This window comes from Falco punctatus, assembly GCF_963210335.1.
Source record: "Falco punctatus genome assembly, chromosome: 12".
Taxonomy (NCBI): Eukaryota; Metazoa; Chordata; class Aves; order Falconiformes; family Falconidae; genus Falco; species Falco punctatus.
Window position 1 is genome coordinate 29805098 of NC_137592.1, and position 548386 is coordinate 30353483.

At 42.9% G+C, this 548386-nt stretch overlaps 7 protein-coding genes across 37 annotated transcripts; 3 read left to right on the forward strand and 4 right to left on the reverse strand.

The window, feature by feature from the left end:
* Window positions 1-867: 867 nt before the first annotated feature.
* Window positions 868-13626, reverse strand: YPEL5 (yippee like 5). 5 transcript variants are annotated; one of them, XM_080408859.1, is made up of 8 exons: window positions 13540-13626; window positions 10053-10089; window positions 9859-9918; window positions 9530-9681; window positions 8562-8753; window positions 8141-8232; window positions 4697-4869; window positions 868-3020 (listed from the first exon to the last, which is right to left on the reverse strand). In XM_080408859.1, the coding sequence occupies exons 5-8, from the start codon at window positions 8567-8569 to the stop codon at window positions 2796-2798; spliced, it is 498 nt and encodes a 165-aa protein (XP_080264985.1). In that variant the 5' UTR covers window positions 8570-8753; window positions 9530-9681; window positions 9859-9918; window positions 10053-10089; window positions 13540-13626; the 3' UTR covers window positions 868-2795. The 5 variants fall into 5 exon arrangements, with proteins under 5 accessions (XP_080264985.1, XP_080264986.1, XP_080264987.1 ...); XM_080408860.1 differs by lacking the exon at window positions 8562-8753; XM_080408861.1 differs by lacking the exons at window positions 8562-8753; window positions 9530-9681.
* Window positions 12066-51873, forward strand: LOC308072247 (ankyrin repeat domain-containing protein 9-like). 18 transcript variants are annotated; one of them, XM_080408851.1, is made up of 2 exons: window positions 12066-13092; window positions 15070-51873. In XM_080408851.1, the coding sequence occupies exon 2, from the start codon at window positions 50367-50369 to the stop codon at window positions 51255-51257; it is 891 nt and encodes a 296-aa protein (XP_080264977.1). In that variant the 5' UTR covers window positions 12066-13092; window positions 15070-50366; the 3' UTR covers window positions 51258-51873. The 18 variants fall into 18 exon arrangements, with proteins under 18 accessions (XP_080264977.1, XP_080264983.1, XP_080264967.1 ...); XM_080408857.1 differs by lacking the exon at window positions 12066-13092 and having other exon boundaries at window positions 13767-48110; window positions 48279-51873; XM_080408841.1 differs by lacking the exon at window positions 12066-13092 and having other exon boundaries at window positions 13767-48110; window positions 48282-51873.
* A 13117-nt stretch (window positions 51874-64990) lies between these two features.
* Window positions 64991-422274, forward strand: ALK (ALK receptor tyrosine kinase). 2 transcript variants are annotated; one of them, XM_080408812.1, is made up of 32 exons: window positions 64991-72482; window positions 102430-102460; window positions 102556-102717; window positions 102748-103688; window positions 185870-185989; window positions 197230-197394; window positions 250826-251027; window positions 314496-314623; window positions 342365-342496; window positions 350361-350492; window positions 351953-352053; window positions 362651-362820; window positions 373751-373845; window positions 375309-375452; window positions 384860-385022; window positions 389439-389589; window positions 391962-392093; window positions 393071-393215; window positions 394070-394252; window positions 395748-395846; window positions 396827-396979; window positions 398197-398295; window positions 400035-400221; window positions 402479-402569; window positions 403498-403562; window positions 404501-404630; window positions 410312-410409; window positions 411475-411567; window positions 413294-413395; window positions 414597-414731; window positions 415297-415387; window positions 416697-422274. In XM_080408812.1, exons 4-32 carry the CDS (start codon window positions 103106-103108, stop codon window positions 417399-417401), a joined length of 4794 nt encoding a protein of 1597 aa, XP_080264938.1. In that variant the 5' UTR covers window positions 64991-72482; window positions 102430-102460; window positions 102556-102717; window positions 102748-103105; the 3' UTR covers window positions 417402-422274. The 2 variants fall into 2 exon arrangements, with proteins under 2 accessions (XP_080264938.1, XP_080264939.1); XM_080408813.1 differs by lacking the exons at window positions 64991-72482; window positions 102430-102460; window positions 102556-102717; ... (13 more) ...; window positions 391962-392093; window positions 393071-393215 and having other exon boundaries at window positions 394071-394178.
* Window positions 418127-457257, reverse strand: CLIP4 (CAP-Gly domain containing linker protein family member 4). 8 transcript variants are annotated; one of them, XM_080408817.1, is made up of 19 exons: window positions 457144-457257; window positions 455530-455564; window positions 455057-455184; window positions 453208-453269; window positions 452481-452627; window positions 449619-449758; window positions 448615-448708; window positions 447706-447867; window positions 444276-444394; window positions 442113-442349; window positions 438650-438785; window positions 437774-437914; window positions 435053-435136; window positions 431748-431888; window positions 431240-431374; window positions 428908-429031; window positions 428051-428115; window positions 427341-427413; window positions 418127-426701 (listed from the first exon to the last, which is right to left on the reverse strand). In XM_080408817.1, exons 5-19 carry the CDS (start codon window positions 452611-452613, stop codon window positions 426380-426382), a joined length of 2106 nt encoding a protein of 701 aa, XP_080264943.1. In that variant the 5' UTR covers window positions 452614-452627; window positions 453208-453269; window positions 455057-455184; window positions 455530-455564; window positions 457144-457257; the 3' UTR covers window positions 418127-426379. The 8 variants fall into 8 exon arrangements, with proteins under 8 accessions (XP_080264943.1, XP_080264944.1, XP_080264942.1 ...); XM_080408818.1 differs by lacking the exon at window positions 457144-457257 and adding an exon at window positions 456549-456643; XM_080408816.1 differs by lacking the exon at window positions 455057-455184 and having other exon boundaries at window positions 457144-457246.
* A 5991-nt stretch (window positions 457258-463248) lies between these two features.
* On the forward strand, window positions 463249-473659 carry PCARE (photoreceptor cilium actin regulator). Its single transcript, XM_080408814.1, has 2 exons — window positions 463249-468679; window positions 472733-473659. Exons 1-2 carry the CDS (start codon window positions 464907-464909, stop codon window positions 472863-472865), a joined length of 3906 nt encoding a protein of 1301 aa, XP_080264940.1. The 5' UTR covers window positions 463249-464906; the 3' UTR covers window positions 472866-473659.
* Window positions 473660-480428: 6769 nt separating this feature from the next.
* Window positions 480429-508348, reverse strand: TOGARAM2 (TOG array regulator of axonemal microtubules 2). Its single transcript, XM_080408830.1, has 10 exons — window positions 502996-508348; window positions 501253-501358; window positions 499246-499481; window positions 497877-498035; window positions 496707-496824; window positions 495864-495967; window positions 494240-494438; window positions 492829-493045; window positions 487157-487243; window positions 480429-484915 (listed from the first exon to the last, which is right to left on the reverse strand). The coding sequence occupies exons 1-10, from the start codon at window positions 503163-503165 to the stop codon at window positions 484638-484640; spliced, it is 1674 nt and encodes a 557-aa protein (XP_080264956.1). The 5' UTR covers window positions 503166-508348; the 3' UTR covers window positions 480429-484637.
* A 31805-nt stretch (window positions 508349-540153) lies between these two features.
* LOC308072076 (uncharacterized protein) lies at window positions 540154-543488 on the reverse strand. Of its 2 annotated transcripts, none has more exons than XM_080408424.1 (3): window positions 542091-543488; window positions 541394-541542; window positions 540154-541126 (listed from the first exon to the last, which is right to left on the reverse strand). In XM_080408424.1, the coding sequence occupies exons 1-3, from the start codon at window positions 542476-542478 to the stop codon at window positions 540851-540853; spliced, it is 813 nt and encodes a 270-aa protein (XP_080264550.1). In that variant the 5' UTR covers window positions 542479-543488; the 3' UTR covers window positions 540154-540850. The 2 variants fall into 2 exon arrangements, with proteins under 2 accessions (XP_080264550.1, XP_080264549.1); XM_080408423.1 differs by having other exon boundaries at window positions 540154-541168.
* Window positions 543489-548386: the final 4898 nt, after the last annotated feature.

The following is a 548386-nucleotide window of genomic DNA, read 5'->3' on the forward strand; positions in this document are numbered from 1 at the left end:
TTGCTCCCGACAGATAAGTTATCTGTGTTAGCACACGAAGCCTCTGAAGGACGAGCAGTCGAATTTATGAGGCTAAACTCTCCTACAGAGCCATCAAGGCGATACAGAAGGGAACAGCATGTGGGCTGAAAGAGCAATCCAAACCCTACTGTTTTAAAGCTGCAGTGGACTTGCTGAAGTCTCAGAGGCTTTTAATGAATCCACCTCGACAGTGTTTTTCAAATCATAGACTTTGGGGAAAGTAATTTTTAACATCTCACAGTCTAACATTCCACCAAAATGAAGAGGTCTTATTATATAGATTAAGCCCCTCAGGCTCTATTACACCACACACATTACACATCAATGTAATTATCCCTTCACCTCGGTTCTTAACCTTACGAAGCTGACCAGCTGCTAGCTGAAGGCTTCTCCCCAACACTTGCATGCACAGAAAAAAGGTCACAGAATTCCAGATATACAAACTCCCAATTAATCAATTCCCAAGCCATTTCAGAAGCCAAACCTTCAGATTTCTTGCAGAAGCTGCAGTTTTGCTTAGCTTGCGGTCTTTTCAAAGACAGGGAAAGACCTTTGGCACCCTGAATGCCATTAAATGAGCAACGACCTGGTTAAATTTTCTCTTTAACAGCAGTAAATTGAAGGCTTTCAAGTATCCAAGTGGTATGCACAAAGATTTAGCTAGCACCCTCCCAAATCAACAGTACACTCTTCTGCCATCTATTCAGAGAGAGATGCTCATCAATAACTTGTCACTTTGCTGTAGAAACACAATTATTTACTCAATGTAGGGAAGGCAAGGCAGCTTATGTCATTCAGTTGACAGACCACAGGAAAGTTACTGAAAAAAACCCAGCAAGTAATCAATTCAGGACAAAACATACTTTATTGTACTGTAATGTCAGAAGTACAAGAAAACTACTGCAGAGAACCATGCTAACGGGGCTTTTAGGGTCTGTGAAGGACAGGAGTACAAGATAACGGGGTACTACTGTACTCAGTGCAAAAACTGATTCATTTGAGGCACAAGTACACTATTGTTTAAGCAGCTTGATTCAAGCACAGCTCTGGTATGTGATCTACTCTGTTTTCTTTCTATGTGACAATTCTATAATAAAGCTACTTTAACATGAAATAGGCAGTACATTGAAGTCAGGGGTTTCCAAATTGCCACTTGGCAACCAAACAAACTAAGAAAAATACTCTGCATAGCCACCCTCCACAGTTTAGTTTCAGATATGGAGCCATGGCTAGTGAAAAAGCTAATTCTGCAAGGTCAGTGCCCAGATTTGTTTGGTTGGGTGGGGTTTCTTCCCCTCTTCTATGTCTGTGGGTAACTTAATTCACCTTGGCCACAATTTATCCAATAAGAAAAAAATATATATACCTGTATCTTTGATAAGGAATCATACATATCTAACATTCAAATAAATTTCAGCCCTTAACAGCTCAACTTATGGCTTAAGACACAATGAAAGTGTTTGGGCACCCTTGAGTTAAGTTAACAGTTAAGTTAACAAAGAGCATTCTTGCTAAAAAGGCAAGCAAGATCACTGTTTTAAACAGAGCTGACCTCTACAAGAAGAAAGCAGGAATCCAAGTTACTAGTTACTACTAGGCTGACATGTACTGCTGCCCAGAAAGATAAAAACATAACATCACAATGAAAAGGTTCAACAAAGTTGAAAGATAAAGGTTTCAACACCAGAAGCAGCATTTGAAAACAAGCTGTTTAAGTTAAATCTTCGAGAGATGCAGATTGCATAACTCCAGGCATGAACAAACATGCTGGCAGTCTTCTTTTTACACAGCAGCTGTGTTTAACATAGGAAGTTCTGGGTTTAAAGAAAGCTACTTGAAGATTTAAGATTTGCAATTCCCTGTCTATTTAATAAGATTAGTAGAGAAATGAAAAAAATTACTACTGAAACAGTAGTTTCTCAGTGGATCCCTATCATTACAAACACAGCTTGATCTGTAAGCAACGCAAGACTAAACAGACAACTATTATTTTATATTATTACTATGCTTATAAGTTACATCAGTTAAAGTTAAAAAAAGCCAAGCAGTTTTGCCCTATTTCAAGAATAGTTTCCAATCAACACCAGTTTACATGGTGAATGGGACTTCACAAATAAACAAGGAATGGTGACATCTTTGGGTCAAGAATGACAAGAAATAATGAGCTCTGTGCTACCAATCAACCTCAACAAGAATATGGCACAAGGGCCAGCCCAAGCTGTACCAACACTGAACCTTTAGCACTCAGCACAAATTCGGATCTCTTTACTTTAGCTAGCAAATCAGGTGAAAAGACTGGGTAAAAAAACCAACAACCAAGAAACACCTAACTAAAAACTTAAGCCCAAAATTGGAATATACTTTTTAAAAAACATCTGTAGTTTTAAAATAACTTTATGACATCAGTTTGTGCAAACTAAAAAAAAAACCTCATTGAATTTCTCTCTAACAAAAGACAAATCCCCCAAATATTTTCCTTTTAGCCCACTGTATCTGTAGATACAACCTCATACCTAACAGATGTAAATGCAAGAGAGAAAAAGTTACAGCATCTGCACAACATTCTACAAACAGCTGCTGGAGGGAAAGTAAAATATAAAAGGAATAAAGAAAGGCAGGTTCCATCTGAAATACTCTCACAATCTTTCCCACTCTGTAGTCCATAAATCCGACTCTGATGCTAAGGTGACAGTGTATGTAAGCAGATTTTTTTTGTTGATTTTATTATTTTTGAGTTTCAACTGGAGAAAACCTGAGAAGAGACTCAAGTCTCTTCAGGAATTGTCGGATGGAACATGCTCCTCGAATCCTTCGCTCTCTCGGACCAACGCTCTTTCCAGGATAACACGGCCTTCCTTGTAGCGCTGGCTGTCTTCGGTGGCAAATTCATAGATCCAACCGAGTTTGCTGTTGCAGTTCTTGCAGCTCACGTCTCGCACCATGTGGCGGCCAGTGAGCATGACCCGATCCTGCACTTCGCTGTACTGCAGATTTACCACCTGATACAAATATACAGGGGACGGGGAAGAGAAAGGATTAGTCTGCCTAGAGCAAAACCCAGTAACAATGTGCACGACTATCAACATTTTCAAAGTAAGGAACCTGTGGCGTTGCACGTGAACCAAAAACTGCAACGTAGTAAGTCAATAGCCCTTGAAAATCTCCTGCTTTAGAAGGTAACATTTTAAATATATGCTTCATGGGGATGTATAACCCTCAGTGTTTAAGTGAATGACATGAAATGCTATCACAAGACATACGAGAGTGCAGAGTACTATGTTCAACCTGGGGTTAGAAGTTCCTGGTGAATAGCTTGTAAAGTAATCTACGTTAATCCACTTCTAATACATGTAACCCATTTCTAGCAACTGATGTGATCACTTGTTCCCAGAAATCAGAACCAAAACATTAAGAGGTATTTCTTAAAAAATCTTGAGGGGCTTTTGAAATAATCATCTAAGAGAAAACAAGGCTCAGTGGCTGAGAATGTAGGCATTAAACACGCACCCTTTTTTGTATGCTATCTCGGCAGCTTAGAATGTACTTTTAACTTGTTTAGGCAGCAACACCACAGAGCCAGGACGTATAATCTGTTGAAAAGTTGATGTCGGAACTATATCCAAACTGCTAATATGCAGTAGGATTCTAAAAGTTGGGACTGCACTGCTTCCTCAGCTTTCCACCTGACTGTGCTTGCTCTGCTTTAGATGCAAGGCTCCTGACTGCAGAAATGTAAAAAAATCAAACTTCCATGATTAAACCCCACTATTTAACACCAGAAAAATTTGAGCCCCAGGATCCAGTGCTTATTGGATGAGAAAGAAATCAGACACACAGCTCTTTTACAGCTATGCAATCTAACACTTACATATAAATACCAGTGCCAGGATTCAGCACACCAGAAATCCCAAGGCCAAGCATAGTTAAGTGAAGACATTATTGATGCCTCTGTCAACTCTGCCACTGGCCAAACGGCTTCCAAGAACAAACCCAAACCAACACACACCAATGATTACAGAACCAAGAACTTTGAAAAAAAACAGCTATTTTGCTTTGTTTTCTTACAATGAGTCTAACAGACAAGTCTATATGGAAGGGTTAATAAATAATGCTATAATTCACTCAGAGTTATGATTTCCATATTTCAGTCTGTTGAATTTGATCAATTTAAAAAAAATATTAAGGTAAACCAAAGTATTATTGCCTGTAAAAGAGATTGTGGCCACCTAAGGCTGCCAAACTGTTACCTTAAATGCATTTTAGAAATTCAACAGAATACTATCCAGACTTCTTTTTTAACTGAGTAAAAATGCAAATGCCTTTGAAACTCTTTGATAGACAAAAGATAATCTCACAGTGAATTTGAGGCTTATATTACAGAAGTTGCCAAAGTTAAAACTTGATGCATTTTGGCACGACGCCTCTATATACACAATCCCCTATACGGTCTTCCAGTATCACAGATAAACTAATTTAGATGGCTTGCCATCAATAGCAAATGCCCAATTTGACTTCAAAGACTGCTGAACAGAACAAAATAAAAATTAAAAAAAGTTAGAATAGTGATCACACAACACTTCAGCCAAGAAGTTTTTTTAGTTTTGACAACAGATTCATAACCCACAAACTCCTTTTTCTAAAGCAAATAGTAGTTCCTCCTCAGCTTCATACCAACCTTGTTAAAAAGAAATGCTCTCCCTGTGGCCCCTGTAAAACGAGTGGAGATGAGCTCAGAGCGGTTGGTCAGAATGGTGTCGCAGTTTGCACAGGAAAACAGGCGAGTGCCACCAATATGATCCAGAAAAATTCTTCCCATTTTTAGAACTTCCTTAAGTTTATACTCAAGACCTGAAAGCAAAAAGAAAGGTCATGTACATGTCAAAAAACCACACCACTGCAGCCAAAAAAATAAAGCCCCAAACACCCCATATATATGGCAGAACATTCTTCAAACTAGTTCAGCTAATGATTGCAGAGGTTCTTTCTTTCACAGATGAACTTAGACTGCATTCAGACTTTCTCATCAAGTTCTTTCCCAAAGTGACCATCTTACCAATAAGATGACACACATAGATACTAAGTAGTTATGTTAAATGAGCAGAACATGACCTGAAACCTTTAAAACACAGTTCAGATACTTGCAGACCACTACTGGACCCTACAGTTCTTAAACTTAAAAGCTTCCACTTCCTTTCTATTTTCTTTTCCTCTTTAATAAATACTGAATCGCCATTCCCATTTGTTCCTGACTACTCACTCATCTCAGTCAGCACTGGGAAATGGGGCATGTCGAGTCACCAACACAATTATAGCTTAATATTCCCCAAGTCACCCCCCACCCACCCCTTTTTAAAAAAATACTATTTTGTCACTTCCTTGAAGCTTTGCACTGCACAATTTATGACATGCAACCACACACCACCACTGTCCAGGATGCCTTAGCCTTCTAGTACAGCAGATGGGGCTACTGGATTTGACTTAACACTTACTGGTTTCATACACATAACAACATAGGAAATGTTTGGATGCTATTTCACATAATAAAAAAACCCACCCATTCTTTACACCACATAGTTTTATATACAAACATTTAAAGCTGTCTAATCTAAATACAAAATGCTGTGTCATTTACCCAAGCTATTTCCAAAGCATCATCACTAAAATAGCTGAGAAACTTCAATGAGCAGTACAATAGCTTAAAAAGTTTATAGCAGTAGATCTACATTACCTCATAAATAAAGCTCTTCACTGCTTGGAAAAACTAAAGTATCTCACCAACTTTATATCAACTAACATAAATTACTCAAAGTTAACTAGCGAGTAGGCACAGAACATATCAGAGAGCTGAAAACTTAAATCACGAAGGATGAGATAACATGACAAATGAATTAAATGATTATGTTATTTCTATTTCAACTACAGAAGTTTTATGACTACACATCGATAGTCAAACAAGTTAAATATACCTCCATTTATGCTTCAGATGTGGAATCAGAAAAGAGTTTTTGTCTTCTCTGCTTTTGTCATGCACAGCAAAGTAAATCAGACACATGCAATATTAAAGTTGTGTGGGTTTTAATTTTCAGAGCAGGAGACAGTGTGCTGTTCACAGAGAAATTAATCAAATTTTGTGCTCATCAAGTTGATTATTCTGCCAAATGCCTTTAAGAAGTGCAAATACCTAAATTAAACCCATTTCAAGTTTTAGGGGATCAGTTTCTTAAAGCTTACTCTGACATGCACAAAGCAAATGGAATAAAAACATGCACCTGCATACAAAAAATCTCAAATACCATTTTTAAGTGTAAAAATCGTAAGTCACTGACATTTTTTTAATTGCTTTATTTCACTACTTTATTTTCTTACAATGTGTGGCAATAAAAAGGGCTCCTCATATTGAACAGACTGATTTTAGCACAAGTTCCTTACATTCAGATTTTTCATATCACTGAGTCTTCTGTATCCCATCTGAAGGATACATAAAAATTCAAAGCAATGGAATGACTCTTCCCTTTAAAGGTGATATAATACCCATCTCTCCTCTTGACAGGATAAATAAAGCAGGTCTTGAGTTTGACAAAAATATTTAAAAGATTTTGCTGAGTGTAGGGGTGTGACTCCACTCAAAATACAGGATCCCCTTCAATTCCTCTCAGCATTACACCTTTCTAATATGCCTTTATCTTTCCTAGTAAGCAAGGGCAAAAGAAAAAAAAAATAAAATGTGCGCAGTGGCAGCATGAAGGAAAATCAACAGACAATAACTGTCAATAAACAAGTATCAGTCAAAGTTTCCAACCAGAAGAAACCACAAATACAAGCAATAAAAGTAATTGTGAGAGATCGGCCCATAAGGCGCTTGGCCTAGCTCCATGTGCCATCCTTCCTAATTTTGGATGAAGTTATTTTTGTGTTGATTGTATTGTGGATTAAGAACAATTAACCGATTATAAATTATTGTAGATGTGGACTCAACATACAAAGAGATATTTCCTTCAGGGTAAACACAGTGCTCGCCCTGTCAGTATTTTTAGAAGCCAACATAAAACAAATCCAAAAACATCCCCCTCTCTCAAAAAGAACAAGACAAACACTAAGCTGCACCCAGAAAAGCAGTGACCCAAAGTCACTAAATCCAAAATTTAACTACTTCAGAAGAGAGCGCCAGTGTAATTCTTACAAGCAAGTTACAAGTCAAAGCAACATACAAACGTATTACTCCCAGATACAGCATTATGCATGGGCTGAAGCGTTGAGACCTGAAGACACTAGGCATTAAAATAAATGTATAAACAAATATGTTCAAAGACTTAAGGCTGAAAAACCTGCCTAGTAATAGGAGGCCTAAAATCTTCATTTGTATCACCCCAAAAAGCTGAAAGTAACCTCATCAAGTATCTAAATGAGAAAGAAGCTTCCAGTAAGACTTGGGTCCCAACAGAAAGACAAAGTGGGATTCATGTGATGGTAGCACAAGGCTGTAAGAACTCAGCCTACAGTTACAGCAGAATCTAATAAACCAACCAGTACCAGAACAATTTTCTTCAGAAGACAGTACATAAGAAAACATGTATTCTTGAAATAAATAAATACACATTTAAAAATTTAGAAAATTAAATTCTGCAATCTGCATCATAACAGAACAGTCTAGATTTTGAGTATTTTTTTAAAAAAGAAACTGTTAAAATAATGTAATCCTACTAGAACGTCTAACATTTAAAATAACCTCTACACTTAATTACCCCCTGGTAAGAGTTCAGTCAAGCCAGCAGCCTACACCTACCATTAGCCCTCAGTTTTGACTGCTACGGGATTTCAATGGATCTGTAAGGGACCAGCTGAAGTGCTATAAAACTAGTCACGTTACATCGGTCTTTATATTACTGCTCACAACAGTGAAAAGTAGGAAAAAAGTTACAAAATGCTGGTAAGGCAGCTTTCAAAGGTCACATTCGATCATGAACTTTCTAAATAAACTAACAAGGAACTTTCACTTTTTCCCCCCTCATATAAGGTAGAGAAGTTAGTCTCAACTTGGAATCATTTCACACTCTCCCCTCCCTTCCCCCCCCCCCCCCCCCCCCCACGCCCCCAGACTAAAAACATAGTATTCACTTACAAGACCATTTCAGAAGGTACTGCTGTATGGATAAAGACTGTTTTTCTCCTTTTGTAAGGATCCTGAATCCTGCAGGATATACTCCTTGTACACTGGAAAAAACAGAAGCACAACAGAACAAGGGAAAGCAATTTTCCATTGCTCTCAGGCTCACATCCCTTATGTACTAAAGTGGTGTATATATACAAGTCACCCAAGACAATGGTGTATTTTTGTCCCCTGTAGTTTTCACCTCCCGTGTAAAAGGTGTGGGCATCTATGTTCACACATACGGAAAAGTTCGGAACAAAAGCCTCTTATAAGCAGCTTTTACAGGCAGTGGGAGAGTTCTCTTAAATTACAAGAGCCCAAAGAATTGTGAAACATTACAGCATTTCTAAAGCTTAAGATCCTCCAGTTATGGGGAGGAGAATGCACTTACCCATTCATCCACTCTCCACACCTAAAAACAGTGAAAGTAACTTCCACCAGTTCAGAGAGCCAGCCAAGCTCCCTACTGCAATTCAGAACCCCAGAAAGCGATGCTACTGTATCGCACCAACTCCATCACGCTACAAGCAGATTTCTCAGAAGGAGCAGACAAGGGGATCTTGGTTATTCAAAAAACCAAATGCTGAGGGAAGAACAGAGATTTTTTTTTTCTGGCCCATGACTTCATCTTTAAAGTCAGCTCAGCATACTTTGTTGGATATGTGTCAGTGGTGAAGTCCTCGCACTCCTGCCCCCATGCAACTTAGCAAACACAAGTTGTAATGTTAAATTAATGTCTCCAATGTAAACAAAGGCAGACTTATTTGCTTTCACTAATGGGATATAAAGTACCTACCACTTGTCAAATCTACGCAGTTCAAAGAGACAGGTACCTTTTATGAACTGAGAGATGCTGCTACCGTGTCATTAGTCGACACCCTGACCACCACCATCAGCCTGCATTCTTGAGAGGACCTTTACCAGAACAATCAACGACAGCTCATATTACCTAGCTAGTCAGGCTTCTGGCAGTGCATTATTTTTACAGCACAAACCTCGATACAACCTCTTAGTCATACTGTGAAACATTTCCTGCCTGCCTGCACGCTCCTGCCAGCAAGTGCACGGACTGACAAGAAACACAAGCACTCTGGCTGTGTGCTACAAGGTGTATTCCTTGGGCTGTGCGCTCCCAAACTTCCACCTGTCTTTCAGTGTTGATCTTGGCAACACTGAGCAACAGTTGTCAAAGAGCTGACATTCAACAGCTTAAATTTAACCACTGTCTGCACACAGAGCTGAAACCACCTGCATCACTACTTGGCTGCTATTTGTGCTACCTCATCTGCCTACCTTCACAAGCAATAAAGAACAAAAAAGTAACACAAAGAATTATTTATTAACATTTTTAAAACTAACAGTCAGTGTTTTCTTGTCCCAGAATGCATCTCTTGAAGACACAGGACCGTCAACATTTGGGAGAGCCAGCAGGCACTTTCTATATACACACTGGACTGTGGATATTTCAGGAGCCTCAGTGTTGCTTCAGCACCATCTACTGCATCTCAGATCTACAACAGAAAACAGCTGCTAGTTAAAGGATAAAAAACTATGACAGCCTCCCTTTTGCCATTTCACCAACTAAAACCATTTTTCTTTGTATGGTGAGCCAGCAAGCACTCTCTCCCCCTTGCAAAAGGGCTGTGCATTCCTTTAGGCACAGTAGAATATTCTCAAGATGTACTTACTCTGGAACCAGGCTTAAACTTCATTTTCACATTTCAGGAACCGGGCTTAAGCTTCCTCTTCTATTCTCAGAGATGGACAAAAGAGGAAAAAGAATACTTAGCACAACTACACAAGACCACACATTAAAGAATCACAGGGTAAGGAAAAAAAAAAACCCCAAACAAAACACCCCAAACCAAAACTTGTGCCTTACCTTCCCAGGTTTCTGCTGCTCACAAGTAGGGGTGGATCTGAAAATACACATGCGGTCAGTCTCTTAGGTCTGAGATTCAACCATCCGCCACTGACTTCTGCCACTGTTGAAGTAAGCAGGGCGCAGCCTCTGGCCTCTGCCTACGTGCAGAATGTGTTATCAGAAAGCACCACACGTAGCCAAATGGGAAGTAAGAAAATGAACTGGAACTGTATCCTATGCTCATTAGAACCATCCAGCTACTGCAGCAAACTGTACAAGGAAGTTAATGCAATCAAATGACTGAAGAGGCTTTGGCAAAGTAATGACAGCTGTGCCCAGATGCAGTGCAAAGCACCCGCCTAGAACAGGCAGCGCCTCGCAGGATGAAACTACGTTTGTGCAAGTTACAGTAGTATAATTTTCTGTTGTAAACTGGCTTTTTTCTCCAGGTAAGGCCAAAGTTTCACATTGGGATAGCGGTATTTAAATACATTAACATAACATTATAGTGCAAAAACTAATACAGAGTAGTTTGTTTCAAGTTTCCAGAGAGCAGAGCCATACAGACGGGTGCTTGTTTCCAGTATAGCCCCCATATCTCAGCATCTCCCACACAGTAACTTACACCCTCACAATACTCTTGCTAGATAACATATAAAAGTATTAGTTTACAAATGGTAACAGACTCAGATTGATTTTCTTTCCTGCTACTACACAAAGAGTTCGAAAGCAGCAGCTGTTCCTGTCTCCCTGTTTTTCTCCCTTCCCTTCCTGTCTCCCCCTTTCTCTTCCCTAAGAGAATAAATTCCTTAATTCTTAATTCCTCAATTGTTTTTAAGAAAGCTGCATTTCCTGGTTTTGTAATAAATGTATTCTTACACTAATTAGGCAGCTAAGACAACTTTTGCCTTTTAATCCATTCTGCAACTTTCAGAAAGCTAAACTGATTCAGATTTTCTGTTTTCATTCATTTCAGTGCTGAAGTGATACAAATCTTTACCTGAAAACACTCCCGATTTCATGAGTCATTACAAAATCAAACAAAACCAAATAAACAAACTTTAAAGAAGTGGTGAAAAGTCAATGATCATCGAAACTTCCATACCAACTACATCCAACTGACAGAAAGGGTGCTAATATGCTTAGCGCATCTTGCCAAGAATTTTTTGTATTAACTAGGACACTGAAATGTAGGTAATGGCTCCAAAATTAAAGGGCGCCTCGCTAGCAAACATCCACAGCGTACAGGCATTTCCTCTATACATTTAACAAGTTATTTTAAAGTTAAATCTTGCTTAAAGGTATTACGTATTTCAGCAAGAGCCAAGCAACTCAAGATTTCAACATAGGTCAAATGATAGTAAACAAACATGAACCAATGACCTAACTTGGCCAACACTACTTCAAGCTTGTCATGACTACCAGCAGAGGGAATGCTAAATATACATATATATACATATATATACATATATATATATATATGCACATGTGTGCACAACTCTCAGTCTGTCAGATGACATGTATCAAATCTCATCTGTTCTTGTCATCTTCTCGACTGGGCTTTGAGGTGCTATTTCTTTGGTCCTCACACACTCGGCAGCCACAGCTGAAACCTTCTCATCATTGTTATGATAATCTATATATAAACAATTCTGTAAGTTAAGTACTTCCACAGCTACGGAAGTGAAAGTAGCAGATGACAGAAGACTCCAAATAGTAATTCTGAAGACTAACGTCAAAGAGTAGCACTTAAAAATGGACAGTTTTGTTTGTCACAAACGTTACTTGAATTGGGCAAGCTAAAATGAGCCTATACATAAGAAGATTATATATAGCTGTGACATATATATAGCGATATAGCTGAACCAGCGGCAGGAGGGAATCTTTACAACCGTGGTGCAAGTTTCTTTCTGCCATCAGTCACAAACCCGAGTTACGCTAATGGTTAATCCATTGCTACTGGTTGTTGACATCCAGAGTTGCTCTGCAACACCTACCACTTTGCCAAGAGCCATGCCCTGGGCTGAGAGAGAGAGAGAGAGAGAGAGAGAGAGAGACTTGCTATGCGCGTTGTCACTCCTTCAACCTAACCCTAACACCGCGTTTATTGTTGAAACAAAGGAAAATCATTTATTAAATTCTAGATGGGTCCAAGACACAGCCTGGATTAAATAAGCACGGTGGATTAATCTGCTCTGTGGCTGCTTGCACAGGAGGCCTGCACAGCAAGTAGCGAAGGAGCAGAGCAGGCAGAGGAGCCCTTGCGTGCCTTTTGCTCTGCCTAGAACCTCTTCCAGAGAAAAAAAAAAAAAAAAAAAAAAGCTCTGGCAACGTATCCCGGTTCCCCGGGAATCCATCCATACCGTTCACGGGCAAACCCCACGCGCAGCGGTGACAGGCAACGCTGGCTCATTGCTGAGGCAGCCCGAACACCCCATCCCCGACCGCCGGCGTCCCGGGAGCGGCACCGGGCGGGCCGGGACACCGGGTTTACTCGGGGCTGCTTCGGCGACGAGCAAGTCTCGTAGGAGCGGCGCGGCGGCCGAGGAGCACCTGGCTAACGGGGGGCGGGGGGGGGAAGGAGGGACGCGTCAAGCCGCGCCGCTGCCCCCCGTGCGGCACGGCCGCTGTCCCGGGGCGGGCCGCCCCCCGCGTAACCCCCGGCCGGGGGCGCCGCGGACCCGGTGCTGCGGCAGGCGGGCGGGGGGGGGGGGGGGGGGGGGGGGGGGCGGCGATCCCCGCGCGCAGCCCACGCGTGCGCTCTGCGCCCGCTGCCCCCGCCGCTCCACACAAAGCCGCGCGCGGGGGCGGGCCCAGCCGCGCGCCGTCACGGGGGCGCGCGCAGCCAACCGCCGCCGGCTCGGCCCCCGGCGCCGCCGCCGGGCGCTGCCGGCACCGCAGGCAACTTGACAACAAACAGGAGGAAACAGCTGACGGGAGGCCCCGCCGCCGCCGTGAGGGGCAGCCGAGCTGCCCACCGCCCCCGCCTGCCGCTACCCACCCCATTCCCAGGCTGCGCGGTGGCGGCGGACGGCGCTACCCACCCCCCACCCCCCGGGTATGGTTCGTCGTTCCTCCCACCCCCCCCGCCCAGGAACCGGGCCGAAAAGTTGCCGCCGCCCCGGCCGGGAGGGGAGCCGGCGGTGCGGGGCCGCGGGAGGAAGTTGTGGCCGCGGAGGGGAGAGGGTGCGCTGGGTGCCGGCCCCGGGCGGAGGGCCGGGCAGGAAGGCTAGGCGGCGCTGGGAGACGCTGACGGAGGAAGGGGACGGGGTGGGGAAAGGCCGGTGCTTTTGTTGCGGCGCTGGGCCGCGGCGGGGCCGCCGCTGCCCCCCTCGGCGCTGCCGGGCTGGAGCGACACGGCTCGCCCGAGGCCCCGCTGCGGCCCGAGAGACACCCTACCGCGGCCCGCAGCGGCAGCCGCCACCTCCCTCCCCAGCCGCCGGCGAGCCCACCCCGCTCTCCCCTGGACAGCGCGGGGCGCGACGCGGCCCCCCCGCCCGGTTACCTGGCGCAGGGGAGCGGCGGCAGCTCCGTGCCCTGTGTCTTCCCCCCGCCCTCCACAGCCCCGACGCTCCGGCGCGGCTCCGCCCCCCAGGCCCCGCCCCGCCGCACGTCAATCAGCACCGCCGAGGCCCCGCCCCCACCGCCTCACGGCCCGCCCCAGCCCCGGTCACCTCAGGGCCGCGCCCGGCGGGACGGCGGCGGCTTGGCGTCGGCGCTGCGGCCCCGGGGAAGCGAGGGCAGGCCGCCTTCCCCCAGCAGTCCGACAGCAGGCTCTGTCACTGGCGCGCACCTGTCGCTGCGGCAGCCGAACGCCGGAGCCCGGCCGGGTGTGCCGCGCCGACCGGGCCTCCCGCCTTCAAAGGGGAGGGAGTCGCGCCTGCAGGCCTGCCGTCCGCCCCAGGCCCCTGCTCGCTGGGCCCACCCTCCACCCCAGGCTCGTGCTCGCCTGCCCTCCGTCCCAGGCCCCAGGCCCCTGCTCGCCCAGAGAACTGGGCCAGCCCTGGCAGCAGGCTTCACCATGCCATAAGCCCTGTCAGGGTTTGAGGCGAGGAAGGACACTGAGGTAGGTGGCCATCAGCCGCATCCCCACCTCAGTGAAGCTATGACTGATAGCACCTGCAGTGTGCCAGGCCGCTCGAGTTGAAATCTTTGTGTGACACCTTAAAATATTGCCCATGATGGAGATGAAAGATCAGGGAAGAAAAAGTGTTTGTAGCCCTTCTTGGCCATTGGTTATGTGTTATCAATTCCCTGCCAGTTTTAATGGTTCAGTGCTCTCACACAGATTGTATCCTTGGCAGATAAATCATGGTCTTGGCCAATACAATGGAAAAAAGACTTTTGAGTTGTTGGTATGAAAAAGACCTGAAAAGGGGTGGTTATTTTCCTTCTGCAGGGCAAGCCATTGCCATTTTAAGGATTTCTGAACAAGAGCACACCCATGGTAGAGAAAGTATATTTCTCATGTATGGAGATACCTGGGTTTATCTGTGTAGTCTCACCAGAGGAGCTGCAGTAATTGAAGGAAGGAATGGCTCAGCCTGACTCTTCTGTCATTTCACTTCAAAAGGCAAAGGGACATCTCTGAATGCATGGCAGGCAGCACATACTTATATACCCAGCTGTTCTTCAGCTGTGTCTTGCAGGGATTTTGTCTTTTACAGTTAGAAATAGCTAGGCAGAGGGGTACACAACTGCCTGCATGAGGCTACACAGTCAGCAACGGGTCAACATTGATATGTTGAGAACTGCTGTTTGCTTTGGGCAGACCTCCAAAAAATCAGATCTCTTCAGTATGGTCAGCTCTGGCCTGATCCTGAACCTGTCATCAACCTCTTTTTAGATCATGCAAAGGAAGCGAAAAGTGTCAGAGCAGTCTTGTCAAGACAGCAATCACCTCTCAGTTAATTGCATGGGGACAGCAGAAGTGCTAAGAATATTGGAAGGCATGCATAAAGACTGCACCTAGGGCCCCATTTACCACCATCAAATGGAGGACATAACTGGTCTAACATGCCCTGTTTGTTAACAGATTGACCTGATCTCCTGTTGTGCCTCCCCAAGTAACTGTGAGCTTTGGCCCCGATGGATCTGCTCAGTCTCGTCACAGGAGCTACGTGAAGGTCCGCATCTTAATCATCGTTACAAAGCTCCCACAGAGATCACTGTAAAAAAGGCCAAAACAAGAGGAAAAAGAGGTGAAACAATGGTGCTTTAGTTGATATCAGTGACTGGGTCTTATCCAGGGACCTGTGAGCTCTCTGCTTAGCTCTGCTGCTGAGGCGTGCATACATCCCTGGGTAAGTCTGTTCTTTCTGCCTCATTTTCCTTCTGTAAAATGGGGAGAGCAATGCTACCTGCCTTACAGTGTGGTTGTATGTTTGCTTAAGTGCTGTTCTCCAGTCTGGGCATATGAAGGGGACGTATGTCTGAACATTGCAATAGTCATAATAATTTTACCATGAAAATAAAGCAAAGCACAAACCTATGAATGCAATTTAATTCTGAGCAATAGGAAGGGTAGCTGTACCAATCAGAAAGAAACCAAATTGACCATGAGACAAGCAGAGAATGGATTAGCCTGTGCTGGACAGATGGTGCCAGGGACTGATGTTTTTATTTCCCTTGCAGAGGAGCTTAGAGGAAGGGAGACAGGGGAGGGTGAAGTAGGGCACATTTATTAGAATGAAGGAGCAGGCTGTAGCAGCTCCGCTGAAAAACACCAAAAGCAATTTCCAAATAGTTTGTAAGGGACAATCTTCCTATCAGCTACAGGGTGAAAAACAGGAACAGCAATATCATACTGCATGGCATTCTTCATTTTCAAAGCAGCCTGAAAATGTTAATTAATCCTCCTCTGACACAGAGAAATGCAGTACAGTCAGCAGTCTGTTCCTTTACTTCTTAAGTCAGTATTTGGGAAGACACTGGGCCTTTTCCACAGCTGATTGATATCACGATAGCCCAAATGACTCTTGAAGAGCCAGTCCTCTGTGCAGCCCTACTGAGCAGAAAAGGCTGTGTTAGATCTGGAACTTAACAAACCAGAGAGGGGGAACATGCCTGCATCCAGTAGCCTTAGTGAGGCTCACCTTTAATATTTGTACCATCTAAATCCATTTTCCAGCACTGTGAGCAACTATCAGAAGCGTTTCAGAGAAAATTAGGTGAGTGAGGAATTAATCACAAAGAATTGTGCAATGAAACTCGGACACTAACATATTGATCTAATTAAAGCCTCTGACAAAACTTAAGTGGAATGCAGCAGGACCTGGGTACATCCCACTGAATTAGTGTCAGGGCTGGGGGGATGCTTGTGCAGACCTTCTCTCTTTAAAGAGAAAATGTTACAGCTTAGTGGTTTTTACTCCTACTTGGCCTCTGGAACCACTATTAATTTTCCAGTATGCTTTTGGATTCCTATGTGGCAAAGCTGAGCCTACCAAACCAGGCATGCCTGAGGTGGGACAGCAATCTAGTGGCTTTTTCCATTGCTGTTTCTCCCATGCCCGGGATTTCTGGCAGCAGAGAGGAGGCAGCTGAAATATAGGGCCAGACTTACAGGCTGTGATCTCTCTGAGAGGCAGCTTGACTCTTAGATGCCCCCTCTATGCCTTCTCAGCTTTGCCTCACATCAAAGGCTGGGTTCATCCCTAGCTGCTTTTGTTATTTGACAGTGCAGTGGCTACTGATAAGCTTGTGTTTTTCCAGTGGAGATGGTACAGCCTGCAGCTTCATTCTCAAAAGTAAGCCTACTGACACACGAAAAAATTAATTACCTTTCATTTTCCCTCACAAGCTGACACCTACTGCTTTTGACTTACCTGAAAGCTGACATGGGCACAAACACCATTTACAGCCACCTTTTCAGATGGCTGTATTTTGCCAGGGAAAATTATTTATGCAGTTAATCTTGACATCGGAAGATGATGATCAGTGATGAGGAGGTCCCTCAATGCCCTCTCCATAATGGCAGAGCTGGTCTCATTACCCTGTCATCATACCTAGTAGCTGTTAGCCAGATTTTAAAAGTTGTTTAAGTGTAAAACCCAAAGCACCCAGGAGCCATATCAAAGAAAGAACTTAGAGGGACTCAGAATTTACATGCCATTATTAAGATGTCAGGAACAGAGACAGTAGCAGGCCCAATGCCAGGGAACATGCAGCGCTCTCCTGCAGAAACGAAGAGTCATCGTTGTGAACAGCACAGTTCAGGGAGGTCTGCAGAGGGACACAAATCACCCTGAAGCCAATCAGTATTGCAGTGAGCAGGACTCACTGCCGTTCCCTAGCAAAGAAAGCAAGGTTGCCAAGTAGGATGGGTGGTGATACAAACATATCAAAGATGGGATGGTGATCTTGCAGGTTTTGTTGCATTGATAGGCCCTCTTTTTTCAGTTTTCCACAATAGAGGACAATTACTGAAATAAGGAGAGATTTCAGGTTGTGGTCTCCTGTAAAGGGTCAGGCTGATTATTATTCTTTCTGTAAACAGGCTCCCATAACCCCCTTATCTTGCCAAGGGACAGGGTTACTCCATCCCTCCTTCCTGGAAAATGCTTAGAAACCTGGTCCTGCTCAGAAGGATCATCAGAGACTTGGAGGACAGGCTACCTGTATGACAGCTGCATGCTTCTGCTTTCCCTTGCTGCTGTTTCACAAATTGCTGTACAGTGGCAGTGCTCTGCAAGATCTTACAAGTTTTCAGACCTTTTATTTTGGGGAGATTTTATCCAGTGTCCAACACATGGATAATAGCCATCTGATTATGCCACTTCCTCCAGGCAAAGTCTCCATCTGATGCACACGCATGTGAGTGGGGGGAAGATGCAATGGGGCAGTGCTGCACTGACCCAGCTGAACAGGGCCAGCAACGATCCAGCTGCCAACTCCCCTGTATTTTGCACGAAGTGATTTCAAGTGAGCTTTCATCCTTAGCTGAGGAGGTGAAGCTGGAACCACTCCTTTGGCACAGAAAAACATCACAACAGCTGTCTGCCAGGAGACGAGATAAACATTTTGGGGGAGAGCAGCTACTCCGATGCACGATGCACGTGGACTTCATCAAACAGTCTGGGCTGTCCCTATTGTTTGTGAGCACTGGATGAGAACAAAGACAGATTGGGCTAGAAAGGGCCCCACACAGAGATATTCAGAGCACATACAGAATAGGACACTTTAACGGCTACACTGGTTCACCATTTTTTGATATAATCAAAGGAGTCTACTAGCTTGGAAATATTACATATACACACCTGAGGCCCAAGGGAATTACTGTGACTGTTTCTTTTTGTGATTGCACTTACCAAGCGAGGGAACTGGGGATTAGAATTGTCACTTCACAGACAGGAGTGCAAGGGGAAAAAAAATAAATCTTTGTAGCATTATCAGTCTTTTTCATTCGCTGTTCCTAGAGCTCTGGGTGGGGTTTCCTAGCTTGTTTCCTTGAAGGTTTTGGTGCTGATTCAATATTGCTATCAGTCTTTTAACTGTACCACCCCCCTGCTCAGGAGGCAGGATTTTGTGTGCCAGAGGTAAGCCTATTTAAAGGGAAAGAGCCAGTCCCACTCTAGACTTACTACTCTCTTTTGTACATAGATACATACCCAAAGACATTTATCAAAGATGCTCAATTCAGAGGGAGCAGAGAGCAAAAGGCAAGCAAAGCCTGGGGAAGAAACAAGTGGCACACATAAAAGGGAGAGACCAGACATGCAAGGGAAAGGGGCGTGGAAGCCTACCCAAGAAATACGTTCATCCATACCACTGAAAAGGGGGGCAGCGGGGCGAGGCTTGTTTTGTGATCTTGACAACCTAATAATACTTGGTTGTAGTCAAAAACTCCTGTAAAGGCAAGCTGCATGTAAGACCAGGAGGAGAGCTCAGCAGGTGTGTGTCCATGTTTAAAACCAGTCATCAGGATAAAGAAGCCTTGAGAAGGCAGCCTTCAAACCCAGTTTTCTGTCCAGCAGCCTGGCACATGGGTGGCACCCCCTTCCTTAAGGCACAGTGTGTTTCAACAAGTGAAACTTGTGAGAGAAGCCCACATCTGATGAAACAGAAAATGCCGAGCACCCTTTCTGCAAACGCTTTAGAGGTCTGCGAGGAGGCTGTCAACTCTGAGATAAGCTGTACAGCTGAGTAAACAATAATGTATTTGCCTTGGGGACAAACTAGGAGAGATGATACATTGTTTATTCCAGGGCATTACTGACACCACCACAGATGTGAGAAAGCATTTCTTTCCTTCCTGGGTACAGCAGTAACAAAAAGCTGGAAGCTATTTGCAGTTCTTACCTTGTAATGTGAAGTGATGAGACTGTACTTACACAGTATCATGCGCGTAAAGATTTTAAAGTACTTTGCTGAGCTAAGTAGTGCAATCCTTGCTGCATAGATACTAATTAGGAGTACAGGAGAGGCAAAGCAAACTAGCTGGAGCACCTTGCCCTGTGCAAAGTCTTGAATTGTGCTGTTCAGGCTCCAGTTTGACTGAGAGCCCAAGGGAGGGGTGCTTGAGGGCTTTCATGTGGTCACTTGCTGATACAACAAATAATATAATTATTCAGCACATGTGATTGGCCTTACACAGGACAGGCTGCCAGTTAGGCTAGCAAGGAACTTGATGATAAAGGTAGCCCGAGTCATTCATAAGCCAGTGAAATGGGTGGAAGCAAGAAGAGTAAGGAGCTACAGTGTTAAACTCAGGTGCGCCCACAAAACTGTAGAACAGCATGCATGTAAGCAACCCACAACATGCCTGATTCAGTTTTATTATTTCACTGGGACTACACATACAGATTGCTCACATTTGGCAGAGATGAGCAAGCTTTCTTCCTAGACTTGCAGGACATGATGCAAGGGGGAGTTGGCCTTCACAGATGATTATGCATCAACAAGCACATCACATCACAGGCAGACAACAGGGCATCAACGGTACCTCAGCAGGGAGCTGAGCTACAGCAGTGGCAACTTGGTATGGGACCTGTACCCCCTACAGAGCACGGGGCTGAAGGCACAGCAGGCTAGGTTCTGAAAGAGGAGGGCTTTAACGGAAGAGTTGGACACTCTTTCTGAGGGGGCACAAAGCAGGAACAAAGCAAACAAAACCCAGTAATTTGCCAATAAAGCATGGAAGAGTATTCCATCATTACTGCTGTTGCATCATTATTAGTCAAGCTTCTAGGCATCTGTTAATGTGACAGCTAATTATTATTATTATTACAGTGTTTAGACAGATTTTTAAAAGGCATCATGTAGGTGCCTCACTCCCATTCATTTCAGAGCAACTTAGGCAACAGGGACTTAGCTCATAGTCCAGCCTCAGCCTGGAATGTGGGAGGCTAGATGAAGCAATCATCCCTTCGTGAATCTCTAACCAGCAAAAAGCAAACATACTTTTACAGGTGCCCTGTTAAAATCTAGACTGGTTTGAAAAGACTCATTAGACTGAACTAACCAATCTAATGCTATATCTTAGCCCTTGAAAACCACGCTGTGAAAACCAGTCTCAACCTTATGCTAAGCTGTGAACAGGAAAGACCATAGCATACCTGAAAAGGTGTGTTGTGCTTCTTCCTGTTGAGTTCAGATACATTAATCATATAGCGACAAAGAGAAGGTAGCAGTAAGAAGAAGATACCAGCACGGCCAGATGAGGGTTAATAGGCAACATTAATGGAGAAATACTGCTGTAAGGTCTGCAAACCTGGGAAAGCATCAGCAGGAGAGCTGGGTGTTGGGCTCTGTCAGATGTCACCTTTGCAGGCACAATGCTGTTGAAAAGCTGCTCTGTCACGGGCAGTATGGTCTTGGGTAGGCTATCAAGATAGCTTCTTTGTGGGCCAGTTAGTGAGGTTAACGCTGCAGGTCTAGAAGGAGGAGCACTGAGAACATGTGGTCACTGCACGTCCAAGCATACCCTGCGGTTTATTAGAGCTTAGGACACCAACAGGCTCCAAATTCACCCTGTGCAGAGAGATGGCAGGAATGCCCAGCCCATGCTTACTTACACAAACCAGCCACCCCCTGCATCCACTAACTCAACAGCATTCAAAAAGCAAACCCCAGAGAGATGAGTAGATAGATATGAAGAAACCTGTAGCAGACAACAGAAGGGAGCCATATAAACCTGTTCCTAAAATAAAAAGGAGGAGCTGTAAGCTACAACTAGGTACATTCCTCATGGGACTCATTTTTCGCAAATATGCATAGACAGCTCTGCATGAGTGAAGATGGAATGCCACAGGTGGCTGGATATCTCGGCGAAAGGTGCCACATGGAACTAGCTTCTTTCAGTAACTTAAATGAGGGCAGGCTTAACTCCAGAATATTTGCCAGGGAACAGCAATAGCCTGCTGTTGCCAAATGGTGGCTAAGCCAGGAGCCAAAGGCAATCCTAACACAAGCACCGATGGAGCACAGTCCCACAAGTCCTAAACGCAGCAAGCAGGGACAGACACTGGTAGCAGGGTCCACCAACAGCCCCAGACACAGCATGTGACAAACCAGGTCCAGACTCCATGCAGGAGCAAGAAGACCAGAGGCAAACTGTAACATGCACCTGAGAGACCCATCCAGGAGAAAAACTACGTGCAGCAGAGGTCCGCAGTCCATCCCAAAGGTAAGGCTGCAGTACAGCTCAGGCAGAATCCAAACAACTGCTCGGCCCAGAGGTTAAATGGAGCCCTGGAGCCTGTGGCAGGGAGTGTGGGTGGAGGCCTCAGGTGAGGCTGGTCATGCAATTAATGCATTTTAGTGCCCTCGGGACCGTGACTGTATTTTAGAATTAAAATGACATCACTAACTGAGGAAGTGGATGATAAGAACAGGTTAATTTGAACTTCTCACAGTACAGCACTTCTGCTGGCATTTCCTAATTCTTGTTTTTTTAAAAATTCAGCTATTATAATTTAGTAGGACCTTTCTCCATGGAAACGTACTGACCTCAGTCTGGTGGAATCTTGGGTTCAAATCTCATCAGTTAGCAAGAGAAACATGTCTGATCTCATTCCAATTCCTTGCAGATTTTTGCCTAAAAAATCATGCACATGCTTGGCAGTTTCTAATTCACTTTGGGGAGATCCAATGTTAGTTGAGAACAAACTAAATCAAGAACAAGCACACCACAAGGACTGGGATGCTTTTAAACTTGGTACTTGATTGACCTGTGTTTTCTTCTTTTCCTGACACCCCAGTACCAATTTGGCAGTAATCTCAGAGCCCTTCTGTACTTTTCCTCCCCTACCAGATAAAATCTGGTAGTCAAAACTGCTTGGGATTTGGGGTTTGTCTGTTGTGGTTTTTTTTCTTGCTACCTCAAGCTGAGAAGCAAACTCAGAACCTCACAGTGTGCAGACAGCGTAACTGCTTGTGAGCAAAGGGAACTAGCTGGCTTCTCCCAAGCTGTGTAAGTCCTGAGCAAATGTGTTTCTGTTTGGAAGACTTCTTGTGGGCAGCTCCCAAAGGAACAGAACAGTGCAGTACTCCTTCCCCCAAAATAGCAAGCAAACAAGATAAATCCAGTGATGCTTACACACAAAAGAATGGCAGCTGATGAAGCAAATGGAGCAGCTCAGAACTAGGGGCAGAAGAGCAAAATGACAGAGCCAAGAGATGGATTAAAAATAAATAGGTCAAAATCTGTCTGAAACACCAGGAAAAGCTTTCTCTGGCAAATTCACTTCAGCACCTGCTAAGTAACTGACAGCAGAGTTGAACCATTTGTCAGGCAGGTGAGTTTTCTGTGGTTGTTAATTACCCCCCCGGTTCTGAAGATAGCATATGAAGCATCACATTCCTGCTTACATCCTGAACTTCTAGGACAGTGATGCATACATAAGCCACTGTGAATTGTCATACAGCAGTCCACGGGCAGCCCACATACTTGCATCTGTGCTCGCTCACAGTTACTAACAGTTGTCATTAGCTCCAGAAAAATGAACATGGTGGAACTCGGTCGGGGTGGGGGGTAGTGTGCCATGACTCACTGAGTACGCCTGTGAGCAAAACGTCAGCAGACACAATTGAGACCAACAAGAGATGGTTGCTAAATGATCAATTTAAGCTAATCAAGACTTCATTATTCCTGGGGTTTTATTCTGGGTAACCTGGGAGGGTTGTTTTGTTGTTTGGGGTTTTTTTGTGTGGCATAGCTCTGTCTACATTGACTCATCACACTTGAGGGCAAATGCTCCTTAGCCCTTGTTTTAGCTATTAAATTACTGCTACTGCAGCTTGTTTGTTTTATCTATTCCTCAGTTCTTTGGCCCACACCTGCAATCTGATCTTTCATTTGCATGTAGGCAGTGGCAAGCTCCAGCTCTGAGTTAGCTGTTGAACACAGGAATCTAGGTAAAGCTGAGACGAGGCTTAGAAAAGTAAATGAAATTGAAACCTAGAGAAATTTGTGTTGACACCGCTGCTTAGAGTAAACAAACTGAGCAAACAGTGAGCTGAAACAACTGTGTATATAAACCATTTCAAAATAGCCTGAGGCACTACATTAAGGCAGATGACCACCTTATGAAAGAGGCCTTTCATGCATATCTCACTGTAGTATCATAACACAATGATTTTCTTGCCTCAATCAAACTTTGAGAGTTTCTTACAGATTGTGCCTCCTCGCTGAGCTTGGTGTGCTTGATTCCCTGCTGCTTTGCTTTTTGTGGAGTCATTTGAGCCTGAGCTAAGCTATGTGATCTCTCCTTTCTAAAAAAGCATTGTAGAATTATAAATATTCAACATGAGACAGTGTGGTTTAGAAATCAATTTTTGGCTCATGACAGCAGCTCTCAAACTGAGACCCACAGCACTGAGGAATTCTTTCCTACCAGCTGAGCAGGATTCAGCTTTCCAACCAACACTGGTCTTTTTCTTCATTTCTAGAAACCAGTATATGTCAAGTGGAAAGGGAAATAAATATAGGAAATAATTTTCTGATGTTACTCTCCTGTTAGTTTTACATATAACTGTTGGAGCTGTAGCAAGACTGAGCTCTGGCTGGGAGGGAAAAGGAGGCCACCTGTGCTCTGATGAACAGGGGAGGAGGTCTCCACAAGGCACTCGAATGAGTCTACAGCAAGAAAAAGGCTGGTAGAATTCGAAGGCTTTGCTGTTGGTCCTACAAGCAAATCACCCTTTGTGTTCTGTGTGATGGCACAAACCCATCTCAACTTTTTTTTTTTTTTTTTCTATACAAACTCATATATTGAAGCAGAAGGGAGGTAAAGGATTGGCTTACATCCAGGCAAATAAGTTGGGAATAAACATCCCTTCAAAGTACAGAAGAAGCATATGTGATGAGATGTGATGAGTAGGTGCAGTTTATTTCTCCTGTCTCCTGCACTTGCTGTGAATGCAGTCTTGGGACCCGCACTGCACACCACCTTGCACTTTGGTGGGAAGAAATCAATTCCCAGCTTCGTTCACAGGCATTTTCCACCTCTTTCCTGTTTTCAGCCTTGACCCTGCCCTCTGAGGCCCCCACTGGGACCTGGAAGCTGAAAGTGAAACGTTTCAGGTTGTGATTGTGAATATACTTGAATATAGCCTTCAAACCAGTTGAGATGCTAGTGAGAAAGGGGTTAATCCATTCCCGGGAGGGAGTAGTCTGCAGGCAGGGATTTGCAAGGCAGTGGGGGCCAGTGCCAGATGTGAGGGAACAGATTAACTCACCGCATGCCCGGTACCACGGAGGAGCTGTGCATAATTGATACCTTATTTTAGCAGGGAACAGTTTTTAGAATGGTGTCTATAATTAAGAGCTTAGATTAAATCCACCCTGATTTGGAAGAGAGAAGCAGAGAAAACAGCTGGGACTGTCTGGTACCATAGTGGTCTGGGCTTTATCCTTTCTTGAAGCTGAGGGAAGAAAGCCTTAAAGAAACCAAACATTTCTGTCACAGTTACCCTGATTTTGTTAGAGGCAAACAGAAGCTTTTCCTACCCCGAAACAGTGTGAATTCTGATAAGTGCTTATTTTTAAAACGTGTGATTCATAGATACTTATTTTTATTTAAAGATGAATTGTTTTCTGGGGGATTTAAATCTTCCTTGACAGTGTTTATAACTTGAAATGCCACAAAACAGGGCTGTCACATAGCAATTGGAGGATGATACTGACGAGAAGAGAGAAACTGGCTATACTCATTCCGATAGGAAGGAGCCGCAGACAGCGAGCAAACGCTGCTAGAAGCAACCTCGAGAGGTCACCTCTGTTGCTAGGCAGGATCCACTAACACAAGCAAGGAAAGGAAAATCAGCCTCGGAAGATAATTTCAGCTTTAATAATTCAGCCGGGTGCTGACACTGAGGCACAGATTTGGTCTTTAGATGCTGATTTTTATTGTAGATGTAACCTTCCTCCGTTCCTTTTCTCTCCTAGCCTGAATCACTTTGAGCGGGGAATGATTCTCAGCCCAAGCTTGTGATTGACGTTGTCTGCAGTCAGCATCCATGCCGGTGGCCACCATCGTGATCCCAGAAGTGGAACGAAACCACCTGGAAAATTTGAGCCAAAAGGCCTTGTGTGGACAGCCCTCCAGGGAGACAGCACTTTTTAATTAACTGGCAGAAAATATCGGTAGGGAATGATTGCCAGTTCCATGTGAGGGGAGCAATCCCAGCTGCACGCTATAATTTCTGTTACCTGTACAGTGGAAAAATCTCACACTATTAGCCCCTTTCTTCCTCTCAGAGGAGCTAAAAATATGCTTTTTGAAAAACACAGGGTGATACTGGTTTGGAATGGGAAAGGGAAGAAGCAAAGAAATCTGGGACCTATATGGAGGGCACACTGACAAATTTGCAGTGTTTTCAGTGACAGCAGTTTGCAGGGAATATTAGGTTCTGAAAATCATCATCATCTGTCCCATAAGTAATTATTAGAATGGATTAGTCACTACTGGCTTTGGCTGGGCTTTTCATTTGATTTCCAATAAGAGGCTGCAATCTCCGGTCCTGTCAAACCTGCTTGTGGCACACTGGCCAAAAAAACCTCTGTGAGGACAACATGGTGCTTGTCTTCTAGGCAAGAGGGTAGTAGAATGCCGAGTGGCATTTTGGGGGTACAAAAAGAGAGCTGTCTGTTCTTGGACTGTTTGTTTTGTTTGGGTTTTCTGTGCAGTGAGAGGCTTCTGGGATCTGGATAAAATGTGAAAACGTGAGTTCTTAGAAAAATTCCTGAAACATATCCAGCTTGTTGGGTTACAGGATCCTGATACCAAACCCAGGTGGCTTGTATTGGGCTAGTGAGATGGATCCTACATGACCAGCCAGACCTTGCTGCTGTAGAGCAGGTCTGGTGCTTGCCTGCCACAAAAACATGGGGCTGCCAGCTTGATCCAGTTCAAGAGCTACACCAAGGCCCTCTGAGCCATCTCATCAGCTGGGCAGCCTAGGGAGCCGGGCTTAGTAACCTCGTCAGTTGTAATAATGGAAATCTTCCCAACTCAAGACTCACCCTCCAGAGAGAGAAAACAAATATTGGCTTGAAGAAACAGGGTCAGCAGCAATCTCAGACCTTGGAGTCTGAGAGTGATCATAAATCTTGGGAAACCCTGAAAGAAGTCTTGCACTCATGAATTTGGTGGCTCTCATTCACACTTTCAGCAGATGTTTATCCAAATGCTATCAACTGCTGGCTGCAAACGGATTAAAGAGTACAGGAGTCACTGAGGTATCTCTTACCTAGAGCTCAGTTTTAACCATTTCAAAGTGTAATTGCAGTTTGCACCGTACAGTAAACTGCTCTTAGTTACTCAGTTACTTTTTCATGGTTCCACTTTTCTGAAGGATGATCTGCAGATCCTCCACATACAATGAAATATACTGGCACATTTAATCAGTGTGAATTGATTCCCTGAAGAATTGCTGGGAAACAGGATTTAGAAACAAGAGCTGAGCATGCTGCAGTTGCCGATCACATGCTGGGATATTTTCTTTCAGACTGGGCTCCAACAGTAGCTTGTATTTGCAGGCATGGAAATAAAAACAACACAGATTGGGAGTAAACAGCATTCAATAATCATATTGAGATCTAGAATCCTTTATTTCAGAGAGGGAAGCAAAAGGAAGAAAAAAATAAGAGAATGAGATAAGGGCAGATCACATCAGAGGCTATGGGGTAAGCCACAGTTCTTGTTGGCATCCCAGCAAAGAGAAGTTTAAAGGCAGGATTTGAAGGAGGATAATTTGCAGATGTTTACAGGGAAGATGAAACGATGGTGGCTGTAAGAAGGCTGGTTGCCAAATCCCACCATCAAGTGACTTATGATGAATAGCATAGTCCAGGGTTATGCCAGGGTTTGCATTGCTTCCACATGCACACAGAAGAGAAATAATGAACCAAGTTGCCTTATCCCTTCAGCTGGTCACAGGACTGCTCCTCTCTGTTCTGATGAGGATGAGCCACTCACAGCTTCACTCTGGTTCCTCTGCCTCCGCTCAGCCCACTGAAACTGGCTCTGCCCAAGACTGGAAGGCAGCTCTGCTGGGGACAGGGAGAACTGCGGAGACCCCGGGCCAAGTGCATGTATTAGTTGCTGCAGGGACCTGGCAGCCAGAATACTGCTTCCAGGGAGCCAGGGAAGCACCTGTTTTGAAGGACCCTCTTAAAACCTGCATTCCTTGGTGTGGCACAAATTGTGCAGCAATCTGTAACTCTTAGGCCTGAGCCTAGTTTTTTTGAAAGGGAGGCCCATCAACCTGCTCCAAAATGTGCTCCCTGCCTAACTTGGCTGCCTCTCTCTTCCAGTGTCTGCCACCCACGGATAGGCTCCTCTCCCTTTTCCTCTCTTACTGAATCCACTTCACCTTATAAGCTGCTGTGAACCTGGGACATTTCTCTACCTACAGCCCTTGTCTTACTGACCAGCCTGCTGCTCCGCTCTAAAGGCCAGATGCTATTGGTGAATTTGCATGGTTTAGGGGCTGGTAGGAGCTAATGCCCATAGGGAAGCCCAGGCTACTTCAGGTCAATGAGATATTAGATTCCTCTCTTTATGACATTTTGTGGCTGATTTTGCTGGAGAAATTGTTGCAGGAATATATACAACCAGTTCTCCTGAGTCCTGCCACTATATTGCTCATGACAGCAAAACCAGTATCATGGTTGTGGAAAATCAGAAACAATTGGACAAGATAATGCAGGTGCAAGGTGGCTGACTGGTTACTTAAAAGCCATAATTTTCCATGTCTCGATGCTGTACTGGTCCCAGATACATTACTCAATATCTCTCTCATGAAACTGCTCATGGGAGCTGTTCTCATTCAGAAATCTGGTATCGTGTTTGAGCTCTTGGGCAGCTTGTAGCTCTGTTCTCTGGTGCCTGTGGCTGGCATCTAAGCAGTTCCAGTTTTCTCCAGCAGAGAGGTCACTGGCTGGTTCACTGACACCTTTTACCTGGGAGAAACCTGCATTTTGATCCCATGTTTATAATGTCACCACGTGATTCTATTGGGAAAAGCACAGAGCACTTGAATGGAAGAGACTAGGATGATGCAAGTTTGTAAAGGCCTGCCATTTAAATATTAAATATGTTAGTGTTCAGAGTTTCTTCTTTCCGAAAAGTTGTATTTTCCTGCTTGTGATATTAACCATTAAGGCTGTTGAGTTTACTGCACTTTGATAGGTCCCATCCCAGTATGGACTAGGCCCTGTCCCAGTACAAACTGGATTTCCTCAGTCCTGTCCCAATACAAACTGGCAGCTGTAGCCCAAAGCCCCCAAGCCTGAGGATGGCAGGGAGTGTGCTAATCTTTGCTTTGGTGTTAGCCAGTCCTGCTAGGACTCTCCTCCGAGAAAGCTGGACTCGGTGATTCTTATGGGTCCCTTCCAACTCAAGATCTTCTGTGATTCTGTGATATTGTGATGAATTTTTATTGCATAATTAATTATTATATTAGATATATTATCAATATTTATTATTGCAAAAAAACTGTGGTGCTTGTTACGTGTGTGCAGTGCTTGGCTACAACATAATGCACAGTTATATTCCAGCTATGACTGAGTTGCTTTATCTCAGAGGCGATCCCTCTGTGTGATGGAGAAGCAGAGTGGCTGCGATCTTCAGGGCTGGAGTCAGGTGAGGATGGTGGGGACGGAGGAGAGGAGGAGGTCAACCACATGATAAGATATGCCCTGGAGCAGAGTTCTGGACAATGCAACCAGAATTTGTGGAGAAGAGCAGTTCAGTTGCCGTAGCCAGGAGTGGCAGGTATGGCAATAATTCATAGGGCTTTCATGGTTTTGAAGCCAAAAGAGACCTGAGGCTGTAGCAAGCATGGCTGTCTGTATTTGCTATTCTGAACCAAGAAGGACAGTTTAGCCTGGTTTTCTAAGGAAACAAAGCTTATACTCTCATGCTGTTTGTCCATCTGTTTCCCCTTTGGTTGTTCCCCAGCAAATCTGGAACCCATTGGCCAAGGTCAGCCACATTTGATACTGGGACAGATTGTGGGCACTTCCCTCCACAGAGAGCTGGGTGGCCTGATGCAGGGGAAGGCAGGGATCACCCAGCTCTTTAATTGAGAAAGGCAGCAGCTGACTGGACGTGAGCACCTGTCAGCCCACGCTTCGCTCTGGGTCCACCACAGCTTGTGCCCAGCCACGGAGCCTGGGTAAGACCTGGGCTACCAGCGGGTACTAACTGTGCCTGGTGGGGAGAGTTTCCTTCCTAACCATTGCACTAATCAACTTAACCCTGCAAGATGACATCTGATAAGCTTGAGCTCTCTAAGAAAATATCTTATAGCTATTTTGTGTTTGGGTGATTAAAAGCATCCTGATCAGAGATTATATATTATTAAAACCTTAATTTTCTCAAGAATCTGTATTTTGACTTGTCAGTATTTTGAAGAAACCCTTTGAGGGACATCTATTTGCAAAGCAATTGCAATTGCTATCATGAACATATACCCCTATCAGTCCCTTTGTCTGACCTCACACCGTCAGATAAGCAGGCTTAGCCTTCAGATGTCTGGAGGGATTACTTTATATCTGTCTGTAGCAGTGACTGGGATAAAGCGATCTTTTCTGCAAATACAGTTTAGCCTTTAGGAAGTTACTGCTTACTCGTGCGTTAACCTCAGATAGGAGCAGGTGACCAAAGACAGGCAGACTGCAGCTTGCCTGTGCTAGTGAGCTATAAATAAAGAGGAGCCTGCAGCTACCGTTGCCTGTGCTGTGCTGCAGGTAAACATTTGTCCATCTAAGTTTAGTGAGGGCAGCGTGCACTCAAAACGGTTGACCACGAATCCCCACAGCAGAGTGCAATAAAAATGTTTTGGTGGCATCAGCTGCCACAGGTTATTAAGGACTCCAGGGGAAAAAAAAAAATCAAGTTCATTTTCTCAATGACATCTGGTTGACACAAAAAATTAGTATTTGATACCAGAGACTCAGATAATGAAGGGTCAGAAGGCAGCTCAGGGCATCACCAACCTCCACTTCCTAGGCTGAGGCAGGAACAAGTACTTCAGATCATCCTAAACATATTTCAAATAACCTAAATGGAAAATATTCTACAGTCTTCCTAGGCAAACCTAATATTTGTGATACATTTTCTTTTTAAGGAGTATTCCATTCTCACCCTCTGATTTGCAATTCTCCCTTAAGTGTGTCCAGCCTCTGACTTTGATTAAAACTGCCCAGGGTGTCGGGAGCTGCTCTCCTATTTCCAAGTGACTTTCCTAGATTGTAAATCTGACAGCCTCAATGGTTTTGAATATCCCACTTCCCTTATACATTCAGGATGGGGGTCACTCCTGATTCCAGCTTTTCACAGACTTCTGACATGCTGATGAAAAGCTAAGGACCAGAGAGGCTACAGTGTGGGACAGGTTGAGAGAAACCCGCTTGCAGGCTCCATGCAACACCCCTGGGTTTTTGCATAGCCACAGCAGGGTGACTGATCTACCCTCTTCATCCCTGAGTGTCTTTGGTCCTTTCTGTTGCTGTAAGCAGTAATGGAAACAAGTTCAGAGAGGGTGTGCATACACCAGCTTATTCTCTTAAACCCTCCCCTGGCATCTGGGGGCTTTTTGGCACTGTTTGGGACAGGATAGTAGGCTGTATGGTTTGACACAGCAACAGCAATTCTTATGTCCGGTGAGTTTGTTTGATTTGGAATAAGGTAAAACCTTCATAGTTTGAGTGGGAACATCAGAACCCATCTAAGAGGCTACTCAAAAGAACAGCCTGCTGAGGCATATTTGGCAGAGAGAGCGTGACTCAGTTGGGTAGGATGCAGAGCACTGAAGAGGACAAAAGGGGTGACCACATCACTCCGGCACCACCACCACCCCCTGCCACTACTTTGCAAACTCCTCTGTCAGCAACACCAAACCCAAATTTTTTACTATTGCCTCTAAGGCCTTTTGTGGCCTCTTTTTATGCAGTCCAGATGTCTTCATTTCACGAAGGACAACAGTCACATTGACTAGATGTTCTTCATACTCTGTACCGCACAGCAAAGGAGCCTCTCCATTTAAAACACCATGACATCACCTTCAAGGTCATCCTAAATCCTTCCTAAAATTCTTCTGTCATAAGTTCTGGGGAAAACTCTGTGAGCATTAGACCGATGTTGCGCGCTACACACGCTGCCAAGCATATCACTCAGCCCTGACCCACTACTTTGAGCATGGCTGATCTCTGAGGTAGCATCTCTGTTGTCTTATCAGGCAGGGTTGCTGGCACATGGCCCACCTTTCTCTTCTATGTATGTACAGTGGTACCCAATACAAAACCGGGGCTCTGAGCAGAGATGCAGGTAATAAGCAAGTTGGTTAGAGCAAAATGAAAAATGAGTGTCGGTCCTTTCCATGTCAAAAAGCTCTTGAAGCTTTGTTAATACAATTTCAGTATTATTCTTTATGGAACAATCCTGCTTAACCAAGATGACCCACCAGACTTTTCCCATCTCTAATTTTAATGTGGCTTTATAAAATGGATACGTTTGGCATGTCATCTGGAAACATTAACCAGGGAGGTTAAAGGGGTGAGGCTCTTGGGTTTAAAGCATTCATTTAGTAGGTAGAGAAATGAATTGGCTAAGTGCTAGCACATTTGTCATAGGGCTATTATACCTGATTTTTTTCTGGGCTGGTTATAAGCTATTGGTTAATGGGGTAGAATTAGATTTGTACAGAACTCTGTGCAGATAATTTTCTTGGAAAACATTTTGAAGAGCCTGCCTGTCCAGAATATGAGCTGTGATGTTCCTCTGCTCTCTGCTTGATTGCTCCTTAAACAGCAGGACTGTGGCTGCAAGTGGTAGCCTGTGGCTCCTCCATTAAAGTTTCTGCACTAGCACAAGAAAGCTGCAATAAAAAGGAATGACACATTAATGTAGAAGCAGGCTCAAAGCCCTCAGATCTGAGCATCACAGGACATTAAGGAAACCTAACGTTTGATCTAGAGCAGGGCTGCTTGGCCAGAGGAACCTCAGGTCCAAAATCATCATATCTTCAAATTATGGGTGCAGGCTCTTTAACTTGAGCTCATCTGTCCTCGTGAGATGAATCCAAATAAAGCATAACACCCAGGAAACTCCCTTGCGACAGGATGTCAGAGAAATGTAGGGTAATCTCAAACAATACAAATACTAGGTAATATAAAACCTGGGTGGAGAAAAAACTTCCTATCAAATATGCCAAAAGCTGTTCTGCACCAGTCACAGCAGAAGAAGCAGGGAGATTCCCCATTTTCCCTATATTTTCCCATGAATATTTTCCTCTGAAAAGCTCCCTGCCTTGCCCATATTCTAACATCTCACTCAGTCAGGCTGAGGAAGGTACATAAGGAAAGGTCTGGGATGTTCCAGGGTTATGAAGCATTTAATCTCCAGGACGCTGTTATCTGAAATTGGTTGAGACGCTTTGGACAGAAATAGGTCCCATCCTAACAGACAGTAAAGGGAACGTATGATATCTTCTTTTTTGCTGATGGGCAGGAGTCCACAAAATCATCACCAAGAAGTTACAGATGAGCTTTTTTTAGTCCTAGCAGTGAGTCTGAAGGATGGTTAAACCACAAAAATGTTCTACAAAATGTGAGGGGCAACTCCCTACAGGCTTAGGAGAAATTATTCACCCATAGCAAGGTCATGGGGAGGGGGGTGTTATTCCTTCTGTACATATCTCCTTTGCTGTTCCCTTTTTTATCAAACAAAAATGGCCTTCTCTTTCCACTGTATATCTTTGTCCTTACATACGTTCCTTACCGAACTCTTCATATCATGCTGTTTTGCCCTTTTTCCCTCACTTGTTACACTTCCCTCAGCAAACAGAGTCTCATGATGCGCCCTGTGGCTGGAAGGAGCTCCCCCAGCATAACCCTGGATCTCACTTGCTGTTCTATGTTGAAATACTTCTCAGGAAGCCCAAATGCTTAAAAAAAGTTGGCAGCCCGTAGGCTGACGTGCTGCTCTCATGTTGGCTTGTCTGGTAGCTTCTGCTTTTACCCCTCAGCCAGCCTGTGCTCATTTTTCCTGCCTTGGAGGCTTTGGGAACGTGTTGGCCATTTTGCTCTCTGTCTCGGCTAGCGTGAGAGTTAGGCACTCCGATTGGTACCCCTGTATTTTATGAACATAATGTTAATGCTGGGAAGAGTGAGCTGCTTTAGGGCCGTGGCTTGACAAGTTCATTCATGCTGAACTGGAAGTGGACCAGGGCTCAAAATAGCCTGTAAATGCCTGGCCAGGGGAGGCTGAGACAACAGGCACCCGGCTTCCTAGCAGGTCCTCATCTATGTCGCACGCAGCTACTGTTGGAGGTCAGGGCCTATTTACTGGAACATGATGTGACTGCATCGCTTCTGTTAAAATACAAATAAAGAACAGTGTCATCCCAGTGACACTGAGAACGGTCCTTTTAATGAGGTGCATAAATAACAGACTGTCTCACTGAAAACCCATAACGGTGTCAGTACAAAACAGGGGATAATAAGAAGGACATGCCCCCAGCTACCCTATTAGATATATTTGCTCTCTCTAGGTTTTGTCTCAAAGTCCCCACCACTTCCTGGGGGTCTGCAGAATGCAAGTATTCAGGTTTGAAACTGATACAGAATCATGGAAATGTTGGCTGGAAGTCCCCTCTGCAGGTCTCCTGGTGAAAAACATTTTCCCTAAAGCCCAGCCTGGGCCCCCCAAACAGCGAACTGTCACCACCACCTATTGTATTGCCCGCTACGGCTGAGAACTTTTTGGCTCTGCCACCTCTGTACCTCCCCAGGGGGGGTGGCAGGCCACGACTAGCCCACCTCCCAGGCACCCCTCCCCGGCCTAAGCAAGCCCAGCTCCCTCCACCTCTCCGCAGGGGCACGTCCTGTGGGCCCCTGCACACACGGGCAGCCCCCACTGGGCCCGGCCGGTTTCCCCACATCCCCCTTGACCTGGGAAGGGGATCCAAGGCTGGACACAGCAGCCCAGGTGTGGCCTCACCACCACCAAGCGGTCCAGAATAAATAATGTCTCTCTGTGCTGCCTGCCTTCCTCCTACCCAGCAGCTTACAGGCTTTCTGAGTGAGGAGCTGCTGTCAAAAGCCCCTCATGGGTTCTTTTCCTCCATGAAGCTTTCCAGTACCTTTTTGTGCCTCTCTAAAGATTTGCATCTACAGTCTCCTCTGGCAAGGCATTTTACAGATTTCTTGCCATGTATGAAGAGCCACATCCTCCTGCTTGTGGAGAGGTTGCTAATTGCTAGTTTCATTTCTTGTTCTCCTACAAGAAAGTGCAATAAACGCTTGTATGGTATTTATCGTCACCCTGCTCTTCATGATTTTATGGTTCTTTATAGAAGTGATAACAAAAGAGAGGACAAGAGTACGTTTCCCTGTGGTATGTGACTCCCCACACTTCATTTGAGTGTCAGCTTTAGGGACTCTTTCCCATCTTCCATTTTATTCTCCTTTGTCTTTATGGCACTCCGCCAGTAAACAGCAACTAGGAGTAGCTGAGGCTATAAACAACCATTTCCCTGCTCATTTACCTGTGTTGTTCTGGCAGTTGCTTAACGGTAAACATATGATTCACTGACACATTTTAGATAGCAATGTTCACAAGTTTTAATTCCTTGCCTTTGGAAGACAGGCTAATACAATTTTCCTCTGCATTCCTCCAGGCCACAGAGCCAAGAACAGCCACAGGCAGAGGTGCTATCAAGACTCTCAGCTGGATTATCATCTGAATTTCATTAGAATTGTGACTAGTGTTGCGATGAGTTTGACTGGGGAAGAAAGCAACTTAAGCTGTTAAAGAGCTGCAAAAAGAGATGTAATTCTTTGTGAAAGACTTCTTGCTCTGTTAATCTGGTGTTTGTGTTTATGCGGACAGTCAGTATGCATCCTCAGTTTTAATGTCTGGTCAACATACGTTGTTTACATGATTTAGAAGTTACTGGTCTTGCAGACAGTTTGACATTCAGCAAAGAATGGGGCCTGAAGGGGTGGAGATAACCTGCAGGTTAGGAACAACCAGCTGAACCCTACAAAAGCTCACCCTGATCTCAAGGGGATCTTTGCTAGAGCAAGGGATTCAGGCTGGGTCTGAGGGAGAGGTAAACTTCTAAGCCACCTATCTGAAGCTGACACAGGCAGGAAGCTCCGGAGTCCTCAAAAATCTCCTGTTCATCCAAGACCTGCTAGAATTAAGCTGGTCATCTCCATGTGAGTGGGAAAACTGATGTAGTGTATAGCTGGCGATGTCCTGCTAATACTGAAATGAGGGGTTCCTACTCTTCACTCTGTTGACTCGGTTACCCTGAGTCTGTCACTAATGGAGGACAGTGTTTGTCCTGTGAGCAAGAGATGATGATGCAGAAAGGACAAACAGCTGTATGGGAAGTGGAATTACCACAAGGCTGACAGTTACCCTTGCTAGGGACTTTTCCCGTGCCTATTAGCCTATCCAAAGCAAACTAAGCTGCATGTTTGGGGCCCACGAGGTTAAAGGTGATCTTTATTTAACGCAGAGGTGTGCTGATAGGGAAGCAGTCTTGATGTGAGATTTATTATGCTGCAGAGCCATCTCATGTGGAGGAAAGTCCCTAGGGCTGCTCACGGAGGTGGAACACAACCCTGCAACAGGGAAGAGGTTGGAGGGGACCCGAGGCAGCATCCAGAAATCCTTGATACGATCCTTTGGACTGATTGACTGCAAGTTGTTGTTGGGGTGGTGTTTGGCTTGCGATTTAGAAAAACAAGTTGCTACTGCAGTAAGTGGTAATTCGTAAGGGGAGCTGGATCTCGATCTCTAACGCCTTGGTGGAGTGTTTCCTCTTAAAATTATTGCATGGCACCACCTTGTGGGTGCTTGAACGCGATGAGACTTTTCCCTTTTATCCATGTGTTGACTTTGCAGGGATACATTTGAATAGTGAGGCATGCAAAGGTTGATTCATCCTCACGCTGCTTGTCAAAGACTACGCAGTCATCAAGAACTGGGTTTCTTGCTTCCTGCCAGCTGACAGAAACAGATTTTAGCGCTTAATGTTGATTTTCATAGCTTCACTGATTTTGCCTTTGCTAGTGGTCTTATTGGAAAACTGTAAACAGATTAAATAATTAAAACTTTTCCATTACACAGGAAATGCAGAGGAAAAACTCTGAAATATACATTAAAGGTCATCTGTCCTGTGTGCAATATCTTACCTCTTTCTCAGATGTGAAATTCATGTGTCAGCCAATCTGTGCATCACAAAATTCACTAAACTTATGAAAGTAAGGTGCAACAGGAGAATTTACCATATGGACTATTGTGTTTGCCTTTAGGGATTACCCTGGCAATGTCAGCACGTGTCCTTAACTGCAGTTTCTGGGAAGCATCAGACATACGTTCATGAATAGAACAACAGCCCATGTACAAGTCCAAGACTTTCCAGAAGGCATTGGCTGCCTGGTGTGCATTTTATACAGCAGTAGGATGCATGTTATCATGGGCATGCAGGAACCGAGGATGCAAAATAGCCACCGATGAGAGAGTCAGTGTGACTGTATGTAACTGTACATGTATGGAGTATCCTTTTTGTTTGGTTAAGTGGGTTTATCACACATCTATAAATCCCAGACAACATAGCAGCTTCTTGAAATCTACCCAGATAAGATTTTGCAGAGGGAAAGAGATGGTGTTCTGAAAAAAAGGACATACTGTAGCTTAGACTACATCAAGAAAATGTAACAGAATCTTAAGCAGAATATAGGCAGGTGAGCAGAAAAAATCATCCAGTTCTTCTGCCCATGGTGAGAAATGCAATAAAATCATAAATAAATAGAAATGGTTAAACTGCCAATTTAATTTTTCAAGCCTGCTTCTCAAATTTGTTTTCAGGTCTCAGTTTTGGCAAGAGTGTTTTGCTTCTACAGTGTTGCCCATGCAGCTGTGTGCCCACCCAGGGTTTTTCCAGGTGCTTACAAGGGCAGGTTGTGCTGGGTGCAGAGTTGTGCCAGAGACGTGCTGAGAACCCGTGGGCAGAACAAAGTGGTCAAGGCCACATGGTCCACAAAGTGAGGGGGGTGTCAGGAAAACGGACAAGGAAGGCTTGGCAGGAGATTAGAGAGGTTTCTGAGATCAGGCAGCAGGATAGGGGTGAGGCACAGGGCCAGGGAGCCTCTGGGCTCTGGGCATCCTCCTGTCTCTCACTGTCTGCCTGCTGTCTGTGGGGTGGTTCTGCCCCTCAAGTCTGAGACCTGCAGGTGGGGAGCAGCCCACTGCAAGTTACCAACATCCTCAGTCACCCACCAGGATCAGAAGACCCCCAGAGAGCCTACAACATGACGCTAGACCAAGATGTACAGAGAGGAAAGCATGCCATGAAAACATTTGGGTGGTGTGAGGCAGTAATGTCAGCGCAGCAGCAGTCTAACCTCTGTTGAGTGCTTTTTCCAGCCATGACAGCAAAAGAGAGGTTAAAGCAGGGATCTGGGAGGGAAAAATGAGCCAGTCTTGAGACACTGATGGGGATTTACTCTTCACTGTCCCAGACGTGCCTATGTGGGAGAAAAGATGAAGACACTCACTTGGAAATTCATTAAACTGATGACAGCAGTGACCTCCCTGGATCAATCAGAGACGGATATCAATATCCATCTGTTGAATGGCAGTGGTGGGAAGGATGGGGATTTACAGGCTGAGGAGATGAGCAGTGAATGTTTGCAACCCCGATGAAAGGGAGTCAGGCAGCCCCTCTAGTGGGAGAATCCAAGAGAGGTAATCGCAGCCATCAGCTGGGAAAATGAGCCCTATGGCAGCATTCAGGATGGTCACAAACATGAATCAAGATTGTCTGAAGAAACAGACAGTGCAGCATCATTTCTATAATGTAAGGAAAAAAACAGAGAAAAAAAAATCAGTTTCTGCCAAACTGATTGCAAGAAAAATCTTTCCTGACTTGATACCTGGCGATGGAGTCAAGTCTGAGCATGTGAGCAGAACACACCGATCATGCATGCAAGAGACTTTAAAGCAGGTAGAAACAGCGGTGTATTTCACACTCTTTTAGCCCAGGCTCCAGAACTTGGTGTTCATTCACCGGGTGCTGGGGAAGGTCACCGAGACACTGATATGCTCATATTAAAATATTGGTCCCATCTCTTGTGTGAATTCAAAGTAGCTGGAAAGACTTGTAGCATGTTAAAAAAAATAATACCATAGAAAAGGAAGAAACATGCCTCTGTGGTTTGGGGAAATCACTAACGCTGTGCCTAGCTCAGTTTCCAATTTGTAAAGCAAGGGGTGAATAGCAATTCTTCACTCTTAAAAAGAGTTACACGACAAAAATCATGAAGGCTCTGAAATGCCAACATACTTAAGACTGCGAACCAAATTAGTTTCGGGCCCTGATATATAGTTACACCAATTTTTTACAGTTTGCAGATTCTGTTTTAGCACCAAGCTGGCAAGTAGGATTGTGGAGCAGCAGGGCCGTGTGGGGAGAGGACGGATGCAGCTGCAGAGCAGGCTTGCGTCTGACAGTCCCTTTCTCCTGCAGGAGCTGTGGCTGTCGGGAGGACAATGCCTCTGCTTGATGAAGAGGAGACCTCACTTTCACAAATGAGGAAGATAATGCATATTAGCCATCTGTAATAGTTTAACACTTTCAATTTTATGATGCGGCAGCACATTCAATATTTCCACCTATTTATGTAGTGGTTTTAGGGCTGTATTTGACAGGCTTTAACGTAAACATGGCATTGCTGGCACAGACAGCTTTTTTTTTTTTTTTTTTGCCATTGCTTTTACAGTGTCTTTACACAGAATGAGTCGATGTGTGACTCATGTAAATTCAGATTTTTTACTTCAAGCAGATGCGGCCCCTCAGTGTGAGCCTGAGAACAGTTGGGATGTTGCTGGGATTTTAGTTACAAACCTCCAAGCCAACAGTTTCAAATCTGGGTTGCAGTTAGGTGCCTGTCTCTATGATAGATGGCCTCATTTCGAGAAGGAGTGAGTCCTGACAACTGGAGCTGGCTGGGAGAATGAATTTCTGTTTCATAAAGATGAATCTATGTTCAGGATATTTTCAGGCCCCAGATCAAGATCTAAATCTCCAAATTCAAATATCATTTAGAGATGAACAATATTTCATCTTGCCAACATCAAGACTCTTGGAGATGCCTAGCTGCTGGTGGTGTCTATCCAGGCTGCTGGAAGAACAAGGAGTCCCAGCTCTGTTGTCACCTGCCTGACCAAGCTGTGGGGTGGCAGAGTGAAGGCTGGCTGGGAGCCTTACCCAAGGGGCTGCATGGTTTGCAAGCGTCCCGGTGCTCAGGGAAGAAGCCAGCCTGCAAACCCATGGACTGTCCTTGGGACTTGGCATGGCAGGGCTGTGCTAGGGGATCCCTGGGCTCCACAGCAGCCCTGAAGGTAAAAGGACCAGAGGGAGGCTCTAATAGAAACCCTGATGGTTCTTCACTCCTGCTAGGTAGGGTCAGACCTCACCAGAGGCTTTTCTGGAGCTCTTCAGTGGAGAATCATTTGCATCAAAACGTTCCAGTCTTCCCATTGAAGACTCCAGTATCCAGTCTTCAGTGTGCCCACAACGCAGTGCCACCCACCCACACCCACTGAAGCACCAGGCAGCAGTCACCAGTCATGGCCCACAGGGTGGCTGCTGAAGCATGGAAAGCCACACGAGATGTCTAACAGTGGTGCTAAGTCAGAAGCTCCAGGCTATTTTCCCTGACCTCCAGCTACTTTTGTGGAAAGACGACGAGCTTCAGCAAGCCCTTCTAGCATCTCTGTGTGGTTGTCTCAGATCCTTACCTGTCTCAAATGGCACCAGATGTTGCATTTAGGGATGGAAGCCCCCTGTGAACGATCTGTCGTGGTCAACATCACTGCCAGGCAAAGCAAAGGAAGGGCCACCTCAGGTATCCACTGAGGGTTCACCACCATCCATGATGCCAGGGGGAGCAGCATCCCCCCAGCCTAACTCCTGGACCCTCAGAGCCTGGATTTTTAATTCACTGACAGCTTGGTGCAGAATTGCAAAGCCTGGGACAAGGAGGAAGTGTGCAACACACAAGTAAACTGCAGCATGTGCTGCTGAGCAAAGGGGAGCTTGCAGGCTCAGAACATGAATATAGGCCATGGCCCTTCATTAGCCTGCATTAGTGTTAGGGTTGTACTCAGAGGAATTTGGCTGCCAGTGGTGTATCGCTCCTTCCGCAAATTCTCTCAATTTGCGGGGGAGGGGGGGGGGAAGCAATGAGGGCCACGCTGATGTTTTGGTTTAATTTCAGTACCTTGCTGTTGAGATCTTGAACAAGGGTTTGCAAAGGCAGTCTGGCACGAGTTGCGCAGAAAGGTGACTGTAAACAGGAGTTTGCACAGACCGCATTTCGTCGAGAGAAAGAGCTTCTACTTCCTAGGTTTTCACCTAAAAACAACAAAAAAGAAAACAAAAGAAAACCGGCATCCAGCTGTCACATATATTGAAAATTTAAGCCATTCTTCTAAATTCTAGCAACAATCTGAAAGTTGAGGTCATTACTTTCTGCCTCTTACCTCAGTTACTTTGTAGTAAAAGTTCTTTCCTTATCACCAGTTATCAACTTTATTAAAAGGAGATGGTTTGCTCATGATGGGCAGAAGACTTCTAAAACAGAATATAGGAGCGGTTAACTTAAATACTGCAGTATGCTGAAGCAATTCAACATCCTTTGGGGCATTATTGATGAATATTTCAGTATGTTTAATGTGGCACAAACAGAATTTATTTTTCTGTCCTGAATCAACTAGATGTATGAGCCAGAGGCTTCAGTCAGTGAAAGGGTGGCTTTGTGAAGATCTTTAAATTCTCCTTTAGTGTTCAACTCACCAGCTGTTAGCTGGGATCTCACTAAAGGCTGCTATGCACTAACAGCTGTTTCAGGCTTTCTGATATTTATAGTATTTCTATTGTCAGACAGCTCAGAGGTGTCCAGGATGATATTTCCCTGGGTGCTGATGAATGAGCGCTGAGGCAGCCCTCCCACAGAAAGTTCACGTCCAAGCAAGCAATGTACCTCGGCGGACTTAATGGGAAACCACTGGGCCCACAGCATTTCTGAAGCATCGGAATGCTTCTCCTTTGAGCAGCCTTATGGAATTTCCTGCTTTCATTTTGCTGGTAATCCATCTGTTGTTGAGCGAATTCTCACCGGCCAACTTCACATATACATTAAACCATAAAGAAGAAGGAAACAGATGAGCAGCTGCAGGTTAGCAGGCTCTGAACTCATTATACCTGGTAGTAGAAGCAATTTGTCACTGGCTGAGTCATCCCCTGTTCAGGGAATCCACTATTCTAGTACAATTCTTTGAACAAAGCATTAGAGCTAATAAAGTCCACAAGAATCTTACTTAGACAAATACCATTTTCAGGTATTTCTGAAGTGCTTTTTTGTTGCTAGGACTGTGCACTCATCCCAGATTAAAAACCCATTGTAGAAAAACCCACTAGAAATTGTGAAGAAACATGGTGGCGAGTGTGTATCTTTGGCTCTGGATATTGTCTACGAGACAATGATAGGCAGGGCCTAGGAACTGGCACGCTTGATGACTGAATTAAATTTGAAGTCTCTCTCATCTCTGAGGCCTCAGAAGACACTGCAAAGACTTTCCTTACAAATAATTTTGTAATGATACTGAAGCTGAAGATTGTTTTCAGTAACCTCCAGCAGTTAATTATGGGATTATAACTTGGAGACTGGGGAGTTTAACAGAGCATCTCACAACCTGAATTTTTCTTTTGTAATGGGTTCAATCCAAATAATGTAAAAAATACGTTCATCCCTTTTTGGACCATGAATTTTGTCAAAAGATGCAATGAAACTGATGCATTCTGCAAAGCGACTCAGTCTCACAGCCCTGGCATTTTCCACACAAAAATGCACAGGCGTTAAGTTTCTGACAAGCTCTTGTTCACAATACCAATACAGCACTAGAACTACTAAGAAGGTTCAGACAAATCTGTCATCATTGTGTTAGGAATGGCACAGCTGTAGGTTTTTATTTATTTGCCCACCTACACGGGGGTAGGACGTCAGAGTTACAGTTTTGGTGTAGTGTCAGCTGCTGCACACACACAGATCAAAGTCCTTAATAACTACAGAAAAAATAAAAACTTTCCCTGGAGATGGTAAAGCATTTAACCTTGTTGATATTGTGTAGCACTGAATTCCCCAGGTTAATTATGGGTTGTGTAAAAAAGTATTACTTTTCGTTAGTTTTGGAAACTAAATTTATTCATACCCTCCTGAATCCTTTCTCAGTCGTTGTCAGCCTTGACATTTACATAGAAGTATGGTAAATCAGGGCACCGAGACTCACAATCATCACAAGGAAGGAAAATGTCCAACAATATAAGGCTGTCTCAGCCATTCACTGGAAAACCAGCATCTGGTTCAATGTGTCTGCAGGCACAGACTGTAAGGGCTTTTTGTTCTTCAAACAGCTCAGCTGACAGGTTACTTTCTGGAAGAGGCATGGTAATCTGTCTATTTATGTACTGTCTTTGAGAGATGTAGTCTTAAATTAGGACAGGAGTTGGGAACTGAAACAAATGGGCTCACAGAAATGGGAGACACCAGGTTTTTTGGCATGCAGGCTCTGTGCAATCAGGTCTCAAAAGCATTTTTAAAAAAATGGAATAAAATGAGCCGTGTTGTTTTCATAGCTGATTAAACTGAGGTGGCATCTCATCCTCCAGACATGAGCTTACTACTTGATCTAACCTATATTTGATGAGTTGTATGACATTCAGAGAGAGTTAGAAACATTTTTATCCTTCCTTTGGAATTACTCCAGTGTTTACTGAGTGCCTGCCTTTAGAAATGGGCAATCCCTCCCTGGGAGCTGACAGAGGAAAGGCGTTTGATTCATGGCAGTGGGGATTCTGCCCTGACCAGCCTCCAGGACCCGACAGTCCCCAGGCTCTGGCAATCCCACCAGCTGCTCACAAGCAGTTTCCCTGAAAACAGAGAGTTCAGCAAGCCAAACAGCTTATTTGGGCCCTGGATCCCATATCCATGAAAGCCCCATTCCGAACACAGGCAGAAGGATGGTACTAGTTGTACCTTGTTGCTCTGTGTCTTTTCCAACACTCTGAGCAAGCTCAGCCTTCAATTCTGTCACCTCATTTGGGTCCTGCTCCTGACCCGTCTCCTGGCCCAGCTCACTCCTTGTCCTAAGCCCAGTCCAACTTGAGCCCTCAGCACCTGTCCCCCTTGCTGAGGCTTGTTCAGACACCAACACCTGCCTCCTGCAGCATTCCTCGTGCTGAGACTTAGGAGGGAAACTGCTTTGGGAAAGACTCAATATTCCCACATTCCTCATTAGAAGGTAAGGGAGGTTGTACCTTGGGGGCCACAGCTAGTATTATGCTGTAGGTCTCTGCCACTCAGGTCACGTAGTGACAACCGGACAGCCTTCAGCATGCCTTTGCTGCTGGCCAGTGCCACATGGTCAGGCACACTGAGGTTGTGTATGCCCGAAGAGATGAGTGTGGCTCCAAAAAAAGGCATTCGGCTTTCACCTGGGGTAGAGATAGAGACCTGCCACATATTTTATAACTTCTGTTCCTTAAAGCAGCAAGATGGATTAAAGGAAAAGATATCCATCATAAATCAAGAAATGCTGTTAAATTTTCTGGTAATTGCTGTGAGGGGCCAGAGTTCAGAACTTCACTAATCTCATGACACTTCGTGCTTTGCTGTCTGCATCTCTCTCGGCTACTTTTTCCCAGACATCGAGGATGTAACACAAAGTGTTGGCACTTGGTGACCACAATGTACAATGCCAGGGATTTTGCTTAAGTATCCTGTAGGGGAACAGAAGAAAACTTTGCAGAACACTTTTCAGGAGACACAGAAGATTCTGTGTCAAGATCCATCTTCAGTCTTACACCTTCCTTCTTGCATCTTAGCGGAGATGCTGTCACATTTGCAGCAGGCTCCACTTCACTGTAAGCACATTGCAAGGAAGCTCATCATCTAGCGTTCTTCTGACGATCCTCATGTTGCATTGACCTGTGCTGTTGCTGGCCACCAGAGTGTTGTTGCTTCCAAAAGGCTTGCCCCCCTGTCAAGACCCATGTATGCTGGAAGCGTGTCCTACGTCAAGGCTTCTATCTGTACCCTGCGCTTAAAAGTGGACAAAGGAACAGGCAGAGGCACAATCAGCCCCTTTGGTACATGCGTTTTCCGTGCATGCTGTTCATGGCTTGCTGCAGTAAAGCTCAGACTCGTTGCACTTTGGAAGTAAAGCACTAGGTGAAACTCGAACACAACGGGTTAAGCCCTTCGCAGGCTGGAGAAGCAAGAACCTGCAGGAAAGCACCATGTTGCCCGGGCTCCCCTACCTCTTGTGAGTGCTCCAGGCCTTTGTACAACGTGCAGGTGAGCATCTGAATGTAACAGTATGAACAGGACATATGTCTGGGTTACAGCACTGCTTAACTGGCAGCATGGGCATAATGTGAACATCCTCCATTTCTCTCTAGATGACTCCCTTTTACATACATTGTATATGACTCTGGCATCTTAGGCAGTTATCTTTCACTTCCAAACTTCTGCAGGTAAATAACCATCTGGGGATTGATTTGTTCTGCATACAGCACATCAGCTGGTCCCATCACACGTAATTCAAATGCTTTCCAGACTGGTAAATCTCTGCTTATTTTCATTTCCAGCCTCTAGCCGTATAGTCAGAGATTGTTTCATTCGCTGTTTGAATCCAGTGAGCAGAAGTGAAATATTCTGCAATTCAGGACAGGTCAGACTGTAGATTTTTCCACCATCCCAAAGCCTTGTTTAGTCAGCTGGATGAATTAGAGGTGGTGAGCATGTAGCAGGGTATAAAAGAAACCAACCCTTCAGGCTCTGTAAAGCCAGCCTTGTGGTGCGGCAGGGCTCTGCATAAGGGTGCTAGCTCATCACACAGCGTGTGCGCAAGCTGTGCTGCACGGTCTGGGCTGGACGTGGAGAGCAGGACACAGCAAGCATTGCTAGAGGCTCACCGTAGCAGAAGGTTTATAACCCATCACCTACAGATCAGTTTTTCTTTCCCAAGGAAAGGCTGAAGACCAACAGATGGGATGCTGAAAAGCAGCACACCTCTGCATCAAGGGATCAGGTTTCTGTAACTCTCTTGCTTTGTGCTCAGGCACCCAGTACCTGGCAATTGGTTTACTTCTTTGTATGTCCTGGCTAAATCATCCTGTGCAAAGGGCATAGAGGAACTGGCATCAGTTGTGCCTGGAAAATCTGTTTTTCAGCCAGTAGAGATCACTGAAGAAAGGAAGAAAGAGAGCAAGATACATCTCACTGGAGTGTTTGACAGATGTGGCAGGCTGGAGGAAGTCTGAATCTTCCCCAGAGCCTTTCCATCTTGTGTTTCCCAGGCATCTTCTTCCTTTAAGGTTCTCATGTGTGTGTCCAGGTGAAAACGTGGTGGGAAGGAGCTGAGCTCAGCTTAGATTAGGCCCTACACTGCTGGGGCCGGTGGCATGCCTGCTCTTCCCTTAAAGTGGGGAAATGCATTGTTCTCACCAGCCATTGCAGCGACAAACACGACAGCCCCACTCCCAGCCAAACAAGACATCTATCCTCAGTCCCAGGGACCGAAATCTGCTGATGTTTTTGTCCATTTCCAGAGGGTATCTCCATCCTCTCTTGACTCCATGGTGCTCCTCATTGCTCCCTGTGTCTTTACACAGAATGGCAGCAGGAGGAAGTGACAGAGAAAGGATAAGTGTAAGCCACATTCTCAGCCACGTGCAGTACACAAAGCCTTTCTGCTTCGGTTTATTCCAGAAACAGGATCGATTGAAACCCTCTACCCCTGCAGTACAGTATGGCCATTGCTAGTAACAGGCCGCAGGTTTTGTACCGAGTGTGCAAAGGCTCAGGACCGAGGCTTGTCGAGTTTGCTTTGCCTGGACATTTATTGACCTGCTGCCACTTTATTTAAACTCAATTTAGCTGTAGGAATATTATTTTCCTTCTGACCAGGTGGCTATGGCTGATTTGTTTTACTTTGGTTAGCACTGTATGGTACAACCATCGTTTTATACAGATAGCAGTAGTAAGTAACTCTTCCATGCACCACGAGGTGTTCACGACTCCAAGTTAATAAGCTAGAGTTAATAGAGTTAATTATAGCCCTGGTACGACAGCAGAGGTCTTGAGAAGTAGAGGCACAGGGTGCGGTGCAGGGCAATACAGGCATGGGATGGTAAGAGGTGGGGCACAGGCTTGGCCAGAGACGTCACAGCTACAAACGACTCACCAATGGTCAGTTAAAGAAACACAGATGTGGAGCTGGGCAAGAACAGTTTTAGAGGTAGCAAAGAGGACAAAGAAATTGTATCTTACATGTATATAATCAACACATACAGTAAATTTGGATAGAAAATGGAGTTTCAATCCAATGAAGAAAAAAACCCCAGGTATAAAAGCATGTTACTAATCATAAAACAGACCCCCAGCAGATTCTAGAATGACAAAGAGGAAACCATCCCTCCCACTGACATTCCTCCCACTGAAGGACTCCAGATGCTGATAATTCCCTCTAACACCACCACCAGAACGAAAGCACCAACCTTAGGACCCAAAGGAGCAAGGGCAGGGGGAGCATAACACCAGGAACAGGGGTAGAAGTTAAGAAGTGTGTGCATAACAATTTTGATTTTTAAAGAATTATTATTATCATCATTATCATCATCTTCGTTATTCACATTGACATTTTTCTGCATAGGAGTATTATTTATTTTTCTGTAATACTTAGACCTGGATTAATAACAATTTTTTATTAGAGTGCTAAGGTTTCGGTTATACTAACAAAAATTTTTTGTCTCTCTATATAAGGTACATTTCCCTTTTGCCCAGAAACAATGTTTTGAGCATAACACTGTAAGAAGATTCCTGAATCACTCAGAAACACACTATATTTCTCACAGGCTCACAATAACCAAATCACTTTATGAGCTGAAATCCCCATCAAAATGTGAAAAATGCATCTGCCTGGGAGAGGTCTAAAGAGCCTCTTGGTCTCAGCTGAAATGGTAAATGGTGTTTTGGGTGAAATCAACTTTTGTTTTCAGTTTCACCCTTCAAAACTGTTCCTGCTCCCTTGGACACTCTAGGAGTCAGAACAGACTCTGCTCACCTTCTAGACTGCACTTTGGCTAAAAGGGAAGCCACAAGAAATACATTGTCAGTTAGGATACATTATTTGTAGCCACAGATCAAAATTCAAAGACATAAACAGAAACTCCAGAACTCCTAATCTTCCAGGTCCTCAGGAAAGCTTTCCGTGTTAATGTCTTCCATTTCTAATGGATCTGTAATGTTTTATAGATGGATTATGTTTGTAATATAATTCAGAAGTGATGCATTGCCATCAAGCATGTGCCTTCAGCTCCGGCTTTTCTATCCTGGAAAAAACAAAACAGGCCAAGGAGAGGAGCCACCGTGGCGGGCAGACCTGTGCCGTTGAACACCCGACAGAGGCAAGCAAACCACGGGAAGGACTCCCCTTGTTTTGTGCTGGGCTTCCTGGGCAGAATTACAGTGTAACCTGGAATTACAAGGTAACCTGTAATTACAAATGTTTTCACATCCTGGACATCCTGGACCTGTGGTGTAGAGGTGATTGCCATAAGCCTGGTGGCCATTCCCAATTCTGGGATTTTGGCTTCCCTCTTCTGTAGAGATACTTGCAGAATGTTTTTTCACTTGACTTTCATGTGTCTCTGCAGCAGGTTCAACTCCCTGCTCCTCACAGGACTACTTAAAACCAAACTGTATGACTAAAAGCATTGTCCAGGTGCTCCTTGAACTGACAGGCTTGGTGCTGTGACCACTTCTCTGGGGACACCTATCTTAACACCAGTAGCAGGTGAGGGTTGCTTAATGGCTGTAACCCTGGGCAAAGACGCAGCAATCCCTGGTTCAGTTCCCAGCTCCCTCCGTGAGCTGTTCTGTGAAACTGGGCTATGGAAAATGTGTGCGTGTTTTCCCATACCTGCAACATGGAAATAATGAAATTAATGTAATTCCTAGGGTATAGCAATGATTTACTAGTAGGGAAAGCCCTGTGAGAGCTTTAGTCAAAAGAGCCTAGCCACTTAAATACTAATTCACCTCTCTTCCAAGTACCTAAGTCTACGTTTCAGATGGGTTGTGTTAGTAATTGGAGAAACAAAATGTGTGTCTCCAAGTGCACGACTAATGCTGGATCCAGAGCGTGCAGGAGCCAGCGGAACCTCCCTGTGCCCTTTGGTAGGCTTTGGATCCAGCCCTGAGCATGCACATGGCTTATTATGACCATGGGTACGAGACATGTGCAAATGACTATGCAGCAGCATTTTCATGCATAACCACAGTAACGGTGGGCAAAAACTGGACATATGCTTGTTTATTCCAACCATATGAAAATTGGTTCTAAAATGGAATGTTTGGGCTATGGACTTGAATATCCAGAACTCTGGAAGATGTGTTAAGTCTAGGCCCAGTTTTGTGAGTGGCTTTGATTTTCTGTTTGGATGGCCCCAGACATCATTTGGAGATGTTCAGATTAGATGCTTGAACACTTTATAGTTTGAATATATGGAATATATGTTTGTCTCCTCACTAAATGAAAACAGAATTCTTGATTTTCTGTATTTTCCCTGTTTTCCTATCAAGTTGATGAGATACCACCTTACTGCAATCTGTTAATTTATAAAATGCATGGAAGCCTCCTTCCTTACACACAAGTTGTCATAAAGGGCGCTTAGTTCATTTATTTTCTGTGAATTTAATTTTGTTTAGGTCCTTCTGCCTCATCCAACAGGCAGTGCCCCCTCAAGCCTGTCAGCCTTGGTCTTCCGTGTCTTACCAGGACACTGCACAAGTCTGATCGTTTAATCCCACTTCCCCCCATTGCAACTGGCTCTGACCCCAGTCCTGGAGCATGAGGGCTGAGAAATGCTTAGACCAAAGCTCTCCATCTGCCAGTGGGGTCTGGCCATTAACCTTTTGTTTATGTACTTGCTGTGCAATGGAGAGGCACTTCAGATATTTCCTTGCTAAACAAAGGCAGGCATTTAAACCGAGCAATATGCTTCAATACTGGGAATAGTTACTGCACATACCGTTCGACTCTTTTCTCTGCAGAGATTAATGCTGGAATCTTAAACATCACTAATGCCTTATAGACAATCCATTAACATCTGTGTCTCCTAAGTGGCCAGCCATACCATTATTTATAAAATAGGGATCCCTTCCTAATGCTAGGGCTACAGATCCCTTGATTTCCTGAGCATATAATCATGTGTATTATCAGCTGTGGAGCATTTTACACCGCTACGTATTTTTTACTATATAATGAGCTGCGTGTGTGTGAGTGACATACAAAAAACAGAGGAATATTGCTATTGCACTTACTGCAATGTATGAGCGGATCTAGTTAGACACGAAATGCAGACAGAAATCCGCCTCACCTCTCAAGCTAATTTTAGTCTCTCCCTCTCTTCTCTCTAGCTGTGTGTGTATAAAATCACTCACAGTCTGACAATGTTCCAGTAACCTGTACCACGCGCAGAGCGGGATGTACTTACTAACCATCTGCTTGCATGGCATGGGTTAACTGAGCCTGTGGGATTGTGCTTACCTAAACAAAACCACTGCAGTGAGGGGAAAAACAATGAATGGGTGGAGATGATCAGCCCAGGCATTCCAGCTAGTGCAGTCCAGGCAGCAATGACAGCCTGAAGGTTGCAGCAGCATCGGGATCTGCATTCCAAGTGCACAGATCTTACAGTCTGGAGTGATTTTACGTGGAGCTGCTCTTTATTTGCTGAGCCATGGCCAGCAACCAGGCCAGCCTGCAGGATGATCAGAGCAGGCACTGCAAGTTCCTATCCTATATGTTCTACCAGGCTGTGAGAGATCACAAGCCTGTGTGGATGCTGGAAGACATGAGAACTATGGAGTATTTTTACTGGGAGGAAAATGCCAGCCTAAGAACCTACTCACCTTCAGAAGCCCTTCTCTATGCAGTGGTGCATAACCACCTGCCTTATGCTCAGTATCTGCTGTCTCATTTTCCAGAGGAGGCTCTCAAGGTGCCTGGGGAACACTTCTGCTACTGCCCATCCTCTGCTCCTCACTTGGCCATGGCGGTCACATATGACAGGAGAGATATCTTGGCGCTGATCATCAAAATCGCACACAAGCTCCCCAGCTTGAACTCCTACATCAACAGGACTGGTTGCTTTCATCTGGAAGATGGGAAAACCCCTCTGCACCTTGCCTGTGAACTGTTGAGGTCAGAGACAGTCCTCATCCTCCTCGGGAATGGAGCTTCTCCCAGGATAGAGGACAGTAAAGGGCTTACCCCGCTGGACGTCATCCTGGAGCAGATGTGGGACTCCAAAGTCAATGTGGCATCAAAGAAGCTCTGCCTCGACTACCTCTTGCTCTTCATGCCCAACCCCCAGTTTAAGATGCGGAAAGTTCTGCAGGAGCATCCAGACCACTGGACAGCTTTGCTGGGGGAAGACAAATTCAACAGCCTGGTTGGGAACACACCTGCTTCTTTATATCTGCAAGCTATGCAAACTATTCTCCAGACTCTTCCCCCCTCCCACTTCCCTAAAAGCATCCAGGAACTACCTATACCTCAGGCACTAAAGCCCTTACCATCCTATGGCAAAAAGCTACCGACAAAAAATGTGGTAAATGTTTTTCCTTGACTTTATTTACTGGGTCTTGGATTTTCAAAGGCAACTTAGGGGAGCTGGTCATCCACCACCCTCTACATTTTAGTGTGATTTTAGTACTTAACCTATTAGGCTATGCTGGAAAATCCAATATTTTGTGACAAGATTTTAAATGTCTTTTCTAATTGATTGCAGGCACGGCACTTTTAAAGGCAAATGCCTTCCTTGTTTTCTGTTTCATTGTGCATGTGAAGGGTTAACTGTAGTCGAGACTGTGTTATGTTTGGTTTCTTAGCTGTCAGCTGGTATCAGTGTATCTGAATTCCCAATATGATAACTGTATCCTGTGTAACATACCTGGGTAAAAAGGAACTACATGCCCAGTGGGATTTTCAAACGGTGTAACTGTGGGACTCTGTTCTGCTAGAGCTGGGAGAAATACCACCCCACACCAACAGGGTTCAAACATCAGGGTTCCTTTCTAACAATGGTCTAGCATCATTAGTAATAACCAAAAGGTCCATGGCTGATGCTGCAGGGTTGTAGAGGCAGTCTTGTAGGGTACCTGATTTTACTGGGTTACTTTACAGCAGGTCATAGTGTGAAGGGCATGGCTTCAGAGGGGGGCAGTGAATGTATATTGCTGGGGGGTGGGCCCCAGCAGAACAGCTAACTGAAAGCATCCTGTCTCACCTGGGAGTGAGGGGGTTAAAGGCAATCCTAGCCCCATGCCTCTACAGGCTTGTGCAGTGGGGAAGGAACCATTTTCCCATTTTCCCTGCTGTCCGGTAAACAGATGGAAATCAGAGCAGGGCCAGTGGAAGCCTTGTCCTTCCTAAGTGACATTATTTCTCCTTGACTTGTGTTTTAGGGCTGAACATATCTCCACAACAGACGTAATTCACTAACTTGATTTCCCAGTGGGTCTCAGAGCCACCAGCATTTCTAGTTATCCTCAGCTGGGGTATAACGTTCTCCTGTTAAAAGTTGTCACTTGTCAATTAGAGCATTTCCGCCACCTGGGTCCAGAAAGAGGGCCTGATCCTGGAAAATACAAAAAGTTCCCGCTGGCTCCCCTCAGCATTGCAGGCCGGGTGTATTTGCAGAAAGCAGGGCTGGGGCTGCCCTGCTTTCTGGGGAGCTCTGTCTTGCTGCCCAGGAAAAGCCCTGTATGTTCAAGGCACTGGTACTGCTCTCCTGGCTGTGCTCAACACCATCAGAGCAGTGGCAGGATCCCAGCTCCCTTTGGAGGACATCCCTTGTTTTGGACCCCCTCTTTCTTAGTGTTCTCCCCTCTTTTCTTAGCGCAACCTGCTGCTCTGCTGAAGCAGTGTAACCCACTTCCCCGGATCCATACGGAATAGCTGTGAAGGAGTTACTTGTCTCTTTAAACACATTTGGAGCCAAAGGCTGTGGGGCACAAACCCCTTCTAGCAGGGCTCTGGCTAAGGCAGGGTGTGTGGTCACATCTCAATTGCTCCGTGCAAAAATGGCTTGTAGCTCGTCTGGCTAATTCCCTGCCTGTGCCAAGGAGGCTGTGCTGGAGCTGCACCCTTTTTTCCGTCAGCACAGGGAGCAATTCCGCTCATTTTCCCTGTGCACAGGTTACCTCTTGTGTGCCAGGATGCTGGTGATGCCAGCCACAGCCAGGCGGAGATTTCCTGCAGCGCTGTGCAACGTGCCGGGCACAGGCAACTGGAACATCCTTTCGGAGGCACTGGGATGCTCCTCCTGGACATCCCCTCCCACTGCCATGCCATGGAATCATGCCGTGGAAGCACTTTGGTGCTGGTGCTGCCCGCACTGCACTAGCTGAAGATGCATGCCTGCTTGCAAGGTGGAGAAAATGTCAGCCCAGCCCTAAAAGTGGCAAGCAGGCCATGAAAGGGTTAACCCTTCTCCTGAAACCCTACAGCCCCGGTGCTGCAGCATCCTTCCACCCCTGCCCCAGGGGACTTGCAAGTCTTTCTCCACCTGTGTCTGTTCCTCCTCCTGCGATAGGGGAGGCTGTGAATGGTGGCAGAGAAATTCAGGGCCAGTCTTGGGCAAGGGTTTTGCAGAGAGGCTGCTGGCTCGGCCGGCTCTGCGGCAGGCAGAGGCTGTCACAGCTCGGGAAGCAAAGCAGAGCCCAAGGCAGATTTGCATTATAAGCGGTGGCTGAGCTGCTTGTGCCTAGCCCTGCAGGCTCCCCGGCCCTGGCAGCCCCCAGAAACACGGAGCTGCAGGCAGAGGACAAAGCAGGGGCTGCCTGCCCAAGGCTGGTGAGAGCAACTGTGCACAGCACAGCCCAGGTGGCACCCCTGGAGTCTGGGGGAGCAGGACTGGGTTTGTCCCCAGCAGCAATGCGGTATCTCATCCGGATGTTGGTGGGCGAGAGGCGGAGGAGGCTGCTGATGGGTATTATTAGAATAGCAATTAGGCCCTGGGAGCGGAGATTCCAGGGAAGGAGGGAAGGGAAATCATCAACTCTTACTGCACTGGCTCAAAACCGTAAGAGTTTTGGTGCTACGAAGATTTTTAGAAAAGACAGAAGGGAGGGGAAGGCTGTTCGACTTAAAAATCAAAGGAGGCAGGTAGGGATTCTTGGCATTAATGAGGTAGCACTTTCTAATACAGTAGGGGGATGCACCCAGAGAGCCAGAGCAACCCACTGGGAGCAAATGGGTCTAGAATGGTGCAGGGATCTCTTGTTGACTGTCATAGTTGCAGATTGTTGCAAAGTTCAGGCTTCAGGCACTTCAGGCTTAATGCGTGGATGTGTAGCAGGTAGCAGGATGCTTGTGTGCACACATTTGTCCATGTGGGAGGCTACCCTCAATCCATCAGCCCAGAGGATAAGAGATGGATTCTCAGCAACTGCTCGAGAAACTCAAATTCTGGGACATACCTGCATCTGCAGCACAGTCTGGAAGAAAGCTGCTGGCCCACTGTGGGCCAACATGCAAAAACTGGTGTACTCAGCCCAGTGCCCAGCAGGCAGCTGCCCTCACTAGAAAGATCACTCCACAGCCCTCTCATTCCTCCTTTTCCTGAGCATTTTAACACGAGATCAAGCCCCAGCTGGCCCTCAGCTGCTAGGCTACCCTCAGACCTCCACGTGCCATCCCGCTGGGCCAGAGTTTAAGGCCATTAGCAATGTGGTGACAACTTTCCATCACCTGTAGCGATACGGGTGCAGGAGGGGGCGTCCTGCTGGAATGGAGGAATCTTCTCTCTAAACCTGGTTTGCTTGTCTTGTGGTGACTTGCCTGTTGGTTTGGGATCCCATTTGTCTTCTTGCTCAGTACAGTGACATTACACTGGATACGGTCAAATCTACCTCAGCCCTATTCGTGTTGATGTATTTTCTCTATTCTTTCCAAGCCAGGTCATTAGCAAAAGTAAACACAAAATATTTTCATGCTTTCTGCAACCTGACAGTCCATAGTCTTGAAAAATCCCTATGCTTGCATGACAAATATGTTAGTGACTTTGTTAATCAAAAAGGGTGCTAGGTGCTGTGTAGTGATGTTTACATTTTGCATATATACATACTAAGTGTAGCTAAGATCTGTATTTCTGAACTTGGGAAAAAGGAATGCAAGCAAGAGAGAAAAGGGAGAGGGTAAAGTCTTTGCTAATCTTTGGATTACAGGTTGGCTCTGCAGGTTACACTGTTTTAATTTCAATTTTGCAGAGTAGCATTGTAAGGATCTGAGGGGTGTGTGGACGAGTGGGTGCATGTGTGCACACGTGTGTCTGTGTCTCTGGCTGCCCTCTCCTGGTGAAACTCCTGACTGATTTACAGTACTTTACACATCAGTGATAATGCCTTAAGAAAGCAGTCTTTTCACAAGGTATGTGTGCGTCCCAAGCTCTGTGCTGCTAACAGGTAAGGACAGTTCTCCTGTAAAGAGGCAGCAGCTTTGCTCTTGAAATGAGTGTTTTACCCCTGAACAGCAAGCACAAAGGCTTCTACTTGCCAACAACTGCAATCATCCAGTGAAGGTTCCCAATAGTGGCTGCATTTCATTCTCAAAGCCATTTTTATTTTTTTCAATAAAATCTATTAAAGGTATTTGTCTTTCTTTTCTCTGGGCTGGCAGCAAAATTCAGCCACCTGTGACTTCCTAACCCTATGCTTCTGTCTATTTCTGCAGCACCATTAGCAGGAAGGACAGGCCAGATTCTGACCTCTGTTACACCTCTTTACATCTGAAGTAACGCTTTTTAAGTCAATTGCATCACTCCCGATGTTTGTTGGTCTAAAGGAAAACAGAAACTGTTTGTGCACTTACATTCTTCAAGGCTCCATAATTCTACTTCAGCATATAAATAAATGTGATGCTTAATCCCTGAAAACATTTTTTACATTTTTCGTACTTTGAATGTATATAGATATATATTTTCCATCTCTCTAACACTGATTGGCATTTCCCTCTTCCCAGTTCCCTTGGCTTTTTTGGAATCAGCATGGTAGCGACAGATGCTGTTGTTTACTGATTAAGACCGAATATTGCTATGCCCAAGTACAAATGAATGTTCATTGTATGATATGACTTTCTTATAAAGCCATACTTTTGTAATTTTTGTTTCTCTTTTTTAGGGAAAAAAAAACTTCCATAAAATTGTGTTTGTACATTACTCGCTGCATGATTAAAAAGATTGTAACTTGCTGGGAATAAAATATATATACATACCCTGAGATAATTAGGTATATTAGCTGTGAAAATAATTTAATCTGATTGTATTACTATAATAAACTTGCAGTATAAACTTGATGTGTCTTTTATTAGCCAGTTGGTCAAAACCGCCCACCAGTATCTATTGCTTTTGCTTTGGCTCATCTTGGTGTTTGATGATTTCATTCTGACTGCCGAGCCATTACCTCCAAAAATGTGATCTGAGGAAGATAATATTTTCCTTTGCAGGCTTGCAATAGCTGGCTGCGTTGTCAGAGGATGACCCCAAATGATGACGTGAACCCACATTTCGCAGATCTGCTGAAAATTGGCCATGAATCAGAAGAAGGGGCTCAACGGGGGCAAATGGTAACTGCTTTTGGAGAATTTCATCTTTTAGGTTTGAGTTCAGCTCACAGCAGCTTATGACAAAGCTGTTTCCCGTGACTATAACAGTGCCGGCAGCCTTTCCTTGTCTGGTTTGTGCGCCATCAACGAGCTCACTTCCTTCCTAAGGTTTTTCTCTGTATGGAAAGATGTCCCAGTAAGGCTTTCAGCATCAACCTCAACTTCTCCTCTAGGGTCAGCTGCTGCTGAAGGTCCTCAGGCAGACCACCTAGCTTCTCTGTTGCCCTGCCAAAGACAGCCACCCAAAGCATTTCAGGTGTTGGGTAGCTGGTTTTGATGATGGTGACTATCTCAGGGCTTGCACTCCGCTGCCAAGTCTATCCACAGGTCTCGGTACAAACTAGTACATGCAAGCCATAACCAAAGGAGTTATTACTTTAGCCTGTGCTTGTACAATAAGTTAATGGCTTCATGGAAGAATGCAGAGAGGTGAATTGTTTCACTGACCTCACTTAAAGAAAGCCAAGACTTACCTCCTTGCCTTCATACTGGGAGATTTAGCCCTGACTACTTCACCATAAAATGTGGTCTGCAAAGATTGAAGTTTTCTGGCTGATTTGCTTCCACCTTTCCTGTATTTGAGAATGAGAATCTGATTCAGCTTCTCTCATGCCCTGGCAGCTCTGCTGAGGCTGACCATCAGGGCACTAGCAAACAGCTCCAGCAGCTGAGGGAGCCCTGGGCTGACGCATCCCTCAGAGACAGTCTCATCTAGGTATCAGTTTTTTTACAACTGTAGTTAGTTGTAGCCCACGCACCAGCAGGCAGCAAGACAAGTATTTAAAGAAAGAGAGAAATTTAAAGGGTATATTCCCTCGTGCGGGGGGAGGCACTGTCAGAAGCAGATGATGCATTGACCAAAATGCTGCCCACACCTCAGTTACTTGGGTGTACTGCCCTGAGTGAGTCACCCCAAATGCAGCTGATACATTGGCATGTCCCATGCTAGCCCCTGCCTATCTGGCCAGCACAGCAGCAACACCTTCTGGGAGCATGCACTTCGTCCTGCTGCACCACCACACTCAGATGATGATATGGATGACTGCACGCACTCATCGGGATCCAGCTCCCAGGACGCCCACAGTTTTCTCTAGCACTTCAGAATCCGCTCTGAAGCTAAGAAGCCAGGTTTCCCAGGGGGTGACTCCCGAAGACCGCTTGAATTGGAAAATCAATCATAATTTTCCAGACTGGGTTACAGTTTCAGCTCTGCTAAAGCGTGTTCATATTTTGCTATGGATCTGTGAAGCAGAGGTTTATTGCTAGTGGGAAGGCTTTTGGGGAATTTAATGAGAGAATATAGCTGTGCTCTGTACACCAGCTATGGCCACCCACACCATCAGATGGGCAGATTCCTGTGCAGAGCTGTGAGGAGGAGGAATAATTATCACGGAGTTGTCAGACTCACAAAAAAAAAAAAAAAAAAAAACCAACCCAAAAACCCCACCAAAAAACCCCACAACCAAAAAAATCCACAAAACCCCCACAAACACACACACACACACAAACAACCAACAAACAAATCCTGGGAGAAAAGAAGGGAATAAAAGGGTCAGGAGAGACAGTATGGCAAGATCCCTTCTGGGAAGCAGACCTTGCCATTAAACAGAAATGGTCTGGAGAATTCCAAACCACAGTACGAACTACAGGAAGCACAAAAGCACAGAAACCACCCCCTGCCACCTTGTCCTGCAGCTCAGCTTCATCAGGGTCACAGAGGACGTCAGGTACCAGTCTCAAAACTGAGGCAATATAATGCCCTCACTCTTTATGTTCCGGCTGACATCTAGATCAGATGGTCTTTGTCTCACATGAAGAGACATCGCTGTGAAACCTTCAAGCTGGCGTAAGCAGGTGCTGGCATAAGCAGATTAGAGACATGGGTCCACCCTGCTGCTGCCTACCTGCTCCCTACCTGCCCTCAACCAAGGAAGCCCCAGCAAAGCTGGGTCACAGTGCTGTCACACCAGTGCCAGTGCCACCCAAGGGGATGGGGGCTCTGGTAATGGGAATAAGCAACCAGGCAGGTGATATTACTCCTTTCTGAGGTTGCTTTTAACTTCAGCAGAAGATCTTGTTCTTTGATGCAAAATTAAACAGGAGAGATCTCTAGTAATGCTGAAGCAAGCCCCCCTCTATCATGCTGTACTTCACATGCATGTAAGAACTATCTTAACTGTCTCCTTAGACAGAGCAGAGCTGGTACGCTTATCACAGTGAAGGCTCTGAAATGGGAGAAGAGGCTGACAAGCATCAGGAAAGGAAATAATCACTAGAGCTTCCTGGAAATTAATGTTCCTATTCCACCAAAAATGACAATATTGCAAAACACCCTTCAATTTTGATTCAGAATGAAAAATCAAAATATCAAAATTGGTATGGACTTATTTTTACAAGGAAAAAAAATCCAGATCTATCAAAATATTTCTTAAAGAGTAGCAAACTTTTTATAACATTGTAATAATTTGCTTTTTATTTTTAATATTTTATCATATATTGTAGTGTTAAAGCACTATAAAATAATGAAAATAGCATGCACTTAAATGCCTCAATAGTGGCAAAATTTTAAAAAAGAAAGTCAGAATTTCCTCTATCAAAGCGAACTATTCTGATAGTTGAAACTCTTCATTCAGATTTTCTTCTACCAGAAATTTTGTCAAAATAGGAACGTAAAACCCGCACTGCTGGGTCCACCAGGCACCATGCTGTGTCTCCAGCGCCAGCAATAGGAGAGCCAGGTAAGGAGAGCACCTTTGCCGGCCACTTTCCGCAGCGTTTTCCCTGCTTATTCCCTCAGTACCCACAGCTGTTGGACTGGGGATGTTAAAGGGTACACCCTTGCCTAGTCCTTTGGTCTTTTGACCTGGTGTCCCAAATTCGTCTAATCCTTTTTTGAGCCTGTTGGTGGCATCAGGTTACGTTTATCTGCTTTGAAGCTCATCATCTGCCACTTTTTTGCCCGCTGAGTTTAGTGAGGTCCCTCAGGTTGCTTTTGCTGCCTGCGTGGTGGCTGCGTACTTGAAAAGGTCCAGTACCACTGCCAGCACAGAGATACCGCTGTTCACTTCCTTCTCCTGTCATTGTTCATATATTAAACAAAACCAGTTCTAGCACTGATTCCTGGGGGACCCCATTGCTGGCTCTGCTCCATGCTGACCACTAAATCCCACCCCTTGCCATGCTGTAACCAGCTTTCACTCCATGAAATAATTCCTGCCATCACATGACAGCTTCATCTCGCTAATAACCTTTGGTGTGGAATGTTGCCAACAGCTTTTTGAGAATTCAAATGCATTATTCTCACTAGACTTCTCCTTTATCCTCTGTCCTTTTAAGTTAGATAAGTCATTTATAAACAGTTCAATTTTTATGAAAGTACATTTTCCAGTAAAACCTGTTCTGACAGGAGACATCAGAATTCAAAAGCATTGTCCATCAGGACCTAAAGATTTTTAAAAATTGTGCAAACTCTGCATACAGAAGATTCTCCCCCAGCATGGAAGTGTTGCCCTGTGTGGGATGGAAGCCTGCAGAGCAGCTCAATACCTCACCATGGTACTTCTCCATCCAGTTGTCCTTTCCACTGAAGACTTGTAAAGCTAGATTTTAGGCTCGTAAAATACAGCAGTGCATATACAGACCTCAAATCCTTATTCTCTATATATCTATCTTTGGTACTGGGACAAATACAAGTGAGACTGCCTTTTCTACTTCTGTCTCTTTACCGACCTCATCCCAAAACTTTCTGAAGAACATCATTGTATTATGTATACATGATACCCAACGTAACTGGGCCCAGTTAATGAATGAAGTACTTATCAATACGGTAATGCATGTCCCTCGGAGCAACTGACACCACAGTGTAAAGCACATCATCTTGAGATTGCAGGGGAAATCTAGATGAGATTTTTAAAACGTCTCTTCTGATTTTAGGCTTTGACTGAAGCCAAAAATGAGCAACTACAGGACAAAAATCTCTGTTCTTCTGCCTGCAAGGTGTTAGGCAGTGACACTGTAAGCAGTCTTTTTTTCTGAGTTTACAGATCTTAGAGAGATGCTGTTTTCAGCTGCGATGCAGATATTTTCAGACACTAAACTTCTCACCGACGTAGTTGACTGCTTGATCAAATGGTTTTTATGGGACTCCTTCTGTGGGTAGAACTGAGCTTCAGTGATAGCTACAGGCTTTGGCTTACTTCTGTACCAGCTAGCAGAGCCCTGCGTGGTGACAGACAGAGATAAAATTACATTCCATGCATAATTTGGGATTTAATGAGGGAAAGCAGACATTATAGGAAGAAAGAGCTCTGCCTAAATTAAGTTTCTGCTTAAAGGTGTGTTTCCTAAGCGCTCAGAAATCTACATGCTTTCTTAGACCACCTCATTCAGATCTGGTGAGCTTCAGGAAGGGGCAGGGTATGGTAAGTAACCCAAATTTGGGATCAGGGAGGCTGAGGGTAGCTCTACTTTTGCAGAATTAACAGATTCTGGAAGCAGATTGGCGCTTTGCATTCTTTGGAAAACATGAACCAGGCCTCAAAAGGTCTCAGTTTTACCCCAACACACATCATTATCATCCCTTCAAGTATAAAACATCAATTAAATAACAAGGTCCAAACGCAGACATGTCCAGGCCCATTCTTAGCCCCCTTTTGCTCTGGGGCAGCCCAGTGACCTGGGAAGCCTTTACCCCCACTGCCTCGGGGGGAATGAACACTCAAATTTAAAGCTCTAATAATTACCACACATGATATACAGCACACAGCATGAAAGCACCTGCAAGCATCATGGCTGATGTGAAAGAGAAGGACCTGCATGAATCTTAATTGTTTTTCTTACTCTTTCTTTGGCTCTCTGGGTAAAAAGACCCTGCCTTGGCCAGGCAGGACTCCAGGAGTAATGCTGGGGACAAACAACATCCCAGTTCGGTGCTGGTGCCAGCTTGTCAGGTTTTGGTGCAGCTGCCAAGCCTCCATGCTGAGTCTGTTGGTGCAACTGCTCTAAGAGTGACGAAGGCAACTCCTTGCCTTTAGGGAGACGAGGTCAGACCTTAAAAAGGCAAGTGCAGCTTTAGTTTGTAGTAGCTACTGCTTTATTCTCCATGCAGACCTTCATACCATCCTCAATAAAATCTAAACCCCATTGAATCTGGGAGAGCTGCAAATGAATGTGCTTTCCCCAGCTAAAAGCAAGGGGGAAAAAAAAGTGTATTTTAAAATAAAAGCCCTATGGTTAAGTTTTACATTTCAAATATTTAAGTGCTTTTTCTTATTTCGTTCCTGCAGCATCGCCTAAAAGGCCAGCTCTGCCCAGCTATTGTCTGATTCACCGCATGGCTCCCTGAATTTTCCCTGTCAGTCCTCAAATCGCAGCAGCTTTGAAGCGGATCCATCCAGACGTTTTCCTCCACCTCTCCTTATCATCAGTACCGCAAGAGCCCTGTGGGGCTTTTGAACTCAGATGCCACCTTTTATTATAAGGGAAAATAAAGGTTGTAACTCATAAAGCAAAGGAAACTCAGCTGGGCAAGGCAGGAGAAAAATTAAAAGCGATTATGAGCAACCCTCCCTTCCTCCTTCAGTGTGCTGGCTGCCGCAGCTGCAGCGCATGAGAAAGTAAAACCAACTTTTTACACCTGTGCGGCTGCTACCGGTGAGCATTTCCACACCCGGCAATCGGCTCTGTTTTTTTTTGTTTGTTTGTTTTTGTTTGATTTTTTCCCTTAACGACTCTCAATACCCCCAGAGGAAGCCCGAGCGCCCCGGCGGGCCCCGGCGCTGCCCACCAGCCGCCTCAGCCGGGCGCGAGGCCGCTGCCGGCCGCAAGATGGCGCCGCGGCCCTTCCGACGGGGCGGGCGCGTGGCGCCGCCCGGGAGCCGGGGCCCTGAGGAGACCCCGCCGCCGCCGCCCGCCCCCCGGTTGAGGATGGCGGCACAGCTTGGATGCAGCGCCCAAACTAACTCCAAGTAAGCGAAACCAGTTACAGGAAGGTGGTGCTGGTGTCTTTACTGTCAGACGCTAAAGATTCGGTGTTTATTCCAGCAACAGAAGGGCCATAGGTACTAGAGAAGTTGACCCGGGGGCTGGGCTCTAAACAAAGAGCCACAAACAGCAGAAGATTATTTTCCACGGTCTTGGGGGGGCGGGTGGCAGGGCTGAGATGAGTTTCGGCCCTGAAGGGCCGCCAGCCGTTTCCTGTCCTCTCATCGCTGCTGTCTCCGAGGGCCAGAGGCAGCTGTGGTGGTCGAAGCTGGTGGTGGGCTGCTGAGGGGCTCCCTGGCTATTTGTAGCAAAGCGTGTAAAATCCAGGCATCTGAGGCAGCCCCGCTGGTGCATTACTCCTCCAAAAAGCTCATTAGAGAGGAGTCGGAGGTGGCGGAGTGCAGCAGCCGCCATTTCCCCCTTTGTGCCAGGGAGGCCTGTGGCGTCGGGGCGCTGAGGCCTCCTCGGTGCAAGGAGCCTGCCCGTGAGCGCCGTCCTCTCCTGAGGAGGTTGATACCTGTTGGGAGCAAGGAAAGGTACCGACAGAGATGTCTTTAGCTGTATTTCTGGCACAAATAGCTCCCTAGGCAGCGGTAGCAGGCCTGATGGCCTAAAGTCTCAGCTAACAAAAATCCTTATATCCTTCAGGAGCTATTGCCCTCTGATCTGGAGGTCTGTCCCTGTGTTTTAACTCCGTTCTGCCTCAAGGCTAATCAGCAGAGCTTGCAAACCAATAACAAATCGGTTAAAAATCAACTTTATATGCAAAGCTTAAAATAAAACATCTGTATATATCCCAGAAGCCTTCACAACCTCCTGTTTTATTAGTATCTCTAAAATAACTTTTCTTTCCTGACTCTAATTCCAGCCAGAAGCACTCAGATAATCCTCGTAGGACTGTTATGTGTATTTCCAATTAAGCAATTTATAAGCACTGGCTGCGAGGAGCTTTTTGTTCTTAAGGAAATTATTTCTTCATTAAGCATAAAACAAGTCTTTTTTTATCCCTGCTTTATCTGAAAGCCCTTGTGCCCCTGTCACATATGGTTTAAGTACTCAACTGTGTGGAAGGAGATTAATCATCTTGTATCCCAACAAGCAGGAAAGACACGGCAGCTGGGTCAGCCACACAGGGAATAGACTTTTCAGTGTTTGTTTTCAGAAAGAAATAAAAGTCAGACAGACAGACACTTACTTTGAAGCTACTTGCCTTTGCCAGAGGCAACCTACACAATCATAAGCCCTTCTGGAGTCTGAGTCATGAAGAACTGCTACAGATAAAATGAAGACAGTCAAGAGGAAAAAAAAATCCCATTCATACCCAGCTAATGAGTAGAAGTTCCGAATTGCCTCTTGTTTTCCAGGCTGTATACCTTAATTAGATGAATCACAGAACACTGAGGGTGGAAAACACAGGCCAGAGAACTCAAAAGAGTCCACTTCATTCTTTTACACTAGCAGTATTATCTACGTCCCCTCCAGGGAAGAATGTCCCTCCGTTTTTCTCAGACAACAAAGTCTCCTGGCATGAGGCATGGACTAGTATAGAAAATGAACAGCAGAAATGGTGTATGATTGACTTGAGCCAGTAGCATGAGTATGCTATTCCTATTCTTCTCCCCATATCCAACTATTCACACTCTCTGTAAGGGCACTAACTAGCCCACTTTCTGGTCAAGGTCAGACCCATGGAAAAATAGCATGAGTTGCAGTGAGCAGCAGCATGAGGGACCAATTTCAAAGTGATGGCCCACTTGCTAGTATTAGGAATTGAGTCATCAGAAAGCCTTCTGATGTGGTAACAGGAAGACATTATGAGCCTTGGGCATTCCTGGTATCCTGTTTTTGGCAGGGACAGAGTTAATTTTCTTCGTAGTAGCTGGTGAAGTGCTGTGGTTTTGAATTTAGCATGAGAATAATGTTGATAACACACTGATGTTTCAGTTGTTGCTAAATAGTGCTTACTCCAAGTTAAGGACTTTTCAGTTTCCCGTGCTCTGCCAAGGAGGAGGTGCACAAGAAGCAGGGAGGGAGCATAGCCAGGACAGCTGATCTGAACTGGCTAAAGGGATATTCCATACCATAGAGCATTGTGCATATAAACTGGGGGGAGTTGACTGGGTGCTGCCGATTGCTGCTCAGGGTCTGGCTGGGCATCGGTCAGTGAGTGGTGAGCAATTGTGTTGTGTATCACTTGTCTTTCTTGGGTTTTATTTCTCTCTCGTTTTTTGTTGTCTCCCTTAAATTATGAATATTACTATTATATTTTATTTCAATTATTAAACTGTTCTTATCTCAACCCATGGGGTTTACCTTTTTTCTGATTTTCCTACCCATCCCACTGGGGAGGGGGAACGAGCAAGCAGCTGCATGGTACTTAGTTGCTGGCTGGGGTTAAACCACGATTTCTGGGACTTGGGGAAGAAGCCCCATGTTAGTGTAATAAGTAAAGTGCAGTCCCTTCATCTCTGTCTAAGCCAGGTGCGAAGGAGACAGCCTACCGAGGGGACAGTTCCTGAATGTCTGAGATTGATATTTGATATGTTTACAGTAACAAGTGTAGAGACATGGAAGAACTGATAACAGAAGATGTTAAGTAGTAGAGTTAGTAAACAGCTAACCTACAGAAATGGGTAAGAGACCAACACATCACATCATGTAAGCCTATGCCAATGCTTCGCTTGCACAGGGTTGGTGGAAAATGTCATGGCAGCCCCACATGTTCCTCCCAGGAATGCTTGTATAAAATGGCTGATGGTAATGGAGCTAGTAGTGGTGTGTTCAACTGTATAGTTCAAGGTGGACACCATATAGTTCAGCAAAGAGACAATGAGGTCAGAATGAACTTAAAACCTTGAGATTTCTTTCTTAGTCTCTGTATATCATACCATGCTCAGTAGCACCATTTATCATCTCCCTTTCTGTTACTAAGTGGATTTTATTTTTATCAGCACAAGGAAGAAACACATGACTCTAGTTCCCTCAGCAAGCCCAATGGCATTGTATATTTTGGTTATTCTGGTTTTATGATGTTTGTCGCTCTTAAAGGGGAATAGGTTTTGAGGAAAGATTTGATGGAAGATGGGATAGTATGTGTCACAGTGCACGGCTCTTGGGACAGAGACAGCTCTACTGGCAAATGGAGAGTCAGTGACCTGCCAGGTTGGGGGAAAAAAACCAAAACCAAAACCCCCGAGTAAGTCACTTATGTCATGGCAGCAGGAGAGAAAGGAAGAGGATAGAGTGACAAGTAATACTTGATGCTTGGTCAGCACTGTTGTCAGAATGGTGAGAGAACAGCAAAGTAAATGTCAGAAACAGTTAAGCAGGTTGATAAAGGCACTGTGGAAAGCAGAGATGTGTAGAAAATGGTGCTGTTAGTGGGAAATCAAGGATGAGAAGGGACAAAGTAAATGTTAATGACACTATCATTTTGTAGGGTACGAGGGTGATCTGGACACTGTGCTTTGGGTTGACTGCAGTTTCAGAGGTCAGAAAAGGAGGAGATAATGTCAGGCAGAAGATAATGTAAAAGTGGGCAAGAGCATGATCTGTCCTGAGTCTTAGAAACATGGCGGAAGAAGAAGAATCACTGGTATTTAGGTACAGCCTAATGTGTGAAAGAGTATAGAGAGCAACGGGAGCTGTCTGGCTACTGACCTGAAGGAAAAGGGACATGGCAGCATCTTAGTCATAAAAAATAAGGAGAACGGGAGGAGGCAGTCGAGAAAGATCAGGATTTAATTTACTTCATGTTCAGTCAGCAAGAGACGTGGAGGTGGCAATATTGCCAAAGCAAAGCTGAGTTGAGGGAAATAGATTAGCGGTGAGTCAGATGTGTGAGCTCACAGTTGCACAGCTGATATTTGAAGCTGCAGGAAGAGTGAGGATCTTATGAAGCTCCAAGGGGGCATTTCTTCCTGGGTGTTACTGTTCAGATCCCATCAGAACACACACAGTTCAACAATCCTTAGTCATCACAAACCTGCAAGAGCACATCGGAGACAGAGAAGAGAAAGGGAGAGCAGTGGCCAGATATGCAGCTGCAGGAGTATTCCTTGGATAGAGGTAGGAATTTGAGAGAAAATCCCTCTCACATTTAGATCCTCGCTGAAGACCTCACCTCTCGGGGGACTCTTTTGTGAGTAAAGGTTTAGAACATGTGCGTCAAGTGCTGTAGAGTATCTTTTCTAGCCAATCCAGGCAGTACCTAACCAGATGATGCATAACAACACGTGGACCATAGAGGCACTAGTCATATTTCTGTCTATAATTGCACTCATTAAAATCATTTTGTTTAACCAGCTTATCTTTGTTGGCTTTCCAGCAATACCGCTGAAATCTCTTGTGGTATTCAAATGTGTTTTTCTCCCCTTACTCAAGCTTTTGTGAAAAGGGAACCACTTTGTGACATCTCCTTGATTTTTACATGCCTGCTTTAGTGACTGTGATAGCAACATGCTCCTCTATTGCTCTGGAAACTAGCTTTACATGCACTGTTTCATGTACTCCTTTAATTCTTCCACTGGGGCACTAAATCTGGACTAAGCTGAAATACTAGGACAATAATTCTTAATCCACTGTGGAACATTAACTGAGTGTTAAGACAGCGATTTGCTGTATATTATGAACGTGGCTCCATTTCGTTTCCTCTCTGGAGATGCTGATTCACTGATGGAGTGATGTTCTTCCAGGCAGGAAAAGATTAAATAGAGACAACAGACTCAGAAGTAATAAATAAGGCTGTAGAACAAAACTGCCTGATATTATATTATTTTATAAGTCGTATATAATCATGTCATCAGAGATGTGTTGTGATGCATGCGCACAAGGGAGCAGAGTTAAGGTGGTGCCTCTAATCTTATATTGTGCTGGTTCGTGAGGTTACAGAGTTTACAACTATTGTACGTCACATCAATCCAGCACTGGGAAGGTTTGCATCTATTTAGCTACAGCAGAAGTGTTTCCTTTTGGTTCTCTCTTAACCCTGTCATGGTCAAAGTGTTCTTCAAAGGAACTTGCGTACTGTTTCGACTGCCTCCCAAATGCAAAACTCAGGTGCTGGGGAAGAGGCAGGTCCTTTACTCCCCGAGATCAACAGAACATGCAGTATAAAGCAACCCTGTTTCCTAGTCCCCGCTTCTGTATGCGGTATGTGGTCACTCTCTCCTTAGTAGTGCACTACTGCAGAGAGGCTGCATGGCTGAAGCTCTGAAGGCAAGTTTGGATAGTGCTTCTCTAGTTCACACAGAGCACAGGCTGGAATCACAGCCAGTCTGCTGGAGAATTGTCACATCACCTTGTCTTGAAGGGACCACCTTCAAAACCAGCAGCAATTAATGAAAGACAAGGCTGTTGCTTTTCTTCCTTGATTTTGTGGTTCTGCAGTCCAGACAGCAGCTGGGCTGATACTGTTGCCCTGGATGCTGTTCATACTGGTGTTGGGAGCTTACCAGACCACCCTTCCTTAAGCTTGGGACAGGCAGCACATAGGGAATATTGAGCATAGGCAGAAGGAAGGGGCTCGCTGGACTCTGTTTCTGTCTTTTCAGGGATAATGGCCAAATGGCATACGTGTCAGCAGCTTTTTGAGTGCACTAGTCTACTGCAGGGCCAAAAATTGGTCCCTGTAAATTGTGAAAATCAGGCAGTTGTAAAGGTTGTAATTCTCCTCCAAGTGGATCAAGGTGCAGAAAAGAACCTGAGGTTGCTTGTTCATTACAAGAAGCCACATTGCTGTAGGACCTAAAGGAAGCAGGCTTCGTTTACCTGAGCACACAAATGTCAGAAAGCTGATCAGTGACTGCTTGCAGGTTATCAGAGGGTTTGGGTCTCAGAGTTTTATGTGTGTGCAGAACTCCACAAAAGCCCTCCGTCTGTATCTGGGATTCCATTCCACTTAATCCAGACTTTCTTTAGAGAGGACTCAACCTCTATTCCTAAGCCAAATCAGGGATGCAGAATGCCCCATTTGTTTTTGATAGTATGTTGTGTAGCTGTGAGAGATCAAACTTCCAAGACATGCTCTGCAAGTGACCCTGCAGGTTAGGGAGTTGTCCCAGGCTTGGAGCACGTATCTCTAATGCTCAGCTCTTCTCTTTTGCTGTAGGGTGGGCTGGATGCATATACTGGTGGGTTATAGTGCTAGCCGCTCTCAGTCCATGCTTTGGGGAACTTCAGCATTTCACAGCAGGGGCGTAGTTGACATTCTTAGCACATTCATTTCTTTCCCCTGGCATAGCAATTGATATTCCACATGGTGCTGCCTCATTTCTGGTCAGGCTGCTCTTTACAATTTATTTTTAAGGTTTCCCCCCAAAACTTGCCTAGTAAGAGCTTCTGTATAATTGCTCCTCAAGATTTGCATTGCAACACAGTATTAGTTCTTGGATCTGGCTGCAGGCTCGTATCACTTCCCCGCAAGGTTAATCCACACAGCTAACTTAATTGAATGATCTAAACATAGGAATATGCCTTTGCTTCTATTCTCAGAGCAGCATCTTTCTTTCTTGACCACTTTTAAAAATTATTTTTAATTTTACTAACCCTGTTGCTTCCACAATAGGCCTTAAAACTCCCCTAATTGAAGGGGGCTGTAGTGTCTGTCAGAAGAATTTTTTGTTGTATTTTTCTAAGTGCTTGTCAGATTCCCCGAGTTTTGCAGCCTTGAGTTAGGCCTGGCTGATTTGTGACTGATGGTGCCAGAGAGGTGGTTCTGGTTTACCTTCCTCATTAGTCATTGCTTTAAATTATCATCAGCGATAGGTTTGTTTATCTTCCTCCTTACAGGTTTGCAAGGCTTCAGCACCACCTATGTCACTGGATTCAAAGAGAAAGGATGACAGACTGAACCGTATTTGCTTTCCAAAATCTACCTTTAAAGTTTCCCTCTGGACTGGGACTCACTGATTTTAAATAATTTATCCTCTCCCCAGATAAATGATTCTCTATTTGTGAACGTTCTGCCTACATTTTCCCTTTGCTTCGGATCATTTTAGAATTGTTTCTAATTGTTGCTCCCATTATGATGTTTATACTCCTGCTTCACAATTTAAAAACATTGTCTGTCATTTTACCTATGCAATTATTACTTTGCCGTGTTCTTTTTGATCTTTTCATGCTAGCTCCAATAGCACTTTTTTTTTTTTTTTAATTTGGCAGGTAATGTTCCTTAGGTTCAGACTCTTGTGATCCTATCTGCTCCTATCTGCCAGCATCTGTAACCTTTTCCTTATAAATAGTTCTTAGCACTTTGCCAAGATGTCATAATAAGAACAAAGTAGGAAAAAGTACAGATGCTAATGACATTTACTGAATCCTCCAAGTAATGATCCTTGGCTTCATCTCCTGCCAAAATATGCTTGATATGCTATCTCTTTGGTCTCTTGTTATGGTTATAAAAATGACCTTCCTCCTTATTCTTTTGCTGTAATTTTAAAAACTCTTGTTCCAAATAGATTCCGACTGCCTTACCTGGCAAGTTTAACAACCTGAGTACCACTAGCCTATTTCTTTGATGATAAATGGAAGGGGAAGTAAGTGGGGGGTAAGCTGCAGTCACACCATCTGCCAGGGTGATCACAGTCATTTTTTTGAGTTATGAGCCTGTTTGACATTCTTTCTGCTAGTAAACAAATTGTCAAGGCAGTAAACAAACTACTAGTAAATAAACAAGGTAGTAAACAAACTAGTAAACTCTTGACAAGGCACAGCTAAACTCACACAGCCTCCAAAACAATGGGACTGCATCCAGACTGCCTGTCAGGAACGATCTGTAGCCTTCCCCAACTCACAAACCACGTGCAGGCATTGTCTGGAAGAGCATTACCTGACCCAGAGCAGCCCTGTGCTAGGGCTGTACTAGCGGTTTGACAGCGCAGAGACTCCCTGTTCCAAGTCTGTGTCCAGGCCTCGACTTTATGTCCTTTGGGTGAGGTGTATATTGTGCTTTGTTCCTTAATTTTTTTCTGGTGTGACTGTTGAGAATGGAGAAAGAGGTTCAAGATGCCTCTCCTGTGCTTTGTGCTCTGGGACTGAGGGTAAGGGGAATGTTTCCATTACTGCAGGGAGGTGTGATTAGGCTCCGTGTGTGATAGAAGGCAGATGTTGCAGAGCTATCTCAAATGTTTTATAATACTGTCTTCCCAGGCACCCTTTCTCCACAGCTCATGTCAACCAGACTTTGGAAAACTATCTAAAATTGTTCAACCACACATAAAAATGATAAATATGTTGACCTGGTTAAAAATCTTGCAGTATTTTGACTTGGAACTCTTACTTCTTCCAGGCTTTATAGAAAAAGGCTTTTTTGGTATCGAGTAAGCCCCTTTCACTCTCTCAAGAGAACATGAATTGGTCAAATCATAAACTCTGACTAATTTTAATTTGGGCACCCTCAGCAGAAGCTTCTTAGAATTTGGCAGCTAAATTCCTGGCTGGTGACATCTGCGGTGAGCATCTTCCAGCCCTCCAGCTTCTCCCTGCCAGCTCATCTGCCTGTGTGCAGCTCCATATTGTAACCTATAGCTGGGAGCTTCTCCAGTGGAGAGCAGAGCACTGCAGGGTGAGGAGTGGGGAGCAGGGCCAGCAAGAAGGCAGAGCAGATAAAAAGAGCAGAAGTTGAAGACTGTACTAGGGCTTGATAGGAAGGAAGGGGAGTAAGCAGGGACAAACCAGAACCAGCATTTATACAGCCCCACGTCTGTTCTTTCTCATCCAGCATTGAAACTATCCAAGGCTTTTTTGAGTCTCCATGTTTGTTTGTTGGCAAATATCTGAATGTTCTGGTGATGAAGCATGTATCCTACATCCCTCAAGTCTATTGACTGAATTTCTCCCTCATGCAGCTGATCCCTATGTGGATGATAATGGATATGTACTGCTACCAGTCACTTATTACCACGTGGTAGAGATGTGTACTGGGGACCTAAAAGGTTTCAGTTCCATTTGGAGATCAGTAGGATTTCATATAATATCAATTATTTTTGATTAACATGGGAAGTGACTTGATAATTCCAATAAATTACTAGATACTTAAAGTAAACCCACCTGGAAATAAAGATTTTTATGCAGCTGAAAATTTTAACAATTGCCATTTCACTTGAGATAGAGAAAAAAATTACTGTATTTTTGTGGTAGAACATTAAAGCAAAATGCTTTCCTAATTTTTCTCTGAGAGCTGTGTCTTCAAAGGGTTAACAGACGAAAATGAGGTGATCAAAGATTTTATGGAAGGATGACTTCGATCTCATAGATGGCGAAAGGCAGGGCTTAATCCAAAATTAACACACTATATGGGTTAATTAAAGGAAACAACTGTGAGAAAGCTAGTTCTACTCTTGAACAGCTCATTTAGTTTATCTTTAATGCAAATTGTCAGTGCAATTCCTGTCATGAAAATAAATCTCATTAAAAATACATCACTTCTCATATGTGGACCAAGGAAAGAATGTGCTCCTACCAGATGAATTTGATGTTACTCAGCTGCAGAACAAAGGTAACGTGGAGTTAAAAATCCAGTCACTGTAGCTTTCATCTAGGTTTACATTTTCTGAAGAATCTTTCTAAAGGGTACTATCACTCAGTGGACTATCCCTTAATGAATGTGCAACAATGGGAGGCTGTAAACTGGTGACTAAAGAGCAGATTTGGAGCAACAAGAGCTTGAAACCCACATTCCCTCTTTACCTGTGGACTCGTATTGCCGTAGGTTATACGTCTTTAGGTTTACAATCTTCTTGAGATTTTCTATGATTTCCTATTGAGTAGAAGTTCAGATAAAAGGAAACTGTGAAAGCAAATACTATTTGAAACTGTATAAAAATGTAAAAAACTATATTGTGCTTGTAAATCATGATATCATATTATTATTATTCTCTTGGAGCAGTTTATGGAGCAGTAAAGCCAGAATTCTATACAGAGATGAAAGTCAATATCTATCTCCATCCCTGCACCAACATTAGTAGGAAATATTGCTAGACATTGCAAGCTAGGAAGGAAAGAAGAAGAATATTAACTAGAGGGTTTTTTCCATATTATAGTCCCATGTTACAAAACAAACAAGTATATAGTCCTTTTTTGTATGCTTACAGAACTTCTTTTCCACAGAGCAATAAAGAAGCAGATTCCTAAACATTTGGGAGGGCAAGGTCTGACAACTGCAACGTCAGGGATACCTCTGGAAGCAGTGATCTCCCTCCCCTTTAAGGTGAGAAACTAATAAAACATTTGTATGGGAAACAGGCATAAAAAGAATTCTAATTATGTTTTCATTGTATTTTAAAATGTATGTGTAGGGTGCAGTATAAAATCGCAGCAAAGCTTTTCTTTCATATTTATGGTCCAGAAGGCATTATCTGTGCCTCTGGTCACTCTGCACGTACTGTCCAGGGCCGGGTTGAAGCTTCGGCATCTCAGTGAACCTTAAATCAGGCCTGTGACATGAGAGTGAGTTAAGAATCGAAGTAGTTGTTGAGCGTTTCGCTGTATGTTCGGTACGTGGTACAGCCAGGAGGTGGCAGAGCAAGTCTAGTTTACCGCGTCTGAACCGCAGGCTCTAGGTATTTTCCAGTCTTGACGCTGTGGAAAGATGGTGAGTTGCTGCAGTTCTCCCATTTGCACCGTTTAGCGGTAACTGCCTGCACACGACTCACAACATTTGCAAGGCTATTAAGAGGGTCCCAGCAAACTTGCAGAGCTTTCTAGGAAATGCTGCCTGTTTTTTTTTTTTTTTCTTTCTTTCTTTCTTTCTCTCTTTTTTGTTTTGTTTTGGGGGTTTTTGTTTTTTTTTTTTTTTAATTATCATTTTGTACTGCTGACTCAACTCAACCCCTCCTTTCAGTGGCAAGCATGAGTCTTCTGTGTACGGATGTCCTTGCAAAAAAATGACATTGGCTTTTGCCCACAACAGCAAGTGAATGAAAGCACATCACTAGAGCAATTGCTTGACAAGTAGTAGTATATAATTCTTCATAACTATTAATATATATGCCCTCTCCTTTTTACCCTTGGTTACTGCTTAGCGCAGTAGGTGACCCACATGAAAAGCAGAGAGAAACCATATGAGAGGGCAAAGCAGATGAGCAAACAGAAAGAAAAAACAAATAGAGAATGACAAGCTGGCCAATTATCAGCTGGGGTATCTCTTGTATCAGCTTGAGTTGCAATCCATGGCTTTTAAACTGAACAGCTCTGGGCTGGGTCAGCCCATGATGGGGGGATGCTTGGGGAAAAACAGATGTTGCACGGAAGTATTGCCAATAGTTTGGTAGTCTAAACTGTATCTGCTTGTGAAATGACTCTCTTCAATAAGCAATACTCTTCAGCAGAATCTGTAATCTTCTTTTTCTTAAGAGCTACTGCTGCTGCTTAGTAACAAAAAAGCAAAGATTTTTAACAGAAAGAAGCCCCAAGATCTCTGTCTTCTAGGTTCAATGGGATGCAGCAACCCCAGGATAGATATTGCTGCCTCCACAAAAAAAGGCATTTACTGTCCTCTGCCTTAAGCAGAATTTTCTGTCCCTTTCCGTGAGGCAGGTGTAAAAGGGGAGGTAGAAGAGGGGCAAGAGAGGGTAGAAAGTATTGCCTTAGGGTTTGACCACCTTTAAGAAAAGGCAGGAACACTTTGGATCTTACTGTTTTAAAGGACTCAAAAAGCTGAGTAGATGACAATGGAAATAGAAGCTCATTCAGTTAAGACTGCAAGAGGAGCAGGTGATTGCAGAGGTTTTTGAACACAGGGTCAGATACAAAGGCAAGAGAACATGTATGAGGGAGACAGGCAGTGAGAAGGGGTGAACAGAGGATTCTTTGCAGTGAAAGTACCAAAGTTATATTATACTCTAAATTCTGCATTTATTGTCTGCCCAAATGTCTGCTGGTTTCCAAGCAGCAATGAGTGATAGAATCTGACCCTAAATGGATGTAGTTGTCAAAGTCAACAATAGGAAGCACAGACAGAAAGAGGTTTGAGATCTTCTCTGCAATGCTGCCTCTGGTGATAGTTATTGCTAGAACTAGTCAGAGGAAGGAGGGAGACTGTATTTCTTCCAATCCCTCTGCTAACAGTTCCGTTGTTTTTTTAAATTCTAAGAGAGGACCAACTATTATAGCTGGGGAGAAATTGCAGAAAAATATCACTGATATTCTCCTGGGGTTTTCTCCAACCTTCTGAAGTTTTAGCCAACCACAGATAAGATTTATGCCCTCAGTGCTAATGCAGGCAGCACCCGCCAGGCAGATGGAGACTCAGCTCTTGATAGAACTGCTTGGGTGAGAGAAGAGGTCACCTGCTATGGCCTGTGTGGCCCCTGACTGCTCTGCTAATACCAGATGCAGAGATGGCATCTGGAAGACCAACTCATGCCCACAGGCAACTGAAATGAGAACAATTAGCACAAGCCGCCAGACAGACTGCGGAGATCCTTGTAACTTCCAATTGCTCCTAGCCAGGCTGGAGTTAAACTGATGTCTATGACTCAAAGGCTAGATATCTTGTGGTCCCTTCTCTGAGTTTTGCAAACAGTTCTGTGCAAGTCCTTTCACATCAAACCGAGGGCTGCAGCTGCCAGGAGGTCATGCATTGCTCTAAGCATCCAGGTCCAAATCTCTTATAAAACAATGGTGTTTGGATTGGAAATGCTATTTTGATTCTCCTCTTTTTTTAGTTGCCCCCGCCTTGAGGATGATGGCTTAGAATAGCTGGAATATTTAAAAACTCCGCCAAGCGCTGTGCTGACAAAACAGCAATTTGTATATGCTCAGTACTTCTGGCTCATCTCAGCATAGAGTTCACATGCTGAATGAATCTTTTTCTTTCATCATTCAATGTATTAACTCGAGGTCATGCTCCAGTGACACTTGCACACAGCACCCGTTTCTGTCAGTCACAGCCATGCACAGAAGGAGCTTGAAAGGAATTAGCTCTGTCTAATAGATATACCCAGCTTGTACACAGCCCTCAGGATGGGAGCGATAGCATTAGGGACTGATGTGAAACTGTGGGAGGAGGGAATAGGGGTTAGCCTGCAGAAATGGAAACGCTCATGTTCGAAATGGTATCACAAATATATAATGCAGAGATATTTCATTTATGGCTGGTTTTGAGAGATCTACAAAACCTAGTAGTTGTGGCAAAGCCAGCTCCTTTTGTTTTGTATAGTTACAGTTATTAAGGCCAAATGACACTTTGCAGTACTGTGAACCGAAGCACAGTGCTCTGTATTGCTTCATGAGAAAGAAATGGTGACTGGATTTAGTCCAAAGCTGTAAGAAAATGGAGAGAGCAGACCAATAATACCAGCAGTAACAGAGCTATATTTCTTAAATGAAAATTAATTCAGCATCAATAAATAAAGGTGGCTATTCACAAGCAGCCACTCATATTGCCGATGTGCAATGTCACATAAAGTGAGGTTAGGAAATTTGGGAATTTAGGTCATTTGTGCAATTGATATCTGAGGGCAGATCCATCCTTTCTTCTCCTTTCCACTTTCACTCCACAAGCTTCAGGAGACTTCTTCCATTGGGGCAAGACTAATTATTTTGGGACTGAGGACAATTCCACACTTGATTAGCAGGAACATGTATAAATTAGCAGCATCTAATTCTGCATTTATATTCTCATCCCAGAATCACCAAGTACTTTACTGAAAGTTTGATAAGGCCTTACTGCATATGTGCTGTAGGGAAATGGTTGTTTGTATTTTGTGGTCCAACAAATTGAGGCTTGTGGGAGGAGCTACTGAAGACCACTACAGGCAATATTCTGACCTAGGATAGGAACTCAATACTTTTAGCTTTTGTATGCTACTCCCTGAGTAATGCTTTCTCTCACTAATGGGCAAATCTGTCCAGAAGAGGAAGGTTAGGAGTGTTCTATTCCAAAAAAGAAAACTTGGATGCTCTGACTCTTGTTTGGCCTCCCTTTATGTCCAGAATAGGTTTACTAGGCTGATTGAAAGGAACAGGCCAACTCTTCTGTGTTACTAATGTTACTTACTTGTCCATAGAATTATCAAGAACTGTCTCAGAAAAATATTAAAGCTGAGTCATATACGAATAAAAGAAAACAAATTCACTCTGGCAGCTGCGATAGTGAATTTAACTTACTCTTGCTGTGCCTAGGCAGAGTGTGGCATATGGTACTGTGGTGATTTCATTTCATTTCAGAGTTTTTTTTTGACATATTGTGAAGTCTAATCACGTTTCAAATGGAGTTACTGGAAAGGCAAAGGCAACTCTTTCAATAAACTATAAACAAGGGACTCTGTGTGTCTTACTGGCACATGTAAAGCCACCTATGAGTGTCCCTAGAGAAGTGAACAGGTGTTGTAAACGTCTACATTCAATCTGTGCAAGGACCTCTGTGTCTCTAATATGTATAGGCAAGCAAGCAGCGTTCTCCAGAGGTTGAAGCAGAGGTTGTGTGTGGATCTCCTCCTGACTATCCGTTTCGATAAAATCTTCAAAGTGTGAAAAGCACAGGTGCTGCCTCAATTTTCCTATACATTCAGCAAGATACAGCCTATTCATTGATGATGACTCTAAGATTTCAAAGTGAAAAGTGATGTGTTAAGCAGGAGATAGGATTGTTTTACTGATTGAAATCACAAGTGAAAATACTGTCTTTTGAGAAGTATGCCAATTTTTAAGGCTATAGACAACAAAAATAAAGATGATTTTTACAGGCCAGAATGCAAATTATTGAATGGCACAGTATTACTATGGATCTTGGAAAATGGAGGTGTTAGTTGTTTTAATATGAGAGCTCTACTGAGTCGTTGAGCATCATTGAGTGGCTATTGCTCAGACGGTGTGTTGTTTACAGTAATCTGGGTCTTGCTCATGTCTGACTCACGTCTCCTGCATTCTCATCAGGGATCTGTATTTTTTGCCATTCTGGCCTCCAAGGTACTGAGCCTCCTGGATCGTGCCATGTGTGGGAGGCTGGGATCAAACATCAGGGAGCAGTACCAGTCACTGCTAGTTTCCTGACGTGAAGATGTCAGATAGTGCCCAGCTCTAGGGATCCAGCATGGATTTTTCCTCTTCTAGCAGTTAAAAGTGCACTTAAGGGGAGTGGGGGCTGAGAAGCCAGAATATGAGTCAGAAAGGTGCAAACTTGTAGTTACAGAAGAATGGGCTTTTCAGCTCATGTTCTTCTGCGTAACAGCCCTATCATAGGGAAACTTCCAGACCTTGTGCATTAAGTATGACAGAAAGTGGATACCCATGGAAATGAACTGAGCAGGCTTTCACTAGACAATGTGCGTAGCTGAGATTCAGGGTGAAGAGTGGAATTGTTTTTATACTACAATTGCATGATAGTTCACGTATCTGTTTGGATAGATTTGGATAGGAATCCAGTCAGAATCCCCAAGGTCCCCAACGAAGGTGTCCTTCAAAGCAAGGAAAGTGTCATTCAAAGAGCCATGCTTCTCCACATAGGCAGAGACCATGTTAGAGACTCAAGGCTGCCTTGTGGTGTCAGGCCAGTATCTCAGGAACCTGCTGCCATCAATGAGCAGATCCTCTTACTCACAGGTTTTGCTGGTATTAAGGGGAATCTTAACATTAAGATAATTCTGCTAACATTCCTGGACCCTTTTCTGGAGATGATATTGAAGTATGAGGAGTGGAGTCAGACAAAGAGAGGTCAGTTTTCAGGTGGTGAAAGAAAAAATGTGACAGCAGAGCACAGTAAATTAAGCAGGTTATTTAGTATGTAACAGTGACCACCATGCATGTGGTGATGGTTTTCTCCACGGCTCACAAGTCATTTAGTATGTAACAGTGACCACCATGCATGTGGTGATGGTTTTCTCCATGGCTCACAAGTCATTTAGTATGTAACAGTGACCACCATGCATGTAGTGATGGTTTTCTCTACTGCTCTCTGCATGCCTCTTACTGCAACTGAACAAAACTGGCCCAGAGTTGCAAATTTTCATAGAATGTGTAAATTTTGAAACCTGAGTCCTCCGGAATCCTTATGGTCTTTGCTGTAAGGTGCCCATCTGCACCTCATCAAAGTTGTCATAAATTTCTGGATAGGTTTGGAATGGACGACTAGATTACTGCTCTCATTAATCCACATATACTTGTTCTTTTAATTAGGCTAAAATTTGCCAAAGCATATGAAAAATTGCTTATCCCACTGAAAACAGAATTATACGCTGGGAGCTCGCAGCCCATCCTTCAGCTTTTGCATATTTTTATTGTATGTTTTTATGTTCTGCATTAAATGTGCTTCCGTGGGAATGTGTGCTGGTTGTGGTCCCTGTACCTTCCACCAGCACCTGCTTCTTGAGCAGGCAAAATGTGGAAGCACATTCTAGTGGTTGAGCTATGCAAACAGTTTATTCTCTGTTCTCCAACAGCATGGGTGAAGTGGGAAAACCTGTAACTGATCTGAGTTGATCCACAGTGAAACCTGACTTAAGAGGCTTTAGTTTTGAGCTTCACTTGTGTGTTGCAGGGAGACTCATATGTTGTAACTTTTGAAAAGTAAGTGTGACTGAATTTGGCCTTGAAAGATCCCGTTGGGATGAGAAATAAAAGGATTTATATTAGAAAGTGTCAAAATCAAAAGTATCAATTTTCCCTCGTTCTTTTTTCTTTTTTGCCAGTCATCAATGATTGTCCAAAATGCGTTCAGACTTCACTAATAGCCTAGGTTATGTCATGACACTGCATTTTTCTGCAGATAAGCTCTTCATTCCACGTTTGTGGCTCACCTCTTTGTTGAGTTAAGGTTTGCTGTGAGGATGATGCTAGAGCAGTACACTGCAGACTGGAGGGAGGGGAGCTGCACCAGCAGCAGTGTCACCGCCTGTGTGGTGCTGCAACCCTGCAGGCAAAAGAAAAAGAGACGCCAGACCCTGGTAGCAGTGGGATAAAACTGCTTAGGAACCCTCAGCTATGGGTTGCCTTGTTGCCCAGCTTTTTGTAAAGCAAGCAGGTTTGTCTAATTAATTGGGAAAAAGTAGGTGAATTAATTGGACTTAAATCCTTGGATGATAAGTATTGACCTAAGCTTCCAAATGTCTGTGCAACAGCTCTCCTTTTTGCACATGATATACAAAGAAATACCACATTCTCCCAGTTCCAAAAGCCTTGCAGAGTTTCAGGCGTGTTTCTCCTGACAGAGCTTATGCTGTGAGCATGCCTGCTTTTTGCTGTGGTTAATTCTTTCAAGTCCAGCAAAAGGGTATTGCATATTTGAATTTCCCTCTCTTGAAAACCTTGTTGTCAGACAGCGCTATCCCTGAGGAAGACCTTGGCTGGGAGGCTGGGAGGCTGCATGTGTTTGCCAGTGGGGCCATAGGCTGACTGAGGATCCACCAAGGCAGTCACTGATTGACCCAGCGTCTCCTCTCCTCAGATCTCCACAAAGAAACTTCTTTGTGAGGGACAAGCCTTGCTGTAATGAGTGCAAAATGAGGCTAAATTCCCTTTTTGTTCCCCACACACTTACTTATTCGCTCACTTCCCTTTGGATTTTACTGAAGTCATTACATCAAACACTGGTATAACCTAGAATAGAAGCAGCTTCATTGGTAAAAAGTTGTTTTTCTTCTGGGGTCTTTCAGAAGACCACTTTTTCTCTTTTCCTCACCTCTTTTGAACTGGTTAATTAAACAGACATACTGGACTGGCCACTTGTGCCACAGATTTTTACTACACTTACTGATTTTAGAAGGACATTTTTGTGTGTGCACAAAGTAAAGCAAGACTTCTGTAAATTGGAGGAGGTCCCATTTGCAAAATCAATGTAGTGAAGAATATAAGTGCAGCAATATTGTATGCTTTTATTTAAAATAATATCCAATGGTTATTTCGGTGAATTGTGGAGACACGAGTCGATGTTGGAGCCTGTGGTGAATCTCTGCTCTAGGCCAAACATCACAGTTAGTATCACATGCCCAGTAGGACCCTTGAGAGACACCGTGGAGACTGATAACTTTCTACACAGAGATGATACAGGATAGCCTCACACTGTTCCTTTTCTCCAAGTCCCTTCTCTCAGAGCACAGTTCCTCCTAGAAGGGAGAACAATATTTCACTCTCAGTGGTCTGGGGACTGCGAGCAAATTTTATTCATTGTGATCCAGACAAACAATACCTTGAACTGGTTGAAAGCCACCGTTTCACATATTGCTCAATTTATCACGACTGTAAGACTATAAAGAAAACATTAGATCATGTCCCACATAGCTGTATGTTCATTACCCGCATAGCCATGGGGCAAATACTTACGTATGTCAGATTTGACATCATTCATTTTCAGACTGTGCTTTTGTTGCGAGGGAGGCCAGAGTTGCTTCAGTTCTGATGTTGCTTGTTCACAGAAAAATGTATGTTGAATTCTGAAAGAAAAAATTAAAAAAAGAAAAAATCATACCCATAGGTACTTTAACGGCCATATCACACTCCCAGAGCAGCAACAGATATCACCAAACTACAGCATATCAGGGTGGTTGTTCATGTCAAAGGCAATTTTCATCAAATACGTCACCAAGAACACTTCTTTTGGAAGTGCCATGTCCTTACACCAACCAAGAGCTACCCGTCTGAGCTCAATAGATGTGACAGCCCCTCTGTGACATCTGGGGGCGGCTTTGGCTGGCAATAACCTCTAGAAAAAATATAATGCATGGGCACTTCAGAGAACAGCACCATACAGAGGGCACTCTGGTGGAACAGAAACATTTGGAAAATGCTCCCATCACTACCCACAGTTTCAAGTCTCTGCAGAATCCTTCTTCTCTACTACGTGAGCTGAAAACATACTTCAAACATACATCAGCATCTTTCCATTCATTAAGGTATTTATGTAGAGGTAGGATCTGCACTTGAGTCTACCTTGAGGGTGTAATTGTGTGTTGCTAATGTAATGGCTAGAGCTGGTGATCCAAACGGCAGCATATGAAAGGTCAATATGCAGAATGCAAGGTTGTGCGGAGCAATTGGAGGAAAAATGGAGTCTGATTTAACAGAGTAAGAAGGAAGAGGGAGGGCAAGGGCAGCAAAGGAGAGAGTGACAAGATGACTTTTAAAAATGGACCCTGCAGAGGTGAAAACAAAAACCTTAACTCCATCAATTATATGCAATGATGGTCTTAGAAAGAAAGAAAAAGGAAGAAAGAAACAAAAACTAGAATCAGAGCCAAACATTTAACTGATGTAAGTGGGTGCAGATTTCAGAGGAGCTGTTTCCCTGTATATCAGCATGGAAATATGCGTATATCCCCATCGGATACCCTTAAAACATCATAGGCAATGGCATGCCTGAAAAGGCAAGTCACTACATAAAATTCTGATCTCAACTACCCTAGTGAACATCCAAAAATGGTTGCTACCAAGAGTCTGCATGGTGCAGATGAAAGCAGGACTGAACTTGACTTCATGTCGTGTTTGCCACCATACTGTGCATTTACATGCACATACATGTGCCATCTGATAAATCCATGTGACACTCAATTCTCCTGACAATCAGAAAATGTCAGAACCCAGTGCAGTGTTATTACAGATATTTATTTGATTTCCCACATAAATTTAAAGTAGTATCATATCTTAAAAAAAAAAAAAAAAAAATCAAGCTGATTTCCTTGCCTTGAAACTATCCAGTTGCCGCTTCTGTGCCTCTATCACTGCTTTGAGATGCTCTCTTTCACTGTAATGTAAAATGGCTTGGACACTTGTATAAAGTTCATTTCAGTATCTGATTAAATATTTCAGTTCCTACATAGCTCTCATCCCTGTAATATTTGAATGAGTGCATCACTTGTCTAGGCCCAACTCCAGTGGAAGTAAGAATTTAAATCTTATTAAAATTATGCAACCAACAAAAAAAAATTGATCTTTTATTTTCTTTACTGGTTCTTCCCTTGCTTCTCTGCAGATACAAAATCTAAATGTGTCATTTTGGGAAAGAAAAACTCTATCCAACAATATTAACCTGATTACTTGTTATTGTGGACGGGACAGTTACAGGTGGTATCATAGACAGTCACAAGTCAATGTATCATGTACTATAAATTGATTTTAGGTTTTTTATCCTTTTAGTGAGACAGAAAGGAGTGCTATGGGTCTGTGACAGTGATAATAAAATAACAAAGGAAACAGGCAGGAAAAAGAGAACTAGAACTTTCTCCTTGTAAATGCTACTCCTGGTGTTGATTTTAAACTACAAATGGCTTGAAGACCATGGTACTGCACTGATTTATGTCACCTGAAGATCTGGTCTAGTGTATTACCACTCATTTCAATGTTGTCATACTCTGCTGAGGCCACAGAAGGGCCTGGCAGGAGATGCTTTTCATGTACGTGGAGTTTTGTGAAGTACTCTGGGTTTCTTCAGGCCACAATTTGAAGTACTGCTACATGAACCTATACCTCATGAGGGAGGCAATTAAAAGCAACTATATGAAAATGAAGATAGGAAGAGCAAGCTAATTTTTTGGCATGCCTGGGTTGCATGGAGGTAGTTCCTAGAAGGCCCTTATTCCCTGCACAGTTCCAGTCATGTGGTTGCCTATTAAGAAATTTGGTCTTTGAAGACACTGTTGCTACAGCGATTTCCAAAGGACATTCCAGGAAATATGGACTGCAGGTGTGTTCAGAGGGATCCTGGGCCACCCTGGGGATCCATCATCCTGGAAGGATGGACCAGTCTATCTATTCAGAGTTAGAGACCTGATGCTCAGGACAGTCTGTTTGTTGTGTTTGCTGCATGTGCCTCATCTGACGGTAAACCTAACGAAGCCTCTGTTACTGGCCATTCCAAACACTCAGAAAAAGTGCAGATCTGTCATTTCTATTACAAAGTGACATTTTTACGTATAAGAAACCAAAAATGTTCTTTCTATAGTGTGTCTCAGATCCACTAAGAGCTGTTGTTCACCTTCCTCACTTTTAAATATCTGACAGGTGAAGCTACCAGAGCAGTGTGTTCAGCTGGGCCTTACAACTCCTCATTTTCTAGCGGGGTGTTTCTTGCATGCATTGAGATTGTCTTTATGGATCAGAGGAAGCATGAGAAGGATTTTTCAAAACAAACTAAACAAAATCCAACTGGTCTCTTTATCCTTTAGCTGGAAGCCAGTTCTTCTAAAGGAATCTCATCCAACAAGAGAGCAATCATAGCTGTGGCGCTGAGAGAAAAACAACAAGCAATTTCCTGTACTTTTGTCTCTCCAATTTTCCACAAGTGCAAATAGCTTCAATTACTTCCTCAAAGTTTGATGAGTTCCACAGTGTGGCCACTGCTAACTACAAGGGAAATTTTTAGCTCCCTCCTTGACTCCTGCTTTTTGGTAACGATAAAGCCATGTCACAGAAGCATTGAACGTCAGTCCTACCTAATGACCTGCACAGAAACACAAGGGGAAAGGAAGAGGTGGTGGCAAGACCAGCCCAGCTGAAATGCTGCAGATGAAAGCAGTTCTGTGTGGCTGGCCTCCGAGTGCTGTGTGGTGTGAACGAGTTGAGTCATGCTCTGAACACCAGAGCATGAGTAAGAAAGCTCAGCCTCCTCTGAAGCTTGGTTTTATTGATGAGCTGACAACATCAGCTCCTGTTGCCAGCCTAGTTCCCCTGAGTCGCTCTCTGCGTGACTTGCTCTGCAGTAGTCCTCTCTGTCTAAATAGGTAGTCTCACCTGCCTGCAGCCAGGGCCAGCCGGAGCCACCTGCCATCGTTACTCAATGGCAACTGTAATGAATTTGGCATGACTAAGCATCATGGTAATAACACCAGAACACAGAGCAAGGGAAGAGGCATGCAGGAGTTCTGCCTCACCTTCTTGTACAGCGTTGCCATAATACATGAATAAAGACTGACTTCAGGAGCAGTGGGGGAAGAGGTGGTAAGTCTTAATGTGTGCTGGCCCCAGTTTACATGCTGAACTCCTGCTGCTGATTGAGCTTCTGTATTTGAGAGGCCCAGTGTTGACTGGGAAACAGTTCAGGAAACTTGGAAGTGACCATGATATAAAATATCTTTAGAGCTGGAGTTTTCAAAAGAGGTAGGTTACTGATGAAGTACCAAGGGCATTGGGCAGTGGGTGCCCTGACATTCATAGCAGGTTTCAGGTTGGCAGGAGGGAGGAGGCAGACCCTGGTCCCAAAGTGTGGGCTTCTGTACCAAGCCCTGGGTGATGCTGCTCTGAACCCAGTGGATCTGCCCTTCTGAAAAGCACTTAGAGCACTCTACTTATGGAAACCACATCTTCTAAGCACACTGGAGGAAGCAAGCTTTGGCTCACTTCCTAATGTTTCCATTAAGAAGGTGATTTTTTTCAGTCGGAGTTGGTATTTCTTCAGTCAGTGTAGGAGGAAGACCACCTGTCTAATTGTGCTGATACACACTGCGTTAGTACTCACCGTGACTTCTTTGTCAACAAACTCCGCTGGGGGAGAATAACAAATGGATTGTGTTCAGTGAGTAGTTTGGAATAACAGTGAGAAGACAGTACAAGATTCACAAATCAAAAGGAGGGCAGCATTTCTTGAGTAGCTTATTCACTTGGGTTTATTTGCTCTGTGAGCTGAGAGTGAATGTAGAGTCAGAGAAAGGTGCTGAGGCCAAAAAGACAGTGTGCCAGGGAGGTGGCAACCAGGACTGCAGGCAGTCTTCCAGCTCGCTTGACAGCTCAGGGGCCTTAACAAGGGGACCCTGGAGTAAGAACAGCATTGCCTACAGACCACGAAAACCTCTCCACCCATACCACCAGCATATGGAAGAGTACTTCCTCGTTCTAGTGGTGAATTTCTCAGCAGCTCACCTAGCACTGGCCTTTTTGCCAGCATTTGCTACACTAGATGATAGGCTTGTGAAACAGGAGTTTGGGCAAGGCTCTCTTTGCCACTCTGTCTCCTTTTGCCAACCTCCTAGGTTAAAAAGTCATCCTAAATGGGAAACTGAGAAGCACATAATGACAGTGCTACCTCTAAAACTCTCTATCCCATCTTCTGTATGTGCTTATTGGGTGGGTGAGGATAATGATTTAGATGCGCTGGTGATTTTCCTTGACCTAATGACTCTCTAGGAACTGTTGCAAGCCTTCAAGCTTCCTTAAGCTGTATGGAATATGAGGACAACAGAAAAATGGTACATGATCTCACCTGCAGCTCTCCCTTCTCCGATGTTTTCATTGCTTCCTTGCAACTCCTATATGCCAAGACCTGGGCTAGGAGTTTACACAGAACATCCACCCTTTAGAAATGCATCAGCACACGATGCAGATTTCTTAAAAAGAGATTTTATTGCTTCACTATCAGTTGGCTGGCACAGAAAGAAAATTAGGTGAATATTCACCTACCCTGGAACATTGCTTATTTAAATGCAGTTTCAACTGAATACAAAGTTCTTTACTTCTTGGCCAAATTATTCTGCAGAGTCACTTGCTCTACAGCTGCTGCATCCTCCTGCTCCTACATGGCAGCATTTCAGCAGTATCTGGAGGGAAAGCGTCTGCCTGTCACAGCATTACACTGAGCTTTGGGATTCTCCCAAGTGGCAGTCATTATATCACTGTAAGGTGATATTATTAGTGTATTTTCATCCAGCAACAGTCAATGTCAGATTGTTTCACGATGTGTTCAACAGGCATCAACATTTCAAAAAACACCAGACAAATGTCTTTTTACCTGACCTCTTTAATGCAATGTCATAGATCATTTGTGTGTTTAACAGCTCTCAAAACATCGATGCGTATGTGCTTACAAAATAGATATCTTCTCACTCCTTTTTTATCTCCTTCAAGTGCCATGAGAAATTATTTAAGGAAGTTTTAATGAAATGCATCTGTCACTTATGAAGATAAATAGCCATAGTATGGCTTTCCATTACTGGAAATGGCAGAATTAAATTAGAAAATTACAATCCTCAGCATCTTCCTTGACTTGTTTTTGCATAATGTGTTAGAAAATATGCCCACATAGGCAGAATGCTGCAATACCAATGGAGCATGTCATAAAACAAGACCTCTTTTAATGGTTGTTTTGTTAGTTTGCATTGGGGAATTTTCTCCTGTGGATGATTTTTGGTCCTGTTTCTGGGCAAGGATGCCCAATTAGTAAAGGAACCGAACTAGAGTGGTAAATAGATAAAACCCTCCCTCTCTTCCAAAACCCAAGTTCTGAACTTCAGTCTGTATTGTGTACAGCTCTCAAGCCAAATGGGAAGACCATGGTAGAGCATATGATCCAGACTGTATAATTCCTCATATCTCGTCTAGAAAGCAGTGTTACCTCCCAGTCCTTGGAGCCATACTTTGGACAATAGGAATAAATATTGCATTAATTTGCACTCTTAATAGAGAAAAAGATGGCCATTAAAGGATACATTTAAAGAAACAGTGGGGTGGTGTGAAATTGTCATTTCAGATGGAATGGGCTTCTCTTAGTCTCTCATTAGCAAGCTGGTCTTTTTGTCCTCAGAAGCAGATTGTTGGTAATTGATTTTGTCTTTTTAAGTGAAGAGTTAGACTCCTTAGAGTCTGGCCCAGTTAGAGTAAGCCAGAATATGATTTGCAGCCTTTAGCCCTGCTACTTCTGGAAGCAAAGAAGTAGCAATTGAAATAAGCACACAACTGGAAGTCCCTTGTGTTTCTCACCTGCGCTTCCAGCTGGTAATGGAGGATGCATGCAGAATACTTGTGTCCCTCAGCCCTCACGCCCGCTCCATACCAGCAGCATATGTGCTTACTCCCCTGCTCCATTGACCTCCAACTCACCCAGGACTTTGCCACTCATTCTCCTTGTATTTCTCTCTCTTTCCTTTTTTATGGCGTGTGAATTTTGCATTTTTTGTTGCACAGGAGATGGCTTCAGCAGAGATAGGAGTGTTTTATCTGTGCCTGCTACCCAAACTCAAGTTTCTTTCTAGGCACGTTCCTAATGAAGCCGCATCCTTCAGTTCTTGAATAATGCTTTAACTACTCTGCTTTTATTCAAAGCTGGTCACCAATGCTGTAATGCCCTGCACCAGCTGGCATGTAGCTGTTACGCTACAGTTCACGCTGAGCCCAGTGCTGTCTGTGCATGTCAGTAGTGTTCAGCCAGGAGTCCTGCAGAAATGAGGAAGGACTGCCTTGCATCAGATGGCATGGGTAGTCAAATGCAGATGCAAAGGTTGATGTGAGCAGAGAATGTTTTTGCAACTAATGAATGTAGAAGGTTAAAAAGGGAGAGAAGGAATTTCCCTATCATCCCTTAAAAAAATGTGCTTATTTTCCTTCCAAATGAAATGGATGTAATTTTTGTTGTTCGTGTTCTTTCCAACCTACTAAATTCCTGAAACATCCCAAAGATCCTTCTGAGGAAAGACAGGGGGTAGGGTGGGGGGAGCAGTAACTGAAGATCTCAGTATATTGAATACATTTTGGGGAATCCCAGCGCTCTCTGAGAACAGGAGGCAAGCAGATAAAATGTATGGGGCATGAAGATGGGCTTGTTGAGAGATGAGGGCTTTTAAAGCCCCAGCTGCTTTCCTTTCAGCCTCATCTTAATTGAACTGCTCAGATAACAGCAACCCTGCATGAAGTAAATGCTGGTTATCCTAGCTTTGACCTTCAGTAATCCTCCAGGACCGTGGATAGGGATGCACATTGCTTCACTTTTTCCCTGACTATACAAAGGAAGAAATACTTGGATTTGAATACCCAGATGAACAGGAACAGCATAATTGATGAGCACAAATAGCACCAAGGTCACAGGGAAACAGCATAAGCAGTGGTCAGTGTGGCAAGTGCCTGGTCTCCAGCAGGGATCAGTATTTGGTTCTTGCAGATGGCAATGTGCCCCTGTAATGCTCCCAGTTAGCAGTGGGATTTTGTTTGAGCACTTACATCCCAAGGGTAGCATGTCTTGCTGACCCTGGTAGGGGATGCTTTATCCTAGGAAACTTTGAAATTTGATTACCTTTAAGCTACCTGGCACTGCTCTGCATGTTAATAATCACACAATGATTAAACTCTTATAAAAATCCAACCTCACTATTTAACTCCATGACTTTCTCTGTAGCATATTCTACAAGCTGACTGCATCCTGTGCAGAGAACCGTTTCCTTTTATTTTTTTTTCTACATGTAATGCCCTTTAATTTCATCAAGTTTTGCTTGTTCTTTGTTCCTCCATGCAGTCTGGCCAGAGGTGGGATGAGAAACTTCTCCTCAGTGCCTCCTGCCATGTGGAACAGGCTTGTCTGTATTTCTTTGCTTCATTGGCTTTCCATCTCATTTCAAATCTCAGCTGAAAACTCCTCCCCCCTTACTTCTTTCCGCTCTTATTTATCTCTGAAGCTACACTACTGGTTTCTGTAAAGAACTGGAGAGATGGAGTTTGCAGGACAGAGAGAATACAAAGGCTTAATCCTTTAACCTTTACTTACTAAGACACATGGCTGTACTAGAGGCAATGGGCTAACTGGTGTTAAGTAAAACCTGCAGGACCGAGTAGGTCTGTAGACCAAGTGGACGTTCTTCTGGGATACATAAAGACTAAAGAATTTAGTTAGAGCATTCCTAAATGTAAATGCTAACATCAGCTCCAAAGCACGTGGGCTACATGAGCAGTGTAACAGAGTATGCTGCCCCAGTATGGACCAGAGCCAGATGGCCCTGTATAATTAGCAGATCAAGAAGATAAATGACCAGTAAGTGAGCTGTAGGAAGCCACAGACAGGTTGTAGGAAGGAAATGATCTTTCATGTCAAATCCTGACACAGGTCAGGTAAAAGGGAAGGAGAGGCTGGCAATAGTATCCAGAATGGACAGAAAGGCTAGGATTTTTTTCAGAGGGAAAGGCAGGACTGAGTTTTGCCTAAGCTTTTTTTAACGTTCTGCCTTGCAAGAAACTAAAGCATGATGGTACTGGGCTGGAGAATGAGTGCAGCTACCTTATTAAAACGCTGGCAAGTAAAGAAAGGAAAATGCTACAGGAGACTGACCTTAAGTTGTGGACGTGGGCTTCCTTTGCACTGTGTGCTTAACAGCTGATCTTGGAGGGGAAATACACAGTTGTCTAGTGATAATGCAGAATGATTACTGCCTTGACAAAATGCTGCCTCTTTCCATGTCTCTGTATACTGAAAACCCTGAGAATTTTCCTTCAGTTTTGAATGCAAGGAAAGGGAAACAGCACTGCACATCATGACACGTTGCTTTTTGGCCATAAGGCAAAGAGGATACAATGAATGCTGGGTAGGAGGCATTCTCGTAGCAACAGCAACAACACGTTATTACGCTTTGTGTTTCAAAGTGTCCAGACTCACAGTTAATCCAAGCCTGGAAGGCCTGCATGCTGGTGTGTCATCCTGTGCACTGTGGAACAGCTGCTTGGCCTTACTCCACCAGCCCTTGCCCAATACAGAACACTTTTCGCACCCCATCATGAATTTCAGGCTGTTGTCAAAGCCTTTCAGCTGCAGCCATCATTTATGACAAAAAGGAAGCAAGATACTGACTTTGCCAATAGTATTTTGCACATAATACTACTTAGGATATGTTAGATTAAGTTCTCAGGTGATCTTAGGTGGTAGACAAGTATGCTCTTCACTAAAAAGCCAAACTAGAAGCACATTACCTACTGACATAAAATCTGGGTCATTGGAAAGCCAGGTATGCAGGCAGTAACATCATCAAAGCCACTTGGAAGATTTTAATACTTTGAGGAATGCCTGTGCATCTCTCTCTCTACTTCCTTTTTGCCTCTGTGGCTATTCTCTGATGCTTCATAGCAAAGGGAAAAAGGGATAAAAGCCTAAGAAGCAAAACTATGTATGAAGTGGAAAAAGATTCTTCCTACCCCTGGCAGATAATCGGTAGAAGCTCCAGAGCATGGAGTAAATTTTATGAAAATACATAGTGTAAGCAACACCTTCAACAAGTAGTTGATGAAGTTTTTTTTTTGCAAACCCACTTGGTTATGTAAGGACTCGTATCACAAGTTTAAATTGAAGTTCTTCACCCATCACTACTCTGTTTGAAAGGCTATTCCAGAGTGTCATTCTTCTGATGGTTGGAAACCTTCCCCAGTTTCCAGTATAAATTTATTCGTGACCAATTTATATCTATTTGATCTTGTTTCAGCATTATCCTTTAGGTTAAATGATTCTTCTCTGACCCTGATACTTACTCCTAGATGTATCGATAAAGAGTCATTATCTCTCATCTGTAGCCTCATTTTGTTAGGCCAAATAAGACAAGCTCTTCATATGTCTTTTTGTAAGATAGATCTTCTGTTCCTGAACTCATTTTAGAAACTCTCCTCTGCACCCCTTCTAATTTCAGTTGTCTTTTTTGAACAAAGGTGACAGGAGCTGTAGTATCTCACATGAGGCCTTACCAACACTGTATATGGCATTTCCCTGTCTCCACCAGCGAAGCCTGGCCTGATGCACCTTAGAGTCGGACGAGCTTTTCACCACTGTATCACACTGACACCTCCTACTCACCTGGCACTGGGATAGAAGCACAGGTTTTCCATGTGGGCAGCATGTTAGTTCTGTGTGATTTGCTTGGATGTCCAAGGATAGGTGTATTAGGAAGATGGAAGTTGTACTTTCTTCTATGGCAAATTTGTTCTTCTATGCAGAGCAGTTCCCAACAGAAATATTCTATGGGAAATTCAGAGTGGAAATTTCCCTTCTCCCTTCACATGAATACAACATGCTTTTAAATTGGAGGCCTAACTCCTAAGAGGACCTAGTAAGCAAACACAAAGAGACAAGGCTATTTTGGACCTTGCTTTGCCAAACTGTGGGATTTTCTGACTTGTTTTGTTTTAATTAAAATAACTTTAGAGGAAGATGAAAAACAAAGACTTGCAAGTCTGAAGTCAATGGAAATAAAACAGTCTCAGAAGTCCTAATCTCTAAGGGCCTTGTCTCGACTTTAGGAGGGGCTGAGCTTGCTCTGCACCTCTCTGGATTAGGGCCTGAGGAAAGCAAACAATCTTTCCTGCCAAGGGCACTGTCTTTGTGGGCTTTTTTGTGCCAAGTGCAGAATGCAACAAAAGCTTAAATTACTTTTAAACAAGCAAATATCTAAGAAAAATGTGTGATCATTTGTTGGGGATAGCAACAGAAATAATTATGTAGGGACGCAGGTTTGTGTCTCTTTTTTTTTTTTTGTTTGTTTTTAAAATTATAAAGCAATCAGGAAAGGATATACTGCAATGGTGCAATTCAACACATGATTAAAATGTAGATATTTCTTGTTTCAATAGGATTTTCTGGTTTTCTTGCTTGGATGTCTAGCCAAGCATTTAGTAGAGTCAATGTGGTGGTTCAGAAATGTTCAAGCACCTCCCAGCACCTCTAATAAACTGTGTGAGCATTCTGCATGGCCAGAGTCTGCGCTGACTTGTGAAAATAAGTCACAACTTCACACTGGTTGTACTGAAATTTGATGCAGGTAATGGTGACATAGAATTGGATCCCTTCTTTAGGCTAAACATTTGGAAAAGAGAGAACAGATCTCATACTTTTTGAGGCTGTGCACACGAAATCAGCTGTTGTAACTGCTGTGCCAGTTCAGGGTTGGACACTTTTCCGTTTGAATATTGCACCTGTTGAAAAATGCAGATTTAGGTCAGTCAAAATCTGATTATGAAGTGATGTTGGTATTAGATTTGTTAGCAACAGACATTTCTGAGTGAAGGCTAAAATTGTTTGTTTGCTGTTTCCCAAAGGGGAATATTTCATTAAAACATTTACACTTAAGTTTTGAAATAGAAGGACAAGCAAAAACAACCTAAAAACAACCTGACATTTTATTTGATGGAAAATGATTGATGGGAGGAACTGGAGGAGGGGAATAAGGCAGTATTTCATTCTGGAAAACTATTCTTTGTTTGCCTGTTTGTTTCAGGTCTGAACAAATCAAATCACTTTTTGATGGTTTGGTTTGGCTAGTGTCCTTGGTCCTCAGGGGTGCTAATAGACTGTGGAGACATGCAGATCAGTCTGCTGTGATCATACTTACTTGTCCCCAAAGCTGATGTCTAAGGTTTTGGGGGGAAGCCATGACTTTCTTTTTAATAGACCTTGATGCATTTTTCTGACATGAATTTGTTTCATCGCCCTTTGAATCCAGTGAAGCCTTTTGGTATACAGAAAGCAATCTGGGCAGTGTTACCTGCATTCCAAAAGCCACTATACAAATTCATGGAGGAAAAGAACATAGCTCCATCCTTCCCAATACCCTTTCATGTTGCCTTGGTGGACTCAGTGTAACTGAGAAGCAGGTCCAGTGTCACTCCCGATGTTAGTCTGGCATGACCTCTCAGATCTTTGCAAAGCATGATACAAATTAGTACTTGCTACAGTCTCTCAACTATATCCCATGTATACAAGAGTGAACTCAGCTCATTTTCAACACGGACAATTAAGATTCAGTAAGATTAAATGACTGACCTATTGTTACTTAACGATTCATTTGTGAAGTGTAAATGATTAATTGGAAGTTCTTGTCTTCCTTTCACCTGGCCAGAATGTTTTTATCGAAATGTAGGGAATAGACCATCAACAAAACTCTCCATCAGAAATCTGTAATCCTTTGCTGACGGCTTGCTTGGCAGACTTTATGGATACTCTGGGACATTGTCCAAGAAGGGTGCAAAGAAATTAATTGTCTCCTAGCCTGTTTTGAAATATAGGTCAGCTTTTCATGGCTGTGCTAAAGCAAAGACAACCTTAATCACCTAGGACAGCCAGTAAAACCTGGAAAAGATGGAGGTTTTCAGACTCTGCCATTGAGGATCTTTCAAGGGAAAATAACATTCTGACTGCCCTGGAAGTAGCCTTAACTGGGCGGGGGGGGGGGGGGGGGGGGGGGGGCGAAGACAAGCAAACAAGGAAGGCAATTATGCTAAGGTCCGGGACCTCTTGTTAGCTTCTCCTACTCTTTCAAACTCTTTCTTCCTAGCTGCCTTTCAGTTCCCAGAATATGAGGCCATTTTTTACAATTAGAAACTGAAGTAGAAGTGTTAAGTGACTCAGGCAGAGAAAATGTAACACAGCATTTAGAAACTCTGGACTCCTCCTCCAACATCTGAATCAGCAATGGAACCACTTCTTAAATGGTTAAATCATCATATGGGAATGATGCAAACAACTCCATTGGGCTGCTATTGATGTGGTTCTGACAAAATTTTGCTCTTTAGCCCATTATGAGACTATCAATTCTTCTGGCCCCATCTGCAGCCTTTGCAGGGGAAGCAAAGTGACCCTGTTTGGACACAGTATTCCTCTGCAAGGTTCTTACAGACCTGGTTGGCAGCAGCCCAGAGTATCTAGTAGTGGGTGTCTTTTCCACCTAGGCCAGTCACATCTGTGAACACGAATGTACATCTGCTTGGCTTATTTGCAGAACATTTTGTGGTGAATTTGCTTCTTAGAACACATTCTTCATCACATTGGGGAAACAGCGAGTTAATTTTTAACCTTCCCCCACTGAGAGATTTAGTAAGTCTTTATCTCCTTGATGCAAATTTGCAGTACCAGTGTCAGAAAAGATGATCATCAGCACTTATTTCCTGGATGACTTCAGAATTATCAAGACAAACTGCACTTATTTAAGGGTACATTTCTCAATGCGCTCAGGCTTTCCTGCTGTCTTAACATCAGCAGCCATTTAACCACTCTATAAGCATTCAGTATTTTTCCTAACTTGGTGTAAGCAAATATTGATCGTGACTGAGATAGTAATTGAGTTCATTCATGATAATAGATGGTCCATTGGCTGCACCCATTAAAGCTTCTTTAAAAGCAAGAAACAACTTTAATTGCTTGGAGAGACACGGGATATTACAGCAGATTGGAACCTATTAATAACAGTAAATTCAAGGTTTACCCTGGCTTGTTCATACTTGTTAGTATTAAAGCTTCACATGGAATAGAAAGATGACTAAAAAGGGTATTCCAGACAGAATACCAGCCTGATTATGCAGCTTTTATAAAACATCCTCTTTAATCACAAATAATATCTTCATACAAAGCTGCAGAACTTTCTTGAAAAGAGTCTGTTCTCAATGAATTGGTTTCTTTTCATTATCTGAAAGATCTGGAAATTTAGCATTTGCTTTATGCGCTATCATTTTGTTTGCCATAGGAACAAAGGACCAGAAGGGATCACCAAATTCCTGTGAGTTAGTGCAGAGGAAGGATGCACACAGTTTATAAACTTCTAGTGTCTGTCTCTACCTGAAAACCAGAAGCAATTTACAAATTTGTCTGCATGTCTCCATGAACAATTTGATGGGCTTTTGCAAGCCAAGACCTTTAAGATACTAACAAAAAGCTGCTTCAGGCTAATGATAGTGGCTGGCAGATATATCTCAGTACCTCTCAAATTTCAGTAAACCGTGGTACACAAGCAATGAGTTTCATTTTTGTAAATATCCAAGCAGAAAAAACTTGCCAAGAAGAGAGGATTAGTAATCTAGGGGCGAGGGTAGGGTACCTTTCTCATATATTATTGCAGAACCGTATGGTCTTCCTTCAGTCCTCAGCATCACCAGTGCTTCAAGGAGGAGAGCTGCTGAGTTTCCTTAGCTTTGTCCTGGAGCTCTGTGACCCTGATAGCATGGCTCCTCCTTTATCTATCCCAAAGCACCTGTGAAACAATACCAGATTAGGATGGTGGGATTTCATAGCCGTGATGCACCAAAATAAACAGTGAAACAGATCTCTGATTTCTTCAGTCTATTATCTACACTGGGTATTATCTGAAACCAACTGCTTCATTAAAATTGGCAGGCATGTGAAAAGGACTCTTGAGGACAGTTTCCATTGCACTCTGCAATATACGGAACTTTGGTTTTTTTCTGGATTTACAATGAAATGAAATATTATATTTATTATAAGGTCATTCCGTATTTTTTTTAATAAAAAAACCCTCCTGTGGTTGGCAGCGTCTCTGAAGCTGACATCAGCAACATCTGGGAGCAGAGAGTAACACCTCACAGATGCTGAGCAGCAATCTCATTGAAGCTAATGGGAAAGGCGTTTGTTCATCGCATATGAAAATTAGGCCCCCAGCCAACATTTTCCCATTTGAAGTTAGGCGCTGCAATTGCTACTGAGTATCACAAACACGTTGCCAATGTGCCAGCAACAGTATTACATTTTTCAGGTATGAAAGAAGGTCTTCTGCAGTTAAGTATTACTATTCTTTTTATCCAACCTGGAAAGTTTAGAGCAAAGGCAAATGGATATTTGACAGTTCTGTCACACAGAAAGGCAGTATCCCCACAAATCTCTTCAGGAATTCCTGACACTACCCCCAACCCCGGCCCCCCAACACCTGAGGGAGGCCCTACAGCCATCAAGTCTGGGGCAGTCATTGAGTGTTGGGGGAGCATTACTTTAGGAAATTAATGAGGAAAAGCAACCCCTAAGTGCAGTGGGTTCATCTTCATTAAGCTGTTTGCTGACTCTGCTGTCAGTGGACTGAGAAGTCCACTCCCTAAAGTTTCTTGCATATGCACTTACTGATCATTATTTCTCTTGCAATGCTTGACTCAGCATTAAATTAGCTTCACAGACAGAAGGAGCATAGCTATGACTGGTTTTTGCTCTAAAATGGGAAAAATCATCCTTCTGTGATAGCGCAACAAATATTAAAAAAAACGATCGGATGTATACAACTGCCTGAATTTAAGGTCACAGTACACCTCTGAAGAAAGGTCATTTTCACTCCATTTGCAGTAAGATACATGACCTGTGATCCTAACATGATAATCCAAAGAGCCTCAGTGAACTTGTTCCATTTCCAGAGAATGAGATTTAAGAGTGTTACTACTTATAAGGAATTCAGAAATTGTTTTAAAAGCCACTGATGTGCCAAGCCACAAGCCTAGAAAGCAGACCTGAAATATTTTATTCACAGCAATTTTGGGGGGAGTATGTCTGTGTACTAAGGAGATAGTCTGGCTGCTGCTCTGAAACAGCAAAACCACAAATGCTTGGGTTTTATGTGAAATGTATTCCAGTGTAGCTTGGCTACGGAGTCTGATGTTCAGAGTAGAAAAGTCCCAGACAGGTGATTCAAAAAGACCACGCGTCTGTAGGAGCCTTGAAGGCCATAGAGCATGATGACCTGGACAAAATTCAGAAGAATTACAGGCACGTGAAGTCTGGACAGGAAAGAGGAAGGCGGGGGGGGGGGGGGGGGGGGGGGGCTAGCTGAGGGAGAAGGGATGTAGCTACACAAGGAATACAGCTTCTGTGTTTCAGAGGAAAAGCCATGACTTCAAGAGGATTCCTGAGCACCTCAAAATATGAGAGCCTATGACAGCAGTAAGGGAATGGAGGCAGAGAAATGTACACAGTATTTTATTATTTCCTTGCATACATCAGCAGGTAATGTAAGAAGTGGTTGTGCTTCTACATCTTTTCATGAGCATGTCTGTATGTTTTAGCCATATGTTTAATTAAAACCCTGAAGAAGTGTATTGTAAATCCAGAGCACCTACAGGGAAAGTCCTTTAAGCTATAAAGTGATTAGCACTAGACCTGTGGACTCAGATAAACTGAGCCACAGGTTGCTCTTTACCTGCAAGGTTCAGAGCCTGGGACCCTGTGTCCGACACTTCAATGGTTCCGCAGTCTGTTCAGAGAAATGTATTTGGGAGAAGGCAAGACCCAACTGGGGTCTGCCTAACAAGGACCTGGGCAGCAAGAGCTCTTGCCAGTGTTTCACAGTCCACACCAACAGCTTTTCAGTGAGGCCTTGTTTCTGGGAACTGTGGTTTGTACCGGTCAGTATAGGACCAGGCTTCACACTGGGCACTTTATGCTGAAATATTTTTGATTTTCCAGTATAGCTCTTTTGAATTAATGTGGTCAACTGAGTCTTCTTGGAGAAACTGCTTCCCAGACAGAGAATTCCTCTGCAAGGTCCTTTGGTATCTGTGAGACAGGAATGTTGTAGCTAGCTTGACTGCTTTTGAAATTTCAACCATCACTTCAAATGCCATAAAATTGGCCTTTTCCCTCTTGTGAGCACAATTCACTTGAGGGCACTGAAGCAAGGCAAGTTCATATTTGTGCCTGTATATTGCTCGTTCAGGTGATCAGGGAAGAAATCACACTTCATTGGTGATGTGTTTGATCCTACATGGTACAAAAATCACAATGCGGACTGCACAAACAGGATGCTTACTAGCTTCCACCCTGCTCTGTTCTCACCCATATACTTTATAACCTCCCTTGTGCACACCAGCATCCACAGGGATGTAAACTCTGGGGCAGATTTAGAAGCAGACCCCTGTATTTATGCAAGGTGAAGCAAGCAGAACTGCAGGAAAGGTAATGCTGGCAAATGTCTCCATGCTATTTTTTATAGTGTTAAAAGTAAGGTGAGACCAGGAATCTTGGGGTTTTTTTGGCAATGAGAATGGTGTTTTCCCCTATTATAAACACAGTAATTCATCTTACTCCATTTTTGTCGCAAAACCTGCTTTATAGGGCGGTTTTTCCCATTTTATAGCCTGACAGATTTTCAGCATTGATTTGTTTGTTTTTCTTAATGGGGAAAACTATTGTACTGATGCGCCCTGGTGCTGGGTGATATTAACAATCAGTGGTTCATGGCTGACACTCGAAAGTCTGGGCATTAAGTGATGGATTAAACTTGTCATTCAAAAGCTCCATCCCGCTTTTATCTGTGGCATGCTCTGTCCTTGATAAAGATCCTCACCAAATAAGAAAAAATGCTTGGAGTATTCAGTAAGAAAGTAGGAGAGATGAATCTCGTTGGAAGTGAGACAATATTTCATGGAAGTGATGACTCATCTGTTTTTATTTTCCATGTATAATTCCAGGAATGTGTAGAAAGCTGTGACTAGGGGATACCCAATGAAAAAGAAGCAGCTTGGCTGGAATTGAGCACCAAATTTGCAATCAAGCTCTTAATTAGAACACAAACACTGTCAAATAGTAACATTATCACCTATAATTGCTCCAACAGAAAGAAACACTAATTGTGACATTAGCAGCCAGAATGCTTTCAGGCAGGATCTCTGTTAAAATGCAAACACACTAATTGACATGATGAGGAAGATGAAAAAAGAAGGTAATAAAAGAGGCTATTATGCTTTATCTTGGCAAATGGAAGGCTACTTTAGAAACACTCAATAGCTAAAGAAAGGGCAGGTAGCTTAAGCAAAGCAGTAAATGAAATAATGAGCATTGTTGATTCACTGCTTTTGTTTCAGGGAGCCAGAGTGATTACAAAGTGATGAGCAAGAGCCAGAATCTACTTTCTGCCTCATTAGTGTAAATTCTAAGTAGCTTCATTGAAGTCAGTACAGTTGAGATTTACAGGCTTTCAGATCTGGCCCCTCAATTACAAGCTCTGGATCAAAGTCTTGCTCTTCCTAGGACTTAGAGCAGCAAGGCAGAGAGTAAGGACGTCAACACATGCCTTTCATAAATTGGATGCAAATTGATCAGCAATTGTTCTGCCTAACCCTAGCCAGGGAAGATGTACAGGAGTAAAGGTTGGGCTGTCAGCTGGATCCCATTGGTCTAAGATGCCTGTCAGGCAGTTTAGCTCAGCAGGCTTAAGAAGCAAGACTGCACTGAATGGAGGGGCTATGGCTGCTGCTTCATGAAGTCTGCTCTCTTCCTATGCAGTCCCAAATAAAACGTCCATCGCCAGTTCCCTCTGTATTCTTTCTGCCAAGCTGACGTGTCTAGGTACAGAAAATTTTATCTGGGACTGGTCCCCATTCCTCAGCTCTTTTGTTGAAATATTTGCTGTGCGCAGACACTTTGCTCTGAGGCCTTGCCACTGCACCTTGGGTCTAATGTATCCCCAGAGCACAGACAACCAATGACTTGTACTGGAAACTCACTGGGAGGGGGAAAACACAAATGGCATCTCCCTCTGTTCTGTACACCACCAGTGCTTATACACAGTAGTCGCTATTTCTTCCCAAAATGTAACTGAAAAACACCGTTCTTAAATACCATCTCCTTGTTGGTAGCTTGGCTTAGTCCCTCAGCAATGTTTCTCTCCTTTTGCTTTGCTGACACTGACATGCCTGTCGAAATTACAATCTCCACGTTTGGCTGTGGTGAAATCTTCCCAAGGCAGCGCTGCCTGAGGAGCTGATACTGTTTACATTCTCAGCTAAGTACCAGCAGAATTAAAACAAAGCAATTTCTGATGCTTGCTCAGTCTATTATATACCCATCTTCCACTCACAGTACTCCAGTTTCCAATAGTCTTCTGATTGATTTTGAGGCCGCACAATAATTGCTCTGCTCTATTACCCTAGTAATATTTCCCATGAAGTTCTGGCAAAGGTTTGCTAGAATGTGAATATGTGAAGTTTACTAGGTCTTTTCCAACATCTACAGTTACAATTACAGCCCCAACAGGTAATATAGTTTTCCTGGCACAAATTCTTTAATGTTTGAGGTTTGTGAGTCTTTTATTGGCAGAGTGTGCCTTCTGGGGGTGTCACAACCTCAGCTGGCACACTGTTACGCTTCCACTGAAGTTCCGTGTCTGGCTTGGTCTCCTTCACTTTTCTGCTGGCGCTGAAATGTAGACCTACCAATGTGACTTTTTTCCTCCATTGTAAAGGTTAGTACTGTATTTAATTCCCTCCCCCCATCCTTTGAGACTTCCTTGGTGTTCCTCTGCTTTTCAAAATTAATTGCCAGTGACAGAGTCAATTCATTAGCTAAATTAAAAACCTTGGAAGCATATTGTCGAGATCTGCTGATCCCAACCTATCACAGAGTTGAACAAAGTATTTCCTTACCTGGCCTTTATTAGCAGCTGTATTGGCCAGGCTTCTATTCCTTCCCAAATGTCCATAACACTCTCCCTGTTAAAAACCAATTTAAAAAGGAGATAAAAAGGCAGGCCAGAAACTCAACCACTGGAGATCCCTTATTGATTTCTTTGCCTCTCTTCATTCACTAATGGGTCCATTTTCACTTTTACTCTTTCGATGTATGAACAGCTGTTCCTATTTCATTTAAAGCCTATTAATAAAGACACCTCTTAATTTCAGTTTTCAGCTCTAACCTTCTTGTGTTTTGTAGGAATGAAACAGGGCAATACAGCGGGAAGAGTACACATACCTAATTTCCTTGGGACTATTAAATAACAGACTGTTAGCTGCCATGAGTCTCAGCACCCTACTGGTTTTTTCCCCAAGCACATGCAGATTATTTCATTGAGTGTCCTGTGTGCTTTAGGAATGCAGGGCTACATCACCACCCAAATGCAGGCAAAGATCATCCTCCCTTTGTCTTCTCCCCAGGCATCTCAGGGCTTTTTCCATATTGTCCCCAAGGGAACATCCCCCAGAAATGTCACCCACACCGATGACACTGACCAGAAACAAATTCCTTTACTCCTAGGTCAGGAATGTCACAAAACTTCCTCCTGCTCAACAGCTTTTTTTGGCAAATGTAGTAGAGAAGGCAGAGGCTGAAAAGATGGAGTGACTGATTCAACTTCAGGCAACAGCACCCACAAATATAACAGGGAGTGCGGGAGAAGACTGCAGTGTGCCACCACGCATTTTTGATCTCATTCTAAGGGGAGATCAGAGAGGAAAGTTTTTAGTCATGCCAGCCTGACTTATCGTTGGCGCCAGCTTTGGTTTCCCAGCTAAGATGAAGGTCAGTGAGATGCCTGTACAATTTCCAAAACAAAGAGTAAATTTGAAAAGACATGGTCTGTCTTAGCAAGACATTGAGCACAAAGGAATCAATTAAATTGTTCTGTTCCTAGCATGAGCTGAAAATCTGAACTGTGTCCTGGGTCTGCCCAGTTATAGTCAATGGGAGACTTACCAGTGACCGAAATGAGCCCAGTATTAGGCTCAAATCGATTGAATCCTGGAGGAAAATACTGAGAACTGAAAACCATAGAAGTCCCACAGCAGCGACTTCATGTGATGGCAATCTGATCTGCGCAAGCAGGAAAGCAGTCCACAATAAACTGTAGAGGTTTTTAGAACATTTCCTGTGCCCAGCATACCATTTTCTGCAATAATTGGAATTATTCTCACTAGCATGTGATACTCAGGCAGAGCAAGATGATAGTCCAAAATGATGTGGTGAAGAGGGCAGGTTTGAGGATGTAGTTCTTGATGCGTGATTGAGATAGTGTTTATGTGACTATCCGCTAGAGTAAAAGAGGAGGATGAATGAAAAGACCAGTGGCTCATGATTAATTCAGTCCATTTAACATTTTTTACCAGTAAGGAGTCTGAGCTCAAAGGAATAGAAGCATACAGATCAATTTGAAATACTTCTGTGTTGGATTTTATGTTACAGAACACTTACGTGTATTTCAGTAAGTTTCCAGTCGTCTTCCTCCTCTAACAAAAGGAAGACCGAGCCCCAGAGTATTTCTAGAACTCGGGAGTGAAGGGTTAGGGTACACATAGTGGGTAAGTGCATCTAACGGGCTGTGAAATAAGAAGAGCTGGGGGAAAACATGGCTGTGTCTGCAGCCCGTTAGCTCCAGTTGGGGAAACGGCACCATCTTGGATGGGTTGCAGATGAGCACATGTGTATGAGGCTGAATGCGGCACAAAAGGGGCTTTTTCTGGTTGAAGCGTGTTATCTAACTAAGCCTTCAGCGCTTGCCCTGAAGTTACTTCCTCAACTCTTCTGCACAGAAGAGAGCTTGGTTCCCTTTTCTAGCATCACGCCTGTAATTATGGTCTTTGGCACGACAATTATGGAGGCATTACACTGTGGTTCTGCCTCACAATATCTGTATATTAACATTAATTTGATATAAGCAGAAGAATAACTGCATGACAGAATAATTGCACTCTAATGATTATATAGTTAAAGTACCTGGATTATAAAAATATACATGCATTAAGTATCAAACTAAAGAGATAATAATAAGTCATTAATTCCTATAGGCAACTTCCAGAAATATGAATGAGTTATGATTAGCTATCCTAAGGCACTAATGTAATTACAGTAATTATATTGTATTTATTAAAGGTAAAAAAGGGGGAGAATTGCTGCATGAACCTTTCTTAAGGCTGTTGTTTTCATTCCGAAATGGAAGATTTTTGTTCGCTTCTTTAGAATGACTTATGCTCTAGGATTTCTCCCTCCCTCCTCACCTTTTTTTTTTTTTTTTTTTGACATCCAGGATCCTTTTGGGGACATCAGCCTTTAAGGAGGTAAGGAAGGAAGGGAAGGGAAGAAGGGAAGAAAAGGAAGGAAGGGGAGAGAGGGAAGGGAGAAAACCGAACAGCTCCGTCCATCACCTGCACAGAGGGACAGAGAAGACAGAGCAGAAGCGAGGGACGGGACCTCAGAGCCCCTCACCACCCGCGGGTGGCGGCAGGGCCACGTGGAGGTGCGGCTCCAGCCCTGCTCTTCCCAGAGCGCCGGCCTCCGGCTGCGGGCCGCTCCCCCAGCCCCGTGCCCGGGGGCCGTGCGCAGCGCCGTGGCCGGCCTGGGGGAGCGCCGGGGGCCGCTGGGCCATTTTTTTTCTCAATGAACGGCCCCGCCCGCCGCAAGCCCGGTCTCCGCTCGCCCCGCCCCTGGACATTTGCATAATGACGGCTGCCGGGGCTGGCATTGGCTGCTGGCGGGCGGGCTCGGGCGTGATGTCAGCGCTCGCTGGGTAATGCCTGCGTTGTGGCGGGTAGTTGGAGCCGGCAAAGCCCGCGCAGCGGCGGCTCCGGGCGGAGCGGCCCGGCGGCGGCCTTGGGCTGCACCGGCCTCCGCAGCAGCCCCGCATCGCGTTCCCCGGCGCCGTCTCCGTGGCCGCCGGCCCCGCGGGCGCAGGACGGGGCGCTGCCGGCCGCCGCGGGCGGGTCATGGCGGGGGGCAGGCTGCCCGCCCGCTTCCTGGCCGCCGCCTGCCTCGCCCTCAGCTTGGCCCCGGGGGCGGCGGGGCCGAGGGAGACCCCCGGCCTGTCGCGGCTGCAGAGGAGGAGCCTGGCGGTGGACTTTGTCGTGCCCTCGCTGTTCCGCACCTACGTGCGGGAGCTCGTGCTGGGGCCGCCGGGGCGAGCCGCGGCGCGGTGCCGCCTGCGGCTGGACTGCGCGCCTCTGCTCCGCGCCGCCCGCGGGGGGCTGCCGCGGGCCCTGCCGCCCGCCCCCCCCGGCGGGCCCTCGGCGGCCGGGCGGCGGCTGCGGCGCGCCAAGCAGCTGGTGCTGGAGGTGGGCGAGGGCAGCCTGCGGGACGGCTGCGCCGGCGAGCCGCCGCCGGGTTCCGCCGGGGCGCAGCTGGAGTTCAACCTCACCGAGCTCTTCGCCTGGTGGCTCCGCGCCGGCGACGGGCGGCTGCGGGTGCGGCTGATGCCCGAGCGCCGCGGCGCCCTCCCGGGCAGCGAGCGCGGGCTGTCGGCGGCCATCCGCGCCGCCCGCCCCCGCCTCCTCTTCCACGTCTCGGCGGCAGGTGAGCCGTGCGTTGCATGCCGCGCACCGCGCCCCTCGCCCGCTCCCGTCCTGCCCCCGCTGCGGCCGCCCCCGCGGAGCCCCCTGGCGGTGCGGCGCGACCCCCTGCCGGGACGTAGCTCCGCGCCGGAGCCCCACTCGCTGCCGGCCCGGCGGCTGCGGGCAGCGCGGCTTCGCCGAGCAGTCGCGGCTTCCCTAGCGGCTTGTCTTGAAGGGCAGCGCTCTAGCGGCGTGAAATGTGTGGAGGAGCCTCTGTGGGGCCAGGAGGGTTATTCTGAAAGCGCTGAGGGATTTTTGCGAAATGCCAGGAGTTGGTTTGTCCCAGACAGCCGCAAGCCAGACTCGGAGGTTAAAGTGTCCTTAGTCTAAGGACAGCAAGATCGGGTTCTTTGAAACTTAAAAAATACCATGTTGAAAAGGGAAGCCTCCTCAAAGTGCTGCAAGTGATTGCAAGGTTACATGCAGGCAGACTTCAGGGAACAGCACAAAGCTTTCCATAGCTGAGGCTGACCGCTAAATTGGTACGCGGTGTGGGCTATTGGTATCAATACTATTAACTCTTTACACATACGGGGTAATGGCTGACGGACAAACCTGCAAGAAGCAGGTTTTCTTCCGAGTTTCCTGTATCTGGAACAAAGTTAATTTCTGTCCCTTTTAAAACCACAGAAGAGCCTTAGCAAACTGCACCGTTACCAGCTATAGTGAGACCAGTTGTACATCTGAGGAGGCTGATACATGTAGCCCTGGTACCTCTGTGAAGAGAGGACCTGGCTTAAAATTTTGTTTCTGGGCAGCGGTGATTTGCAGTCAGAGGCAGCTCTGATGCCTCACATGAAAGCTTTGCTTTGGGCCAGTGATCGAGGGAGATTTCCATTCTGTGTGTGCATTGTACTTTTAACACAAGCTCTGATTCAGGATCTCCCACTAAAAGAATATAATACCTAGAGGACTGAAGGGCCAAATAATTTGTCACAGTGAGTTAAGTTTGGTAGCTTTTATGAAGCTGTGTAGAAGTCAATGGTGTGTCCCCGAGTAGTCACATACTTAATGAACCACAGAATATACTTAACTAAATTCACAAGAGGTGACAGAAGCAAGTGTTGGGCTTTGAATACAGAGTTGGAGCAACTGATTTTTGATGCTCATCTGAAAAGCTGGGCCAGTAATCTTAATAACTACAAACTGAACCCATATCATTCCTTGCTGCTTGAAACAAAAATCAAAGCAGACCATTGGAGGGGGCTGGGTGCAAGTCAGTCTTCAGCTTGTAGCTGAGGTGAGATACCTGGGCTAGCTCTTCGTGTGTCAGTTCTGGCAGGGCTAACACAGAGGTACTGCCTGCCACAAGGTGGCTAGGTGAGGCCACCACACCCTACCTTCCAGCAGGTCTTGCTTTGCCATGTTGCAGTAAAAAAAGAACAATTAATAAAAATTAAAGACACCAAAACCTACCGTCTCTTTCTTTCTGTTTGGGGAATTTATTGTAAGTAGCAGTTGTTTTGCTTTATGGATCTCCCTCATTGGCAATGAAGATACGGCCTTAGCTTTTAATGCCATCTTGACTCCCGTGCTTATAGTAGTACAGGAGGTGGAGGGCGTGCATTTGTTGTCTTTGAGGAGGAAGGTGTGCTTAACCCGGGTGAAGGGTATACAGGTGGACTAACAGGTGCCCTGATCTTGTGGATACAATGCAGATGGATCTTTAACCGAAGTTAGTAAAACCCACAGGCTCTGGATGTTGTCTGTTGTCTCACTGTTGAGAAAAAAATGCATGTTTTTCCAGATGGATTAGTGGTTAGCAATGCCCCTGAAAAACTGTGTTGGAGACAAGGCTCTGCTGTCCTTACTGCAACGCAGTAATACGAAGTCAATCATAGGGGGTGCAGGAGAAGGAGGAGCAGAGGGAAGGAGTATGGACCTCATTTACCTATTATCACAGTAATAACTTCTGTTAGCAGCTGTTCATAACATGTAAAAATCCTAGTCTCTTCTTGGATTCTCCACCAGGGTTGCTAACGTGCTGAAGTTGTGTCACTATAAAATTGCATCTCTGCTTTTTCTGCAATAGCATCTTAGTGTTACATGGCTTGGCACTGGATTTCTAACGTGGATTTGTTTAAAAACATTAAAACCCTGTTCCTTCTGCTTTGCAAAGGTGTTGCCTATGTGAACACCATGTGTCACTGCCATGCTTAAATTTGTGCTGTGTAGCCCTGCCGACAGCAGGATGTGCTGACACAGTGATAACAGCATGCACAGCATCCACCAGCCCGTAAGTGTGCAGATCCCAGCAATTATTAACACCATTGCAGCTAATGTGTATGGGGCTTAACTAAAGCCCTTCCTAAGGCAACTGAGCCTTTCCTTCATTGGTTAAGCTAATTGGAAATGGATTTCAAACAACACAATCCTCCCATCAACAATGTAAAGCTGCTTCACTTGCGTTGACGCTTAGCTTTTTTTTTTCTTTTTTTCTTTCTTTTTTTTTTCCCTCCCCCCTCTCCTCTGCTGGAGATGCCCAGGATTTCAGTACTTCCCAGGAAAAGATGTAATTACCTTGCTAAATCATTTTTGCCAAATTATCCTCTGTGTGAATGGAGAATGAATTATGTTTTAGGAAGAGAAAAAAATTGCAAGGGAATGAATTCCTATTGACTTTAAGGGTGACAACAGTCCTGTAAATAATGCTTTATTCTCTTTAACTGTTACACTCTCTGATATTGGCTCAAAGGTATTTAACTGGAGTGAACCTTTTTCCTTTTTAACAGCATGTTTGCACAAAGCGTAAAGCAATTTGTCTCAGTGTGTTACTGAACAATTAGTAAAGGATGTACTTACTGGACTGCTGTTTTTTAACTGACAAACCATAAAGTTCACAGGAATTTCTACAGGGCTTTCCTGCAAATACTGTCAATGCCAGATTTCTCTCACACTCATCCTCATGGGAGCAGAGCATCCTGCAAGAAAAAGCTTCCATTCAGAGAAGCTGTGGTCTTCAGCCCATGTACCATTTCTGGGTCAGCTTGGCATTTTCAAAATCGGGTAAGAGAGAGTTTTCCTCTCCTGGAAATGCTTTCAGAATTAGTATTGGCTTCTCTTTCCCCCAGTGCTTCTCTGGGACAAAAAAATCAAATTTATTTCAATAATTTCTGTGGAAGAAAACTACAAAAAATGCAGAGGAAGGGAGGGGCAAGCTCAGAGAGGATCACAGTGCTGCAGATCTCCCATATTTTAGGTGAACCTCACAACTACTAGGTTGCTGTTGGCTTTGCTCTCATCGCCTTTGGTGTTGACTGGAAATTCCACCCTAACTCCAAGGAAACCTTTTGCAAAAGAGTTTAATCAAAACCAGTGCTTTGCCCTGGGAAACTGAACAGCTAGTGAACCTTTCTGTCAGCAGAGTCCTGGCCGGTTTTAGTTCTGGCCTTACAGGATTTGCTATATAGTGTTGAAACACAGTGGGTTTTCTAGCAGTGTACCCTCTGGACAGGTTATTGAGCTTTCTTGGGAAAAAAATCCTCAATTCTCTCTACATAGAGACTGTCAGTTAAAGAACTGTGAGCATCAGGACTGACCGTCCCTTCCCTTGCGTGACTGATCCTCTGCTGCTGGGCTTAGGATTTTGAAGATCAGATAGGCTAGCATGTGTTGTGCAGAGGTCTTGGGAGGGCCTTCTTGGCAAATCCATCCCACAAATAATAAAGTGTGGGTGGCCATGGGTTTGGGTTGGTCCAAGGTGAGTGCTCTACACTCGCACAGGCTCCATGGTGGTGCACAGCCCTTGCACCCTAACCCTCCATTGACGTTTGGATTTTTTTCATATTAACGTCACAGGTAACCAATCCACTCACTGTAGGGCACCTGAGCCACAAATGTTGCTAAATAGATTTCTTGAGAGTTTACCCAGGAAGTTTAATAAGCTGAAATGGCCATAAAATAACTTCCCATGAGAACTAATTGCTACTTACATATGCAAAGGTGGGAAGCATATGTTAAAAAGGGGCATACAGAGATGAAAATGAGTCATTCCTCCCTCTAAAGGTCAATGTACTTTCATTCATGGAATAGATTTAACATTCCAATTATATTTTTTAAATAGCAATGCATAACTTTTCATCCTCTGGCTAGGCAAAATATTACTCCTGCACTGTGGCCTTCATCTAAAATTTTATTAACTTGCCACATGTATTCTCCCTGAAACTGTCTGCATTCACTACATACCAGTGCTATTATAATGCTGAGGCAATTAGGCTTTACATCTTTAGGGTACTGCTACCGTGCACCTGAACTCATTTGCAGGAAGAACCCTTTGCCTAAAGATTAGAAAGCACTTCAGACTAGATGAAAATGTGGGCTTGAAAGTGGACATTTTGTAAATGAAAATCAGAGCTCCAAGCTGAAATCTGACTGTAGTAAAGCCTGCAGAATTCTTTCTGCATATTCTAGAGGTATCAGAGTTTAATCAAGGTCTCTTAGTTATGTTTTTCTTTTGTTATTTTTTAGTTTTGTTTTTCTGGTTTCAAAGAACACAATTTGGAGCTGTGCTGTACTGAGCAGAAAACTGGTAAGAGATGTCACTTTGCAGTTGCTCTCTTTTTCTCTCATCCTTGACTGTATGCAACATCTGAGATCTGACCTTCTGACAAATCAGTGGCAAAACTTGATAAATAAGACTGAAGCGTTGCAGTAGGGCTTCTGAAAGGCTTTCATTGTAGTGCAAGTGGTTTTACTCTTTTCTGCTGGGGTTTTGGGCTTTGCCTCAGCTATCAGGCCAGCTTGGCCAGTCCAAAGCTTAAGGATGGGCCTGAGTTGCACTTGGGTTTACTCTAGACATGAACTAGTGCAAAATGAAGTTTTTCTTTTCTGCCCTCAGGTTGTCGTGGGTGCCAGCATGCTGAGTACCAGTTGCTAAATCACAGTGAATCCTAAGTGTGCTTAGGAGCATCTTTCCCCATCCTTCCTGCCCTGAATATTAGGTGTGTAGCACCTCCCTCTAGGGCTGCAGTCACTGGTGCTCTCCAGGAACGTGAATTTAGTCAGTCCACAGTGCCTCTTCTTGAGCTGTAAATACCTCTTGAAGAGGAATCCGGTTGCCTAGTGGTGGGTTTGCATGGCTTCATGGGCGGCATGATCCTTGGTCCTGCTGCTGTCCTGCCTGTGTCTGTCCAAGTCACTTTCCTCTGTCAGCAGCAAGAAAACTCATAGCATATGACTCGCTTGACTGATGGTGCCATGTTCACTGTTTGCATGCTGACTGTGAAGATTTAGGGCTTTGCAGCTTTGTTGCCAATTATTTGGCAGATAGTGTTAGAAATAGTGCTCAGGCTTTGAGTGGTTCATGGAAAACATGCCGTGGTCACTATTCCACGTGGTTTTGCTTGGACCAGGGTTATGCAGTGTTGCTGACCTTTGATGGGAGTCTAGATAACGCTTAATGTGTTTATGAATTCCAGGTCTGTTTTCCACAAATTTTGCTTACTTTTAGGCTCATTGTTCTTATGATCGTTCTTATTCATAAGCCTGTTCAGTAAAATATCCATAAACAAACACCAGCAGAGGCACAAGTATCAGTTTATTGTGTTTATTTATTTTATTATTTTAATGGACATGTATGGCACATTTTTAAAAGATGTTTTGTCTAAACTTGCTGTGTTTTTATTTCCTCATCCTTAAAACCAGGGAATAAATACAGCAAAGAAGTGCACTGGGACACTTAAGTCTTTAATTATACAAAAGTGGAGACATTTTTCAAGACGAAAGGTGGTTTTGCAGCATCTGATTGAATTGTATCCTGAAGTAATCTGGTCATTTGGTTCACTGCACATCTCACAGGAACATTACATGACAGGAAATAAAATCTGTGTTTGTGAATTAGCCAAAAAAAAGTAGAAAAAGTGAGGGGAGACTGGCAGTATTTAGCACTTAGAAAATTCCCAAATAAACGAGCCTCATCATAGTAAAGACAGTATTACCTTTTCAGTATATCAGTGCCAAATCGTTTGTGGTGGTGGTGTTTTGGGAGTCCCAAGTTATGGTTTTCCTCCCAACTGGCAGCAAATTCCACATGGTGCCTGGATATTTCCTGTCTTTAAATCTCATACCAAAGTATCCACTTGAGTTGCCCAGAACTAGAGTACTGTGACCAGGAGATCTACTTTTTTGGCACAAGTCATTTACCTAGCAGCAAACAGCAATTCAGGTGGCCTGCTTTCCAAATTCCTTTCTATCCACTGCACCACAGCATCTGTTTCCTGAGAAGCCACTTCTGAGCTCAACGGGGCTGCTGAGACTGCAGTGCTGAGCTGAGAAAGGTCCTTTATGAAATGTGCCACATTTGTCTTGCTTCTCTAATTCAGAAAAATTTGGTTGGAGAAAAATGTCATGGAAGCATAAATGCAGATTTGATAAGTCTGACCTTTCTTTTCTTGCGAACAATAAATGTCAGAAAGCTTAAAATGACAAGCTGGAACGGCTGGAGGTTATTTATGTGTTTAAATATTTAGGCAAGAAACACATTTTGAGACTAAAGTCTAATTTACATGAGTATTTTGATTTATGACTGAGGCAGCCGCGTAGCTTCATGGTTGTCACTATCCTCCTTAGCATGGCTACTCAGAAATCCCCTGTGACAGCATGGATAGGACTCGGGTATCGCTGCTTTCAGGAGCTGTAAACTATGACAGTTGTAGTGAAAGAGAATCATCTTCACTTGTTAGACGTGTAGGATCTGTGACATGTGGTTGAAGTGTTCTAGCTGTATCCAGTAGAAAGAGCTGGTGGCTGGCTGCAGGCAGACTTCAGGCAAGTTTCTAACAACAGGTGTTTTAAATGAAATGGTAAATTATTGTACAAAGAATCGAGCGTGGAAAAATTGGTACCAAATATCCAGCGATCCTTACAGTTTGAAAACAGCATTATCAGTATTTTGCATTTATTTTTCCTTTTGCTGAAGAACTTCAGTAAGTAGCTGCCAAAGTAGCTGCAAGAATTAAGTTCTGCTTTGACTTTTAGCTTAATTATCTTGTGGTATTGGGTCTGTCATCAGTGAGCGTGGCACAGAGCGAGGAGGAGAGACTCATGAGGAACCGGGCTCAGAGGAGGGGTGGTGTATACACAGCTCTGCCATTAACGTGTCATGTCACACAAAATGCTTCCAGAAGCAAGAGTAGTTTTGACTGCTTATGAACTCTGTTGGTAGAAGGTGCTTTTTTTTTGTGTGGATTGCTAGTGTTTTTGCTTTCTAAGAACGTCAATAGAGACAATAAGGTGCAGCCTGAACTTTCAGATTTCTAAGGGAAAAGCTAAACCAGCCTACCATATTGATTTATTCCCATCTCTACAGCGCTAACCATAGGACTGCTATTTCCCTCGCTTCAGTGATAGCAAACTTCTGAAACTTAAAAGCGCCATTGGTTTTCTTTGATGCTAAAAGAGATTGAGTTTCTGGGTTTGTTTTTTGGAAAAATTACTAACCCTGCCTTTGACTAAAGTCAAATGGTCAAATTTAGATTTGCAATTTGAATACTTTGTGAGGGCTTGGTCAGGGTTACTTGTAGCCCCGCAAGAGGTGAGGGCGAGTAGGATAGGCTGTGATTAATTTGCCGGGGGGCAGCTGGGCAGGGTGCATTTAGGAGTTGCAGCTGGGCACTGTCTCATTTGCAGTGAGGAGCTGCAGGTGGTGGTTGCTGGTGGCTGCTGGGGGGAGCTGAGCAAGCTGAGGGAACTGAGTGCTGGCTGTTCTGGGAACAGAAAACATCATGGAGACATCGGGGAAAAAGGTTTGTCCTTTATGATTTCTTACTTAAGGTATCAGAAATTAACAGAATGTGGGGTTTGAGGTTGTGTAAAACTTCAGTGGCCTGCCTGTTTCCTCCTGGATTATTGCTGGTGGCAAAGTGGAGATACTAGATGAACCTTTCATCTAGATGGTTCTAGGAATGTGGTGCATCCCTTTATAGCTTGTCTCTAACAGCTCTCCAGTTCAGTTTGCAGCTCTCAAAAGTCTTTTAGTGGTAGTTGAATGTTTCTATCAAGGCAGTAGAACTACCTTTCCTGCCCAAACAAGGACCTATGCTGAATCTGTTTCAGACTGTAGCAGTGCAGTGTGAAGAGAGGTGCAGGCTTTTCCTGCAAGCTTCTCCCTGTTTTCTTATTGACAAGCAACTCGCTCTGGTCTCATACTTTAAAAAACCTTGTAATGAAAGAAAACCATGACTCCAAGTTACAAGCTGGGTAAAGGGAGAGAAGGTGATTCTGTGCAAGGTGAAGAGCAGAGAACATGTGCTGGTGAGTGTAGGGGGAAAAAGCAGGGCTACTGCCGTGGTGGGAGCACGGTGCGATATGGCTGTGCGTGGATTTTTGTGCTTTGTATTTCTTGATGTCTGTTGGGAAGAGGTGATACTAGCCTAACTACGTACTGAATGATGTGCGTCCGTAGGCATATCAGAAGTGGTGTTTCTCTGTCATACTCTTTTCAGGACTTCTACGTTATTGTAGATTTCTTTCCAACTCAGTTTTTAAAGCTTGCGTGGTTCTTCTGAATGCAGCCAGTGTAGTGCCTGTGACATACAACCAAATGAATATCTGTGACTTCACCTATCAGAAATCCATGGTGATCCTTCAGAGCTCTGCAAGTTGCAGCAGACCTCTAATTACAGCTTGTACATTGGCATTCGCCTGCTGTTTCTACTGGCCTGTTAAGTAAGAGGCTATCTCAGATGCATCAGAATGTCTGGGCTTTTTATAGCCTCTTTCATGTTAGATCCTCAAAGTACTTTAAGTCTTATCACCCTGGTGACAATGCTAAGCACTATTATATCTTTTTTACAGAGAGATCATAGAAGCCAGGGATGGAAAAAGCATTATTTGATTATGTTAGACTGCAAGTGCTGAATACAATTTTCTTATATAGAATATAGTAAATTGCGATGTCTCTTTCTGCTTCAGCCAGAAGGCCAAGAAAGAACAAAAAATTAGAGTTGAGAGGCTTGGTAGCTCACTGGAAATACTGCAGCAGTTGTTGGCAAAACCACCTTCCAGTCTTCTGTGCTCCACCCTGTGTTTGCAAAACTTGTCTTGCAAATAAATCTGGTTTTGTCATATTCCATGCTTTTTACAGTATTGTTTGCTTTTTGGTTTTGGGAGCATTTGTGATCTGCTGAGCCTCTCCCCTTTGGACATCGCCCTGTGGCCTTTCTGTTGGTAGGGCAGCGTATGTCAGCATTAGAGAGTATGATGCAATGGTTATTTCTGAGGGACATTTCATTATTGATGCTAATTAAACTTGAAACTAATGAGAAAGGATTACTTTTCAAGGCTGAAGAGGAGGCCAGAATAGTTATTATAGGTTAATTATTCTAAAAGACTCAGTTTAAGTAACGACTCATTTTGTCAACTTTTTTTCTTACGTTGTACAAGAACCTTGTTTGAAGAGGATTCGAAATATAATTGCTGCACTGACCTCATCTAGCTCTCAATCAGTAATCTCCTTCCATCAGCAAAAGGTTAATAAAATCTTTAAGGAAAGGAATTCTGTGCCTTATCTATGTGTAGACAATTCAGAATAGGTCTCCCTGCAAGTATTTCCTATTACCCTTCTGCATGATTTCCTTGGCATACTTTTTAGATTTCAAAAATGTCATATTCCATGAAGCTTCCAAAGTTAATGGTTGCTTTGCAAAACAGGTACATCACAGACGCAAAGAGTGAATCCAGTCAGGTCTGGCTAGAGAGTGTTGGCACGTAAGTCATATAACCTTGCTTCCCTTTGTTTTTAAAGGACTAGAGCCTGTGATCAACCTTAAAAAAAAAAAAAAATCCCTCCTCACTTTACAGGGCACCAAGGTGTCCATGTGATGATTAGTATTTCCTGAGTAACTAAGGAAAGGAAGAGACAAGGCTCATTTTACGCACGAGCCAAGGTCCTTTTCTTGCTGGGAAGCGCTATGGCTTCACTCTCATGTTGTCACTTTCTTCCTTTTGGCTCTTTGTAGAAATGAGTAATGGTTGCAGACTGTTGCAATACTGTACTACAGAGAGGGAAAGGGTGAGGTGGCTGAGTGATATTGTGAGTGCAGAAAGCGGATTGAAACGTTTGTGGACAGGGAGGGTATTAGCTGTAAATGCTAAGGCATCTTGCGTGCTCCATTAACCACTTGCCTGATGCCTTCTGTCTGGGCACCTGCTTTGCAGATATGGAGCTCTTGTATTAGTGTGAGGGCTGGGAAGGCAAATACCTGTTTTTGAAGGGGATGCTGTGAGCAGCAAGGGCTCAAATGGGTGTGGGAGGTTGCTGCTTAGGAAAGCCCCTTGGTGGTGGGATGACGTACCCACTAAGTGCACGTTACAGTCTGAGGTGCGACACAGTGTCTTGAAAGGGCAGCATTCAACAGTCCTGAGTTCAGGAAAAGTTACATCCTCCATCTGGGCATTGATACCAAGTTAAAAGATAAATCCTCCTCTGAGCAATCGCTCTTGCCACAGGACTCTGCTTAGGCCAGCTCTTTGGATTTTGGATAATATTTGAAATGCCGAGTCCCTTTTGTGGTTAAGGTTTTAAATTGCACAAAGATTGATCAAAAGCCTAATGTTTCCTTCTCTGCCTTGCCAGCTTACTGTTCTTTATCTCTTGAAACAAAGCAGCATTAACTTTTAAGATCTGATTCAATAACATTTTATGGATAATAATTATGACTGATATTAAGCCTTCAGCAACCAGTCTGTATGGAGCCTTAATGTATTGAGGTTTATTACCAGCGTAACCTATCTTTTTACATCAGTTGTAAAGCAGTATCAACGATACCGATAAGAGGAAAAAGAAATATCAATGAACTATTTGCCTCTGCTTCTCTGCAGGGTGTTCATATGCTTGCCACTTAATATTGCCAGCACGGTGGGAGTTTGCTGGTTGAGAGTTCTTGTTTACAGAGTCTGTTTGCGCAACTGCAGAGTTGTGATGAATGAATGAATGAGAGAATGAATGAGCTACAGCAGTCCTGTGCTGGGAAAAGGAATCCATTAGTGTACAGACCCTGGAGACCAATTGATCATCCTTTCCTTTCCAATATTAAGTGTGTGAATTCGAAGTTTTCAAGGATGCTGTTTAGAGACAAGCCTCGCAACTTCCTCTGAGGCTTATCCCAATAATGGAAGTTCTTGAATCTACGAAACTTCTTTAGACACCCTATATTTGTGATACCCACCCTGTCCAAGTTTCCCAGTTTCCCTGATCTCATTGGGACATAGTTGTATGTACACTTGTCCTAACTGTTTATGGAGATGGTCTCCAACCAAACTGAAGATCAGGTTGAGCAGAAGAAAGCTCTGGTAGTTTCTAAGTCCTGAAGTTCTGTGCCTAATGATCTAATATAAATTACAGTACGAGAAAGGAAACTCGTTTTAGTTTCCATATGGAGTTGTCACAGAAAGTTCTATTGTATTGGCACTGAAAAAGTCACCTGAAGGACCCAGGACAGGGTCCTTGCTCAGCTGAACCATGTGATGTTCATGCATCATTAACTGTAACTGTACTATATAGTTGCCTTTTTTGCTTTGCTCCTCCTCATAACTTTCTGCATAAGGAAATCTGCCTCCCTGGTAAGTTCATATAAGATGCTGTCTGCTCGTGTCCTTTTGCCTTTTTGATGGGAAAGCAGAAGGGAATTCTAAAGTGCTCTGGGAGCTACATGGAGGTCTTGCTTTGACATCTCTAAATATGTGAGTAATGGGGTGCTTAGAACTGATTTTACGTGTGATGGATGCTCAACAATAAGGAATCACAAATTGTGGGCAGCAGAGCTTGGAGAGGAGAGCTGCTCAACAAGATTAATGGGAAGGGAGACCTTTAGTGTAATGAAAGACACAGTTCAGGCTTGAAAACAGACAATGACACACTAGATGGAGTTTTGAGGAGTTGGACAATCAGGTTCCCTCTGCAGGCAGTAGTGCTAAGCACTTGTGGAGTCCCTTCCTAGGTGGGAAACACAGAACAGCTGTGAGACAGACACACTAACTCTCACTCTGTCCACCAGCGAGTATACTGGTACTCCAAGGGACCAGGTTGTCAAAGGGCTATCTGTCAAGCTGGTGTTAGGTGAAGGAAACGGGAATTTTGTTTTAAGAAGTGCAAGCCAATATGAAAACCAGGATGAGACTGTGGTAGAACATAGCTAGGTCTGAGCACCGTAGGGTTTATTTTGCAACCAAAACCCAGTACTTTTAGCACTTGGTGTAAGGTTGAGGCTGAAGTCAGCAAGATCATCCTTGGATCTCATCTAGCCAGATTTTCCTGTGGAGATGAAAACTCATGACCTTAGGCAAATCATGCAAGTGAAAGGTAATTAAAAAAACCAAAACCAACTAGGTCCTCTTTCAATCAGATATTTAGTAAGAGTTTAAAGGTGTATTTTATTACTAGTAGAAAGATCAAGTTTAAAAGACAACAAATATCTTGGTATTTTTATTGGGAATAATAAAATACCCAACAGGTGAAAGTGTGATTCATCTTTCCCTTCCACTGTAAGCTGTAAGCTGTTATTAATTCTGAATATCACGACTAAGGGGGTAGGAGCAGGGGGAAAATTTAGCAAAATGTTAGTGGAGCTGGCTACAGGATCATTGTTATGACTGCAACTGTTATTCTCTATCTCTGACAAGGATAATAGTGTGTGGAAATGAAGCCAGCAAACATGTAAAATACATCTAAATACAGAGGACAAACTAACAAATAATAACTGGACCAGTAATCAGATGCAGGAGGCCTTATCTGTAAGTACAGTGGCTTGAAAGATGGCAGTGCTGGTAGATAAACATTAAGAGGACTATGAAGCTGAGAATAAATAGAGCAATATCCTCTAAACAGTAAAGAGCTGGAGCATAAGACCCTGGAAAGACATTCAGGACTTATTGCTTGAGAAAGATCCCTAAAGCTGTCAAGCAGATGTGCAGCTGGTAAGTAGATGACTCGCTGGGACGTTGACTGAAATGGTAGAAGAAATAAATCAAAGGGGATTGCATTAGTGTAACTGAAGGCAGTACATTACTTTGCTTTGAAGTATAGTGTCCTGTGGAGAAAGCAATGACTGTCATTGCATAAGAATGATCAGTCTGAGTGGAGACAAGTCCCAGATTTAGGCTGTAGCATAGGGAGGGGTTTCTCTTCCATCCAGTCATAATTTCCAGGTTTTGTTGAAGGACTTGGACTGGTGTTTGATGGGAGGCATGAGGGGCTGATCCTAAGCCTACTGAAGCCAATGGCATCTTCCCATTGTACATCTGCTCCAGTCTCCTGCTCTCGGGTAAGGCCAGGTTGGGCAGGAACCACCTTTCCTGCTCTTTGCTATCAGGCTGTCTGCTGTGAGTGTCCGGGGAGACACAGCACATCTTGTTTTTTTGTATCAGAATTAAAAATAGATCTGGCATTTTATGTCAGCACTTAGTCTAGATGGTAAGCAAAAGATGATGTTGATGCTAAGTTTAGTGATCAAAACAGTATTGTCTGTGCTGTCCTTACATGGGCCAAATGATCGTTCAAGATGCTGAGAGCCCTTGTTCTTGAATTCTCACTATTTTGTGGAAGGGGCTTTTGGGCATAAACTGTTGCACTGTAGCATGGGTCTTAGCCATTAAACAGTGTTGCAGCACTCTCCAAACTATCAAGCTGCAACAAGGTCTTTTACCATCTCATACCAACATACTCTTTGTGCCAGTCCCTCTGTTGCTTTCTCCTAGTCTCTCCTCATCCCAAGTGTGCGTTCTCTCTCTTCTCTCTGTTTTTTCCTCCCCTCTCTTCCTTGGCTCTTAACCACTTCATTGGCTGCCAAACCCCTTAACATAACCAGCCACAGCTGCACCTTACCTACATCGGCCAACCCCCTGCCCCTGAAGCCAGCCCACAGCTGTATGTTATCTATATTAATTAACCCAGCTTCATTCCTCTACAAAACACCTCTTGCTGTAGCCAGCTCTTACACCTTTGGCATCTTACGTCTGGGATTTGAGCTGAATGAAAGCAAGGGAAGCATCAGCCCAATAAGGGCAAGGAAGGAGTAAGAACATCCTAGTGCAAGCGAAGGGAAAACCCATCAGCTCTCCAGAGTCCAGTGATGGGAGGAAAGCACTTGTCAGGCTTATCAGAAGAAACAGAAAATTCTGATAAGTTACCATTTAAAATTTTTATGCCTACTGTTTATTAAGCATTTCATTGGGTGGGGTACAGATTAAAATGCTCAAGGGCAGGGAGAATAATATGAAGGTCAGACTAGATTATATTAAAGCCCCATCAGGAGAATTCTCGGCAGGAAGAGCAGGGAAAGTACTTAAAGCATAACAAAAACTCTTACAACTAACATGGAAGTGCCTTTTAATCTTCTGTGTTACTTCAAGCTAGAATAATTCAGAAATATTTTTTCCTGGTCTCTAAACTGGTCCATCGATTGTTCCTTTGGGGCAACATCCTGGGAAACATCTGTTTTATTTATAGTTTTGATTTCATGGCAAGACCAAGAGTTCTCTCCTGGGTGCGCTGCAAGTCATCTTAGTATAAACTTGTATTCTAACTCAGGATTTTCATGCTGATGCTCTCGGAGGATAAGCTTTATAAGGTGATTTTTTTAGCTGCTCCAGGCACATCCCTATCCTAGCAATGAAAGCCTGGCTTTCGAGGTAGCTTTGAGAACGCGGTTATCTAGAGCCTTATCGCTGACCTCACCACCCTGGTCAGTGCTTCCCTAAAGCCTGTCTCCAGATCCTCATGGATGCTTTCATTATCCTGGAACGATCACTGTGTCTCTTGAGAACAGAATCCTGCAAGGTCTGGAAGCAATTCAGTTTTCTCTGCATAAAATGCAGGTATTTCTTGCCTCTCTATATCATCTGTTGTTTGGTGCAGGTTGCTGGGGTCGGACACAGGGGATTGTCAGTTGTTCCTTTCAGTGCGTGCCCAAGGACAGGGAGGATGTTTGCCTTCTGGAGCTAGTTTTTTTTTTGATGGCTCAGTTCTGAAAATCACCTCTGTAAAAAGTCGCAGGTAAAAGGCCTTCTGGATCAGAGCCGAAGCTGGAGCTGCAGAGGGGCAAGTTCAGCTCTAGTGATCTGAATCTCACCTGCCTTAAATACAGAAACAAGTTTGGTTTTATTTCTTAGGTAAACCCATTTGTTCTTGAGAGATAAGGGCACTTTCCGTGTTTCACAATCGGCCACAATCATCCATAAAATGAAGAGTTACTTATTTTTTAGACTGATGCCTTGATAGTGAGGGACTCCATTTTTTACCAGTATTCATGCTTATTCCTGTGCTATTCAATAACAGAATATATTTACTAATATATTAAGCAACTAAGATTTCACCTGTTAACTGTTTTCCTTGAAATGCATTTTTAAAAGTGTTTATAAGTGGAGCTGTTGAGGAGGTCAAAATAAGTATGTGACACCCAAGAAAATGACAAATTGCTAGAGTTGAGTGTGGTGGAAAGTGAAGTTTTTCAGCAGTTCTATAGTTTTTCATGATCCTAATTTTTCAGTAAAATAGTGGCATCAACGAACCTTGCAATGTTGCAGAAGCAGGAGAGAATAGAAGTGAATTTGGCTTTCTCCTGAGGCGTTACACTGAATAGGTTGTGCTGTGATCTGTGTCATTGGGGGACATCTGTGATACTGCAGGGAAGATAAGCTCTTGTCTCCTGTTTTCTTTATCTCGGAACACTTCACGTAGTTCACTCTATTCTTTTCCTCGCTCTTTTTGGGATCTGTTGTAATTTACCTGTTAGTTCTGATAAATGAATGTTACTACCCCAGTTAAAACCAGCAGTGAGTTGCAGCCTGGTGCACCTTCCAGGTCAGTGCTTGATTATGTGTGGTGATGGGTGGCATTCCAGCAGTGCTGCCATAGGCCTGGGCTCTGGCAATGAGGTTCCCCAGGTCACTAAAGCTCTTGCCCCAGTTGGAACTGGGTATCTGTAATAAAACATCCGCTGAGTAGTACCCAAAGATCATCTTTTTCCTCTCTACCTGAATGAGATACGTGAAGTACAAAAATCTGTTGTTACAGTTTGTTCTAGGAGCCGCAGGTCAGTTTCTTGGCACGCCAAAAACTTTTAATGAGTTCTGTCTTTGCAATTCCTAAACAGGTCCAGAAGTCCCTTCCAACCTCAACCATTCTGTGATCTGTGACTACATGGTCAAACAGGATTTGGCCAGGCCATTTCAGGACAGTTTGAGTTGTGCTGTTACCCTATGGTACTTGTTCCTAACTGTATGATTCTGTCTTCTTGTGAAGGCCAGCAATCTGAGCATCTCTGCTTGGAATATTGTGCTTGGATTTATGGTACTCGGCATAGGTGATTGCTTTCCACACACGTCGGCAGAATAAAGCGGTGTCCCTCATTGGGAAAGTGACAGATTTCTGATGAGATCATCGAATCCCAAGTCATGCGTGAGTTCTCTAACTGCTTTAGGGCACGGCTTGGGTACCTGGTGGTTACACAGGACTAGTATTTGGCTGACTGGCAGAGACAGCAGGTCAGCCCATTGACGCCTGCCCACTCTGTCAACAGACCAGTGAACCTGCTGCTGTTTAATATTTGTATGATAATACCACACAGCTGAGAATTGAGTTATAAAATGCAGGTCACTCGGTAGATGCAGCAGTCGGTGAGGGAGCACGAGGTGACAATGAATTCAGATTAGCAAGCAGGGGCATTGCAGCTGTTTGTGCTCTAATCGCATCTCTCCAGATGTTCCTGTGATGTGCAGTAGAAGCCAGGCAGCCTCTCAACATAACCGTATTTCAGTGTTCAGCTTTCCAAACACTCTTCTGTGGTCTGTAGAGAAGAGAGAATTTAAGGACCTAAGCCATTTCATCTTCTGTGCTGTCAAATAAACTCTGTCATTCTGAAGTAACATTTCCTCTGTGTGTGTGTATATACATATATATTTTTTTTAGATTTCTTTTCACATTAAGATCAGCAAAAGCTCTTTCTGGGAAGCCTGATTAAAAATGCAGTTCCTCCCAGGAAAGAAAAGAAAATAACTTTTTCAGCATCAAAAGGCATCACAAAATTATCGTGAAAAAATGAAATTAGTTTTGAACATTATGCATTGCAGGAAAGTAGGTAAAAATGACCTCAAGGCTTTCAGCTGTGGTTTGGTGTTTTTTGTTTTTTTTTTTGTTTGTTTGTTTTTGAATAGACATCTGCTAAGAATATAGGTGACAAAGCCTCTTGGAGGCAAGATCTGTACTGTATTGGGATTAGCTTCAAGACATTGATGAAGATAGCTAATTTCTTTGTGATATTTATCCTTGTCTGTATACTTAAAGTAAAGAAAAACCCCAAACACCAAAAAACCCAGCAAAAGCTGTAAGAAACTGCCGTTTCTTTTCAGCTACGTGCTGTTAGCATTACTGGGAATGCCAACACAGATGGCTGCCAGCCCCGTTGCAGACCTTTGCCTCCTGGGATCGGGCTGGGGCATTGGCGAGTCAGGCGGTGGGAGGACAAACGCTGCTTTCCTCATTTGCTCTTTTGAGCTGGGTTGTGTTCTTCTGTGGCTGTATGACTAATCACGTAACTGCCTGCATTCTACTTGGGCCTTGACTCTATTAAGAAAGTAGACAAAATCTCAGGAAAAGGAGTAATTTCTTGGCTCGCCTTTTTGGCATTGTACAAAGGGTATAGAAGAGAGGATTCCAGGTCGCTTCAAATGTTACTTTCTATGTTGCATATGGCTCAAATCTCTTTAAACGGTGTCCTCCTTACATATATATGTTGCCACTCCACATCTTTAGAGAAAAATGAATTTGACAAGATATTCACAGTTTTGTTTTGCAAGGCCTTAGCATTGAATGCTTCTCCAGCTCTAGTCTAACCTTCATCTGTAACCCACCCCTCTTCTGGTTCATCCTCAGACATCCTTTCTGATAGACGTACATTTCACAGGATTAGAAAATGTTTATTGTTATTAGCAAAAAATAATGATGCTTCCCCAAGGCCCATGTTTTATCCATGACTTTTATAAAGTGTGTTTTGCATCCCGAGGTATGTGTGTCTAGCATTTCAGCTTGGAGCAATGGATTGCATACCTGAAAGGCAATGGTGACTGTCTTTCCAGTGTCTTTCATCAATCATTTAAGATGAGTTGTGTAAAATCCAGCTGACCCTTCTATAATAACTAGGGGCAAATAGCTTTGAATTGTCATTTTGATAAATTCTGGAGTATTGGCAGTGTTATGGGCTAAGGAGCCAGGCATTCAAGCCTTTCATCTGTCAGTGTCATTATGAAATGCCTTAAAAGAATAGGGGGAATGTGTCCTAGCCATTCAATAAATCTTATTTCCATGAATGACTGGATTTTGTGTGGTTTCATAATCTACTGAACTCTAATAGCCTATATCCTTTGCTTCAAAAATAGCTGTTAGAACAAGGTGTTTGATGCGTCTGTATATTGTTTTTCTGCAACCCTTTAGATTTTTTTATGTCAATGAATGACTTTCAGTGGTGAATGCCATAGCAGCTATTGACCTGTGTAGTACACACATGGTTTTAACGATTTATTGTGTGATCAAAGCTAATTTTTTACTGAATGGATGCATCATCAGTCTCTTCCCCATGTTTCTGTCTAGGATGTAATACCAAAGGCAGGCAGAACACTTTTCACAGCAGCATTGCAAAGAAAAATTCAAAACTAGGTGAAATAATTTTTGTTACATGCATTACCAAATGAAATAACGGTTTTAGTGTCGTATATAATGCCTACCACATGGTTGGGGCCTATACTGATTATTTAATGCAATCTAAGGACCTATTGCATTTGACTTGTAGTCAATGTTGAAAACTATAATTTTTAGCACAAATGAAAAGATAAGTTCATAGCTTTACACGCCATTGTTTAAATGGAACACAAATAACAATGATAATTAAAATTAAAATAAGCTTCAATGATAAGAAAGGATGGTTTGTGGAAGTCTAGTGGCCACCTTCTACCCACTATAATGGGATTTCACAGTGCTTTGAGAACTAGTTCACCAAGTAAACAACTGATGATGGGGACCAGTTTTCAATCACTACAAGATAGATCCTTAGCTCTGGTGAGGTCTGACTTGTTTTGCCAGCTGTGTTACAATTTCTTTTGTTTTTTGGGAGAAGGCAGGAGGGGAAGAGTGGAAAGAAGAGGAGAGAAGGTAGTGATGCTGGATACTGCCTTGCAGTTAACGTGTGTTAGACTCATGCAAGCTCATTTCCCAGACACAGGATATTTCTAGCAAAATGGGAATGGATAGTACTGCAAATGCCAAAAGACAAGTCCATACGTAGGAATCCTATGTCGAAAGACCCTTGCTTCTAGCTAAATGGTTTATAGGGTATCAGGTTAGGGAACAGCCCATTATTTGAATTATATTAGGTGTCTCTAACTCTTACTAGGCTATTAACCATTCTCTGCAGTTTCGTGTTGGGTCATAAGGTCCGCTCTTCAGCAGTGAGGCCAGGAGAGCAATGTTCTTACGAGATACATTGTCCCAAAGAAGTTGCAGGCGTCAGGCAGGGGGCAGTGAACAATGCAGGCATCTGTGTGAAGAGATTTGTGAGCAGATGTGATAGTGGAGGAGTGACCTGCTGGGATTCCAGGGTGGAATGAGACTTTCTGTGTCAGTTTTTGTTTCTTTTCTGTTCTGGGGAGATAGTAGAACCAGGGCTTACTGGTAAGCTTCAGACTTACTGTGCTTGTATTTTATGGATGCGGTACATGTCACTGTGCTGTGGATGGCAGAGGTTTCCAGGTGCTGCCTTTTGAGGAAAGAACCTGATTCTCCTGAGCATCTCCACATAGCACTAGTGTAACAGGATGAGTATCTTCTACCAAAGGTAAGGTTCCCTCATGCTCTGGAAGCCTGGTCAAATGTAGCACTTCCTCAGTATGTACCTGGACAAAACACCTGGGACAAAAACCAGAGCCTTTGCTGGGAAGTAAAAAAAAAAATACAACAAAAAAAAATACAGCACTGTCGTTTGAGAGGAGATTAAAGCTGTGTTTAACATAGCTTCTTAAGCAAGTGTTAATTAATATAAACACATATGTAAATTTTTTGCACTAATTCAACTTTTTAACTGGCAGATTTGTGTGAATCTGTGTTCAAAAACGAGGCTGCTTAAGTTTGATAACAAATGAGATGTTCATGAAGTAACTTAGTAGTAAAGAGCAAATTGATGTGTTATTTTGAATACAGTGCAAAAAAAGCTTGCCATGAGAGGAACAGGAAGAGGCACCAGCAGTATTCATACAATGCTGATAAATGGCAGGTGGCCACAAGCCTAACTGCGTCTTTTTGGTTGCTGCTAGTGATTTGTAGGCAGGTGGGTGAGAATGTTTAAGGCCTGACACATGGAGCGACAGATACCCTTAGTGCTTGTGTGCGCAGTGCAATGGCATGTCTTAAAATAGAGCCAGCTGCATGCATAATTAAGGAGAAATAATTGCAATGCACTTATGTAAATTATCTTGTGCTCCAACCCCACCACCCGTTTCCGTCAGGAGGGTCTCCTAGTCAGAGATCCACCTGATCAGTGAGAAAAACTAAAATACTATGTTTGGAGCAAGAAAAAAAGTAATCTTTAAAAGAACAAGAACAACATAATATGAGAGATGTATGTGGGTCCAAAGTATATAGAGTCCACATTAGCAATCTGGCAGTTCGTTATATGAACAAAAAATAATTTTAGAAACCTGCATGTGAATTTAGTGGTTCTGTCATTCTCGCTGTCTTGTAACTCAGATAAATACCTCATATTTCTGCTCACTGAAATTCTGCCTACATAAGCTTTTTTCATTCAGCCTGTTAGACTCGTTCTGGCAATATATGACTGTGAATTTAACCTCGTTTCTCTTTGAGCTAATTACAAGTTATATTGTATTTTTACTTTCTTTGGGAGGAACACAAAAACTCTATTCTGCACGTCACGGTTTTACATGTCTCCTGGATGACTCTTCTGGATGCATCTGGAGTATTGTTTTCAATAAAATATTCTTTCACTCCTCTTTGCTCATATCCCTCTTTCTTTATCAATTGAATAAAACGTCTGTGTATAGCTCTAACAGATTACTGTATTTCCAGATCACTGGTGACTGCATGCATCGGGTCCAAAACCAGTAGTCCAGAAGCTGGTGGATGTATTTCACCACTTGGGATGTTTGTAAAATGTTTGCATTGGCTATTCACTCTTCTCCGTATATGATTGATCACATAGCACAGAATATAATTTTTAAAAGCTCTGATGCCCCTGAAGTTCCTAAATCCTGAACTCCTTTTGCGCAGCTGTAACACAGATGGTGGTATGACCAGCTCCTGTCTCCGAGACCTCATTCTTGCTTTTATAGGATTGTTCTTAGAAGCAACAAGGAATTGAATCCCACTTAGCTCACGGTCTTTGGACTTTGCTGAGACTGCTACAGGGAGTGCAGGCTGCAGTGGTGATGGTCTTAGGGAGTGAGCAATTGCCCATTACACTTTTCACTCAACCTGGTGTTGAATATTGAATATGCCAGTTGGCAACTATAAAAAGTTGATTGTTTGGAAGTATCCCTGATATAGTTTGGACTTAAGCTCATACTGTGCAGTTTGTTTCCTGTCTGTAAGGGCTTTTCTGCAACAGGAGAAGTGTGCATGTAGTGCTGCTGTCCAACTAGAGAAACACGGTGACTGTACCATCTCCCTGCAGAAATTCATCCACTTTCCCGTAGGACGCAATGCAACAGGGCAAGGAACAGGGAAGGCAGCAAAGCAGAAAAAATATAGCATAAAGCAGGAGATGCACATCTGCTCATTCTGTGCTACGTTTTATAATCAAAGCCCTGGAAAAAGTAAAATATCAAGTAATATATGAAGCATGACCATTGATTTTTATTTAATAGTTTCTACCCTTTTCTCACTTAGGGAAGCTGAATTCAAAATATTTATGGTTGGCTGTACAGCAAATGCTGGAATAAGCCTTTCCTTGCTCCTTTTGTGTTGCAGTGTTCTAAAATGCAGAGCTTGTGAAACTTCAGAATTTATTTGAGAAAGATATAAGATGTGGTGCAATCATGTAAAACTCCAAGGTGGGAAGAGTTCTTCTCATGCAGCAATTATCAAGTAAATCTATTGAGTAGTTCATCGACCTGACTTTTACGTTGATTATCTCTCCTTGGAGCAGTTATTGTTGGTCTGTACATGCAACTGTTTTTGAGTAGTGGGTCTAGGGAAGAACATTTTCCCTTGAAAGCTAGCAATATATTGAAATAATTGAGCCGCTGTATAAGTGCAGTATATTGTGGATATGGAGTAGTAACTCCTGAATGAATACAGAGTATGGAACTGCTAATACCACATTTTAGTACATACTACAGTGTAAAACATATCCTGTGCTAAAAGACATGGTGTAAAAGCTACTGAAAGGATTAATTTAAATGCAGTATTTTGAGGAGGCATCTTATAGCACTCTAATATTACAGCAGCCCAGATCACGGTGCCTACAGAAAATGTTACCCAAAACTTTCCACTTACAATGTTCTTTGCTTATAATTTTCAGCCTTTAAAGCTTAGAAAAGAGAATTCTCCGTGCTGATCATCTGCCAAAGACTCTTTTCAAGTAATGTTTCAGCTAGAACATGTTATCCTCTCTCAAAAATAAGCATATTAAGGTATTTTATTATGGGAAAACTTGAATTCTAAAGAAATTGATAACTCCCTGCACTCTTTTGACTTGAGGAAGATGGAGCTAGCACTGCAATGGAAGGACTGATGGCAGCATCAGCAATAGTGAAGTCCCACTACTTACAAGAGTATAAATAAAACAGTGGGAAAAGCTTTGCCAAGCCATCCTTCGGTCTTCCGAAAGGTTGGCAGCAATTTTAGATCAATGTATTGATTAAAAGGAATTGCTTGTTCAGTAAGTAAAACCTGCAAAGCACTTATAAACTATATCAATTTCCCCCTCACATGGTGACTGTTAAATCTTCAAATGTAGTTGATCTGTGTCTATTTTACGAAAATATAATTGAGATGGAGCCAATGAAATCAACAGCATCAGTTTGATCAGTCCCTAACATTTGCTTGGTTTTGTGTGCATGTGTGGTTTTTAAGGTTGGAATGAAGTGAAAGTGCAAAAACATCTCTGTTAAGGGTATCTGCAGACACTAATGAGATTAAAATCAATCAAATGTCCTTTTTAGAAAAAGAAGTCAGGCTTCCATCTGATACAATTTTTTGAAAAATGCAGCCTTGAACTGCAGGGACAGGAACGGTTTCTTCAGAGCGGAGGTGATTTTTGTGGTGTGCATGCCTACGTGTCAGTGTGTCCTGCATGTAGCTGTGACACAAAGTGTTTTTATTTTTCCCCTCCATTTTTGTTGAGTTAGAGCTGACACTGCAATTGCCCCAGAGTACAAGAATATGGACAGCTGCTTCTGTGTCTGAGAGCAAAGATCTGAAAGGTCACTGCAGCCATGGACATCACTTCTTCCTAGTTCAGATAATGGTGATCTATTTTGGGTATTCAACACTTCATGACATGCTTCTCAGGAGCTTTTAGTTTTCAGTACTTAGTTTACTGTTTTGAAGTATGACTTATCTATATAAAATGGAGATTACAGTATAATCTATTTAAACAGCTCTAATAACTGAAACATCTGAAAGTTTTATGTCCTCACATGTCCAATTGCCAGTTCGTGTACTGAATTTGTCTTGAAGAAAATTGAAGCCCGAAGCTAGATACTAGTAAATTAACCCAGTTTCTAATCTTCCTACATGCTTTTAAATAAAATATTAGTCCAGGAATTATTTGGGCCTAAGTATTAGGCATTAATATATAAATTCAGTGTATAATTCATTAATCAGATGAATAATTTCTAAAGTATTAACAGAAGTAAAAAAGATCTTAAGGGACATGTGTTTATATGCATATGGACATTATAATGTATAAAATTATCATCGTAATATCCTATTGTGAGTTGTGTTTGATACAAATACTGCACAGAATGCAATGGAACATTTGTTCCTCTGCTCTCTGCTGCCTGCTTTTTTTTTTTTTTTTTTTTTCCCTATTGAAGCACATATACATGGCCTAAAATAGGTTGAAGTCTCTAGAGATTGTGATAATCAGTCGTGTAAGATAAACTTTTACAGAGCTTCTTGAAGTTAAGGCTAAGTCTGTCTCCCAGTAGGACACATTTCCTTTAGGGTGTCCTTGTTTTATTTTATTTATTTATTTAGCTTGGCTTGCATAACTGTGGCCACGTTTGAATTTTTTTCTGAATTCTCTGAAATGTTCTTTATTCATGAACAAGTGATACATCTTTCTCATGTGATATATTTGGACACCTTGGAAGTTCTGTGACCTTCTATATGAAGATGGATCGTTCTGTATGATCTCTCTTTCTTTTTCTCCTTTGGTGAAGTAATCTCTCACAAATCCTACCTTTACCTCTTGAAAAAATTTAACGAGCGCAGCCCTTTGAATGTGTAGACCACCTTCTTTATTACTTAAACAGCTTCTGCAGAGGGACATCATTCTCTGTGTGAAAAACACCTAATCCTACTGGTGGATAGTTGCATTCTTGAGTGGTATACTGAGGTCTTACTGATCTTGTGGCAACCCAGTAATAATTTTTGAAGGTCAGTCTAAGAAACACGGGTCTTGTGTTACTGTCTTAAGGAGAGGCCTGTGAGCATGCATCTGCCCTGTGGCATGCTCTTAAGTAAACCATCAGAAGCCCCTGTGTCCTGTTGTCCCTGGTGGCTATAACATATTTATTTTGGAGTGCTGTGAGATTTTTTTGTCAAGTTAAACAGAATTACTGAAAGATTTGACTCCATACAGTACACAAAGGTATTGAGGACTGTGTATGGCTAGCCTGAAGATGGCTGAGAAAATTCCCCCAGATGGGGTAAAAGTCCATAGAGATAGTCTATGTAACGTTTCAAGCTGAACAAAAAATTGGAACCGCTGCTCTCCTCTACAGACCGTGTATCCTTCTACATAGTGTATGAAATGCAGTGATCACACTTCTGTGAAAGTCAAAACCCAGCAATGCCTTCCCGCTTCTGCATCTCCAGTGTGGTCTTAGTCTAAACTTGGGATTAAGGAAGCGTGAAGAACTTGGTTCTCTGTGGGTTTGTTAGAAAAATGGCAAATGAAATTGTGTCAACAAAAGATGCAAGTGCAGCCCGGGCTACCTGTGCATGCAAAGATAAGCAACGTATGCAGGTGCCTGAATGTGCACTCTTGAGTGAGCATTTCGAGGCTCAGCTTTTATGAAAGCTACTCTGAATGTATTATTTCCTTCCAGCCTCCTGTTTTAGGAATCTTAACTGTCATGTGAGGAACTTCAGGTTTTTCTGAACAGCTAAGTTTCTTTTGATTTTCACTATTTGCATATGACTCAAAATTTAGATTAGGAGCTTACCAGAAAAAGGGATGTACTGAAGTTCTGTTTGATATATAGTGGGAATTGAACACATAATTTGCTTAAATGCTTTTACGATTTTAGATTAAAAGCTACTTCTGAAAAGCAATAGATAAAACCTGGGATTTGAGTAAGATGGAACCGAACGTACAGATGTTAGAGAGGTCATTTTCCGTGCCCAGAGTGACAAAGATTTTGGTAAAAGCAAATCGTTAGGGCTTCCAGAAACCATGAATGGAAAGAATTAAGTCAGGTCTGTGTCACAAAAACATACTGATTAGTAAACTGCAGTAGTAAACTGTCTTTAATCAATTTTTAGTTCAAACAGGCTCCCTGTTGCCTGCTGAACTAATGTCAGGCCATGGATGACAAATGGGATTTGAATGTGCCATATCTGGTAGCCCAGTGACATTACATATTTCAAATCAGCAGGAAGATCTTTGTCTTCATCCGCCTTCCCATTCTCAGCATGAAATAACCTTGTGAGGGGTGGTTCCTTTAAATACATCCAAGTAGTAACCCTTGAGAATGGTATGGTCTTGCAAAAAAAGTCTTAAATAGATTTTCCTAGTCTGAAGTATTTAACGTCAACAGATGTTATGAAATTTCCCTGGAAGTGGCCTAGAATGGGAATGGAACATGTCATTTTCCTCTCTTATTTCAGATGGTATAAAATATGGCTGACAGCCAGCAATTCCCCCAGGTTAGATTGATGCAATCTCCTTCTGAGACGAAAATACTTCCTGGGCTTTTTGTTTCGTTCATGTCCCGTTTCCTGATTTTTGAGGTAGTCTGGAATTAGCAGGGTTAAAGTACTGCAAGGAAAAAATCCTGCTTTCGTTCAAGGATCTCAAAACACTTGAAAAATTAATGATTACTCATTACAGTTCTATTAGGTAGGCAGATGATATAAATGTGTAGACTACAGTTAAGTGATTTACCTAGGATTACTGAGCGGGGCTTTGTAAAGCAGACTGTCCTGCTGGTACTCCTAACTGCACAGGCGTGTTGGCGTCTGATCTTGTGGGATCTCTGGTTGTGCCCCAGCGTGGGGGCGGGGGGGGGGGGTCACCAGTGGGATCCTACTGCACCTTCTGCCGAGAGATGGCTCTGGGCAAGTCTGGATGAGACTCTTGGAGCTGGCCTGAACTGCCAAGCCTGCAGTTCAGGCAACAGTAGCACTTTGATTATTTAGCAAAAATTCAAAAGGCACGGAATACTCTGGATGTTAAGGTGGTAATGTTGATGAAATTAGAACCAGTACTTTTACATCTGATTTTATTTTTCTTTTTATTAATGGAATAGGGGTTATATCTTGCTATCTCTTCAGAAAAATGTTTTCTCTCCCTTCGTGCACTCTTGTCTTGTCTGATTCTGAAATGCACTAACTAATGGCTTGGATCTCTTACGCTAATTCTCCTAAAAGTTCAAGGATGTTGTGCTTGGATGTCTGCTAATTAATTAAAGGTTATGAGTTGGCTCTTAATCAAGGATTTCTTCTGAAATCCAGAGCCCCAAATACTCCAAGTGTATAATGTTCATGGTTGAAATGGGTAGGTAATGAGACTCTTAGCACATTAAAAGGGATCTCCATCTGTGATGCAATAGATAAGTCTAATACAACAGTGTACACAATTGCTTATCGGCGTGTAAATCAAAGCTTTGAGGCCCAAACCTGGATACTGTAGTGCTTTGTGTGAGCATTCACACAGTCAAACCGTATGGTAACAGGATGCCAAAATAACTGGAGATTACTGGGGGTGACTCGGGACGTGGCTGCTCTGGCACATGGTTATGGCAACCCAGGCACTGGAGCAGGCAGTGCTCTGCACGCGTCAGATCCACAGTAGGTGATGTGGAGCTTGCTTTCTTTCCTGAGCTAAACTACCTTTATGTATGTTCATGCTAGCAAAATGACCAGTGCGGGAAGGTCTTGGTCCTCTGGTGATGCTATTTATAGAGAACAAAAAACTTTTCACTGCAAATACTTTCTCTGACGTCATAAATTGGACCCCAGACCCATACGCTGAAGGCTATGGCAGGTCTCTGCACAGGCATCGTGAGGAGCAGGGCAGGCACCAAGTGAGGGACTTGTTCCAAGAACAGGGGGAGCACAGGGTTGTGAAACAAAGAGCATTTAGTCCTCTGAGAGATCAGGGCCTCTGGATTCATGCACACAAAGTGGTTCGGACATTAGACATGTATTTATTTTTATCATCTATATATTTTTTCCCCCCATTATTTTAGGTGCTGAGTTTAAATCACACCTTAGCTGAATCTCATATTCCCTCAGTCCCAATTGTTTTTTTCTTATGAAAAGAAAAATATTTTCAGGTATTATTTATTGTTACCTCCTCCAGGACTGTATTTTCTCAGTAGTACTCACTTACTCACTGCCCTTCTCCCCCCTCCCCTTCTTTTGTCTGGTTGTCTTTTTAACATGGGAAATACACGGGTAGGAATTTGCAGAGGAGCACAGAAGAGGAGTGAGGGGGCAGACTGTCCCCTCTTCTCTCCCATGAGCTGCCCCCTTACCTTGGACGTAAGGTATCCTTCAGCACTGTCTTCTCATTCCCCTGATCTCTTACTCCACATGTAACTGTACAGTTTGTTACTGAAGTCTGAGTGACTGGAAACTGGCTGAGAGGATGCTTTTCTATTTATGTGTCTGTTTTACTCGAGGTGCAGTTTATTAATGGGCTTTTGTCAGCTATACTCACTAGTATGTAAATTAACTTTTTTTTTTTTTTTTTTAAAGTAGGAGAGGAGTCATCTAATATTATCCTTAAGCAGAAGTTCAGCCCTGAGGACTGCCACCATTAAACCAATCCCACTTTCTCCTGACCAGAAATGCCCAGCAGATAGAGGTTCAGAACATGAGGCATAGTTGCTACATTAATGTGGCAGGTTTCCTCCAGGGAATTAAAACCAATGTCAAGCTGCAGATCTGTTTCTACAGGCTATTTCAAAATGGTATTTCTAATCCAACAATAATTGGAGCCAGGCTATAGGAACTCTTCAGTGTATGGAAAGGCTTTATAGGAGTGGAGTAAGCATTTGTTTGTACAGGTATCGGACAGCTACACAGATTTATTTGGCAATTGGAGATTAGTCAGTCATGATCACTATTTTCATCACCACTTCATTGTTCCTCAGAAACATGAAGTACTTATTCTTTCCTGCCTTGAATACAAAAAATGTTAGGCCAACCTTTAAAATTGCTTGGTCAGTGGTTCTCAATATCTCATATTTCATCCAGCCCCTGAGACTGTATAATTAGGATATTAAGGCATGCTCTTGATTAGATAGATATATCTAATTGTAATTCAGATTCTGCTTCCTAGAAATCTGATTGTGCTCTAGTACCTGCTGCCCTTGTGTACTCAAAGAGAATCCAAGTTCTCCATAACTAAGCCACAAAACCCCAGGTGTCAACCAACTACATGTCTAAATATACAGCTGAAATATCATACTTTCTCTTAATACTGGCTAAAGCTGATCTCAACATTGAACTGTAGCCATCTCACTTTTATCACATAGAAAAACAGTTTAATCATGGTTTTGCTGCCTTTCTTTCTAGAGAAACCATTGCATACTTGAAAACGTGGATGGATGGCATGCAAAAAGATAATTCCTAACAGGCTTAGTGTTAAATCACAAATACTGTTTCTGTGAAGACTAGATCTCTGCTTTTGTAATCCATACAGCTAAAACTTGTATTCTGGGCTGTTGCAGCACCAGCAATTGTGAGCAAAGCTATACTGATGCCATGGAGATGGTGCTGTAGATGGTGCCTTGGTATTGGGCACCCGAAATGGCAGGCACCAGTGCTGCCAGCAAGGCTGGTGTGCTGTCTGCTGCCTGGCACTGCTCCAGTGGGTGTCTGGGTGCTGGGGTGTCTGGTCTGTTGGCTTCTAGCTGATGGATGCCACCCGTACATAAATATTCTGCAACTTCATAGAGAATAATAACCCTTTATAATTACAGCTGCACTTTTGCCAACTCCTGCAATTTTACTGTGAGCCTTACAGTATTTGATGTTTCTTCTTAAAAAAAAAAAATTAAAAAAAAATCCCAATGAACAAATGAACCCTCCGCTCTTGGAATTGAAAGAACTGTTAAGTTTTTGTGAAGAGACAGCCTCTTCCTCATGTAGCAGAGAGGAGGAGAAGTAAAGTACACCCAGCCTCCAATATTTGGGTTTAAAATCATCAGCTTTCAAAAATATATTGACTTGGATGCTTGCCTGTGAGTATTTGGAGAAATGAGCCCCCCCGTGGGGTTGGCATCAACTCCGCTACACCCTCCGTGGTGCATGTGAGCCAGGGATATCAACAATAGCTGAGCCTGCCTGACCCGGGAGGTTCAGTGTGCTGCAGGGGCTGGACTGCAGCAGCGAGCAGCAGGTTGACTTGCTTCAGCTGTGGCGGCTGCGAGCCACTGTAGCAACGCTTCCAATTTGGAGTCATACCTGGCTGAGCCAGATCTTTTAAATAGAGTTTTCATTTCTGTTTCTATGTAAGGGAGGAGAAAATTTCCCCCCTTTCTTTGCTCTTCTTACTTTTTTTTTCAGCCAGTTTCTGTCAAAGGGCAGGGGAAGAGTTGGCCACCACTCAGAAAATTTTCTTAAGCATTTGAGGAATTAAATACTGTTTTGAAGAAGATGCTGCACTTGTGTACAAACAGGTATACTTTGGTCACATACTGCCTGAAAATATGGCAGTATATCCTCTGTAACTTGCTAATGTGTCATTAACAGGTTTCAGCATCCGCAGTGAGCTGCGTGTAGTTTTATGTTGCAGTTGTTCTATTTTTGTGTCAGTTGTGCTAGCAGCTTAGAGCTTAGCTAATGTACCATTGACAAATGGCCCTCTTTGAAAGGAGGCTGTATATATTACATAAATTCATTTACATTGTATATATTCATTTAGAAATGAAACACAGAAGAGAGAAATCAGTGCTTTTCAAATCAAATACGACAAATTCACCAGCGGAAGATATTTGATTTTCTAGCTTTTAAAAAGCAGACAAGATATTTACTGTCCTGATGTATTTTGTTTTAAACTTAAAAAGACTGAAATATGTTCTAAAGCTGAGTTTTTTGTATTTGATTGGGAGAACTGTTCTTGTGGGCTTTTTTTTTTCTTTCTCTCTGGTTTTCAAGATGAATTTGAATTTACAAGGCTGTATTTTGAACACCTTGATTGAAATGCTGCAACTCCAATATCCTTTGGGCAGTTCTAATGAGACGAGAAGGAAGGAGGTAGCTGAATGGGCAATTACCTTCCACCCCAGAAACATTAACACTTTAATATATTGTTATTAATTTGTGTTGATACATTTTTAAAGTTTTCTGGGCTCAGATCCACAAAGGTTTCTGGGCGCCTACATTCCACATAAATCCCACTGAGGCAATTCAGCTGAAGGCTGAGAACCCCAAACCTGCTGTCTGGTGCATTGGGGACTGTCCATGCATCACCATGCCACATCATCTTGAGCTATTTAAGGCAGCTCCAAGTGAGGTAGTTCAGCACAAGTGGGTGCAGTGCAGGAGAGGTGCTTGCAGAGAGCCCAGCCCCGGAGGAGCTGCGTTCACAGCATTCCCCAAGGGCTGTGGGGAGCTGAGGGTGTCAGACTACCGGTCCCTGTTAACCAGACTTCCTAGTGCCTTTTGCATTGATTGGGAGTTTTATCTCATAGCACCCTAATTGTTTGAGTGTAAGTTAATAAAATAAATATTGTTAATTCTTTTCTTGAGGGTGTTGCCTGAGGACAATATCAGATCTTGATTCCACCGGTGTTTGGTGTTAGGTAAAGAGTATGGTTCATTCATCCTTGCTGTGGAGAAGTCACAGTCTAAATTACAGTTCACTGTTCTTTGGCTGTGCCTCTCCAGAATAATTTCTTTGATGAAGTAAGAAATCCATTCTTTCTGGGAACTATTTACAAATTCTGGATCTATTAATTTAATAGCTGCAGCTGGAAAAAAGTATCAGGAGTTAGATTTATTAAAAATGCCAGTGGTTTTGTTTTGTCTGTTTAACTAACTGGTTAGAGTGGTCACCCAGGCTGCAGAAATTCCAGGTTTAATTTCTTTCTGTGCCCAAAGGAGTTTGAACTTGCAACTCCCACATTGCAGGAGAGCACCTAAGCCATCAAGCAGCGCTGGATTCAGTGGGGGAGGTGGGACTCTGCATCCTTGTCTGATGCTGCTCTGTTTTGTGCAGAGCTCTTGAATATTTGGTTCAGCAGTGTCCCACCTGCCAGGTGAGACATGTCTCCAGAAGATCACTGTGTCGTCATCTTTCCATTGGACTGGCCACCAATATTCAAGCGTTCTGTAAAAAAAGGGACAACTCCAGCAGGAGAACTGAAGGTGACCTATCTCATAAGGCCTTGTAACTTACTGGTTAGGGCACTTTCCTGGGAAGCAGGTCTCAAGACCTGGATGAGAGCAAGGGATATTGGATGCGAAAAGATTGCACCCTCTTTGCCACGCTGACTTCCTCTCCCTGCCACACATATACTCTCCCAGTTCTGCAGCAGAACTGAGAATTCAATTACTCATGTAACATTAATCTGAGCAGAGAAGAGCAGTGCAAGTTGGGACTTGGAGAAGCAGAAAAGAGCATGAGAAGGCAGCAAATCTTTCTGGAAGGAGCAGTTCAGGGTTTTGTGTTGTGGGGGTTTTTTTTAAGAGCAAACAGCTGAGGCGATAATAGAACAAGTGTATTTAGACTGATTTTTAGCTGTCTGTGACATTAAATGAGGCAATGCTATGCCTAGGAACAAAGTGGGAAGCACTGCTGGATATTTACAGGTGTTGGTTTCCTACAGCTCTTTTGGTAGGCTGAGTGAATGCTACATGGAGTCTTGTCGAGCCTTTCATTCTTTCTCCCCTTTTGTGAAGCCTAGTGTCTTCAAACTCTTTCAGAAAAGAATCACTTTTAAGAAGCTCTGAAAGTAAACAAGTTTGAAAAAAATCAATAATCTTGGTTGGTTGATACATGGAATTAATCACTGGATGAAACAACCAGTGCTAATGCATGTTGGACTGTGCATTGCCAGGAAGTGTCTGGCTGGGTTAAAAAGAGCAACCAGAGGCTGTGCTTAACTGTGAAGTGTGAAAACCTCAGACTGTTGCTGATGCGATGGCCTGGCTCGGAGCAGGCAGCGGCGGTGTTGGCTGCAGGCGTGCTACCGGGTGGGCTTGGGAGATGGGGGCTTAATGCGTTCTTTGTAACAAGCACCGCCTTATTAGGAGGTCTGCAAACCCATGATTTCCAAACTGTTACTGAAGGATGCAAACCCTGATGTTCTAAAGAATCAAACATTTTTAAGGTTTTGGTTTTTTTTAAAAAGTAATTGAACCCTTCTTGTGGTCATCTCAGAAGGCTGCAGTGTGGGATTAGAGAGTCCTCTTGGTGCCTTGCTGAAGTGCAGTTTTGAGCCTTGCTGCTCAGCCCAGGGGTGCCTGCAGGGCATTTGCTAGTGCATGTGCAGCTCGTTGTGCTCAGCGGGGGGCCCCCAGTCAAGCATATCAGCAGCTGGGTGAGGGATGGTCAAATCAAGTGCAGAGCATAAATTTTTCAACTTGGCTTTATCAGAGTTCTGAATCTTTAATGGACAAACACATAGTAAGATGTTTAACTTAACTGTTGATGAGGAAATGTCATGAAAAGAGCTGATGGAAATTAAGGTAAAGAATTTCTTGATTGTCATCTAGACTGGTATTAGTGTCTGGCTTCACCATGTAGATAAAGCGTGCTGCTAAGCAGTAGGCAATGGTGAAAAGAGAGGATCACACGGTCCCTTGTGTACGTAACCCCAACCTATGACTAAGCCTGGCTTCTTTGCTATGGTGAGACTGCAGCTAACCGTGAGAGCCAGACGTGAGCTGGGAACTGAGTCTTGAGCTTTGCATGCAATGTAAATGGAGCATCTCTTTAGTAGAGAGGACCAGAAAAGCAATATGCTGATGAAAACCTGCATGGTATGGAGGTCTGCTGCTTCCATCTGAATCGTGATCCAAGGCTTCAGGCAGGTATGTACGGGTACAGACACTGGCACAAAACTTCCAGAGGGTACAAGCGTACCACTTTCCTGTAGAGCTCTGTTTATCCCATATTCTCTTGTTTCAGCCCTCCCAGCATCTGAAACAGTCCCATTCCAGCTGTGTATTTAAGAAAACTGGTCCTCTTAGCACCAGTGTCCCTTCACAGTAAGCAGAATCCTATTCTGCCTCTTTTTTTCTCTCTCCACCCACCCACCCACACCTCATTTTACTCTGTTCATGATAGTTTGCTGTGAAGCAATTCATGCTGCTAAGTCAAAGTCCATGTGGAGGTCTTCTCCAGATCACCCTCTGAAGCTTGCTGCCTATAACGCATCTCATTAAGCATCAAGTGGTTCTGTAAAACGCAGCTTAGGTCAAAGTGGCATGCTTTTTTACATATCTTAATCTTTGACTCGTCATATATAGCTTGAATGCTTTACTTGCAGGGGCAGAATTATTTTGAAGAGACAATTTCTTGAAATAAAAGCATGTTCTTTAGCTTATTGAGGCATCTGAGCCCAGAAGCAACTTCAAAACACATGCCAAGAGAGGTAGAGTGGTGGAATGCAAATGGTGCTAATTGAGCAGAAATTACTGCTCTGATTAATCATAAGATGGCTCGGAGACCATTGTTTGACTGGAGTAGGGTTTTCTCCTGAGATGTGGAACCTATTTTTTTTTCTTGTTCTCTGCACACTCAGAACTTGTTGTTGCTGCTTAAAGCACAGAAAGGGGTTGCATAAACACTTTAATATTGCATGAGGCTTCTGTAAGCCTGAGTGATCTTATGAATGCTAAAACCATGACATACAAGCACAAATGAAAGCAAGCAGCAAAGATTGTGTAGTCTTATCATCTGGATGAACTGATAGATAAGCTAGCACACTTTGGTGGCTTGTCATGTTTTGTTTTCCACCCTGGGATAATTCAGCCACAAGCCTTAAAAATACTCTGCGTCCCATTATTATTATTTTCAGCATTGCCTCAATATTTAACCTCAACTAGAAGACCAGTTACGCATCTCTAGATACAGCTAGGTACTGTGACTTAACAAAAATTAATCGTGTGTGAATGGAGTCTGTCATTTGGCTGAATCGCATTGCACTTTCTGATCTTATTAACTGTGCAAGTAACACTGAAGACTTTTTCAGTTGTTCTTGCTGAGACAAGGTACACGGCTGTAGTAAAATACCAGAATATCTGAGTAATACAAATACAGAAATGAGAAAAGGTAAAGACTTTGAATGGCAACCAGCTGGGACAACAATCTGTACTTGGTGACTCTTACCCTTTGCAGTCTTGTAATGACATCCTCTATGTAGTAGCTGTACCACAATTCTGAGACTGAGGCAGAAGTCTGATGGTGCAGCTTTATAATATTGATTTTGTGCAGTAAGTGGGCATAATCATCCTTGCTGGCTTCCACAAAAAGCTTACAAGATTCAAAGATTGAATGATTATAGTTGAACAGACCAGGAACCTATGATGTCTGCCTGTGGTCATACCTTTTTTTTTTTTTTTTTTTTAAAAAAAAAAGTGTAAGAACAGAGCATGTATAAAATGTTGCATTCTTTGGTATTATTATAACCCAGTTTCCAGCAGTTTGTAGCAGAGGAACTTCCTTAGACGGAAGTTTCCATCAGCATCATCTTGTTTAATACTTTTTAATGGCCCTTTCTTCCAAGTATTTTTCTTATTGCTTTTGGAACCCTTTTACTTCCATGACATTTTGTGGACCTGAGTGTCAAATTTAATAACTGTATCATTTGAGAAACACTTGTGTTTTAAAAGTAGTCAGATGACTTTGCTGTGAATTCCTAGATTTTGACTTAAGAAAAATAATTACCATCTTTCCCCTGCCAGTCACTATTTCATATTTCCTTATTATAAAGCACTTCAGTCACCTTTTTTCCAGGCTGAAGAATTCTGGCTTATTTTAAGTTCTCCAGGTCTGCCATTTGGCTGCTCATTTTTGTTGCCTTTTGTTGCCTGAAACTTTCTTAGCTCTTTCATGTCTGTTTTGAGAATGAGGGGAAGATGTAGGCATCTCAGAGGGGAAAACGGGACCAGAATTGTAATACAGTGATGTTTCCTGGTTTTTCCTTATTTATTTTTGCAAATTTTCTGAAGTTGACTTTTGACTCCTGTTGAGTGTTGTGATATTTTCAGGGAACTATGAACAGGAAGTCTAAGGCCTCTCAGAGCAGCACTGGGTAATTTACTCCTTGTTGGATAAATATACTAGGGCTGTTGATCACTATCTAATTAAATTTTGCAGGAAGGAGTGCTAACTATTAAGCTGTTCTACTCTCCCTAATAAAACCTAGTGTTCAATGTTCTTTGTTGAAGAGGTTAATGGGTACCCTCTGCTTCTTTTTCTCCTCATTCGTCAGCCTGTTTTTCATTGCAGCTGTGATAGGGATACAGGCAGGGACGGTGTGGTTGAAATCTTGTTTATTTCCTGCAGTGATCACTGCCTGAGCAAGCAGGACTTGGTTGTGGGAGGATGGAAGGTACTGAAGAGAAATACGGATAATTAGGGAAGATTAGTGTGCTTCAATTATCTCAATTTACCTTTTTCATCTTGCTTTTTCAAGAGAAATGAAGTGGGCCTTGCGTAGATTCTTCAGTTATCTACTAATTATCAAGGCCATGTTAAAAAGGCTGACCAATTTCTGTCAGTCTTAAGTTATTAATATCGTAACATCTGGGTACTGCACAAACATGCAGTAACCGTGCAGGGGAGGTAGGGAACTAGCGGTTGGTATTCCCATCTTCAAAATCTTAAATAAGGTTTAGAAAACGTCAGCCCATACCGTGTGGGTGCCTAGACTCGCAGAGTCCAGAGGCCCATCGGATCAGCAGGAGGTTGATAACAAGTCCTATGGCAGAGAATTGAACCTTGGTCCCCAAGGATAATAGTGTATTTCCCCAGTGAACAACACATGCTTTCACTGGCCAAATTTGAAACCACAGCACAAAAAAATGTTTGTCTGGCACTCCAGGGCTCCTACTATCCACAGATCCATGCTTTGCCAGAGAGCCTCAGGTGGGCTTCTGGTGGCAGCAGGAACGTAAGCAGCCCTAGACCTCCCTGGATGCACTGTTGGTCCCTGCGCCACCCTGTCCGTTGGGCTGTGGCCCAGGTAGATGTGAGTATTTTCCCTTCCCGCTGCTTGCTGTTTTCTAATACGTAACACTGAATTAGCCTCCTTGCAGCAACTTTTCTAGCACAATTCCTTCCTTCACTGGATCCCTGAACAGATCTTGGGTGACCACAGTTTTCGGCTGCTGCTGTGATTCTCACGCAGACAGGAGTTGCCGTTACAGCAGCAGGAGCACGCGCTTTGTGGTTTACGGTTCTCTTGCCAATGGACTCCCGAGCTGCTGAGCACGGCTAAGAGCCATGGGCTGGCCGGCTGTGTGGGCAGTTCTCCGTAGCCTTTGCTTACTGTGGAGGTAGTCTCTGGGCCACCTTACAGTAGTCTTCCAATTTATGCCAGGGTAATAAAAAAAAAAATATCTGATTGTTGATGTGTTATGATGATTTCAATACATGCCCAAGGTTAACCTCACGTAATGATGAGAATAACATGTTTGATTGCATTTTCCCCAACTTTCCTCCTTGTTCACAACCTCGTAGAAAACTCAGAAGACACTGCCACCTTGTTCACACGATGCAGGAATGACAGCAATTGAACAGTAGTGTCTTCCTTTTGCTTGGTTTGCTGTTTGGTTGCTTGTGTGTGCTGTTCTGTTGGGTCCAAATACATTTACAGTGAAACTAGATGCTTTATAAAAAGCCAAAAATAAGGAAAAGTTGTGAAGTGACAGAGTGGCTGTTAAGAGCTGAATAGTTTTCAGGTGCTTGCTATGTACATGGGGTTTCTCTGGAAGATGTACTCGTGTTAAAGGACTTGGTAAAGTCCCTTACATCAGTTACTCTAGATGCTGTTGATTTTCATGTGAATTGAAGGGCTTTAGAACCATCCAAGATCATGCCCGATGTGATGGTATTACAATTAACCATTGCAGTGGCCAAAGGTAACATTGCTAACGCAGGACTCTTAATAGTCCTCTTGTCTCATGACAAAGAAGAGATGGTCTGCACAAAGAACAGGGAGGATTCATTAGTTCACAGAACTAAGACAAACCTAGCGTGGGAGCAATGGTGTACTGGGTCATCATGTTTGCTTCCCCACAGTCTCAGTTGTAATCCCATGTAAGATTTAAGTAACCCCTTAAAAGCAGCTGAGATTCTCTTCCTGCTTCCCATTACTGCTGCAAAAACGTTCTTGCTGAACCTTATGCCTCTGCTGTTCAGAAGCTTTGTTTTCATTTCCAGGTGTACTTTCTTAACATCGTTTTGTATTTGTTTGCTCACATGCTAATAATGCCATTTGGCTTTGATGACTCTGTTTTCCCCTGCTCTTTACCTCCAGACATATTGAAGACAGCAGTCCTCTACTTCTTCACTCTGTATTCCTATCTGATTTTTGGTCCCTTTTCTTTTTTCTCTTCACACTAAAAGCCATGCATGGGATTCAAGTCAAACTCATCCTGCTGGAATGCACCAGAGCAGATAAGTACCGACGGCTCAGATGTGTCTTAAGTCTCATTTTGGCTGATAATTACTGTTACTCACTAGATGTATGACAGTACAGGCACTTTCTCCATAGTCTGGTACTTCTATCCAGGCGTCCAATTTTTCATTTAAGGCTTTATGTTCCTCCTCTTCCCAGAAGGATGAGCTACTGTCATTGTGAATAGCACTGAAATAGTCCCTGTTTCTGTGTGCAGGTAACTTCCTCAACACTCCTTACAGCTCTGTAATACATGGTTGTTTCAGTTCAGGCTGGAAATCAGCTACAGAATTCGTATCCAGCAGTTTTTGCAGGAATGGTGTGAAAATGTGTCATTGCGAGTTCCCCTAGCAGGACAGCTGGTTATCGCTACTTTGCTTTTAGCTACTGCCTTGTTTCTCGCTTGGCTTCTCCACTAACTTTCAGCTTTCCCAGTCTCAGATTCCCTCCATGGTGCTGTCTCAAATATTTTGTCTTTGCAGGTGGAATCTAAGGCACTGCCCTTGTTTAGAAAATCAATTACCTTAGCAAATATCTGTGTTAGATCCGTCAGCTTTTGCTAAACCTAAGACACCTTTCAACCCTTTTTCCATTCCCACCACAATCTTCTGTGCTTCAGAACCTGTTCAGCCTTGAATTCTGCCAGGGTCATGCTAACAGGTCTGTATATCTGGATCGCCCACCTTTTTACTAAATATAGATGCTATATCTCTGGTCGTATGGTGCCACCACTACTTGATAGATATATTTAAAAAAAAAAAAAATCTTTGCTGCTTACTTGCAATTACATGTGCCTTATGGCAGAGAACAAATAGGAACAGGCTGTAATGAATATATTGGGAGACTCTAAGCAGAGAGGTTGCTGGACAGAAACAGCATTCTGTGTTTCTTTTCCAGTCCAAGATTGAAACAGCAACTATAGTATGTAATGGCATAATTCAGAGGTATCAGGAAATTCTTTTCTGTTTTTTTCATAGGAAATTTCAGTGAAGAAAAGCAATTCACTTTCATTAACAAAGTAGTACTGAAAATTCTGACTCCATGAAAACCTTGCTTTTTCAGAGGAAAAAAACCCAGAATGCTTTCATTTTTCTGTCCAGAAGCTTGCAAAAATGATGGTGTAGTCCTAGGAAGCGATGATGGAAAGACTGGGCCACAACCCTACACCTTGCCACTTCTGATTTTCATTTTAAAAGCTTTGTGGCTTTTCTTTGTTCTACCGAATTTCTGCCTTATTCATGAAGCTGGCTGTAGCAGTAATCTTGGGTTTGAGGGCAGGTAGACCACACTAAAGAAAGAAGGCAAAGTAAGAGAGAACAATGTCATTCACGATGGTCCTAGATGCTATGAGGGCTCTTGTCACCAAGTCTGCAGGCTGGTATACATGGACCAATTTGCCTAACCCCTTTGCCTCCTTTGCCTGTAAACTGGGATTGCTGGTAAAACCTACCTTTTTAACTACAGTACGTTGAAATCCTTTAAAGATTATTTGGTGCTGTGTGTTTTTTTTGTTTTTTGTTGGTTTTTTTTTTTTTTTTTACTTTTTAAAGTGGTAAATACTAAATCTACGTAAGTCTTCAAGTTTGATGACTCTTCTCACTGTAGGGTATATGCATTTCCTCTGCCTGGCTCTTGAAGATGCAATGAGAAATGTGGAAAGACTCATGGGCTCAGGGCTGGATAGGGGTGGGAGAGAGTATCCCTGACTGTTTCTGAGCTATTTCTTATCTCGTTGTGGCCTTAATCCTGCAGCACTGGTCTGCACTCCCGCATGTAATGTGTAACGATGCCTTCAAATCCTGGATATGGAAGCTCTCAAACCTCGGAGGATGTGTAAAAAATTAAGTTGTCAGCGTAGCATCCATGTGCTGCATATAATATGCTGTTTTGTATTATTGTTTGGTGTAAATTCAGTAAGTTTTCACTCTCTAAGAAGGAAATATTATTTTCTTCCTTTACGGCAGGAGTGAGGGAGATTAAGTATTTGGGCCACCAGCAACGATTCCAAGGTTGGAAGTGTTAGGAGGCATTTTGACCGTTTCCTAGGTATTGTGCTCCTTTTAGTGACTGTTTAGCTCACTCAGCACCCCAGTTTTGTCCCCTGTGGACAAGAGACACAAAGAGTAAGGTGGCAAGTAGTTAATAATTGAAGCGGATTATCGTTTGAGATAGCTTGACTGTTTAGGCAGTATTCCCTTATTAATGTCCAGCTGTCCATGGGTACAACTTCTCTGTCTAAAGACAAAAGACCTCTCTTCTGCCATTGCTTTCCAAATTCTACCTGAGGATTTTCTGCATTTTGAGCAGGTGGAGGATAACCACTAACGTGTTCTTTTGCTTTCATGAAGAGTACATGGTTTGCTAGGGCGACAGGATAAAGAAAATGTTTCAGATAAGACTCAGGTGATGTTTTTGTTCACATGTGTGCATGTGCCTAAATACTGTGCAGCTGGGCACATAAGAGTCTTGTTTCTTTTAAGACTGTTGCCAGAGAGCTACTTTCTAAATGATGACATTTATATATTTTAATATAATGTATTGTGTTCAGAGGAATGTCCAATACAGTAATTTGGTACTCTATATCAGTTCTCAGCGAGTGACTAATCCATCAATTTTGTTCAGCACTACAAGTCAGAACATGATTTTTTCTAACTGCCAATGTGGCTAGCTTATGCTGCTTTTAGAAAAATCAAGTTGTGGTTTTTTTCCATCCCATATATCATAATCTCTGCCCACAGTAAAGAGTTTAGAACCTGGGCTTGACTGACTGGCTATTTTTCTTAGAGTCACATGAGGCAAAGCAGCGCACAGCTTACTCGTACAAACCTATTCAGAGTTTGAAGGTACCCTGTCATACAAATTTACTGAGCAGATAAGAAAACTTGGAAGGCACAAATGGGGCAGATAAGGACGGCTGCAAAATCCCATGGATTCTTTCAGCATTGGTTTGAGAGTTTTTGGTATTTTGCTTTGTTGTCTTTTTCTGGCATTGGTGCAGTGCATTTTTGACAAGCCTCAGCAGTTTTAGAAAAGCATTCAGAAGTTTTTGATGCTCATCTGAACCAATTCCATCTAATCAGAACAAGAGCTGAATGTTACTATTCACAGGAAGCAATTGTATTCATAGAATTTCATCTTTTCTCGTGTCCTCAATTTGTCCTCTGACAGAAGCAACTTTTATTAATCTGTTCTTTCACTGTTATTGATTGACCATTTATTATGCCAATGCATCCAGCTTATGTTTACACATAAGCTGTTCAGTGAACGTAGTTGACAGTCGTAATTTGAAACTCTCGCAGATTGAATGAAAGCACTGTCATATCCCTGTCACTTGCTGTATTTCAGCTTTCAGGGGTGATGGTACAGACTTCCACTGCAAATGCTTGTGATTTCAAATCTTAAACTTCTTTCAGTTGTCAGAGTATTCGCCTCCCGTTGCTGCTTTGGGAAGTCCCCATATTAGTAGACCCAGCAGCATATTCACAAGAAGAGACCACAACAAGGATACGGATCTGCTGTCAAATTGAGCTGGTGTTAAGAGATCGTACTGTGGTACGCTTCAGGACTACAGAAGACAGCTTTCAGCTAGCTTACCCATGGCATCGTGGAGCTCAGAGCTGGGCTATGCGCCTTGCCCTTCAGGTGGGCTTTTTGCAGCCTGTGGTGGTTGGATATTAAGTGCTACTTTAAAGCCGGCGCAGTATATATCTGCATTAGCCTGCAGCTGTTGTGGTGACTGCGGACTCCACACATGGTGACTGGAAGTTGACTAATGAATGCTGGAGCGCTGAAATATTTACCCAAAGCTCATTAAGGTTGTTCGTTAATGCCAGGCTGGGATAAAATTGTGAAGTCGTTGGCTTCTTTCTTTATATGTGTAGCTGGGCCAGATGCGTAGGAGCAGTCCTCGCAGAGTTGCTTGTACACCATGTGTATAAATGGCAAAAGGCAATGAATAACTAGACATTTCTTCAGCTCATTATTTTTGTTTTGCATCAGCAGCGTGATGAAGCATGGAGTTCAGCAGCTCTTCACTCAGAACAGACACTGCATGTGACCTTTCCCCCAGGTCATCTCTTTTCTTTGTGAGAAACGTGATTGTGTGCTCCCAGCACAGTGGAATAACGACTGCGTAACTAATACCCATGGTAGCTGTCCCACCTTGAATCTCTGGGCTTTAAGTAAATACACGGCCAACATAATGGCTATTTACACAACTTAATGTGATTTATCAAAAGTCACCAAGAATGAAGCTCTGCTGGTAAATATTGCTGCAGTTTTCCCCTCACATTGCATCTCACTGATCTTTGTCGTAACTTCTCCCCTCTTTACTAATCTGTTGGCCAGCTCTACGTTTGCTCAGGTTGGTCGCGGTTGGTTTGCTTTCCTCTGCGTGGTTTGGTGCCAGGGCTGGAGGTGCCTGCCTGTCCCTCCAGAAGCTTGTTTATATCCATTTTCCCCGTATACCATGTGAATGAGTACAGAGGGTAATACCAGGCACTTGCACATAGATGCCAGGCAAAAGTTGTAATTTGGAGGTGGTTGCCTTGGTTGTACTACCAGCGAGCTGTGGTTGTCACTTGGGGAGCGCTGTGATGACTCTTGATCGATGTTGCCCAAGGTACCAATTCCTCCTGTTACTGATGACCCATGATTGCAAAGTGCCCAGGGTTTGTCCGTGGGTTTGGGAGGAGGAAACAGCAGTATATCTGAGAATCAAACAGCTGTAGGTTTGAAATTTGCGAAGAAAAGTGTCTGGGGAAATGGTACCATCTCCACAAGCACAGTTTAGTTGGGTCAGAAATTGCAATTTATGTGGCTTTAGCAGGTGCATCTGAAGTTAAAAAAGCCCCGAACACTATTGTTCTCGAATGAACGTTTTCCTTCTGGTTGTATATTCACTGCACTTTTTCAGTGTGAAGGTAAAGCTGTTCGATTTCACAGTGAGGTTATCATTTTCCTGTTGAAACTCTGGTTTCTTGAGCATTGCATCTTAGTATCAAATCCCTCTTTGTCTCTGAATGGTTCCATAGCATTTCCTTTTAAATGATTTCTTAGCTATTTTTGGGGTGAGCTGGCAGGAGGACACAGTGCTATGCAGATGATATGAGCCCTTCTGGCAAAACCTAGCAGCTGGAAGAAGGTAAAGGTAGGGCTCGTACCCTGACACATCACCGGTGTTTGGCTGACGGAGGGTTTCCTCTTGGGGAGTTTGTGCTTACAAGGTTGCTTGCTGAAAGGTTACCTGCAGGGCCTGATGGCAGCTCTTGTAAGGGTGATAAATTAATACATTGCACACTAATCTCAGTACAGCTACTCGCAAAGCACTGATCGGCAAGGGAGAAGTTGGCTGCACTGTATTCCTTAGATGAGGAAGAAAATAAGACACGCGAGGTGTTCTCTCCTGTAGCCTCAGGGATAACTCTCCATGGTTTTGTGGACCAGCTTTATTAACTGGGGTTGGTCCTGCAAGAAAGTGCTAAATGAGTCCTGAAGGTGACTTGTAATGCCACTCTGGGGAGACGGCGCGTTTGAGGGAGGCAGGGCGCAGTGCTCCGCTCGATAAAGTCCTGAGGGGAGGCAGGAGCTCCGGGAGAGCCTGAAGCTGAGGAGACTGTTCAGGCCAAGCCTTGCTCTGTTCTCAATGTAGTTGATTGGTTTCCTTGTTTTAATGAAAGCGGTTCTGAGGGAAGGTGAAGAGAGGGCAACGCGGAGCAAAGGAGACAGAGGAGGAAGCTAGAGTCGTTATATGCAACAGATCTGGAAAATTTGGAAAGGCACGAGACTGCGTCATATTTGGGCACTTCTAGGATGTGGCAGTGGTCGCAAATAGCCTTACTGTGGCATCATCTGTTAGGCTTTATTATCCTTGTTTGCTGATGACATTCCTGTTAGTCCTTGAAACATGCTGGGCATTTCTCCATTTCCTTCCTTTCGGTTAGTTCCCCAGCATGCTTTGTCTACAGCCTCATGTTACAGCCAGAGCCAGGAGATATGCAGTTACTATTCTGCTTGAAAATACATTTTGAATAATGCTGCATATATTTCACAGATTTTATATCCATTCTGTAATATTCTAACCGCTGCCTTCACTGATGTACAGCCTCTAGATTTGGTCCTATAGTAATGGGAAAAAAATACTATATTACTTCCCGGCTCTTCTCTCCTCATTCTCCAATTCTCGCTTTCCTTGAAATATGATCTATTTTGTTCTTTCTATTTCTGTTCCAAACATATATTATGCATCCTGATCCCCATATACACTTGCTGTTACTGCCTACTACTTGGGATTATTTGACTTTACTGAAGCTAGCTAGCTGGCTTAGCCCTCTTTCTGTCCCCCTTCTTTCCTCTGCTTTCCCCTCTTCTTTCCCTTTCCCTCTCTGCCCTTCTCTCCACCCCCCCAACCTCCTTTCTCGCCTGCTATTTATTTCTTTGCCTGCCTACTTTATTTGCATTGTTGATGAAATACTCTCAGGATAAAAATAATATATTTATGAAAAAAGCGGTCTTGCAGATTCACTAGAACAACATTGCAAATTACAAGTACAAGTGTTTTGAAAATCTAGTTTCCGTTTTTCAGAGGGGAAAAAAAAAGGTGCCTTAAAGCATTGTGCTATGTAAGTATAATTACTTTTAACCATCTATTTTGTTTATTACTTCATCATTTATTTCCCCAGTGAAATAAGACAAGTGAGTTTTGCTTTTTTGTTTTCCTTGCCAGTCCTGGTTTGTGCACTGGTGCCTTGGTTAGATGCTGAGTTTACAAGTACTGCAGAAAATACTTGATTGCTTTGTTCCTTTGCATTGGAAGGACTGATAGATAAAATGCTAAAAAGGTGAAATTTCAATATCTTTTCTTCTGTGTGGCTCCTCCTGTGTCACTGGAGAAGAAGGAAATTTTTTTTTTTTTTTTAAATATTTGATGGTTTATGTTCCACTTCAAAGCAAGATTTGGAAGGATCAATGCTAGAAACTGTTTTTGGAAAAAGAGAGATCTGTATTGTTCTTCTGCTCTGAAGATGAGAATAGGCAGGACATTTCCTACACTCTTTCTAAATTTTTTAGGAAGTGGGAGGCAGCAAAGACAGTGCTCAGCCCCTTTGCCTGGTAAGAAACAAGGGCTGGCCCTGTTAGCATAGGGCTGATCACCTAAAAGGACCTCAGCTGGTCAGCTCGTGCCTGAAGGTTGGCCTTGAAGAGGCATCTACTCACTCATGCAAGTACCTCTCTCTTTTTTTTTTCTTTTTTTGTGTCTGTATGTAAGCTACCCGTGGAGATTATACCCTTTAGATACTGGCTCTGCAGACACCAACTTTTTTTGTAGATGTAAGCGAATGCTTTCCAAAACAGCTCTTTTAAAACAGTGGGCATTTTGTAACATCCCACCAAGCTTTGTTTCTGACCACCCAGGAAATCGGCAGGGAGGCTCTGAGATTTGCTTCTCCTGCAACATCTCAGCCTACATCCCCCATGTCCCTTTTCCAGAAAGTCACTTCTACCCTTCTTAAGCCTTGAATTATTCTCATCAGCGTGACTGCAGAATCTGCAAACATGTCTTGTAGGGGATCTACGTGCCTGCAGATAGACATCTTGCATCTTGGACAAATGCTGCCTGCCTGCAAGAGGTCTTTGCTTTTTAAAAGCAATATCCATTTTCTTCAAAAAGGCTGATCTGTCCCATTTGTGATGTATTTTCACTTCCGTGAAACTTGCTGAAGCAATAATCAGCCTCTTTAAAATTCTAGTCTCTGCTCACTTCTAAACCACTTGAATATTTTCCTCTATCCAGGATCTGAGTAGCTCACTCCTGTGCTTGCTTTCATTTTTTAAAGTAACTGAGAGGTTTGCATGAACAATGAGCTCATGGAAATGATGAGCAAACAGAATTACTTGGCCAAAAATTCTATCTTTCTGTGAACTGACAATATTACAGATTATCTGCTGGGCTTTCTGACTGTAATTCAGAGAAATACATGACTTCTCTGGCTTTATTACTGCATCTTCTGCGGGTGAGCCAGTCCTACTCCCCTGCATTTTACAGGCGTTGCTGTTATCCTCGTGTTGACTGACATTTGGGTCTGCCGATACAGTGCTTTAGCTCCCTCCTTGAGTGTATTTGATGGCCTCACTGTCTTAAGTAGTGGCTGGAATAAGAATTACGACTTTCTGGTTCAGAACTTCTGGAATAACCCTGTCTGGACCATTTTGTTCCCATTTGAGAAGTACTCATATACATCTCTGACCTGCTGTTACAGATAAGAGCAGGATATAGGCCCGTTCTGGTGGTTGTTCTCTTAAGACATTTCCTTTAATAGCCAACCTGAGATGGCCAAGACTAAGTCATGCTGACAGGATGTCATCCCATGAATTCTAAGGAGAATGCGTTACTCTCACAAGAGTTTTCCATTTAGTCTCTTGCCTGCTACTGATCTGAGCCTTCTTACCAACTGGACCTCAGTTTTTCCTTCCACATGCAATGGCGACAATGACTTGCTGTTTATCTCATGCTGAGATGTACTAATTCATAGTACTGTGGGAGCTAAATAGGAGAATGGAGAGGATTTATGGAGGAGGAAAGGCTTGTAGTGCTATTTCTTGCATGTTTCCTTTACTTCCATTGATGTTTATTTCCAGAGAGATCAGTCTTGCTTAATTTCTGCTTTAGATTAATAAAGATGTAATTTGTCAAGAAAACTACATAAGACAAGTGAGGCGTTAGATTTACTCAGTGGCCTGCAGTGGGCCTGGTGCTGTGTTCTCAGTGTGCACCTGCACAGCATGAGCACGGTGCACACCTAAGCACGGCACAAGGGTTGTTTTAACCGTGAGTAGTGGCTGCTGCAGCTGTTCTCTGGCTCTGGATGGCAGGCACAGCTGCTTAAAACAGTTGTGAGCAGTGTTGTGGGTTATATGCCTCCAAATCCAACTGGCTCCTCTAGGAAACGTTTTTATTAGTGTTCAGATTCTGCCTCATCTTCCGAGCAGGTCCTACAGAGCTTCCCCTCAATTGCAATGTCTGATGGATTATGAAGACTGTGATCCAATATCCTGACTTTATTTGCAGTTTGATGGGAGCATGATAACTTCCTCCAAGTAACTGCATAGGGAGGATGGAAGTAAAGCAATCCAAAACGCTGAATAAATATGAACGGTAGAATCTAAAATAGGAAAGCACACACAGGAAGGTCAAGGAAAATGGATGGCTCAAGATTTCACTCTTGAGTGGCAGCTGTGGCAGGATTCCACCGCAGCCCATTCATACATGGAGTCATCAGTAAGTTTGCAAACGATGTGAAGTTGCAGGGGAGTGTTGTTCTGCCGGAGGGCAGGAGGCTCTGCAGAGGGATCTGGACAGGCTGGACTGATAAGCTGAGGCCAACTGCATGAGGTTCAACAAGAAGTGCCAGGTCCTGCACTTGGGTCACAACAACCCCATGCAACGCTATGGGCTTGGGGAGGGCTGGCTGGAAAGCTGCCTGATGGAAAAGGACCTGGGGGGTGCTGGCTGATGTTGAACATGAGCCAGCAGTGTGCCCAGGTGGCCAAAAAGGCCAATAGCATCCTGGCTTGTATCCAAACAGTGTGGCCAGCAGGACGAGGAAGTGATTCTACTCAGCACTGGTGAGGTCGCACCTCGGACACTATGCTTAGTTTTGGGCCCCTCGCTGCAAGAGGGATTCAGAGGTGCTGGAGCGTGTCCAGAGACGGACAACGGAGCTGGTGAAGGGTCTAGAGAACAAGTCTGATGAGGAGCGGCTGAAGGAACTGGGGTTATCAGGAGAAGAGGAGGCTCAGGGACTTACTGCTCTCTACAACTGACTGACGGGGGCTGTAGGCAGGGGAGGCTGGTCTCCTCTCCCAGATAACAAGCGATAGAACAAGAGGAAATGGCCTCAAGCTGTGCCAGGGAAGGTTTAGGTTGGATATTAGGTGGTGCTTAAGGACATGGTTTAGTGGTGGACTTGGCAGTCCTGGGTTAGTGGTTGGACTTGATGATCTCAAAGGTCTTTTCCAACCTAAGCAATTCTATGATCACCACTGCTTTCAGCAGCCTGTGTGTAGCTGCTCCTCCACAGGTGCCAGATACTGCCTTCTTGATTGTGATAGAAAAATCCTAATACAACTAAATTGCCCAGGACTGTGAGTCCTGTAAAATGTAATTCAATCAAGTAGTTCCATGGGCCTGAATACACCTACCAGGCAGGGTGGGGCTATCATTTCATGAAAGTCACATCTCTCTAGGACCTCCGCCAATATCACAACCTGTGCCGCCCTTGACAGACAGTAGGAGAATAATTTTTCCTTCTACAATGCTTTGTAATATTACTGTTAACAATAGATAGTCTTACTCCTTTTTTTTGATACATCCTGACCAAACTGTTGAAAAACTGAACTTTGCATGGCTACAGGGACAGAAAATAATGATTTATTACATAGTCCTTTATGTAGTGTTGTATCAACGCACAAGCAAAGTATAAGTCCTAATCCTTCATTCTTACAGCAAAGAAAAAAGGACTCTGTATAGTTAAAATGAAAACAGCATTGAATTAACATGTTATTTTGTTGAAGGCCACTGTAAAATCCAGGGCTTGCAGAAGGGAGACAGAATCAATTCATCCTTATTATAATTGCAAGGCTATGATCTTGTTTGCTTAGATGCTATGGTGATAGACTCAAAATTGGCTCTTGGTAAATACAACATACTTTTTGCATAGTATTGGTTTAGCTGTTCCAGGAATTTTTCATCTCCAGGTGAAATTGCCTGCTAAAGCAATGTTGAAATTGGCCTTGGTTGTGTGGCTTTTTTGAAGCTTTGCCTGATCATTTTGTAATAGATCATGGTAAATTTGTTTTGTGATCCTATTAAGAAAGAACTGAGGAGACTAAGCATTCATCATTATAAAAATTGCCAGTTTTTTCTGAAGGTTCATTCACAAGTGCAAATCTGCCTTGTCAATCTCCTTTTTTTTTTTTCTTTCTTCAATCTTTCTGTTTCCTTTACCCATGCTGGTACCATTGCTCAAATTTTTGTGCAAAGTGCAGATATGCAATTTAGTGAGTGTAGAAAATGAAAGCCCTGAATCAGTCAGGTGTCATTAAAAAGCCCCTTCTTATCTTCTGAAAACCCTACCAGGGGTAAAGGTTTGACTCTGTGGTGTCACCAGTGGCAAAGACAGTTTGACTTTTCACCATGTCCACTCATTCCAGCCTGTGTCCTTCTGGCCCTCCCCAGAGCTGTACCGGCGTGCTTATTTGAGGGTCTTAACTGGAAGACAAATCAATGAAGTGAGCGGGATTTAAAAAGGAATAATCCTTAAGCTACTTAACATAGTGTGCTGTTCTTTGGGTATGATCCAGTTCAGCTGCAGCCCTGCGCACATTTGCATCAGTACAAGGTGACGAAAGTAAACAAGGAAGATGGGGAAAAGAGAAGGGGAAGGAATGAGGTGTCCTTAAGGAAAAAAGGACAAAATTGTGGCTGGACCAAATGCAGCATGGCATTGCATGCTGGCTTGCTGCTGGGGAGACTAGATCCTGTGAAGAAATCGGGAATGTAGCCTGAGTTAGGCCACTGCCGCAGAAGCGCATGTGCTCTGCTTCGTTTTGATTGAAGGTAATAGCTGCTGAGGCAAGAAACAGGATCTCAGCTACAAAAAGCGTTGGCACGATGGGGGTGTGGGTGTAATGTTAGTAAACAGTTTAATCAAAATGAAAAATGAAAGAGAAGTTAAAAATGATGACCCCTTGCATCTTGCTGTTTAGATGCACGAGATAGAGGAACCAAGGAGCCTTACTTCTCCCTGCTATCAGAGAGGTTGATCTGTAGTAGACCTGTATTCAGATCTTTGCTCAATTCAGGACAGCACTTTTGCCTCTGAGACTCCCTTCCTGCCAAGCTGCAGGGCACGTTTCAGCATTCTTTCCCTCCCTCCCTCCAAAAGCAGTTGAATTTAACCTAAAATAATTGTGTATTGATTGAGATGGAGAGCAAAAGTAAAGCTGCCCCAGCAGCTGCGTTGTGACATGCCCCTGAGCCTTCCCAGCCCCGCTGCGAGCCAGGCTGAGTGGGGGCTGCAGCCCGTCTTCACACCACGTCTGAGCCATCACCAGCAGGTGAGAAATTGCACGGAGAGATCATACTTACTGGGGCGCTCTTTTTCATGGTATACCCATTAGTTGACCCCAAATAGATTTGGTTTTTTCCCCTTTGCCCATCTATCCTTTTTTTTATTTTTATTTCCTTGCCAAACTACAAAAATAAAGATTGAACAGATTCAAATAGCATTGCTCTTAAATTGACTCAGTATAAGCTTTGGTCATAGATTCTATAATGTCATGAAGTTACTGTATTGACCCAGCACGGCTTAAGATGGGTTTGAGGCATTTTACATTATCCAATATGACAGGTTTGATAAAGCACTACATAAAGCAATATAGTCCGTCTTAAGTAAATTAAGCACTTTGAGATAACAAGTTATTGTACAAAGGGAATGTTTCTACACAGGATTTCCCAGAAACTTCTTGTTACCTAATATTATTGTATCAGAAATCTGGAGAAATTGTAAAATAATTGCAAAATTTGCAATTGATTGAATAGATAACTGGACTTTTATATACGAAAATGAGGCAGATAGCAAGGTAAGGTAAACAGCAAGCTTAATGCTCTGGATGCATCAGCTAGACTCAAGCAGTAGCAAGGTGAGCTCTGTTAAGCAATGAGCATTGTAACGCAGCCAGACATAAGTTTGCTAAAGAAAAGGGGCCATGTCTCATGATCCCGTGTGGGATGAGGATGCAGTACTTTGCAAAGCTGTGACATTGAAAAGGAGATTTCACCTTCGGGGTCCTATTTTTTGGAGCGTTTCTGTGGTTTCCTATTGTTAGATGCTCGGCACAGCTAAGCCTCAGAGCATTTGTAAAGACTTCAGTGTGGATTGAGTTGTCTGACTTTCCAGTCCTTGACTTTGAACGCTGCATTTGACTTTTTACTCCAGCGAGGTCTCTGTGATGAGCCAAATGTGAGCAGGGCATATTGCTGACACTGCTTCTGGGAGCAGTAGGAGCTGAGCAAAACACAACATGCATATTTATTTTGCTCATTTAACATGCGACAAATAATTTAAATAAATTAAAATGCTAACACCTTAATGGTAAATCAATGAATCACGTAATGACAATAGATTTCTCCTGTACCTTTTGTGTCTGCATTAATGCTGCATTAGATCAAATTACTTTTATTATGATGGATATGAACTGAACTCATTTAGCAACAGGACAGCCAGCAATTTCTTACCATAAGTCTCAGTGTTGTTTGGGGACCTTAATTCAAGGAAACATGACAGTTCAAGGTAGCACTTGATTTTCTATACTTCAGGCTTATGTGGAAATACCTTTTAGAAGGGCAGCTGAGGTTGGGTGTGCGTAGAGGGCTACACAAAACCAGTGAAATTGCTGAAATCCACATAAATTCTTGTTGTTTGGAGGATCTCTGCTATCTGGAGAAAAGGCATGGAAGAGTTTTGGGTTGGTCCTGTGTGTCGTCCCCGCTCCTTCCTCCCCCCCCTCCCCCCCCATCATCCATCTCCCCCAGTTATCTATTCAATAATTACAAAAATACCAACTTCGGAATTACAAAAATCTTGGACAGCTGATTTTGCTTGCAAATTGGTCCTCTTCACAGGAAAACTAAATGCTTTGTGTGAAAAACTGGCCTGAACTTAGAGTTCTAATCCCTGTTTTAAGACTCTGTGTCAGCCGTATGGGACTGATACCCCACCCTAAGAAAACCAAGGCCCCCACAACTTTTGTTGTTAATTTGTTTTGTTAGTCCTGAACAAAATTCCCAGGAAATTTCCCCCGTCAGAAAAGGCAGTTTAGCTTAGCTAAACGTTTCCCAGCCTGTCTGTTTTTTTGGGTTTGGGTTTTTTTTTTTCTGTTACAAAGATTATGCTATCACTGTACATTTTATTAGGAGTGATCTTTTGTTTATAATGTACCACGTTGGCATTTGTATGAGATAGTGTTCATCATCCAGGAGGCTTGAAGCAGGGACAACAGGACCGAAGAGCCAGGCCTTTATGTTAGCTGCGGGTCTCATACTGCCATGGAGAAGTAGCAGGTTCTTCACATTCCTCTGACCATCTTCTAGAGAGGCATAATCATGTGCATTAAACCCTGCATCCTGCATCTGAAAGTGATGTTTAAGAGCATATCGGTGTGGATGGACTTGGACATCCTGGAGCTTGCTCTGCCTGTATTTGACATGGTCTTAATGCAGCAATGTGACAAATCGTATGTGTCCTACGTACAGGGCATCCTCAGAATGAGTAGGCTATTTCCTCCTGTACTGCTGGGTAAGAGTGCAGACGTGCTCGGTTATGGAGTGGCTAATGCATTGTAAATCCATGTGCTAGTTTATCTTGCCGTAATACATCTGTCTAGCCAGACCCTTGAATTTGATTAAGTGAATTTTGGGTAAAAGCTATTGTAGTATGTGTAAGGGCATTAGGCTTTGTTAAAAAAATCCTCCATGAAATTCAGAGCGTAGTACCTAACCTAAATTTACAGCAGTGGGACTTTGATGTGACTTTTTACTTGCATCTGAATCCTTACAGAGAGGTGAATTTCTGCGGTGAGATAGGCTGATATTTACTGAACTTGCTTTTCATTTGTTGCTGGCACATCACAAGCCATTTAAAAGACATCCTTTTTGCATTTCTGAACACAGTAGCGAGTACTGCAGCTTCATGCATTATTGAAGAGTGTGGCCTCAGCTCATACAATATAGCGGGGATCCAAACGATTGACAGACACAAGCTTTTTATGCGCACACAGGCGGGTCAAGAATGAAGTTCCAGAGAGGTAGAAGAGTGAAAGGACTGAAAGCAGATGCAGAACGTAAATAAAAGCTTGCGCTTATGCAAAAATGAACAAACCATTTTTACTGGGGAGGCAGCAGATGAAAATACTGGACCTTAGAAGTCCAGGTGACCTCTAAGCCCTTTTTTGTGATAATCTTAGCTGGCCAAGCACTCTTCCACTCAATTTCTACTCCAGAAGCTATTTTGCTCTGTGTATAGCTATTGAATATTCTTTGAAGCAGAACCTCAGTAACCCATTTCCTGGTTGAACGCTCTCACCTGAAGGTCATATCTAGTCATCCCTTCCCTTCACCTGCCCTGGACTGTAATGAAGAAAAGCTTGCATGTTGTTTAATAGCCAAAGGAAATGCTTTAGCATGAGGGAATTGAAGTGCTTGGTCCCTTGAGGTGATCAGGAAAAGATCAAGGGGTCACTTTGGGAGACTTCGTGTCCTGTTTTTCTCCTTCTGGCAATAGCTATGGATGTTAATCCAACAGAGCAGGGTAGGAAAAGGACCTGTGTGTGCAAAGTGACAGATCTCAACTTGGAGCACAGATTTCTATCAAGGGGAAAGGGGGCAGGGTAGTGTTGAAACAAAACGTAACAGCAGGTCCTTCCCCTGTCAACACCTTCAGGTCAAGTCTGGATGCCTTTTCTGGCAGATCTGTTCTAAACAGAAGGGATGATGCATAATAAAGGGGCAACAGGCTGAAACGTAAGGATGGTTGCTACGCGGGAGCACAGATTAGATCTGAAGCTATGTCAGTGAATTTATGACAAGGCTTGCTTCCAGGTGAGGGCAGGAGTTATTTCATGTCGGGCAGGTGTATGCATCTGAGATTTTGGAAGTCATCTGTTTTCCTGAGCAGCATAGCCTGAAGATTCTTTAATTATTTTTTTTTTTCTCTTCCCATTGAAAACAAACAAACCAACCCACCCAGAACCAGGAGCTAACTCTGGTCTGCCTCAGCGGCTACGCCAAGTTCTTTCCCTCTCGAAGATCCTCCAGATGCAAGTTCCCTCATGAGCTTCCCCCTTCCTGTGCATCAGCTTTAGCACCTGTACAGCCACCTCCTTTACTGTCCGCTCATTTGCTGGCCTGTCATGTTCCTGGGTTTGTGGCAACACATGGGTCATTGCAGATTCTCTTCGTATCTCTGTTTGTCTTTGCATGTGTTAATGCTAATTGGGTCTGGAAAAATACCATCTACATGCATGCTGGTGTATACCTATAAAATATTCATACTAACATTGGCAAGTCAGTGTAGTTGGGACCTAAGTTAAGCGAGTAATATAATTTTAAGACTCTGGTAAATATACCAGTGGCTTTTGTTATCTGCTTTGTTTTTGCAAGTGTTAGTTCTACATACATATGAGATGAGTAAGCCAGACTTTTTGTTTAAGAGATGCTAAATTATTTCCATAAATCTTATATTGTTGGCTGTTTAAATTATTATGAGCCAAGGTGCCTGGCACTAAAGGCTACACACTACAATGAAACACGTTCATATTTTCTGTGTTTATGAATTTAAATTATGGCAGGGTACTTTCTTTCTCTTCTGTTTCACGCTTTTTTGCCTCAGAGCACTCCACTGTGGATATTCACAGATGGGCTAATAATAATCGCAAGGGCTGCCTATTTGTCACCCTGTCATGGCTTGCCAGAGATTCTTTATTTGCGCTATTAAAAGCACACAAATAAAAACACCTTTTAGCTGTTCAGTGGTCCTGCTTGAAGGCCTATTTAGTTTCCAGAGAGGAATTTAAAAATCAAGTTTTTAAATCTCAAAAATAATAAAGAATGAGAAATTATCTTTCCTACTTAATTGTAACTCATCTAGGTCTGCTTTCTGCAGTCCTACCAACACATACCACTTACGCAGTGTGTTTCCTTTCTTTATCCGAAGGTCAGGTATGAGAGTTTAGATAATAACCAAGCAATGAAGAATGGGTAACACAATGCGCTACCAGTTTGACAGTATCTTTATCTATATCACTTATGTGTTAAAGAATCTTCACATGTTGAGCTTTTTTAAAGCAAAACTTTCTCTTACTTTTCTCAGCCAGGTGACTTTCCTTTTTTTCTCACACATTTTCCACCTTTCCCACTGAAACAACTGCTGGAGAGCTATAACATAGCAGCTATTTCCCAGTGTAAGGGAGCAGTGTACCTAGCCCATTGGAAGACAAGGTGTAATGATGCATACGAAATCACAGGTAAAACTTGAGTGTGTAGCCCCAGGCAATTCTCCCAAGCAGGACTTAGCTGGCATCCTGTGCTTCACATCCTCGTTTGTCAAAAATATCCTAAGAGTTTTTCACTGATTAGAAGTTATGAAAACTTTGCTCTCGTACCTTTGGTGCTGGTATGTGTAGCGCCACACTCATTCCTGTATGCTGAGCCAGGGAATTAGTTTTGCCAGTGTCTTCAAAAGTACCTGTGCAGCGGTACCCAGTTCTCTCCTGCCAATACACGTCGTCTGTGGCTTTGTTTGCAGGGGAAAGAAAGTTTTTTGGGGTGGCAGGGAATGTATTTCTCACACAGAAAAACAGAGCTGATCTTGGCTGCAGATGATCGGTCAGGTCACAGCAGTCAGGAATGCTTGTAGTGCCAATCAATGGAATTCTCCTCCCCTGTGACTGGACTTTTTGTATGAAAGCTTCAAAGTTTTTTTTCTGTGATGCTGTCTTCTAGGATCCTGATAAATTATGTACACTTGCTGGAGTTGGCTATCTGATACTCTCCCTTCTGGTGCTCTCTCTTGCAAAATTACTTCCTCTGGGAGCTTCTAGTAATGGGAAGAAATGGCCAAGATGAAGTGGGAGCTAGCTAATTGGTAGATGTAGGCTACCTAAGCATTAAGTCAAGTAATCCTACTTTATACTGGTTTTCTCAGACCTCATTTCTGTTATCTAAACTTGCTGCTATGTCTCCAGCTGGAAAACAGAGCTTAGCTTAATGAAGATGCACTTTCCCCACATTTTACAATTGATCCCTCATTATAATAAATATATACAGCACATTTTCAGAGTTCTACCCCTGTTACAATCTGCTGTTCGCACCCATGCTAATGTGGCCATTTCGCTTCGGCTTTTGCTGTGTGCAAGTGACAAAAGCCATTAGTATTTCCCTGGAGTAGCTGATGGCCTCTTTCGTAATTTGCATGTCCCTTATTGGCATTGGGTGACTTGAGGTCCAGGACAGGTGCTTCTTTCAGCCTTTGCAAGAACCATAATGTTGTTTACTCTGAACAGTAGAGAATTTTCCTAAATATAATGCCACCAAGGGGGCCGAGTTCCTTGGAGTTGAGAATCCACAGAATTATAAAATCTGATCACCAGTTAGGGATCCCAGTCCTGACAAGTAAAGGAAGTCAAAAGGCAGGTCAGCACCCTCCATCTTACATGTGAAAGAACAAGCAGGTAAATGTGGAGCACGGTCTTGTAGACTCAATCCTAAATTGTTTGATGCTGCTGAAAAGCACCGCAGCTAATGAGCAGCTGTACTGGGTCTGCAGAGTTCTGCCTCCGTACCAGGGGACACCCAGGGAGGCTGTGGCTTGTTCTGAAATGTTAGACCCTAATGTAGACAAGTCAGACCTAAAAAATGAGGTGCCTGGTCCTTTGAGGATCAGAAACCTATGGAATCTTTTATAGTCATTAGTGTTCTATTGCACGTAGTTGTGTAAGTTCAGTAGTAACAGACAAATTGCTGATGAGTGCAGTGGTGGTTGTCCTTGATACGTATTTGCTTTTGACATTCAGGATAATCTTAAGCATGTTCGAAATGTCAGAAGAAGGAGGTACCATGAAACACCCAGACAATTCATCTCAAGCTTAACTGTTTTATTAATTTCAAATGCTTGCATCCTATTATAATAATCCTTTTCTCCACCTCATCCTGCTTTTCTGTCCATCACCACCTTTGCTTAGCAATGATTATTTTTATTTACTTGAAATTTCAGGTCTTGGTATCGTTTGTGAGCTGCCCAGTGCGGGCACAGTACTGAGTGTGTGTGTGTGTGCACGTGTGAGTCGCTCTAGTCATGGAGACACTCAAATGTAAATATCTCTTAAATTTGTCTTGTAGCGAAGGTTGCAACAGTTTGTACTGGTTGATACAGGGCTACTTGTCAGATTTCCCTAAACCTCAGTTGGCCTAAGGAACGGCTTAAAGGTTACTATTCACAGTGTAGAATTTACTACCCAGATAAGTATCAGTGTAATGTGCTTTGCTGCCTCTTGGCCTGCTGTTCAGCTTCCTTCTCCATGCTATTTTTACTGTATTTACAAGAAAACTGGGGGTTTATTTTTACTTGTTTCTTTCCAGCTCCCAAGATACTGTCTGGATTTTCCCCCACAAGAGGACTGGACAAAGGTTGCGATGGGTTTCATGTTTCTGTGGACCCTTGTTTATGAAAGCCCGTGCTGTGAAGATGCGCAGACTACTGAAGAAATGTGTGTACTAGGGCTGTGATTAATTTCTGTTGTGTGAGCAAGGTTGGGCACAGCTGAGGTTTACTTTATTAGCAATAAACCAGTATTTCTATAGTTTTAATATTGTATAGTTTGTGATGTTAGAAGTTATATCACCCTTTAAGTCTTAAGTTCAAAGGTCCCAGTGCTGGAGATTTTTTTTTTTTGTTGGCTGAAAAGAAACTCCTCACTGTTCTAGATTTAATGGCAATAGCACTTTTAGCTTTGAGTCGGCACTGGGGAAGGGTGATGTATTAAGGCCATCGCAGTGTTGTAGTTGTAAATGACCAGGGCAGTAAACAATGTGAGAAGCTCGGGCACCGGCAATATTCCAGTATCCACACTATTCATCCAGCTGTGCCTGTGTCTCCCCAGGGTTAAAGTGGTGGTGCTGTGCTGGGGGCTCTTCTTGCTTGCCCAGGCAGAGTGATGGAACAGAGCTGCTGTCCTTGTGGGCTGAACAGGGAATCTGGGCATCACAGTGGTGGGCAGGGGAGTGGAGATTGTGCTTTCGAAGCCAGAAAGAGGGAAGGGCGCTCTCAAGCGTGTTGTGGGCCTTACTGGCAGCCGGTCCCAGACCCCCTGCGGGGTCAGATTGACTGGAAGCAAAAGAGTGAGAGAGAAAGAATTGCATCTTCCTACAGCACTCCCAAATCCATGTCCTGTGGACTTAATGGAGTTGTGATAATTGGCAGAGGTACAGTCCTGTACCGTGTGTGAGTCTGATAGTATCACCAAGGAGTAGATGACGTCGTGTTCAAGCCATTTGGTATTTTTCATTGTGGTTCTCATTGTGCGTTTGGAGATATTTGCAGGGGAGAATAGCTTCTTGGTGTATTGTTGCTTTTTAGGTATGCTTCAGTGGGATTGAGACAGAATATCTTGACTTATTCTACAGCAGTGTGTTTATGGCATAAGTAGTGAGGAGATGCCCATGAGACACTATTATACTTCCCTTCCAGATGATGGATTGGTTATTCCAGCCACAAGGCCCATTGAAGGGAGATCAGAAGATAATTGACTGTCAAGCTTTTGAGCAATGTTAAGGTCAATTGCTGCAGAGGTCAGTTTATTTGAACAATGGGCCCGTTTACAAAGGGTTACAAAATGCTAATAATAATTTTTGCTTTAATGGAAGTCCTCAGCATTGTCAAGGGAGAATTAACTTTTAAATGTTAAGCTTAAGTATCTTTTTGAAATCTGAAGGCTTTTGGACAAAGAACCCAGCATCATTATTTTTTTTATTGCAATGAATGTGAAGGTTTTGAAAAAAATATTTGCTTGAAGTGCCAAAAGTAAATGCTTTGATTGCATGCCAAAAATAATTTTACCTCCAGTCACTCAGCTGACTTGCTCGTATGTGCATGTATACCGTATGCATATAGGTATGTTTATGTTTTTTTTTAAATTTTGCAAGGCTGGGGAAAATAACTTGGTAGGAATACACAGCAACATGACTGAGGGAGGCAGTATGACTGCGTTAGTACTGTGAGGGAAAAAATATATCTTACATTGGTAGTAAGCAGAAGAGAAGTTAAAGCTATTCAAACTGCTGAGGCTTCTGCCCTGAATAACCATGGAGCCCGAGGCTCAGGAAGCTGCTGGTCAGGCCCTGGAACAGACTGGAATGGCAGACTCAGAATAAAACCTCATTTTTGTTTTTTTATGGGGCTCACTATAGCTTTAAAAAAACCCACCAAACACCACCACTACCCCGCCCTCAAAAAAAAAAAAAAAAAAAAGAGGAGATAATTCTTTAATTGATCTGTGCCCGCTTCACGTATGTCTAATTAATGGGAAAGCTGTAAGACCACGGAGAACCAAACTGTTGGCTATTGCATACCTTTCTGTTTTCAAATCAAGCTTAGTATCAATGAGGTTTCTGGTAAAAATCAGCAAGATTTCTAGGTTGATCCATTTGTTGTGTTCCCAGAGTCACCACTTGAAGTCACCAGAAGAAGCTTGCAGCCCTGCTTCTATCAAAACGTTGGAAAGCACTGATTTTGACATCTCTGCTTGCTTGAGCCTCTCTGCTTCTCTTGCAAGTGGGAGCCTTTGAAAGGGGAAGGAAATCACTGTCATACACACGCATGGAGATTAGTCTTTGTTTTTAATATTTCTTTATCTTTGTGTGTATGTAGAACACCACAGTGAAGCAACATTAGTGGGAGTTCCCACGTCTCTCAGCCCTCCTGTTCTGCAAGAACTCTTTCTTCTTCATCAGTTATTAGTACGTTTTGTCAGAAGGCTCAGGTGACCTAACATGGTTATCAGGGAGAGCTGCTGCCAGGATGTTCCTTGGCTGTGTGCAAGGACCGTTAGCTCAGTTCCAAGGATGCCAGTTTCTTTTTGTTACTGTGACAATAGTTTCGAGTTGTCTTTTGGGGCATTGGGGAGTGTTGAGCCTGTGGGCTACCATGTCTGCTGTAGCCAGAACTGCACCTGTATGAAAGGTATGATAGATGCTGAAGGAGTCTGAGGAAAATCAGCAGGCTTTTTAGAAAAAAACCCAACAAACCAGGTCTTGTTCCTATGGTGGGCAGGGTTGGAAGCCCAACAGAGGTTTGAACAGCTTTCAGAGGAGTGGCTGTGGGACTGTGTCTAGTGTTAAGAAGTACAAGGTTCCTTCAGGCAGGTCTGCGTGATGTTAGGCAGGCAGATGGGAGGGCGTGTGCTGGTGGTCTTAACCTGCTGGTGGATACACGACCACAGGAAAGCTACACGTGTGTGGAGGCGGTGTGCCCTGCTGAAAGGGGGAACGTACGCGCCTGGTTTGGCACCGGTAGTGAAGTCTCTGTGTTGTTACTTTCTCCACCTGACTTAGGCAAGGTGGGCTTGCAGAGCCAGGTTCACACCTGCCTGCACAACACCAGAAGACCAGATCCTTGAATGGATCTTGCCACTTTGAGGGATATGAAGGCCTCCCAGGTTCCTAGCCTTTTGCTACTGCCTGAGTGGTTTGAAGAGGTGGTAAAACAGGAAAATACCTCTCTCCTAATTAATTGCTACACGGTGGGGAACTCAGAGACCGAATTATTTCTGTAATGCCCCTAGGCAAAGGAAGCAATCCGCATACCTTTGATTTTTACATTAGTTGTCATTTTCTCCCTGTCCTATGTGCTTCAGGTGGGCCATCCTGGATCAGCGTGTCACTTTTATTTCTTTTCCTTCTTTATATTACTCGTGCAAGCTAAACCAAGTTTAGGAAGGTGAACAGTGCCTCTATGTAATTGTCTTGCTTTGTGGTTTTCATGTGCTGACGTACCCCTGAAATGTTTGTGTTGTATGTTGCTTAAAGGAGAGCTTACTGCTTGGCTCCCGGTCCAAATAAGTGAGATCCTAAGAAACCTGGAGATTTCCAGAAAGCTTAGCTGCGTAAATGTAATTGCAAGACTGGAGCAAACATTCAAGTGCCACCCTTATGTCACCTGTGTATGAAGAATCCTGTATAACTGGTTGTGGGAATCTGGAGCTAGCTGTGACCCTTCTTACACGACTGCAACCTGAATAATGGCAATGAGGAGGGGAAAGTGCTGATGGATGTAAAGCACATGAGGACTAACTCCATGTTAGTCACGTGCTGGAACACAAATACTGTGCCATGCAAGCTACCGGGCTGCTCCAAGTGGATCTCTGTGGGTTATACAAAGCTAACTCCGTTTAGATTCCTCTGAAAATCCAAACCTCACCTGAAGAAAAAGCAGGGCTCATGTATGAGTTTATATCTGTGCAAGATTCCTGGCTAACCTGGAGCCAGGGCGCACTGGAGTCCCTGCAGTGTCTGTGTTTTCATGTGCAATGAGAGGTGGTCTCTGTAGAAGGGGGAGGAAAAAAACAGCAAGAAAGTGCTGCAATGCAAATAACGCTGTGAGTTTAGATAGAAGCAATATCAGCAACCTGTATATTGCTATATCTGCTCCAGTTCATTCATCTGTACTTAATAGACTTCTGGCTTGTGACTATTAATAGAGTTATAAAATACCACTTATCTGATTATAGTAAATAACTGATTGTTCTCTGTATGGTCAGATGTTTTCAAATTTTTAGCTATATTCTGCGTTTCTAAAATAAGATGTTTTGGACAGAAAAATGTAAAGTTTTAACATATCCTCTTCAGTTTTTGCAAGCTTAAAAGATGGCACAAAATACCTGCCAAAAGAGAAGCAAGGCTTAAATGGTTACATGATCTGTTGAAGGTCACCACAGGCAGAAACAGAACTGAAAGAATTTGGAAAATGATATTGTCTAGGAAGGAGTGAGTTGATCTTGCCTGTTTCTAGGTACATATTGGAAGATACAATAAGTTTCTCTCACATTTTTTGTGTGGTGTTTCTTTTTTTTTTTTTTCCTAATGTGGTTGTTATCAGTTGTTTTACGTAGGTATCTCAGTTTGGTGAACTTTTTTATTTACATACTTAGGAGTAGTGGATTTCTTGCATACAGAGATGAGCAAAAATGATTGTAGCTGTGGCTTCTTAGTTGCAAGGCAGTAAAACACTATGATGCTTATTTGCAGTGTTATACAAATGTATAAGTCTGTTCATCACGTTGCCTGGCACTAATGCATTTATATGACTACAAATTCCATTACTTGATGCAACTGAAAGGACAGAGGACTTTGCCAGATAAGGGAGAAATCCCAGAGCACTCTTATTAAGAACCTGATGTCAGTCCAGAAAGGGATGGTATATCTTATTTTAAACACTCAACAAACCAAAGCTGAACAAAAGGGAAAAATAACAAACTCAAGATGGTTTAAGTTCTGCTTCAGGGCATAGGCAGATTGCCATAGAAAGGTAGAGGAATAATTGCCTGGTAAGCAGGCTTCATCTCTGAAACAGGCATAGCTTCGAAAAATAACGACACAAACCTCACTCTTCTTCTTATTCTTCAGTGAGTAGAAGTCTTATATGCTGCATGAGGTTGTTCTAGAGAGAGTTTTATTGAAGATTAGCTTTCAAAATACTGCCATAAATTATTTTCTAAGACGGTCAAATGGGGCCTAGAAGTTTCTATGGTAGTATTCATGTTAAAATATCACTAAAATCAGAGGGAATAGATTTGCCAGTCTTACGGTGTTCTAGTGCCAGATACCAGTATTTAGAGAAAGGCCTTTCCTAAAAGACTTCTGCTTCAGAGGTTGGTTGGATCTTGGCCACGACTGAGGGTGGCTCCTACTGACGGTGGATGTGCAGGAGGCAGCTCTTTTGCCTGCCTGGAAGGTCTCAGGTGGAGTAATGCTGAGTCTAAAGGCAGCAGGATCTGAGCAGGTGGGTGAGTGACGTGGAGTCAGGAGAGCTGGAGCAGAGGTAAGGAGCTCTGGGAAGGCAGACTGAGGGATCTCTCAGCAGACAGTTTGCTGTCTGCAAAAGCTGACGCCTCCTGACATGGTTGCCAGTGTACAGCTCTCACTATGCCAGCTAACGGTCCGTGTTCCCCAGCTTGACCCTTTCCAAGCTCTGCTGGGCACAAGGTGGGACAGGAGGATATGCAGGTATAATATTTTGCAGGTCCTCCACATGACTCATGAGCATGGAGGGAAAAGGAGAAAGGGAAACAGGTTGTAAGGGTAGTTTAGAATTGAGAGGGATTCATATAAGCAAAAATAGGAATCATAAACTTTTTTTTTTCCCTATTTCTCAACTAGAACACAGCCACAACCTGGGGGAGTCAAAGTTGTCAAAACCCCTCTGAAAACGCTGCTGGGTGCCCCTGCATCACTAGGTAGTTAGTGACACCCAGTGACACTTTGGCACCTCTGCCTTGCTGCAGGTAACACACAGTCCCTTTGAAAAATCCTTTCTTTGTGAATGAAGGTAAAGACTGGGAGAGTGTTTTAAATTTGTAAATTTATTTTCCTGGTTGGTAAAGAGAAGCCTTGAAAGAGACTTGAGAGTGAAGTAGAATAATCAAGCAAGTCATTGATCTAAAGTTAATCTGCTGCAACTGCCTCAGCAAGTGCTAAAAATGGTCTCCTTTCCTCCTTTCCATAACTGAGGAAACGGCTTCTGCCAATATCCCTCCAACACCAGCAGCCCTTGGCGCTTTTGTCAAACACACTATGTGTTTGAACAGATCAAACAAAACTCATTTGTTGTTATTGTTTAAGATTAAGCTGTACTTACAGAATTACTGTGGCATTATTAGGCCAGTTTCCTAGAACACAAATAGAATGAAAAAAACCCCCAAAAATAAAAAGGAGGAAATTCTGTTTGGTTTTTGTTTTAAAACTCGATGCTGAGGTTTGAGTATCTGCTATTCTCAGCAGTGAATTATACAGTATTGTATTTTGCAAAGAAGCACCAAGAAGCTGTCTTAAAAACATTCTAATTGTTACACAAAGGTTCTATGTAGTATATGAAGCATTCAAAATGTTCCCCAAATGCTTGGAAGGTGTGTTTCTGGTGCAGAATAAGAGCAAATCATGCCTTTTAGCTTTGGACTCTGGTATGGTATTTGTACAAACATGGGCAGGTCTGACTATTAAACTGACTGTCTGCTGCTCCATCTGCAAAATGAAGCTACTGAGTGCCTCAAACTAACCAGGGAAGCCAGAAAAGGTATCTCTAGGCAAAATATTTTGGTGCTGACCTGCTGGGATTCTTGCAAGCAGAGTTTTGCTTTTGTGCTTTCATTGATGGAAAGCATTCAAAATAGGTTTTCTACCAAGCTATCAGAAGTCATAATTTTCTTAAATGAAAATTCATCAGTCCTCTAAGTACTCTTGAAAATGCACTATGGCTCGCAACAATTATTTTCATAAGATCTTAGAGCAATTCATGTTGGAAGGGAGCATGGGAGGTCTCTGTTCCAGCCTCCCGCTCAAAGCAGCACCAGCAATGAATTCAGACCAGGTTGCTCAGGGCTTTATCCACTCAGGGTTTGAAAACCTGCACGTCTTCTCTGGGCCCCTGTCCTGCTGCTGTATCATTCTTCCAGGGAGGTATTTTCCCCTCCCCCCTTATGTCCAGCCAGAATTGTGCCAGCTCCAATTTATGCCCATGTCTACTTTTTTCCCACGACACATCTCCACAGCAAGGTCCCCCCACGTCTGTCACTTTTCCCTGGGCACCGAGGGCTGCTGCCAGCCCCCCACAAGCCCTCCCTTCCCTGGGCTGGAGGAGCCCCAGCGTCACAGCCGCTCCTTACAGGGCAAGTGCTCCTTCCCTGAACTGCCTCCAGTTAACTGATGTTCTTGTACTGGGTGTCCCAAACTGGATCCAGAGGTCTAACAGCTGCGAAGTAAAAGGGACTAATCACTTCCCTCAATCTACTGCCTATGATCATCTTGATACAGCCCAGGGTGCTGTTGGCCATCTCTGTGTGCCCAGCCTGCACGGCTGCAGGGGGTTCCTCCTCCCCGGACAAGGAGCTTTGCATTTGTCCCTGTTGGATTTCACAAGGTTCCTGCTGGCCAGTTTCCCTGGCGTGTCCTTGTCCCTCTGGATGGCAGCCCTGCCCTCTGGCATACCAGCTGTACCCCTTCCTTAGTTGTAATCCACATACTTTATTTTCAAACAAAACTGAATTTAAATTGAAAAAAATACCTAAGCACTGGTGGCCTCTACTCATCTTCCATGTAATTCCACTGATTTTACTAAATTTAGCAAGAAGAAAGAAGATTCTTTAGAAATGTTTTACAAGGAATTTTCCTTGTTTAAGGAAATTCACTGGTCTGCAAACCTTTCCTGTCTTTGTTTTCAGCAGTGAGTAAATTTACCCCTCTAGCTCCTTCAGAGCATGGATGCCTGCCAGATCACAACTTTCTTCAGTTAAAAACAGAAAAGCAAATAAATATTCTATTCCTCCCTACATACCACCATTTCAGGATGAAGTTTAGTTCCAAAGAATATTTGTTCTAAAAAAAAAAAAAAGAGCCAAGCCTGGAAAAATCAATACATTGACAGAGAAAACTTTGTTTCTCTGGATCTGCCAGAGGATGCAGGCATTAGGTTGTATCCCACTTGGTTTTAGTTTTTTTTACTAGTTCTGCATTGCCTGGAGTTCAGCCATTGCTAAAGTACTGGTAGAGATAATGCTTAAACCACACAGGGATTTTTTTTTTTTTTCCCCAGTTCTTCAGTAAAGTATATTGCTGATGTTTAGCCAGCACATGGAGTCTTTATATATGTTAGCAGTATCTTTGGCTTTTGACCCCGCAGTAGCTATGGATTGTGCTGAATTTTTGCTTCCACTTCAAGCCAGCCTTGCAGGCAGGTGTTGTAGGTTGTTTTGCTCTTACTGCAAGACTGGAGCATGCTGAAATTGTGGATGCCACAGCATCCTGATGAGCTCCCCAAACGAATGTAATTCACTACCAACCTTAAAATGCTATTCTGCTCTAGAGAATGACTATTCAAAAAAGGTCCTTATTTAATCAATAAAGTAACTCCCCATGTACATTCAGACACATATAAAATTTGTTAGTGACAACATGATGGCTTTTATTGCTTTTTACTTCTATTAGCATTGCAGAACCAATTCAGCTTTGAGCAAGCTGGAATCTCCACCTTCCTGTATTGTATACACCAAAAATAACAGCGGGCACAGCACGGAGGCTCTCAGGCACCTGAGCACTAGCAATAATGGTGCTGTTAACCCAGGTTCTGGTGAGTAATCTACCCTGACCACTGAAAGCACTGGGACTGCGCAGGTTTTACTGACATCATTATTTCAGTTTACAGGGGTTTTGCTACTATCTGCTCTGTACAAGGACAGAAGCAGCCGAGCTTAACTCTGACCCTAGGTTGTGTTTGCAGGTTAGGAAATTATTGCATTTTTCACTGTCCTGCTAAGTTCTGCTGCTGCGTTACTATAAAGTCCTATTATAGTATTTTTACATAGCTGACTTCTGTGCGGTAGATTTATATTGAAAATTGGGCGCTGTCATTCAGTTTGGTTAAGGAAGTGATCATTTGGATACTGACCTCCAACACCTGCAAAACTAGATGGAAGAAGAGAAGAGAGTCTGTGTACCTGCAGCATTCTGATCTGTTTCTGTGGCTGGTAAAGATACAGTTGGAATCTATATTACGGGAAAAGCAGCATTACTTAAAAGAGAGAAGAACTCAATTAAGGAAAAGAAAAAGGAAAAAAAGCCAAACAGGTTATCTTAAAAAGCTCAGATGAAATTCCAAGCAATCTTGCTTATTTCATCCGTATCAATTCTGATTGTCCGGTGTTAAGGTTTCACAAAAATTTTCTTGTACTTAAAAGTAGCAGTTTGGATTTTGATTACAGCACTGTGATGGACCTGTCAATCCTGACAGGTCTGTGATAAATCCTTTTTAGGCTATAATAGAAGTGGCATCATATTGTGCAGTTACTAGATGTGAGATGATACAGACCCCTCCAAGCCAGGGTTCCAGTCTGGATTTTGGTTTTGCACATCTCAAAATTCAGGAGAGTTTGACTGAAGGGATTTGACTTAGTTTCACTTTTAGCGGATGCAGTGTAGAAACCTTCCAGCTCTAGCTGGCCATCATGGAACTGGCAGGTTAGGTGCTGCTGGAGACACGGAGGGCAGTGACCTGAGAAGCAGGACAGACTGCATTTCAGAATAGGAAATGGAGAGGAAGGAGGGAAAGTTCTTGACTGCTCCCACATGCAGCCCAGGATGCAATGGTCAGAAAGCAGAGGAACTACTGGCAGATTAAAACTTAGAGCTGGGAAAGTGAATTTGCAGCTCAGGCAGTCTGTACGAGGAGATAATGGTGTTAATTCCTGGGAGTAGTGAGCTGGGTTCTGATCAGCCTTGTGTAAGCAGGTGTACTCCAGAGATAGCGAGGAGCAGAGAAACAGGTTAATGACTATTTTTAGCAATGCAGTAAGGGCAGACTGGACAAGCTGGCATTATTTCCCTGATAAATCGTAGATTGTAGATGCTCAGGGAGCACAAGCATCTGAGATGGCAACTACTAATTGAAAGCTGCACGAGCTGGACGGAGGCAGGTGTCATCCACAGAAGAAGATACTCAGTTCCTCATTGTGAGAATCGGTCTGCTTCCATACTCTGTCATCCCTTCAGCGTCCAGGTGCTCTGGACCAAGCATTGCCCTTGTGAGAGGTGCCTGGCTGCTAAATGCCTGGCTAGACCTCCCCTCAAAGGCAGTACCGCCTCTGGTCCCAGCTCCCAGAGCCAGGAAGCAGTTCCCTCCCGATGGCATGAGAGATCCTAGGCTTCCCACGTGCGATCAGTGGGCAGGAGCAGGGATATAAAAAAAGAGGGCAGGGAGAGAGCCTGTCCCTAGTACTCCTCTTGAGCAGAGGAGGGGAGGGGAAGAAAAAATGCAAACCTGAAGCAGATACAGTCAGTTCCTGAAGACTGCTGTTAGCAGCCCAGAAGAGTGACTGTAGGACATCCTTGAGCAGGAGGGCATAATGGCTTAGGGATGCCTGAGGTGGAGGCAGATAAGCACTGAGGAGAACCAGGGGGGGAAAGAAAAGATGCTTTTGGTATTAAAATATCTTACTGGGGCCCTTATTATCATCAAGATGTGGGAGAAGTGTCCTAGAGCAAACAGGTTCCTGACGACCAAACTGTATTATTAGAGTTGTCTTGATGACCAAGTGGAAAAGTTAAGTGATCTGGTGGTAAAAAGCCTCTTACCATGCTTGGTTCTTTTGAGTCATCTGGTCACCTCTGTACAATTCAGAAACTTTATACAATTATTCATACCCTCTCTTTGCAAGTTGCAACGCGTCTGTAGGATGGTGGTCTCTTTCTGTATTAACTGCTCCAGTTGTCTTTACGGACTCAAGATACCCCTTGCTGAGCCAGAGTCTCTCCTGAGATAAGGTTATCATGGCAGAAAAGCATGTTCCTGTTTTACTTCTTGCCTGAATTTCTTTTAGTAAATGGGGTGGAAAGAAGGCTGCTTACGTTCACAGAGTACTTACTTTCTTAGGAGTACAGACTTGGGATTCTAAGATCTATGACACATCCTCGGAGTGGGTTGAATCTGGGGTGACTTTTGCCATGTGCAAAGTGGGACAGTTTCAGTTTGTGCCTACAGCCCGCATGGTCATCTCCATGGCAGGTGGATTAAAGGTGGGGGAGATGCTCTCAGACAGCATTGTGGCATGCAACAACTATTTTAAAGCATGAGAATTCTCTACAACAGTTTTGAATAACAAGTTACTACTTCTTCGTGTAATTTTATAGTTTCCCAGAATGTCTCAGGCTGTAGTTCGGGATAATGCATAGTCAGTTCATTAACTAATTGTGGAGGGCTGACTGTGATACTGGCTGCTGTTTATCTCTACTTGTTAAGCCGTATGGAAAGAGCCTTCAAAATACCCCAAATCCTGATACTTTTTGTGATTGCTAATACTGTCATTGACAGAAGGATATTAGGCAGGCCTTGCAGCAAGTTTGTAAAACTGAATGTTTCAAAAGACTTCTCTCAGTTCAAACCCAGCAATTATGAAAAGGCTGAGTGCTCTTGCCTCCCTGGTGGGACGCAAACGTGCCGAGTGTCTCTCTGCAGCTCACTGAATTCAGTGATGGATCAGCTGCTTGCACGGTAAGATGGTTAAAGGTACAGCTAGGACTACAGGTGTGGGCAGCTTGTAAACAGAAAGGCCGATTTTTTTTTTTTTTTTGGCAGAGGAAAGAAAAATGGGTGTTTTTCATTCTGAAACTGCCTGCCGGTATCGAGGAAGGGTATGGATGTAAGAATCAGTGGCATCATTCTGGTGGGGATTCAGTCTGTTGTAATTCCTACAATGTTTGTTGTGCCGTCTCTGACATGCAGCTCCCTTTCTGTCAATAGAAATAAATATCCATCTGAAGTTCGTAGCTAATAGGGAATTTATTTCATTTGAATTTTTTCATGAGTTTACCATAGCTGTGCTCATTCTGGTTTGCTCTTTACTAAATTTTTTAAGAGACCTTGTTGACTCTTCACAAGTTTTTTTCAGACTGGCCAAGCTGAGTGGCTTCTCCAGTTCAAGGTCCGTGTCAGGGGTTTTTCGGAGAGATGCTCTGACAGCTGCATAGCAAAGTCATATCTTGTCAGATGCAGAGGAACTAGAATGACTTCAGTCATTTTCTAATGGCAGATTTTCCATCATTTTGAAAACTAGACTTCCTATGGGAATATTTCAATTTACACAAAATGCTGAGGTCTTTTCAGTCTGGGAGAAAATAAAAATTAAATGCTTTGACCTTACCACAATGAAACATTTAGATCATTTACTTAATTTGGAATTATACTACAGTATACTTTACTGTAAAATTGACATGAAACACTTACATTTTTATTCCTTTACACAAAAGCATTTGCTCCTAAGCTATTTTCCTACATAAGGTTTTATTTCCAGGAAACTTTGGATTTATTCTTGTTCCTTCCAACATGTGGAATGGAAAGAAAGAGAAATCATGGAGTTTCCTGCAAAGCAGAAATTCAGACTGCTGCTCGGATCCAGCACCTATTCAATACCACAGGCATTTGAAAGACCAACTGGTGCATAGCTGGAGTACCACACAAAGCAAACAAACAAAAAAACCCCAAGGGCTGAAATCTGTTGCCAGTAAATATTTGAGTAATTTCAAAGTATTCATCAACTGCGATCTGTCCATGAACAATTTGCAAACAGCCAACGAGTGCCAGATTTCACAAACAAACTGTTCATTGCAAATAGTTTGCCTCTTTGTGACTGAGAGGTATGTTATTAAGAAGCCAACTGTTCTTAAACAAGCTTTTTACCCTCTCCACAGTAAAAGCTATGTGTGAGGAGCAGGACAAAAAAGTTTAACGGAAATGATATTCTGAAAATCTTGCTTAGACATTTCTTCATAAAAATATTTACTCTTTTTTTCTTCAAGGATTCACAAGCCCATTGAGCTTCATTACTTCTGTGTTAGTAGTAGAAAAAAGAAGGCAAAAGGAGAAACTACGCAATTTATCTGAGATCTCATTGCAGATAAGAACTGGAAATGGAACTGGCTCTCTTGAGTTCCAGTTCCCCAAACAGTATCTATGGAATGATAAGTAGGCTTTTATTTATGACGGGTATTAGTGTGGTGCGCATCACAGAAGGTGCTGTATAACTATATATATATATATATAAAAATATCAACTTACCGATTTCTGTAGCAGATTTACAATAGAGGTCTGTATACTCTTCCTTTTCTAGATGCCAAAAATGAGGCATAGGTTTGTTTTACATCATTTGGGGCTGGCAGTGGAAAAGCAGCATAAGGCTAGCAGTGCTGCCTCGGCCTTTTCTGGCCTCCTCTCTCTTCATTTGTCGCCTTACCATCATCTCTAAGTTCACCTTTAGAGCAACTGATGAAAGTACTTTGATTTCAAGATGTGCACACAAATAAAACATTCCACACTTGGTGACTAAAGGTAAAACTTAAAAAAAAGAAGCCCCAGCACTGAAGCCGCTCACTGAAGGCAGCTGGTGATGCTTCCTCCTTGATTATTGCTTAAGGACCGCTATTTGCAAGCACCTTATCCCAGGAGGACTTTCTTGGGGAAAAGCCGTGGGAGGAAGGCTTCTTGAAGAGGTGTCATCTGTCATGACAAGTTGCCTGTCCTGATGAGTCTGGTGCTGAGACCACATTATGATGACTGATGAGGCCATCCAGAGCAGTTAACTCAGCCATTTGTAATCATTTCTCTTACGGGCCTTTCAGTAATCACTTTGGAAAATTCTTTTTGAGCAGCACAGGTTCTGGGGGGAAAAGAAGCAAAGTTGTTTCTCTTTTGTAGAAAAGGATTTAAGTAGACAGAAACTTGAGGAAAACTAAACCCCAAAAAATCAGTATAGAGTATCTTCCTGTTCTCCTAGGTATTCCTTCAAGGCTCCTCTGGTTTTATTTTCCTGTAGATGAAAGCCCCGTCCACACACTGGTGCTGTTCCAGATGCACAGAATTTCACTTTCACAAGAGTGAAGTCATTTGCCGAGTGACTGGGGCTGGATTACCAGAAGTGGGGACCTCTGGGGAGAAGGAAATAGTAAGGATTGTCGTCTTTTCTAAACTTTGCTAACTTTGAGTGACGTAAATTTGAGCAGGTCATTTAATCCCATGGTTTCTTAGTACCCTCGCATATAAGAGGTACATAACTCTACCATATAGCCATCATGTCCAGTTTTCCCCATGTGGTTCATGTCTTCTGCTAGTTGTTTCACAGCTCCTTATGTTTCCATAAAGGCTAGCTTTTGGGACCAGCCCTTCTCGCCCGGTTTGCCGCTTCTGAGGAAGGCTGTGTCGGTACGTGGGCACACATAGCAGAGAGAACAGAGCGCTCCTCTCTTCTGCGATAGGCAGGTGATGGTAACCTGCCTCTTCCTACATGTGTGGGTCTGGCTGAGCCCTACAGCAGCCCTGACGGTGCTGTGCTTGTGGGTAGCTACACAGGTGGTGATAACACACCAGTGTTCTGGCTACTGCCGAGCAGTGCTCCTCAGCATCCAGGCTGTCCCTCCAGCCTCCCCCAGCCACCAGCAGGCTGGGGGTGGGCAAGATCTTGGGAGGGGACATAGCCAGGACAGCTGACCCAGAGTGACCAACTGGATATTCCATACCATATGATGTCTGCTCCGATAGAAAAGCTGAGAGAAAGGAGGAGGAAGGGGAAACATTCATTATTTACGACATCTGTCTTCTGGAGCAACTATTATGTGTACTGAAACTCTGCTTCCTGGGAAGTGGCCAAACATCACCTGCTGATGGGAAGTAGAGAACATCTTTTGTTTTCTTTTGCTTCTATGCACGTGACTTTTGCTATTGCTTCATTAAACCGCTTTTATCTTGACCCACAAGGGTTTTTTCAATCATATTTTCTCCCCTCCATTCTGCTGAGGAGGGGAGTGACAGGGCGGTTTGGTGAGCACCTGGTGTCCAGCCAAGGTCAACCCACCACACTACTCATCTTAGACTGTATGTCATTGATATTTGGACGGTCGTCTTTATACTAGCAGCCAAATAGAAGGCTGAGTAGGACTTCACAGCAGCATGGTTTGTATCAGCAGAGGTAACCTGGGCCATCCTGCCCCACAGAGAAGGCCCTGCCTGGAGCTGAGCACTGTCTTCTGTATCTCATAACTGAGTTGCTCTTGTGCCATCCAGCAGAGGATGGTGGCTGGTGGTATCAGCTGCTTCACAACATCACTCACCTCTCTTATGCGAATGTTGAAGATTAGTTAATATTTAAGATCTTTGGAAAGCAGCTATACAGAGAAAAATTGTGCCACAATGGTAAAAAAAAAACCAAACCACTTTAAAAAATCAGAGTATCTCCAGAGATACTGCTGCTCATTTTTCTTTTGTACCTGAAAGACAGAATGATCAGCAATCTCCCTTTTACAATTTCTACTCACAGTCAACTTGGAGGTGTCTATCTGGGTGAAGACAGCAGTTTCTCATGCCTCGCTCAGGTGCTTCATGGACTTCATTTTGGCAGCACTTGCAGAACTTCCTTGAGAAGTACTTTCACATCTAAATACACCCCGGTTGTAGTCGGAGATGCTGTCCTTTACCTTAAGCAAAATTAAATGTTGCAGTGAAAATAGACAATCTAAGCGCATTGGCATCTTTCCCAGTAAAGGGAATATGAAGTAGTTTTTATTGTTACTGCCAAGACAGCTGTGTTTTAGATTGAAATAGTCATCGAACCCTTTTGCTATTTCTAGAAATAATGCAGCTTGCCTACCAATAACAAATGTCTAGTATTTTCTCTGGTACCAAAACACCCTGCACATTTGTTGCTATTCTGCAGCACTATATCTTAACAGAAGTGCCTAATGCAGCAAATAAATGGTTTTAACCATACAAATGGCAGGAAATTTATAACTGTCACTGCTTCACAGTTTGTGTCTGTTGTACATATGTAGGGCTTCATATAATTCCTTGGAGTGTTCACTTTATGTTTTGATATGACAGGCATATTTTAAAAGTTTCTTTTTCTAAAATACCATTTTTGGATTGCAAGGTTTCAGAATTATTCCACGTATTAAAGCTGGACAAAGCCTCTGGAGCTGCAGTGACCTTTCTAAAGGTGTTGCTTCTGTCTACGTGGTACAGTCAAGGCACAGTTTCTATAGGAGACATCACTTCAGGATTTCTCTGTCTTTTGTGTGGGAAATCGCCAGTTTTTACCTGAAGTTCCTGTATTTTATTTTCTTTGTTTGTGATCTATTGTAATTGTGAAGGGGTGGGGACATTTGATTTAAAAAAAAATCCCTGGATTTGTATTTCTATATGTGGGACCATTATTAAGCCTTCTGCAAACACTCTCTTTCACATGCGCGTGTGCAATAAACATAGAATTTCCCTCCTTTCACAGAAGCAATAATGGTAATAATGATAGTAATGAGGAAAAACAAGGCTGACTTATGCCACTGCTGTTCTTTCTTCCAAATAACTAGTATTTAGTGACCAACATTTGCAGCTGGCACTGTTGAACGGTTCCAGGCAGCGAAACAAGACTTACGCTTATGCCTGAGGTGGGTTTATGCCAGGTGGTGGATGAGTGACTGTTCTGGATGTTACCCCATGCTCTTTGAGGAAGAAGGATTGTGCACGTGTCCAAAAAACTCTTTTCACGAAGAAAGGGGCATATGTAGTAGTATGGGATATGGGGAATGTGGGTTCCTGGGGAAAGATGGATAAATCAGCTGGAGTTAAGTAAAGACACTTCCCAAATTAACTTGGTCTAAACTGGGACCTTTGAATTGTCTCTTGTGTCTGTGTTGGGAACCATAGGAAAAAAGTTTGTCCTTCCTTCTGAGATGCAGTAAGTGTGTGGGAATGAACTTTGTTTCCTCTCCATCCCCCATCCAAGCTCAATGCTGCAGTGCGGTGGAAGAGGTGGGTTTAAATGGTGAGGTCCTGTGTGACTGTAGTTGGATTTGGGATTGAAGGAGGGCATTTAGTGGCTATATATGGAAGCAAAAAACGTTCCCTAAACTTTGTTACAAATGTCTCTAGAGTTAGAGGTACTGACCTGACATGAAAGCGTGGGAAGGTGGAGTTACCACCATTTTCATCCTGATCAAAGAAGTCTTTACAAGGTGATGCAGGCTGCCAGCTCTGAGGGTGAAAAGCCTCGTGCAGACCACAAAAAATTTGGTGCAGATCTGCACCAAAACCTTCAAATACTAATTCCCCCAGAATTTAAATATTCAAGAAATTTTTAAATGGGTCCATTGACAATTAAGAAACATAGAGGCAAAAATAAGTGAGCATCAGATCGCCACGCCTTGAAAATAAGAGAGACAGATCAAAAGGTAGCCGTTGAGAAAAATATGAGCTTGTATTAAAATTTGTAGGGACTGCGGGCCACTGAGTATCTAAAATCTGTAGCTGTGTTAGTGATAACTGCTTAGTGGTGTAAGTTTGTGCATGTGTTCCAGGTTAGTACGCAGTCAGTGTAGTACAATGTAGTAGATGGTTTTAAGTGTATAAAGAGCAGGAGGTTGTTTCTAGGTTTGCTTCTTTCTTTTTCCTTAATCTCACTACCTAGAATGATTAGGAAGTGTGCAAATCTGTATGTGCAGCTGGATGTATGTTTTAAATATGGAAGCAGCTATGCAGAAATCCAAGGTAAAGGCACTAAATGGTTTGAAGTCAGTATGTGTAATGAATTATTAAAATGCTGTCAAAACAAATTTTTTTCTTTTTTTTTTTTCCTTGAGCCTGGCCACTATGCTTCTAGAGGTTATGTTAACTGGGTACAGACTAAGGGAAAGTTCCATACAGAGGACTGATCTGGGATGTGCAAGTATATGGACGCTGAGAACGTGTGGGATCAGGACCCCAGCTGTGACCGATGAGAATCATACTGATATAGCATATATACCGGTATAGGAATCATACTGGTAAGCAACTGCTCTGAAGTCCTTCAGATGAGGAATGCTGTAACGGAGAGTCCTTCTAGGCGCTGGCCCAGCAGGCACTGGAAGGGCTTCCAACAACTGCACATGGAGGAACTTTCTAATGTTGACACACGTGTCCTCTCAGTGGGTATGCTGGAGGTTTTTCTAAACTACAGTAGACAAATACCTCAGACAACCTCTCCAGAGTGGAAGGGCTCGCTTTATTTTTACACATAGAGAAAAAATTCAGAACATCTGCAACCAGAAGTACTTTAGTGAGCCTTAGTAGGAAGGTTACCAATTCCACAGGCTTTTATCTTGCGTTTTCCTGCTGTCTGGAGGTCTGTCCGTGCTGCAGGGAGCAGCTGGACATAATGGCTTGTGCTTTTCACTGCGTAGCTGGTTGGTAATTCAGATCCATTGGTTATCAGTTCAAACGCGAGGACGTGTATTGCCCTGTGTTGAACAGAGCAGCGCCACAGTCACCCCCCAACACTCCTTTTCTGGTTGTGATCCTAAAATATCTAAAAGCTGATACAATGCGCAAGCATCCAAAATTCAAAAGGTACATTTATACACGGAACTTTGCTGCCAAAGGGCTTTTCGCCTTTGTTTAGCAGAGCTGCAGGCTAGACAAGCAGGAGAAGCACATCCCTTGGCGTGGTCCTGCCAGCGGCCTCAGCTTTTGAGGGACAAACCAGAACTGAGAGCAGTTCAATTACTAACACTCAGTCCTTTGTTTTCTCTGTGTTGCCCGCAGAGATGCTTAATTGTGCTGTAGAAGATTATTACAGCAAAGATCAGATCACTGTTGGATTTTTTTAAAGGTTTCTTGTTCGCACACAGATGAATAACAACTTTAAGCCATTCCTAGTCTGGTCTCTAATTGAGACCCTGAGCTCTTTATCAGTGATTCATTGCCGTTTTCTGGTGTCTTACTGGGCAGGCCTTCAGCAGCTGCAGAGCAGCTGAGGTGCAGCAGAATGCTCTAGATGGCAGTATATTTTTAAACTATGGTAGTTGAACTGGGTAGAATATAAGCTTGGTCATTTTTATTTATTTATTTTTAAATACTCTTTGGATGCCACTTGCTTTCAAAGTAGAAATTATAGATTTCTTGTATTTTACAATAGATATGCAAATGCTAAGAATTCACAGAAAGCAGCAAAGAAAACAAAATTGTTTTCCCCTGCGTTTTAACAGGAAAATGTAGGAGTTTAAATTCTGCCCCCTCCTCCCCCCCCCCCCCCCCCCCCCCCCCCCCAGTAATGAGGTACAACACACCAGTACTTGGTTAGTATTTTGCTGTTGTAATGCCTTGGTGGAATTGTGATTTGGGTGTTTCATGTTCCTCTTCCAAAGCCAAGGTCTGCTGAACAGACCGCATCTCCTAAGACTTAGCACTGACTCTCCTTGCATCAGTAAACGTCCACAGAGCGTGGTAGGTAGGGACTGCCCAGCTGGTAAAGAATGGAGCTGGAACTACCTATCTGCTGAGGAATAGTCAGGTTTGAGGTATTTGGGTTTTTTTCAATCAAAAGTTAAAATTCTCTGTGAAAAGGAGATGGAGAAAAAATACATTGCTAACAGAAAGGGGTTAAAAGAAAATTTTAAATAAGCCTTACAAAGACAAAACCAACCAAACAAAAGTAGTCAGGGCCAGAAGGATAACACAGTTGTTGAGATAAATACAGTTTTATCAGTGACACATGCTTCATGTACAAGAACTATATGCTATTCCCAAATTTACTCATCAAGTATCTGCCAGTCAGCGTTTTTGATCGCTTCTATGCCTCGTGCACCACATCCAACTGAATCCACTATCCACAGGTCTGCTACAGCCCACTAAATGCAAATTTCTTCTCTGCAGCAATCCGGCACGGGTTCGGTGACACACACATACTATCGTTTATTTACACTCATCAGGCTTTCAGTATGACATAAAATCATTGTAACATAATGCATTATTAAATATATTTTCCAACTGAAAAAGATAAACTTGACAGACTGTCAGCGAACATTTTCATACTTTAGAAAAGGGTTGTAAAAAGAAACCTGGGAGTACATCCACCCATTAATGTAACTAAAGCTTACCAACTATTGAGAGCAAGAAACTGTGGAATGAGCTTGCCCTTTGCCTCATTCTCTGTCTTGACTACAAACAGAATTTGAATTTTGCTTCTGAATCTCATTTAGACAGTTATTTGTATGAGCATAGTTGAGTCTCTGGATTATTCACCAAGCGTTTACTTGGGCTGTTTGTTGGTTCTGGTGCTGCTCGGTCACCTCAATATAATGTGGTTTTTGCGCTTTCATGGACGACTGGGTATGTTTGTAAGTGGGAAGAGGAGAAAAATGAAAATTTCTAAGAGGCTGTATGAGTACTGATCGTGAGGATCAGCTGTGAATTTGAGAGCTTACAGGGAATCCTCAGAGGATCTTTTCCCCCTGATTGCATCCCCTTACCCCCTAAAACTGAAACCAAGAACTTTAGTGGAGCCAGAAGCTCAGGAATCCTTTATCAAAAACCTCTGGGGTGTACACTCTCAGCTAGACTGAGGTAAGCCCAGACATCTCGCTGATCATAGCCAGCGAGGGCTTCAGAAAAGCCAGGGTCCTGAGAGCGCTTCTGCAGGATGGAGAAGGGTTCAGGGCCTCGCGGTGCTGGATCTGCCCTTCCCAGGAGGTCCTGGGCCTGCCTCTGGATCTTAGGAGATGTCTGCAGAGTTTTCCATACCTAGGGCAGTCAGCTGCCTGTAAAGGTTTTTTTGTTTGTTGAAATGAAATGGAGTCGCCTTGGTCCCAAGTAATTTGGCTTGGTGTTTTTTGTTTTTTGTTTTTTTTTTAATAATAGGGGAGAAAATAACTTCTGTAATATTCTTTCTGTGGAAAATTGGTACCTTTTACTTAGAATTGGAATAACCTTTTCTGAAATGTCAGGCTTTCCCAGAGACTGGAAAAATCCACATCTTAATGGAGGCTGTTTCTAAACATATCATTGTAATATTTGCTAACAACTATTCTGTTGGTTGCTGTTATCAATCAGAACCACAAATACTACTAATGTTAATTTCTGATTTCCATGCAAACATGAATGATTTTGAGATGTGGATCCCAGTTACTAATTTACACATCTGTTGCAACTCTGAAATCTAGAGGACAGGTATATGCAGGTTTGTCACCTCACATTTACCACTGAGAAACTGGCAGTAATACAGCTGAGCAAAGGGAGAAAGCTTATCCTCTGAGTAATGAAGCAATATCCAAAGGTAGTAATAAGCAGTATTTGGTTACATGTAGGTGCAGGTTTTGGTTTAAAAAGGCATGGGTGTTTTCATAAAAGTTCAATTACATTTCTGCACTGCACGGAACTTTAGAAAAGTACATATGTTAATTGCTGGGGATATACTTGCTTTTTCTAGAAAGGGCAAAAAAGGGAGGAAATCCTGTTTGTTTAAAAATGACCCAAATAGAAAGCTTTTCCTGTTTTCCATTTTTATGTGAACATGCCAGGTTATTCTATTAAAGAGATATTTTTCATTAAAATGATACGTAAATATTTTATTTAATGAATTTGTGGCCTTGAGGCTTGACTTCAGTACACGAGCCATTTTCTATGTTTTTACCAAAACTTGGTGAGCTGAACGAATTTCACATCCCCTAAGGAGATTCCTTTGCGCAAGTTTAAAAACAGAAATGTCAAATGTTCTCTTCAGGTGCATGTTTCTTGCTGTGATGGAGTACTTGGGTCAGGATTTGGCCCTGGATATTCCTTTAGGCAGAAATATCAAAGAAACATCTGTTGTACCTTGCCATACTTTTGGCTACTAAAAATGGAGCTGTCAGCTTCCAGTGGCTAATCCATTAATTTTTTTTAAAGGTTAGGGTTACTGTTGACAAGTGACAGAGCACCCTGGTACAAACAACCAGAATGGGAGGATAGCATATTTAAAAAGAAGGAGGCAAAATTTTCTTAGTGCTATTTGGCTTCAATATGAATAGTTTTGGAGAGGGGGAAAAGCCTTTGTTTTGTAAAAAGGCTGCAGCGTGATCTATGTTTGCATTGCCCTTGCTGCACAAGATGCGTTTGTTTAGCTGATAGTCTACTGTTATTGCCTTTCTGGACGTAAAATGCCCTGGAGGCGGGAGAGGAAAGGTCTCTCCTTTTCTTAACCTATAGCTCACTTCGAAATCAAATCATTCCTCACCGTGAAGAGTAGCCTCTTGGCTATACAAAAACGTTTTACCTAGCGTCTTCCTCAGGAGATAACTTAATTGGGAAAGATTCATAACTTCTGATACAATCTTCTTGTCTTCAAGTTCAGACCAATAGCCCAAGCGGATCATTTGAGATGAAGTTCCGAAATTAATCCTAAAGGATATGAGAAAAAGGAGTTCTCAGGTTAAAATGGACTGAACTGAATACATTGCAATCCTTAAAAATAGAGAAAAACTTCCAATTTTTCATGTTATCTCTTATGTGCCTTTTGCTGCTAATAGAGGGGAGGTTCAGGTGCCTGGACTGCCCTGTCTTCTCTGCCCAGATGTTCAACTTTATTTTTTATCATGATTCACTGCATATCTTGGTGACAGAGCGAACATTTCCACTTAGCTGAGGCTGAAGGTAGGCATGATTTCTGAAGAACACAACGTGCAGAGGCATTTTTCTGAATGTGAGGCGTGCCAGGGAATTTGGGGTACTGCAGCTGATCGTTGTTTCACTGGCTCCCAGGTGAGGCTGGCCAGGGTAGCAGCAGTGATTTAATTTTGAGTTCTGTGGCTGCAGTGTTAGGGAGGGAAATGCACCTCAGTGACTTTCAGATTATTTTGCCATGGGAACAGAGATGGGGAGCAGTTCAGTTTTTCAGGTTGGTGTGAAATTTTCACAGGATTGCAAACCCACAGCTTGGCTCTCTATCAGTAGTAAATGTACAACGTCTGCATTCATTTGGGTCCATTAGGGGTAAAGAGGCCCCAGAGTCCTTGTCTGTGGGAGACCTGTGATCAGGACATTAAATCATTACCCATTTTGGAGAATCCCTGGGTACAGGTGTTGTATAACATGGACATCCATACTGGGCAGGCATCTCACATGTGGCAAAACATACATTGCTTTTAACACTAGCTTATTTCAGGAGCTCATTTTTTTATCAATATGCTGCTTCTTTTTATTATTTTATGTTAGCATGAAAGTGAAGCACATTTGTAGTAAAAAAAATCTTCTTTTAGCAACTATTATAACTACTGTAATGAAACCTGACGTTACTTGCCACAACCAGCTGTCCCAGGGGCTACTGAATGACATGTCATCTATGTCTTGATGTTAGGAAGGAAAAGCCAATATAAAGATTATTCCGTAGTTACCTATCACTTCATCGTTCACAGCTGAAGGCAGGACACTAGGTGTGATACCTACCCTCATAAATCACTGGCCTGATCTTCTGTGTTGCTGTGTTCCAGGCAACAATAGGGGATATTTAGTTATTGTACCGTAACTTAGCATAGAGACCAGGTTTACTTGAGCCATTTAGGCACCTTAAGTTTTTTCCACTCAAGAATTGCTTAAAATACTGCCTGAAGCCCATTATTGTCTTGAAGATTATTGCTCTAAGCAATGAGCAAGAGTTACAGCTCTTACATAAGAATGGTCATTTTTCCCTTGGTTTTGCTAGCATTACTCAGTTACAGGAGTGTGCTAAAAATGAGCTTGCACTGAGAATGAGATGGGGCACAACTAACACTTGGTATTTGAGCTTCTGACAAGTCCACCTGAAATTTCCAAGTTTTTCTTCAGTGGAAGTGGGAAGCAGAGCTTTAACAGAATCAAAGCAGTGTTTTCCCCAAGGCTTCAGCCATTTATCTTGTTTACTATTAGCCCCTTAAATGTATCTTTTATTATCTGTCACTATTTATCCATTCAATAGGACAGTTCTTCAGCACTCTGAATTAATTACTACCCTAAGTTAGTTAATGCCTATTGTTACAGAAAGTTTTACCAAACTTTTTATTGAGGTAGTACCAAATTGTTTTGCTGTTTTTACAGGAAAGCTTAGCATTGCATCTAAACTAGAAGGATTCAAGCAAGCAACTGCAGTATTTCTTACTTGAAAAAAAATTACTGAATAGATCAAAAATGTACTTTTTATATTCCTTCTGAAAAACAAATTCTTTATGGCTTCTGTGAAAAATCAGAACATATCAGCGATTCAGAGGTTTATTTTGTTCCATCAAACAAACCTCCCAAATGCAAGTTTTGCCTGTCTGTATTTCTCCAAAGTTAAATCCTACCTTTCCCCTGAGGACCTCAAAAAATGAGATGAGAATACTCAAGATCCTGTTGTCTTGAGAAAATCCAACTTAAACGTTCACAGGGAAAATCTGTGCTTTCTGAGCTTATAGAATTCTGCTTTGCTCATTGACCTTGTGTGCTATTTCACATACCGTTTCTCTTTGCACCTCTAATATCATCATGGTCTTGCAGAGTCAGTGCAGGTTTGTACAGCTTCTTGCCTATTCTGGGTCACTGTCGTATTCTAATTCCCCAAAGCATCTTTGAGATGGATTGGGCTGTTGAACAGAAGCTGAGTACATTTGCTTGTCATGCGTACAGGATCTCCTCATGCTAACAAAATTTTAAAAACCTTAAAGAACAACAAATTGAGGGACTGAAAGGTGAAAAAGAACTTGGAATCAGTGTGGGATTAAACTTGACAGTTCTTCTAGGTGATAGTAATTTTGTGATGTAAAGCAATTAATCTCCTGTCTCTCTGTGAGTGCACATATCAGGAAGGAAGAACTGACCAAGAAGTAGTTGAATATAAAGGCTTATTGCGTGCGTCTATAAAGCTGTTTAAGATCTTTGCATTTGATGTGTACCATGCAAACAGCTGTGTCATACATAATGTTTGGTTTGTTTTTTTTTTTTTAAATGAAAGGTCTGAGCAGTTTGGATCTCCCAGCAAACAGCCCTCCTCTTCCTCCTGGTTACTCTGCTTGGAACTTGACTTGGGTCATGAGAGATACATCCCCTTTCTACTCCCATAGAGGACGACACAGTAAGTAGCATTTATATGTTATCCGAAAGAGGCTGTAACTAATTGCCCAAGGATATTGGTACAATACTAGAGTGAAACAACACAAGTCAAATGATTCTTGATAGAATAGGGCACTAATAAGCCTTAATGCCCCTTACCAGCCACCACACGGGCCTTTCCCTGCCCTGCCCGTGGGCCCAGGAGTCCCATTTCAGCCCAGCCCAGTCCGATGTGGCCTTGGCCGTGCCATCTCTACAGAGGTACCTGATGGCCTGGGCTGCCGCAGCCTGCCCTGTTCCCCCAAAAGCAAGGGGCTGTAGATTCTATTGCTAGACTGTGATATTTGAGTGGTATGTTGGAATCCAGCAATATTATAAAGAGATGAGCTGTGTACCAAACTTATTTTTTCCTGCCATCTCCTTTTGTAACTCATCCCTTCCAAAATCTGGGAATGTGTTTTCATCTGTTCTCTGGTATGACCTACTTACTGACTATCCATAGCCATTCCACTGTGAAATACAATGGTTGTGGTTAGGACTGGACTGCATAAGGCTGTATCTAACATGCAATCCAGAAAGTGACTGAAGTAGAATATATTTACTATATATCTACTACCACTCTCTATGAGGGGAGATAAGGTGCTGAGAGGCTAATAAGATTTACTCACCCCAAGCCTGTAATTATCTGCTTGAGGGAAAAGTTTGACCTACCTATATGAAGGAGTCCCATATTTCTTCAAATTTATGTTGCAGCCTTTTATGTGTGCAATATATATTCTTTCCACTGGCATACAATATCTGCTCCTAGCTGTTGTATCTGCTTGAATGATGAGGACACACCAATTTCCTTTTGGAAGGGACAGTAGTACAATCTTTTTCCCCTCACTTGGTTTTCTCAGAAGTTGCAAGAATGGTTTTTAATTTATCCTTTATTACTTCTTCCTAAACTCTTTCAGTTTCTCAGTAATACTATTCTAAGGGAAGGCTTTGTTCTTAAAACCTAAAAGCATTCATTCCATCTGACAACATCACATGGAGATAAATGTAACTGCATCTAAGCAGAAATGATTTATTATGATTTTAGCTGGTTGCACAAGACCAAGTTCTACCATATTCCAACCATCTGTTTTGCAAGGAAAGGCAGGAATTTCATGAGGTGTTACACAAAATACAATCTTCACTCAGGGCAAGTCTGAACTGCTTTCTCCCTCAGTAGGTGTAATTCAGGACAAATACCTTGAAACTACTGGAGAATTTTGAAGAGGGGCAGGATTAATTTTTCTAGCTTTACACTTCAACATTTCTAAAAGTTGTCAGAACCTCCTTTAAATTAAAGGGGAAGCAGTAGCCCTCAAAGTTAGGCATTTCAGACTGGAACACCCCATAGCATCACTATGCTGACCACTTCAGGGGGGGGACTAGTGTGGGTACATGGAGTAGAGCATGTAAGCACAGTCCAAGCCTAAGAGGGCAATTCTTAACTCTCTATTCCTCTGCAAACCTGCTGCTTATATCCATCTGAATGTTCATTAGTAAACTTCCCAGGGATCTAGATTTCTGTCCAGAACTGCTGTGAGCATGACAGGAATGGACAGTGCCTTTCAGCAGCTGATTATTGGCTCTGGGTCTAAGGAGCTCCTTGAAGGTCACACAGGGACTCGGCAGAGCGAGGCAGAAGATAAAGCTAGACTGCCCAAGCTCTAGGCAAGTAACCTTGTCCCAGGACACACCCCTGCCTTCTGATTAAGTGGTTAATCCAAAATCACACAACAAATCATTAGCAGAAATAAAACCCAGCAGTCCTTTACTACTAGAGTGTTTTCCTCTTCTGTCAGAAGCTTTCCTTGCTGCTCCCAGTGTGACTGTGATTACAGTGTGCTCAATAAAACTTCTGTCAAAACTTTGTTTGCCTAATCATCTGATGGGACCTGTCTAATATAACTGGCTGACATTGCTAGAGTGGGGCAATATTAGTTGTCTTAATTACTTTTCCCACTGTTCTGCTATTGGAAAAATCTCTTTGATTGAAAGGCTGAGTAAATTGACGTGTAGGGTCCCTCTCCCTCTGCCCAACAAAGTTCTCTGCTCCTTCTCTCAGAATTAAACATTCTGACAGACTGCATCTAGTAGTTCTGGCAGGAACCGTGCTTGATGATATCTTTGAAAGTATATGCAGCAATCCTTAAAGGGAATCATTGGCACAACAGGATACTTTAGTGTGATGCATTCACAAGACTTTTTTTTTTTTTCTATTTTGTCTAGATGTTTCTAGATTTGTCTCTATCCAAGCACTGATTAATTATCTACCATCTCAGAGATGCAAAATCCACCTGCCTTTCAGAAAACAAAGACTTAAGACAAACTACATGAAGTCAAAATTATCTGGGAATTCAGCCTGCAGGGAAGGAGTCTTTACATCTCCATATTTTTGTGTTGTCTTTTGTTCTCTTTGAGGTACACTCAGACTATTTCCTGTGGCTAGAACAAACTTCTAATGCATTCTGCATATGTGAACTTACGGTAGCATATTAATCTCCCGTTTGCGGCACTGATGGAACTCTGTCCTGAGGCTTACATGATTAACTGCACCCAGCCACATATTTCATTTCTTGTCCTGGTTGGTTGAATATTAATTTTCCTTTCTGTATAGATAGGTATTGTATAAGGAATCAGTTGTCCACTGCATAAAATCCATTAAGCTTCTGTAACAGGGGTTCCAGATGATGGGTGCCCCTTAAGGCCTGGAAGCCTTCGTGCAGTTAATACACCCGTCTCTGCTCCACCCTTCACATCCCCCCGGCCAGCCAACGGCACTGGACCTGGAGCGTGATCCTGGCAGGGTACAGTGGCAACTGTGGAAAGTGCTACTGATTGGAAAAAAAAATAAAATGCACTTCAGCCCATCTAAATTCTCTTCTGAAAGAAAAACGTTTCATGAAAGTAACAAGCATAAGTGTTGCCGTGTTGGACTGTTTGGGAAACAGCAGATGGGTTTGGCTTTTTAACTATTCTTATGCCGCCGTGCTGATTGTGCATCTCTTTGCCAGATCCCCCAGTAGCAGCTGAACTGCTTGGCTGTTCTGAACCAGCTTTGTGCAAAATACAGAAGTACCTCTTTCAGGCTGTGTCAGACTTCTGCAGTATAATTTAAAGATTTTTTTCTTTCTTTCTTTTCCCTCTGAAGTTTACAAAATAGTGATGGTTTGGATTCCAAAGTTAGCTGGGACTAAAACTCAGTAGGGAAATAGCAGATTTGGCTACTAAACGACTAGTGTGCTTAAAAATGTCTACAAAAGGTGAGTTCAGCAGAGGAGGAGCACATACCTTCAAGAGTCCATAATTATTCACAGCTTTGATTTTATAGGTACTGAAAGCATAATCCAAGGGATGGCCTCTATTAACAACTTATTAATAATTTCACTCAGCCCTGTGTCTTCAGAAAACTAATTTGACAGGGTGGTTGGTTTTGGTTTTTTTGTTTTTTTACACTTTCTAATGGAATGTCATCTGTGATGAGTTCATGATTTCCTGAATTGGGTTTTCTAAAAGGAAAAAAAAAAAGTGTTGGACTAATTTTAGTGTGGAATAATTTGGGGTCATTCTCACTGCGTATTTGATGCTTAGTGGCACAGCAGTTGCTCAGCGAGGTGTCAGATTATTAATTTTTTTTTTCTGGTAGATTGTGTGCAACTTGCTGAATTCAAATACTCATGTGCATCCATTCAAAATACCATTTCATTCATGTGAGTTGAATATCAGATAGATACTGCTGACACGAAACTCAGTGAGTCTGAATGCCAAAGCAAAGATGGAGAGAAAGAGGGCACCAGCCAGATGCATTTGTGTTATGGTTAGGTTCTCATGACTACTCGTTTTATAAATCTACCACAAATCGGACTAATACTGACAACTTCAGAATGATAAAGCTATCATGATACTTGGCTCAGCATGGCACAGTGAGATGCATGGATATGAACTAATTGTTACAACAAATTCCTGTTTGGAAGGTGAGAGAGAGTCAGGAGAGGAATGAGAGTAACACTTTGTCCCAGAGGAAAAATGAATCAGTGCTTTCTCAGTAAAGAGAGATTGCAAGAGTGATATGCTACCTTAATTCAAACACATCCTTTTTACAATCTTAGAAGTACTTTGACATAGTTTTGGAAATAGTGTTATGAATATATTAGGGCAAGACTTCAATTAACAGCAGTTATTCACACCAGATTAATAGAATTGCTCCATATAAAATAGTGGATGCTGTGACCCCATATACATATGCAAGAATTCTTGTTTAACAATTAGATGGTATTTTTGCCATGTGCAATCATGCTGAAATCCCGGGGGAGGAAAATTACAGGAAAACCTAGCTAAACTGAAGGCTGTGCTAAGCTAGAAAGAAAAAATCTTATTAGGGACAGATTTTTACTTTCTTTCAAATTATTCTTATAGACTCTTTCATCTGCAGATAATACGCCAGTGACAGCTCAAAATTTTTTCAGTAATAAAATAGCATACAGAAAGACAACAAATGTTTTTTCTCCCTGTCTCTCAAGTATTCATTTTCTCTAGAGATCTTTCAAACTTAATGCAAGAGGTCCCTTGTATGAATTGTCAAAATATGACAGTTCATCCAACCACTGTTTTGTGCCAGCTGGAGCATATTTTCTAACAATCGCTGTTAGTTGGTACTTCAGTCCTTTGGCCCGCCCTGGCATTAGGAATGCGTTTTAATTTATTGTTTTTGCTGCATGCATGGGAGACTTGGTGGACAAATGTTTCTTGTGTGGAAGATGAGCTCTGTCATTTCTTGGAGCAGGAGGAATGAAAATGAGAGCTATTGCTGCTTGTTCTCCCAACACCCCCTCATCGCACCTCTCTATCTAGCTGTCTTGAAAGACTGCGCTTATAATTGATTGATAAAGGAGTCCTGGCCCTCTTCTTTGTAGCTTGATTTCCACTGAACAAAGCAGCTGTCAGAGATTTTGGTGATTCAGTCCCTGGTGCACACTGAGGAGCTGGGTGGATAGAAAGTACATGCTGCCATTTTAAAGAGTCTCTTAACAAATAAATGAATGGTTGCATTATTGCTGTTTTCACTAAGCAGTGGCCCGTCCAGCTGTGGCTCGCTCCCCAGAGGATTAATTGAAACGCTTGTGGCGTGAGGGGAGCCCAGGGCTCCCCGGGGAGGCAGGCAGCTCGCCCTGCGCCGGGCACCCAGGCCCCAGCGCTCTTCCTGGGGGCGATTCCCTCTTCTACGGAACCGGTGGAATTATGCCGCCTCTAAAACATTTTTCCTTCAGGATGCAAGCTAACTTTGATAGCCCCTCCTGAGGAAAAGCTGAGCATTTCCCCTTCAAGGTGGGTGTTGAAGGGATGAGCAGTGCTGGCGCAGCCAGCTCTGACCCTGCCTGGCAGGGAGCATGCCCCTGTGACACCCCCAGGACAGTGGGGACAATCTGGCCACGTTGAAATCCTCCTCGCACACAGCAAGCTGTGACGAGCCCTCAGAGGTGCGCACACACAAGGGCCAGCCTGCCGCCCGCCGGTCCCCTCATGGGCAAGAGCCCAGCCCCCTAGGTGTGCCCTCACTGAGCCCCACCGGGACACCCCCTGTCCCCCTCCGTACCCCTGCTGGCTGAAAGGACCCGTCCCCGTCACCCAGGTGAGGCGAGGTGAGGCTGCCTCACCCTGCTCTGGGGTTTGGCTGGGGGCCTGCGCCTGGCCCGCTCCACAAGGCCACAAAATGGCGGCTGCGGTGGCGTGTGGCTGAGGCGAGCTGTGTGTCACGCTGAGGAGAGGCTCGTCATGAGGGAATGGCGACGTTCCTGTCAGTAAACTCAAGGTCAGGGCAGCGTGCATAAAGCCCTGCTGGTGCAGGGGGACGCTGGAGCGGCAGCCCGAAGACCCGGCAGTTCTGTCGGCGCAGGCAGTTGCTAGGGGTAGTAAGGCCTGGGGTGCCCAGCAGGCATATACGTGTCGTACTATCCCTTAAAACGTGCCAGTTTGCCCTTCCTCAGTGCTGAGCAATGGAAGAAGGTGAACATGGCTCTTTAGGCTTGCTTTCTTGGCAGGAAAAAGGCAGTTAAACCCTGCCATTGTTTTTCCTCTTTAATTTGCATGGCCACTGACATCTTCTCCCTTTCCCCTCATGTTTTTGTTTTTTTTTTCTGTGCTCTTCCATCTTGTGGTGGCTTTGCTCATGTTAAATTGCTGCTGTATCTCCAGTTGCACGGTGGAAAGTGTCACTAGAGACCCACTGGCAAAGGGTTTCACCCCATCTTCGTGCCAGGGGGGCGATGCTCGCTTCCAAGGCCCTGGCCTCCATGTGCTGTCTCCTTGGGCATTCACCCGGTCGGTGAGCTGACAGCCAGAGCCCACAGTCTCCTATTTATGCTCCATTTTGGGGGAGAAGTGCTTACTGCCGCAGGCTTCCTTGTGTCACCCAACATGTGTACCCCTGTATTGGCGGATAGGAATTCACAAGGACCTGATGAGGCAATCAAAACCCTTAAATTGAATGCCTTGTGCCCTTTTCTATCCAGAGGGAATGGAGAAGGTTTTAGGAACTGGTTCTGTCCGTAGGATTAATAACTGGGAAATCAATTTGTCATTTCCCTGTCATAAATTAAAAGCTTATAGGCCTTATAACATGAGTATAATAGAGGTTAGTGGGTATTGATGGAGGTCTCAAAGCTCACTCAGCAGAGCACATCTCTACTATACAATTTAAATTATGTCTCTTCCACAAGGAATATCTGTCAATATTTGTATAAAATGAGACATCCTGCACAAGAATATTTTATCTGTTTCTACACTGTTGCTGCGATTGTTGCTGCTGGAGGAGGTGTGTTCATGAGGAAGGTTGTGATCCTGTTTTGATCAGCCAGTGTAAGTGACCTCTACATCGTGTGCTTGTGCTGTAGGTGTAGTACAGATTGGCGTGTTTAAGATGATGAGATGCTTGTTAGGATGTACATTTCCAGGCTGGTCCTTCTGAGAAGAGAAAACCTTTTACCTGCTCTCTTGTCTATTATAGTGAGGTAAGAAAGCAACCACACCTTTTCAAAGAGTTGACCAGCTGAGAGTAATGGAGGAGGAGTGATTTGTAAGAGTCAGCAGACCAGGAGTGAATAGGACCCTTTTAAGTCAGACACATGTAGAACTAGAAAGGAGCAGGCTAAGTGGAAATTACTTGCTGATAAATTTTTTGTGCTTCAGAGGACTTGTGGTTTAAAACAAATAAACCTAGCCTGTTGTTGGGCAGCTGAAGAAAAGATAATCGGAATAGCTTCTTAACAAGAACTGGCTTTTTTTACCTCTCTTTAAATTAGATTATTTTTGTTCTAGGTAAGGCATGTTTCTGTGACCTGTGGTTACACAAATGATCTAAGATGATCCAAAGACCGAATGATCCATAATCTGACCTGCAGCAATGTAAAGGGATATTTCCTGCAGATTATTGTGTTTTGGCGTATTATTTATACTACTATTTTAAGTCATTTGTTTACTAGAAAACAGTAGTCTGTTTAACTGAAACAGAAGTAGTTGCTGCTCATAGGACTGACATCATCAGGCACACACACACAGATACCACTGTCTTTTCAGTTGGATAGTACTTAGTTTACTTTTCAGTCTATCATTGGTATCCTGTATCTTCTCACATACTAGAAACTGAAATGATTGATACCTTCAGCCTTTCTTAAACAGATGTTTATCTTGGTTTGATTATAAGCATCACTTTTGTTTCCTCTGTAAAGGTGTAATGATGATGAAATAGACTTCTAGGAAGTGAGCTGTTCCGTCTCTCTGGTGTCCAGTGGTTGCCAATGCAAAAAAATGTTGGACAAGGGTTTGAGGTTTTTGCAATATATTTAAAAAGATACTTTGCAATTTTCTGGAATTTAAATTCCTATACAGCATTTAGGATCTATAATGCCAATATAGCTGTGGCATAAATACATATACCAGATATAAATCTCTGTGACATCTCTTTAAAAAAACACACCAAAAATCACAGAAAAACCCACTTTACTGACCAAGCACACTATTCAAGTTCTAAAGCTCTGTATCTAGTCAATGTATATTGGTAGTAGGTGTAAAAAATAATCACTAAAAGTTGTGTTGGATTTAATTACCTTTCCTGAAGTGACTGTTGTTTTTCAGAAAAGGGCAGAATGGCTTTATTCAGCTTCCGAAGGCACATGGTTACTTCTTTATACGCTTAGCTGGGCAAGAAAAAAGTAAACTTGGTGTCACATTTAAACATTTAAGACAAAAGTAAAAAAGGAAAGAGAAAGACCTTTTTTATGCATAAGCATAAAAAATGGCAGATGATTTGTGGCAGCAATTCAAATTTCGTAAAAGTTCTGTATTTTCAGATTTGGTTTATATGGTCTTATAGCAGCTGCCACACCAAGAGCAGCTTATCAGTGAAAAAAATGTATGTATTTTATATAATGTTTTTTTTAATAAAGTATATTACATTGTCAGTAGTGAAAGACATTGTGAAAGAAGGAAAGCCTGAGGGTAGGAAGCTAACGTTAGGCTTGGAAGACTGGATGCTGCTTGCATAGACTTTGCTGTGTTGCATCAGATAGCATGTCTTTGTCATCATTTCTTTGTACTGAATAGGATAATAGCATGGAAATTTGTGTCTGATACAAGACTAATTTAAATAAGAGCCTATGAAGAGTGCAGATATTCTGGTGATGTGGGGCGACTATCAAGTTCTGTAAAAGATGCAAGTATGTTTTCATTAAATAGCAGACGCTCTCAGATGTATGAGCCAAAGGCGCTGCTTCTTTCAAGGAATAACCTGTTATAAAGGCCATTCAACTTGACCATAACAGGCGTGTTAGATCATGTCCACTTCTCTGTAGGCTATTCATTGCAAGGGAAGGAAATGGCATTGCTACTTGCCTTTTTTCCTTTACTTTTCCCCCTTCAGGCAGAGACTTTAGTTGTCTGCAGGGGTCATAACGCTAAATGTGACGACTGTTATTTAATCACATACCGCAATTAAGTTGTCCCAGTTGTAGGTCAGAGGCCTGCTGTGTTAAAGGCTCCACAACTGATTGATAGCTCTCTTTTGAGGAGGAGGTTCTGGGAAGACTGAATGGGGGAGCCGAGCTGGCTATCGAGTACATGTAGGCACCATAATCAAACTGTCAGGGGGAGAGGGCCGGAGGAGGAAAACGAAAGTGCCTGTGGATGTCCATGAAGGGCTTCTCTGCTTGGGGGTAAGAGAGCACAAAGGCTTCTGTTTCCAGCAGCTGCACAGAAGAGGAGTGGAAGCAAGCAGTGACTGCTGGAAAAGTTCACGAAAGTAAGAGAGACTGACCGGAGAGAGAAGCCCACAAAGAATGGAATAGTTGATTTGAAATGATTGCTCTTGCCACGTGTTGTCCTTGGCCTGGACTTTCCTTTATGTCATCCTGTGGGTTCTGTCAAAAAAGACCTTGCATGAGCTGTGTTTCTCCCCCTCCTGTTTTTTTTGACAGTGCCTTAAAGCTCGTGCTACTGAAGGTAACAAAACTACACAGTAACGATGATCTGTCTTCTGTAACATGTAGTTGGGAGTTTGGTTCCTCTTTTGCCTATTTGGGCTTTGAGACAAAGTTTAATAGACTCTAAACACTTTATAGGGTTAAAAAAAATGTTGGGTTTTCCTTTATTTTAAAGAACATCTAAGGGACCAGAAATAAGTGGTCTGAGGTTTGGGTATGATATTGCAGTAGTAAGCTGTATAGCATGAATATACCCACTGTTCCCTGTGGCCTAAATTGAAGTGTGCTTCATGTATCATGAAATTTATATTGATACTATAGAGGCCTGAAGAGTTAGAGACTTGTGCATTCAAATTTAAGAAAATCTGTATAATCCTTGTTATTGCTGCTTGTGACATATATGGATTCCTTACATTATATGGTTTCCATGGTGTTGTGAGGCATTCAAAAAGCTGAGTGAATGATAAAGCACCTTATTAAGAAAATCAAATATAAACTGGAAAAATAGACTCTGCTCCTTCCAGCTTGCTGTTAAAAAGGCAAATTAGCTGGGAAGAGCATAGTGAGAGGGCAATGGTATTAACCTTCAGATTAGAAAATATTATATCACCAGGAGGATAGGCTGAACTACATAAATCTGTGCACACTAAGAAGAAATTAGATGTTTAATAGAGAATGTAATTGAAATTTTTTAAAAAATAATTAATTTTACTAATGTAAATTCAGATTTTTTTTCCACGTGCATGGCTATGGCAGAACAGGAGACAGTGTAGAAAACTCCAAAGACCTGGATTTTTTTTTTGTTGGGCTTTTTCAAATGGATCTAGCCTTTTCAGAAATAGTGAGTTAGTTTAGAAACAGTTTCTTTCCATTACTTTCCAGAATATCATGTTGAGTGCTGACTGTGATGACAAAAGTAAATATATACAGGGCATTCCAGAAAATTTAGTAATCTTGATGATTAAAAGTAAAATCTGTGCAGGTTACCGCTGCGTGTTGTGTTAAGCAACATGAATTACGGTGTGATAGTAAATTGGACACTGGGAAGTGAATCACCGTTGCACTGGCAAGGTAATTGGTTTCTCAAAAAGAAACATCTCAGAAAGAAATGTCGGTGTTGGAGGCAGATGTTGGTTGTGCTGCCTGGAGGCTACAGTTTGCAACACCAGATCAGGCTTCTGCTGCCTCAGTAAAGCGTTTCAAACCCAGGGGGTCAGAAGGTTGTTCTGAGGGTCCAGTCGCTATGGCTACCGGCATGTCCCATGTGCCCAGGATGTATGACTTGCTTTGCAGAGTGTCATGCGCACTGATATGGAACATGACTGTGAAGCGTGTTAACAGTCTGTACGATAATGGTCCTGGTTGAATTTGCACCAGCATCCCAGAAGAGGCTGGTTTTCTGTCTGATTTTATCAATTGACTAAGCTATTTCCTTTTCAGTCTAGATGATACCTTTCCCTGCTTTAGCCTATGATGCCCTTTTATCTGAAGGGAAATTACTGGCTCTTGGGCATTCCTCTTGATTTGTTGCTACCTCCACAATGAACCTCTCTGTGCAGTCCATTTCAGACACATTTTTGCCTGTCTGTTTGTGGACTTCCTCCATTTCTTTCTACCTTGTTATGGAAAGAAGCAAGCCCTAACTTAATAAAGTGTAAAATGAATGTGTATACACACGTGTGTATACACACCTTCCAGCACAGAGGAAGCTGGATTTAATTAACCTGGTATGTTCTATTCTGTTTTCTTTTTCCAGTATTTGACTGCAATTTTGAATCTCCTTGTGAGCTGGAATATTCCCTTACCTCAAAAGATCAGGAAACCCCCAACAGCACCTGGCTCAGAGTGAGTGCAGAGGAGATCTCACAGCTAAACATCCCAGATGGGCCAGAGAGAGATCACTCTGAGAATACACCTAAAGGTAAGATGAGTACAACTATGTAATGTCTTCAGTGTAGTGTTCAGTTTAAAAAACAAAACACTCTTACTCCCACCATCAAACAAATCCCTAACAAAAAAATCCAAAACCCCACCCAAACAAACATGTCCTCCTAAAATAATAACACAGCTATAATCCTTTTACTGCAGCAAACAATGAATGCAAACAGTGTGGCAAACAAAGGAAGTAATTCTGCATATGAAAGATCTGGTTTTGTATAAAGGCAATCTGCATCATATATATGGGAAGCAAATTATCAAATATAGTATTGTGTAAAATCTGATTCAGGCTGACCCATGCCCTGGATGGTATTTGGATGAGAACAGTACTACGGTGCCTATGTTTCAGTTCATTCAGTGTTTGGGAGAGATGAATAAAATAGTGTGATTTCAACTCTGCTCTAGGTCCTGTTTACTGCTTGCTTATTTGCAGACCATTTTAGGCAATATCCTTGTGTCCAGGGCTTAGGTTTTCTGTTTGGTAAGAAAACAAAAGAGGAGTTTTGCCCTTAATATAAGAAAAAAGTTCCTGTCTCCTAAAGAGAGCTGGGAAGCCTGAAAAGAGGGGAGTGCAACAGACTTTTCTCCTTTCTTGGAAGAAAATTTGGTTTGTTGGAATTACTCTTTCTGCTCATCATCATGTCTGAACAGCAACGTATTTCATTAAGATTATAAGTTCTAAAGAGATTTTTAGATGTATTTGTGCTCTTTTAATCCTGCTGGGAACACAGATAAATTCTTAATGTCCTTCCTGCTGTTAGCAATACCTGTTTGAAACCTCTTCCTGTGAGGGTCAGGTGGTGTTGATAAGAATGAAGCTACAAAATGGAAACGAGGGAGTTGGGACTACAAGCTTTATCCAGTTTTGTATCATCCACGAATTTACTGTGGGTATACTTGGTCCCTTCATCCAGGTCATTCTAAGTTGAACAGAACTGGACCCAGTCAGAGATGGCATTTGACTTTGACAGCTTGCAGTCTGACTACTTGTAACAGTTCTTATGTTCAGGCAAATACTCAGGAAAAGTTTCAATGCCACTTTCGTGCATGTTCTTTAATTCTGTTTTCTCATCCATATCAATAGTACAGTAATTTTCTCTAGATAGCCATTATAAATTAACTTCTAAGGCCCATTGCTTGAGTACTGATTGATCAGCAAACAGTCATTTTGGTGAGATCTGTGTAGTGTGTAAAGCAGATGGACCAGATTTGTGATGCGTGTGAGTATCTTCTAATTTTCACATCAAAGAACATACATGCGCATACTAAATTTCTTGCTACAACGATACAGTCAAGCAAAAGTTTGAGGTAAATCAGAATGTTTGCTGCTGTTCTCCTTTTTCTTAAATTCTAGTGTAAGGTAGCTGCTGCTGAAGTTTAGGAATTAAAATGTGCTTGCTTTGAATAGGGAAGAGTAGCTATCACTTTCCTGGAATAGGGGAAAAAATGGGGAAAACCCATGAAGAAATGAAATACTGTGCCAGGTGAAGAGCAGTGCTGCGTATTATCAATGTATGTTTTGGATTCTTTTTGGCAAAGCTGTACCTTTTTCTGTATTCAGCTTTATATGTCTGTCAAAGCAGAAGGGGAGACTGTTGGCTGATGCTTAGCCCAAAACTCAGTGTAGTATCGGTTGATGATTTCCAATTGTCTATTGGGATAAAATTCCATTTCTAAGACCAAAATTTTAGGGTTTTTTTCTTCATCTGGAATATAGGCAATTTAGGTTGAATCTTGTATTCTGTTTTCACCTGTTCTGAGGGGCAAGTACCCAGTGTCACATTGATTGAGTGGATTTGGATTTGTGGGGTACCAGTGTTTGGGGTGGTTTATTTTTTTCTTGTTTGCTTGCTTGTTTGTTTGTTTGTTTTAAATGATCAGGCATGTTGGACTTAGCAGTAATTTTCTCTTAAGCCCCCCAATAGGCCTGTAGGTCTGCAACTCGTAGATGACTGTAACTCCTGTGTATATAAAGACTCATTTGAAAATCAACACTTGGAGCTAGCATCTCTCTATTTTAAATCACTTTAATTACAGCTGCTTGGCACAGATAGTTGTGTGGTCTGTTTCAATCTGAAATAATTAAGCCCAGTAATTCCAACCCCCACTGTTTCCTGCAAATTATACTTCCAATTATCTCAATCTCATTTCATCTCCTTTGCAGACTAGTAATGCACAGAGATAAACAGATAGCATAACTAGATTTTGGGATGGTTTAGCTCATCCTTGTCACTTGGCTATCAAGTCATGTCAAGACACTGATAGAAACAAATGCCTTGGGAATGATTCATTGTGCTTCGTATAAGTTTCTGTAAAAGGTTCAGTAGGAAATCATTGGTAGATCTCCCAGAGAGAGACACTGGAAGAACTGTATTTTTGCCCCTGTCTCCACAGCATGATACAGCTCAGTCTCAAGGAACACATCAGCATGGATCAAGCTACCTAAAGGTAGAACTAGTTTCAGGTGTCTCAACATCTGGTTAGTTACATCAGAGTGCTCCACTCACTTGGCATGCTCAGCATCTTGTGTCACGAAAATCATTGGCCTTGTGAATAGGGATAGACGGTGAGGTGGCGGTGTTTGATATTGAGTTATTCAGGGTAAAAGATTAGAGGTCTGGTTTGCAAGGAATTGAAAAAGGATGCTTAACTGGATAATAATGGCAGGTGAAATTTAGCGTGGACTGTTTGAAATGAGGTGGCGGGAGTAACAGAGTTGGCATATATAAGGACAGATTCTGAGCTGGTTGTAATCACCTAAGCTGATTATGGGGTAAGAATAGAGCTGGGAAAACATCAGCTCAGTAGCAGTCGCAAAGTAAATGCAATGTTGGGACTTACTGGGAAGAGAACAGAAAATAAGAACAATATGCTGTGGTATAAACGTGTGGGGCAGCTGTATCTAGAATACAGCATTCTGTTCTGGTTCCCATGCATCAAAAAATTATTTAGTACAGCTGGGAAAGTTATTAAAAGAATGGAAACATGGATGATCTAAAGTATGTAGTGGCTGTCTTTTAGGAACACTTAAATTAACTAGGGCTGCCCTGACCTGCCCTGCCCTGCAAGAGACATCTGAAAGAATACAAGGCAGAGTTTTATAAAAATCACAGAATTTTATAAAATCTTTATAAAATATGTGTAAAGGTTTATAAACTCTCAAGACTCTCTAAAACACCAAACAGATGAGTACAGAAAGAATATTCATTATTTCTTCTAATGCAGAATTGACTAGTATCAGATTAAATTAGTAGGTGTCAGGTTCAAAACAAAAGGAGATCCTTCAGTATATAACGGTAAAACTGTGGAACTTTTCTCCACAGGGTATTTTTGGTGCTAAAACCTTCTATGGGTATGCAAATTGGCAAGATATGTGCGTGGAAGAAAAACAGTTACAGCTATTAGATTCTCAAGAATACTTTTTCTGGCTCAGAGTCCTGAAGGCCAGGGGTGGGGAAGTACAACATTTTGCTCGCTCTATGTCCATGTTTCTTTCCTATATATCTACACCTGTCCGTTTTCAGAGCCAGATGTCTGAAGTTAATGGATCTTTGGTCTGTGCTGGTAGAATTGGTGTGGTGGTGTGAGTCCCCCTCACCTCCCAGCCCAGTTTTTTCTTCCCTTTGAAAAAGTAGAGAAATGCACTGAGGGTTGCAGGCCAATTTGGAGAGGCGGAGAAAAGGTGCTATTTAAACATGTAATATTATTTGCTATTCTGTTAAAGCTTTGTAAATAGTATGAAATCATGCAAAAATATTGGGTATTTGGTATGAAGAACTGCAGGACTGTCTGTTTTTAGAACGCTGTGGAAGGAAGGCTATTGAGGTACTTTGCGGGGAGGGGGTGGGGAGTGGGTTGAAAATTTTGTGCTAAAATGTTTTGCTCTCCTCCATTCCCCGCCATCTTATAAGTGGACCAGTGGGTGATGGAACCACTACTGTATCTGCCAGCTGGGCCTTGCACGCTACGTGAAGATCTGCTGGACCTACTAATATTTCCAAGTCAAACTTATGTCACTTTCTGCAGAATCAGAGATTTAAGGTTAAAACTCCACTGATGTGCAAAGATTGATAGGAAAACCTCCAGCGTTGGGATCTGAACCAAGCCTGTATGAACTGTAATGAGTAGGCAATCCATTGTGAATTACTAGACTTCTTTTCTTTTAATTCATGAATAAGCAAAAAGATGCTATGAAAAATTCAAGCATTCTGCAACACTGACTGCATTTATTTATTTTGACAAGTGTGATTAATTCTTAATTATTTATGATCCTTCATAATAGATTATACCAGCAAATGTACTGCAGTCTATTGTAATGAAATACAAGGAACTGGAGATCTTGCAACTGGGCATTATTTCCTAAGGAGGCAGGTTAGACAACCCATTTTGTGGTTAGAATGGCAGAGTCTGTAGACCAAGGAAGTTACACTTTGCAGCTGTGTGGATGTATGGATTTTGTCATGCTCAAGTCAAAGAGTCATTTGCCTTTGATAAACCTGAGATGGGTCAAATGAGTTATAAATTCTGTGCTTCTCAACTCTTTGGTTCAAACCCAGGGTTTTCTGTGCTATGGGGGCCTCTAGGATACAGCTCTGAGTATCCTATGGTGGTTTAACATCCATCAGAAAGCGTGCCTTGACAGAATTCATCTCTCCTGCTACCTCGTTGCAGTGCTTGCATCTTCCTTCTGGCTTTCCTTCCTTCTTTCCTGCTTTCCTTCCTTCTCCACTGGTTCAGCTTCCTGTCAGCAACATTGCATTGCTGTGTTGCCGGTGGACGTGTGGAGGGCAGTAATTGTGGTCTGTCACCTGGGAGCACAGTTGTGGTTTCCTTCAGACTCAAATTTTACAAGGAAGAGGAAGAGAGAAACCACTAGTACAAACTTAATCTTGTGTATTTAAGAAGGAGGGACCAGCCGCAGCTGGACCCAAAAGAAGTACACACAAACTGGATCCACATCTGTGCTTGATCAAGTGTCAGTGTGATCTGTTTCCAACTGTAAATACAGGTTTAAACTTAAGAAGGATTAGAGGCTTGACCACTCCTGACTATGGTGATGCAAGCAGGTTGCGTGCCTCTCTTTTAAATCTTGTGATTCTAGATAAAGTGAGTGAATTTCTGCTTCTGTTATCTGAAGATTTCAGGACCATGAAAATATGCAGCTACCTGATAAAAATTTCAGAGATAAGTTGGGGCAGTATGACCACCATTTCAAACAAGAGTCAAGTAATAAGCCACCCTGCCAATGTGAACACCAATTGAGACAACTCCTTAATGGAAAATGTAGATTAAACTTTAATGAGGGATGGCAGGGAAAGTGGGAGATGAATGAGGACAGTGTCCTAACGAGCCACTGATTAGTTGAAAAGCTTTTACATAAGTTCTAAAATAAGAAGTATCTGCACATTGCATTAATGTGGTTTTTATTTTTGTAATTATTACTAAAGAAATGGAGCAAGGCTAAGGTACCGAGCATATTAGCAAATGGGAGGTAATGAACTGAAGATTATAACATGGCTGTTGACTTTAATTTATGATTCCTCAGACAAAGAAGAATGAGGCAGATAATAAATACTATTTTGTTTCAGATTATCACTTTATTAACAAAACAGTAGAGTATAAATCAATGCGGGTTTGCAAGAAGTAAGTAGTTGAGAAGTTATTTTTCATGTAGAACTCTTAAGAAGAAAAACACTTGTAACACAATTCCACTAAAAATTGGGGAGAAAAACTTATTTCTGAAAAGATAGCTATTTACCTGGGGAAAGAATAAAGGGTAAAAGAGTGTAGCTGGGCTTATGCTGGAAAGACAAAAATCTTCCCTCTACATTAATCCTTAAGACTGGTTTGAGGATACACCTTGATCTCATAGAATTGATCTATCTTATGTGTCTTTTAAACAAGAAGTCAGGCTATTTCTTCTTTTCTTTAGTAAATCATTACATGGAGTTTGAGATTTTGACAGAATGGGTCTGAAAAAAGCCCAGAATTGTATTCTCAGGAGAATTTCTGTTTTTGAAGAAAAGTGGTTTTGAACCTATCACAAATTTTAACAAAAAACTTTATTTTTTTGTTTATTGCCCCCCTCTTTTTAATGCTGGAGAACAATCTGGAATGTCCTAGTCTGCAAAGATTCAGTCCAGATGGTTGAATAGTCCTTAAAAAGATACTGCTGTGGTATGATGCCACCTTAGTGTTATTAAGTATTATTTATTCAGATAAGCTATAGGTATTCCATGAAGATTTTTAAACTTCACGCTTTTATTTAGCCAAAGCGGGATTCGGTTTTCTGGTAGTTATTTTCCTCTTTAAGATTTAGCCATTGAGTCTGTGGAAAAAACTCAGTTGAAGGATCAGCTACTTACCACAAGTAGAATAGTAGAAGAATTAAGCGAGATCTGGAAGCAACACATGGACTGAAAATTGTTTATGGATCTTGTTGTGAACGAGAGATTTATGGATTTGTAGGGAAGACTATCAAGTTCTTTGTAAATAGAGAGGTTTTTAAAATAAAATATATTATTTACAGTGAATAGTTCTGTCTGTTCTAGTTCATTTAAATTTTGATACTTGGCAACATGTACATATCAAGTGTTACAACACAGTCCCATAGGAATTTATACAACATTAATACACTAAACGCAAACCAAACTTTCTTCCAGAGTCTATTGGGCTGTGAAGAAATAATAATAATAAAAAAACAGACTTTTTATAATGGTCAGATTCCAGCTTATGCTCTGACAGTACAAGAAATGGATCAGGTGTTCTCAGCATTTTGCAGCTTGCTCTTCTCATTAGTACTACACTTGTGCTTTGTTATTGCAAAATTATTTCCCTTTAATGAGCCTGCTATAAAGAGGCAAATTATTGTCTCACTGTAGGACAGTGTTTGTTTATAGATTAGGTATGTATTTATATGGACTGTGGATAGGCACATGGGATTGTTGATTTTAGAAATCTTATTTGTTCATTCCTTAATTCAGTGAAGACTTGCATGCAAACTCAACATGAGGCATTCTGTTCCCCAAGCTGAAAAAGAAAAATTAATTTCAGTGTGCATCAGATGTTAGTATGGTCTAATGGCTTGCTGCATGCCTGTGACTAATGTACTTCAACAAGTATATCAGAAAAGGCATAGACAATGAAGAATAAATGGGTTGTAAAATGGTCTCTTTCTCACTCCTAGAGACGCTTTCTCCTTGGCGAGATGAGAGGCATATTAAAAGGACAGCTGGAGGGAAGCATAACCTGCTTTTGCCTGTGTTTGACCTTTTTATAGGAAAAGACTACTGGATTAACACACGTTTATTATTTTTTTCCTCTGTGATGTAGGGGCAGTGTTATTTATCCCCAAATGCTTGTGTACATCCATGCGTATGTTGTGTTTGGGAGTTTTTAATTGAACTTTTCAAATATAGAAAACTCATATTTATGCAAAGAATAGTCAATTAACTAAAAAAATGTTACTTGATAGTTTTAATTTTTTTCACTTGCCTGCTACCTCTATTTTCTGTGTATTTTGTTACCGTGCCAGTGACAGCTCATGCATATGGCTCTGTATGTAAAAATACAATGTATGATAAAGGAGTATCAGCAAGCCACTTGGCTGCATATTTCCACTCCTTACCAACCATAACCTAATTAAATCTGTTGCCAATTACTACAATAACCTGTGCTTCTTTAGCAATTTACCTATAAGGCTCTGAGAATGCCCTACTAAATAAGGCACTTCATATGGTTTTAAAGAGTTGGGAGAAGTGTTCTCCATGTCATCAAAGAGAAACTAAAGCACAGTGTGGTTAAATCAGTAGCCCAAGGTGGGTTGTGCTCCTAGCTATGCCAAAATTCTGGTACCTTAACCTGTACTAACTGCTAGGTGCCTGTTGCTCTACAGTATTTTTGTCATGAAGTTGGCTCAGCCCACTTATCCCATATGATGATGTCTTTTTATTATTTTCTACAGAACTGTTCTGTGAGGTTATGTTCAAAGCATCAGTAAATTGACGAGAACTGGAATATTTTTGCTATTGTTCTTCGCATCAGTGGTAATGTGTCTGTTGTGTTGCAGTAGCTATCTTACACACCTATGCTTGACTGAATTAAGAGTCACAGAACTCTGAAAGCTGAGAGGTTTTACTGCTGTGACTCTTGCCAAGAGCAAAGCACAACTAATTAAACAGCTTTGGAACTGGGATAGAGAAAATATCATGATTCAGTCAGGATCTTAGGGCAGGCTAAGCTAAACCCAAGTACAGTTTGACCATTTTGCGTAATCTAGAGAAGTAAATTTGGGTAAGGAAAGAAAAAATAGATTTTTGTTACTTCTGTCCTTGGTTTTCTGGTTAAATTTGTGTTGTTTTGGATGGATATGTTGGTACTAATGGTTGCATGGTATCTCATCTTTGGGAAGACACAATTGCATGTACTACTTCAGAGGTGTTGCAAGTATTCCCCAGACACGCCTTCAGAGGTTAAATCTTACTCTCAGGAATTGTTAATGTAGGAGCTGACCAAAGTAGTTTCATTTACCTTTACCTTGAAGGGGAAGAGGACCTGTGAGTTTAGCTGTATAATCCTCAACTTTTCTCTTATAGCAGCTTGAACTGGGCATGCTTAATTTATCCTATTCAAAGTAACCAAAGAATGTTGCAGTGTTAAAGATACTGAATGAGAATGGGTTTGTATCTTTAAAAAAATATTTTTCTTAATACCATGTGATGCCTGTTTAGGTGGCCCCAAGCAACTTGCCTAGATTTTAATGAATAATCATCCATTCAATTATGAGTTAGAAGCTATCCCTGAAGTTTCATCAGTTTTCTTTGTTTGCTTTTTTTGAGAGCACAGTGATTAAACAGATGGTATAATGTATGAACATGAGAATGGCCATCCTGGGAGAGCAAGGAAAGGGAAGTAAATTTATGGCCAGACTTGCTAGAATATTCTCTCGCTCTCCAGACCTGCGTGTATCAGAGATTGTGCACTGAGGGGAGCAATAGAGTATAGCCCTCCATATAGACCCCATTCCTATGTTGAGCAACACTGCCTTTCCGTGCAGTGAATGACACTGTGCATCCCTCTCCTTGTAAAGAAATCACTTTCTCTAAGGCCTAGTAAGTCCCTTTAGTCTCAGTGGCAGTCTTTCTTGTCTACCGAATGCAAGCAATCTAGAAATGCTTGACCTTTGTCTTTCACCTTCCCTAAATAAAAAGAATTTTAAAAAGATAAATACAAGCGATTCTCTTTTTTTTAAATGAAAAAAGACTATTAAAAAAAGTAATAATTCATTTTGGCTCAATATGAATGGCTCGTATCACTTGCAAACCCAGATGGAAGTCAGCTTTGTTAGCTGAATGCTCCAGTGTCAAGAGATGAGAGAAGCAAGCACCACCTAATTGTAAATGGCATTTCCTTAAGAATTCAAGAAGTGCGATAGTGGGCTTTTAGCCATTGTTCTACGTTTTTACTTCTTCCTATTCTGTGGCTGTGAGCAGATCTTCCCACTCTTCTCACACAGTGAGAGGCTGTCTTTCTAAATTATCTGCTGTAAACACAAGTAAACAAGACGATGAGTAGACTTCTCCAGATTTGAAGAGGTGTGCAAACAGCAGAACCAGAAGGCTTGTTGCTTGCCATTGCCTGTGTTAAAAATAATAAACTTGATGCAGGAGAGAACTACAGTAACTCTGTATGTTGCTTTTAGTGTGGGTCATCTTGATGCTTTTGTGTGCTTCCAGTGGGAAAGTGGAAAGGTCGGGCAATGAAGGGAAGCATTTTGCTGCGTACCACAGATAGTCATCTCTGGCAGTCATTTGGAACCTTGCAAGGCACATAAACAGGATAATAAAGGTTAGATCAGAACTCCTTTTCACCTGTCACAGTAATTTTGTTTATCAGAGAAAAGCCTAAGCTGCAGAACTCCACTATTGATTTTAAGCAGCTGAAGGTTCAAGGATGTTCTTGTTTCAAGGTGTTTTTTCAGAGCACTGAAGGAGATAAAAAGGCCATGTTAAAACAACATTATGATGCAGGTTTAATTCCACTCAGTCTTTTTCCTGAAGGTGTGAAAGCGTTTGGGGAGGAGGCAGAGGATGGTTTGTATTTGACTGCCCTAGAAAATTACAGCTTTTCAGGCTGCCAACTGCGGATGGGGCAGACTCTGCCTGCCTGAGTTGATCCTGCAAGTCAGCAAGGTCACTTCTTCACAGGTGAAAGTTTACAGAGCTTGGAATTTTATGTACTGAACTTTCTTAGATTGGGGGAAAAGGAAAAGTTATTCTGCTAGCCACACTGCCTAATTACACACTAGTGCAAAACCATTTAAATTCTGTACTTGTTGGTTTATCTATTCAGCTGGCTAAGGGCAATATATTTAGTCTTGTCATGTAATGTTCAAATCAAGATTCCTGAAGAATTAACAGTTTAAACAATTTAATTAATCTTTGTTTTATCATCAATTAAGGGTTAAAAAAAAGAGTCCTAGAATAAATACTGTAAACTATGATGGCTTCCACCTAAACTAATGACCTTTCCAAAGACTAACCAAGCCAAAGCAATATCTGTTAAGCAAGAGCAGATTGTAAAAACAACTACTTAGTAAAGATGACAAACTATTTGCAATTAATGGCAACAGCTGAGTGAACAGAAACAATTAACATTTTTAATAGCAATTTTCTTTAGAGACATTTATTTAAGTATGAATACTCATGTAGTGTAGGTAGCTGGCTGTTTCATCAATCCCTGGAGAAAAGGGAATAGAGGTGTAGAAGGAGTTTTAGCTTTGCTGAAGGAATTGATCACCTGTTTAGAGAAAAGAAAATCTGGATCACAGTTACCTGTAAACGTCATGAAGAAGTAGTAGTGATCAGAATGGCTTTGAGGCAAAGGATGACTAAAATGTCCTCCAAGCCTTTTCAAGGTTGGTGTTTGACCTGCTGCAGGCGGTTCTGTCTGTAGGCAGCATGCAGAATGAATGGTTAACAGTAGGTGTTTGCTGGCCAAGGGGCTCAAGTGATTTTTGTCGTGAATTGAATATGGACTTCTGGAATATTTGAGGTGCTTGGATTCAGAGTGTTATTCTTGATTGCCTTAAAAATCAAGGAAAACTCAAGAACTAAAAGTTAAAAAGTTGGCTGTATAGAAATTGAATTTGGGCTTCTATTAACACTAAACCTCCTGTTCCATTGTACAGCAGGCATTTGCCAGGATGCGGTGACAGGACTAAAGGGTATTTCACTTCAGATGAAACTTTGGGGATCAGCGTTCAGGTTTTCCTTGTAGTGATGAGAAATCCAATTGCAAAGTCATATTTAATCTATGGAATTAAATCTATGGAAAAGACTCCCATTACAGACAACACTTTTAACTGCTCTCTACTATGTGTTTGGGGTTTTTTTTAATCTGAATGTTTAAATGATACATTTCAGAGTACTTTGTGGGTGGGCAGGTGAATGTATTGCATTAGAGGTATGAATTGATTGCATTTAATGTTACAGCCAGTAACTCTTGGGGAGGGTGGGGCATCAAAGAATGACCCTGAGTGTGAAGCTGTTAATGGGCGTTGCAGCAGGAATGATCTAAATTACTTGCAAAAATTAACTTGTTGATTGCTTGGTACACTACTTTTATCAGCAAGCCAAACTTTTTTTTTTTTAAATGAAACTGAGTTACTGAACCATTTCTTGTTGCTAAAACAACTATTCATAATACAGACTGCAGAAACTTTAGTGAACTACAGATTACTCTTTCACTCTTGTAGTGTAATCAAAGCCTTGTTCTGTTTTTGGTTGCATTTTCTGAAAAGCATCATCCTATTCCCTCCTCTGATCTTTATCAGGTATTGTCCTCTTTTTCTCCTTTGAAAGCATCTTGGGTTTGCTGGATGAAGGGATACAAACCGCAGGAAGTGGCATTTTGCTAGCCCAGGTGTATTTGCAATGGGCCTGTTTGAGAAATTGCTGAAGTAGCTCCCAGTTTCTCATCATTTGGCTAAAAGATCATGTTAAGCTGAAGTCTGGGATGTTCCTTGGCACCTGACACTGTCATGAGGCAATACAGATGTGTATGGTGTCGCTGGCAGCCTTGCTGCAGGTGAGAGCAAGCATAGTGACAGCTTCTTTTTTTCTTTTTTTTTTTTTTTTAACATGGGTGCAATGCCTTTCTTAACTTAGAGATGCCAGCTGGGGTGGTAGCATAAGGAAGCAATGTTGCACCACTTTCTCCCATCTCTGTATACTTGAGGAAAATGAGTGCTTGTTATGTGCGTGGATGTTCCACACTTCCTGCGTGGGATCAGGGACAGAAGAAAGGCTGGAGTGAGGTTTGTTTCTGCACAGGGTGTTTCTGAGTGTGATCTCCAGCTAATCATCACTGATCCCTTACAGAGCTAGTGATAGACCAGCAACTTAGCCCAACGGCAGCTTGACAGCCTGTACTGCCAGCTTGTGAAACAGGTTCAGGAGGGAAGTAACATATTTTGCAAACTCTTTTGCAGTTTGGAAAATGATATGAAAGGATTGGTGGGACTCACCATTTTTATATTTTTTTTCTGGAATTTAAACCTAAGCCAATGGCATATAGCTCAGGGAGGGGAAGACTAGGAGAGTAGCAAAGGGGGTGCGTCATGTAGAAACATAGCATATCTGGTTACTGGAAAAACTCTGCTGTAGGGCTCAGTCCTGCTGAGGGCCAGTATCTGCTGTGTGACAATAAAATACACAAAGAACTTCTCTATTTCTTAGGACTACTCAAATACTTACAGCATGTGCTTAAGGGGTTTGTTAGGTTGAAATACATGGCTTGCCTCTTTGCAGTATGGTGTTCACAGAACGTGTTGTCTGTTTGATACCGTATCATCTCTGCTACGGAGACCTGTGCTTTGGTCACCACAGAACATATTGATAGAAGGAGAATGACTTGTCACTGGCCCCAACACGGTGGTGTTCCTACTCCTTTTTGAGTGGAGATAAGGATTTCTCCCCTGCACCACCTTTGGTCTACAAAGTACTAGCAGTGAGACGAGGAGATAATTGATCACCTTTTCCATATTACCAGATGGCTCTTTAATTGATGAGAACCTTTTTACAATCACTTTTTTTAAAAAGAAAAAATATTGCTTTAGAGGAATTTTCCCTTAATTGACAGCAACTTAATGAGGGGTTGTGACTTTGTAATCGATTTTAATTATTGTGTAGTTAATAGTGCTAAAAATAACAACTTCAACTTTGATATTGGATGATTGATTTGTGAAGCCACTTGTAAATAATTGATCTTTTATTCCCTAATGGTTTTTCTGTTAATGCTTTTTAAAATAAAGAGAAAAAAAATCAGGCAAACATACCAGTAGCTAAGGCAGATAATATAATGTGTCATAGTAACCACTGCTGCCATAGCTGGGTTTCTATAAACTAAGAGCTCTATGTTTTAATAATTAAACCACAAAATTGGAAGTCAGGATTTCTAGGTGGTTTTCCCATTCTATCACTGACTCAGTAGGACTATGATCACATACCGCAGCCATTTTGTCCCTCAGTTTGCCAATAAGCAAGACTTTAAAATAGTCAGCAGACTGTCAAAATGTTGAAATGCTAATAAGGATCAGTTCTGGTAAGACTGATTTACAAAGACAGAGTAGAAAACTGCATCATCCTGTTATTTTAAGAATACATGTGCTCAGTTTACAGATGACAAGATCACTTTTTTCCTGTGCTGGTGACTGTCAATCCAAAAGACCATTTTCTTCTGGATTTTTTTCCCCTGTTGTCAATAATACTAGAGGGTCTCTGACTAGACCTTTGTGTAGCCTGCACTTCTGTTGAATCCTAACTGGGAGTTTTAATATTTGAAGTGGAGGAGCACCCTTCTTCATTCCCAGAAGTTGTCAGCCTTGTGGCATCGGAGATTTAAATGACATGTTAGAACAAGCCTGTCTGCTTGCATGTATATTAAATGAGGTGAGAAAGAGCAAACCCTTTTCAGATCGTTGTTTAGAGTAGGGCCACATCCTGTATCTCTGCAAAGTACTTTGAGTTCCTTCAGAGGAAAGGTGCTATAAGTTAACATTACTGCTCTGTGTGTAAGTGATAGTGGGTCGATGACAGTAATGGGACGGTGAAAATGGATTATCATTAATGTCAGCAAATACAGTTTTAACAATGTTAAACCCATATCTTTGTGAAACTAAATGAGATTTCTCCTAACACAGCTACTTATTTGTAGTCACTATGCATTGCACAGAGTACCTCACTATTCTTAAAGCAACTACCAATCACCACGAGGAGTCAAGCAGACGCTGCATTCTCCATAATTACAAGCAATTTTCCAATTGAATTATCCCATGATTTAATTCCTTAGCTTGCATCTGGAGAGCATCAGCAATGTGCAGCTGTTTTGGCTTTGAGAATTAATTGTTGCTAAATGCATTAAGAATGGTCTTGCTGTAATGATCTCAGAAAAGAGTTAAATCCCAGTTCACTTCTGGATTAAACTTTTACTTATTTCGTGTTCTTCTGACTCAACATCATGATACGGGCGATGGGTTTAGTAGCATTTGTCTTGGGTAGTTGTGAATCTTAATTCAAAGTAAACATGTTGAGTCACTGAATTGAAATCATATTACAATGAAACACGAAGTTTAATAGAACCATGCTGTAGTCAGTAAAGGCTGGAGGGCTGGAGATTAATAATAAATGATGTTAGTTGATACTGCTGGTATGACTGCATAGCTATGGTTTGCAAATGAAAAAGATGGTAACTTGGTAAAGTACCCAGTGAAATAAGGATTAACTTTTCACATCACAGGGTTCTCTAGGCAGGCCAGGTACTTCAAATATATAAAGAGCGTCTTAGTCATTTGTCCTCGAGGGGACATGTAGACTGTATGTAGACTGGGAGTAGCATGTGGTTTTTTTCTGAAACTAGAAAAAGAAATAGTAGGAATATTGAGAGCTTTGTGAGGCTGAGGTTATCATCAGGGCTTTCCATAGTCTGTTAGATTCCAGTGAGAACAGACTTTTTTTATCGAAAGTCTCAAATTCTCTTTTTATTCTTTTTTTCATTAAGTATGAAGACTGTAGCCAGGGGGTTTAAGAATCTTAAAATACAGTCGTGTATTTGCATAACTCCTGTAGGTTAATGAGAACATTCTTGAACTGTACTTAGTTAAACAATGATATGAAGATGTGGAACTTGTAAAGCATGCATTAAGTTTCTAGCTTTGACTTGTGTGACCTTTAGATTAGTTATATAACATCTAGGCCACTGTAGTAAACAAATACCTTTTGTGAATTGTTGTTATAAGGTAAGGTTGATATACTCAGTTTAACTGGTTTTGCTGTGTTAATTCAGGTAGCAAAAAAAGTCTAGGTTTTTAGCAAGAAAATGTTACTGTTAAATGAATATGGTTTAAAAGATATCCATCCTCAGATAGTTATTTATCCAAAGCTCTGGAACATAATTATGTGGCTAAATATATATATAAAAAAAAATATCTGCTGGTTTAAGAGTTTTGAGATCCTGCAAGTCCTGTTCATGTGAAATGTGCAATGTGTATGATTAACTCCTCTGAAAGCTTGGCTGTTTTCATCCTGGTATTTGGAGAAGTTTGGGCCATGGTTTATACTAAGTCAAATTAGCTTCTGAGTAACATCCTAAACTACCTTAAGGTAAGGTAGCATATCCCTATTGAAATTCAGTGTTTTTTCTATTTAGCATGAGACAGATCTGCATTAGTATAGCTGCTTATAAAGAAAATTAATTTAAGGAAATAATTTACTTAATACCTGCAGGATATTTGATCTTACTCTGTGGTATAGAGCTTCTAATTATATTAATAATGGTGAATTTATATGAACCTGGAATAGAAAATAAGTTCTGTTTATGTATTGGTTATATTTCCACTAAATTTTAAAGACACTGGTAGAAAGTGTTACTGTTGCAGAGCGTATACACAGATTATCACAATTTCAGATCAGACTTCCTTTCTCAAAGGCAAGTTGTCTTTGCTCAATGACAAATATTGTATACAATTACTTCGGGGTTGTTTTTTTAGACTGTATCAAAGTGTGTTATGCTGAATCGCATCTACAAAGAAATTGAGAATCCAGTATTTTATCTTTTGCAACCTTACAATAGAAGAAAGGGGGTCTCAAGCCCCCTGTTATAAACACTATGCTTATCAAACATATTACAATGATAAGGAAAAGTAGGTTCTTATTTATCGGAATAATATAAACAGGATTGAGTTTGCCTAATGGTATGTCTGGCTCGTGATTTCTCCTTCCAGTGGAGAATTGTGTTGTACAGGATGCTAAGGCAACAGGCAATTGAATTACCTGCTTCTTGCAAAAGTTTCTTTTGTTCTTATCCAGAAAGCAGCTTTCTGTAGAGCTTGTCTGTTAAAGAATTTCACGCTGTTATTTTGGTTCCTTGAAGGAAGGCTTAATTTGAGAACATTGACAAGTAGCAAATGCCCTGAATTAACAACTTTCTTCTCTTAAAAACTAAACAAATTTTATCAGTTCTGTTCTGTGGCTGGAGATGTCTTACCCCATTCCCGTACAAACGAAGCATTGTAGTTGCGTTTAGAAAGCCTGTGTGGGCAACTGCGGCTTCTTCACAAGCTGAAGAGAGAAACTCCTGGAGGAGGAGCAGTGAGAAAAGTGTAGGATTGTTGGACCAACTGATACAATAATTGGTGAGTTATTGCCTCTAGACAGTGTAGAGAACACAGAAGCAGTGGGATAAACGTGGCCACATAAGATTGAGAGGCGTTGCTAATGTAATAGTGGATAAATTAAGGAAGAATGTGATGCCTTTAGGACTGGAGTCCTGGAGGCAAAAACTGTAGCAGAAAATGAAAACTCTGGTACATGGAGCATAGTAAGAATTTCTGTTCCAGGCAGGGGTTTTATTGGCTAAAAGTCAAAGTAGTAAGAAGGACTTGAGAGTTTCTGTTCATTGCCGCAGCAGTCAGCTGCGAGGCTGGCGAAGATTTTCTGCAAGAGAGCAGAATATGCTGTTGTCAGTGCATAAAACAGTGACAGCGCCTAATGCAGAGTACGGCGTACCAGCCTGGCCAGCTGTGTTTGAGAAATAAAATCTAAGCCAGGAAAAGATATAGAAAAGGGCTCCTAAAATGGTGCTTAGGGAGCAGGGTTCTTGCCACACCAGGTGAGATTACAAAATGGCCCTTTTTGGTCTGCTGAGGGGAGGAGTAGATACTGATGTTTATAAATGTATTTGAAGAAAGAAAGGTAAGTGTTGAATTACAGAAGAGAGCTAGCTGAAGGAGGGCAAGTGTTGACCAAGGAACATGTGAACAAATACAGGCCACAAATTGATTTAGCATGGAAATGTGACCAAGATTACAAAGTATCAGAGCTGTGCATCAGCCTTGCAGTGAAGCGAGCTGTAATCTAGCTAGTTTTAACATAACGCTTCGTGTTGTCCATCAACAGTTGAAAGTACTGCCTTTCCTGGTATTACTGTTATGTGTACTTCTTGCTCAAAAATTTCTACTGTTCTAACTTCTGAATTGGTGGTAAGGCAGTTACTAGAGCAGGGTTTAACTGCTCAGCTGTTTACTGCACCTGTCTGTTCATACAGAACTGAAAACACCTGTAGCTCAGGCCATGCAGAACCTGTACAAAGTGCTGCACCATGTGCCACACGGTAGCGCTGTCAATTCTGGCAGTGATACTGTTTCATGCAAGTATATCGGCTCTGACTTGCCATTGTCCAGTAGCTGGGTTTTCTCTGATTTTCAGAAATCCTGGTTTTATGGTTTTATTTTCATGTGGATTTAGATGTCCTGATATAATGCAATTTCTTTTTACACCACAGAATGAAAGAGCTTCCACCACCACACAAGAGAACAGGGTGGCAGTAAGCCACTGGTGCTGTTTGCTTAGCTGTGCCATGAAGAAGTAAAAGTGGGCACATGGCATGTGCATTAGTCCCCCCAAGTCCTCTACCAGTCAAGTACTGTCTGGTGCACCATTTACAGTTGGTAACCGAGCAGTTAAGGATCTTGTATTCTAATTACCTGGCCAATTATGTGCTGTGCAAGATTCCCTGCTAGTACTGCTGTGATAGCCTGAATTGCAGACAGTCTGGTGATTACACTGTCCCTCGATGATGAAGTCGATAATTAACAAGAAGGCATTTTGCTGAGTAGTGAACAAAGTCAAAGAACAGAATTAAGTTTTGAGTGCTGTAATATAGTTTTTATAGTGCTCTTCTCAGGGACAAGAATTGTCTTTGACCTCCCCTGAAATTAAAAATGCATACAAATGTGCAAAAATGTGGACCTGATTTCTTTACACAGAACATAATTTTGATGATCAAAGGGCTGGAGAACCTGCCTTATGAGGAGAGACTGAAGGAGTTAGGTCTTTTCTCCCTGGAGAAGAGAAGGCTCCGGGGGACCTCAGCGCAGTACTCCAGTACTCAAAGGGCAGCTACAGGAGACAAAGTCTCTCTCTCTTTATGCAAGGAACCACATGCAGAAGACAAGGGCTGACAGATACAAGTTGCACTGGGAGGTGTTTCATCTTGACATAAGAAAAATATTTTTTTTACAGTAAGAACCATCATTCACAGGAATAACTTCCCTGTTGCTGGAGGTTTTCAAGATGCGATTGGACAGGGTGCTGGATAATCTCATCTAGGCTCCCTTTCCCATAAAAGGTTGGACCAGATGATCTTTTGAGGGCCCTTCCGACGCAGGCTGTCTGTGATTTTAATTTTAACTGTGTAAAGCACCTCAGCAACGTGTTTTTACTGTAGTAGCTTTATCCCAACAAAACCCAAGGCAGCCCATGCCAGGCCTCTTGATGAGCATTCACAGCTGAGTGTCTTTGTCATTTGTGCTACTATGTGGAATTCTGTGCTTCCAGCCCTGAAAATTTGAGTGTTGCTGTCCAATGATGACTAAAGATGAAATTTTAATTGTTTATTTGTCCTACAGTCTCAAAGTAGGCATTAGACGTTACTCCTCACAGTATCAGGTGTTGTGTGAACATGCAGTAAACTGAACAGAAAGCCGCACAACTTATCCATGTCAGCCTGGCATGAGCTAGGAGTCAGGCAGACAGGGAAAAATTATGCTACATTACAGCATCTTACCTGAACTGATTTTTCTGAATGTCTGCTTGAGCTATCCTCTTTGGAATTTATTAGTTTTTATTGAGGGCTATCCACCTAGAAAATTTAATCCTTATGAAGGAGTTAGCTGAGAAAAATTAAAATAAAGAGTGTACTTTTCTGCCTTAGAAATTTCAAAATATTAACAGAAGTGTAATTATCCTGAATGAACAAATGTTACAATTACAAGTTATCCTCAACATTGTGAACATAATTAAATTATGGTAACTGGTTTAAATGAACTAAACCTGGATTTTTTAATTCTTGCTAAAAGTTAGAGCAAGACAACTTAAAAATATGCATGAACTTGTATAAACATCCTTTGGTCTGCTAAAAATCAGTTTTATAGACAGAACAAGCCATTTTCCTTAAAAGAAAAAAATTAAGGAAAACATTAATTTCAGTCCAAACCCTAAACTTCTGGCAAAGATCTTTCAAAGACAACAAGTTAATTCAAGGGCTCTATGTTGCAGCTAATGTAGTTCATAAAAACAGCAATCATCATTTGGTAAATTAGTGCCTGAAAATGGGTTGACAAACATAGAAAGTATAATGCAGTAATTGCATGAGGTCTGTGGGTACCAGGTTATTATGGCATTGAAATTATCAGCTAAATTAAATCTGATTAGTTTTATATGTGTGTTAAACTTTGTGCTTAGATTCTGAAAATGCTTCTTGTGGTTGAACATGGTACCATCTTTTGTAAAAGTGTGGGTTTTGAGTCATGTTTGTCCTTTGAACAAGTACTTTATGAGTTCCCACGTGCAGCAGCTTCTTCCTTGATGTTTTTTAATGGCCTTAAAGGCAGAGAAATTTGCATCTGATCTTTCTAAGGGAAGTCTTACTGTTCATCGCCTTAATAAAATTGGTAGAAATAACAGAAGGTATACAGAACTTCAACTGTTAGGGCAGACATACTGGCAGGCTCAACTTTCCTTTAACCAAAAGCAAACTGAAGCAACTTCCCTTAATATCTTTGACATTTGTGCATGTCAACCATCCATACCATTGATGTCAGACTAGGCTGGACTTTTAGAAGGAGAAATACTTATGCAATGTCTAACATCAAATCTGGCTGAAAGTCCTGCAGTGTGATAATGTTATTGTTCAATTTTATTTTCTTTCCCTATCTGTAACTTGGGACAGAAACATGAGAATATGAAGTATATTAGATCAATTCATTAAGAATTCAGGCTTTTCTCTAGAGGTGTATGACAGTGTGGGAGAGAAATTAGCATTTCCTAAGTTGTAGGAAATTTCTCTCGTTATTCTACAGATTTTTATCAAAGCACAAAAAATCAGTATGGCCATAAACTTGTTTTTTTGTTTTGATTGTTGTAAGCATATATGTTTAGGTATCTGTGGGTTGTACTGTTAGAGAAGCCTTCGTAACATGACTTGTCTGCCTCTGTAAACTCTTAGGAATGAAACCAGAATCTCCTGCTAGTTTTGAAGAGGCTGAGAGTAAATGGTGATGTCTGGTGAAGTAACCTGTGGGGAGGCCCTAATTTGGGAACGACAATGGTAATATCTCTAATTTTGTTTGAGACTGAAGGTGAGAGCTCTCATGCCACAGAACTAGTATTTCCCCACACCTAAGATACTGTTGCAGCACTGGTACTATATCTGCTATATCATACTCTTTGCGGGGCTGGTGAAGAAGCTCTCATGTTGTGTAGGTATGGAATAAGCACCTAAAACCAACTTCCAGCCATGTCCAGCAGGGATGGCTTACGTTGTCATAACCAAGTGTTCATATCTCCCTACAGCTGTGGATATTTTTATCTCTGATTTTTTTTTTTTAAATGCTTTTGGCTTCAATGCTTTATTGCAGTGAGTACCAAAAGCTAATAGTGTGTTCTATGTAAGTTTTTTCTTTTATCAGTTTTCAAACTGATAGATTTCAATGGCTAGACTTTTCTTCATCCTATGTTAGCAGAGACCTATTTAACATACAGGAAATTGTTCTCCTTGATTTAAAAATAAAGAATAAAAAGAAAAAAAGCAGACTAAGTTTATTGAATTATTTTAAAAAAAAATTTCAGAATCTGACTCTGCTTTATCTCCATGGGATTGAGATACCTGAGCACTGTTAGGTACTTAACAGCCTGTAAAAAAATCTGTCTATAGCAGATGTGTGCTATTTATTTGCCTTTTTTCTTTAAGTCTTGCCAGACTTTAATTACAATGTTTTATACAAATGGGTTTTTATCTGGACAAAGCTTTTCACTGATTTTGTGGACTTCTTCCATAGTTTGCAAGGTGATTTGTGCTTCCCTTTTCAGTGAGGTTTAGCAAATCTGCTAAAAAGCATTATTGTAATAGTTCGAGTGCAAGTACATCAGGTCTGTGGTACTTCAGAAGCTTGCTATTGAACTACTGTGGCTTAATTAATTTCTCAGATAAAATAACATTACTCTTAGATCACTCAGCTTTCAAAGAGCGCAGATACAGATCATTGCTTTTTCTCAACAATGTGACTTTAGCTGGTCATACTCTACTGATTGTGTAACTTGTACATATTTTTATAATTCTTACTACAAAAAACTCAGTTATAAATGGTAAAAATCAGAGGCAAATGTAAGGAGTTTTCAAGTTACAAAACTCCCTCAGAGAGCTGGAGTGCCTAAAAAGTTAAATGAGTGTCCTCCCATTATTCTAAATAAAAGGCACTTGGAAAACATCGATGAAAGGGACAAGGAAATATATTACAAGGGCCGCTGCTCAAAAGCTGTAGGTAGACTCCCACTTGTGCAGTAATTCTGGCTTCACAGCTTAAGGGTTTCTCTGTGGTTTTACAAAATGGGGAGATGGGAGGAGGACTAAGAAGGTAAATACTGATTTTGGTCTGCATATCCTTTTTTTGAGCTTAATGATTGAAAGGACGTGTAAAAATGTTGAGGGAGGGATGCTCCTATAGCAGAAAGGTAGGGCAGTGGTGTGGGATCAAGGTACAACCAAGTCCTGTGCCCAGCACTTGGGTATACTCTAACTTTCCAGAATATCAGAACTTGCAAAACTTGGCATTCAGTTGCTATAATTTTATCTGGTGATTAGAAGTAGACTCATTACACTGGGACCACAGAGACGAATGAATCAACATATGAGCCTTGTAAGAGACAAGTAACTAAGTTGCTGGGGAAACTGGGAATTGTTCCTAGTAATCTTGTTTACTAGTAAGTGCTGTAGTCTGTAAAAGCAGAAACATTTTCCTCTGCTAATACAAATTCATTAGTTTGCAATTTACAGTGTAAGTTGATATAAAGCCAGATTCTACAAGAGCAAAGTTTATTTGTAAAGAGATTGTGCCATCAATATGGTAGCTAACTGACTGGAAGGTGTATTCTTTCTTTTCTCAAAATTCCATTTAAAAACCTAAATAAATGCATGTGGAATTGTACCTAAGTTTCATTAATGGTACAAAGCAGAGAAGGTGGCAACAGATTTCCGCAAGCTAACGTGAGACCAAACTATTTTCAAGAGCTGTTCAAGGGAAGGAGGAAGCCTGGAGAGGCAGAGGAGAGGGGGGTCGGTTAGAATCGCAAACTCTGGACTGTCCTATCTGCTGCCAGTGTGGAGCAACACTGTCAGGGGGCTGAGCAGATGTTGTGACAGTGAAATTTATTGCAAAGGAAACAGCCTTTAGCATGAGAGCTGTGGATCTGCAAAGGTTAGGGCATAGCAAGAAAAGGGGGCAAGTCCTCTCCCATCAGTGGCATAAAATGGGGTTAGTGACTGCAAATGAACAATTATAACAACTCCTTCCTGGGAACCTTCGCTGGCATGCTTTAGGACATATACAAAAGTGCACGCGTTTTAGGCATACAACTTTGGACAAAAGTCCTTTATGTAACTAAAATGTCTTGGGAAATGAGCGGTTTTTTTAATTGAAACAACAAACCCAAGTTTGGAGTTAGGGTGAAGAGACGAGGGAAACCTTACACCCTCAAATCTGAAGTAAAACTGGCTTTTCTGGAAGCACTGTCTTTACAGGGAATCAATGTAAGAAAACAATTGGCGTGAATGATTGAAAGTGCTTAGAGTCTATACTTAAAACAGAAAGGTTCACAATTTCTCCCTCTAACTAGTCATAGCTTTCATGTCCTTGGTATCTCTTTAAAACAAAAAGCCTGCATAAGGTCTGTGTATGATCTTATATGCTATAGAAAGAAAAGGTTTCTAAATTACTATATATGAAATCAATATAAAATGGCAGAAATTCACATTCTTTGTTGAAGATGCAAGAAGAGCAGTCAGTCACACTGATTTATTTTTTGATGGTGGCAAAACATGTTTAAGTAGCACAGTCTAGATCTTGCAGACTGTATTTTTTTTTTATTTATTATTCCACAATATTTCTTGTATTTTCCTTGCAGAAATACCCCTTAGGGTTTCACAGAAAGAAACCCTTTCCACTGCATCTGGTTGCATACAGCAAGACTTGTAATCTTTGACTAAAGAGATGTCTGTGATTAAACTATCCCAAAAGCAAAGGGGAAAAAATAACGTTTTTCCTGTTCAGTTTTTGACTAGCGACCCCCTCCCTGATAGAGATGCCTTCTCAGTGAAACATTTGTCAAATAAGCTTAGGAAGCATCCTGGTTTCATAAAGATTGCACATTTCAGTTGGCTTAAATCGTTTCATTGGAGGTGGGTGGATCAGCCCTGCTTTGGACTGCCCTGGGGCATCCTGGGCACTCAGAGAGCCTCCTGCTCTGTCTCTGCAGCCAGTTCTCTTCTGTCTGTAATACATTCATCATCGTTGGGGTTTTATGCTTATAATGGCAATTACCTGTTCTTGAGTTGAACTGTATTTGCAGCTTAATAAAAATTTATAATGGTCTTTGGTAGTTTAGATAGCTTGATAGTTTTATGAGAGAAAGGACATTAAAATACTTAAAAATTGTATCCATTTTACAAAAGACAAGTGGTCTTTCCTTAAAGGATTCTGTATACATTACTGTACAGAGAAACTGCTGTTAAAGGGAATGATCAGACATGTTTTTATTAATAATTCAGGGTACAATCACACTCCTAATCATAGTCCTGCCTAGCAAATCACAGTGTCAGCATTGGCAATTCCATATTTCAGCTCAGTGGCCTCAAAATAAGAATTGAAGTATGGCATGATCATGATATTACAGGACTAAACTTGGAAAAACTGCAAAAATATTTTCATGGACGTTGCTTTAAGTAGCAATCTCATATAGTTTGGTGCCCACCCCACCCCCCACCCCCAAATACAATTGCTTTGTTCCTTAATTTTCTCCATCTTTTCTAATGATTTCTTGTCAACCTGGCAGTGGCACACCTGCACTGTCTTTGCATTCTTATAAATCTGGGCAGTCCTGCTTCAAAATGTTCTTGTCCTGAAGATGGGGATTTACTCCCAAGCTGCTGCCGGTCGGTGTTCAGGCACACTTCACAGGATTGCTGGTGCTGCATAGCATTTCAAATAAGATTGGGTATTGATTGAGATCCTGGACTTCCCCCCCCGCCATGCTGCTGCAGATGTGATCATATGAAGAAATCAAGCCAACCCTGTGATTTAAAGGTTTTGGGATTATTGTGAGGGTTTTTCTTAATGAGTAGGTCATTCTTCAAAGTTCCTTTTGGGGGGAGATTGCTTTTTGTGGGAGTTTTTTAGGTTTGTTTTTGGGGATTTTCTTCTTCCCCAGAATGTAGGTTTAGCAGTCATTTGCCTTTGTAGTCTACCAGTTTCCTATCTTCGTACGCTTGGAGGTTCATATGGCCTCGGAGCTGTAGTAGGAGCCGTACTCGTTGTTAGGAAGAGTACTTGCAGTATGTTCAAGTCAGCCTCCAGAGAGATTGCGTTTGCAGGCTGTTGTTTTAAGCTTGGGAAAAGCTTTTCAGTGACATGATTGTCTTGACATTTGATTTAATGTCTGAGGTTTTTTTTAAATTGGTGAAAGTAGTTAAAGATGATAGGATAAAACTAAATGAATACCATCTTACACAGCAGCAGCAGGGTACTTTTTATAGCAACAAAGCATTAAAATGGGTGAATAATTTCAGATGAAAGGATAGACCTTGCATATTGTAATTGAAGTTCACATTCACTTCTCTAAACCTTTTGCTGAATAAAGTTACTGTTAGTAATAGTATAATACAGCAGCCTTCAGCCTTCTGAGAAAAGCTGGTGAGTCATGTTGCTAAGAAATTATTTCTCATGGTCAGTATGCTGCTGTTGAATTGCATGCATGCATTGCATGTTGAATTGTTGCTTTTTTTCTTATTTATTCTATTTGCCACTGTTACTCCAAGGGAGCTACACCAGTGATCATATTATGCATTGTAAACTGTAGTTCCTATATTAATCACTTCTACTTTGTACTTCACCGTTTTTTAGTATATCTTTAATCTTTTTTCTTTTGGACAGCTTCTGCTATGGAGTTCTAATCAGTTTTGCCATAACTTTTCATGTTGGAAAAGACAAAACACTTAATCTAAATATCACTACTGATAGTATGCTTGTCTGGGAGTTCCTCGCAGACATCTAGAACATCATTCATCGTCTCGGGTCAGTGCTGTCAGATTCCACATTTATATCCCAATTTATACTGAAACTGAATGGTATCAGTTGTAAATTAATATATTCTAGTAACAAGCATTTCCCCACCAAGGTAGCTTCCCTGTGCTCTTTCCTTGGCTAGGGTAGTAGACTGTGAAGACTTGTTCTTGGAGTCATGTTTGGTCATCTGTGGAAAACAAATTAGTTAATAGATTTTAAGGCCAAAGGGGAACTTTAGATCATCTGACCTCCTGTGTACATGGTGTATAGAAATTGACCTGGTAATCTCTGTATTGATTCCAATAAGTTATTTATTAAAAATACACCTTGGTGAGAGATGGCTAGTGTTTGCTTTGCTGTGTTCAGTGGCAGTGTGCAAAGCACAGTAAACATTGTCAAAGTCTTGCATTGTTTCAGTTTTTGAAGAGGGAGAGTGAAATTGCCAGGTTTCTGATAATGGTGGTACATTGCATTTATAATTTATGTGGGGATCTCAACAGACTCAAAAGATATTAAAAGGGTTTTGGGGGTGGAAGGGACATTCGGATTATCCTTTATACAGCAGTTATTCTGAAAAGTAATTCATTACTTGGCTAAAAGTGTGTATTTTTGCCTTATAAAAAGAACAGTTTTGAAAGATGTCAAGTTCGGGACCTCTGTGTAAAAGAGTTTAGCTGGCTGTAGTACGACTTCTTCCAATCTCTGCTTTGTCTCACTGCCTCACCGAAAACCATGTTGCTGATACTGAGAGCTGTAGCTGGGTACGAGCCCCCAAAAACTTCTGCATGACCGTGCTTGAAGTCCAGTCATCATGTCAGAACAACACAGGTTGAGCCTCTCACACAGCTGGTGGCACTGCGTGACTGCAGCCACAAGTTCAATTGACTATCTGATGTTATGACTGTATTCTTTTCAGTGTCACTGCCAGAACAAGTATTTTCGTATAGTCACTACTGCCGTGTTTTTCTTCCTGCATGTCATTTGGTGCTGAACAGTATTAAAGTATAGGTTGCTTGCACTGGCTTTCTTTTTAATCAGTGATTTGACCTTTTATTTATGATTATCCTACCTTTGTGCTAATTGCAGGCTTTATTGCCGATTGTATTCTTCTTGATGTATATTACATAGCAGGACCTGTTCCCCTCTCCATTGGGAAAATATGTTTACTTAGTAGCTGTCTCCTGCCTATCATGTTGTAAGACTCATCAGTCAGTTCTGAATCCATTTAACCTGTCCCATGTTGATTCTCAGGATCACCTCTTCAAACCTTTTAAAAATACTGGTGTAATGCTGAATTTCACTTGGAAATTTCCTGTTATTCTAGGAGTTATAAACCCTAATATTTTAGAGAACACCTTTAGCCATGACTTTCACAATATGCCAGTGTTATCCCTGAGTAGACTGACTGTGTTAAAGAACCAAAAGCAAAACAAAAAAAAAGGGGGGGGGGGGGTGTTGCAAAAAAAAAAAAAAAAGCACAAGTTCAATGTACAGTGATTTGCTCAAAACTGTAACAAAGTCACTGTTGTCTGAATTTATTAATAGAATACCTGTAAATAAGATGGGGTTGCTGCTGAAAAGTTAAGAGTTAAACAATCAGCAAGCAGTCTTTTTGTATACTTCATACCTACTTTGGTACCTTAAAAAAAAATAAGCTGTAATTGCTGTTGCTAAAGACTGCTTCTGAATTGGTCGTTGAGTATGTTGGTTTAATGGTAGGAAAGTGCTCAGAAGGCTGGACTGTGTCGGAAAAAACCTTTTGCTCGCCACCATTTGAGTCTGTCAGCAGAGCCCTGTCTTGGCAAGAGGCTTCCATTTTGGATGTGTTCAAGATGATGTTCAAGGAGTCCAGCTGCCGTAAAGTGAAATGAAATCTGGATCCCTGGCCATTGTTTTGAACCAGAAATAGCTTAACTGCTTGCTTGAATTTGTTTTAATAACGTATTCTGCTGCTTTTAAAATGCATTATGGCATTTGGTCAGGCTGAACAGGAAAGATATTTATACAGCGCGCAGCAGAACTTCAGTTGCCCACACGCTGATGCGTCTTTTCTGATAGCAGAAACTCAATTTTAAGTGATTGCATAGTACTTGGATAGACACCAAGGAGGTGAGTCTTCTTTTTAATTTCAGTTTGAGGGCATTAGAGGTTTATATACAATTGTAGAGTAAATGGTGAATGTCGAGTTTGTTGGTTTTGTTCTTAATTACTGTGATTATGTTCACCTGAAGGTCATGTATGTCCCTAAAAGTAAATTATGTTCATTTATATGGTGTTTAGGGGTTTCACATACTGTACCTAACAGGTACATCGCTAAGCTAGTGGGTGTTCTTGTGTTTAATATGATACAGTTCTTCCTTTTTTTTTCTTTCCTTCTCACTTTCTCCTGCTGCTTCCAGATCCATGGTGAAGGGTTGGATATTTCACTATTTCATCTGATGGAGTGAAATGAACACTTTCTGGAAGCTTTCAGCTTTTTAATTAAACATGCAGATAGCCGAGAAGCAGTATATATTAAATTTTTTATTAAAAACATGGGTAAGGTACAACGTTAATCAGTGGAGAAGATCTTGCCCTTGCTTTTCTTAATGGATTATATTAGTCATTAGATCATTAGAATGAGTTCAAAGCACTCCCTCTTCGTCTCATACTGTCACTTTGTTAATACCACTCTCTTATGAGTCACCTTCCCTTTTAGGCAGTAATAAATTTTACCTCTCCTCTCTTCTTTTTTTCCCAGCACCCACTTATTTGATTTGTTGTGTAACTTTCAAGGAAAGGCCATGTTACCTGGCTGAGGAGATGGAGAAAGATGCAACTGAAATGAAACATCTAGGCAGTGAATTAGCTGTGCCAGTTCATATTCTGCTTTGATTTATATTCTTTCAAATGCTTTTGAAGCACAAATATGTGCCGGTCTCTGGAAATGAACACTTAATCTCCTTCCCCACTTCCCCCCAAGGTTCACATTACCTACTTATGTTAAATCTGATTTATGCAATTGGCCAAGGCTTTATTCAACGCCTCTATCACTTCCCAAGTGGGGAGCTCAAAACAAAACAAAGTGCTTGGAGAAGTGCTCTTTGCTTCCTTACCGGTACAGGTGTGTGCTTGGGTGCAGCATGGCAAACCGGTAGGACTAGCTTTCTGCTTTCACAGCAAAAAAAATATTGGTAAGACAGGAGGCTGGCAGTGGGTTTTGAGACCTTTTCAGACCTGAGTCATCAGTTCAGATTCAGCCAGTCACCAGGTTCTGGAAGTCATTGCTGTCTGCAGGGCGTTTGGTAGTCACCGGAAAATGTGTTGAAGGACTGTCTTTTCCATCAAAGAACTGTCCACAGGAGCTGGCACTAATTGGCCACCCCTGTTGATAGCTTCAGTAGTGAAGCCAAAGATTCTGAGCTACCCTGTCAGTCAGTCCTGAGAGTGGACTCATATCATGGTAGCAAGGTAGCATGTGGGGACGTTTTCTTAAATTTTTACCTATATGCTTGTTCTAAGAAAAGCAATGATTTTCATACTTTGAGCTGGGAGATTGGCTGTGAATGCTGCATTTATTTGAATCTCTTTCCAAAAAAATACAGGACAGCAGTTTTTGAAAACCGTATTTTCCTTTGATGTAACTGAAAGATGCACACCCCCCATGCCCAAGCAACTGTGTGAGTAAGAAAAACTGGTAGCTGCATAGCTGGCTAGTGGGACTAAATCAGTAGTAGGTCACGGAGTGTCTTGCAGGATAGGATTCTGGTAAGGAGGATTTTTAAGGAAAGCCTGCTGTCCACGTTCAAACGAATATTCTGCACCCTGATTCTAGTAAAGAAGAGGTCTCAAGTAACAAGAATGTAGTGAGCAGTTTCTTACCTGGAGAATGCAGAATGGCATGTTTTTACAAAAACTGTCTTAAGCCAGCTGCTTACTCATCTAAAGATTTCTGTTTGAAATAGCTTATTTGTATTGTGGCTTAATCTCTTCCTCCTGTCTGACTCTTCTTAGGTGGGAACTGCATCTTTTATCTTCCGTTGTTTTGCATAGAAGTGTTGCATTCAGTCAGTCCATCTTAAAAAGGAGCATTGCCTCCTAAGAGTTAATGCTCATCCAGTCAGAGGGTGCGTTTGCATTACAGTGCAAACATAAAAGTTCAAACAGAGAATTAAGAATATTGAATTCTCTAAGACGCATACTTACTAAGCAGTTGAGCAATCTATATTGCACACAAAACACTCATCAGATAATTTCCAGTACAGAACATGTTTGCAAAAACTTCCCATCTGTTTGCAGATAATTCATGGCTAAATTAATAGCATATTCCTACGTTACTCTCTTATGGCAGTGTGCACCTTAGAAATGCCTGGTAAGAGGTGCAGCGAAGACCAGCTGTATTTAAAACAAAACAAGACACACCAGTTCCAGTGGTACATCGAAGGTACACTTACTTCATGATTTGTATTATTTGTAGTACAGTGGTTTCCAGGATCTATATCCCTGGGGAAGGGAAGTACTAAATTCATTTAAGAAACGCTCCCGTTGTAGAAGATTACATGAAAAAGGTTATTCAAAGCTTCCTGAAACTGATGAGAAGATTACAAAACCCAGACCTTTCAATGGAAACTTTTCCAGTAATTTCAGTGCTCTTTGGATGAGGCCAAGTATTTATTTTCTTATTATAGGATTGCATTTATTTATAAGGAAATATTTCTGATTGCCTGCCAGTGTTTTCTTGTAATTTAAAGTTCTTAAAAGAAAGTCTAGTTCTGAATTTACAGATCAAGTATAGGGGGAAAAACACATTTTTTTGAACACTCATGATTTTGCAATTGTTGCTGTGATACCACCACCTTCCTGAGCAGATTCTGTAGTAGAGACCTGCTTGTTTCAGCATGCCATTAGATTTGCACGTGATGATTATCTGTCCACCGAGTTTCAAGGATCAAATGTAGCTGGGCATAAGTGCCCCTTTCTGCTGGGGGAAGAAGAAAAACTGAGGCAGTATTGTGGGATCCAAAGTCTATAGATAAAAACTTGTAAAACAAACTGCTTCTCTGGAGGGCTTGGGGCATGTAAGTGGTCAGCTGGCGTTAGTAGCTTGGTGAAGTGTCACACAGACCCATTGTCTTTGCTTGCTCACTCTATTACTGTCAAGTTTCTCATCACCTGCTTTAGGACTCCTGCCTCAGTTGCCTTTAAAAACAAGCACACAAGGAAGTCTCACCAAAGACCACAAAGTCTGCTTCAGAACTGAGACTTGATCTGCATGGCAGTTGTACTTCCTCAAAGGCAGTCTTTGCTGCTGGGTCTGCTGTGCTGGAAGCCAGATCACGTTTGAGTTATGGCCTTGGCTTCTACACACTTTATTATGCGTTTATTAGGCTGTGTATGCCTTCTAGCATAGCTTGGTTACAGAGATAAATTTGGTGGTTATCAGATGTTTCATAGTATTTTCTCTTTTTTTCCTTCAGTTTCACTCATTACAGCAATGGAACATGTAGCTGTGATAAATTCAATCTGATGCTAATGTGTATGTCTGGTATCTGATTCATCTTTGATTTCATGGCTGAATCCCAAAGAAGGGAGAGAGAAGGAAATTAGTAGAGGATCATGGTGGCAAGCAGGATTTAGAAGCTGGTAGAGATGATGAAGTATCAGGAAGACTACTTGCAACAGAGAAGGTAATAGCTAAAGAGAAACCAGCATGCACAGGATGGGAATGTACCAAAACCAGAGATAAGAAAAATGCAAAATTAATGTCAGTGATTTAAGACTGAGAGTGTGAGACCAGAAAGAAGGCTGCTGTGTGCAAGCAGCTAGAGCAGAGAGAGGAATTTGCACTGTGCAACTGATCCAGTTGCGTCAACAAAGTTCATTCAGACACCCCCTTCACCTCTCCTAGACCACTTCACAGACTACAAATACCTTTGCTGTTGCCATTGCTGAATGCTAAATAGATAAGTTGATCCTCTAATAAAATTTAGACATGAAATAAATAGGTCAATCCATTTATTCTCTAACTAGAGTTCAGAAGAATAATGAGGTTTGGCTGGAGGCAGCATGGTGCCCTGGAAGCATATTGCTGTTTAGCCTGTTAATGGTCACAGTATGCTTAATGCTAATTCATTTAAAGCCATTCTTTTGTTTAGGCTAAAAAATAATAACTTTGAGCAACAAGCCCACCAACAGACAAACAAACCTTCAGTGTCCTGTCCTTCTGTTTAGAATAAATCTAAGTTTCTCTGATCCCGGTTCTCTCTTGTTCCGTAGGTACTCACCTTGCATCCTCTTGCCACTCTTCGCTACTTTTGTAATTTAGCTGTGGCAAGTCCTCATGTGCATATCTGTGTGCCATGATATTTACGTGTCTGTTTAGCCCCTCCATTAATCTTGTAGGTGTGCATATTTTTGAAGAACATCACTGTGAGGTGCGTTGGCAGTTAAGAGTAATGCTCTCCAAATGACCAATGATAGTAACATCAGTAACATTTCATTTTGTTTCCATCTTTCTCCCCAGGGCAAAATGTGTCAGTTTGTATTATATAGTGCATATGTGATTGCCATAGTGAGGACATGAGTGATGGAGGTGGATTGCCTTCAGCAGCAAAATGGCAAAGTCAAAAGGTATTCCTCCTTTTTGAGGATTTGTAATCTAACAGAATCACAGAATGGTCATGGTTGGAAGTGATCTCTGTTGATCGTCTAGTCCAACCCTCTGCTAAAGCAGGTTCCCCTTGAGCAGGCTGCAAAGAATTGCGTCTGCGTGGGTTTTTAGTATCTCCAGAGCAGGAGACTCCACAGCCTCTCTGGGCAGCCTGTCCCAGTGCTCTGCCACCCTCAAAGTGAAGAATTTTTTCGTTATATTCAGATGGAACTTTCTGTGTTGCAGTTTGTGCTGGTTGCCCCTTGTCCTGTCACTGGGCACCACTGAACAGAGCCTGGCCCCGTCCCCTTGACACTCGCCCTTAAGACATTTGTTTGCATCGATAAGATCCCCCTCAGCCTTCTCCAGGCTGAACAGCCCCAGCGCTCTCAACCTTTCCTCAGCAGGGAGATGCTCCAGCCCCCTCATCCTCTTCACAGCCCCCGCTGGACCCTCTCCAGTAGCTCCCCGTCTCCCTTGACCTGGGCAGCCCAGCACTGGGCACAGCACTGCAGGTGTGGCCTCACCAGGCAGATAGGAGGGGGAGGGTCACCCCCCTCGCCCTGCTGGCCACGCTGCTCCCAATGCACCCCAGGATCCCACCGGCCTTCTTGGCCACCAGGGCACACTGCTGGCTCATGGGCAACCTGCTGCGCACCAGACTCCCAGGTCCTTCTGCGTAGAGCTGCCCCCCAGCAGGTCAGCCCCATCCTGTACTGGTGCCTGTGGCTGTTCCTCCCCAGGGGCAGGACCCTGCACTTGCCTTTGTTGAACTTCATTACAGCCCTCTCCACCAGACTCCCCAGCCTGTCCAGGTCTCGCTGCATGGCAGCGCAGCCTGCTGGTGTGTCAGCCACTCCTCCCAGGTTCGTATCATCAGCAAACTTGCTGATGTGTGTGCTCAGTCTCCTCATCCAGGTCACTGATGAATAAGTTGAACAAGACTGGCCAGTACTGACCCCTGGGGAACACCACTAGCTACAGGCCTCCAAGGAGACTCTGCTGAGCTTGGCCATTCAACCAGTTCTCAGTCCACCTCACTGTCTACTTATCTAACACACCCTTCCTGGGCTTACTTGTGAGGATGTTACGGGAAACACTGTCAAAACCCTTGCTGAGGTCAAGGTAGACAGCATCCACCACTCTCCCCTCATCTACCCAGTCAGTTGTTCTATCATAGAAGGCTGTCAGGTTGGTCAGGCGTGATTCCCCCTTGGTGAATCCATGCTGACTACTCCTGATAACCTTCTTTTCCTCCACATGGTTAGAGATGACCTTCAGGATGAGCTGTTCCATCACCTTTCCAGGGATGGAGGTGAGGCTGACTGGCCTGTAGTTTCCTAGGTCTTCCTTTCTGAAGACTGAAGTGCCATTGACTTTCCTCCAGTCCTTGGGCACCTCTCCTGTCCTCCATGACCCTTCAAAGATGATGGAGAGTGGCTTAGCGATAACATATGCCAGCTCCCTCAGCACTTGGGGTGCATCCCATTGGGGCCTGTGGATTTGTGGGTGTCAGGTTTGCTTAAATGGTCTCTGATGTGATCCTTCTCTACCAGGGGAAAGCCTTCCTTTCTCCACACTTCCTATCTTGTCGCCAGAGTCTGGGAAACCTGATGGCCAGCCTTGGCAGTAAAGACTGAAGCAAAGGGGGCATTCAGTAACTCCGCCTCTTCTGCGTCCTTCGTCACCAGGGCACCCACCTTTTTCAGCAGCGGGCCCACAGCTTCCCTAGTCATCCATTTGCTACTGATGTACTAGAAGAAGCCCTTCATGTTGTCCTTGATATCCCTCACCAGATCTAATTTTAAACGGACCTGAGCCTAACATTTATGAGATTGCAAGGAAGTCTTACTTCTTTCGCCTGAGCAGCAGACAGCGGTGTTTTGGGAAAAGACAGTTGCAAATAATAGCTGAGGTCTTGACGTGTGGTACATTCCTCTCTCTAGATCTTACTTGGCTGGATAAGAGCTTTTTCATTTCTTACCCTGTTTCCTGGTGTTACTTAACACCATTACAGGCTTGCTGGCCTTTCCTTAAAATGTGATGCTTTTCTGAGCGAGGAAATTAAATTCCTATATGACATTTGCTTACATGAGGTAGGTACTGAGAATTAATATATTATGAATCATGTTTTAAGACTCCGATGAAAAGTGCTACAGAAATGCAAAATATTACTGTTTTTATGTACAATTCTCTTGTAATGTATGCGTATTTGCTACAAATTCATATTGACATTTATTATCTAAAAATTTTCAGGCTTTTGCTGTTAGTGTTGCAGGATTGATTTCAGTACAGTCTAGGTTTTGAAAGGCTTTCTTTTTTGAACTGCACTATGCAAATCACAGCAGTAGCAGTATCTCCAATTTCTTTTTCCTTTAATTGAATTTAGCAATTACAAAGCCATGGCACCTATGTGAACTACCATATGTTATTCATCTTTCTTATTGTTCTCAATTAGGGTGTTGTCTGGTATGGGGTTCTTTGTCTGCTGCTTCTGCAGTGATTAATATAATAGAGTTATAATCTCACTTATAATCAAACTTTCAGGAAAGCTTATTGGATTTCAGGTGACTTGTATGCAAGCAATTTCCCGACAGCCAAACTGGATGCTTGCAATTTATGGGATGTCAAACCTTTATGTTTCTTGGTCAGATTACTAGTATATGTAATAGTCAGGTTTCTGGGTTGTTGGGTCTTGGGTTTTGGTTTTCTTTTCCATTTTAGGGGCAGTATCTGTGCTTGATTAACTACAGGGTAATTTTATAGGAGGCCACTTTTTTCAGATACTTTATAATTGGCTTGTTATCAAGGTAGCACAAAGCAATCATCTGTCAACATGAGTGTTCCAGGCATGGTGAGGTAAGGAAAGCTGACTGGAAAAAAACATTTGCTTGAATGAAAAAACACAAATAGGTTTCTTATGTAAACTATATATCCTGTCCATGTAGTAGGAATATTGTATTTATACATATATATATATTCAGTAGCTACCTTTACATGAAACAGGAAAAGTAGTACTGAATTATAGGTTGACACAGTACACAAGTGTGTGTATTTCAACCTTTTAAACAAATCCAGGACATGGATTAAAATATCCCCAAATTGTGGGATGTCAGAATTCTGTCTTGTAAGTATTTTTACCCCATCAACAAGTAGCAGCCTGGTGCTGGAAATAATTCCTTTTGTCCAGTTACACACTGTTGTGGTTTAGATCTGGTGGGCAGCTAAGCCCCACACAGCCACGCACTCGCTTCTCCCCGGTGGGGTGGGGGAGCGGATCAGACAGGTAAAAGTGGGAAAAGTCATGGGTTGAGATAAAGACAGTTCAATAGGTAAAGCAAAAGCCCCGCACGCAAGCAAAGCAAAGCAAGGACTGCGTTCACCACTCCCCGTGGGCAGGCAGGCGCTCAGCCATCCCCAGGGGAGCGGGGCTCCAGCACACGTTAATGGCTACTTGGGAAGACAAACGCCATCACTCTGAACATCCCTCCTTCCTTCTTCTTCCCCCAGCTTTGTATGCTGAGCATGATGCCATATGCTGTGGGACATCCCCTTGGTCAGTGGGGGTCAGCTGTCCCGGCTGTGTCCCCTCCCAACATCTTGTGCCCCCCAGGTGACTCGCTGCTGGGGCGGTGTGTGGAGCAGAAAAGGCCTTGGCACTGTGCAAGCACTGCTCACCCATAACTAAAACATCCCTGAATTATCGACACTGTTTTCCTCAAATCCAAAATGTAGCTCATACAAGGTACTGTGAAGAAATTCAACTCTATCCCAGCCAAAACCACTGCACGCACATTCTCTGTATGTGATCATCTTGTTCTCTCCTTGCAGCAAGTGCTATGTGCATTTGAAGAGTGGTGTAGTTAGTAGCCTTGGCACTTTGTGTATGAAAATACACATTTAAAGAGGGAGAGGGAAAATGTGGAAAAGTTCCTTTCTTATAGAAGACAAAGATTGATTTTATTCAAGACAGAAGTAGGGTAGGTTGCTAGTTGTAGAAGAATAAAGGTTGAGCTAAATGTGTCTTGGTTTTCTCACTATATAAAGTTTTTAGTTTCAAGTGGTCCCTGATAGTAAGGAACTATGATATGACATAATGCTTTCTCCCCTAAAACTAACAATTCTCTTATAATTGAGATCCTCTTAAGTCTCCCTGATACACTAAGTGCTAAGGTGGTGGTGGTGGTAATCTTCCTAATCAATCTGAAACAGTAACTGCAGAGTTGAAGAGAGTGTCACCACCTGTGAGAGGATGCATCATTGACAAAACAGAAAGGCAGATATGATTTGATTTTTTTTGAAGCTGCTGGCTGGGGGAGAAAAGGTACTATATTAGAAGTATCTGAATTAAAAAGGCCAAAATTTACCAGCTGTGAAGGCTTTAGGATGATCTACATGAAATAAATAGCAGCTGCAACTTGGTTCTGACTGGGTAAGTATCCACATGACAGAAGACCTCTGTCATGAATTGATAGCCCTGCTGGAAGTCTAGAGGCCAAGGAACAAATTGTCACTGTTATTTCTATAAAGATGAGATTATTCTGTATGCTGTAGTGTAGGTGGTGCTAGCTTTACTCAGTACTTTAGCTCCCTAGAAAATATGAAATATTTTGATTCTTTTGAGTGCTGTTATATTTCAATATGGTTTATGTTCCAAGTGTTTATGAACCATGATCTTTGATCAGCTTTCATCTCCCCTGCACAAGGTATTACAACCTGCAAATAGCAGGCTGATGTCAATCCCTTGAACACCCTTTATATTTCCAGCAATAGCATCAAATTGAATTTGCTGTATATTGCTCTCTTAATTTGAGGACTGCAGACTGAACTGTATAGGACCATGAAGGTTGTCTTTTATGGCTTTGTATATTGTTCTTCACCACCCTATTTGGTGTGGTTTGGGTCTTGTGTGCTTCATTTTCTATAGAGATGATGCTTTTATTATAATACAAGGTGTCATCTGATTTCCATCTAGCTCTACCAGGTTGTATTTTCTCAAGGGAGCGTTTCTTGGTTTTGTGGACTGTGTAATGATGTAAAATGGCTATCAAGTTCTACTTTTCTTCTTGTTCCAAATAAAGGAAGACATTGCTCCAGTTAAAGACATTCTGCAGTTTGTAATTGAAACCTTCAAAAGTGCTAAAGCTTATACAGTATTTTAAAGAAGAAGAGAATATATGCAATGTAATTCATAATTTTGAGATTTTGTAGTAGCCTTCCAGTACTTAAAGGGGGCGTACAGGAAAGATGGGGAGAAGGGACTCTTTATCAGGGAGGGTAGTGATAGGATGGGGGGTAATGGTTTTAACTGAAAGAGGGTAGATTTAGATGAGATATTAGGAAGAAATTCTTTACTTTGAGGGTGGTAAGGCACTGGCACAGGCTGCCCAGAGACATGGATGCCCCATCCCTGGCAGTGCTCAAGGCCAGGCTGGACGGGGGCTTTGAGCAGCCTGGTCTAGTGGAAGGTGTCCCTGCCCATGGCAGGGGCATTGGAACTAGATGATAGTTAAGGTCCCTTCCAACCTCATAGGATGGTTTGCATCCTATAATAATTTATTTTAGGGTCACCCTGAAAATGTTTGTGGATTTTCATTAATTTCTTTGCAAAATTAGTCAAATGTACTATGTTGATATTTTTGCAAATAATGCCACTCATATTCACTAGACGAGTGTAGTACATGAAGCAGCAGTGAAAACTTAATTTACCGTTGTGCTTCAAACTTGGTTTCAGAAACTGTCCTTAGAGTATCTACAGTGTGTGAAAGCCTTTATCTTTGAAAGAGAGTGCTAGAAAGGGATCCCAGGTAAGGGCCACTGCAAAAAAAACTTGTTGGAATTGGCTTATTTTATTTAAACTTTCTAAGTATGAGGTCCAGTGCTCATCCTGGCCTTAATACTATACTCTATGCAACCTTTAAAAATGGATGAAGACTCACTGGCACATTTATACATGTTCAGTTTGGTTGCGATCTGGAACATGCCAGTGTCTGTAGGACAGCAAGAGATGCTCCCTGTGAGCCAGGCTTGCCGTGTTTGGCTATCATGTAGGGGTGCTTACCTTCTGTCAGAGGCTTTGAATGGCAAGTATCTCAAACCACAATGGTCCTAAGATTCCCCATCTCATCTGTCTGTGCTTGAATGCTGAATTATAGCCCTGAAAGGAAGATGCTGGTGTCATGCATCTCGCCAGCATTCTTGTTTCCATCTCTCTGCATTCAGAGCTGCCATTCAGTTGGTTTTCCTACTAGAATGCCAAGAGCTGAAAGTGACTACTGTACCTTTTCTCTTGATGCAGGAGTCATGTTGGGTGGTAGTTGTTCAGCCACCAAAGGGTGGCAGCTTTTTTTCTGTTTCAGCAGTTCTATTTGTTTCCTTTCACACATTTGTCCTAAAGGTAAAAACCTGTCAACTGTATCTAGAACAAGGGCTACAACCATACTGAGACTTAAATAAATTAAGTACCTTGATAGCTCATCTTCAAAGATGGAAATGGTTTGAAAGCCGCCTCAGCCTGAAAGTCTCTGCAATGTTCCCTTCAGGATCAGTTCTACATTTGTAATGAACAGAATAACAATGTTATTCCCTTTTTCAAAAAAAAAAACCAACCCAGTTTAATAAAAAGAATTAAAACCTTGCCAGTTAGTATGAAAAATACTGCCTGCAGGAACTGTAAAAGTGCATGCTGTCAAATATGACATATATGCACAAATACCTATGGGCTTATTAGTGCCTCCGTGTAGTGATGTGCTGTCAGCATTGTATTTCTACTGTATATGACCTTGCGCTATTTACTTTTACCTAAAAGGAAAAGAGAGAAGGAGGAAGAGTTATTCAGTGAAGCTTGGGTATCTCCTGTAACCTTTATGGAGTCTCTGCCAACCACTTCGTAACAGCCCGTAGCACATTTGCTCTGTGTAGGACTCGGGTTATTGAAAAGCCATAGCGGTAAATCCTATGTGGCTGGATGTCACAAGAAATAGCAGAACTCTCTGTTTGCTCTTCATTGTTGTATTACAGCTTACGCGTCTGCTGCCTCCACTAGCTTATTCCTAGGGGAGTTTATTTTCCATCCTTAAAAGAAGTCTGCCAGACTGATTTAAGGCCAAAAATAATGCTTTCAAAAAAACCATGCGTTTATTGAACCTTGGATCATTTGACAGGTGGCCATAAGGTTTTATTTGAAGTCAAAGAAGGCAGAATCTTGTCTGGGTTTAAATAACTTATCCCTTGCCACAAGTTTTGGCAGCCTTGTGCTAATGCCTCCAATTAGGAAAGGAAGGCAGCATGGTCAGGCAAAGAAAACTGACCTGCCTGTGAAATGCCAAATGTAGGCAAATTATGTGAATGGTGTAAAAGTGGAGTAACAGGTAAGATTCCTCTCTTAGTAATACGGTAATGTACAGTACAGGCTTTTAGAAGCAGCCTTATTAAAACTAAGTCCTCAGCATCTTTCCATATCGCTCTGTAGAACACCAGTGACCTTTGTGATTTTAAAGATAACATGGGTGGTTTCCCAGAGGTACGTTAAATTCATTCTGCTTACTTTTGACTGTCATCTATGCTGTATTGCGTAAAACACTGCACCAGTTTGCCATACTGCATCAGTTTGTGAAATGAGGTGTTTCTACTAGTGCTTCACTAGCAGATAAGTCGTCTATCACCAGAGTGAAAAGCTGAGGGCAAGGATAGTTGAGTTAAGGTAAGCTGTCCCCACTAATGGGCCAGATCTCTTTGAACTCCTACATCACTTCTGTACCTCTTGCACATACTGTCTTATGTACCTGTTCATTTCAAAAGTAACATTCGCTGTGTTTTTGCTCTATAGGGATAAGCAGTGGGAGGCATTTAGGGCTTAATGCAGGTAGCATGAGACAGCACTGAGATCAAAATCCACTATGTATCTGCAGTATGGAACTACGCAAGTTTCATTTACACCACCTCACCAAAATGTCGCTTCAGTACTGATAATGGTAATGGCTTTGCGATGAGGACTCACTGAAACCATCAGCTGGAATCACTCTGTCAGGCAGAGCCAGCTTCTAAACTCTGCAGTGCCATCCTGGGGTGTGTAAAATCCACGTTATGAGTCACAATCCATTTCCAGTTCACCCTGCCATCCAGTCCTTGTTCTCTTATCTCCAGCCTAAAACTGGAGTAGGGAGATAGTCTTTTAATAAGACAGTAGTTCTCAGTCTGCAGCCAACAGAAAACAAAGAGAATGGAATTTCTCATTTATGCTATATCTTAGGGAAGTGAAAAGAGGATGGAATAATTGTAACCAAGATAGATACACAAGTCATAAACTTCTTAGCATAACTGTGCCTGTTTCTAGAAAATTAGAATGTCAGTGAGCTAAAGGTAATTTGTTCAGGATGCCAACAGAATGATAAGTCTATTCGATTTTTTTTCTCTCTCACTAGGTAGTTTCAGTAAGACTGAAAAGTGAATGTAGGTGGTCAGAAGAGCCTTGTGCCACTCTGCAGGTACACCTCCACCCATCTCTTCCCCAGCAATAATTCAATCTTCAATTCGATTTTGAGGCAGAGATGCTTGGTAGGGCTGTGATGACATTTCAGAGATTTTAAAGTGTTCTTTTCTGATTGTTCACGAAGAAGAAAATGTGTATGATGTGTAATGGTTAGTGCTGTTTAATTGATTTTCATGTAAAATTCCTCCATTATAGATAGGCTTTGTGCTGTCCAAATTTGTTGGGTATTTTTAAGATAAACATTTATCTTTTGAGAAGTAGAATTGATTTAGAAGTCATAAGGTAGGATTACAACATGTGAGATGATTGACATGCCCTGTTCAGTGGGCAGATCCCCTGTGGCTGTGTTTTTGTTTTCAGAGCAAAAATGCTGTACAGTCTTTCATCCATAATGTTCATCGAGAGCTTCAACTTCTACCATTTGTACTCATGTGAAACCCACATTGAAGCCCCATGGGTATTTGCCTGCAAGAAGAGTGGAGGGCTTGGTTGTCTGCACTGGAAAAAGCAGTGTCTTTATTATTTCAGTCAGTTCATCGTATTCAGAGCCCAAAAGTGTGATAGGCAGTTTGCAGAATAAGTAAAGAAGAAATGGCTCTTCCTCAGCAGAAATGTAATTTCTAAGTGAAACACAGTGGAATCACAGTAAGAATAGCAAACTGAAGAGAAGAGACAAGGCATGGTAATTGCAGTTTGGTATTATAGCAAAAATATTTTGAGATACATGTGTTTTAATGGTCACTGTTGACATGACTGAAGCTCCTCTTTGTTTCCTTGTGTGCTGTTGTCACTGTCTGTCCATTCGTAGCTGTCAGCTGTCTTTTCCCTCATCCTCTTGGACTCTTTGGTGCAGCGACTTTATAAGGTATTCTCTGCAAAGAGGTCTGGCCTTCGGTAAGACCCTTAGGCCCTGTAAAAAAAAAAAAAAAGGTATTAAAAATGATCCATTGGTCTTCCTTGGTACACCTTACAGCATTTTTAGGAGGAGATGACAGCACGACCTAGTGACAGATGATACTGATAAGGTGAAACTAGTCAGTGATTTTCTTTTGCATTTACAAGCCAAGACAGCCCCCAGACCTTGGCATGTAACAGCACAGTTTCAAGAGAGGGGCAGCCAGGACTGGGAGAACACAAATTTAGGGACTACTTAAAGAAGCGGCATGCATTCAGATCCCTGGGACTAAGTACACCCAAAGGTGCTGTATCTAAAATCTGTGAGAAATTATTGCAATGGAAGGAGGACCTTGACAACTGGAAAAGACTAGTAGTGTGTTCGTTTCTAAGGGCAAGATGGAGGACTTGGAGAACTATAGGCTTGTCTGCCTCATATCAGGCCTTAGAAAGAACATGGAGCATGTCCTCGCGGACTCCATTCCCAAACAGGCTGAGGACAAGAAAGTAATTTGGAACACTTAGCATGGATTTACCAAGGACAAATCATAGTTCACCAGCCTGACGTCCTTCTGTGTCAACTGACTGGCTATATGAGGAAAGGAGAAACCATGGCTGTACTTCACCTTGAGTTTAGTGAAGCTTTAGGCACCATCAGCCCTAGCATTCTCATGTGGGAGCTGAGGAGGTCTGGGTGGCTGAGCAGCCCTATTGGGCAGGCTGAAAACTGGCCATACTTTTGGGCTCAGGGGCTAATAATACTTGGTGGCTTCATGCCCAGCAGCAGCCGGCACTGAGCAGACCTGAGCCAAGGAGTCAGTATTGGGGCTGGTAGTGCTCAGTATCTTCATCCATGACCCAGATGATAAGGCACTGCTCAAATTTGTAGATGATCCTCAGCTGAGAGGAGAGTGGGCTTGGCTGATGCAGTGAACAGCAGAGCTTTGCTCCAGGGACCTTGATGAACATGAGGACTGAGCTAACAGGAGCCCTGTGGAGTCACCAGAAGTGAGAAGTTCTGTCCTTGGATTAGGACTTGCTGGTGCAGCATCCCACCAGGCTGGCGAGCGGTGGCCTGAGTAGTCCAGCTGAAAAGGACCTGTAGGTTACAGAGGACCCAACCCATCATGAATAGGGTAGGCAGCTGTCTAACCTAAGTGAGGTAGGAGGAAGGCAGGCAGCACAGGGAGACATTATTTATTCTGGACCGCTTGGTGGTGGTGAGGCCACACCTGGGCTGCTGTGTCCAGCCTTGGATCCCCTTCCCAGGTCAAGGGGGATGTGGGGAAACCGGCCGGGCCCAGTGGGGGCTGCCCGTGTGTGCAGGGGCCCACAGGACGTGCCCCTGCGGAGAGGTGGAGGGAGCTGGGCTTGCTTAGGCCGGGGAGGGGTGCCTGGGAGGTGGGCTAGTCGTGGCCTGCCACCCCCCCTGGGGAGGTACAGAGGTGGCAGAGCCAAAAAGTTCTCAGCCGTAGCGGGCAATACAATAGGTGGTGGTGACAGTTCGCTGTTTGGGGGGCCCAGGCTGGGCTTTAGGGAAGACTTTCATCAGGATGGGGGTGCAGCACTGGAACAGGTTATCCAGAGAGGCTGTCAAATCAACATGCCTGGAAGCTTTGGAGACTTGGCTGGACAAAGCTGCAGCTGCCCTCATCTCAGTGTTGGTGACAGTGCTGCTTGGAGCAGGATGTTAGATGGAGACCAGTGGAGGGGCCTTCCAGTTGATGTGGTTCAGTGATTCCATTTTAAAAGTGACAGCAGTGGGCAGGCCATTTCCTTCCTTGGGCTGGAAGAGCTTCTCGAGGGCCAGAACCGAGACCAGATAGCTGGAGTCCAGTCTATTGAGATCTGATCTCAACAGGACATGTACCTTCATCTCAGCCTTCCTCTTTCCTTCACCTGTGCCAATATCTCTAGAATAGAAAGGAGAATCTGCAGGATTTTTTTCACAAACAAGACAGATTTAGGGGGTAGAGTTCTAATTAAAGAGCTAACTGCAAGAAGCAGATGAAACCAGCTTTTTCAAATGAATGTTGCCATTGTAAATAATGCTGTTGGCACTTGAGCAGTTCAAACTGCTAATTCTGTGTGATGCCTGATTTTACTGTATTAAGGTAGCAAGCCCATCACTTTTGTGCTATCTTTTCCAATTTGAAAAATGAATTTTCAGATTCCTAAGGCTTAATCAGTTAATGTTTGTGCAATGTTTTGAATTTATAAAATGCTATCTAAATGTGAAGTTTAACTGTTGTTGGGGAACATTTTTTGTAAGTGATCTGAATGGCCAGGGAAAAGTCGTTATGTGTAAGCTCCTGGACTCCTGTTCTCTTTCATTGATTGGCATGTCATTTTTCAGAATGTCTGTCAACGCTCAGAGAAGCTTTAACCTGTTGTCAGACCTGGGGGAAGGGGTGGTTGTCCCCTCACTTGTCTGCTTCTTGACAAGTGGTGTGTGGGCGAAACTTGCTTTTTTCCTATACCTGAAGGTCAAGTGGGTTTTTTGAATCAGCAGAAGGAAAACCATCAGCCAGCGCAGTTTTCACAGGAGAGAAGAGTGGTCCTCAAAAGGTTTCTTTCATCTGCATTTTTTTCCATCCTATAACTGGTATGCCAAGGCATTCTTCTCCCTTTTCATCCCTGCAACGATGACTTAGGAAAGCACAGAAAATATAAGGAAGCTCTGGAGCAAAAAGATGAGTGGAAAAGGGTCTGCCAGACAAAACTGGTATGCAGAATTGATAGTGCAGAGCTGGTCACTGAGTCACTGAAAGGCAGATTTGGGATGGAAGCAGCATGGAGACTAGAGGTGGAAGAAGGCTGTGCAGGGATATGGCTACAGTTGCTCTATGCTATCAGACATTCAACAGGCCCTGGCTAGGATCATCACCTTTTCCAATACTTTTGGGGAGAGTTGGCCAACTAATTGTCTCCTGGTATTGTGTGCATGGATGTACATGTATGTATGTAGCAGAGAGGCTGACAAGGACAGATTAAAATGTATAAGACATTAAAATACACCATCTCCTCAAGATTTATCTTATTTATGTTATCTGTGGACCAATTTCATGATTCTCTGATGGCCTGAGTTATGATTCTTGTGCACTTAGAGGCTGTCATGTCAGCTTTATGTGATGAGTTTAATCCTGGCACAGATTGAAAAAGGAGGACGACTACACCAAATAGATTTAATTATGTGCCTTCTCTTGTGTCTTTTCTAATTCTTCAGGGGAATAATTCATAGTGCTTGCTACTTGTCTCATGTGGTCTCTGACATTACTGAACTGTGAGTTGTTGCAATACCCATTCTGTTGCAGGCTCATTTCTATTCAGGTAGTTGTGCATCAGCTTATTGTCAAACTTCTTAATTTTTAAGCTTCTAGCCTCTTGAGTGTAGTCAAATAAGCACACTCCAGAGCGAAGTAGCAGCTAGAGGCACAGCATAAGGCTTCCTTTCACACCTTCCCCTTAACTACTGTGCACACTATGAAGCACTGAACATGCCTTCTGCCTCTCTGTTTTTAATGACAGAACCAGCTTCCTCTTATCTTTCCCTTTAGGTCTGTCTTGCTCATGATGACAGAAAATTCTCCCATCTTTTAGCCTCAGAACAGAGATCTCAAAAGTAACTTGCCATTTCCCTCTGTCAGCAGCGAAAGAGAAGATGCGTATTAGTTAATCAGCGAGGGTGAATTACTTAAACACTCTTCTGTTGTTCTCCAGGAAAGATTTTAATTTCAACATTGAAATTTAAGTTTTTAATTAACTACCTACTTTTTTTCAGTTTGGTGCTTTTCAGCTGGAAGCAAACACTGCTGAGATATTTAGGAACTGGGCTGTAACAGCATCTGGCTTTAGTTCCCACTACTGAAGGCAATACCTGGAGCTTTTGATTGTTTGGGGTTTTTTTTCTTCTTCCTTGTGACTTTTTCCTTTTGAAAAACCGGATGTAAAATGCGTGTGAGAAAAACATCTTTTATTGTTGTCAATCTAAAGTAAGTAGTGTGACGGGATTTAGCTTTCCATATGGATATGCTAGGGATTATTGAAATTTAAACTAACAAATAGCAATAAATAGTATTCCTTTGAACTTCAGTGCATGCACTGTGCCTCAGTTTAGGGAAGCAACAGGGGAAACCTGTAAAAGATCTGTGTGAAGGTCACTGCCAGGAGGCTGCTCCCTCTGCGTAAAGCTTCAGGGTTGCCTCTAACGGAGTAGGTAAATTAATAAGGAAAATTTCCGGGACTGGAGTGTGAGAAAAGGGAGGACTTCTGTCTTTCCTAACTTGAAGTTATGTTTCTGTAGCACTGCTGCAGTTCCCAAGGATCACAGTGAATATTGGTTGTTTGAGAGAGGTTTTGTATGAGTGAAGTCTTTGAATTTAAGAGAAATCATTTGGAGCAAATCAAATTTGCCTGATGACTTTATTTTGCTTTGATGGAATATTTGTCTTCACTTTATATTCAGGAAATGAAAAATACTTGAATAGGAGGCAATTTTAAAGACCTTTGGCTTGCAGATCTCTGCTCTGATACCGATCTTGGCCACATGCTGTTTGCAGTTGTTTAATGACTGCCTTAACTTGTCCATTTGTGAAATGTATTACATGCCTACAAGAGTTAGTATGAATTCATTAGCGTTTCTGAATTGCTCTTGCATCATCTAAAGAAACGTGCTCACATACCTGCTAGGTATTAGAAGTGAAATCCTGGTTCTATTTAAGCTAATAGCAAGAACTCTGATCGACTTCAAAAGAGGTAAGATATCATCCAATTACCATAATTAGATTGTTAAGAATTTTCCAGCTCCAAATTTTGTAATAATTCAAAGGCCGTTACCTTCATGAATTTTAAGTCAGATGCAGTATAGCATGTTGCAAATCTTCTGGTGCTTATGTAGTCACATTGCACTCGGCACTGGAGACTATTCACATTCTTAGTGTTCAGCACATTTCAGAGCCTTGATGAGGCAATTAGAAAATCCGTATAAATAAGCCTAGAAAAAGTATAACAGTATTTTTTCTTAATGTTGTCACTCAGGTAGTGCCCAGTTCATCCATGACTTTTATCAACTGCTGAGCTCCTGCTATGAGAGTTTTTCTTAAATAGTTAATTTGGAAATTAAGTGTAAATTGACGAATCCAAAGACCAGCTCTGTGGGATGTTTTGTGAGACTAGTGGAAACGTTCTCTCCAGTCAGCATCTCCAAAGACCATAAAACTTGATTTAAGTTTTTTTTTTCTACTGTACAGTCCCCATCAGACATTGACTGTTAATAGTTTTTACAGCTCTAATTTAATCTGCTAGAGTATTGAACTTGTATGTGAAAGGTAATAAAATCCTTTTAGTAGGAAGATGGAGTTTATGTTCAGAACAACAATCTATCAGTTTTGCAAAGGATTGCTAAATTACTGCTTTATAACTGTGATCAGATTAAGTCAGCCTAGATGTGTTTTGAGACTTACTTTTCAAGGAAGTCAAAATAACAAAAATATGGTCTTTAGCTATTAGGGAAGAAATCTGCTTGAATTGGCATGGGGACAGTTTAATTTGTATCAGGTATATGGATGTCTGTGTGTATTATTGGCTTGGGTGTGATGCTAAATACTTTCAAATAATGTGAACTTACCTAGTCATGAAATCTAATGCATGCCTCTTCTGTAACTGATTTTTATGTCCCATTTCCCTCTTTGATGTTATGCCTTTAGGATTAATTTGACTGTGTGATATCAATAACATCTCATGCTGAAAATCCTAGACCTCAGGTGCAAGTTGAGGAGTTGCCTCCATGTGTTTGTCTCAGAAGAGCTCGTTGCTGCTTTCTGCAGTGAACATGTTCCTGGAGAACCTTAATTTCCATTGTAAATTCTCAGGCTGACAACTTTTTGGGCTGCAGCTATCTTTCCTAGACCACCGCCTCAGAAAGGTCAGAGGTTGCAATAGGGTGCACTGACCTTGCTGAGCATCATGGGGTTGTTTAGCAGAAGAACCTGTCCTGACTCTGTACTGCATTTACCCTGAGACTGAGTAGGAAGGATTTGGGGTGTAAGCTGTTGGCAGGGTGCAGTCAGATCTGTTGGGTAGCTATCAGATGACTGGCTTTTAAAGGAGCTAGCAATAGGATACTAAGTCTGCCCAGTTCCTAGGGCCAAGTGATGGCTCTGTCTTTTGAACATCTCAGGGTTGCCTCAGCATTTGTTGGCACAAATTTCAGATTTTTGTGTGTCTGTATCAGGCAAGAATATTGGGCCAGGAATGGGCTTCATTGCTAGTGTGGTTTAGAGTTGAAGCCTTACCAGTCCGTATCCCTTCATTTGCAAACCTTTTTGGACAGGTGCTTTGTTCATAACGTATCTGTACATGCATAGTACATTAGCGTTGGTTTTCTTGTTTACAAATATCTCTGTTACCCCATTAGTCCTGAACGGTGCAACTCAAAGCTGTCTTCATCATCCCAAAAACATCTTGCTGCTAAGATGATAAGCCACCCTTCCCTTTTTGTGACATGAATGTAAAAATGTTGTAAACAAGCTTCTAAAGGATCAACAGCAATGTTTAATGCGGGATATATTAATTTGTCTTGTAATATTCCTTTTATGTCAGCTGCAGCAATTCCCTGTGCTTAAGCATAAATATCTTTTCATGTATGTTTGTCTGAAGTGACAGCAAGTTGCCAGAGATGTTATCAGACACAATGCAGGAAGATGAGTAAAACTGTTGCATTATGACTGCAGGTATTAAAAAGTAGGGAAAAATATGATTAAAAGCTGAGCATTATTGGTAGGTTTCTCTCACAGTGTTTAGAGGGGATGTGGAAAATAAAGTATTTGCATTTAGAGCAGCTTCTGAAGCACCACAGAGCAGTATTAGCTAGTAGGGTTTCTGTCGCATAGCATGAACACAGGTGTATTTGGTGGAAAATGCTGAATGATGTTCCCTCTGCAGCCACGCGGCTCTGCGTGATGATGATAAATGAGCTCAGGACCCAGGAAGTGCTAAGTGCCTGGATCTGTGGCTGTATATCTAGTTACAACATGATTATTTTAACTGCATCTCTTTAATATCAGCATTGCGCTGTGCAGCCAAAGTCCAATTTAAAACCTGTAGTGGAAGCCTCCTGAAATGACTGATTGGTGAGCATCTTTCTGAAAAGTGAATAGACCTTTCAGACTCCTGAACATGATGCTAGCAGCATGTACTGTGAAGGGGCCTTTCATCTCTGCTTATATCCCTTGATACCTAAATAGCAGCAGAAGTTTGTTTGAAGCTAGAGTGCTTTTTCTAGCTATTCACCCAGGAAGATCCCAAGAGCCCTATTAGAGCTGCCAGCTAATAGGAGAAAATAAGTGTGAGGAAATTATAGCTGAAACTGTAGTCTTACAGGTCCACACAATGATCTTGGTTAGAGCATGCCACATGGATTCCCTCCCACCAGAGGGAAATACAAGTGAGCACGTAGCTTCTAATTTTGCCCAGAAAGTCCATTGGTATGAAACAGAATATTCTTTCCCTTGGTGTGGATGGGGAATTGATCTTCATGTGATCTTTAAGTAGTGATCTCTAATCTGATCCTGGACATTGTGGTCATAGTGATCCCGTGGGAGGTCATGAAACAGTGACAAGCAGTGACTGAGAGATTGTGCCTTAGAGGCAAGGGAGAAGTATAAGGATTTGTATTCGAAGTGTATAATTTCTCACTTCAGACATGTTAAGAACTTCTTTGTGGGTGTTGTAGGTGTTGTGGTTTAACCCCAGTTGGCAACCAAGCCCCACACAGCCACTCGCTCACTCTCCCCCAGTGGGGTGGGGGAGAGGGTCAGAAGGGAAAAAGTGGGAAAAGTCATGGGTTGAGATAAAGACAGTTCAATAGGTAAAGCAAAAGCCCCGCACGCAAGCAAAGCAAAGCAAGGACTGCGTTCACCACTCCCCGTGGGCAGGCAGGCGCTCAGCCATCCCCAGGGGAGCGGGGCTCCAGCACACGTTAATGGCTACTTGGGAAGACAAACGCCATCACTCTGAACATCCCCCCTTCCTTCTTCTTCCCCCAGCTTTGTATGCTGAGCATGATGCCATATGCTGTGGGACATCCCCTTGGTCAGTGGGGGTCAGCTGTCCCGGCTGTGTCCCCTCCCAACATCTTGTGCCCCCCAGGTGACTCGCTGCTGGGGCGGTGTGTGGAGCAGAAAAGGCCTTGGCACTGTGCAAGCACTGCTCACCCATAACTAAAACATCCCTGAATTACCAACACTGTTTTCCTCACAAATCCAAAACGTAGCCCCATACCAGGTAATGTGAAGAAAATTAACTCTGTCCCAGCCAAAACCAACACGGTGGAGTTTGACCCCATTGATTTAAGTAGCGTAAGTCCAGTCAGCTTTAATGAAAGAGGATCTGGGCCTTTGATAATGGGTTGTTGTCTTTGTGTATTTGTGAATATGTATGCAGCTGACTGACAGATGTGTCATGTATGCTTTGGAGACAGCAAATTCATGAAATTGGGTTTGTTTGAATTGTGTTTTGAGTCTATTGCTTATGTGGAAGAGAGTATGTGTGACGTTAATGTACACTATATGTGTCAGGCCCGGTTACTATAGGAACTCATCTGTCTGCTCTGGAATAAGCAGATCTAACTTGTAGTGCGTGAACAAGAATCTTCAAATTCTGCTGTGTAACAAAGCCTCTTCACGTTCTGTGTGGTTTCATAGCAAGTACTCCTCATTTCAATTTTGGAAACCATTCCAATAATGCCGGAGCCAAATGTGGCTCTGAGAGTTCTTTCCTTAGCGCTTACAGACTAGACAATAAAAAACTTAGCGCTTATGGACTGACAGTAAAAGCAAAACCAAAACACCGCAGCAGGCAGGGAATTCACCCACAAGATGGTTGAGCTTTCAAAAGTAAGAATAAATAAAGTTACATCTATTCTCTCCTTTTTTAAAATAAAATTTTTAAAAATATTTTTTTTAAAAAATAAAATAAGGTAATGTGTCATAGCTCTAGCATCAGCCCAGGTAGGTGATCTCGCCGCAAGTATGCACTAGGAGGGATTTTCTGACAAGACTGTGTACGGGTGGTGAGGTCAGCACTGTGTGACAGCCGTGTCCTTCAGTGATGTTCTAGGTACCGCTTCACAGCAGCACAGTGTGCGGCTGTTCCCCCTAGCATCCTGGGAGAGCTGGCAGGGTAGCCCTCACTATGGCAAAACTGTATTCCTTTTAGCACTGTAATTTGGTAGGTGGAACTGGCCTTATGATGAGTAATAAGCCACAATTGCAAAATGTGAGCCCTGTAAATAGAAATATATATATATAAAAATAGAAAAGCCAAAAGAAAGGAGGTTAAGTGACTCTCACAAATTGGCTGTGGCAGCTAGCCTTGTCTCCTACTAAACTGCACCAATGTTTCAAGCCTGGCCCCCAGTCAGGGCATAAGAGGGACTATTCTTGGAAGCTCTTTTTATTTAGAACCACTGCAAGAAAAGAAGGAATGAGAACTGCCTTTGCTTTGTTTGTTATTTGTAAAATCTGACTCCCTGTTGCATGGCAGTAAGATGAGCAAACGGCTCTTGCACCTGGCAAGTTACCATCAGCTATTATTACAATGCTTAGTGTCTTTCTGCCACCAGCAGAAGTCTCGTTGCTCCCTTTCATGTCACAGATTTCAGTGTTCTTATGGGGATGGTACAATTAAAGCCACAAGATTTAGTGCTCTAATTCTCTTTTGTTTGCAACAAAAGGGAGAGACAGAGAAAGATGATACATGTGGCTGGGGTTTTGTTTTTATTTTGCTGACCAGCAAAAGTACTGTGTATATATAACTGTGACAATAACAGAGTTTGTTTAAACTCATCAAACCATTCCATTAGTAACTGGATTAAAGGCCATTATTTCACATAAAGGAATCTTGTTATTAAAAAAAAAATATGCTGCAACTGCATTTTACTTCTCTCAGTTTACAAACCGTGACATCTGAGCAGGCTGTACCTTATGTATTTCTGCATGTTTCTTTCAGTACAAATGTTTTCTAGCTTTAGATGTCATTAATGTGACACCTGTGTCAAGAACGCTGCTTTTGACAAACATGGCAAAAATGCTGTTTATGATAAATGTGTGTATGGGAGGGGAAACGTGGTGGTTGACAGGAATCCAGGTTTCATTTTTAGCCCTCCCATTATTAACCTGTGTGTAACCTGAGATAAATTGCCAGATCGGACTTTTTCAAAGTGAACATCTGTGAGCACGAGTGCAATTCCCTTCTTTGAAACTGCCACCTGACAGTGCTCTTGACCCACGGTTCAGTGGAGAGAAATGGGAACAACCAAAGGACAATTCACCAGATCCATTTTAGGATGAGCTTAGAGTGGCCAGTTTGCATCTTGTGGTCCATATCTTAGATACCGAGGTGAAGGTGAGCAGGATTCTGTTTCTGGCCCCTCTTACAGGATTTCTTAGACGCCCTGGATCTCAGCTGAGCCATCTCAGTGATGTAGATCATTCTTCTGATGGTTCAACCTTGGTATTTTCAAAGCTGAAGCTGCTGCTTCTGCTGAAATTCATATACACTTAGGAAGAGGTTTAAATTACAGCCCTGTTGAGCCTTAGTTTCTCACCCTGTGAAATTAAACTGTTAATCAGAACTGCATGTTTTAATAGATGGGCTTTATTAATGGGTGCTTCAGGAAATGAAATCTTGTTGTCTTGATTATCTGACCAGTCTTGCTAGAATCTGTGGAATGTCACAGTTTTTTTGCTTCAAGGGTTGGTCCCTTTCATTTACCTAACTGCACCTTTCATTTACCAGCTACACACCCCAGTGTGCTTGCACTGTGGGCAAATTGGTAAATTAGTCAGCTGCCGAAAGGGAGTAATTTAACTTGTCTGAAATGAGCAACAGTGTGATGAAAATACATTACCTCTGTCCCACTGGATAAGCCTCAGATTGTATTGAAATAGAATTAGGCCAAGGGAGTCAATGTATTGGATAATGATGAAATGTTTAATGTGGATTAGCTGCATATAAAATTAATACATTAGAATGAAATACTAAAGAAATAAAATTGTCAGGCCTTTATCCTGCTCTAATGACTTAAAAATGCTGCACTCTTCTGTTTATAGAAGAGCAAAAGTAAAGCTATTGAATTTTTGTTCTTTATTTGGATGAGAGAAATAGATACAAAATATTATTAAAAAAGAAATAGTGTGTGTATATATATCGTCAGAGCTGTCAAATCAGGATCCCACTGAACCAAGGCCATAATGTTTGGGTCTGGACCATACTTGAGAGGTTACAGAGATGGGAATGAAGTCCAGGAAGACTAGGTACATGAAAGCAAAATTCTAAACCTAAAACTCCTTAATCACCTGCCTGGACTTAAATTTCAAATGGTTGATTGAGTTTTATTGTTACTGTTTGTTATTTTTCCCTGCCCTTAATGTTTATGGCTTTTTTTCATTTTATGCCTTTTCTTCTGGGAGTTAAATCTAAATGTAGTCTTTGTTTTGGACCTGCCCAAGGTGAGTTGAGATATTGCCTGCCTGGGAAGACCTTAATGGGTTTAATACAAAATGGGCAAACTTTCCAAACTAGTTGGTAAAGATGATCTTTGACTGGGAGTTACGGAAGGGCTGCAGCATAAAAATTGTGAGTGTTCATCTGCACTCGGTGAGGCCTTTTGGTTTGTTTGGTTTTGGGTTCTTTTTGTTCCTAAAGCTTTCTTGTTGTCTCTGTTCTAGGTTCATTTCTGTTTCTCAATGCATCAGAGAGACCAAGCCCCATCATCCTGAGCCCTTGGCTGAGAAGCAGCAGTGACCAATGCGTAGTTCAAGTGGCTGTTTATAAGTTTTACCAGCAGAGCGGAGAATATATTGCTCGTGTCCTTCCCATTGACGAAAGCAGCAGTGAAATCTTAGCAGCAGAGAGTCCAGGGAAACATGGGTAAGTCTCATCCCCTCATTTGACTCACAGCTTGGGTTGAGAAGAATCAAAATAGTGTGTAGCAATACAGCCACAACATGCATGCTGCTCATCTACTAAGGGAAGCCGGACAACACACCGAGTAGATGTGTGTCTTGCATGGGTCTAAATTATTGTAGAAACTGGAGATTGGTGCTTATTATACAAAACATCAGCAAACTACTAGATCCGTGTAACAGTGAGTCCCTAAGTCAACATCATCTTTATTCTCAGCGCTTGCAGGAACAGACATAATGTGGATACTCATCCTAAGTTTAAAGCTTTTCTGTCTAATTTGCTCTGTCTGGTTTCTTTTTACTGCTTCTTTACCCAAGTATACTATTGGGCTTAGAATATCTACTGACTCTTTGCAGTTTCATGTGTCTGCAACATTTTAAGTTTTGTCTTGCATTTGTGTTTTCTTTTTTTTTTAAATGCTGTCTCTTGCCAATAAAGCAGTTCAGAGCTACTGCCAGAGGAGGAAAGCTTTTGATCTTTCAAGGGTGCAACTGTTTGAAATGTTTTATCCTCTTTGTGCAATTAGTCTTAATTGTTGATGATGTCTTAATTTGTCAGACTTCCTGTGCATTCTTGTAAATTTTGGTTAGCAGCAAAACAGCAGGAGCTGTAAGTAAATATCTCTAAATGCTATAGTAGTGGAGTAACTTAAAACTGAATTTGGATCTGTGAAGCTAATGTTCTGCTTGTTAAGTATACTGATTTTTTTTATTCTTACTTTTTACTTCTGCTGTGAAATGTGTGTTAAGAAGCATAATTTTTACTAAGCATCTCAAATGTTCTTTGTTTTGATGTGATAGATTAGAGAGTTTCTAATAGCAAGTCCTGCTGGCTTGTGCTTGTAACAAGATGCGATTATCTGATTACTGTCTACAGCAAATTCAGTATTTTCCAGTAGCAAAAGGAGAATGTGCAATAAAAAACCTTACAGGAGATAACCTAACTCATAGAAACAGTTTGAATAGTTGTAATTCTCGTATAACACATGGCCTATAAAAGTGAGGAGGAGAGCTTGTGTGCAGATCTAGATCATACTTAGTTCCAGCAACATCATCCAAATTGTAAATTACTGTTGATGTCTGGGGAAAGGTAATTAGGGGAGCTGCAGCAGCTGTCTTCTTCCTTAGGTCTTTGCAAATGCTGTGCTCTATGTCACAGCTAATAAACATGCTTTGTGCGAAGTGCCTTCTGCATTGGCAATGTCAGCGTTCCTTGGCACTTGCAGAGAATACTGCTGTGTGCAAAATGCTTTGCTGTGCGGCATGGAGGAACTCTAGCTTGGATTTCTGGGCAGGCAGAACTCACCAGGAGCACAGGGCAAGTGCCAAATGTAAGGAGCCTTGAAGGGAAGGGAAAGATCACTTTAACTACCATAACAAATGAGTACCTTTGCCATCTGCTGGAGGTAATATGGACTACTCAGCTGTGCATTGCAGATGGAGATTGTCACCACAGTAAAGAGGGTCCGTGCTTTTGAAGGGGATGGTTTTGCTTATAGCTTGCCTGTCCCATACGCTGGCAGGAAGTGTAGCTTGCTCCCCAACAACATTTCTGTGGCATGTAGGGCAGTAAGGATGTGCCTGTGGCTTTCATGGTTTGGTATGGCTGACTCCTTGGTACCCTGTGTGCTATACAGCTTCACAGTTAGAGTAACTGGCTGGCTCATTTTCCCCCCTCTGGTCTTGTCTCTTCACTGTAAGAGGCAGTAGCTCTTCCCCCAGCTCAGCAATGCAGAAAGGCTCTGATATTGTGCCCGCATAAATGTCACACAGGGATAGTTCAGTGTCTACCCACAGACTGCAGCCGCAGATGATAGGGTAGCAGTTTCTTATAATTGGCCCTGAACCTTCATTCCAGAATTTGAGTGTTCCTGTGCCCTTTGTTGGGAGCGATACTATTTTACTATCCCAGCTCTGATAACAAAACATGCAAATCTCACTTTTGTAATTTTTTTTTTCTTTAGATAGGAATCAAGAGTAGCTGATCGGAAGTCAAGAATAATTCAATAAAGCTCTTAAATGAACTGGCAACCCTGCAGTGGAAATCTTTTCTGTTTAATATTTTATTTTCTCTTGGAAATTACAAAGAATTGTACTGTTTTGGAACAAATTCTTTGATCATGCTATAACCAAATTATTTCTAAAATTTTATATGGGTTTTAGCTCTGGGTGCATGGTAATGAATTCCTCGGTGATGAGCATGTGCTAGAAATAAAAACACTTTAAAGTTTCACAGGTGACACTTTGACTCTATGCACTTTACATACTGCAAACAAGAGGTGTAAAGTGTGCATAGCTGTATGTGCAGTAGTGAGTCCATGCCATTGCTTAAAATCAAACTCATAGGAGGAAATGTTTTATTGAAACAAATGCACCTGAAGTGTGGTAAAGCAATGAATTAATTTCAGGGTGGATTTTCTCATATCTTAGACAATGCACAGTTTCACTATCTTTTTACCCTTCTTTTTTTTTTTTTTTTTTTGTCTTTTTAAAGTGCGTAACACATATATTAATATCTTACAAGGTCTTCAAAGTTCACCTACATTTACAAGGGAAAAAAGTAGATGCTGTCAGGTATTGCTATTTCATCCAGGGTGAAACCAGGCAAGCAAAGATTTCAGTTGACAGCACTTGGAGCTGATTTTAAGTTGAATATATGTAAAGCTATGACATTTTATTAGGTAGAAGCAGCATGGCACCAAATATTTGTTTGTTACCAGGGTTCAACTGTGTTGTCTTTGTGTGCAAAATACCAGGCGTAATTTTGATGGATACTCGGCATGCATAAAGACTCAAAGGCAGAACTAGTGATGTTCTGTTTGCTCCTCTGGTCTCATTTGCCCTAGAAAAAAGTACCCCAAGCCTGTGGAGTAGAGTTGTACCAATTTCATAGTGATGCATAGTCATTACGGAAATTGTTGTGTGGAAGACACACATTTGTTTTTTCTTACTTGACATATTTTACTGCAGCTGATCTATTGCACATAGGAAAGCTAGCTAATGTAAGATGCATTAAATAGCAGTAAGATAGGGCAGATGGAGCAGATACCAGGAAGAATGTGCCAGAAGTGATAGCTGTGAATGGTTCCTGAGTGATGAAACACTGGAGGCTGGCAAAGGGATGCTTGTTTTTTATTATACAGAAACTTTGCCAAATGCAGTAATAACTTTTCTACATACTATTTACAACAATGCTTACCGTTCAGAAGATAATTATGTCCTTGTTTATCAGTTCAACAGAATTGTATGCTTTTTTTTTTTTTTTAAGAGCAGAAGGATCTTGCTCTGTGTTTAATCTATGGCGTTTGGAACACCTTTGGTTAGACCTTCTCTAAGCAATCAATAAGACTCCTCTAGAGGGACAACCCATTACTGTATTCTGTTAGAATTAGATTTGTTGCATGATAGAATTTCTAGATGATCTGACTTTGTGGATGTGTTATTGGCATGGTTAATCTCTTCTGGCATCTCTTGCAATTCTGTTGTGTTATACAAGCACCTGCAAATGATACAGAGAGCATCGGTGCAATGCTATTGATCCTTTGTAATGGCAGAAGAGTTGTTATAATTCCTGCCATGGAGCACAGCACTTTCTGATTTATCCCGAATGCCCCTAGATGTGGGTACTGTCTCTCGCAGTTTTTCTGCTCCTGTGGTGCTCTGTACAATCCTTTCTTGTTGCTATTTAATCAACTTCCTTTTTTCTGTTACTGGAGGTGAGGAGACAGCAAGTACATTTAGGGAGCATATTGGTTATTTAGCAAAGCAGAGTTATTGCCGCAATTTGAATGTTGACTTCTGGGTGCTTTTCAGACTGTCACTGTGGCCACTGATTTCATTTCACCTCTTATTTGTTTTGCCATCTGTTAAATTTATAATGATAAAGCTCATAAGAGTCTAAATCTGCTTAGTAACGTGGGGAAAACAAAGCGAAACTTGTCAACAGGGTCTGAGTTTGTAATAGAGGATTGACTTTTGTTTCTTTTGAGCTGTGTATTTCAGAGAAGTTAGAGTTGGGAAAGGACAAAAATAGCAGTGTTCATTTTAATTACCATTATCATTTTACATCTCTACCTGCACTATTAATGGTAAATTGCAGTATTATATGCTTTATATCAAACCAAACTTTTTTATAAACCCATAGCAAATGACAACATAACTTCAGTTTGGTCTTTCATTGTAGACCTTCCTCATCACGAATTCCACTAGCATCTTCTTGCGCCCCAAAATAATGTAGCAAGTGGATCTTAATAGTGTTCACATGACTGAAGGTAATTGAGGCTTCCTTGAAGATATGAGGCAGGAAAGATCCTCAGATCAGCTACTTCAGCAGGAATACCTGAACAAGGATGCCAGCCTTGTTCAGATGTGGATTCAAAAGATAAGACTAGAACTACTGGACTGAGTTCACTTCTGACACCTATCCCACGTTTCCTGCATGAGCTGGGCAAGCTGCCTGTTTGTCATGTTGCTGCTTTTTCTCTATAGAAAAGGGCAGGGTGGTTTCGCTGAGATATTTTTGTGTGTCTTTTTAGATTGTAACTGCTTTATGTTAGTGGCACTCTGTCTCTTTCTGCAAATCCTCCTGGTGCTTTAGAGGCAAAGGGAGGTTGAGGCTGTTGCACTGACAGATCAACATGATCTGTTCTGTCACCCCACGCTTAGGTGGTGTGGGCAGTAGAATCCCTGAAAAGAGTTGTTGGAACTGAACTAATACATCTTTTAACTTATGCATACCTATACAAACCACGCAAAATTACTTGGCAGGGCATATGTGATTTTTGAGCTGTTGAGTAGGACCTCTATAGACTATTCTAGAGCCTTAACCAAACTTGAGATTCACCTGAAGACTTTTGTGTAAATATGTGAAGTAAAAGGTGTCTCTTAAATAAAACCTGAGATCTGAACATGCATGCATGAGCAAGGAAGCCATAAAACACTGCTAGTCCATAGAGCCGGTACTTTAGTAGGTATGTGTATATTTCTGCACAGAGCATTTCCAACAGAGACAAAGCACCTGTTTTTGAAGGTTACTACAAATCATGATAGGCTATTCCCTTTCTGGCATCTACAACTTTACTTGAGATTGATTGCATTGATAGATGTCAAGAAAAATATATGAAGGAATCACTAGCATCTGTCACATTTGACCTTGGGTCTTGAAGTCTGAAGGTTTCTTCTTTTTTTTTTTTTTTTTTTTTTTTTTTGGTCTTCTTTCCAATAGCTTCACTAGTCTGTCTCACAGACCATGGGCTTAGTAGAAGGAATTTACTTTCCTGGAACCTTTTAACCTTTAAAGTACCTTTCTCAACTTAGTAGTAATATGAATTTTCTTGGCTTTTTTGTGGATGAGGTTTTTTTCCTCCTCTTCCTTGAAAAAACACTTTACTGAGTTCAAGCCTTTGTTTTGTAAATGCCTGGACTACAATATAAGGAGAACAAAGACTAAAGTGTGTGTATTTGGGGTACTTCATATGGGCATTTGAACTCATTTTTATGCATCAAAATATGTCTCAAAAAATTTATAGCACTTTTTACTCTCCGAGAATTCTAAACCAGGAGTTTAAGTCATTTAGTCTAAATTATATATTTGAGAAGTTCAGGTAATCCAGGAAAATAATCTGGATTTAGAGATTCATTACAAACTAAACTCTCCTGCCTTAGTGAGGAGGCACTGCTAATCAGAGAGGAAACCAATTTTCTAGACAGAAAATTAGCACTTAAACTTCTCCCGTGCTGTTATCTACTAGACAACTTTTAGTCTCTTTCAGTCTGCCAAGTTAAATGCAAAGGAAGAAAAAGAGAGAGAGGAAAAAAAAGATATATTGGTGTCCCTTTTCCCATTCCCTTTTCAAAAGATACTGTCCTTGATACCTGTGAGGAGTTGGAGTCAGTCCTTTTCATAGCAGTTGTTGTACTTGGAAAATTTTTTTTCATCTCCACCTAACAAAACCTTGGTTCTTTTAGTATCTCAAGCCTGGATCTGAAGAAAGTTTTAACTCTGTTTGTGTTGGTACCTTGAGGAGTTCATTGCTAATTTGTTTTCAGTGGATGAGGAGGTTTAACTCAAACCCCCTCAGAACACATCAGGTGAAATGGGGCCCTTCAAAGCTTTATGAAACACTATGAACCTGATATACAAAAGTCTGCAGATGCAGAAAGGTTGTTTTCCCATTCCACCTGAGCACTAGATTATGTAGATTAAGTTGTCACTTTAGCACTAGAGGTAGGTACATGTCTGTATGCTCCTGCTTTAAACTTCTTAGTGGTTTTGCTGCTGATGAAGTGCTATATTATTTCTGGAGATAAACTTCGATCCTTTTTGTTGATTTTCTGCAGCATTAGTTTGCTTTAGAGCGTGCCTTATTTTTGCATGTCACCTCAAGTACAACAAAGCAGTAGCTTCAAACTGCTCCAGAAGGATCTACTGTATTGTCAATTACGATTGGACTGTAGCAGTTTATTTCCTCTTACAGATGTGTATATGGAAGCAAACTGTTTTTTACGAAGAATGATATATTAATATTACCAGAAACTGAATTTTGAGTGCCATTCACTGTTGTGGTATATTATATTGTGAAGCAACAGTATTGTGTGACCTCTTGAACCAACCAAAGCCAATCAACGTAAATTCAATAATGAATAAGTGTGATTACTTTTTTTTTTTTTTTTTTTAGCAGTTGATTACAGTCCCAATCGAACTGATTGGAAATCAGTTTGGGGCAGTAGTGGAGGGGAGTACTTTTTCTCATCTTCTAACATGTATTATCAGACAGTTATTAGGTGGCAGTGCTACCTTTTATTGATGTTTGCCAGGTTCAAATGCAAACGGGAAGGTCAGAGTTGTGCAGTCTACTTCCAATTACAATTATAAAAAAGGACAAGGAAAAAAAGCCATTTTAAAGTTGAAATAACAGTAGCAAATGAGGAAAATATTTGTCAAACATATCACAATTTGGCTTACTACAGAAGCAAATTACTTATTGCGTAGAGAATGGAGCAGTAGAATAAAAATAAACTTGTTTTTCAGGGTAAGATTTCAAGTTTATGGATACCTAGTGGAGTAGCCTTTTCTCCTGCTTTTAGTGAAGTGCTGAACACACTGTAGCCGAGGAGGGCTAAGATGGTGAGCTGGATGCCCAGTGTGTGCTGGCACAAGGGTCCTTGTAGCTTCTGAAATAATCACAGCACCTGTTGGTGACCTCCTTGAGCTCTGGAAGCTGCTTCTGTGCATGAAACACCAGAGGCTGGCATATCTGACCCTGTAGGAATGATGCAAAACTGACCATAGTAACAGTTGGGGCATCCTTAAAAGTGGCTGGTTTATGTATTTGTTCTTTTGAAACTAAAAGATTTCTTAATATAAACTATTTCTTACATGGCTGAAACAGTTTCTTCAGACCAGCTGAGCAACATAATCCCACTTTTATACTGGGCAAAAGAATCTTGTAATCTTAAATTTTTATACATTGTATCCTTCAGAATTATTTGCAGGCTCTTCTTTTCAGTTGTTATGTCGTTCTCACTTTCCAAAGTCTGGGTTTGGGTTTTTTCTCCCATTCTCTCATTCCTTCTCCTTGTTTCCCTTGTTTGATAGATACCTTATTTTCTTCTCCACCCGAGCCTTCTACTTTAATTTTTAAAAATCATCCCAAACTAATCTTTACAGCCCCATGTTGACGGTAGCCCATGTTGCACTTCCAATCAGTGTAGACGTGCCAGGATGAATTTCAGTTTCCTAATACCTTAACAAGCAAACAGCCCACCACTCTTTCTCGTCTTCTAATACATATTATCAGACAGTTATTAGGTGGCACGCACTACACACGCTACCCAGCCTCTGCTCCCGAGCACGCACACACACTTCATTTTATCATCTTTCTTTTCTTTTCTTCGTTTAGTGTCCCTTCTGCTATGTAGAATTGCAAGCAGTCTCTTTAGGATCCTTTGCTACATAGTGTATGCTTGTAGTATGCTTTCCCACAGCCAAAATGCTTCCAACGTTTGTTTCCAGACACTAGGCAATGCACCTCATTCATATTGCCAGCCTTGTTTCTGGTTATTTTTCTGCTCCCCTCAAGCTAAGCTCTCTGACATTCTGCTGTTGCAAAGTTTTATAACTACTTGTGGTATAATTCCTTAGTGTCTCCTACTTATTTTTGACCTTAAAAACCTTCTGAGTTCTGTGCAACCTCCTCTGCGGCTGTCCCACCTTGGAGTGTGGTTTTGTCATTGCGCACAATTCCCTTGGGGCTTCCCTTGCTAATGCTTTAGAGTCTCCTTCTCATCCAAGGCAAATCTACCCTGCCATAGTAAGTACTATAGAAGATTTACAAGGTAGCATGCCTTCCTTCAAATTCAGAGAGAAATTATTAACTAAGTGCTGATAACCTTGCAAGACTTAACACTGTCCATACTGCTGCCTCACCAAAAATGGTGCCTGTTATTCTCAAGTGCTTGTAAATCATATATTTGCCACTCAAGAAAGAAGAAAGAACTCTGATAAACCTGACCACTAGCTTACAATTTACTTCTGCATATTAAAAAAAAAAAATCAAAGATTTATTCAGCAGGAATTTCAAGTTAATTCTCAAAAATTTCCTAATTAGAAAATTTAAGGAAATTAAGGCTAAGAAACTGACTAGATTCTGGTGCTTGCTGTAGTGGTAGAGGAGGCTTGGGGTTCTTCTCAGTGATCAAGGAAAATACTGAAGAGACTTTTTTCTTGCAGGAATACAGTGAGGACTGCAGTGTTTGACATCAGCGTGAAGCACTTTGCAGAGCTTCAGAAGAATTTAGAACTCATGTACCATATTTGTTAAATAGTATTGCTAATGCCTGAAAGCATTTTTCTGTCAAACAGCTACCTTTATTTGCTTTGCAATTTTATTGTTTTCTATGGCACACATCTGGTACAGTAGAAATTATATCCTTGTAACAAAATACTGTCACAGGGCTTTTTTGTACTGACAGTGGCAAACGGTTAATGTCAGCAGCTAGTCTGGCAAAAACATGGTTTTGGGTTGACACCAACACCAAAGGCACAGGTTTCAGAAAGGGTTGTCAGATCCGCTTCATACTGCTTATTTCTCGACTTGTCCACTGTGGCAGGAGGGGTTTCCCCACACTGCTGAGTAATGCTTGTTCTTAAAATGAATCAATATAGCAAAGCCATAAACATTCATGGCTTGCACAGCAGCATTTTGGTATCTTGTACACAGAAATGAACAGTCCTCCCCATCACATTTAAAATTACTTGCCTTTTCCCTACCTTTTTTGCAAGGGTTGTGTTCATCTGTGTTTCTTTATGGACATTAAATTCTCTGAGTCACCGAGTACAGTTGCCAGCTCTTTATAAACATCAGTCCATAACCTTATATTTTTTGCCTCTTACATCAGGCTGACTAAATATGATTTTCTATTGGAAATAGCAGCAGTGAAGTTTGTTTAGTGAATGTAATTGGAGCTTTTCCTGATCATCCCTGGCTTGGCATGCCATTCATGCTGATGGATTGAGGCCACAAAGATGCATAATAAGGTTTCTTTTGATAAGGCAAAGCATTCTAAACTGGGACTTTGAACCAGCAGCACTGTCTGCCATCCTTGATGAACTTCACATGAGGATAAGACTGCAGAAGATCGGTGCAAGTCTAAATCTTTCATGAGGCAATGAAGTTTTTATAACTATGCTTCATCTAGCAAGGAATACAAGCAGTAAAGTAAATGAGACAAACTCGGCTGTCTCTCGTGTTCAGATCAGTGGCCAGTTATTATGACGCCTTTATAATAGAACAAAATTACACTAAGGGGAAGTTTTTATCAAAATATTTACATTGAAATACTTTTTAATAAAGAAGCCAAATAATCTGATTTTCTTCAGCAGAAGAAAAATACAAAGTGTAGAAAAACTCCCTGTGCAGTGTGCTTGCTCAGAGATGTTCAGATAACTTTAGCTAGAAGATTGCTATCAGTACATTAAGAGCAATGGATGACCTGATTATTTTCAGGATGTTAAACAACCTAAGAGTGTCTAGCTAAAAGTGCTAACTCACCAGAAAACAAAAATGCAAGATGATCCATCTGGATATTGTCTTAGTTTGAATGGAGACAGTGTTCTCAAATCTAGCAACTGTTTTTTGCATCTTTGCTCCTTTCCTTTGTAAATGCCTGTCTTTCAGGAGGCAGTGGTGTGGGAACTGTGGGCTAATGCTTTTGACAATTCAGATCCATATCAAAACCTTGATGATTGCAATTTGTTATTATTTCATGCCAGATGAGCTATTCAGAGGCTCATTTCTATAGAGGTCTCTCGATAACATATGACACAAGTTGATTTCCTTTTTTTTAAAGCCAGTTGTCTGGGAACTTGGGCTCCTTTCATTCCTTTAGGCAATTTCTCCAGGTCAAGGCTGGGGCATGTATCTGAACTGTTTGAAAGGGAATTGACTTTGCTCTTAACTATTCCTGGTTTAGATAGGGGATTTTGATTGCCAGTATCAAGGCAGTTGCAGTTGACAATGCCTGGTAAAACAGCCCTGTTCAAACAATGAGAGATACCATCAACTTCAGTGTTTATCAACAATCAGACCGCTATCAATTTTTAAATGTTTTTTTTTTTCTTGAGAACATCTTGCTTTCTTTTCACTTACAGCATGCTTGCTGTCAGTATTCTATTATGAAAGGAAGAAAAAAATATCCTATGTAATTTTGCTGAGTTCTTTCCTTAATTTGAAAACAGGGAGAGTGGTGTTGTCTTGGGCAACAGAATTTCTGTCTTTCCATCAGCTCTTTTATCTCTTCTCACTTATTCCCAGGGCTTATTCATTCCCTGCTGTCTCTGTCTCAACATACTCTTCCCTTCTAGTTTTGTCTTCTAGGCTTTTCTTCTAAGCAAGCCTTCCAGCTCCTCAACAAGTCTCATTCTCTCTCTCCCTTCATCTTTACACCCTGTTTCTTGCTCCTGTCCTGCTTGCCCTTGACTCAGGTATGTATATTTATTCTTCACATGTTCTGGGCCTAGAGGCTGGGGAAGGCCCAGAGTGGCTTATTTGGCGTGCCCACAGCTGGTAGTAGTAGTGCCTGCTCGTAGCTGGATCTCGGGACCGAGCGGCGGTCCGCTGTGAGGCAGGCCGCTGCCTGTCCCAGCCCCTGCCTTTCGGCTCCCCCTCGGTGCTCTTCGCTGAGTGCTCCGTGCGGCCTGAAGCATTTACTGTGAGAAAATTAGTGTCCAAGGCAGGCCAGCCACTGCCAGAGTGCAGCTGGGAATAATGGGAGGGGGCCCCACTCCTGTTTTGTTGGGTTTTAGAAACTGAGCCATGATTATGGGGACCAACCCGTGTCGGTATCTGTCGCCCCTATACTCAAGAATAAAGGGGCACGAAACCCAGCTTGGTTAGTAAAGGAGGACAAAGCAGGGCCACCACAAGAACAGGAGGAGGCAGAATAAGAGGTAACTGCTCAATCCCTGTCCCTGTATGTCCACCCCCGCCCCGGGGGAGCGCTGGACACCTTACCTCGTGCAATTCATCTGCTGCTTCTGGAGGAAGATCTCTGCTGAGCGTACACAAACATCATCTGGGTAGAGGCTTGCAAACCAGCCTCACTGAGGTGAATTTTCACAGAACGGGCCACACAAATGAAGCAACTGATGCTGTAGCGCTTCAGCAGCGCTTGCATCAAGTGATCTGAAGGACTCTTAAAAACATTAAGACCCCGCTGAAGTAGGTGGTACTGTACAGGTGGACACACTCAAGCATTAAAGGGATAATCTGGCAACTCATTAGTGAGGTTGGTGTTCAACAGAAGTGTGGCTGAGTGGCACTGTATTTATGGAATTATTTTTACTAGAGTGCAGGTTTTAATGGGGACAAATAACAATGTCTGGATTTTCAGAGTCAAAGGAATCGTTTCCAGCAGAGATGTTAATGTGTATCTCCATCACCTCAGGTAAGTGGCCTAGCACTGTTTGAGGAGCAGACATTAATCCGCTGAATTTCAGCATACGCAAAAAATCTAGATTCTGCATTTGTTGCAATGCAGAAACACTTGTAGGGGCAAAGTTAAGAGAAAAAAAATAATAATTGTTCATAGGCTAGAAAAGTTCTAGCTGTGCATCTGCTCCTGCCCTCATCATGAGCAGCGCATGGCAGATACATTTCTACCCTGCAGGGGACAGGCATTGCACATACTCTTTCCATGTTCTTTTCCTGATGCCACTCCCGGCTCTCGTTATTGCATTAATACTCCCCATGCCTAAGACACAGATGTCTGAATTGTGTCTGAATTGTGAACATTTCTTTCCCAAATTAATCACTATCCAATCCCGATTTCATGTGCCTTTGATGCCTAGCTTTAATTGCCTTAAAGTAGAAAGCTTCAATGAACAGAGAAATTAAAATTGCAAAATCTTGATGGCTTTTTTTCAGTTGAGTTATCAGCCTCCACAGTCAACTTAAATGGTATGATTTTTAGTTGGTTCTTGCCTTTTTTTTTTTTTTGTGGTGACTGTCATATTAGTTCTCCTTTTCTGACAGAGCTGCAGGCTTAACTGCAATGGGTATGCCACGTTTTAGCTCCAGAATACAGAATGTGTTGTGCATTGCTTACGTTCTGGGAGAGATATTGCAAGTCGGTGAAATGAGTTCTCTCTTTCTTTTGAAGCTGGACTTAGGAAGGAAATAGCCATTTGGAAAAACTGAAACCCCTGGTATATAACGGAGTCTCAGGGATGTCGTGGAAGGGGCAAAAGCAGGAATGAAGCATGTTGTATCCAACTGAAAAGCTGGAAGTAATTTACGACAATCACATGATTTCTTTTATCCAGAAACTGTACCTTCCATGAAATCAGAACTTTTCATAGGAGAAGTTCAATTTTGATGAAGTGTTTTCCTTTAGGGCAAGCTAGGTGAAATACTGGTTTATTGGGCTGACCCCCAATACCTGGTCAGGATTACAGTGGGTGTTGTTTTGCTGCCTTAGTTCATGTGTACCAAAGTTTGTATGTCCTTTCCCAGAAGGATTGTTCTTCATCCCTCTGATGAGACAGCATGTCTTCCTCAGCCACGGTGTGGTGTGCCATGGAAGTGGCATGACTTGAGGAGCATCGTCGTGAGTGCTGGTGGGAAAACTTTGTACCAGGAATAACAGCACCATTTGAGTGTCTCTGTAGGACTGTGCCATACAGCAGTATGGTATTATAAGGGAGTGCAACTGAATGATGAACTGACTCTGAGAGAAATACTACAGGTCAGCTATATAAAGCAAAGTAAAACATGCTGATAAATGATTACCTGTATTTTGCTTTAAAATTGCAACTGTGATGCTACTTTACAAATTCTTTGTGTTTCTTGAAGTTAATGAAGAGTAATAGCAAAGCCAAAAGGTCCCATGTTTTCTCAGACTGAAGAGTAAAGTTACTTTGTGGAGAAAAATCACCCTAGTTTAAGACAAGTTTATTAATTATTGAGTGAAAAATAAGTTGTCTGTCAAATTGCTAGATTTCAAAGTGACTTGTTTTGTTTCTGGGACTAATGTGACTGCATTTTCCCAGTATTGACTTTTTCTTAATGACTTCTTCTTGTAGACTTCTGTAATAATTTATGCCATGATTGTGCTCAGTTATTATCTACTGACTGATAATAGAGTTTGTTTTACAAACAACATTCATTGTAATGTAACTGTTCAGTATTGACACAGCAAGCCATGGTAATAACTTTTGCAGGTTAATAACTAATAACTTCTTTACTCAGCTGTTGCTCAATTATCCATCAGAAAGTATTTTGTTTGCTGTTCCTTGTCTGTGACAGCCCTAGTGAGAGTGCTTTGGGTTTGTGGGGTTTTTCACTGTTTAGATGTAAAATGGCTTTTTATGCCTTTTTACCTTAGAAAGGTAATTTAAACATGGTCTTGGAAAGTCCAGGCTGTTCTTTAGGGGCAAAGACATAGCCTAGCCTTAATTGACTTCTTTTTATACAGTTACCCTTTTTGACCAGAATAGTTATTCAGAGTTGAAGGATCCACAGGTTGTCTTTGTAAGGAAGAAAAGTTGGCAACGAGACCGATGGTTTTGGTCATCCTGTTGATTTGAAAGCCTTGTGTTCCTGAAAACTGGAGACATCAAACACCATAAAAATTTGCTCTTCACAGCTCATCTAGCCCAGAAGCTTCTCTAGTCTTGTTTCTGGGCCACTCTCAGTACTTACTGAGCTATGGTGGATGTTTGCTCTTTTCTGTATATGATATTCCTGTCCTGGTTTTGTTCCTCATTGTGCCTTCCTCACATGTGTATTATACTATATACAGGAACTGGCCTTTTCTGTCCCATTTCCTAAAAGTTACTGTTTTCTCTCTTTCTCTTTCTGCTTGACTTTATGTAGAGTGAGGGATTTTTTGTTTATGGGCTTGTGCACGTGATTTGTATGTGTGTGAGAGGCATACACATACATACATACATACTACAAAAAGACATACTTTTTGCCTTCTGACTTTGTTTCAACAGTCTGGTACTGTATCTTCTTACATCTTTCATCCTGGAATGATTGCTGAAGGGTGGCTTTGCTGATCCTTATTCCCTTTTGGAAAAGCCATCAGTGTTATTATGCAAGTCCCATCCATCTGCTAGGGAATGCAATTCTAAAATTATTTTTTAATGGTGTAGAAGAGGCATAAGCCCAATATGTTTTCAGTCACAGAAGGAGAAGGAAGGGAGGGAGTGTTCCTCTTCTCATTAATCAGAATGAGAATGCGAAATGGAAACAGCTTCCTAGTCATTTACTATTTGCTCCAAAGTAAATCTATCTAAATATTGGTGTGCTGATGATAGTAAAAATACAAGGGTAGCAGAGGAGGCAGGAAAAAAAGCCTTGTCATTAGCTTGTCATGCTCTGTAGCAAGGTACATGGGGGACCAAAGATATATGTACTATGGCATTTCTGTAATGAAAACTTGAGCAATAAAAGTGGTTTCTACTATGTTCTGGAAAAGGAACTCTCAGAGGAAACACATTAACAGTATTTCACATTACAAATTATTATTGCGAATTCAGCTATTATTTCAAATGAGAATTGTGCGTATTACAGAGCGAGGGAAGAAAGATAGCAGTTACTATTTCTTCTGTAAGCAGAATTAAGATGTTATTTATCTGGTTATATCAGTTATACCTTATAAATTTAAGTTAGTGCTTTCACAGAATGATGGGTCAGTTGACCCTAGGATACTTGATGGACTTACACATGTAGTTTGGGTTACACTAATAGTAGTCAAATATGTGAATCTCTTCACTTTCATTGTGCTTAAACGAAAAAAAGATATTCCAGAGTGAAAATGAGACTTGCTGGATATACCTAGTAAAGGGTGGTTTCCCATGCTGAATTTACAGACCTCATGTTGTAGAAGTTGGATATTACCACATAACAGTATTTGTGCTCTAAGTGCAAATTATGTTATTCCTACCATGCCTAAAAATTTTGAGTTGTTTCATCCACTCCCCTCTGTCTACCCAGGAGGTGTCTGTGTTTGGAAAGCTGCTTATTTTCATTACCTTCTTACACTGTAATTAATTTTATGACCTTGCACAGGAGGTCACAGTTGTCTTCACAACAATTTGGAAGAAGGTTTACAATATCATTGAGAATTTCTGTATTAACATGTTGCTAGCAAAAAGCTATTTCTGTGTTGTTAGAATGATGAGTTTTCTCCTTCCTCCACTAACTTCCTTCCTAGAGGAAGAAGTGTCCCTTCTTCATCTTCATCTACTCTCCTCCTTTGAGTGGAGAGACAAGTGGTCTACCACTTGGCACCTTTTATGCTCTCAAGAAACAGCCTCCAGCTCTTATCCCTGAGCTGTTTAGTTGGCTCTGACTGCACACCTCAGTTTCCATTTTCTGATTTCTGAATGAAATCATTGATATGTACTTGCACTTTGGAATTTGTCTTCAAAAACATGTGAAAGTGAGAAAGGGATAATTTTTTTTTCTTAGTGTGTTAGTTGCTAGGTGTATAAATTGAAAAGTCTTAGTTAGAGACAACAGTAGTTCCAAAAGTGGTATGTCAGTGAAGTTTCTAGTTCTTTCTTTGCCCTGTTAAGCTGCAGAAAACTGAGTCTATGGGGAACAGGGTCCTATTTCCAATTTCTGCGAGAGCTTATATAAAAGGCAGGAGGAAGAGATGGTGGTTTGTTTGAAGGTTCTTCAGTTTGGCAGACAGGCTGGCTAAGATTAGATGGGGTGAAAGTATCATCTTAACACTTTGACTAACTAGTCACTCTGAACTTACAGAAGGCCCAGGCTGATGTTAGAAGTCAAGAGATGCAGTTAACATTGGTTTCATTCCACTCTTGTAATTACTGCTTTCTGGAAACATTCCATTGTCTTACCTGTGCAGCTCTGTTTTGGCCTGGCAGAATGAGATGCTGGACATAGTTGCCTTGGCGAAGACTCCAAAGAAGCATCGCGTAAAGTTTGCCCCTCAAATCTTATGTACTGCTCGCATTTGTGCCTTAATGATGTAGCATCGAGATGGCAGGATATCTAATCCATATCAGCAACACCATTCCTTCATTTATATTTACATTAAACTTACGTTAACAGTATCATTAACATCTTAGTAATGTTACAGCATAGCCTTATCAGTGTATTTTCAAAATACTTCTTGTTGAAAGAGATTTGCAAAGTACTTTATTGCTAGCCAGAAATGGTTCTAACAAACCGGTGAAACACTCTCTAATTAAATGAAAGTAGTTAATTTTCCTTTTTCTTCTACTGAGATTGCAAGCCACAGTGGCACACCAAGATACCCTGCCTCTGTATTCAAAAGGAAAGTGAATTTTTTTCCTCTTCCCTATCACTTGGCAGAGGATCTGAGCCACTCAATTTACTTGCAGTCCCACATGTTGTCAAGATACAAGCCCCCAAAATTCTGGAGAAACGAGGGTGAGAGTGAAGCACTGTTGCAGAATGAGTAACTCAAATGTTAATTTGCCATGAGGTTGCCTGGCTGAAACAGGTTAATCTCGGAGCTCAGGTGTGAATGAGGACATCTCAATTAGCACTGTACTGAAGACATACTGTGATGAAACTATGGAATTTAATTTTGTAGAGGAAATGTGGCTGCCCAATCTGTGATGCAAGTACAGCGTATTACCCAGGTGCTTATCAGTGTCCAGCTCACTAGAAGTAAAGCAGCTTGACTCAGGAAATAATCTAAGAAAGGTTTTTGTATTTCCCTCTGTATTTCCTTGAATATTTCAAATGTTTTGAAATTAGGTTTTTCCTGTGGTATTCATCATTCCCCAAAAACAGAGACACCAAAGAGGCATTGTTATGAATACTCTGATGTTTCTTCTAAAATTGCTCTTCTGTGACTATTTGTAGTAGTAAATGTATTTATAATTATACTTGCAGGAAACATACATGGAGCAGGTACAATGTGAGTCAAAACAGATTTTAAAAGATCAGATAGCTGCTGAAAACATACTTCCTGCTTTCTTCTGTAGAATATAACCTGTCAAGTGTAGGTGCTGTAAGGCTGAGTTCAGCAATGTCTGTAAAACACTTAAAGAGGCTGGTAACTGGAAGAATATATTCAGCTGTGCGTAGCATCAGTTACGTGGGGCAGGAGGTTTTTAATGTTTAGAAAAATTAGTATCTTATGGTGTATGTCTTCAACAGGGTAGCATCAGGTCTTTTTGGTGGCTGTTTCAAGGCCTCTTGATTATGAATCTGTCCATAGAGCTTAGTAGCCTTTCAGTCAAGTCTTAGTCATCAGCCAGGAGTGCAGCCCTGTTTTAGATGTATTTCACTTTTCTAACATCCTTTGAAATATGTAAAACCAGAGGCTGTGTCTATGTAGTATTTTTACATCTTTCAGTTTTAATGTATGCAACATGTGGCAGATAAGTTTGATGAAAGAAATATGTGGAAATCTCTCAATTTCCTCATCTCTCAAATCTCAAAAAAAACCCCAAAACAACAAACCAACAACCAGAAAACCCCTAAAAGTCTCACACACACACACACGTACACACTTTTTTCTTCCTTTTTAATTATTTTTTTAGCAGAATGGGAAATTGGCCTGTATTTCCCTTGCAATTTACAGAAAGTAAATTTCCATACATCAGTTTCAAGCGGTAACAGTCAGACAAGTAAATTGTGGATATAGATGTTGATTTTAGGTACTCTGAATGCTGGCTGCTAGTAAACCTTATCCTGGGGGTGGGGGTAGGTAGTGCGAGAAGTTCACCAAGGCAGAAAGACAAGCTACCAGAGAACAAAGTTATGCTAATGGTTTACCCATATATAATTTAATGCTTTGCACTTCAGCAACACCTTTCAGGTAAAAATCTTCAGGCCTCCATCAAATAATGAGGTTTTTTTTGTGACAGCTTTTCTGCTGTCTTACAGATAGCTGATCAGAAGACTGGCAATGTTAAGGGACTGCTCACAGCTCTGTATTCGGAACCCAGCAGTCCTGTGTCACAGTTATGTGTGTGGTGGTGTAGCCATTGTCCTACTGAGTCTTTGCTCTGAACCTTGAATTTTTGTCATCACGTTTTTTATATTGCCTTTTTTTTTCCTCTGTGAGTGCTGTTTCTTCATCAAATCACCATAATTGGGATCCCAACCTTCAGCTCTCCAAGTGCTAAAAGCGAATTTTGTAATGAGAGGGTTTATGGCTTTAGTCTGATAAAACAGAGCAACAGATGGAATCACTTTGCTGTTCAGGACAAACTGTTGCTCAGAGCAGGTATGACATCTTAAAATATCTTCCAGAGTTCGTTGGGAAACAGTAGCAGATATTTGTCTGCATGAAGCAAAACCTGCCCTGATTCTGAATATTGGGCAAAGCATGACAATTAGAGAGATTCCAAAATATTTGATTCCTAGGGAAAAAGTATAGTGCTCTGTACCACCGCCACCACGGAGCCTGGAGGTGTTTTGTGCCTGTAGACAGACTAGAAAAGGCTGAAAGAAACACATGTGACAATTTCCTATTTCATTATTATTATCTATCTGTCTTGCTATAGCGAGTGTAATCCCTTCAAAAAGCGATCAGTGGTGGCAGTGGACTCTTACCAAGTCTGAATACATATGTCAGTATGGTGACATAGAATATATTCCATTAGGTGAAAAGGCTCACTAGACCTGCCAGAATGTGCTCTTCCTAGCATTGCTCATAACCTTTGCTGTTGCCTTGCATGAAAAGGTGGTGGTCATCAGATGTAAGTACCTGATAGTTTTACAGCATAAAGGGGGTTAGGTCAGGCTTGGGACCGCTGGCTAGCCCAGTGTCCCTGTTGTTCCCTTTTGTACTCCTAGCAAACAGAATCTTTTTTTCCCTTGTCAGACTAACAAATAAAATTCAGTAGTTAAAATTAAGAGACCAATCCTAAACGTTCGGTGCGTAGTCTCTGCTGCTATAAAGACTGTAAGATTAACCCAAATCTCTACTCATTATAATAGCCATTGACATTCATCTCTCTCAGAAGTTGCCGATAGAAGTGCCAGATCAATCCAGGTTTCCTTGAGTAGGATGAGTGGCAGGAAAGCTGTGTTCTGGAAAGATAGGCAGTACCAGTGGTGCAGAGGTACAGTTGTAAAGAATGAACTTTTGAAGTCTGCTGAGCTCTCTTTTTATCCTTTAGCTCTTTTTCAGTCACTATTTTCAGCTTTCTAGTTTAGTATGATACTTAAGCATAAGTTGAATCTTCACAGCACAGAGTGCTGCTGTTGAAAACTTTTATGTCCTTAAGATACATACAGTTTCTTCAAATCTCACATGGTCTTTGGAAATTCATTCATTCATTGCTCCTGACTGAATCAGTAGAGATGTGTCCACTTGTAATCTGCTAAATTAAATACTCTTCCTTTCTATCATTTCCTTTCTTGTTTCTAGTGTATAGTGTGCAGATCTGCCACATGGCATTCCATTAGAGATGCGTACAGCAATTTTGGAGGGCATTTAGCCTTCTGTATTACATTCTGCAGGCTGCCAACATCTTGTGACAGATCCAAGCACACAGGTGGTAAGATTGTGTCGATGTGCGGCATGGCTTGCCCTGTTTTCGCGTGTAGGCTTGAAGAGTTGGCTAAACATTGGAATTGCCCAAATGTGAAAGCTGAGATTTGGCTTTGAGAGTTATAGGGAACACAGGCTGGATCAGATCTTTCTAGGTCTCATACTGTGTTTCCAGGAGTGGAATAGTCTTTTCAAAAAACTGTGCATTAAGTAGATGCTGGATTATCTGCTTTTCTACATCTTAGATTTTAACCTATGTTTTTACCCTAGTATTTTCTACAGCTAGAAATTGCTTTAGGCTTTGAAAGAATTAGGTTAATAAAAGAACATCTTAGGAGAGTTTTTGTTTGTCATTAATTCATTTTTTGCCTTTAACTGTTTTACGTTGAGACAAAGCCAACACCTTTTCAAGTGTTGGATGTGTTTCCTTGTGAGGCCCTTCCCTTTGGACCTGCAGAACAGCCTGGGGTATATCCTGATGCCCACAGCCTAGACTACTCCCTGCCCATGAGTATCAGCCTTGAAATACTGGTCTGTCTGACTCATAGCTGGGATTTGTCTATTCTAGTGCTGTTTTGGGTGAGGTGAGTATTGATCCCTCTTTTTGCTAACAGAAGTTCCACCATGAAATGAAAAATTTTTTTGAGAAGGCAGCATAACTGAGATAGGTATGTTTCTATCAAAAATTTGTTCTATTATATTTTCATTTTCAGATAAAAGTGTCTTTAGCCAGAAAATTCCTGACAGTGTCGTCTTAACAAATTATTTCTAATTATTTTAACATTCCATGCTATTAGAAAGATCTAGTCCCTTTCTGACCAGGGGGTTTTAATGCCATGTATTACAGCTGACAGCTTGTTTGTTAGCATTACTTGTCTCCCAGCTTGTAACATTTGGAAGCATTGAGTAATCACTGTTACTGTGGAAGGAGGCTTTGAGTTGTGACAACTATTATAGCTGTGTATTGGTTTTAGGAGGAGTAAGTAAATGTGTGTGCAAGTGAGTTAACAGCTTAATCTGCTCTGTTTCTCCCAACATGACTCACTAGAGCGTTTCCGTATGCACTGCTGCCACTTCTGTCCCCAGTTGCTGCTTGATTGACGTTAGCCTGTTTGTGATCTCCATGCATGTGTTACTCAGTCTGTAACATACAACATTTCTCATGCTGCTGCTGCTACTGCCTTTCAGATTCTCATTGTGAGATTCCCCTGCAAGAGGATCTGACTCACAGACCCCTCCTGAGATCCAGTTAACACACTGAATTAAATTCAAGTAGTTCTTGATGCTTGTTAGTATCTGCTGTCTGACTGACTGGGATCTTGTTTCTTAGTCTTGAGATTGTTTGTAATATTAGATGTGTACGTGGTGTATCACAGATTTATGCCACTCCAGGGTTTATTTTGGTTTATTGTTTTGGGTTTGGTTTTTACGCTGACTGTGTATCCATGAAGAGCTATAGAATGTGGTCTTACTGTGCAGTGTGTCCTTAGTCTGCAAATGTTTCTCCACTTGCTTTGTTAGCAATTCATACTTTTGTAATATTATATTGTGCTCTCAGTTTTGTATACAAACAATGCACTCCAGTGCCATTGAAGGAGCTGGGAAGAGAACAAAGGTCTGCATCCAGTTCAGCTGTTGACCTGGTGGATCATCCTGAGCAAGGCTTTTTGTTTTGATTTCCTCAGCCTTGAGGAATGTTAGGACCTTGTTAAAGAATATGTGATCTTGGACCACCCAAAGTATAAACATTTGGCTGCAGTGTCTATTGGAAATGTTCAAGTGCTCACATGCAGTTTTGAAATGAGGCCCTAGTTAGAAGTTACTTTAATTGTTTCACAGAAATCATTGTCATGGGGCACTGTAAATCACAACTTTGTATCTGCTAAGTCTAAATCTCACCTTTGTACCTGCTAAGTCTGCCTGAATTTTTGGTCAACTAAGTGCCAATGCCACTGGGGATTTTCACACCACTTCTGCAAGCTCCAACTGCACTGTCTGTTGTTTGTTTCAAGGGATTAGGTTCCTCACATAGAACCCCCAAGTTAAGTTATAGCGTAAGCTTGTGTCAGTTCTTGCCTTCAAGTCAAATTATTAACCCAAAGCAGTAGGCACCTGTGAAAACATTGACTTAAGTAATTAATCCAAAATCATATCAAAGTCCAGCTGGAGACAAATGAGTAACAAACATGTAAGCTAACAAGAAGGTACTGTAGTAGTATAAGGAAATGCAGCAAAAATGTTTGTCCATTGGTAAAAGGAAAAGGCAAAAGTAATGGATATTTTTTTAACTTGAGTCTTCACAAGCAAAGCCTGATCTGAGGTCTGTGTGCATATTGGCACGGTTTGGGAAGAAGTGCAGACAGCATCAGAGGAGCAGTAAGTCAGGGACTGATTACAGAAGGTGGTTGTATTCAAATCCACGGAGCTGGCTATTCCCAAGGGTCCTGAAAAAGCAGGCTGACGTGTTGGTGGGGTTGGTGTATAATGTCTGACAAATTATGGTAACTGGGAAGGAGGCCAGCAAATTCCTGATGACTAACAAGTGTTATACCAGTTTTTTAGAAAGGGAAGAAGGTGGAGAACCTGGGGAACTCATCAACCCCCATTCCCTTCCCTGGAAAGGGCATGGTGCACATCATCTTAGAGTCTATCGGACTAGATCCAATCAACATTTTTATGATTTTGTTGTCTGAAAATGAAACCCTGATCTCTGATGTTCATCTCTTCATTTCAGCTAAAGCTCTGTTTTGTATCCCCAGATGTGTTTTCCTGAGTGTTGTATACTCATGGTGGGCTCGATGTTGTTCAGTCAAAATTCCTGTGAACTTTCAAAAAAGTTAGGTCCAGTCTGAAGCTACACGTTGCAGCTTAGGTAGTTTCTGTTTGGTGTTTATTATCCTTAACAAATCAATTTTCAAAAGTGAATTTCTTTTTTTCTGTGAGGTCATTGAGTTTGGGTTCATTCAGTACCTGGGAAGAGAATAAATGCAGGGTATTTAATACCTTTCAGAGGTCAGAAAAAAATGATCTCTTTTTCAGTTTATTATGCTGTAACAATTATTTAATGTGTTACAGCACTGCTGTTCCTTATCTCTTTCCCAAGTATTGTGTAGTGGCTGTATGCTAGAGGTGGACTGCAGAACTAGTGAGATCAATAGTCTGGCACGTCTAATGTTCAAGCGATATGCAAGTAGGAAAAAAAAACACTGCCCTTCCAGAGCACAATGTAAGCTTATTTATTACTTCTTTAGCTATAAAAATATAGTTTAATTTTTCCAATTATATGTTACAGTTTCATATTGTTAAATGTTTCAGTGTATACCGAAATGCTAGCAGCTCTGAAATGAGGAGAGGCTTTTCAGTTTAATGAGAAGGACATTTTTGTTGCTGTTTGTACACTTTGATTAAATAGAAGATACAGCAATTTGTCTGATGGTTATATTTTCAGGATAACATAATTAACAATAATTTGCTCTTTTCCTAATCCAGTGCATATATTTGAGAGATAATATTTATGAAATGCCAATGCTCTCCATGAAACGAGGACATTGTAATCACACCAAAAAGTGAATTTCGCATTCCAGGACTGTTTCCATTAACGCTAAACTACTGCCCCAGCAACCTCACTCTGTTGGTCCAGAGCTGCTGTCTCTTACATGCACCTTTTCCTGCCATGTGGAATGCCAGGGGACACAGCAAGGTTGGAGCTCCTGTCACCTATGTCAGAGCTGCCAGCCTGGGATAAATCAGCCTGCACATGAAATTAAATTAATTAGTGCTGTAATGTAGAGATTTACAAGAAAAGCTGGTGGCAAGGCTGATTTTCATTCTCACACTTCACTGCTCCTGTGCCCTTTCGGGCGCCTTCCTAGTCTGCTCTGACACCGAGCTGGGTATGGGCTCAGCACAGAGGCAGCCCAGGCTCCCGCGCTGGTGCTGGCTGCTGCTGCGTGCCAAGGCTGAATGCCATGTCGCGCTGTGGCACAGGACCGAGTCCCGCTAGCCAGCCCAACTGAGGGGACAGGACTTTACAGCAAGGGCCTGCAAAGGTGGACAGATGGCACTGAGTAGCAGTTCGCACGTGCTGTGGCTGCAGCCCCTCAGTGGGTGAAGCTGTCGTGCTGCCGTCCACATCTGCGTGTGTAGTTGTGCTTGTTCTCTGAGAGTGCAACTCGGGACTCTCACAGGAGTTACTGTACTAGATATGTCCCACCTCTTGGCTGGGAATCACCCAAACCATCTGATTCCAGAAACAAATCTGCTGCAGGAAAGGAAAGGAACTGTTTCCCTGCCTCCTGTGCAACTTGAGCAAGAGAGTAGCTTTATTTCTTGAAATTTTAAAAAACTGAACAAAACAAACCCCCCCTGAGTTCTGTGCTGGTATTGATCAGCTTCAGTGTGATACCACTGCTGCTGGCTCTGTATTTATGTTCCCTCCTACTACATATATTGCAATTCTATCAATAAGAGTGATCTGTGAGGAAGGAGACATGGGAGGAAATAACCATAGGGTCAGCATGTCATTATGGAGGAGAAGGAATCATTGTGTTTTATCCAAACCTCAACAGCTTGGTCTGCTGGGGATAAATGCTTTCCCTTACTGCTCTCTGGAATCCCGGTATTCTTCATCCAGTACGATCCCATGGTGTGCAATTGAATTGAGATTCATACGGTGTGGATTGCCGTCACAAAAGCATATTTGAGGAGAATTGCCTGGAAAACTTTGCATCTGAGGGGGGGCGTTTACAGGATAAATGCCTTCTCCAGCTTCAGGTACCTTCAAAACTAAGTCAAAGGTTGCCGTATCCAATATACCAAACTCTGGTGGGTAACTGCCAGCACACCAGTGATCCTGTAATCCCGCAGGCAGGACTCTGCCTCGTCAGCCGTGACTCGGGGAGGGTCTGGCTTGATTTAGTCGTGCATTTCCTAACAAGCCTTGGGGAAATGCGTAAAGTTACCAGTGCTCTAGGGCTGTAAATCAGTGTTCTCGGCACTGAGTTCTGCCAAAGAGATCTTTTCAGGGATGGTGGCAGGATTTTGGTGTTCTTTCTTGCATAGTTATGGAAGTGATCAGAATTGCGATGTTAAATGAAAGCAAAGTTAATTGTCACAGTGGGGATTTCATAGTAGTACATTTTTTTTCACTTGCTTCACTAACACATTTCAATTTGCAGCTCTTGGAAGAAGGAGGGGCGGGAGCTACCCAAGCATCTGTAGCTAATGCCTGCTTGTGTTGGAGTTTGTCAGATTGCCTGAAAATACCTGTAATTTATAATGATTATGAATGGAGAGCAGGGCTGTGGTTTTGGTTCTTATACATGATTATCTGCTCAAATTCTTTATTTTGTATACTTAGTACTGTTAATTAGACCATAAGCTTTATAAAGCATACACGTTGGTACTAAATTTCTCTCTTGTTTCTTTTTATTAGCCATATTTCCACTCCCTAGTATTAATAAATCATGCGTCTGGCTTGAAAATAATACTGTTGGCAAGTTCTGTTAATTTGCCTGAAGCTTTTAAAACCTTACCTCACAGTTTTAAACCTTTTTTCCCCAAAGCAATGATGACTAGAAACTTCTAGAGAGAGTTATTTGACATTGAGAAAGACATCAAATATCACAAGACTTGTAATGAATTCACAAGAGATGGCAAAGTAGAGCATTTTGAAGACATAGATGACTATGTACCTATTACATCCACTTTTCTAAATTATTAGTAAGTAGCTGTGTACAGAAAGTGTCACTCAGTAGTTGCTCATTTTCACATTCAAGCATCTGTCTTGCTTATAGACCAAGGGGTCTGTTTTGGGTACAAATGAAGCTTCCACATTTGAAAGCCTGGCTGAAATCTATCATGATCAAGAGCAATATTTTCTCCTTATCATAACAGAAACCATTTGTACTTAGTGCCAAACACTGTTGCTTGTACTTTTCTGATGGAAGAAGACCAAACACATTAAATGATCAGCAAAACAATGTTCTTATCCTTTAGCTGCCAAGTTGACTGGTCCTTGTGGACTGGAGCCCACCATGGTGTTCAAGCATTGTGTTGGATGTCATTGCCACAGAGCAGCCTAGCATTTCATCCCTGCTCCTATTGACAGTGACTGCATCTGGCAAGACCTAAAAAAAGGTGTGCTTCGTTTCTGTGTTAGCACACAAATGGCAGTATGTGCATATGAACTTAATGAAAGTGTTGAACCTTCTGGATCTCAATCCCAAAGGTCTGGGATAAGGTGGGAGGAGGAGGAGTGCTTTAATTCAGTGCTATGTCTGGTAGGTCCTATGGCAATACAAATGCTAATGATTAAGTAATAGTTTAAATGTTTCGGGGATTAGACTGAAGTTTACAGTGGTTCATGTGTGGTGTAAAATGAATTTAAGGACAACTTGCATTTCATTTTCCAGCTGTCTGTCCATTTACGTGGTTAAAAGTTCAAGGAAAAGTTGGAAAGCAATTAGCCTCTAACGATGAGATGCAGCCATTTGCGATGCTATACTTTTTGGTTTTTTTTTACAAAGACATACATGCCGTTATTCTTTGATCAAACCAGTTAAACTTGTTTTCTCTTAACAGCAAAGGAAACAAAGTTCAGCTCATCTCATCTCTTATTCTTCGCACTTTGCAGCACTTAGAGTGTTTATAGTTTCCAACTGTACAGCATTTTACACTTCCTACATTTAATTTTCCCTTTACCACCCCACCCCCCCCCCCCAACTTCCAGGGAAAATAAAATTCAGTGTAAATATCTGTAGTCAGGGAAATGTGGTATTAAATGTGATACATGAAATAGATCATTCTGATATACTTTTAAGTGTTTGCTTGCTGGTTTTAATATGGTGTTAGGCTACACTGTCAGCAAAATGTTTGCTTTTTCATTCTGTGCGGTATCTCCTGTCTCACAGTGCAGTCTGGTTCAAGCTGTAATGACTTAGCATGCTATCTTAAAATGTGCTGACTCTGGTTATAAACACAAAAGGCGTATGATTTAAAACTGCCGGTAACTGACTCTCTGTCCCTCTGAATAACCATTGAAATGGTAAGTTTTTTGCCTAGATACCAAAACGGTATAAAGTCTATAAGCAATTTAGCTACCTTCTGCAGATACCAGAAACCAAGACATGAAGAGTAGAGGGAATTTCCTAAGGCCCCACGTGCTTGAATGACACTGCCAGAATTTACAGTATTATTTTTTTTTTAGTTGGTTCTCCTTTTGTAGGTCCCTGCTTATCTTTATCTTTGCTTTACTTAGTTTTCTCTTCAATAACAATTTTTTTTTCTCCTTCAAAAACTTCTGAAGGTAGCAATAGGGTCTCAACATCTTGGATCCAACCACTTGAACACATCAGCATCAGAATATCGAACCTCTCTGAATTCCCCTTTAATGGGCCAAATCTGCACATTCAATGTGAACATCTCAAACTCTTTGATTGTGTTTCAATTTGCATTCAGATCAGATTGCTGGCCATTTAAATCTGTCTACAGTTAAAGCTGATTTGAAAGAAACATCAAGTACACATGTTCAATTAAGCTGAAGGTATTGTGCAGCATATAAATTGCAATCCATCATTCTTTTCAGCCTTCCTAAAATTAACTGACTGTATTTAATTCAAAGCAGCTATCTTTGTGGTTTAGGAATATACCGCAGTAGCACAGGGGAGAAATGAGCACAGCTCTCTGTGATGCTTAGCTTTGGTGGTCTCAAAATAATGGATCTGAACATATCTGTGGTCAACTTAACAGTAGAATAGGCAGCATATCACTTCTTTCCCCTGCTTTCCTGCTGTAACCATGTCCCATCAGCCTGGGACTGATGCACAGGTCTGTCCCACCTGCATTATGTTCTGCTACCTTTATAGATTGTATACGTCCCAGGAACTAAAGTGAAATTTCATTTTCATTAATTTCATTTATTTCAACAGCTTCTTTGCACTGCTTGCTTATTGTCATGTGTCGTGTCTTCTTAGATAAGCATTCCAAAAATGGACTTTCATCCTTGTTTTTTATGAATGTTTTGTATGAAAAGAGAACAAAGAGGAGATGATGTGAATCAAGTCATGCTACTGTGAGCAAAGTAGCTCCCCTTGAGGGTAGAGCTGCTATGACCCATGCTCACCTGCAAGGAGAAAACTAATTCCACCACACTTTCATATTACTTGTTTGTATGCATATCCCAGATGATTTTACCTTCCCGTTTCATTTAATGTAACTGTATCCTATTAAGAACGCAAAACCATACAGATTTCAGAAAAGATCCATCTAATCCAAATTGTTGGAGTCAGAGGTTGAGCTGTGTAGTCACATTAGCGTTCTCTCTGTCACCTGTTAAGAGAGGAAGCTTAATGGTAGCAAAAAGCTAGAAAATTTTCTCCCGGCGTGTTGCGAGCATTTCCCTGGCATGCAGTTGACTGAGTATTTAGCATGTAGCAAACTTCTTAGAAACACAAGGTTTATAGGGGCTTGCTTTCAAGAGAACTGTAAGTAGAAACAACTCCCCAGTCTGTAAGTGAAAGCTTCTGGGTCTAGTGGCCTGATTCATTGTAATATTTATAAACAGTAATTTAAGGAAAGTAAAAAATGGAAGGAGGAATTTTGGCCATCTTTAAATTTTCACCAGCACGTTTAAGACACCAGACTGGGGCTGAAAAATATGTAAACTGCCTTCTAATTAAAGTAGTTCAATATACAAAGGCTTCCTGGTGCTGTAATTCTAAGGTACAATATACATTTAATTATCCCCAAGGCAAAAATGACTTTCGGAGTGGTGTAATTCTCCCCATACACAGAATAATATGGTTTACTGAACTGGTCACAAGCCCTGCAAGGGCAGTCGTTTTAGTGGTTCCTTGGAGATTACAGAGTAAACATTTTAAAATCTCATTTATAGTAAATGCAGTATTATTTTGGTCAAGCCTAATTTATTGTTAACAAGATTATTAAAGTGATATAAACTGAGGTTTGTTCCTGCTGGGTATTATGCACCCTCTGCTCCCAGCAAGGTTGACCAAAATTCAGCATCATCATTTCACCACCTTATACAGGTGTATAATACTTCCACGACAGTAACACTTAAAAGACTCTTTAAGTCCATGGAAGAGTAACACTCTTCCATAAATAAAATACTTTATCCCAAAGTAGCCATCTCTCCTTTTTTATAATTTCTTTTGCCTTGAAATTAGAACTAAACAAGGTGGGGAATGTGTAAAACTGTCTAATAGCAGTCACTATTTGATTTACTGTTACAACTGCCCTTTTAAAATCAATTGGATTTTTTTCTGTATTTAGCATTTGATAATCAGACACCTGAAGATTTTTCAGGAACATAGTCTATGTTGCTTCAGAAACTTCAGAGCAGACTTTAGGTTTATTTTTTTTTCATTTAGCAGTCAAAATCCAGGCATAATACTTGTTCTTTCAAATTCTTTTCGTATTGTTGAAGCGTGTCTTTTTTCAGGCAAAGAATCTGAACCTGGTTAAAAGTTGTGCTCCTGCTGTATATTTCTGGGGTTTGTCCTTCTGTAAAATGACCTGCGAAGCTGGATTGACTGAAGATGTGCACAGCTGGTAGCAAATACCTTATTTTAAAGTATCTTAGTACTGTTTTAAAATGACCAGTAGATTTATTGAGGGACATCAAAATGTACCATGTGCTGTATTTCTCATTTACTCTTTTCAATTTAATTAAGGAAGGGGGAAGAAGCAGAGGGAGAGATTTCTGAAGCTATGATTCCTTTGGGAAGCAGGGATGTGTAACAGCTACTGAAGTCACTAGGCCGTTGTGTTTGAATCTTCTCTTCACAGGTCCTTTATGCCTGGTTGTTCCTGAACTCTCTTAGTATTGTAGTGGGTTTGTGTGGCAAGGTTTTGGTAGCGGGGGGGGTGCAGGGGTGGCTTCTGTGAGAAGCTGCCAGAAGCTTCCCTGATGCCCAATGGAACCAATGCCAGCGGGCTCCAAGACGGACCCGCCGCTGGCCAAGGTCGAGCCCATCGGTGATGGTGGCAGCACCTCTGGGATAACGTATTTCAGAAGCGGGGGGGCAGGGAACACTGTGTGACAGTTTGCAGTGGAAGAGAGGAGTGAGACTGTGAGAGCAGCAGCCCTGCAGCCCCCCAGCTGGGGCAGGAGGAGGCCGGGGGGCTCCAGGCACCGGAGCAGAGTCCCCGGCGGGGCAGGCTGTGCCCCCAGCCCATGGGAGAGCAGACCCCCACCTGCAGCCCGTGGGGGACCCCGCGGCCCAGGGCAGGGGATGCCCGCAGGGGGCTGTGACCTGTGGGGACCCCACACCGGGGCAGGGGGGTGCCCGCAGGGGGCTGTGACCCATGGACAGCCCTCGCTGGAGCAGGGGCAGAGTGTGAGGAGCCCTGTCCCTGCGGAGGAAGGAGCAGAGACACGTGATGACCTGACTGCAGCCCCCATTCCCTGTCCCCCTGTGCCGCTGGAGGGGAGGAGGGCGAGAAATCGGGAGTGAAGTTCAGCCCGGGAAGAAGGGAGGGTTGGGGGGAAGGTGTTTTTAAGTTTTGGATTTATTTCTCATTATCCTACTCTGAATGGTAATAAATTAAACTCATTTCCCCAAGTCTAGTCTGTTTTGCCTGAGGTGGCACTGGCCGAGTGATCTCTCCCTGTCCTTGTCTCAACCCATGAGCTTTCCCTTATATTTTCTCTCCCCTGTCCATTTGAGGAGGGGAGTGACACAGCAGCTTTGGTGGGCACCTGGCATCCAGCCAGGGTCAGACCACCACAATCTGTTCTTGCTAGTTGATCGTGGGAGAAGTAACTTACTAGTTACTAGTAAGGTACCGGTTACATCTAGTAATATACCTTGTTGTACGCTAATAGTAACTGACCTGTCACAGCTGAAGAGGGCCAGACAGGGTCAGGTCAAATGTGACTAAGTAAGAAACCTGAGTGCAAACTCACCCCTATATTTTGCAGAAGTTCAGGGATTGCAACTGATCTTTTTAAAGAGAAAGTGAAGTTTCATTTTGGTGTTTCTGGCTCCTTCTGCGACCAGGAACTGAAGAACTCTGAGCTAGGATTTGGAACAGCTTCTCAAGAAATTTCCATCTCTATTTTACAAACAGGACTACTTGGAAAGGTTTACACCCTTCTCAGAAGTCTTTGTTTTAAATCTGAAGCTGTGATGTATTTTGAGCTACTGATGTTGTGGTAAATGTTTTAGAGGTCAAGCCTATCTGCAGGAAGTTCTCAGTGGTGTGAAATCTGTTTTCAAAGGTGCTTTCTGTCTCAAAATGTTGCACAGTTTGACCACAAGTTCATCTCTGACCATCCTTTGGAAATTATTATTAAAGAACAGGTTACACTGGGTAGTGGTGGCTTCTTTTTTGTCTTGGCTTCCTTCTGAAAGCTTGTGTAGCTGTTAGGGCGCTATCTGTGGCTTAAAAGGAAAAATGATAGGAATGGAGGTTAATCAAGCTTTTTGCTACTTCTGTTTTGATTTGCGTGAGTTATTATTTTATTACTTTTCCAAGGCAATACAGTTATCTCAGTTGAAGGAATTTGAGGTCCTAGGTGTGAAAACTTACTGTTTGCGGTGTGTTGGGGGTGCTTTGGAATAGATGGCTTCAGTGCTTAGGAATGAAAATTTCTTCAGGATTTGTCATTTGAATTTGTTTCAGTTATTCAAATAAACAAACCCCAGAGCTCACACCTGAGAGCTAGGCCCTGCTTCCGTTTCTTCACTCTAATGAGGAACATGCTCAGAAGTTAAACCTCTACGTCTTGAATTCTAGTCAACTATAATATGTACAAAGCCATCTTTTTTTCCCTGGCAGAAGGGAAGGAAAACAGCAACAAAACCCACTTGTGCTCATCCTGGCATTAAATAGGTGATAAAATCCCGATACCAAACTCATGATTATTTGCAATCTGTAGAACAGCTTAGTAAAGTACTTGCCCATGTTTATATTCATATTTTACATTTGAAAAGGACTGATTTTCCAACACACTGTCTCTTAAAATCAGCTAATCATCAACAATGGAGAACTGTTCGTAGCTCTTTGACTGTGCCATTGATGTTGGGTTTATGTTCTGACTGGGAAGTTCATCACCCTTCTTGCATCAGGAGGATGTGCACACAAATACATACAAGCAAAAGTAAAAAGTGGTTGTGATTTTTTTTGTTTCTGTGGAATGTTCAGAATTATGTGGAATGTGAATATATCAAGGGAGAAAAAAAAAACGTATTACATCTTTTGTTCCCGAGTACTCTGGATACAAGTATATAAATCACATATGCAATTAACTGAAGCCTCACTGGGTTTGCATTGATGTACCAGAGTTCTGCATGTCACGGTGTATTCTGAGATTAATTCCCTTGTTTTATGCAACAGTTATTAGAACATCAGTGCAGTTGGTAATGTTACTGGTCTAATGAAAACAGATAAATGTTAACCCTGAGAATGCAGCAAATGAACTGGTCAGGCAAAACCCAAATCTCCAGTTACTCATTTCGCTTCTGCAGTGACATTTAATTTGAAGCGTGTTGTGCACATTTCATTCTCTGATTCTCTGTACCGGGTGTTTATCCCTCTCTGAATTTGCCTCTTCTTTAATTAACTGCAGATATATCTGAAGTTCTCTCTTTTGAATGCTCCTTAGCCTGTTTTGAAGGAATGCAAAAGCACCTAGTATGCTGATTTTGGTCTGTTGCTGCCAGCGGGCCTTGAGGTACAATCTGTGTGCAGGTCATTATGTCTGATGCTCTCCTGAATCGAGAGGATTCTGTAGCCACATGCCCAGCCCTTGGACTAAGTGCTGTCCCTTCAAACCTCTCAAAGGCGGTGTGCAATCTGCAGCATACCACCAATGGTTTGGGCACTTCTGGTTCAACCACTTCTTCAAAAGAAAGCAATAGGGACACGTGCACACAGAAATAGCATGTGAGAAGGGTTTCTACACATGGCTGTCCTTGAAGAAGTAAAGCAGGGCTGTGCTAGGGAATGAAACGAGACTGTGAACATGACAGCCCTTTGTCCAGTGCCTGGGAATCAGTGCATCACTCAGCTCTGCTGCCTCCTCTGCCAGGCAGGGTCCTGCCCTTACCTCAGTGAGCTTTGGCAGGGTTTCCCACGGCTGTAGCTCATGAAAATGAGAGCAGATATATGACTGCTTTGCCTTCTAATGACTCCCAGTCCTCCTTATCTGAGACTGGCCTGCCTTTGTGAGTTACGTCATGGTCAAGCCATATCCTACTGATGGGTCAGTTCTGTTTGGCAGGAGCCAGACTTTGGTTCAGCAGATCTGAAGGCAACCCCTGCTTCATACCAATAAATACCTTAATGAACAGAAGAACATAAAATCCTCTTAAACTTTGTCTGCTGAAAGAAAGAGGTCACTGTGAAGGTTTCATCTTAGTGCATGTTTTTTTTTTGAGGGAGACACAAACATACTCTACAGAGCTGAAAGTTCTGGTTTTTATTAGAACTGCTCAGAAACATTTGTACTCCAAGTTGCTGTGAAGTACTGGATTTTAACAGAAAAAGAAAAGTTTGTGGAACCTTTAAAAAAATCTGTTTACTATATTTTGACTAGCTGTATTTAGACTAATACACTGCATCTTTACAACTTCTGGTCCGCTTTTTGTGGCCCAAAGTGTTTGGGAACATTAAGTGATAAAAGTTTGAAAAGCATACCTAGCAGAGAAGGGACTGCATTTCAAGTCTTGTTTGAGCAGATGTGGGAAAGTAATGAAGTGTGGTTGTATGAGATCTGTTCCAAGTGGCAAGGTCTGCAGTACAGGGTGGCTTTTGGTACCAGCAGTGATGGAGACAGCAGACATGGTGCATAAATATTTTGTTTGAGTAGAGCAAAAGGTGTAAGATACAGAACTCAAAAGAAACAAGTCTGACAAGGTAGGCTGGGAGCATACAAATACAGGTTTTTAAAGTTTGAGGAGAAACGGCATCATTCTCAAGATTGGATGTGCTCCCTGCCCTTCTCCCCAATCTGTAGCAGTGTGATTAAGCTCCAGACTCCAGAATTACTTTCTGATTAATAAAATTTCCCTCGGTGATTCCAGTTCAATGGGTACACTGACTCAGCCCCCTTACCCAAGAGCAAGTGAAGTGATCTGTGTGCAGTTGGTTCTTAAGGGATTTCTTTGGAGAAATGTGCAATACAAATTCTCAACCACCTTCTTTATCCCTGTGGTTTAGTGCCCCACTTAGAACAGAATGGACCTTCTGGAGTGAGTTCTGGTTGGTTTGCTTTCAGGAGGAGGGAACCATAGTTATATCTTACTTGTTTTATGTGGCCGTGTGCAAGACAGGAAATTTTAGTTATTTCAGTAACATCTTGCTATAAATTTATCCCATCCATGGTGTTCTATAGTCAAGGAACAGAATTGTTGTTGTTGTTTTTTTTTTTTTTGCAAATGTGCATCTTTAAATGGGATTGATATTTTAAATTGAGTATGGTGATCCTCTGATAACACAAAGTGGGTTTTGCTGGTGGGAGACTTGCTTTGCTGCGATGATCTTAGCCCGGGCAGCCTGGCACAACATGCAGACAGCAGCCTTGCGAATCAGGAAGTTCTGTGTCTTTAAAAGTGAAGGAAAGTCTATTTTCAGAGGTTTGGTGTAGAAGAGATCTTTTTCCTCCTATATATTGTCTGGTTGCAGACTTTTTAAGCTCTCAAGAGGTAAGTTTAAAACTTAAACTGGAAAACACGTGAGTGTTTTTTTGCCTGACTCTCAAAAAATATTTCCAAAACAGATGACAAGTTTCATGTATTGATTCCATCCTTTGTACTGCTTTTTTGCTTGTGCCATCTGAAAAAGTGTTTTTCATGGGTTGGTTATTTTGGTTTGCTTTTGCATGTGTTTTATGAGACAGTAACACTAGATCCTCTAATCTTAGCCTATTAAGAGGTATTCAGGCCTTTCTGTATTCGAATCCTTAAAACCAAGTCAGCTTTTTACTTCTGGCTGTTTTTCTGGTTTTCAGGCATCCAAAAGGTAAAAACTGCTTTAATTCCATTTTTAGTCTCAGATGGCAACATGCATGAGGCATCCTGTGTTTTGACCAACACCACTGTGAGATCTCACAGCTTCTTCCCCCCCTTCAGTGTAGACTTACTCTCCAAACCTTGCAATTAAAAATGAGATTAAATTCTGCATTTTCCTCTGAATGTTAGTCTCAGACATTATTGTTTATATTCTTTCCTGTTTATCATACTCTTACATATATACGCACATGCAAATAATACTACTGAAGGATAAAATCAAGCATTAAAAATTTATGAAATGCCAGAATGTTTTCCTGTCCAATCTTAATTCTACCTCTTGTAATTATATTCATTATGGTACAGTCTTTAATTATATGAATCATAGTATTTTTAGTACAAGACACATACTTGATTCAGCACAGAGGGTAGATGATGCTCACATAATGAGTAGCTATGCAATATTTTTTTGCTCTCATTGTTCAGTTAATGCCTCTGTGGTTTATTTACTGAAATGATTCAAGCCTTGCTTAGAAGAAGTAGTTGTTCATTTCCTTAGGGGTTCTATTCTTATCACACTCACGACTAGAATTTTGAATACTTCAGATACTGATTTGTTTCTACCCCAGCTCAGTCAGGTGAGGAGATTATTTTTATTATGGAGTCATAAATCTGGTCATAAAACCTGTGCATGTTGTCATTTTCCTTTGGGGAGCTGAGAAAGAAGGGGCTTCAAAAGTATTCATTGATTTTTAAGCGCCCAATCTAAGATGTGTATGAGCAGATTTTTATTATGTGACAACTATTCAAAAAACATCTCTCATGTATTTCACTAGGACAGTGAAAAACTGGCAGAAAGGCAATCTTTCCTCACAGCTGCAAGATTACCACATTTCCCGTAAACCCATCTCAAAAACCCCCCAAACAACCAGAGAAAATAATTAACCCAGGAATGGTTTAATTTTTTTCTGTGCTTTGCTTGAGGCAACTACTCATCATGGAACAACTCTGAATGGGCATCTACCACAAGATTCCCCAAAATGGAAATTCACATTTATGAGAGATGTTGGAAATTACTAAGACGTCATTACGATATCTCTATTTACGGTTATTGTAAACTTTTTATTAATAGTTTCTGGTGAATACAGGCATTACAAAAGTGCAGTGTATCATTCTTTTCCTCAGCTCTTAGTCAATGGTTTTGTCATTGCACAGTTTCATTTTACAGTGTCTTTTTTGTGTAGAGAGGAGGGGGATTTCTCCTTCTAAAAAGATTCTGCTGCAGTCTGAAATTCCCAGCTAAACATTACGCTCATAGGAGAAGTTCTTGCTTAAACAGAACACCATTTCTTGAAAAGAAATTAATTCCTAAAAAGATCTTGGCTGGCTGTATTGTAGAGTTCATTTGAAGAACGGCTCAGTAGACGGGGCTTGAGGAAGCTACCAGTGACACTTCTTATGCCTCTGTCTTTTTCCTTTTATTTTTCAATCGACTGGGATTGCATCCATGAGCTGTTCCACTGTCATTTTGGCATTGTAACTCATGTTTTGATTTCTTGAAAATGGTGACTTACCTTTTCCTTCACATAAAATTTATTGTTGGCATAGTGAGTAGTTAATTCTTTGTCCTTATCAGCATGAAAAATGCACTGTCCTGATTGTGATCATTCTGCTTTGAACAAAAGTATGAAAGTCATTAAAGATCCTGAAAGAAATGATAGTCAGAACTGCATGAGATTTTGTTCTGAGGTGATAGTGGTTTTCCCTAGGGCTGTGTGGAAAGAGTTTCTGTTTCTGGTACAGGCTAAATGCTATGGTGTCTGCATAGGCGAAACACCCACCTAAACTGCTTGGAATCCCTCCTGGCATAAAACAGAGGTTCGATTGAAAAAACAGAACGAGGTTTGTCTTCTATGATCTTATCCTAGCTTTCTCACTTAAATGAGAAAAAAACCTCCAAACAACTCTCTTTAAATGACAGGGAGAGCAAATTATGTTAATCATTTTAATTCTGTTTACATAGTGTGATTTTTTTTTCAGCGTAGGCAAGCAACATTTTTAAGTACAGCCTTTCTGTCACTGCTCCGTATGCTGTGAAACAGGCCTGAACCCAGACTGACCCAGGTAAGGTCATTGGGCCTGGAAAGCCAAATCTGCCGTGTTTAATGCACGGTAAGGCCACGCTAGAAGCCTTATTTCAATGTCTAAGGTTTCAACAATAGAAACAGAAGACATGTTAAACTTCAGTTTCGATTTAGATTAGATTAAATCTCTCCCTATACATTTAGGACTACAAAACTTCGTCGTTTTGGACATGTCTGTAATTATTCTCCAGTCAGGATGCTTTTTTTCATTCTATGCTGCTACCATCCATGTGTGCCTTTCCAAAACAGGACTTGGCAAAGGTTTAGTGCTGAAATCCCAAGCCACGGTTTGTCTAATGACTGCCAGTGAAATTTGCACATCCTTCTTACCCCAGTTGCATACTTGCTGACCCTATATTACTAAGAGCTAATTTGTACCGTTGTGAGTTCTGCCTTACCCACATTGCCTCATCTAGAATTTTTCTGGACTAACAAAGAAACGAAGTTTTAAAAAGTTTGAAGCAGATCTGCATTAACAAATCCTGCCTCAGTTTTCAAAAATGGATGATAATTCTGACCACCCAAATCTTGATCTAAGTGTTATCCTGTGGCCTGTAAGTCCTGATCTTTTCAGAACTCTTGGTGGGGGTGCACAGCTCTCAGTGGCTTTCCCGAATTCTGACTCTCTCTGCAAGATCAAATGATTTCTATCAGTAGGAAAAGGCCAGTATCAGAGACAGTGCAGTCCACCTCAGTGGGGTCCCTCAACATGTATAACTGGGTATAAATTTGCCATGTATGTGCAAAAAAGCAGAGATTTATGAAGGTGTAACACGTGGCAGAGGACAGGCTATCCCGACGCATAACTGTAGCAATCCCCTGCCTATATTCCTTGCTGTATTCTTCTGCTTTTTGTTATACTTCTATTACCAGTTGGCAATGTTTGCTTAGTTGGCAACTTGATGATGCCTAAGAATCCCAGGATGTGACGGTAGAACACTGCACACTGGAGAATCTACCAATTTAGATTTTGCTAATATGTTCAAGGAGAAGGTCAAGTGGTGGTATATAACACACTGGTTTTGACACCCTCTGGACTTTGTGTTTAGATCAGTGTCTGAATTTCCCTGTGCTGCCTGTGGAGACTATTCTTCCCTAGTACTCAAGTTAGTCATGCAAAAGGAGTTTGACTTTAATGGTATCCTAAGAGGGACCCATCTATACCTTCTCTCAGCCAGTGCCTCATAGACAACGTGGCACTGTGGTCAAAGCAGCTGAGACGCTTCACGTCTTTTTAGGCTAGATGCAGAATCATTTTCTCAGGTGTTGAAAAGTTCAGAAGGAGAATGAAATAAGATCGTTTGCAAAATCCTACAAAGTAGGATAGGCCTTTTTGCTCTAGCATCATTATGTACAGATAAAGGTTAGGCTTTCATTGCAGACTTGCACAAGGCACATTATGTGAACTCGAGAAGAAAGTATGCTTGAAATTGTCCAGCACAATTTTCAGGAGAGAACAGCAAGAGCAACAAGAAAGTAATATAGGCTTGAGCAAACGCTGAAATAATGAGTGTCAATCTGTGTTTAAAAACCCTGAAGCAGATTGAAGTCATCAGTCTGCTTCGCAGCCCCCATCCATATTCTCTCCTCATTTCATCTGCATCTGCACAGCGATCTGTGGTGCTTGAGGAAAGGACATTAGAAGAGAATGGAGAACCCTGACAAAACCTGTCGGGTGTGCTCTTGGGCTGATCCTCTTCGGAGCTAGAGAACTGTAACTGGATCCAAAAAGCGTGGATGGTGAGCATTTGATATTTACCACAGAAATTTGGAGATGCTTACAGGGACGAGCAGCGTGAAGACAAGCTGAGGCTCTCCTGCGAGCTGCTCTTCCTTGCCTGGGCCTCCCTGTGCTTGCTTATGGCTTGTGCTGCTGACGGAGCCTCCCCTCCGCCGCCCGGTTTGGTAGCAGGCCTTCTTGTACCTGCTGTCCTCCCAGCAGCTCCCTCCGGGTCTCTTCAGCCTCCTCGGCCTTCATTACATGTCACCTCAGCACACCCAGGGATCGTGGTGGGCATTGAATTAGCTCAGTGTTATAAAGGTGCAGAAAATGTTGCTTATGTTCACTGCTGTTAAAGAAAATTCCAGTTTCCCACCCTTCCCTCCTGACACTTTCTAAAGGGAGAGATGGGATTGTATTTCTGAGGCAAGAGAAAAGGAAAATCCAGTCTTTGTGTCTTTATCTTCTGGTCTGGAGGAACCTCCTTAAGACAGTTGCCACAGTTGCAGCTTCTTCAGCCTTCAGATGAATAGCAAGACAGCTTTTGCAAAGTGTTTTTTTCTAAACCTTGTTTCTCGGGAGTTGAAAATAAACCTTATGTCTTCCTGACTTAATATTCCCTCGGGGCTGTTTGTACAGCAAGGTTATAGCTTTTGTGGAGTCATAACCTACCACCTAATGAGCCTTCCAGCGCGAGGGAAGACCTGATCTTCTTGTAATGAAAGGCAGGCAGGAGAGAAGAAAGAAGCAAAACAAAACCCCTAAATAAAAACCGTAGGTTCTCTGTGCCTCACAGAGAGATGAGTCAGTGACCAAACTTTTTGGCTGTTGTAAAAAGAGCATGACAAAGGCAATGATGTCATAATCATCTTTTAATAAAAAATAAAAAAGTTGAAAGACAATTTTATTGTCTGATCCTGCTGAAGTGCCGATCCACTTTTCTTCTTCCTTACACCATCAACACTGGGGAAAGGAAAGAGGAGGATGAGAAGGCAAATGCTGAAGCGGAGAAAGACAGAAATAAAAGAACTGCTTCTGACAACCAGTAGCATTTTTGTAAGTTAAAATCTTTGCAGTTTGACAGAGCAAAACTTAAACTTGTATTTTAGAGAAAGTCTCACAGCAAATGCCATGTGCGTTGGAACTACAGCTCTGATTTCTCCTGGCAGTGATATCAGTCTGAATAACCAATGCTGAATGCTTGCTGAACCAGGGATTGGTGACTTCCAGGTGACCATCCCAGTCAGGAGAGCCACTCTCACCCTCTTGCTTGCTTTCTCCCTGCACCTATTTAGTATATTATATAAAATGAAGCAGGTACCACAGAGGGGTGCACTTTGGAATGCCCCACCAATGATGGTTGAGGTGGGATTTTGATTTGACCTTCTAAACTGATAAAGGGGTTTTCAGTTAAAGCCCTTTCTTTTTTAGCCAGACTGTCCTTGGCATTAGTTAGCGGTATTTGCAGAGTTCTGGGCAAGAAAAGTTGTGAGAAAACTTACTGTCAGCACCTTTGGGACCTCAAGCGGCCTCAGTGTAGTTGCAGGGAACAGACTCATTGCGGACCACAAATTAGAGTAGCTTAATTCTATGTCTGTGTGAAAGGGACATGGACAAAATATTTCCCACCTTTCCCTGCCTCAGTAAGAGCACTGATTCACATTCAAAGTCACTCAAATGAATGATGAATTACAGCTATCTGTAACTATTGTTAATTTTGCTTTTCTTCTTACTTCCTGTTTTCCCTAAGACCGAGCTATTAAATTCCCAAACAGTAAGTAGAAATAAATCTGTTAACATTACTAATCTAAGGATTTACTTGCAAACTAATGTCTTTTCTTCTAGGGTAACTTTCCTGAAGTATTTAATTTGTACATTACATTTTTTCCACCCTTTCCTTGGTAGACCATAAAATACTAGTTGAGCATTGGCTTTATGGCTTCTAGCAGAGTTGGGAAAAGATGGTAAACATTCAGTTCCATCCTCTTTCTCCCCAAATCTAAAAATCCAGTCACAACCATTTTATTTTGCTGTGCTGTGTTCTTGCTGTACTGTGAAAAATTTTGACATTAAAACCACAGCACACCTTCTAAATTGAAATTCTCAGTATTTTTTTTCCTGTTTTAAAATGAAACTAAAGGTAACAGTACAGGTTTACCAGAGGGAGAACTTCCCCTAGAAGGAAAAATGATTTTTTTTTTATGAATTCTTCAACATGTGCCATTTATTCTGAGGGTAGAAGAGCTGTAAAAATTTCATGAAGTAATCAAAACTTGAGAAGAGCAGGGAAGCATTGTCCGATCGATGGCTTCGAGAGCTGTGTTTCCCAGCACATTCACTCCCTAAATTTGACACTGAGAGCATCAAATTTCTGGTTTTAGGACACTGCCCTGAGGATTTAAGCAAGGCGTTTTACAGAAAGACATGTTCTAATGCTTTATAAAGTGACAAAATTTGCTTTCATTCTGTCAAATTGTAGTACTGTGAGCATTAATTAACTGTTGCGGTGCTGGAGTGGAGCCACGTGGATTAGATACCAGGATTATGGTCGTGCCCTTTACTGAAACTTTGTATGTCTCCCAGAGCTGTGGTTTGCAGCATGATACGCCAATTACCACCAAAGAGATTGGTAATCAGTGCTGATTAACAACAGAAGGCTTTTTGAACACAGAATTGTACACAGGGAAACATGCCCAGCAGGTGCCCTCTCTGATATTTAATTATAAGAGAATCTGAGGGAGAGATGTGTTTACAGGACCAGCTCTGAATTACCTATAAGGGGGTTTCTCACAGACAAGGTTTAAAAGAAAGCACACACTAGTATCAGACAAAGGTTAGGACACCAGCTTAATTAGAGCTAATTAACATCCTGTGAGTGCTTTGCTTTTTCAGCTGTGCTGCCTAGCATCAGGTGTGGTACTTCACTGCACAAGAACTTTTTGTTGTGGACTGGAAGAGTCTGATTCCGAAGCACCTTAAATCAAAGATCTCCAAGATACTGCTACTGTAAGCCAAGGTTTGCAAATGATGTTTGAGGGATTTAGAAGGTGTCAAGGCTATGACTAATGCTGGTTTTCTGACGTGTGGGTGGATGCTTCAGCACCACATAGAGGTACGAGATACTACAATTAATGGATTGATTTGGTTGATCATGGGTGTTTTAGTGAAGTTCCAGATCAGGTGTTGTACTGTTTTGTGATGAACTAGGTTAGAGGAACTGGAAGTTAAATAGAAAATTGAAATATGATATTCTTTATGTACAGAAAATGGAAAGATTTTGAACACTTGATAATTTGTGACACAGATAGAAAATTAATTTTGTCCGAAGGCTCTTAGGTTTGTTTTGAAATGAGTCAGTGAACTTGGCATAAATCTTAATGAAGCCTAGTGGGATTTTTGAAAGATGAACATTTGTCTGACTCTTGTCCCAGTGAAGCAGGCAGATGTGTTCATCCCTGACTTCATCTGGGGTAAAGGTCAACCACATCTCCACACCTGTTTTGGAGAAGCCTGTACTTAGTGCCCAGATCACGGTGACCTCCCTGACACCTGACATTACTTGGCACTCTTGTTTGCAGTGCGAGTGGATGGGTCAAGGACTAGAGATGCTGGATACCAACCTTGCTTTCTGCTTCTTAATGAAAAGCTGCTGTTAAGGTCATACTGGGTTGGGCTGGTGGGCAATGAGCACATGCTTGCAGTGCTGCCTCTAATCCATAACTGCTCTGAAAACAGCCAGGTGTGTCAGTCCAACACAACCAAGATGAAAATGATAGAGGTAGGATGAGAATACTGTACTAGAGCTTACACGTAAAGCTTTCTTGAAGTGAAACTTTGCAAATTATTTTCTTTTTTCATATAAAAACTGGGGAAATAGGAGCATCAGTTTGAATAGATTCTCAAATTGGAACAGGATGGCTGCTGGAAATGTGAGAAGTAGCAACGCCAATACATGCTTTCTGACAGCACTGGTTTGTGAGAGCAGAGACCTGCAGCCTTTTCCCAGCTCCTCCAAATAGTTCAAGTACTTTGGGGCAGGTGTATTCTCACAGTGTCTCTGCCATGTTTTCTGCACAGAGGTGCCTTGGACTTGGTTAGAGCATCAAGGATTTACAAAGGACTTAATGGAAATGCATTCTTCCCACCCTCCTTTTCTGTATCCTTATTTTGAAGACTATTTAAGATGTCTTTTGAGATAGTTGTAAAATCAGTATCTTTTGCTTGTTGCATGTGTTTGACTGCAGCCAGAGCATGCACTTTCTTCATTTTTCAAATTATATTTTGATAAATACATGTTCAATATTTTTCAATTTTTTGCAAGCTTTAACAATCTAAACCTCATTGCTATTATTCCGCGAGTTAGTCACCCAGAAGGATAGAACACAAACGCTTAAACTTGGATTACTGAAATATTTGTGTGTCTATGCAGTGGTCTCAAATCTTGCCCATTTTTATGTACAAGTCAAAAAATAAAGCACCTTAAAGTTTGTTATAAGCATTTCAAGATTTTGGTCAATTAAAGGATCACCTAAACATGTAATGAGTATTTAATTTTCACAAGAGAAGTGTAAGAGGATGTGTTGTTGACAGAGCTTGGAACAGGCTGCCCAGAGGGGTTGTAGAGTCTGGAGATGTTCAAAACCTGCCTGGACAGGAGTCTGCAACCTGTTCTAGGTGAACCTGCTAAATTTAGCAGGGGGTTGGACTAGAAAATTTCTAGAGGTCCCTTCCAACCCTGACCATTCTGGGATTCTGTGATCCAAAGATAATTGCTTTGAACTTAAACTGCAATTTGCAGTTTGTTTCACTTGTCACCAGATTGGCTTGTTGTTTACTGACTACCTTCACAGAACCTGTTCTCTTAAAGGTAGGAGTGCTTTTGTTTTGAGGTAGTTACAATATTATTTTTTTCCCCTAATACTCTTCTAAGCAAAGAGAATGAGAGTTACCATTGAGAAATCTGAATAACAATAGGGAAACTCTGAAGCACCTTGAGCAGTCTTCTTACTTATTATTTAGTATGCGTCTTGCCTGAGAGACAGGGTGGACCAGGACAACCTAGAGAGTGATGCTTTTAGCAGCTGTGCCTCCCTCAGAGCTGTTTGAGTAGCTTGTGGTGCCAGTTGCCAGCAGGCTAATACCTCCTGCTGAGCCTGTGCCGAGCTCCGGGCAGTCCGCCCCTCCAGATGCCTGCTCATGTATGAGGTCCAACAACCTGCTGTTTTGACGGCATGCCTTCAGGTACGCGAAGGTGAGAGGTTACTCACTGGAGAGTGTAAAGGTGGAACTTTTTCCTAACCCAGCAGTACACTTGTACCCAGCGCCCATTTGGGATGAGCCTTTGTAAATCTGGATGAAAAGTACCAAACAACTGTTGTAAATGGGTATCTTGGCAAGCTAGCAAATGGTACTGAATCTTTCCACATCAGTTTTTTGTTAAAGGAGAAGTCAGTGATGTGAAGCCTGAATTTATGCTCAGGAAATTGCTTTTCATCCTACAGCATGGCTTCTTGAGCAGAGGCGGGCTCAAACAATATGTCGAAAATTATCTTTTCACAGAATTTTGATCAAAGTACAAATGTCCTTGCCTCAGGAAGCAGTTTGTTTTTCCCCTGAGAAGTGATGCTGGAAAAATCAAAAAGAGCAAAGTCTGCTTTTGTTGGTCAAAATTCACCTATGAATAAATTGCATCACAGAGCTACTAACAACATTTTCAAAGACCATATCATGCTGTTGCTATAAGAAAAACTATTTGCAAAACTCAGCATTGCATGGGGACTCTTGCCATAACAATATTATTAGAAACTATTATTGTTTATAATGCAATAGAGTGTAGACATCTAATAATATTTGTTCTGATTTAGTGGAATCCAGACCTGAACCAAGTTATGCTGTTTTGCGGTTTGCCTGTTTTGGAAGTTTCATGTAAATTTTTTACTGTGAAATTATGTTAAGGCCTTTTGTAGGAACATATATATATATTTGGTCATCTCTTATTTTGAATAGAAGAAAAAATATTACTAGTATACATTTGAATCCTGAAGAATTCAAAGGAACTATCCAAATAATTCTAAATGCCCACTGATCTATGAATTTACTTATTTTAATTTTGCTTGTTTGTCACAAAGCTGAGATTCAAGGCTTCTTTTTTGCTCTTTAGTACAAATTTTTAGAACCTAGTAGTCCTTATGTGTCAGGAGCTTTTGAATAGGCATAAATAATTGTTTGTGACGTGTAATTTTTCTTTTCTTTTAAAATTTCCCTTTTACTGAAAATACCTGGTTCTCATTCTGGCATGGAGTGACACAGTTCTAAATAGAGAAGCTCAGGTGAAAAATGATTCTGTTTACTAGTTCTTTTTTGTATCCCAGCATTATTTTTGTGTGTTTTCATAAGCTTTGGAAGATGAGAATTCTTCCTCCCGTCCAGACTCTCTCTGTAAATGGGCATCTGCACTGCCGGAAGACTTTCAGCTCAACTTTCCTTTGTCACACTGAAAAGAAGGGTGCATCCACAGCTGCGACCTGTGATGGGGTTGGTTGAAAGACTAAGCTCTGTTGGTAGTGGTTACTTCATCTCTAATTCCATACCACACTGTAAGATTGAGTAATACTGTTTAAGTCCTTTCCCCAGTAATTGGCCAGTGGAACCCCTAGTGAGTTACTGGTGGGCTTCTAAAAGGAAAACTTTTCAAATGCATGTTCTGTTCGGCTGCTGGCAGTTTTTGCTGAATGTTTCAAGTTGTTGTGTGTAGCACAGGCTGGCTGCCACTGCTGTACATTGTCAACTTAGTAGGCTTAGCTGAAAGAACATCTGAAAGTGCTGTTCTGGCCACCTGTTGCTTTCATACATTATTCCACAGAAACCTACCTCTGCGGAATAGAAATTATTCAGCTCTAGTTCTCTGCTGTGTGCAAGTGAAGAGAGATGAAGAAAATATGCATAAGAAAAACAACTTAGGGGAAAACTCTGTTACAGCACTCCAAAGGCCCTGTCAAGGAACGTTCTTTGGATCAGGGTTAAGTGTAGGTAAATCTGTTCAGATAAGAAAGAAGAATTTAGATAGGAATCTGAACCTTTATGGGGAACTTGTACAAATACGTGCCCAGTTTGTCATTCCCTCATTTGTGGTGGTTGGTGCAGTACAGCATAGCTGGTGGTAATCCCAGATCTGGTCAGAAGGCAGAGTCATGCCCATTTTCATTGTTCTTCAGGCACGACCCTAAAGACTGCAGACATTTAGCATGCTTCAGGCATTTTTTAGCTGTTTTTAATGCATTAAGTGGAACTAGCCTCTTTGGAGACTTAAGTGTTCCATTTGTTCAGAGATGTCTTCCTGCAATGCCAGTATGTTTCAATCATAAACTATAGGAATAATTATTAGTGGCAAGAAAAGGATTTAACCTTCACAGTCTGAATGCTGCCAGCACAATTTTCAAGAGAACCTGATTCTGAAATGGGGAAGGAATAGCTAGGCTGAGAATGTGAATCTTCATCTTTTGTGCTTCATCAGACATCACATAAATACGAATACAGCATCCTTGTCTATTGTGATTAGGTCTGTGTGTGTCACTTGTTCCTATCTAGAAATTTTCCTTCTCTGTGTGCCTCACCTGACATCTTTTGACTGTCACCTGAGCTGCCCTGGCCCCGTATGTACCTTTCTGTTGACACCTTGACTTTGTTGCTGATGCATAACCCGCATATTCTCATTACCTTTTCTTCAGGATAAGTTTAGAAATGAGGGATTACTGAACTCAACTGAGTTTTGTAGTTCTTTTGCATAAAAATACTGGCTTTTCCTCACATTTAACATCTGTTTTCCAGCAGAATTTGGAGATAGCTGACATGGTAGTCCAACATGCAAGTCCAATTTGTCCTCAGAGGGTGAAAAGCTGTATCAGGGTTAGTAATCTAGAGACTTGACAGTTTAAATAAAGAAAAAGAAAAAAGAAAAAGAAATAAAAAAGGAGGGGGGGGGGGAAGGCTTTGACCCTTCTGAACTCTTTGAATCTAAAAAGCTATTAGAAGCAAACAGCTTTTGATCACCATCAGCTTATGGCTGAGTTAAAACATATGGCTTAAAGTTAGGAACATAAGACTGGGAACAATCACTAGGATTGCAAGAACTGGGACATTAGTTAATCTGTGCCTTTCTGGTCTCTCCACTGTAATGGAATTTTTTTTTTCTTTTCTTCAAATGAACTGAAGTTCACGAGTCTCACACATTTCTACACAGATTGCCTATTTCAGGAGGCGATGTCCTCTCTTTAATTTGCTGTCTTCACCTTGTCCCCATTCTTTTTTCTTTTCCTTTCTCATGGGTCCCTGCCTCCATCCCCCCATTTCCCAGAAAATGATGATGTTGAAATTCACTATTAAAACTCTTTTTGGTGTAGTATTTTTTCCCTCAGGCAATTTTAGATGGGATTTCTGATTCACACCTTTAAGTTTCAGCTATATGCTCTTTCTGATATTAACAAGGTATTTCTGTGAAGGTTGTAAATACAGGATTATTCATAAAGATTATCTGAGAAAAAGAACAACAGCTGAGGTCTCTTCTGGACTGCAATTTCTGCAGCTTGGTTCCCCCTCCCCCTAGCAAGATCACTCTACTTTTTTTCAGTGGCTTTCTTCCTGAAATGTTTCACAGGTTGCCTGGTGCCCTTTCAAGAATGCCGTATAGTGCACAGCATGTGTCTTTGCTCTTGATTCCTGACTGTATGAGTCATACTGACATCCCAAGGGCTGAAGGAAAACAATACAAGGCTGAGGCAGAAGTTTACATAGAGAAAGAGTCAGTCCGCGCTGGCCTTCCAGTATTTAAATACACTATTTTGTTTGTCTTGCACTAGGCGATTGTTTTCATCTGGCTGTTCAAAGAGCACCTGTTTTTCCCATCTCCTGTGAACCACAAACTACAACCAAGTGAGAATGTGGTCACAGGCTTGGCTGCCTCTGGGGCATCACGTCTGAGGCAGCTAGTGCTGTTGCATGTACTTTGGCCAGCTTGCTCTTAGCCACGTGCTTGTCTGTACTCTGCCTGATTCAATGCTTGCCGGTGCGATGGTTCTCCAGCTCCCTCTCTGTCCTTCTCCCTGGCTCCTAGTCCTGACTCCCTTGCCAACAGGTGAACTGTCTGGCCTGGATATGATCTGCCCATGCTCTCCAGTGCCCTGTTTACAAACATGTGTGGACATTTTTGAGTTTTGAATGTTGCCCTTTGCTAACACAAAGTAACAAGAAGAAATAACCTTTTCTCCTTCCTTCCTTCTCCCTCTGTTCAGAGAGAATAGGGAGTGGAAAAACAGCCCAGGGTAAACCAAGCACAGAACAGAATGTCTAATAGGGTCTGAAGGGTTTCCCTCCAGGGAGCAGCTGCTGGAGACTTTACTAACTTTTGCACATTTAACAGGAAAATGGTTCTTTCACTCTGAAATTAATTTCAGAGGGGAGCAAAGTTTGAAACATTTGATAGAAGCTTCATTAATAACTCTTGATGCTCTTCTAGCTCTTTGCGTTTTCAAGGCCTACATCAACAGGAACAAAGCAGAAATTACTTCAATTAGCTGGTAATAATATGTGTTTTCTTATTCATGTATCCTGTTCAGGGCAAGTTTCATTCAACCGAAGCTCTGAGTCTATAGCTGAAAAAGAGAAATTGAAGCTGTGGCTACTGTTGAGCCTCCCGTACCATTGATTGGGGAGCACCAGTAATTCAGTATGCTTTGTTAAAGAGAACACCAGTGAAGACAGAGATCTTTAGCCAGTGGAGCATCTTCTACCTGTGCAGGACCACAGGATGGTTAAGGCTGAAGGACACCTGGAATTCTAGTCCAGCCCGCCTGCTCAAAGCAGAGCTGAGGCAGGGTATTTGTACATATTGATAAGATGCTGTCTGAGCCTTCTCCAGGCTATGCAATGCCAACTCTCTCAGCCTCTCTGTGCATGTCAGATGCTCCAGTCCATACTGTCATTATCTAAAGTATTCATCTACCACCTGCTTATCAAAGTCTCTGGAAGCTATTCCTCCTTATGTGGCTCTAGGGTTGAGAAGTATTTCTTCTACTGGCAGGATTAATGTCTGAGTTAACTGAGATTGGATGTTTATGGAGAAAGAGTTCAGGGCTTCTAGCAGAAGAGGGCCTGCCCCACCTATCCGTCCTAGAAAGAGTGTGGCTGCTCGGACAGGTTGCTACATTCACTGCTTTGACCTCAGGCTGCAATTTCCGAGAGCCTTTAGCAGAGTCTTGTGGTGGTCTCCTGTGTGTTGCATCTCTGCTTCCCCACTTTCATAGTAAGTGGACATCATGAAGATTTATTTAGTGGTATATTGAGCACTTCAGAGCGCCTTTTCCTGGCACCTCATGTTCAAGCTCAGGGGATTACATTATGTGCTCTGTTAAAATGCTGACAGTGTATGGTCAGAGGAATAAAACTGACTTTTTGTTTAGTAAAATTGAATTTGGTTTGTTTGTCCACTTGGTTGTGTGTGGTAGAACAGAAATTCCCTCAAGGGAGGAATATCTGTGTGGGTTTTTGAGCCAATTCCATTATTTTCTGTATAATCATTGCTGTCTGAGAACTTAGATGTCTGAGTAACAAAAGTTATAAGGCAAGTTCTTGAATTTACATGGTTCGGATCAGTAGGCATGAAATGTAATACATAGATTCACCATTTCTCTTGTTGCAACGGAGTGATGATTTACATGGGACATTACCTGCTCAGAAATGAAGTTTTTGCATCCACTGAGCGCCCCAGGATATAAATTTGTCCCTGTGAAAGTAGAAGAGGTGAGGAGAAGATGCCTAAATCTTTTTTTTTATTATTATTATTATTTTCATGAAGTAGAAATTGAAAACGTATAAACAGCAAGATGGGAATGCTGGAGTTGCTTGTACTTGGCATACTGTGAAAGGGGTTAGTTCACATATGCAAAGCAGAAGCAAAAATCTGGAAGGCTGAAACAGAAAATGACACAACTGCAACCAAAGCATTTGCTGCCTGTTTGCTCTGAATGTGCAGTTGGCCTTGGTCTTTTAATTATAATCCATAGGATGGCTCTGTTCCCTACTCACCCTTGGGTTTCCAGGAGCACGGAGTGCTTAAGGCGTGGGCTGCTAATACTATAATTGAAACAGCTGCTCTGCTCTCTAAGTACTTTATTCATTCACCTTTGAAAGTGTTGATGGATCTGTGGCGTGTTGTGGGCCTTTTCCATAGATGTGAATCTCCAACACAGCTACTTGCTGGATAGAACTAATGAAGAGAATTTGCTGTGGCTTTTAGTGTGTTGTCTCTGTTTTTGAAAGGAATAGAAAAAGGAAGGGAGTGAGGGGAAGGCTGCTTTTAGGCCATGATGCTCTTTGGACTAAATTCACTTTACGTACAAGGCTAGATATCCTAATTCTCTATTATTCTCAATGACTTAAACTGCAAGTGGATGTAGAATATTACTAGGCCACAAGGTCATTATTTTTATATTCTGCACTGATTTTTGCATTAGCATATACAGCGAAGAACCTCTTGGAATTGTACTGCAAATGAGCAGAGCATTGGGAGAGGTCCGCACTAATTCAGGAAGGCCCCAGGCCAGCGGTGGTTCTGCAGCCCTGCATTTCTCTCTTGCTTTGGGACTGCAGTGAAAGGGCTAAATTAATTTACTGTTGCAGTCCTGTAAAAGCCTGAAAACCTCAGGCAGTCAACAGAAGTTCAAGTATATCCATAGCCTTTCTCGATATACCTTCCTTTACCTGTTGTTTTTCCTTATCCTTGTATTCAGCTCATTTCTGAGTTACTGTCCAGAAAATAAAGAGTTTGTCACCTTGTCAGTTGAATGCATTTAATCAAAAGAAAGTCATCCTAGTGTGGGCTAATGGCAAAGCCGGGGTGCGGCTGGCAGTGGCTAACGTGGATGTATTCAGTAGGGCTGTGGCGGAGATGGAGTTACTGACTAAAACACAATCACTTGACTGCTCTGATGGAGCTTCAGCATAATGGCATCTTCCTTCCACTCGCTCCGTTGCTCAGTTCAGCATATCCTACAGACTCAGGCAGCTTTAACGCTCCCTGTGACTAGAGTTCAGTATACCCTGAGGCAGTTTAACCATGCAAAAAGTGTTGTGCAGGAGTATCTGAACTCTTAATTACCCAGGAGCTGGTTCACCCAAGAGCAAGCTGGAACTGCATAAAACCTTTGAGCCAGGCAGTGGCAAGGGCTGCTGTGGTCCATAGGCTGCTTTTTATTCAACAGTATTGATCGTTCTTGGCAGATATGGAGCCTGATAGCTTTGTGGTTTTGTTTGTTAGGGAAAATTAGAGGTCATTGTGAGACTTTGAGAGTCAATAAATCTAAATTTTGATGAAAAAGGCAAAATCCTACTCTGAAGTAGTGGCATGTGGCAGAGCAGTGAGGGAAGAAAGAAAGGGCTGGAAATCTTACTGCATCTTTCCCATCAGCCTGCAGAACAGAGAACAGAGTTGTGTTCTGTTCAGAAGAGGACGAACAGCAAGGAAATGGTCCTTGAAAATAGTACACTGAAAAATCCCTTTGATGTGACACAAACCAGATGATTAATGTCAGGAAATGCCATCTTGGTGTTGCTACCCAGTTTATGATACTTGTAGGTGAGCTGAAAATATGTACCCCTGCACGGAAACAAACTTGCAGCTTTTGCTGTCTGAAGTGATCAAAGGTTGTAGGTTCATATAGCAAAACTTGTCCTTGGTCAGAGTTTTATTTATATATTTACAATAGGGTGGTGCCTGGATTAATTCAGCCTTTTTCTCTGAGCTGGATATTGGTAACTTAATCAAGCCTTACAGTATGCTCAAGGCACTAAGCATACCTTTCTAAACCTAAGTTCACAGAAATGTTTCTAAAGTCACGCTGTAATATAGGAGAGGCCTTTTGCCTCATTTCTGCCTTGTGAGGGAATCACGGAATGGTTTTCTTTCCAGTCTTTCCCCTAACAGGGGTGAGCTTGCAAGCAAGACTTGCTTTTGAGGCTGAGCTCGTGTTTCTGAGCTTTCCAGGATGCTGCCATGCCTGGTCTCCTTCCCAGAATGGTGTCTAAGGGTAAAAGCTATCCCAGCCAATGTTATTGAATTGCAGTTACTGATGTTTTGGGTCTGTTTGTGGGTTTTTTTAAATAAAAAGGCTACTTTTGAAAACAATTTAATGTGATACTGAGATGAACAGCATTGGCAAGACTGCTGTGTTTTGGGAATGCATGTAAAGGCCTAGGTATTTTCTTTATCAGTATACACTAAAGGCAGTCGTCATGTTTTGATGCAGTTTTAAAATCACTATTCGAAACCACCTTTGATTTCATTGGCAATATTAGCCTAAAGAAATTAGCTTCTTGGCTTAGGCACCTTTTTATTTGACTGTGAGGAGCCAGGAAATTATACTAGAACATCTTGTGGAGGCTCTTTTCTATGCATGCCCCTTGTCGAGGCTTTTCTTATTTATGCTCAAAGGATGCGTGTATGCCAAATGTTGAGACTAACAGGCAAATGTGTGCTGAACTAAATAAAACTTCTCTGTGCTCCAAGTTCTGGGGAGCTGGGGTCCCAGACAGTGGCTTAAACTTGTTTTTCCAGGCAGTGGCAGATGTGGTTGGCTACTCTTGGCTTCCCTTCTGGGTGTTCAGCATGGCCTGCTACAATTCTCTGTCTCAGAAATATTCAGTACTAAATGAGGGAGATTAGATCAGTGGGACAGAAACAGTGCCACACACTCAACATGTGTGGCAAAAGTTAGGCTTTGCTGTAGGCAGCATTTCTTGGATTTGGACCTACACAGCAGATGCTGTTCTCATATATATTCCAAGTGTGGTAAGATAGCGAGGACATTGTTATCGACTACGATAGCGTTGCTGGGACTGCTACTATGTTGAAAGTGGTGCAAGCCTCACTTTCACGGCGTTTCTCTCTCTTTAAAGTTGACATTTCATTTGTTAAGTAGTACGGTCAGACTTCTGATGTGCTGTTTGCTCTGACGAGTAGCTGCTGGCCTTCCAAGTTCCATTTCTTGAGTACACTGACCAGGTGATTGTCTTAGTCACTCTCGTTTTTTAAAAAAACATCTTTCTCAATACAAAGTTGAGCCCTCAGCAGGATAACTCTTATAATACACACTACATAAGCATTAATGGACACAAACTTTCTGCATTCCAAGCCTCATCTTTCCTCATTCAGTCCCTCCTAATGAACTGTTTCTTTCAAAAGCCTGTTTGAAGGAAGCGAATTAAATTGGAAGAGGAAGTTGTTCATCAGGAAATACATCTTTCAGCTTCACCCCTGCAACTTCATTTCGTGTTACCCCTCACGTTGCTTATGTATCGCACAATTTTATGGGAGACATTTCACTTCTGTGTATTTTGCACCATGTTTTATTTTTATTTACTTACCTGCTTTGCACTGCATATGGCACACCCGATGCAATCATATGCCTACCGCTGTGTTGCAGCCAAACGCTGTGAATAGCTGAAGTTATGGGAAAAGTGGCATTTGCTGAGGATTATCTGCCAGCCTTTTTGGTTTCTGGGAATCTCTGAAATCCAGCCAGTTTTTTTTTTTTTTCTAATCAGACAGCTTCTTATGGGGTTTGACCTGATGAATGGGTTTTAGGAGCCTCTTACAGGAGGTTAGGGACTGTCTTGTAGTGGGCGGGGATGCCTGGAGTAGATGTTCTGTAAATCCTTCTGAACCTTATGATCCAAACGGTCCTTCATCTATTCCTTAATCTTTCTTTGGATATATTGATACCTTATTTTGAAGTCTAGGTTATTAAAGCTGCTAGATAATTGCGACATATCCCTGAAGGATACAGAGTTAAGCACAGGCTGTTCTCTTCAGTAAAACCTTCCCTCTCATCCACTCTTTCAGCTGTTGAACCTAAAATCTTTCATGGTTTTTATTCCCGCATATAGATGGTAAGCAGACACGATATTTGTACTTCCCTTGAGCTGTGTTGTGAAAATCCATTGCTGAGTGCTAAGGTGAAAATCCTGGTTTAATTTGTCACCCAGACATGGCTATTGAGAACTCAGTTATTTCAGAATATGTTGCCACTGCTTTTCCCTTTGAAAAGACATCCTTTCTTTCTGAAGCCTTGACTGTAATTAAGATTAGTTATTTTTCACTTTCAATATTTAAATAAAAAATGAAAACTACTCTTTGGCACACCTAAGCCGTACTGTACATTGGACTGAAAGGATGGAATTTCTGTCTGATCCTCAAAGACAATTAAGTTACTCCCTGAAGCATGAAATTTAATTACCCTCATCAGAAGCAGCATGATGCAGTGGATTAGGACATGGGAATAAGAATTGGGAAATTTTCTCTCTGATCCTAGTTCTGCTATCTAGTTATTGACTAAATGAGTCACGTAACATTCCTGTACCTCCTTTTCACCCACCTGAAAAATGAGGTGTTTGATTTCTTTGCTAAGGGGCTGTGAGGTCTGTGTAAGCATGTAAAAGTATAATGGTTTGTGTGAATGCTAAATGTTCCTGGGATTGCCTTGGTTTACATGCCGCCAGCAGTTACTGTGATTTGTTTTCATATGGTGAAATCCGACTTTTTGGCAGTGTTAGTTTCATTAAACGAAGTGTAATCAAACTCATATGCAAATAGGGCGAGGACTACGAGAGGAGGTGACACTAAAGAGCCATTGTGCATCAGAAAAGTATGCTGAGCTGTTCTTTTCACATCAGTTTTGATGCTACATCTTTGATATGATTCCTAATCGTAGCATCCCAGGGGTGCCTCCAACTGTGTACTTCTCAAGAGCTGGAAGAAAGTTCCACCTTGCATGGCTTAACTGGGGAACAGAAAGGAAAGTTCAGTGATAGATGAACAAACTCCTCTGGGTAAGTTTAGCTCTATTATATTTGCGAGTGCAGCAAATCTCTTACTGGAGCGATTAGTCATGTCGTGTCATGTCTGTGGGGAGCTCCCATGAAAAACTCAGATCTGTTCACTGGAAGTCATGGAATATCTAATTAAAAGAATTTCTTCTGTCACTCAAAAACCCAGCACTTCCTTGTGTCTCAGCCCCACTTGGCCAACAGAGCTTTTGAGTAGAGGAGTTTCTTAGCATGCCCGTAGCATTAAGTTTACATTTCAGAATGGTCAGTAACAAAAATTATCCTCTTAAATATCTAGGTTACTCTTTCCACATATATTTAGAAAGGAAAACTGAATTAATAATAGCCCTGCCTTTTAATGGGTTATGTTCCAGTGCAAAGGTGACAGGTTACTCAGTTGAAAAGGTGTTTGCCCTCCACCATGCAACGTAATTTCATTGTCTGTCTTTGAATACCCCTGCAATTCCTGTGCTCTTTCTTCCAGGGCCTCTGCCTGTATTAAGTTCCATGAAAAGAGTCTCATTTGTAATCACAAGAATTAGATTTAATTGTGAGGCTGCAGCTCTTCAGTTAATTACCCGATTCAATTCTTTACAGCGCTCAAATGTAAGTTCACATTTTCAGAGCAAGGAATTTACTTTAAGCAGGTTAGTAAAGAAAATTTTTTGTAACAGTGATTTTTCTAAGATGCACTCAGGAAAGAAATAAAAAAAATAATATTTTTAACTAAGGAAGTTGACAAGAAAATATATTTTTCTGTCTTTTTTTTCTTCTGCCATTTTAATAAATTTTCCCATGTAGAGTAGTTGTGTTGTGGCCTTGTAGCATGCCCCAAATATAGGAGGAGCTTCTATTACCAATGAAACCCTAGTGGCTTAATTGCAGACTGTCATTGTTAACCAAGAATAAGTATAATATAATAATATCCCTTGTGGGCTACTTGTGTCTCACTGAAACCTAAAGCAATTTCTGCCATATTGCGGTATCACCTCAGTTCTACCATTCTCAGTAGAGTAGCTGTACAAAAGAGCCCAGGATTGCGGTCCTAAAAGGATGGGAGAGTTGGCTTCCTTCCCAGCACGAGGGGATATCACCGCAGTCTGGAGCCAAAATCTTGTTGGTCTCCTGTCCTAGGCAAGCTAATCGCACACTGTGCCTGACTCATCGGTCAGACCTAGCAGAATCAGAGAGCGTTTTCGTGGGGGTGGGGTGGTGTTATTAGCTTTATCTTAAAAGCGTAAAAGGCAAGAAAATCATTACAATTATTTAGTCTTTTTTTATGGTAAAACTTCCGTGAAGCCATCGTATAAAGGCATTTTGAGGGAAGGGCAGGGAAGCGTTCTTGAAGCCAGTCACAGGAATGTTAAAGATCTGATCCAATGACACCAATAAAGGTCTTAAGTGTATTTAACCTATAGCTGACAGTTACGTCTTGCTTATGCAAAAGGCCATAGGAAAGGGTAGGAAGACAGCTGGCATTAAATCAATAGAGGAAAATGTATACCTTTTTTCTTTCTCTTATTAAGTAGAATGATCTGTGAGCAGAAGGGGTTGCGTTGCAAACTTTCTGCAATGCACATCAAGAATTTTCTCGTTTAATGCTAAATAATCTCTTGCATTAATATTCAGTAACTTTATTTGTTGCCATTTTAGAAAGTAGATCCTTTCTAGGACTGTATCATCATGCATCAAATTCAGGCCCTGATGTCTTTTAAGTAATTTTAAGATCAGTAAACTGAAATTAATTTAAACTTGATAATCAAAAGTAATTACAAGACAGTGTATTGTATTGTTTGAACTAATGAGAAAAAAGTTTGCACAGCCTCTGGGTCATTTTATTTTCTTTTCCTTCTGTCTCTTAGAATTGTATTGGCATCTTCTTTAAAGCATTTTTCAATTTTCTGTTTGCCGCAGCCTGAAAAGGTCCTATCTTGGTTCTTCCTTTGTGCAGTGCCCATTAATTGCTGAAGCAAAAGAAAATCTGGAGCAGTATGGTGGCAAGATTAAAACCTGTTATAAACTCTTGTATAATTATGCAATGGCATGCAGGATGGAAGAAGTTATGTTCTTTCACCAATTCATCTAGTAAAGGGAAAAAGTTCTCTTTTGGACTCCTACTGATAATTTTTAATTCTGCCCTTAACAAGGTTTCATTCTCAAATATCAGCTTCTAATTTTTTCACTACCTTTATCATGCCGCAGGTGGATTTTGATGTGAAATACTCTGATGCGGTTGCTGCTATTGCTATTTAATTTTGTAATTCCCAAAAGTTCACTGAACCTTTTACCAAAGAGATAAAACTAAGTCCTTGCCGAGATACATTGCGTTTTCCTCCCAGACATACCATGATAAGTGTTGGTAACAATAGGAGTATTTTAGATGAGAGAGAGCCTGGACCTGGAGAAATAAAATCACTCTGTAACTCAGCTTAGGTATGAGGAGTCTGTTAAATTCCACAATTTTTTTCTGTAGCGAGTGGAAATGAGAGAGCAAAGCGCAGCTTGAATTCAGAGAGCTTTTTTCTTTAGGAGAGGGGACAGTTCGAAGTTCTCATCTTCCCTCAACTCCCTATTAACAGCTCTTGGGAGCACATGAGCTGAATCGTGACCCAGGAGGGACCACGCAGCTCTCATTTCCCACACCACAGTTCAAGCACATTTAGCCCTCATTTACTATATTTAAGGCAATAGGATTTAAGGGTCAGTTCTTTGATTTTTGCTAATTGTTTCCATAGTCTCCTCATATATTGAAGACTCTTGCTTTCAGATTGGCCTCTAAATGCGAGAAAGCAGTGGCTTTATCAGAGCCAGTGGGATAGTGTTCTGGGTGAAACTTAACTTGTGCCTAGGGGCTGGTGCGATCCAGCAGTGCGCTGTAACTGAAGACATAGGTGGCAACATGGGCGTCAGGCTGGCTGATGGCATGGAAATTAATTCTGCCTTCCAGATGTAGATGGATATCTGGGGAATGGCCACAAGGATGGTTGCTGTACATGGGATGTCAAGACTGAAGTCCCAAAACTTGTTGGAATCAAGCATTTTGAAATCCCTCTTTAGCAGGATGAAAGAGCACCCAGTGAGTATGTGTGTGTGTTAATTGGATTGTAAATCATTTATCCATGAAGACAGACAAACGCAGGATGCAAGTGTACTGGCTTGAGATTTTACTTGAGAGTTCTAGCACTTCTTTGTTTTGTTTTGTTTGTTTTAATTCACTGCCTCCAAGAGAGCATCCTGAGTTGTACTTGCAATTAATCAGTGTTGGCATTACCCAGAGGAGCATGCAAAGTGGCATCTGAAGCATTAGTGTATTGATTAGAATTAATCAGGAATGTGTTCCTCCTGAAGCTACATGCTGTATGAACAACTGAAGAGTGTCAAAACTATAAATATCTCTCAGAAATTGAGTTTCCATGAAAACTGGATTCTGGCTTCTGAAACTGGGTAACTACATATGAAATAGAGGCAGGGGAGCAAAATCTCATACCTGCCAAACTTGAGACATGCATGGGAGGCTTAAGAAAGGTGAGGTTACAGAGAAGTACTGCGGCTTGCTGAGGATCGAACACCTGACCCTTGCAGAGCTGTGCAAGGCCCAAAGTGGTTTCTAGCACACCTTCATGTTAAGCAGCGTGAATGAGTATGTAGAAGGTCATGTGAAAATTCAGCCCTTGTACTGTGTTCGGGTTCTGCCAGCAGCATTTTCTGTTTCAGGGAAGAGTGATACAGCCTTGCAAGAGAAACTCTGGGTGTTGCCCAGGCTTTCTTTAAGCAACAAATTCTCTTCAGATAATATATCCAGGTCTGAACTTGTCTAAACTCTGAAAATATTTGGATCTAGGATTTTGAGCTACTCTGTCACTGAAGACCGTGGTGTTACTAATTTCTGTCTCAATCTACGTATATCGCAGATTCTAGATACCTGAGCATACTTCCTTCTTATTGCAACTTCAGTGAAGGTCCTGTTGGGTGGATCTGGTGGCTTGCTGTATCAAAACACTGAGCAGTGCCTAAACTACAATAGAATGTGCTGGTTCACAGCATAAAGGATTAGATTAAGGTGTTAAACTGTGGTCTTTTTTTATTGCTTGAGACGGTATCTAGAGAGATCATCATGGTTATTATGGCAAATGTTGTGGTAAAAATAGGTTTTGATGTTTGAAGCCTGTGCGGAGGTGATAGCTATGTGCACAGAAACTGATGCCTTTGTCCTTGCAGTCATCAGTTTACCGGTCTGATTCATCACTCTACAGAGTGCTTGGAGGTAACAAGAGCAATCTGTTATCTGCTGTAGTTTGCTTTTGGGACCTGTTTCATGGAATTGCGGAATGGTTGAAGTTGGAAGGAACCTCTGAGATTGACTAGTCCAACTTCCCTGCTTGATGCAGGGTGAACTATAGCAGGTTGCTCAGAGCCCTGTCCAGTCAGGTTTTTAAGATCTCCAGGGATGGAGACTCCGTAAGATTTCTGGGCAACTTGTTCCATGTTCAGTCACCCTTAGAGTAAGTATGTTTTCTCCTGTGTTGAAATGGATTTTTTTTGCCTTTCAATCCAAGCAAATTTGCCTTGTGCTTGCATGTTGACCTTTTGTTGGATACCATGATCTCATTCTGTCTTCCTTCCATCCTCCCATAGCATATAAACATTGATAAGATCCTTCCTGAGCCTACTCTTCTCCAGTCCCAATTTTCTCAGCCTCTACCTGTGTGTTGGATGCTGTAGTACCTTAATCACCTCTGTGGCTGTTTGCTGGACTCGCTTCATAAGTCCATGCCTGTCTTGCGATGGAGAGTCCAGCACTGGACCCAGTGCTCCAGATGTGTCTCCCCAGCGCTGAAGAAAGGAAAGAACCACCCCTTTGATCTGCTCTTCCCAGTGCAGCCCGGGAAGCTATTGGCCTTCCTTGTCATTATTGCTAGCTTATGTTCAGTGTTTTGTCCACCAGGACCCACAAGTTGTCTTTTGCAAAGCCGCTTTTCGGCCTGTGCTGGTGTATGCTTTGTTCCTCCCCGGAGGCAGCGCTTTGCGTTTTACTTTGTTGAACTTCATGAGGTTCCTGCTGGCCCAAATTTCCAGCCTGTCAAGGCCCATCTCAGTGGCAGCCCAACAGTCCTGTGTATCAACCACTTCTCCTGATTTGCCTGGACACTTGCTGATGGTGCGGCCTGTTCCACTATCTAGGTCATTAATGAAGATAGAAAACATTATTGGCCCCACTGCTGGCCCAGAGGTATACCACCAGCAGCTGGCTTTGTACCAGAGCTGGGCTTTGTACCACGGATGACAACCCTCTAAGCCTGGCAGTTCAGCCAGTTTTCAGTCCACCTCCCTGTCCACTTACACAGTCTGTACTTCGATCCGTTTGTCAGTGAGGATGGAATGGGAGATGCCATTCAAAACCTTAGTAAAGTCAAGGTAAGGAACAGCCACCGCTGCCCTCATCCGCCAAGCTGATCATCAGCACAGAAAGCTATCGCGCCGGTTAGCATGATTTCAGCATCAAGAGGTTCCACTTGTGGTATTTCCCCATCTATCACAAAGATGACTGAAGTTTCTTTTCCGGTCTTTCTAAAATTACATTTGTAACATATAGGCCACCAATAGAAATTGAATAAAGCTCTACTAATTAACATCTAATGCATATCACTTATGCTGAAGTAGATCTTGCTGCTGCCAGGCAGTCTGTAGCACAGGATCTGTAAATGAGTCTGGGTCTGATAAATACATGTGTTGTACAGAAAAGCCTAGAGACCGGAGTCCCTGTTCTGCCACGAAATGACAGCAGAATTGACTTCCATCCAGATTTGCCCGTTGGGTCTCTCTACAGACCCAGCAGCTATTTTTAGTGCCCCTGATAAATCCACCAGTTAGTGCCATCTTTAGCTCATTTATTTTCACGTCTCTGAAGAAAGAGGCTGATACTTGGGATTTCTTTTTACATGAATCTTTGAATCTCAGACAACCTATTGTAGGAATTTTGTACTGCAAAATATGAATATATTTTGTAACGAATCTGGACTTGAGTGAGTCTGCCTTTTCCAGTCTTGCATTGTGGTGATATAAAATACCTGCTTGGCAACAGCTCTGGGAGTTAATAAAGTTTCTGTGGTAAACTATGAGAGGCCTGAGAATTTCAAACTAAAGTTATTGCACCAGTAACTCAGAAAAGCAATTCCTAAAACTCCTGGCACATTTATCCAGAGGGTTAGCAGTAGCACAAAAATGGAAATCATTGTCGAGAGCCACTGCGTACTTGGAATTAAAATCCATCAGTCTTCTGAAGCTGAGGAGAACGATTTTCATGACATACAGATGCTTCTGTATTTCATAAGCAAAATTAAATCTAGGTGGTTTTTTTACTGTATTTGTAGGGAAATTCATATCCTCTAATCTCTATGATGTAGCTAATTTGAGATGACATTAAAAGAAATAATGCACACAGAAGCTAAGCATTTACAATACTCTCAATGCTTTATTTTATTTAATTTCAGTAAAAGCATATTTATCTGTTTGGGGGACAGGGACAGAAAAGGTGCAAGGTTGCCAAAATCCCCTTCTCAGGCAGGAACCTTGGGCACAGAAGTTAGAAAGATGAGATGTGGAAATGAAAATAACTGTAAAATAATGAAACATAGCAGCATAGTTTCACTCTTCTTCCTGGAAAAGGAGGGAGGAAGTAATTTAGTAAATCATTAAAAAGCAGCATTTACTTTTCAGGGTTGCAAGTTGAACTGTTAGCTGTTGGCAAGGTCTTTATGCAGCTCCCTTGCCTGCTGGGAATTTTGTCCAGTTCAGCAGAGTGTAATGACACCTTTGTGTCCCTGGTGAGATAAACAGTGTGTCTGCTCTGGAGAAAAAAAAGTCTTCTAGCTGGTAGTAGTACAGGGTCTGTGATTTGGGATTGATCCATGCTTGTAGCAAGCACAAGTGATGGTTAGTTGGTGCAAAAATGATTTTGGTGTACTTTTGGAGAAAAAAAGCATTTGGTGTACTTCTGCAGAAAAAGGCTCTTGTTATGGATGCCAGATAAACTGTCTAGTTTCTTTTGGTCAGAACATCCATTCCAGTGGGTTCCCTGCCACAAGGAAAATATGTTCTGTGCATGATCCATGTACAAACACAAACCCATACACCAGGTGGTGATGAGGGTGCTTGGTGAGAAAACATTTTTGTAAGAGCAGTGAAAAACATGTTGCCCCGACCCAATTTGTCAACTAGAAATAGTTACAGTCTTCCTCAAAAATGCTTAATATTGGTGTTTGAAAGCAGCTTAAGGAACCAGAATAAGTTTTTGTTCTCATCTTTTAAAAAGTGGAGCTGGAACTGTAAAGAGCATTTCCTAATAAGGCTTTTAGACCCCTGTTGTCTAGTTTGGCCCCAGCTGACCAGTTGCAGTACACTACAAAGAGGTCTTTTTCCTAGGTGCTGTGTTTTTTCCTGTAACAAAAGAGAAATGTGAAGAAGTGGATTAGTAGTGACGAGTGGCTTTGCAGAATCTCTCGTCTCTGATCATGTTTATGGTTAGTGAGTAGGCACTGAATAAACTGGGGTGAAATGGGCAACGGGCTCTGTATCACTGCTGAGGTGCTACACGCCTCCTGGGAAGCAGCCCTTCACGAATGGTGTCAACAACTGGTTTTACTGGCAGCCTGCGCCCAAGAATGAAAGGTGAAATGGGCCAGAGCCTGATACTGTACAAGTATTTTATTCCTGAAAGTTTTCCTTGCAGATCGTATTTCCAGTATATTGAGGAAAAGACAGATACTTACATTTATACTGTCTACCTTTAGACGTGTCTTGCTGGACACAGAACATTTGAAACGTAAATCGGAGGGTGACGCGTAAGAGCTGAGGGTGTAGGAGTAGCTCCTGCGCTGCCTGGCAAGGTGTTTCAGGTGGAGCAGCAGACCCAGCTGATCAGAGGGGAGAAGGTGGTTCTTAAAGACAGCCAGGCCTTGATGTCTCCTAGCATCTCAGAGAGGCTTTTTGTTCTTATTTACTTGTGGCAACAAGCAGACTAAATTGAAACACTATTGTTAGCCTCCAGGGCCGCTAATCCAGTTCCTTAGTTCCACTAATTACTTGGTGGGGCTGTTTGTTTGGGAGGCGATGCGGGGAAGGAAGTGCAAGGAGAAATGGCATGTGATAGTTGCAGTGCTTCACACTCGTGTAGATGTTCCAGCCAGCTGTACAGCTATATTAGAAGCAAAGCACAGTACCTCAACCAGCGACACAGCGCTGGGAATTACAGGTATTGTGCAAGCCCTGGAGACTGGCTTATTGCCTGAGTGACTAAGAGACTGCGCCGGTAAGAAGCAGGAGGAGGGATATTTAGAGGAGGGGTGGGTGCAATACAGATTTCACAGCTTGCTTTGCAAAGAAAGTTCTTTTAGACAGCAGGCAGACAATCTGGGAGCACAGACAGAACTGTGACAGTAGAGTGCAATAAGCTGCTATTTAGCTGAGTTTTCAACATCTTAGCTGGGTGGAAACCTTGCTCCTTAAAAGCTTGTGTTGGCAAAATCCATAGGAGGGAAAGGCCTTGACCACAGGGCACTGTGAGGGGAGTGAGGGCTGGCGTAGGAGGCACAGTACGATTAGCCATATGTGGAGCTGCTCCTCTGGGGGATTTGGTCCTTGTCAAGTAAAGAAACCTTTCTCACCACTCTTCTCCTTTGTTCTTTCCTCTTGCTGTATGATGCGTCCAGATGGGTGTTGCTTCAAAGGAGAGTTGGACACCTGGAGAAACCATTCCGGGTCTCACTGGAGTATGTTGCTAGTGGGAACAGGAGTGTAGCCGCTGTGGATTCCTTTGCCATGAAGAACTGCAGCACAGGTAATGTCGAGTATTTTATTGCTTCTAACTCATAGTCTTTTAATGCCTTTTTGGAGAGGAGCACAAATTCTGGCTGCTACAGAACCTTCACAGAATGAAAGGTTCTCACCAAATCAATCATTTAGATAAAAAAACAGGGTGCTTTCCAGGAAAGACTACTTGTAATGTTGCCCTACAATTTTTTAATGTTTTGAAGGAAACAAGTTGTTGGGATTTTTTTTTTCTCTTTGGAAAAAATTTCTAAGAAAATTTCACTTTGGGAGAGCCAAAGTAGTACTCATCTTGACTTGCCAGATGCCTGTCCTGACAATTTTCTGCAGTAGAAAGTAGAACAGGTGAGTGGTTCCTAGACAGGCAGCTTACAAGCCATCTTTTTGATGTTCCTGGTAACAAATTTCAGGGTTGTTTTTTAAACAACTGTGGAAAACTTGATTCTAATAAAGTATGCCTGCCTTTGGCGATGTTCCAAAGCAGTTATGGCCGAGTAACCCCTAACAGCTCAATGTAGTGCATGGAATTTTAATAATGGGCAATGTTAATGCAGGTTACTTTTTTAAATACAAGCTCTGTTATCAAGTATGTAAATTTAGTGCTTCATGCCACAGACAGCTGCATTTTAGTTCTGCCAGCTTTATGGAGCTTGTGAATCATACTGAAATCTTTAGGTGTTACGTCAGTGAAGAGTATTATTTCTTAGAGCACTTAACACATTACCTTTTGTCCATTTTATTTATTTGGAGTACTGCTGAGTTGAGCTGCATGTCCTTCTTTTCAAGCTGTCTAGGACAGGTAAATCTGCTGGAGAATAGATGTTATTTTGGTTATTTACGTTGCTCTCCACAAAGGCCAGTTGTATTAGGGGGTTTATTGTGCTGTCTATACATAAAGGCGATCTCTAAGCTGCAACAGAGAACAGCCTGACACTGCTCAAAGTGTGAGGCATGTCCAAACAGAATGCGCCTGTTCTGCTGATGATGTGCAGAATGCGTCTTGGTGTCTAACGGAGGCTGAAAAGAAAGTATTTCAACTCCCCAAAACAAAAAAGTGAACGGGACAGAAGTCATTCAAATCCACAGTGCTTTGAGAATTCATTGCCACAGATTTCACAACAGGCTACGGGAGATATTCAGCTCCCATGAAGGTGTATGAATTATTCTCTTGGGAGCGCTTGAAGGAGAGCCATAGTGACGGACAGTCAGTGGAGTGAAAGCATGATGTTGGCTGAGTGAGCTTATACCAGTTCTGGGCACCGTTCTACAGATGACAGATGTCAGTTGCTGAGGCTATTTAGATATATTGTGAGCAAAAGGAGGAACAAATCTCCCATTTTGTCTACAGATTTGTAGCCATTGGCTACTCCCCTGCTCCGCTTACAGGACACGGTGTATGAACAATACCACCAAGGAATAAAGCCACTTGTTCTTTTTTGGCTTGGTTGAAACCACTAAGCCTTTTGCACACAGCTGAAGAGGTGGTACTGTGTCCTTTTACAAGAAAGATGGTGGTGGTGAACAGCCGAGGGTGGTATACCAGGTCTGGACGAAATGGGAAATGCAATAAGAAAAGATTAATCTAAATCTAATTTTTCTGCAGCTGTTAGAAGCCTTTAGGCAGCCTAGCTACTTGGATGCCTTGTCACTGAAGCACCTAAAACACAAGTGAATTTGGGAAAGAAACATCTGAGGAAGAGTCGTAAGCCTGCAGCCTATTTTTTCTAACCTTTTTTGAAGACTATGTAAACAACTTAAAAAGAAATTAAGGTCCATAGGCAATCTTAGGAAATCAGGCTACTATTTCCATAAGTGGATACAGGCTTTGGATCTGAATTAGATGACAACAGGGGCTTGAAGAAGGTAGGAGTTTGAGGCTGGTACTTGCTTCTGAGCATTAGCAATTCCATTTTTTGAGTTTTTTAATCATGGAAAAGATGGGATTTTTATTGCATTTGAACTGAAAAAATAACAGCTTATTTGATACTGAATGGGGAATTAAAACTTAAAAAACTATTCAGATGCTGCTAAAATTGTGAGTTTGGGTATTTTTTTTAAATTCTAAATTTAAAAATTCTAGATTCATATCCCATCTAACTACAAATTGTTGAGTGGAAACATAACTCTAATCATTGCAATGTCTTAGTTATGCTCCACATTTCCCTTTCTTCATTCAACAGTGCGGCAGATTAGAAAATCAAAGTGATTTTTCACTTGAGTATCTTCACATTTCCCAGTTCCCATCATATAATGACTCTTGATTGGGTCAGTTTGCTAGAAAAAAGGAAAGCCCTTACAGACTGTGGGGTTTCATTTGGTTTTGGTGGTGGCTTTTTGGGGGGCGAGGTGGTGGTGGTGGATTGTTGGGTTTTTTGTTTTTGTTTAGTTTTAAATGCTCGGGATTGGCCAAACTGTATTTGGTGCATCTTTTACCAACTGCTTGCTGTAGTTCATCACCACTGTTCTTCTGATGCCCTCCATCCTCTGGCTTTAATTCTTTATGGGGGCTTCTTAGCACTTGACATGTGCTAAGTGCTTTTTGTTTTTTACAGTAAGTTTTCCTGAACCATAGGATTAGGTTTTGATCAGAAAGCCCCTGCAGTCAACAGAAAGCTGCTTGGACTTCTGTAGGTTTTGGATCAGGACAGTTAGCAGGTAGCATTGCCCATCATCCTACAGCTAATTGACTTTCAATTACTGTCTGAAATGTGAAGCAGAATGTATTTGTCAGCATGTAAAGCCTAAACTATTGATTGTCTAATTTGTTTTATTACAACTTACTATTTAAATACGTGCAGTATCCAAAGGGGGAAAAATATTACAAATTGCAGGGAAGTAATATATTAATTTAATAGTGTCAGTTAAGAATTTGTTCCTTCTACAAGTGAAGTAATTGGTACAGTGGCATTTTACAGTTGATGGTAATTTCTAGTAATAAAAATAGAGTTCATTTCCTAAGTAATGTATTGACTTATTAATGATATTTAATGGTTTTCTTACTGATTTTTTTATTGCAGTTGTAAATTAATTAATTTGCTAACTTATTTCCAAAAGTCTTGATTAAAGTATTTAATAGTAAGCACAAGTAAATGGCAAGACACTGTTTTACTTAGCAATGTTCGATTTGCCAGTTCTAAGTAACTTTTTAAGTAGGGGGTGTGGAGATCAAATGCTTCTAAAACGTGTTAAAGGTTTAATGATGCTCTGAGGCAGTTAAAAGCAGTTATTTCAGACACTCAGCCTGTCCAAGAGGAAGCACTTAGCTTTCAAGTTTTCAAGCTCAGTAAGCAACATAAAAAACATACTTATTTTGGAGAGGGGAGAGACTGTGTGTCGTTGATTAGGTGAATGCTTCTGTCCACTCAGCAACAGCTTCTTTTCAGTAGGTACTGAAAGTACATAGAAATATACTGATTGCCTTCAGAGCTGGTAAGCAGTTAGGTCTGTAATGATCTCATGGTTGTAATCCATATGCATATTTCTGAAATGAGGTTAATGTTTTACTAAAAGCCAAATCATTGATCCAAAGCAGAGGACCTCTCAAGAAAGGAGAAATTCTGAAGACCTGAAGGTGATTTTACTGGAAGAAGAGAGTGTGAGGGAAGAGTAAAAATGTGGACTTGTAGCATGTCTGAAGAAATATGAGCAACTGCCAGACAGAATTTTTCGTGATTCTGTTTAATAAATAGATCTATGAATCAACTGCAAGAAATCAATAAGGGCTCTCTCCAAACAGGATTACTTATGTTATCTGAATCATTACTGAAATGCCGGTTTTGTGTATTCAGACAAAACCTGAATATGTATCATTTCAGTTTTCCCACGTATGCTCACTTTCTGCAGTTTGTCTTATAAATTAATTTACTGAGAGGATTTTGTGGTTAACTGAACTTAATGAAATACCAGTGAGCCCCTTTTCAAAATGAGTTCTTGATGCTTCCTACTGGAAAATTGCCTAGAAAAGTTAACCTCTTCCAAACTGAGAACTGAAATAATATCGGTGTATCCAATAGAATCGTAGAACAGCCCAAGTTGGAAGGAACCTCAAAGATCATCTGGTTCAACCTCTCATGGGAAAGGGAGCCTAGGTGAGATCATCTGGCACCCTGATCAGCTGCATCCTGAAAACCTCCAGTGAGGGGGACTCCACCACATCCCTGGGGAGGTTGTTCCAGTGATTGCTTGTCCTCATGGTAAAAAATTTGAACAGAGGTTTCTAAGTGAAGTCCCACATAACACAGGGCTAATTTAGTTGTTAAGAATTAATTGATAAAAATTTTGTATAACTTTTAAGTTGTTTCACTTGAGTAAAATTGCAAGGTGTTTACAGAAGATTTATTTAACTGTGTCAATATATTTTTTATTAATTATTTGCTTAGTTGTAATTATGGGACAGTGGAGAGAAGATGTGTCCCTTTAGTGGAACCAACCATGTCTTCTTATATGGTCTGGAGATCCACCACTGCCCAGAAATTCAGAGAAACAGGCGAACAGAACAATGAGCATATTTGGTGTTGTGCCATTGTTATAAAACTGAAAAATAGACATTAAAAAAAATAGTAGTTTTACATTTCAGAAGTAGTTGTCTTTATTTAAGGTTTAGGACCAACACTTACCATAAGACTTACTTGGCCTATCGGGTCATTTTTGTGTAAAGGAAACTGGAGAATTTCCTTTGGTGCTAACACCATGCTTAAGTAGCTTACCAAGCCAGAGAATAGATCCAGAGTTAATTGAAGTCAATGGAACTATTCAGTATGTTTGGATTAAGTTCTGAGTACCCTTCATTAAAAAAAAATAAAGAATAGGCAGATTGGCTGCATTTTCCTTGGAGTGGCCTATGCTATTTATACAGTTCCACTGAGCTGGTTTTCCTGTGGATCTAATTTCACTAAGTAGGCATTTGGAAAAGCCTTACTATTTTAAGAATATTTGCCTCCAAATGCTTTGGCAACTACCTTCCTCCCCATTCACCTCTGCTCCCCCCATGAGGTAGGACTGATTATTCTGACTTCAGGTTGTGTGCCAAAAACCATCTCTAACTTGCTAGTGTTTTAATCCTGTAGGGATCTTGTGTTGGATTAAAAACTACTTTACAGATGAATGTGGTGGCTGTAGTGAAGTTAAATCATTTTAAGGTAATTCCAAAGTGAAAATTATTTCACTTGTGGTTTGAGCCCATTTGAGTAAAATAATTTTAATGCACTTGTTATGGGGCTTATCTTTGTTTTCATTTTTCATTTTCATCTTTTTAAAATTAAGTTATATTAATGCTAGGAATAAAAAAAATTAAACAAATTTAGTCTTAATATTGTTTCTAGAAAAGGCAGAGTAACTCAATTAGAGGTAGAGGAGCTTCTTACAGTAGTGAATTAGCGATTATGCATTTCTGTTGCTGACTGAACACCAGCTTCTTGCGGAGCCAAATTTAAACAATGATGGTTATGTTAATAATGTAATCTATTTAGAACAGTAGTTGTACTCACCAAAGGGTGGATGAACCTGAATATTTAGAGCATTTGGTTTTCATAGGTCTGTCCTGCTAGTATGTTGGTGAATGGGACCTTGTGTCCTGTGGTTTTATTAAGTAATCAACTGATCATATATTTGGTTTTTTAAGGTATGAGGAGGGAGGTAAAAAAACCATTTGAGATGGTGTAATAATGCTCATAAAACTGGTCTTTAAAATCGATGCATTCATACAGGTGGCAGAAGGGCTGGAATCTACCACAGCAGGATCAAACATGTGTGTTTCCTAGACAAAGTTACTCTCTTAGCAGAGTGGGCAGGTTCATCTACTCTAATTCAAAAAAGGTTAGGTGATTTGGGTTAAGAAACAGAATTGAGCAATCTCAGCCCTTAAAATTCAAAACTTTAGTAATCAAAAGAGATGGGCTTGCTCATACGAGGTACTGGAAACTGTTTGAAAGACAGTGCAGATTCCTCAGTTCCCCTGCAAATGCTGGCAGTTGTGGTCTTAAGTACTTTTTAACGCTTTGAAGAATTGGCCAATACATTATCTTTTTAATGCTGTATATGATTTTTATCCTGACCTTCTCCCTTAATTAAGGCTTATTTCAACATGGGAGCCATTGATTCAGTGGAAGAAAATGAACTCTGTAATCTGCTTTCCCCAAATTGAACTTATTTTTATTACTATTAATTGCTGCCACTTAGTTCTTGTGATGTTTTAACTGCTTGGATTTATTGAAACAATCATAGGATTCACTATTAGCACTTGAGAAATGGGGAGGACAACGATGATTTATGGATGACCCAGTGATTTTAAACTAGTATTACCCCAGATTCAAAGTTGATTCCATTGTGTAAGTAGGATGATAATCTGTCTCTCCATTTTGCTCCCCATAATAAACCCCTACATTTTCAAAAGACTGCTAGCCTGTAACGGACGGCACGCCAAACCTTGATTTTGCTAAAACAAAGTCAGGGGTAGTTGTGCTCTGAGTTTTGTTTCGTATAGATCCATGAAGTTCCCTCTTAGATGTAAGAAGGGGTTTTGATTTAAACAGGACTGATGTTGGAAGATGTTAAGACCTGGCTATGCAACTTGATTCATGTTTGTGAAGAATTGCAGTGGTCTGTGAGAAGAGGTGAGAGACAGCGGGGAAGCTTAGAAAGAGAACAGAGGAGGCAGATGATCAAGCATAAAGGATAAGAGTCAGGCTGTGTGAGCAAAAGAATAAATGAGAGAGGGAGAGATGAGGAAAGGAGAGATGGTGATAAACCGGTAACACTGAAAACAAATGACAGAATATTGGGCAGGAATAATTGGTCTAGATAGTGGAAATGATTAAAGAGTTTGACCAGTTAGAAAGTGATTGGAGTAAACATTTACAATCCAATTAATTAACTAGAGCAATCAAACTTAATCAGATAGCCACTCAATCAACCAGACTGAACTAACTTAATGGATAATCTGTTGAACAGGCAAAGAAATCAAGTGAGACTGGGAGAAATTAAGTGAATTGTGCAAATTGGATGAAATGCACAAGGATTAATCAACAAACATATAAAATTATCAAATGCAAAGATAAATACGTGGGATATTCAGGTGGAAGCTAGTCCCTTTTCTGGCATGACTCACCAGAGCCCGAGGGACATTGATGAGCAAAATAACTTTTGGAAGATGAAAAACAAGAATGAGGAGAAGATGGGACAAGAAGGAAAGAAGATTTTCTGTGTGTGCTTCCAGGTTGTAGAAGATGAAATAATGCCAGCAGCAAGGACGTTATTTTTTTAAAAGCCTGCATAAGTGTCATACATACCGATGCTGGATTCGGAGGTACCACTGCTCTGTAGTGGCACAATGCATGCAAGAATGAGAAGAGGTATAATTCCTCCTCTTTCTTTGCCATGGCAAAAAGTTCTTTCGGTTTAGGCTCAGGGCACCTCTATACCTCAGGGCTTCTCTTTTGAAGTATTCAGGTTCAGCTTGTTTTCTGTGTCTGAGAGGTCTCATTGCAAATCTGCCCCAGACTTGCTATAAGACCCTGTTCAGCTCTTCCCTTTTCTTGTCCAAAACCTTCCCCTTTCCGCTTGCTTTGTCCTGCTGTTCTGTTTCTGAATGATCTGCTGCAGTTAGCTTTCTTACCAAATCCATTGCTGCACCAAACCCCAGACATTGTTTAGTAATTCTGCGCTGTATCTAGTATGGGAGAGGTGTGACACATTGGTGCCAGCAGTGATGGATATGGTGAAGTAGATGCTCTGCAATGGAACAACTGAAACCAAAAAGCCTCGACCTTGTAATTCCAAATCAAACCCATAATACATAAATAGACATGCCAGCTGACTGAGCCCGGTGCATCGATTTATCTCTGAAAATTTTAAGAATCTGTAATGAGGGAACGGAGTTTTCTGAAAAGGAGCACGTGCTCTTTCAACAAATGAGACTTCTTTATGCTATATTGGGAAACTCACACCCGGTGACTACACATCAGAATCTTGGTCAGAATCATTAAACCTGTACGTTGCAATTCTTTTACTTTGAAATCATGAAAAACGTGGGTAAAAAGAGGAACTTTCAAAAGCTGTCAAGTGACTTAGGAGCGCAAATTAATGGGAACCATGCTCCTTAGTCTGCCAGGAGTTCTCAAAAATGCCATCATTACTGAACTGCACTGAGGCATGCCTTCCACCTGTGAGGATGAGAAGGGACAGGCTGTGCACAGCGCTTCCATGGAGGCAGTTTTACGGAGTACCTCCATAAATGAGGCATACAGGGCTTTTATGAATTGAGCCTTTGAAAGCCCTGCTAGTAAGGCATGTTGATCTGGAAGTCACACACAGATGATAAGATCTTAAGTTACAGTCAGGTTTTATGACGTGAAAGAATTTTAAGAATACTTTTGTCACCCCTTCCTTAAATGATTGCCAGCTGAAATGCTGAAGTTCTGTACAACTGGGAGGTTGCAAACACTTAAATGAGTCAGCTGGATTCTAGGTGCAATTCCATCCTGTAGTGTTTTGGGGCATGTTTGATGGAGTAAACCTGTAAGCAAAATAATAAGTTTAGAAATGTTTTTCAGATCTACAAGGAAATATAATTTAATCAACTCTCACAGAGAGATTTTATCATGTTCCAAAAATAGCATCAATGATGGATTTTTCATTTGATGTGAATAGAGGTGAACAAAGCAAGTATTTTAATACCTAATTGACGGTTGGGAGCCAATCTGTCTGGTTCGGTGAGATGGTGTGTTGTGGCATTCCGGGATCTAAACTGTTTTGGTTGATTTGTGTGAGCCACAACCTAGAGTAAATGATTTTGCAGAGACTACAGTAGTTAATGTTCCATGCACTTAAGCCTAAATTATGTACTGGATTTTCAAAATGTCATTTAGAGCTGTAAGCAACAACTGCATAAATCCAGCACCATATTATACAGTACAAAAAAAAGATTAGTATGTGAAGGGTGAGATTTCGATATTTCCATAATATTATCAGTGTTGCTATTGATTTATAGAAAGTCACTGTTGACTCCTTAAGCACCTCGTGGAATAGCAGTGTATGTACATGTGTTTATGAACATGTGTTAATGAAACCATAAGAAAAAGAAAGCAATCACTGCAAGATCTGAAACACTAAGTGTAAAGTTTTGGCAACAGTATTAACTCATCAGGGATTTTTATTGTACACATCAGTAACGAAACAGTAGTAAAGTGACTCACCTGTCTAAAAAAATTCCCAAGACAGCAAAGAATGGAAGTATTTAATGTACGTGAGCTATTTCCCAAAGTAAAGGAAGTGAGTAACTATGAAGTAATTTGGATGGGCCTTCAGCTAGTCAAAGTTGTAAAGCATGTTGCACATCATCACATTAATTGTTGGAGCTTATATGTTTATCAGAGCTTTTGAAAAAGAAGGAGCCTGAGAAGAGGTTTGATAGGAACATCACTGATTTGGATTTCAGGTTCTTTGTGATTGCTGGGCTCTTCACAGCCAACAGAAGAGTTTGGTTTGGAAAGGTTTAAGTTGTAGCTGTTTTTTTTATTGTTGGTAAAGGAGGCTGGAGCCAATGCTTAGTGTTTGCAATGATACATATTACTATAAAGTTACTATAAAGTTGTTTTTTAAAATATTGTCTTGCAGAATACATTTTATACAAACTATATTTTCTAAAATATAACTTGCAGCTGGTCAAGACCAATGAGAAATGCAAAATAACATTTTCTATTGTATGTTGGGGAAAAAAGTCCTACTCCAAGAGATGTTTGACCTGCTTGTCTTTGCAGAGAGTCCTTTGCAGTGGTCTTCCATGCTTAGGGTGTTTGTCTTCTGATTTCATCTTTAGGACACCTCCAACTTCCTCTGTTCCCAAGTGAAGTTGGGCAGTTTCTCTCTTGTCGGCAAACCTATTCCTCCTCTTTCCCTTTAGTCATAAAACATTCCTGCCTACCTAATCTCATCACAAAACCTTTATGGCAATTATTACTCCTTTTATAAGTTTATATTCTAGCAAGTAGTCTTCATCTTAATTGTTGATTTGTAGAATATGGGCTAATTTGTGACTTTGTGTGGTTCTCCTTAAATTATAATAAATGTGCTTCTACATGCTTCTTCTGTTACCAGCAGTACCAGACACCAGCAGTGTCCGTAGTGCGTTACAGTTATCTTTCTCAAGTATAATAGGAGTCAGAAGTCAGAGCATTCTCTGGTTCATATTATTTTTTGACTTTTCAACTAAACAGTGCATTCCTTTCCTGGATGGTAAAGGTAACTGCCAAAAGGAAACGTTATGACTGGGTGTCACCAGGATGGCAGGATGCCACCAAATGGAAGTCAGTTGTGCAAAATCACTCTTCCTACACTGCAAGCCCATACTGGTGGTGGTCTGTAAATACTACAGAGGAGTTGATTGCTGTCTCCTTTTATTCATTTTGCTATAACATCTCAGAGCAGTACTCATCTATATGTCTGGTCTGTGTGCACTGAATACAAGCAAAGGACAAAGAAATTAGGTTGCAAATTCCTTAGCACAAATACAAAGGCAAGCAGCAACAGGTTAATAAAGACCAAAGCCTTTGGCCTGGCCACAGTGAGTGAACATTAGATTAGCTGACATCTGGGATGTAATTAGTTGGGATGAAATGGAAAATATTTTAAATAGCCCTTTCATCGATCTTAGAAATGAGAAAGAAGTAGTGAGCAAACAGAATCAGGCCATTTGTGGAGGCAACAATAACCAGCAGTTTACTGGTGCATTCTAACAAGTTTTAAGTCAGGGCACTTGACTGATGAAACAGGAAAGAGGGGAGTTCACAGAATCCCAGAATGGTCGGGGTTGGAAGGGACCTCTAGAGATCATCTAGTCCGACCCTCTGCTGAAGCAGGGTCTCCTTGAGCAGGCTGCACGGAGTCCCATCCGAGTGGGTTTTGATTGTCTCCAGAGAAGGAGACCCCACAAGCTCTCTGGGCAGCCTGTCCCAGGGCTCTGTCATCCTCACAGTAAAGAAGTTCTTTCTCCCATTCAGGTGGAACCGCCTATGTTGCAGCTTGTGCCCATTTGCCCCTTGTCCTGTTGCTTGCACCACTGAACAGAGCCTGGCCCCATCCTCTTGACACCCACCCTCAGGATATTTGTTTGCATTGGTAAGATCCCTTCTCAGCCTTCTCTTCTCCAGACTAAACAGGCCTAGGTCTCTCAGCCTTTCCTCATCAGGGAGATGCTCCAGTCCCCTCATCATCTTTGTCATCTTGCTGTCAGCTTTGAGCTTTTAGTTAGTGCTAGGCACTGCCTAGGCCTGCGACCGTGTTGGTATAATTGAGCGCTGTCTCTGGGGTCTTCTCTTCAGAAAATTGCGCTCATTCCAAAAGTTACTCGGGCAGACAGCTTGGTCATGGCAGAGCTTCACTGCTTGCCTAAGGAATCTTGCTGTACTTGTGTGGGTTTTACTAAGTGCCAAGTTGTTTGTAAAGAGAGTGTAGGAAAGGCATTAGGTGAAATGAAGACAGTTTCTTTCCCAGTTTACAAAGCCAAACAAAGGACTTGTCCCTTTCTCCTTATTTCTTTTTCTTAATAGTGTATAGAGACCTCTTTTTTAACACATCTGCATTCTGCTGATGCTGGCTGCTTTTTTTTTAGCATTAGAACAAAGGCCAGAATATATTTTCAGCAGATAGAAGACAAAAAAAAAATCTTCTTCTAAACTCCAACTTGCAAAGCTAATCCACAAGCAGTTTAGCACAATTCTCAATCTAGACCTCAACTGAACTGTCAGGGAATGAAATCTGTATAATAAACCAGTCATCTAATTCACGATATCACAAGATTCAATCTCCTTAGGCAAGATTTAGTTCAGACGTTCTGATGCTTTGTTGTATGAAGTTAGACAAGGTGGTATTCATCTTTTGTGACTTCAGCTATCTGAAAGTTAGGCATCATGTCAAAGCTAGTTGCTAGGGCCCCTCTGTAGTCAACAGAGAGAAAAAGAGGCACTTCAGAGAGCAATTCATTCCACCTTTAACATCATAGCATCATCAGAGTGTCAGAAAGGGGACAATGCTTTGCTTGAAGAATTGTAGCCTGGAATTTCTAACAGAACTATCCTTTTAAAGCCAGCGGGTGCTTTAATATCTGTAATCTATAAAGTCAGCCCACCAGTTCCTCACTTTCAAATGAATAGTGCCAGGCAAGGAATCTTTAACCAATGGATTGTCTATTGAGCATCCTCGACACTCACTGGTTAGCATGCTAGATAAATCATTTTATAGTAATAATTTTGCAGTTTATTCAGAGTCTCTTAGAATAAAACCTGAAAACAAAATTAAACAGCTGTTGAGTGCAAGATTAATAGTGCTATTCAGGGACCCTTTACAATACCAGCATTACCAAAACGAGCTGCGTTCGTGCAGCTCTGACAGGATGCTTCCAGCCAGACCTGGAATCCTCTCTGCACTAAAACTAAAGCCACCAGCTGTTCTGGGAAACCTGTATAAGTTAAAACCCAGAAATCAGCCCTGAGATTTACCCTCTGTAGATGTTTTATAAATAGGTCTAGAAAAGAATATATCTTTTAAAAAAAACCAAACAAAAAACCACTCCAAACCAACAGCTCTTTCACACAGAAGAACATTCAGATATAGAAGTGGTTTGTCAAAAGTAAAGTGGTTATTGGTAGAAGCAGAGCTACAGCCAAGAGCCTTCTAATGGAGCCCTGTAGATTATATTGCTTCTCTGCATCCTTGCAAAATCACTTATATGTAAAAGCTTTGATTTTATTTATTTATTTTTTTTGACCACACTACTTTATGGGAGACCTTAATGAAGGCTTGTTGAAAAATCTACTGAAATTGAGTTCCAATTTGACATTGGATCCCATGCTGCTTTCCAAAGAGTGGTAATAGAGGATCCACATTCCTTACCAGTAGGTACAATTCCCTCTCTTGCATTATCTTTTTAATTTTTATTACCCTTGTGAACGACTGTGTCACTTCTGTTTAAGCAGAAGCAGTAACCAAATCCTTTAATAAAGCCTTAAACAGCAGTGCTTCTAAATGAGGTTAAGATCTATATTACATGCAACATTTGCCTTGAACCTTAATTCGTCCTGCATCTTCAAGGATATCTGGTTACCTTCAGGAGTTAGTAATTTCAATTCCAGTTCCTGGATATCATTGAATTCTAGCCTAAATTTCAACTGACAGGACTTAGTTGGTATGATATAACGTTGAGTCAAATGCGGAAATTTCTACTCCATTGTGGTAGTATAATCAATGTTTCTTCTTTATCAGGAAAAATTAACCCAAAATGTTTTTATTTTCTGAACAGAAAATTACACTAATGTTGGGTGTTTTTTTTTTTTTTTTTGTTATTATGTGCATTGTGTTTTAATAATTTTAAATACTCTTCTGCAAAAAAATTCTGTTGTTACTATTTCCTATACATAAACACACCCTTTTATCTCCATCTTTGATTTAAAGAAAGGTCCTTCTTGTGCAGCTCTAAATTGAGACAGAATTTCCTCTGAACTTGAACATATTTCCAGTTGCTTTTTTCCATTCTCCTTGGTTTAGAAGCAAACTTGAGCTGAATATCTCAGATAAAGATCAAGCTGTGTTTACGAGCTTTCCCCAAGGTGCACAGGTAATAGGAGTTTGCAGTCTGATGTTCCACAGTATGCCCTCTTTAAAAAAGGGAAAGAGAAGTACTCCCTCTTCCATAAATTGCTTTGCATGGAATAGTAAGAATATTATCATGTATCAGAATTATCTCGTGTATTAGAATGATGTTTTTTAAATGTGACTAGAGCACAGTCACTGAGTTGCGCCTCTACCTTGCAGCACAACTATTGTGACTTTGCTCCTCTAGTCTTTAAGCAGGTCACAAGAGTCTGTAAGATGTTTTAATGCAACCCAGAGAGCAGCTGCCATTTCAAAATGTGAGAGGTTAACATAAAATCTTTGAGTAGGTAAGAACTGTTGTTCTGGTCTCACCTGTCTGACTTTGAAATAAATTTGGGAGTACTTGCACATGCTGCTTCATCAGAGGATCAGGAGGGAAAGCAGTCTGAACAGATGGAGGCAATAACCTCTCCTGCCAGTGCAGCAGGGGGAGGTCTACCTGCAACCAAAGGGGCTTACCTGTACCACACCTACAAATAACTCTGGGATCTCGTTACAGTCCGGTTTAATTCATTGATGTTGACAACCGTGAGCTTGAAGTGCTGTTGCTATCACTAGAACCTTGCACTGCCTGGGATTTGTGGAGGAAAATACCTTCATCTTGTGAATTTGTGACTGTACAGTTGAAAATACTTGGGGTCTGTTGACTCATGGAGAGTAACATCTGTAGAAAAATATAAGAGAGGGACTTTGCCATGTTTGCAGTAGCTGGGCTAAATACTTATAACAGATCTCAGGGCCCTTCTGTGGCGTTTTTTGCTGCAGTTTCTTCAAGCAGCAGATCTGTATTGTATCGAGTATGAGTATCAGCAGAACTCAGAGATGGGCATGTCCTGAAAGCACCTTTTTGGAGAAATAAATCACATTTTTAAAGCATCTCTCCACCTTCAAATGCATGTCCGCTAAAAAGAAGCTTTGGCCCAGACTTGGTGCTGGTAGGTTTCTATTACTATTTTCCTCTACAATGAAAAGCAATTTCCACTTGAATTTTGGAAATCTGAGCAGTTATAATGGTATCAAGTACTCCAGTGACAAAGTCTGGAAGTAATTTTGGTCAGAAATTGAAAGTCTCTGTTCATAATCTCATCCTAAAACTGTATTAGATACTCAGTGCTTCACCTATGGAAAATTTAATAACTCACACAGCATCAAAAATTGTTTGACACCACTTGTACATTGCTGAGTGAAGTTAGTGATTTATAACATTGCATGTGAGATGTTAGTATCTAATTTACCGCATTAATCAGCGAATGCCAAATCTGTTTGCAGATTGCATGTGGATCAGTTTAATCTGTCACCTTAATTGTCAGTGAAATTTTTAACTTTGAGTATATATTAACTGTTTTCCACCTGCTTCTCAGTGAGAAAGCAAGAGCAGCGTGATACCTCCATAGTGCTCATGTGAAACTCTTCAGGCTCCATGGCTGTTTTTCACTACTTTCCAAATCTGAGATTCCCTCAGTTAAATCTGTGTTTTGCTAATGTTTGCACATTTTAATGCATGCCAAACTGAGAGAATGCTGTCAGTCCTGTCAGTGCTAACATGGTAATAAGTTATCGCTTTGGTGCACTGGCTGAGTGAGTAGATTTCAGGGGACAGGACCAAGCTGAAATGACCCAGGGCTTCCTCAGACAGATGCTGTGCTCGCATGTGGTAATGACTCAAGTGATTCTGTCATCCTCTGTGCTTCTGATTAGCATTTAGTGATACACTCGGTATAGCCTTTCTCTTGAGAGCCTCCATGTGTTACACAAGGGTAAGCAACATCTCCATTTTTATTCTAAGATTGTTAAAAATGCAACTTAGTGGGACAAAGCTATTCAAAATTCTGGTCAAACTTAGTGTTTTCACAAAAAAAAAAAAAAAAGGCAAGAAACTAAATTTTAACGCCTTTTCCCTGGACTTTAGGGTGGGATTTTTTTTTTTGAAACTGTGTTAAAAGCCGTGAAGAAAAGATGAAATATCTGAAATGAAATACATTTTGAACAATAGCAAGTTACCTGGAGCTAACCAGTATTTTATTTCAGGTCAAATAAAATCTTTTGGAGTAATGCTGAGCAAACATTTTTCTTCTGCAGGGGACATTTTCATTTTAGATAGCTCTTTAAAAATGAGATTATTTTTTTTCCTGTGCTAACAAAAATATGCTATTCACATAGTGCTAGCTCTAAACAATTGTGAGGCCACAAAGTGCTCTTTCTTTATGTCATGGGCAGCGAGATGGTAGCTTGAAGAAGTAAAGAGACTCATCCAAGGTCACAGAGTAAGAGCCAATTTGGAAATCCTGACCATCAGATTCCGTATTTGATAGGCAGCATTTCTGAAGGTGATTTGCCAACAGTTCAAGGCTGTTGCACATGCAGATGGAGCGGAGTAGCTCAAACGATTTGAGGTACCTCAAAAAATGATGCTGGGCTGCTGTGTTTTGCCTGTTTTGTGCTCGGTCCCTAGATATTTAATTCTTTCTTCATTTTGTTACATATTGGGTAAAGGATGCCAGGTTTTTTATTTCTACGAATACACTGGTTGAGCTGGTACGTCATGGTCTACCTGGAAGAGACCTAATGACTGCTGTGAGATACTTTCACTTCTACTTTTTGCTAGCAGAGACGAACAAAATTGTCCAGAGACCTTCCCAGCAGGATTGTCATTGGACTGAATGAGAGAGGGAGGTAAACCAGACGTAGGATGGATAAGTTCTTGCAGCGTGGAGAAAATTTTAACTGCTACCGACTGTGCTGAAACTGCTTCATGCGCAGGGGGGCAATAACTTGGATTTCCTGCCCTGTCTTTGCCAGGCCTTGTTTTGCTTAGCTCTTCTACTGTTCTGTTGAAAACTTTTCAGAAAATGCAGTGGCTGTTGCCCATGAAGACACGGACACAGAGACCGCTAAGCTTTCTGCTGTGTAACCACCTGTGGGACAGTGGGTCATTGATTTTATCTGTAGGAGACGCTAGGGCAAGGCGCTTTTATCGTCTTTGTGATACCTCATTGACAGATTGTTTAAAATTGTATTGCTTCCTTAAAAGCAGTGGTAATTACCTGTGGGATGGGAAGGAAGGGTATGGTCAAAGTGGAGCTGAAAGCCTTTACTATAACTGCTGCCGCATTAGAGGCCTACTGCTGTTTGTCAAGAAATCCTGAAAAAGGAGGCAAGGCATTTTCCTGGTTTAAGTACAAATTCCAGGGCGGTTGGTTTTGCTGATAGTATTTCACTAAACTTTCTGAATATAGATTCCCTGTGCACTACAGGTTACGTTCCAGGCCTTGAGGTACTGCAGTGATGCGAGTAGCTGGCCAGTGACATCCATTATAGCTGGTGAGCTGCGTCCACATCCCATTAAGTTAAAGCCCCAGGAGGGCTGGAAGGCAAGAATTGTAACTGTTCTCTTTGTAAAAAAATACATAGTGGGTATCTAACACCTTTGCACTCGGTATAAGTTAACTATACCACGGAGAGGAATACGGAGCGGCCAGTGGATCACAGCAAAAACTAGAAAGAGTTTGTGTTCCCTAAGATGGCTGACCTCCCTAAGATGGCTGCCGCTCAGAGACAAGGCTTGACGAAATGCATGCAAAAATTAAAGTTAATTTAATTTTTTAGATTTAGGTCTTTTAGATTGATGCTTCAGGATCAAGTGTAGACACATGTAAATGTAAAGTACCTTTTAGGTCTCTCCTAGTCCATTTTATGTCCAAAAGAAAATTCTGTTGTTTCTTTTTTATTATTCTCTGTGTTTGTGCTGTTGGGCAAGTCCTGTGCAGTACAGCTTGTTAACTGTAACCCTCTCCTAAGCTGATGGGTTTTTTTTCCACCATCTCCTTTGAAATTTCACCACAATCCAGTGGATCTTTGGTGGAGGGTATACAGAATTTCATTATTTCCTTAAACTGGTTTATATTTCTCTTTTCGTAGTTCCTTACATGCCTAATTATTTTTTGATTCCAAATAAGTCAGAATACTATGCGTGTATGTCAGGGTACCGTTCTGTATGTCGTTTCCATGTGCTCTGTACCTCCTTCTGGACCTTTCCGTAATTATTCATGGTAGTGTACTACCCCTGTTTGCTACAAAACCAGACTAACCCCATTTACTTTGCAGTGGGACTAGCAACCCCTGTTTCATAGTCTCTTTTTATTACTTGTTTTGTACCCACATGTTTGTTTGCTAGGTCTTGATGAAGAATGAGCCGTAAGCTGTGTGCCCTCCTACTTCTCTATTTTGTGTAATAATTGTTTGACAGTCATAAGGGATTTAGTTATAAAGGATTTGTCTGCCAGGAAGAGATACATTTGCACTGTATGAATAGATTTATCTAAAGTCAACAAGGTGTTGCACTTTACTGAAACCTACCCATTTGGGAGAAGCATTTTACCTAAAAGTAGCAGTAGCAAATTTGTGAGAACTTAATAATATTGCTGACAATAGTTAAGAGATTAATTAATGGCCGACTGAATCAGCAAAATGAGGGGAAGGGGGGTTGGAAGAACCTCGAAGGGGAGCTTGCACTCAACAAAAAGCCTGTTGAAAAAGTGGATATGTAGGAATATTTTAGGTTGGTGTAGATTTCATGGTGCCAAATTTGAAGATGAGAACTGTAAAAGAAATTACTGTTAGTTCTGAGTAGTTCTGTAAAGTCTTCCGAGAGTTTGATTGCACAGTCTGCTCAGGGAAGGGTAAAGAACTTTAAAAAAATCCTAGAGTCATAGAAAGAAACGTGTCATAATATCATATAAATATCAATAAAAACATACAGCAACTGTTTTATTAAGATTCCTATGACAGTATTAAAAATAATTTAAAAGCTATTTTAATATTATTTAACATTTGCCTAGCTATTCTACTGTGGCTAGGAACCCACAGGCATCCCATCCTGGGGGCATGCTAGCTCTGAGTAATGATACTGGTCAACCCTTACAGTTCTCTCTGCACCTTAGCATATTTATATATATTTCTCAGTTTGGGAAAGAGATCTTGCATGGAAATCATTAACCAAAGTTTCTTTTAGCGTGCTACAAGACAGTAGAGAGACTGCCTGAAACCTGGGTGATTGCCTTGGAATTGTAATGTCACCCCTTCTTGTATTTTTTCCCCCTAATATCTTCAGTACGTACCTTGGCTTACACAGAGATAATCACTGTGTTCTTTGCTGACATTGCGTGGGTTTTTTCTGTAAGCATTCCCAATTCATAAGTCTTCCATACGTTCAAGGGTTAGCAGAGATCCTCCAGCAGAGACACGGACCCCAGCAAGTAGTCCTTCTCAAGGCTTTTTTTTTTTGATGTTGAGGGCCACTGACCTTCAGCGGCTTTGCTCCTGGGATAATTTCATTCAAGTGTAGCAAGTCCTTGAAGCACAGCCTGATAGACCAGAGCAAGAACTGCTACTTCTCCATCCCTTTGGGCTGGCTTCAGAGCACCGAGATGTAGGCAGTTTTCAGTGCATTCAGCTGGAAGAGTCACCAGTGAGTCACGGCATCCACCAACATACTGGTACTGAGGGATGTGGGGAGGCAGGGTAACGCGGCAGTGTACCCTTCTGCTTCCCTAGAACTGGAAGCTGGGTAGCCTTCGTCTGCATTAACTCCCTTCCAGTGGCAAACCTGTTATGTGTCAACAATACTATTGCTTTCCCTCGCAGCAAGCACTTGCGTGCAATTTCATTTTGCTTATGCTTTGAGTTTTTGAGGTATTGTTGCTCAGGTTTTGAACGAAGTGAAAATCAGCTTGGCAGCAATTTGTTGCACTTGCAGAACCACGGTTTCGCAGAGGATGGCACAGTGGGGAGTGGCACAACATGAACCTGTCCTCTCCAGCAAGCTTCTGCTTCTACCTGGAACAACTATTGCTCTTCTACTGTGGGGCCACTGCTTTGCACAGTAAAGCATTTGGCTGGGCTGTGAGGATGCATCACTGCACCCTGCTGAAAGGGACCACATATGCATGCTTGTGATTGTGCTCATTTGTGATATTCCACCCATTTCCCCCAGCAACTGATCTGCAGTAAGGCCATAAACCTTAATTTAATACTGCTGACAGCGAAAGGAGAGATACTGCTTTAAACAGTTATAGAAGCAGAATTGCATTTTAGAAACGAAAAGTATGATTCCTATCTAAAATGATGTTTGAATACAATTAGGTGTCATACCTCTATTTGTGTTTTTCGTGGCTAGGCATACAAATATACCTCTGTTGACTGTTTTGGCAGTGTTAAAAGTGCATGACTGAGAGATTACTGAGTTACTGCTATTGCAGGGTTCAGAGAGAGGTTATAGCTGACCTGCATGGAATCAGCTCTTGAGCCAAGCAATCTTCTCCAGGCTCTCCTTTTTGTGGCTTTTTTCTTGCATCTGGGCAATTTCAGTCCAACTGGTAGAGGTTGCAACAGCAGTCAGAGAGTTAGTCTGGTTTGGGGATTTTACAGTCTCATTTAAGTAAATGAAATTGTTTGATATGTACCTCAGTTTCCTCATTTTTGATGGTATTGATGTTTGGCTGTTTTTTTTGTGTTTTGTTGTGGTGGTGGTGGTGTTTTTAAGAATGGAGAATTGAAAAAAATCCACTGTGCATAGTGGCAGTGTTGGTTGGACTTGGAACTGCGGTACTTGAACAGGTGAATATACAACTTACTTTAATAATTGAAAGTGGATTTGAACCAAGCCTTCTAAGAAGCAAAATATAGAAAATTTCACGTATTTCCTGTCTTATCAGCTCTTATAGTTTACCCAAGAGACATGCTTGAATTTTGGAAGCACTATTTTTATGTCCTTTCTCCAGTAGCGTTTTATTTCATATGCAGTTCTATGTCTGATGTTGAGTGGACCCATGTTAAATCTGCTCCTTCGTCTATAAATAAGTTTAGAGATCTTACCCAGCTGATGATTTTGTCAGCGTCTGCCACATGTGGCAAGCAGCATTCATCTTCCAGTGAGCTAGCAATCAGTCTGGCCAGTGTTTCCCGTGGGTGAGGTTGCTAGCTGATAAGGTCTGGTGTGTGAGCCTGTTCAGACCCAGGGAGGTCTGATGGGAATGGCAGGACTAATAATGGAGGCTGGAGCTTTTTATTTTCCCTCTCCAAGGTTTGTATTTTGAAAAATTCACGGGAAACCAGAGAAAATAATTTTGGTCTTTTTTCAACCAGTTGCTTTGTCTTACAAATATAGTAATCACTGCTTTTAGGAGAGGTGTGAAAGCTGGACAGGGAGTTGTTTAGTTTTGTTGTTGGTTCTTTTTTAATCTTACAAAGATGCAATGGTATCTGTGAGAAAAAGGAATCAAATAGCAAATGCAATCTGATATTGAAACAAGGGCAACAAAAAGCAGCCAAAAGAAATGAGATTTGGGATTTTAATAAAATTACTCTATCCCATTGTATTGTTCTAAGTCAGGATGTTCATATTTAGGAAGGAAAACCTTAAAAATCTGCTGTGTGAGATGAAATTTAAAAAGAAGTCCTATGTCTGTGAATAGGTGTTTGGGAATAAGTGTTTTCCGTGTCTTTTGGCCCTTTTCAATTTTTGCAGATACTGCAGAATATGTGGGTATTGCATGCCTGGAAAATCACACTTCCTTTGTAAAATTCACTGCTGCTGTTTACTTGCTTACTGTTAATATTTGGATGTGCTGTTGGAGCTGCTTATTTATTGGTAAGCAAATCACAGAAAAAAAATACATATGTTACCATGAGCCCTAACAAAAACAAAAAAGCAAGTAGAGTTTGTGCAAGATGAATAGGAGAAAACATCATGTTATTTATTGCACTCAGCAATTATTTGCTGTCTCAGGAGCTATGAAGTTAAATATTAGATCCTCAGTCAACTTTCCTAATTGAAAAATGAGAAAGTGTGAAATATAGCTAACTTTCTTATTCCACATTCTTATTTCATTATAGGTTTAAGGAAGCTAGTTGTTGCTCTAAATTCAGGAAAGCTACATGGCACCAACATTAATGTTGGAAAGTCATTCAATCAAAAAGTAGAGAAAGTAACTAGACCTGGTCAAAAGCCTTTCCCAGAGAACTCAGGGGGCCTGGCTGGTCTGAATGCTGTACAGCTCCATAGAAAGTTCATGTGACTGAAACGTGGCAGTGAACAAGTGCCGGCTTCTTGGGTGTGCAATGAAGCTTTCTTCGGTGTAAGCAATCGTACTGGCATTAGGCAAGGCTGAAGGAGCAGATGTTTTAAAATTTGTATGCTAAGCATAACATCCCTACTTTGAAACAGCAGCAGCAGAGAGGGGCAGCACATTAGAACTGAGCTGGCTGAATTACTGGGCGTGAGTGAATTCCAAACCAGCAAGTTTCCACTTGTGTTTCCTGCCCAACATTTTATCTTCATCTGAATTGATGTTTTCAGATTTCTTGGGTTTATGATAATATTGAGTTATGTCTAGAAACCTCCTAAGTCAGTACTTTCAATCCAGAATTGTTTTGAAACTTCTGTGAGAAATGGGGATTTCTTTTATTTTATGGTTAGATACATTTTGAAATGTTGACATTTTCTGTGAAATGAAAATTCTGTTTCCATGTGGTCTAATGAGCAAGATTTCTTGCCTTAGGAGTAGCTCACTATGGGAATGCCTCGCCCTTAGCATGCAGGGCAGGGTGTGCTCCCTCAATGGGAAGTTACTATCCTCTGTCCTGCCATCATCAAATATATGGCCCTGTTCATTTTATAGTGTAAATTATTCAAACTGCACTGAGAAGACAGAGTAAATAATTTCCTTACAGTTTTTCTGATGGCTCTGTTACCGTAATATCTTAGTTATCATCTTAGTTCCTTACAAATGTTAATGAAATGAACATCAGAGCTCTGTGTGATGAGCTTATTCCCATTTTGTGTATAGGCAGTGAAATAAGAAGATTAAAGCCAATTTATGTAACTTGGAAAATGGGCAAGCTTTCAGGCATATGCAAACATGGGCTGCTTTTTCTGCCTGTATCAGGCAGTCTAATAAAAAGAGATCACCTCCTCCTACAAATGTGGCTTCACTTGCATCCTTAGGCAATGACAGTAACAGTAACAATGCTGTTACAAAGATTAAAGTCAGAAATTATGGAGTGTTGACTAATTTTGACTGCCTGGCCTGAGAAACCTGGAGTCCAATCTTTTTCCAAGTGTTTATTGAGGGCATTGTGTTTTCCAGGTATCTCTCTCACTGGTCTCATTTGCAGCTGCGACCACTTGACTTCTCCGCAGATCTGAATACGGGTGTCCTGGGGTGGGTGCCTGGAAATTGAGGGCAGTGTAGCTCACTGTGAAAGTTTTAATTTCTGTGATCTGCCCTATATCATGTTGGGAGTTTAATGGCCGTTAGCCAAGGATGGCTTCAATTCTCTTAAACATGAACTCATTTTTCTCTTCTTTCACTTTCCTAACTTCTTTATTTCATACTTTCCAGCTTCTGTAATGGTGAAAACAGGGGTATTAATGACTCATATCAGTAGAAAATTCACTTTGTCCTGGAATATGGCTATCCTTAGCACCAAGTGAACCAAGCAGCTTTCAACTGCCTGCACTGCTAAAAGGCTGGAGGGCTGGAGATGAAGACTGAGGAAATGATGTGCCCATCAGAAATGGCAAGGCATAGAAAAATCAGTAATCACAGACTCCCCAGAATTCTTACTATCCTTTTATAGCTAGGCAGCAACTTTTCTTTTTCACGCAACCTTTAAATCTCCCATGTACTGTCTTTTTAAATATGTCTGAGTCAAAACCTTGAACTCAAACTAAAGGAGGAGCAGATAAAATTGAGAAGTTAATGAGAAACACTTCTGACAGATAGCCATTGTCAGTGAGGTTGCATAATCCCTGATTTTTAGTGGCATTTAGTGGCGTAACATTGGACTGCAGCACTAGCCAGTTAGAAGAATTTTTTAAGAAGTGTAATTAAATAGTAGGAAAGTGGGATTTTTTTTGAGAGGTAGCACATACAGTGAGGTAAGCATGGTGGATTTCCATGGATAGGTATTTCTTACTATGTACAAGCAATTAAAAAAGCAAATTTTTCACCTTGTGTATATACAGGGTCTTGCCTTGAGATCCACTGGAGTCAATTGAGTTGTGCCCAGCCAAGTTCCTCAGGGATAGCTCAGAGAGCAGCTGCTTGTTGGTAGAATGTACACAAGGGTGCACGTTCATCTCGGGTCTTTGTAATTTGTGTTTACCTTTTTGTGTAGAGTACAAATGACAGAGTTTTTGAACAACCACCAAGTAGTTTGCTCTTAAGCTCTTGTTTTAATATGTGCTGAATGGGAGGGCTTAACCTGACTGTATTGGTCCCAAAAGCTTTTGGTAGCATTAAAAATTATGGCCCAAGAAGCTGAATGTAACATGTCGAGGTATAATGATGTTCAGCTTGATTAATCCTGCATGATAATTAGCAGCGTAGCAAGTTTGCAAGAAAAGGGATATCTTTGTGCATGCCTGGAAGAGTTTCAGTCTTCTGTCCCACCTGGCCAAGTGTGGTGGCAGTTGAAGGTTCCCATTGTGCAGTGTCTAAACATCACAGTCTCTCTGGCCACATTCCTCCGAGACAGATTCCCCAAAGCTTGCCGGCACACTTCGATTTCTCTGCTGGTCGAGGCAGGGGGTCAGAGAGAAGAGGCAACCGAAGTTGGAGAAAATCTGCTGAAAAGTGGAATGCATCCCCTTTGGCCCCACGGTCTGAGCAGCAAGCTGCTTGTCCTGCATTAGGCCAAGGCACATGATCTTCCCTTTTCCATCCTGCTCTGTGGAAACCAAGGCCGAAAGCGTGGGCAGTCCGGAGTCCGGGCTGTCATTTGTGGCCAGGGTCTGCTACTGGATTTGACCGCTGCCAAGGCTGAGCTGTGTTCAGAAGCAGGACCTATGAGGTACAAACTCAGCACTTGTTCCCCAAGGAGTTGTTTGTTTCTCCTTTCAATTTAGAGCCTGAAATGCCATTTGTTTAATGTTGCTGTTTAAATAATGATTTATAAGGCTGCAAGCCAGCCGTGGTACAGCTTAATGACTGCTATAATTTATGGATGCCACTGGCTACATAAACACTGCTGTAAATATAAAGGATGTCTCCCACAAATTTTACTTTGATACTTATTTGATACTATTCATTTTCCTTGCCTTACACATCTTCCCTGTGTGAGTTTAGGCCACTTCGCTCAGTGATCCAGGGCATTCTGGCTCACCTTGCCAGGAGTCATTAGGGCTGGGAAATGAAAAGATCAAATGTCTATTTTTGATACAAAGTATTTTAATTAAAAATTAAGCTTCCTTGAGCTTGGATGCAAACATCTGCATCAAGTGGCCCATTAAAAGGGTCATTTGTATTTGGGCTTTTTTGGTTATCTGTTTGTTTTACTGGTTAATCATCTCCTTTATCCAATTTGTTTTGCTTTTGTGCACACAGTAAGCAAGCAAACAGGAGACAGGAATAAAGCATGCATTGTCACAGAGCCCAGCCATTCCCCAGGCTGCAGCTTTGCTATTTGTGTTCTCTAACCTATACCAGGAGCATGTATATACACGTCTAATGCAAATCTGAGCTAATTCAAGCCCCGTCTCCACAGAGATGAATGAGCATGCAAATCTGCTGCTTTGTTTTGGAGGAAAAGCTCCCAGAATTGCTTGATGTCTAGTTGCAAATTACTACTTTATAACTACAGCCAGTTGACTTCAGGAGATTTGTGTTCCTGGGCTGCAGCAGTAACACCTGGGAAGACAGTAGGTGCTCTTGAATGCCTTGGTTCCATTATAATTAGTGTTAATTCAGTCATGTGCTTGGAAAACTGAGTGCCGTTATGAAGTTATAATGAACTGAGTAAACACAACAACTCCATTGCCTACAATAACCCATCCTCTGAATCTCTGTGTATGGTATCCCAGCAGCTGCTAGGATAAAACATGGACATTGCTGAAAAGATTGCGGATAAAAGTGTGGGGGACATGACTGGTAATAAACCAGTTCAAAACCATCTGTGAGGAAATTAAGAGAGACAAAAGTAATTCTGAATCTGAGTAGGACTTAAAAGATATTTTTTTAAGTGTCATGATGTTACTGACCTGATGGAAGCGCTCTAGGACATGTCTCAACTTTTCTTTAGGTTGTACTTCCAGCAATATGGTGCCATACAGGTTCATTGCACACCCCTAAGAGAAGGGATCGCCTACGGAGTTACCAGGGTCCTCCTTACAGCTTTCTAGCGTCCATTTGCACAGACCTGAGCCCGCTGTGTCTGGCTTGTGGCACATGCAGAGTTTTGCATCGGACATAGGGAAAGCTCTCAGCAGTGTCCCTGGGAGTGTGTTTTTGCAAGGAGCATGACAAAGCCACGGAAGATACCTCCTCGTTGCCTTGAACCCTTACCAAGGGGCCCACAGAAATTGTCAGTAACTGGCTCTGAGTTACTTGATATATTTTTTCTGTAAAGCTCTCCTCTGCAGTCATGCCTTGACCCTGACTGAAATGCAAGGGCACTGTGCAGTCTGTATGCAGCAAGCCAGAATTGCTCTAAGGCAGTCAAAAAAATCAAGCTGACAACAACACAGGAGCACCCTTTCCAGGAGCTGGGGTCCTTTATTAAAAAGGTTTGGCATGTATTCCCCCCACTCCTGAATTGATTTGCGCCATAAAATAAGCTTGAAGAGAAATAGTGGTTGTTTTCCTACATGCTTCATTAATTTTTAGTTTTGGCAGGCAATATAAATAAAAGTATCAAGTGCACATCTAATTGAATCACCAGTGATTCCCAACTCCCTGTAGTACCAGAGAACATGATGTAGCTGTGCTGTTTAGCAAGCACGGATGAGTTAGGCAAACAATGGCTCAGTCTGCCCAGAGGCTTTGGTTTAATCTTGAGCATTTACCCATTTAATATGAGACAGGGCAGGAGTTGTTGCAGTGGGGAATTCACAGCACCAATCTCTTCATACTTCTAGGCTTTCCTTCTAGGAGTAGTGGCTGGAAGCAACATCTCTGCAGAGAGTCAGGATGGTTTTTGTGAATTGCACCTACACCCAGATTTTTGTGGAAGGAACTCTGGCACGTCCCAGACTTAGCCTTCTCCATACATACTGACTGTAGGGTGTTGCTGAACAAATTCCTGCCTCCTCCTTCAGATGGCTGATCTAGAGCACGTGTTTCTTAAAAAAACAACAAAACAACCCCACCCCACCCACCCCCCAAAAAAAAACAACCCCAAAAAAACAAAAGTCACCCTTGTCCTAAGTATCTCACTTGGCCACAATCACAGGGCTCGGGATGAGACAATTCCTGCAGTAAGGAAAATGATACCCGTCAGTCTGGATGATCTCTGACTTCTCAGCTGTCAGGGAAATTAAGTGCCTCCAGAAAAGGACAATGCTAAGGGACAAGTACTCTGGATCATTTCTGAATGGATGATACTGGGCTCTAATTGTAATGTTCAGCAACCTCATTTCATAAGAGTTGGCTCCTTTCCATGCTGCTAGCTGCCTTTTGCTGCCTAATTTAGGTAAAATGAATTAGTGATTCTTGTATCTTGGTAGATATAGCCTGCTGTAGGCTCCCTGACTCAAGGGGAGGGGAGTGGGTATAGAAGAGAAAGAAAAGTAGAAGCCGAGAGCAGACTGTTAGCTGTCTTGCAGAGAGCATATGACTGTGTGGTACACCCAAGTCATAGGTAATACATAGGTAATTGACAGGAGGGCATGATGAAAGCTTGCGTTCCTTCCAGACCCTGTAACCATGTTATTCCTCGGCTGGACAAAGAGGATATCAGTCTTCAGGACTGTCAGTCTAGCAGTAAATTTACACACAATTAAAAATCTATCATGTATATTGTGGTTTTTTCGAGAAGTACCACAGAGCAGGCTGCAGGATTTCAACCCTCTTTTTGAGGGTCAGAGATGCCTTCCAAGTTACTAGAAATGCCTGGGGAAATGAAATTCTCTGTCAGGTGGACCATTAGGTAGTTGAGAAGATTGAACAGGTCAAAGAAAATAAAATAATGACTTTATCAAGTAATTATTGGATTGAGGGAATTTCACAAGATGTTCTCACCTTCAGTGTTATCCAGGATCCCATGACCTGTTGGTTGAGAGGATGGCAATTCAGTAATCTGAAGTGGGTTTTGTTTTCTTTTTCTCTAGGATCTGCTTCTGGCTCAAAAATGGCTCTGGAGGGTTCCTTCAGCTGCTGGAATGGGACGGCCATCGGGCTGGGGCAGGCATGTGACTTCATCAGGGACTGCGCCAAGGGAGAAGATGAGGGAGATATGTGCAGTGAGTAATCCAAAGCCCCAGGCTGCATCTTCCTTTTCCAAAAATATTGGTTGTTTTGAATTTTAATGCCTAAGACTTTAGCTCTAATAGACTAATTTGATACTATCAAAAGACCAGTATCCTCCATAACACATGCAGTTTCTCTGGATGTCTGCCTAGAGCAGACCATTTGATATGTTCCTGTACTCATCTGCATTAGTTCTGCAGCAGATTCTTAAGATGCTCTTAGCGCTTCATCTCTTCCAAACTCCTGATCAAAAAACCAAAGGAAGTACAGCCTGAATAGCTAGGTGCCTTACAGAATTACAAAATGTGTGGTTTGTTAAGAGGCTTTAATCAAAATGTAGCATAGCATGTGGCAGAAGGGAGAGGAAGGAGAAAACTTCTAAGATGAAAAATGAGAAGAGCCAGTAGCTTGCCTTTGACCAGCTCCTGTGTCTTGTACTCCCTCTTGTTTTCTATCCTCTCTTCAGCAGTCAGTAGTCTAATAACATACAGCAGAAGAGAGATAGCAGCCTGAGTTTTCTGAAAACTTCCTGTGCCTGAATACTTTGTAATTGTGCTGTGTAACCTAGATACTTTAGGAACTTCCTTTAACCGTCTTGAAGATGCCTTACCTCTCTTCCTGTACCTCTGCATGTTCTACCTCCAGCATCTTCCCCTTTGCCAGTCTACAGACAGTTAGAAGTCAGTCGTATGGTTATCCGCATGGCAAATATATCAAGCAAAATAATCATCGAGAGTTCGTTTACTAGTTTAAAGTGTATGTGTCACAGCTGATCTAGCCTGTGGACTTTTGTTGACAGAGCTGTATTGATTTGGTATGCAAAAAATGTGTTCCCTGTCCAAAATACCAGTACCAGCAAAAGCCTTTGGAATAGAAAAGGCAATTATTCTTAGTTTAGTTTTCACATGTTGCAGCTAGAGCAGGGGAGAATCTGGGTAAGGCAATTCAAATAAGCTGTGTTGACAGAGGTAATGTGCAGACTAACAGACTTTTACTGTTTCTATCATAAACTTAAGAGTGACACACGTCATCTAGCAAATTCCAGTTCTTTGCTGCCAATAAAGAAATAAAGTACCAGATTTTACTGGTGTGGAGAACAGTGGTTTTACCTGAGATCATCCAGTAAGCTAGTTAAAAGCTTGAAATTATACACTTCTCCATCACATTAGACATTGTTACATATATATTTGAAATTATATCCATTAACAACACAGTGAATATTAAATTCACTTTCATAGGAACAGTGTCATCACTGCAGCCTTGCAGCTCCTTAGAACCAGTAATGTTCCATATTAGAAGTACTGGAACCTTTTTGCCTAAGAGCTTTAAAACAGCTCTAAAACCTCATGATGCTATTTCTGTTGTGTTCTACACTTTAATTAAAGAAAACTAGTAAATTATGATAATGAGTAGGTTGAATGCATTTTCATTTCATTGGAAGCAGAGAAGCATATTATTTACCATTAACTGTATGTCCTGTTGTATCTGTCTACTATAAATGGCTCTGCCTCGTGAGGGTAATCCTGTCTATACCAGCGGGAGCAGCAGAGCTGTTCATGGATGCGGACTGAGTACCACCAGAGGGTGGGGTAGGTCCAGAGAAAGATGCTTACCTGTTATTTTCAAACATTGGGTGCACCTGTGGCTGGTGTCAGTCCATACTCGCGTATCAGGAAGCTGGCTCTGCTTCTGCCCCTAGCTGCCACCCCGTATCCCATGGTGAGCCGGCTGATAAAGTGACCAGTCCCCCTCTCACATACATCATCCGCAGAGGCTGGTTTAGTAGCCTTTTCTCCCTCCCTCCATGCAGCATTCATCCGTAGCTACTTGCACAAAGCAGTATAGCTCTTACCGTTGTGTCAGCAAAGAATCTGCTGAGAATGTAAATGAGAAAATGCAAAAAGCAGAAGACATTTAACTGCCTGTTTAGCAGTGTCACTCCCTGGCTTCAGGAGAAGACCACATGGCTTGTATTCGACCACAGGTACCAGGAATGAGTGTTTTTACTCCCAGCCAAAAGCCCCAAAAAGCACCATCTTCCACCCAAGCAACAAAAAAGGCTGGCTTGCCTTAGCAAGGGCTGAGCTTGTGGGTATGTCTGCTTAGCCACCTACAAGCCTGCTCAGTTCTATGGCTGATTTCTCTGCTTTTGCTTCTTTACTGTGTTGACTATTTTTGGCATAAGACTTCTTACACAAAACAGAGAAATGATCTAATGTTTTGGATGTCAGTTACTACATCTGCATGGCAGCCTAACACAAAACATATGTCATCTTTCAGCATTTGAGTTGTCATTTTACTCCTGAGCAACACGGATGTTTTCATCAGTTTTTTGCAAGTGTGGCAAAAAGTGATTCAAATAGATAAAGCAGAGAAAGGGGGTTCCCAAGTGCTTCTGCTTATATAAAAGAGCTGTCAGAAAAAGATGTAGCTATGCGCAAAATTGAGGGGAAAGCTTTTAAAATTACCAAGGTCTTCTATCTTTGAGGTACAAGGAAGTATTGGGTTGTGGGGTTTTTTCCTTTCACAGTCTTTTAGCTGTGCAGTTACCAATTCTTTTTTTTTTTTTTTCCTTTTTCTTACTATTCATTTGATTTTTGTTCCTTTCTTAGCTCAAAACAAAATCTCCCTAATGCCTGCTGTTTGTTAACATCTCTTTACTTATTAATGGCCAATGAAATGTCACGGTGCTTGTTCTGCATGCAATCAATTAGTCTGTGTAGAGTGTAAAATCAGAGAGGGATGACCCCTAGAGAAAAGCATGTTGCTGTTTGAGTCATAATCAAATATTCTTGCAGGAGCGAAAGACAGCTTCAAAGAGGCAGATGCGGAATTAGATGCCGAACTGTGTTGATTTGGGATCAGACGTACAGATTTAACAGGCTGATGGAAGTGCCACGCTGCAAGATATTTTGCAGAAGCACACTTTGCAGACACCTGTTAAGTCTTCAGATGGTTGCAGTCTTTTGTCTCTGTTAGTGAATTCAAGCTTTTATGGATTATAACTTATTGCAAAAGAATAACATTTTTCGTCTTATTGTAGTAGTCACATATGTGATATCCCTGGTATGGTATAAGACAGAGATGAAAACTCAAATCATTTATTAATACAGATTGGCAGAGCTGTGGTTTACAAAAAGGGAGGATTTGTTTCAGTAGTTTTCTACTTCTCTTTTTAGTTAATAATAGCTTGGATTTTGGTTCAGTAATCTTATATTGCAGGGCAGCAAGTCTGGGCAAAAAATAAAAATTTTACTTAAAAGAAAAAGGTGCATATACTTTTGGCTAGTCCAAAATTATTTTACTTTCTTTCTCAAATTCACACACACAAAAAAATCAGCCTGGGAAAATACTGGTTAATCAGTCAAAATGTGTTAAGAAAGTAATGGCTATATGAAAAAAAAAATATAAAAAATTAAAAAGAATGGAGGTCCTGATAGTATATTTATTATCTAGAGACCAAGAACTTAGAGGATTCACCCAGGACTGATTCTTTCTTCTGCCTAAGCGAATTTGAACCCATATTTCCTATTTCCATGCAGAATTTCTAAGGTTGTGGTCTGGAGTTCTGGTCTAATTCAGAAGAAAATGATCACTCAAGTCTTTCCAGGGGTGCTCTTCCACATTTTATAAATTTTACCTGGAATGGGGATTGAAAGTAATGTCCTCCATCTTTCAAATCAATCTCATAACGACTGGGTTGTGAGGGTAATTTTCACTCTTTGCCTCATTGGATATTTAAGGATGTTGAACACATTACCAGTTGAGATAAGGAGGCCTAGTCTCTGGTTCATGAAAGGAGAGACTCAGGCTGTCCTGTGTGGTTGGGGGAGCACGCATCTGTCAAAAGACCAGATGGCAGCTAGGGTAGGAACCTATAAAATTTGAATTTGTAATAACATGAGCAAGTGACCAAAAAAGCATAGATAATTAATTCTGCAGGGGCCAGTTTACTTTCCAGGCAAAAATGCATGAAGAAACCACTGGATTAATTTATATCCTAGTGATAGATAGAGCCCAGCAGTTTCCCTGCAAGCAAAATGGTGAAATAGCAACCTGTTGCCATGCTGGGCTCTCTTAAGGTTCCTGTCTTGCATACACTAATCCTTTTGCCCCTTCCTTGATCAAAAGCTGTACTTACAGCAACAAATTGTAACCCCTGGCAGTTCTGAGCTCAGCAAAGCCTTCTGGCTTTAAAGGGTAACTCTTCGTCAACTTTTGAAAAGTATTTTCCCTTTTTATGATTCATTTTTGGTAGGATTTGGCTGACCACTTTGCTAGTGTAGAGGCAGCCCTTGAAAAAAGCTCATGTTTAAGATTTATGTGCTTCTTTAAATTGTTTGAATAGCTGATCCATTTGGCTTCTGAGATTTTCTCCTAAATTTGGTAAAGGTTCACACATACCGGAGTAGTCTTTTATGTTATGTTTGTCTCCTTTATAATACCAGTCTGAAATTTCATCCAAAATTTTAAACTGTAGTATCTGGTTGATTTAAACCTAGTGTTGAATCAAGAGCCTGCTCCATCTGCTTCATATATCATTCCAGTTGCTAATTTTTTCTTGCTATTAAAGGATGAAAAATCTGAGTTAACAAAAAAAATAAATTTGAACCTATGTAGATTTTGCTTGAATGGTAATTCATTCTGAAGACTTGAAAATAATTTGCTTAGAAACAAGTTTAACATCCTACAGCTTTTCTCTACCTTGTCACTCAAAGAGCGTCTTACATTCTTACAGTGCTGCAGTCTCACTGGATTACTCTGTTCTCCATACCATTTCTACAGGCTGCCTCTTAATCTTAGTAAGGTCTAAATCTTTTGATATTTTTGTCACTAATGATAATATTCAACATGGCAGGTTCCAATAGGCGTAACTCCTGCCTCCTCATTTACTTGATTTTCCGATGAAGTCAGATTAGTTTTCCCTCATCAGCGCAGTGTCTGCACTAAGTGAGTTTGAATTACAAACATTCAGAAAATCGAGAAGTACACATCGAAGGGAAGCGCTAGCCAAAGAGGTCTTTGTGGAATAGCAATACTTGGAATCGTAGGTGCTGTATGTATCCAAAGTAAGAAAGAGTAGCAGAGAAAATGTATCCGAAGTGCATGGGACATCTGAAAATTCATAAAAAATTAATTTGTGGAGGAGGAATGAAATTTTCTGGGAAAGTAATAGCTTCTTATTGATGTCCTTCTTCATCAGCAGTGAGCTTTTTCTGGCCTCCAGGCACGGATTGCTGCTTAGATGACTCCTCCTGCCGCTCTGACTTGTTTACATCATCCTAGATAGCGTATGGCCATGAAATGAATTCAGTTGGACACCGAGCCAAGCTGTTTCAGTAGGAATTCAGGACACATTATAATTTGTCATTTTCTTTGGATCCCAGCCTCAGTCTGCACAATGAAATATAATCAAGTTCTGTAGAGGAGTAAAACACAAGGAAGCAACTCTCTGCTTAACGGCTTCATAAGACCAGGCTGAACGAATTTGGAGATTTTTAAAAGGAAAAACTTGGAAAAGCCTTAACTCCAGTACAAGTTTTGATCTTTTCATAACAGATTTGGGTGCTTGAAGAAAATAGCAGTAAAACATGGCTCTCACCTCCATGTCAGGTTCCAAGTGCAAATTTGGCACTACTAAAAAGCCAGAGATGTAAGATTTGTTTCAGTTTCCTCTATGAAGTGAGTTATGATTCAAGCTTCTAGAAAACCAAGTATTTCTGGTCTAGGTGCTGCAGTTGCGGTGTTCCCCAGCTGTTTTCTCAGGGTAAACCAAGGAGCAGGTGCATCTGCCACTGACAGTGACTTGCCTTTTGAGGTGTGCAAGTCAGAGCTGAGGCCCTGTGAGCAGGTATTTGGTTGACCTGCAATCTCAGCCAGGAGCTCTAATGATATTTAGATATTTTGAGTGATCTCCAGTTTGAGTACTGGACCCTCAGTGTCTGACAGAAATTTTATAGCTAGAAAATTTCAGAGGGAAAAATTTTTGATAGTTACAACAAAATCTGAATTCAGGAGCCTCCTTTTCTCACTAGAGAAGCTAATGAAATTGCCAGTGTCACCCAACCAGCAGGTTCTCTTGCTTTGCGAGTTTGTAGTCTGTCCTATATTTTGTAAGTGAAGAAATTTTTACTCTGATTTTAATAAGCAGTTGAAATGGAAAACTGATATCCTGGATATGGAAGTTTATGATATTTTTACCTTGTACTTTTAAACAGTTTTCTTGTATAATTTTCCTTTCTTTCAAAAAAAAGAAGGAAAAAAGAAAAAAACAACCCACAACAAAACCCCCCAAAATTGATTTAAGGCAAGTTTAGGGGAACAGAGAAGGAGAAAACAAAGATGGGCTAAACTGTTTTTTAGTACAGATTTGAGTACGCAGTCCTGTAAAACTGTGAGAAGTCAAGAATATCACCATCCCTTTTACAGCTACATCTGTTTATTACAGCAGTTTTTCCAGTTTATTGGAAGAAGGACCACCCCCACTGAGCAAGCGTGTTCAGGGGCTTTGCACTGCCAACCCCAAGGACTGTTTAGTCTATATAGCAGGGTAAAATGACTGGTTGCTCTTCTTTAATACCTAATGTAACTCTGTAATAAAAGGGCCCCTTTTTCACTCAGGCTAGCTCTGTGCTCTACCCTTTTCCCCATAAGACCCAGTTTGTGCCCTTTGATTACCAGGAAGCCTTCTGGTACCTGGCAGGGCTGTCAGCTGCACCCTGGGCACAGAGTCTGTATTAAGGATCAGGGGTGATTCACGAAAAGTGAAAATCATGCTGTAGTTGTAGTGATTTTGTGTGGCATTTTACAAGGTCCCTTTTCTGCCAATATTACTTAGTAAGTTCAGAATCTGTCCACGTGCTGGAGAAGTGCAAAGGTAGAACTAGAGAGCAGTAGAAACTAGGGAGGAGAGAGGGAGGCTTTATTGAGGATGGTGGGGAAAAATATTTCATGAGTTTTGAAATAAATGAGTGATTCATGGCCAAGTAGATGTTGTTTATGTATGGCAATATAAGTATATGGATCAGGGCAAAAGGAGTAGTACTTTGCACCCTTTGTAAGAACTTGCAATGTAGGTAGGAGAAGGAAATGGAAGGTAAGAGTTACCTTCTGCTTTGAATGAGATGACTATTACTTTAAAACTAGTTAATTTAAAGGCAAAAAGCTAGTGTATCTTTATTGTTCACAGCTGGAAACTTGCCCGAAATTCTAAGCCAGTGACAGAATGAGTGGGCTTCAAAACCTGGAAGTATGGCTTAAAATAAACTATCCTCATTTTGTCCATTCATCTCACCAAAACAGATTCACAGGTGCAAAAACTGTGCAAAAAGAGGCACAAAAGGATTCAGTGCTGTACCTGAGACTGCATCAGCACTCACAGAGAGGAGGTCATGTTGCTGAGCTGGGCTCACTAGAGTCCCTAGACTGTGAGGGAGAGGAATCATGTTAGGAACTTACCCCTCTCCAACATTTTGTTCTGTGGGGCTGTGGAACAGTGTTTAGGAAAGCCATCTCCAAGATGCAAATTTGAGTGGGTTTATACCTGTGGAGCTGTAGAGACCAAGTATTTAGGAGACCCCCTTAGTGTATACAGAGATGTGTCCTTTCACTGGGGTTTGTCAAAGCGTGGGGGATTCACTTAATCGCAGCCTGGGGGGGTTGTTTCCCTTGCCACCACCTTCCCCGTGATCAGGCACACGCATGACTCCACACAAGGACAGAGTAGCTTTGGGGGTGCCTGCATGCCCTGGGTAAACTGGGTCAGAATAATCAGTGCAGCTCCTCTGTGTGCCCAGGAGGCTCCTGCTCAGCTCACCTGGGTTCTTCTGTGTGTATGTGTGTCTTTCCCTCTTGCAGAAAAGCTTCCCTCTGGCTTTTACTGTTCATTTGAAGAAGAGGACTGTGGCTGGAGGCAGGGCTCCTCTGCATCCCATCCTTCTCCATGGCAAATTGGAAGCCCGGAGCACAACCGTTTTCCTTCAATAGAAGGTGTGTGACAGTAAATAGTAAGTGCATAGAATGAACAGCAGAGTGCAAAAAAGATACAAGATACACAAACAGTGGGGAGAGGGAATAAAACACAAGGCATGTTTTCCAGTGTACTTACATGCTCAGCCTCCAGTGGAGCAAAAGGCATCTTTCTACTGTAACTGCTTTGAGCAGAAGTCTGTCCTGCTCACTTCCTGTCTTGAGGGTGCAGAGCGGTACCCCAGGTCTCCAAGATTGACCAGATACAGAACTTGACCCTTTCTAAACAACTTCACACCAAGTGTTCATCTGCATGACCCTCCTCCATACTGAGCTGGTTTTTTCTTTGTTTTTCCTATTTACTTCCTCTGCTTCTCAGTACTCCTTTTTCCCCTGCTCACGTCCTTGTTTTCCTTCTCTTTGCTCTATTATCCCTCGAGATATCCACTTCTATGTATAATTGCTGTATACTTTGTTCCCCTACCCAAATCCCAGTTGTTCGTTTCTAATCCTTCTCATACAAACCAGTGAAGGTTTATACTTTGGGCACTGAACTACTGCTGGTTAAGTTTTGGCAAACAGGCTACCTGCCAGGATAAGCTTTTTCCTAGCGCAGTAATGTGAATCGTTGGAGGCTTTTGTTGCTGAGACACAGGGCATCTAAAGTGATACAGTAATAACAGCAGAGTTAATCGTGTATAATCTCAATATTGCTTTAGATCCAGAGTTAAACATGAAGAGTGAGATTCTCTACTTTGGCATGAACTGGTGTAGGCTACAGTGCAGCTATTCTGGTTTATGTCATCTGATGGCTTAGCCCACAGTGTCACAGACCACAAACTGATGAAAGCATAGGCAGCACAGCAAAGAGCCAGAAAGAGAGGGTACTGTGGGGAGCTGGCAAGTGCTGCTGATTCACTATTTGTCTTATGCTGCAGAGGCAATTTCAGTGAAAGCCCAAATAACTGGGCTCTAAGCAGCAGTATTCTCCTGAGCTGGAGGGCAGAGCTGAAATAGTGCAAATACACACCTTTTCATGCAGAGCTGCCAAGGAGAAACCCTAGTGTTATTACTGCCTGTGTTCCTCTTGTTACAACTAAAGGAGCAAAGAGGCCTCCAGCTGCGTTACTCTGGTGGTGTTTTGCCATAGCTGTATTTTGGGTTGGTTTTGACCGAGATAAATATTCTCTTCCAAGTTACTTTTAATTCATAAAAGATAAATTTTTGCTGTTCAGCCTTGCAATGGAGGATAAATTTGACGTCATGGTGCAACAGAAGATAGTTGTAGGGGGAAGGCAGACAGACTCCTTCCATGTGTTTCCCGAATATGTTTGTTGGGTAGGTGAAACTGCATCCCTAATAAATTGAAAAAGCATTCTGCTGTAATAGGAGCCAGGTGACATAGGTTCGGGGAGGTTTCACAAACCCTGAAACCAGAAGGGGAGTGCTGCAGTTTGACCTTCTTCCTCTCTTTTATCCAGGTTCTGTGCTCCTCCTTAACACCAGCAAAGCACCAGCAGTAACAAACACTGTCATGACCAGCACTGCATTTCCAGCTCCTTTGAGGAACTCCCCCTGCGAGGCAAGTCATGTTTTCTTTTCTTCTGCGATTTACAGAGCTTTTTTGTGTGTCTCACTCTGGTTTTCAAATATAGGCACTAGGTCAATAGCACAGCAACCGCTTTCTCTGATGGCTTATCTATAAAATATAATTATTTAATGCCCCTGTGTGCAGGGGAAAGATATGCTTATCTGCTTGAAATGCCACGAAATGTGCTCTGAAAAGCTTGGTGTATCCTGTCCTCATTCTATGGCCTCACATGATATATTACAATCTTCATAATTAGGTGTATGTGCTCTAGGGGTAGGGCAGCCAGCATTACATACACACAAAGAGGAAGAAGCTTACTGCATGAACCAACAATGTATTTGCAAGATCCAAGAAAGAATAGGCTTCAGACTGTTCCCAAGCTGCTCAGTAAATACAGTGCATGCTTTCCTCGTATAGCTGGGATCCGAGCTAGCAGGTCTTCATCACGCTACACATCAAACCTACCAAGCCTCATGTAGGCCTTGTTCATAGGAGCACTGAAGTAAGCAGCAGCAGAGATAAAGTCGTGTAAGGATGGAACCAGCTTCACAGGTTCGTATTCAAGCAGAAAAGCTATTGACCGTCATAAGACATCAACTTAAGCAAGGACATCAAGGCTTGCCAGGCAACTTTGCACGTGGTTGTCATTTCTGAGTCAGTTGTACGTAACCCTAAAACTGCACCTTACAGAAAGATGACCTGCCTGCATCTTTTTACTTTAGTCTGTAGCTTCACAGATTATCTTATCACTGATAGGATTTATTTGTGACTTACGACTTTGAACCGTGGCTAGTGACTTAGAGAATTTCACATCTTGAATGGTCACCCTGAAATGTCATGTCAGTGCCCGGATCTTGGAGCAGAGGGATTTGAGAAAATTGATCCCAGCAAAGCACAGTTTGTTGTTTGCTGGTTGAGCACTGAACAGACAAAAGAATCAGATTCTCCCTTTTCCAGTGATCTTAAAATGCAGAAAGGACAAGAAGGGATGCATTAGAAAGTCCTCTGGAATGAAAGTACATAGAAGATGGAGTTTCTTTGGCTTACAGTTTGGTTTGGTTCACTTCTGTTGGATATCTCAGTTCATACAGCAAAGTATATCTGGTTTTGCTTGCTCGATATATTCATGTCCTCTTCCTTTAGGAAATACATTCCACCTTGTTTTCCCTCCCTTCTGTGACAAAGGCATATGCAGGTTCTGAATATTTTAAGACCTTGTTCTGCTGTGGACCAGCAAGAGCGAGTGTTTTTCATAATCCACCTGACACAGGAATCAGAGTGAATGATTTCCCAATATGTGTATATTTTTTTTTCTTGTGTATACAACAGTGCAAATAATTAAACTTGCCATCGGGGGAGAAGCTGCCATGTATTTCATCTGCTCACATGCCATCCCACCTCCGTCACTCCCCTTGGCACTTAAAAGGCATCCGGACGCATCCAGCATTGCAGCTGTCGGTAATAAAGAGTGAAGGAGTTTGGCAAGGGTTTTGTCTCTTGCCTTTTCATATAGTGTCAAAGCTTCTCTTCTCAATGAGCCCCTGGTGGCTTCAAATTCTATTTTACTGGAACAGTCTGTCTGTGAGCAGAATAATTTAATTCTACTTTTCAGCACAACACAAGAGGAGAAAGGAGATAGTCCCCCCTATGCACTTACTCCTCCAATAGTTGCCAACAAACTTCCTTATAGTGGAATTACAGTCAGAAAAGAGGTTGTGAAAATACCGTAATGCTGTCCTGTATTTATTCACCCTCAATCACTTCCCAGTTGAACTGGCTCAGGTTCAGGCATTAAAAGATGAGTTTTCTTCTACCTGTCGCTGCTGACAGCTTCACCTGGCATGTCACAACCAGGACAGATTCTCTGGCAACTGAAATCCCACTGACAAAATTCACTCATGATTCATGTGACAAAGAGATCTCAGCAAGTGCATGCAAATTAGACTCATTTATTCTTCCACAGTCAGAGCAAGCCATAAACCTGCCCTCCCTCTTGTATTTGATCCAGCTCACATAATCCTTTAGCTATCTGCTTGCTCTCCTTGCATGTTCGCTTACCTAGTGGGTTGTTGTGACAGCTGGTTCCAGTACCCCAGAGAGATTCAGCTCAGATTCACGTCCTGCACTAATATATATTAATGATGGAGGCCGTCTTTAAGCCTGTCATTTAACATCCTTCCTCCTCCTTTTTATGCTGTGTCTACCCTAATATCAATGTGCCCAGCTCAGCTGAACTCCTGGGGGTGAGGCTGAGTGCTCTGCCCCACCTACCCAGCTCGCTCACCTCTCTTGGGTGGATGAGGTTACCCCTGCTCTGTGCAAGGGACCATATGCTGCAAGCCCTGAGAGCAACCAGGAAGCAACAACCATCCCCAGATTGCTGATCTTGACTCCTTGCTCTTCTCTCCCTGCTACGTGGAAGCTCTGGGGCACTACTAGACCCACTGTTTCACTGAAACTACTATTTTTTCCCCTTATCTCTTAATTTGTTTTTATTTTATCCGGTGATATTAGACAATATCACCAACCATAGCAAATGCTGACACCCTGCTTTTTAGCTTTAGGTGTTCATAGCAATTAATTACTTCAACCTCAGCATAAGGAGCATTACCTGCTGCAGTGCTGTTTACCAGGCTGGAGGTTTTGGCCAGAATGCCCGTAGAACCACGACTCAATGCTGGTGAGGAAACAGTCAAGCAGTCCACAGTGAGTGCCAGCCACAAAGAGTTTGCTAATGCTTCAAGCTTGTTTTTTCTCCCTCAGCCTGTCTGTTTAATCTTCCACTGTGATGGACTGGTAATGAAGATGACTGAACAGTCTGAGAAAATAACTAACAGCCTGGAGATTTGCAGGGTGGCCTGGTCCAAACACCTTGCCTGCTGAAGTTCTGGGCAGCTGTTTGCAGCAGTGCTGATGCTAGCACTCAGAAACCCCAGAGCCTGGCCGATCTTTGGCATATGTATTACCGCCGAGTGCAGAATAAGTGCAGCCCTCCATCTTTGTGCTCGCTCCAGCCTGAGGTCGGTCATCAGGAGCATGCTGGGCTACTTACAGGCTGTGCTCCCCTATCATTTCCCATGCCCTGTGGGAGGCTTCTCATTAAATCAGAAAGGGAAAAACCAGCCTGACCTACTGTGTGCTGCCCCACATGCATCAAAAGATGAGTAGAGGGAAAAAAATGCATGCAGGAGATACTGAGCCTGTACTTTCCCACACATGTTTGGGATTGGCCCTAATGTGCCTTACACTTTGTGTATAGCTTTGTATTGTACTTTGCTCCTGTTTGTTTTGGGCAGCTTTATATTTTAATTTTCTTTGTTCTTCAGTGCTTTTGGCAGGTCAGCGTGTTAGTCAGTGATGCTGCCCTTTGTTCTTGGTTCAGTTAGTTTTTCTCTTTCTTTTTGTTGTTTTATTAAATCTTGGCTAGGGTATCCTGGCTTCAAAGAATCTCTCTTGTTTGCAGTCCAGGCAGTCTTTGTTATCTTTTTCACGTTGCACATTTGGTAGAGTCCTTTCCCTATTGACCCCATTAACTGTGTGTTTAAAACCCAACTTATATGGAAGAGGGAAGCTGTGGGACTTCTGTGAAATCTTGGGGGAACGCAGGAAGTGGTACACATTGTCCATGAAGAAATGCTCCATTACCCTGACATAGCCAGAAAGGGGAGATGCAACAAAAAGCTCGGGTAATGCTTCAGGAACCAAACTGAGTCACAGTAATCAAGAGTGAAATTCTTTTAACCCACATGTAAAAGTTCATTGGAAACAAAGCACGTGTAATTGAGCATAGGAATGCATGTAAAGTGTGAAGAATTAGTCCAAACAGTGGCCTGATTTAAAGATAGAATTCATAGAGCTTGAGCAATAAAGCACAGCATTATTCACCCCTTCTCTTCACACTGTGATTCCCTTCCTCTGAGCAGGAATCAGTTGGCCTGCCCAAGGCCAAGAGAGCAAGCAGGATCATGGGGTGGTTCGACATTTTATCATTTTGAAGAAGAAATCCATATGCATGTCATTAGTAGCTCTACTGCTGTCTGGGAATCTGGGAAACCACATAGCAATTAAAGTCCAAGGGAAGTGCTGTCATCTCAGACATCAATCAAGGCAAAACTAAATTGCTTTGCCCCACTTGATAGCCCCTAGGTGTGTACAGTTTCCAGACTATAATGGCCACCTACTTCTCAGTACTTTGCAAAGATGTCAGAGAGCTGATACAAGAGGGTAGCAGATAACCAGGGAGCACTCGCCTTACTGTGGAAGCTGGAGACTACATTCTGGCCCCCCATGTCTGGACAACAAGGCAGTCCCATCACCCTCAGTCCCAGCGTTGTTCCTGTACAAGTGCAGAGGCACGTACGTTGACTTGCTTTTCATTCCATTTATCAGTGATGCTCCCTGCTGTCTGCATCCTCAGGCTTTGAAGGATGCTGTGGTGCCTGTAGATCATGAGTCATACCTGTGTCTTTCCAAAACGTTTGGGCTTCTGTCATAAAAAGATGTAAGACCAGGTCCAGGACTGCTGCTTTCCGTGAGGGCTTGGCACAGTGTGCACCTGCCTGGGCAGCAGCGGTTGTATGTACCCTGCAAGGTTTTGTCTTGTGGCGGATTACGACCGTTACTTCTGTTTGGAAGTCACTGCAGAAACATGAACGGTCTGGACACTGATTTTTTAGAAAGGCTGAGCTTAGCTCAGCACAAGGGAATCTGTGATAGGCCTTAGCACTGTATCTGAGAAGTAAAAGCCACGCAAGCAGTTTTGGTGTCTGCTGTAACAGAGAAAGAGAATAACAACAGAGGTGGTGGTGTCCAGGTGGTGATGAACTTGAAATCAGCCTTTACATATATCTTCACAAAAGAAGATGACTCTTTGCAAGAGGGACTACCTTTTGTTTGGGAACCGGATTATTTCATTTGTCTGTTAGATCCTGGGTCAAACCCTTTAAAGGGTATGGTTGTGGCTGAAAAAAACGATGAAAACTGATTCCAGTGATAGTAAAAGAGCTTTGTGCTTTTGGCCATGTTTACAATAATGAAAATCTTTTTCTGATGCTATTTTGACATTTCAACTCGCTATTTCGTGAAAGCCAGCATCATGTTATGTAAGTACATACTAAACTGAGCTGGACTTCTTTTAAGCTTGAAATTACTTTTTGAACGTGAACATACTCTCTCTAGAAAATAAATATAATACGTTGATGTAAAACAGTATAGTTGAAGTTTACCCTCTCATTCTGGTTTATTGATAAAAAGATGTTTTCTTCCTCTGTGGTTATTAATTCAGTTCCCTTTTCTATGCAAAGGTGTTGTGTTTTTTTAAAGCATGTAAATCAATAATATAAATCATTCCTTGAGCGCATTCTGAGCCCCATGCTGACACCTGCAGAGTGTGTCTTTTTTTCTCCTCTATTCCTCAAGCTTTAAATAACTTAGAAGGGTACATGGTGATAACATTGACTCAGAACATTTATGAGCATGAAAAATATATGCCTCTAGCACAGCGTTTCATGTGCTTTATTTTGCAGAATGTTGTTAGCATCCTTTTTTTATGATTTTAAAGTGTTGTTTTTAAAATCTGTACAGTTTATTCACTGTTACCTGTCTTTATCTTTTCTTGCTTCCTTTGCCACCTGGCTTCTGTGTCATTGTACTGGAGGATTTATGATATCTGAACTTTCTTGAGGGCCTGGTCACCCCATAGTGCTCTGGTAGCAAAATTATGAACTCTTTCTGTTTCTTTTTTGCTGTCATCTTTATTTTGTTTGTTTGTTTGTTTCCTGAAATGAAGGTGCTTTCATTAAGGTTTTGATTTTATGCAAATAGACTTAATCAAGAAATAATGTGAGAATAAATAGCATGAGAATCTCTTCATATAAAATACAAGCTTCTCTTGCCTGCCTAGGTATTTTAAGGCTATATGATCAGGTTGGTTGATTATAATTTTATCAGTTACATAAGGTTTTTGCTTACACATCCGAGTCCTAAGCAAAAGCAGAGGTGTCAGCAGACTACAAGGGAGACTGACCACACACAGTTGTTGATCTGGCTAAAAAACACAAGCAAGACCTTTTGGTCATCTTTCTTATTCATAGGAGTCCAAGTCTAAATTGCTGAGCAGTCCTAATAGATGTCTTCACTTTTACTGTTGTGTGCAACTATTTCTCATTTCTAGTTAAGAAAAATAGTATTGCCAATGTGATGAAATTCATGCCTCAAACATAGTTCATATTCATATACAAAACTTGCTGACACTTGGCAAAGGTATCCACAGCTATTGTCTAATTCTGTGTAAACTGTATTCCAACTTGCAGCTCCAGTTTCTTTTCAATGTTGAAGTGTTTTCCAGGCTTCTTTAATGCCTGACGCACATTTACTGGGTCGGTACATTCACATCTGGAAAAAAATTCTACAGTTTTCTGTCCAGAGAAGATGACCTAAGACAAGAGTTATGTTTTTCAGAAGAATAATATTTTTTAAAATTTTTCTGTATTTCAAGAATCTACACTTCCTGGTCAGGAAAATTTGGAGGAATTCCTTAGAGCAAGTGTTACAGGAGGAGGGCAACAACTGGGTGCATGAGAACTAGGTAACGTGCTGTCTCACAAGATACAAGCCTGCGGTGCAGACCTGGTGTGTGGGTAGTAAGATAGCCACCAGCGGGATCCCACTCCTGCAGTTCCTTGGCAGCAGGATGCCTGTAGGCTCTTCTCCATCTTTTTTAAAATACCATACTCCAAGCCCTGTCTGAACTATGTTCGTCTTTCCCCTTTTCTTTCTTTACTTGTGCTAAAGATGGACAACTAGCCTTTTCCTGCCAGGTAGGACTGCAATGCTAATGGTCAGAGACATTGCCACTCAGAAAGGGAGGAAAAAGAAACAGCAACTCTCCTGACTGCCACTGAGGAATGTTTTATTTTTGCTGCTGTGAGTGTGTGCCATTGGTCCTCAGTCAGACCTTTGAGTATTAGTTCATACCGGAATGTTTCTAGCCGTTAAAGGAGACTCAGAGGTGTAAGCAGGCCTAAACTTCACCCAGAAGGTTCTCAGTATTTTGTTTCTTTTGTGCATAAGAAAGTAAAATGCAAGTCTCCATTCTCAGGTGGTCTTGGAATTATACAGCTTGTGGTAGCAAATCTACCCTCTTTGGGTTTTTTCACCTCTCTGCTGAACCTGCCAAGCCATGCTGATACTGATAAGGATTAGTTTTTTGTTCTTTCTTGGATGAATTGAGTCTCCTGTTTGTCAATTCAGAAATTCTACAAACTCAGAGGCTAAGGGGATTGTGAGAAGGCATCTTTCCAGATGTTTGCAGCACAATGCATATGGCTATCTGACCCAAGTTCTGCCTCAATATGCTGCGTGTTTACCATGGGCGCTCTCTCTCTCTCTTTAATTTTCCCCAAATCAATTTAGAGCATTTCATTTACTGAGTCAGTGGGTTTGCATATGAACAGCTAATCACCACCTATGGTGGGTTCTAAAGCTGGAAAGCAATGTGCTGTTGAGCCAGTGTCTACCTGCAATGCTTAATTAATTTCTCAGTGATGTTTCTAGCTTCTGAATATTTTGCTGCTGGTTTAACACAGAGGGGAATGTTTAATACATAATGTTAGGGGTATGCCACCAACAGCCCAGATTCTGATTTTTCCAAATGTGCCACTGCACTACTTCCAGGATGCTTCGTGTGTGTAGTACCAGCTGCCATCATTGATGCCATATTCTGTAGAACGAATGCCAGCCCCATTTGGGGGGTCTTTGCTATGGTATCCAGCTCATCATCTGCTCTGGTTCACTTCAGCAGGTGTGAAAAGACCTGGACTGCCCTGCTGTGAAGCCTAGAAACCAGGGAAATCACAGCCAAAAATGCCCATTTGGACACGGTGCCAGTCGATTCACTCAGAGCCAGTTCATTAGAGTCTGCGTATTGCACTTTGCCAGCGAGCAGATCTCCCACATCTAATGCCAACTACTTCTTTCCTTCAAACAGCTGATGTGTGCAAAGGCATCCATTCCAATTCATCAATTGCTTCAGCTTTTGCTCTAGTGTTATATTAATAGCTATCAAAGGCTCGCTCTTTTCTTACTTCTGACCATGTAGATGTTGCCTCTTACTGTCTGGCAGGTCTCCAGAAGAGACAGAGGTCTGAAAGCTCCTGCATAGTAGGAGCTTCGGGGCTTTACCTCTCCTATTTTGAATTGTCAAAATGGCACAATGAACTTGCTCCAACTTACCTGTATTAGAAATTTCACATGGTGCATTACAGTAGAGTTGACGTTAGGGTCTTAAAAGTGCTTCACATGTGGACTGCCAGTAAGAGGAGTTCTTTCCCTGCTATAGGTTGAGTGCTTTAAACATTCACTGGCATTGCAAGGTTATTTTAAAAAAAAAAAAAAAAAAAAAAAGTTTAGTCCTGATCCATTTTCTCAAGGGAAATTACTTAGGTGGATCTGAAAGTTATTCCAACGTTATTTAAGAGAGAGCGCTTTTCACTGTAATTTCTTTCAATAGCCTGACTTAGTAGACACTTGAAAATATAAAATGCCCAAGTTCTTTCATCTCGATTGTCACCTGACATTAAGACCATGTATGCACTAAGAGTTAGGAGTAGCCATGCAGGTATCAAGTTTAAAGGCATCATCCTCCTACACCATAAACATTTGCCAGCCTGCCTCTTCTACCCGTGTTGGTTCTGGTGAACTTGTGGGTATGAACTGGGCCCTCCTCTGCTGCCTCCCTGGCCATCACTTTGTGTGGTATCTGAAGCGGTTCCTGGCAGTCCTGCTCAGCTCTGCTTTTTCTCTCTGATGTCTGCAAGGTGAAAGTCCTCATGATTCATCCTATGGTTTCCACTGTCTGACATTATGGAACTGGACATGAGACTACACAAGTCCTTTCCCAAACTTGGGGTGAAGGTGAGCTGGTAGTCAGACTTAAGCAGCAGCTCGTCCCTAGAAGTTCTGTGGTCTGGAAGGCCCCTGTGGTGGTTTGCTTGAACCACTCAAAACCTCACACATCAATCTTGAATGTCTGGTCACAATAATGTAACCAAATGGATTCACAAACCCATACTTGCATATCGATATGTACCTCTTACCGATGCTTGTGTCATATATGCTAGCAGTACAACAGACCCAGGAACAATTCCAGGCAAGCGCAGTGATTTTTGGACAGAGAGAGAGAAGAACCACATCTAGTTTTCTCAGCCTCTGTCATAGTTTTGCAGTGTAGTCAAAGTCACTGATTTCTTTGTAGCTTTGGAGACAGGCAGGTGAACTGCACTGTTTACCTAAATTCAGTACTGGTAATTAATATAAAGCTCATCTACAATTTTGTTTCACCCACTACAAAATTATGAACAATATAAGCTAGGAATAATAGAAACATTTCTGTCCTTTCAACCCCTAAATCTGACTTCACTGCCATGACAGACTTACATCATGAGATAGGTGTATCTCTACACTCTTGCAGTTGTGTTTTAGGCTGAGAAATGGATATGAATATTCTGTGCTATCAAAGCAAGAAAGTAAGTAATGTTATCAGGTGTTCCTGTGTAAAATATAAATTTAATTCCTAGCCTCCTAATTTAGTTGTTGGCTTTGAAATGTTAAAAAACAGAGGGCTTTTTTTTAACATGCATGGATGCTAGATACTGTGCTGAACACTTTCTTGTGTCCAAAATATCCATCATTAATGCGGCTTTAATAAACCCATTCCTTCAGCATTCTCACCTCTACTGGTTATTGATGTGAGACTCAGCTCCTGCGTGTGATAATGTCTATTTTACTTATGCTCTTTATCAACAAAGAGCTAGCTCTTCTTCTTCTTCCCAAGAAAATTAGAAGACTGTATTCATATAATAGAGATTCTGACACTAGCTTGATGTGGAAGGATTTGTTTTTATTTTCATATGACCAGGGAGAGAAAGTCATAAAATGAGAAAACTACATGAAATAAATTTACATATGGGAATAAATGCATGGAAATGGACGCAATTACATTAAATGTGACAAAAATGTTAGAAACCCAGTTCTCTAAGGTATTAATAAAAAACCTAATTATTGCTGAACTTTAATTGGAGTCTATAGAAACTTGGAAAGAGCTAAGGAAAACTGATTTTTTAAAAGAGTGTCTGGGGAATGAGGTTATGATTACTAGTGATGCCTGCTTATTGCAGCTATTCTCCTTGTGTTTTTGCTGCTGCTGGAATATAAAAAGTAAAAAAGTTGTTAGTCTTAACTTGAATCTCTTAGGTGGCTTCTGAGGGGAGTGTTATCTTTGTACTGCAGATAGTAGAGATATTAGCTTATCCCTTTTAAATTACAGGCACATATGTGAAAGCTAAAACAGATGTTTTGGACTCAACTTTACCAAAAAGAAAGGCCAGTAGTTCCAAGATTAAATAGCATATACTAATTATTGCAGACTTCCATATCTGTGGAGTTTTCTGAAGGGATTATATGAGCATAAAAGAGGGAGAATCACCTTTTTGGTGATTAGAAAACAAAGAAATGAAAGAAGAGTTGGGAATGTTGTTAACTTTTGGATAATGTTTGTGATGTTTAATCTCATATGTTCTCTTTCTTCTAGCTACGAATGTCATGGCTCATCCATGGTGTCTTGCTGGGAAATATATCCCTGGTGCTGGTCGAGAACAAGACGGGAAAGGAGCAGACCTGGATGTTCTGGCATACAGATAGCAACAAAGGTTTGGGAATATGGCAGTGGATGATCTTACCTCTCCCAGATATACTGGATAGGTATGAGTCTCCTCGTCATTCTCCTTTATGGTGATCAGTCATTTCATCACTAGCTACCTAACAATGAAGATGGCCAGCGTCGCTGCTGGAAGTTGTTCCCTCGGGGAGAGGAAATGCTTGTTCCCCGGGAGATATCTTCTGTTAGAGGCGGGGAATGAGAATAACTGCATAGTTAGAGCAAAGCACGCAGGTTTGGAACTCCTGAGTGGTGGTCTTGGTTCACAGGCTGGGTCAATGGGTAGTCTACAGCAAGGTGCTTAAATTTCTGTCTCTATTTTCTTGACTGGAAATAATCATTCTCCTCACATACTATTTTATGTAGCACATTTGATCCTCTTATGTGGTTTGCTAAAATTGGATGTGAGCTTCATAGCTGATTTTTTTCTGGGTATCAGATTCCCCGGAGTTCAATGTGTCTAGATCTGAGGATGAAAAAGATGGGAGAAGAACATGCTGCAAAATCAGACAAGGATGCGTCTGAACACCTTTGTGTTAGCTATAGCAGGAGGTTCAGCTTAATAAGGGGCTGTCTCAGTTATAACTGTATTCTGGCTTTAGGCATGAAAGGTTTATCTGGTAGCATATGCTTAATCTGGTACCATATGCTTATTTAGAGTGTTGTTTTAGCTGTTTCTTACAAGTTAGCTTTAAGGGAATGCTCTTGTTCATTGTTTACTTTTTGTGTGCACGCTGGTTTATGCTGTCTGCAGAGAAGACACAGGCGTACTTCACCTCCTGCTGCCCTGGCCCTCAGGGTGTAAGATGCAGCTACGATCTGTGCCATGAGTACTGGTGCCCTTTGTCTTTTTGGAAATCTGTGCCCTACAAAAAATGGATTTCATTAAGGGATAGTTTGCCTCATAAGAAATTTGAACAAACATTATATGAATATGTCTTTTATCTTGCTGGCTCTTGGGGATGCACGTAGGCTGAAATACAACAAGGACACTGCCAACGCTTTGGTCTTGAATGTATAATTAATATGTATGCATCAAAGATGTAAAAAATATCAGCATTAAGCTTATTGTGCAGTTGCTGCTGAAGCACCATTTGTAAAAATACCTGGTTGCTTCATTCCCTTCAGCTCTGTTTCCTTTGAAGAATGGTATATTTTGCCATTATTATTTGTGTGATTTATTTTTTTACATTGCCAGGGGAATGTTTTGTATCTGAATTATTCTGTATTCTTATACTACTGCTTTCCTTCAAATTCTCTCTGGTTGTGCAGTCGGGCAGAGAATACTTTGATCTTAGGAGCCAGGCTAGCGGTGGTTCATGTGGAATCACAGATTCAACTGGTAGTACGGTGCTGCCTATTCTGTGTAAGGTGCTGACACCCTTACTTCCCCATTACTTGCAGAGAAAGGCAACAGGCTTCACTGAGGGAAGGGACTTTGTTGGAGATTAAGACATGAGCAAGGAAAGCTTGGAAGTTTTAGTGTCTCTTGAAAAGTTTTTGTCATTTATTTACAGAAAGTGCACTATTTTAATGATTTTTTTATATTTTTTTTCCTAAGATTGATTTAGTTGAAACCAATCCTTCCTGGGAAGGAAGAAGTCTCCTATGAGACTTGGAAATGCTTCAGGCATCTTTCTCACCATCTCAAAACCTATATATACAAATTGGGAAGGAGTTCTATAGAAGTGTACATGGAAATGGTACTGGGGAGACTGCAGTATCTATACTTTGGAGATGATAAATGACGCTTTTATTGGAGTGTAAGAAGTATTTAATTGACGTGAACGCAGTGCTGGTGCTGCTGAAAGCTTGCTGTGCCTGTCTTTTTCTAATTGGTTCCTGTGTCAGTCAGTAGCTGTGAGGGTCTGTGATAGAAGCATGATACTGCAGATATTCCTACAGGAGGAGCTGAAACTTCAAATCACCTCAGAGAAGTAAAGCTCTTGAATAAAGCACACCAGTGTACCAGTTCCACACAGAATTAGAGCACATGCCATTGTGATTGGGAAGCTGAATGGAAAGCATTATTAATAATAAGATAATATGCTCTAAAACTGCTCAAAAGCATGCTTGTTCAAAAGCTGCTTAGGCATAATTTCCATGTTTGGCTTATAGCACTTCAAAGAATCATTAGGAAGACTTCCAAGAAATTAGATCAGCTCTATCTTTAGAAACAGGCATTTCTTAAATGTTTGATATCCCTCAAGCTGTTGGGAGAAATTATATTTGGGCAGAAAATCACAGCTAGAACATTTCAGGTGAATTGGCAGGAACAGAAAGTAGGGAGGAGTATGACAAAGAAACTAAATTGGGACTGAGGGATGTTAGATCTCTAGCAGTGCGTTAGCCTGGGCAGCCCTGGACACATGCTAAATTTCCTAGAGTACGATGAGGAGAGGATTGTCTTCTTTCCTTCCATTTGATCCTTAGGAAAGCATCCAGTTGCAATTTCACCCTGTGTGAGGTCTTACCTTTTCTGTGTGAACTTAGAGGATGAAGCCCTGGCTTTTACTTCCCAAAGTTAGCCATCCTTCCTTGTTCTGGAAAGTGTTGGCCAAACAGTCTGGAGAGTCAGCTCCTAAGGTATGTGGGTTAACAGAGCTGTAACCCAATTCCAAATGCTCACTATCTTCCGTGTGTGGAGGAGGAAGGGCAGGGAGCCCGCTGAAGGGTACGCCATCAAAGCAGCTACAATTAAAGGAGCCGATTGTAGGCCAGAGCTTCTTGAACTGTTGGAAGAACAGATTGCCTATCAGAGGCAAAAGACAAAGTCTCCGGAGGTGCTGTGTTTTAACTTGCCACTTAAATACACTCCATATGAACTAACAATCCTTGCGGTGCTTCGTTTGGCCCCCATGGAGCCACCTGCCCCTCCCTGAAGGACATGTTACCTGCAAATCTGACAATTTGCACAGATTAGCGGAACCTAGAGAATCGGTCATTTTTACTTATCGGAATTTACTCATGAATGCAGTGCTAAAATAATTGGTTTGAGAGTAGTGTAGCAAACCACGTTATTGTAAAATTGTTATATTTGATGGAAAATTACTATTTGTTTTCCAATGATAAGTGATAAGCCTGTTGAGGATTGTTCTTTTTGAACTTCACGGAAATGCACATAGGAAACAGCCTTAAAAGCTCTGTTGTAGTTGGTAGTTTGGCCTCGCTTATTTTATGCATTGGGTTTTAGTTAGTAAGTAAATGTGAGTTTAAATTTATTAATGATCTAGTCATGGGAATGTGACAGCAAGAGCAAATAAAAGCCTGATGTAATTGGAGATGAGTGATTTGTGTAGCTAATAATTAGATCTTCTGTTAGTTTAACAGTATAGTTAAGGTATATCACATGGATAAAATACAAGTACATGTAACAAAGTGATTCTCTGGAGCTTGCTGTAGGCTGACGCTTATTATCACCAACCCACCTTTTTTGCTATGCAGTGGAAAAGGTGGAAAAGGATTAACTCTAATAGGCTGAAGCCTGGCTGAAAAAAATAATGCTTTAAGAAACAAACTTGAATTCTCTTGATTTCTGCTCCCTTGGGTGAAGTTGAGGCCCGCCGTGTGGAACGGCTAAATGTTCTGTGGGTCCCTCTACCAGCTGGCTGGAGTTCCTGAAGTGGGCTCCACGTGAGCCAGCCCAGCCCAGCCGTGGTCTTTTAAGGCCTGTATTCTTTACTAAACCTGTCCTTTTCTTTAAAGATTTCACTGTAACTTCTGTAAGGGGAAGGTGGTAAAAATGGCAAGTGTTAATAGCAACCTGTCTAACCTCAGTACAATCTTCTGACAGAAGAATGTTGCATAGAAATATAAAAGGAATTAAATGTATCTACTGGTTAGAAAGGTTTCCTTGGCTTCCTATCTTCTTAAGTTAATTTTTTTAGCATTACAAAGTCTAAATTTGTAGCCAGTCTTAAGTAATACTGGCCAGATGGGGGAAGGAGGAGCGAAAGGAGAAGTTTGCTTGAGGTCTCTAAAAACTAAATTTTCAGTCCTAAGTAGGGGCACTGCCTTGTCACTGACAGCAAGACAAGGCCCTGTGTCCTTTTAGCAGTGCAGCACATTCATAAAATAAAAACCAATTTTCACCCAGTTGTGCTCAGAGAGCTTCAAAATAGTTTTCTTGCTGATCACCATCTCCTGAACACAGAATGAGGAGTTTTGTTATGTTGGAAGAGAAAAATGTGACTTACCTGGAAGCCTAGGTATGGATGTCACCTTCCTGAGGAAGAAAGCAAAAAAGTCTACAGATCTAAGTTACCTCAGATGATATTCTGTTGCAACAAGTCAACATTCACGTCCAGATGACTGTACTTTCTTTCTTTAAACTGGCTTCTTTACCTATGCCAGTCTTGCTGGCTTGCTAGATTTTTATGAACTACACTGGTGCTCATCAGTTTTTCGTCTACATATCAAAGTGGGATTCCCTTTGAGTCCTCAGGAGTGAGATCCTTTGGTCTGTCTGGCTCCTTCAGCAGCTCTGATCTCAGTGGCAGCCAGAGCAGCTGGGGACCCTCTCACTCATGGCTGCAGGAAAGAGAGTAGTAAAAAGAAGTTTTCTCGTACGACTCTGCCGTACCACTGTGGCTAAGCGCTCTTCCTGTCTAATAATTTCTTCTTGCATTGCTCTGTCTCTCCCTCATACCTCTTGCAGGTTTTCTTTCTAATAAGTTTCTGGGCATCAGGTTTCCCATCAAGGAAGAAAAAGAAAAGAAAAGTTCTCAGCAACATTTTATACCCAGAGGCCTGTTTGTCTCCTGTTATTCCTGACCTTTCTTCCCATTCTGCTGTGAAGAAACAGGGACTCTCCATACAAGCTAGACACATGTCTCCCTACACATTACCACATATATATTAATTGGGCAAATCTACGCTCAGATCTCTTTATTCTTTCTTCTTATATCCGTCCAACAAGCCTAGCCTGTGTTGCTCTGATGTGGTCCCACATTACTTTGATAAAAACAGAGTGAGACTTTAATGCCCATATCACTGCTTTTCTGCTCTGTAGCATTAACTTTGTCTGCTGCTGTCCTCCTTCTGAAATAGTTATTCTGCTGGTGGCTGTTCTGTGCATCTGAAAAAGGGAGTTTTGGTGACTGTGTGTACAGAGTACCTGTGGCAGATTCTGTACGTGTATATATTCTGCATGGTTGCCTTTAATAACACCATTGAATCTCAGCCTTTATTACTAGCTATTAAGTAACTTCCTGCACGGCAATTCTGTCACTGTAACTGAGTTTGGTTAACATGCTTATATTTCTCTAAATAATCTCATTCCACCTAAGTATGTCTTTTATCCCAAATAGTAAGTATTCCTTTGTGAAGTGAGCTAACAATGCATCATTTGTAACAGAGACATTAATGGGAGCCTGAATGTAATAAGGGTTAGTGACCTGAAACTTCACTGTTCCGTAAGTGCCTCGGTCTCAAGCAGGTTCAGCCGTAATTATTTTAGCTAGGTAGAGAGAGAAATCAGTTTCATCAGAGGCAAAACATTACAAGTTATGAAATGGGATCTGTACGTACAGGCATGCTGTGATCGTGTCACTGCATGGGGGTTTGAGTACAGAGGAGATTAACGTTCAATCTTGGTTAATAATCCCTATCTTTATGATAAAAAGAAAAAAAAATAATGATTACGAGCCTTTCTAAAATAATGGCATGCAGACAGCTGCCTGAGTCTGGCTAATGGAAACCTGAAGTATCCGTATAAGCCAGAGACAATATTTAGGTGGCATTCAAAATTGTTACTGAAGGGAGGGAGCTGCAGAATTTGCCCAGAATCAACTTTCTGAGGTCTTCAGTTCAAGGAGAATGGGTTTTATTTCCTTCTGAACAGAAGAGGATATAAGATATCCAAAAGCTAACACTTCTGTGCAATGAAGACTTAAGATGTAAGCACAACAGTTTGTCCTCATGGAGGCAATACTAACATAACTATAGATATATTTTTCATATTTGTAGCTAAGTATTTCCCTCTGTAAATAAACCCAGATATTTTTTTGGGGGGGAGCCAGTCTTCTGTTAGGATCAAGAAAATGGTAAGTAACCAAAAAAACCCAACTGAACAGAAAAGCCAGGGTGATGTGATGAAGCTCAAATGCTGACCACACTGAAATAAACCCAAAGATCCTGAGGAATAGGGAAGATTGCAGCCCAGAGGTTTTGCCCTGTTTCTGTCAGATTTAACCGAGTTGAAATGTGCTTGGTCCTACCTTTCAAGGAACTGTTCCTGTGGATTCAAGTTTCACAGGTTTGGCCAAAGAAACAAACCAAAAGAAGCTTGTTTGTTATGTCTTTGGTGCCATTTCTTATCTGCGACTCTGAAATATTTGATCAGTAGTCACCCTTGAGTGGTTTTTGAATTTATGTAAAACTTATATCTTTCAGACAGCCGAGCTGATGTTCCCCAACGGGGAGATTTGAATTAGGTTTTTTGGTTTTTATCCACCTGGTACAGCATTTCCCATCTGCCTCAAACAGGGTTGTGTTATGTTTGTTTGTTTGTTTTTTTAAAAAAAGCCTTTGTATGAGTTGCATTTACAGCTCAGCTGACACTCAACTCTGTGGGATGTAACTTGTGCTTCCCGATTGTCACACATCTAAGGAACTTTTTCTAGCTGTGCTCCTGGGGCCAAGTAGGGCAAAGCAGTCAAGTAGGACAGATAAGTAATTTCCGTCAGTTCTCAAGTAATGATTTTTCTAATATCCAAGCCGTTAAAGACTTCTGTAGCAGCCGTATTTTCATTTCTTTGAAGAAGCGTAGCTTACACACACAGACTTATCTGATGAGGATTTGGATTCCATGTGGGGAAGTTGCTGGGAGATTTTAAGCAACAAAGTCATGACAAACAAGCTTGCCAGCACTGATCTTCCTGCTCCTCTATAATTGCCTTCAGGAATACTCTTTCATGGCTATCCACTACAATGTCTGTGTTTGCAGTGAATTTATCTACATGCTGCTGTGGACCAGTATCTGTGTGGGTAGGTGCCAGCTGAAGTACTGTGTGCGCAGTCAGTATACCCCTCTTTGATCTGTGCAAAAATATCCGTGACACGTTGTCACCTCCAGCATTACACTGAGTCACTGCAATAACAGACGCTTCTGGTGTTTCAGTATCAGCTTCCACCAAAGTCAAAGGAAGTTGTTTCATTGATTTCAGGGATCAAACAGAAAGAAATAAAAGGAGGGGGCAAGGGAACAAGATTGTCTGTGGGGGTTTTTTCGTTTCACTGATGTGTGACATTTCCATCTTCAGTTTTGATTAAATTTCCCTTAATTAGCCCGTTAAGCTAAAACCACCAAAGCTAATGATTGAAATGTTGGTTAACTGATGATCTTGTTTCATTGGAATTTGAAAGACATCACATTTCTAAATTAATAGTGGCATTAAACTGGAAAAGAGAAAAAGATGAACTATTTGTTGCAGAAATGCTGGTCTCAAGAGAAGGCTTGTACTGAAACTGCATTCATGTTAGAAAAAAAAAAAATTAGATTGATAGGCAACCAGAGCAGCACTGATGGTCCTAACAGCGTTTAACATTCACATGATTTTTGTATTTTGGAGCCATTTCTGTCATTTTTTTCATCCCTACTGAAGTTCAGGAAACTTCTCAAGTCTTCAGGTCCCAGTGCTCCTGCAGGTGAAATCAGTGAGGCTGTCTCTTGACTGGAACGAACTGTCATAAAAGCAAAGACCAACCTATTGCATTCTTATATTGGCATGTTAGACGGCACTCCCTTCAGTGATGGAAATAGTGGTTTGCATCATGCCTTCCTGTTCTTAGGGGCTGAACATTTGGTAATTATCATAACAACCCTTTATTGTCTGAAGAGGCATGACATGAACGGCGCACCAAGGGATAACACCTTGGGCCCTGAAGCCTAGGTTCTGCCAAGGAAAATTACCTGAACCTATATTCAGAAGTATTTAGTTGCCTGCAGGCATAAAGAAGGTACATAGTAGTCTTTGCAGAAGTATCTGTCTCTTCTGTTATGCAAAAAAGAAGAGACAGATAGCTGAGCTAAAATCTGCAGAAATGGAGGGGAAAGCTGACGTGGAAATACTGCTTATTTGTCTTTGTAATTCGTTAGCATCACACAAACATACACATCAAAATGTCCACGTGTCTAAGCGGCATTTAGTGCACACCCCCAGGAAACAGGCCAAAGATCAAATGCATAAGAGACCCCGTTCCAGTGGTCCCTTCAATGCAGCACCAAGGCTCACTCTGTGCAGGGCATTGATTTTCAGACACAGCCAACTGAAAGATGTGGAGCTGAATCTGGTTCCACTTGACCTCTTCCTGGAGGTTGCAGCAGTGCACAAGGAGGGAGAAGCTGCTGCTGAGCTGCAGCCTGTAGTTTTCAGCCCAAGGTAGGTGCTGGTGCTCCGTAACGTAGCAGACTATGACCTGCAGTGGTTCAGGACCTGTTTCACATACAGGTCGGTCATCTCTGCTGCTGGCACAGTAACTTGCAGGAAAAAGTAGATCAGAACTGACTTTGTCCAACAGCTTTTGTTTAAAACTCACATGGCATGCCTGAAATTGAACAGCTTATGTTTATGCTAGAGCTTGTAATTTCATTTGAAGTGTTGTGGGATGTCAGCTGTGGAGCAAAGAGGGGGAGGAGGCAGGGGGAGGACAGCTGATGTTGTTGCAAGCCAGTTTAATATCCAAGGATTTTCTGTTCCTTCCAGTTCTCCTCTTCGACATTCCCACAGTGGGTTTCAGGTATACCAGCTAAGAACCGTGAGGCTTCTGGCAATGCCAGGCTGCAGTTGCACTTTGCAGGGATTGGGAAGGCAAAAAATACACTTTGTGTGACGCATATTCTGTGACCTTCAGATTTGTTTGGATGGAGCTGCCACATTTTGAGCTGATAAAGACGGATCATTTAGCAAGAAAAATTATGTCTTGCTCTTTGCAGTTTCCTTTGATGCTAGGGATACTCTTCCCTCACCATATCCACTGTTCTTTGTGTCAATCACTTGCTTTTTCATAGCAGCTGCTCATTTCTTTAGAACATAAAAAGTCCATTTTAGAAAAGTCTCTCCATATGTCCAGTGCATGTCTCCAAAGGGTGAGACGTTTCAGTATTGAAGCATCACTGCTTTGCTTTACCAGAAATAAAGGAGGAACACAGTAGCTACATCAACTCTTTTGTGTTGTGAACAGACTGTGTTCTGTTCTAAACCCTTTGCGCCTTTCAGGGGTTTCCAGGAGGTTTTTCCTGTTTGAAGTTTTTCTTTTGGTTGGGTCAGCTTTTCTGACTGTGTCCCCCTCTGTAGCTTAGCAAGAACACCAGTTGCTTCAGACGCTTCAATCCAGATATCCTCAAAAGGCACGTTTATCCCTGGGATCTGTTTTAGCTTATGCCAAGCCTCACTGTCATCTCTGGTGGTGAAAGCTGCACTGTGTTTGAGAACAACATGGAAGCTGGTTACATGTGTTGACAGAGGCAGGAGGCTCAAACAAAACCCTCACTCAAAGCACAGGAACATGCTATCCCAAGTAGATACACATATGAGCAGAGAAGCTTCACTTGAATTTTGTTTTGTGATGGTTTGCTAAGGAGAGGTGGATTTTAAAAACTGTAGGAGGCAACAAAACTAATGTGAGAGTACTGGTAGCAGACAAAAAAGCTGAGACCCAGTACTAAGGATAAAGAACTAGAGTCTGTGGGAATAAAAATATTCTGCTGGTGTTTAGATTCTTGCTGCAGTAAAAGGACAGAATTTCTACAGCCTTTCAAAATAAATAGGGCTGCTCCTCAATAATACTTTGTTTTGTTATCAGTTTCTCATCTGAACTGGAACACCTGCAAGAATCCACATTCTGGCTAAACAGATCTAAAAGACAGAGCAGGAACCATCAGCAATAGATCTCCATGAAAGAGACCCATGAATGGCTTAACTTCTGCTGGTGTAAAACATCAAGATGCAAGAGAACGAGGTTTAAATAATATTACATATTCTCTTGCAGCTTGTTCTTACAGCATATAATAGTTTCATGTTTTTATAGTCTTGATGCAACCTCTCAGCATTGTATCTGACTTCTGGGCCATGCTCGGCTGCTTTTAGAAATTGTCCTCCTCCCTAAGCAGAGTATTACGACATTACGTGGCAGATATGCACTGGGAGAACGTGAACTTGCTAAGCTAAGAGAAAATCTAAGTCCGTGAGCGCCCTAAATGAATGCGCGGTCAATATACTATCAGATTTGAAGTATTTGGTTATGGGTTATTTTTGCTCTTCCTGTTGACTGGTAATATCACTGAGGGTGAATTTACAGGGATCTTTTTTCTGGTAATGTAGGAGTAGCAGAACTTCCTGGCAAAAGCCAGCTGAGAGTGTGGCAGTGATTTAAGGCAAACCTGCTCAGCTTCCACAAGGAGATAATGAGTTCTGCTCTTCCTATGGACTACCCCATGTCATTTCCTCTCTTTTGTGACTGCCAGGTCTGTTAGATACCCTTTGCTTCCTAGGGAGTGGATCAGCACCAAGTACTTTCTAAATTAGTTTCAGCCTTTGATTGCCAGCTCCTTTTAGAAACTCCAGGTGACTTTGGGAGCCCCAGCCTACTTATTTTTCTTAACACTTTAGGGTGTAAATCACTTGTGAGAATAAAATCGTTTAGGTGTCTGATTTTTTGTGTGCCAGAAGCCAGGGGACTTTATTTTCTGTCCTGATACACCACACACACCTCCACATGCAGATTTGCACATATGCCTCTGGAAGCACCAGAGGCTGCGTTGCTTTTTCTGTCTACCCATATTCATGTACAACTTCCCTCTTAGGATCACTCTGTCAATTTAACTTTTTTTTTTTTTTTTTTTTTTTTGGGGGGGGGGGGGGGGGGGGGGGGCGGGGAAGCTTCCTCCCGCATTCTAAAACTGCTTTAATTGCAAGGAGCTCTGAGTTTCATCCCTTTAACGGAATTTTATCCCTATTCTTCCCATCTGTGCAGGTTTTGGTTTCAGATCGTCGCTTCATGGGAAGAAGGATCTGATGCCATTATTGCTTTTGACAATGTCTCTCTTAGTCTGGACTGTTATTTAACAAGTAAGTTTTCCTTTTGTCTGCAAGTGACTTGTCTTTTATTTGCCATGTAATTGAAATTTGGAAAGGGGTTGAAACTGTGGGGAAGGGATTCAGGGTTGTTATCTTCAAAAGACTTTTGAAATTTAAAGGTGTGTTTCAGAAATAACTGTGCTTCGATGGAGGAGGCCTTTCAGATGCACACCTTATTAGTGGAGCTGACCAGTGAATGGGTCCCGAATTTGGCAGTAAATGGGTTGTGAGACATATGGTGTGGGAGAATCGGCTTCCAGCTGAGACAGAAGCATCACCTATCCACCCAGGCTGATGCAGAAGCCAGTCTGTGATTATAGAGTTCCACATGACCTGGTGGGCTGTGTGACAGTTATCAAAATGAATGACAGTGGGACTCTGGCTAGGAAAAGACAGGCATCCTGTGACTGACACTAACTTTGCCATAACATTGGGCACATCACTCCAGAAAATTAGGACAAGATTATGTTATTTGGACTGACATGCATTTAAGTCTGAATCAGAAACTAGGATCTTCGCTCTCTTCTACTCCTGGGAAAAATTTGAATTCTGATCCAGACTTTGTGATTGACTGGCCTCTAGAATATGCCCAGTCTCTACCTCTGCTGCCAGATTCCACCGCAGTTAGATTGTTATTGAACATTTGTGTCTGGCTCATCCTTCATAATCTCATGCATAGTGAGTTGCTTAATTTGTAAATGTGTTTGATGATCTATCTCACTCTATACCTCATACCAACAACTTACATGAGGACTAGAGGATTGCTGCTCTGACCATGCGGAACTTCTACCTTGTGTTAGCAGTAGAACTTCAGTGTATTCTTTCATCTCTTAAGCTTGAAGCTACAACCTCTGTAGCTTGGTTCAGACTGAAAATCTCTAAGCCACTTCCTCATCCGACAGCAGTCGGAATGTTTCATCTGCTTTGTGTTATGTTTATTTGCGTTGGCTGGGGTATGAAGCTTTCTGTTTACGCAGTAATACCCCTTGTGTAGTTATGCACCCCTTTCTGTGCATAACTTCAATGTACCTCAGGATCCAATATTCTAAAGAGATCTTAAAATTAGGCTGTAATTAAAAAAGATTGCACATACTTTTGCTGGCTAAAAGATAAACTTCCAAACAGTTGCTAAATTATTATTTAATTTAATAAAATATTTTTAATTTATTTTTTATATATAATAAAAAATAATAAAACATTTCTGCTTTGTGCCTTCATTCAGTTGCTGTTTTGTTCCACCACTCATTCCTGCTTATTTTCCTTTTGTCACTGCTCCCTTAACAGCAATGGAAAGTCAATCTGCCCTTTCTTTTGAATAGCGTTATATCCTGTGGCTGCAGGCTCTTATTCTCAGCAGAGAAGTGTGCAGCCCTTAATTTTAGCTTCAGTTTTGGATTACATACTGACTCAGCCACCCTCAGTGATAAACCGGTCTCTGACTTCTTGTTTTCTAGTCAGTGGAGAGAAGACACCTCGAGGTACCACTCCAGACTCAAGCAATTTGCTCACCAGTAGAGGTGTCCAGAAGAAGTTTGGATGGGAACAAAAGCTTCTGGGAAATCTCCAGCTCAACACTGCCCCCGTTTCTGGTCCAGCAGGTAATTATCTGGTCTGAGAAGCATTTTCAGACAGCAGAGATTTCCAGCTAGTACAGATTTCAGTGAGATGAGGCTAAATGCAGTATGATTCCTTTATTATTATTTTTTTTTACCAAAGCCTTTGTTCAGAGCTTTTGCCAAGTCCCTTACAAACAAAACAAGCTCTAGAAAGGAATTACCTTTAGCTGTTAACAGTAACTGGGATTTTGATTGCAAGCTGGTGAAAGAAAGAACCAGAGGGAGCCTCTTCTTGAAGTAAAAAGTGGTTTTAAACTGTAAGATGGGATGGTTTGGTGTCACGGTCATATAGAAATAGGCAGGAGTCAAAGCAAAATGTCCTAAATGACTGAGTCCAGCATGTGGTAACCTGAACACCCATCTCTGGTTAATATAAGCTCACTTTGAAATAGCATAGCTTTGCTTTTTCAGTAATATTTTTATTGCCCATTTTGAAAGAGTACAGCATTCATCTTTGTTTTAAAAACATGATTTTAATTAGAGATTTCAGTCTTGGGATGAAAATTCAAGGCAATTCCTGTGGTATCTAAGCCAGCTTGCCTAATTTCTGGGCTTGATCTTCTGTTCTGTTCATGGTCTGTCTAAAATTGTCTCTAGCTCTTGAGGTTTGAAATCACTCCTAAAGCAATTTTCTCCCCTTTGTGCCCTTGGTGTACACAGGGCATAAATCAGAGAAGCTAAGCAGCGGCTTCTTGCAGTGGGAAGTCATTGCATTTCTGAGGGTCTCCACAGCACCAAATCACCTTTTTCTTTTGTGTTGCCGAGTCTCTGCTCTCAGTAAACACTGCAGATGTTTGTTCCCTGGGCTGTGCATTTTACCCAGCTTTAATCTTGTTTCTTTCTGCATTCTGTAATGCATTTAAGAAACCTCAGGCTGAGTCTGTCAAGGTCTTTACTTTGATGGCCATGTATTTACTGTTGTGCGAGTGAACCAGCAGCATCAGCACCACCATGAAGTCCCAAAGACTGCATTGACCAATATGAGCTCAGCCAAAAGTAATTACAGCTAATGTGATCTTTGGCTCCTGTGATGGATCACACGCTATAATATTTCCTTCTTAAGAAATCATATTAAAACAAAAAACTATGTTCCTGTAGCTGAGGAAACAACAGGATAATAAAATGCCCTCCCCAGGTCCCCAAGCCAGCTATGCCTACGCAGCAGGAAGCACAGTTTGGAAGCCAGGTACCGCTTTGTTTAGATGACAGAAAATCCAAAGAAGCTCCATTGCTTTCCAGGGTATGGGCCTCAATTTGCTCCTCTGTAACTGAAAACAACCTCTTACATGCACCTGCTGCTTTTACCTGTGCTTGGAAATCCATTGTCAGCAGAAGCAATAGTCATCTCTAGCAACCTCCCCACCCTCTCTGTTCTTAGGCCCTGCGCCCAGCTTTGTCATTGCTTATCATGGCTTGGCATGCCTCCAGGGTGTGTACACTGAAGGTTCAAAACATGCAATGCAGCCACTCTAAGAAAGATCCTAAACCTTCCAGAAATCTGTTAACTGCTGTCATGTGTCACACATGGGACAATGAACGCGCTGTGTAGAATTAAGACCCCAAACTACTACAAGTATGGTGGTGGTGCTCTCTCAGGTTTCTTGATGATAACCAGGACCAGCACAGAAAAATTCTTGTAGGTTTCAAGTCACACGGTTACGTGCAGTGCAAGGTGGCCATTAAATAGGTGATCACAGAGCAATGCAAATGCTTTCCTTTTTTCATTAATTGATTACATGTTACTTGCTGAAATGCCAGCTTTTTGCTGAAAGGTTGCAGGTGAAACTTGATTCTAGAAGAAGCCTGTAAAAAAGTTGTAAGAAAGCTTGTGTATACCAGAAGATCAAAGCATCTTTAGCAGAACTGGGAGTTTTGATTGAAATGTTGAAATCCATACAAAAGGCTGTGTGGTGTTTATTTTGATGTAAACCAAGCTTACTTCAGGTTGGTTTTTAAATTGATTAGGTATTAGTTTAAGTAAAACTGAAAGCCACTCAAGCCATAGCATCTCCCTGCAGGGAGTTTAACTTCCAAGTAAAAAGCCAATTTATATCAAACCAATGCAATTTTCTTTTATAGACCAAGGCTAGAATATGGGAAATTCAGGCATATAAAGATACAGTGAGCAATAATGAGGAACTCTAGGTAAACAAATTACTATCATGGAAACTGGAGGAGACAAAATAGGATTCTCAGTAGGCAAAAGGAGATAACAAGACACAGAGCAATCAAGCTTTAATTAAAGATTTCTTGTGCTTCTGAACAGGCTGTAAATACCACGAGGATAGCCTTTCTTTTGATGTTTCAGCTTCTTGTCTGTCCTGACAACTTACACGTGTCAGGGCACAAGGTGCAATAATGATATGTTGTGAAATGTACAAAAACATTAACCTTTTTTCCCCTTAAATCTTGCATTGTTTGGTCCCATCTGATCTGCATATCCACCAGCCATTGTGCAGCCATGATTTCTTGCATGGAAACTCTCATCAAATCATTTACTCATCCAGACTGGATTACTGTTTTCCTTCAGCTCCGGTCTCTTCCCCACAACACTTAGTGGTTGCACAGATTTTGTCTTTTGCATCAGGGAGAGTTCTCTTATGAGTACTTACATGGCTGTTTCTCGGAAGAACTCTGAGTCACATTAGTTAATCAGATGAAGGAGCTGAAAGGAACAGCAGAGCGAGTACTAAGTAAAAGAAAATTACATTTGGTTGCTCTTTGTGTGCAATTATACTAACTGAACTGTTGGCATAATGCAATAAAGGTATTTGCAGAATTGTATTTTTATATTAACCATCAATTAACACAGCGAATAACAGCTCAGTGCCCTCCCCCCAACAAAAGTAGCATTGTGAACAGTGATAGAAAATGTTCAGAGACAGATGGTGGGATCTCAGGTTATACAGGCATTAATTTCTTTATTGCAGTGTTTACACTTGCTGTCTCTGTAGGATTGGAGATAGTAAAGGTGCAGTACTCAAAATCAACATACGACTAGATCCCAACATAGCAATGTTGAATGGGCATAACTGTTCTCCAGAGTTCATTATACAATTGAAATAAACAGGGTGATTCACACATTTTAGACCAACATTTTAAAGCTGCCCACTCTTAAGAATGGCAATTTAAATTATGCAGAAACTCCTATAAATCTCAGGAAAGCTTTTGAAATAATTTTGCCACCTCTACCCATCTTGGTCTTTGTTATCTTACATGCTACTATCCTTTGTAATTGTAAACAAATAAATTCCAAAAAGTTAGTAGCATGTCTCACTTAACGCCCTTTATGGAAGACTCCTGCTATCTCTTTAAGTGAAATGTAAAAGAGAAAATAAATTTGTTTTCTTCGTGCTGCTTTGTGAGTTTCTGGTTCCAGAAGGTAGCAAGAAACAAGCCATTCTCATTGCTGTTCGAAGTCAGCAACGCCCTTGCCCTGTTGTGCTGACCACAGATAATTTCCCACAAGGATAGCCCATAGTGTTCCCTTTACACGGACGCTTCAGAAAAATCTAAAGCTTTGAGTGTTTCTTTGAAATGATACTCAGGATCGATCTGGCATACGTTTGTCATCACTGCAGTGATGCCTCTCTCGTTGAATTGAGAAACATTGAGTCTTCCATTGCCACCCTCGTTTAGAAAACAGAAAGAGGTAGAAACAGCAACTCCATAAACAGCTGAAAAGCTGGCCTCGTCTTAGGCTACCCATACCTGAGTAACTGCTGCTGGTCTTGCTGGCAAGACTCACTGATTTCTGTCATCGTTTTATATCCCATTAATACCATTGTGTAGACACATTTAACAGTTCGGGGGCTGCGATTGTGAGCACAACCTAGTTCTGCCATTTACCATCATCTTTCAAACCCCCTCCCCGCCCCATTAATCTCTGGCAAACTTAATCCCGGAAAAGCTAATAAACTCAAATTACTGCTCACAGGACACAAACAACAGAACCCAAAGCAAAATTGAAAGGTTTTTCCTGCCTTACATCACTGAACATTTTTCTTCTATGTGCTTGTAGTACATTTTGCCTACAGACTTTCAGCACAGACCAACCCTGGAGTTACTGTAATGTGTAACTGAGATTGCTCATCCACCGAGTAAAGGGTATATCCCGGCACACAACCGGGGCGCCAGGGGCAGCCAAATGTCCATGAAGATTAAGATGGGCAGTTTCCTGTAAGCCTCGGATTTCCCATATTGGCCAAATATCGTAAGGGAGTTTGTGAATGTTTTTGCAAATAAATGAAGCAAGTTTTCTGCTTGTTCATGGCATCAAGTTTGATGACATCTGCCTTAGAGGAAGAAGTAAAATGAACTTCCCTGAGGGACAACCAACAGAATTAATTGCTTTCAAAAATTTAGCTTCTGGGGTTCTTATGACCCTGAAGCATGAGACCTTGTAGCTCACGTTAATGGTATTTTTACTCTGTTTGAAGTAGGAGTAACCTCTTAGTCTGAATAGAGGTTGTGGCAGCGAGTTCCAAGAACTGCCTACACATTGTTTTAAAGCACTGATGCATTTCTTTACTGCATTACTTACTCTAGGTTCCAAAATAAGCCAAGTACCATGGTGCTTGGTTGGTAATTTTCTCAAATCACAGTGAAGTTTTGGTTTGGAATGAGTTGAACCTCAGTTCAAACCAGCTTAGTTTAACAAATGCCAGTTAATACATTTAAGCCCGTGAGGTATAGCTGAAATGCCTATGTCTGTTTTGTAGTACGGAGTTTATGTGCTGTGTGTGCCAGTGAAATTGCTTTCTACATTAGAAGAACAAATGTGCTTTAGGCTTTGCTGCACTGTTTTCTCTTCGTTGCTGCTGCCCATTATTTGCAGCAGTGCCTGCAGCAGTGCCTCCTTGGGCTGCAAGTAGTAGCAGAGCTTCAAATGAATTAGTCATTTTAAGTCTTGTGGGGTTTTGTTTTTTTTGTTTTCCAAGAGCAGGACATCACTCCCCTATGCTGTGGCTGAAATCCAGTGCCTTGATTGCTGTGCATTTTATGTACCTAGGCAAGCTGTGTGAAAACTAGAATTTCTGCTGTGCAAAAAGTTGAATTTCTGCTGTGCAAAAGAAAATGAGCACAAGTGATGGAGTGTGTAAATATATCAGAAAATGTAATTCAGAAAGGAAAGTTTGGAAGAACGAATTTTTTAAAATCCATTTTAATAGAGTCAAAATGGCTTTTCTTGCAAAATGTTGTTGCTGGGACCTTAGCAATGTGCCGGAGAGATTGCCAGGGAGCTTGAGGAGGGCAGGTGTGTGGGTGAACAGGAAGAACAGCAAATGTTTCCTCTGCCGTGTTTCTTGTGAAAGAGGATTCTGTCAAATGGACTGATGGATAAATCAGTCACTGAAATGAAGTAACCCAATTCTGAATCTATGTGTAATCTTCACTTCTTTTCTTTCTCCCCCACCTTAAACAGGAATTTCCAGTTTTTCAAACCCAGTTAGCATCTTGCCACTGCCAATGACAGGATATATAGGGACTCTACATGTAACTACCTGTTTGTTTTCACCATGGGAATGCTCAGCTGCTCCTGGAAAGTGGGCATCTGTAACTAGTGTGAAGTTGGGCAAATTTCCAAAATCTGCTAGTTATTTGGGAAGACTCAGGCTGCGGATTCCTACTTTTTTCCCGTCATGTGAGTGTGAGGTGCTGGCAGCGTTAGCCTGTCGCACAGTGCAGCAGGAAGGAGAGGTGTCCCATGCAGTATGCGACAGACCACCGTTGGCACCAATGGAAAAACCCTATGCTTCTCACCTAGCTGCTTAAGGATTTTTGATTCAGTGCTGCTGCTTTAATCTTTGGAGATCAAAATAGTGCTTCAAATTGAATTAAACTGCTGTGGCATGCAGCAACCTGCAGCAGTGCTCTCTCTGAGCTTATGAGACATGCCGCAGTCATTTCTAGAATCAGGAGAAAATAAATATTTTAGAGGGAGTGAATGGTTATTCTTACTTTAAAAAAAAAGAAATGGTGGGTTATCTAAGATGGACAGTACTCTGTTTTGTTACTGGGTTAGTGATTCAAGATTTTGGGCTGCTGTTACATCTGCAGATTGAGGATTGGCTTTGTGAAATGTTTAAGAGAGAAGAGAGAGAGAAGTGTGAGGGTTTTAGCATGTATCTAGAATTGTAACTAAGACCCATCTGTCCTAATTACACTGAAATGAGGGGCGACTTCTTCCCATGCCATATTCTGTCCCATTTAATTCAGCGACAAAGCTGTTGCATGTTGGACTGGCTTTCAGTATCACATATGAAAGTGCATATAAACAGGAGGAGGGCTTGTGCCAGTCAATGCAGCAGTGACAAATGAGGAGCTCCCACAACACCTGGCTGTAGGTTTTACTTCAGTCCTTGCTGGTTCAAATCAGTTGCAGTCTCCCCATGGACTTCGCTTGGGCCAGGCATCCTCCTGCAATGTGTTGGGCAAAGGCCACCAGCCAGTTCTGCCACTTGTGAAACACATTTTCTTCCATTCCTGTCTACCATCTACCTGCATAGAGCAAGTAATCACGTCTGCCGGCACTGACTGCAGAACCTGGGAGGCTTTACCTGCAATCTTGTGTATGCCACTTATCGATTACAGCAGGGCTGCTTTTGGAATGTAAGGTAGTACCTTCTGTGCTCTGTCGTCTCCAGGTTCCTTATGTCACACTCCCTGGTGTAACCTAGCTGTGGTTTTTCATTCCTTGTACTCTCACACTTTTAAAAGCCAGATTCTAAGAGTTTAGATGCACATCTACTAACCTTAAATTGCCAGCACTCTTTGCTCTTACCCTGATACTGCCCTTGCACTGGGAGTGAGCCCCCCTCTAGCCTGTCCAAGAGGCAGAACATACAGAAGTTGTCCTGGTTGCTTCAGTTCCAAGTCTGAAAGCATGATGTTTGCAGCAGGAGGACATTTTGTCTTCCATTCCACCAGGGCATTGGGTTTTTAAGGAAACAGAGGGCTATTTAAAAGTATTTTAAAATAAGATATAGTTCATTGATCGCCTGTCCCTGGAACCCAGTGGGAGTCAAGAGCAGCCCGTTTCACATCCAGCAGTGCTGCGTTACATGTGCCATCGTCTAGAGACACTTTTGCCAAGGCCAGGTAAGCAGATACCTGAGGGCAAGATTTATTTAAAGGGAGTAAATTAGAAATTTAAAGCTTAATCATAGCAGCAGTATGCACAGGCTGTGGTCTCTCCTAGGTTTTATCACTTCCAGTTTTCCGTTTTGATTCTCTCACGTTTTGGGCTTATTGTCCCTGTGAAGGTCACCTGCTTCTACCTTTGGGAATGTTTGATGTTTCGCCAGAGACATCCAAATGGCTTCTTATTGTTCCAAACGAAGACACTTACCTGCCTGCTTTATAAAACATATGTTACAGTGCAGGTGGCTTAGCCCACTGGGATATTACAACGTTAAATCACTGTGATAGCTGACAGAATGAATCTCTCCTCTCCCATTTTGTGTGAGATTTTGCTTTGGTTTGGGGTGGGTTTTTTTGCAAGACTAAATATAAGTAACTTCTGGTGCAAGATTGTTGATATCGGAGCTGCTGAACCATTTTGCTTTCGGAGCTTTTAGACCTTGCTTTCATAGGTGCTTTTCTCCTCTTACCTGTTGCTCTTGGGTCTTTGGGGATACATCAGAGGCAGAGAGAGGAGAATTCTTCCATTTGCTATCTACTAATTTTAAGACTTTATACTGCCACCCATTGCAGAAGGACAGGAGGAATAAGTAAAAAAAAAATATATGTAAGTATCTATATAAAATAAGTAACGGTAGCAAAATTTCTAGAGGGCCCTTGCAGGGGAGCTTTGAGGAGGGGCGGCATAGATTTTGCAGTAAGAAGGAAGAGACTATTCTCTCAGCAGTACTTAGATTGGGAAGCTTTCCTAAAGTAGTAGTTTTGCATTGCTGCTTGGAACAGCCAAGACTGTATTAAAAAGTATTTTCAGAAATACCAGCCACTTTATTCCTTAAAGTCCTGCCAAATTTTTTGATCCATTTCAAGCACTGAATGTTTTTTAAAAAAAGGAATTGAGTTCAGCTTCAGGATTAGTTTGTGAAAAAGTAGTTCAGACCTTGTGCCCAGCTAAACTAATGTGTTTCCTTGGATTTCTGGTGGCTGAACCCCTCCAGTAACAGCAATGGTAGAACTGCTAGCCTCTCTCATCCAGACACATGAAGAACACCATTTCTAGACCATATAGCCCTGAGTTCCAAGAAGCAGATCAAGTTAATGCTGCATCTGAGCTAATTAGTATCATCGCTGAAAGAGTGCATGTATTGCGTTAGTGGAAGCTGCGGGCAAAAATGGTGTCCTTTGAGAAAGCCATAAGGAGGGCTGGCTGGCCCAACATCAGTTGTAGAAATAATGTTTTTAGATGTATTTCAAGTCTTTTGTCTTTAATGTCAGTAGGATTAAGTAACAGAGTTTATTATATTGTATAGATTAGCTTGTTAATAAGTATGAATGATAAATCATGTAATGTGCACCCAAAATGCTTTGTCCATCTGGGTCTTAGTTTTGATTACACATGAAGTATTTCCTGATATACGAGCAAATATGTTAGGGTGGGTTTTACAACAGCATTGTGGTCTTGCAGCTGCGCTGGCCTTGATAACGGATTCTTAAGGGAAAAGGTGGCATTTTCAGCATCATGTATTCAAATTTAAAAATTAGATTTTTGAGGCACAAATTAGCAATGCCTTGTTCTAAAAATCTGTACAGGGCTGTTACTTTCACTTGATGAGTATGGCTGTAATAGGGATGCATTGATTTACAGCCGCAGCTCTGGCCTCGAACATGCAGAGCTGAATTTTACAGGCCTCAGATAAGGTGTTTTGCCTGCTGAAGCTTAACTTGAACCTCTTGTAAGCAAATAATTATTCAAGATACAATTAGTTTATTTTAATGCTTTAATCACTGAGATGATGTTGCATTTACAGGGTTTTATCTAATTAACAGATACTTTCTGATATAAAATAAATTCAATAATCAAGTGTCTGTAGAAACTGAAAGGGCTAAAATGTACCAGCCTTGAGGTTATGAGTGTGCACTGTAACAGCCCGGGGAGCAGAGCCCAAAACTAGGTGATCTGTGATGCATTTTACTCTACTCTGTCATCTTTGCTTTTCTGAGCCTTAGAAAAAGTAAAGCTATGTTCACAGTTGTGATAGCTTTCAGGAGATGTAGGTGAAAAGCTATCAAATGCTGAGATACACAGCACTATGAGTCTTTTTAAAAAGACTCCTATGAGTATTCCTTCTCGCTAAAACCTCAAGGGCCAGGTTCTTCTCTTGGTCCAATGAGAGAGAGTGAATGAAGGGCAGGATAGCTACTTGATCTTTGGACATTTGGATCATGCTTTGTATATGTCCTCATTTCAGAGCACTGGTTATTCACAACATGTGGTGCCAGTGGACCCTACGGCCCCACACAGAGCCAATGCAACGATGCCTACAGGAACTCCAACCTCAGCGTGATTGTAGGAGCTGAAGGGATTCTCCAAGGCATTCAGATCTGGAGAGTACCAGCAACCAACACATACAGGTATGGGAACCGTCTCTGATTATCATGATGTATCGTTGCATTTGAAACTTATCCAAGCTGCAGACACATGCTAGGTGTATTCAGAAGTTTGGCTGATATCTACTTGGGGTTTACTTCTCCTTGATCCTGTGGTTTCCAACCTTTCCAGTCTCAGATTTGTTGTCTGGAAGATGCGACTTTTTGGTGAAAGTGAAAAGAAAGAGAAGCAGCCATCTGAGGCAGACCAGTCTTCAGTCTAAATGGTTACAAGTTGGGAGAGCTCTATAAGTAGCTGAAAATCAAGTGTTTTGACCTCCCTAGGCCAAGGGGCGTACATATCCCATATGCCATCCACTGAATTCTGGGATCAGAATGAGTTTCTCTCACTCTTCACCTGGTATAGGAGGCACAATCATACGTCAGCATTTCTTATTGGACAGCCTGCATCAAGCTGTGTTCTGCATCCTGATGTTTTTGAATCTAGGCATGGTAAGTTGTGCCTGTAAGCCTGGCTCACCACTGTAGAATTGATTTTGGCAGCCAGCCACCTAAATGTTAGGCTCTGTGATACTGAGGGTTCTAATGCCTGTATCCCTCTGTGGAGTTATTTTCAAAGGGAGATGATCGGATACGGTTCAATGCTACTTAATCAGACTTTTACCGATCACTTTTTCTTTTTGCTCTTGCTGGGCAAAAAAGTACAGTCAAAGTTTAGGTCAGTGTATCCGAATGGTAACATAAAGCTATTACATGCATCAGTCTGTAAGCAGAACTGTCTGTTTGAATCAATGACTGTCTCTAGTGGTTGTTTTTTATGCAATATTCCCTATTGAAACCAATGATGATATAATGAATTTCAAAGCAGAACATTCCGCTGAAAGCTTCGAACAAATTTCAGTTAAAACTTACTAGCACCTTCTTTTTTTTTCTTTTTATCAAAAAAGAATATTAATATTGAGGATAGATGTCAGTCTCTAGCAGAAGTCTAGAAGTTTTGAGAAGCTAGCTAAGCTAGACTAGGCGCAAGTTCTGCCCGAGTGCCTATTACCACAAGGATTGATGGTAATGAAAAAAGCATTAATGATGTTTTACTCAGCTATCAAAAATGAGTTGCCTGAGGTGAACAGAATTTTTCAGCACTGGCATTCAGTAAATATGGTTATAAAGTATAGCCCAAAAGAGAAGAGGCAATAAAGCTACAACATTGTCATTTCTTTAATATCACAGCCCAAGAAGAGCCAGAATTCCAGTGCAACTGTAGGCTGATTTTTGCTACATGATACAAAACACAGGTCCTGCAGGGAGGAGCTGTCTATTTAAGTCCTGTAAATGACCTAACAGGCTTTTAGGTTCTGTATAGATAATAGATGGCTAATGTCATTGGTAACCTATATATAAATGGATGACATTCTGTTCTGCACCTCTTAAGGCAATAGTGGAGAATTCACAGCCTGGGGAAAGGAGGAGGCAATTGTGGGCTTAAATTAACTTGACATCTTCCTGATTCTGGCTGCTGAAGGGGCAGCAGAGTCCCCCTGTATAGCCTAGCCTTAGGAAAATGTCAAGTAGCGATGTAGCAATATCAATTCTAGGCTTCCCGGAGTCTGGACCCACTGCCTGTACTTAGCTCTTCCCCGCAGGCCTGCTGCACTGTGGGTCCTGTAAGTCAGCCTGATAGCCATCTCCAGTATGCCTGACCCAGAGATAAAACCTCCAGCTGGCTCTTCGGCTCTTAAGCTGTTGTTATGCCCTATCAGTGCACTTTGTGTAATGTAGAGCAGTGAGTTACATTCCTGGTAGTTGAATAGGGATATAGATAGTGTGAGCATGAGGCAGAATATGCATTATTAAAATGCAAAGACAGAAAGCTCAACTTTGCACAAAACTCTACGAGCACAAGCATACCACACCAACCCGTCTATGAAAGTCTGGGCAGGCTGCCACAGACTGTAGGCAACTTCATTTGAAGACTGGAGTCCTGCATGCTCCAGTGTTGATATGAACAAAATCATCTGGTTTTCTCCCACAGGACTGCACATTGTATAACAATAAAGTTAGGCAATATAAAAGAATATTTTTCTTTTCAGATTTCTTTATAAGCATTCAGAAGGTCTTGTCATCCTATATCTAGGCCTGTGATCATGTATGAGAGAAGTGAACTGTAATAAATTATGTGTTACCATCCATTATTTGAATTCTTCCATTTTCAGAGCAAGAATTGTTGGTCCGTTTTGCTGAGTGCCCCATTTGTTGTCACTTCCACTGTCCTCTCTTTTCTCTGGTCCCTTCTTGTAAGGTAGCACAGGAACACAACACAGTGGAATGCAAGAAGGTGTCCTTCTAAGTTGGCCAGCCTAGGCACTGTATTTTCTTCTCAAAACTAGCTCCAGTATTTTCCATGACCTGTCTACCTAGAGGTGAATTTTTGTCCTCAGCCCCAGTTTGCCGATGCACTCTGCTCATCCTCATCCTTCCTGAAGATGCAGCTTTCTTTTTCAGTTCCTACAGGTATCATAGTAAAAGAAAAAGAGGAAGGCAGTCGAAGATATTCTGCATTCTGGTTGTATCTACTCAGAGTGGTCTGGATCTTTCTTGAGGGCAAATATGGTTAAATGGATTCCTTCTGTAAAAGAAACTTGTGCCCAAGGAGAGGGATATTGCCAACACTTGACAAGATAACCCACCTGTCTAAACAGTGACACCCATTTTGAATAGAGAATGACTGTCACCTGAATCTACTGGGTTTTCTTTGTCTGCAGCCTTTGAATGAGGCCAAAATGATTTCTCCTGAACTTCCTGACATCATTGCTTGTATGCAAAATCTGTTCATACACAGAAAAATATGGCCCCTAATTGCAGCCAATTAGCCCTGCCAGCTCGCTGTGCCTGATAGCGCACCTCATTAGCCATAACAAAATTCTACAGCAAATCAACTCGGTCTTCAGATTCATGCAGCATCTGTTCAGGGTAACCCAGTGCTGTGTCCACCTCTTTTTCTGCTGGCTCCGGTGCAGCCTTACTGAGGAGTGATCGCTTTGGTTATCAGCAGTGGCGTGAACATAACCGTGTCACGTTGTGAGGATCTAATGTGCTTTATGAGGCGCTCGATGCCCCATAGTTGCTTCGGCATCAGAACTGCTCCATGCTGGCCGCCTCAGCGCAGCGTTGCAAGGTGAGTTCCTCTTGCTGATCATGAAGGCAGGTTGCTGGCTGGAGGTGAGCTGGCTACCCAGCCTGTTCAGGGTGCTGACGCACAGTGGGCACTGCTGGTTTGTTCTGCTCGTAGCCTGCTTGCATGCAGGGCTCTGCTGGGCAAAGATCAGCCAGGTGCTAGAGGAAAGGAGGAGTTAACACAGAGCACCTCTACTCTAACTGCTAGGAAGTGGGGAGGAAGTGTGTTCTCAGCGCCGCAGTCACTGTTTACATGCTCCAGGTTGAATTTTGCTCTCATGGAAATAGCTGCAAAACTGCTAACGTCAGTGGAGAATCATCTGCTTATTTCAGACACAAATGGAGCTAGCTGTACCATCACTCACTTGCTCAGAAAGTTGAGTAACTCTATCCTTTGTTGCAGCAGGGATGTGTGTTTTATCATGATTTTTGTAAAGTGTTTTGAATCCTTTGATAAAAGCTGCTTCAAGTATGTAAATTGTTTGCGTACTTAGGAAGGGAGAGGGAGGAGCTGAGCAATACAGTGGTACAGCCATCTTTGGGTACGTAACAACAGTAAGGACCTCTGAATCTTGATGGCTTGAAATAAGAGTCCCAGAGCCTTAACTGAGACCTCAGCAGCCTGTGTATGCAACCTAGCCGCCCCTGGTTGGAGACAGCAAGGTGTTCGTGGTGACTGTGAGTTTAACCAGAGGGCTTTTGCCTTCCTTGTTTACTGCAGGTAGTGTCATGTCCATCTATTCTTCTATATTCCGCTGGTCCTGGGAATAGGAGAGCTGTTTCCCATCTGGTCCGTGCTACCAGGACCAGTTATGCTGTCTGCTTTCTCAAATCTCCCCCTGTCAATCTCATGCTTAATGTTCTCTTTAACCATATGTGCTGTACTTACCGGTTCTTCTGTTCTTTCTCTTCCTTGCTGCAAACCTCTCAGGGGTATGCCTTCTGGGAAACAAGATGTGTTTCATATAGTAAAGTTTGAAACTACAGGGACTTGCTTACTCTGTCCTCAGTGAGTGTTTGCCCAAGAATCAACATGAAGGAAGCTGTTTTGTAGCTACCCAAGTTGACAGGTCCATGTAGAGCAGAGAACCTCAGTCTTCAAGCTTTGGGTTTGAATTTATTTAGTGTGTCAGGTCTTCAGGCCACGGCCCTGTGACACTCTGTACAGTTGAGGTGTGCAAAACACTCAGTGCCCAGAAGTGGTTTGTGCTGCCTTCCTCCTGTCTGGTGGCCAGGTGCCAGGATGTCATGTTCTTTTTCCTGCAGCATCTCAGGCTATGGAGCTGCTGGTGGGAAAGGAGGGAAGAACACCATGGTGCGGTCCCATGGCGTGTCTGTGCTGGGAATCTTTGACCTCCAGAAGGGCGATACGTTGTATATCTTGGTGGGACAGCAAGGAGAAGACGCTTGTCCTAGTGTAAGTGATTGGCCTTTCTGTCTTGCCTTAATCTCTTCTACAAATCCATGGAGTTTGTCTGTTTACGGAGGGGGTTGGGGTTTGTGTTCAAGGTATAGGTACAGTTTTACTGGGAGGGCATGGGTGTGGGAAGGTGAAGTACCATGTCACTGTGCTCATCTCCTCTTCAATATTCAGGCCCCACTGATAACACACTGCAGGTTCCTGATTGAGCTGCATGTCTCGGAGCATCTGTGTGGGTTTTCAGGGAGGAAAGACAGCCTGCCTCCCTTTCCTCTGGAGATCGGTTTTCAAGGTTGACTGCACAAGGCTTTGCCTCTGCTCCACTGTGGAGCCCAGCCCTGCCATTACGCAGCACCCTGCGGCAATGCAGGCACTCACCTCACAGGGCCAGCTTGGTTATGCTCCGTAGGGGAAGGGGAGACACTGCTGCCTCAGTCCTGACTTTTGTGTCACTAACCAATTGTTGCTGCAAATGCCTTGACAGAAAGGTGCAAGCATTATCTGATGAAATTTCACCTGCAGGTTTGCGCTGGACATTTAAATGCTGGGCATTTCTCAGCTGTTAACAGCTGGCACCCCAGAGATGAGAGCTTGGCAGTCTGCTACGGCAGAGAAAGGTTGAAGGATATAGACAATAGAGAGGGGTTCTCAAGGATGGGTGCTGAAGTAAATAATGCTAAAACTGGAATTATACTTATCTACAAACAAACCATTAATATGAAGCCTCTTTGAAATGAGAAATGCCCTAACTCAAACTTCCATCTAACGCCTATAACTAGGACATTCCAGCTGAGTGTAATATATGGGCTCATTAAATTGCAGGCCACTGTAATCTTAGTGAGAATTTATTGAGTGCTAATGTAATTCTTTCATTGAGGCAAAGAGATTGCATTGACTTGTAGAAGGGACTTTTACTAGATTGGATTGTAATCAGTTATGTCTTTGCCATGAAGGATTATTTTTTTTTTAATTCAATTGTAATCTAGTGCTTCCTTTGGGTCATTGACTTTGTCATTTTATTAATCATCCCCACCCAAATCCAAATCAATTAAGGAGAGGGAAAACGAGGGACAGAATTGTCTGGTTCCATAGGCAGGTGTGCACACACCAAATGGATGCCATTCATTCTGTGGTGCAACCTAAACACATTTTGTGGTCGACAGAATAATTTGTAATTTGAAGATGCTTTTATCAGGTTCCTCTTCCAAAATAAAACACATACATGAAAGCAGAAGAAAGTAGAAAGTCAATCCTACTGTAATAACTGTTAGTACATTTTTCCCTTAAGGTGTTGTTGACTTAGTGAGTTTGGTGTGCGTAATAAGAGAGTGTTACTGAGATGAAATGTATAAAGCAAAATAAACTGGAAGCAGCGCTTGCAGCTTACAGATACTCACAGCAGAGTCCTGCCTGTCATGCGTTTTAGTGCTCCAGTTTAAAATCAAAGCGAGTTACCTCTTTTAGGTCATAGTTCAGAAGTACTTATAAATGGTGGTTTAATGCTGTGTTTGAAATCAGTGAATTCAGTGATTTGCCTAATACAGAAATTCATTACATTTGGTGCTAGTTGGTAGAGGGGATAAAAATGCTAATTAGGAAATATGGAGCCTTTTTTGTGAGGTATTTTCTATAACATCAGGTAAACTCTGCAGTCAAAGGTGGGATTGCAGCTGGTTTGGTAGGCTTTGAACTAGCTAGCACTGGTAATTACAGTAAAATTACTCCTACAGCGTAAGCATCAGATCAATGTCAAAACCTGCTTGGAAGTCTAGATAAATATTAGGTGGCTAGTCTACGCCGAGTTCATTGCTGCTGTCTGTGCCGTGACTGCCTAGGTTAAAAGTAGCTCTGGTGCATCTACGTGAGCCACAAATAACACCTTAGTTCAGGACAGATGCACATTAGCTGCTTGGCCCCAGCCCATGGGGCACTGGAAGAGGAGTACAGAAACTTGGGTTCTCTCTGTGTCTCTGCCATTTGGCTGTTGCATGACACGGGGCCAGTGACATCATGGCTGAGTTACTCCCTTCCTCTACTTGTGAAATACAGCTAGTTAATGCTGGGAAGTATTTGCAGTAAATCCTGCTACATCTTGTGTGTTAAAAGTTTATGGAGCTGTTTTACGTCGTAATAGGTATCAGCACTGAGCTTGCTTCAAAATAATTCTGTTAGATTGGCAGCAAATTCTTCTGATGATGTTTGAAGCACAAAGCGAGAAAGCATTCCCTTGCTTCTGCTTATGTGGTTTCACTGGAGGACAGTTTATGGGGGTGTGCACGTGTGTGTGTGTGAAGGGTCCAGGAGGCCTGTGTGAGTACAAGGATGTGGAGAATTCTCACCAGATTTCAAACCTGGTCTTCTTTTTGCAGACTAATGATGTTATACAGAAAGTCTGCATTGGAGAGAACAATGTGATTGAAGAAGAGATACGTGTGAACAGAAGCGTCAATGAATGGGCAGGAGGAGGTGGAGGCGGGGGAGGTGCAACTTACGTATTTAAGGTATGGAAACATAGTCCCTGTGCACCTTCAGTGTGAACACATCCTGCCTCTAGTATGGCAGCCTGAAATACCTGAGAACCCTTTATACACCTCTCGAGAAGGGTCCATAAAGCGAGCTCCGGGTATCCTTCATTACCAGCTGGTAGCTGCAGTGGGCTGACTTGGCCCTTCACATTTCTTAGGACTGCTACGTGGTATGGCCACACTTGCTTCAGTGGCTTAGAGTTTCCTTTGCAAACATAATAGTTTGAATTGGATTTTGCAGTTTGAAGCATAATTTGAATGCAGATGTAACAGTTTGAACTGAGTTTTGCAGTTTGAAGCGTAATTCTACAGCAAAGGGTAAATTCCACAGGACTTTATTCCAATCTGTCATTGCAGAACATTAGACTTCAGCTACACATTTGGCCTGTGTGGTGCAATGACAAGAGGAGTTGAGGACAGCCTGTATGTTTTCTGTTGGCAACTCTGTAGCTAGGGCCTACTGATCTTTTCTGTCATGTTCTACCTGAGACAGTACTCATTCCGAGCACCGGTTTCAGATGTTAACAATATGTTTAGATCACCCAGCTTCTACATAATTATACATAACTCTACATGCTCAGACAGTTTCCAGTGTAGCAGTCCTTTCCCAGTGGAGGCACAATACTGCACTATACAGAGCAGTGCTCCTTAACTGTTTCATTTGGTGAAAGTCATCACATGGTAACAGTACGAGGTTTCTAAGATCCATCAGCACCGTAGGTACAATTCATAGAGCTGCTGATGCCACTGTTCTCCATTGCATAACTCGGTAGGACTTGTGCTATTCATTAATCTTTTGGATGTGGGTGCATAAATAATGCAGTTGTAATTTGTAGTGCTCAGCAGTCCTAGATGCCTGCTTAGGGCAACATTCAGCAGCTAGCATGTGGTTGAACTTCCACTTGCATGTCTGACTCAGTTTGAACACCACCTTTATTTCTGAATTTGTTAAGATGGAGAATGGAGAACCAGTCCCCTTGATAATTGCAGCAGGAGGTGGTGGCAGGGCCTACAGGGCCAAAACAGACACATTCCATCCAGAAAGACTGGAGAATGATTCCTCTATTCCAGGGTTGAATGGAAATTCAGGAGCTGCAGGTAAGGAAAGTTTATTCCTTTTAAGAAAACCTTTGTGAATATGTGGTACTACCAGATCCCTCCTCACAAGGGGGTGAGGTGGAACTCATGAAAACACAGTTCAGGGAGAACATGGAAGTATAACAGATGCATAGAGGATGTACCCACAGCGCAGAGATGATATATCAGAGATGGTATAGCCAAAGCAATAGCAACATTCTCCCAAAATAATGTAGTACCTCTCATAAGCAAAGTTGTTTGATTTTTGATGTGGGGATTTGCAGTGCCAATGTGGCCATCCTGCTCCCTGCACTGTTTTGTGGTGTGTAGACATACTCACAGTTTCCCTGGCTTATGCAGAAAGAGCATAATTGCACCCTGGCTAGAAGTCTCTGTGAAGAGACCTTGAACTGAGCAACCAGCAGAGCTGAAAGTGAGTCACTGGTGAGTATGTTGCATTTAGAGTGGGGCTGGGACATGTGTTCACACCCCTTTCACTAAATCCCTTTTGTTCCAGTTCAGAACCAACACAGGGTTTTTTCAAAAGTATTTTTTGCCAAGAGAAGGGGAAGGCTCTGTAAGCCAGAAACAAAGCGGCTGGGGAGTAGGCAGGGATATCTTTTTACATTTTCCATAGAAAATACTTCTCTTTGTGTGGTAGGTGAAAAGGGGTGCAGGTGATTAACTTGGTCAGAAGCCCTACAGAAAGGTCACTAGCACTGTGTAGCAAGCACATCCCCTCTTCTAACTAAGGCATGAGATTCTTACTTTCAGCTGAGGTGCTTTGGAGGAGTGCTTGTCCAGCAGTTCCCTGCAGTGTTTTTTTTACACAAAAATAACCCCTACCTGTGCCTTTTCTCTTCTCTTAACTGCAGGTGGTGGAGGTGGCTGGAATGATAACACTTCCTTCCTGTGGTCAGGAAAATCCTTGCTGGAAGGTGCTACTGGAGGAAGATCCTGCCCCCAGGCCATGAAGAAGTGGGGGTGGGAGACAAGAGGGGGTTTCGGAGGGGGTGGAGGGGGGTGCTCCTCAGGTGGAGGAGGCGGAGGATATATAGGTAAAGTGGCTTCGTGTTCAAGGTGTCCCTTCCCCTCCTTTAGTGCTAATGATCAGCAAAATGCTGATAGTTCATTCTCCTGTAGCTAGCATATTTGACTGTTATGTACTAGTATGTTTGTGTGTTGCCTTTTTAGCACTAGATGAATGTATGGCATTTAGGCTTTGAGCAAATAGCCAGATGTCAGTCCTTCATCTGTAATCCTGGCTTTGCACTCTGCAAAATGTGCCATCAAGATCCTGCTGTGATTCTTGAGCCTTTCATTTCGGGGTTATAGTGCTGCAGAAGGAGGAGCCACAGGCTATGTGCTCCCGTTGCCAGCACCTGTGTTTTGAGGACTTTGGTCCTGGAGGCTGGCAGCCAGGCTTTATGCCAGGGGAAAGACGCAGCTTCTTCTACCCTGCCCTGCCTTGGTCCTGTGCAGGTGGTCTCTGGGGGCAGAGGCTCAGGCTGCCAGCCAGGACCCCTCTTAATAACAATGGTGGTGTTGACTTCAGTCAACAAGGAGCTAATTTCATGTGCTGTGGGTCTCAGGACAGCTGTCAGATGGCATTATGTTGATTATAACTGGTGTGGGCCAGATTCAAGATCTCTACTAACCCATAATCTCCTGGGCCACATAGATTCTTCAGCCATCTGCACTGTGGTGGACATTTTAACTCCTGGTTCTCCACAGCTTAAATCAAGTGTACGATAGACTATAAAACCTGAGATGGAAGTAATGAGTTTAAATGATTAAGTGCATGTTTTGTACCAATGTTACTGTGTAATGCTTCTTTTTCCAACAGAATGCCTCACGTGACATAATTTTAATTTCACTGAAGATGGTTAAAGAGGAAAAGCCATTTTTGGGTGGGGTGGGGGAATCTTTGCATGCTTGTAGTACAAAATATATGGCCCGTACTGTGCTTCTGATATGTACTATGTATTGCCCATACTTTGCTCCTGATATGTTCTGTGTGCCCAAGCACAAATAAGCAACTCGTAAATCCCTTCAATCCCTGCTCCTGGTGGACCACCCTGCTTTCAGGGTGCAAAGGAGAGGAAGAATATCAGATTATTTACTCCCTCTGCTGACACAGTACATACCTTGATCACCAAGGGTACTGAAGTTAGCCCTTGAGTACTGGTGTTTTCCAGTCTCTCGGCTACATTAATTTTAAGAAGGGCTTATCTGTTTCACAGCATCCAAATGGTTAAAGATGAAGTTTGTGCCTTAGTTTGCAAGTCTGCCTAAAACAGAGCTAAGAAATTGATTATCACAAGCTGCTGCTATTAAATTGAGCTGCTATTATGTCAGGCTCTAGAGATGAAAGACCGGTGGTTTGTGTTACAATGCGCGAAATGTTCCCTATATGTTAAATACTGGGATTTACTCTCTTTCCTCATTTGGATGCCTCCCTAAATATGCTGAAGTCATGCATGTTGCAGTGCTTATTTGTATTTTAGTGCCAATGAGCCTCAGTCTGTTAAGGTAACTTCTGGTTTGACATAGGTGGCAATGCTGCGGTGGACAATGACCCAGAGATGGATGGGGAGGATGGTGTGTCCTTTATTAATCCAATTGGTACTTTATACACTCCAGCACTTAAAGGTATTCATATTGGTCAGAATTCTTTTAGTGGATTTATTTCATGTTAAGAATAGTTTGCATCTGTAGGACGCTTTACAACCTTTTGGGTATAGTTTAGTGTCATCATGAACTTGAGGAGGCAGCCATACAGCATAACAAAGTCCAGTGGAGAATAAACAGAAGTAGCAGGAAGAAGGCAGGTGGAGAGGACATCAAGGCTTTTAGAGATCACTTTCCAACAATATAGTCCACCAGCCTATAAAATAATTTTGGCCAAGGAAAGCGGTAACATAACCTCATAGTTCAGGAAAGTTAGGAAAGAAACAGACAAAGCACCTGACTGTTCACTAGCAAACGTGTTCCTTAGAACATCCCTCAGCAAAGTATCCAGGTCAGACCAGGGTGCTTCTAGAGAAAACAGCCCAGTGCTCCTCGGTGTGTATGGGAGTGATAGATACTGCCACTCCAGCCTGTGTTTGCCCAGAAGTCAGTGTCTTGAATACGTTTGTGATGTGTTCAGAAAATACAAAAATACCTGTTTGCTCAAAGAAAATGTTTGCTTTACAATGGCCAGAAGTATTTTCAAATACAGATGCACTCTGGCCTGATAAATTCAGCCAGAAAATTTTCAAAACATGGCTGTGTTTGGTCTCGGAGGGAATAAAGGCCAGGAAAGAAATGGGTGAGCCCCAGGGACTGCTCAAAGGGCAGCTTTCCCTTAGCCTTGGCAGCAGCCTCCTTGCCAGCCTGGTAGGACAGTCTGCTCAAAGAGAGCCCGTGCGTCTCAACAGCAGTGGGGCTAATTTAGCTGGATATGATTTTCTGCATGAGAAAAGGACAGTAGCTATGGAAGGTGGGGAGAAATTGGTTTCTTAGATGGGGTCCACCCTGCCACATCTGGCAACTGTGACCACCATGACCCCTGTTTCTGTCAGTGCCCAAAGGAATGATACAAATGATCTTTACAGTAATTAATTCTGCTTCTTTCATCTACTCCCTAGTGACAGAGGGCCACGGAGAGGTGGAAATTAGGCTGCATCTTAACTGCAGTCACTGTGAGATGGACGAGTGCCGTGTTGATCTTGAGACTCAAAAAGTCATTTGCTTTTGTGAGCCAGGCACAGAGCTGGCTGAGGACGGTGTGTCTTGCATAGGTAAGTAGGTGTATGGGATACGCTGCTAGTGTGTGGAACAGAAAATGTGTGGCAAAAATCTAGTTTGGACTGTTAAGACATCCTGAAAGTGTTATCTCTGCTTTCTTAGGACTGGCTTCTGTTGAATGTTACCTTCTTTCCTGCTGGTATATACTGCAGAGTTATTTTCTTAGGATATAGACACATCAGTGCTGAGGAATGGTGCACAGAGCAGCATTGCTGGTTTGCTTTATGGTATATGTTTGGCATACTGGGCAGCACTGAGGAGAGTCAGAGTTTGTGCCTGGTTGTGCTGATGCTCACATTCTGCTCTGAAGTCATGGAATTTTGTGCACTGAAGGAATTTTCCAGCTAAATTTAAATTCCAGGTCAGTCCTCTTAAGAACCAAAAAAATGTACAAGATGAAGGAAAATATAATTCCTGTGGATTTGAACATACAAGGTTCAGGTGCAAAATCTATAAGAAATTCTGCAGGAGGGACCTCTGAGAAAAACTAAAGACAGTGCCTGTACTTGTCTTACTTGAAAAACCAGGTGCTCAGAGCTCCATTACCAGGTTTCCTTCATATTCTTGCCCAGCAATTAGAGCAAGTGACTCCAGGATTTCAGGGTCCCGCTCTCAGCTTTCTCACTGGCGTGGGAAAATTATTGTCTTTTTACTATTCCCATCTGTAAAATGGGTAAAAAGCACAGTCATTTTGCTAGGGTGAAGTAAACCTTAATAGATGATCACTGAATGCCTCGTGGTCCCAAGTGAGGATGCAGCTATGGAATACTTTGTACTACACTTACTGTTATCAGGTTTTTCTCCCTGAATTAGATGCATTTAGAAGATGACATATTGCAGTCCGCCTTCTGCTTTTGCTGTGATTTGGCATTGATAGCAGCACTTTAACCCTGGCAATGTAATGTTCTTTCCACCTCCCCAACCTCCTGCCCCTGTTTTTTATGGTCTTGTTTTCATACCCAGGGAGTGCACGCGGTAATTCATTGATAGCAAACCATCTGTTATAATGGCTTGATATTAACTGAGGGAAGTGAAACAATGAGGTATTAAAGGTCATAGATCCTGAGAACTGATCATGCCAGAGGTTGCTTCTGCACTATAGGAGCAGCAGATGAGTAAATGGAAGAGCAGAAAAATCTGTCTGCAAGGAAGTGGCTGCTTGAAGATAATTTCCCACATGTAATTCCTTCTTCTCCTGTCTCTGTTACAGCTGAGCCGGTGGTTCATCTCCCTCTCTCCTTGGTCTTGTCTGTAGTGACTTCAGCATTGGTGGCTGCTTTAATTTTGGCTTTTTCAGGAATCATGATAGGTGAGTGTTTCTGTGCAAAAGCTATTTTCATATGAGGGCTGGATCTGAGCCGGGGATAACTGGGCCCTGGGAGGCAAAACGATTCAGGTTTTTAGCTACTGCTGTATTTAATAACACCTTCCCACGCACAGGCCTTAACTTCAGATTTCAGCCGTCGTTTCTAACCACAGTGACCAGTGTGAGGAGGTTTCAGTTACTGACTGCATCTTGAAAGAGACAGTATTGCTTGTGTTGTAGTGTACAGCTGCCACTGGTTTTGTCAGAGCTGTTGGTGCTTAATGCCTAAAAGCAGGCTTCCTTATTTCTGTGCCTGCGTACACATTTTGCCTCTTAATGTATGTCATTTAAGCTTGAAATTCTCACACAGGTTCTCCTTTTACAAACTGCTACTTTAGTAGATGTGGGCATTCTTAACATCTTTACCTGAAATTCTAAAAGGTGTTTTTCACCCTTTCATTTTCTTATTTTAAACAATTGCTCACCTGCATTCGATTGCAAGCAGAATAGATTGGAGTCAAGGAAAAGCAGCCAGGGATTCAAACCACAGCTCAGCCACCTTTCTTTGTCCACGCCGTATATAGTCTGGGGGAGGGGAGGGCTGCCCCCAGAGCAGCAGATGGCAACTAGTAAATTAGGTTTGCACAGCTGTTTCAGTTTTAAGAATTTCGGGAGTTATCAGTTGCACACACATGGTCCTACATGTGTGATTTCTGGCCTGACAGTACTCCTTTAAAATTACTAATTACTTCTCAGGGAGTGGAAGAGTAATCCTCTTTCCATCCAACTAGCCTATCATTGCTATCTCAGGAAGGAGCAGCGATTTAAAAAATCAAAGCAAAAGCAATGAGGAGGAAAATGGAGGACAGGAAGGGTTTGTGGATAGGTCATTGCATCTGTCTGCCTTTGCAAGTGCATGTTTACCCCTTAAATTCTTCCCCTGAGCAACATCTGCTGGAGAAGATGCAATAGCTGTTACCGTCACAGTCTTTGGGCTCAATCCAGCTCCCACAGAAATCAATAGTAAGGGTAATAGTGATTTAACCTCCTCACGATTGGCATCTTGCTTTGAAAAAAATACTGCAATATCAATTACTATTTCAAGCAATATCCACAGGATGTCTTCTTTCAAGGTGTGATTTCTAATGATGTTTCAGAAGTATCAGTGAAGTATTCAAGGAATATAACACTACCATAAACTGATTTCAAATGTAGTCCAACTGTTGTTTAGGAACAGAGGAAGTTTTGCAAAATAAGCTGTTTTTATCTACCATGTCTTATTCTGAGGTAGCAGTTTAGTCCATCCATTTTGAACAATATGATGCTATAATTCATTCCAGGTTTTAGTCACTTCTGTGTGATTTAGAAAAGTTGGGTATACCCCAACTTCCTCAAGTCTGGAACTGGACTCATACTTGGAAGATCCAGTTAAAGTAAACAGAACAAAACAAAAACCTCAGAAATCAGAGATCTCTGCAAGTGAAATCCATTTTACTTCTTCCAAACCATTTATGAGCAAGCCTGTTTCTTCCTAGGACGTGTAAATCAAAGCTTTCTGAATAACTTCAGTTTCTATTTTCTATCTGTAATTATTTGATGTACAGAAATATGATGGTGTCACTGTCTGGTTTGATTCACTGTAATCTGGCCACACAGTGAATTCCAGTGAGACGTGCTGTATGGCTGCTGTCCTGTTCCAAAGTCAATCTGTGTCTCCGGTTTACTGTGTTCTCCGTATTTAGTATATCGTCGGAAGCACCAGGAGCTACAGGCCATGCAGATGGAGTTACAGAGCCCAGAATATAAGCTGAGCAAGCTGCGTACCTCCACTATTATGACAGACTACAATCCCAACTACTGCTTTGCAGGAAAGACCACATCCATTAGTGACCTCAAAGAGGTGCCTCGAAAAAACATCTCCCTCATCCGGTAAATTCATCTTTGCCTTGCCCATGGCTCACACTGCACGCTCACGTGTGCTGGCTGTTTTACACAGGTGCAAACTCATGTCTCTGTGCAGGCACGCACAAATTCTCGTGCACTTTTTAGACTCATGCCCCTTTTCATAAGAAAGATGTAAAGCTGCAGGAGTTAGGCTTGTGTGGAGGGGACTAGACTTTGGCAATCTCCTTGACCTTTTTACAGGTGCAGTGTTAGTCTTCAGGGATTATGAGAGGAGCTGAAGAGTCATCACCAGTCATTCAGACACATCTTTTGCAGACTGTGTGATTAACAGCCCGTTTCTAGAATTAACTGATTAAATGCTGGGAAGGCTAAGGCTTGTAGGAGGCTCTTTTAAAGTATTTGATGGGATCTTTGGTAAAGACAATGACAACCTCAAGTACCACAGCAGGAAAAGCAATGGCTTTGAGACTGCCAGACAGTATTAAAAAGACAGGAATATAGAGCCAGCAGAATAATTATGTCTAGATCAGAACTTCTGGAAAGTTCGAGATAGTATTTTAAGAAAAACTTGGAAATTCAGAGTTCTTTCCCACATTGCTCTGCTGCAGGGTACAGTGCATGCCACTTGTGAATGTGACATTACCCTGTTACCACGCAGTTTTACACAAAAAGCCAAGAAGTGGAAGCAGGAAAGCATGGAGGACTAGGGAGCTAATGGCTGGTGCTAAAAAAGATGATGCTCAGAGCAGTCTATGCAGTCTGCAATGTTTTGGTGTCTCTTATCTTATTCCCCCTTACCTGCACATCTTGCTGTACTGCATCTGGAAGTTTCCAGTGTACCCTGTGCTGCTGCTACCTTTGTCACTTGGGCTCTGAAAGGAATTTTGAAGTGTGGCAAGCTGCAGGGAGCAGAGGATACAGCTGGGAATTAATAAAGGCAGGGAGGCTGAACTTTTTGGGAAGAGGGTGAGTTATGAGCTGTAGAGATCTGTTTTATGCCCTCAGCTTGTAATAAGTTGGTCAGGCATAGCCAGGAATAGCGTCTCAAGCTGATACCTGCAAAATGTTATTAAAAGAAGTGGTTGAGTCACAGGCAACGCAAGTCCTCGCTGTGATTTCACTGCCTGGACTGGTCTTTATCCTGGCAAAACTATAGACCGAGCTTATGCAACAATAGAGCAGATTGCCCTTAGCAGCACCTGTTTGAACAGACAGGAGGGCACAGCCCATGCAAAAGCAATCCGCCAATAGGCCAGAGAACAGAATCAGCGTGGCTTTCAGGCCAGGCTTGGCTCTACCGGCAAAGTGCATATTGTAGAAGTGAGCCTTATTAAGAACCTTTTACCCAGGCCAAGATGCAGGAATTTCTCTTAAAAGAGGCACACACTACCTATTGCCCAGTGTGCATCCCATGCAGGTTTAAGAGGGGCTCAAGATCTGGGATGCAGCCTCGGTCTCTGCCAGAGTTCGCTGTCGTTATGACATGCCACGTTTGTGGTGTAGTGGTTGTTGTACCATTTAACTTAACGTTAAGCAAGTGAAAGCTGAATAGACGGGTATGCAAAATCTGTATCATAAGGACATAGGACAGGATCTGTTGTGTGATTACTTTAATTCCTTTCTCTTTTTTTTCTTGTACCCTTATTCAAAATAAAACTGTAATTTTCATAATATGATCAGTGCCAGAAACGATTCTCAGCATGAATTCCTAGAGCTGAGTGCTTTACAAAGCACTGTCATCACCATTTACTAGCTAAGGTACTTACCCAGAATCACAAAATAAATCAGGAAAAGATACTTGGTTTAGAATTCGGGTCCTTTGAGAACCATTGTGCTTCCTAGTTTCTTGTTCAATGTTTTCTTTAATGGTGATGCATAAACATCATGGGAACTGTTAATGTGTTCAGGGTGTGGGAACACCAAGACTTAAGACCTATCTTTATTGACCTGTTTTGGAGCGCCTACCTCTAGAGCACTGATGCCAAAGCTGTAGAAGAGAGCTATCTGTTACGCGCTGCAGTGCCGGCAGCTTGATGTCACTGGGGACCGTTCACTTTTGGGGATTGCTTTCCCTACCAATTAAATACGTTGTCAGTCCAGGAAAGATCACATCAAGGGTCTGGTCCCCTGTATAGTGTGAGGAGTGGTATCGTCAGTGTCTATATCCAGTTCTCCCTGATTCACTACCATGAAAATTGTGAGCCCATTCTGTGAGCTGTGACCACAGTGTTATAATGTGTTCTCTGTAGTAAAACCTTCTTGTCTTCTCTGGTCTGTCCAGGGGTTTGGGCCACGGAGCCTTTGGTGAGGTATATGAAGGTCAGGTGGCAGGGATCCCCAGCGACCCCACTCCCTTGCAGGTGGCTGTGAAAGTAAGTGACAGTGTATGAGTTATCATGATGGTTTCATGCACTTTTCACCCAGGAGTCCCAATGCATTATAAAAATGAAGATGAATTATGCGTTACTATAGTACTGAAGGATGCGGCTAGAAAGGTTGCTGCTCTGTTGCAGCACTTTAATCCATCATAGCGATGATACAGCTTGTAGCGTATGGGCTTCTGCGACTATTAAAAGGATCTGCAAGTAGTAAATGGGCAAAGATTCCCATGCAGCTGCAGTAGACTGCAAGTATGAGAAATAAATCCATCCTCTGTCCGTCCTCCATATGCTGCGCCTGGTGTGGTAATCTGTCCAAAGCCTTTGAGTCAGAGGCCAAAAGTCTTCACAGGGCCACGAGCAGCTGGCACACATGTCAAGGAGCCTGCAGGCAGGAGGTGGCTGGTTTTCCAGGGATCTCACCACTCCATTACAGGATGGGTACATACTGGATGTGAAGCCAAATCCTAAGAGACCCTGGTAGGGTTCTCCAGGCCTTCAGCAGCCTAGCTAGCTTGCTTTCTCCTAGAGGTTACGTAGTAGCACAGTCCTACAGCTGGTGATAGTTCACAGTCTTGCTGGGAGGTAGGAGTATTGAACTGTCAGAGAGCTCAGGGACTGTGGTCTCGTTCCTCGTCCTCTATACGGCAGAGTCCCGTAGGTTGAGCACTGTTCCCTGTGCACTCCGGGCTATTCCCTTTGCTGGGAGGAGGAGCACAGTGGCACTGATGGGCCATGTGTTCTGATATTTACCTTTCAACAGGCTTCCCAATCTAGTTTAATAATGGACTAGCTATTATCTTAGAGTGAGGTCTCTTTAGAGAAACAAGGATTGCTGCAGACAATGTTAGTGCTTTTGTGCCAGGTGTTCTACCGCTGTAAGTTTAAACATCTCCTTGTCAACCTCTTCTTTCTTTTTCAGACATTGCCAGAAGTGTGTTCAGAGCAAGACGAGCTGGACTTCCTCATGGAAGCTCTTATTATTAGGTGTGTATGAGTAAGATGAACAGCGCTTGTGTAGGCTAGAAAAGCCCAGCACTGTAAAGAAGGTGCTTTGAGAGGCAATGTCCACGCAATGCATCTATACAGTAGTTTCAGCGCACGGCTGTCAGTATTTTACAGAAGACAGGCATTGCCATCCTCTTCTGTTCTTACAGATGAAGAGGCACCAGATGATCAATGGCTAAATTTTCAAGAGAGTCCACACCGGTTTTTGTTATCCAAAGGGAAAATCTTTAGGCCCAGCTTTCAGAATTGATTATAGGATCCTTTGATTTCTCTTAGAAATCAGAACATGTGGTAAAAACAAACCTTAGCAGTTTGGGTTTGACTAGTCAAAGCTAACAGATTGCATTGATTTAATGCTGCTGTCATGTCACATTTCAGTGGCGTCCTAGAATCCTAGAAATAGTGGCGTCTAGAGTCCTAGAATCCATGGAAATAGTTTCCCATCACATTGAAGTGTGGAAAAATAGGGAAGTAGTAGAGACTAGACCTTGAGGAATATCCCCTACATAAGCAGGTCCCTGTGTCAGTGTACTCTGCCCTAGCCCAGATTCTGCCCCTTGGATAGGGAACTTAGGAGCAGAATTTTCTCTGTTTATTAGACATTCTTTGCTTCCAATGGCCCACGAGTCTTGCTGTATCCCAAAAGGGATACAGAATATAGGAAGAGGAAAAGCAGTCAAAAGCCACTCCTTCCCCACCTGTTTCTGCACTTACGCAGACAGGCACAGAGTGCAGGGCTAGCGCTTTAGCTTTATCCAGTTACCCTACCTTTGAGATTTGTTGCTTTCTGAAAAAAAATAATAAAACCCAGACAAAAACCAACAAACATACCCCACAGCAAAACATTTTGATTCTTTTCTGCAATTCTGCTTTTTGGATCAAAGTTCCTTCATAACTGAGTCTCCCTGTCTCCACAGCAAGTTCAACCACCAGAATATCGTGCGTTGTATTGGGGTGAGCTTGCAGGCACTGCCGCGTTTCATCCTGCTAGAGCTCATGGCTGGAGGTGACCTGAAATCATTCCTGAGAGAGACACGGCCTAGACCGGTAAGAAAAGAGAAAATTGAATTTTATTCAGTAAGCTACTACCACAAGGTAAATACATAACTATAAAAGAGCTGATCCATGCAGCTACTGTTTCCCGGCATTTTAGAGGGTCTGAAAATTTCTGTTGCTAGGCCACCACTATGGGGACAGCACACGGATGTATAGGGGACAGCTGCTGCTGGGGTTATGCAGAGGTTCCTCATCCCTGGGCTTTGCTAGATAGCATTGCAGATATTATCTAAAGAAGGAACGAAATCAAAGTTTAAGAAAAAAGAAGTAAAACTTTACTCCTCCACTCCTCACACCATCTGGGGGCAGGTTGGGTGGAAGTGTTGAGCTAGTAATGATAAATCCATTATTTAAACTGCTGATCAGGTGCATTTCCGTGGATAACTGTTTGACTTAGGCAAGGAGAGAATCCAGCCTGGAGCTGTTGACTTAACAGCAAATATCTTTAGTCCAGAGTTTTAAAGGTTTTCCCACTGAAATCAGCATCAATAGCAAATGACAGTCAGTTGGAAATGTGTGAGAAATACATTATGACTTTGAGAGAGAAATCGGTATTTCAGAAGAATAGTTTGCTCGGAGTCCCTGGATCAGAAAGGCACCCAGATGTTGTTGAAGTTTAGCACCAGGACCCAGCTTCATGCTTTGTCTCTATGTTTCTTTGACACAGGGCAAAATGCTGGATTTTATCAGTACAGGAGAGACACAAATTGGCTGTAACAGAAAGAAATAAGGTCCTTCCTCGAGGCATCTGGAAACAGATCAATTTTGTATTTTTTCCTTGCAGTCTGGTTTTCAGACATCTAAAATGGTCTGTGTTGCTCAGGAGCACCAGTCTTGGATAAGTTGCAGTGAAGTGGCTCCTGCCTGACTAAGAAGGCTAAACACCCAGAAAGTCAAGATGTTTGAAATCTGAGCAAGCAGCTTTTATAAATTGAGGTTGGTTTTCTGTAGCACCTGGAGATGCTCTTGTCAGTTTGTACAAATGGACTGAACTTGGTGGTAGGTGAATGAGGAAATTCATGTTCAGCGTGGGCTCTGCTGTCACCCAGTACCCAGCAAAATGGCAGGGGCAAGGGGTGCTGTCCGGTAGGTGCTTTGCTCAGAACTGCCAGGACAGGCTGTGCTAGGTGTGAAGTGCCAGGTGAAACAGGATGGTGTAGGGCAAGGGTATCCATTACTTTGCAATGGAAACATCTTTTGGGATCATTAAGTTAAGAGAAGCCAGCTCAGTAATGATCAGGGTCTTGTGAGGAAGCACAGAATACATTAGTCCTGAACAGCAGGACTTCAGGACTTCAGTACCTACTTGCAGGAAAATGAACCAGTTGCTTTTGTCCTTAATATTTGTAAGATGTCTTGCCCACCCACCCCCCACCCTTAATCTTTATAGGATGCAGTCATGGGAGCCTTCTGATCCGAATTGTTTCTTTCTGTTTGCCCCTACCCCAGTCATGAGTTCTTCCTCGCGTGCCAGGGTTTCCATTGCTGTTAGCGGTAGCTCTGTGCAACCCCAGTGACAGCTACGTCAGAAGAGGTGGATGGTTCACTCCAGGCACCTCATACATTATTTTTCCTAGGTATTTCTCTTTCTCCCTTCACAGTCTCTCCTTCCTTTCCTGTTCTTTCCTTGTCTTTCCTGAGCTGTTTGAGTTTACCGGAGACTGACCATAACTACTACTACACAGAGGGGCTGTTCCCAGCACCTTGAAGATCCTCCCCTATTCCTGTGTTTTTAACTTGCTCCCAGGACTGAAGCAGACCTAGGACTGCTGCTGCTGCTGTTTCTTGCTCTGTCCCTGTCACACTTTGGGAAAGCAGATGGCTTCAGTGCGGACGGGCAGTTGCAAGCTGGAGCTGATTCAGATAAACAGCTTCCAGCCCCTCTTTAACAGCTGGGTGAATGTGGACAGCCTGACTGCGTGCAGACACAGATCTACACGTTTCTGCTCCACTTCTGACTCCTCCCTTCCCCTTGCCTTGCCCTGCTTCTGCTACTATCCCATGTGGCAGCTACTTTGCAAGAATGACAGGGTAATTCATTGCCTGGCTGCCAGGGCAGCTTATGAGGGGCTAATGGCACCTGTGAGCACTGAGAAATCAGCCTCTGGTGCAGGTGTTCGAGTGCTGGCTCAGAAACTATGAGGCTCGGAGACTGATTGATGAGAGATGTGTGCGGGGCGTTGTGCTCTGTGAGGTCTGAGATCCAACTGTGGAAATGGATTTACCCTCTGTGTACAGTTGAGGTGTGACAGAGTCTCTCAACATAAAGCCCACGGCTCAGCACTGCTGGACGTATCTTTGCACTGCTCTTAATGAGCCCTGAGCTGCTTTGTCCCTCCTATTGCCCGTTCGAGGAAGACAGGCAGAAGGAAGGCATAGCGGACTGGACCTCTAGTTTTGCAGGCCCATTAAAGGGAAGGAAAGACAAGGGACAGTGCAGGTAAACAGGCTTTGATGAGCTTTGCTTCCAACAGGAATTAGTAGAACGCACAAGACCTTGCCGACTGACTCAGTAACAGAGGTGCACTGCTTACGGTGCAGTATGCGCAGTATAAATTACTGTTATCGTTTCCCCTTGGGTTTTTTCCATTTTTGTATTTTTCAGCTGATTTCCTTACTACCTTGTCTTTCCCACCTACTTCTGCTTTCAGCCTGATTGCAAAAGAGAGATTTAAGTGTTCATTCTGTACCTTCTTTCCCCCGTTGCTCTCCCCACTTCCCTGCCAGTAACTTCCAATTCATTTGCCAGTTTCAGTCAAATTTAACAGAGGTGCAAAAGGCATTAACGTGGCAATAATTCTAAGGCCTCAGGAAAAAGAAAGCACCACGCTAGAGTAACCACCAAGCAAAACAGTTGTCTTGTTTGGCTTGCCACTGTCCAGCAAGAACATGTGTGACTTGGAGCAAGACACACACAGCATGCTGCCACACGCCCAGCCACTGAAAAGCGTGGAAGGGAGCAGAGGGAATGGTGGAGAAGGTGAGGCAAGGGAAGAGGGAACTTAAGACATGGCAAGGGATGTGAAATGGGAAGTTAGAGCTACTGCAGGAGGTATCAGGACATGGGATCCAACTTAATGGGAGATCAAGATGCTGCCAGCCCAGGTTATTGTATGTTATTCACCTGTGTTCGTCGTGTAAATAATGAAAGCAATGGTTAGCCAGCATGTAATGATTTTTCTGGACTCTAAGCAACAATGATCGTATGTGTAAGCCAAATGTTCATCCAGCATCACTGATACAATGCCAATAACTCTTGTGGAATAGTCTCAGTTTATGCCAGCCAGGTCTACTCCATAAGCTTCAGATTCATACTTCTCCATGGGTCCAGGGTTTACAACCCTGAAGGGTTTCTGTGTTCCAGTTCTAATAAAATTCCACATCTATTACAGGATCACCCCTTCCCCCTCATCTGGAGAGAGGCAGTCTGGTAGATTCAGAGGCGCCTGGAATTGGAGCCTTTGCTCATCACGGGCATTGCAGAGTTGTCCATTCTGGGAAGCTCCGTGCTGGTCTTTCTCACACATAGCACAGCAATCAAAGAACAGCTCTGGAAGATAAATTGTATGTGGATAAATGATTCCCCTGCTTTGTGCTGTGCAGCCTGTTTCACAGAGCAGTGATTACACTGAACAATACACAGAATTTCATTCACCTTTAGCAAGATTCAGCCTTGTACAGGGAGTTGTGACACTGGTGCTTCCAGCGTGCCCGCTGCTCTGAGCGGCGGTGCACTGCAGCTGGCATTGTCCATTCATCTGGGCAGCAAAAACCAGAAAGTGAATCCTTGGGTGTCTCAAGGCTGCTCCCCTTGCAAAATGAATCCCAAACCTCCATTTCTCAAACAAATTACTCGGCTAAATTGCCCTTGGCTGGGCAGTCACATCTGTTTTAAGACTATGGAAGGTGGAAGGAATTCATCCAAGGAGGGGGTAGGAAGGGAAAAAAGGAAAAAAGAGAAAAAAGCTACAGTGTTCAGATCAGCTTGTAGCTTCAGCTGACTGCCTTGCAGTACAGCTCAGGTCTGGCATCGATTGCACAGTAAAGAATTGGGCTTTTTACAGGATTTTCACTTCAGGTTTCTGACCTTTGCGCAGAAGAGGAGAAAATGGGTAGATTGAGATATTAATTTCCCTTTGGTTATGCCCTGGGAGGGAAAAAGGAAGCATCTGCATCCTTTCTTACTGTACCCATCTTGTGTAGCTGGTGAGTCACTGTAACTCATAGAAGTAAAAAAGATTAGTCCCCTTCCCCGCAAAAGGGGCAAGGGTGGAGAGGCTTTACATTTCCAGGAAATGGTTGCTCTACAAAAAGAAAGGCTTAGGGGAAGATGCAGTCCAGTGTTTTAAAGGATCGGTTAAGTATATATATGCAATGCATGATATTGCATAAATAATAAAATACAGGCAGGTGGTACATAGTCACAAACGATTTTGTTTTATGGCACTGCACTGAAAAAACCCCAGGCTTTCTTCACACGGAGATGCAGCATTTTTCAATTATTTCATTAGTCAAGTACTGAGGCCAGGTTTTCCCTAATCTTTTCAGAAGACATTAAGACTTTTTAGGTTTTACCAGCCGATGCTCACTGATTAACTACTGGCTGCTGCCTGCTGCAGAGCCTGGACTTATTTCCAGTCCCAGGTAGCAGTGGTTTAGGTCAGGTGGCATGGCCAGCGCAGCATCGCTTCAGTCCGGAGGTCTGTTCCATCCCAACAGACGGGCTGGCAGAGCCAGCAGTCCCTGTCACTGGAGAACCTGTGCTGGGTTGTGCATTGCTGGGGAGGCCCACGGGCAGGCGTGCCTTTTGGGCACAGTGGTAGGAGTCATATGAGAGAGCTGGAGGGTGTGATAGGCTTGTTTGGTCCGGTAACTAAGGCTCATAAACACTTTGCTAGCAAATGGCTGCTGTGGAATAAAGCGGTCACTGCCACCCAGTTGTTCGTCTTCACCCCACCAGCAGCAGCGATTTCCTCCTCCCCCAGGGGACTGGCCGCAGGGCTCTCTGATTCACACCTCAGTGCACAAGCTGATGGTTTGGCTTCAGAGGCTGGCAAACACAAGCCAGTGCTAAGCCTGCCCTTTTCACTAGAGCATCTGGCTCCTTCTGGCAAGGGCTGTAGACTTCATCAGAGGGGCAGGAACAAGAAGTTGGCAGCCCGAGTCTTCCATAGCCGTTGGCTACGCAAACCTGTGTCAGAGCTCTGAGGGACAAGATAAAACCTACACAGATGTGGAGGAGGGAAAAAGCAAATGTGACTCATGCCGTTACACAAAATGTCATTCTCATTGTTTAAGGTGACTCTAGAGAGGAGCTAGCAATAATACAGAGAAACTGAGTGAGGACCAGTTCAGGTTACAGATCTCCTTAAAAATCATGCAGAAAATTGAGTATCATCTCCCATGAGAACCGGGGGAAATTCCTACAGGGGCATCCCAATGGAGTTGGAAAGTCAGATCCAGCTGTTCTGATTCTGTCCCTGGGATTTGGGTGACATGGTGCTTGCACGTCCTTTGTACAGTTCATGGATATGAACTCTCTCTTGTGCATTTTTGTAATCCCTTTGTGTAATCTGAGCTGTCACTCGTTGGAGAGTTCCCAGTGCTGTATTGGTGATGAATCATGCCATGTCCTTGCTTTTAACCCACTTCTGTCCCTTGTCTTTTGGTAGAATCAGCCCTCCTCCCTTTCCATGCTGGACTTGCTCCACGTGGCTCGTGACATTGCTTGTGGGTGTCAGTACCTGGAGGAGAACCACTTCATTCACAGGTAGGTGTCCACATCTGTGTCAGCACGGGCATGACTTGCATACAGGCCAACACCAACGCGTAATGCCCTGCTTAGTATGTTTATGTCCTGCTGCACTCTAGTGGCTGGATACCTTTAAACAAGGTAGCTAAAATCCCAATAATAGAAGTAATTAACAGAAAATCTACTCTATATCAGGTTGCAGAGGTCCACAGCTTTACCAAGGATCCTGAGCTCTGTCTCGGTGCCTGCCGTGTGCAGCCTGTTTGGCTACTCTGCAAACAGAAGCACAGTCTCGTGACAGAAGCCCTCAAAGCTCTCCCCATCACGCATTCTGCTTAGTGCCCTTCTGCTCATTCTGAAACCCTTTCCTTCTCCCTCTCGAAGAGCAGCTGTACAAGTACAGAAGTGCAACACCCCGTCACTGTTATTACCTGCTCCTGCGGAACGGAGTGTTCGGCAAGTGTCTAAAATTCTGCCCGTTGAGCAGAGATGAGGAGAGAGAGACTGTAGTTCACTCTTCTAGAAGAGTTACCCACCGGGTCTGCCGCCGTGGTGGTCAGACCTCAGGGCTCATTTCAGCACAGCAGAGGTGGAGCTGGAGCTTCAGCTGCGTACACAGATTCAGGCCTATACCTTTAGTCTTTTCTTCCTGACTCTGACCGTACGACACCTGTTTGGCAGGGTTTGAACAAGAACACTAGGAACAGGTCAGGGGATCATCTCCCACGCAGCTTGATACTGGGACCATCACTGAAATCAGTCCCATCGCGTGTGACTCCTCAGAGACTTAAAAATACCTCCTGGGGTGAAGGGAGGCTCACAGGAGACCCAGCCTTTCAGCTGGCAGATGCGATGTGAAGTTGAAAGAGGAAATGTTAAGGAGCAGAACTGCTCCTGCTCTTGGGGTAGACTGGAATTTGGGACATCACTAGTTATCCATAAACACTGACTTTTCTGGCTGCTGTGGGCTCTCTGCAGCTCAGGAATGTAGATACTATTCTTTGTTTTCTCTTTGGCTTGTGGAATTGTCGAATGATTAAGTGGTTCTTCTCTTTCTGTTGCTTTTCTTCCCTTTCCTTGTAGGGATATTGCTGCCAGGAACTGCCTCCTTACCTGTCGAGGGCCTGGGAGAGTGGCTAAAATTGGAGACTTTGGAATGGCCCGGGATATATACAGGTAGCAGAGCTAAGCCCGGGGTCTCCACAGGTGGAAGCTCACTAAAGTAAGCAGTGTTTGTGCAGGAGAGCAGGCTGGCGTGCTGCTTGCCTAACCCTAGCAAGGCGAGTGTGGAGAGATCCCACCCTGATGGATCCCAGCTCGTGCTTTTTTTGGTGTTTGCCATCACCTATAATGAACCGGTGCTCTGGAGACTTTTCCCACTCCTGAGGGCTTTCTTCTGGGTAATGAAGTCTGACGGTCATAGAAGGTGTTTTCCCTCCCTCTTACACTCTGTCCTCAGTTTCTCGTCTTTACTTTCTCCAACTGAATGGCCCTTTTGTTGACGTGCCCTTTTGTTTTGTCGTCCCAAATCATTCTGAGTTTAATCTCTCTTCTTGATACCCCCCCTGCCCCTTTGGTTTGGATTCATCGGTAAATCTCCTTGATTTACTGCAGATAAAGAAGGAAGGTGCAGAGGAAGGTCAGGAAAATGTAATCACCAAACTGGAATTCAGCCAGGACACAGGGTTAACTACTCTGCTCTTGCAAGAAGTGCCAGAAAGTCTTTAATGACCACAAGTAGTCAGGGCTGCAGTTTGATACCTTATATTCCAGATAGCACCTCCAGAAGCGCAGCGCTGTGTCCTGCTGTGCTGAGGAATTGATCTGCCTCTGACTCGAGGAAGGAATGCCTTGTACTCGGTCACCTGCGCTGTTTATTCCAGTGCATTGCCTTCTATTTTTCCTGCCTGGAGATTCTCCTGTGCAATTAGTAAGCTAGGCCCGGCTCTGCTTAGCTTGAGATCTGACAGTTTTGCAGCCTGGGGTGATGCAAACAGAGTTCTACCTTCAAAAACCCAAGTGTATCATTAGAGCTTCTTCCACCGCCACCCCCCCACCCCACCCCCGCCTCCCTTGGCAAAGCGCTCCCACTCTGCCCCGCTGTCAGATGGACTCTGCTGGGACAAAGTAGCATCTGTCACAGTCACACAACGAGCAGAACCGACTGCCAAGATGAATGCTTTGGTGCTAAGTTTTCAAAGGTGCCTTTGAAGTTTGCACATGTTTCTGTGTCCAGGAAAATCCTTTGGATGCTCAGGCTGTGGAGTTATGAACAGTGATACCAGCTTGCGTGAGCAGCCTCCTGCAGCTGCCCGCACAGGATTTGGGGCTTGCGGGTTTGATTTTAAGTGACGACACTAAAGACTAATTCCTGTCTCAGGAGCACGGGAGGTGGGTTTTGTACCACTGCCCCAGCTCTAACAGCCGAGCATCCTCTCCACCGAGCTCCTCATTCTTACAGAGGGGTTGGGATTTCACTCTCAGTGCTTTAGACTGGGTACCTGTGGGACAGGCTTTGTTTATTTTTGGTGGGGAAGCTCAAGGTGACCACTTGTGAGGTGAGGTGGAGATCCTGCTGTGGCTGGGAAGAGCAGCAGGACAGCACTGCCAGAGGCAGTTCACCGTGTGAGTAATTCACTAGGGTGTGCACACAGCTAAGGGTGACTTGGGCTCACCAGCTCAGGCCTCAGGTGAGTGGATCAGGGCAGTCCTTCCACAGCCTGCCCATTTCCACCGGGTTTGGGAGAAGGAACAGGTCTCCAGCATTTTCTCTGCCATGCTGTTTAGCCTAAATTAGTCTCTCCTCTGGCTCATGGTTTTAATATTTGTAATTTTAAAAATTCCCAGTTAATGGCATTTTCTGAATTCTTGGCTGACTTTCTGTTTTGTTTGTTCTTTGCAGAGCCAGTTACTATCGGAAGGGTGGGTGTGCAATGTTGCCTGTCAAATGGATGCCTCCTGAGGCTTTCATGGAAGGGATATTTACATCAAAAACAGACACATGGTGCGCTTCCTTTCCTCCTCTCTCCGGTCTGTCTTGTAACCCCTTTTTAGAGTGTGAATATTTTGTAAGAAATGCGTGTTCTTGTTCATTTCTCCTTTACTAAAAAGACAAGCTGGGTCTTCCAGAGCCAGTGATCTCGGAGGAGATAAGGGAACAGAAAGGTCAGACCTGTGCAAAAGCAGGTGCTGCTGGGGCGGTAAGCAGGCAGGGAAGGGAGGTTGAGGCAGATGCAGGTGCTACTTTGCTGCTACAGGGAGGAAAGTGTTAGTTCCATGCTGAGGAAAGCAGCACGGGAGACTGCAGGCAGGATCTGTCCTGCCAGTGAGGGAGAAGGGTGTCATGTATTGTGGCTGTCACCTTTCTCTTGGCCTGCAGCACCACTGTAAGCTCTGGAGTTGCTGGTGGCCGGAGGGGAAGGGAAATTGGGTGGGCAGGAGGCAAGAGCTGGGGATGTGTGTGGAGGGGACGAGGCTGGTGGTCAGGGCGCAGGTCCTGAGCGAGCTGCAGCAGAGGGTCAGAGGTGCACTCCCGTACAGCCGAGCTGTCTCGGCACCAAGCCGAAGCCTTTCGCGTTGTTGTTCTTTGCAATTTTCATCGAGACCATGACTTGCAAGCAGCTGACCAGATTAATGCTTTGGAGGGGGTCCCGTCCCTGGGTCCCCAGGGCTCTGCAGGCCACACCACCCAGCCTGTGGTGTTAGCTTCAGAACGTCCTTACTGTGCTCTGAGCTACAGGCGGGGGCTATGGGGCTCAGGGCATCAGTGGGGATTCACTGGCATGTTATTTCAGGCAGGGTAGTTTATTCAAGACAAAAAAAGTTTGTCATAAGTGATCAGGCCACTGCTCCATCCAGTCCTGCCTCCAGCAGTGCCTGGGGTCTCAGAAAATCATAACCTGACTTTCACATTTGTTACACCCAGGGGAACAGTGCAAGTACAAGGGCAAAGCAACCATATTTATCTGCCTGTGTTGTAGACTTCACTCACTTAACAGTCAACTACTAGTCATTAAATGATTCAAAGGCCACCATTACAAGTGTGCAGGTTTTCGATGTCTGAATCCTGCAGCGGTGATTTCCACAAGCTGCCTGAGCACAGGCTGCAAAAAGCAACGGTGACAGTACTGCACCTGAGGGCACTGCCCCTCGGCGATGGTCATTCCCGTCTCCTTCACTTTGTTTTTCTTCACTTCTGTATTCAGGTCCTTTGGCGTATTGCTGTGGGAGATATTCTCGTTGGGATACATGCCCTACCCTAGCAAAAGTAACCAGGAGGTTCTGGAGTTTGTCACCAATGGAGGAAGGATGGATCCACCTAAAAACTGCCCTGGCCCTGTGTATGAGACACTAACTGATATATTCATGCAAATAAGTTTCTGTTTCAAATGCTGTTCTCTACTCAAAGGTTATTGACTTCTAAGATTACTCTTATCATGGCTAGATTGGACTGCCGGTGACTTCTCTGCGCTTTAATTTTTCTGTCTGTTTTGGAGAATAACACGGGGCCCCTTCAAGAAGTACTGGCCACTGCTTGTTCGGTCAAAGACGGTGCAGTATTTCTGTCTCTTAGGTTAGCTGGGAAACTGCAAGTGCTTAAGACTGTTCACAGGCAGGGAAAACCGGGGTCCATTATCTGTAGTCCTGCCTACCTTTAGTGAACCGCCCAAGGGATTTTGGGTGGGTTAGTTATTTCTCTGATGTGCTGTGGATTTCACCCCTCTGGTGGCCGTGTTTCGGTGGTTACCGGTACATCAGTTGTCCAGCTCCGGGGAATGCAGAGCACTCTTAAATATTAGAAGCCAGAGCGGTGATGCGTGCTCATGGTTTCTAAGCTGCAGTGACCAGCTGGTATGTACCCACAGGATCTGCCATTTATAAGCATCTCCCATTCTGCTCTTCCAGTTACCGCATTATGACCCAGTGTTGGCAGCACCAGCCTGAAGACCGGCCAAATTTTGCCATAATCCTGGAGAGGATAGAGTACTGCACTCAGGTATCGGTGTGCATGCATCTCAGATGAGATGGGTGGAGAGGGTTCTTCTTGAGGAGTGCTCTAGGGCACGAGATGAGAAGGCAGCACCACATCCCTGCAGTCAGTGGTCCAGGGAGGCTGAGCTCAGCCCGGGCGGGTGGCTGGGATGTTTGCCTCATCAGGTGGCTGATCCTTCCTGTCTTTCACTGCTGAAAGGCACAGGCTTACACGGCTTTACCAACAGCAGATCTGTAGCTCTGCCTGTTTATACAGGCAAGATTCCAACAAGCAAAAGAGCTAAAACAGGTCAGTGCCTGTGTGCGCTTCACACGCTCCATGTCAGCCACTCCATCGCAGCATTTACCCTTCAGACAGGGTCAGCGCGGCGCAGCAATGCTCCTGGCTCAGAGCACCCTTTGCAGGTGGCTTCTGCAGCTGTCAGCAAGTTTTGGAATCTGGCTGCGCTGGAGAAGGCAGGTGGAGACAGCCATGCTGAAGCAGTGGGCTTCTAAGGCTAGCCGAGGGGGCAAGGATGTGGCTGGCTTTCCAGGCTGAAATCCGATTATTATTTTTTTTACCATGATTTTTAGCTTATGAGGAGTGGCTTGGAAAGCAGTTTGCTGCCTGCATCGGTGCAGGCTTCTTGTGTGGCCTCTCACAGTTACTTTCCTCAGTCAGTTTGCTTTCCCTCGCTGTTTGGGAGGCTCGGTCTGTTTTTCATGTGTGTTTGGATCGTGGGGTTGGGAGGCATTGTTTCCTGCTATCTATAGCTTGCCATGGCGTCTAGCAGTAATTAAAGCTTGCCCAGATCACCACATTTTTCTCTCAGTTTAATTTTTGAAACTGCTTAAATAGCTCAGACCTGCAGTCCCTATGGATTCGGGCTTCAAGGGGTCCGCCAGCATTGCCTTCTCTCTGCATTCCCATTCCTCCCTCATTGTATGGAGGCAATACTTCGTGGCTGAAACTTTCTCCGTATTATCTGAGAGTGTTATGAACTTTGAGATCATATAGATTTCAAAACAACATTCCCACAGGAGATTTGGCTGGACATAAAAATGTTTTTCATTGGTTTTGTGCCTCTGCTGTTCTGTGGTGAGTTTTAGGGTTGCTTTCTTTTTAGAGTTTTATTTTAAGGGTATCCCATTGTATCTCACAGCTAATTGCATTTTCTCAGCAACCTCTATAGAGGGAATGGGGACTCCAGGTAGTGGGAACAATGCTCTGTGGCCATGGCATGACAACTGTCAGGTGTGTTGGGCTTTCAAGCAAGTCCAAGTGTGCATGATGGTAGCAGACTTTGAGGAATTCTCGTTGTTCTCTCTGGCAGGATCCAGATGTCATCAACACCGCTTTGCCAGTAGAATATGGCCCGTCAGCTGAGGAGGAGGAGAAGGTAGCAATGCGCCCCAATGATCCCGAAGGAATTCCTCCTCTCTTGGTCTCCACACACCAGGACAGAAAGGATGACAAGCAAACTCTCCCATCTCCACCACCCCTGCCGTCAGCCATCGCTGCTGGAAAAGCTCTAGGGAAAGTGGGAGCCCTGGAACTGCCGGCACTGGGGAAGGTGCAGTCAGCCTCAGCGGGGGGACACATCAACATGGCCTATGCCCAGTCCAATCCCCCTTCTGAGCTGCACAAAAGCCGGGGCTCCAGAAACAAGCCCACCAACCTCTGGAATCCGACCTACGGTTCCTGGTTTGCAGAGAAGCAGGCCAGCAAAAACAGTTCTCTGCTGGAGAAGGAGATGCCCGAGAGGGAGAATTTGGGACAGGAAGGAAACTGTACTGTGGGGCCCACCATTGTGACTGGCAGGCTGCCCGGCTCCTCCCTGCTATTAGAGCCATCTTCCCTAACAGCAAGTGTCAAAGAAGTGCCTCTCTTTAGGCTCCGCCACTTCCCCTGTGGGAATGTCAACTATGGATACCAACAGCAGGGCTTACCCTTGGAAGCCTCCACACCACCTTGTGCTAGCAGTAACGAGGACCCTGTCCTTAGAAACAAGAGCCACATAACCCAGCAGGGGCCGTGAGGGCCCTCGACCCTCTTGACTTTCCCCCCCGTGGCCCCTGAGCCTTGGAGAGATGTCCTGTTACCCGCCACACCATGAGCAAGGGATCCAACAGCATTACCTTCTGTTTTGTGCCAAACTTGCTCCAAAAGTGCCACCCTCGAAGCTGTCATTTCAACTAACCCGAGAGGCTTCAACTCACCAGAGCCCCAACAGAGTAAAAGAAACGAGTGGGAGGGAGGATACAGGGAACAGATGTGAACTGCAAGGCCCAGCTGCTGTTGCATCAACTCATACGCATGGTCGTTGTCATGCCCTTCCTGTGAGCTTTTCTCAGTTGTGCGTTCTCTGCTTGTGTGTAAAGCCGCAGCTTGCTGCCTCGAGTGTTTCATGTCTGGGGTTTTTCCGTGCCAAACTTGTGGTTGCTGTGGAACACCTGGAGATCTCCTGCAGCTGGCAGAGGTTGTAGTGGGTCTGGGGAGAGCAGCCTCTATCCAAACTGAAGAAGGATACAGCAGCGCCGAATGGTGAGGCGGTGGCACGTTCCCGAGTTGTGTTCCAGCTACAGTCCGGTCTTCGAAAGTCCTTGAATGCACAGCACTTACGGGGGTGTTGGCAGGGCAATAGAAAGCCACGGGTCATGCTGAAGGAGAGAGAGGAAGCGTGGAGGGTGGCTGTAGATGCTATGAGGCATTCTGCAGTGGGGGTGTGTGTGGTTTGGCTGGGGGTTTTGTTTTCTTTCCCCCCCCCCCCCGTGTTTAAGCACTAAAACTGAGTAAAGCCCTTTAGAATTCCTTCTGTCCTACAAAAGTAGGAATGTCCTTCATCAGGAACTTGTGCATGTCAAGTGGAACCAAGGTGAAGTTTTAAAGGACCGTGGTCGTGAGAGAGACTTCCACCATGCCCTGAAAATGGACAGCCACCTGCATACCTCCGAGGTTTACGATAGCCTTTGACATACCCTGTACAAACAACGTAAAGGCAGAAGACTACGTCGTGCCACAATCCGGATGCCAGATAGATACTCTCTGTATTGTTTGAAGGGTGTAGAGCCCTTGTTTCTTTTAACAAAATACGTGTATGATAGTGGTTTAAAGACAAACACTTCATTGACTCATTTTGTACACCTTGTGCATGAAAAATACTCCAGTTAAGTGTGTTGTCAAAACATAGATGTAGGAAATAATTCATGTGTAAAGATGTGCATTAGTAACTTCAACTTAGGGTTGCAAGGAGCTGTTTTAGTATGAACGCTATCCAGAAAGGGGTGCCTGTTTCCATAGAAATGGGGGTAGTGGAGCATCAGCAAAGGAATGTGAAGGTGTTCTTCAGTCCGAGACTCTTCATTTCAGTGAAGTGACTCTGAATCTGGCCCTGGATCCAAACGTTGAGGTAAGCTTCCTGTATTCATAAGGGAACAAACCAGAATCCGCATAACATACTCCTGGCCTTTGAGATGTGCAGATTGCGACTGGAGGGCTTGGTTTGGGCCACTACCCTTATAGAAGGAACAGGAGGAGGGAGGCGGCGTGCTCTCAGCCTGCCTTTCTGACATCTCTGGTACCCAGGACTAAAACCTGGTTTTAGACAAATGCCAAAATTGCGTGTGGTGCTTAGTTCGAGGGGCTGTGCTCTGCTGTTAGGAACCTGGGTCAGGGGCTGCTCCGAATTTCACGTTCGTTTGCGAGGGATGCACCGCAGCGCTGCTGCGTGGGGGTAACGAGGGTTGTGCTTCGGGTGCTGTGCTGCATCCCGTAGGTTTCTTTAGCTTGAATTAAGAGAATATTTGTGATCTCCGAGGTTTTTAGGCTCACAGCTCTTGTCATGAAATAGCCACCAGGGAAGGATTTGGTCTAGCTTAGGACTGCGTTAGTGTCATGCTGGTCCCTCTCGCTCGGTAAACTCCGTGGGGAAGTTTTCTAGAGTCTCAGGAAAGCAGATTCATTCAGGAGGTAAGCACTACAGAATAATTTCTTACGCTAGTATATTACTCACATGTAATAGCGATTTTCATTTAAATATTCTAGGTTTCTCATTTTCAGAAGGGCTGAAGCTCCTCATTGTTTTCTTTAGCTCTTTGCATAGGAGCACGCTGGGTTTTTACTGCCCTGCCTCTTACGTGTTGCTGAGGTCAGGATCTGAGCTGTATACTGATGAGTGTTCTCAAAGAATACACATGAACAAAAAGTTGCAAAGTTAATGATCTTTGACTAGCTGAAATTATTAATTCTTGGCTCTGGGGCAGCAGCTCTGATGCTGCACAAATGCAGATAAGCTGCCAGGTTATGATGTTACAGGTAGCATTTCTAAAGCTTTAAAAGCACAAGCAGCAAGAGATGATTATAAGTTTGTGGGGGTGAAGGTGCTAAAGGCAGGCTCTCCCCAGCCACGGTGATAGCGTGATTACTGCTCTGCAGCCTGTGCTCTGCAGTTATTTTATCATAGAATTTCAACTGAAACACTCTTACAGAACGAGTTGTAAAAAACGAAGGAGCTAAACACATTACTGCCTTCTTACCTACACAATACGTGAGGAGATAATTCTGGTCAGGGGAAATGGTGAATTACTACTGAAATTCTCTAGCCTGCTGGGTACGGTGCATTGTGATAAATGCTGTTCAGCTGGTTTCCAATAAGCTTCCTTCCAGTGTCTCCAGTGTAAAATGTTTTGTTGTGGGTTTTTTGGTGTTGGGTTTTGTGTTTTGTGGTTTGGAATTTAACTCTTGGAATTCAGAAATCTAGTTTGGGCTTGTTTTTAATGTAAAAAAATAACATCTCTGAGCTCTTCCATAGCAACCATTTAGTTTGGTACCCCTGTGTGCTGTCCAAGCACAGCACCGCAGTTTGCAAAAATTGTTTTGTAAATACTGATGCTAGTCAAATCTTACCACTCGAAAGAAGGGTTGGAGCGTTTGCCTGTCTCTTAAACCACAAATAATGCCATCAAGGACAAATTATTTCCATGAATTAATGGCCTGGACCAAAGGGTGCTCTGCTACTAGTGTGCAGGGTGCAGTGAAGACAGTTCCCTGGTCATTTCGCCGCTGCGTTAACTTTTAAGTGTGTGTCCTGTTGCCACAGCTTTGCCAGGATTTCTGTGCCAATGCGAGATTTGATTTGTATCACTGGGATGGTATGAAAAAAGCTTTCTGTAATGATACCAGTTGCCTCTGTCACCGAATTAACGATTCGCACTTCAGCACTATCAGTGACTGTGCCATCTCCAGGGAGCTGAAGGGCTGACAGAAACGATGCAGCGTTTAACTGTGTGAGCGCTGCAGCTGCCCTGCAGGTTAGCCCTGGGTGGAAGCATTACTAGCAGCAGTTTGGTGAGGTAGGAAAGAAGCTTCTGAAAGGCTTTGCCAGGGATGCTCCAAGGAGAGCAGGGGGAAACAAGAAAAAGGTTGGGTGCTGGGGTAAAGCTAACAGCGTGTTCAGTTACAGCCTCTGTGTGAGTGTGTAAGAAGCAGAGTAATTCATGCAACATAGTTGTAAGGAAACCGTGGCTTAAATTCTGTACAAGGTTCTTCATAGAATTTGTTTTAGCATTTCTCTTACAACATCTGGAAGTGTTCAGAGTTCACATTTCTTCTGTTCCAGTTTCTAGCAGTTTCATTCTAGCACAGCTCCTATAGCTGTACGTCATTGGCAAGAGTATTTTGTCTAGTCGTGAACTAGGAATTTTTAATTTCTCTGTCTGGAAAGATTCAACTGTTCAGTTCTCAGAACTGCAGGGAACAGGAGGGGCACAAGTCACCATGACCTCATCAGACAAAAGCACCCCAGTGTGTGTAAATCCCAAATTCCCTTATTAAAACTTCTGCACGCTAGGCTTACAGTGGTGTAGGAGAAAAAAAGCTATTTTAACCCTCTTACCCATTTTTGTCTATGACTTATATATTGTCTCAGCAAACTATATTTAAAAAAAAATATTTTTTTAAGGAATTTGTTTTTAAGACAGTCTTTTTCATTGGCAGTATTTACATTCTGGTCTTACGTGTCTTCCTCACTCTACAGCGGAAAAGTGGGAAGCAGTATGATCTACAGGATGTAAAGCACGACTGGGAAAATCCAGTGCTACCACACTCATAATCGCTTATTTCCACGTGGATGCTACCTGTTTCTATAGATGTTAGGTAGGTTTCTGCACCTGAAGGTAAATTAGGTTGGGATGCCTGTTTATCTACCTTTCCTGTTGTCCCTTCATCTTCCTTTTCGCTACTGAACCTTGTTTCTCCATTGCATGCCTGGAAATGAAGCGAAGCAAGAAATTTGGGTGGTCCTGCTTCCTCCAGGAGCAGTGGGAGGAGGGGCAGCAGGAGAGGGGCTTTGCTGTAGCGAGGGGCAGTACGGGTGCCACAGGCTGCACACACGAGGGCTGCGTGAAGGTGCTGAGTCAGCCTTTCACGGCGGTGCTGTAGGCTCAGCGCGAGAGCAGCTGCAGCACCGCTGGGCACAGCCGTTTATACGCTGTGTGATGTCAGAGGTCTGAAACCGGCTCCGAAGGATTTAACGTTGCCAGTCTGCTCCCGTTACTGAGCCTGCCTGCTGGGTGACAGGAACTGTGATGTAGGAATAGCATAAAACAGCCTTCCACAGCAGCAAAGACATGCCGGTTTGTCTGTCCCAAAGTTAAACCCATCGCAGGAAAATGTCTGAATTGTCTGCATCTGGCTTCTTTTAGTAACAAGCTTCATTAGAGGAGTGTCTGTCTCATGTACAGCAGTTTATGCAACATTGTTTGTAAAGGAAGGGCCTGTGCACTTCAGGGATACAATGAAGAAAAATACTAATATATGGTCATTGAGTATTTTGTATTGAATAGTGTATTTGTATTGTAAACAAGTGTAGTGAACCACAAGGCATGAAGACAAATAAAGTGACTGTAGCCGGCTTCCTGTGTTGGGCTGTCTAATCACCGGATCAGCATCACAGTCGGGCTCTGGCCATCCATTTTTACGTGGTAACATTACAGAAGTATTGAGATACACCGACCCCCAAAGGCGCTGTTAACCGCAGCCAGCCCCCATTCTGGCTCGCAGCAGCGAGGTAAAGGCTCGTTTGCATTGCAGGTGTCACACCTCCACTTTCTTACAGAGAAAGGTGCCGTTCCTGCTACTACACACCAGCAAAGTTGGGGTTTTCCAGGAAACAGGCCAGTATAAAAAGAGAACAGAGCAGACAGCTGAGAAGAGCATTTCAGTGTTTTCATTCCTAAATGTTTCTATCCTAATGACTCTGGGTGTGGGCTTTGAGTAGGTCTAATTATAAGCTGTGTTTCAATACAGTGGAGTGCCAGCATCAAGTCCTGCAACCAATGCAGGAAGAGGTGGGTCCTGCCCCAAAATGCTCACTTTCTGCCCCTCCCCGTACCACTCCTATGCCGTAGGTAGCTGCTTTCTCAAGAAACGGTCGTTGAAATTAGAACTGACTTACCTATAAATGTTATTCTCCTTCACTTGCTTATCCACATTCCCCGCAGGATAGTGCTGCAGTTCAGTTAACAAGACTTTTTTTTTCCCTGAGCAGGCAGCTGGCAGGCACCTCTCCACTTCCCCCACACTTTGGTTCTTTCCTGTCCTAACTGACCAGTGAGCTCCCCTGTGCTCTTCTAGGAGTGGAGCTAGTTCCCCCACCAGGCAGCCGCCACGCACCGGTTTTGATCTGGCACGGGCTGGCCGCCTTTGCTGCAGTTTCCATTTGTTCCAGAGTTGTCTGTCTGCAGCGAGGCAGGAAAGAGGATGCAGGTGGGATGCAGGTGGGTATGCTGCTGCGTGGCTTCTTGGACACGGTTTCAGGTTCCACCTGGTGTTTGACGAGGCTTCTGCAAAATCTGAACTCTGTAAATGCCGGACTTGCCACCTATGTAACACTCTCACGGGTAACAGAGCTAACTCGCCAGAGAAACTAGGTTATGCTTTGCAAATGTGCAGTGCCGGTTTTGGATCCTTATGTCTCAGATCCTGCTGGATAGCAACACTTTTTAAAAGCACAGGCTCCCTGCCCAGAAAACCATTACTGTCAACATCTGCAAAACAGTCACCGAATCCCGCTGGGACACGTCAAGAAAATCTTCCCCCTCCTGTCACACCTATGACCTCTCCTTTCCAGCCAGTGCCCAACAAAGCTCAAAGGATCTCATGGCTGAGAGCACTGAAGAAGAACATTTCCTAAAACTGGACCCCAGAGACATGCTGTGGAACGAGGACAAGCCTCCAAGTCTGCACAGGCAGCACAGAATTGCTGGGGACCACCTGTGTATTTATAAAACAGGTAATATTTTATTTATATGGTTTATAGGGACTTTGAGGCTCATTTGCCCTTTTTTCTAACCAGTTGGGGCTGCGATCATACAGACCTCAGCACAGCGCTTAATTTCAAACTTCACTGCCAGTTCTTTTCAGAATTACTTTTATGAGAGTGTTCTCCAGCAAGAGGTGGAGAAAAGGATTACAGCAACTTACCTTGGATTTAGGGAAGCACAAATCCCTTCACATCACCAACCTGAAGACGGCTATCAGTAATCCTTTCTGGAATGGAGGGACTGATTTATTTCTGGTTCAAGCCACATAAATTTACAGCGCTTCTTGCTTCCTCGCAGAAGAGTCTCAGTGCTACCAGAAGAGCTCCACCCCGCTAGCAGTCCTGATCTGCTCCTCTAACCTGCACGGCTCTAGCTGCTTACGGCCAGAGCTTTCAGGAGAAACATGCCGCTAGCTGACGCTGACACTGAAGGGGAAGCAGACTACACCGATGCTCAGACAGTACCTATGCCCTCTGCTCTACGCATCAGACAGACGCCGGTGAAGTCCTGCAGTCTTCGCTAGCCCAGAGTGGGCTGAAGTGGGTGTAGCTACGGACCTGTGGAAGGTACAGCCTGACCCCTCGGAGAAAAAAAGTTACCAGTGAATCAGAAAACTCTTGGGAAGAGGTTATTGCTCTGTATTCCTTCATCTGTGCAAGACAGGCCACACAGAAATGGTGTGACTGTAACAAACTGCCTGAGCTTGCTGCCTGACCCACACACACACTCCCCTACGCATCTCCGGAAGAACTCCAGCTACCCGTCAGATAAAGCCCTTATCTCCATTCCATCTTGTCAGGCAGGAGAAACAGCGTTTCCCATAATGAGTGTTTCCTCACAGAAACTGAACTGCCCACCCAGGAGCACAAAGCTGGGACAAACTGGCAAAACGTGCTGTGCTGTACAAACGCTCCGTTTGACAGCTGACAGTACGGTACCACGTAGCTAGAAGATGTAAAAACTTCTGGGTTCTATTGTGCAGTTGCTGGGGCCCGTTTGCCTAATTTGTACACAAGAACAGAAGCAAGCAGACTGTGACAACCTCATGAAAAGTCTTTTCCCCATACCATTCACCAGCGTTTCATTTTACTAACACCAGCGAGAAACAGATACTGGACAAAGTAAAGTTCAGTACATCACTGAATATCTGCATCTTCAAATATAAAGCATTAATTTCTTTACATTCAAAATTTACAGCTTTTATATTCAATTAAAAATTCCTGCAAGTTAGATTACAATATGCATTATTTTAAATACAGCTCAAGAAAAACAGCTACGGCAATATTTAGAAGTAGTCAGCAGCAGAATTCTGTCTAAAAATAGGATATTATGATGTTATTTAAAGTGTCACTTCTTCAAGTAGGTCAAAGCAAGCAGATCATTTAAGAATAAAATGACTCTCCTGGCACGCAAAACCATCCTGATAAAGTAACATTTACATACACTGAGCAATTAAAATAAATACACGTTTAACACACAGACAAAATATTAGCTGGGTCAAAAGGCTGATAGGCAAATAATGTCACATCAAGGTGTGTTACAAAGCTGTACCTAAAACGAGCCTTAATTTATCATAAGGCTCTTAGGAGAAATTTACACTTGAAACTGTTCTGAAGGAAACAGAAAGAAACGTGTATCCACAAACAAATCAAATAATGTTAACAGCTTGCTTGAAAACCCTGCATATAATCCATACCACTGGCAGGAATTACCATGCTCTATTTATACAGACTTAATATTTATGATAAGGCTATTATGTATAGTTCCAATCTGGGTTTATTTGCATTTAAAAACTGATACTCGTAGCCTGTAGCACACCAAACAAAAAAAGGCTTTAAAAATGAGGGAAAGCTCTCCAGGAGAGTGCAAAGTGCATTATTTTAGAGTGCTTCTGACGCATAACTCCTACAAACGCATACAACAAAAAGTGCTTTTTACTATAGACTGACATGCAGCGTATTTGTGCTTTTTAAAGGCTTTTTATTTAATTGCTGCTGTTCACTAGGGTAACTGCAAATCCTTGTGTTTGTCAGCCCTTTTGCGTTCTGGAGGGGAGAGGAGGAGGGGGAAAAGAAGAGGAGGGATCTGAATGATAAAATATAAAAATACTTCCACCAGTGCTTGAAAAAGGGATCTTTTTACATTTTTTTTTTTTTGCTTGCTTATTGCTAGCAGCTGGTATTGGAATTGACAAAGTGCCTGGTAACTGGACTAATGTCACTCATTAACCACTTCCTCTGTCAAAAGCAGCAGTGCGCAAAGCATTATCAGTTTGTTACTACATGGAGTAAAATTGTTTAAATACTGCATGAATCACAAAGCAACTTTAGAGAACATTGGAAAATATACTTGCATTCTCGAACTGGGACATTATTCGAATAATACAGCAGCCCAAACCCAAGATGTTTTTGCAATAACCTTCCCAGACGAGGGCTGTTTCAGTAACAGAAACATAGTAGTGGCTTATTTCTTAATGTGACTGAACTTGTATCATATCTCTCTATTTTTTTAATATATATATTAAAATATATATTATCTATAAACACACATATATATATACACTTATATATCTCTCTCTCTCTCTCTACGTAAAATGCAAATGCAGGTTTAATAATTTAAAAATAAGTTTGCCTTCCAGCTGGGGTGCTTGTGTGCTTTACAATACTTACTTCCTATTGTATGAGCACATTTTGGCTCAGCAAATATCATCTACAAGTTTTGCCCCATTAATCCCACGGTAGGTTACCCTGCTAGGTCGAACTAAGACCCCGTGGTTCAGCTTACAGGTGAAATAGCGCTTTTCCCCCACGGAGCCGTCATTCTTTCCCTTGGCACTTCTGAGCTCAAGTCCGAGCCATATGCCCGGTGCAAAGTCTGTAGGACCAATGTACCTGATTGTCCCCATTTCATTGGAGCTGGTCAGCAGAACCTGAGAGCCTTCATGCAGCTTCACCGGTCCCTCGGTGCTAGCTGCACTGGTGCTACTCCAGCTGCGCCGTAACACAGAGCTCTTAGATCTAGTTAGAACAAACAAACAAAAAATAAAAATGAAAAAGGTGTTTTTTTCTATAAACCATCCAGGGCAAATCTGTAGTTCAGTGAAATGCATGGGGAAAAAAACTCAAATTCCTTTTTTAAAAAAAGTGTGTTTGATCACATGTCACTAGCAAAACATGTAACAACATTAGCAGGCTAGTACACATGGCAAGTCTGAAATACTTGGAAAATCAGTGTCCTTTCACCTGATGCTAGGATCCACAATATTTACCGTAGGTGAGAGTACTGGTAAATCAAGCAGTACCAGACATTCTACTTGGGGCTTGAAAGAGTTTTGCCAAAACAACTTTTAACATGCACGTGTCAGCCAGGATCACCAGGACAAAATGAAGTCCTTTACCCAGCTGTGTGAAAATACAAGAATTTGGAGAACACGCAGTGATGAACGATTGGAAAACAATTTTAAGGCCAACCTGCATTCAAGGACTGTACTCCTGGATGCTCACACAAAAAGAGTCTACTACTGGTCCATTTTGGAAGGAAAAAAAATAAGCACATAAAGGTCTAGCTATCGTACATGCATGAAGATTTTCTTTTGCACAAGAAACAGTAACGCTAACAGCCAGCTCACCTAAACATTTCAAACGCAAAACACTCACCTAACAAAGGAGTTTCTTCTGTTTATCTCCTTTTGTGAAGATGCAGAAGTGGTGCTTAGACTGCGTCTAAAACCTAAGTGGAAAGGTTAATAAGCTGTGTAGGACTTCTTAAACACCCTTTACGAACTCATATGCTTTGTGTTTGCTTTCATACTGCTTCCACTACATTTGCTACAGTCTCACCTCCAATTTGGAAATTAAGCAATGAAACGTCTCATGAAAGCATCCATAAGACGTTCAGATTTTCAGAGAGGACAGAAATTAAAGTAGACAAACTGAACAAGGGTAATTTGAAGCGGCCTTTTCACAAAAAGCTTAGGGAAGGAAAAAGAAAAATAACTACTTCAAGTATCTCACAAAAGCTTTAGTAATTTAGTCATTCCCTACACTGATCCCTGCATCAATCTCTTTTAAATCGAGGAGCAGGTTCAATTTATGGTTAACTCTGATTAGAATGCAATACAGTGATAAGGGGAGAGTGTCAACAATCTTAACTCTGACATAATTATTTCTGCTAGTCCAGCGTTCATGACCACACAGTACTCCACATCCCTTCTGCAGGCTCCGTGTTAGGAAGGGACCACCAGACTGCTGGCTGGCATTTGGGTACCTCGAGAATCTATTGTGCTTTTGGAGAAGCTGGCTTTGTGCAGGAGGTTCTGCTTGCAGAACAGCTGCCTAAGCCAAATGACAGTGTCTTACACTCCTACCTGGAAAAGCGTGACTTATTCTACCCGACGAAGTCTCTGTGAGAGAATCCAGAGAACCCGTTAATCTGAAAAACAGTAACACAACAAAGTCATTTCAACTCGACTCTGAACAAACCTGCTGCTGGAGGCCTTCTTGCCACATGTTGTTGAAGTTCTGATTCTTTCTTTCCTCCACCCACCCCCAAGAGACACCAACGTTCCAGCTGTAATCAGGCTGGCACGTAAGAGGTGCCCAGGGCAACCCAGTTTATTCGAGTTAGCTGCCTTTTACTCAGCAAGAGAGCGCGTACGATTTTGAGGCAAGCTCTTTAACAGCTTGCCTGAGCTAGACGATTCAGGGAAAGAAAAGCAAGAACATGTCTGGCAGAGTAACTAGGTGCAAATACAGGAGGAAAGAGCACAGTACTCCTCGGATGTTCCTCCTGAGACCTGGCAAAGAGACTACAAAGTGGTGGACGTTTTGGGCCCCCGTGCAGTTAGCTGGAATGGGAACAGTATTTCCAGTCATGGCCAAAGGCAACTCCCTTTTATAACCAAACGCAGCTCAGCGCATCAGGATTGGGTCGTGAGAGTCAGGTTTAATGAACACAGACTGCACCAGAAATGGGAGGCCCCGGAATGAACATACCTGAAGCGGCTACAAAAGAAACAGGGGGAGCTGCATTCCCAATTTATACTCTACTTTCAAAAAGCTGATCTAAAACCCACCAGGTATTTAATGTAGGGTATAACATTCCGTTAGCAGAAGAAAACATTTATTATTTCTTCCCTATCTGCTGTGAAACTTTGTTTCCCACTGGAAAACGTATTAAGAAAGTGTTCAGCAACACACACGTTAAAACAGCTTCAGCGCTTACCTCTGTACACGAGATGGTGGTGCAAATATACCGTATCTGGGAAGACAGCTGAAGTACTGAACGCCTCCCACAGAACCATCATTCTTCCCGTGAGGCTTGTCCAATTCAATTCCACACCAGAATCCTACATTTCAAAACAATAAAATCACGGTATTTTGAACAGAACACCACAGGCTTTTCTCCATCTAGACAGTTGGTGCAGCTGGCATTCACCCACATCAAGGAAAACAGTTGCTAGTTAGAAACCATCTAGATAATAATAGTAAATATATATATAACAAAATAACTCTCTATGTAACTATGAAAAAATTGGTATCAGAATAAATCTAAAGATAATTATCTCAGCCTTTTTATATGCTTTCAAGGAAATAATTGACATTTGAATTGATACAGAAAACATAAAACCTTTGATCTATACACTGAAGCCAAACAGAACGTTACTGAATCGAACAGTGGCTATTGGAAAAAAAAAGGAGACAGGGAAGAGCAGCAGTGGTGGTTCAAGTTTCCCTCTTTAGTCCTCTGACCACACGGGTTACGCCTCATCTGAGATCATCAACAGTAAAATTAAAAGTTTTGATATTAATTCATTCCTTCTCTCCATCTAGCAGGTTACAATTAATACAAATTGCAAGGCTGCCTGTATGATAGTGAGAGAGGGGTGTAAGAATCAGAAGTGGCCAGCAAGTCATCTCGTACAGAACACTGAATAGGCACCAAGATGTTAATAAGCTTGATCATTCATAACCCGTGATAAATGGGAGCTAATTATGTAAAGGTGCTAAATTTCATCCTCCATTAGTAGTCCTTATGCTATCCATCCCCAAAAGATTCAAAATTTAATTCAAGTCACTTGGTACTAAGGCACTGGATAAAATGGTAATTCTAATTATCAGCTCAAGAAACTCAGGAATGACAGCTCATGAATTAGAAGGGCTCGGTACACAGCAAGTTCTCCCCTTCCTGTATTTAGAATTAAATAAAGATCTACACTGCAGCAAAAGAAATAAAGTCTGGGTAACTTCCAGAGCTTTGATACATATTAAAGTTGAAATACTTAAAACTGCATCTGTCACATTTTCTATAAATTACTGGTTTTGCAAATGGTGAAGATTTGCATTGAGATTCTGTCCTCACTTCTTACAATGCAACGTTCTTCTCCAAAAAATTCTGCGCCCTGATTTGGAGCAGGAAGGAAGGCAGGGAGCCTTACGCTGTTGAACAGCTTTCTGGTTTTACACTTGTTACAGTGTGTTTGGAAAACCAGTCTTTTTCTCAACGTTTACTCTGTAAGCAACAACATGAAGGTACCAGCGATCACATTAAAGTGCAGAATCGGTTCATCACAGCGTCTCAAGCAAGGACTGCCCACAATAGAACTGGGGAAAGGACTACAAATGGAAAAAGCCTGTACCACAGTCTCACAGTCTGTCATTCTAACATTTTCGGTTTAATTTTGATGCCACCAAGTGCCAAGACAAGAGCATTGCCGCTTACGTATCAACCAAATGGACCTCATTTAAACTAGGTACTTACACCAACACTTAACAACTGGTTTTGCATTACTCTTGCAATCAGAAGATTATAGACATAAGGTAAGAACATAAAGAACATACTACTTGGTTACAAAAACAGTAGTATTCAGAACGTAGTTTCCCGAATTTAAAACAACTCACTTCCATTTGAGGACACCTGGCTTCACTGCAATCTGTTTTTTAGCAAGGGGAAGGCAGGGAGGAGCTGAAAGGGAGAAGGATGAGAAAACGGTGGTAGCGTTTGGGGCTTTTTGAGACGCTTGCAACCTTTCATCTGCACTGTGACCTAGTTTTTTTTAAAGGTTTGTTAGTTAAGATTTAAATGTTCACTGTTACCCTCTTAAAGATGCCAAGAAGATAAGAATGAGACAGCTATATGGCATGATAACAGTCCCAGTATTGCAACAGACGAGCTGTGTCAAAAAGGCTTACTACAAAAGAGTAGGGAGTAAAGGCGTGTGATCTCAATAAACTATATACTAATTCAGAGACTAAACTGAAGGTTTTCAGAAAGCTTTGTAACACCACCTACAGTTTCAACATCAAAATATTTCTCCTAATGAAGCCGTGTTAGTGGACAAGTAAAAGTCACATTTTAAACCCTTGTTTCTTCCCAGCAGTTGCATTAGAGTAAAAACCAGCCAGTGAAACACAGGAGAGAGACCTAACAAACCAGTACATCTACAATTTTTTTGCAGGGAGCAAGGAAAAGGATGTAGTGCTCTTAACGTTCGTGTGCTCACACGTAAGCAATTCCCTATTAATTCTACAACATACACAAAGAGTATTGCAAGTACCTGGTGCAAATTTTGTCATCCCGCAAAATCTAACAGTGCCTGTTCTCTGTCCTACCACCAGTACTCTGTCTCCAACCTGAATTTCTCCTTCAACAAAAGGACTTTTCCTCGTAGCCGGAGAAGAGCTATACAACCCTGGTCAACAGAAGAACAACATCTGAAATTAGTGACTTTGTACTTCAAAACTGAAGTCTTCAATATGTACCTTTAACACATGGCGACACACCACAAAGTTTGCTTAAAGAATTGCTTTGCTCTAGCTGGAAAGCTATGGACTACAGCCTTTTTTCTGCTGTTGAAAGGCACAGCAACCAACTAGAAGAACACTTCTCCTCTTGAAGATGTTCTAAAAAACTTTTTAAAAGTTGCCAAACTTAAGTTTACGGTTAAAAGACTTCCCAAGCATCTTTCCTGAACCATCTCAGACTCTGAAACAGCACAAGCGGTTCTACTTAAGTACTCGGTACAGCAGCGAACTCCCACCTGTGAAGATACACCTCAATGAAACACACCATACCAGCACGACCTTTAGAAGACCCACCAGTCACTGCCTTTTTATTGCTGCTAGCCGAGTTCCGCTTCTTGGAGGAACTCTGTTTGCCTTCCAAGGAGGTAGTAGAAGAGGAAGAGCTGCTGTAGCCCGGAAAACCTAAAAGACACAAAAGGAAACAGCCCTTCAGAGCTCAGATTCAGAAAAGGACCAATTAAGCAGAAGGGAAAGCTTCTGTTAGGAAGGAAGTTGTCCGTTCTCCGTAGCGGGCAGAATTCAAAGTGAATAGCCAAAAGAAGTCGTTGTTAGGCAACATCTGCACACACACCTGTTGGGAATGACATCGGTGCATCATCTAACCCTGCCTTGGAAATAAGGTGATGAGTGCTGGGACAGGTCCCCAAAAGCCCCTTCTCTCTCACTCTCTGAAGTTCTTCTAAACCGTCCCAAGCATATTCATTAAGATATGGGGGCCTTATTACCAAGAGAACATACCGCCACACTTTCAGCACCCAGCCTATTACAGATTTGATGAGAAGTAGAAGGAAGGTGATATGATGCAAGTGAATTATTGTCTGGATTAGAGCCTACTATATTCCATTACATACTGTATTAATATTAAAATCTGTACTATAAAATAAGAATGGGAAATAAATCACTTTTATCTCCATTTGCAAACCCTGATGTCTAAACTGTCCTCCAAGACTTATGTTCAGTTCCCTCCTTCCTTTTCAAGGCTCTCCCAGTTCTCCCCTCTCCTGCTCCCTTCTGCCCAAAATGACACAGGGTACAGCAAGACACGTCTATGCCTCAGTTTCTCAATTTGAAAAATTAAGAGAATATTGCTTATTGAACTTTTCACAATTCTGAGAGGCTTAATTCATTACTTTTCTCAAAGCACTTTAATAGCAAACACAGGGTTAGCATGTTCAATAGAATTTAATCCCCCAGTCTGGCAAAACAGTAAAGAGCTGCAGAAAGGTCAAAGCAAAAGCTTAGGTATCTGGGGACAGAAATCTAAAGACTCCAAGATGCTGGCTGCAGCTACGCTACAAGGAAGAAAATGCAAATTACTACTACATAAGCGGTGACTCAACAGGCAGACTCCGAGTCCAAGGTATATACATCCACACGCAATGGCGAACACATACTACAAGTCCGTATTCAGAAGTCAGTCCAGCGACGGACTCACCGCAGGTCAGAGCACCTACCTCTTCTACAGGAACACAACAAAAACTGCTGAAGGCAAAATGGTCATTGAGATGCTTCACTTTGTGGGAACTCACGGGGCGGGAGAAGAAAGAGCAGAAGCTCCTATCGTCCATTCCTCCTCCATCAGGCAAAACAACTCTTTGTTGTATCACTCCTGACAGCGGAGTGTGTGACCTGGGCTACAAACCCACACAGCAGGGAGGTCTCGGGACTTCCTCAGCAATGTACTTCACCACATCATTTCTGTACCATTATAGGGGGGGGTTCCCCTAATATAAAACCTAAATTACCACCGTTTTAACTCAAGATTTCTTACTTTCATTACACATGCAGAATGGGTTATACTCTTCCTTGTATTTGAAAGCATCCTGTTCTAGCCCTTTAATCTTCGGTCTTTTTAATCACACAATCACAAATTCCAACAGTCTCTTCTCTTTGCTCAAGTTTTATACCTCTAGTTATTGTGGTGTCTTCTCTGAATTCTCTCCAGTTGATTCTCGTCTTTTTGAGATGCAGCGTCTAGAGCCAGGTGCAGTGTTTTAGCAGAGCCCTCGCCTGTGCCAAGCAAAGCACCCAGGTCACTTTGGGTACCTCACGGCTGATGCTGCTTTTTATACATGCCAGTATTTTTGCAACAGCACGACACAGTGACTGTCCTTTACCTTGTAATACTCAATATCCCTGCGCCTTTCTCTACAAACCATTAGAGGATGTATCATTCCCAGGGGATATTTGTACAGTTGACCGTTTCATCCTTGCCACAGAACTCTATAGTTGTCCTTACTCCTCTCCATCCTCCCCCTCCCTCAAGACCTTTTTTCCAATTCGTCAAGGGTTTGGGGGGCCGGTGGGTATTAAAAAACACAAAACAAAACCCAACAGACTCTGTACAAACTCCAAAAAACCCCAAGCTGAAATAGCCACCTTATTTGACAAAGAACCACTGACAGCTACTTTTTCAGTTGGATGCTGTTTTTTCCTAATGGTTCAGCATCTGCTTTATGACAATATCATCTAAACCACTAAATCCTGAAATGAGGCTTCACTGCACATCACTGACATCCTGCAATGCCTTTCGAGTCCCAGTAATTGCAGATATCATACTGTATCAATCCGAGACCCTGTACTGCCAATTCACTTCGTTGTGTGACCAGAACCTGAAGACCAAGCCATTAAGCGCCCTCCACGAATCAAATGTTGGAAATCTCTGCCTACACAAGTTTTTTTAGCTCGCTTATGAAAAAGTATCATCCAAGACAGGGCTTAAATATCTCACACTAGCCTCTTCACCAAGTCTCCTCCTCACAGCTATTCACTGATGGAGGATATAAAAAGATGCTTTTCTTCAAAGGCAGCATATTCAAATTCACACTTCAAATTATTGCAAAGACATACTGCTTTTACCAACACTTAAGAGTATGATTTTATAGACCAAACCTCAAAGACCACCTGATTTTTACAGTTTAAGACATCCCTGAAAGTCAGGTCCCTTTATGTTTAAACTTTCAGCAAACAAAATACTGACGCAGTAGAAGGCACTATCCAATTCTGAAACTAGGTAATTGCAAAGAATGATTCATATGTAAAAGGAACTTTTTAAAAAGCTTGAGTTTCAGTTTTCATATTTGTAGCGTGTTATTGTGAGTCTTCCGTGATACAATGCCAAACACTGTTAGATGGGAACACTTTATTATACAGATACAGGAGTGAATAAAAATCCCAACAGAATACGTGTACAGTTCTTCATTAAAATCTAAGCAGTAACGATACAGGGCAAAAGGTCTCCCTCAGAAACCTAAGAAGGTAATTCTGCAGGTCCTCTGTAAGATTATTTACTGACACAGCTGCCAGCGTTAAGGGCTTGTCTGTATTTTCTTGTCCATGTATTTGGAGAGAAGCTGTTCCCAGACCAACAGAGAGCGCCAGCACAACATCCACACCAAATTTCTGCTCCTAGTAAACAGCCTGCTTGGGACTTGGGTACAGACAGGCAAGACAACTTTTGTGTGTAGTGCAGACACAGGACTTCTACAAAGGTAAGACAGTAATGATACTTCCTCTGCCCTGCCCAACGTGTTTCTCAACATATTAAAAAATAAAAATTTAGTTACCGTCTTTCGCAGGTACATTTTTGCCCCTGTTAGCAGTCATAAAGCTGGTTTCAGAAGCACTGTCTTTTTTTGCCACATTTAAGCCTATTAAAAAATACATACAGTTAGATGCATACATCCTAACAACGAACAACAATTTTACAGGAAAGTCTGGCACAAAAACAATTTGACAGATTTGCAGATTAGTGGATGCACAGATAAAATAGATAAAACCGTACAATTCCTTAGACTCTTGATCAATGGGTAAAACAAGACTGCAGAATTGTTTTGATGGATAAGCACAGATGTTAAACCCCTTAAAACAGCCCAAACTATCTTGCCAAACAATGAACAAGTTGCCTGCAAAATATTAACATTTATATTGAAGGAGTTTTACTCAAAGCCTTCAAACATTTACGTCTATCATATACACAACACTCACTTTTATAGTACTTAAGGTCAACTACTCACTAATAATAATTTCACAATTTCTTCACTAAAGATTACACATAACAAGTTTTGAGATGCGAGACCAAACCTTCAATCAGTCTGCAAATAACCAAGTAGGCCAACACAATTTTTAAGATTCTAACTCTTAGAGCAACAATGTCATGATATGCATATGAACCAGTACTGCCACATAAGTGATAATTTGTGAACAGTCATCTTGCATTTCTGACAATTTCCTACCCTAACTCAATGAAGAACAAGCTTATTTATCTATGATTTATCCCCTCCTTGTCATGAAAGAAAAATCACATCTTTTTTATTTAACTACGTCTGTCGACTTAATTCAGCTACAGGGACTGAACTAGTTTGCAAATATACTGTATTTTCCCAAATTTTATCGTTCAGCCATTAAGGCACCAGATCAAAAAACTAGTGTTTGCAACTGGAAACACATGTCTCAATCTGATCCCAGTAATCCTTTTCCTAAAAACGTGAAAAAGACCGATTATCATCAATCTGATGGATTATTCAAATCCACGAGAAACACATCAAATTTGAAAATCTCTACATATTATATTTCACTTTGCAGCTTATAACCATATCTACAAAAAGCACGTTAATTTTCCTTGCATCCTTACAAACCAGCGTAGTGCAGGGACGAAGTTTAAAGGAAAGAAACGTAATCTGGTGATGTGCGTAAACACTGCAAAACAAAGCCCTGCCTCTGCAGCTTTATCTTCTCGCTCCAGCCAGTGAATCAGCCAGGCGAATTAATTCTAACAGAGCTTTTAACACAAGGAAATGGCACCTTCCAGATTACTGTTAGTGGATGTAAACTCTGCTGGGCGGATGATGCCTAACTCACTCTGACTTTCAACTAAATCAAAGTATCTAACGTTTAAAATTTCCAAAGACACAAATGCACCCTTGTGGCAGAAAAGGTGGTCTATGACTGCCTACTATGTCTGGAACACACCGCCTGCGACCAAGGGAACAGCCCTTTCCATTATAGTTTAATGAGTTACAAACAGTTCACCACAAACGGAATCAAACATTGAAAAATATTTAACAGAAAAAATCAGCTTGCATCTGCTCCTCAGCAAGACTCCTAACAAACCAATTACTGTGAGCAGCTTTTTATGCAAGATGTCCATTCACAAATAGCTTAATTTAATGCGTTAACGCATAAATGTGCTAATTGTATAATCACATCATTAAAGCAGACTTCCCCCTCGGTCTACATAGAGAAGAGTTACACAAGTCATCCCAAATACACCTCTTCCGCCAGCCTGGCACATTGTTTCCATACCCTGCCTATTACTGGTAAAGCGTGTAGTGGTTTAGGGTGCTTGAAGAAATTTGAGGAGAACGTACGCATCTCTTCTACCCCTTAAGCTGCGCTGCCTTACTATGAGTCACCTAAAAAGTGTTCAAAAGGCAAAAGAAATGCGAATGTAATGTATTTAATGACATCATAATATTGCTGGCCAGACACGGGACCAGATGACGCAGGGTGGGCACTGTAGAAGAGTCACGGTTCCAATGTGTTTGGAGTACAGACAGACAGAAAAGATGCATCGCACTCACTACACAGGAGGGAACTTAACACAGAAGGATTAAGAAATGTGAGTAAATTACTAAGAAACTACAACAGAGCCAGCGACTGAGCCTCTAACTCCAATCACTAGACTGAGGCCTTATTGCAAGGACATCCTTTCTCTTCTAATTTGCCTCTGGTTTTACTCAGATAACTTAATTAGCAGATAAAATAAAAATCAGTTAAATAGTTCCTTGATAATTTTGCCAGAAAATAAATTAAATTTCTTCAGCTTCTATACATAAAAGTGTATTTAGATTAGTTTCTACATTTTCATTGATCTCAGTGAGATGTTTCAAGTTACCCAGGAAGATCTTCGTAAATGGAATCACAATAAGTTTAGGCATTTAATTGATATCACAGTCAATCAGAAATTACTTTAATGACCGAAGAATAAATGTTGTGGTGAACTTTTTTATTTTTATAGACTATGTAAAGACTATAACCTGTCTTATAGTACCTCAGATCACTATAATCACTGAACAGCTACACAAAACATACTTCCAGTACCAGTTTACAGCCTAGTGAACTTCTAATAATGAGAATACATTGTTAATAAATTTCCTATCATCTTCTCATCCCAAGTGATGAACTAATTCCAAGCAAATATTTTAATAACAAATTTACAGGATTAGCACTAATTCTTGAAGACTAGTATCTCTCTATCCTGTCTCAACATACAAGAAAATACTCACCAGAATTCACTTTGGAAGTTACGTGTGTCACATCAATTTTCTTGGATTTGACCAAAGGTGAAGACCGCAAGGAAGAACTTCGTACAAAGCTTTTTCTGTGATCAGAAGCCTTGCTTATTTTAGAAAGTGGTGCAAAGATACCTGGAGAGAAAATTGTACGAGCCAAAACAGATCCAGGGGTAATATTAATGTAACCAAACTTTCTGCCTACCATCTCTTACATCAATTTAGGGTTGTTTTTTTTCAACCACGATCACAGCTTGCCGTGCTGTCAAAGAATTCGTAAGGTAGGAAGAACCAGCTCAAATGAACAGTGAAAGCAAAAGGCTTGTCAAGCAATTTGAACAGAGTAATTCAGGAAGTCACTAAAATCCATTGGTTACAATCTCCTTTTTGTCCTAACGGTAACAATCAGTCTCCACTCTTACAGAACACAAGACTTTGTGTATCATGAGTGTCCATGAAATATCGATTAAAATACCTCAAGCTGAAAGTTAGAAAACAACTACAAGTGTGACTATCTTAAAAAATTAAGACAAAGCAGGTAAAGAAACAAGGCCATTATTGTTACAACACAAAACAGATAGTTTCAACAATATAGACAGAAAAACAGGGAAGATTGCCTCACAGTTTCAAGGAAATAAACTGAAATTGTGACTGGTTGGTTGTTTCAGTGGTTTTGCAAATAGTTGTAGTTAAAATACTAGGAACAGTTAAAAGAATAAAACATACAAACAAACAAAGCACTACGAAGAAAAGCAACGGAATTTTTCATATGTTTTTGTTATCCCAAAAGGTTTGTATCTTCTAAGACCTTTTCTAAAATTCTGTTTTTTTAAAAAAAAAAAAATCTAAGAAAAAAATTTAAGGCTATACCGCGTTTTGGTGCGCACTTGAAGTACTGGACTCTTCCGACACTTCCATTGTTCTTTCCTTCAGGTTCATCCAGTTCTATGCCAGCCCACTGGCCACTGGCAAACTCCGTTGTGCCACAAAATCTTAATGTACCAACCTGACACAAAAAGCATCAACACAGAATGACTTTGTTAAGCAAGTACTGTTCATGAGAACGTAGCACCATTTATGGAGACAGCAAGTCATCTACAAGCTTCTGATCAGAACAAAGAAATACAAACACAACCACCTCCCTCGACTACTGACGTTCCTACCTTTCAATGCCAGCAAATGCATTTTCCAAAGCATTTTCGCCCTCGTGTGTCTATTTTGTATTAACCAAACGCAGTGGTTATTGACAGATCTCATAACAGACAAGAGTTAGACATTAAGCACCACTGCACAATACAGCTCCAAGTCAGCAAGGTACAGGAGCATATATGCCTAACAAGAAGTATTACTTCCAGTGTTTTCCACAACTGTACTTTCAGAATCATGGCTAGATATATTGCTGAACTGGAGATTCCATGGAAATACCAGATTAAAAAAAAAAAATCTATAAATATATCTCTGTGTGTATAAATTTATACATATAATTATATATATAATTATATATAATTTATATATATATATATATAAAATCTCAGAGGTTCAAGGGTAAACCTCAGAGCCTACTTGATTTTTTCTTTGGAAAAGACTTCTAAGTCTTTTATTCCCTCCTTCTGATTAAACAAAACTTTAAAAGCCAGAAAATGTTTTAAACAGTTTGTGTTGTTTCAAAATATACTATACTATATACTCTGAACAGGTAAGTATATCAAGACTATCAAGACAGACCAGTCTGGCCGGTGGACCTCAGCCTCCACAAACATACTTTGTAAGCCCACACACGTCAACCAAAGAAGGGAGGAACAACTAACAGAGATGCATTTAACATGGATTTAAATTCATTTTAATATTTGATTTTTAAATTAGTTTTAGTAGAAAAAACACTTTGATCTTCCAGTTGCTCAGTTTTCATTATCTCATGTGACCTTCATACTATTAGTTCATTTTTTGCTGTGACTTCACTGTCTAATCCAGCCCTCAGAGAGTACACAGAACGAAACCATTTTTTTCTTTATGATAAAACCTTCCAGCTACTCTTTCTTAAGAAGAAATAAACGTGACCCAGAGCCTGTTCTGCTTTTACTCTGAAGATCTCCTTTAAACTTGATTGTTATAAGCAGGTACATCACACTAACCTAGACGCAGACTTTTTAGCCACCAACCCAGAGATCAAATTCAGCCAGCGAAAGCTTAGCCAAGCAGCCCAACAGATTCCTCTGCTCTCCAGGCACCAGCTGGAGGGCACTGGCTGAGCAGAGAGACCAGCAGGCATCTTAAACTGGAGGTGGAGATGGTAAAATTGAGGCTCCAGTTTCACACAAGCAAGGAGCAGAGGACACCTGACACATGAGAAACAGGGCAGGGACAGGAGAAAAGAGGTTTCTCCCAGCTACTACTTTCGCTGTGCTCCCATTTCGCTGATCTGAACGGCTGTTAACCTGCATCTATCACCAGGAGCCGACGAAGCCAGCTGACCCCAGATCACGTACACACAAACACCTGCTCACACCGCTTCCTACCCCGTGAGGCAGCTAGAATGATAGGTGCAGGGGGAATCGAGAGAGGAATCCATTTTCCCTCTGGCATCTACTGTGTTTGGCTTTCAGGCTTCATTAAAGCTGATCTATTAGGAGACTGCAGATGCAGGAAAGAGAACAGGAATCCATAAACATTGCTCATAAAAATGCTGCTGTTTCAGTGCCCTTGTCCCAGCTTCCACGTTCCCGAAAGGAGAACTGATCCAAAAGAAGGTGAAGAACTGGGCACCATTTTCACCATCCTGTTCTCACTTTTGCACCACCCTGCACACGTTTATGAGTAGCACAGGGGAGGGGAAGGCAGGGCTGAGATCAGCTTCTCCAGTCACAAGAATGGAGAACGTGGTAGGAAGCCATGTGGGAGTAATGCAGAGCAGCTCCTCGCACACAAAGAAAGGAAGGGAGGAAAGCAAATGTGGAAAAGGAAGACCAAAAAAGCACAATCACATTCCTCCTTCCCACCTGCCGTATGATGGCTTTGGCTTCCTTAAAAAGACAGCTGGAAAGCCCTGCTAGCCTTTGGCAGCAGAAAACTAACTTCCAACAACTTCTTAAAAAACACTGTAACCGCATACTCAATTTAAAAAAAAAAAAAAAAAAAGGTCATCAAACTCGGGAAGCTTTATCCATATGCAGTAAGCACATTACAGTACAAACAGGTCTGTGGGCCTTACTTGAGGGAAAGAGGACTAATTTCTTCCCTGTCTTGCTAGAAAGCCCCCACTAACCTGCAGTTACATTATCTCCCCATGCTCTCACTGTGCAATGCCTTTCTGTAAAAGAAACGGCCATGAACTGCTTATTGTCTCTAAAGAATAAGCCGATTCCTGTACGTGCTTCAGTTAAAATGCCTCCTGCGTAGCTAGCGATTCCCTTGCCTTTCCTGACCCAATTTCAAGAATACAAACAAAAATACAGCATGGAAGCTGCTTTGCACTTGTGGTGGAGTTCCCTTTAGAACTCTTCAGTTGTGACAATTACAAATCAGAGGTTATACTATAAAAACTATCAAGGTAAAGCTACTCAAACATAAAATTTTGCTCACAAATACCTTCAATATTTACCAGAAAAATATTTTAATCTTTAAGAGTGCTAAAACTCTTCTAAACTGTTCCAGAGCTCTTCCTATCAGAGCAAACAAAAGGTATGAATACTAACTGCAATATCAATGGTACATTTTTTAAATATATTTTTAAAAACCTGTCTAGCGAGGTACCTTTTTAAAAGCTGGCCCAGTATTGGCTACATTCTTATACTTCCACAGAACCATGTAACAACCCCATCGGCACAGCATTTCTTCAAAGATTTTAGCTGCATTGCACCAGTGAAATTGGGTTCCTACAGGCTAAGCAGAATTAAAGTTTGCTTTTACTGCCTTCGGGAGACTATCAGGGGTAATTCACAAACGCCTGCTCATAACTGGAAGCTGGGCAATTCATGAAGTAATCTGTAAGTTTTACCATCATTTTGATGTGACGCCAAATCTGTTAATAAAAGCTCAGCCATGCTGATCACAGAATCATAGAACCACTCAGGTTGGAAGTACTATAGGAGCCTTAAAAAATTGTTTACAGATACAAAATGCGGACCATGCCTGTCTAAGCAGCTTTCCACACACAGCAGTGACCTCCTTTAACACGTAACTGTTCAGCTTACTACTTTCTGTAAGCAGATCCTCACTCCCATCCTGAGCTCACACCTTCCAGTTTCAGGCCCTCAAACTTGAGGTATGTCTCCAAAGGGGTAAACTAATCAACTGTCCAGAAATTACAAGGGCAGTATCGAGTTGCTCATCGTACCTTCTGTCCTGCAATAACAACACGATCTCCCAGCTTCAAGCCAAGCGATAAAAGCATGGCCTTGCCTGTGACATGATCACAGTTTGGAATCGTGGCTTTTGAGATGTCACACGAGAGAGGCACTGCATCCAGCAGTATCTGCTTGATTTCTTTTGCACTGGCTGCTGCATCTGCCATTTCCAGTGGCATATCTACTGGATCAGGAACCACATCTGCTGGGATCTGCCCTTTGTCATTCTGTAGAAATGTAACATAGCACAGGATTTAATGTTGTGACAAGATAAAACCGGTCAGACAAAACCATAGAAGTTTATGATGCTTTTAATCCTCTTTATTAGATATTCTTCCTAGCATATGAACAACTATAAAAAACATCCACATTTTCAAATCAGGGTGCCAAAACATCCTTGGATCTATAAACTCGTATTTACAGCCTCTTATTTTCAGAAGTGCCAAGTTACCAACATTTTTCATCTTAAAAACATTCTTGGTACTCAGAACACATGAAGAAAGCCACCTGTGTGTATATATATATCTGTGTGCCTGAACACAGATTTAGGAAAATAAGCAAGAATCACGGTCTGTAACGCCAATACTCTAAAGCTAACATCTCCCAAAGAATTTATCTTTACCTACTGTATAGTTTACTCCTTGGTGAGACTTATTCCAAATGTAAGACAGAATTCAACAAATATACGTTGCGTGTACAGAATACACAAAGCTGATGTCTCACATAAATATTTGAATAAATCTGTTCAGGTTTGTTTAGATACAGGCTATTCCATGAGAGATGACCTAAGGACAGAGTCCTTCCCAAACACCTCCCATTCCCAGAGCAGTGACTGTGACTGCCTGCATGTCCCATGTGACACCCACCTTAGGCCAGAGCTGTCCCAGTACCAGCTCACCTGGAGGTAACCCTAACTCCAGCCCAGCTGGCCAGACAGCGAGGACACCCCTGGCCTCTCAGGCTGCTACAGTGGCAAGTTCTACCTACGCTTCCTTCAGCAAAGCCATCAGCATGGATCTTCGCCTACCTGCCCGTTTTCACACTGCCTGTGGAAACAATTATCTCAGTCTTCCAAAGCGGTCTCAGCTGAGCCCCTGAACTCGGAAATTACCAGAAGCTCCAAGAGGGAATGACACAAAGCAAGACTAGATTTGCTTTATTTCCTTAAAAAACAGAATAAAAGCTCAGCCTTCCCTCAGGCCCCTATAAATCTCCCTGCTCAACCCTGGAAAACTATAATCCTCACTACTCAGCATTTACACTCTGCTGCCCTCATATAAGCAAACTCTACATACTGTCTCTGGGCAGAACTTTATTGTGGGATTGAAGAATTAAACACCTACCATTCCTTAAAAATCTACAGACCAAGAAGGAGACCAAGAAGAAATACAGCATTTTTAAAGAGATCTAGCTGAAGTATCGTGAAGAACCGTATGAACAATGACGTTCCAGAAGACTTCACATCCTAAGTGATACACAAAATAATGACTTCTGAGTACCCTTAAAACAATTATAATTTCTCATTTAAAAAAAACACCTGAATTTGAAAATGGAGAATTGAGATACTGCCTATGCTAAAAAAAAAAAAAAAAAAAAAAAAAAACAAAGGCACAAACACAACAACAACAACAGCCGCCCACAAAAACCAACAAGAGCCAATCAAAACGCAAGGTTTGTGGCTAGGCACATAGAGTGGCACCTCACACTGTAACTCAGGCCTATTATTTGGTTAGTAAGCACAGCAGTTAATGCTTCTTCGTTACCGGTTACTTATGTTAAGACTAAGTTTACTGCTAAGCAATGCACTGCATTTCTGGAGGGCACAGATTGCACTCCTGTATTTCTGAAAAGATCCACCACCGCCAGAACAACTGTTGCAAGACACAAGGGAGTATTAACCAGTGAAAGTTCAAGCAACAAACAGAACATCATCTTGAAAGCTATTTGAACTAACGAGCTAGGCTGTGACGCAAAAATACAAACTGAAACACACAACTATGACAAAGCATACAGAATCGTCCACTAGGAGTTGCAATTTAACTGAGCCACTGTCACTCCAGGTAACACATTTTCAGCCAAAATCCTGGACAGACTGTTCAATTTTTCCAGGTACTTTTTTCACTTGCTGGTGATTCTACAGCCTAACTCCTTACCCTAAAGGCAGGATTCGCTCCATGTTCCAGTAAACACTTGACAGCTCCTGTACACAGGTTAAATGCAGCAATGTGCAAAGCTGTTCCAAAATCAAAATCACTACAGGTGGCATCCACATCTGCAATTAAATATCACATGTGAGGTATGCAAGTCTGTTATGTAAACAATTCACCCTACAGGTTCCTCAAGAGAACTTTCAATTCTACGGGTTTTGTTAACATTTATATAAAGACACTATTATTTATGTACTAAATGCATATGAGAAGTAATTCTACATAGAATATCAACCTTTTCTGCATCTGTTTATTCATACCACGAACAGACCTGGAAGATGAGCATTTACTTTCATTCCTTTTATAATACCAATGACTTCACTGCAAACTTCTTGCTATTGAGGATGCCAAATCTGCTGTGCTAAGATTAACAAGCTAGTAACTTTAGGTTTGCATGTAAATTGATGTTTCTGAAACATTTCTATTTTATTGCTTCTGGGTGTCAAATGTTGAAATGAGATGCGTCTGCAACCAGTTATTTTCCTTTGTGACCAGGCAGTGGGGCAAGGGAGAACTGATTATACCTCTACTTTACATCAATTTAATTACGAATAGCCAAGCACAAACTAAGAGCTAGTGATTTTTATCATTTTTTAGTTTTCAAAGAATTGCACTCTGAAGGCTCTTGCACTGATAGTTTGGAAAATGGAGCACTGCATTTAACCAGAAGAGATTTAGCATAATATGTATTTCCATCAGTTGTTCCCAATATATCTTTCAATCTGCTATGAAGTTATCACTGCTCTAGAACACTGGAGTTTTAATGTCTGTTTAGTCTTTGGCTCCTCTCCTAAATATGCAAAAGAGATGTTAGTTTGTTTCAATTATGTGTATGACTGTTAATTAAAAGTACCAGCTGATTTAAGACACAAACCAAAAGCCAACAAAGTACTACCAATAATGTTGCAATTTGAAATACTGGGAAGGAACATAAAACTTCCCACCTCAGAGCTGTACAGCCTCCTAGTATTCTGCAGTATCAGCCTCCGTCCCAAAATCCACTAGCCCTTCTCACAATGTGATAAACTATGTAAGGGTGTCGATACAGTTGGGATGTACTTTGTTATACTAAATATTTTAGGGGCAAATACAACATCAACATATATAGAAGATACATAAATATATCTGTCTGTAGAGATATTTCAACTTTATAAAGACAACAAATTTGAGATCAAATTTAACAGGTTTACAATTGCATTAATATGAATACAAACTTAGCTATTTTAAATTCCATTGGCACACACATGTAAGACATGATGAAATCGTAACAACAGCTACGCATTCAGATGTACCTTTCATATACCAAATGTCAAAGGACCGTTACCAGTCTAAAAGTGAGTAGAAGCTGTGTAGTTGTACACAGCCCTTGAAACTTCCATGTCCAATACGGTAACAAGGCTATCGAGTATTTTTCTGCAAATTGGTTCTCCTGTGTGTGCAGAATACTGATCAGTAACGTCAGTACTCAGTCAGCAACAGGTGCACCTATTACTATTTTAAAAAGTAAATGACACATACTTTTTAATTTTTTTTTTTTCATTAGACTAGTGTGACTTCCTCAGGCTTGCAAGCTTCATGCTTGGAGTTTTTAAACACTTTTTAAAAAAACACTTTTTTAAAAACACTTTTCTTACATTTTTGCTCTAAAGTTGGCATAGTAAGAGTGACAAAAAGGAACACATACTTCACACACCTAGTCACCCAGCAACTACCCCCAAACTATCCAGGGGAAATAAATATGCAGCAATGGTCTGTCATTAGCAATCTATGTGGGTTACAGTCATTGTCTAATGGCACCACACAACATTGCTAACTCTTAAGCCTTTAACAACTTTTATATTTAAAACCTCTAAAAGTCTAAGATCAAACTAGCTCTCTGTTGTAACAATTGATGAGCAAACCTGTACAAAGAATTTAACTGCAGAGCATTGTAAAGGAAATAGTTCCGCAGCAGACCAGAAGGAAACATCTGTGGTACTAGCTGTTTCACAGTGGGTGTCTCAGACTCAGTATACCATGGTCTTGAAATTTTTTTCTCCAGTTCAGTATGGAACCCTCCAAAGCACAGTTGTCTCCTACGCACATCCTCCCTTCTCTGCAAACTGCCTGATGAAGTATGGCACTAAGATCATTCTTGATATTTATCTAGACCATCCATTGCTTTCAAGTCACAGGGCAGATCATTTTATACATTTTCTGAGATTAAAAAAAAACCCTCATCTGCTTATCCAAGAGTTGCCAACTGCCAAGGCATTTAACCAGTGGTTTTCTCGGAAACCTGAGCAAATTCCCACCCTTTCTGTAGGCATTGCACAGAAGATGAGAGCACCAAACACAAACGAGGTCTGAGAGCAGACCTATCTGCTGATGCGAATTATGGAGACCAGACTACTGAAATGTGGCACAGACTTAACTGCTGTGCAGTCTTATTTTGTCTTTTGTTACTAGTCTACACTTGTTACCTCTTCAGCATGTCATACCAGTAACAGCGCTGCTTAACAATTACTTCCATGATGATTCAGGATGAGGTAAGCAAGCCTTGAGTACTCCAAAAACCTATCAGCTTCTCAAAATTTTAAGACAGAGTCTTTAGCTACAACTAGCTAAAAAAGGACATTAATCATTTTAGAAAATGGCATAATCAGAAGGATATTCAGTAGAGCAAATTAACATTTGTACAATTTTAGTATTAAAATTGCTTACTGGTTTTGATATCCTGACCAAATTAGGAACAAATGGTTCTGGTTCAGAACCATTTCTGTATTTCATTTGCATTAGTATAAATAGGGCTCAGATTATCAGTCCTTCATATGATCATTCCGAAGGGTATTATCTATCTATGCTAAACACTACAGTCAAACTTCTCCTCACACATAACCTTCTAGATAGCCAAGAAGTGGGAAAAATGAGTGTGTCAAAGTTGCTTCAGTCACTATTTTGCCACAGGCTGTTGCCAAATCCCCGCTTCTCCTTTATCCTTCTCCCAGCATTTCAAACATACTTCTCAATGTTTAAGGAATCTTAAAAACCCTAAGAATTTACCAAAACAGTTACATCGTTGGCTTTCTACACACATTCTCTTAGTCCTTAACAAGTTAGAATTAAACTGTTTACTTTCCATTCTATTAAATACTTCACCACCCTATACAAAGCTCAAGTTCAAAAACCAGCAGTGGACTCACTGCAGTAAATGAAAAAAATTAGGTTAAGAGAAAAATGAACCAGTGAGGCTGGCTAAAAAAAAATAATAAGAAATTAGAAATTACTTATTTATGACAGATAAACAAAGCCCACACTTGAAGACAACTACACACCAGCTTAGGGTCAACAGTAACAAAACGCAGACAACTACATGAAACAAAAGTAAGATGCCTACCTTTTGGCTTTGCATTCTTCAAAATAACACTAATAAGTTCTGGAACATCAAAGTAGGCAGCATAATGCAAGGCATTCATATTTGTCCAGCGGCTGCGTAAACTGCTGTCAGCACCCAAATCGATCAGCTGCGTCGCAAATTTTACAGCTGTTTCAACATCACCTGCAAGGGAAATTGTGTGAAGTATGCATTGGAGGTATATTTGACCTCTAAAGACATGCACATGCTTATGCGTAACAACACATAATGTACGTTAAACCCCTAAAGCTTACAGCAGAACAATTACTATGCCTTTTTTTTTTTTTACAATTAAAAGGCAAAGACTTCTGCATCCTATTATAAAGGGCTGACACCTCTAATATTTAAAAACACTACCTGTTTATTTCTAATGTAAATAACATGTACCCATCAAACCCAGGGATTTTTAGTATCTGATAGAAGAAAAAAATAGGGCTATTAAAACCAGAGTTAAATATACTCTTACTGCCAGTACTTACAATCGTAACAATGCAAACAAAGATTATTGTTTTCTTCTGACAAAATTAGGGTGAAAGAAAAGGCAAATAACAGCCAGGCACCTAAACATTCTGGTTTCACTGATAGAAGAAAACTGTCGATAGCTTACAGTTCCTACCTCAGTCCAAAACAACCTTTGCTACTTTAAATATATGTTTAAGCTGGTATTACTGTTTGCAGTACCTATACCACTAACTCAACTTACTCCCAACCGCCACAGCCATAACACTGCACTACAGCACTCTATCTTCCTTTCTGATGGCCACTGGAAGAGCCAAAAAATAAAAAAAAAAATTAAAAATGTACTGCAAGGAAAAATTCTGTAATAGTCAGTGGGATTAGCCTTTGTGAATTAATTGGGGTTTACATCTATAATGGCGTTTCTTTACTCACCAATACCATGAGCCCCTGATTTGCAAGTGTAATGCAAGAGAGTCATATCAGTCAGTCCATCTCTGTCATTCACATTGCAGCCCCTTTTAATGATCTGACAGATAAGTGGAAAACAAGCACATTTTAGCTTTGGCATGCCCCTGACATCTGTATTATTTGGTAAGTTATTTCAGATATATTGATTCCTGGATTCATTTCAAGGGCTAATAAAAAAGAAACCTGTCAGAACACACTGTAACTGCAGAACTGAGCAACATGCATAAATGTAATAAACAGTGTTACATTAGTATCACTAACCTTCCTTGTTTAGAGAATTTAAAGCTTTTTTATATTATTCTTCTGAGATACATTTCACATGCTGGGAAGTTAACTGCTTAACTGAACAATAGGCAAATGACATGCTCTATGAAGTCTCTCTCTTTGTTCTCCGATCTCTCAGCCATCTCTCCCTCCCAGAAAAAAAAGCCCCCAGTTACATTACAGTAGGAAGAATCTTTGCTATACTTCCCCACCTGTCTAGAAAAGCCTGTAATCGAGAAAAAGAAAAATAAGCAAGTAGGATGAATTACTAGAAACAAGATGTCTTCTGAATGCAGCCTATTGCAAGCTGCGAAGACATTTCAGTTCCTCACTTATTTTGTGCCTTGGAAACATTGCCCTTGAGGTCAGGCTTCACCCAAACTTCGTATTATTGGAGTTTATGATTACTGCTAAGCAGGAAACAGAAACACCAAGGTCAGGGGTCTCCCAACAACTGCTTTCAGAGGAAACCTTCTTTCTACCATCTATCCAAATAGACCGAATTTTTATCTATCTTTCTCTTTCCAAATGAGAGCAGACAACATGTGGAATACAAGGCACTGATCAGTAACTACTTGTTAAAAGGCAGAACCTGTATCTGCAGGCTTGATTTGTTCTGCTTCTGAATGAACAATTTTTATTCGTTGTCAGCATCGTATTTCTTTAACACTGAAAGCATTCAAGGACCTTCATTCACGCCTCACCTCATTCCCAATAACATCAATATTCTGCTGCACCTGTGGAACCCACTGCCTTAAGATAGCAAACAATTCAGAAACTGATGTTTTAGGGTTGAAAAGTATTTCTTGGCATGCTGCATCATTGGGATCAAAGAAGGAAAACTCTGTAAAAAAAAAAGGAATCATCAGGTAAACTGTGAGTTTTAACATGCATCCAGTCGTTCAAAGCGAGAGGCAAAGAACAGCAGAGTGAGTCACTTCACAGCTAATCACACTCGAAAATCAGAATGTTGAACTAATTTATAAAATTTTCTTTAATACCTGCTCTGTTTTTCCTTTAATACTAAGGTCTTGCTTATACTTTTGAGCAAGCTGTGAAGCAGCAACCAATACAAGTACTGCAAGACTGATTTTAAGTTTAGGCAAAGACTAGCAGAGATGTGCAGTGATTATGCCAATAAGGGTTTAACTCTTGCTTCAAGCTAACCGAAGACTGCTGATTCTAAGCTGTTTCCAAGCACCGACAAGCCTCTCAAGCTCTGCGATTAAATGCATACACGATTTCTCCATATGCTACAAAACATGTCTCTTCCTCCTTCTTCCATCAGAATTTACAGAAAATATACCAAAATACAAACACAGTCACAAACCTGACAGGCATTCCATGTCCTCCATTATTTTCAGATATTTCATGAATGTATAAACCCAGCTGGTGGCAGCTGCAGGTAACAAACATCTTTAAAATTAAGCCACCACACCAAGATCAGGAAAAAGAAGAAAGGAAGTTAAAAAAAAAAACCCAAACCCCAAAAACTCCATAGTTTTAAGATTTTAAGCCTCAAGTTGCTTCAAGCAACCCAAAGTAGAGGTAGAAAAACCACCTTATAATTAAAGCATGATATTTCATCTTACTTACAGGTATATGTGTGTGCATGTATATACACATACTGTATTTTACATTTGAGGAATTTCTTCCAACTCTAGAAAATTACATGAAAGAATCCAGATAGCAATGGCTAATAGCAGAGGGAATGGAAGCAGAACCTACTGCCATCAGCAAATGACTGAACCATGGAAAACACTGAACTTTTACCCTCACTGCAGCTATCGGGGAGCTGCCTTTTTAAATGTTCTCAAATAAATGTACAATGTCAGCTTGCATCAATCACAGATACAAAGCTCTCAGAACAGACATACAGGTTAAGCAAAATAGAGCATCAGCCATCTGGGCGTATGACACGGTATAAACTACCATCACCTTTCCTCAAAAACAGCAGACCGCTTAACAGACAAAAGCCCACATGGAGCTCGCTTCCCGGCTACCTCCATTGCCTTGATTCAACAAGAACAGAGAGGAGAACAACTGCACTGATACTTGACATGAATTTTTATTTGCACCTGGTATATCAAAAAAAGCAAACCCAAAAAAACCAAAGCGTGCGTCTCATCTACGGCCCATGCAACGACACAAATCTACCGATTTATCTACTAGCAGTTAACTTCTGCATAAAGCAGTTGATCTATTGCTGAAAGCTATCAAGGAAACAGATGACTAGCTAACAAGATTAATGGTCTGGTGCAACATGCATGATTCTTACTCTAGCAGGAAGATTCCTAGCTATGAACCTGAACCAAATGATAGATCAGAAATCAACCCCAAGAGCTGATCAGCACGCTAGCGTAAAACCCCAAGAATATATGAAGTACTAATAACAACCACCGTAAGTGCTTAACAGGGGATCACAGTACTTGCACACCAATAAAATGTTACAGAAAAACTGTTGAAACAAAAAGTTCCTGGAAGGGATGACAATGGCATCTAGATACCTCAAAACATTACTTTCTCCACCTCTGCCTTTCCCATGCACCGATTACGGTGCTCAGCTCTGTTAAGGAAAAATAAATGCACTTTATGTAACGACCCAGAATCTTTGTTGGGGCTTAACCTTCTTTACTCAGATTCAGTAATATTACCATTACACAGGTGACAGCAACCCATAAAATGATTTTTTTTTTTATTCAATGAGTAGGCACAGACCAAGTAGGACAGACAGGAGTGATATCACAGTGTTATTAGAAGAGATCAGGACCCAACCATGTTTGAAGAAGGACAAATGCAAGGCAGAATGGAATAAATTATGGCAGCACTTTAGAGTGGAATAGGATGGACAAGTATTGAGAACAGGACTAAAGGATGTAAAGACACATGTTCATGTGGAACTCTTAAATTTCCAGCTGTGCTAACTCATCAAATGGGTCTCAAGACTGCCGAGTCTCTCAAAGACAGGACACGTACCGTAATCAACTGTATTCAGGAAAAATATATGTAATCAGTGCATGGGAGAAACGGAGGGCAAGGCAGTAATTTTTAAGAGATATAGATGCTATTAACGTGTTCTGCAATATTCAAAGGCATTATAATTGTACCTATCTATGAAGATACTTACCTACAGTGACTGTTTAAAATATTGCTATAATTTGTACACGTGAAGACAATTCAACATGATTTCAAAAGCTGATCACCGACACTTGCTATAATTTTCTAACACTCGTTTGACAGTCCTTACCACAACAAACATCCACACTTCCAACTGGAATATCACCCTATAGTCTATTTCGTACATACTGAAAGCATGAGAAAAAGCCTAACTCTACTGGTTTTAAATGTGATGTAGATGCTTAACTACATTCCAATACTGCAATTTTACATCTTAACACAAAACCCTCTTCTACATTGAGATGTAAAAATCCTAAAGACACCTGACCACACACACACACAGAAGAAACGAGGAAAAAAAATCATAGCTGTTGATAGCTTTTCTTAAAATTTATTATTCAAATTTATTCTCTGCTGATCACAAATTCATTTCTGTTAAAAGTACATACCACAGTCTGAAGGCATTGGTGCTGCAGCAACAGAAAAAGTAACAGATGTTTCAGAGTTTGGGAGCAAGAACCGTTCCCTTTCAATGAGGGACTCTCCTCCTAAGGAAGGTTCTGGGAGATCCTCTATGGTCATCTTCTAGAAAGCCACTTTAGGAAGAAAAAAAAAAAAAAACTTCATTAGAAATACTCGGCGTTAGTTCTATCGTAGTAAGGTGCAATGAGACTAAAAACTTCCCTTTTTGCAAACCTAAACTATTACTACCATTACATTATTACAAACTAATAAAGTTAATTAGTAAAAGCTAGTAGGGTATGGCAACAAGGACAGCCAACTTCTAGTTTTGACTTTGTCACTGAACTTACATGTTGTTAATGAGAACCATGGTGATTCTCCCCAGTTTTCCACTTGAGTAGTAACGAAAATAATAATGCTAAAATTACTAACTACACAGTGGTGATGAATGGATTAGTGTGTTTTACAGCTTTATGAAAATGCAAAGCACCAAGTACCTGCCCTCATACTCTGCATGCATACTCCTTTCCTTCACCACAAGCAAGAACGTGCTACCAGCTGGCGCCTTCTCCTCTTTTAAAATTCCCAGCACTTTAATCCTCCCACACAAAGCTGCAGCCAACTCATTACCGAGTGATTCACTCCTGGACTCATGATTCCGGATCAGCTCCTTTCCCAGCTTCCCCCCTCTATGTTTTAAAATAGCATATGTACCACAGTGTTGTCACCTCCGCCCTGGTGTTGTTTCCAGTCAACTTTTCAGGCCTTAGAGCAACCTAGGAGAGAGAAGAAAGACTAAATGGCTGTACAGAGTTAAGGCGACACTTTCAAACAACCAGGCCAAGCTACCTTCTAGTTACAGTTCACATGCTAAGATCAATGGAGAACTGGCTGCCACTTGTAAGACATCTACTGGGGTAAACTCAGTAACAAAATAATGAAAATCATTACTCTTAATTGAAACTGGCATTATTGCACTGTTGGAGACTACATCTCACAGCTGAACAAATGCAATTCTGCATCTTGAATTTGCATAGCTAAATACTCGGGGCAAAAGCACTGCTTCTAGTAATCAACCTAAACCTTTATTCTGGGGATTGCTATACAGTGGTTTTTACTCTGGAATTTTTTTAGCCAGTTTGCTTGACAGAAAGAATTCATGGAGCTTCAGGGCATGTTTTGGTTTTATTACATTTAATCTATACACGAGTAAACAGGAAAAATAAAAAAGCAGTCAGTTCTTGAGACTTCAATTTTTTTTCATGTATCTTACATACAACAAAGCTATATGAATAGATTTATTCTAGTATTTCTCCAAATAAATTCATCACACTATTTAGGAACATCGCATAATCTACATTCTAATATAAAAGGCATTTTAGCAGTGGATTACAGATGCTAATAATGAAGGATATTGAATAAACTAAAACCTCCTCTTCTTGAACACCACACACAGCTCATCCTGTCCTCAATTTGGAAAAGAGATCCACACAAAACATGCTGCTGCTCCTCCAAGTATTTTATTTCTGCAGTCTTATAAAGCTATACAAATGTGCTGGCACAAAGGGAAGATCAGGGAGGCTACTGGGAAGGGCAGGACTATTTCTTCCCACAGCATTACCAAACTGTGTTGGCTTAAGCGTTCTAGATTCAACAAGGACAAAAATATCACTAATTATTTCAATTATTATTTTCATCCAGTAAGGAAAAGTTAAGAGTTTACATTTTGAATGGCTTTAAGGTCATCAAAAACATCATGTACAAGACAGTAATGACTTTCTTGCGCGGGGCACTAGAAAGTTTCTTAAGCTGCAAGTCACTAATTAAGTCTCCTTAGTAGGGCAACAGTGATACAAATTTGCTACCATTTGGTATTTGTTCAGAGGCTATGTCTAAACAAAACAAAACAAAGCTTTGTAAAACACATAAATCCAAAACCATTTTTCACAAGTCGCACATCAGACACTCTCACAAAGAAACAAGTAATATGTGTGACTATAGAAGAGATAATAGTTGAACCTGTTCATTTAGGACAGAAAAAGAATTAAAAGCTTTTAGCACAGTACTGCCACTACCACACTGAGGAAACAAAACACACACAATGAAAAGTAGCCAGACCTGACGGAGCAGATGTTAATAGGAAGAGGTGAGATTTGTAAAGCACGATGACAGAAGTTGCTGGAACTAGAAATCAACATAGACATCTGAAAATTAATACAAAAAAAGGACTGTTTATTGCACACAGACAAGCAGACACAACAGAACAGAACCTGTGTGTTCACAGGTATCCAGGGCACCTTTTACTCCGAGGGGCCAGAGGAGAGAATACAATCCGTCACGTGACTGGGAAGAATTCAGCACACAAATTACCAAAGCAAAGCAGGCAGGGAAACAACCCATGTTGTCGGGCAGGTGATGTGAAGACCCGAGTGCTACAATACACGTGCCGACCCAACTGCGTAAAGAATGGCTTCACGTGTTCACACGAGTGCCAGCACCCCCTGACCTAAGCATGCACACCCATACACCGTGGGATTTTAAACTGGATCTAGAAATATATTACCATGTCATGACACAGGACTGAACCATGCAATGTCAAGGCAACAACATGTTCTGCACCCATGACTACCTCCAGAGACTGCTAGCTCAGGTGTAAGAACATCACAGCCATTTAACATCACACACACATACCTGGAAAGGCAAAAGGAGAGCAGAAGGTTGAAAACTACTTCAAAGAAAGGCAGAAAACAAACAGACATTGTCCTCATAATGACTCCTGTTATGAGCAAAAACACAACTGCCTAAGGTACTCATCACATCCAAGACATACAGACGGAGGTGAGAAGACCTGGGGACATGGAATGGAAAATCTTCCAAAAGAGCAATGATTTCCTTACATGAGTAAAATAAGTTCAGACCGATGGAAAGAAACAGTTAGGAGAAATTCAATGAAACAAAGGACAGAATTCTCCTGTTCGCAGCATTGCCAAACTACCATTCAGCACAGTTTAGCACAGCAGAGAGTATCATACTTACTATTTGCCAGCCATATTTGCTCTTCTAAACTGAATCTGAAAAAAAAAAATAGAAATATCATTGGAAAAAAAAAATACAAAAACTTACAGGAGTCATCAGGTGCACATGCTGACAAATGGATGAGCAACTACAGGTTTCCTGATAGCCACACGCTACAGAGAAACGTAGGCTACCTCTGCGTTTTAAAAAAAAAAAAAAAAAAATTGTATAATACAGGATCCAACTTTATCACATACTCTAGAGTTTGTAAGCTTCTATTTGTGTTCAAGCACAAAGTTTTCCTGCAAATGCTATAGAAAACTTGCAAATTGCAGAAGCGTTTCGAGTGGTGAGACACGGTGCTAGGGCTCTGACAGCAGAACTTGTGTTGTGAAATTCCCTGTCACCAGCGCGGTGCTGTCGCTGCCAATACCCCCGCGTAAGGAACTCCCTACCGCGCACCGACATGCGCTCAGGAAGGGAAAGTCGCCGCCGGGGAGCGAGCCCCGGGCAGCGCGTCCCTGCTGCCCCGCGGCAGCCCCGCTCCCCGCACACCGGGGCGCTCCAGACCGCTTTCCCCAGCGGCGTGCGGGGCCCTCTGGCAACAGGGCACCCCGGGTTGAGAAACTGTAAGTCTGAGGCGAGCTCAGCCCGCAGAGCCGCCCAGGTGGGCTCCGGCCGCGGGCTCGCGGGCTCACGGCCCCCCGCCGTACCCCACCCCCACCCCTCACCTCACGGAAAGCGCCGGCTACCGGCGGGGCTCCCAGCCGCCGCCTCAGCGCCAGCCCGCCCCGCCGTTCTCCACAGGGGCCTCCCGCCCTGCGCGGCCCCGGGCCGCCCAGGGGCCCCCTCAGGTACGCGTGCGCCCGCAGCCGCCGCGGCGGCGGGGGATCGGGGCCAGGGCCGGTCGCGGCCCGCCCGCTGCGGCGGCTCCCACGCCGCCACTCCGCACGCAGGGAGAGCGCGGGGAGGCCGCCGGGCCGCGGCCCTGCGGGCGGTACGGGGCCGCAGCTCCCCCCACCCGCTTCCCTCCGCCCTACCTGCTCCCCGCGCCGAGGGGCGCTCCGGGGCCTCCCGCGCCCGCCCGCACTGACGGAGCCGAGACAGGCCGAGGCCCCGCCCCCGCTCCGCCCGTCCCCGCCCACCGGCCTATCGGCGGACAGCGCCCCCCGGCCCGCCCCGCCCCTCTCGCCCGGCGGCGCCCCCCTCCGGTGATGGCGGCGCTGTTACGGCAGTGCCGAGGCGAGGGCAGTAGCGAGGCGGGCGGCGCGGCCTGCGGAGCTCCCCGCGCCTCTCCTAAGCGGAGATGAGCCGGTAGCTCGCCCCAGCGCCCTGCAGGAGGCGTTTCCGAGCGCACCCCCGTCAAACACAGCCTGGAGAGGCTGTTGGGCCCGCGGGGGCTGCAGCCCGCCGCCCCCCGCCGGGACAGTCCCCGGCCACGGGCCCGGGGACCGGCAGGGACGCGGCGCGGCCGGCGGGGGAAGGTGCGGGGCACGGCCCCGAGCGCAGGGGCTGGGGGGCGGCGCTGCCTGCAGCACCGAGCCGTAACGTGCTTGTGCACCCACGGCCGTGTCAAGGGGGCTTGCTTCAGGGCACGCGTGGGCACCTCCGGCTCGGAGCCCGGGACTCGGGTACCTGGCTTCCCCGCTATCCCAGTGACCGACCGGAGGAACCAAAGTAGCAGCTCCCAGGGTGACCTTTCGGCCGGGCAGGGGCTGCTTATCCAGCGCCGCACAGCTGATGGACAGCCCCCGCCCAGGAGGGATGATGGACAGCCACAGCCAAGGAGTGATTTCTATAAACCCATGCCGTGCCAAACCCGGCTTCCTACAGGTCGAGCCCAGGCTGCTCGAGGGGAATCTGGCCTGGATAAAGACTCCGACAAGCCGTGCTGAATTTTGATGCTCAGTCACTATTAAGGAAATAGAACTGACGTTTATAGTCAGGTAGTTATTTTTTTCCCAGTGATGATACCAGTTGGAGGGGGAAGGCAGGACAAATAAGGGGGCTGGCAAGTGGAAATTACCTCAGGGGAAGTACTGGGAAAGTCCAGAGCTGCAAGTGCTCTCCGATCCCAAAGATCTGAAAACTGAAAGAAGGGGAACACGGACTTGCAGTTGTAACAGTAAACACGATACCCACTAGCTCAAGAGAAGCTATGATAACTCATCTATTTGTTAGAAATCTGCTGTCCTTTGTAAAAGCAAAGAAAAAATTTAACCTGCTGCCTGCTCTTTTTACCTCACAGGTACTTTAGAAGAAGGGGTTGAAGTGTAACCAAAGACATGGATGTAAGCCAGATTCAACGTCAGCTTAGCAGTGGCAGTTGATGTCTGCCTTTTTTGAGATGCTTGAGATTCTGGGCACAGGAAATATTTTATGGCTGATACTGATTAATGGATTTTAGTGAAGTGCCTGAAATGGAAATTATTACCAATTCTGGAGAAGACTAGAATTTAGGAGAACTTCAATGGAGCTCAAGTGCAAGCACAGGGAGAAATGGTGTCAAGTAGAGTTGAATGAAAGTACTAGACTGAGGGAGGTTACTGATGACATCCTGGAGTATTATTCTTGGAATTAATCTTTGTTTCATATTTCCCTTTAGTTGTTTTGGCAGGAAAACCAGAAAATTGATGAGATGGGGAAAAAAAACGAACGGCGGTTAAAAAGGAATTAACTAATATGATTGATGTATGGGATCATCATATGGAAGTCACTGCAGAAGAGAAAGATGTGATTGTAGCCAACAGCTATGCAATGAGCATCATTGCCAACACAATGCAATGGCATAAAAAGCAAACACTTATCTTATGACGTGTAACTGGAGAGCGGTGGCAGGGAAGTGTTCATGCCAGCAGGTTCTGCCATCTCCTTGGGAGACTGCACATGGTGGTGACTACCCTTCCCCAGTGAGAGGTGGCTAATTAGCATGTCCAGGGATGATCTGCTAGCATAGTCGAGGAAAAGAACAGTATTTTAGGAGGTTACCAGAGCACGGATTGTCTAATGCAGCAGAATGAAAGCTGAGACAGAGGGTATGGTTGCCATCTGCCATAAACCATGGAAAATGGTGTGTGAATTCAAAGGTAATGTTGAATATAAAAATAAAACTGTGTGAATAATTTTATGCTAGAAAGGTAAAGCAAGCACCTAACAAAGCATCTCAGGTTCTAGAACCTCCTGGTTGGAGCAATAAAGGCAAAAACCCTAACATTTTAGCTCTGAGTAAATCCTGTGGCTTAGTGCTGCAGCCACAAAGGAGGCTGGCCACCATTGCCTGACAAAACCCCTGCCTGTCCTGGCTTCCACTCCTGGGCTTTGCAATGCAGTTCTTAAAAATAAAAAATAAAAAAAATGTTGAAAGCTCATGCTGTACCTTTTCACAGTATCTTTTTCAGCCATTCCTACGTGCCAGGGTGTTAGTCTAAATAAAAGTCTGTTCAGCCTATGCTGTGTGACTCATTTGGCGCTGCCATGGGTAGCAAAGGGGCTGAGCACCTGCAGAACTCAAAACAATGGGCTGCAGCAGCTCTGACCACCTCAGGAGGAAAATGGGGAAACAATGCTTGTGAGCAACAAGCCTGTTCTAACGAATATATTATTTCCCTGCTTGCTTCTCCTTTGGGCAGAAATAGGGCATGACTAGCCAGTCCCTTCACAAATCTATATGTCAGAGGAAAGGAATTCTTTCAATGGCTAATGGTGCAGCTTCAAGTAGAGCCACTCTAGAGCAAGGATTAGGGTAGCAGAGAGGTTCTGAAAGTTTCAGTGATACTTACATATCACTTCCCGTGCGCTGCCGGACAGCAAGCACGTTCAAAAGATGGTGGATACTCCAGGGGCACTCCTCAGAGCTGGGTGTGAAACAAGGAAGCTGTGTATCCACCTGCAGTCAGGACATTTCCCTCGTACAAAAAAGGCAGCCAGTCACTGTCAGTCTTTCCAGCCCTGCCCATTATTTCCAAAGGGACATGCCACCCTTCCTCCCTCCAAGCATCCACCAGTGCCCCGCTGTGCAAATTGCCTTTTCCAGTTCCTACTGGGCACTCCAGCTCCCAGTTCCTCAGATCACATCCACCACTTCTGCACCCACAGCCTCAAGCCTAGCACTTCACCAAAAGCCACTCGACTCTTCTCTCAGCAGTGCCCAGGCAGTGGAAGGAGATCATCTTCTCTCCAGAGTAAACGCCTGTTCCACACACACGTGCGCCAGGACAGCTGCGCCAGCAAACCTCGCTGCCGAGCGGCAGCTGCCACACTCCAGGCTGCCTGCACGTGTGATGGGGTTTCACACAGTTACCAGGGCACACGCTGTGGTTTGAGACACGGTGAGAGGAAGCCAGGAGGAATACCATCTTTATCTCAATTATCAGGGAAAACCTGAGGTTCTTTAGGGGAGGGAAGCCATGGGGAACTGGAAGAGGCATGAGGCTAAATAGCTGCACTCTTTTCTATAGCGTCTTGGGGTATTTTTCAGAAGCACAAATCACCTGGAGCTCACTTCTTGATCCCAAATGAACACTGTCACCTTCCACTAGAAGTGCGAGAGGCCACTGCCTGCCTGCCTGTTACATTGCCAGTCCCTGACCTGTCAGGAACTTGCTTTCCTTGAAATTGCTCCACAACCGCAAACCTGCTTCCACTTGTGAGAACTGATGTAACTACTGCCTAGGGTAATGGGACTGTCCCCTTTCAATTTTCTAGATTTGCCTAACTCTGGAAAGCTATACTGCTTTATGCTTATGTAACAGCTTTATGCTGTTTCACACAATTCTTAGTCCTAACTCTTAACCTTTTGGCAGTCACTGTCTTGGCCATTGATTCCCATGGTGGATGTATTAGTTACAACAGATAGCAAGCTTTTACATACCCGTGGATTTCTTAGCAAAGAGAAACTATGACTAAGTGACCAGAATACACACATGAAAAAGAATAGTCAAAACGGAAATATATCTCACAAAATTACTGCTGACCTCAAGTGGTCATACAAGTTTTTTCAACTCCTTTGGATCATAGGAGTGTACCAACAGCTGTGTGCAGGCAAATCCCCCCAAAACTACTCTCTTTAATTTTCTACTTACATTTCTTCCTCTGTTAATTCATTTTAAAAGTATTTTTTGCTGGAGAAGGAAATGGGTTTCCTACCTGTCTGCAAAAACTGTTTTTTCTTGTCCTGTTGCTGATTAAAACAAAAAACTTTGGTTTTGCAAAACAGGTTGTTGGAAACATTGAGATCTTATTTATTGTCTCATGCAATCGATCTGAAGCAATGTACTTAGAGATCAGAAAAAGAGAAGGCACAAGCTGAGCTTCAGACAGCCAGTTCTGAAAAGTTCAGCCTTGACCCAGAATCAAAATGAATTTTGTCTTTCACTTGCACCATCATCACCAATAAAGGCTCCATATAGACTCACTGGTTTCACTTCATGCTTTGCAACTAGATTTGCTTCAAACCATGATATTCCTATTCCTTACTATTGTTAACAGGTTTCCACAGGGGAAACAGGGTGAAGCTTTGCAAGTATTTCTGTTAGTGATTGCAGAAAGGAGAGAATCTACTCCATCTCCCAAAACAGCGTCAGCTCTGCAGGAGAAGCTGAAATAAAAAGCAGTGATTTCTTATTTATTTACTGATATCTAGGACAGCAGCATGAACAGCTCCCTGGTTGTATTCAACTTGCTGATACAAAAGAAGAAAAAGCAGGTTTCTTTCAGAGTAAAATAGATCTGTAAAGTTGTTGTTATCACTTAAGCTCTCCATAATTCCTCAGTGAGCAGAAATTCAGTTTCCCCAGAAGTCATCCACAAATACAAACCTTAAATTTTTAAGGTATGAGCATTTATGCACATTCCCCTTTTAAAATCCACAACCTCTCAAAAGTAATCCCTCATCGTCATTTTTCCTTGTTTCCATAACTTTTAAGCTTATGTTACTAGCTTAAAAACTGTATGAAATTTCAGTGTGAAACAAGTGACTCTTCCTTCGTAAGACCCTAAAATCCATCCCATGGTTACGGCATTGGTAACACCTTTGGGCTCTGAGGACCACACATCTCCGTCCAGGTGCAGGCCTTACTCTTGCCTTTCCTAGGGCACTTACAGTGCCGCTTTTGGACTAGTCTTTGATTTTCATCATCTATTGCACCACATCTGACAGGGTTTGAACATTTAAATTCTTCCCTAGAGGAATACTACGTGACCAGGCAGCTCCCTCAAAATGGGAATACTGCCAATTTGAACAGTAGGAAGAAAGTACATGAACGGAAGAGCAAAGGGAATTTACACAGAATCCACACGCAAGGGGAAGCCTCCTTTAATCCTTAAGTATTTGATTTTTTGTCCTTTCCTAAGGTCTGTTCCTCAAACACAGCTCTGTGTTCATCTGGGGTACTTGTAAAATCGCTCAAGTCAGAATGTACACGTAGAACAACACTTGAGCATCTACTTTGACACGGCCAACTGCTTCCTTTTCAACTTGTGTTCTGCAAACAGTACCATCGTAAACCAAAACACATTACTATAGTAACTGTACTAGGAGCAATATCAACATCTAGCAATCATAAGTTACAGATTACAAATTCATCTAATCCCCTTACACTCAAAAATAATTCCTTGTCATTCTCCTTATTGACATTCTCTTCTACCTAACTTATCCATTTTATCTTCTCTTTTGTTGCACAACCACGAGACAAAGCATTTCCCTTAGCATTTTCCATGAGGTAAAGCATTTGTTTTTTTCTGAAGTGCCTCAGACATGCAAAGCAATATATCAGCTACTTAGTAACAAGAATATTGATGAGAAAAATAAGTTTCATAAGAGGTTCAAAACAGGCTCATGAAAGTTCCTGCTCTCACACAAAAGCTAAAAAATTTGACACATTAAATAGTCATATTGCATGTGCATGCAAACTGCAATTAAAATTCAGATAAAATAGATACCACGTTAAAATGCATTTTCTATGACCCCAGATCTCTATTTAATAATAAATAAATTGAATATTGGATTATTATTAATATTTAAAATAATAAATGACTACATAATAAATAATCATAAACCACGATTTAGCATTTTTAAAACTACGCATGTATTTCCTGTAAGATGTTAATGCATGGTGAGAAAAACAATTAGACAAAACAAAAGTGACATGACTGTAAAATCAAAGGAAAAAGTGAAGAAAACTTCCCAAATACAATGATCAACTCACATGGAGCTGATTGTCAGAATTCCCAGTGCAAACAACGGAACTGTTGGAGCTGCTTTTTGAACCAAAGTCACAAGAGATTTTATAGCACAAATATTAGGTGATGACAAAAAGGTGTCTCTCAACTCCCACTGCAAACAGAGGAAGGGCACTAAGGCTGGCTTCTGTGTGTTTTACTTGATTTATTGTGGAGGGCTGCATCTTGACCATTAGGATCACTAGGATGAAGCAGCTGCCCAAATCTGCTCGTTTTCTCCACTTCAAACATGTAAGATACATGCCTAAAAGGGAATGCACACCATGGTGAGACACAGGAGCAGCTACAGCGTGAGCTACATGACTTGCAAGAAGCAGAGCCAAGGAGTAATTGCCTGATGCTTTCCAGAAAAGCACTGAGGAAAATGACTATGCCATCATGTATATTAGGTACAATTCATGTGTTCCAAAAGAATTACTTTAGAGAAAGCACAGTGAGTTTTAAAAAATTTCCTGGCAATCGCTGTCATGCCTTGTCCCATGCAAAGCAAGGCCATCTTACTCCCCCTGTGGAACAGAAAAAGAGATTTGAACAAAAAGGCTACAGAGAATTAACAACTTCCCATGCAAAGATATTCAGCTATTGCAGTCCAGCACCAAGGAACGAATCATGTAAGCAGTTCTTTAAACTCTGAGAATGTTTTATAGGCTTGGAAGCATGCAAAGATTTTGGGGAATCAGAGGAAATACCCATGACAATGCAGTTTGAACTCTCATTGCTAGAAAGAAACAGTAGGATTCCAGCCAGTGGTGGAGTTGGCCACTGTTATCGGCAGCCTTTGCGACACTGAGAAGCGGCCACCTTCACTAGAAAAGCTGCATCTGGAAATTAAAAGATTAATCTATTTAGGCCAGTCTGAGTAATGAAGAGGGAAATCATGGTTGATTGCTATTATCACCCTCACCCACATACTGCCCTTTATAAACAAATACTTGGAAAAGATAAATATCTTCTGCTTCATTCAACTCCTACTTCGGCTTCTGCAATTTCTCTTTCAGAGTGTATTATTCTGTTCTGACTTCAGAAGTTATCCAATGAACAGTTTGGGTATTTTTTTAAAAAAAATTTTCTATATATTTTTGATTTGTTACCTTTTTTCTTAAGAGTTTTAACCCATAAAGTCTCTCAGTTAAGAGAACTAAGCCCTGGCCAATGTAAAAGAAATAAAGGTAAGCAAGTCACTTTCGTGACTTCAAACTTCATCCCAAGACACTCAGAGGAAGGAAAAAATGAGTTTTCATTTAATTTGGTTTTAATCTGAAATTTTACAGTTTAGATCCACTAGATGCAGACACCATCTTAACAACATACACAAAACTTATTCTACAAATATTGTTATTGTGCAGTTTGGATGTTCAGGTTGGGAAGCTACCTAGAAGAGAAAAAAATACTTTCAAAATCTTTTTTGGAAGTCTGAGAAGAAAAAAGTAAATGGCTTGTCATGGGCAAGTAGGGGAAAATTTTGAAGATCCTCAAGGCAGAAGCCTAACAGACATCTCTAACCCATTTTATTTTGTGTCTTGTACTCTTCAGTGGTATGTACTTGGTCAAGGTCACATTTCTCTTGGTTAAGGAGAATCTAATGGAATTTATGCACCTGTTCAAACAGTTTCATCTTCCAAATGCAGTCTCCCCCTTTCAATCTCTGAGTTCAACTGTATGCTATTTTTTTGCAACAAGGGAAAAAAGGAGGGACAGGTACCAAGTTCTTTTGCTTCCCAATATAGTGCAGAAAAAAATCTGCCTTTATAAATACAACATGGGTGCTGACTGGCTGGTGCCTGCTTACCCTAATGAGCTTAAAATCTGATTTGTAGTGGACATCTGTCAAGACAGAAGTGAGGCACATAAGTCCTTAATCCATTAGCTCTAAACCCAGCAGAGCGTTCACACTCCCTTTTTTGAATCAAAGACAAAAAACCCGAGTTGGAATGTACAGTGGAACAGTGCACAACTTCAAGAGCAGCTCCTAGGCAGTAAGCACGTGAGATTTCAAGGCAAACAACAATGAAAACTGATGACAAAACTGGAATCATGATGGAAAACTTATGAGAAACAGGCCAGTCTGCAGTTCGGGATGAAACAGTGAGTTTGATTCTTTGCTGTGTTTTCCCTAGTTCATCTGGATTTTTAATAAAAAATAAAGCCAAAGAGAAAGGATGGGCTGCACACCTTCTCACAGTGAGATTGCTAATACTATTGCAAGAAGTGGTCTTAAGGCTTTGAATAAACCCAGAAGTATTTTGCGTATTGATCCAGGAGATAAAGGAATTCCTCTGCTAGTTAAAGGTTCATCTTGCTACAATACTGATGAATTCCACCAATATGGGATCCAGGGGAATGACTATCTGCGAGAAAACGAGGACAAACTATCAGAACAGGACAAGAGTGATAATTTGCAGTTATCTTCCCAGGCTCATTCAGATCCCCAGATTTCCAGGGAAGACAAGAGAATTGAGAGGACAGCCACAGATGCTGAAATCGTTATGTCTGAACTGATTGAGTCTCAAAAACACATCACTGAGGCCATACAGATCAGAAAGCAAAGCTCTTGTGAATCAGAAGCATCCGCTTTCATTTGGGATGACAAGAATGAAAGCAATGCAAAGCACATCCCAAAGAAAGGAAAGAAGCAAAAACCCCATAAACTGGCAAAGCAACATCGACCTAGCAAAATTAAAGAAAAGTCCATTTTGGCCCTGTGCGAGACAGAGAAAAAAGTAGATTTCCCAGAATTGCTGGTTAAGGCTCATCAGAGTGCATATGCCTACTTAAATCCCAACCTCTCCAAGTATGAAACTATAATCCACATGGCCACCGAGGCTACCCAAACTCAGCTCTTCCTACAGCAGATGGTAAGCTTTCTCGTGCTTCGCTTCAATGAAATCAACCAGCTCTTGGAAGAAATTGCTAATGATGGGGAAAATCTTCTCAAAGATGTAGGTGGGAATCTGGCATGGCCAGCAGAAAAAGGTGATTTGAAGGAGCACCCTGATCTTCTGCAACAACTACTGCAGTACACGGTCAATAAAATGCAGTTGCTGAGCGGGACGCTGGCCTCCCTCACCTCAGATGCCCTGCAGGAGACATGCAGCTACCTGCGGTCTGCTGCAAGTAACTTGGAAGGAAAACTGAAAGCAAAGCAGTGCTTCGATGAGCACCTGCTACGGACAGTAAGGCTGCTTGAAGCCTCAACAGTGGGATCCTCTCAGTCCCACGGTGATGACAGGACTCTGTATTCTGAGGACAGTGGCATTGGCGTGGACAATGAGTCCCTCAAAGAGTTCAGTGCTCTCAGCCAGCATGGAGGACAAGCAAGCTGTGATTCCTGTGGGCATGGACATCTGTCCCAAGAGCACACCAGAAAAGCGGAGCACATGCGTGATGGGAAAGTGTCACCAGGCACAGCTGCATCCCATGACTGTGCACTTGAAAGACATTTTAAAGATATATTTTATTCACCTGTGCGGAGTAGGGAAGGGACTTCTGGTCAGGGTGGAGTACCAGAAGGCATTTCTACCATACACCAATATGCAAGCTTGAGCAAAAGCCATTTCCATAACTCCTTCCACTCTGACTCTACTCAGAAAGGTGAACATTTCAAAATCTGTGAATCAACAGATTTTCCTTCTGATGATGATGTTGACGACGATGAAGAGAGCACCCTGGAGGAAGATGATGACAATACAAGTTTGTCAGAAATGGGGAAGGATGCTCTGCCAAGGAGGTCCCTGTCTTTGCCTACAGTCACTGATAACACACAGAGGCAGTCCATCAAGAGGACGGAGAACACAGAGACAGAGGAAATTATTATGAAGATGAAAGATGCCATCAGTGAAAAAATCAAGTTCGTCCCAGCTAAATCCAGGCGTAAAGAATGGATAGAGGATGAGAGCGGAAAAGAGGTCCTGACAACAAGGCCCAGTACGGCAACGGGCAGCCAGAAAACCTTCAGGAAACAACAACGGTCCAGGTCAGAGGAGTCTCTCAGAAGCCAGGGAGAGGACCCGACCCTCCTAGAGCTTCAGAGAACTCAAAAAGAGCTCAGCAAGAGGCTGGAAATGTTTTATGGAAAGGATACAGATAACAATGTGGAACCTTGGAAATCAAGAACAGCACCTTATTTGCAGGATGAGCAATTTACATCTAGGTCCTCTAGCAAACTGAAGGCGTGCCTCTCAAAAAATTTCAGCATCCTGCCTAACCAGGATAAAGTCCCTTCGTTTATGGTTGATCAAAACCCTGCCCATCAACTGGATGAAAAAAAGGGCAGGAATCCTTTAAGAGCTACTAAGCCCACCCAGGAGACATCAGGAGGAAAAGAAAAGGAGCCTCCTGGAGCACAAATGCTCAATGGCAGCAGCTGTGTCTCCCGACAGTCTGTCAAAAAGCTTATTGAAACATTCAGTCCTGCTGATGGTCTTGTAAAAGCCTCACCTTTAGGATCTTTAGGACCAATAAAGTGCATCAGAAAATTTGGGCTTCCAGTCATCCCACCCACCATTCCCTTTCAGGGAGGCCTGGCACCTTTAAATCTTAAGCATCGTATTTCACCAGTAGAAGACACAAACCCTTCAAACACCAGTGGAGTTTCTTCTAGCTTTCCACATGCCTTTCCTCCTGCACAAGCTGCAGAATTAAGCAAGAAAGACACAAAAGAAGAGACTGATGAAGACATTGAGAACCTGCCACCACCACCACCTGAAATGTTAACGGACACTTCTTTAGACTTTTCTGAGTGTGAAGAAACTGCAAGAATAGAGGGAAACTCTTCAGAAGATGCCAAAAAGCCTCCCAAAACAGAATTTCATGCTACTAAGAGATCACAAGTTTCCCCCAAAATGAAAGCCTCCCTTCAGTCCATTGACTTGTTGCCAAGTAAAAATATCAGCGGCCCCAGTGTCATTTCTAATAAAGGTGTAAGAAATACTGGAGCAGGGGATGAGAAACTGCAGAGGTACCCTCGGGAGCTGAACCCTACCAACGTGCATGTCCCTAGCCCGGAGGAGATACTGGCAACCCAGAGAAAAGAGGCTGAGGATTTGTACAAGCAAACCCATAAAATTATTCCTCTTCAAAATCCCAGTGGGGTTTCAATCCCACACAGCAACAGCTCAGAGAGCAAAGAGTCCAATTCACCTGCAACTTCAGTGCAATACCAGAAGCACGGTTCTGCTGATTTGCTCAGGAGAAACGAAAAAGGCTCAGTGTTTGCCAGGAGGGTCTCCCCAACAAGAACTCCTCCTTCCTCTCCACTAACTGAGAAGCGGCTTTTCAACCCCCCAACACACAACAGACGCTCTCTGCAGGCTTTTAGCAGCCCACAAACGAGCTCACCCACCATGCAGAGGAAACCCAGCCCCCCCTCTAGCCCCAGGGTGCCCAGCCCACCCTCACAGAAGAAGCTGCCCTCTCCGCCACCTCAGCGAAATCCACTCAGCCCTCCCATGGGGCACAAGCAAAACTCGTCAACACCACGCCGGTTGCTGGGCTCCCCAGCCTACCGTCAAGATGCCAGCCCCCCTCCATTCCCCACTGCCCCCTCCCCACCAGCCTCCCCATCCTGCTCCTACAAGGGGCTGAGAGCTGGGCTGGAGGCTGGGGACGAGCACCAGCTCTCCTCCTCCAAGAGGACCAGCAATGTCCGTTCAATATTCTGCCCAGCCACCTCTTCCTTATTTGAAGCCAGACCTCCAGCGGTACCCACCAAACCCACTGCAGAGGTGGCCAGCCAGCCTGAAGCTTCACCACTTTCCCAAAAGAGCAGTCTGTTTTTCCAGCAACCTCAAGACCGGACCAGAAAGCTCTCCCTGAGTGCTGCCAATCCTCAGCCATTCGTGAGGAGAAGTTTCTCTGACCGACGACCAGGGGTCCAGTTTCGTCTCCCAGCTCCCGTAATGACTGGCAGCGAACCCGCGCTTCACCAAGCAAGGTAAGAAACTTTCCACTTCAGACCAAGAAAGCAGAAGTAAAGCACTGCGTTGGCTTTCTAAACTCCTGGTGGGAATTTAATGTCGTTAAGAGATTTCCCTGAAAGGTGCCCTGTTCTTGTGCAGAACAGATGGCTGGGCAAAGATAACATGGTACTTGGACTAGATGATCGGTGTAGGTCCCTTCCAACTGAAATATTCTATTGTCCTGCCCCAAACTTCAGTAGACTACTAGTCTGAATAAAGGGAAGAGTTAACTTTCCATGGCTTGCTCAAGCCTTACACTTACACATCCGCTGTGTCAGGCACCCCAGGGAAAATTCAGTGTTGGTTTCATGGCACAGAACTCTATTTGTGTGGGGGCTAAGGCCATCCATGTTCAGTTCTTAACAGCTCTGAAGTAACCCTCAAGTTATAAATATCTTTAAATAACCACAAGAAGGTAGGCTTGGACCAAGAGGAAGGGTATCGTTCCTAACATCAGCCTCTAAGCCAGTAAACTGTTCAGCTGAAATCAGTATTATAATGTTTCAAATCATCTGACAAGAATGATGGACAGATAATGTGTAGGCAAGGTTCTGTATGGATGTAATTATAGCTCAAAATGTTGAGCTTCTTGTGTAGGCTTTCAGACCTAGGTGCTGATTTCAAGTCTGATGAGTCCACAGCCCAAGCCCCATTTTGAAAGTGGAAAAAACTCCCACAGCTATTGCAGATTCTTGCTCTGAAAAAATCATTTTAAAGAAATTGAAGCATCAACACATGGCAATTCCATGTTTGCAACCACTGGTGGCCATTTTTAAAAAATCTGGGCTTAGCTTTACATTTTCTCTACCATTTAGAAACAATAAAGTGCAAAACCAGCCAGGAAACAGAAATGAGTATTTGGGAATGCTCAAAGATCAGTGTAACAGCCTGGGAGTACCACGTGTTGTTATTCTAGTTTCTTAGCATCTTAGGATGTTTAAGTCCATTAAACTCTAAGCTACGCAAGAGGATTAAAGCCCTCGTCAGGTAACCTTTCCTCACGTGAGGAGTGTTTGTGCTTTTGCTACAGAACAGCTACAGAAATCACAAGAATCATACCCATGAGTAGGGGTTGCAAGACCAACCCTAACAGGAGATAAAATTGCCCTTGTAAGTGCACCAGCACTCAGTGTGCTGGAGTACAGGGACAGTCGTGCTTGTCCAGGCATTCCCCCACCAAGGACAGAACAAGGACCAAGTTTTCCACACTGGCAGTAGAGGAACGTGCTGAACCATGCAGAAAACACTGGGAAGTACAAACAGTTTTGCATTTCCTAAAGGTCCTGTACATTGTTGCTGGGTTTTCTGTTACGTACTGTGCAAAGTCAGCTTTGTCTACCCCAGTGCCTGCTAGCAAAACTAAATGTTTTCAAAATAAGCTTTATGTCAAATCTTGCAAGACAAAATCCCTGGCAGTTTTATGGATCGATTTTAACAACAGTCTATTATAAATTGTTAATTAATTTATGCTTCAATGGGGTGTATTATCTTTCTGTTGTAGTCTGTCAGAGCATAGTGAGTAATATAAAAAACCCACTGTAAATAAAATCATCCCTTTAATGAAAAAAATTATATATCTCACTGTTATGATATATAGCATTTTGGAAAGACAAAATATATCCTGAGCCAAATTCAGCTTACCATTTATACCAATGGACATCAAAAGTAGTCCTACTGAGTTAGCCCAAATTTATATCAATGTAAGCAAAAGAGAAACGTAGCCCATTAGTTACTGCATGCACTGATTTAAGACGCAGTACGCTACTGTGTGTTTTCTTACACTTAATATAAGCTGCCTGCAGTTAACTTTTACAGACCTTGCACTGAATACAAATACCACAGCAAATGTGTCAGTGGGCAGGGAAGGACCATTTTAGGAATCGGCATGTGCCAAAATCTCTGAGAGCCCCTCGCATCACTGCTGGTCATCTCCTCCCACTGAGAACCAGAGTGGTTGCCACAGCTGTGAGCACCACATCCCTGTGCACAGATGCTGACCCCTGCTTTTATAACAGATGTCATAACAGATAAACCACCGTGTTCTGATCCATCTTTGTCCTTCAAGTTCACGAAGCAGCTTTGCAATTCATTCAGCTGACAGAACAAAATTTCAAATGTCTCCATAAACGAGATGTTGTATTACCTAAATCTCCTTGTTCTGGCCATGTTTGCATCTGGTCTCAATTCAAAAGCTATTCCACCCAGCTGTCAGTCTCCTTTCCTTCATTCCTTCCCTCACTCTACTTCTGCTCTCCAAATATAACAATGCCTTTGTTTTGGTCCGGGGGGAGGGGCCTTGTGTGTTATTAGCAGCTTCAAGCACTAATCACAGGAGGAAGGGGGAAGAGTCAAACTTGCAATAGCATCACTCTTTCATAGGTAAAACATGTTGAAAATCAGTGAGTTAAGCCAGTTTCTTTCACGCTCCCAAACTCTGGGATATATCCCCCTACTTTTTCCATGCCCAATTAAAACATCCATTTGCTGAGAAGCAGATTGCTAAAGATAATACAGCAGGAGCTTATACAAGCAGCATGTTCCTCATCAGGCAGCTGAGTTCCCTCTCCCACCCACCCCGTTTTAGCAGAAGAAAAAAAAAAAAAAAAAAAAAAAAGGGCAGACTTCCATCTCATTTTGCTAGCTAGCACTGCCGGGCATTAAATGTCAGTGCTGTACGCAGATCTGCGTGTCTCCTGCACACTCACTGCTCCCCTAGAAAGCGAAAGGCATTTGTTTCCCAAGCATGCCTCCTGCCCATCCCATGCTGTAAGGAGTATCAGGACTCAAAACATCATTAGCCCTAACTGGAGCTAAAGCTTTTGCATTTAGGCTTAGGGTACCTGGACAAGAGCCTCCGTTTCAGGTTTCGGTGCTCAAGTCAGTACAACTGGTTCTCACTTGGACAGCCTGTGGATCAACAGACTGAGCTAACTTTGCTGGTTTCTAGGTTTGGTCATTTGATAGCAATCAGCAGTTATTGACATCTTATCAAGACCTAACGTGTATAATTGCTCTGCTCATAGAAATCCTGTTAATCTGTAATAGGATTTCTGTGCATGCAGTTAAACAAAATAATATTTCATTGCGACTGCTAATCTCCCAAGGTAGAGCTATTGCCTGTTCAAGGAGAGCTTGAGAATAGATTAGGTTGACTGAATCACGCCCAAAGCAAGTCGCCCAAGTGAGACCTCCTGCAACTAAGGGGTATTTGTATCTGGATTAGTTTCATGACTGGTCATGCATCATGAACCTCTTCATTCAGCAGTTCAAATCATTGAAGTCCTAGCAGTCAGAATAGGAGCATAACAGCTTGCCTGTAGTCAAAAGCTAATTCAGTTTAGCAGTTTATGTCCTTTAAAATACAGTAATAATTCCCAGATAACTCTGGGATATTTCCCCATGTCGAGCTTAAACCACCTGAATTAGTTACAGCAAAACAGGGCAGATTTCAGCACAAAAGCTCATGGCGTGAGATATTCCTGACTAGTTCCTCTGCTATAATCAGTCTTGAATCATAAAGTCCCTGTGACCCTGGAGACTGCCAGCGTGACCTCAGGAACATCATTTACACATTCTGTGTCACAGTCTTCCTGTGTGGCAGACTGATCCCACCAGAATACCACCCCCCCCACACCATGCTGGCATACCGAGACACCACTGTAACCACCTTAAGCAGAGGCCTAAGAGAGGTAAGGCCTTTCCTCCAGCGGAGTATGGAACAAGACTTTTCACTTGCAGATAGGAACAGATCTGAGTGAACCCAGATTCACACTGATCCCCTGTTAAATATACAAAATGTTTCCTTGCTTCCCAGGAGAGTTTTGGGAGGGACAGTACAGTGCATTTGCATCACAAGAATAAAATCCGGATGGCGCATATAAAGAGCATGTATAGAGGAGGAGACAGGGAATGACAATAGTATCGTGCAGCATGGGTTCGAGCTTCATGGGTTAATGTGGCCTAATCAGTGCTGGTTTAAAAAGTCATGATTCATTAGCTCTTTGACTTAAGCATCTTTACTTCTGCAGCTGGGAGGAGAGCCCTAGAAAAGCAAGCGACACTTGGAACAACAGTCCTTGTGTTCCTGAAATCAAGGAGTCCAACAGATCCGCTTCCCACCCCGAACTCTACGTCGTGGGCCAGGGGCTGCAGAGGGAGTAACAGCAGAAGCACCCACGAAGGCAGAGGCATGAGCAAGGCCAGAGGCCCTGGAGGGAGGAAGCACCTTTCCCAGGCCTCCAAAAGGTGGCTTTGTGTTTTTCTCGCAAGGAAACAACACAACGGGATTGCATCTGAAAACACAGACTGGCCCCAACAAGCTAACAAAATATCAGCAGAGCGGTACCCAGCTGTTTCTCCTTCGGACTGCATTTCATGGTTTAACTCAAAGATCTACACTGAGCAAAAGAAATGCTTTGGAACTGGGCATGTCTGAGGCAAATTGGTTTGAAAAGACAGGACCTGTATCCAAGTCCTTTGTTTCCCTGTTTAGATAGAGGAGTTCAAAAACTATCAGAAATTATCACTATTTGACATGTTATTCATTCAGGAGGCATCACAGTTTCAGTTATGTAAAAAGTGGCTGCTGTGACATTTCCAGGGGGGGAGGTAAAATCCTGAATTAAATTGAGTTTTATTGGAAAAACATCAATGGCTTCAGCAAAGCCACATCTTTACACTAGGTATTTATCAATAAATTCCCTCTCAATCAGAGAGGGAATAAGGTCAAGCACAAATTAAAAAAAATAACCCCTTTTAAAGGAATAAAATTAGGGATCTTACTCCCTCAGAAAGGCTTTGATCTTCTAAATCACCTTTGATTATCACATAATCTCATCACCTCTAGCTTCCAGGGTACAAGGCTTAATCCTGATTAGAGTAGTTTTGTAATAGCCCAATCAAACAACATTGTAAATCCTGAAGCACCTAAGGACACGATTTTTTTTTTAATTTTTTTTTTTAAAAGAAGAGAATGTTACCATAGAGAATCCTGTTTATATTCTTTCTGATATATGCAGTTTGAGGGGATTTATTGTAATTTCACTAAAAATTCTAGACAGGTTCTTGTAACAAAAACACAAGTTATTTACAGTCAATTAATCCTAGGCTTTTACAGCACCCACTGGAATACAGTTTGAGAATTTACTGGATCTTGCTCATCTAACTAATTTATCATCACAATTGAGATGCAACTTCTAATTAATGCAATTTTAATTAATTTGATTTTATGTGTTTTCACATACAACTTCAGCACAGAACAAGATCCAGGAAAAAAACAAGCAAACTATTTGTAGTCCTATTTTGATAGGAACAGTTTCAATTTTTCCTACAGTTTTCACAGTGGTGGTATCTGGGCACTTCACGTTCACACAGAGTTTTTGACCCTTCCTCCCCACCTTCATGACATGGGAACTAAGGCTCATCTTATGCTGTACAAGGGATGCCTTTGGATACTGAACTCCTGAGATTTAGCCTAGTGCCTTAATCACAACCATCCTTCAATAAATTCTGTGCCATTTTACACCACAGACACAAGGTAACCTTAATTGTTAAGTTTAAGGTGGGTTTGAATATAAAGAATATATAAAGAAACTCAGTGAATAGATGCTGTGGACTGTCAGGGGTTTGTGAGCTTGAGGTGGCAAAGCAGCCATAGCCACAGTGAGCAGCTAGGAGATGTCAACAGAGCCACCTTGTAACCACACAGGCAGATGCACCGTCCCCTATCAAGTTGGAAAATCACCAGGGAGATACTGCAAAGATCATCAGCAGGGCAAACTCTGCAGGCCATCTTCCCCCTCATCAGAAGTGTAGTTCTCTCCCTACTGCATAAAAATACAAATACATTTCTGCATGTGTTTTGGGTTTGTCTGTTCTGCTGGCAGTAACCACCCAGAACTGAAACAAACCAGAAATCTGGCAGCAGAAAACCTGCACTTTGTGTGCCTTAATGTAGCTTTGAAGATGAAAACGTAAGAGTGGGAGGACAGTTCTGCTCAGCTACTACAATCCTTTTATCTCTTTATGGTTTCGTGCTGAAATTCCCAGCACCCATGATGAGTGATGAGAGAAAGCATTTATTTATATCCCCCAAGCATCAAACTCTGTGGTGCAAGAGCTACAGTAGCACGTGGAACAACACTCAGCAATCAAGATGGAAGCCTACTCACATGTGTGTTAGCTGGACATGGAGTCAGCCAAAGCATCTTTCCTCAAAAACCAGACTCCCCTGAAGATGTGGAACACGAGCTGGCACCCTGCCACAGCATCTCTCCCTGCTTTGACTAAGGCCCTGGTCATCAGGAACCTCATTGCAAACACAACCCCACCTGCAGCTGCTGAAGGACTCTGATGCTGCAGCAAACTGAGCCTTGTATTCAAGAAACAGAGCGTCTCCAGGAGTGACTACAAGTTTGTAATGTGGACTCATGACTACATATAGCTAACATTCTCTTTGGTACAGTTAATGTACAGGACTCTTGCAAATAAGGTGTTTACCTTCAATTTGTATTGCAAGCATGAGATTAACTATAGTATGCAGGAAATTATAGTTTGGCTCACCACTTTTTTTTTTAACAAGTTTTTTGGATAAAACTTCCATTTTTCATGAATACAACTGTTTTATAAGACTGTACTCAACTTTAAGATTTCTTTTTTATTCATGTAAATAAATCACAGGTTTTATATGCAGAGTATGAATTTGATCCCTCTTGCATTCTGTATACAACCAGCTTAAATCTCAGCCCAATGTTACGCTATTGATTCCTTCTTGGTGCACTACCTAGTGCCCTGTGCTATAAAAAGTCCGTTTGCTTCATTCTTCCCCACCCCAGCACAAGCTTGTCTTGTGTTTTACTGGTACATCAATTAACTGAGGTTGCATTTCCATTAAGCAAATACACCTTTTTTTTTAGGCTACAAGATGCAGCCTGGGCACTGACAGAGCAGAGCGCAGGGCAGCTGTGCTCCCCCCCCCAGCCCTGCTCTAAGCTTCAGTGACCTGGCAGTTTGGTACTCAGTTCAGTAGAGGTTCCCAGTACAACCACAGCTAACTTCAGCATGGGGCAGGGGGTTTGTCTCAAGGGTTAGTATCACAGTGCACCCGCTGCAGTGGAGTCTCCTGGCAGAGGGGCCGAGGACAGAGCGAAGCAGTATCAGTTTTCAAGCCAGAGCTCCATAGCAGCGAAAGCAGCAGCTAACAGCTCCATGCTGCACTTTACCTTCAGACCTTTAACAAACTGGCAGCTGCCCCTTGCTTCCAGTGACACTGCTCAAATCTCAGACCTTTCAGGGACTTGTCATTTCATACCCTCAGCATCTGAAGACAACTAGAACATCAAAGGACTGCACACACTCCAGTTGCTTAATTTGACTCCAAGAACCAGCTCAGAAATTAGCAGTATGGTTGAGAAGGCTGTGTAAGTTCTCAATAAAACCACCTTATTACAGGGTTTGCACTGCCACACCTCTTAACATCCAAGGCATTTCATAATCATTGGTAATTATAAGCATTTCAGAATCAACGTCTCCTGAACAGATATCCTGCTAGATTAGCAAATCATTAATCCTTCCACATCAGATATACTCAGTTCCATTGTCATTACAGCATGTAGAGATGCATGTTGCAGGTATGAACCTCAAACTGAGATTTTGATCTTCCTGGGCAAGACCCTGATGGTTTCATAACGCTTGCAGCATGGATTAGGAGCTCATTTCCATGTTGTCCTGAGGTAAAGGTAAATGTTCATGCATTTTGGATCATGTATGTTGGATCATCTGAAAACTGGGGGCAAAGATCCCAAGTCTGCGCTTCTTGCCCACTGCCCGACTGCCCTTTTTGGAAGAATAATGAAAATATTAACGTTGAAAAAAGATGTGCAGATACAGATAGTAAATACTCAGCAGGACAAGGTGATCAAGACCCAGGACCATGTTATCCCTCTGATCCCATTTCCATTCATCTCACATATGCCTGCCCTGCATTTGTCCTGTTCCACCACTGCTAGCATGAAATTATCTACAGCCCTCACTGCCCCTAGTTGCTCTCCACTTTACTGACATTCTGAATTTCAAAATCTGGCCTCTTACCTCTCCTCATCATTATTTTCTCTTTCTTTACTAATATACAACTCCGTGATCACATTAAGTAACCCCATGAGGATTTCTGAAGTTAGATATATAGAGTACACCCTTTATCAAGGTTATTCTGAAGGAGAAAGGGGTGATAAGCCTATCTTACTCCATATGAATCCCTCCTGCTTTAATAAGGTTTTCCTTGAGGCATAGATGACTCGTATAGCAATTAAACAAAAAGCTTTCGATGTTATAGGCTGCCCTTCATTTATTATTACTACTACTGAACCACTGGGTCTTTAGTATATGAACGAGCCAAAGCTGAAGCCCAAGGAAGCTAACAAAGAGCTGTCCCTCCTCACAGCAGTAACTGTAAAGCTCTGAACAAACCTTCCAGCATTCCAGGAGACACACAGAGATATGTAGCAAGGCTGAGATGACTCAACAGATAAAACCTAAACCAACAAATTCAGTAGCTGCTTGGCTTTTAAATGTGACTCTAAGAAGTCAACCTAATGGGGCAATTTCAGTCTTGCAGCCTTATCCTCTCTTATAACTAATATTCATTTAATATGTCTTGCATCCAAACTGAAAATTAAACCTGTCAGTACAATACAATGGCTTTAATTTGTTATTTCTTAAATGTTTTCCTCCACTTTAAAGCTTTGTGCCTCTTTGCTTGTCAATACAGTTATCGTGGACAATCAGGGCACAAGTCAACACATCTTTCTGGACTTTTTTGAATATTGAGGGTTTTATCAATAACCTGATATCCATGAATATCCTTTGATCTTTGTATTTCAGAGAAAACACATGCATATACATACATGCATTAATTATCATGAGACCTGGCATACAAGTAGGTTTCCACAGCACAGTGTTTCACGTGAATAAGCCAGGGAACAGGGAGCATCAGGGATGCCCTTGTGTCACACAGTGGTCTGCAGTTGAGCAGCTACTAAGACACAGGACTCCTGGGAAGCAGTTCCATAATTCTGAGTCTTAGACAAATTTCATATCAGTCCACATAGCATGTTTAAACAACAGCTGGTAACAGGGTATCTCTAAGGTGCAAGATAAAGAAAAAAAATCTAGAAACCACCGTGGACAATTAAAACAAAATACAATCCTACATTCTTCTATGTTGGAAAACTCAGTGTATCAGAACTATTTATCCTACCAATAACCAAGAGAGGGAGAAAGCACGTACATCTCTGGGCTCTGCTAGCCCAAGCAAGTCAACAATTTCCCATTCCCAGCCAAATAGCTAGATGAAGCTTTTCCACAGAAATAAAGCCACTGGAAACACCACAGCAGTAGAAGCACAGCAGGTATTTGGATGCTCGGTGTGTTCCCAGTTCCCTTGGCTGCCCAATGGCTCTGCAGCCTGTCTACTCCCAACACATGACAAAACTTGTAGCTCTTCAGAGGTTGTTTACAAACCAGCAAAAATAGAAAGGCATTTCTTTTAAATAAACAGTGTGGCAATAACTTTAAGAGATTTAATACAGACTCCTTGCAGCCAAAAGGAGACTGGGGCTCGTGTGAGCTTCTCCATTCGGATTATGCTTCCCAGGAGACTGATGTGCTCCAGAAGTACAAAGCAACAGCGCTGGGGCTGACCACCTCCCACCCACCCCTTTGCCAATGACAAGCCAGTCCTGCTGGAAGGTAAACAGAAAGCTAGCCCAGGGCCCAGTGGATCCAATTATCTCAAGTTTTCCATCTCAAATTTTCTTTTCCTCCTAAATTTGCATAAAACTGAGCCAGGACCCAAGCTATATCTAAATTTAGTTTTGTAAGCCAAGCACTCCCCAGTACTCTGAAGCATTGTCAGGAGGACCATGCATCATCCACGTTTGTTTATTAACATAGTAAGTTTGAAGACTAAAAAATGTTTCTGGTATGAAAGAGCAATTGCTTTAAGGAGAGAAAAAAATGCCATCCTTTAAACACTGGGTGTGCAGGTAGATGTAAAGTTTCACTGCCTTTTAAGATGATGCATTAAAAAGACCTGAGATAATATTGGGGCAGGGAGGGTGGTAAACAGGCAGTTTATCTCCTTAATTTTGTCTCCAAGGAAAACCCAGGAGGAGACATTCACTGTGCTGGTAACTGCAACGCTGTAAGCTCATGGACCGCTCTTCCCTTGAACGTACTACCCTGCCTGGACTTCACTAGGCCAGCATTAGATCCATAGCTAAGAAAATACACGCAGCCACATAATATAGATATTTTCCTTCAGAAAGCCTAATTAACACATCAGACATGCATTTTTTCTGTACCATCGGAAACTGGCAACCGTGCAGACATTGCTGTCAAAATGTTACAGTTTGCACTGGGCTGTGAAGTGCTTTTCCCTAAGGCAGAGGAATAATGGCAGCTACAAATTAAAATGTAAGTTTAAAAAGATTTAAATGATTACAAAAAGAAACTTTTAAATAATTTCTTAGAAGGCAGCATTGTCAATGATTATACAGTCCACCAAGAGTCGGAGCCGAACCCAGAAGCGCTTGTTCCAGCTACACAGGAATTCATTATGCTGGCAAGCGCTGGCCCACAGCAGTAAATTCTCACACAGCTCTGGGCTGAATGGCACCCAGGCTGGGGTATAAATAGATCTGAGCAACCTTCCTCACCTGTTATTGGCCTCACAGTCAACTCAGCGTTCTGCAAACAAGTTACAAACAACACTACTTGACTGCTGTCCTGGGTAAATGTACATATATATATGCCTTTTGAAAAGCAGTGCAACTTTTTCCAGTGAAATAAGTTTCCTCTTCTTACATATACAATTGTCATTGAAGACAGCTACCAGCTCAGATTGCACATGTGCAAAGCTTTGGGATTTGGGCCAACTTTTCTTTGTTCAGGTCTATTACTAGTACAGAATACATCTAGTTAGAAAACTTTATTCTATACAGAACCTTTTGGGCACATTGTCCCCCAAACACATAAATAAATTCGTAATGCCAAATAGCAGCAGATGACACAAAGCAGCTGTGGCCAAAGAGGAAGAGGAGGAGAGGGCCAGTGAGGAAAGCATACGGCAGAACAGATTTATTCCTTATTAGAACTGCACTGAGGAAGATTTTAGGCCAAGACTGACTTGGACAAGAGCAATCTATAAGTCTGTGAAAAAAAACCCAGAAAAAATAAAAGGCTCCCTACAGGTGTGAAATGTGAATTGCTCTCAGCCCTGTGCAGGACCAGAAGAGGAGCACACTGTTACCGTTACCTTCAAATGGAGTGTTCCTTGTAGGATCACTGGGGAATGAAACAGCAGAACCTGCCAGTAGCTGCCAGACTGCGCGGTGAGGTGCCACTGCTGCAGGAGTCTGGCCTGCAAGGGCACCTACTAGACCCATCAGGCTGGTTTAGCTGGAGTGCGGCTGTTCCCTGGACAAACAGGAGCATGTTTTGTTTGCACTGGATGATACTGAAAATAAAAATCTGCCAGAATAATAGAGCAGTCAAAGGACTAGAGATCCTAGTACTGGCACAATTATATTCATCTGAAAGTCATCTTATTAGTATCGCCAATTTCCCTTCTTGACAAAATATGTACTACTGTTTGAATATTTGCACTGACAGAAATGTGCCAACCTTGAGCAGTTTTACAGCCCAATTTATTATATACAGTGACAGTATACACAGAGGAGGACTACTGTGTAGAAGTGTTTCCATGCACAGACAGGCAATTTTGTGTATAGATGTCCATACATCAGTAGAGGAAGCAGAAATGGCAACAGTTAAATCACAAGTGATAAGCCTGAGAGCCAGGGCTTAACTGCAGTGCTGGCCACCAGGCACGTGTGCCCTTCCCAGGACCCAGCGGCGGGTACGGACAGACCTGAGCATCCTGCAGCCTTCACCACAGTCTCCAAGGGGGACAGAGCTTTTACATTCTGCTCTCAAACACAGCAGAAGTGAAACATGCTCAATGACTGTGAAAGCAGCACAGCCTTCATTACCCAGGGCGCAGCTATTAGCATGGAGAGAAGCTCTACAAGCTCTTTTACCACAACTGATTCCATTCAAAAACTAGTGGAGGTGCTTTGAAGGATACACAGGGCCACTCTGTTGGCCAAAGATACTGTTTTTTTCAGCTAAAGATACCAAAGCAGAGTGTAGGCTTCAAGGTTCAGGTCAACTCTAATTTTAACTAGAGTGGTTTTCTCACCTCTGCCTGTATCAAAGGCAGTATCAGAGTATCGGGATTCAGTGTCAGCTGTCAGAGATTTGGTAGCAATGCAACCCTTTCATTCCCATCATCACTATTTAACAAGGATGAAAATAGCCACCCCAGTACAGCCCACCTCCCTCAGCCTGAGAGACTCCAGCAGCTGGTTCCCAAGCCCACCTTTCAACTTGGCAAGGGCAAATTCTACCAAAATCGCCTTATTACAGTCCATGACCCAGCTGCCTGTCTGCAAAAGCAGCTCCCTCCAGGTGCATTCTTTAATTCTCTGCTCCACCTCTCACAGCAGCACCACCAGGCAGTACTGACATCATTTACAACAGGAGCCTTCAGCCTCCACACCACACTTGGGGCCTGTTCTTCCTTCCTTGTCCTCCCTCCCTATTAGCCATTCATTTTTCCATACTGTCCCCATCCCCAAAGTCTTGGCACTGCCAAGCTCATGCATTTATGTTCCTGCAGGGGTTTCTGGTTGCATTTCCACAGGGAGATTCAGGGTCCAGCTATTGCATTTGCACAGCACAAGGGCTGTGAAAAGCAGACAAGCCATGCCAACAGGCACGGGCTTAGATTCTTGGTGAGAAAAAAATGCCGGTTTCAGGAAATGATCAATTTTGCAACTAGATTCAGAGTACATGGCACCGGTCTCTCTGCTCACGCAGCTTCAGAGCTCTAACGCCCCATTGCACAGGGAGGTGACACAAAACCACTCCCTTCCTACCCTGTAGAGGAACATAAGCTTTCTTCCCTCCTTTATGGCAAAAGCCATGTTACCTTTTGCCCCCCACCTTCCCTTGAGAACAACAACTCTTACCTTCAGCAAGCAGGAGGAACCATCTGTGTCAGCCAGGGTCTGTCCTGGGGCTCTGGCAGGACACAGGGTAAGAGTAAGCCAACATACAAGATCGCCATCCATTTCTTCTGCTATACCAACGTCTGTGGGTTAGCAGCTGCACCGCACATTACACGCAACAATGAAATGATTTAAACTGGCCCTGCCAAGTAGAGCTTGCAGTCTCCTCTGGTGGGACTTCTGTAACAAAATTCAGAAAAATTAAATATCTAAATTCTTACCGGTGTCGGAAGGAGGCCCAACACTGCTCTGCCTTTTGTTTGTATCAGCCAAAAACCTCAGCAGTTTGCTAATAAATTCTGAGAGGTGGACCTGTGCAAATGGGAGGCAAGAGAGCTCACCTAAGCTGAATTAACTCCTCTGCAGACCATAACATGGTCAGCTGGATTTGATCTTACTGAGTAGGCGTGCCCCTCTCATGGGGAAACTGTCAGCTGGAGAGTTAAAAAAATTAAACACCTGGACAGAAAATGGGCCAGCAGGCAATGTTTTACTCTGGTGGACTGTGGGGACCAGTATGCACGAAAGCACTACTTGAGGCCAAAAGAGAGTTAAGAAAGCAGTTCCACTGGTTATTTTTCAAACCCACTTTGCGAGTGCTACAACTAAACATGTAAAACCAGACTCTGGGCAGCCACATATGAAGTGCACAAAAGCTTTTTTTCCTCCCAAATGCAGAAACGTCCCTCCACGTTCCCAAGGGCCCAAGCACAGCCAAAGAGAAAGTAAAACCAAAGAGCTTTTTATTCAGCCCAGCAAAAGCAGCCTGTACAGAGCAGCACTTCCTGGGCTCCAGAGGGAGAGATCTGCAGAGGAGGGAAAAGGAAAGAGTAACTTTGGAGGTCGTGGAAGCAAAATCAAGAGGCTCACTGGAGATGCCAACTGCTTAAAAAGAAATCAAAATTGCATGTTAAAATGGATCTGAGGCAGCAGCAAACTGCAAGTGCTTAATAAAGTGACAGCGTTCAAGATCTGCTATTTACAGTCAGCCACCCTCTAACATCCTCCAGTGTTTCACCCTTAGCGCTGGGGTGCACACAAATACTTTGTGGAGCCCTAGCATGCCTGCAAAACAACTACCAGGCTGTGCCTGTTTCTGGTAAGCTCTTAGAAAAAATTCTCAAGAGGGTAAGCTCCACAACGCTCTAGCAGATTTGCAAGAGCTGTGGCTTCCACCAGGCTCTGCAGGATCCCCACAGACACTGGTGTTTCACACCAGTCCCTGGTCCCTGGCCTAACCACGTTCCAGGACTTCACAGAGATGAGTTCCTGAGTGCTCCCTGCTACCAAAAGTCAGGAGTTACAACAGAAAACAAGAGAGAAAAAAAAAAATTAGAAGACTCTGCTAAATAATTTCACCACTTGAGTACTGTACTAAAAAGAAAATGGGACTCCTTAAGGGGTGACCCAATGAAACAATAGCATCTGGCAAGTTGAAGCCCTGCATAGATTTAGCTATACCAAACAATGCAGCAAATAAATATAAGACCCCAAGAGCCCTAGGATGGGCACATCTCCCCAGAGTATTCTTTGGCCTCCCAGCTTCATGCAAGACCCTTGGACCTGCCAAGAACCTGTCAAGGCTCTTTTAATCTTCCATGGTCCCAGGGTGTTTCATGCCATTTTTTCCCCATTTTTCCCTCTCCCCAAAACTTCCATTTTTCTTTCTTTCAAAAAACTGCCACTGTATTGAGGATTATATGAACACAGATCAGGCCGCTTTGTTTACGTGTCTGACTATACAGATGCACCAACATCTGCTGCTTTCAGCCCTTCCTCTCTTTTTCATCCTTTCTCCCCTTGTGCTTTCAAACCTTTGTATGGTGAAGGACTGGCACATCCCTTCCTCACTCTGTTTCCTGAATCTCAGGTTCAGAAGTCTTTTACTGGTTCATATAAGGCAAAGCCTTCACTTCTCAAAAGACAGAATAAAAGACATTTAGAAAATGTATTTTTAAAAACTATACTTTGTCCCACGATGCCTGCCTGCAGTTCCCCTCTCCCCAGTTTCTGTAGGGCACACTTAGCCCACTCACTGCCTGTGTGTCACCCAGCACCCCCTGCAAGGTGGCACAGCCCCCTGCCTCGAGCCCCTCTCCTACACCTCCTCAGGGGTGCCCCAAGGTACTGGGAGGCAGTCAGATGACATCCGTCACCTCCACACATCAGTCCATTGCACAGGGGAGCACAGGGGACTACAGACAAGATGCATCCCCTGAAATGGGAAGAAAATTTCAGTGCAGCTGGGGAGATTTCTACTGTCATGGGACTAGGGGTCTGAGGATGACCTGGACATCTCAGGTATCTGCCGTTGCACCAGGAGCTATCAGAGACTTGTAAAGGGCCCCCCTTGCAGCTTGGCACCTATAATGTATACTGGCACGTACAGGGAGTTGCACATCCTCTGATAACCCCACTGCATAGCCTCTTGCCTAGGAGGTCCCAGTCACCCCTTGTCTGCTCCCCAAGTCGAGCCATGTAATCCTGTAGCCCCAGTGCTTCCAAACTGCATCTCTTACTTTGTAAGTAAATATATATATGTGCACATCTCTTACTTCTAAGTATGTACAGAAATATATTCTTTTCCTTTTTACAGTTACAAATTACATTTACACACAGGTTTTTATCTTTTTGGTATCTGTGCAAGCTTCTTAGGGAACATGAGCTTAAGACAGAAAACTTCTGAAAAAGACTTCCTTTTAATTTTTTATTATTTTTTAAAACACTATCTAAAGAAACACTGAATAACTACCTTCCATCCTACTCTTCAAACCAATGGCACTGCCATATCCACCTTTGCCACTCGTCACCTCTCCATCTGCTTCCTGGAGCACACCAAGCCTTCATCTGTCAAGTCCAAAATGCTCCAGAGATTCTGTGCCACGTGCTGAGGCTGGCTTTTGGCAAGCTCCTTCAGCTTGGAGCCCATCACTTTGTAAAGGGTCTTTGCAAGCCTGATGACCGCAGTCCTGATATTGCCGCCTCTGAGAGGCAGGGTCCTGTTTCCCAGGAAGAACCAGAGTGTGGGCAGGGCACAGCGATGGACGGCTTGGGGTTTCCAAGGATAAACAGATGACACAAGCACTGTTGGGTGAGAGACACAAGCTGTTTAACAACCTTAATGCAAACAAGTACCTTTACTTTTTGTTCCTAGAAGTCTTTTCTGGCTAGTATCAGCAAGCACAAAGAGCCCAATAACCCAGAAACAGGCAACGGTTGCTGATCATCCCCTGAACAGAACAACCAACCTCTGAGGGCCTTAATTTCTCCAAATCAGAGGCTTTGTATCCATGATAGATTTAGCAAAGTGAATCATACACATTTTGTAAATCATTTCACTATCTGCTTCTGCACTACAAGTGGCAAAAATGTCAAATGGCTGTTTATTTCCATTAAAAAGTTGTCTAAACCAGCTGCTGAAGAATTTGAAATACAGCTTAGAGAGGTAATTGACAGATTTCTAATAAAAATGACGATTGCTGTTTTGTGACCTTTGAAGAAAAATGCCAAAAGTCTAATGTGGCTGTTCCCTTTGTCCAGTGGCACACAGCAAATGGCAGTACTATACCACACTTCAAAACTCCAGCCCACAAAAGATGTGTGCTGCTTGACAGTTTTATTAGAAAGATCAGTGACTAACTGATGTCTTTGGCACAACGGTCTAATTTGAGCTGTATTCCCCTCATACTTGGTGGCTTCTAATGAACAGCTGTTTCAACCTTTAGGATGTCTTCCTAGGTAATTACCTAGACCCCATTGCCATGGCATTTGAGCATCTCACAATTTTAATGGCATTTACTCTCACAATGTTCCCTGAAATAGGGGAACAGAGAGAGAGAAAATCTTACATGGGGGGTGAAATTTTACCAAAACACACACATTCCCTCTCATTCCCTCTGAAGTCTGCTTTTAGCTCATTTTCTGAACCACACTAAATACAAACAAAAAATTACTACCCACATGCTCCTTGCACAGCAGATTTTGCTGAGAGATCAAAATCTGAAATGCTCTGGAGACAGAGTTCTTATTTTCTGTTCAGTGGAAATGTTATGCCGTAACCACTTACTATTCTGTAGTGGAAGGACCTTCATTTTCTCTACACTGTTAATCTAGCATCAGGCATCAACATTTAAACAGCTCCTGGAAGTACCTCACAACAATTCTGGTAAGCACAAGAAGGGTTATGGTACCTATTTTAAAATGAGAGTTAATTTGAGTTTAAATGCTATTAAATACAGTGGTCACTATGGAGCTTCAGAAGAGAAAGAGCTGTCTGTTCCCACTAAACCCCAGAGAGAACACCTGCTCTCTCTGAAGGAGTCCCAATTTACGTTCAAATGCTTTCTTTGAAAAAGAGATTAAAATGACTATAAAACTAAATTCTATGTTTATGGAGATTTACTTTATTCAGGTTATCTTTAAAGGCCCTTTTACGTTCGCTATGGCTAAACATGCCCTTTTGAGATTCATAATGAAGAAGCCAAGGGTATTAAACCTTGGAATAAAAGATGCTGATATAATCAGCAGTGGATTTAGCCCTAACTAAAGCAAGGCTATAAATAGTCTTCTCTACTATATATTGAGATTATATTTTTTTTCGATTCCTTGGCTACTGCTGACATAGCAAGCTACTATTCTAAATCAATTATCAGCTGCATTTGCAGCGTGTCGGACACCGCAGATCTAGAAATAGACTGTTTGCACACCCTGAAATGCCCCGAGTCCCATGGCATCTCTGCAATACAGGCAGGGAGCCTCAGTGGGCTGGGCTGAACTGCAGTCCTGCCTTGCACAAAGTCCTTGCCTGTAATATGTGTGTTGAGTTTCCCCGTACACTGTGAGCCCCAGGCTCCACAGGATTCAGCCTCAAGTTTCTAATAGGAAAACAAGAATCCTGTGATGGCAAAACAAGTGATCCTCAGAAATACCACTTGCCACAATTCTTCGTGAAGGATGGTCGTTCACTTTAGAAAAGGGACTTTCAAGAGACCTCCATGACCTTTACTGGACTGTCCTTCAAAGAGAGGAGCCAGCCAGGGTATTTTTAGCCCCTGTCTTTCCTAAAGGCAGGTCCTGAGATGCCCCAGTGAGAGCTCAGTGCTGGAGCCTGAGCACCATCCTCATCTCACGTGCTGCACACCTCTGCAGCAGCCAGGCAAACCCCTGGCAAATACATCTATTGTGTGTATTTTGCAGGAGACACAAGCTCAGGACCTTCTGATGCTTGATGAGTTACTGCACTGCCTATTCCGAGGCATTCCCTCTAAACATTCCCTCTGAAGACTTCTTGACTTAGAAGTGGAGATTAGCCGAAGCAGGCAATACCTGAGAGAGATTCTGTGATGATCTGCAGAGCTTGGCCTCTGAGGAAACGCACTCGGCTGGCAAGTTCTTGCAGCAGCAATGCATTATCTGAAAGAGAAACATGTATTTCTGCTTACTCTTCTGAGGGTACAAGGAAAAAAAAATAGCAGGAGGGCAGAAGTAACTGCATTTTTTAAAATAAAAGTACATTTCTGCCAGTTTCTGAGTCCTTGTCTTCTTTTTCCTTCAGGCTTACTCGGAAGGATTCTAAATTCAGAAAAGAAAAGCTCTCATTTCACATTTGTAAATCCAAAGCTGACTGCTGTACAAGGAGCTGTGTTAAACATTTCACATCGGGGCCCTCAACATTTAAATTATATGTAAGCAGGGAAAAGATTTTCTGTCTGGAGCTTCACAGAAGTGAGCTCCTCCCTCTGCTGAGGAAAAGGGTGAGAAGGCTCAAAAGTTCACACATCCATTCACACTTCAAGGATAAGCTGGTGTTAAGTCTTTAAGTTACCTGTTGGGATCTACAGACAAGACTCCAAGTTAATCTCACAAGAGAGAATTGCTGCTCATTTCTCAAAGTTACTCACTCTTGGGGCTCTTGTAACATCTCTGAAATCAGATCTTGGCAGAGAGACTGGAAAACAAACTGATTTCCTAATACTTGACTGTCATACGTATTTCAGTTTTTCCTGTGCTGCCTGCTGTTGACTGGAGGTCTGGTTTTAATTTGTAAACTGTTGCCTGGATTGGTCTGCAAGCCTCCAGTCTTACAGCTTTGACAAGCCAAGCCAAGCTCTTCTTGGAGGCAGAATGCGCAGGGGATGCACTGTGATACCTCACAGTGTCACCAGAAGTGGCACCAATAAAGCAGGCAACCTACTTCTCTATGAAACACTACAGAGCCAAATCCCAAAGTGGTTTTAAGTAGCACTGTGCTGTTAAGTGCTCCTTTTTGCATGAGATATAAAAAGGAAGTCCCTAGTGATCTTCTTGCAAGCATGCAGTAAAGAACTGATCCTGCTATGCTAATTAAGCTGCTGCTTTGGTAATTACATTCTTCTCGTTCACCTTTTTAAACAGACACCTATTGCCTCACACTCCTGCAGTATTGGCAGATGCTGCTTCACACTTGCTGTTCCTCCCTAGGGAGTTACTTTACAGCTGATGCTTTGGAAAAAACACTGGGAAAAAAAAACAACTTCAAGATCTGGAGATCTTGAAGGAGTACAAAATGTTAGTTCATCATTAGTATCTACACAGATTTTCAGGGGAAGACTTGGGTTTTGCTTGGTTGAGGGGGAACTGTTAGCTTGCTTGGGTTTTAGGAAACTGAGTCTATAGGCACCATTCATCCTTCAATTTAAGGGTTTCAAATGCCCTGTGCATTTTGAAACAGGAAAGCTCAAGTCAGCAACAGATTTATGCAACCATTACTTTAGCAGCCTTGAGAGACCTAAAGACAGAGGAGCTTTTAATGGCTGTTAGAGAAAACAAGGCAGCAGGCTGTTAGTACTTATTAACTTAGCTTTCATTCTCTGTACTACAAATTGGCTAAACCTGTTGGCCACAGGACTGACAGCCCAGCACCTGCAATATGAGCAAAAGAAGCATCTGCTTCTCCATGCTTTCATTTTCACCGTGGTCCCCTCTTTGCCACCTTAACACCTACAGGGGAAATTCCTCTTCCCTTCTTGCAGGGGGCTGGTTCCTCTGGGAGTTACTTGGGCTACTGGCCGGACTCCATGCCCTGGCATCAGGCAGTGGCCATCTGAAGGGCATTTCTTTCATGACAGAGGACAGGGTAGGACAGACGTCAGGGGAGAGCAAGATCTATGTCTTGGTCTCATTGCAGTTGGGCTTGACTTGATGATTCGTCCCCATCTACAAGGTGGTTCCCTTGAGTAAGGTTAGGGTCACCGGTCACAGCTAATGAATGTGTGTGGCCTCCAGCTGGGGATGTCCAAGCCAATGTCAGGGTTAAGCTAAATAAATTATTCAGGCATTATTGGAAGAAAATTGTTGGTAGGTAGAATTCTGGTCTCTGGGATGGGAGCTTTTTTGTTTTGCTTTGTTTTTACACCAAGTGATCAAGCAATTTTCTAACCAGCTTGCATTCCTGCATAGATCGTTAAAGGTGACAAAGGAGGAAGTCTCACCTAAAATTCAAAAGATGAGGCATGTCAACAAAGAGTCTCGGAGCAATAGCTGGGCTCTTAGCCATGAAACTCGGTGGAGCAATGGGGCAAGATACTGCGCGCCCTTACTCTAAGCTAGGAGCAAAGCACAATCCTTTAGAGTTCTGGGGGGTGGGTGTGTGTTTGTCATTTGCCACCTGATTTTAAATTGTAAAGGCAGACAATTTTAAAGCACATGGGAATGTTTCACTCATGCATTTTTCCAGCAGAGCCTTCTTTCCCCCACTAAAGCCCCAGGTGTTGAATTCTGAAATATTTGTGATTCAGTTGCCTGTTTGAATTCTTACTAATGTCCATAAAAATGAGCAGAACCAAAAATATATATTCCACCTTGTTTGCTTGAACTGTCTCTGGGGTAAAGTCAGTGTGATGAGAGACAAATGTGCCTTGCTCCTGTTCAGACTTCTGCCAGCCTGGAAAATTTACAGTGATGCCTCAGAACTAGTGAGAGGGAAATGACAGAAAGCTCCGTACAAAATCCTGAAGGGATCTGTCTGCCGCATCCTCTGTTAGCAGGATTCTGCAAGTTTTCCCAACCTTCTCCCAGGCACCACAAAAAATAGGTAAGAGCCAAGAGCAGCACAGGTCTCACACCCTTCCCTGCAGTTCATGATCTGGAAGAACCCTATACTTGGGACACAGAAAGGCAGCAGGTCAGCAAATCCACTGAGTTTGCAAAGCAGCTGATATGGAGAAAGCTGCTAATTCCCCTTTAAGACCCGCCTTTTCAACACTAGAGTTTTCAGGCATATTCACCCAGTGCTGCATTTTCACAGCTGACATAAATCTGTGTGGCAAGGGAATTTACAGCAGACCTTGGCTGTGTAGTTATGGGCTATAGCAATCTTGCCCCATGCAGAACAACATCTGGGGCAAGACATCATTTCCAGCTGGATTTATACCTGTTTGCTCTAAAGAAATGAACTTGGCAAATCATAAATTCCCTTTTAAAAAAAGAAGACCCAGATGAAAGGTGGAAAACAGACAGGATCGGCTAATGCCTGTAATGTAGAGCCTTCTAGGAAGCTGCTCTGCAGAAGCTCCGATGGGGCAGTGTCCCTTTGTGCCAACAGCAAAGCAATTCATTTGGGAACTCAAATTCAGCCCAAACAACCTCCAAAAATTCCTTTGTCCCTGAACTGGAGCAAAGGTGTCCTCCAGGATTTCTTGTGCAGCTCCTTCTGTACCAAAGTAGACAAGCAGCACAGAGCCAGCGGCTCCTGGCACTTTGCAGAAATGCTGGTACCCATTCAAGCCTGTCTGGGAGCTGGTGCATAAGGACTGCACCACCACAGCTTCTGGTTACCCAGCTCAGCAGTTACAGTCAGCAGGAATTCAGGTCCTTTTGATATATAGCACAAATGACACAAGTGATCTGCAAACCTGTCATCAACCATAGAACCCAAACACTTTTACGTGGGACCTGCTTTCCCAACGTAGACAGAAATCAGTGTAAAAAAACTCCTGGTAAACACTTTTACTGATGGCATTCATCTTTTCAAAACCAAACTCCTTGCATGCATAAATATGCACACACCAGCCCTCATCTCACATTTCAACACAAGTCAGAGTTGGAGTGAACAGCAGGTGGAGAGCCTGAGGGACCAGAAACTTCTGGTCACAGCTGCACCAGTGACAGTGGTAACACAAGTATTGCCAGTGTGCTGCTGAATCTACACCAGAAGAATAAGAGGGAAATTCAGGCCTGGATTCATTTGACCAAACTTTAAACACTTCACCGAGGTTTCAGTGGGCAGATGCAAACACCTGCAACAAGCTACCCAGAGCAGCCTGAGCCTCCCTCCCTTACGCAAATGTGTGCAAAAAGAAAACCAGGCAATAGCAACATGTCTCCACTATATCCTTGCAGGTGGATCCTCCAGGGGATCCAGCTGCCTAAAATAAAGTGCACAAGAATAACCCGAGAGTCACAGAGAACAACACTTGCTACAGACTTGGGTCTGGTTGTCAACTGTGGCCCCCGGCTGCTACCAACCCTACCAGCCCCTTCTTCGCTTAGAGCGCCACACAGTCCAGTGGCCTGTGCTTGTACTCATTGTCGTGAATCATTACCATCAACCATAAAACTGAGGTGAGAGAAAAAACATCTCTGTGTAATCCCACTCTGCTTTACTCCCATCCTTTTATTGCTGCTTTTCTGACTGCCCTATTTTTGGTTACTGCCTCCAAATTAAGAGAGATTGAAACCTGTGGTAGGTGAGGGGAAGCAGGGAGCTAACTTCAGGAGAGTGTCTCCATATGCTTTTAAGAAACACATGCTACCCACATGCATACAATCAGTTTCTAGAGCAGATCACAAGGGAATAATTCCAAATACACTAACCAAAAAGTAGCTGTTAAAAGCTGTTTTGATGAACTGTAAAGGCACCAGCATTGACTTCTGTACTATTACTCATGAAGGAACATGCTACTGTATTTGCCAGTCCAAACACATTTTGGGCAGCGATAACAGATGGGCTGGGCATGCACTCTGCAGGGCAGGTGCTCCCAACCAAAACGAGCCTGAGGATCCCTGAGAGGTGGAGCATGACCCTGGTAGGCAGCAGAAGACATGCTGCACAACCTGCAGCGGGCCATATGGTCCAGGACACAGGGCAGACTGGGACCTCACCCTCTTCCTACTGCAGGTACACATTTAACATCAATAGACATACCTGCAGCCCCATGCTCGAGCGGCCAGAAAAGAGGACGGTAAGAGGATCCTTACCCTTCTGGAAGAAGGGAGCTGAGGCATTTCGAGCCCCACACACACGGAGCCTCCCAGCCTGACTACGGAACAAGCATTTCATCCTTCATCTGCTCTCCACTATAATCTTTCATAACACAGCATCTTATTAAATACAAGATCACAATCTTTGCATTCAAAAGGACATCTTCATTTCAGCTTTACATGGATAAACTACTACACAAAACTGCAAAATGAGTAACTGAGCTCAAAGCTTCTCATATTGGGGTCATAGAGGGCCAGGCACGCCTGCTCAGGAGAGCTGCCACTGCCAGAATGTGGAAAAAAGGCCAGCGAGAACAAAGACCCTCCACCACCCTTCCCACCGTGTGTTTCACCATTTGCCTTAGTGGCTGAAAACTGAATGCACATTTTAGAAATCCAATTCAATAAAAACAAAACGCATGCAGTTTCCTAGGAGGAAGGAGGAAAATCAGCCATAATAGATGCTAGTCACTTCCCTCATGCTCTTCCGGCAGGAACTTCAAATAATGCCTATTATGTCATCTCTATGGAATTAAAAAACACGTGAACCAAGTGATAAACAGCATCCATTTGGCTGCACGTCACAACATGATACAACAGAACGGGATAGGAAGAATGCAGACAGGACTTCATAAACCTCTTGCAGCAGCCAGATATTTCTACAGACAACCACAGGTATCAACAGACTCAGTGTCCACTTGACTCCCAAGACGGAGAAGTTGCAGTTGAGGATAGTCAATGTCAGAAGTCAGCCTTACCCAGGTAAGCAATGGATGCTTCCAGCGCTTTCACAGCTGCAGAATAAATCCCCATGTGCTTTGAGTTCAGGTTGTCAGTGACTGCTGCTACCAGAGCGACCAGCACTGCATGTAAGGCACCTTTGAGCACGGGTGTCATCAAAGCCAGTGCCTCCAGCGCCCGCTGGCTTACTTTCTTGTTGCAATCCTGAAGTCTCAGGACAAAAATATCAAATATCTGTTCAGAAAACAAACAACACAAAAGCTGGATTAAAATGTCCTTGTTTCAAGAAGGGATGTAGAACGTAACAAATTAATGTAATCCTTTCTGTCAGGTCAGCACTTGCTAGCACAACTTCACTGTTTTCCTGTGGACTGCTCGCTGTAGTGGTTGCACAACCTCATGCTGGGTGAAAAGTTTTTCATATTTTCTTAAGCAGTTTGGGTGGGGACAGGATAGTTCATACGGTGTTTCTGTTTACCTATAAATCATTACATTAATCCTATTTTAATAACACCAAATAGTATCTTTGGTATAGAGGTATGAAAACAGGTATTTACGATGCTCATTCTTCCATAAAGTTGTCTCAGGTACCGAGGGTAGTTTTGATTTTGCCAAAACGGTGGCTGGATGAGATCCAAGTTTTGTTTTATCTGTCTCAGAACCTGCATCTGAAGAAGTGCAGGGCTCTGATGAACTCGTCAGTATCCAGAGCATTTGTCTAGCAAACAGGTAGACTTCTGAAGTTTACTGTGCTGTGCAGTTCTCATTAGAGCAGGTTCAGTCCCTTGACAGCCACATTATCAGGCACTGTTTTCTGGAAAAGGGGAAAAAAAGCAGTTGCTTGGAGGAGAAAGAACAGAAGATCTATCTTTAGTCATTTTCCTCCTCTTTCCAAAGAGGAAGAGGGACTCCCAGGAAGGATGAGAGCAGTCTTTCCCAAGCAGGAAAGGGATGAGGATGGAAGTGAACAAGCAGAGCTGTAACTGCGCAAGACAAGATAAAGTTTACAGAGGGATCTTAAAAAAGAAAAAAAAATATATTTTATTAAATCAACTCAGCTTGATACTTCTCTCCCCCATCCCAAGCCATTTTTTTTCTAGAGAACAATTGCCAAGCTTTCAGTGCCTGGTTTTCCTTTATTTCAACCTAACCGGTAGTAGGAGACAGCAGAAGCTACAGGAACATTCTGTCATCATCTCGTGAACAGGACTAAGAGGCACCTGCCAGAGAAATACATCCAGACTGAAATCACTTGTCCTGAAGCCTGGAGCTGAATTACATTATTCTGGGTAAGAAGGGACCAGCCTGTTCCAAACAACTAGTATGTAGCTAGTTGATAGTGTAGCCAAGACACACTAGGTTAACTTTACTGGTACAGGCTTGGGAAGGGAGCTAACAGGAAAAGAGCAATAGAGATGCCCTACATACTTGGACAATGTTAGTGGAGATGAGCCGGGAGCTGCTTCTGCAGTGATCCAGGAGGAGCTCCACTCCCTCCATTCGTCTCTGAAACTCGTTGGCTGTCAGGAGCTTGTAAAGCTCACTAAGCTGTTCAACTTCTTCCACAGTCCGAAGTGGCCGGCAGTGTTCTGTCCGACGGGGTAACATGCGTCCATCAGAGCCAGATCTCAAATGGGAAAATAAAAAGAAGGTTAGACCTTTTGGTGATAATATCTTCAGTTAATTGTGAGGAAAACATCTCAAAGATAATTCCTTATTATGTTATACTTCAGCTAGATCCTGATCTGAAAAGCAACTTGGATCTCATGACAATCCTTGTAAGAGACAATCTGCAAGTAATGTTATCACTAGGACTTATTCAGGAAAACCAAGGCAATGAGGATAGGATTCATCTCATTTGTCTTCAGATGTCTTCCCAGGTACCCATCCAACATCCCTTCCTGGGGAAAAATAGGCACTACTTCCAAGTTGAATTGCCTCATCTTACGGGAGGTGTCTGTATTATAAGGAAATCAATTACTCTGGGGAAGTGTCTCTACAACAGGTATGGGAATCTGGATAAATAGCATAGATGCATCTGAACAGATGAATCCGACCCAGAGAGATTAAGGGGCATATCTGAAAGGATCCAGAGGATCAGTAATGTAGGGAATGGAGACAGTGGGTTGTTTTATTATAAAACTATTCCCTACACAGTAACAGAGGCAAAACCAGAAGCCAGATACCCCACCACTACACTCCCATTATTGCTTCCCTGGGGACTGGATCCACAGTTTAACACACCCAACAGGAACAATTCACTTGGATCAACTCTCTCTGCCATGAGCATGGGAAGAGCCTACCCATGCTAATGAGGTGTGTGGTCACCCGCCACCACTGAGCACAACAGAGCTAAAGAAATCCACTTTGTTATCAGAGGAGGACAAGTACAAGTAGCTCTTCTGCTAGCAGGGGGAGACAGCAAGGACCAAATTCCTCTCTTGAATACTGATTGCAGCAGAAGTGAAAAAAACATGCTGCCCGTCAGCCAACCATTAATGGCTCTGAATGACATGAATAGCTACAGAAAAAGTCCACAGTGAGACATCTGTTGACGAGAACTGCTCAGGAACTATCTTCCTGGTACTCTCTGAGGGTCAGAAAGCCGTGATTCAGCCAGGCCAAACTACTTGCATGGAAAGTATTATTTTGGGGAATGGCATCTTGGTCCTAGACTGGGACTTCTTGTCAAACCACCCATCTAAAAAAGACTCCACTCAGTAAGAATACTGTGATTGAAACTACTTGGCCCAACCAAAACAGCAGAGACACGACCCTCTCACCACCTCTGCAACACTGTCCTCACCGCTGCACAGGATTTTGTGAGCTGCAGCTGGTGGGTGTCTCTTCCTCTCTCTCTGTTTTTGTGGAAAACCCTCCAGAGAAGTTGTGTTCAGCCTAATGCAGAAGTAGACATTTTTTGTCAGTGAAGATCTGTGGGGTAAGGCAACAATCTCTGGCACAGCCCGTCTCCATCAGGAAGATTTTACTGTGGAAGAGACATGTAAAGCTTGTCATGGGCTCTGTCAGATATAACAGAAGTGCTCACTACCTTCCATCAGAATGTAGCTCGTCCTGGGGCAACATCAAGCCACTGTTCCTAGCTTTCCCGGAGCTCTTGACAGATAGAGGTTCACATTTATGGTCTTCAATACCCTATGTATATATATTAAAAAAAATAATGAATCTATCGAAGATAAAATGGGAAATTACTTTCCAAATATCCTCTCCATCCCTCTGGGGCTGGGGGGGTGGGGTGGGGTGCGGGGGGGTGCGGTGCGGGGAGTGAGCAGGTGGCTGCATGGTGCTTGGTTGCCAGCCGGGGTTAAACCACACACACTCACTCTCCCTATTCCTGCACAAAGGCACATTCCTTTCTAGAAAGTAAACGTTGAGGAATGAAAAAAAACCAAAGGGATGATTTTCCACTGGATGCTGAATTCACAAAGCTGCTTCCAGCTCCACAGTGCATGACAGCAGGGCAGTACTCCCAGAATACAGACAATATTTGTACCAATTATGATTGTGTTGTGCATCTTTTCTATATTTGGAAATTTTCTTGGCACTACAACTTCTTTCTTCTATTGCAAAGACTATTATCTTCAGTATAATCTTCAGAAGCATTATTCTCACTTCCTTGCTTTATTGGGGGCAGGGGCGGGGGGCAGGTAGTGGGGTTTTCTATACCTTGAAGGTAAAAACATTTTCTCCCATTTCCCTATCCTGTTTGTGGCTGACATTCAAAATACACCCACTTTATTTCTAACAATACTAATTCTTTCACTGCACTTAAACAGGCTGAGGATCAACAGTTCATTCCCAGGAGCCTGATTAATCTCATCTTAGCAACCTCAGTAGTTACATAAATGAGACATTCCTCCTAGCAAGCACTTACTTTCTGCTTTATTTTCGCCATAATATCTGCCAAGCCATGTGAGGGGACAGATTGTTTCAGATACTTATCAAACTTGCGATGACTACTCAATATACTCAGCATCTTCAGTGCATAACACCTAACGGAGGAAAGAGAGAAATGAATACAGCTGATTACTCTTTTCTCCCTTGTGATTAAGCAAAGGAAAAGCGTTAAGAGAATAAGCTGATATGTTAAACTCTTCATGTGCAATACCTTCATGAGAAGTTACTACCTATTCAGCACGGAGAGATGTTTACCTCCACTTGTCATCACTGCACAATGCTGCCAGCTGAACACAAGAGGCAAGAGGAAAACACAGGGCAACAGGAAAATACAATTTCACTCTACAGTTGTGAGTATGTTTCTGTGGGATCAAAGGATCCTGTGGGACCAGCGAAGCACATCTGCTTTGCTGTCGAGGCTCATTTGCAGTGTCTTGCTGCCATTGCACAGTTTGCCTTTCTTTACCTGGCAAAGAAGCTAGGACAAATCATCCCATGCTTACTCTTTATTATTCTATACTACATGTATGCACACAGGCAGCTCATGTGTTCTTGGCATCTATTAATGGGAATCTAAAGGAATAATCAAAGTAAGGGGGTTTGGTTTGGTTTTGCTACTATGAAACCACAGCTATCTTCAAGAGGAAATCTGGAGGTCATTCAGCCACAGACAACATTATACAACTCCAATTATACAATGGGAAGAAAAAATTTTGACTATTGTAGGCAACTATATCTGCAGAAGATGTTTAGAAAGACTGAATGCATTGGTTAAAGACAGCTGGAATTTTTCTAGGACAGTATTAACCTTATCAGAAATAAATGCTTGGGATCCTTCAGTGATGAACAGTGGCCAACGCTTTGCCAATGCATCGCACACATTAAGACCAAACAAAACTGTTGGACTGACTAATCTGAGCTCAGCTGATCTCAATAAAGACTCATTCAAGTCACAGGAATTTGGCAATGATTATTGTTGCTGGACAACCTCATGTTACCCAGAACAGTCATTTTCCCAGACATTACCCACACTGTGAAGTCACTTTCTTAAATATTTACTTTATCTTCCACTCTTTTGTGCTTTTATTATTTACATTCAAACATCAAACAGTTTTCATATTTTAGGAAGTAAAATGAAGACCATCACCTTGTGTCCTGATGACAGGCCTGAGCAAGCTGCACCAGCACGCTCACCAGCAGGCTGGCATTGACACGTGTGCTTTTCATGACCTTCTTGGCTCTGAGTTGCTCCACCACAGTCAGTAGGTGTTTGGTTGCACACTTCCGCACCAGGACGTTGCGGTGCCTGGAAACAAGAGAACAAACACTGGGGCAGAGGGAAAAGGAGGGCCACAAGCACAGGCCTTGGTCATGGCATGCTCCCTGTCATTGCCGGGGGAAGGAGGCCGGTGTTCTCACTGCAATTTTAGCCACCTGTAGAAGATTCTGTCCTCAGATAAAAACAAATTTCACATTGTACAGAGAGACTGCCTGCAAGGAAGAGGGTAAAATTCAGTCTCCCTGGACTATCAGATGCACAATTCCCTTCCCTACTCTGACGGAAGACAATTCATGCTGACTTGTCAGAGGATTCCCACTACACAGACACAGCTGCAGCAGGATTGAGCTTTATTCTACCCATTTATCTCCAAGTCTGCAGACCTAGAAAAAAAATTGGAGGGAAAAACCCTGTGGGCCATGCAGCTGCAGAAAATCTAGTAATGCAGCCAACTTGTTCTTTGAGCCTTGACAAGAGCTATGTTTGAATGATTTACCCTTTTCAAAAGCTGAGGAAAAGATAGCAGTTGTTCTAGCTAGATTTCTAGAAAGTGCCTGTTTGAAACTATCAGGCACAGCACGGATGTTTGAAGGCAGCGTTTGCTTCAGCTATCCCATGGGAGTCAGCCTGTGCAAGTGCCTGTAAAGTGACTCAGCATCTCAAGGCTAACATGCAGCGTCAAACTGGAGTAGAAAGTGGAGCTCTAAGGACATGACAGACAGGACAGGCCCCTCTTGGCTGGAGCTGCACCTGCTGTGCAGGCTGTGCCACAGCCAGCAGCTTCTCCCGCATGTGCTCCCTGCCCCAGCAATTAGCCTCCTTATTTCTCAAGTGAATGGCATAATGATGATGTATGTTTTTTCCCAGTGCCTCTGTGGTCAGCGTGGTGAAATATCAAAGGGCACTCACTGCTGGAATTGCCATTGTCCCTCTTCCCACAAAGCCACAAGGCTATATCACCACCCTGTGCAGGGACTTTCACTTCCCCATCATTCACCGTGCCTAGACAGTGTTGACAGACTGAGAACAAATGCACTGGAGTAGGGCAGAAGTAGATGGTAAGAGGAAGGCAGCGAGGGTCCTTGTTTCGAATCTAAACCCAAGTATCTAGTCACAGAGTACACAGAAGATGCAGGAGAAAGGACCTTCCCCTCCCATCATTCCCCTTCTGCCACCCCTTCCTTCCTCCTGCCCACACAATTTAAGGTGAAAGACCACCAAGAGAAGAACAACGTACTGGATTCCACTAGCCATGAGAGCAGTCATTGCTCGTGGAGGAGTCACACTCCCCACCATGATCTCCAGGGATGTGTTGGTTGCTTTCTGAATGAATTCGTTGGAGTGCCCCATCCTCTGGAGCAAGACCTGAGCAACCCCGTCCACCTCGTGGTCCATGCACTCTTTCATGGTTCTGAAGAGCTCTCCAAGCGTCCTGATTGCCGAGCCAGACACCTTTGAGCGGGGGTTGTTCACCTGGAGAAGTCATGAGGGGAAATGTAAGAATCACCTTGTAAAGAAAATCAGTTCCCCTAGACAAATGTCCCAGGAAACGGCAAGATGGAACACAAGAGCAGAAGACCACAAGCAGAGAAACACACTTACTCTGATACCAACTTCTTTGGCCTCAGGCCTGCTTATGCAATACAATTTTAATGAGACTGCAGGCCTAAAACATATTGGTTCACCTAGAATAAAATGTGCTGCTTAGCCCATAATGTACACTGCGTTGATTTTAGGCCCTTTTACTGAAAAAAAAAAAAAAAAATTAAATCTGGGGCTGTTTTTAAAGTATAAAGGCACAATTCATAAAGACAAGATAGAGGAAAAATAATACCTTCCTCCTGTCCAAAAGTGCAGCACTGGCAGTTTGAGGATTCAACCAGGAAACAGAAGATGTGGGCTCAAGCCTACAGACTAATTCGCAGCAGGGACTTGAGTCCATCTGCAGCTCTGTCTACTCAGGAGAACCCTAGCTGTTGAGCTCAAGGCACTCAAGCATCCTGGAAATCACGTGCAGTTACAGCTGCAATCAGTGGGGTTTTACAGCATTCAGTGCTGCTCTGGAGTGATCCCTGCTTCCAAAAGGCTCTCCCACAATGGTAAGGAAGAAGCACCTCAGAGTCCTGCACTTCATTTGGAAGACACTTTGAAGGACAGACCAGTGGTTCTTTCTGCCAGATTTAGTTGTGCCTGTTCATAAAAATTCATGGTGTAAATGCTAGAAGTGCTTGTGAAAGCAAAATCTGGGACTAGAGTGAAACAAAAAATGAAAGCTGTCTCTGCACAAGTGTGTACAACAGAGAGGAGGAAATTTCCTCAGAAATATGAAAGTGATATAAAAACTAGATGAGCTAAGCTGAAAGGGCTTCTTCACCTAACCCCAATCTCAGAGAGGGAGAATCTGAGCATATCTAAACAGAAAGGTTGGAAGAGTCCAACAACACAAGGGGCATTCAGGCCTCCAATGTCATGAAGTGTTGGCGAGGAGGACTGACCTTCATGGAAACGAGCTAACTTGTACTGTCTTCTGCAAGCAAAGGAAAATGAAATCTATTTGGCAATTGTGTACAAGGCAGCTGGTTCAGGCCATAGGCAAATGCCAATTTGGAAATATAGCCACAGATACTATTAAAGAGCTTAGGTTGAGACCTCTCTGCTAACTGAGAGATGAAATAGTGGAGATGTGCACGACTGCCCTGCAAACTCTATGGCACGGCCGCTCCAAGCACCCAGTGGCTGCAGTGCAAAATTCCACCATGCATGGAGGCAACAAATCAATGGAAAGGGCAAATTGCCAAAAAGCGCACAGAAATGAAGATGACAACATCATCGGAAAATGCTAGAAAATAAATTCCTGCAGTCAATCCTCCAGGATGCTGAGGAGGAAGAGAAAGTGGAAGGAAAATGGGAGGCAAAAGCTGCAGTGTTTAATTACAGCTTGGCAGAGATTTGGGCTGTGGCAAATCACCTGATTAGTGTCTCAGTTTCTGCATGTGTATATTGCACTATAATGACACCTAGGCTCAAACAGGAGAGAGGCCGATGCCCTACATACCAGTAAATGTAACTATAGGTACAGACCAATCATATAGATAGGTGACACAGCTATTAGAAAGATGAGGTCTAAAAACAGTAATGAAGGCAGACGCTGAGCACACTTGTAGATGAACAAGCACATATCTACTCTACACCCCATGTAGTAGCAGCGAGGTAGGTGGGACACAATTAAACATGGTGTTCTTACTTCTTTGGTAACTGCCAAGGAAACATCATGAAGTCTACAAAGAAGGACTTCCGAGTGGTAGGCAGCCAGGCATCTGACATTGAAGAGTCCCTTTGTCTTCTGCTCCCTGAAAGGCAATTACCAAAAAGATTGATTTTTCTCACCACCCAAGAACTAGGCAGCAACCTCTGAAGTTACCAGGGTCTCAGCTCAAACAAAGGGAGGTGCTTCTCATACAACATTTAATTAAATCATGGAACTCGTTGCCAGGTGGTTAAAAGCATACAGAAATCCAAAAGGCAAATAGGTAGTTTCAGAGTGGATGGGTTAATTTTCAGCCATTAAAGAAAACAGCCTTTCTGAAATCCCTGGCACACGAAGTCCCTATGTCACTACTCCTCGAAGTTGGGAGACTGTGCCATGTTTCTGTTTGTTGCACCCTCCCTGTAACCAGTCCCTGAGATAGAGTCCCAGCTGGTTGTTACTGGTGCATTTTCTCTCTTTGCTCTCCCCAGAGGGCAGTTCAGGAGTGAAAGTCTGCACTGTCACTCAATAGCTGAGTTTGCACTCTGCAATGCAGTTGTGTCCCCCCACCCCCCCCAAAAAAGAAACGTGTCCTAAAAGGTTCTACACCTAGGCAAGAACAGCTAAACCGCGAGATTTTCCAGAGAATCGCTACTTAAAAATAACACCCACAACATCAACGTGTTATTGAAAGTAGTAAACCTCCACCTCTTCCAGAACTTTCTTTATGAAAGACCTGAGCTACACGAAGGCACAGGATGCAGTCACTGGTTCACCAGGGCTGCAGGACAGGACTAGGAGCCCATCCCCTCTTGGGGTTCCCGACCATCACCCAGACCCCCCACACCTGCAGAAGCTCTCTGCATCTCAGAGAGCACCAAACAGGAACGGGGAAGAGAAAGAGGAGAGGGGCAAAACAATGTGATCACACAAGGAGATGCATCATGGAAGAATTTTCATGGTTGCCCCTGTGTGAATGGAGCCCTAGTGAGTGTATGCTGGTCCTGAAATCAAAAAGACAACCAATATCACCTGAAATTTGTAAAGTCTCCTCCTGCCTGTGTCTAATTTCAGGACACACTGTGATTATCAACAAAGTACCTCAGGCCCATATTCAGCAGTGAGAAGGAAAAAGGTGAATTCTTAAAGTGCAACATTCCTAAAGGATTTTTTTTCTTTTTCCTTGTCTTCTGCCACGAGCCCTTCAGGAGAAATGACAGGCTGAGCCATTCTGCACCACATCTCAGTCCATTTCTCAGAAACAGGAACTCCCCGCAGGCATTCCTGGGACTCTCATGCGGGAGGTCACACAGAGACCCTGTGTCCTGCTGCTGCTGCCAGAAGTGGGATCAGAGACAAATCCTTAGACAATCCCACCTGGGCCAGTGACCCAAGGCCACCCAGTCTCTGAACTTAAGACCACTGTTGTCCTGCTTCTGGCTACAGCCAGCACATCATCTTGTTCCACAACCTTCTCTCTTCCCTGAAGATTTTGTTTGCAGCTACATGGAGCAGAAGGCAAACCTAGGGAACAGCACGGATCTGCTGTGGCTATAGCACTGTTATGGACCAAGGCAAATAGAAGGCTGCTCTCATCTTTATGCTGTGATTGCTTTGGAGTGGTTTCACTAGTTCCCTTCAGACATCTGGACTGTCTGGGCTCAGAGGCACTAGAAAAGAAATGTTTCTAGCCTACCTTTACACTGAGAGGAAGAAAGAGTGAACAGAGAGCTTTCTTACCAGTCATTGCTGCTGAGCCATGTGAGCGCGTTGAGCAGCTCCTGCTGTGGGTGAGGGAAGGCTCTGGCTTCCTGGGTGTCCTCCCACTCTGGCTCCTCTCCCCTCTCTGGGATGCCTGCAGCAATGACCAGCAGTGAGTTTGCTGTAAGGAGAGGGTCAGGCACCAGCATCGCATACCCGCGGGCAAGGCACCCCGCCACCGAGCAGAGTGCAACCCAATCTCCCAGCCAAAACTACCTAGGGGTGCAAAGTGGCATTGGTTCAGAGACTCCCCTGCTCTCTGGCGCACTGCTTTCCCCAGCACCCAACCATCTCCCAGTCACCCCTAGCTGGGCACCAGCTCTTTGTGTAAATCTGAAATTTGCGCACACAGAGCCAGCTCCCAGGTCCACGTAGGTACCACAGCCAGCTTGCAGATTCATAGTGCTGAAGAGCTCACACTCACTGGGACCCAGTGCCACCCAGCAGAACTTGCTACTCCAGGAGTAAGCTCCTGAGATGTGCACATACCTCCCTGTATCACCTCCCTGTTACCTGCAGCACTGGGGGCAGTGGCACCCCGTAACTTTCGAGGAAAGATCTCCAGTTGCCCCACAGTGGGCACCAAGCCTGAACAACCACGTCCTGCTGGGCTGGGGCAAATCCCCAAGGACCAACCACCAGGGAACAGCGATACCTGGCCCTCTACACTGACAGTGCCTCTGGTTCCATTTACTTCAAATATTCTAGACAGAAGGCAGCTGAGTGCCCATATATTTTAGCATACTATTGGGAAAGTAGTAGTCTGTTGGGGTTTTGCCATTTTCCAAGTGTTATGAATATTTACCATTTCAGAGGTACCGTACCACTGGCTGTATTTTGAAGATGCTGAGGTGAAATTGGTTTGTCATCAAATGTGCTTGTTTGCAAACCATGCAATGCCTAAGCTTTCTCTTGTGGAAAAATGCAATTTCTAGTCTAGAGAAGAGTGACAAACAAGCCTTCCAAATGTGAACTGAGAATAAAAATATGTAAATACAGATGCAAACTGCTGGCAAACACACTCTCTTGATGATAAATATACAAGGTACAAGAAAATTCAGATGATAAATGCATTTGTTATGAAACCTATTTGTCATCAAAAGCACCGTAGGTCAAAAATGTCATGTCTTGCACGCAAAAGCTCATTCTCTAAAGTGTTAATGAAAACACCTGATCTGTCTAAAAGTGCTGAGTATAGATACTGCACAGAATCTAGACAAACTGCTATGGTCTCCGTAGGGTTTGTATGCTACCTTGCATGTTCTACAAAGTATGGAGGATGGAGGAACTGTAGAATCAAAAATCAGATGGGGACTAATTGGGATGTCACTGATGTCACTGTCACTGCACAAGTACGTAGATATACACATCTCTATTGAATATGAATGAAGAGCCACATCAGGCTAGTTCTGGTCAGTTTTGGAAATTGGAGTAGCGTCACTAGAAAAGAGCATTCAGAGTATCATTCCTAGCCCACTTTTCCTTAACTCACGCTATTCTGGATTGTAAACCAAGGTAGGCTGCCAACAAAGGAGAGACGAGAATCACTATGGAGTCACTACTTGCTGTGTATTTACTGCAGGTAGCAAGCAGCCTGGGAGTACCAGGCAGTGTCTCCTGTATGTCATCTGCCTCGCAGAGCCACTGTATTTGGGTGGATAAGAACTTGCAGGTGCAACAGCACGATTGTACCAAGTCACAAATTTCCATGCAGAGACAACCCCTGCTGCAATAATAGAAATGCTGGCTGCCGAGGCAGAGAGCCGCACAGGCAGAGGGCCAGGATGGTGAGTTGGCTAATTGATCATGGTGGGACACATACGTGCACGGTGAGCACACCCTGCCAGACTGCACCAGAGCTCAGCCCTGCAGTTACAGCTGCCTCCTTGCACCAGTGTTGTATTTTGGACTGTCAGTCTGGACAAGAGCTAGAGCTTAAGGCTTTACCACTAAAGGTAGTGGTAAAGCTCAGCTCAGCTTTCCTGTGGAGCTGTAAGCACCACCTGGTCCAGTACCACTAAGCTGGAATGGATCCAAAGCAGGCTTGCTCTCAATCCTCAGGACAGTCTTTGAACCCAACATCTTACCTGGGTTGAGCAATGAGGTGGTTTGTGCTCCTTGTGCAAGGAAAGAGCTGGTGTGGGAGCTGCAGCAGAGCAGACTCACCTGAGGATTTGCGCGGAAGCCTGCCGTTCTGACCGATGGACAGGGATGCTGGGCAATGACAGCCTCTCAACACGCTGCCTCAAGGCAGTACCAGCGCACTGTCTGCCTGCTTGGCTTATGCTGGGGAAAATGGTATCTGTCCCAATGTCAGGCAGTGGGTCAAAGCCTGCAGAGACTGAAAACAGATGAGCAGATCTGTTTGACAAAGGAGAGCTGAGACATGGAGATTGCCCTTGCCAAAAAGATTCTTGTCTGTTCCTATCCATCTGCTTTTAGTAAACATCTTCTCTTTCCCAGTTACGGAAAGAACTCCTGTTTTTTCATACCTATGTGCCTTTGTAAATGTAAGAATCAACATTTCCTCCTCTGCATTGGAATATTTTAGAGGGCATTTAAAGAAAAGCTTAGGATTGCTAAAATGTTCTAAAAACCGGAATTGTGTTCTTGAAGCTAGAGAATTCATTTTCCCCAAGATGTTTCATTCTATCTAAATTGTAGGAGATCAGGCCATTTTTGGGGCAGCCTGACTAAAGGCTGATTTTCGTAATGGGAATAGCACAGCGCAGCTCACTCTGAAATACTCTCCAACAGATCTGGTAAAACTCGGAGAACTAATCGTTCCTTACATGGCTTCACAGATGATAAAATCATGTGATAGCCAAGCAGTAAAAAAGGAATAAATTTTTTAAATCAGGGTTTTTTCCCTGTGGAATGGTCAGGTCAGTAATAAAAGAGAGAGGTGGTTTAACAATACACCTCGTTTCTAGTTCAGAATGGATTCAGCAATAGCGTCACCTTACTTACTCAGCAATACTTCTCCCTAGTTGCGTTCAGCATCCTAGCTGCGTATCAGCAATAAAAGAATCATTCCTATGGGGCATGCCCATTATTTGGCAGAACAAACACTGTGCTGAGGGCTCAGTGGATCTTATGCCTATTTCTGCATCAGCAAAATTATTTGTTAAATTCTCATGTCTCCTATTGCTACAAACCCACAGATGGCAAAGGGACAGCAATGGTGTCATTGAGGTTTTCCAGTTAAAAGTACTGGCTGACACGGACACTGCATTTTGTCCTGTGCAACTCAGTGATAATGCAAGGCAAGGAGGGGGAAGAAGCCAGTAGGCATTTCCTACCCCAAGCTCAGTTTGCAATACTGACACATATGCAAATAGAGCAGGGGAAGAAACCTGTAATCATAAACCTAGCATATGTCGTTTGAAGTAAATGAGTTGCACAAATGAAACCTCAGTTCATTACTCGACATTTAATTTCAGCTTGTGCTCTAAAAGGACAAAAAGCTCTGATCCTGCATAGGCTGGATACTTTTTAAAGTCTCTTTCTCTGTAAATGGAGAATTCACAAGGACTTACTATCACATAAGGTTTCACTGTTTCTCACAGTGCAAAAACAGGCAGTGTTGATGAATCTACCTCAGACCTCAAAGGATTTAGTTCAGAAACTGCTCCAAGGGAAGGTTTTTTCCTTAAAGCGTCAGAGGAAGGAGTAGCAACATTTCTCATGTCATGTGAAATGCCTGATTTTTCTCTAATCTTTGTGACGTGAGAGAGCATGCAGGGAGACAAAAGGTATGAGCATGACGTAGAGGAATCTTTTCTTTTCCTGCTTTGCATTTCCAGGGCCCCAAGGTACCCCTCCAGCTCTTGCCATTCATAACTCCATGCTGCCATTCATAACTCCATGCTGGAGTCACTTTCACTGAATCACCGGAGCACATGTCCCAGTGACTGGGCTCTGGGGCAGCCCTCCAAGCACATCAAGGAACTGAAAAAATGTTACAGGATGGTTTTTAACCACACTTTCACAATGCCACCCATGGATCAGGATTCCTCTGGTCATTTTAGGACAGCCATACCCTATACCTGCCTGCAGATGTATGGGTCTTCTCTTCATTTCTTCTGCCTGATCTTGCCCTTAATTAAGAAAATGGAGGAGAAAAGAATATATGAGAAGACAGAAGGAGAAGTAGGGGGTAGCATTAAAGGAGGCAAACTTTCTTAGTATGGTCTTTCTGATGAAGGAGGAAATGCAATCCATAAACACAATAATATGCAAAGCTGATTAATTGCCATTAAACTTTCAGTTGCTGAGTCACATAGAGCTCATCAAGCTCCAGCTAAAATGCAGGAGTTAGTCTTCAGTTTGGGCCTCGACTATCCAGTTCTGCTGTCTTTCATTTTGGAGCTAAGTGGCTCTCGCTGTTACATACATCCTTTCTGAATCAGCAAGAGATGTCAAGTCTGTACTGAGGGCAGCTAACTTTATGCTGTTTCAGAAGTCTAACTTTGCCTGGCCATGCCTAAAACTGATGACAGGATCTTGTTACACATGGTAATACCACTGCTGTCTCCTGAAAACACTGTTACACCTCCCTGCTCTTTCCAGAAGAAAAAATGTTTGTCCAACTCAACTGGTAGGTAAGTATATTCAGTATGCACTTTAAAAGCCATGCAGAAGCTTTTAAATTGGAAGTATATTGCTATGACTCCTTATTTATTGTTCTAACTAGGATCAGGTTGACAGCTAGATTTCCCCATGCATATCCAAGCCAGTATCTTTCTATCAGTTACAGCTCTGTAACTGTCCTCTAGCACCTTGCCCCCTTTGATCTTAAAACCATAGGTAAATATTAAACATCTATAGGACTTTACATCTATAAACTGAGATTTGCCTGGGCTCTCTTTTCACAGTGAAGGCCCAGACACAGAGAAGTTACAACTGACAGTTACAGAAGTGGCACCTGAATTTGCAGATAGCTATACGATAGCCAATGTTTGCCCTAACATACTCTTGCAGGTACAAAAATTGGCAGTCAAACATCACACACAAAGCCAGATGCTGTATTCCAATCCATGCAATACAGCTCCCACATGGCCCCACAAAGATTACAGAACAAATCAGTATCAGAGTCCAACAGAGGACCCGCTTTTAAGGTCCTCTTAAGTCCTATCTCCTCCTCCCCTCCGCCACCCCTGCTCTTAGCGTGTATGAAGCTGGTTTTGACACTGTGCTGGATCATCATAGATACACAAAATGCTGAATGCACACAAGTTTTCACAAATATATTGGAGAGCTGACTGTGGAAAATAACCTTCCAAGGCAGGAAGCACAAGGTGAATGGCATGCTGGAGAACCAGACACCTTGGCTTACCTCATCTTCCAGGCCTCTTGGAAATCCAGGTGCTGAGAGCTTGGGAGACACACTGCAGTGCTGTCAGGAGCCCCATCAGATGGTCTCACAGACTTGGGGATAGGAGGAAACAAAGCCATTCCCAGTGACTTCTTCCCGTTCCCACCACTGCAATGCAAAGGCAGCAGCGAAGCCTGGAAATAGTAGAACGCAGTGCTCACTAGAACTCGGTAGAAGAATTCAGCAGAAGTGCTCAGAAATAGTAAAATGCTTGAGCATCCAACCTACCACCTTTGATGCCCCAGGAAGTTTAGCCATGCTCTTAGCTAGGGCTTGCCAGGAAAAGTCAAACTGGTGGAGCAGCTTAGCCTATGAGGGGCAACCAAAAGGGAAGCGGCGAGGGAAAGACCATGTCCCATGCTGTTGCCAGCTCTCTCCCTCGCTCACCTCTCTGGCAGCAGCTGCATTCCCACCTGGTATCTGCCTGCTTGGCAGAAGGACGTTCTGGGGTGCCGCTGCCCTCAGCCTTTTGGAATGGGTTTAGATCACTATCCTCTCACTACCCCTACCAGTCAGTACTGAACTTCAGCCAAGTCCCCACAGAGTCATTTTGCATGCTCCCAAAACCTACTTTTCTCAAGTCCATGATTTTTTTCTGCCTTTGCCCTTCCTACAGTCCCCCCCTCAGCCTTTCAGCCCAGATCCTACCATGGTCTCTGGATGCTCGGTGCTCTCCAGCTCCCACACAATTCATCATCTCAGGCCTACTGTCATTTATCAAGTTCAGCAGAGCTCCCTACCCTGCTGCTCTGTGTAAGGTCTCTCTGCCTGCTGAAACTACTTCAGGCTCCTCGTGCCATGGCTAGGAAGGAGGATAGAGAGCCTGGGGGTAGATGTACAGCCTTCCTTAGTATCCCATCATTCTTGTCACAGCTAAAGAGCCAAATCAGGACCTGTTCAAACTCCAGGGAAACCAAAAGAGTTAATGTCAAGGGTACATTTGGCCTGGGGTCTGCAAGGCTGAAGTCAAGTATACTAGCCCTTTCTTTATCCTGTTTACAAAACTTAGTCATCTGCCTTCTCCTGCCCACCACAGCAAAATCAAAACAACTGCAGCTTCTGTCCCTCCTGCAAAGGCAACCAAGCGGATGGGCTCTGGACTTCATGCCCCACAGCCAGAATTGCCAGTTCCCGTCACTTACCCCTGGGCAGACCCATGGGAGAAGACGAAGCTGCACAAAAGCTGCTGAACTCTAGAAATGTTATTAGAGTTACCTGTGCGGAAGAACATGGATGTAGAACTCAAAAGCTGAGACAACCCAGATATGAGTTTGCAAGACTGCCTTTTTCCATCTAAAAATCCACCTCTTCCATCTAAACCAGAGCCAATATAAAAAGCCATCAAGACACCAGTATTTGCTGTCAGCAACAGTAACCACAATGTACAGATGGTTCACAGATACATCTATTTTACTAACTGTAGAAGGATATGCTTGACCAGATTAGGCACATTCTGTTGCTCTGACCGGTTGCTGCTGTTTTCTCAATCATAAAACACAGCAGGAGCCACTGGAGAGCAAACCATTTAAAGACCTCTTTTCCTATTGATATATACTGAGGACATGAAGTCTGCCATACACGCGTTGCAGACAGCCTGAAGTGCAGCACTGTTCACATCCCTCTTTCTGGGACCCTGGGTTAAGACTTGGTGAGAAACATGGCAGAAACCACTTCCGTCCTCAGTGCTGGTGTCATGCTCACTAGCCTGGTTGACCCAGACATCCAGGGGAGAGATGGCCCTTGAGGATGGAGGTTCCTCATCTCATTTACAGAACCTCCCATTCTCTAAACTCATCTGCTGCTTCTTCTGGGCTGTCAATATGGACTGAAAAAATGGATAACCCATTTGAATGAGGCATTCAAGGGTTTTTTAATCATTCAGAAGATCAGTTTGTTTTTATTTTTTGTAAAACTAGCACCAGTTTAATTCTGATCAGCATTAAGCTAGCAAGCCAGAAGAGAGAGACTGAAGACCACACTAGTAAGAGGGGAAAAAAAGATTCGCACTTCAGGACCTGGCTTCTGTGAAGACTACCAGTAATGACCAACATGGTGCCGGTATTTCTGGAAAGCAGAAAGACATCTCAGCAAGCAGCAGACCTTGCCAGTGTTTCTACAGCACTACCTCACCCTCAAGGCCAGATCTTATGGGCAAGCAGAGGAAGAACTGGGAATTTACCAACAGCGAGACCACACATTGACAGCAAGGATAGAAACAGGACTTGCAACTCATTACCATGTCCAAATTATGGCCATTTGGGCCACAGTCCCTGTTCCAGCTGTCAGTAATAGTGATTTGGCTACTGTTGATAACAGAAAAAGCATAATAAATTAATGATAGAAAAACGTGATGCCATGCACACCACTGGAGGAGGGCAGCATCATCTGCAGCTCTCTACCAGCCACCTATTCTGACACAGAGCCAGGGCTGACCTCCAAGAACCATGTATCCCTGAAATTGGGTTTGGTTTTTTTTCATTTGGCTGAGGCCACCATCGCATATTGAACGCCTTTCTGTGCTCACCTTCTTCTTCAGTGCTCCAGCAGCTGCCATAAAACTGCAAGTTCGAGTTAGTGCTTCCACCTCGCAGAACTGTGTATCTGGGTTTGAATCTGGGAACACTCCCACGGTAGACAGCAAATGGAGGGTGGTAAAATAAAGGCAGTATAAATGACTCAAATTCACAGCACTTGATACAAAGAAACAGACATCTCTTCTCCACAGAAGACTAACACATCAGTAGTGCACGCCAGTCTGCAACAGCCTGACTGACACGGTGTTGTGCCTGCTGAAGTGGTTCCATTCCAGCACTGTGACAGCAGAACATTCTACCAATCAGCATGTTGTTTCCTAATTGCCTGACCATGACTACAAGCTAGGCAACCCACAATGGTCTCTACAATTTGGTAAGGTGTAGTCAGTAGATGCTTTCCAAAGGTAGTTTTAAAGTTCTTTGTTTCCGTAAATCCCACTCAGTTCTGGGTTGGGTTTCGCTGGTTTTTTAATTTCTCTTCACGACAAAGGAAGTACTAAGACACAAACAATTAATCACCAGGTGTCATAACTAAAAGAAGGTTCACACTCTGCATTAGATGTTCCACATATTCAGTGCTTCATTCTGCTTCACTGTTAAAGGGGTTTCTTCTCTGCTTTCTTTACTGCAGAGACACCCAACACCAACATAGACATGGCCAGCCTCGAAAAAATTCTGATCTTGGCTGTTCCTGAAAATTCAAAATGATATACAGTGTGTTTCCCTGCCCCTTATCCCAGCCAAGATCCTCCCCATTACCCAGCCTCTAAGGCTGGGCTCTCTCTTGTACAGCATTAAGAACAGCTGCTGCACTTGTCAGCACCTCCAGGGTCTCATGACCAGTGCTTTGAATGCAGCTTTTGTACACGCTCTGCCTCCCTGAGCCGAACAGCAATTCTGGGTACCAGCATTGCTGCTGCAGGCGAACATGCTGCAGGAACAGGATTGCAACAAGCCCTGGCTGAAGAAGTCCCCAGTCTGCTGCAGCCCCCTTTACCTGCTGCAAAGTCATCTTGCGTTGCCATGGCGCGGGGCACGGAGCGTCAATAGCTTCTTTGAAGATGAAAATCTACTCGACATGCTGGTGGTCGCTGGACCTGACACAGCTGCTTTGTGGGTTCCTCAGCAGCATCAGGAACCTACATGGAAAAATAACACTGCTAGTGCAAGTGACAGCCACCGATCCCTGGCATTGCCCTGCCTACCGGGGCTCCCATGTACGAAACTGCTCAAGGCAGGGGGTGTCAGAACAACATAAAAATATATTCAAGCTATGCATTTTCCACATTTTGTCAAAATCATGGCCATAATATCCAAGTGTTGGAGGAAGACTGCTGTCAGCATAAGGGGGGAAACTTAACTCCACCCCAGCAGCTGCTCTCCCCATGGCTGTATGGGCACGGCAGCAGAAGCAAGTCTTTCACCATGCCCACTGTTGGTGGACCCAGAGCAGCATGTTGGAGTCGCTCCCACTGAACTCAGCACTGCTGCTGCAGCATGAGCATTGTTTCACACATTTGATAAAAAAAGAACTAGAATGTCACACCGCACTTGCCCCAAGAACAACTGAAAAACTAGGGGGTAGAACGGTTTGCTCCTTTGTAAGACAAACACACCCAGATTTAAGGGGCACTGGGCTAACAATACAGCAGATCCATGTGTAACCCCTATCCCTAGCATTTCCCACCAGTCTGCAAGATTTTTCCGTAGAAAGGGGAAGATAACATTTTGCAACACATCCATGAGTAATTCTGAGCCACAACTCAAACCACAAGCTAAATACTTCCAAATAGGGCACCCGTTAGGAAAGGAAGGAGAAAGCAGTTGAAACAACTGCCGTTGTAGCTAAATTGCCTGCAGTTGCTGAGGAATCTACAGCACTTGCAGCACTTCAGAAAGCCTGAGGCTACAGCCCAATCCATATTTAGGGATGCCAGCTATCCAGAAACTATCTGCCACGCTCACAGCAGCAAATACATATCCCATGGGACTAGCGGAGTTGTAGACAGTGTTATAGTGTACGAGGTATATGAGGGTAAAGGAAGTTTATGCTTAGCCCTTCAGGTTAGTGCTGTAGTAAAACGTGACACTTTTCAGCTTCAGTATCTGTAGTCCATTTCCTTACTGGTTTGGTTGCTTTCCCTTCAAAACTCTGTCGAGGTTGCTTTCCACCTTCTGACAGAGACTCCAGTCACCATACAGGGTTTAGGCTTCCTTAAATGTATTAACCCATTTCTTACAGCCTAAGCGGGAGGTAGAGGGGATTTTGCAGAGCATACCTTAGGATAAGAGGTCAGGATTGATAAGCCAGTAGTAGAATTCATATAAACAGTTATACAGCGAGTACAGATGGATGCCAGTGTGAACCGCTTTGGAAAAGGCACTTACAGGTGCCTCTACAGCTCTGCAAACAGAGTGACTATCACATGGTAGCTAAGAGCAGCCAGAAGGATCAATCACAAACACAGTTCAGTTAAATCATTACAGAAAGAAAAATGCCTCTGCACTTGATGGAAGAAGGAAAGGCAAGTCCCTATTAATGTGTTCTGTAAGCTGGAAACAAATAATAAAGAACACCTGTACAAGGACTCTAGGTACCCTACTATCAATCAAACTTACAATCAGATAAAACAGTATCCTCGTGAAAATTTCAATAGAAATTGTTCATATTGCAGCAAGGCCCTGTACTGCTCCAGCTTCTGCCCAAGAAGGTTAACTCCGCTCAAAAGCTGTCAAAGTATAAGGAGTAAAGCAAGCAATTTCAAAAAGGTTGAAGTTAGCTCAGAGAGTTAACTCACTTCTGGCTTTCACCCTTTTTTGTTAGTTTAGATAAATTCAGAGCCACAGCTTAAGGTCAAGGAATGAAGGTGCTTAGAGGGTTTTTAGAGCCTAATTCCCACTACTTGCAATGAAAGGCAGGCACTAAATACCCTTACAAATATGGGGGTACCATAGAATCTTAAGATCATTGAGTCCAACCCTTAACCTAGCACTGCCAAGTCCACCACTGAACCATGTCCCTAAGTGCCAAATCTACACATCTTTTAAATTCCTCCAGGGACGATGACTCAACTACTTCCCTGGGCAGCCTGTTCCAATGCTTCACCACCCTTTTGGCACAGAATTTTTCCTAATATCCGATCTAAACCTCCTCTGGTGCAACTTGAGGCCATTTCCTCTTGTGCTATCACTTGTTATCTGGGAGAAAAGACCAACACCCCCCCGCCTACAGCCTCCTGTCAGGTAGTTGTAGGGAGCGATAAGGTCTCCCCTCAACCTCCTTTTCTCCAGGCTGAACCCCCCCAGCTCCCCCCGCCGCTCCCCACCAGCCTGGTGCCCCAGCCCTGGCCCCAGCCCCTGCCCGGCTCTGGACACGCTCCAGCCCCTCCGTGTCCCTCTGGCCGTGAGGGGCCCAGAACTGAACCCAGGATCCGAGGTGCAGCATCACCGGTGCCCAGCGCAGGGGGACGGTCACTGCCCCGGCCCTGCTGGCCACACTGTTTCTGACACAAGCCAGGGTGCTGCTGGCCCCCTTGGCCACCCGGGCACAGGGGGGGCTCATGCCCAGTCGGCCCAGCCAGCCCCCCCGGCCCCTTCCCCCAGGCAGCTCCCCAGCCCCCTGCCCCCCGCCCGCAGCTCCTGGGGCTGGTGTGACCCACGGGCAGGGCCCGGCTCTGAGCTGGGGTGACCCTCACACCAGTGGCCTCGGCCCCTGGGCCCAGCCCCCCCTGAAGAGCCCCCTGCCCCCCGGCAGGGCAGCACTGTCCCCAGCCTGGTGCCACCTGCCACTGACTGAGGGAGCGCTCCATCCCCTCGCCCAGAGCATCGACACCGGCATTAACCGGGGCTGGCCCCAGCACGGAGCCCGGGGGGACACCCCGTGTGCCCCGTGCCAGCGGGATGTGACTCCATCCACCACCGCTCTGGGCTCGGCCACCCAGCACAGAGTACACCCATCCCAGCCATGAGCAACCAGTTTCTCCAGGAGAATACTGTGGGAAACGGTGTCAAAAGCTTTCCTAAAGCTTGCCTAGGCAGACAACATCCACAGCTTTCCCTCATCCGCTGGGCAGGTCACTTTGTCGCAGAAGGAGATCAGGTTAGTGAGGCAGGACCTGCCTTTCACAAACCCATGCTGGCTGGGCCTGATCCCCAGCCGTCCCACATGTGCCACATGATGGCACTCAAGACGATCTGCTCCATAACCTTCCCTGGCACCAAGGACAGGCTGACAGGCCTGAGTTCCCCGAACCCTCCTTCCAGCCATTCTTGTAGATGGGTGTCACCTTTGCTGACCTCCAGTCAGCTGGGACCTCCCTGGATAGCCAGGGCTGCTGACAAACGATGGAGAGTGGCTCGGTGAGCTCCTCTGCCAGCTCCATCAGCACCCTCAGGTGGATCCCATCCAGCCCCACTGACCTGTGTGTGTCTCAGTGGTGTAGCAGGTTGCTAACTGTCTCCCCTTGGATTATGGGGGCTGCATTCTGCTCCCCACCCCTGGCTTCCAGCTCAGGGGGCTGGGTACACAGAGAACAACTGGTCTCACTATTAAAGACTGAGGTAAAGGCAGTATTGAGTACCTCAGCCTTCAAACTGTGTTTCCCCCACATGCAATAAAGGATGGAGATTGTCCGTAGCCCTCCTATTGCTGCTAATGTATTTATAGAAGCACTTTCTATTGTCTTGTATGGCAGTAGCTAGATTAAGTTCTAGCTGGGCTTTGGCCCTTCCACAAATTTCCCTGCACTAACTTCACAACATCCTTGTAGTCTTCCCAAGTTGCCTGCCCCTTCTTCCAAAGGTCATAAGCTCTCCTTTCTTTCCTGAGTACCAGCCAAAGCTCTCTGTGGGACTCACTCCGAGTGGGACTAGGGCATAAAGCAGATCGGATTAAGGTATATTTTCTTTGATCTCATTGCATAGGATGAAAATTTAAGAAATACATCAGTGGCAACTTTGGCTGGTTAAGATCACCCCCTAAATGAAGCTCAGCATGCCCCATTGCTTAAGGTATGAAAAATGCCCAAGAGAAAGCAGGAAATACCAGAAATAAGTGTATCCTGTAGCTAGGATAGAAAGCTGCTGACTTACCCTGTAACACAAAGACAGGCTCTCCATGCCTCAGTATGGTTTCTCTGCCAGGCTGCCCTACCTAAATGCTAGCATGCTAGCAAGTGTAATTAGGAAGGGCATCACACCTCCATGGCTCCCAGAGGCTCAATTGCCTGAATTCAGGGCATAGTTTCTAATTCAGGCCAGCTACATGATATAGAAACCCCCAAAGTACAGCTATGTAGGGCCACCCCTTTCTCCCTTGCACCAAAATCACTGTAACCAGAACAATCATGGCAGAGCAATTTGCCAGCAGCCTGGGAGAAGCACTAGCTGTGCAGGATTCATCTTCTGGCACTGCCGATACGAGTATGGAAAACAAGCTGGTGCCATTCTCTGTACAGAGAACAGTGGCAATGGTTCACTGCTGAGTGGGAAAAAAAAGTTAGACAACTGCTTTCTGAAGAGGAAAAAAGTGGAATAAAGCTGCATTTGAAGAGCTCAGGCCCTGGTGATGCTTCAGTAGACAGTAACTGTACTGTGCTCTGGTCATCCTTCTTCTGGGTTAATCAAGAGGAAATGCAGCCTCTGGAATTTTCAGCTTCTTGGGATCATTAGCACCCAGTAAATTAACACAGAGATTATTTAATGCTATCATTACCTTTTTTCCCAGCTAGCAAGCTGTCTCTCTGGTGCCTTCCCAGTGCAACAAACATACAGCATCGTTATGCGAAACATGCCAATGCCAACAACCCTACAGAGCCCACCAGGACTGGAGCCGCTGTGGAGGTTGAACCCAATATCTCACTAGCCAGAGGCTTGTTGTGAAGACAAAATAAAACTGGAGTGATGACAGTGGTTTGGGGGGTGGGGGGGGGTGGCCAGTGGATTTCAGCTGACAGGGTCATAATGCTACTATAGGATGAAGTTTTGATGTAGAGTAAAAAGCCATCGCCCAGTGGAACTGGGCAGTTTCCCCAGGCCTATGGGAGAATCACAAGGCCAATCCCTGTGCCATGAATTGCATCTCTCCCTACTTTTCTAAGTCTTTGGTGTCAAAGCTGTTTAGGTTGGACACACAGCTCACAGGAATCATTCCTGTGTCTGTCTGCACAATGATCCAAGTGAGATTACACATCCAAATCCTGTTTTCTCTTACCATTGAACTTCATTGTTTTGAGGAACTTCTGAACCAGCAGATGTGCTTCCTCAGATATTTAGTGTGCATGGCAAGAAGCACAGACAAACGATATAATGTTAAAAGCATCACCCACATGATGCTCTTTTTACAAATTCTGCCTTCAGCTTTTATTGGAAGATCTTAAAAGTTCAGTGCCCCTGTCAAATGCTCCTGCAATGGCTGCTTCTCAGCAGAGCAGGACTGCTCAACCATAAAACAAGAGTTACCCCAAGCACCAGTTTACCCAGGGCAGCAAAACAAGAGTCAGGAACAAGCTGATGTGAATGCCAAACCTCATTAGCTCGTTCAGAAAGCACTAGAACAATCCCTCATTCCAGCTCTAATGAGGTCTTGTGCTGGACATCACGGTTATTTGAGTACTGTATGCAAGCTTGCTCTCACTGCACACTGCGACGCTTCATTGGAGCTGTGGCCAAGGGCGGTCATTCCTCAAAGGTGGGTGATCAGTTGCTCTGTGGGCTCCTTTGACTGACAGCCACAATGAGACAAGAAGGAGCCAAGTACACTGGCACACCTTTGCCTACCCAAAGTGCAACTCAGCCTCTACCAAAAGCATTGAAAAGTTCCCTGTCCTTACCAAAGCACTCTGAAGAAGACTCTGAAACTGCAAGAGCCTGAGCCCATGCAGGGGTTTGGAGAGCACCTCATGCACAGACAGCCTCACCCCAAGGGGCCTCCAGGTGCTAATGCTGCATGGACACAAATGAGCTGACGGCAGTAATGCTGCAGGGGCTAGTGCTAGAAAAAAGCATGCAACAACCAGCTGCTGCTTCTCTTCTGAGAGCAGGTCTTCATAGCACATTAGATTTCTGCCATGAAGGACTCCAGGAGAGGCTCTAGATGCCCTACACTCAAGACTTGGCTACAGAAGCAGTCGTCAGCACCTCGAAGTAGATGTCTCCTCAAATTAAGTCCAAAGAGTGGCCCGTGTCTTGAAATGTTTAGGCCAGTTGTTTGTCTGCTCACATTTGTTTCTTTTAAAAGAATTTTTCTTAGAAGTATCAGACTCATCTTCCTCTGTGCCTTTCTCTCAGCAGCCTCAGAAACAGGGGTCTCCTACCCCTTACTCCTGTGTGAAGCCATTCCAGAGACCTAATAAAATAGTTCCCTGGCCAGTAGTTTTCCCCTGGTAGGGCCCTGCATGCTGTTCCATATGTCTTTCATAAAGGCACAAACCAACCCCAAGCACTCTGACTACAGCAGGTTTTCACAAACAGCTGCATAAATCCAAGATAACTTCAAGTAAGCATCCTAAGGGCTCTGTCCTGTTCCCGTATAACCATCAGGCAGGGAAATTCTCAATGAGCAGAAGCAATTTTGTTCAGATGCCACATGGGATCCAAGTTTTGTACTGAAGTTTTTCATAATGAGTAACAAGCACTGGGAGCATGAGGTATAGGGCTGACATGAAAGCAGGAGCATATCCTCTGAGACCAGTTTAATTGTCCATTTTATTACTCTTATATCTATTCCACTAAAGTCCCAGTACTGTTCTTAGTGCTGTATGAACCCTGAAATACAACAGTTCCCACTGCTCACAATTTATTCCCTAGTCTTTGCAGTATTCAAGCACCTCTCTCTTGTTCTGGGCCTAAGTCCACTATTCAAGTACCGTTTAAATATTTAAAGCCTCTATTCACCTAACCTACAAGGTATCACTTAACTCCACAGGCACTGAAATCCCTGGAGTGCCCACGAGTCCACAGGCTGATGCCCACGGAACACAGGGGATGTCTGGCATCTGACCTGCCTCTTGGAGCCCCACAATGCAGTGCCCAGAGGACCCAATGTAGGCCTTTCAGTCAGAGTGGACAAACGCCTATTTTCCAACACCTGACAACTGGCAGCACCTACCCAGGGTGAGCTGGAGGCCACCAAGAGGTAAAGGAGTAAAAGGCTGTCTCTGCAACAAACCGCAATGCTGACAGAGATGGGGACAAAAAAGAGCTGTCAGATATGAACGTGCAGCACGGTAGAGCTGGCTGATGAAACCCTGCAATGGTTTGGCTCACTGACCTGACCAAAAACACCTCATTTCCCAACTGCCATCACTTCCAACATCCAAAAGTGAATAAAGAAGACCAACATGAAGAGTGGATGTCTGCAGAAGCAGGGCTAGGTCTGCTGCCAATTCCTTGACTGGTTTGCAGAGAAATATAAATGTTTAGGAGCCTGTAAACGTGACCTCTGCAGGCCACAGATTTTGAATAAGTGAACTTTAGTCTCTTACAGGTCAATATCTCCAGCTGGAAAATGCAAATGACGCTTGAAAGCTTTGCAAAGCTCTCAAAGGCCCTGGGGTGGTGGATATTATGCAAATACAAGTGGTTAGTGTTGTCATTACAGCAGCAGTCTCTGCAGCAGAGCCTCAACTTGCTAAATTGTAAGGGGTGAGGGAGCATGGATATTACCAGGAGGAAAGGGAATGGAAAAGTGAAGCAAGGGCATTCTTTCCAGAGAGAGAGAGAGAGAGAGAGAGAGAGAGAAACAGAAGGAGAAAGTAACCAGCAAATAGCTCTGATAATGAGAAGAGTCCCTGTATCTCAATCCTTCAGAGAGTTTGGTTTGTCCTCCCTCTGCTGCTGTGGCAGGCCAGCATCTCCACAGCCCAAAAGAAATTCAAGATGCATTAGACTGCGGATCTTCCCTCCTCACCCCCTACACCTTTCCCAGATCAAATTTTCAGGGATTCATACTTTTAGTAATATACTCCTTTGAAAACAGAGGCTAACCTGGAGGCAAGTTTGTTTGTCAGGGTGATACTGCTTTGGGATTAGGCATTTACCTATCAGAGAGCGTGCAAGCTCAACAAAGTTCACTTCTCCTCTCTTTGCTTGGAGTAAAATGATTCCACTTGACCCCCACATCCTTTGGTGTCAATGTTAAACTTAGCGAAACAGCAGTTTAAACCACTGGCAAGAGCCAATTTGATTATCATCCTGGAGGGATGAAGTGTCACCCCCCTGCAGCCATATAACACTGAGCTAAACCTCAGCAGAAGCCGATTCAGAAAACTGATTTGAGTTTGACTTCCCTTGATTCGACTTGGGAAATTACACTGTGAGCCGAGGAAGGACCAACAGTGTATTTTTCGCTTTTTGGCCCCAGTCAGAGCAAGGGCAGTTAGAGCAGGAGCTGAGCAGGGACTTGCCTGTTTGCCCACACACAGCAGCCAAGGGAGCCCTGGCAGCACCTGAGCCGAAGTGGGAGCTCTCACTCTGCCTCTTGTGGCCTGGACAGGGTCAGGCTGTTGCTCTTACCAAGAAGAGGAGCTTCCCTGTCAACAAACCACTGCCACCTGCTCTCCAGCTCCGGCCTGTCCTCCCCCCTCCTTCCAACCTGCCACCCCAAGCACTGCTCTGCTTCCACACCTCCCAGTACTGTGTTTCTTTTAAATGACACCCAAACTCTCCAACACACAGCTGGAAATCACCCAGCAGAAGCTTCTCTCATGTGGCTTTCAAGACTTTTCAAAGGAACTTGAAAAGAGAAAGTTACAAGGAAAAACCATCAAATATTTCTCCCAGATTTGATTGCCTTCTGGGAGAGACACTTGCATCAAGCAACCTCCACCAGAGCACACTAAAAGCAACCTCTCTGCCTGGCTCCTACCGGAGCACCACCTTGCTGAGAAGGCAACAGCGCACAAGACAGAGCAATCCACCAACCTCCTTCACAAACACGCGTATCCTTCGCCTTGGAAATCTAGCTCCATGTTGTTAAGCTTGTAATCACCCCAGAAGCTGTCAAGCCCCGCTGCAGGTTGCCTCCCACAAGGGAACAAGAATTTCTTCTGCTCCAGACCCTGTGTTTCCAAAACTGGAAGCAGGGACAGCCATTTCTCAAGCTGGGCCCCTTCTCCAGGAGGACAGCAGGCTCCCCCTTCCAGGTGTATGAGCCCAGCAGGCAAACAGTGTCACATACCAGGAATAAACAAGGCTGCATAGCAACCACTTCTCCGAAGAAATCTGGAGCGTGAGATGCAAGGAATATCTTTTGTCGCCAGGGCTCGCAGGCAGCTTGCTGGGTGCTACAGCCACAAGCACCCAAGGGACCTCAGCAGCACCCACACCTGCCTGCCTGCAACAGCTGCATGAGAATCAGCCCTAAAGCTTTGCACAACACTCAAGCAAACACTAGAGTATGCGTGCTAGAAACTGATAAAAGGGAGGGGGAAGTGTCCTCCCCCCTTCGCTGCAGGATTTGATGACATCTCGGTATGTTAAATTGCTTAGCTAGGCAGTGTGAGCTTGGAGCCCGTCTCGCTTACATACCAGCCCTAAGCACTGCATTCACACAAGATCAGAAAACGAGGAGAACTAATTCCTTCAGCCTGGCCATCTCCAATGTGGCACAACCACAGTAACTGCAATCTCCACTAAATGCTGCCAAACTGGAATACACACACCCATTACAAATAATTTATACCTTTTCCCCTGTGCTGTGGATAATTGCGCAATATGCAACACAGAGCGGAAATTCAGCTTTGCTATTGCAAGTGTTTTGTTGTTGTTACGTTCACTCAAAAGCTAATTTCAAATGTAAAAACAATAATATTTTCTTCATTTCCATGTCTAGTTTAGAAATCTTCCATAACAAGGTCACAGCTGGCTGTTTTTATAAACACCCATGTACACAAAAAGAGAAGTTTTGTACAGAGGTGCAAGGGCTCACATGAGGTTCTCTGTTAACCATGAGGAACCGGAGTTCAACCAATCTTTACAATGATTTGGATGGAGAGTGTCCACATGAGTACTATAAGAAAAGGAATTCAGACACTAAGCAGCGAGTCCTGGGCAATTGTATCCAACCTACAAGCAAACAGGTAAGTGGGAAGGGGCTCTTTAGTTGTAAAAAAGTGCAATAATTCAGCTCCTACAGGTGGGAAAAAACCACAGAAAACCATCTGTAGGAGTTAGCAAACCTCCTCCAACTAGCAAAGGCAGAACACGCACCATGTTGTGATTTGGGGAGGTGACCGTCACTTCGTTTGGTAAAAGCAGCAGCAAAGCCAAAGGGAAGCATCTTCCTGTCACTGCCGAGCCACCACGTTGGTGCTGGTGCTGTAGGAGTAAAGGATTAAACCACGCAATTCTCTCAGCTTCTCCAAGGCTGAGGAATCAGCTATGTGAGAAAACAACAACCCTATATATCGCCAAACAGCAGAACAGTAGCTGATTGCAGCAAACGGGTCTCCAAATGTGACATCTCCTGCATGAAACAGAAGAATTCTTCTGAAAGGCTTCTCTCTTTTGCTATAAACAAGAGGCAGAGGGCTGCCCTCACAATCCAGCACTACTTTAGACCTTAGGAGACACAGGGAAAATTCTGCCTCAGCCCTGTTGCACGCTTCAAGCAAGACTTAACTTGTTCCACTTCCTGCCTGCAAAGCAAGCATAGCAGAAATGCTGCTTGTTCACCTTTCTTCGTATGTTCTTTTAAGGCAATAAATCCTTGAAGGTAGGGAATTGTCTCTTCCAACACGTGTGCATCATTTAACAGCGCTGGCACAGCCATCAACTAGAGACTTTACTACAAAATAGTGGTGGCAGGAGATCTTCCAAAGGACTTTCCTCAGTACAGTGTTTGGTCGTTCCCTTTAAGGGCCCAGCAGTGAGCTACCAGCTCAGCTCTAGTGAAAAAGTTAAGCTCCTGGGTGTCTCAAAGTGAGCACTTCCACTGGGAAACAGCATCACCAGCACTGAAAAGTGTGACCCTTGTTAAATCATCAAAAGTGACAATAGCAGAGCAAAGATGGTCAGCTGGTCAGACTAAGACCATCCAGGAGCATCTAATGTCCAGACTCCAGCCCTGAACACCTGCTTACACTCTCTTCTCTTTTGGCTCAGTACTGCTGAAGCTGATGGGACAGATTCAACCAAAAAGAAACTGGAGAGCCTACACGCTTAGCCTTAGGAAGAGTAAGCCAAAGTTTTCTTTCATACTTTCTAAAAGGAAGAAAAAAATTGCAGCCATGATCGGGGAACAGAGTACCTTCCCTCCTGAGCCTAACTTGTGTCAGAACCACTTCACCTCCCACAGCGTCACCCAAGGGCCATGCTCTTCTGTCACCTGCACACTCTGTAATGATGCAGTATGTTACATGGGGGAGGGCCAATTTCCACGTGCTCACATGCATCCTGGAAATGAAGCTGGTGATGGCTATCACACTGTTCCTTTAGACAGCCATGGAATAAGCCTTGTTACGAAGTCAAACACTCCCTCTCATCCATCTATAGCACCCCAAGCCCAAGCACCTTTGCTAGTCGTGTGTCCGTCGTCCCCCCTCCCCCGCATCAAAGAATAGTCCAATCATGCCTCACAAGTTAACACAACAAATTGCCTTGAAAAGCCCTTTCTCTAGACACGAAGCATGGCCTCTCTGTTTCAACAAACATCTTTGCTAAACCTCCACATTCTGCTTTGAAGCCTCAGTGCACCACAGGCGGGAACGCAGGGCTGAGCAGGGCTTTCCCCCCATCTGCAGCAGCGATGGAACTCATACCACCTTACACACTTGTCTAGAGAAAGCTGCTCAGCTATTCATCTCAGCAGGTTTTCTTTCACATGGCTTGCTTGCTGAGGGGCACGGTTCGTGGCAGCCTCCTGGTGCACAGACAGCTTCTTTTTTGTTCATGGGAACCTCTGCCAGTTCAGGAGCCCTTGGGCTTTCCCCATGGCAACCTCATTTGTGTATTGGGCGAGGGAGATCGATACTGCCTGGCATCCAAGCCCCAGGGAGAAACAGCCCAAGCACACAGAGTAAATGTTAATTAGAGCCCAGCAGACAGGTTTGTAGTAGGGAGCTTATACAGACCTTCTGCTTACATGACCTACAGCAGCAGAAGCCCTTTCTTAATTTACTACTGGAGGCACCAATGAAGCTTTGCAGACTGGTAGGGAAGAGCTGAGTTTCAGTAACAAGTACAAGCTGTGCTCCAAAGCTTCCTCCACTGATAAAAATTAATGTCAGCTGAAATACCAACATAGAGAAAAGGTGGGTATGAAGGCCTTTTATTTTTAACTTGTTGATTTTTATCAATCCTGAATTCACAGTGATCAGAAAAGAGAGGAAAGAGCTGGACAGAAAATGGGAAGGATACAGACACTGCTGTACCTTCCTTCCTTCATCTGCTCCTGTTTTACCCACTCCTGGGGAGTATCAAGACTTCCCTGGCTTTCCCTTATTCATTAGACACTGTCTCCTAACCAGCAGGGTCCCAAGAGCTTTGAGAGACAGACCACCTTCTACAACCCTTCCTCCACCAAGTGCTGGGATGAAGAATCAAATTATTCAAACAGTGACAAGAGAGGTGTGCAGGGCATGCAGCTCAGTGCCAAGAAAGGCAAGCAGAGGGGAGCTGTTAGGATGCAAAAGCATGCAAGGTAGAAAAACCTGCAGCTTTGGCATCTACATTTTCAGAAATCCCCCTTGCAGTGGAAGACTTGCGCACCACTGTGCACCGAGGCCAATGCTTGAAACAAAAATCTCAGAAAACCAGTACTCTGGTTTCCTTAAAGATGTGTTTTGTGAACAAAGCTCATGAAAGAAAATGGGAAATGAAATGACAACTTTCCACTTTAAAAGCATAAACACACATACTCAGAAACACTAAGGTCAGAGAAACTTATGACAGTAGTACTTTGGACTCATAATTACATTGCAACTTCCCTCTGCATTGCCACAAGTGGCACTTAACAGCTCTTCATGACATCACTCAAGAAGTGTAAAAATACACTGGGAAACTGAGGCAGACAAAAGCGCTCCAGCCTCACTAAGGTCATCAGAGTAAAAAAAAACCTGCAGGGAGAGCAGCAAAGCACAGCTTCTCTTGATCTAGCAACAACTGTCTGTGGCTGGGTAACAACTGGGAATGGGTCAGCTGGAGAAGAAAACGCTGAGGCATTTCAAAAAGAAATCTAGAACAATATAGGGTTTAAGGGCACTATCTTCTTTTACAGAGATACTTTATTAAGAGCTGCCAGATCAGCAGTATCAGAGCTTTATATGTGCGGATCAGGAGCTTTCAGACTGATGGATAGAGTATCTTGACTACAGCTTGCCAAATTTTTCCGATGGAGAAACACAGTGATTCCACCAAATTGATGTGATCTATGGAAACATGTTTATGTTTCACAGCAATAGCTGTGAAAGAGGTTTAGAATTAAACATTTGATATTTTTTCTTCAACTCCTTCCACGAAATTATAAAATTATCTCCATTCTGAGTAACCTTAATTGAGCACAGTGAAACCCTACCTACCACCTGCCTCAGACACATTTCCAGATCAGACCTTGTTGAGACAAAAGCCTATTCCCAGTGCTCCTTCAATACAGTGGAGCAGAAATTGCTGTATGCCTGGGAAGTCATAGAGAATATTTTAACATCTACAAGGCTTGAAAAACAGGACTTCAGGAGGCTTCTTGGACAGTCACAATACAAAGGGATGCAGGCCAGAAAGTTCCGAGCTGCAAGTGTGTACTTGAGGACAAGAATGAGGTGTCCCAGACACTCAAGCACATCACAGCACCAGTCCCCAAAGAGGACCCACAAACTGGAACAGAGACCACCGTGAGGTAGCAGAAAGACAGCCCAGTTTAGGATTGCCCAGAGCCCATCTAACACCCTCTGGTGACCCAGGGCACTGTACAGACACACACTGTGCCTTGCCACCTAATGCGTTCAGGATCATGTGGTCCTAAACTAAGGCCACTTGCTTCCTCATGTGGCCAATCTAGTTAACTGTATACTGGCTAATTGCAGGCTTTAACACTCCACCAAGTGCAGCATCTCACCACCTGTTTGCTCTGGCATCCTGAAGAGTCAGCAGCCACACAAAGATGCACCTCATCTGAGGGTGCAGAGAAACCAACTGCTAGCGCCTGCTGTCTAGTACAAGCCTGCGTTTCATTTGCTTTACTGCGGCAAATGAAGAGACGGGACGCAGCTTGATGCAAGCAAATGTCAATTTATTGTACAGAAGCACGAGGTTTTATACACTTTCAGAAGCTGCGCGTTTTAAACAGATTGGTTCTTGAAGCTAAGCATTGCATACTAGGCAATCCCTGATTGGTGGTTAACTGCCGTCAATTAACAGCAAGGTGTTATCTTTCCTTGGTGCCATCCTTGGCGCCATCCGTCTCCCACTCCCCTGTGCTCTGCAAACATGCCTCATCATGATAATTGTTGTCTAGACAAACTCGAGCACATTCCCCTCAGCTAACTGATTGCCACGCATGGTCCTAGTTTCCAGCCCGCTCCTGCACTTTACCATAATAGAACTATTATAGAAGGGGAGGGGGGGCAGGGGCAAAACCAAACCCAAAACCAATCATCATCTGAGGAAACCCTTCACAAAGTCTGGGGGCACATGGGCACAGGGGAAAAAAAAAGAAAAATACCTTGGTTCATGTCAAAAGCAGGGCCAGCGAGCCAGTGTGCTAACACAGTATATGCAAATACACCTCTCATATTCCTGAGGGTTAGATACGACTCAAAAGGCCAAAGCCTTCTCTCCAAGTTTACCTGAAATCAGCCCAAATAACTTTGCAAACTGAACCCAGCTGCTATGTTTTTTACTGAATGCCCAGTTCCCTGAAGATCAGCATGGGTACCTGTCTGGTGCAGCCAGACCTGGGCTGGTGCACCTTTAAGGGGGTGGGCAAAGTCCATCAGCTCCCCCAGTGCTGCCCCGTGGACCACTATTACAGAGCAACACACGGTGCTAACTGCAGCCCTACTATACTGGCTCTGCTGCCTTGAAGTGCCATTGCAAGGGTTACAGGCCCTGATGACTTGCTTTTAAGTGCTTTGGTGAGCTACTGTGGACAGTGAGGCAGCTGCCCAACATCAAAGCTGCACAAAAGAGAAAACACTTCCGAACACCACCACATTGAAGCCAAGGCAAGAACCATGAATGGAGCCCCAGCGATGCAGAGTTCAGTCCTCAGACTTTAAAATCCCTCTGCTCCTACAGAAAGATTAGTTGCACTTGTCCCAGGAGCCCCATTTTCTCCCTCAATGCTACTCATCTGCTGAGCAGAAAATTTGTCAAGCACAGTTTGGGGTGCGGGGCTGAGGCTTCATTCAGGACTGCATTTCTGATTTGAAGGACTCATGAAGATTAAAAGCAGAGAACACACAACCTCAAAACCTGTAAACCAACAGGTACATTCATGGTAACAGAGACAGGCCACCATGGAGATGAAGGATAAAACACGCATGTTTAGAAGCCCACGTTTTACCAGGTGGCAGCCACCAAACCTGCTAAGCCCTCTCTGTACCCCCATAGCACAGCATGGGTCAGGCAGCGGCTGGCCCTGAATGCGCTGGGGGAAAAGTGACACAGAGGAGCAGAGCTGTTTCTTTATATCAAGTCTTACAAACAGCTGGAAAAGATCTCATTTCATTCATTTCTGAAAGAGAAAAAAAATGGGATCGTTTGGATGGAAAAATAAAAGTGCTAGCAGATGAAAAGATTTGTTCAGGCTATTGAACATGCCATTCATGTAATGAAGGTGAAAGAGACTTGAACTGGGAACAGAGACAAGAGAAATTAGGCCTGCAACTCGTTTCACCTGCCATCAACTTTGAAGAGGTCTTGAAAAACACTTTCAGCTTTCAGCAATCCCTAATAAGAGCTTGCCAAAGCACATACCACGAGCTGGAGGATACGCAGACTCAGGCAGGTAACAGCCTGTCTCAAACAGACAGCAACAAAACAGCTTCTTCCTTACTTTCCTGAGCTGGAGGACATAAAGACAAAATAAACACGGAGACAAGACACAATGAGGAAGGACCCCATTTCTTTGTTAATGGCTTTCCATTCAGATCCTCTATGGATCCAGAAATTAGCTGCCTGAACATGACAGAAAGGAAAAACAGGCATAGGCTGGTGGACTTTCCTTTAAAAAAATAAAAATCCAAGTTCTCACAGACCACAATAAATTAGTGGACAATACTGCAGTGGTAGATGGATATATTCCTCCTTTCACCTTCGCTATTTCAAACAAAACTGTTTTTTTCCTCCTACGGTGGAGGAAAAGTTTTGTATGGCTACCTTGAACTGCATGTAAGGGGTGGGGGGTGGGGTGGGATTTTTGGTTGGGTTTGTTTAAATAGCTGCTCTTAAAATAAAATTGTATAGGATGCAATTCTGCCTCCTTTTCCCTTCACTGAACCTGCTGAGGGGGTGGGGGAAATAGCAGGAATCAGAGGACTGAGTCTGACTGCACTGAAATCAAACAGCCACCATGGCCAACCTGTGGACATTTTGAGAAAGAGCTCCTCTTCTGAATTACATTATCCATGTCAATCTTGGGGAGAAAATAATTTCCAGTCACTAGCCCACAGCAGAAAACAATAACAAATGAAAAACAGTCAAGCTATCGTTTACACTAGATGCCAGAAATGAAGTATGGGGGGATTCTGCTGGCACAGCGCATCGGTGGGAGAAGTGAGGAGGAACAGCTTCGCCCCTGCCCACTCCAAGGCAGTGGCAGCACAGTGGGAACAGCTCTTTTAGCAGACAGCTCTTTTTCATCAAGCTGGTAGCTGTGTGCTGAGCCTTTTGTATGAAGTTTTGTCACGAAAAGAGGCAAACAACGAGTGTATTGAAATCCCATAATCCCATGTTGGCAAAGCTCGAAGCAATTTGAGCCTCCAGGCCAAATTAGACCTCATGACTACACCTGGAGGCAGGCAGGTAACTGAAACATCAATACATCTAGAAGAGATCATGTGAGTGCCATAAAGAGAAGAATCTGGGGGTAGGGAGAAAAAATTCATGTGGAACACTAGTAGAGGTAACTGCTAACGAGTTTGTGGATCCCGAGCCAGCCACTCCTCAAGGCCTGCAAAGTAGATCCCACACAGCCTCACCAAGAACAAGGGTCAGCAGCTCAATGGGGTGCTGCATTTTGAAGTGCCTGTATACCTTCTCGTATCCTCTCTGGACTCCAGCTGCAATAGCATGTTCTTCCCCACATCTTGTTCATGATCTTGTCCAACTGCACTGCAAGCTTGCCCAGGCTGGGGATGCTTTCTGCAGTGTTTTCCTCAGGAATATGGTAAGTACAGCAGTGTGCACTTTGCCCTCCAGCACACATTTTTGTGCAAGAAACTCTAGATGTTTAGCTACAGACAAGAAAGTATTTTGGTAAACTAGCCAAGGATGGTTAAGCTTTCTTTGCAGATGGGGAAACTGAGGCACGGAACTTGGAAACACAAGTTTTCAGCCTTGACAGTCAGTGGTTTCCCAATCACTCGGTCCCGAGGTACTTTGGATACCACTATGATGGATCCAGCTGCTAAGGAAACAAATCTCTTTCCATACACCCTGCTCACACCGTGTCATTCAGTTCCTCATCTGAGTGAGGCAATTATGTCAGTGGTTTCACCATTATCTTAAAGCAAAGCCAGGACTTCACCATCTTTCTTGAACATAAAACTCCATCATCTAGTTAACAACATTTTCTGAGACTTTAGCACAGCTTTTTATAAGACATGCTGCCTCTCAAGGAATGAGAGGACTAAAAGGTGAGCTTCCTGCAGGGAAGAGCTTTATGCTCTGCTATGGGGCATCAAGTGCTGCTTTGTATCAACATGGGCATTTCTTAATGCCGAGTTTGATGATTTTTAAGCAGTTACTGAAAGACAGTGGAGGTTTGCATTTCTTGTACCGAGGAGTAGTAATGTCAGCATCCAAAGAATTGTCCTTGAAATGTGGTTGTAACGGCAAGCTTAATGCTGTGACAGGCTCTGCTGGAGGCTTAGGCATGGTCACTTTCCTTTCTACAGCTGCCAAAGAGCTCTGAGTCTGTGAGGCAAACACTGACCATGAAAATACAATAAACAGATCAATTCTGGCTGCTCAAGCTTTTTGGTTTGGGTTGGGGTTTTGGTTTTGGGGTGGTTTTTTTTAACCACAGGATCCACAGGAAGCCATGACAAGAGGCGACAGCATAGGTCTTACCTCATTCCCATCAGCGCTAATAGCAAACTTGTAGTTGATTTTAAATGTCAGGGAAAAAACTTCAACACACGGACTAAAAGATGAAATAAAGCTTATTTATGTAGCCTGTTGTCTGTGCTTTTTTTAAAAAGACGCAACAAAAACCTTCGCTGGAAATAAAAATACAAATTTTCGCCAAACACATAGTTTTATTGTGGTCTTTAATTTTGCACAAAACAGGTAAATAAAGATTTTTTTTCTTGATTGAAAACGATTTTCAGTTAAACGGTAGTTGAGATGTTCAGAAACATCTGACAAAACCATGCAAACATCTGGGGGAAAAAAGCTCTTATTTTTATGTCAAATGCTTGCCTTGTAAGCTTCTACTAAAAAAAATATTTTATATATATGTACCTATTGCTTTGGTAGGAAGTCTAAAGGTTTAGAAATTTCCCAGAGAAGCTACAGCTTCCGAGAGGAAGTTCTCAGCCAATGTTTTTCCTGAAGCAAAGACTGAAGCAAAGAAATGACCCCCTGGCATCTCAGGGGTCCCCAAAGAAGCTCTAAGGAGAGCCGCAGAGGAGCTGTGGAAGGGACACGGCGCACACAAGCCTTGCCCGTGCTCCTGCAATCCAGAGTGGCACAGCGTTCAGTGACAGAGCCTTGCCTGGCATAGACTGAAATGTGCCGCTGGTTCAACCAGCAAAGGAATGAACACAGAGGCTGGCTGCAGACCCCTGAAGCCTGTTACACTGGGTATTTAAGGTAAGCCTGTGTGTGATGAAGGAAAAACACAGACCTGTTCCTCTGAGCGCTAATGTGGTCTGTTTGGACCAACCGTCTGCTAAGGCTCACCCCAAAAGCTCTGGTGGACACCTGCAGGGGTGGATCCAGGCCCCCTCCTCATGCTGGCCAGAAAACTAACCACTGCCATTTCAGCATCCGAGTGGCCTTCCTGGTGTGAAGAAACATGCAGTGCGCTGTTTCTTTGAGGATCAGTGCCACTGGCTACGGGCTGCTTTTTCAGAAGTGTCAGAATTTTGTGTATCAGCCCTTAGATGTAAGATATATCTGCTACAGAGCCACCAGTGCATCACCGCAGGAGACAGGGAAGGAGCTAGCATACACTGAGTCTGGTTTTCACATGCATTTTGCTAGGAATAACAAAGGCTATTACAATCATGCATTCCCAAATGATCCTTTAAAACTTTTTTTTTTCTTTTAAATACAACTCAAACACTAGGAAGTAAAATCTGCTCCCGTGCAGCTTGTCAAGGAGTTCAAGTCCCTTTGGGAAAGGGCATTAACCACGCAGCAAACAGCATGTTTGCTGCAAGGAAGACCAGAAGGGAGACCTACCTTTGTAGGTCTTTGGTTTTTGTTTACATGCTTCCATTAGTACCAAGGAAAGTTTAACTCTGGGCTGGGGGACATGGCATGCTCAAGTCCTCAGGTTTCAGCAGTCAGGACACCCATCACCCTGCAACTTCTCCTCAGCAATTCAGTCCCAAGGCATTAAGCTGTCACAGCTCACTGCAAAATTGGACTTGATGACACCTAAGCAGATTCATTAATGCATTAAGCAAATGCTATCTGGTTGGTTCTTTTTTTTTAGGCGTTTGGCAAGCAGTGTGCAAACAAACCTGAAGGATGAGGCTCTTGGGGGAGGGCAGGCAGCTCGCCAGTGTTCTTGCTTGAATAGAGGGAAAGAGAGTGCCAGCTCCACAAAGCTGCACTAGAAGAATTTACAACCTACTGCTTGCTTCGAGACAGCAAAAGACAGAAGGTGGCATCAGTTGCTTCTGCCTTCTGGAGACATGATGCCGTTTCCACACATGTCATAGCACACAAAACATTTCAACTGTAAAGGCAATATGGCACTAATCAGGACCAAAACAAATCCCAAAGGACTAAATGCCCCCCCCTTCATGTGGGCTGAATGACACAAACCATCTCTGCGTTCATCTTCAGGGCTGTCCAGGGGATATTCTCATCATCCATAACCACATGGCTGCCGGCTATGGAGCTGCATTGATTTACAGCCTTTACTGCTCATTCCTCTTCCATCCTAACAATACAGCCTAACCAAAGAAGCCACCAAACCAAACCAGTGTGAAGGGAGGCAGTGCCTGGTGTCAGGCACATATCTTCGGTGTCAATTCTGTCACGTCCCACAACACGCACCAGCTGTCACAGGTGGTGAGCCTCAAACATCTGTCCTTCCCAGACTCACATTTCATTACTGATAAATACAACTATTAGCCCTGTTACTTGGTAGAGTTACAGTTTTGCAGGACACTTGAATCCATTACGACTGGAGTATGTTTGCCTTGTGGAGGCAGCTTGCCTGTAGTACCTTCACCCTGAGCTATGATCTCATTAGAGCTCACAAATTAAGCAAAACCAGGCTGGAAAGACACTTGGAGGAGAATTCTTAAGTGTGACAGGACCTGCAATTCCATAAGAAACAAACTTCTAGGAGATACTACAACGTAAACAGTTTGGTAAGACATTTTGTGCTTGACTGCAAAATGTGCCTTCTTTGCAGGGGGATAAATCAGTAAAATCCACACCGGTATGGTCTGTATATTAAGTATACCTATATGAAGTATAGAAATATTATCCGTGTGATCTGATCAAATAGAATGTAGCTCTTTGTGTTTCTTCAGCTGAATTTCCCTTGAGGCACCCACTACTTGCATTGCTATTCTTCACTCAAGGTGACTGTAAAGCACCTATATGGCAGGGGATAACGTAGCTATTCCCTGCGTGGCACAAGAGTGGCCGTACCCTGCGTCAGACCAAAGGTCTGCCTGGCCCACAGCCATCCTCTGCAGTGGGCTACAGTAGATGCTTTATGAAAAGTAAGAACAGACAGGCACATAGCAGTAATTAACCTCCTCTCCAAATTACTTTAATTTACTAGAACTAACGCTCTTGGGTTTTTGTTTTTTGTTTTTTTTTTTTTTGTATAAGAAACACAAATGCCAGCCTTGGGGTTCTAGAGAACCTAGCAGAACAAAATAACACACATACAGCACAGTGCTTATTCCTTCCTCCAATATCCAAAGAGTCTGCACAGCCTGACACTGCAACTGTCTCACTGTTACAGAATAATTCCCATTTCTCATCTAGGCTTTGCACTTGCCAGTGGAAAGTCCTCATGTGCCACTTCACCACAAAAAGGCTACCTAGAGTGCCACCAAAGGAAGTGAGGTAGCCGTACTTCAGAACCCCTACTGATAATTTCCTCATTTTGGTTTAAAAATATTTTGTTTCTCTCAACACCTATTTAATTCTACTGCTGAATATTTAAAGAGGTAAGATGCTCTGCCAAAGTTTTAACTGAACTGCTGGTTCAGGTAATGGCTGATAAACCTCTCAAGTTTTAAGCAAAATACTATCTATTGACACAGATAATTTTCTTTGTGTAGAAAAACAAGCTTTGATTGAAAAGTTTGTGAATAAATTAGCTGACAAATATAGCTCATTTTGCTATCTACAAACCAATACTGACTTTTATGCAGAAACTGATTATTAGCAAATATTTTCCAAATAGCTCGCAGAAGCAACATTCAGCTGAGTAATTATTCTTGGAACAATTCAGCACACTGCTGCCTCTGCGCTCATAGCACATGCGCACGTGGGTGCCCAAGCCATATGGCATTGTTCCTGCTTCCTAAGTAATTGAAGCAGGCAAAAAACAGAAACAAAATGAACCCCAAATTACAGCTACTCTTCAGTTTTAATTTTGAGCAAGCGATTACACGTGCTAAAATTCTTGAATATTTGTGAATTCCGAGTTATTTCACTGAGCAAAACAGTAGCAAGGCAAAAAACCTCCTGCAATGGCAACCACAATACGACTTCTCCCAGAAGGTATCACAACACGATCACGCGTTTCATTCACAGAAACATAAACCAGCCTTTCTTCAACTCATTCAGCCTGCTCTGTTAGTTTTTCATCATAGGACTCAGTGAGTCTGAAGTTCTGCTCAAAGCGGTCATTTGCTGCAGAAGAAGGTACAGCTGCATCCAAGTTAAGTTTTTCTGAGTGTGTCCTACTGGACAGAGACCGAGGGGCTCTGCAACTGCTTGGGTAACACCAGAGAAGGCACTTCTGTTTCCCATGCCCTTGGTGTTGAGAAGGACGTGAGACCACACAGTTCCACAGCCCCAAACCCCTGCGAGCTTACCCTGTCACCCAGCCCACCCGCTGCTGCCTCCACAGGGAAACTCTTCTGCTCGCAGCCAGGTCAGGGCACACAAGCCCCAAAGAGCTGTGCATCTCAGTGGTAGAGCTGAAGGAGTAAAAGAGCCCTGAGAGGTCAGGATTGGGTCCATTTGCTTTTTTCCCCTCAAACAGCCCAAGTTTCAAGGAGGTGTCCCAGGAATCTGAACAGAGGTGCGGCTGGAATCTCTTGGGATTCTTCAGCTCTTGTCTAATTCATAAATTTCCCAACGGCTCACATCAGGCACTCTGAAGCAGAGCTCAGGTTTATGGCCTCCCTTAGGCTGACATATTCTTATCTGCCCACCATGGGGCTCTGGTGCCTTGCTCTAGAACAGGGAGCCCAGGACTGCCACAGCCAGGCTCTGGTGGGCAGGGGAGGTGACCCAAGCCCCATCCCACCTGCCAGCTCACACATTCCTGATTAAGCACAGCTCGTCCCTCCCCTTTGAGGGCCCGTTCAGTTAGCTGCGGCTTTATTCCTCTTACAAACCTCTGCAGCTAACTGGCAGCTAGCTGATTTCATGCCCTTCGCATCCACCAAATACAACGGCTCATTTATAAATACCTTTTCAAGGTTCCCAGGCAGTGCCGGGATGCTGGCCAGCACAGCTCCAAAGCCAGGTGCGCAGACCAAAGGCAGAGCAGGGGGCTCGGGGCGCTCTGGCAGGGGATCCTGTGAGGTGTCCCCGTGAGGCGCGGCCCGCCCAGCAGCGGCCCGCCACAGGGCCCGGCCCAGCCCCTCGGCCGCGGCCGCCTGAGGCAAACCTGCTTCGGGACGGGTGAAACAGCGCGGAGACAAGGAGCTGTGAGGGAAAGAAATACGAGGAAGGGCCCTGCGAGCACGGAGGGCAGGGAAGGAGGGAGCTGCAGGCGGGGGATTGCCCTGCAGCCCCCGGAGACGAGGCCTGCTCCCCCTGAGGGGCCGCAGCCCGGGGCGGGCGCTGGCGCCGGGGCCGGCGAGAAGCGCGGGCGGGAGGGAGCGGCAGCGAGGAGCCGCCGTGAGCTGAGCTGAGCCCCCGGCCCCGGCGCCACTCAGAGGGGGCAGAGGAGGCGGCTCATGCGAGAAACGCAGTGAAGCACCTAAAAGCCGACAGGCAGCAGTTGCACAGCTGACAGGAACCACCGAGAGGCAGGCAGGAGCCTCGCTGGCTGCCAGAGAAGGCCTGGGGCTCGGCCCGCTCAGCTCTTCAGAAGGGACAGTCAGTACTGGTGCAGAGGGGCTCCACAAGAAGGGCAATCGGTAGCCTTCTGACAGGGATGTGCTAATTGCTGAAAGAAACACTACTCACCTGATAAGAGTCAAGGACAACACTAGGATAAAATAATTGTGGCAGTGGGAGATCACGACCTCCTACTCAGATGGCTCCCCTGAAGAGAGTGAATCCCCCGCTCGGGGAGCATGCCCAGTAAATTTAAAATGAACTGTACCTTTGAATTGAAGTGAGAAAGCAGCTGACCAATACTTAGTTAGTAGGTGTAGACTTTGGGCAGAACTAAACAACTTCACTGTATAAATACGTATTGTGAGTACAAGTAGGTGTGCAAGTTAGGAGGAGCAATCCCCTTTGCACCCGGCGCTGCAATAAACATACCTGCATTGTAACTTACCTGGAATTATAGAGTTTAATTCCGCACGACACCTGTTTGAAACTGTCAGGCACAGCACGGATGTTTGAAGGCAGCGTTTGCTTCAGCTATCCCATGGGAGTCAGCCTGTGCAAGTGCCTGTAAAGTGACTCAGCATCTCAAGGCTAACATGCAGCGTCAAACTGGAGTAGAAAGTGGAGCTCTAAGGACATGACAGACAGGACAGGCCCCTCTTGGCTGGAGCTGCACCTGCTGCGCAGGCTGTGCCACAGCCAGCAGCTTCTCCCGCATGTGCTCCCTGCCCCAGCAATTAGCCTCCTTATTTCTCAAGTGAATGGCATAATGATGATGTATGTTTTTTCCCAGTGCCTCTGTGGTCAGCGTGGTGAAATATCAAAGGGCACTCACTGCTGGAATTGCCATTGTCCCTCTTCTTTGCAGAGACTGAAAACAGATGAGCAGATCTGTTTGACAAAGAAGAGCTGAGACATGGAGATTGCCCTTGCCAAAAAGATTCTTGTCTGTTCCTATCCATTCTGCTTTTAGTCAACATCTTCTCTTTCCCAGTTACAGAAAGAACTTCTGGTTTTTCATACCTATGTGCCTTTGTAAATGTAAGAATCAACATTTCCTCCTCTGTGTTGGAATATTTTAGAGGGCATTTTAAAAGACGTTTCATTCTTTTAGGGGACTGCGGGGTGCACCGCCAGCGTGAAAACACAACGTGGCTGGAAGGGAAGGGTTCTCTCCTTTGCGTGTCTTAGAGGAAAAAACAGAAGGTATGGCTGTTTGCAGCACAGCGAGCAAGGCGGGGAATAAAGGATCTGCTCCCGGCCACAGCAGGGGCCTTCTTCAGTGACCCCAACCACCTGGCTGGCTTGCAAACTTAATAAAAATTAACAAATAATAACCGGGAAAATGAAGCAAGGATAAGCTCTTTTCACTACGTCATTGTAATTGCACCGACACCCAGAAATACACAAAAGCCACCCATCAAAGAGAGGCTTCCTTCCCGGTGGCTCGCACTTTCACACTTCTTTCACTCCAACAAACAACAACAAAAAAGAAAAATATAGAAAAAATAAAAATAAATAATTGCAGCAGTTGATGTACAAGCACAGTCTTCCCTTTTCACACATGCGTGGGTTCTGCCTGCCCCGACGTGGCCGGAGCGTCTCCCTGGGGAACAAACTGTTGGTTGTACAAAACACTACGAAGATTTTCTTACAAGCATATGCCTGCAGTGTTTACTGGTTGGGGTTTTCTGCAATTTTATTTTCCAATAAAAAGTATATAATATGTAATAATAAAAATGTTACTCAACCTAGTTTCAAACCTAGGGTTTAGGTCCCTACTGGCTTGTAACTTTTACCTACAGTAAAGTCAGTATATGTTTTTATTTTTAGGAGCGGTAAGGTCTATCTCATAAGACTGGTCAGGCTGAAGTCCCTTTCTTCAAACCTTCCTCTTCCCCCCGGAGAAGGAAAACAGAGTTGGGTTACTCAGCTGGGTCTCAACCTTATCCTCGTGGCAGCTCAAGCATCAAAGCATTTCACAGGTGGGCCAGGTCCTGCCTTTTGAGCAGGGAGAACCATGACCACCATCTCCTATGCTCCCCGAGCTTCCCAAAAGCCACCCAGATGGTTTCTGGCAGCAAGTGCCACCTTGTCTCTGGTTTTCAACCACTGCCTGACACGCGCTTCCCCCTGCCTCCACCAGCACCAAGGGGAGGGATGGCTGTGGCCACCACAAGGACCATTTCCTGAAGCTGTTCTTTCACTTCTTTATTGTTTCTCCCCCGCTGGCCAATTGGTCCTGGGTAACCTTCAGTAGGTCCCGAAGTTTGGTTGCTGTCTGGCTCCGGATATGGCTTAATTTTTGTTCAAGGTTTTCCTACATAGGAGTCAAAAGAAGGCATCTGCCTGAGCCTCCCTTGGCCCTCTGGTGACCTTCCCCCCTCCAGAACATCTCGGGTCACCTCAGGTCTGCACTGAGCCGCCTCGGTGGCCACAAGCCAGCGATGCGCCACTGCTCCAGCGGCGTGCTCAGAGGCCCTACCTGGGAGGTGTCCTTTAAACACCCCTAAAACCCCAAATCCAGGCACCCCCCGGTGACAACAAACAGGCCACAAGCTCTACCTCGTGCACCAAGGGCTTCAGAGTCGAGAGGGAGCACCCACGTCCTCGTGAGCACCTGCTGGCAGGGGCCACTGGGCTTCCTCTCTCACCTGAGGCCACCACCCATCAGGGTGCAGCATCTAGGCTTACCCCCACCCTCACAGCCGGCTGGTGAGCTTCACGGGTGAGCGAGAACGGCTCCCACCAGGGCAGCGTGCCCCCTGGGCTTTGCCGGGGATGCGCAATAGAGCTCGTTGCATGTGACAAACTGACAGGGGGCAGCAGGCAATGAAGAGGTCCGCCAGGCAGCTCGCTTTCCAAATGCGGACGCTCATCTCCCCCCGAGCTCTCCCCATGGCCAGCCCCACGGATCCCACACAATTCAGCCACCCGCCCCATCTCTCTGAGGGGAGCAGGTTTGCAGGCGCTTGCCTGACCTGCAGCTGCTCCATCTGCATCTGCAAGGCTGCCGCTTTGAGCTCCAGGCTCTTCCTCTCCTGCTCCTTTTGCTGCAGCACCTCTGACTTCTCAGACAGCTCGTTCATCAGCTTGCTGCATCTCTCCTGTAACCTGACCATATTATCGTTTTGCCTGCACCAAGAGAAGCAGCGTTATTCCAGCCCGCAGGCCAGTCAAGCATCCCTGGCGTTACCCAGGGGGAACACATCCTCCTGTGGGCCTGGTCACAGGGCTTGAAACATCTCAGCGGTGGCGTTCGCCTGTTTCTGGGACACGCCTGGTCCTTCAGGGATGGGGTGCAGAGAGCTGGCACATCACTTTTCAAAAGCTGCGTTTCCATCACAGGAGACATTCCTTTCTCATGAAGGAGAAGTCGCAAGGATCTGTGTTCCCAGACACAGGAGAAAGCACTCTAGGCAGCTGGAGTCTGCTCTGTAATTAGTTGGGCGCTGTTAATCACCAGCCATTTCAGACCTTCTATAGAAAGGAGCGTGAAATTCTTCTCCCTAGCTCCTGTTTGTTCTGTATGCACCAGGCAGGTCTCGGTTCTCTGCAGCACCGCTCCCATCAAGGAGCCAGCTACGTTTCTTCTGAAGCTGGTGAGCACAAGCTCCCCGAAGTGGGGAGCAATGCTGCAGCGCCTTCTGGTCCCCTCTGCCCCCCTCCGCTGGCATCAGCACAGGTGACCCCAAAGCAGAGAGGGTATCCCCTGCCCTTCCACTTGGGAAAAACATCCTCGTTTCCCCTGCCAGGCCCCCAAAAGCCATTTGGCAATCTCTTCCTCACTCCCTCCTCTACCTCCAGCTAGCTGGGGTGCCTGTAGAAGCACCCTCCAGAAAGTGGGTGGCCAAGCCTGATGGACAGCCACCTCCAGGGCTTGCCAGAGGGCGGCCCCAGGCTCTGCCCCCCGCCCCAGTCTTACTTGCTCTCCAGCCAGCTGCTGGTCTTATAGAAGGCACCCCTCAGCATGGAGTTCTCCTGCTGCAGGCGAGCCAGCTGCGTGTTGGGTCTGTTCTCCAGCTGCTCCTGCAGGGTCCGGATCTAGGGAGAGCCCAACAGGGGTTAATGCCGCCACCACCGGTCCCTCTGCTCTCTCCTGAGAAGCCCACCCCATGAGCAAGAGGGACTGGCAAGGAAGCCACAGCGAGGTGTCTGCTGATGCTGAGAGCCCCGGGGCTGCCGCATCCCATGAGGATGCTCCCACATCCCTCTTCTAGCTTGAGCACCACGGCTCAGGAGCACTGCGGGGCTCTCGCCCCTCCCTGAGGCTCTGGTCCCCTCGTCCACCTCGGTCTTCTCCAAAAGACCAGGCACCTGCCACCGAAGGCCAGCCGTCAGACACCGGCAACAGAGCAGCGTGTGGGGCTCACCTTGTCCTGGAGCTCCTGCGTTTTCTGGACATGGTCCTGGTAGATGGCCTGCGTGTATGCCTGCACCGCTGCCATCTCCTGCTCGTCGGCCTGCAGCTGCTCCTTCAACTTGCTCTCCACGTCCATCGCCTTGATCCACTCAGCCACCAGGTCCTTTGAGGAGAAAAGCCACCCGGTCAGTCCTGAGCGTAGGAATTTCCCTGCTTTAAGGGGACTCGAAACAAGTGGCCTCTTAGCTCAGGCGGCACCTTTCGGAGGTGCCCCCATGCCCAGCTACACCATTTCGCACTTCCATTTCCTCCTGCATTATGCTTTGGGCTCAGTGGCCACTGGATGCCACAATGGGCCAGCAAAGACAAAAAAATAAGAGCCTGGAATTTTATTCCCTCCACCCAGGATCAATAACATCACATCAAGTTTGGGGCAAAGCAGGAAAATTTAGAAAACAAAACACCCGCACAAAAACACACACCCCCCTCCGCCCCCTGCCAAGGCCTGTTGGCTGGCTGGGTGATGCCGTGCCGCTGCCCTGGGCTGCCTGCACAGGCCGCGGTTTAGCACAGCAGTCAGTGCACAGGGTGGCTTTGCCCTCTCCTCTTCTGCCTGCAGGCAGATGGACCTGCTGCAGCAGGGTCCTGGTGGCTGAGGGGCAGGAGGTGCTGAGCACGACGCGCCGGGGATTCGATCTGACTTCAACACAACAACAAGAGGTGGAGGCAAGGGGCTGAGTCAGGCAAGGGGCTGTAAATAACACCAGGCTCCTTAAAAAGAGACTGATCAACACCTTCTCAGCTCAGGGGCTCTGGGCAGAGGTGAGAAGGGCTTTATTGTCCTCCGTAAAGCAGCAGAAAGCTGCAGTCTCTTACAAGCATGGCTTCAGCCCGCTCCTGCCGCGGCTGCCAACAGGGGCTACCGGGGAGGTCTTTGGGCCAGTGCCTCCCCACGCTGCATCAGGCCCAGGAGAGGAGCTCAGGTGGGCGTGTCCTCCCCTTTTTGGGGAGAAAACAGCAAATGGATGAAGGACCCAGAGAGCCCCTAGGCTTCACCTCCAAGGGTGGGTTAAATGCGGGCACTGGGAAGCACACGGCGAGCCGTGAGGGGCAGGGCCCGTGCCAGGGGTGCCGGGAGGGCTGCGCGGCACTTACCTTGCTCAGCTCCCACATCTCGTTTCTGGCAGCGGCTGCAGCCTCCTGCTCAGTGGCGAGCTGCTTCTCCTTCTCCTCCAGCTGGCGTTCCAGGACAGAGACCGGGCCACCCTTCTGCATGGCCTGCCGGCACAGGGTGGCACATCAGCGGGGACCGCCACCGACCGATCCAACCCCTCCCCCCCACACGCACAGGATCATGCCCTCTGCTCCAGGGAAAATTCAGCTCCCATCTCTAAGGCTGACCCTCGAGGGACAGCCTGCCCGAAAACGGGCTGCCTTCCCCCCCTGCGCACCCCCCGAGGCTCGGCCCAGCCCTGGCGGCCACGGCGGTGCTGGCAGCCCTACCGTGTGCCAGGTGTCCTGGACGATGCCCGCTTTCTCTGTCAGGATCTCGATGAGCCGCTGGGCCTCCCCCTTGCTGGACACCGTGCTGCTGACTGTGGACACAAGCGTCTTGTAGGGCAGGTAGAGGGGCCCATCCGAGTCCGCAGGTGCTGGGGAGGAGAGAGGAGGGGTTGGGAGCGCTCGAGCCAACGGCAGGGCTGAGTAGCATCACCTCAGTTGACTTCAACCCCGTAACTGCCATTTCACGCCAGCAACCGCCCAGATGTCCACAGCCAAGTTTGATACCTCTCTAACTGAAAGCAATGTGACGAGCGCTGGGGACGGCGCTCACCACAGACAAGCGTTCCCTGAGCCAGCTGCCACCTCTGCCTGGCTCTGCTACTGCTCCTGCCGCCCTGCCACCGCCCTCCATCACACTGAGCGTTTCCAGCCGGAGCTGGGCACGCTTTGCTAATGCCAGGGAGCAGAGACATGGTGGGCATCAGAAGCTGGACTCCATCGTGACACAGCCTCGCTGGGGGACGTCGCTCCACGCAGCAGTGCCGGTGGCGCAGAGCAGCAAGGTCGTCTCCTGCCTTTCACTAGGCAGGTTCGTTCCAGCTCTTTCTTTGCTAAGGGAACGAGATGACTCCAGCCCTTCTCCGATCCCTCTGCCGGCTTACTCGACGGGGATATACGCAGAGGAACTTGGCCTTACCTGGCTCGCGTTTCTTCTTGGATGCAGCTGCCTTCTTGACAGGTCCATTAGGCTTCTGCTCCTCATGGGTTGGAAGAACATTTGGTATCTTGATGGTGACGGAGCTGACAGCTGGAGCACTTTGGTGCTGCTCTGCGATCTTTCCATTAGGTTTCTCTTCCGTTTTCTTTCCTTTTCCTTTTTTCCCAACACCTTTCTTTTTCTTCTTTGCCACTTTTTTCTGCTGCTTGGTCTTCTTAATGTATTTGCCTTGCTTGGCCAAGGCTTCCTCAGAGGGAAGGAGGACCTTCTCCAGGAAGGAGAAAAACAGGAAGATCCCAATGGCCAATGCCACCATCAGACCTCCAAAGACTACAACATCCAGCGTCTGAGGGTCATAGACATTCATCGTGCCTTACTCTTCTGTGCCTGCAAGACACCAGAACAACAATTAGTGGGGACAACAAAGAGGTGCAATGGCCTCTCTGTGAGAAGCGAGTGTCCTATGTCCATCTGTGTTTTCAAATGTACCACGCTCCAAGAAGTTCTCGGGATTCGCACACCTCTGGTGAGAGAAACCTGCCGACACCCCCCCACCCCCACCCCCACCCCCAGGTTTGTGCTCCTGCGCAGCACAGCACAGCACACGGTGCTCCATCCGCACCGCAGGGACCGCTTGCGCTGGCTGCAGCAATCTCCAGAAGAACCAAAGAGGGGGAAGAAAAAAGCAGGGGTGCAATCAGAGACATTCATGAGCACAGTGCCCATGACATGTCCAATGGGACGCTTTTGCATGACCTTGGGCAATACCTGCAGCCCTGCGGCAGTAAGAGAGCCCGTTTTCAGACTGCCTGGTGCAGTTTGGCCAAGACCTGGGCTCTTGCTGGGGCATCTGGCCTTTTCTCTGCACCCAGGCGCAGGTGGAAGTGCATCCAGGGTCTCAGCTTTGGAATAAAACACCCCCCTGGAAGGGGAAAGCATTCACGGGAGAGCTTTCCCCAGCTTTGCAACAGCCTTGGCCGCCTCCCTTTGCCACCCGCGCCCTGCGGCACTGCTGGCCTCTGCCCAGCCTGGCAGGGAGGATGCGCGGTGACCGCATCCCACTGGGTCGCTGCTCCCAGCTGCCAGTGACGAGAACCAGCCCAGCAATGATGCTACAGACAGCACACAGAGAACCAAGATGCTACCAGCTCCTTGAGATGCAAACACCAAGAAAAGGCCTAAGTTCAAGCCAAAGCAAAGCAAAGCGTGGTCATTAACCGTCTCATCTCCCCGGCAGATGCCCGCAGGAAGAAACGAGACTTGCGAAGGGAGTGCTGGATGTGGCACTTCTCTTTCCACCTCTGCCATTAACTGGCGGGCAAACCGGGCACAGGGTCCTTTCCCACCCTCCTCTCCACGCTCAGGTTCTCCACCCATAACACACAGAGCAGCAACGGAGACCGTACTGCCTGGTCTGAGACCGGGCAGGCGCGGTGCAGCCCCACGCGGAGGAAGATGCTGCTGCCTGCACTCTTCTTAACCGCTAACCGAACCCCGTCCCGAGTCTGGAAGCCAGGCTCTTCCCCGCTGTCCCGCTCGCGCGTTTCCCCCGTGGGGGCATCACCTCCACGTGGCTCACAACCCCCCAGATGCTGCAGTCAGGCAGTTCATCTGCGCAGGGGCACTCCCCAGGAGGTGCCAGGCTGCGCTTTCTCGTGACCAACGCATCAAGCCCTCGGCTATCAGAAGTTCCCACCCCGCGCCTAACTGAAAACATTTTCAAATTTCCTCTTGAAGAGGCTGCAGGTTGAGGAAGGAGGGAGGGGCTGCAAAGGGAGGAGGCAAAATTAAGGCTATAACTAAGGAGATCAGCATCTTTTCAAAACCTCGGTGCTCGCAGGGAGAGACCTCAGAGCCTTTCCCTTTCTAACAGCCGACAGCGGCGAACTCACTCCCAGCCGAATCCGCACCGGTGCAGCCAGGGGGACACAGTGCAAGGAAAATGTCACCTGCAGCCCCCAGGGGGGGTTTTGAGGGATGTTTCAACCAGCAGCCCAGCTCTCCCTGCCCGCCTCTCCAAGCACCCCAGCCGAAGCAGCAGAGAGCTGGCAGGCGGGCACACTGCCAACGCCAGCTGGAACCAGCCTCCCCCGGCAGGGCCACCTTCCTACCCCAGGGCACCGCTCGAGATCCCAGCTGATACTACAGGCATCGCTACCCCAGGTCCACCCAGGCCGTTTCGATTTCAACGGCCTCAGCCGGCTCCATCCCAGCACAGCTGGTGCCAGCTCCCTCCCTCCTGACAACGCAGCATCACTTTGGGATGGTCCCCGTCAGGACAGAGGGATTATTCCTAACCTGCAGGGTGAAAAGGACTGCTTTTCCTCTTCCTGGCAGGAAATAGAAGCGAGGGTCCAGAGAACATGTACCCACGTCCTTCTGCTGGCTTTAGGGCCAGACCAATGCTCCCCGGAGCTGTTCCGGGGCGGAACTGAGCGCCCTGCATTCCTCACCTGGCAACCCCAATGTGCCGGTACCAACAGAGCTGCTGACCTCACAATGCCATCGCCAACAGAGCTGCTGACCTCACACTGCCACCACCAGTAGAACCCTGACCTCCTGTTGCCACCGCCAACAGAGCTCCTGACCTCCTGTTGCCACCGCCAACAGAGCTGCTGACCTCACACTGCCACCTCCAGTAGAACTCCTGACCTCGCGCTGCCACCGTGGCAGACTTAGGTCAAAATTTGTAGCTCCAGCTTAGGGCAAGGGCATCGCTTACTGATGGCAAACGCCCTCCAACCCCACCAGCTGCTCCCGCCACCTCCCAAAGCAGCTGGATGCTGGTTTGGGCTTTGGGTTTTGGTTGGGGTTTCTTTTGAGATGCTAGTGAGAGATGAGAACTTCGCAAGTGAAATGCCCTGTGACGGAGCTCAGATGAGCCCTGGCTAAAACCTACAAGGTGTGACTGAATTTTGGAGGCAGTAGAACTGTGCTCAGGACAAGAGCAGGTTTTGCCATGTCTGTGACACCATAGCTGTGCCATGCAGAGCAGCACATCTGCACCACACAGGCTGGAAACCGTTAGATTCCTTCCAGAGCTGCTGCTGTGGCAGAGGACGTTCAGCCCTGTGTCTCTTGAAAGACCCGATCTCAAACATACTGTGCAATGGTAGTAATTAACAATGCGCTTGATTTAGAGGTGTGGTTGTGATTACTCATTTGAAAAGGCACTGCGTCTCCACGTGGAGAAGCAAAGTTCTAGTCAGCCTGTCAGACCCCGCTAACCAAGGAGTCAACACCTTGCTGCAGCATTCAGAAATGTCACGCTAAGCCGGCCTGGCTTGTAGCCAGAGAGCGCTGCCCCCACCTCACTTCCTCCTGCTGCACTGGGCCACAATCTTGCAGCCTGCAAGGCAGACAGCATCGTTGTGCAGCAGTGCCAGCCTTCACAGGACAGCTGGCCGGTGGACTGGAACTACCCAGGGAGGCTGTGCTGCACATGCGGAAGTTAAAGAAAGAACTCCTGACAAAATGCAGCTTCTCTCCGCATCAGACAGGCTTGGGTTGGGCTCCCCGCCCTCCAAGAAAAGAATGCATTGGTGGTTCCTTGGAGCAGCAAAGCCTTTCTGGTCTCTACAGCCCAGATTCTCACTCTGATTCTTTCACCCACCTCTCCAGAGCCAGCGGGAGCAGAGTCAGCCATCGGAGCCTGCTTGCGTGTAGCCTCCTCACCCGCCGTATCCAGGGTAGCCCTAGAAAGGAGAGATCCGCTCCTGAGAGAGCCTGCGGTGACAAGGGGACGGTCTGAGCACGCATGTAGTGAAAACGTTCTCCCTGGTGTTTCTACATTGCTACTTGGCGTGTAGCCAGATGTCTCCTCTGACACCCGTCAGGGAAAACCATCCAAATGCCTAAGCTAAGGCAGGACTTACCTGCTTGGGTGACCCGATTGCCTCTTCTAATGTTACTGCCAAGTGTGTTTGATCGATTACTAGCATGTTGGAATGCCGCATTATTGTGCGTTTTGCCTCTTTTTTTTTTAGGCAGAAAGCATGAATGCAAGGCAAATGGGCCAGAGGACCTGACCGAGCTTGCATGGCTGAGAAGCCAGGAGGCTCCCTGGTCGTAGCTCTTGAAGCAAGTCCCGTCTAGATGCCATGGAGTGCCACAACTCTACAGGCATTCCATGTTTCAATAGATCAGTCATGTAAAGCAACCATTGCAGGCAAGGGTTTCACTAACTGTAGGGAAGCTGTCTGGTAGAGTAGGTTTTGGAGATGTAGCTTGTATGTACAAATGACCCTCAATAAATCACATCTAAGGATTTCTCTTGGTGTATTAATATTTGCATTGGTTGCCCAGCAGCCCAACACTGTCCCCGATGGATTAACACTAAAGGTCTCCCAAAATTGTTGGTCCAGTGCTGCAACGTGTCAGTGTATCACGGGACGAAAGGGCGGTGGGTGGGTGGGTGGGGTGAGAACAATCTGGTTCCTGCTCTTAATTTTCTAAACTGTAAAAAGCAAAATTCAGTCAGTCTTTTGGAGGCTCCTGGTCAAATTGCCAAGCTCAGAACCCGTTTCCCCTGTAACCATTAAATACAAAAGTGAAAACCTCTAGTGAAAGTTAGGCTAAAACGACCTGTTGGCACAAAAACTGGGTTAAATTCTTCGTGCTTGCAGTTGCAGAGCAGTACTTATAAAGGCTAATTCTGAAGTGAAATAGCGATAAAATAGACAGACTTTTCTGGAGAAATCGTCCTAATCCACTCTTGTAAACTGGCGGTGCAGGAAACAAGAGTTAAAGGTTCACTCGTTCTAGAGGGTCAGTGTTCTTGTTGTGAAGTGCCTTGAGTTCCGTTTCAGCCTGAGGGATTCTATAAAAACGGCTTTTTGTTGGCATAGTTGAATTTAGAACTACCTTCGTTTCTCTCATACGCACTTACTAGCGGGTCAGATGCTTCTGCGAGACAGAAGCGGCACTGTCCCCGCCGCTCCCGGCACAGCAGCAGGCTGCGCTGGCTTAGCCGCAGGGCCAGGGAAATGGTGGTCCATGACCTCACGCAGCACGTGCCCTCTCTGGCCACGCTGCGCGGTTCAAACCTTGAATTCAGAGGCAGGCGGTGACGGACTGCTCTGACTTGGCGCCCGTGCGGGTCACCGCGCTGGGAGCACAAGGGTTTCCGATGCAAAGAGATCCACCGGAGCGAAGCTTTGTGACTTTTGAGAAAAGCAAAGCGGCCTGGTTTGTGCTGGGGCTTTTCGCCTGTGTTTCAGTCAGCTCTGAGCTCACCCAAAAGCGGCTCGTCGTCGTCCTCATCAAGGGCTCGTCCTTGCCGAGGTGTCTGCAGGACTGATCTCTGTCCAAAGTGCAGGTTGAGAAGGAAATGTGGTGACACAGCGGGACTGGTGCTGCCTGACAAACCACGGGAACTCCCAGCCCCAGATCCACCTGATGACGCGCCTCCAGACTGCAGGCATCTTCCAAGAGACAGCCAGCCCAGGTGACGCCGTGGGGGCCTTCTGCCTGGGATTTCCTCCCTCGGTTAGGAAAGGGAGCAGGAGAAACCCTGCAAAGGGGGAAGGATGTCAGACCTGGAAGGTAGGAGTGCAGTTTGCACAACGGGAAAGCCCTCGCTCGCATCAGGGACTCGCCTCCAAAGTGCCTTAGTCCCAGGGATCTTTTGAGGGATGAGAAGCCTGAGGTGTCACAGGCTGACAGGTGCCCGGCCGACAGCGCGAGTGCCCCCAGCAAAGCAGGCATGTTGCAAAACGCCACGGGCTCCCAGGAGAGCAGGGGCTGGCCAGTGCTCAGCCCTGTGCTGGTGGGCAAGGCTTGGCTTTCCCTGCCCCCTCAGGGTGGACTTCCCCTTCCACCAAGGTGCCGGGGGAAGAAAAAAATCCCAGCAGGACCACTTCAGGTGTGGAAAATTAAGCTGAACCTCTTTCCCCAAAGAGATGTGAGGTTTTTCAGCTTTGCTTAGCAAGAATCTGCCCATCTTTCCTCCTAAAAGAGCCAGCTCGGCGACGTGTCCTGGAAGGGCAACAATGTCCCCCCATGCTGGGGACACCAAATCTGCTCTCACACAGTCTCTGGAGCATCATCAGAGCCCTTAGTGTGCTTGGGACACTGGCTGCCCTCCTTGCATTGGCTGGTTTGGGGGCTTTGTTACTGCTTCTGTGTTAACGCCTGGGTATCATCTGCCCTGTTTTGCACAAGAGCTCACAATCAAGGGAATCGCTGCTGCAAAAGCAAAAAAGAGAAAGCTGAAAAGCGGAAAGATCGCATCACTTTGCTGCACCTGCTGCTGGGGGGCTCTCGCTACCGGGGGC

What these genes read in the sequence shown, in the direction of transcription:
- YPEL5 (XM_080408859.1), bottom strand. An exon ending in GTACCTTCTGAAATGGTCTT is followed by an intron (nt 4,870 to 8,140) that starts GTAAGTGAATAC and finishes TTTTGCTTTCAG; the next exon opens with GTCTTGAGTATAAACTTAAG. An exon ending in GAGCATTTCTTTTTAACAAG is followed by an intron (nt 3,021 to 4,696) that starts GTTGGTATGAAG and finishes TATTTGTATCAG; the next exon opens with GTGGTAAATCTGCAGTACAG.
- ALK (XM_080408812.1), top strand. Translation starts at nt 103,106, where the DNA reads ATGGCGGGGGGCAGGCTGCCCGCCCGCTTCCTGGCCGCCGCCTGCCTC. An exon ending in CCGTTTTCCTTCAATAGAAG is followed by an intron (nt 350,493 to 351,952) that starts GTGTGTGACAGT and finishes TCTTTTATCCAG; the next exon opens with GTTCTGTGCTCCTCCTTAAC. An exon ending in GAGAGACACGGCCTAGACCG is followed by an intron (nt 404,631 to 410,311) that starts GTAAGAAAAGAG and finishes GTCTTTTGGTAG; the next exon opens with AATCAGCCCTCCTCCCTTTC.
- LOC308072076 (XM_080408423.1), bottom strand. Translation starts at nt 542,478, where the DNA reads ATGAATGTCTATGACCCTCAGACGCTGGATGTTGTAGTCTTTGGAGGT. An exon ending in CAAGAAGAAACGCGAGCCAG is followed by an intron (nt 541,543 to 542,090) that starts GTAAGGCCAAGT and finishes TCTCCTCCCCAG; the next exon opens with CACCTGCGGACTCGGATGGG. An exon ending in TCCAGGACACCTGGCACACG is followed by an intron (nt 541,169 to 541,393) that starts GTAGGGCTGCCA and finishes CTGTGCCGGCAG; the next exon opens with GCCATGCAGAAGGGTGGCCC.
- TOGARAM2 (XM_080408830.1), bottom strand. Translation starts at nt 503,165, where the DNA reads ATGCTGGTGCCTGACCCTCTCCTTACAGCAAACTCACTGCTGGTCATT. An exon ending in GAGCTACATTCTGATGGAAG is followed by an intron (nt 494,439 to 495,863) that starts GTAGTGAGCACT and finishes TTCCCATTTGAG; the next exon opens with ATCTGGCTCTGATGGACGCA. An exon ending in CATCACAGAATCTCTCTCAG is followed by an intron (nt 484,916 to 487,156) that starts GTATTGCCTGCT and finishes CTCACCCAACAG; the next exon opens with TGCTTGTGTCATCTGTTTAT.
- PCARE (XM_080408814.1), top strand. Translation starts at nt 464,907, where the DNA reads ATGGGCTGCACACCTTCTCACAGTGAGATTGCTAATACTATTGCAAGA. An exon ending in CCCGCGCTTCACCAAGCAAG is followed by an intron (nt 468,680 to 472,732) that starts GTAAGAAACTTT and finishes TTACTTCTGCAG; the next exon opens with CTGGGAGGAGAGCCCTAGAA.
- CLIP4 (XM_080408817.1), bottom strand. Translation starts at nt 452,613, where the DNA reads ATGACCATAGAGGATCTCCCAGAACCTTCCTTAGGAGGAGAGTCCCTC. An exon ending in ATCAGGGGCTCATGGTATTG is followed by an intron (nt 447,868 to 448,614) that starts GTGAGTAAAGAA and finishes TTTCCCTTGCAG; the next exon opens with GTGATGTTGAAACAGCTGTA. An exon ending in AGGTCGTGCTGGTATGGTGT is followed by an intron (nt 431,375 to 431,747) that starts GTTTCATTGAGG and finishes TCTGTTGACCAG; the next exon opens with GGTTGTATAGCTCTTCTCCG.
- LOC308072247 (XM_080408851.1), top strand. Translation starts at nt 50,367, where the DNA reads ATGGCCAGCAACCAGGCCAGCCTGCAGGATGATCAGAGCAGGCACTGC.